This window comes from Cinclus cinclus, chromosome 18, assembly GCF_963662255.1.
Source record: "Cinclus cinclus chromosome 18, bCinCin1.1, whole genome shotgun sequence".
NCBI classification, from domain to species: Eukaryota; Metazoa; Chordata; class Aves; order Passeriformes; family Cinclidae; genus Cinclus; species Cinclus cinclus.
This window is the reverse complement of record NC_085063.1, coordinates 11,041,625-11,618,340: the sequence shown is the minus strand read 5'-3', so window position 1 is coordinate 11,618,340 and position 576,716 is coordinate 11,041,625. Positions and strand designations below refer to the sequence as shown.

The following is a 576,716-nucleotide window of genomic DNA, read 5'->3' as shown; positions in this document are numbered from 1 at the left end:
ATCAGAAAATGGGATAAAGAAGTGTAAAAGCAGGAGGAAATAAGAGGTAAGCAATGCTGAAACACCACACCATGACTAAAATCCACCAAAAAAATTAACTCATGTTTTCCTTTCAAATCTCTGGCCCTGTGGCTTACTGAATACAAAGCTCTCCAGAAAAAGAAACCTTACACTGTATATTTCTGTAGCACCAGGGTACAGTGAGTATTCAATTTCTGTTAGGAATTTTGGGTGTTACTGTGTTAAATGTGGCAAGTTATGTGTTATTTGAATGTTGATATTTGCCAGTACATCCTGCTGCTGAACTTCAGGACATTTGAGGACAATGTCACAAGGTTTTCTCTGTAAAAAAGAAATGAAAAATACTTGATAAGTCAGAGGAGCAACCCTCCTGAGCTGTTTGGTGTGGACATCTCCTAGAGATGCACAGTGAAAGGAGCTCTTTCCATGTTCCTTTAACAGAATTATGGCCTGAAGGTGCCATAAATCCTGCTGTTCCAGATGTGAGCCTAGTTAGGCTGTAAAGCCAGCCAAATGGAAGTGCACCTCCTCCCCATGCAAAGCAGTGTCCTCTTGTAAGTCATTAAAGGATTTGTGATTTAGAATCAGTTTATACGAGCATTTATTGGGCCTTTCAAAAAGAATTATAATGGGGATGCTTGGAGCAGATTGATTTACATGGAACCAGGAGTCTTGCAATGCCACAAGCTGTTGTTCACTTCTCTGTTGTAATTCTTTGGACACAGTTTACTTAAAGTTCTTGAAGCCAACTGTAGTGCTCCTGAGCCTTGGAAGAGAGAGAAATACCAAAGTGCAAATCCTAGAAATCCTAGCACATGATGGAGTCTGGAAACCCTGAAAATAAGGTCACTCTAATTTTAGTAACAACCGGGCTATAAGTTGACCCTATGTCATGTGATTTTCAAAACCAGGTGTAGTAAATGTTTTTATTTACAGAAATTCCTCTCAGATCTACTTAGGGCCCGATTCACATGGTACCAATTGTTTTTAGGTGCTGTGAGGGACTTTGTTAAAAGAAAGATGCACATGGAAATTAAGTGCTAGTTATCTGAATGAAAGGCCAGATATCCTGAGGCCCTGGTAAATACCCTCTGTATTTCAATGCTGGTTTATTGTATGGCTCCAAACTGGAGCTGATGCAGTGCTGTGATTGCTGCACAAGCAGGATACCTGGGACAGCTTTTATCTGGCAACTCTGGAGGTGCTGGGACAGCCTGGATTTCAGAGTGGACTGTCTAGGGTTGTCAGTGAGGCATCCTGGACATCAACTGAAGGAAGAAGCAATGAGTGAGGTCGGTGCTGCTGCAGTTCCACTGATTTCTGGCACTCCAGGTATATTAAAGATAATTCAGATATGACTATCTGTGTGGCATTCTCTGCTTGTGTAGCAGCACACCAGATCCTAAATAGAATGGTAGCTTGTCATATGGAGATAATGGTTATTATTCAGCATATCTCCTCTATAAAGATATTCAGGCAGTGTCTCTCCCTTTATGAGATATTCATCTAATTCTTTCCTGAGGCTGTGAGTCATAGAACATCAGATTTGGGTTTAAAATTCAGAACCAACTGTGCTAATATCATATAGTATCTTTCTGGCAAACACTGCAAATTCTCAGAACACACATCTGCAATTCTAAACATGCTGGAGACTTGGGTTACAAAGTTGAGTTTAGAAGGAAGCTGCCAATACGCACAAAAGAAAGTTACTGCATCACAGGAGCCATCAGCCAGTTCCTGAGTGATTGTCAGTCCTGCCTGAGCGTGTCCTAAAAGCCTTTGTGCTCAGCTGCCTCTTCAGGTAATGTTATTTTTCAGTTTTATTCCAACAATTCTCAAAACAATCATTCTCTCCAAAGCCCTCATCCCACCAGAGCATCACAAAGATTTTACATGACACGTTTTACCATATGTAATCTCTGTGGTAAAAATTAATCCTCGTGGATTAGATGTTTGTGTTCTGCTCCAGAGCTGCTCAGATAAAGTATCTAGGGAAGACACTCAAAAAATTAATGATCCACTGTTTTTAGTACTGCAATTTTCTGTTAAAATTGTGTTTATTGAGCACGCAGACAGAAAGGAGTCAGGAGATGCCTGTATCCCTCATCTGGACAGCAAAATTACAGCACTTGTGTAGACATGGTGGAATTGTAGCAGCTTTTTGAACCTCTGCTCCCTGAAGCACCTAGAGAGGCAACAGGTTCATGTCCTTGTTACCTGGGATGTTGTACTTTGCAAAAATAATTAAATATTCATCAAAGGATGTGTAGGTGGGATCAGAAGTATGTTAGAGAAAGCACTGAAAGTATTTTCACTAAATTTGGCACTATTGTGAAACACAATTCCAAGAGTGAAAAACAACAACTGAGAGTCAGGCTCCTAATAATCAGGAATTCAAATAAAATGATGCCATACTGTGGAAGGCTTCACCTTCCTGCACTGAGTAGAAGGTGAAGTCCATGACCTGATCCTGGAGCAGCAGTTTGGCTGCTGGAATAACTGTGGCTCTCCAGTGACCTGTGGTGTCCTCACCTCTGAAGCAGCTTGATGTCAGCTGTAATGTGGATCAAGCTGATGCATATGTAAATCTATATCCCTGCATATTATATGTATGATGTGTTTAAACTAGGGCTTTGTTCATGCTCCAATTTAAATGAGTGCTTTTCTTCAAGTTCTAATTTTATTGATGCAGAGAAAATACACAGAGCTATGTCATAACAACAGGATAACCATATGCCACTCAATCATCTAATTTACATTATGAAAACAGAATCAGGGTTTTCTGAAAACTGTCATTTTGGGATGCCTCAGCTCACAGCTAAGTCATTCTTATGACATAGTGAAGTTCCCCAGCCTGGAGTATTTCATCAATGACACTTCAACTGAAGAATTTTTAAAATATGCTGATTTGTTTGAAGGGGAAAAACTAGTTTAAAAATATCTGCAAAAAGAAGGTTTGAGGAAGTTTCAAAACTTGTATTTTGCCTTTTTCGAACACATATGGGAAAAGATGAGCACTTGTCCTGAGAATCTGTTTTACAGATATGTGGGGTATGAGACTATCTAGAAATACATAGATACGTGTTTATGCAAATACTTACAGAGATGTTACACCATAGAATGCATTAAAGTAGGATTATTATGGGGTTTTGGTCAAGATCCACTGATCCATCTCTTGTTCTCTCATATCTAAAACAGCTTCATAAGTAGAATGGATCCGTTCATTGTGCATGTCCAGTCCAGGGACTCGGTCCTTTATCAGTGCCTCTGGCTTTGAGGTGCAGTTAGGGTCTGTTAGCTGATGAAATGAGCAGCTCCTTAGCTGCTGTCTTCCAAGGAGAGTGGGGAGTTATTTCCTATCGGCCTGGTTCACTGCAAGACAAAGGAAAATATCCCTCCTGCTTCCAAAGCAAACAGTCAGGTTGCAGATATTTATTAGTTGTTTGCACGGAATTCCCTTGGACCTTGCACCTCACACAAATCCTGATTCCCCTCATGGATTTGTCTCCTTTCTGGCTTCTTTTTGTCCAGCAGGGACCAGACTCTGGGTTACACAGTTTGTAGGCAGGGATTTCAGGTGGGATGTGCTCCGGGGTTTTCTGTAGTTGTTCAAGACTGGAGGTGTTGGTTTGCCCCTTTATTGCACCTTTCAACAACTGAGCTTTGTAGTTGCACTTCCTGCTAATGAAGATCTGCCCCTCATCTCCTCAGTCAAAGTGTTCAACTTCTTAACCTTGTTTACAGGGGCTGCAATCCCTCAGCCAGAGGAAAGTCTTTCAGAAATACTGCTGTAGGGAGTGTGTGTCCACTGTGTAATGAGAGAGGAAAGGAGGTGCAGCTACAACACCACCTCTCGTATGGAACACTCCCCTGGGAAGGAGGAGACCTAAATTTAAATGGCAGCTCTGTCTTTGCACCCCTATGTAATGTTAGGTAGTTGTTTAATTGTTGTGTCTTACTTTCCCATCAATAAAACAGAGGGAATATGCAGTTGACAGGGAGACCTGGAATAAAGACCGAGAGCAGTCAGGAACAATGGGAGAAAGGCCCACAGAAGTAGCACAAACAGGCATATACATCATCATTATGGATTTTCCCCTCACAGCCCAGCAAGGTGGCTCTTTACATGTATAATCCCCACAGTAAAAATCATCCAGGTGAATTAGATGTTTGTGTGCTGTGCCAAGAAATGCTCCTTATGTGAGAAATCTCTACCTAAATAAGAATCCTCAGGAGACACTTAAGGCACAAATAAAAAATGTTTGTGTCAACTACTGTGTATCTTTTAAGCAAGAGAAATGTTACTTTTTTCTTTTTTTACATTGCCTCAGTCTTTCTCCTGATTTAACTGCCAAAAAGTCCTCTGATCACAAGAGTGCTGTTGTATAGCTTAACCTGCTGTGCTGAACCTAAGTACCACAATATATTTTAAGGTGGAATGAGCTGTGAGCATTTTAAATTAGGTTATGTGCCTTAAGGTGGCAGTTGCTGCTCTCAGGCACAATTAGAGTAATGAAATGAAAGCTGATTTAATGGTTACAATAAAAGAAATAAAATAGAGAGGTTTGGCCAGACTGGTTTTTATTCAAGTTTCTATTAAGAAATAATGGAAGTCATAAAAATAATACCAAGCTGGAAATCATGATGTTTTTTCATATCATGATAAAGATTGGCTATGTTCTTGCTGAGAATTTTTAAAAATAACTTATTCTTAGGTTATAATCAGCACCAGAAATATATCTCAGAGCATATTCTTCCAGAAAGAGACTGGCTTTCATTTATCTGAGCTACACTTTTCCAAGAAAGTGGTAAAAATATATAGAGAAACACACCTGAAAATATCCAAATGGACTATTTGTCTATCCTATCATCTGTGATCTGCAGTGAGAGGGATTTTCAGATGCTGTTCTGGAGAATAAACACACCCAGGAGCACACCCAGGGTTTCTTCTCCCATAGGAGGTTGTAGTTGTGCATCAAGCACAGCCCAGCACAGCTGGAACTGTATCCTGACTTCCACCCCGTGTGATTTTTCCAGCCAAATGTTGAAGTCAGTGCAGCTCTGTCAGGCCTGGTCCTGTGGCCCTGTGCACCTGGTGCCACGCTGGAGAGGAATCCCAGTCTGCAGGAATATTCTCTAAAATGGTTCATTACAGAGGGAGATGTTGTGTGAGTGACAAGTGGGTCTCATCCCTGTTGCTGTCAAGCTCGTGCTGTTAGGGATGATTTCAGTTGTTGTTATCCTGGGACTGAGGCCAGAGGCAGCAGGTGCAGAAAATGTCTGGAATTCTAATTTATTACCCTTTACCTTCTGAACATCAGATGTCTTTAGCAGAAAGAAGTACAGCAGTTTCTTTCATAGTGTGTGCTTTCCAGAAATAGGTAAAACTTTTGCTTACAATATTCTTTGGGAAAGCATCTAGATAGATTCCTGAAACATGGACTCCAATAGTGCAGAATGGGAATGGTGTGCTTTTCATGGAAATCTTTACTTCCTAATCCACCTTTCCCTTGAGAACCAAAAATTTGTCACTTCTCTTTCAACAACAGAAGAAGTGACTGGATAGTTTTGGGATTTAAATATATCCTCACATCTTTCACCAGTTTTGCTAGATAATAAAAAGCAGCCTAGTCAGGGCAACTCCCAAACACTGCTGCTGGCTTTCAGATATTTGTAACAAGGATGGAAATAAAATAAAATAAAGCTGGGAGGGGAGATAGACAAAGATACAGGTACAATCTAGAAGCTATGTTACTGTAGAACTGTAAAGAGAGGGGTTGTTATAAATGGAAAAAATTATTTAGTGTAATGCCTAAAACTCTTACTGACATTGGGACTGGGAGAAAATGGGACTGTTTCCAAAATATGTGAATTCAAAGGGAGGATGTGTGTTCTTGCTTGGGGTTTTATTCCTCTACATTTGTCTTTTTTTGGCAATGCAAGTTTTCTTATGGTTTTTAAAAGCCTGGATATTGCACTAATAGTGTAAAGTCAGTATGTCACTAATGCACAATAATTTTGGATTTGTCACATTTGACTAGAATCATAACTAGCCATGAACAAACTCTGGTTTTAAAGATAATGAAGAAATAAACTAGAGGGGCTGAAGAGACTGAAGGAGGCTGTCCTGTGTCATAGAAATATCTTTTACAGAAACTGTGTTCTAGAACTGGGAGACCATAGACTAAGCTGTGTTCCCAAAAGTTTGTTAACAGAGGATTCTCCTTTGTCCTTCAAGGAATGCTCCAGCCACACTGCTTAGCTCAGCAGTCTGAAGTTCCTGCAGATAAGGAGACTTCTTCTTGTGCAAAATAATGTCTTTTAAAGTAAAATAATAATTAAAATCCACATTTCCTAGAGCAGCAGTGCTAGGAAATATTACCATTTGTAATTCTAATTCACTGTGGACCACATTTATCTGCCTTATGCCTTTTTTATATTCATCAACATGACAATTAGGTGTTTTAAGTAGCTCAGAACATTCCAGACAACTAAATATTATTCCATGTGCAGAACACATTAGCCTTAAAAAGATTAGTAAAGTCTAAGCTGCAAATTACACCATTTCTTTTAAAATCTACTCCACTCACAGCTGTGATGCTTTTAGGGCAATGATGGACATCAAACAGAGCAGTTCAGAGGAGTTAAACTGCTGAAGTCAAGATAAACTCAAACAAAATGGAGGGTTTGTCCAAGCAGGCACAGAACTGGTTTAGTGTGGAGCCATCCAAATATTCCAGTGTCAGACTGGCCAGATTGTGATTCAGCATATCCATACATTTAGATATCTGACATTTTAATATTATAGAGAATGTAGCATTTTTACCCTGTCATCTCTTTATTTCCATGCAAGTGATTTCATAAAGAATACCTCTGACAGGACCTTGGTGATCCATAAGTTAAGTATTGTGCAGATAAAGGATCATTTTGTGTCTTGCTTAGTGGTACAAATCCTCTCCTGTGATCTTGACCAACAATGTCACCCACTCATTTCCATTCAGACGATTGCTGCTGAAATGTTACCTTAGATTCTGTAATTTATCTCCTCCTCTGGAACAATTTTTAACCATTTTCCCTTCATAAAGCCATACCCCACTTCTTCTACGATGAAGAGGCTGTAGCTTGACTTCCCTGTCCAGCCTTGACAACTGCCCCATAGTGTCCATAGCGAATTTTGGTGCCTTTTCCACCTTGCCCTTGAGACTCCCTCTAACCCTGAGTGAAACAAAGCCATTTCCTCTTTAAAGCTCTCCTGAGGCTGCCAATGTGCTGAGATCACTGCCTGAAGTGCTGACCAAAGCTGTGTCATGGTTTCCTTGAACTGTCCCTGCTTTTGTCTGTCTGTTGTCTGACATCTTCAGCTATAAACCTTGTTGGTCAAGGACTTGGATTTATTTTCTTTCCACGGTGTGTTAAGGCCACAGACTGTGAGACAATTGTTTTTTCACGGTAGTGCAAAACCTAAATGTCTGAGGCAGGACTAAGCCATGCTGGTCAATACCCTTGAAATCAGTGTTCCCCAGGATCTTAGGTGGAACTCCACAAGTAAACAAGATTTAACTCAAGAAATGCATCCTCATACATACAAGAACTCATCTCCTTGCACCCTGTGCAGTTGCTGTGACCCCAGCTCTGCTGGGTTTAATGAGAGTTTTTCCAGCATCCATGGTGAGTTTTGGACCAGGTTCTCAGCAGAGAACCTGTGTTACTTTTGTCTGGTTTTGGCAAGTAAGAGATGATCTGATTTAATTTGCATCATCAGGAGACAAGGGCTATCAAGTGCTCCTCCTTGGTCTGCTTTCACACTTCTTCCTGAACTTTGAACAAGCGTTATTGAAAATGTGAGTCATGATAGCACATAAAATATTAAAAACAGTTTAAGATTTAATCCCAATTTATAGTGCAGCTTTGTCTAATTTACTGCATATTACACAATTTCCTTTACAGATAACTTTTAGTGTGTTGTATAAATAATAAATTAGCCTCTCACGATTCTCAATTGTTCTAATATGGTTTTATATTAAACTTACATTTGCCATCATTTAAATGTTGCTAGACCAATTTATTTTATTTTTTCTCCTTTACCTATTCAGATTGCACGTTAGATCTTTTATAATATTATAGGTTCTATGTAGAAAATTACAGCCATTCAAGCATTTGAAGTTCTTTTTTATCTTTTCTTTTAAAGCAGGATGGAGACAACCTTGGCAAGCATAAATGACAAAGCAAAAGCACAGGTTCAGTGGGTCACAGCAGCTCATCCCTAATCAGTGACAGTAATTCTGGTGTCAGTGTGTTCTCTGTTCTGCTCACACAATCAGCTGAGGGATCCTCATCTTGCTCCTGCTTATGCAGCCCTTTGTGTTTGGTATTGAGAGTATGCAGCTAGGGAAGAAACTTTCCCATAGTATCAAAACTTTAGGGTTTTATAACTGCCTAGATGAAAGTTTAACATTTTTACTTAATTTCATCTGGCATTTAAAATTTGGTGTGCTACCTACGAGCTGTGGAACTTTATCAGCAATGTCTCTTTTTCTCTGGTAGATATTATCAAATGTTTCTTTCAAAGACATAAAGGAATCTCTTTCTAAGGCTATGTCATAAAGAGTGAAAAAACTATTTTGTCATGAATAAAAAATTAGGAATTATTTAACCAACTTTAATTTGTACATAATACAAACAAGAAAGTAAATATAAGGGAAATAAGCACATTAAAGACAGAGTTTGGATGTTGAAAATCATGACTGAATATAAAATAATGCATTGTCTTTGAGGGAAAAGGGAAAAAAAATCATTAAAACTCTCTTTGGTCCCAAATCAGTTGAAAAAACGCTGAAAGCAGAAGAAAGAAATAATACATTACACAAAGGGATTACAGCCTATGGCTATCCTGAGTACAAAATTTGGGAGACAAAGGTAGCCAACAAGAAATAATGATGTGTTTAAGGCTTAACATCTTGACGGTTTTTATTTTCTATTCCCTCCCACTGATAGTATGTACATTAATGTTTTATTTAAAACATTCCTTCAACCTAAGTGTAAATTTGGTGCAGGAAGATGTTAAATATTGAATACCAACTATTCTGATAAGCTCCTGCTGAAGAAAACGAGGGTCTATAAACTTTTACTCTGTTCAGACACTCACAGGAATGTGACCTGCTCACAGCAGCAAGGCCTCCTGCAGGATTTTTGCCAGACATCCAAATGGAATTGGGATTCAGGGCCATGCAGTTTCTCCACCTGCACTGAACAAAGTCTGTAGAGTCAGAGCAGCTGCTTCTCACCTTAAGAAAGGACTGTCTTTAATTCCTAGAAGAATCTGCGATGACATGTGATGCAAAGGTCTAAATGGGTTTTAGAACTTGTGGAATAAATTACCTAAGGAGGTTTATTGAAGGAATCACTGAGTATTTTTGCTGTTATGACAGAATCTGTTATATCAAGTTTGATGTGGCAGTGTTTAGAATAACTGATGCTGTATTAAAGTCAATTTTAGGCAGAATGAATGAAATATCTTTCTGTATAACTGTAGCATTGGGTTATGAACTCTGTGATTGACCCATAACTTCTGGTTATCATGAATAAAACAGCAAGGCCAAACCAACTTCGGGGGAGGATTTAGCATTGCTCCCACTCATGGTCAAGATTTTAGGTTTGACATTCTAAGTTTATGAGTATTCTTGTTTTTTAAATAGTATAGATATGAAAGGGACTGGCATAGCTTCATCTGTTATCTTTAAAGGTGGAAAGCTTTTTATAACCTTTATGAAGAAGTTTCTCTGTACCTTAGAGTTCTATCTTTTTATTATTTAAATCTAAATATTATTTAACTCATTGGCCAATATTACGCAACCTTTATTTTCCTTTCTTTGTTCTTTTAAGATATCTATGGAATTGCCATGTTTTCCATGGGTATCTTGTGCTCAGCTCCCCCAGCTGCCTCCCCAAGTGGTCTGCAAATCAATCAATATTTTTTTATGTTCCTGCTAGAGTAGGAGCCAACTGCAGCAATATCACAGAGCTGAATTCTGCTTTTATATCAGCACAAAGTGAGTGAGTGCTGATCATGCTTGTTTGAAGTCAACTTAGTTTGGGAAATCTTAGAAGACTGCAGGATGAGTGGCCAGATTTTCTAATAAATGCAGGCTTAGACTACGCATCCTTCAAAACACAGCACTGTTGGTCTCTGAAGGGCTGTTTTGTTACTGTCTTGAGCCAGAAGACGCTTTAGGGTTAGATTTAAACGTGGCTGTAGCAGTGCTATGTTGGTGTTTGTATTTATAACCCCCTATGCAATGTAAAAACCACCATCAGGTAGAGTGTGTGTCTCTGAAAAATGAAACCCATTTGTCAGCAATCCCTGCTCCTCCTGCCCAGGGCTCAGGATGTGTCTCTGGAACTGTTTGTGGTGCCTGGGAGTGCTGCAGGCCAATCCCTTGCAGATTTTACTGAACTGCCAGCAGAGCCCTCGGCTCTGTGTCTCTGTCATCTGCAAATCTAGACATTTAGATTGCTTTTAGTAGAGGTTCTTCTGTAATTGCTGAGCCTAGTGCTTCTGTTTAACTCCAAAAATTGTCTTTGTTGGGAGGCATTCCAGCCTCAGCCCATGGAGCTGATCTGCTCTCTGGGGATTCCCATCTTCAGGGTTACCAAAACCTGGTGGGACTCTTCCACCAGCATCCCTACATTTCTGGGTACCACAGCAGGTATTCAAGCCACGTGAAATCTACTGTGAGCATCCTTGTAAGAGCTTTTAAGCAGCAACCCACGGTGAGATTGCCTCTGATCATTCTGAGGGAAGCTTGGTTGAAGATTTTTCAAAGGCTGAACATTGATCGGGTGTATTATTTGTGATGCAGAACAAGTGTGTTTACATCTCAGTGCCCAGAGGAGACTGAACTACAGTCAGATCCTCTTTAATGTATCTGCTCTATTATTTTCAGGTTTGAAAATACATATGCCATAGATCCTTTTATTTGGACAAACCATGGTCTTATTTGAAGTCTGTTGATTTACACTGGGTTGGTTTGTGCTCCTTCCTAAGTAGATCAACCATTAAAAACTGGGGGTAAGCAGGGTATGAAATTCCAAAACAATCCCAGTCATGCAGAAAATCAGGGGTCACAAATAGCATGTAACAGCATTATTAGAAGGGTTTTTTTTCCCCCTTCATCAAAACTGTGGTTTCTTAGATGTTGTGGTAGCTGTAGTAATCAATCCGCCTCATTCAGTTTCTTACCTTATTTCTCTCTCCAGTGTCTCTTGCTCCATGGCTCTGGTCAAGGCATCCTGTCTGAAAAACAGGTACCAGAGTGCTTATAATGCATCCCCAACATTTTGAGACATATACATTTAGAACATGCTTGCACCTAGTGTTTTGTTTCATACTAACATTCCTAGTAGAACTATTTATTATATTAAGCATTCTTGTACACATTATCTTTAACCTGCATCATACACTGAGCACTAAACAGAAAAATATCTACCTCTGGAAAAAACCTGGGGAAAATAGTTTTTTGCAATATAAAAATATTACTTAGTTGTGCTAGAAGAGAAGTAGTCTAACAAATGGCAACTGGCTCAAGAAAAATCCTGTTATTTTAATTTGGTTCTTCCAAAGTACCTAAAGGTGCAAGAGGTTCTTCATTACGAAACAGGTGCAAATTAAATCAGGAGGTATGGACATGATTTGGGAATCATTCTTGATTTTTGTGGGTATAAAGCAGGGACAACCAAAATGGTCCCTCTTAGCAGCAACCCTACCCTCTAGCATTGCATAACTTTTTATTTTTACTTGATATTTTCAAACATTTCATATAACTATTTACCTATTAGAGCTGCTTTGTGTATTTGCCCACAAGATAGTAAAGCCATTTTTTTTGGTGGTTTTTTGTTTGATTTTGTTTGTTTTGTTTACATATTACACTTACAAATATCTCAGCTTGTTTTGAGTTTAATGAAAATACTTTGAACAATTTTCAGACAAGTCTGGGTGTGACATAAAATGTGTTACTGGAAACCATCAGGCTGGAACAGGACCCTAAAGGAGGCAGTGCATTCTCACCATTCAATACAAGGAAACAGATACAGTCAGAAAAGTCTGGGATTCATTTTGTTCTTTTGCTTCTAACAGAGTCAAAGAAAAAGAGCTTAATCTGAAAATAACAAAGAACAATTCTGTCATTCCTGTTTAGAAAATATGTCCAGAAACCTCCCCTGTTTATTGTGTGTTCCCTTCACTGAATCCCTGAGATTCATGCACCAGGCATGGTTGCAATGTGCCACACATGCATTGGGCTATCAGCCAGGGACAAATCATTCCCCAGAATAAGTGACACTGAAAGCCCAGTCACACATCACGTTATGCTATTTTATAGTTTTGCCTTAAATCACGTGTAATCAGAGACATGCCTTCAGATCCTTGAAGGGATTTATCAGGTAAACAGGAGTTACTTAATCATTCTTCTTCCAGCACGCATTTGCTGAGAGACCTTCAGCAAAATAATTCCAAGCATTAAAATCAGTGTCCAAAAAGATGCATCCAAGTTGTTCAGCAGGGTTAGGGTTTCAAGTCAGTCAGTATGGTGTCAGCCCTTACCTCCAGGGGAGGCAGAATAGAAATGTATTAAAAAAACCCAAGGACTCTGCACTGCCCTTCTGAGTCCCAAGCCTTGGGACAGGCTGCCTCCTGTTTATCCCAGGGTGGAATTGAAAGCAGCCTTGTCTGTTCCCAGCTGCCCTTTGTTTAGGGAGTTTCAGGTAGGGATGAGGTGTGACTGTCTCATTAGCACACAGGCTCATTCCCTGCTCCTGGAGACAGGAATGAAGCAGGATCCATGCAGGGCAGGAAAGCAGGTCTGCGGTTTGTTTGGGGTTTTATTCCCTTTCTGCCTTCCAGACTTCTCTAGAGATTTCTGGTGAAACTTTTCTTGGTTTATAGTGGACTACTAATGTGTAGAGAGCATAGCTCACTGTGTGCAGCAGGACAAAAAGCAAAGCAAAGTTGTTTAACATTAATCTTATTTTTCAACTTTATACATTTTTCTTATCAAGTATTCACACTCTGCTTCAAGTGAAGAACAGAATGATAAATTCATTTTTGTTTTGTTTCCTTTATAGCACAGCACTTGCCCTGCAGGGAGAATCAGCATTTCTGGATCACTTGATAGCTGCAAGTGCATTCATTTGAATTTTGCCATCGATCTGTTCTACCCTATGACTCACTTTTGTGGTGCTTAATTTCTAACACACTGCTTATATACTCCAAAGAATGCTGTTGTTTTTTTTTCTCTTGCCCACCTTAATCCTTCTCTAATGAATGAGTTCAGAGCCCAGCACTGCCTGTATGGATCAATAGTCCAAGGAGTAATTTTGCAAGCAGACAAAATGGAATGTTCCTGAAGGGTAAACTGGTGAAATGGTAGCAAGCAGAGACATAATAGTATCCCTTTTACTGGGAATTGTTTCCCCAGCTTTGGACACAGCACATGACCAGTTTATGGTGTAGGTGCACGAGGGATGGTGTTTTTACCTGGAGCTCTCCAGCCTTGCTGCTGTGAGGTAAAAACCATCTGTGAAAACTCCACAGCCTGGCACGGGAAGGAACCTGCAGCACCTCAGTCACTGAATACTCACCCAGTGCTCTGCCCAAGAGCTGCTCCCCCCAGGCTGGGCTCATTTCTCCTTGCTGGACCAGGACTGAGGAGATGGGAGCTCACCTTCACCTTGGCACTGCCAGCCAGCTCTGAGACACCAAACCCCGAGCCTGGCGGAGAACTGGCAATTCCCTCCTTCCTGAGGGAAAATCCTCTGAGAGCTGCTCTCCAGGCACAGGACTTCCACTGCTGAGGAGGTTTGCAGTAGTTCTGTCAGCACGGTGGTGCCAGGGCTCTGCCGTGGACAATTCCCTCATGGCTCAGTTGCAGTGATTGCAGAAATAAGCAGGAGCCTGGTGACAACCTCCCGTGGCTCTTTGGGTGGTGGGTGGCAGGGCTGTTGGGAGGTTTTTAAGAGTCACAGAACACCTTCAGCAGGGCACCTTTGCTGTCCCAGCTGAGCTGCAGGGCAGAAAAGTCTGTCTGAGGTTTTCTTACTGTGCTAACTCAATTTTCCCTCACTTCAGTTGATGCCTGGAGAGGCTGCCTAGAACAGAGGCTGGACAGTGTTAAAGGAGCAAAGTTGGGATTTATTAAAAACGCCTTAAAGGATTCACCTTGGGCAGTACAGGAGCCCAGGTGGCTCCACCCAAGATGGACAATGGATCACGAGTTCTCACACTTTTATAAGTCTTGGTCCATTTCCATATTGGGGTTAATTGTCCAATTCCAGCTCCAGGTGATGCAGTCCCATCCTCCCAGACTGTCTCCTCAGTTCTCTCTGCACTTTTTTGGCCTGAAGCTGCAGAGCTGTCCTTGGTTCTGGGGCTGGGAAAGGATTTTTTTGTCTGACTGAGCTGTGAGGAGAACTTGCAACACTTTATATGAAGTTCAGAGTTCTGTTCTAATGCAGTACAGAATCTGGAAAACATGAAAGCTAAAACTTAAGGCATCGCACTCACATCTGACATGCAGAGGAGTTTGAGCAGACACTGATTTTGAGGAAGCTCCTGGGGTGAGCCGCTAGCCCTAAAATCAAACCAGTTATCAGCCTGGATGGGACAAACGTGGTTCATGTTTGATCTAACTATGTTTCAGAGAACATGTTAATTTTCCTCTCTGCCTTGCAGTCACATGTGCCTTTGTGCTGGCTTTTAATGGAGTTGTGGCCTCTGAGCTCTGAGAGATCCTTCCCTTGAGTTCCAGGGCTTATAGGATTCTCTCGGGCAATCAGATACAGTACAGGGTAGAACATTTGCTATTTTACTTATCCAAAGGAGCTCACAGAAAATTTTAGCTTTTTCTTTGTTATAGAAGCAAAATTAGGAAATGTGCTCATGCTCAGATTGTTTCTTAAAGTAAAAGTGAAAATAAAGTGGCCTGACCTCTCATTAGTTTAGGTTCTGCAGGAACACTTCTTTTGCAGGGCACATGTGTTGTTTTTCTTCTCCTATCACACTTAGAGGCAAAACTGAGATGTGGAGGGGATCTGAGAGCTGTTCTGAAACCGAGTCATAAATGCAAATGAATAATAAGAACACGGTTAATCTTACTGAGAAACAAATATAAATATTGTACAAAGAGAGATCTGTGGCATTGGAGTGCATACATCAGCCTATCAAGGCATCATGTAGTTGTTTCATTTATTGCGACTTCTTTTCATCCTGTGAACAGCTGTCCCTTTATTTCTAAAAGCTATTTTAATGTGGCAAGGGTGTTTTTTGTTTAATCTGCTACAATACTCCTTTTGTCTCCTTGTCATACTTCCAGCTTTAAAATATTAATCCAAGCTAACAAAGAGAATTTTTGATGCATTCTAAAATCCTGAATGCAATGTATAATTTAAAAATGAAAACATTTTATTAGGTTATGTTCATATTTAGATTCAGATATGTTTGGCTTGAGTTAGGCTCCTACTTGGAGATGGTTTTGCAGAAATAAATATTTATTGGGCATTAACAGTCTCCCCAAACATAGCTACATGCTAGAGTGTGTGAAGTGCCCGTTCTGTGCCAGTCTAATGCTGAAGCTTTGCGTTCACATGCTCAGAGTTTAAACTCTTTGCCCAGCCAGTAGAAGTTCACGTTCTAGGTTGAAGATTTCACATTCAGTTCCAGACATGAAGAAAATCCATATACCCTGGGGTTATGTTCATCTCCCCTCCTGAGACTGACATGCCTGGAAGGTTCCTCAGACCCAAATTCAGAAACTTTAGACTAATGATAAATAAAGACAAAGATACCAAATGGAAATAAGAGCATTCATCAGTAAATGTTTTTAATTCTTATATTAGTGAATGTTTTATTTTATTAACTGAAAGTCACTAAGTCTATTCATAATTCTGGATAATTGCTGAAAAGGCATGAAAGGTTTCTGAGTCTCAAAATTTCAAATACTGTAGGATATCCCAGTTCTAGTACACAGGTTTTATGTACCTGTGTGATTTTATCGGAAATGCTATACATAAAAAGTAACATGTATAAAAGCCATATGGCTTAATAAAAGCACTTGAAAATTAATCACTCAGAACATCTGATATGCTACATTTGCAACAATTGTGTCTGGCTGGAAGGTGATTTACCAGCCCCTCAAAATGGTGTGGTTTACCTTCCCTTTCAGATACATGAGCAACTTTATTATGTGTAAACTCGTCTTTTGGCATTTAGATAATGGTATTTCCCAGTGAAAGGATTTCAGAAACAATTTGTAATGCCATCATCATATTTCCAACATGATGGCAATTAAAAACCACAAGAAAAGAAGCAGTTTGGAATTCTGTTGTGCTACAAGTCTTGACTTCCCTGGTCTGATATTTTAAGAGGAAGAGAAACAAAAGGAAAAGCGTGCTGGGATTAGCTATTTGTAGCATTTACCCGTGTAATTGTTCTGCAAATGGCTAATGTAGGGTAGGGCACCTGAGACTTGTTAGGGAAGGGTTTCCAGTGGTGGAGCTGCATTCTGTGATTAGCAGAGGAGCACTGCTCTTGCAGGGTGACCCAAATCTTGCCCTGGGAAGAAGGCAGGCTTTTGGTGCTGGCACCAATGGGAATTGGGTCAGCGAGGTGACAGCTGGGGTGGGGACAAGCCTCGTGTAAGACATACCTGCAAAAATCTCCTCTTCCCTCAGCTGTCCGAGGTCTGCATCCTGCCTCACGTGTGGTCTGTTAAACCTGCTGCTCCTGGGCTAGTACAAGACCAAATACCTAGCCTAAAATTCTGGACTGGAAAGCCAAGGAAAGAAATATGACAAATTAAGACTCTGTGGAGGAGATGTGATTTCTCACCCAAGATAATACTGGACTCAGTAGCTGACAAAATTTCAAGATTAGCACTTGGCTGAAGTGTATTCAGTCTGGAAGTCAGGAACCATAACACATTCAGAGATATATTTAGGATAGAAATGGTTTTCTGCTGAAGTGCAAACACACAGTTGAAAGAGTTTTAATTGTGCTGCAGCCAAAGCAGTTCCAGGGAATATCAGCCCAGTTTTGGTGTTTATAGCAGAGCATGTGCTAGACAGTCTCTACCTCAAAGCTTCCTCTGGCTTGTTTGGCCTTTAAGCCAGAACAGTTTTTTACCAGGTAAAGGTTTGGCCTCACTTGCTCTCCATTGCTGTAATATTCCTCAGGGAAGGCCTCTCCATTTGAGCTGTGTGTACCTTTTATCAGAATGGTATCTAGAGCTGCAGGATCTGACCAGTTCATCCCAAGCTGAGTGAGAACCAACTGAACTGAATTGTGAGTTTGCAAAGGCTCTGACCTCTGTGTGGGGTTTGGATTCTCTCTCTTAAGACACCTATGAATGCAAATGCTTTGAACAGGCTGGGGTTAGCACTTGTATTTAAGCCCCATTCCCCACTTCAAGTTACAGTGCAACTGTAGTGGAGAGAAATGCAGAGCAGTGTGGAAGGAGGAGGGGGGGAAAGAACTCAGCAAAGCGTCATCTAAAGCGGGACTTTCCAGCTCATTGGAGCTCTATTTGCTGCATGCTCAAGAGACTACTGGAACAGCAGAAAGCTCTGCTTGAGTGTGTAGGAAAGGAAAAGACAGCTGTTGTGCTATCCTCAGCTAAATGAAACCTGATTGCTGGGTTGGTTGCCCTTCTCCAGTTATTAGAATGACCATCTGGGAAGTCAGTAACAATTAGTCATTGTTTGGCCAGATAGTGCCAGGAATCAGCTGCCTGCATGGACTTGTAAATAAGCTGGGGCTTGGCATAAAATAAAAGGGGAATTTATTTCCATTATAGAATGTGGGACTCTTAACATGAGGGAATAATTTTACACATTGAGGTAAGAATCCATGAAGAACTGTAGCTCTTAACTATGAGCCTTGACCCTTCCTCCTGCGATTCCTTTTCCCCCTTTCTTGTCAAAATAAGCATTCTCATCCTACACCTTCTTGTAATGGCCAAAGGCTCTGGCTTTCCCTTGAACCAGGTGTGCTGCTGCTCCGTAGGAGACAGAGAGCAGAGCAGGGATCTTGTCCTGTGCACCTCCTGCACATCTCTTCCACACCAGCACACATCAGAGCTGGGCAGTAGGAGCCAGAGCAGCTGGAAAAGCAACAAACAGAAAGAATTGTCAGATCTGTGGCTACTGGATCTGTTGCTTTTAGCCATTCTCTGCCTGGCAAGGAAAGCCAGCTGCATATGCTGGAGTATGCTCCTTGTGGATGTGAGGATGAGATTCCCAAGACCTCTCTCCCTGCAGATGTGGCTGTTTCAGCCTCGTGCAGGAAGGGATGTTGGCCCTTTCCCTCCTGCAGGTAACAGAGCACTCATCCCAAACAAACACTGACCCTGCAGGAGAACTGCAGGTCTGGCTCTGCCCACCCAACACCAGCCTGTTCCACACAGAATGTCAAAGGATTTTCTGCTCATCTTGAATAAAACTGATAGTTTTACTAATGGGGTAAATTAACAAAAAGCCTTCCTTACAGGAACAAATTGCTGTGCAGCCATCTGCAGCACTGTGGCCTGTGCTGTTTGCTCTAGATGTTAAAGTCAATTAAAATCCAAAAGGGAAATGTGCTTTATGGATGAGCTGTTGTTTTTAATCCTTTTAAATACTATTGATTTCTATTTTATTTCTTTTCATTTCTTTTTGGACTTGAAGTGGCCTTACATTGATTTTGCTTGTTATCTTGTTTCAAGTACCCCCTTAATGTTGTTTTTCCATGCAATTTTTGTTGCTTACCTTTCAGTTGTATGTGTGCCCAAACCACAAAGGTGCAGGTTTAACACTTCTCCCCCTTTTTCTTTTCTTTTCTTTTCTTTTCTTTTCTTTTCTTTTCTTTTCTTTTCTTTTCTTTTCTTTTCTTTTCTTTTCTTTTCTTTTCTTTTCTTTTCTTTATCAGTGTGTTATAATTGTTCTGTCCTATCCATTTTATCTTCATTTTAATATCTCTCTCCCATGTCCTTGAACTTACAATCTTTTGGTAATGTCTTGTTGTGAGTTGTTTCTTAGTTTTTGGGGGGTTCTTTCTTCCTCCCCCCCCCACTTCACCCCAATATAAACAAGAGTTTTTATTGGAATAGAAGCTTTTCATTATAGACAGTTGTCACAATTCACACTATGCTGTTGTCACAATTCACACAATATTCTATACCTATGGTACCTAAATTTAAATACCCTAAATTATTCAGTTAAGTGTAGAGGTCAGCATTCAAATTGGGGTTGAGTGCTAAAATGTACCACCCTAATAAATGCCCTGATAGATCCATTTGATCAAAAAAATTGATCAATCTCTACATGAGCACAGGTTTTGTGTGTTCACTGGTGAAGCTTTGAGAACCTTGATGTGAGTACAAGCCCATTGTTGATGACCTAAAAGTGGGAAAACTCGGTGATCAGGTGCACATTCAGTGCTTTCAGAATGACTTGCCTTGTTTGAATAGAATCAAGTGTGTGAAGGGAAAGAATGAAATGCAATTCAGATATGAAAAACATAAAGAAAGTAAAGCAACCAAAGTATTCATGGGAAAAAAAGCACTTTTAATCTATAAAGCAGGTTTCAAGGTTAGTCAAGTGTGCCCGTTCATTTATTCTAAAGCTCCTATTGCTTAGATTTTAATAATCATTCTGCACTACGATACTTTATTGTTACTATCAAACATATTGGAGAAAATGAATAGCTAATGGTATCACTTTTTAAGTGGTGCTGAATGCATTCTTCAGAATGGAATTAAACAGCCTGAACCTTATATAATTTTTGAATAGGCTGAGTGGTAGCAAGGAAAAGAAGAGTAGAAAATGAAATGTTTGTTGCCCTTCCCTGAAAAATCAAGTGTTTTAGTATATTAACCTTTCTAATTAGAACCAGAAATGTAAGGCTGAGCCTTTTTGTGTTTATATAAACTTGGTTCCTGCTTCCTCAGAATTTTGGAGGCCTTTAAAATACAGACACAGCAAACATGTTGTAGCTAGAAGAGGAAAAGTGCTGGGACACAGCCAGAGGGAGAAGGACTCTCCCAGAGCAGCCACTCAAGGGATTCCCATCCCAAATCCCCCTCTTTGAGTTTGCAGGGATAGGCAGTGGGTGGGATGGCCATTCTTCTTTCCTTGAAAATAAATTAAAAATCTGAAATTTTTGTGCGTCCTCTTACTCAGGCCCAGACACAGCAGGCAAGGCACAGCCACTTAGTGAGGGCAGCTTCCCTGAGGAGAGCACATTGCAGGTGCAGGAGGGGGAATTTCCATGAGATTTTCTGTGCCTGTGCTCTGATGAACCCAGCCTCACGCAGTGCTGGTGGCTGTGGGTGGCTGTCCCTGCTCCTCACCTTCTGCCTCCCTGATGGGGGAGGAAGAGATGAGCAAAAGGTGGCTCTGAGGGGTCTGGCTGTGGGGAGAAGAGGGAAACATCTGAGAGGGGAAGAGTGCAGCCCTTCAAGTTTGGTGTCAGGACATTGGGATATTGCCTCAGCAGTTTACAACTCTCTGCAACACATTGTGCTGCTGTCTGAACATAATATCTCATTTTTCTTGGCAAAATTAAATTATTCATTGAGGGAATGGGAATTTTGTACCATTTTTCCCCTTTCTGTTAAAATGCTATTGTTAAAGGGAGCTATATCTACCTAAAAGTCTTCCTGAAACCACTGGCAATCCTCTGTGCTACAAAGTGAGATAATTCCTTCAAAACTAAACCCAGCAGCAAAGGATAAAGCAGTGAAAGGTGGTACATGATGTGCATACACGTGTGCTGTGTCATTGCAAGTGCCTACAAAGGATTCCTTTATCTTTTTTCTTGCTCAGCAATCCTGTTGGGCTGCAGAATAACAGCAATCAAGGCACTTGTCTGGGGCAGATTCCCTGTTTGTTGGCTTGCTTTTCTCTCAAACTCTTTTAGCGCACAAAGCCCTCTATGGTACTCGATGTGATCAGAAGTTGGTTTTAGGAGTGTGTCTCTCAGAGTAAATAATCTCACTAAAGCACTGAAGGAAGCTGGTGTCAATTTGCTTTTTTTTCCTAGCTGCCTGTTGGCCACATCTGCTCCTCCTGGATGAGCCCAGAAATCAGGGAATGAAGTGCAGTGGGAGGCAGAGTGCTGCCTCTTGGTGGCCCAGCAAAACAGGACGCAGCTTTTCATCTTCAGATTTAGCCCTCGCTATTAATGAGCTCACAGGCCGAGGCAGAGAAATTACATGGAGCAAACTGCTGGGAACAGATTTTTTATAAACCTTTCTAATAGTTAGTCATGCTGAAATGACTAAGTTTTAAAAAGCATTGAACTTATGGTCTTTTGACCAGGTCAAACAAAAAATCTGGAAGAATGACCAGCTTGATCTCCTGACCATTAATTTGCTGCAAGAACAGAAAATAGTAGGTGTTAAACAATTTGAAAGGCCAGCCCAGACTTCTGACGAGTAATTTATTAATCTGTTGAGGTGGTTCTTGGTTGTCAAAGAAGTAGATTTTTCTTGAGCAACTTAGATGTCTCTGTGAATCAAATTTCAATGATGTCAGGAGAAGGAGCTCTCCAGTGCAATGTTCCTGTAAGAATAATACTAAAAGGTGACTTTTATTTTTTTGGAAAAAAATAGTCTTTTGCATAGAAAACTAGGGGGTTTTTTTAGTCCCTATTATTTCTGGCTTTTATGTGCCATAGTATTCCTGATGTTTCTTTCTTTGTTCTTCTCTCTCCTTAATGGTGCCCTTGGACAAAGAAAAGAATATGTACAACACCTGCAATCATACTGTGAAATAGAAATTATTCTCATTAATCTGTGAACCTTTTCGCCTTAAATTTGATTCAGGGGATCCAAAAAAGCAGCTTTTGTAAAAATAGGCTGCAGGAACATTTCCTGTGAGAGGGAGCAGGGCCATAGTGTGGCTTGAGGCTGCTGCTCTCCCTAAATGCTTCTTTTTGTCATCCTTCTTCAAAGAGCCAAGGGGAAGCCTTCTCTTGTTTGAAGTCAGTGGTAAAACCCCCCTTGGCTCGAGGAACATCCAGTTTTCACCCCTGGAACATTTCAGCCCTTCAGGAGGGTTTGAAGCAGTTGCAAAAACAGAGATGCAGCTTCCTGAAATGCAGAAGAAGCCATCCAGCCACCTGGAAATATCCTTACAGCTTCTTCTTAAGTTTATCTAAACATGATACCATGCCTACTGTAAGGTTCAATTCTTCTGCATCTGTTAAATTGCTTTTCATGAAACTGTAGCTCTCAGGTACCATGGCAACCATGTTTTCTAATCTGATTTAAAATTTTTACGGTGCAATGCATAAAATATTGGTACCTTTTCTAGTTTTTGATTCATAAGTGGGAGTAAAGATAGGGACAGCATTTTAAAAGGCATATGAGTCTGTACAGTTAAATGCTTTCTCTTTTTCATGATATGCAGGAAATGGTTTCTTATTTTATTATAAAAAGTAAATATTGATTGGCTAAATACAGATGTCTAGATTATAGCTGGCATTTGAGGACTTAATAGCAAGTAGTATTTCTAGGCATTATGTGGGACATTTTCCACCTAGTTCATGTAGATTGTAGACAATTCAATTGTTTCCTGTATTTCCCCATATAGAATGGGTATCTAAATATCTGCCAAAATCTGCCTTTTACTGAATATATTTAGCGTAGAGATAACTTTACTGTTTAAGAATTATTCTGAAAGACCTGCTAAAACACATAAAAATTGCTCTTTTCCCAAGAAAGCTGAAGATAACGCTTAGATTTTAGCCTTGTATTGTATTATGCTCTTAATACAATCTCTAAGTCATTATGTTTCCAGAAATGTTCTGAGAAGAAAATCCCATTGTGCTTAAATGATTGTACGTGTGAGATGTGTCGTGGTCAGTGTGAAGCCTCTGTTATCAATTGAATTAAGCTGGCACAGAGCACATTCTGCAATTCAGATGTGCAAGAATGTCCCTGAAAGATGTCAGCCTCAATTCATCTCAACATTTGACCCGATGCCCACTGCACCTCCCTGCCATGGAATCACAGCCTGTGCTAATACACAAACTTTGAATTGGGCTTCAGTTGAGTTTTATAATTGGAGAAATTGTGGGTTTAGGTGGAGGGAGGACTCAAAGGAACTTTTTGCATGAAGGGAAGAATTTAAAAAGGACAGAAATATTTGAGAAGTGCTATAATACATCAATTAACTTTTTAACTAGGTAGCATGACTTGCTGTTTTGACCAAATAGCCTTCCTGTGACCCCTATTCCAGTCTCTGCACCACACCTGATAACTTAATAAAAGTACAGGCAGCATCCCAAAGAGATAAGAGGGAAGTGAGCTTCCTGTTTCAAAGATTAGTGGGCAAGAAGGCCTGGAACAACAACACAAACCAGAGCAAACTCCATTGAGGATATTCCAAATATCTGTGTATGTAGGAACTGTATCTGTGTATTCCAAACTCTGTGTATGTAGGAACCTCATTAGTAGGGGAATGATCAGAGGTGATCGTAGGTCTCAGCCCTTTCTGATCACTTTAGGAAACAGGGGTGCATGTGTGTGCTGGCAGTGATCACTTGTGTTTCCACTGAATTAGATTTTCATTGGCTTTGGGTGTGCAGAGGCACTTGGCAGATGACAGGAATGTGTGAGGCTTGCCCTAGAATGTGTAGATGACACAGAAAATGAATAAAATCCCTGGGGTCTCTAGTGTACATATTGTTCTTGTATGCTTTATAAACATTTTAGCCCTATCTTTGAGTCTCTTTCCTTTTTTTACCTTCATTTGAAAGTAGTAAATGGTTATCCTTAGAAGTGGACTTGTCTAAGCTATAATGTTGATAAAAGTAGTTTGTTTCAGGTTTTTTAGCTGACATGTTGCCTTGTGCAAAGTCACATTGGATTGTGTCACTCCTGGTGAGCTGTATCACAGAATGAAGGAAGACTGATGCAGCCTGACATCACACGCCACAATGGGATTTTTCAGCTGTAATTCTAAGCTAATTTGTTCTTCTCAAAGCTGAGAAATTCCTAAAACTCGAGCTTTCTGGGAAGAGGGAAGCAGCTTGAATCAATTTCAGTTATTAGAAGTCAGTTAAATAAAGAAGAAAATAAAGCTGTTTCTCCACTAGTTTTCTTAGTTGCATAATTTGCTTTCCATCTTAGTTACACATCTGCAAAGCAAGAGTAAATACACTGCAGCTAATGGTTCACAACTGTTAAAGCTGAGCAACTGATGCTAAGTGTAAGTCCTCAGAAGGAAGCAGTGAAATTCACATTTTGCTTAAAAGAATTTCAGCTTTGCAGAAATCTCAAAGTATTTGCTTAAAGAATAGGGACGCCTAAGTTGTTTGCAGAATAATGAGAAAGGAGGTGTAAACTGATTTTCTTTGTGCTTTAGGAGAGGTCTTTACATGAATGTCAGAAAAAGTGGATGGCTAAATTAATATATATTCCTGTATTTCATATAATTCATATTATATCTTTTATAATGGTGTATTCTGTATCTTTGAAAAGGATATGTGGCATTGACTTTCTACTTCCATTTTTTATACTGATGTAACTGGGAAAGCTTGCCTCTGAAACCACAGCATATCAGATGATTGAGTAAATAAATTCTAGAAAATATTTATTGTCAGATTTTTTTGTGTTGCTTATATGAATGTATGCATTTCCTCTTAGTCATGCTCCAGAGCTCAGAGTACTAATTGATGTGATTTGCAGTGCTTAGTTTTGAAACTTCCATAAAACTTCAAGACTTGAAAAAAAATCAAAACATTGCCAAGTAGTAGGAGACAAGGAATTTTAATCCTAGCTAAATGTAAGCACTGTGATTATTTTGAGTGTTGGCATAAGTAAACAGCAAGAAAAATCTTCCCTATCCCCCCTTCTGCTCGGGAAGGATTAAACTCCATAGTGGGATGTGCTTTAAAAGCTACTTTCATGCATTTTAATCAAACAAAATAGGTTATCACATTAGAAATGGGCTGACAAAGGCTTACAAGGACAAATGTATTATGTCTCCTACATCTTCTCTTGGCAGTGACTGCTGGAGCTGCCTGGAGAAAATGGATTGAGAAGGGTGAGGAAAAGTGTGCAAAGATGGCTCATTTATTGCTTTACACTGCTGTTCTAGGCTGCTCTTTCTGATTTCAGGTGATTTCAAAATACATGAAATGTGTATGGTTTGATGATTAGAAAACACAGAATAATTCTCATCTGAAATTCTCATGGTGGCATGAAATTAGAGGCTCCTAGAGTAGATACAATTTTAAAAAAGGCAACCCAACCCCTCCATCTTTGTCTATATATAACCTCATATATCTAAAATCATCACACTTGATAGTGCTACGCATTTACTGCAAGTTTAATGATCAAAAATATTGATGCTGGTCTACAAAAAATAGTGACGTGTATGAACAACCTAATAACAAAGAGCAAACTGTGCTATGAGTATCTGTGTGTAGGCTTTTCCTAGGGAAAAACCTGGATTTCTGAGGATTTTATAGAGATAGCAGTAGAAATCTGTACTTATGGGTCATTGTAGAAAAAGCATTTTCCATTTATATAAAAATACAATTTGTTTGCAGTCATAATGAATCTAAAGGGTGTGTGTATGTGTGTATATATATATATATATACATGTAAGACTTGAAAATGCAGATCTTTCTTTTGGTGTGGTAAAGGACCCTTTTTCTCATATCTCTTTTGTCTCTCATCCAGTGGCAGTTTCAGCTGTAACTCTGAGCTTTTACATGTAATCATGTGAAGTTTTGATGACTCCATGCTTGATGTTTTTCTGGAGTCAGATTAAAGGGTCTTGAATGCTGAAGCACAGTTTATGCAGCATCCCCCCTGTTAGTAACACCTCGTGGTGCTCCATGGGTCTGGGTACACTGACGTTTTCCATTTAGCTTGAATGTTCTCAGTTTCCCTCCCCTGTAGATGTCACAATGCCAGGTCTGGTGTGAGCTGCTGAGCACACACTTTGCTTTATGGTTTACCTGGAAAGAACCTGCTTGTAGCTCAGTCTGGGGATTATTAGCTCAACCTATATCAGCTTCATTTTTTTTTGCTTCTGCAGCTCCACAGTTCAGTCTCTGGTATGTCAGCAAATATGTGACAGCTGTCACAGATATGCCAGGTTTAAGATACCTGTTTTCAGATCTGCTAACAGTCAGGTTCTGGAATTTGAAGTAGTTCAGATTTCTAGTAAAGCAGGTAAAGTGTCTAAAGTTATTTGCATTTTCCCCCAAAACTGCAGATTGTCTGTTGGAAAAATCCCCTGAATTCAGTTTATTGGACAGTGACCACTTGAGTCCCTCTTTCTAAGCAAAGCTTTCTCTTTGCCCCTCATTTCTACTCCGAAGATCACTAAAATTGCTGCTTCAAATACACCCTCTAGGAAATCAATAACAAATCAAGTTAGACTCAGAGATTTGTTGATGTAACTGAGTGAGGCTGCCAAAAACCTCCAAGAAAAGGTTGTTAATATCAGGATGGGAGCAGATCTATCCTGGGGGTGTCCAGGCTGCTTTGATACCTTTTCCTACATCATTAGGTCCTGTGAGAGCTGCCTCAGCCCTTGGCTCCCTGCAAAGTTCCATGGCTGTACCTGCTCCTCTTTCATGAGATTCAGGCCAAGCACGTGAGGTACCACATGAGAATACTTTCATCTTCTGCTTTATATAATTCTAACTACATCTGGAGAAATATTTCCTGCTTGGACTGCTTGTTTTGGATCAGATTGCAAAATATTTGCTTTTTTTGCTGGGTGGTCTTCATGGCTTTTGGTGGTCTGCAGGTTGATAGAAGTTGGAGAGGTAATAGGTGCGCCCACCAGAAAAATCAGAATATTTGCCCACTGAATTGATATCCTTAGCAGAGAAACCAAGAACCAAATTGACAGAGAAAAAAACCAGGTGTTTTCCAGAGTCAATTCAGAGCAATGAAATAATCTGCCAGTCTATGGCAGAGTTTTCCAGGGTCAGCAGAGAACTGCATCAGCAGTCTGGGGGAGGAAATCTCACCTTGGCCTGTCAGAGCTGTGCAGTTCTGTGTGACTGAGGAGTTCTGGAGGTTGTGTTATTTTCATTAGTGCTGTAGTTCATTTGACAGAGGTCACTATTTTTTTTAATTTATAGCTGTCAGTTGCCAGGGTGAACCTTCATTTTTTCTTATTCATATGAGAAAATACATGAATTTACCTTATTAAGGTTTCAGTCTACTGTATCTTAATGTACTTGTTCAGAGAAAAGACTTAAGGAAGAATGAACACATTCCTCTAATTAGTCCATCTATATATTAGGCACTGCAAAATATCTGAAATATAATTAATGCATCTTTTCCAAAATTTGCCCAGTTCAGAACTTTGAAATAATATCAGCTCTGATAAGTGGTACTTGATAAAACATCTTTGCATTCAGGTGATAACATCTCTTGGTCCCTGGCTGTGAGAATAGCCAATGCTCCATGGAGGTCACAAGCTTTGAACTGCAGTATCTGCTGTGATCCTTTCATTATTAGCACAGCTCACCTCGGGAATTCAACACCCCTGAGACCAGAAAACTTTTAACTGGGGCACAGTCAGAGTACATGACTGGTGTCTCTGTATGGGTGAAGTCCGTGTGACAGCATCACCTGATTCAGCCTAATCAAGTGTCAGATCTCCTCAGGCATGAAAAAAGGTTCATTAAGAACCTCGTGAACATACATAACACCCTCATTTTCCCCTACAATGTTCACTCACACTAAAGAGATCTTATGAGACCTTTTGTACTTTAAATTGTTTGACATCACTGACAGAAAATGGAAAGTTTGTGGGTGAAGTACCTGCACACAGTAGTCCAGATTCACTTCTTGCAGTTGTGTTTCTTTGCTGTCTCTAGCAAATCCCTTGGTCTTTTCTGCATCTCTTGATTTTTAATACATATCATGTGTATTTAAAATAAGTAATCTTTCCAATTTCCTTAAGTTCCATGTATCTCCATGAATTTCTGATTTAATAAGAAATACTGTGAGAAATTTATGAAGGAAAACTTTAGGGTTATCTAAATGCATGATCCTGTTGTATTTCCCAGCACCTCGGTTCATGACAACTTTCAGTTTGCTGCTGACCACTGACAGACATTTTTTCTTTTCCTGATCTCTGTGGGGCCAGGACCTGAATGAAGAGCACACTCTTTTACCCTGTAGGATGTCAGAAACACCTCCTTGGAGATTCTGCCTCACCCCCTCCCCGGTGTGTGTTGGGTTGAGTTCCATCACTGCCAAGCCTTTCCCAGCAGAGCTCCTCTCTGACTCTGTTTGGAGCACTTCAGTCACACTCAAGGAGTTCGGGGGAACTTGCCACTGCCCTGCATCAGAGAAAGATTCTCCCACTTTATCTGGGGGCACTTGAGAACATCAGATAAAAGCACACCTGTATATTTGGCTGGTTAAGCAATGTCTTCCTGCTCCAACAGCAGGGACATTTCCCCTCTGCTTCCCTTGGGAGTTCAGTGAGCGTGGTTCAGCATAAAGTATCTCCACCCATGAGGTTTTACATTTCAGAGCTGTCTGTGTGTGAGCAGGATGGTGATTGTTCATTTTAGGGTTACGCTGGGCTGGCGTGAACACGTTCCTCCTGAGGACTATTAATAGCATGTATCAGATGGCTCTCAAAAAACTAAAATTATTAAAACTGTCAACAGCCATCATTCCTTCCTAAATTAATGGGCAGTAAAATAAAGCTCTGGCTCAGTCTTTGTGTTCTTGGCATGTTCTGCCAAGGTTAAATAGTTTAGTAAAAAGGAAAAGAAACCCCCAAACACACTGGGGATATGAAACCAGTAGAAAAGAAATGTTCTTCCCTTTTTTCCATGCTCTGAGTCAGTGCAGATTGACTGTTCAATAATAGCCTTTATTCTCTTCTAAAAGGTGCTCAGGAGCTATGAAAACGTTTTCTCGTAATCTTGTCTTTTGTTTCCCTTTGCTTGTTTATATTGGCTGGCTTTAATTTATTAATTGGAAAACTGTCAACATTTGTTAATGTAATATTTGAAACAAACATATAAATAATCTTATAAAGTTTGGATAAATGGGCTTAGTAATTATTTTTTCTTTGAAAGTTTAATTAGAAAGGGATTTATAGAAGAGTTTACACTATCTGTCTGTAATAGTAAAACTTTGAATACGGGTTGTGTTCTCTCCTTGGTAACTTTGAATATTCGTGACAACTCTCTGGTATCCTGATGAATTTCTAGCACAACTTAAATCATCCCAGGTCTCACATACAGCCCACAGACACATCTTGATCTGCTGACATGCAAATGCCAAAATATTGCTTTAATCTAGCAGAGTACCAAACCTCTGTTATTTTTACTCTAGAATAACCCATCGCCAGCCTTCTGGAATTGCTCCTCACCATCAATGGTTGGAGATATTTAGGGAACATGTTTCTATCCTGGCTGAGATACAGCTTCAGCAAATTTGCCTACCCTTGGAAAAGAGAATATGGATTTAGCACTTGCAGAGCTGGCAACCTGGCACATGCTCATAAATCGGGTCATTTCCCATTCAAATGTTAATATTTGCACCTGCAATTCATGTGCAGATGGAGGTATAACTTGTACCACCAAAATAAAGCCTAGAATTTGAAATTGTGCACTTTATATGCAAGCAATTATTCTTTATCATATCCCATCTATCCCTGGTGATACACTGGGAAAAGGAGCAAAAAGGCACTGCAAATTTTTTAGATCACTTCTGAATAATGCAGCAAACAGGTTTGGATGAACAAGGCAAAATCCTATCATTCTGCAGAATATTTATGTGATTAGATGCTGTTCACTCTTAAATTCTAGATGAAAGAGTATTTTCTTACAAAATTATCCTCTTTTTTTTTGCTCTTAGAATGGTGTATTCTCTGCTATACAATTGGTCCATCTTCTTGGCTTCTTTGTTTAGGTTTTGGGAACAAGTCCAGCTCAGATTTAGACATCTGTGTGATTTTATACAGTGAATATTTCCCTTGAAGCCAAAGGGAAATGCCATCATTTCATAAAATAAGGCATATTCATAACCCATTGCAAATTTGTAGCCTTGATCCCTGAGACCACTTCCAGCTTCAGCTGGGTCATGGAGGTTTAGGATGATTCCAATTAATGTTTGCTTTACTGGGAAAAGGATTTTTCCACATTCTGGGAATTTACCTCTCTTTAAAACATGGAAACCCAAAAATACCAGAACCTCCTTTCAATTAAGGGTGTCCTCATCATGCTGTGAGAGAGCTCACTTACAGCTCACAACTGTATAAAGGCTGTTTGAATTCTCTGAGGCCATCACAATTCCAGGAATAACAGCTGAAGTCTGTGTTTCTCAAACATTTAAAGTCAGAGGACCAGCTAAAATTCTGTAAGAGTATTGCAAAAAGAAGTCAAAGAGCTGCAGACCATGTTGGCTTGTTGGCACTGTGCTTTCTGTTCATAAGCTAAAATTCAAACCTCCATTTATTGCTTGAATTTTGTCTAATTCTTTTTTCCTTGCTTGCTTGCTTGCTTGTGGGTGTTAGAAAAGCAAAAGAGAAGGGCTTTGTGGATCAATTCTGATTTTTTTACAGGATGTCGCTGGGGTCCTGACAAGGAACATTGGCTTGCCTTCCTTTTTTTTTTTTCCTGTGATTTTATAGTTCTGAAAAAAAAAAAATTAGTTGCTGGATTTTGCCTAAAATGCAGGCTGAAGCCATGCAACCCAGGCAAGGGATTTGTTTTCACCTGCTCCAGAATGAAGAGTATTGTGTTTCCAGTCTGACCTGCCTTAAGAACCAGATTCTATTATGTACCAAGAGTCCCCGAATTCTGTTGACACCAAAGAGGGTTCAGATCTCCCATACCCAGCCCTGGGTTTTTGAATCTCTTTGCAGACCCCTCTGATGACTGCTCCAAACAGCTTAAACATCTGCTACAAGTTTTTAGCAAGTGAGTGAAAGCCTGGAGACAGAAAAAGGAGGCTTAAAATCCCCCTTTCTTACAGAAAGCAGATCCTTTCAGGTGTGAGATAAATGGCAGCTGCAGCAAAACCTCCACAAAAGCTGCAGCTTAATGAGAATCCATCAGGCAGAGCTGCTTACTAACACCCAGCTCCAGCCTTTCAGGGAGAAAGGTGGGAATAGACTGAGTAACAATCGTGCTATCAGCCTGTGCCTGGTAAGAGATAAAAAAGAAAGCTTGAGCACAAGCTTTCTTAAACTCCTCGAGCAGGGAGGCCAGCATGCTGGCAGGAAAATTCAACTTGTTCTACTGATTTTGTTCACAAAACCCATTCGGTTAGTTTAACACTGCAAAGAGCTCGGAGTGGCACGGAAAACAACCACAGAACACTTTGACAGTGGTTGTTTTGCTGAGGCAAAACCGTGAAGGTTGGTTCCTGGTCTTGCTAGAGAATAAAAATCAGGTCAGTTTGGCATAATCTGCCTGATATTACCCCTGTACTTCAAAACAATTAAACATTGTTATTTTTGACAGCAAAAAACCATAGTAAAACAAGCATTTTTATCTAATAACAATAGCAAAAGACCAAGGACACAGAAAAATCTGTGCTTTGAATCAATCCTGGTGAAAATGTGTTCAACATCCATATGAGAAAACTTTGTCAGTGAAGGCTTTTACTGCATGGCTTTTCCATCTGCTAAGTGGTGATCATGATATGCATAACACTGAAAGGTTATAATTGAAAATGTCTTTGAATCATCACTGGTGGCAAAATTTGTTTGAGAATTATCGGGTTAATCTAATAATACCTATAAGGAAAGCATGAAACCACATTAGAGACAAAGCTGTGATTACCTCCCTTCTCCACCAAAAAAAAAAAAAAAAAAGAGATGAGCATAAACATTTTCTGAGTTTCTTTCATGGTAGATTAGGAAATGAACCATCATGCATGCTGAATATTTAAGAATGGGACTAAATTAAATTTCTGAAACAGAGGAGGCAAAATGCTGTATGGCCAATAGCAGATATTTTAGAAATCTAATTTCTTGAAGAGAGATAAATAGATAAACCAGCGCTCTGCTTAAGCTTATTAAGCATCTTACTACATTTCCCTTCTGGTATTTTTTGGCTATGATTTTTAGCAATCAGTAATAATTTGGGCTGTACCCACTGCTTGATTTCAGACTGAGACATCTCAAGAAAATATCTTTTATAAGAAGAAATTGCATGTGTGGTAGGTTTGTCCTTAGCTACTTGTATTATGATTACTTTACCTTTTATCAATGTGTTCAATGCAATGCACTTCTGTGATGTCTCATGGGTAATCACCTGCATCTTACAGAGCTATTTGGGGCTCTCCTTTTAAATTTCTCCTGGCTGCTGTTCTGTTGCTGAAAATTAATACAACACAAAAGGCAACTGTAGATATTGTTCAGTGAGTATCAACAACATTCCCTTGCTAATCCTTCTTCTGAGCTGAGCAACCAAAACTCAATCTCCCCTTTAACCTTCTCCTTTGCAAGAACACAATAGCCTAAATTGTATTATTTTGTCCCTGTGCAGTGTAGTGCTGGTACCTCTTGTCAAAGGGCACCCACAAAAATGTTCCTCTTTAGCTTGTAATAAATCCTCTGCCCTCAGGATGTGTGTACTTGCAGACAGGGCAGAAGAAGAAAGGCTTTAGAGCATCTCTCCTATCCATTAAACAGAAATTTCCCCTGATATTAACAAGCAGTTCCTGGAGACAAAATCTCTAAGTGAAGTATTTGTACATGTTTTTGAAAAGTATGCAGAAAGAAATGGAATGGTGTTGACCTAAAACTTCTCCCTCTAAGACTGGGGGGGGGGGGGGGGGGGGGAGGGGTATTGCTGAATTCAGTGGGTACTGAATTAAACCAAAACAGAGTCTTTTGAAGACCTGGCTTAGAATTTCACTTCCTGATGGGAAATTAGCTGGGTATTGCCTCCAGAGAGCCGTGTTGTGAGAGCCTTGGTGTGGATGCTTCATCTCTCCAGAACACATTCTCTAAGTGTTTTCTGTTTCAGAACCAAGCAAAGAAACACTTATTAAAAGCTCTGACATATTATCTGTCCAAATGAGTGGTTTTCCCCTTGTGCAGCTGCCATTCTGACCCAAGCAGAGTTCCAGAGCCTCTGGACACTTTGGGGTCCAGCAGGGCTTGTCCCACACACCCCTCACGGGGACAGGGACTCAGCCCAGGGGTGGATCAGTGTGCTGGAGGCTTTCCAGAGCCCATTTCACTCTGCAGTGCAGATGCTCCAGGAGACTGAGCCTCCTGTATTCTCCTTCAGCTCCCATTCGTGGCAGGAAGATTCTGGGACTGCTTCTCAGTCATTTTTTTTCAGGAGCTCACACAGACATTTAAAGCCTTCCTCAACTGCCTCTGTTTTGGACAATCACAGCCCTCAGTGTTTTCTTTTTTAATTTTTTTTCTTTTTTTCTTTTCTTTTTTCTTAATCAGAGAGCTGAGAATAGAACCCCTGTCTGCTGATCAATGGAATAAAATTTATATCCTTTTGAAGGGTTAATATAACAAGGTCATGAGAGTCCTCTGAGAAATTTAGAGTGTATCCTCCAATCACTCAGAAATTAAGACACAATAGTTGAGGAACTTGGACAAAGTGCCTGGGCGTGCTGGAGCCATGGATGTGACTTGAAGGATGGGGACATTCACAGTTGCTAACAATAGGTTTTTCCAGCCAAGGAGAATAGATGACAGTTGAAAGATTTGTCTTTTAAACATGACATGGGTTTTCAATAAAAATGTTCGTGTCTCAGCTGGGTGAGGTGAAGGGGTTGGAATAATTCCACTAACACCCTTTTGCCTCCTGTTACAACAGTGCTGCTGACTGTGTGAGCTTCAGGTTTTAATGGTATTTATTGGTGAGTCATCACATGTGTCCCTGATGCTTTCAAATAAAATCAAGATAAGTATTCCTTGTCTATTCCTTGTCCACTAGAACTTATAATGCAAATTAATTACGTTTTTTCTGTACCAGATGAAGAGAATCATAGTGGAAAGGTTATCACAGTCTAGAGAAATGGTCATTTTGCACACAGGCAGATGTGCTAGATATCAGAGTGCCCTAAAGTTACAGATGAGTGTAGAGTAAAGCCCAGTTTGGGGATTTTATCAGCCTGAAATCAATCAGCATTTCCTATGAAACAACTGTGTATTTAAGTGAGTTTCTTATTCCATGTGACATTTTCTAAAGAACACCAGACTTCCATTTCAGCAGACTATAAAGAAACATTTTAGGGACTCATCACTCTATTTGAAATCACATGCACTAGAAATACTGTAATATTGAAGAAATATGGATTCTTGAACTAATTTGGGAACCCTTAACTGCAGATCTCCATCTTGGTGTATTCCTGGGTGAGGTGCAACCACTCTGCTCTCCAGGTATTTCTCTCATAATTCCCACCTGCTTCTCTGTAGATATTTTTATTTAGGGGGAAACAATGTTCTAATGAAAAGACCTTAATGGAGCTACTCTTGCTTTTCTCCTGAACCCAAATGTGTGAAGACAATCTTTCAGAAGTTAAATAATCTCCAGCAATTGTGACACATGAATTATATGAGTTTTCTAATGGCTGGGCTAATCTTTTTCATTTTTATATGGAAGACATTTATTTTAGCCTTAATCTATTCTTTTTTTTGCATGGACTCTGCCCTTTTTAATATTTAAACATCTGAAAAAAGAAATAGACTTTTCAAGCTAATTGATAATCTAAGTAGTTTGGTCATAAAAAATAAACTGAAGCTAGCGGGCAGTTTTCAGCTTTTTCCTACCCTCTATTTTATCTCAAATCTCTTAATTACAGGACCTCATCATAAAACATTACTAACAGAGTAAGCCAATTAATTTTATACAGCAGCATAAAAACTACACAATGTGATGAATTAGGGTATTTGCCCTGCTGCAAACTTGTACATGAACCTGGCACCTTGGTCCTGATAAACCTGAGGTTTCCAATATATCCACAGGGGCTTGAATTATTTCTTGTGTCTTATAATGCTGTAGGTAAATGACTTGGTGCTCAACAGCAAAGTAGCAACATTACAAAAGCAAAAAAAAATAACCAACCCTAAAAGTTCATTTTCTCAAAGATCTGTGCTTTTCTAGTACAACAACTGCATCAGTTGAATAGGAATTTGTCACTGAAAAAGCAAGAAGAATAGAGTGTACGCCTGAAATTTTAAGGCAAATGCCTTGAATTTGGGTGAATATTGATGGCGATGCTAATAGATAAGTATTTCTGAAATGAAAATGAGAGATGGGACAGGAAAAACAACACAAAATTCAACTTTTTACTACTATAGCAATCTGGGAAGTTTCAGATCTGGGGCTTGACACAGATTCCTCAGCTTTGGCCCCTTGTCATTAAAATGTCTCACGTAAGCGAGGCTGACAATGGAGCGTGTCTGGGCTGAACTCTCTGAGCTCTGCTCGCTGCTCACACTGAATGCTCGGAGTGGATTCCACCTAATTGTTCAGGAAATCTCTGTTACCCACACCCCGTGTGACCCTTGGGGGGCTCCTCTGTAGGAGGGGACAGGGGACAGTCCAGCCCCTCTGCGTGTCACAGGGCTGCTGCTTCCTGAGGACCTGGGAAGGGGTGGGTGGACAAATGGTGGCTCAGTGCTCAGGATGAGCCATCGCCTGCAGAATGAGACCTTGAAATCTGTCCAGCAGCACTGCCTGACTCAGAGCCCAAAGTTACACCCCCCAAAGTTAAACCCCATTGCCCCCAGTAATTTTGTACAGTGACCACTTTTGCGTTCTCTTTCTGTGGTAAGTAAAATAACAAATACTGATGGGGAGAAGAGGCTCGTTTCACACGTATCTGGGCTAGAGGGTATTTTTACTGTTTCTGTGATAAACACAAATACATATCTGTGCACTCTCAGACGTGTATATTTTAATTAATCCCTGCTCCTGAGTTTAATTACAAGCTATTCCATCTCCAGAGTGTGGCTTACAGCACAGGGATAAATTGATACTTTGTCAGGGTACCCAAACATCTTCAGGAAATTTTAAATCAAGTGGCACCCAGTGTGAGGTTTTATGACTCAGTCATTCCTACCAAATTACAAAGGGAACAATATATCTACCTCTCTCTAGGCTTGAGTATGCTAATGATTAACTGAGAATATTTTCTGAGTGATTTCTTACATTAAAAAGCACTAAAATTACTTATGCCAATAAGTATGTTATAGTTAAACTCTATGTATTATTTAAACAGTTTGGTTACTGCTAGCATGATTTATAAATTCAATATAAAAATGCTCAGATTTTTCACTGGTTATATTATTAGTCTCTTGATAAAAATTCCTTGCTTTTCTTCCATCTCAAGGGAACTTAATTTAAATATGAATAATGGAAAAAAGCCCACTTCCAGAAATTTAAACTAATCGTGCCTTTTAAGGCAGAGAAACCTTAGATTGAATTTTGGAGTTAGCATAAAAGAATGAAATAGTAACAAATTGTCTTATAACATGATGTGTGATAAAATGCTGTATGGGTTTAATGCAGCATTTGTGTTTTGAAAGTCAGATGTGTATCTCAGTAACCAGTTATGAGCATGCTAATAGTTGATAATTAGTGAAAAAAAGGTATAATTTGACAAATCTCAGAGGGGGAAAAAGTCTTCAAGTTATTTGCAATATTTTCCAGTCACTTATTCCAGTAATACTGAATCAAAAGGAGGTGCAAACACAGGGTGGTGAGAAATGAGACTCATTATTTTTGACTAGCTGAAGCTTTGGGGACATTTTATTGTGGGGAAATTGTTGGAGCCCACCCTTGCCAAGGAGAGGGAGGCACTGTGGTACCTGTGTGCTATCCTACTGGAAACAGAGACCTCGAATTCGGGGCACTTTGTCACCAGAATCAGCTACTGAGGCTTTCCTTAACAAAGTCGCTTCGTCTTCAGAAGTTCTGCATGAAAGGGCTTCAGAATCTTAAGGAAAACAGCCTTGGGTGAACGTGGAAAACAGTCAGCTGTAACTCAGTGCTGCCCCAGCAACACTGATGGGTCCCATTGCCTTGGACACAGAGAAATTACCTGGCTTCTGAAGAAATTGGGTTATTGAGGGCCCTGATTAGCCTCAGGGGTGCTGTTGTGTGATGATCTGACACTGCTGGGTTGGTTTCCAGGAACGTCCTGATGTTTGGGAGGGCTTGGAGAGAGGGTGGGGAGACAGCAGCAGCACAGCTTGGCTCCTGAGCTCCATCAGCTGAACCTGCTTCCCACCACCCAGCACTTCCAAAGGCCATCCAGGTAACAAAAACCTGCTGAACTCGAGGAAGGAGGAAGATAAGCACAGAAAATTATCCACAGTAGTGCTCCCATGCTGGGCTTGATACCAGACTCTTCTCAAAGGAGCCGTGTTAAGGACATCCCAGAGCTGCTCTTGCTTTTCATATTCAGTGTGCAGATCTTTGTATCCAAAGCTCTTTGACTCTGGTCACAACACCTTTCATTTTGTATGTCCTGATTTCTTTTGATCTTTACTGTCTTTTTTTTCTATTGCTTTGACATAATACATTGAATTGTTGGTATTTTCAGAGGTCAGCTTGATGTACATCTTTTCCAAGAATTAAAAATGTTTTGCTGAAATGAGAATTATTTAGTTTTTTTTCCACTGGAGCTTAAATCTGGCATGTTCTGCAAGTGAAGAAGAGTCTGATTGGTGGTCCCATGTGTGGATACACTAAAACAAACGTCAATAGTGGTTTAAAGAGAGTGAAGGAAAATACCCAATGGGTTAATTAGGCAAGTTCCATAGCAAGATTCAAAGTAGGCTCAATGGGTCATGGAAAAATCGTTTTTGTTTATCCAAAACCAGAAGTGGGATTCAAATCTTGATTGTGAGTTTCAAGTAAGTGTTCAGGCTGCAAACAAATGACACCTTATGAATAATTTAGGAAGGTCACTGACTGTTCTGGCTGTGCCTTGAATTCTCTCTGCAGTCCTGCTGTCTGCTACACTGGCAATAGTTTACAAACATTATTGGCACTTTGGCATCCCAAATTCATCTTTTCTTTTCCTTCTTCTCCCTCTCCAGGATGTCTCATGCTTTTGTGAACGTTTGGCACATATCCACTGTCCAATCCTCACAGATGTTGCCCATTTATTTCCACAGCTGGGTAATAGGATCCCCCAGTGTGGGAGCCTGAAGATTTATCTGCTGCTGCCAAAGTTGTCTTGTTCCTTGCTCAGGGCTGGAAATGTGACATCCTGTGTTGCCCTTCTTTTGCCTTTGTTTCCTCATTTCCAAAAGATATGGCACTTGTTAAGAGAATGCTGGTAAAGGAAGTTAGAAATCACTATTAATGAGCCTTCTGTATATGCAAATTCTAAAATGACAGCTTATTCTCCAGTATAATTAACAGTATTATTTCTGCTTCCATGGATAAGGTTTTGTCAGTTCTCTTTTCCAGTAAAAATTCTGGTGGCGCTTAAACCCCAGGAAATAGATCAGTTTGTGAGGAATCTCTGTTTCTGTACATTCAGTCAAGAACAGGATTCTTCATAAAACTCTATTTAAATTACATTCAGTTATTTTCCATTGGAAGAAGGTAAAAGAATTCCTTGTTTACCAATTTACCGTGAATTATTTTTTAGTTTTATAACAGAAAAATATCTGTTTCTATCGGAAAGTATTTGGCCATTATTTTTTGCAGCTATTAGTATATTGTAAGAGTCTGAAGAAGTAAATGGCTGTGATATTGTAGGTCATACAGTTATTCTAGATACAGAGAAAATATTCTGTAACCTATTCCCTGTGTTTATCCTTGAACATTTATCCTCCCTGAGTGCCAAATTCAAACATTATTCTGTGGCTGGTGCATCCTTCCAGCAGCCTCAGAATCTGAACCCTCTGGCTACATTTTCTGATTGTAAATCCTGTCACTTAATCTTGCCTGAGCAGAGAAGTCAGAGTTCCTCATTAGCATACAACAGATCCTGGGATGAAGATGATATGTGCAGCAGTGCTCTCAGATGAGCTATTGATGATCCCCAGTGAGATCCCAGCAGAGGGAATCACTCTGATTTAAGACCATAATTCAACAACTGCTCCTCTCACGGAAGATTTGTATGTTTAAAAAAATGACAGCTTGCTCTGGTGGTGCAGAAGCTTCCCAGCAGAGGGGTGGGCTCCTGCCCTCCCATCTTTCATTGCTGTCTTAGGAAAACTGTGCCATAAAATGTGTTGAATTTCTTGGGTTTTGCCTTCAAAATTTTTGGGCTAGGTGGCAGAAACACCATTTCTGTTTGCCCTCAGCATGTGTGTTGCCTCCTTTGGGGAAGCTGGACCAGATAGGGTATTTTGGAAGCAGCAGATAATCTGGGAGTTGGAGATGATGGGTGGCTCCAGCTGATGGAGGTGGAGGAAGGGAAGGGAAGTTACAGCACCACTGTTCATGGGGATGGAAGGAGAAGTGTCCCAGAGACTCCAGGGGACTGAGCACCAGGTCTTGAATTGAGAAATTCCCCATGAGAACACAGCTGGGAGGGAAATTGCTGCTTGTGACCTTTTTTTATATCTCTTCTGGTTTGCTTTCTAGTTTTCTGTTACAGAAGTGTAATCAGCCCAGTTTGAATCCTGAAACCAAAAAGCTTTGGCTTGCTGATGACAACAGAAAGGTCTTGAAGGATCCACCTCAAAGCCCTGGCTGACTCTGGGAAGCAGCAGATGCTGGATTGCTCTGGGAGCTGTAAACAGAGGCTGTGTGATCTGGATAATGAGGAAGACCCACACATAGATTTTTGTTTAATATTTTCTGCTGGTATAATTTTAATTCAAAATTGAGTATTTTGTTTGGCTTCAAACATTTCATGGGAAACTAAGGATTTGGTTTGTGGCACTTGGCAAGGAGCAAAGAATCTAAATTCATGGGAAGAGTTGAAATGATGAAATACATTTTAAAGTTAATTTCTTTCTCATCAAAAGAAATTTTCCCCGTTGTTGTCACCACTTACATGGGCTTCACTCCCTCACCTTTTCTTTACACACAGACACCTCCCACAGCCTTGAAAGCAAAGCATGGATCAAGGCTGTTTTCAGAACAACAGTTAAACTCTTTCAGCTGATGTGTCACTCCAGAAGGTGCCATTTCAGATGTGATTAAACAAGGGAGTCAAACATGCTACAGTACATTAAGTTTGAGCCAGTCTTTGGGGATCTGTTGAGTGATAGTGGAAAAGAATTTAGCAAATCACACTGGGATTCAGGATGCTGGTGGTTCTACATGATGTTTTGGGCTGTTTTCATTAATTGCTTTGTGCACTTGTGGTCCTTTTTGGTTTTGAAGCTCGTTATATTTATCAAGTAATGTAGTAAACAGGCTGTATTAGTGGCTGTTTAGTGGAAATAAATAACCATATGTTTGTGAGCAGTCCTTTGGCTACTTGCCATGTCCAAATTATTGTGAACAACCAATGCATTGTAAGCTACCACATGGTCCCTGCTCTAAATGCCTCAGATTAATTTGATCACTTAGTGTGTGGCTTTTGATAAAGTACAGTAATATCAAAATTACATAAATCAGTAATGGTTGATTTTTCTTGCTTTAATTATTGATTTCAGGTCCATAAGTATTTATACGATTGGGGAGAATTCCTGGTTTGACTTTTAAGTTGCCAGACATGTTTTCTTTTCTTTCCAAACAGTACAAATATTGACTGTAATGTCGGTGGGTGAAGATAAATGTTAGCGGGAAGAGCCAGTAGGAGGGAGAGGGATGGGGGTGGGCAGAAATCAAGAATAATTTAAGCACAGGTCTGGTTTTGAAGATTTATGAAGTCTACAAGCAGATACAGATGAGTCCATGGACTCCACAACAGGATTTAATGAGTGTGATATCTGAATTGTTGAGTGTTTACTTCTCTTCTGAATTAAGAGAGGCTACTCTTCATATTGCATTGAAAAAATCCTTTTATCTCACATAACTCTCCATCCACAATGAACTTTAAATGCAGAAAATGTAGGAAAACATGTGCATCATCTGCATTTGCAATATTTGCAAACATATGCAGTGTTTCAACCTCTCTTCTCCCATCACTAATATATAAAGCTTAGAAGAAGCAGTAAGAGCAGCAGGTTGTGCTGTATTCACCTTGAGCTCCCACCCCTGTTTCACACAAGCAGAGATTTTCAGGATGTCAACAGCCTTTAAACTATCCATGCCTGCAGATCCTCATCTTAGGGACACCTGTGCAGAGTGAAAGGTCTCTTGCTCAGGCATTTCCGTATTTCTCCAAACTCTGGAAAGGAAGGATAGTTTCTCTTCTACAGATGGACAAAAAAACCCTGTAAATTATTAATCTGCTAAGGCCACAAAGGGAGAGATTTAATAACTGGGTCCGGGTCTCTTGATCTGTTCCTTCTCCTGGTGGCCAACCTTTCTTTCCAAAAACCTGCAAATGTGACAGTTTTGAGGATGTAGATCAGGCAGCACTTTACAACCCCTGCTTTTCACTACCATTATGCTTTAAAAATTCAGTTCAATATTCTTTATGGGCATATTTCTCCCCCTCAACTGCTGTGTCTGGGACATTGGTGAAATTAGGACTCCAGTAACTGCAGATTTCAGAGTGGCTGTAACTATTTACTGAGCATGGAAAATGATACAAAAATGAGAGCTCTAGAATGATGCCAGGCTTCATTCCACTATTATTAAATCAAGGTTCATTTTTATAGAGCAGTTTGCTCAATTTTACTCCATAATAGAGGAGATCAATGAAATAATATTATATTTGACTAGAAGTGACACCTGGAGTTGTACAGTAATGTTTGCTTTTCTTAGCAAACCGACTTTTCCAAAAAGACTTTGATCCTGTTCTTGTATCCGCAGACTTTGAGGAGTCAGTACCTCTCAGGTACTTCAAAGTCTAACCTGGTGACATTATGGTTTAATAAATATATAGCTTTCCACTTTCACTCCCACTGACAGAATACTCTTTTCACGTTTCCTTTACCTAACTTTCAGTATGCCTTTCAGCACTGAGCTGGCCTGTAGCTGTTCCCATAACAAGAAAATTTGTTCTCCTAATTCCAGCCACACTGTCTCTCAGGCATCAATTCATCACTTAAATTTGTCATAAGTGTGTTAAATAGAACACTGAAATTGTTCTTGTCAAATCATCTCCAAGAAGTATAGAGTATGACTCTGCTACATCTTTGGATTCTGCTCTGACATTTTACACTGGCAAAATAAAGCAGACGTTCCCTTCCTCCCCAGTAAAAGTTCTTTAAGCCATTAAATTACATTATCATTTATACATATTTTTATCTGCTGTATTTGCATGGCTATAGTTATGGATCTGTCAGTATTTTCACTATAAACCCCTATTTCCAGGGATTTAGACAGTAATTCTGCCTTAATAATTTGCTCCAGGCTAAAGCTTAAAATGCAAAGTCTCAGGCTGAGAATAGTATTTTATTTTTATTTTTTTTCACCATTTTGAAAAGCAAATCATTTTGCCTGCTCTTAAGTATGGCAAGTGCAGTTGTGCCTTCAGGGAAGAGCTCCCTGGAGGGGGCTGGGGGTGTCCTCCCAGGCAGAGGATGAGCAGGCTCAGCTCTACCCTCAACTTCAGGGCATTAAATGCTTCAAGCAAGAGAAAACTTTCCTACCCCTCCTGAAAAATACTGGGGTGACTATGCAACAGTGCAAAGATTGACTGCAGCTCGCAAAGGTTGGTGCCAAATAGATTTGAAGTGGGGAGTTGGATGGTAATAGCAATAACTCTGGCAATGTAGAACTCAGCACAGGTTTTGGGTGGTTTTGTAAGGTTTTTTTTTTTTTTTCAACACTGTTCCCAGATAGCTTTTTCTGCAACTACTGAAAACTTGGCTGTGCTTTGGTGTTCAAGTGGAAGCAATCCCCATCTCTTGCCAGCTGCCATGGTAACAGTCTTGCCCTACTATTAAAAAATGGATGTTATCACCCTGAAATCATGAGTGCCTTTGAAATTATAAGATTTGAGGTGTTCCTTTTAATTTTATTTTTTTTGGGGGGGGGGACATGTGACTTTGTTTGGAGCTTTTGAGCATTTTAATAATTTCAAACTTATGCTGAGAACATGCTTTCAATCCTTCTGCTATATGAGAAGCTGGTTTTATTTATTGTTATCATTAACAAATGAAGCCTGGATTAATCAGATGATTCTAGGACCTACAATTTTAACAAAAATGTTTTTAAAAATTGCAGGGTTTGAAGTAAAATTCTGAGTTGGCAGAGATAACAAATACTTTCTGACACTTTACACATAATTGCTATTTAATTTTTCTCACTCTCCCTCCCCCATTTTCTCCCTCTTACAAAGTGCCACAGACATAAGAGGCTACATTTGAGTTCATTGCCAGAGAAATCAGATGGAGGATGAACAAATTGATCATAAGAAGAGAAAGAAGCCATTATTTCCCTGATAATTTTTGGTAATCAGCAATAATGAGAACAGAAATAGAGAAAGTTCTTGCTAATTATATCATTTTTTGCTCGTGTCTGCAAAATGTTAATGTTTTCAAGAGAGGCAGCAATCATTCAGAAAAAAAAAAGGGTGCATTTTCTTAGAATATTTGTTGCAGGTGGCTATTGTTTAAAGAGGTTTCCTTGTATATCTCATGCTTGTTAATTATTTAAAACGAATTGCTATGATATCTGATACTGGATTGAAATTTCTGGAAAAAAATATTTTTGCTGTGAAGTTTAAAAAATGAAGAGAATGAAGGGAATGAAAAAGCTGTGAGGAATAAGGAAATAAGATTAGAATTGACCTTGCTGCTATGAAGACTCCTCTCAGCTCTCGGGGATGGGGAGGAGAAAAATCAAACATGTTAACCTTATTCTCTTTTTTCCCTTGCCTGCAGAAGGCCTCTTGGCACATACATCACATTTAATCTTATTTCTCCTTCTTGTATATATTGCATTAACCTCAGTTTGCATTTGGCTTGTTTTCTGCCTTTGAAAAATGATGTGTGGGGAGCCGTACCTTCCATTCGGCAGTCTCCAGCGATTTGGATCTTAATTTTCACCAGAAAAATGATTTGTTTGGAGGGCAGGTCCAGTGGCCTCCGGGCTAACTTGCAGTTGGTTTGGAAAATCCCCCACATGCAGCAGCTGGCAAAGGGCTCTGAGTCCCTGGCTGCACCAGGCAGAGACTTCCCAGGGGCTGGGATAGCACCTGAGGAGCCTGCAGCAAATCGGGTTCCAGGTCAGCTGCAGCTGTACACCATGCTTTATGCCACGTCTTATACTCTGCAGGATGGAAATGCTGCTTCAGAGACACGCTGCTGCTGCTGCTGCTGGAGATGCTGATTTAGGAGTGCCAGATGCCGTGGCTGGCAGAGGTGCTGCAGTGGTTTGGGGAGCAGCTCATTGGGCACGTCAGAGACATCCCTGTCCCTTCCTCTTCTCTTTGGAGGAACTGCTGCTGTTGAATAATTCTCTGGTTCTCCAGGATTTTGTTAATTCTGTCTAAAGGCAGAGTCCTATGGGAAAAGCTCCACGACCTGGTGTGTGCTGCTCTTAATTTAATAAGAGAATCCAGGGCCGTACCAGGGCAGGAGAGATGCTTGCACAATAACCTGAAAATGCACGCTGCAATAGCAGAGCTCAGTCCTGCCAAGGAAAGACTGTGCTGGACTCTGAATTTTATTGGAAATCTCGTGACATTTGGATATGGCTCTTCCTTAGAGTTCCAGTGCTCCAGTGAATTTCTCTCTTTGATAACTGGGAAGGTGCAAATGATCTCAGCCTTCTCTGCACCTCCCTTATGTGCTTAGTGTGTCCTGAAGCTGAGAATTTTGGCAGTAGGCAAAGATTTTGTCTTATTCTTTTGTCTTACTCTTTACTTGATTACTTGATTGCTGCTTCTTGGCAAGGGCTCATTTACTGAGATAAAGATCCTTGATCTAGAAAGTGTGTGTGTCTGTGTGTGTGTGTGTGTATGTGTGTGTGTATATGTATATATATATATATATATATATATTTTTTTTTTTTTTTTTTTTTTAAAAATAAAAACATTCTAAAAGCACAACTGAACAGAAGACTTAACCAAGCACCTGTCATGGATATACTTGGGGTTTGGTCTAAGACATGGGAATATACTGCATTTGTGATGGAGAAAACATGTTTGTGTTATTCCATGTGCATTTAAAACCAGAAAACCATGAAAACTGACATCTCCACTTCCCTCTGCATTGTTTAAGTGACATTAAATGCAAATCTCAAGCTAGAAAAGTATCATAAGCAAATAATATCTTTTTCTCCATATTTTTAGTATATTTACAATTTGGAAATGTTGAGATGTATTTTTTTCTATACAGAAATGCATGGAGGTTTTTCTTTGAGCTAGGAAAGGGAGGACTTTCCAAGACAGATTTTAGATATTTAAGTATGTATTCTTCATGTTTTTCTCTGTTATGCACATAAGAGCTTCTGCTGAGGCCAGTTATTATTATGACAGTCGTTTTCATGAAAAGAAAAATTAAACCTGCTGCATTTTTCCCCTGAAAAAACTGTAAGGCTGAACTCTTGTTTTCATACCTGCTGAGGTAATGGTATTTTAGAGTGCTTCAGCTTTCTTTAGTGCTGCATATTGATTAAGTTACTCAATATTTGACAACATGAAGCTTCTTTCCCCAAGACATTTGTTAGAGAAAATCTATGTTTTTCCATTTCTGAGGAAAGGCATCCAACACGCTCCTCAGTGTTTGTTGTGATCCAAATGACAAGGTGTGCAACCAGCCCTGGGTGACTGAGCAGGGTGGGATCTCTTGGCTCCTCACATTCAACAATTGCTGTCAAGTGAAGAAGCCACCATTTAAATAAACAGTTATTAAATTCACATTTCACCTAAAATTACCTGCAGAATTTTCTTTAAAAATCAAATCATCTTAGAAAAAGTTATTTCATACATTTGTGTTGGGTTTGCACATAGAAAAATATTTGGGTTTATATCTCGCTTTGTAATTTCTCCCTTTTTCAATCAGAAGAGGTTCTTTGCTTTCCCCCCACCCACCACATACAACTTTGCAAGAATCCAGTGGTCTCAAAGTCATTCTGTCAGTCAACCCTGCTCACAAAAATCTGTAAGGTTGCACATTTCTCTATCTTTGTATTTCTTCTAAGAATTTCCAGAAAAATAGCTAATGACCATCATCACTTTGTGAAGGACAGAAAACCTTCTGTCAGCGTTACTCTGGCTGCTGGGGTGAAAACTGTGTGAAGTAGCTGTATATGAACTGTTGCAGAAACTCGTAAATTATAGATGAGGGCTGTGATTCCACATTCTGTAGCAGTCAGGTGCTGCATATGATCCTCTCTTCCATCCTTGCCTATTCCCTGAGTAAATAAAAGATGGGCTTTCCATATAACCCCTCTCTTTCAGCTTTATTTTATAAACATGTCTAGTGGATATTAACTGATTTTGACTCCTTTGTAGTCCATATAATCAGCAGCTAAAGGACGAGCAGATTTCTCTTTCTGTTTCTTTAAATAAATCTCTTGAATATTCTTCTGGGAGCCATCAAACCTGTCTCCAGTTCAAGGTGACAGTGTTTATACCTGCTGCACATTTTTGGGACTGTAACCAGTCCTCTTCTTCCAAGGGTGAGAACCCACACGACCTGAAGAGAGACACAGCCCTTGTTTAGTATTAGAGACACAGGGATGTCTGAAGACATCCTGAAGGGCAGGATGGGAAGGTTATTTGCAGTTTTTCAGGACGTTAAAACTACACTAAGAATTAATTTCAGTAGATGAAAACTTTTGCATGCCTGTGTGTGCAGGCTGACATAGTGGTGACTTCATTAGCCAGTCATCAGAGAGCTGTGACTCATGCTCTGGTGGCACTCAGCTGCATTGCAGATCTATGTATTAAGTAAGACTTAATTAATATTTAATTGGCAATTAGGAAGGAAAGTTTTGAAGAAGTTGATTTCCACTTTTTTTCGCCTTCTGGGCAATACTAGATTCTTAAGCTCTAGTGGTGGTTATTGTTAAGTAGGTTGAAGGAACTGAACAGGAAATACATAGAGAATTGAAGTTTGAATTCTTTGAAACTACCCATTTCTTCTACTTCCTTCACCACATATGAACAAATTCTTCCTTTAAAAAATAGCAAAAAGTTCCCTGTATATTGTTTACTATCCTAAAAGCAAATGCTGAAGTTTAATCGTAAAACATATTTCTGCATCAGGAAATCTGGCAGAAGAAATCAATAAAAAAGAATTGCTTGTCTTGGCTTTTTTTTTTTTTTTCCAAAATAATACCCAGAGAAAATATGATAACACATCTTGAAGGCAGGTCAGGAAGGGCAAGTTTAACTGAGCAGAGGCATTGCATGAACAAAGCGTGTGACTAATCCGTGGGTCCCTTTATTGTCAGGGCTTTCTCTTTCCATCCCTGTTGGATGGAATTAAAGAAAAACATCTTTTAACATTTGGTTTACCCAGCCTTTTCCTTCACCACTGGAATAGCAGGGTTTCAGTGGCTTGCACACATTTAGGGGTGGTTATTTCCACTGGCCCCTGTTTGTGAGTGCTCATGGAACTGGTGGCTTTGACTGCTCTGGTGGAAACAACGGCAAGTGACAAAAGCCCCAAGGGCAGATTTGTATTAAATTTTGTACATCACTTGATTTGGGGTTTGCTAAGATCTACTGTATGTGTGAGAAGCAAGGTTTTTTTTCTTTTTTTTTTTTTTCTTTTGCTATATGTTTTTGGCAGCTTATTTAGATTATCAACCTTTTATATGACACACAATGCAAAGCAGGATACATGATGAAAAAAGGGCTGAGTTCCACTTTGGGTAACTTTACCAAATTCATCCCCACTCTCCTTCTGTTGGCTTCACTTCATAATCTTTTCTAAAGAAAAAATTGCCTCTTCATGTGGAAACAGATATATTAGTGGCAGCTCCAGGCTCTACGCAGCATATGATGCTGGGAGTTTAATTTAGACTTGGAGAAATGAAAAACCGTGGAAGAAAATTTGTGGGGGTTTTCATATATTGCAACACACTATACTATATTAACTTTATCCAATCACCTTTGTTCAGCCTATGGTTTCATTTCATGGAATTGCCAACACCAAAACTAGAGAAATCTACAGGAAGACATAAAAGATGCTTTATAATAACTGCAGACACCTCACCACATCGAGTTTCCCAGGATAATGATTAACTCTTTGTACTCTTCAGAATTTCTTTATTTCACATTAGAACTCAGTTCCTTGAGGTGCAGACTCTTTTTAGTAAATATGCAGCTAATTTGAGGTGTAATAAATATATTAAAGCCATAATGGTGATTTTATTTTCTTTTCAAGGGCTTGCAGACCTTTTGGCATTCTGTAATTCCAGGACCTAGGTGTTACCATCCTTATTTTGACAACCAGGAGTTAAAATGGAGAGGAAGGTTAAGCCCAATGTTTGTGAATATGTAGCCACACTGACCACAAAACCTTCCTGCCCCATTGCATATGGAAATTCCTAATGACTTTTTGGCAATAGAGTCAAGAATACAAAGCTAATGAAGACTTTCTCTAATGGTGGCAAACAGATTTTTTTCCCATTACTTTTAAATTTTAGCGAGGATTAAGCTCTGTACAGAGCCATGGAAGCCTGCAGAGCTTTAATTACTCAGCACTGGAAGAGCGTTGTTTTGCTGAATAGTCTTCTTGATTTGGTATGTTTCTGATATGCCCTTGAAACATCACTCACAGGAAAAAAGGTAGACAAAAATAAAATTGCAAAATTTTCATACACCTACAGTGAGTTTTAATGAAATTCAATCAAAGCACAGTGAACATGTCTTAAATTAGCTGAAATATTCCGTATGTGATCCTGATGTTTTAATTAAAATATCACTGGAAGGATTCAGTTAGTATGGGATTCAGTGGAAGTATTGAAAATTAACTGTGGACACAAATTCTTAGAGGAATGACAAAAATATTGAGAGTTGCTTGTCATTGTTTTAGCAAGAATCTGTGATTGTAAGACATTCCTGCAGTCTGCATCAGCTCTTAGGAACGAGGCAGGTTCAGCTCTGCAGTGTGTTTTTCTCTGTTCCCACTCTCATTGAGCCTGTTGTGTCACATCCTAGAACAGCCCATGGCTTGGTCATTTCCTCCTTTCACATTGATCTCCTGTCTTTTGGCAAAGAGAACAGAAATACAGAAATATAAAAGCACAACATTCCGCTTTCTTTGGAGCTTAAAAGTAGGTTTAAGATTTATTTGGCTCTTGGTTATCAGTTTCATATTTTTTAGAGGTTGTTTTCATTATTTCCTTGGAATCTGAGTTTCATCATGTATCATTGTATGATCAGTTGATGAAATGATTGAGAGGGAAAAAAGTAATGAACCAGCCTTTCAAAAGTGTACGTCTGCAAATCTGCAAATCTTAAAAGAAGCCAAACAAAAGCTAAACTGAAGGGGAGGACCCTTCTTGAAAGAAAATTAAATGGCTTTATAGATACTATTATTTTCTAAGAAACTATTTTTTTATACTGAAAAGAAACTCTTTTCAGCAATATAGTACATACAACTTCTGACAAAAGACTGGAAAGCAATTTAAAATTTCCCAAAAAGACATATGACAATATATTCCAGACCTCTGAAAACTGGGGTGACGCTGTGGGGCGCTTAATTATAGACCAAAGTTTTATCAAACTAAGAGAAATAGAAAGTACTAGACTAAGTATAAAGCTGCAAAGAATGTTCAGTGGTTTTATTCTTAGAGTGAAGTAAATTTTTTTATTCCTTTTTTTTTTTTCCCCAAGACCAGCTGCAGGACCACTGATAAGAAGTGCAGGGGAATAACAGCCTTTGGGCTTCTTGTTCCATTATTTTTTGGATGAAGATGCTCTCAATTGTGGATGTATGCTACATCCACTTCTATGGAAACACAGGGAAAACACTTTTCAGATGTATTTTAGACAGAATAATGAATGAACATATATTTTCCAAAGACTTTAAAATAATGAAATAGTGTCTTTGAGGGGGGTCTGAAGCTTACCCCATAACAAACTGTAGGTACTCCCATCTCAAGAATCTCTCCTAGCTTTCCCAACCACAAAAACTCATCTACAGAGTATGAAAATGCTGCAATTCATTCCCCACAGGCTGGGAGGGGATATTGCCTGGTCTCTGTCACTCGCCATGGCTGTGCTAGCACGGAGTGCTCCCGCCTCCTCTTTCTGTCAGCACTCCATGGCAGCATCAGCCAACTGGAGAAACATCCCAAAACCAGATTTTTCACAAACTTGGAGTGAACTTGAACCTAAAATTCCTGTGAGTGTTGTTCTGTACGTTAATGAACCCAGAACACCTGTGTGTTGGATTTAAAGATTTTGTTCACCTTGAGGTGTGGGTGCTCAAAGGTTGTCTCACATTCAAGATGCAAATGTCTCCTGCTGTTCTCTCTGAACTGCCTTCCACAAATTTTAGCTTTGCACCTCTTGAGAGCCACATGGCTGGAGGCCCCAGACGATGACATCAGGTGCAGCCCATCATGCATGTCCTGATGTCATTGCTCTGGGGCAGGAATCATTCCAGTGACATGGCAGCCAGCCAAGGGCCATCCAGCTTTACCTTAAAGCACCTGCACACTGAGAACTTCCCAAAATAAGTGTGCATCACCTTCCTCTGCTTGCCAAAAAAGCAAGTATCCCTAAGGGACACCCAGTGGCTTTTCTCTTTATCATCTTGTTCTCTTTCCACTCCCTGTCCAGGCTTTCATTTTCTACCCATCCTACCCTCTCTTAACGCTTTTCGCACTTCTAATGTGCTTGTGTCCCTTTCTCGCCACCCTCCCCCTGCTCAGTAGCTCCTGTCCTGCTCCTGTCCCTCGGGTCCTGCTGCTAACGTGCTCACAGACCCCTGCAGACCCCTCAATCCCCCTGCTGCAGACTTGAAGCTGAAGGAAGTGACAGGCAGAGTGGACAGCTGGAGAGTTTGTCTGACATGACAGCTTTCCCCTGTGCCAAAGATTAGTATTGCTGCTGTGGTGGTGCAGCCAGATATAAAATACAGCCCCAGCCTTTCCCTGAAATATGCCCTTTATAAATTCCAAGCCTTAGGTGAGAGAAAAGTTGACTGTATTTGATGCCATCTTTTTTTCATGAACATACACAATCTATATATAATTTTTATATCCAAGCTTTCTTCCAACCTTTCCAGTCACAGCAGCAGTTCCTAGGCTCAAAGTGAATTGCACAGATGTAAGTTTTTAAGCCTGGTTAATTTTCTGTGTGAATTGGCAAATAATGACAGAAATCCCTGAATCATGATTTAGTACAACCAGACAGTTGCTATCATTGTTTACTCCAATCAGGAAAATGAGCTGATCTATACAGTCACAGAATCATAGAAAATTTTTGGTTGGAAAAGAACTTGAAGAGCATTAAGTCCAACAGTTAAAATTATTTTTAAAGGAAAATGTTTAATTTATCACTCTGCAAAAACACTGAGTGGACTGCAATCTTAAAAGCTAAGATGACCTGGATTTTATTTGTCACTAACTATAGATAGCTATAGACATAGTAATCATCATCATCATCATCATCATCATCATCATCATCATCAAAAGCAATAACAACATCTAGTTCTACTAGATTAAAAAGGTGATCTATTGTGGAAATGTGAGAAAAAACCAAACAAACTTCAACAGTTTGTGTTGTAACACCTGCTATTGCTCATGGCTTGCAGCAGCAATAATCTACCCTGTATTTGGCACTATTGTATTCTTTGATGTGACAGTTGTCATGTTCCAATTCCAAAAAGCAGGATTTGACTATTCTCTGATTGACAGTAATATAAAACAGCTCATTAGTTTTATTTTACTTATTTTACAGAATTCCACCACAAGGTATAACTAGAATCTGTCCTATTAAATAGAAATTGAAAATCTGGGCAAAAATCTCAAAGCCCTGAAACCCATAAAGGTGAACATTTTAACTTAAGATCACATGTTTTTCACAATTATTTTGGACTAATTTTCGGGTTTTTTCCTGTTCCAGTCTGAATTTTTGTTTGTCCATCATGACTGATTTAAATTAATAACTAAAATACTGAAGATTTATTGCCATAAAAGGATTTCTGTTTTCTAAGTGATAAGAACGTTATGACATGTATTGATCTACTGAGGTGGTAGTAGTCACTGAAAGATGGATATTCCAATTTATTTCTTTTGTCCTTTTTGCTATTATTATATTTATTGAGAACATGTCAGAACAATTGGCACAAAACCCTGAGATGCTGATAAACTGATAAGATGAGCATATATGTGAAGCAGTACTTGATCAATGTATATTAACTAAGGTTATTTGGACAAGGAAATGTAATGCTTTCCACATCTCCTCTTGGAAATAAATTGAATAGTCTATCTCACCTCCCATGTGTTTCCCAGTAATCACCTTCAGTTATTTTTTTCCCAATTAATTACAGCCTTTTAGATGATGAACGGAGTCCTCTCATGGGAACACAAAGTCAGAGGATTGCTTGGAAAAATTCTCCTTTGAACAATGCACCCTTACATGCAGATTATTTCTAAGCAGATTTTTTCCCTGTGTCACACTCATTTCAATGTGTATTTTGAGACTCCAGAATTTATTCCGAGCTAGTTTACAACTGAATTAAAGGAGGGGAAGGAAACACCAGAAGGAAGATTTCATGCAGTTTGTCAGTGTAAGCTCCAAGCTACAGACAATTATTCCCTTGTTTTTGTGGGGGTTTTATAATCTTTATTGTGATTTAAGGAGGAAAGTGCATGGGATATTTTTTTCGGTATTCTTTTCTCTTCTGCTCGTGTGTGCTGCCTTCCCCACTGTTCATTTACAGTGTTCAATTGGAGAACACACAACAATGGAAACATTTAGGAGCAGGGGAAGATTTTAATTGTAGTCTTCCAAGGTGACAACAATGAACATAAACCATTCTATGTGTTACAGCAGAGAACCTCACTGAGGAATAATGAGGGAGCAAACACAAAATATTTGCTGGAAGGCAAAACTGGAGACAGGCCAGATCACAGATTTCGATAGGATGTTTTTTCCTTAAGCCATTTGTAGCCTGCTACAAATTTATCCTAGAGCAGGAATTAGCTGCTTAAGAAGGTTGTGCTAATGGGGGTGATTTTAAAGCACGGGAAGCTTTGCTGTTTGTTTCAACACCAGTAAAAGAGGCATCATTTGGAGTCCACTAAAGTAAATCTTCATGCAGACATCTCCTGACAGGCATGAATATGTGGTGTGCATAAATAAATGCATAAAGTGCTACAGAATTCTTATGGAAAGTGCCACATTGCAGAGATTATATTTTAAAAATGCTCAAGGTATCAAAAGTGCATCATCCCCTGTGCTGTTTAGCTGCTCCTGGGATATTGGGGGAACACTTGACATTTCAGTGTTCCTAATTCTGTCAGTGGGCCCCACTCCTGGTGTCACTGAGTCCAACTTTTGACCATCACAGGTAATTTCTCCCTTTAGTATGGAGTTAAAAGACTGAATTTAATTTAAACTGCTCATGTGATCAAGTTCCTTCAGTCTGGGCTTCACTTAACAGATGGGCCAGGGTTACTACATTGATTTGCATAGAAATTAGAATTGATCAAAACTGAATTATTGATTATTTCAAGCTGAAAAACACCCTCTTCAACCTTGCATTCTCTTAGAGCACCTCCTAACTGATGAGCTGTTATCATAACAGAACTGGTAAATAAATAATAAACTGGTAGCATAATCAAAACATAATAAAAATGGTGGGATTTTCCGATCATTTTGAACTTTGTAGAATGGATAATAAGTTTGAATCAGAAGAATTCCCCTTTAAATGCTATGAAGACCTGATGATGCATTTTGATATCATTTTCAACATTATTTGGGAATGAAAAAGGCTTGATTTTCTGCTTCACATTAAAGTTGTTGTTTTCCACTTAAAAATTAATTAGAAATAGTCCTCCCTCTTAGGTTTTGTTTGTTGGTTTGGTTTTAGTGGTCAGATTAATTAATTTGTCAGATGTCCCTTATAGCACTTTCCCACATTAAATTGCATTGAGTTTTCTTCCTCCTAACACTTCCAATTCTTTATCTGTAGTGATACAAAACTCCTCTTCCCTTGCCTTCTCTTTTTTCCTGTTAAACGCTTTTTATTTAAAGAACTCCCGAACAACGGCATTTATTGGAGAGCTCTGAGAACAAAGTTTAATTCTCAGTTCTGCTGTGTGATCCCTTTATGACACTGAACAAGTAAGTCAGGCTCTCTGTGTGCTGTTCCCTACTTATAAAAGACAGATAATAGCACTTTCTTAACTGGCAAATCTTAACAATGTAGGTATTAAAGGTTATGTGTACTTGTGCTGAGGCATAGCCAGAACTTTAAAATATATACAATTTTTGAGGTAGGTTGAGAGACATTTCCTTCCTTTTATTTTATTGCTAACCCCTGCAAGGTTTTTCTTCTTGTTCCCTAAGAAATGTGTGTATTTTCAGAATTTTCTGCAAGTGCCATATCTGATCACAGGTATCAGAGATCCAATTATGAAATGGTCTGATTTAGAAAGAGCAGCAACAGAATTCCAGAGTCACTTTTCCATCACTTAATTTCCATCTGAAGGAAGTCTGTACAGATGGGTATCTCGCTGGAATTCAATATCCTGAATATTACTTTGATTTTCTTTGGTTAGAGAGGAAGAAGATAAGTTCATTAGTATTTACTTTCCTCCAAACCTCTACTGCAATGACTTTCCTTTGGTTATTCAGGTGGGCGATTTCTTTTTTTTTTTTGCCTTTTGAGCCACATTCAGGTCATCCAGCTCTCTAGTAATTTGAATACCAACAAACTGGGTCTTTCTGACAGCCTGAACTTGACAGGCTGCTCTAAGTCTCTCCACTGAATTGTTGGTCTGTCATGTTATTTCCCCTAGAAATGGTATAAGAGCTGATAGCAACCTGAAAACCTAAAAATAGATGGGCAGAATAGGCATCGAAATATGTAACTGGTATTTTATCATCTTGGCTCCCTCTGCCATTGCATGGTGCAATGTGATAGCTTAAAATAACTAAGTACCATTCTTGTGCCAAAAATATAAAATGTCATTCAGTATTACAGTATCCATTTCAGCTATGGACACACTCCTCACACTTCCTTCAGCAGTTTTCCCAGCACAGCTAATTCCAAAGACTGTCAGAGTGAAAACTCTTGCAGGTAACCAAATTTATCCAATCCAGAGAGATAAATTAATTAAATGGGCCCAAGACATTGTTCTCCATCTGCACCCCTGGGATGGATTCTTCTAAACTCTCCATGTGGCCTAAGATCCTGCATGGTCCCTACAAGAGCTGCTTTGTCTTTCCACCACAAATCAGGGACAGAGTAAGAGGATAAAATCTGACTTGCCAACTTGTACTTTCTTATAGCCACAGGCTAATTTTTGTTGTTCTGGGGAGTAGTGATGCATATTATGCACGTACAGTAGATTTGATGAGCTGGAGGCTTCTGCTTCAGATGGTGTTTCTGGAGTTGTTTCACTGCTTTAATGCAAGGAAAAGGTTTCTACTTTTTGGCAGAATGGGTGTTGATCCCATAGATTTTAGATGCCTCTTCTGAAAAACACACCATGTGCTGGAATTACCCTATAGAAAACCAAGCTGCAGTTTTCAATCTAAAAGATACAGATTTTTTTTCTGTTTACCAGTTTGCCTGAGCTGAAATGGGCAAAACCCAGCTGAGTTCCCATCATCTTCAGTGCTCTGGTAAGAACCAGAGAAGGGGATGGGAAGAGTAAACCCAAAGAGCTGTAATACAGGTTAAATCAGATAGAGGGACAGTTTTAGCTCCTTAAATATCTCACACCCTGATTCCTCCTTTCCTGAAGCTGCCCCCAGAGCCTTTCCAGCTGCTGGGGGCTCTGCCCTCGCTCCCATCCTGGGGGAATGCGGTCTCTGACACCTCAGGTGTGTCTGCAGTGCAGGGGGACAGCGAAAGGAAGAGAGAGATTTTTGCTTCTGCCGTAGGACAGGTGTTCTATACATTTTATTCACTTCTCTGGGGCTTGAGAGGCTTGACTGAGATTTTCCTCATTCCATATTCCAGCAAAAATCCACTCCGGGTTTTTCTCCCATTCTGTATTCCAGCAGGAATCCAGTCCAGGTTTTCTCCCATTCTGTATTCCAGCAGGAATCCAGTCCAGGTTTCCTCCCATTCTGTATTCCAGCAGGAATCCAGTCCAGGTTTTCTCCCATTCCTCATTCCAGATATGATCCCATCCGTGTTTTTCCCCATTCCACATTCTGGCTCTGATCCTGTCCGAGTTTTTCCCCATTCCCAATTTTGGGCCCTGTTGAAGGTTTTTTCGTTTATTTAAACTTTTCTTTCTCCTCTTGGAAAAGGTCCACTTTTCTAAACTAAAAAGGTCCACATCTGTCACTATCAGATGTTTTTCTGTAGTAAGGAATGAGCTAGAAACTGGACAATGCTTATTTTATCATGAGAAATAATTAGTGCATAAGAGAGTTGGGCTGCCATCAGTTTTTATGCCTGTGATAAAGCAAAATGAATTGCTAGAAAATGAGGAAAATAACATTTAGAGGGTCCTGTGCCTTGTGCATTTTTGATACCTTTGCCTTCAGACAGTTCCACTCAAACCCTCACATCATTCTCTTGCCTCTCATTTCAATTGTTTTGGAAGCGCCAAAAGCATCTTGTTTGATTTAATAAATGTTTTGTCAGTCATAGGCAGATTGTTTGCAGAGCTGCAGTTCTCTTAGGTGTGTGTTTATGAAGTACACAAGCCTGTTAGTGATGTTTTTTCTTTATATTCTCTTGTGGTTTGTATTTCTGCAGAGCTGAACAGAAACACTGTGCCGTGATAGAGTTGGGCTGGTGGCTGACTCACCTCCCTTCTCATCCTCCTGAGCTGCAATTTTCTGTGTTTGCCTTTTCTGCTCAAGTTTGGCAAAGGCACTGTGATTCTGCACTTCACACGTTGTGCTCCCGAGGTAGTGCTATGGATCTTCATCCTGCCAGGAATGGGGATTCAGTGCTACCCTGGGCTGAAGATTTGGGTTGTCAGAAGGGTTTGAAGGGTGGCAGGATGGTCGTTTCCTCTCATAAATATGGGTGTAAAAACCAGTGAAATAAAACACAAGACAGAGGCAAGAAGTGATTCATTAAGGGTGGACAAATTGGCTTTCAAAAGACAAAGTAACTGCTCTCCAGAGGGATAATACAGCAAGCTGCTGAGCAGTCTGGGTCGAATCCAGAAAATTGTGTGCTTAATTTTAAATATTTAACTAGTCCTTTAGCTTTACAAGAAAAATCCATGTGTGTAAAGTAAAACAGAATAGAGTCTTCACACAATTAAACTCTTTCTCTTGCTCCATTTCCCTGAATTTTGCTCCAAGGCTTCCAAGCCATGATTCCACCTTGAAGTGATCTTGTATTTCACAGCACACAAATGTTCTCAGCTGTGTGAAACGCTTGGTTTCAGATCTAGCCCCTAGATCTAGGGGGTTTGGGGATATTCACATACAGCATCCCCAGAATGAAGTACACACACACTGAAATAGCCACAGAATACTGCTGGGTTTGACAACAAATCCATTCTCTGTCCTTCTCAGGGCAGCACTTCTCAACTTTTCATTGGAGAAAAAAAGGGCTGTAGGAAAGGGCTCCTCACTAAGGACAAAGGTTCTGCTCTAAGTGAATATATACATTAGCAATTAGCTGCTATATGATGGCTAGGAAAACGCAGAGAAAAGTTTTGGATAATAAGACGAGTTCAGGGAAGTGTTTCTGAAAGACCTTACGGCCAGATTCTAATTAGCAAATGACAAAATAGTCCAGAAAATAAGACTAGTACTGTAAGAATCTTGCCATAGTCAAAGCCCCCCATCAGCAAAGATGCTTAATTATCCTGCATGTGATAATTCCCTTGTGGAGTTATATGATAAGTATAAAGGGCGTTGAAGTCAGATTTATCCTGAAAGTCTTTGGCCTGAAAAGCAAGAGAAGTGAAAGAAAACATAACAATGAAAACAGTTTGAAACAATTCACATCTTTTCAGTAACTCCTTTTTTTAAGCATTCTGTAAACAACACGGCAGGAAAACAAGGGGAAAATGTGGGCTAGAGTCGTCTCCTCTCTTTTGCATGAGCTTAATTGTGTTTCACTAGTCCCAGTTTTAATTATTACATGCAAAAATGAAGGCAAGGCTTGCTGCCTCTTAAACTGCTCTGCTCAGATCCATGCTATTTTTTGGAAAGAACAGGAGCAAAGCAATCTTTGGGTAGCATACTACAACCCCTGAACTTTGATCTCAGTCAAGGCATTCGGAAAAGAAACAATAATGTCATAACTCCATGAAAGCTTGCAACACCAAAAAAAAACCAAAACAACCCTCCATCAGAAACCTGCCCATGAACACTGAGACATAATTCTCCTGACCCCACAGCACTGCTCCATATGTTGTATATACTAAAGAGAAAAAAAAGGGGTTTATTTGTACCTACACCCTCACCAATTATAGCTGAAGTTGTTGGCTCTCTGTGTGTTGTCATTGACACCGATGGATAAAAACAGATACAGCGTGTAAGGGAATATTATAACTCGGAGCTCTTGTGCTGCACCACAGACAGGATTTAAATTCCTCTATACCTCTTAGCTTGAAAAGTTCTCTGAGAAATAACCTCATTGATTAGGGTCTGTGTAAAGTAAAATTTCAACAGAAATGTGAGTTTTTTAGCATAATGGAGGACACAGGGATCTTTATAGTATTAACTCAGACATTCTTCAGTTTCCTCTGCCCTCCCTGTAGTTCTGTGGGATTAAAACACATCTGTGCCATTGACAGCTCTCTCATTATCTTCAAACAGCAGTCCTTGGACTTATTACCAAAATGGGTTAAAAATGAGTGTTGAAGCTTAACTATGGCTTGGTAGCCATTAATGTTTATCAGTGCTCTTTGCATTTGAACCGACAGAGGGGAGATTGCAGGAGGCAATAACTGCGCTGATCCTGCTCAATGCAACATAATTGCAGGGTCACACTTCACGTGTTTTCTCTCCATTTGTTCATAAAGCTGGAAATGCTTTTAGGAGTCCCTGGTAGTGCTGCAGGGAGGCAGTTGACCTGCCAGCCAGAGGAGATGGAAAGGCCATCCCAGCCCATGCACTTGGAGAGCACTTAACAAAAAATCCCAGTTTTGTGTGGGCATGAATGTGGGGATATTTCTGTGCCCTGAAAAAAAAAAAATAAATCAGTTTCCTTGAAGAGTTCCCGGAAAATACCTTATGTGATGAGATTTTAAACATTAAAATGTACGTATCTACACCAGTCCTCCAACGATCTGACTTCTCTGATGTTCTCTCTTCGATTCTGTCCACTGACAATGACACACTGTTATTAGAAAAACAAAGGGGAGAAAAAAGGGAAAAAAAACCCAAGGGCATTTAATGATGAATTCTAAAATCAATTTATTCCCTGTCCTGTCCTCCCCACTTCAGACTGTGAATTATTTAATGAAGAGATCTGAGGGCACATGAAACACATTACAAAGGAAGATGTCAGCCGGGGTCTCCATTACCACAATCTTCTTTTGTGTTTTTTCTTTCACAGACAGACTGAAACCCAAACTAGCCATTTTATTTGATGGAGTTTAAAGAAGCAGAAATTCTTGAGGTCAGGTAAAGCAGTGTTTGTAATGAAAGATAAGCTAATATCCTTTGGAGTTTTTAATTGCAACACACAGGGAAAGTGATATTACAGCGTGAGCAAGGGACTGTATTTGTGACGGGTGGATCTGTGGTGTCAAACTGGGGCCAGCAATAGTGGATCAGAGGAAGAAGGAGTTACTGGGCCAGAATCTCATTTAGACAGTGCATTTTTGGGTGGAGACTGTGGGCTGGTAGATCTCTCCAGTAAGTGTGAAATGGGAATGTCCTGTGTGCTGAGCCAGGTTTGGGATGCCAACATTTCTGTGGTGCCTGTTAGTGCAAGTCAGGTGGGAATTAGGGCACTTGGGCTTCTCTGAATTGTTTCCATTAGAAAAATCTATTATTTATTGATTATCGGTGGTAATTCACATTGATTATCTGTTTTTAATACACTAGTTATTGCTTTGGAATGTGTTTTTCCTCTCCGAGGAATATCCCAAGACCTTTTTCACACTGAGCTGTGGATTTTGGATAGTGTCTACTGCTTTGCACAATGCAAAAATTTGTGTTTTCCTGTGGCTACACAATCCTCTGGCTGTGCATCTTTGTCTGTAGTATTGCTCCCTCTGTTTCAGAGAAACAATTATTTGAGATTTGTAGAAATATCCACAAACCAAGCAGCACTTACCCCTTCTATTAGATGGAAAGTGGTTGCAGTCACCTTCTGCTGAATTATTGAGTTAGGAGGTCACAAGTAACAAATGCAATAAAAACCCATTTGCTTTAGAACTATTAGCACATTTTGGAGATAATTATATTATTTTTCAAATATTCCTAGGTATTTATTTTAGTTATACAGTCATGCATTTGAACTTCAGCAATGGAAAGTATAGGAAATTTCTATTTGTTTTGGTTGTTTCTATAGAAATCAGAGGAATTATTAATAAACAGAACACTTGTTCTGCTAAGTCAAGTTAGGAGAGCCTCTGAAATACAAAGCAGTTCTAAAAGAGTTGCTCTCCATGTTATCCAGTTGAGCTTTTAAGTGGTAACACATCCTCTTATCTGTGATGCTGTAACAGCCCTCAGCTTCCACTGCCATCAGTGGACACACACTGGTTTATCTCACTTAAAGATGCTACTGCTGTGTTTTAAATACATTTTTAAAAAAAAGTGTTTTGACGTAGATATTTCCTCTTATTTTTTTGTGTATTGATATTAGGCGCTTGTTATTACAATTTGGAGATATTAGAGCTCTAGGTAGGTCCCATTTCATGGAAATGAGAAAGATATAAAAATGCATTTGACTGCTTTTGAGTTTGCTTAATTTAATATTAATTGTTCTGTGTATTCTTATTGCTGGGAAGATAAAAACTTGCTAGTGAGCTGCCTGTGAAAGTCAGAAGCATTTATGAAAAGCAGGCATTGTTCTGTGTCAGTTATTGAATACTGGCACACACCTGGCTGAAAAGCTGGAGCTAGAGATTCATTGGATTTACTCAGAGGTGGGACAAAGCCACATCCACTCATCCTGCAGATCTAAAAAAGACTTAATTTATGGTTTAGGCTCAATAATTTATGGTTTAGGCTCTATAATTTATGGTTTAGACTCTATCCCCCAGTGCAGCCTCTGTACTGGTATCTGTGCTGTCATGGCCACTCTCAGGGAAGGGCTCTGCTTTTCCTGCCATCTTCCCTGGAGGACAACCATAAATATGGTGGGGGGGTCTACATAAATAAATACTTCTTTAAGCCCAGAGAAATTAGGGAATAAAAATTCATGAAGTACAGGTATGGTCCAGAGTCAAGTCTGTAAGTTTAGTGATAAATTTTGGGGTTTACCAGAGTAAATTGCTGCCTGAATTCAGACCTGCATTTGCTGCACAAACCAAGGTCCCAAACATGGGAGGCCGATTTAGCTTAAATCTGGCACATATATCAGTAACAGAATTGTTAATTGACTACAGAATCATTTATAGCCACTTACACAGTATCAAGGACTCTGATACTAAATTTACAAGTTTGTTTGTCAGGCTGGTGAACAGGAACACTCCTTACTTGGAAACTCTTGCAGTTTAAAGTGAATTCATTGATATAAAGCTGCTATGTCAAATTCTCAGCTGTAGACTCCAGTTCTGCCTAAGAGAATGAATCTGTGCCAGTTTACAGTGTCTGAGACTTTGGTCCCATGAGTCCATTTTTAGACTCACTTTTTGACTATAATTGTATTTTAAAGTGTAAGACAGAATATTATGTGGCATTTTCTTCTACTCTGTTAGAATGATCCCAGTATAATGGAATCAGGAAAAAAAAAATCACTTACTTAGGCAGTTTCCAAAATTGCAGTTCTGCAGAAGGAAGGGAAGTGAGTAGTTATATTTAAAAACGTTGGTAAACTGTCAGGCAACGGAGCACGGATGGAGGAAGAAAGGGAAGCAGGAATGCCTGCACAGCTTTAGCAATGAATCTGTACTTGTGAGCACTGTGCACACGTGCAGAACCTCCTGTTTGCACAGCCAGCTCTGTGCTTTGGCAAAAACGGTGTGGGTTTGGGAAAGTTGTGCTTTGCATTGCACTCATTTGACTGTACTTAACTGTGCACACATCAGAACTCTTACTCCTCTATCTAACAGAAAAATGACTTTGAAATATATGCAGTCATCCTCCTTGGATATATATGAAGATGAAAATAATGTCAAGCATTTTGGTATATGCTTGACAAAGCATCCAGCTGCACACAGTTATTTATGATTATTATTATTATTATTAATTATGTGTGTATAGCTAGAAAAGACAGGAGGGCTGTGACCACTGCCTCATGAGAGATGCTTAATCTTAAGAATTTGGTTAGACCAAGATGTGTGATATGAGAAAAGGAAGCCAGACAGTGATAAAGAGATCTGATGACACAAAGGCTTTAATAATGCTGATGGGGAGAAATATCATTTGTTTGAGATGATTGCCTTGGGAGTACAGGCTACAGTGAGCTCCCTTGGCAGGAGCTGAGCTCGCCTGCTGCTCCCAGTGAGCTGTGGCCATTCAGAGCAGCAGTTTCCATTAGAGCACATCTGGATATTCAGAGCACCTTTTAGAGCACAGCTGGATATCCAGAGTACCAAGTCTACCTTAGAGCACATCTGGCTTGGCTCTGCAGTCTCCATGTGGCCACGGCAGCTGACTTGGGCAAGAGTGTCAGGAAAAGGGCAAGAAGTGCTGTCCAGGTTAGAGCAGACATCCAGAAGAACGTGCATGGGCCCAGAGGGAGCCCTGTTTGAAAACAGACTGCAGAATTCCTGGTCTCACATTAGTTAGCTCTCTGAGAGAAAATAAAGGTGTGGAAGCAGAAAACAAGGACGCAAAGAGGAGCTTCACAGCAATAAACCACTCTCAGACAACATTTTGCTTTTATATTCCCCCTGCAATTCAGACATGTCACAAACACCTCTCTGAAATAACAACAAATGCAATGCTGTGATTTACTTCTGGCTTAACTCAAGGAAAATATTTACATTTCATGACAGAACTGAGTCAAGTCTTAATAACAATTAATCTCTACAGACATAATTATAATACCTACTCGCTGTGTTTAGACTTTTAGGAAAGCACGTAAGGAAATGAACTTAGTGCTGGTGCAAAGTTATTAGTGTTGAAATCTGCACTGAGCAGTAAAAGTGGAGTACTGTATGTCTAATGTACAATAGGGTTACGATCCCTTTGGCAATTCCATTTGGTCCTGTGCAAGAAGCATTGGAAACTTTTCCAAATGTAACTAAAAGCAACAAAATATTTCAATATGGCTTTGTCATGTTTTATCAACCTTTAATTCTGTTCTGGGCATTAGAATTCCCTGTATCCAACCCCTTCCAGGGCTCTTCCCTCTGCAAGAACACCCACAGGTCCTGCTCTGCACACTCTCCTTGTACCTATAGATGGAGCAAATAGCTGTTCCTGGGTTAAATAAATTTCTAGATAAGTAAATTTGAGTTTTAATCAATTAGACTCTATATTATGCTTTTTTGGACAAAATATTATTTAATGCTATTATAATGTTGCTATGCAGTTATTATAAAGATGGGTTTGTATTTAAAATTAACTGTGTGCTACAAATTAAAAAAAATCAGTGGACAAGTTATAGTTTTTTTCACATCACTACCACTACCACCCCTTTTTTTAGTTACCCATATTTGACCAATCAAATCATCACAATGTCTTTAATTTTCCCTTTTTATAAGGAAAGTGTAGCTCTGTGTCTGAAAATGTTGCAGCTGCTAAATGGCTGAAAGCTTGCCTCAGTCTATCAACAGGAAAATAATAGTTTTCCTTCTCAACAGCCTAGGTGTTGAAACCATCTCCAGCTTCATTAAAGCATACCATGGAAATAATTTTCTAGTGGGAGATATAATGAATGTGTGAGGCATTTTTATGACATGCAGGAGGCTATAAATTTTTAGACAGCTTTTATTATTTTTTCTATGCTGTAAGTCCCATTTTGCTGTATGTCGTAAAGGTTTGAAAACCAAGGATGCTTTGTAATTACTCAGAAAAAAATTGACTCATTACATCTTAGATAACAAAAGAAATGCAGTGTTTGTGCAGGATGTTTACCAGTTCTACTTATTCCAATGGGCCTGGGCCAAGGGCAAACAGTTATAAAGCTGTAGCTGTGTAAGGCATCCTTTGCTGTTTGAGTGCACACAAACAATAACAGAATTCATCTGAAAGTGAGGGCTGATGGGACTCAAGGTGAAAATGTCCTTTGTAAGGATGTGTTTTACATAGCAAGACATCCATCTTTTGTTTTGTTCTAAAAGCTCTGCACACATTTCTGCATTGGCAACATGGTCACTACCTTTTCCTGCAGAAATATATGCGCATATGTGCAGTAGAACGGTGAATAAAAAGTGTTTTCCTTAATAAGTATTAATTTCAGTATAATAACACTCATCCAAAATCCATTTTCTAGCAGATAAAAACACAACAGAGTAAGTCCTGTGTCAAATGGACGGGGTAGGTGCGTGAGGACAGCTGCAGCCCAGAGGTGCTGCAGGCACAGAGTGCCCCCGCTCTCAGTGCCAGGCTGCTGTGACCTTGGGCAGCTGGGCATTGCCAGCAGCAGGAAAGGAGCCTGTGCCAGGCTCCTGTGCCACAGGGAGGGATCAGGGTCCTGCCTCTGCCTGGCTCCTTTGGACCTCATGTGGAAGCTGCAGAAGGTTCAGAGCTCTCCCCTGCTCCAGGAGCTGCTCAGTCTGTTCAGGGGATGAGTTCAGGAGCACATCACTGCAGAGGGTTTTGCAGCTGTCCTGTGGCTGAGGAGGAGCCGCCACCAGGCAGAAATGTGACACTGGTGAGAAGGGCCTGGAGACAAAGGCACTTCTGTGTAATGCCATTCTCCTTGGAGCACACCTGTGTGAATTGCTTGTGCTGATTTTGTTCTGCCTGTAAGGTGTTTGTTTTTATCTTTGCACGGATGCCTGAATGTGTTGGGGTTTGGTTTCAAGGTGTTTCAAGGTGCTGTTACCATTTTTTGAAGCTGAGAAGTAGTACTTTAAAAACAAAGTGAGATTTAAGAGCCAGATTGAAGCTCTCCTTACAAATCTGTTTGAAAAATAGAAGACAAACTACTTGTTTGTTGAAAGCAAATTTGTTATATCATGTGTGTGACCCCTTATAATCCACCATCTGCAGGAAACATCCTTTCCAAACTCTCATTTCTTAAAAACAGAACTAAAATAAGTGTAGCAATATTTTTGAACAAGTTATTGCTTTTCACAGAAGTTCCAAGTCCAGCTGAGGAGGAGGATATGATGCTGCCAGGCCTTACATGTCAGAATAGGCTGTCATAAATACACCATGAGCTGCTCTGTTCCTCAGTTTAGGTCTTGGGAACAGCAGGAAGCTCCTTCTCTTCCAAAAATTACAGCACGGGGCCTTGGAGTGTAGAAAAGTGAAAATGAGCCCAGCCCTATAGACTCTTAATGTGTGTTGGCACAAATGAGCCACAGAGAATCTTATTTCACCTTCATATCTGAGGCTTTGAAACTGATTTCTTTTTCCTACTTTACAACCAAAAGAAAGTAAGGAAAGTATTTGTCTTGTAACATGTAAATTCCTGCCAGCCAAGGATGAGGTGGTCTGATCAGTCAAGGATATTTGTCCAAATGTGTGTGGATTTTGCTTTATCTGCTGATGAAAAAAACCACAGTGGTTGCATAAGAAAAAGTAGTAATAATGATTTAAAAAAAAACAACTAGTGTGGTGAATAATCATCATCCAAAATTAGACTTTATTTCTTCATTTGTTTAAAAAATTATGCAAATAGTTTTATGACAGTGAAGTACAGATTTTCCAGGGAATGAGAGAGAACTCCAGGGTCAGCAAGTTTGCATGATGAGTCCTCAAATGTGATAGAATGTCACTCAACAGTTCCATACTGCAAATGAACTCTTTTCATCAGGTTAATGTTTTTATCTTTGTTTGTTTGTTTGTTTGTTTGTTTGCATTGCAGAATGTGGGACACCATTGTATTCTCAGAATTGCAGGTATTTTTGCTGTTGAGTGTAGATTTGGAATATTTCAACTATAAATCAAAGGAAGTGAGGCTGCAATGATGGGCTTTTCTAATGGTCCTGCTGAGGAGATTTTTGGCAATAACCATGTATCTGCACACATCTGTATTGCTGCCTACTTAGGGCACAAAAAGCTATCATTACATGTGATGGAACATCAAACAACTATTTCATTAATGGTCCTATTATGAGGAAGCACAGTGACATTAGAATACCAGCATCTTGTTACTATAGATACCTGATTTCTCTGTAACACTGGTGTTTTCATAAACTCACATATATCTGTCTGTGTTTTATATAAAAATGTAAATGTATTTGTAGATACATTTCCCTCTCATTCAGGGAGGAAAATCTTTGCTTTTCAAGTATTTAGAACACTTTAGTTCATCGTTGTCCAAAGGATGCTATGCAGCTGTATGTGAATGGCTTCAATTTGATGAAAGTGTTGTAAATTTAAATGCTCAAGAGAATAACTTTGTTATTCATCTTATCTAACAGGCAGCATATTTACTGAAGACACTCAGATTTCTCTGGTCTCTTACACATTTGCACTGTAATGTTTCCCTGTTGAAAGCAGGGGTTTGAGGGAGACCAGGTTTGGGTGTGATCACTTAATCTGAGGCACAGAAATCATTTTAAATGTGATGAAAAATGAAAACTATGAGTAATTACCATTCTCTCCCCTAGTTGTGCTCAGACAGTGTGTATTCAAAGCATTTCACAAATATTAATTGGTTCTCACAATTTGTGTGGGTTAGAGAATAGTATTTTCCTGACCATGTGGTAAAAAATAATGACAGGGACTGCACAATTTGCTTGAAAGGAGGTGGGGAGGGTCATGCAGTAAATCAGTGTGAGATGAGATGTTCAGCCCTATTTGTGGGCTTTAATCACTGGATATGCTACCTCGGGGAAGAGACCATCACCACTGGGATCAGCCATGCATCAGCCATGCAGTGCTGGTCTGGAATTTCCACAGGGGTTGGTTTGTTTGTTGCTTTATGAATGTTTTTAAGACTCAATGGCATTTAGAGATAAAAGCACATCCCCATGCTACATATTGATATAAAAAAGTGCTGGCTTCAGTCAGGCAGTTGGATCTGACCTTACTCATTAACTCTGTAACAGGAAAAGAGAGGAGAATTTGTCCTCCAGCTAATGAGAAAGCCATGGAGTCCAAATTGTCTCTGATTCAGTACATATATTTTCTTGACTTTCTTGTCTTTGAAGCTTATTTGCTTTATATTTCTGCTGATTTTTTCCCCCCCTCTCTTTCCCAAAAATTGTTATAAAAATAATGTGGCAATTTCTAATGTGAAATATAGGCAGTGTGTGGAGCTGATGTCTGCAGTGTGCAGAGATTTACGTTCTCTGCATCTCTCTGACCTTGAAGTCATATTGTTCTCATGCTGTCACTTGGAGTCTGCTCTGTGAGATGCTGAGCATCCCTGGCAAGCTCTCTCCACTTGAGCAGAGCCAGTGCTTCACAGGATTAGCCCCCTCACTGAATCCTTCTCCTGAAAAATTCCAATAACTGCGTGCACAAGGGTAGGATCTCAGTCAGGAAACTTCCTCTGCTTCTCCACCTAAGCCATGGAAAGGAGCAGCTCGGTCACCATTTCAAAGCAGCTCATTTTCTTTTGAACACAGCTTGATTGGGATGAGGTTTGTGATGCAAGGAAAAACCTTTTAGAGGTACAACTGTTACCAAGCTCCCTGGGGAGAGGAGTGGGGATGAGTGTCCCTGTGTTCCAGTGCAGGACACAATTGCAAGTTTGTTTTTCATTCAGCAGGTATGTGGCAGAACAGAGAGAAGCATGTTATTTAATCAAACCTTTATTCTTGCTAGTTAAAAGTTGTGACATTAAAGCAACCATGTCACCTTACTCTGATTTAAAACCATTTCCTTTCAGAAGAAATGTGCAGCCTCAGAAATTGCAGGTAACAGCTGTTCATCATAGCCTACACTTCACCCAAAGCCAGGCAAGAAAGGGAAGATCAAACCCCCTCATACTTAGGTGTACACAAATGTAAATATTTTGTTTACAATTAATCATACCTTTGTGGTCCATATCACTGCTGAAACTTGGGGACCTGAAAAATGAGAAAGACAATATCAATTTGGATGATAGCTGAGATTAATCTCAAGGGGGTTTCTTACTGAGATTTACTTATACTCCTCTCTTAATGCTACCATTTCACACAAAATTGGGTTCTCTTTGGATTAATATATTTGGAAATTAAGTTGATTTATAACCAATTTGCTCCTCATTTAAACAGCGACCTGCAAGTGTTTCTCCAGGGATCAACCAGGATCAGAGAAATTATGTGTTGTTTGAGTTGTTCAGCAGAGCAGAATCCCTCACAAACATGTGCATAAGGTGCTGGGTGCTTTAGGGATCACACTAATACATTTACCTTGTTGTACATTTTTCTTCTCATCATGAACTTGAATGTTCTCTCTACTAGGAATTTTGAAAACAAACAAATGAAACCAACAAGATATTGCTAATTCGATGGCTGCAGAAATAATAGATTCCTTCTTATTCAAATCTCAGAATTGAAAGTGTAAAATGTGGTAATGCTGAGTGTATCTATTGGGGGCCCTGGTCAGCTGCTCAAGGAGAGTTGACAATTCCCCACCTCAAAATCAGAGGAAACTGGGCAGTTAAATTATCTCCCCCTAAAGCTTTGAAATAATGAGAGTGTTTTCTCTTTATCCAGTCAATGTTTAAATGCTGGCTGTATTCAGAAATAACTACTATTTGTCAGCTGAAAGTGAGACAGAAAATAAGTGAAAATCCTAAATTGTTCTCTGAGCAGCAGAATTAATGGGTCGTGATTTCCTTAAGTTCAGTTTCTTTAAGACATTTTGGTCCCTCTGGTGTTTTTTATCTGTTGATTGCCATTACCATGAACCCCCTGTGGAAATGCAAAGCCAGTCTCTGCCCTGCAGAGCCTTCCTGTACAGGGGCATCTTCCTGTCCATGGAGCTGGGGGTCAGCCTCTTGTCCCAGGAAAGGAGGACATGGCCTGAAGCTGCACCAGGAAAGGTTTAGGCTGAACACCAGGATTAATTTCCTCATAGAAATGGTGACTAGACATTGGAATGGGCTGCCCAGGCAGCAGTCACCATCCCTGGAGGTGCTCAAGGAAAGTCTGGATATGGCACCGAGTGCCATGATCTGCTTGACAAGGTGATTTTGGGTCACAGGTTGCACTCAAAGATCCCAGAGGTGTTTTCCAACATAACTGACTCTGATCTTGTGGTCTTACTGTGTTTGTGTGTCCATCACCCACAACCCAAACCTTAGTGCTGTTGGGAAACGACGGCGGCGAAATTACATTTAAAAACTTGTCAGTATAATTCCTCAAACGATCTAATCAGCTCTAGTGCTATTGCTGTGTGTGCTGCAAGGTAATTCCCCAGCCATAACTCATCCAGTGTGTTCCTGCACTGCCCCTTTCCCAGGGCTCTGCTGGATAATTGCTGCTGTATCCTGAGCACACGGGCGCTTGCTGAGCGCAATCACAGCGGGCCCTGCACTCGCTGCTCAGCTACCTGAGGTGATAATGCATGCCCCAAAAAATGAGTTTAATCAAAATGTTTAGGATATCAAATTCAGCATCAGGGATGCTTAGAAAAGCACTTACCCGTGGAGTAAGGGCAGCATAATGCACTAAGCTGTTGTAGGAAAGGTCAAGGTTTAGAATTCCTCCCCTTATTTCATGAAGAGCAAATTAAAAATAGCTATAAAAAGAAAAGTCATGAGGAAAAATTCACATTTATTTTTGCTTGTTCCAGAGCTGTAAGAAGCTTGTTTTCATTATTGAATATGTTGTCTAATTAATATAATGAAATGGTATCAAACGTTGCAAAATGAGTCCACTGATTTGATAGTTATGAATTATCTAAACCTTCTGCAAAATATTTATTTACCTTCTGTGTAAATATTTCCACTGTAATCACAGGAAAGGTTATTCATGTCTCAAAACTCCTGGAAGGCACAGGGTAAGATTTCCCAGGCAATTCCCTAGGCTTATTTCCCTACTGGAAAACTAAAATAAGTAGTCAGGCATCCAGAAGTCAGATCTGAGATCACAAGGAAGCATTTCATTGTCAGGTACCTGATCACATTTCATGTTAATAATCCTACACAAAACCTCTCTCTGGAACAAATGGGATTTTATTATCCCACTGTTGATGGGGAATGATCGCATGGAGCCATTGATGAAACAAATTAAGGCTCTGCAGGTTTCAGACTGTTCATAAAGCAATAGTGGTGACCAGCACCAAGCTCTCTCATGGTGCCCATAAGGATCTGGTGCTTCTGCCACTTTTGGATCAAACTGTGCTATAGAAAGCCTTTTTGGGGTGAAATGAAGGGATTTACAGTCTTAACCAAAAAAGCAATCATTGACAGCTTTGCCATGGATCACAGGTCAAGTGATCCACCAGTGCCTTCTGCTGTTTTTTATATCCATTTCTAATTCTTTCAAGACATAAGAAGAGGAAATAGGGAATGGCATTCTTTATTTGTAGGAGGATTGAATTTATGAATGAAGTTAGGAAGGGATATGAGGTTCAGAGTTATTATTTGAAGAGAAAAGTTAGAAAATAACAAAGAATGAAAACTGGCTGTGTAGGGTTAAATTTAGTCTCAAAGTTAAATATTTAAACCTGAATGAGGTCAGGCTCATTAGGCTTTGAACAGGTCATCTCCTGCTTTCTGTGAGGAGAACAGTGCTGTTCCCTGGTGCTCCAGTGGAAGAATGTGGGCAGAAAGAAACGCAGAAATAATGAAATAACAGGGAGCAAGCAGGCATTGCTGCAGAATAATATTTCCAGATTTAAGAAGCTGCTGATACTCAGGTCAAGAGCCAGGGAAGAAGAAAAAAAGAACTCAAAAGGCAAGAAAACCGAAGGCTTTATTTCAGGCCTCAAAATTTGATTTCACTATTTCTGATAATTTTAAAAAAATCTTTTTTTTCCCCAGTGTGCAGGATTTCAAATGGCTGCTTTTGAAGGTTCAGTGCCTCTCATTCAATTCAAATTGCAGAGTCAGGCAAAATGTGCACACACCAAAAGAGGCATTTAGTGAGGAGAGAGACAGGGAAGGGACTCCTAAAGGAAGTGCCAGGAGACAGAGCTGGGACAGTACCAGGTGAGGATGAGCCCATTCTCCACCTCCCAGAGCTTCACAGAGACCCAGCTAGAGCTCTGCTCAGGACAGACCCTTCCAGTTCAGGGTTTCTGAGTTGTGGCCTTGTTGTCTGAGTGCATCAAACCCTGTATGCCATAAAATATGAAGCATTTCCCAGAGATTTCCAGGAGGAGGAGGGATGGCAGCAGTGCTCGTCACTCCACATCCCTGTTTGATGCATGCAAGGAATTGCAAAGGAAATGGTTGCATATGCTCTTTATATTTTCTTTAAGAAAAATAAAGTTACATTAAAAAGAGACTCTTAAAAGGAGATACCATCAATACTTTTTTGACAACACCGTGGCCTGCAGTGCATTCTTGAGGTGGCAGGAAAAAGTAAAGCCTGTAAAAAGTGAGCTGGTTTATACAAGATAGAATTCTGTCCTAAGAAATGAGGTTTAAAAAGCTATTACTTTTGCAAGTATCAGTGGAGCTTGGAGTATATTAATTTTAATTCCTTATCTCAAACTCCACAAAAAGAAGAGAATTAAGGGGATCCCTCCCAACCTGCAGCACTTCCATTTTCCATTCACTCTTGAGGCCTGTAGTTTCCTGATGACAGATGTTGGTTTTGCTGCAGTTCAGTCTTTTTTTTACCCTGTACAGATGTGATTTACTAGATCATAAATCAGTCACTACTTTTGGAATTTCAACTAACAGATGTCCCCTTTAAAGATTTTAATATAAACACTGTTAACCCACAGATTCTTTTTGAGGAAATGCCAGTTGCATACAAGAATGCCAATTGGCAGGAATATAAGTTGAACATTTGACATATTAATAGATTTTTTTTTTCTGAGTGAAATCAATTTATTTTTTATAGAGAAGGCATGGCTGCTTTAGTTCTCCATTAGAGCCCCAGCTTGCTGTATCTGTTTGCTTGCAATGATGTCATTAACTAGAAAACAGATGCACTCATGAGCATCAGAAATCAATCATAGCTGTTGGCACTTTAATAAACAGCTGCCTTCTTAAATGGTTTGGAATAAACACTGATCATCACCAGCTCTTTTTGAAGGAAGAGCAGTAGGTTATAAAACTGCTGATTAGAGGAGGGGAAAGCCTTGAAATTATAAACTTTAATGGTTGAAAACCCCTGATTGAGTTATTTTAGACTGTCAAAAGATTTACAGAAGAAAATAATTACGAGATATTGGCTGCTCTGTGCAATATCAGTCATATGACCACAGGAATGGTGCCTGATATTTTTTCATAAACTTTCTTCTTCTGAAATAGATTTTATGCATTAATAAGTCATTTATCAAACTTGAGCAAAGCAGAATCTTATTGCTTCCTTGTGCAGTTCAGAAGGAATTTGTTTGAAGATACCAAATTCCTTCCCTTGCTCTCAGATGCAAACTAAGAGAAAATGTCTTACCCTCCTTCTGCTCAGAAGATGCTTCTGCTTTCAGGGTCTTTTTACTAGCTGTGCATGGGCCCAAGGATTTACCTTTGAGATAGCAGCTGCAATTCACAAAAGGTACCTGGGAAGAGGTGACCAAATATCAAGCAGCACAGTGCAATAACACATCACGTTTTTCATACAGCACTCAGATTAGCTCCAACTCCACCTTGCTAAGTAGCTTATCAACAGAAGAGATGTAAGAATAATTCCGCAGCAACTGCTTCATGTGGCTCAGTGGCAGAAAAAGCAGAGATATGTTACAGTATATGCTGCTGCTGCTGGTAATCTGCTTGTTCTGCTGGGTGTAACCTGCCCCTCTGTAGCTCCTGTGACTTTGGTGTTCACTGTGTTGTGCAATCAGGGCTTCATCTGGACCTTTTCCAGTGGCACTGGGCCCTGCCAGTGCAAATCCTGGCATTGTGGCACAGCATTCCTTGTACTTCCTTGTCACAGCACTGTAAAAATGTCTGCACAAGAGATTAGTGCTGAGGAAAGGTGTTTATCTGCAGCTGAGGTGTAGCTGTGAGAGGCACGGGCCCTTCATGCAAGGCTCTGTACTTTGGGATTGTCATCTGTGGCCATGGCTTTGGGGAATTTACACTGGTGATGATGGAGATAAAATGGCATTTGGGAAAGTTGTCCTGGATCCTCTGGAGATTTCACTTATCTCACCCAGAGCACCCATAGAGAAAGAATCCGTGCTGCACTCTAATATGAAAAACAACTGCTCCCGTGTGCTCACAAAGGCTATTTGAAACCATATCCTTCCCTTCCAGACTGTGTATTATTTTACATTTAGGTCCCGTTTCCCAGTGGCTCACTGAGGTCTATTGAACGATTATTCAGTGGAATCAACATCAGAACCCATCATTTTCCCCCAGGGTCCTCATCTCTCTCAGTTCCCTGTGCCTGAGAATTCCACTGCATCTCTTCCCTTTTTCTCTCTGTGCCACTTGGACTCTGCCAGAGGGATTTGTTCTCTCATATCTTGTGTTCTGTGCAGCCAGGACAAGGAGAGAGTGAAGTCCGCAGCTTCTTGTTGCATTAAGCAAAACCAGCACAGGTTGAATTTTCAGAGATTTTTAGGTGCCAAATTAATTTGAGTTTTTATTGGTCATATATAAACTGAGATTTTAGTGGATGACACTTGAAAAAATAGGAGAAGATCTGAAAAAATGTTGCATGAAGTATTAATGGTGTGTATCAATTCAACCAGTCCTCAGGAAAAAGGAGCCAAACAAAACAAAAACAACCAAGCAGATATTAAGGCCCATGAATCTAACCTGAAGAAGGAATACCACAGAAACAGAAACATCTTCCTTCTCACTCCCTATTTCTCACGTTTCCTCTAATAAAGGAGCATTACTTGTGGCAATAAGACTTGTCTGGCCACAGTACAGCTGTGATGTTCTTCTCCTGGGAAGTTATTCACACTTTCAGTGCTGCATGGGAAGAACCCTGGGACCTGTAACTGCTTGATTTAGTGTGTAAATCCCATCCTTACATGTACAAATGCTGGAAATGTTTTTTTTTTTGCCTGTAGTTAATTTTGTGGACAACATCAGGCAAATATTAACAAACCAAGAAAAAAATTTCCCCTTGCAGGAGTAGAGCTTTACTCTGGGAATTCCTGGCACAGCTCACTAATGCCCATGACAGCAGCTGTCATGAAGTGGATGACAAGAAAATGCTTTCCTTCACTACTGAATATTTAACATTTTGAATCCCACTCTACCTTCCTTACAGTCATGTGAACGCTTTGTCTATCTACTTTTGTCTGTGGAAGTGTTCCATGGCTGGCTGTGCTGTTAGCTCTGGTGGCCATTGTCCCCACTGCTGACTGCTGCACTCCTCATTTACTCTCCAAGAACTTCTCAATATGTCTTAGAAATCCACTTAAGAGCACGGTGCATAGTTTCTAGGTTTCATTAACTTCAATACAAAAGCAGTTTATGCCCCTCCTTTGTTGCTGCTTGGACCTTGATTCCCACTAAAAGCAGCTCTCAGGAAATGAGCAGCACAGGGAGCTAAGTCTGAGTCCTGTTATTGACTGTGTGCTGGCACAGGAGAGGTTATTTAGTACTGCCCCAGATAAAAAATAAATTCAAAGGGCAGTTGCTCTTGCTGACTTCTTCAGGTCTGCTGGTGAAAACCAGGGCTCTGAATTTCAGCTGGCTCAGAACAGCACAAAACAAATGAACTGCTTTTTACCTTTGCCTTGTGCCCATGTTATCAGAATGCTAAGCTTGCTTTACTAATTTTGATTGTATCCTTTCTCCAGAATGTAAATTTTTCATTGTTAAGCTGAGTGGAATAGTCTAGAAAATTTCTGTGGTGTATTTTTAAAAAACCTCTAGATTTAGGTCTTTTGTGGTCTGGTTGTCAAAACTCAAAGGTGTTCACAAAGGAAGTTCTGAAGTTCAGGACCAGGTGTTACCTCTGTGTTGAACCATCCATGGGGGGCAGAAGGTATTTTATGTTTTTGGTTGCTTTTGTGTTACAAACCTGCATTTAAACCTGGCTTCTAGCAAAAAAAAAAAAAACAACAACAACAAAAGCATGTTTCCTATCCCTAGTCCTAGAACTATTTTATGTTGGAATCAGTATAAATATCCCAATAGTAAAATAAGTATAATTTGCTATCTTTTTGGTCTGAACAGAGCAGTGAGCTCCCCTGGATGTCACGGACAATGGAGTCAAGACTGTGATGTGGAGGACTGAGGAACAAACCTCCTTTTCAAGTAGTGAAGTTCAGAGTAGAATTCAGTTTCACAGAGACTTCTGTGCACGAGGAGTGCAGTGCACTCTGAAGCGGGCAGTGACATTCTGGGGGCTCGGTGGCACTCGCAGCTCCAGCTGCCACTGTGCCCTTTGCCACTGCCCCCACACAGCCCTGGGCATTGAGGAGGAGTGAGATGGAGAGGGATTGGCTACAGAGCACTGCATAATACAATGGCTTTCCTTCACCCACTGCCCTTATTCCATAACCTCCCTCCATGCCTTTGAAAACTTTTTACTAAAGATCAGCCCAAAACTTCACATCTTTTAACCTTGGAAAGCCCATTCAAATTTTATGACTTCTAGCCTGTATAATAAGCCAGGCCGAATCCTTCTGCTTGAGGAAGCTTTGGAGCTGAACTCTCACCCTGTGGCTCAGATATCTTCCCCTCTGGTTTTTTGGGTTTTTTTTTTATTTCATCAGTCAGCAGGAAAGGAATGGAGTATAAAAATCTGTAGAAGACAATCACCCCACATTTATCTGCAGTACATGGAGGTGTTTGTCAAGTTTTCACTGGCATGACTAAAACGGGGAAGTTTCTGCCCTAATCCCACCCAGAAAGAAGCATTCCCTTTTATTAAGTCTCCCTTCTAATACTGAACCCGCAATTCATTCATGGTGTGTATATAGCATGATCCTGAGATGTGCAAAACTTTTAATTAACCAATTACAGCCTAAAGTTGTTTCTTTCTTTTTTTTCCAGGATGTGTAATTACCTAAATCACTCCTGGTTTTTAAGCCATCTAACTGAGACAGAGAACTGGTTGAAGGATGTGGAGGTTAAAGATCAGCTCTGTTGTCACACACTGCACCACTTCAATAAGGCTGCAGAGATAATTCATAGCAGGGTGTTAACAGCCACAGGTACCTGTTCCATTGAGTCACCAGCTGGGCATGAGATTTTAGCTGTGTTTAGTTTATCTCACCTGCATCACCATTTTACAATACACACATCAGCAGATAAAGAAATGTCAGGCATGGCTAATTAATGTCTCTGAAGGGTTTCTATTGCACAGGGTGTAAATGACAGGAGACCACACTGAATTTTGCACACCAGTTTGCATCAGACTAAATGGCTTGAAGTATTTTTCACGTCAGATTTGCTTAACTTTCAGGTGTGCACAAAAAATGTACTTCTTTATTAGTCTGAGTATTTAACTCCAGCCTTTTCTTTGTCACATAAGAGCCACCTCAGTGGATGGATGTGCTGAGAAAAAAGTGAATATCCTGTTGTGTTCCTGAGCACAACATCATTGAGAAATATGGCCAGAAACTCACAGCTCTGTGTGCAAACTGAGTGTCACTGGGAGCCAGATTAATAAGGAAGCACATCGCATGTGACTGGAAAGAGAGAGAATCTCAGAAATCAGGCCAAGGGCTCCACATTATGAATATTGCAATTTCAGTAGTCAAATCCAGGTCAAAAGTGGTCAATACAAACATAAATCTATGCACCTGTCCACAGCATTCTGCTTCTATTCTAGCAGCAAAGAGCAATAAAAATTCCAGTCTAGGTATTTCTTCTGGGTCATGCTGCCCTGGATCAAAGCAGCCAAACTCCCAAATTCCTGATCGTGGCTAAGAACAGTTTGGACGTGCTCTGATTTATGAACAAACCCAAAACTCAGCATAATTAAGCTGCAAACCCCACCCCTCTAGATCAGTAAGAAATCATCAGAGATGTGTCTTTTTTTATTCTTCCCACAGGAGAAAGTGGCACACTTGATATCAAGAGAGCACTTTGCATATAGGAGGGTGGCTTTAATCACTTGTTTGTTTCCAGAAGCCTGTCCCTCCAAAGTAGACAGTCTTGAGGTTTTTTTAAATCCATTTATTTTCCTTTTTTCCTATCCTTCTCTCCAACTTCGACTTTCTGCCTTTTCAGCCTGTTCCCACACTCTCCAATGTGCAAACTGTGGACAGCAATGCACCTGCTATCAAAGCAAACAGGTTCCCTCCCTTCCCAATGTGATACTGTTTTTTTCTGGCTCCAAAGTTCCCAGTGGTTTTGGAGACAGGAGCACACACCCTGCACTCTGTGGCTCATCTTCAAAGTCATGTCTGTTGTTCCAAAAGCCTTTTAAGATGCTTCCTCAAAATACTTTTTTAAAAATAGGAGATTCATGTCTAATGATTGTGAAGTGATTGAACACAGTGCATGTGTGTAAATCCCCTGCTTTATAAAAGTACAGTCTGAAGAAGGAGAGAAGGCTGGTTTGTGTCCTTTGTACTTACAGCCAAATTCTGGGCCAGGAGAGGGATTTTGGAGGGAAAATGGATTATCTCCCAGCTCCTCAGATCATCTGAAGCAGCTATTCACCTTTCAAACATGCACTTCTGGACTTCATTATACCTTATTTCAGCTCCCCCTTCACCTTTTGGCACTGATATAAAGCAGGAGGCAGAATTTACTGCTGCTGGAGCTTATTAACATGACTGCTATTGCTCACAAAGGATAACAATGCAAATTATGAGCTGGGGCTCTCCTGGGGTGTAAACCAGCAGCAGTTCAGTGAAGTCACCAAAGCTGGACAGTTTGCATCAAGGGCTACTCCATTAGGCCATTTCATGACTGCAAGTCAATGAGCTTCAGAATCCTAAACATTTCTGCATCAACAACAATGTGGTCATCAGGGACAGCCATCCCCATCTGAGAGAGGCAAAACTCAGAGTGGGAGAAGAAAAGACTCAGCCTTGATTTAGGGTAGTAGCAGAAAGAAATCCCCTTGGTACAACCAAAACTTTCACTGCTGGCCCTGAAATTTGGCAAATGGGATTCGAGGGTTGCTTTCCCCCCCGTATGTAAAATTTTGAGCTGATACTGAAGTAGGAGAAGCAGTCTTGCCTGGTAACTAATCTAACTGAACGCTGCCACAGCATTACAGATTTGATTTTCATGAATGACTGAAATTTTTGCTTGCAAACATTGGCTTGAAATCTATTTTGACTGGGAAAGCATTGCTCAACCTCACTCACTGCAAGTCTTTCTGTGTCAGACTTTCAGCTATCCCAGGCTCACTGTCACAAACCCTGGACTGTGCTTATAACTCCCTGTGATTTAACAGTTCTCAATAGAGTAAGTTGAGGAGTGATTTATTTTTCCTCCTTTCTCCCCCAAATTATATCATTTTCACAGAGCCCTCAAGGACTTAAACACTGCAAAACCCCAATAATCCCTTCAGGCTGAAAATGCCAGCCTAAATCCCAAGTCCTTTCCAGGTGGAATACTCCAAACAAGTGAAGTCAGAGCCAGCACTCCTTACTCTTACACACCTGCAGCTCATTTTCTCACAGGAACTGCTCACCACAAATAGCACAAAGAATGTAATTACAGGTAACTTTTTCTATTATTTTTCTATTAAGGGATTTCTTAATGCAAAAAAAGTCCCACTTTTTTAATAACGAATGAACAGAGAAATGTCTCAGCATTGAGAGGGTTTTAATTAGACATGCTACCTGTAAGTACATCTAAACAGTTGGTAGCAGCCATGGAACACTTCTAATTATAATCATCATTTTGTTTTTCTCTCAGGTAGCTTAGTTCATTAATTACTTTAAAAAAAATCAAGTCTAACATTCAATTCTACTGTGCAATATAAAATTCAAATTAGACTGATATCACTACCAAAATATTATGAGCTGATTTATATTAATGGTATTCCATACACATAAATATCAATAAGTTATTGTCTATAAATAAATTGGATGTAGTAGTCCAAACCTTTGGATCCCCAAAGTTCACCTGTGTATAGGAAGTCATTGTCTTAAATCAGTATTTGTATTAAGTATGTTTATTTTTGGGGTTTGACCTGTATTATAACTCATTCCTATTCCAGAGGTAGTATGGGGTAAGATAAATTTCATCAGCACAGTGAGCTTAGGCCATGACAAGCAGTACAGGACTCTTCATTCTTTGTAATAACATCCTGCATGGACAACCTCTATGGTGATGAACTTAAATTCCAAAACTGTGATGACTAAACGAGGTCCAAATTCAGACTGCTAAAAACACAGCTCCTACATTTCTGGTTTACTTTGCTCCTTTATGTCCAATAGACTTAAATGAGGTCACAAGAGAAAACTCCTTTGAGTGAGACCCACACAAAACCTCTGCTTTTAGAAAAACCCAAGGTGCTCACAAAGATGTGCTGGAAAATGGGAGTGTTTAAAGCTTCCCACCACTCTGCTCACTTATAGCTCTCCCTGAGCCAGCACACTCCTGGTGGAGCCTTTGCCTTGGGTTGCTTTGCGAGGGTTTTGATACCTTTGGGGATGTGAGCTGAGGCTTTCCTTCCCTGGAGGCACCACAGAACCATTGCTGAGGGTTTCACGGGAAGGAGGGTAGCAATGTGAAGGAGCCAAACCTTCCTTCTAAGGGTGATGTGCTGTCTCTCCTTTTTTCTGTGCTATATTCAGTCCAGTTCTCATGTTAATGTGTTACCAGGATGTCTGTTCCATGAGCCCATTGTCTTGACGCAGAGCATCTTTGCTTTCAAGTTCAATAATTTCAGAAAGCTGTGCTCCTTCTGGCACTTTGCTCAAGTTCACTTAGTCCCATGAAGAAAACTAACCATGAAAAGTCACTCTACTTCGAGTGACTGCCCTGGAATAATTTTGTGCCTTTAAGTTTTTCTTGAAGGAGAAAGGAATGCAGCACCCTCAGCCCAGCTTCAGCTGTGAAGTCTTTTCCCCAGCCTGGTAAATGTTTACACTCTCATTTGTTCAACAACAGCTTATTTTCACACTGTAAACAAAGGCCTTGTGTTTAACAGTGTTAATTTGACAGTGTACGGTGTTGGCAACATCCCACTAATATGTGGTGGTGCTTGGTAAGAGATATGTTGAGCAGAAAAGCTGGATTAAGAATGATGCAGCAAGAACAACATCCTTTGACTCTCTGGGTGGATGCAGGTCAGAACTGCTTGGCTGTTTGCAAACATCAGTGCATCACAAACAGGGCATGAGCTGAGCAGATCTGAGCACTGAAGTGTCTGGAAGGAGCATTTGGCTCTTTGGGATTTCTGTTCTGACTTATAAGTAATGGGACAACTAGGAAAATGTGTTTTTCCTAAGCACAAAACTCAAAGCACCAATTTGGTTGGGTTTACCTGAACAAACCCTGAAATAGAATGCTTCAAAGATGCCTGCATTTTGTGAGTTTACCATATTGCTCCTCAATTTCAGTCCTAAACTAAACCACTGTGGTATCAGAAGCCTCTCACTGAACCCACGGTTTACTTATTTCAGTCACATTCAGCTGGCATCAATGTTCTTGGAAATCCAGAAGAATTTATGTGGGAGACAGAGTGCTTGCTCTTGAATAAACCAGGATAAGAATTACGACTAAGGCTGGAATGTAAAGAGAAATGAGGTCTCAGGCTTAGGGCGAGAATGTTCTGAGCTATTTTCTGTCTTCAAGTGCTTGAAATAAGTATCATATTAGAGAGGGAAAGTTATTATTGTAAACTTCTTCCAATTCAATGTGTATAATAGAGATGTCATGGAGGAGATAAACTGTATTTAATTTTATGTTTGAGTTCTGGTTGTTTGTTGCTATCTCAGGGGGAGGGAGCAGAAGGTTGTTTCTCTAGTCCTTTAGTCTTTAAAACTGTCAGAATTTGATGCAGTGCTGCATAGTATGCACAATTTTTTCTCTCCTTGATCCAGAAATGATTGTGTTGTGAAGTGCTGAAAGCTTAGGAGCTTCAGAATAACTGGAGGTAGTTTAAGTATGAAGTACTGGAGTATGTTGTGTCTTAGAGGATTTTACATTGTATTTTATTTGCAACAACAACGTGCAGGAATTCTGTCATTTGCTTGCAAAGAGCAGAGGAGCTGGACTGCACCCAAAGTGAGATGTCGCTCTCTCTCTCCTCCTCTCCTCAGGCCCGTGTTTCATATCGTGGTGGCTCCAAAAGCAGCTGCTGAAGGCAGAGTGTGATGCCAGCCAGGGGCAGGTCCTGTGCTCAGCACTGGTGTGTTTGCACCTCTCTGCCTTTGTGGAGAGGCACCGGAGCACCACAGCTGTCCCCAAGAGCAGCCAAGAGTTCAGGGGGCTTTTCCAGGGCTCTGCATGTCTGTGCTTCACTCATGAGAAAAGCAGGGGTCTCCATCTGGTTCTGCCAACACAAAGCTCAACAGTGCAAGGTGCATCAACAGCTCAAGTGCCTTTTGACTTCAATAAGAGTTTTGTGATAGACATTAGTGCTCTGAGGTTTTCTGGTTTTACTGACAGCTCCTTTCAGAAGTTGGAAAGACTATGGTGTTTTATGATAAATATTAATTTGGTTATGTGCCAGTGGGGCTTAGCACAGCTCCAGTGTATGTCATTCTTCCTGGGGTTTACATTGGGCAGGGATGTCAGAAGATATTTATACAGCACATGTTGTGTCCTGGAAATAGCCAAGTGACTTGAACTGGGACTGTGTATGAGCTGTGCTTGAGAAAAACTGCAGGACTGAATTGACTTTGACTTGTCATTTCCCCTGAACTGCTCAAACCCTCCCACTCCCAAAATATAGTTAAATGATTAAAATGACTGCCTATACACAGCTGTTAATAAAATGTTAATGAAATCAGATTAAATCAGACCCATTATCGTTTAAACATTAATATTCCCCTATTGAAACTCTGGTACAAAGCTGAGGATTCCAGATGTTCTCCAGGGAGGGGCTATGGTAGAGCTGAAAGCTACACAGCATGGAAATCAACCTATGAAGGGATGTGCAAGATCTACTATCTGCACTTTGCTCTGCACTGATCTCTTCATGCTTGAAGCAGTTCCTAGAAGGCAAAAAACTCCACACACCACGGCATGTTCTGAAACAGAAAGCTGAATCATTGTATTAAGGCACTGACTGTGTGCATTCAACGCAAGTTTCTCTAAAAGGACATTGTTGGAGATATTTGGGACTTGAGCCATGAGGGAGGAAAGGCACCCAAATGGTTTGCAGTGCACCCCTGAGGCCTCTCAGTGCTGCTGCTCCATCCTGTCTGCCCCTTGCTCTCTGCTGGTACTGGACCCATCACAGGGAACATTACATGCAGCTGTTCTCCTGTTCTGCATGACATCTTCCTTTTTCTGGCTTGGAGCTGAGCCCAGGCTGTGGCCAGAGTGTCTGCCTGGAGGGAGCTCTGCTGCTGCACTCACCTGGGACAGCACATGGTGGTGGAGCCCGGGCTGGGGATGTGCCCCCTCCTGCAGGTAAGGCAGTGGTGAGGCTTGGGGAGGATGGATTAGCCAGGAATTCCTCCTGGTGAGGAGCAGCACCTCTCCTTTCTCTCCAGAGCGCAGCACACATGGGAATCACTGCCATTGGTGTATTTATGGATTACCTTACTTTGGGGATTTTTCTGGGTTGGTCTTGGCACCCTTAGAGACTGCTATGGCTGAATCACAGCCTTCTGGAATTTGTGTTTAGCTCCTGGAAATGCACTAATCTCTGGCTGGGGTATCAGGCAGTAACCTCCAGTCATTTGTACCCCTGTAACCTGTCTGTCCCTGTTTGTCACTGCTCCTCCATACGGCACAGATCCATTTCACTCAGCCTGACTACCCAGGACAAGCACTGTGTCCACTCCATCATTTTTATTGCTCTCTTCAGTAGTGTCTCTAGTTTATCAATGTACTTTCTATAGAGGAGAGCCCTAAAATATATATATGCACTACATCAGCCTTGGGCTGAGTTTGTGTAACTGGGAATTAATCACCCCCATAGCCTCATCCCCTCCCCTCGGGTGCTGGGTATCTTCTTCTGGGTGCTAATGTTCCCATTTGCCTCCCAGTTCCTGTGAGGGAAAAAAAATGCCTAAAATAGAAATTTCCCTTGATTTCTGCCCATAATTTAAAATTTATTTCCTGTGGTCTTATTATCTCTTCTCTTCTATAACTGTGGCAAATTCCAGAGCCTACTAAATTATTTTCTCTAGATAAACTCAAATTTGACTGGGACAGTAATGACTAACGTACTGCACCATGAATGTGGTTATTGCTTTCATCAGCTGTTTTCAATCACAGCAAACAGAAACAGTCAGTGTGTAGGTACTGAGGCCTCAGAAAGGTAAGCTGGGTGTGATTCACTACCACCACATGACAAGGGTTAGCTGAGCAAATAGCAAAATGTCTTAAGCTCTTTCTGCCAGAGAAGAACAAAAAAAAAAAAAAAAGAAAAAAAGTAATTTGCTGTGTGTGACCAGGAGTTTGTGTCCCTTACCTGCATTATGGGTACTTGTTGTTGTAACTCTTTCAAGGGTGTTTTGCTATTTCTTGTTCCAAACTTATAGCAGCAATTCAATATGGATCTAATTTCTTTAAAGGAGGAAGTGACCTAAATTTCTGTCCCACAAATGCAGATGCAGAACCTCCTGCCTGTGCACATGCATGGTACAAACCCCTCCTTCATGTCTGTGAGATGAGCACATACCTGCACAGTGAGGCTGATGACAGGAGCTCCAGCTCTCATGGTCAGAGAATACACATCTGGAAACCAAAATTCTGCACTTACCATTTCCACAACCTGTATCCTCCCCTCAAAAATCACTTGTAGTAACCCAGAAACCAGAGGAGGAAGAAAGCAGCCACAGCATCGGGCAAACCAAGAAACTCTCAATAAAAGCATAGAGCTGTAGAACTCTGGTTTCAGTACTGCATCAGTAAACGATTTGATCTAAGGTACCACAATGATATGTAGAATATCACATCAACAGCAGCAGCCCTGAGTTTGGCAGTCTCTGGAACTGACTTTGATCACTGCTGCCTGGCAGAGCTGGGGCTCACTGGATTGATTAATTCATTTCTACGATGGTTATGGCTTCTCTTCTTTAATACTTTCTAACTTTTAATTTGTAGAGAAAATAATACTTCAAGTTTGAATCCAGTCATGAGGATACTCCTTTTAGGTTAGTGCTTTATCAGGCTATACCACTTAATGCCACTAAATAAGATGATTGGGAAACAAAACGCCAAGGCATAAATTTTTGCTGGGTCTTTGACAACTCATGTTGCATTCATCTGTGCTTAAACACAGTTCTGAACCATAACTTGAACTGGGAGACGTGAGAATATTATCAGGGAATGATTCATAGCATTAGATATCACCCTCCTCTTGCAAAACATCTTCTCTGTTACACTGTTTAGTTTGGGTTTTTTCATTTGTCGCATTAATGTGAGTTGTGAGCAGAGCTCCAGAGACAATGTATTGCATACAGGACCTGTTATAGAACATTAAGTCCATCTCATAATTAAATGCTCTATCTATTTTCTTGTAAACAATAAGACCATAAAAGAGGTAATAGAAAAAAATTATGTCCCGAGTGTAATGGCTTATACAAAATATGGCCAGAAGAGTTCAGCATTACAGCCTGCTGGAAGTGCCAAGTCCTCTGGCTTTGTCCTTAACCCAGTGCAGAAAAGTTGCTCTCATCCATGGGCTTTTGAGCACAACAGATCGTCTCTTCATGGGCTTTGAGCATTGCATGGAGAGGATTCCCCAGCTAATGAACTAAAGAATACATTTTTCTGGATACAAAAGTACTTAAAAAGAGAGTATTGTAATCAATTTAAAAGCTAGACCTGAATTAGTATTAGAATTTCCTTATGTTTAATTAAGTCTAATTAAACAATGCAGACATCTTCCTGTCACCTGTGGTGTGATTATGTTAAATATTTAATGCTTGTGAAGGATTACACTGCACATCTAATCTATATCTAGCAATCTGTTCTCTCTCTGGAGTATTTTTTATTTAGTTCTGCTTTTGTATAATGAGTTGCCTTTCAAAGGAAATTGTTAAATACTTTGGTGGGAAGGGGATGTGTCACGCTGCACTGTGTGCAGGAGAATATTGCTAAGAATATTGCTAATAAGGCAAGGAGTGGGGGGGCTGCAATGCCCTGCCAAGGGGGTGTAGCAGGGACAGCCCACTCTGCCTTTCTGGAGGAGAAGGCATCAAAATCAAACCTTTCTGTTTGTTTGGAAGCTTCAAGTATATCCCTTTTCCCCAGCAGAGCCAAATGACTAAGGACTTTGAAAACCCCAACACAGGGGTCACATTGAAAATATCCCTTGCAGCGTGCACACATTTCAAGGTTGCACATTTCTTAGACTTGTTTTCCCAAGGGGCTGTCAGCTGTGTAATAGAAAAATGTATTTGTACAACTCTTCCCTCCTGAGCACCTCCCCATCCCTTCCTAATCTTTGCACTGACTCTGAAACACAGGAATGCATCTGTTTATATCTGGTCACCTCTTGGGATGGACCCCTTTAAAGGAGAGACCAAGGATGTGTTTCTGGGAGCACGTGCTTTAAAAAATGGGTATTTGCATCTGGTCATAATAACTGTCTTGTCTAACAAAACCAGTGAAAAAAAATTATCAGCTATTCATCAAAAATGGGTTAAATGTATTCCTATTCATGCTATAAAAGGCACATAAAATACTTCTCTGGCAGTTTATTTGCATTAGCCATTACTTGCATCTGAGGACAAAAGACAAATTCACATAATTATTTTTCAATTGGTTGGGTCTGTGTCTGTGTAATCATTTTTTCACAGTGTATGAAGCCCTTTTTCAATAGACCATAACAGTAATAGCTATTTCTTATTTACAACTGGAGGAGAAGATCCAGCTACCAGATTTTATTATGCAGAGTGAACTTTTCAAAATTAAATTAGCAGAGCTAACGTGGTGGCCCATAGTAAACTAATTAGTTGTTAGACTGTTGGCAGAGATAGTATCAACTCTTTCAGACTTCCTAACAAACATCCTCAAAAATTACAAGCAAAGGGTTTCTATTGCAGTTTGGTTAAGCGTGAAAATATTCATTCTCTTTAGTCAGTGAGAAGGTGATGGCAGAAGAAGCAGCTCAGGGGCATAGCCATGCCCCCAAACCTCCCTGATCAAAAGCAAAGCCCAGTCAGATGGATGAGGGGTTTTCATTGCCACAGTTTAAGTGGTTTGAACATTGGTATCTTTATGATCTCTGGATAAACCCGCAGGCTTTGATCTACAAAAGCAGTACAAGGTCCGGGGGTGGTGTGGAACAGAGCTCCAGGGGTTACCTGGGCCAGGCAAGAAAGGAGCACACGCACCCATCCGCTGGGGGCTGTGACTCCAGCTCCTTCTGGCACCTGCTGGAGCCTTGGTCCTCTCTGTCCCCCAGCCTGCCTGGCATCTCAGGAGGAGCTCTGCACTCATGTAAAATTAATAGGCTGTTCATTATGAAATCCACGCCACACCTTATTAAAAGTGCTCTGTCATTGGAAGTAGAAGGTGGAGGCTTCTTAAACTGGGGTTTTGTTGCCCTCTAGTGAATGAGGTCAGCATTATGCATGGGAAATTATTTTGATCGCTGCATAATTAATGCGTTCTGAATTGGTACAAAAGTGCAGCCAAATTGCATCCTGTTCCCACTTGAATCAGTTAACCTACAGATACTGTTCCTTACAATGTGTTGCTTCCTTGCCTGAGCCTTTTTGGTTTGTTTTTTTTGTTTTTTTTTTTTTTTTTATTCTTGCAATGAGAACACACGACTGTGTGGGTATCATGATAAGGCAAGGAATCCAGAGGCAAGGCATAAATCAACTAAATGGATCTGCAGCACAGTAGCTTTAATACATTGGTATGTACTTAATATGTCTCCTGAAAAGAATGTCTAATTATACTGTCACGGCAAAAAATGCATTTTCAATAGTGATAAATTATGCCATCATTTACTTTCTGAGAACATGCTGAGATTTATGAAAGATTACTGCAAAATTATCATGCTAGGATAAAAAAAAAAGTCAAACTCAGTTATCGTTGGCATCAGGAAAGAAAGAATGGGGAGAAAACCCCTTACAATAGTGAAATAGAGAGTAGAATTGATAAAATGTTATACAGTATGAAAATATTCTACTATGGAATGAAATTCAGCCTTACATTGCATTTTTTTCTGACTTTGTTGCCTGCTAGAGACTATTTTGGGGCTTCGGTGAGGAGGTTGTTCCAATCCTGTGTATAGCTGGAAGCCACAGGGCCTAATTCTTCAATGACTAGAACCTGACAGTTTTGCTTTTCTGGTATAAAACCAGGAGGAAGTGAAGGAGTATCAGCCCCCAGAACAGCACATTAGAAAATATGAACTTATTTCATGTGGTTTTTGCTCAAACAGCCCCCAACTCAGCTGACCTGGGGTGCACAGCTGTTAGAGACCTGCTTTTCTTACATGTGGCTTGAAATCTGTTTTGCAGGGGTTCTTATCCTTATTCCTTACTCATTTTCCAAAGAAACCTTTGGAACTGATGCCATTCTGTGGCAGCCTGTTCTGGGATTGCCATGAGCTGTATTGTGCATCCCTACCCCGGGTGTGGAGCCACTCCTGGCTGCAGGCTCAGCTCGGGACCATCAGGAATCTCCCCTGCTCCATCAGCTCCTTCACTTGCAGGAAGAGGAGCAACTCTTCCAAGCAGTGTTGTAGTCCCTGGTGCTTTTTCCTGTATCACACACAAGCCAAAAATAAGCAAATTCTTTTCCTCTCTCCACACATCCTCCTACCAAGTCCTTTCTGAGCTGATGCTTCCCTCATTCGAAGGTGTCTATTATGGGCCTTTTTTAGATGGGACTTTTCTTCTCTTTGTTCTAGTGGGATTGGGAACAAGATTAATATTTTCTGCTAAAGGCAGTCCTATATGATTGGAGAATACAGTGTTTAAACAATGGCTATCGAGGATGAAGGGATGTCCTGGTGTGGGACTTGGTAACCCAGTGAGGTCAATTAGGGGCCTGGATAAGGCTCAGAGAATGACAAGTAAGTCTTTTATTGACCGCTCTGGGAGGAAAACACAAAATCAAGGAGATAAACAAAATGCTGTGGTGCTTGCTGCACTGTAAAAACATCCAGTCTGATTTTTTGGGAGTGCACAAAGAGCTCCATGTTTTATTTCAGGTTATTTTTTTATAATTACTGAGTGTTTAGACTGTTCCTGGCAGACTGGCTGGCGTAGCTGGGAGAAATGGGACAGCTGATGAAAATTCTTATTTGGACTAAGAAAAAAAAACTCAGTGCCACACAGCACAGCTCAAGCAGTCTCACTGAATTAAAAAGGCTTTCCAGTAAAACTATATAACAATTAGTATAATGGTAATAGCTGGCATAAGTAATCCATCTACCAAAAAAACAAAAGTATTACTTCAAGAAATAAAATACAAACATAACTCTGAAGTTTATGAGATAATCTTAAATATCCCAAACAGCAATGCAACCGTTCTTCAAGTAACAGTTTCCTTCGTTGTCTGCTGCTGAGAGATTTCCAGCAAATCCTCTGTGGTCCCATTGTAATTTTCCACCTACTGGCTGTTTTGATTTGCTCAGCTGTGCCCTGTACCAGCACTTCTCAGTCCTGTCACACAATACCAGCAGTCCCAGTAAGGTATGGCACAGCTCATGGCCAGTAATGCCACTGCCTCCACGGCTCCTGCAGCAGCTGGGACCTCAAAGGAGGAATGGGAAATAAAAGCAGATGTGTTATTGGCTGAGGTGTTGGGGCACTGATGCCTTGAGGGGCTTGCCTGAAAGCAGAGGACAGGTAGAATTAAGAGAATGAAAAGCAGATGTATTTATGGAAGTGCCTTCAGGTACATTCCAGGCAGACAAAGCCCCCCAGGGGCTACACCCAAGAAATGGACCCCAAGTCACTGGTTTTTATCCTTTTGTAAGTTTGGTCTATTTGCAGATTGGGGGTTAATCTTCCAAGTAGAGCTTCGGGTAATGAAGTCATTTAGGCCAAGTCTGCTCGCCCCAAATCACTTTTGTTTCCATCTCTGAATCACTTTTGTTTCCATCTCTCGAGGCCTGAGGCAGCGAGGTGTCCTTGATTCCCAGCCTAGGGTGGAATTGTGTCTGACCAAAATGGGAGAGCAGCAGCTCACACTGGATGTGGAGTTTAGAGCTCTACACTAAAGAATTGCACGGTTGCAAATATATGAAAATATAAAAACTAAAATCCTAAGGCACGAGCACAAGGACAGACCCTGGTGCTGATGTGGGTGTGAGGTGACAGAACTGACTCCAGAGCACTCAGTGACACTTTGTCAGCCACAGCTGGGGGAGTCCAGGCACATTTTATCAGCTGTGATTGTTGTGTGCAGCATATTCCATACCTACAGCACCCAGCACTGAACTGCCTCTTAACTTTTTAGCTCTATTTTAGCTGCTGCAAGACATTTGCTTCCTAACTAGCATGATTGGCACTTGCTTCCATTAGTCCAAGTTAGCAAACACAAATCAATCTCTTGATCCCAGCAAACTCTTAATTTTTTAGGAAGATTTTCCCTCTAGTCATCAGCAAGTACTTTTGGCCATAAGAAAATTAACAGCTTTAGTGTATTTTATGAAGACATTTACATGAATCTTCTTCATGTCTTGCACTTGTTCCTTAACATTTTTCTCACATGGTGAACTTTTTGTAAATATTGCTGCCTTCCTCTCTGAGTCTGCACACTCTCTGGAAAGCACTATAAATAGAGAAGGCTCCATTGGAAAGTACTATTTGCTGCTACTAAAATTCAACATTATGCTTATGCTTAAATTTAAAAAAACTTCTGCAAGTTCTACAGTGAGGGTTGAAAGTGTTTCCTGAATACGTGGTAACTGCTTCAGGGGGTTGTTGTTGTTGACATGGCAGGAAGAACAAATCCACAGTTATTGTTTTGCTTTTCTTTCTCTCTTTATTAAATACAGAGGTGATAATTGCTGGGTTTTGTTCACAGCTGGCACTAGATGATAAGTTTTCTTCTCATTAGACATGTAAACCACAGACAGACTTGCCCAGCTTCTCCATTTTCATCAGATAAAATCTCAGCTGACTTCAGTCTCTTTAAAATGAAGGCCACATAAGTATATTACGTTTTTTTATTTGTTTTTTTATTTGAATCCGATTAATAAAATTTCCTTTGGATGAAAAAAGGCATTTTAAGGGAGGGTAGAAATTATATGACCTGCCAGTCACTGAAGCTCTTCACTGCAGGAACTGTGTGCCATGAGGTGAGATCACATCTATGCCTGCAAAATTAGATGAGATCCTTACTCTTCTAATTTTATAGTCTCTGGACAATCCTAGCTGTAAAACATAAAGCAATCCTGAATGCTTCCACACTCATTAATGTTCACTTTCAATTTATTTAAAAATGAATCTTCATTTTCTTTATGTTTATTGAATTGTATTTATTAAATTGAATAAAATTTATGCAGAACAAATATTAGCTGTAGCACCAAATGACCTACTGAGCTCAAAGTCTGCAAGAAGAAAAGGAAAACAGTTGTGCTAATAAGATCTGGCTTCACTTACAACACTCCTGCAACACGAATCACTAGAAAAAAAAGCTTCGTTTCTATGACTGAGTGGACTGAAAACAAGACATTACCAACAGAGGCAGAATTTTTTGTGTGTTCACAAATGGCTTTGATGCAATGAGTAATTAAGGGTTCTGTGTCTCACCAGGTTATTCCCAACACCCACCCAACCTTTCTTTTCAAAAAGCCCCAAAATGTCACCTCAGCCTCAGTGAATTCCTGTGCCCTGAGTGCTGCAGAGCTCTGTGGAGTTTGGGTGTCCTACAAATTATTCTCCATCTTTGACTGGTGGGAATAACACAGGAAAGACCTGGGCTGCTTTAATCCCTTCAGACATCATGGTCCTGACTCCCGTTTGTATTTCCATCACGGATCCCTGCAGCCTGCTGGGATTTTGTCACTGTGAGCCCAGGGAAGCAGATCTGAGCTGATGCTTCAGAGCAACGTTGCCTTCTGCAGTCTTGCCTAGAAAGCCACACGCTGGCATTGTAAAAGTTGATGCAAAACAGTTTTAAGTTGATGGAGATGCAAGATTAACTGAGAGAGTCAAAAAGTCATTTCAACAATAGTTATAGATTTGAGAGGGAGCAGAGGTTTGGAGCTTTCCTGGATTAGTGGCATTGCTCTGAGCTGAGTCAGAGCAATCTGGAGGCAAAGTCTTGCCCAAGAATTGATTACTTTGACTGAAAACAATATTTGGATTTTCACACAAACCCCCTCCTCAAGGATGTGATCAGTGATTAAAAAAAAATATATGAGGATTTAATTTTTTCTTAAGAATATCTGCAAATTTGAAGGGCAGAAATAATTACCTCTCCTGCTGTAATAGTCACATATTTTCTCAGTCAAGAGAAAATCTCCAGTTAGATTCTTTAGAAACTGTATTTGTACAAATACAGGAAATGGATGTTTGCTGTCATCTCTTCAAACCTCCAATGTTTGCTTCATTAAACTCCATGCAAAATGTTGGTTCATGAGAGGGTCCTTTCCTTTCTGCAATATTTTTCAGACCTCTTTTCTGTTTGTTCTTCCTTCTTATTAGTGATTCTGAGGATATTTTGTACCTTGTGCACATTTTTTCTTATTAAAAATGTAGAAGTAAATATTGCTCTTAGGGGTTTTGGAATAAATCCAGAATTAACTTAATGCTGTCAGGGAGCTTCCTTCATTTTTGTAGTGCTATATATCAGTGCTCTGAGCCAGACTCCCTGCATAACATAAAATTTAAATTCTACCCAACAAAAATATTTCAGTGAAATGTTTTTCCATTTTTTTCTCATTAATCAAAATAACATGTTTCACAGAAAAACAAGCCCTGATCGCTCTCTTTGTGAAAAACTGGAAGTGGATTATCTTGTTAGAAAATGTAAATCTCTGGAACCTGAATGACACATTTTAACTACCCACAAATCAGATTTTCATTCCCAATCAGCTTCTTTTCTGATTTTGTTTTGTTTAATTATAAGAACCTAAAGCCTGTCAAAATCTCAGAATGACACATACAACAGAAAATCAGATTGCTGCCCACCTCTATTAGTTTCTATAATAGTCTTCAACTCCAAGGAAGAAAAATGAAGCATTAGGAACAAAACTGTTTCGATGACAAGGTGCATCCGAACTTCTATTTTCTGACAAATAAGAGGAATATCTTTACATTTCTCTTTGCTGCTTTCCAGTTTTCTGACAGTTATTTCTCTGCCTTCCTCAGTGCCAGCAGAAATGAAAATATAAACCTCGATTTCCCAGCTGCCAGTCCTACTCTGTGCCTGTGGGACTGTGCACACACACATGCTGGGGACATTTTTTTTTGTCTCGTGCCAATTAAAACACACATATACCAAGGTTTGTGTTTTCATCTGACCGTGCCTTGATGTTTATTTATAATAAGGTGTGCATTTCTGGGAGTCCTTTTTTCTCCCTCAGAGAAGCAGGAGATTGGTGTGTGTCTCACTTGACAGATAAGGGTGGCATTGACTCAAGTAGGATCATCAAAACAAACCCACTTTGACAGAAGGGGCTTCATAAATAATGTGCATCAGTTTTTACTCTGTCAGTGTAAATGCATCTCCTCCACTACTGGTTTGCACTTGTTTTATCCAGAATGCCTAAGAATAATGAATAAATCATAGTCCTGTATACATGTATGTATGCATAAGTATGTGTAGATATTTATACATAACTAATGCCATAAATATCTATTTTGGTCTATCTATTTTATCTATTTTGGCACAGAGGTCACATATAAGAGGGGAGGTGTGTTAAGACACTGTACCTAAAGTATTAATCTAGTTTCAGATGCTGCAGATGATTTCATTTAGCAAGAGAAACAAATGAATGCAGATCATCTTGATGCAGTCTTTCTTCTTTATTCTTTTACCCCACAAAGAACATGCAGTGCTTGTGATCCCCACTGGAAAGTTCTTTTGCTTATCACTCCTGACTGTTTCCAGTCATTAATTGGCCCCAAACTGCTCATTAAGTTTTTCTGAGCCTGCCAGTTCTCCTAAGCTGTATGTGGTGCTTTCTTCTGCCTCCTCTCTTTGGTTTTCTTGTCACATAAATCTTCATAAGCAAGAGTCATTGCCTTTCCTTCCATGTGTGGTTTAAAGGAGAGGCACAAGTCAGTGTCTTGGGCTTATTTTGAGTTTTTCACTCCACACAGGAGCATAAACTGTTGACGTAGTTGCTTTTGTTTATAAAATATATTTGAAGAACATAAACAAAAGGAGAGACACATTTTGCTTCCAACTCCATTTATTGTGCAGATTTTACATAATCTTTCTTCAGTGATATTTAACCTGTTTTTGACTTAGAACACAGAATTGATAACTTCAGCATACAATTTAGCCTCTCCAATTACCACATGGCCTTCAGCCTGTTCCATCTTTATTTTCTCCACAGGATAAAAGACACTCTTTGTTTTCTAAATCACTGTGCAAGTCCCCATTGCCCATTTGCAAACAATAATTTACACAGTGTTGTAACACTTCAGCATTGAAGCACCTGGAAAACAAAAGAGCTGCATAGAAAATGTGCAATAATGTCTAGAAACCAGCCTCCAGGATTGTGGGGTACAGAGCCCATTTTTCTCTCTTATTTGCAGAAAAAAAAAAAAAAAGAAGATAATTTAGACCTCACTGATGTATAATTAGTACCCAAGGAGTAATATCTTCATTGGACAAGAAGGGAGGAATGGAGAAGGGTCCTCAGGAGAAAGGTCTCTGACTGGAGCTGCTGGCATCAGCCCTGGATGCGATTGGATTTTACAGATATGATGCACTAATAGAGGCACTCATCCCCCAGAACAGGCCATGCCTCTGAGCTGGGGCTCCCAATGCACTAATTACTCTGCTTAACACAAAGCCAGTGCTGAAATGGTATTCTGATAAAAAAGCCATGCTATCAGTATGCCCTGGGATTCCTACTGAGTCCTGCACCCTCCACCTGAGAATAAATGACAAATTACTTTCTACTTTGCTCTTTCTTCATTACATCTGAAGTGCAGGTCTGTGGATTATTTTCAGATCACCTTGTCCCACAGATTATCGAAGACATGGCTCAGTTTGTGGCACTCAGAAAGTGCCAAGTCTAACATTATTTTAGTGTATTCTAGGACATTTTTTGCCTTTCAAACAATCCCTGATTCTTTCCTTACTACTGATGAGTCAATGTATAGGAGATGCTTTGTTGAAAATGCTCAAATACATCGTAAGGGAAGAGCAGAAAATGAGAGGAAGGGATCAATACCCATGGAAGACTAAATCCTCTCTCTGCTTTCTTGGCACAAACCAGCCTTGTGCACACCCCTGAGGGTGTGAATGAACCACTGTACCCTGTGCTGCTGCAGGGTGTGAGCAACCAGCCCCTGTCCAAGGATGTCCAAAGGGATGATGTCCCAAGGATGTGCCCCGTCCAAAGGGAGAGCTGGCAGGGACTGCTGAGGGGGAAGGGAGTTCATCCCAGGCTGTCCAAAATCCACTGGTTACATTTTGGAGGTGGGTTTTTTGTTTGTTTGTTTTTGTTGGGGTTTTTTGTTTGTTTTTTTGTGGTTTGCTTTTTGTTTTGTCTTTTTTGTTTTGTTTTGTTTTTGTTTTTGTTTATTTGTTTTTTGTGTTTCCTTGGGTTTTGCTATTGAGGGAGGAAAAGTAGGTTTAAGTTATGGTCAGAAACTTGACAAGTTTAGAATTGGTTGACAAATCCAATATATAGCTGGAAAGGTTTGTGAAACATCAAAGTGCAAGAGGTTGGAACACCTACAGTAACAAGTAAGAAGCAAATCATGACAGAGTGAGTGACTAGGGTGTTAAATAAAGTCACAACAAAACCTGTCACGGGTTTTCTGACAAGCTTTGGAAGAACACCTGACAAGGTGTTCTCACATTTATAGCAGCAGTTATTGTTTGATTACATTAGTATTTGAATGCAACAGGGCTGTTATTTTGTCTTTCTGTCTTCATAAGAAACAGGTTTTTGGTCAACATATCCCACTTTGGCAAAGTTGCTGAGCAATTTTGTTTTCATATTAATTTACAATGTCCCTTTCCTATGGGGAGATGATTTTATTTTGACAAAGAGAAGTGACACTCAAGAACTCCTGATATTTAATGTATAGAGAAGGTCATGAATTTATGTCTGTGCTGGGGCAAATATTACAGTCTCTGTGCCAGAGATGGATGGAGCTTGTGCTATGCCTCACTGCTAAGGGAGACAGTAAATCATAAGATGTTACTTCTCACCTTGCTGAAGTTGTAAAGTGCCTATAGCATTCCTTTCTATTGAATGATCAAGGGAGGGACAGGGAAGGTCAGGTCACACAGAGCTGGGCTCCCCAAAAAGTAGAGCTACCTTCCCAGAGTAACTGAGCCACCTTTTGAAACACAGAATACAACATTTTGGTAGCAAAACCTAATAAATACTTGGCTGTCCATCACTGTCTCTTTGCATTGTCATGATGAAGCTTCTTCTTGACATCTGATTTAAAAAGAGATTGAATTGTCACTTCTGTTAATGCAGGGTTTGTGCTGCTCTCACCATGGATCAGCCCAGAGTGCAGAGCTGGTTAGGCAGTCCCTGGGAAATCCCATCAAATTATGTTTGGGGAGCACGTCAGGGTTTGCAGAATGATATTTTTTTTTTTCCTTCCCCTGCTCCACTCCATTACCTCATGTTGCTGTAGGATCTGACAGGCAAGGCTGAGGCAGCAGCTCCTCGTGGGGGGCTCTGCAGCACATTTCAGAGGGAGGGAAGGGGAGTTTGGGCAGGTGTGGCTTGGCCTCTGCAGCTCCCAGCCATGGGCAGAGCAGCCTGAGCCAGCAGGGGCTCCTCAGCAGAGCTGCTTCGCTCCCTGGGAGCTCAGCAAGGCATTTGACTTTCTGAGAAAACAGACATTTAATGTTACATTAAGGTGGTTTTGTGGGTTTGCTAAGAATATTTCAGATTGGTCAAATCAACTGATGCACTTGGACGCTTCCCCTAAACGGGGAAGGTGTTCTGAAGCTTGTTCGAAAGCTAAGATTTCACATTAACTTCTGAATTATTTCATACACTCGAAATTTTTTTTCTTCCATTTTTGGTTTACTTTTCCAGGTATTCACTTTGTGATTAAAATCTGTGGATTGCTCAACCATCTCACACCTTTTGCAAGGACCCACCTTTGACAATATTCAAAATACTGCAGTGACACAAACAAGAAGTGGCTTACAAAGTCCAGAGATTATACATTCAAGCCCTGATTTTATATTACCATATTTATTTGCTGAAATAAGTGGGTGGTAAAGGAAGCCAGTGCCACAGGCAATCTGTGTCACCAGCTGCAACGTGCATCTTCTCAGTAGTTTATAAGCAAATTCTTTAAATTTCTTTATAAATAGTTTGAAGGTTTTTCATTCTGCATTTGGATCTGAGCTTGTTAATGTAAGGGGAAAAAAAACCCAAAAGAATAGAACAGGCTCTCTAATACTATAATATAAAATAATTTAAATTTGTTTAGCTGTGGGAATGTAATAAGAAAAAGATGTAAAGAATCCTGACCTGTGGGAAGAGGATTGGCCTCTGGAAAGAGAGTGAGGGTTTGCCTTTTTATGTTTGGGACAAATACAGATCATTCAGCAGTGAAATGTGCAGCACTTACAACATTAGTTGATTGGAGAGTTAATAACTTTGATGCAGAGGAATTAGCAAAAGGAAATAGATGGCATTTCTAATAGCAGTTAAGAGGAACAATTGTTCTAACAACTGGCTGAGCAATATGCCAGGCAATATCAGCATCAAAAGGAAGGTAAATTCCAAACAAGTAAATGAAACAACGATAGCTTTGAAGCTGGAACATTTGATTGGGAAGCAAACGAGGCTGGCACTATGTCAGGACTTGCCTGCGCAGGGAAAGCCATCGGGGGATCTTCATGGGGACAATTGTCCCTTTCAAAGCCACAGAAGGCTCAGGAAGGAAAGGCACTGTGAGTGCAGAGTGGGAGTTGTGGAGCTCCAGCTCCCGCTGCACCTCTGGTTCCAGGGCTCAGTTTGCCGTGAGGACCAGTCCTGGAGTGTTTGATGAGCTGTTCCCAGGCCTGCCCCGTTGCCCTGGCCCGGCCTGGGGCGTCTGTCCCTGCCCAGCGGGACAAGGGCTGCAGTGCTGTCCTGACGAGATGCAAAGCCAGCGGAAGAACATCGCTGTTGCTCAGGCTCTGACACGTGGAGGAGCAAAGTGACAGCCCCACGTGGGAAACATCTTTTAAATACATTCAGGTTCCTCACACACAAAACAACCCTGCCACTGCCATATTCTACTATGGCATATTTTCCAATTGTGTTAATATAATTTTTAACATTCTTTAACCTGCTTGCTAAGAAGAAAAATGAGACTCTGATGTTCTCTACACCTTAATTAAGTTGATAAATAGTATCTTCGTGACATGTGAATAAAATGTTAACTCAAAGCTTTGTGTTTGCAAAGAGTCAGTAATTTTTTGTGACTCCAGTTTTAATAAGCTGCATTTGAGTCTCAGTTGACTGGGAGGCAATGAGGTACAAGGAAAGATCTAGCACTTCTTTCTCAGCACCTCACACACTTGGCTCCGAATCTCCGAAACCTCACCCTGGTGAACACAGAATAACTCTTTAAATGGGAAAATTCAGACCTAACAGGTGAAAAAGCCTAAACTAAAAGATCTGAAAACCACTGCTCTCTGAGAAAGGAAAAATTCATCTCCCATCTGAGGTCTGAGCTGATTCTGCCCTGTCCTCTGCGTTTGAGAAAAGCTCCACCAGGCACTGCAGCAACCACAAATGGGAACAGTGACACCCCACAGGTGCACATCCTTCCCTGGAGCAGCTGTGCCACAGCTGGCAGCGAGTGTCCAAGAGCACAGCTGGGGAGTTTGCAGCCCTGCCACCCCTGTCTGGAATTCCAGCAGAGCAGCACCCACCCCTGTGTGTGAGCCTGCATTTGAGTTCTGCCTCTGCAGACACTGCAGCTTGAAGGAGCCCAGAGACAGCACTGCCTGGAGAACATTTTATGATTTTAACACGCTTATGTACTATTTGGCTCTTTTCAAAATCACTGTAAATGCATAAAGATTATAGGTGCTCGTGTAGGCTATACTTTAGAAGAAGAAAAATCAATTTTTCATTCGTCAGCGGCAGCTTGCAATACAACTGGAATATTACCTGAACCAAGTAAACAGAATTATCCTCTAACCTGAATAAGAAAAAATGTAGCAGAAAGTCTTTATCTCTCTATTTTCAACTTATATTATCTAAGTTTGACTGTGATTTAAAAGAAAAGAGGGAGGGGAAGATGAGCCAAATGCAGAATTGTTATGAAAGAAGCAAAACCAAGCCCTGTGAAAGGCCTGTGAAAGGTTCACAATGGAAATGATTTTCAGTTTAAATTACTTTTGCAGGACTGTAATGTGGCAGTCAGGAAGCTTCTGTGAAAAGTCCATTCTTTTTCCTCTATATTTTTTCCCTTTTATTGGTTTGTGTTTGTATTAACTGTCTATGGCCCTGAAAAATACCTGTTTTAAATGTTCATCCCTATGTTCCTGGAATATCTGAGCACTTCACACACATTAGGAGTTTTCCTTTTATAAATCCTCTGTAAACATTCTATCATTATTATTATCATCCTATAACAGTTATAAATTCCTTGAGGTCACATTAAAAGAAATGGGAACTGCATTTTTGTCATAGAACTTTATTTTTCTTGCATCCTTAGGCTCAAGATCCATTTGTAGAAATCTACCCACAAAACTGCAAAAAATGGTACCAGGCTGAGGAGCATTCCACAGACAGCAGCAACATCCAGCAGGGCACTGTGCTCCCTATGTCCCAAGCCCTGAATGCTTCCCGAAGGTGTTACATCCCATCTTCCCACCTGGAACATTGTTTTCAGAAGTTGGATGAATCTCACTGACAGATACAAAGAGCAGGACAGCCCCACAGTGACGCAGCAGAACATTTTGGTGTTTAGAGGTAAAGTTTTGGATGTTTTTAAATTACATATTGTAATTACACTGTCAGAATTAATGGAACTGCAGCACTCTCTGTGAGTGGAGTGTTTTGCTCAGGGGAGTTTCTGTGTTGTGGCCGTATCTCACTTTTTCCAGGAATGTTGATCCCCTGCAATAACACAGCTGGCCAATGACCCAGGCCTGCACATGGAAATAAAAAATGAAAATCCACTCCTGCTGAGGTCAGATGACCTTCACACTCATGGTTTCTCTCCTTCTGAATGTACAAAGAGAAATGCAGAAGTTTCTTAAAACTTACATTATACAGCCTCTCATAATTTACTCTCCCTTTTAACATCTAATTATAGAATTTGTTTTTGTGAACTCTTTCCTGCTTTAGTGAAGTCCACACAGATTGATATATTCCTAAAAAAAAAAAAAAATAAAGTGGTTAAATTTTTCAGTATATATTGGGATATAAAAGGGATTTAATCTTAAATCTGGGGATGGAATGGAATGGAATGGAATAGAATGGAATAGAATAGAATAGAATAGAATAGAATAGAATAGAATAGAATAACATTTTACAAACATGTAAATGTTTCTTAATCAGGAGTGATTGCCACCCCCAGGGGCCAGAAGCTTTCCTGGAAACTGCTCTGTGCTCCTAAACTTATGGACTTAAAAGTAACTAAACTCTATTTTTATATGCTAAGTTACATCTCTTAATATATTGCATTTTTTGTCTTCTATACTTCCAGATTTGTCTTTAATTTAAGGATTTTAGGACAATATTGCTTTCTTTCCCTAAATTTCTAGGTGATGTTTTCACCTCCTTGAGCTTTAATAGTTTCACCTTTCATCTTGCAAATAGGTCTGGATTGATGTGGTGATGATAATTGTTGTGGGAAAAAATAATTTTATTGAGCCTCAGGTTATTTATTCCTTGAAATATTCTAGATAATTTTCTTTATTCTAAACTCTTTAATATGTTTCTTGAGTCAGCAGAAGTTTATTGTGTGAACTTATTAGTTGCCAGTGATCTTTCCTGGAAAATGGATAGCATCTGTTTTTTTGTAAGACTGATCTTGTCATGTTTTTAAAGACACCATCTGCTTTCCAGTGCTCCAAAGGGGAATGTAGTGTCCAGTGGGATTTTTATCATACATTTGCCTCCTTCTCTGAACATCTGAATATTTTAGAGAGCAGCTAAAGGCATAATTCTTCCTCCTAAACTGTATAATTCTTTATATATTAAAATAACATGGATGTATTTTCAGTGAATCGAGGTTGAAGTCGTAAAGTGTTTTTTAGAAATGTTATACTTAATGATATACTTCCATATTTAATCATAGATATTTAGTGTGTACTCATCAGAAGCAATTTTTGGTTCAGAGTCATTGCAAATATATTAAATTAGACACAACAGACCCATTTTCTGCAACAGGAGCTTTGGATTTGATCCCCCACAAATTGCTCACCAAAACGCTCTCAGAAATGCCTTTTAGTATCACCAATCACATCTACATTTTGAAAAGAACAAACAAAATCTAGCTTTATTCAACTGTGAATTCTATTGACCTGATTGAGCAACTTCTGTTCCTGTGAAAATCCGTTCCTTGCATGCTAATTACAGCAGAACCCTTTCGCAGGAGCACGGCGGGTGCGGGTGAGGGTTCCACTGACATTTTATTTCCTTTAAGTCTAACTCACATCCCGGGCCCTTTCAGCCACCAGCAGCAAAGCACATGCTCAATTTTAAGCAGGAGCTTTAGTGTTTTGTTGAATTAGAGATTTGGCAACGGGTGGGAATATTAATGGGAGTGAAGTCATATAGGTGCTTAGAGCTAGAAAGATCTGAAACATCGAAATAAGAGAGAAGTAAAATGCAATCCTTTGCATCATCTGAGGTCCCATTCTGTGTTTCAGGACTGAAACAAGAGGATTGTTTTGCTTGCCACTATTGAAAAAAAAATTTATATCCATGTTGTGCAAAGTCCTTTACCATTTTAATGTCTGACTGGGGAAGATCTGAGGCAGTGGCTGAAGTATCTGAGTGTTGTTTAGCAGGGCAATTTCCTTAACAAGGCCCTTGAATTTACTAGGCTGCTCTCATGCAATTTTTCTCTGTTTTCCTCTGCGTTCAACATGTGCCAGATGTCATTCCCAGACTGATTTTTGTGTGTGAGTGAGAGATGATCAGCACGAGGGACAGCCCAGCAAATGCAGCAGGGGATGCACCTTTATTGATGAGCAGCAGCTCCTGGTGCTCCACAGCATCAGGCTGCATTCCCCGTGGATAATGACAGCCCCATCTGCTCCTGTCAAAGAGATTTTACAACAACAGGGAGGGCACATCCTTGCCTTGATTTATTACATTGACCAGTGCCCCACCACAACCTCTTTATATACAGAATATTCCACGTTTGACCTGCTTCATCCATACTCATTCCATGTCCTTGTAGATTTCTACATTTTATCTGTGCAGATGCACACCTTAAATAATGTGTATTTATGCCTTCAAACCATGTTAAAAAAACACCAATATTTTGCTGCATACCTTAAAATCACATTGCCCTTAATAAAAACTCTTCCAGAGAAAAAAGATACTGTATAATACTGAATTCTTTCTCATTGCCTAGAATTGAATTATATCACAACACTTGACTCAAACACCACTGTAATACAATGAATATTAAGCTCTGTTTCAGCCACTATGAATAAATGAGATTATTTCTATTGAGGTAGGACTTTATCACATTATGTCCATAGATGTTTGTTGGTCCTTATTTTTTATTGCAGGTGTTGAGCAGGTGATTAAGAAGTTAAGCAGGATAGATCCCTGTTCAGTGACATTCTGTCAACAAGTGCTCCAGCCCTCAGAGATCCTGGCTGAATATTGCTCCTTTTCACTTTCCAGGTCGTGCCACTCCTGCTGTCAGACAAATACAATAGGAATTACTCAATTTAACACCATTTCAGTTCTAATTGAATTCCATTTGCTAAATCCTGAATAAATACATTACAACTGCTGCTTCGGTCAAACAGAGAGAAATAGCCATCTTATAATGACTCCCCTGTGGATTTAATGCCTATTCTATCTGTTAGAATAATGATTCCTACATCACTGGAATATATTTAAAGGATAATAGTCATTTAAACATGCCAAGTCTTCATACAGCAGATAAGTATTTTTAATTTGCATTTACAGAATGAAAAGGACGGCTAGAATAACTGGTTACCAATTTGTCTGTTTTCTAAAGTATCTTGCTATCAGAGCAAAGATACAGGATTAGGAAAGGGTTTTGTGCTTGCTTTCAATAGCAGTCTTAGGTGGGCTAAAAGGGCTGCATCAAGGATGGGATTCACATCACCAAATACAGAAAACTGACATGGAAATCACCCCCTGCTCATCACCCCTCATGGTCTGCAGATATACAGAAAAGCTTGTATGAATAAATGATCTCAGGAGGCTTAAATTCAGAGATATTTCATCTGTTATAGACCACAGTGAGATGAATCCCCCCTAAGATCACAACAAGAATTCCATTCGTTGGAATTAGGAGACTCACCCTGGAAAGGAAGGTGAATTTAAGGGGGAGGAGAAGGGAGTGAATTTGTTCCTCTTGAAGATAAACAAACAAACAAATTTGGAATCTTTCATTTGTTTCAGTCCAGCCAGTTAAATATTTCAAAATATCACCCATTTCTTCCTTTCTTTTCATAAGAGATATGAATCTTTGTTGCTGACCATGTCAGCATTCACCTGGAAATGGAAGGCTGCATTCCCCAAGTCCTGCTCTGAAGCAAGCAGAAGGAGCACTTGAACCCACATGTCCCTGTGTGAGATGAATGTCATGGTCCCTGAGACAAGGCAGGCACTCAGACATCTCTGACTTGCAAGTTTTGTGAATGGTCACCTATGTCCCACTTTTTTTTTTTTTTAATCGGCCCAAGTTATTTGCCAAACTTGGTGAATAATTTCAGTTCTAATGAACTAATTTTTTTTTGAATAAACTATTCACAGCCACCCACACACTCTGCCTCCAAAATTCCATCTTTAGCACAGAACTTGTGAAACAATGTAGATCATGAGAAGGGAAAATCTAATAGAAATCATGCACTTTCCAGGACTTCTTTTAAATAGAATGTGTCAAGCATAAGGGTCTTAAATATATATGGTTGTAAAAACGTATCAGTGCCAGATGATTGTTTAGGGCTGTGTTCCAATTAAAGCCATTGAAGCTTGAGTCGGAGGTTACAGGTTGAAAATTCCCCGAGGCTGTGACTGGCTCTGGCTGCAGAAGTGGATTCCATCCCTCTGAACCGACTGGGCTAACCCAATTCTGCTCCCTTCACCCCCCCATCCCCCCAATTAGCCAGCCCTGGTGTTTGTGTCTTGGTACCAACATTCTTATAAGGAAGCTCTTTGCCCTTTCTGGTGAGGGAGAGACTGACTCTCAACAATGCAGAGTTCAAAGACTCATGTAATGTTTTGTCTCAGCAAGTTTCCTCGAATGTTAAATGAGGAGAATGAGCACTGAGAGGGAGAGTGTTCCCTTATTAACAGGAGAGGAGAGGAGAGGAGAGGAGAGGAGAGGAGAGGAGAGGAGAGGAGAGGAGAGGAGAGGAGAGGAGAGGAGAGGAGAGGAGAGGAGAGGAGAGGAGAGGAGAGGAGAGGAGAGGAGAGGAGAGGAGAGGAGAGGAGAGGAGAGGAGAGGAGAGGAGAGGAGAGGAGAGGAGAGGAGAGGAGAGGAGAGGAGAGGAGAGGAGAGGAGAGGAGAGGAGAGGAGAGGAGAGGAGAGGAGAGGAGAGGAGAGGAGTTCCCTCCCTTGCTGCCTCCAGGCACCGTGCTCTTCTGTACCATTTCCTCTTTTTCCATGCTGTTTTCCAAACATTCAAAAACCCCTTTGATTTTTATTTTACCCTGAAGAATTTTAATGGTTTTCTAATGTTCCAAATGCAAATCACCAGGCAAATGAAAAAAATTATCTAAAATGGCAAAAGTGCCATGTACCAGGAAATAGATTTTATGAGTTGAAAAATGTTTGATTTGTTGTGTTTCATTGTTTTTGGTGTTGTGATGCTCCTGCCCAGTCCTTTCAAGGTGAAAGTTTAAAGTTGTGCAGGTGGCAGAGGGGCTCCTGCTTTCTTTACCTGTGGTGACTTGCTCACAGCTATTTCTCCACTACCAAAGGAGAGTTGTTTTAAAATATATTCACAATAGTGCTGCAGGAAGTTAAGTTTTTCTATCACAGCTCTTGGTAAATATGCACCCTGGGGTGAGTTGTCACCTGGTGGTATCACCATAGGTGGTGAAAATTTCTTAAGTTCAGTATTTTTAACAAGAACACAGCAAGCAAGTTTTATTTTTGAGTTGAATGAATGGGTGAGATATGGAGCTGCTGAATATGCTACACTGCTTATTTTCTGCTGATTTTACTGCCTTTGGGGACTGAATTATTGACAGAATAAGTGAATTTCCACCCCCTCTTCAGTTATTTTGGTATACTTGTGTACTACCTTACAAAATCAGACACTATGTTTCTGTGACTCTTGTTATCACACATGATATTTCCACTGTGGTCAAGAAAGAGAATAAATAAAATAACCTGCAGTGATTTTGCTTCTTCAGGAATGAAACACTGAACCAGGCATTAAATTAAATAATTATTTAATTAATTTAAAGAGGTATTTTGGATTACCTGGTTGTACTACCTGATCTTTTCAATATTATGGTCAAATGGTGACAACGTATTTGGAGCACAGTCAAGAGACAGAGGATGGGCAGGTGTTCACAGGATCCCCTTTGAGGTTATCACTTTTTGTTTCTTGTACTGCTAAACTTGAAAAACCAGTAAGAATGACTTGAAGAGATGGCTATGTGATATAGGATTATTTACATTAAAATATATGGATTTCATTTTCTAACAGCTTGCATTATCCTTTTTATTTTTTCTCTTCTCTTCTCTTCTCTTCTCTTCTCTTCTCTTCTCTTCTCTTCTCTTCTCTTCTCTTCTCTTCTCTTCTCTTCTCTTCTCTTCTCTTCTCTTCTCTTCTCTTCTCTTCTCTTCTCTTCTCTTCTCTCTCTCCTCCTCTTTTCTCAGGGTAACCTTGAACTAATCTAATCTATGTAGATAAAAAAACCCCATCTTCTACCTAATGAAAAGATAAGATAAACCCACACAGATCTGAGGTGTATGATACACTGTTATGTGCTTACAAACCAAAATATATTGGCAGTAGTCCAAAAGTGTCCTAGAAGATACACAGAAATAAGATAGACAGGTAGAAACAATTATTGATCAAGACCTTTTGTACTGGGAGCTAAAGCTAATAACATTTTATATCAAAATCAAGTGTGGATCCTGAGGGTGAGAGATGTATTCTGAAAACATGTGGTTGTACTTTGCTATGCACAGGCTTGTAGGGAAGCAATTCAAACTCAGTAGCATGGGGGCAGAGAAATGGAAGATCACAAAAACTTTGGAAATATAAGTACTAATCAATCATTATTTGGTCTTTCTTCATCTAATGTGGCTACATGTGGCCAAACACAACGAGATTGGATTTTTTAAATTTAAAATCCCTTGGTACACAGAGCAACCATTTCAGGAAAGAACAGGCAGATTATTATATTTGCAATACACATTTTAGTCATGCTGTTTAATTAACGAGAACAAACGTAGTGCGTGGTCACAGTGTAAAATGAAGAACCTCAGTTAGGAATGGGCTGAGTAAACAACCTAAAGCTGTAGGCTTTGCAGAACAGAACTGTGTTTCAGCCTAAACACAGTTATTGCAGCCATAGAGTTGCGGGCACAAGTCTGCTTGGACGCTTGATACATTTTGTTATTTATATTTGTTATTTAGTGTGTGCAGTCGGAATAAATAAATGTGGAAGTTAGCAGGAAGATCAGGTCAGTGTGGGGAAGATGGCAGAGGAGATGCCACAGTTCCTGTACCAGAACACAGGATTAGTTTGTGGCAAGGCAGGGATGTGAACTGGACAGACTCCAGAGCATCCCTCCTTGCTGAGTGCAGCACACCTGGACGCAGGAGCAGGCTCGTTCAGTGAAGGTGCTGTGCTGTCAGGTTGGACTGAAGGAAGGCTTTACCATCAATACTTTGGGTGTAGTCTGTGCCAAATGAAATCACCCCTGCGGATTGAGACAGCTGTGAACAAGGAACAAATCTGAGCATCCTGGTTGCATTCACCCATTGCTCCTGTAAAACAGTAACTCCTCCTGTTTTGGGTGTTAGGAAACGTCTGTAACCCTGAACTTGCATGAGGTTTGGAAAGCAGGAGGTTTGGAAACAATTCTACCTGGTTCTTTTTAGACATTCTCCCTCTCATCTCAAATTAATGAACTCAGGGTCTTTTCTTTGGGTCTCACCAACCACAGGCACTTGCAGGGGCAGGTACATGAAAATGTTTATTTATTGTGCAATTATGAGCTGGGCTGGGTTTTTTTCCCAACCAGAATTTTATTTTATCCTTTCCATTTCCTACCCTGCAAAAACACGTGTAAAATATTTGATTCCCTTTCTTCTTCCAAGATTTGCTAATTATGCTACAATAGGAACCTTACCCTTTACTTTCTGTTACATTTAAAAAAAAATGCTTAAAGACAGCATTACCTGTAGGGAAGATTTCTGGCAGAAGAAATTTCTGTTCTCACAACACTCAAGGCTAAGTTTGTTTTGATTGAACACTCTTCAAATGTTTTGTTTTCTTTTTTTTTCCCCTTTATACACAAGAATAGCTTCTCCTTAAAGGAGAAATTATAATCTGAAGTCTCCCTCATACTTTGGAGGTTCCCTCAGATACTCTAAAGAATATTTCTTGTTTCAGAACAAAAAGGGAAATGAAGATGTTCTCCATTTCCCGAGTGTCTGATCTGCACAACTGAAAACTCTGAGACAAATGGCCGCTGGGAAAAAATCCCAAAGTATTTAAGTGAAACAGGGATTAATTTCTCATGGAAAATTCAGATAAAGTAGATTAATAAATCATATACATTTGAAAAGTATTCATTTTTCACTTTTTTCTTCTGTAATCCCTCTCACAACTGGTGATTCCACTGCTCTTTGTTTCCTTCGAGGCATTTTAAAAATAGACCAAGATCAGGTCCCCAGGAGCTTCAAAAGTCCCTCAGAATGCCATGAACTCCACAAGCAGGGCAGTATCCAATCCTTAGGAGGGTCCAAACACTACTGGGTGAACCCCAGTGAAAACTCATTATCAGCTCGTACTTCATCACCCAGATTTTGGAATTTGAAGCATCTTGTTGCCATTCCATCTCTCTCCCGTTGTTCCTGAGTTCTTCCTCACCTCACCAGCCACTAGAAATGTAAATAAAGCTCCATTTTTACACCCTGAGCTGCTTCCACCCAGACCAGCCAACCTTCAGAAGCTCAGCTGTGCACTGAAGTATTTGGCAGCCCAATTCCAGATTATTATTGCAATACCATCTCTTCCTTCACGTCCAGGTGGGAATGCTGCATCTCCTCTCCTGGTGTTCCAAGCTGAACAGAGTGCCCTGGGCAGGGCAGGACAGCAGAAGGCGAGGGAGCAGCAGCAGACCCTGAGGGGAGCTGGGATTTGCTCAGCAATTCTCAGAGCAGGATTTGCAGCTGCCTCTGCAGCTTCACAGGGAACAGCTAATTGGGACAGGGAGCCTCCATTCCTGGCAGAAATGGAGGCAATAAAATCCATGTGGAAGGTGCTCTTGTGCCTTTAGACTTGGGACAATTATCCTCGGGTTCCTCATATATGATTTTACCAGCTTAGTTGGCTTTGCTGCTTTTATGCAGGTAAGTAAAGTGAAATTCTCACACTTAAGTTTCATTTTCCACTACAGGGTTTTTACACAACATGAGACAATCTGACTCGTGACCTTGGATATTAAAATTAAATAGCCCACATGCTTGCATAATTTGCATGTATCTCAGAACATCTTAGCTCACCTGCACTAAAGATACACCTCAGTAACCCTGGATGCCGAGATCACCTAGCCAGGAATTTCTAGGAAGTATTTGTCATGAAGCTGTGACAATTACTGAAATGACTGTGCATTTCTTCTATTGATTGTTGGCCTACCAAAATAAAATTACATTTGGCTCCAGATGATTCATTTTCTCCACCTGAATATCAGTTTGCTCTGTGCTGAGACCTATCAATAAAAAAATACAGTTAGTAGGCTGGATGTTAAGATTTTTCTTACTCTGAAAACATCTCATTATAGACCTTTAAAAAAAAAGGTAACCACAGTGAGATATAGATATATAAATGTCATTTGACATTTGTATCTTGTGAGTCTTACTTCTAGAGTCAGGCTACTTACAGGCACTACCTAAATACTGAGAGGTGTGTTTAGAAAGCTCCTCATGCAGACACAGAAAGGCACAGAAGGTAAAAACGACCACCAGTGGCAGTAATTGGGTTGAAAGGATGTGTGGAAATTTGGATGAAGTAATCTTCCTGCTGAGTCACTGACTGTCTGATTTGTGTCACTGCTGCCTGGTAATGTGGCACTAACAATTTAGGAAACACGAGAGATATCATTTAGGCCAAGATGCTTATCTTTGGTGCCTGGATTTTTTCCATGTGCTATCCACGTTTAATCCTGCAGGTGTCTATTTCTTGAAAGCAGATGCAAGTCTCTAGCATTAATAATTGCACATAGGTGGCAAGGCTGGAAATTTGGTTTTGTGTTCATAGGGTGGTGGCATAAAGGAGGCACCATTTAACTGTAGTTGTGATTTGTGCAGGGAAATTTGAGGATTCCTCACATAGAGAAGATGCCTTGGGTTGGTAAATGCAGACTGAATTGTACCAGTCATTATAAAAGAAAATTATAAATACAGTAAGTGTTTATCAGCAAATGTACTGGTATCTTCAGGGCTTGTAATGAGGGAGAATTTTTAAAATGTGACATAATTTGAATCCAGTACTGTAGTGCAGTGGTTTGTTAACAATTCCAGTTAACTGTCAGTGCCCTGCACAGCCCAGTGATCACACAATGCTAGAGATGAACATATCAAACACGAGATGACTTGGAACAGAGGCCTTGATTCTTCTTCATCTTGTGGCCATTTAGTACCAGTGTAACCCTCTCAGAATCAGGACAGACATGATGCTGGATGCTTCCCTGATCATTTACAGGTGGCTGTGGCACAACCATTTCATTACACTGAGAGATGCACAGGGCCCCTCAGATAGAACTGCACACATTTAACAGGTTCAAACCATTTTCCCTTGAGGTTGACATAATGATTCCTGCTGATTTCAGCGAGCACTGGGCAGGGCCCTTAGTGCAGCTCTCACCCCATATGTTTTAAAACGAACATTTCTTGCCACTATTTTGAGGTTTATTGTAGCTTCCTCCGCCTCAGGCAAGGAAAAACAACAGGACACAATGACAGCACATTATATTAGAAGTAGCATGATAAATTCTAAATAGATATAATTAGCATGTGACCCCAAAGAGACCTTCCTATAATTAATATTGAAATATGGTGCATGAATTATATAGGAAAACATATTGTGTATTCAGAGGGGAGCCTTTGGAGAATGGAGGTCTGTCTGTAATGGCTTGTCATCTTTCCATTTTAATCAGAATTGAAATTTCTGCACTTGAAGGAATAGAGAACAATCATCAAAAAACACTTGGACTTTAGAAAGACACCACCTGCTTCGTTTTCCTCTCTTTTTTTATTGTGACAGTGGTGAAAAAAACCCTTAAATCTTCAGCTGGGGAAATGTGCACTAATGGGGAAACAGACCTCTGAGGAGCGAGCAGACTGACAAGCTGTTCAAGAGCAGAAGGCTTTTCAGCAAATAATATTCACTCCTCTAGTAGTTTTTGATAGATTATGTCATATCTAGAAGTCCATACTTATTCCTATCCAGCAAAGTGAATGAGTAACAGATACATAATGAGCATCCATGAAAAAGGGAAAGAACATCTCAGATATAAGGTGAAGATTAAGAGGGGCAAAGCCACCAGTGAGCTGGGGATGTGTTGCCTTCTGAGTGACATTAAGTTCCTATCACACAGCAGCTCATTACACAGTCTGTTTATACCAGAAGGAAACAAATATAAAGTTAGCCCTTTATATTTCACATAAATGCAGGGAGTTCAAGGGAACTGAAAGACTTCATTACGGGACCTGATACCATGATTTGTATTTTGCTGGGTCCTATTTTAAGCAAACTGAGTAATTTTGTGGGTTTTTAAAAGACTTAATATCAAATATTTAATTAACATTTATTCTGCAACTTTGGAAGCTGAAGCTTTGGATCCAGGATATAATTTTTTTATCAGAATGAATAAATATAAAACAGATGTTAAGCAGAGGCAATAAATTTCATCTTAATTGTAACTCTAGAGATGACTTTCATCACCAAAACACATTTATTTTCCTCTGTAGCTTTAATTCTCAGCTCTGTAATTGCCAGTGCACTGTCCAGTTGTATTTTCCCTTCTATTAGTTCTTCCAGTTACATTTTTGCCCTAAGATAAATGTGAGTGCACAGTCACACTGTAGTAGTGGACTTTACAGACTGTGCCATGGCTAGGTAGCTGCAAATTCAGCGTTTTGGATTTTGTGGCAGCTCTGTCTGATGAGGTGGTTGCCACAGAAGGTATCTGGCATATCTGCTCTGTAAATGTCCCACGTGTGATTGTACAACAGACTAAAGGATGGCTGGTGTCTGCAGGCAGCCTCGCTTGCTTTGTGACCTCGCCAGAATTCCTCAGTTAAATGAAGTTTGATTTGAAGCAGAGCTGAATAGAAGTTCTCGAAGACAACCCCAGATTGCAGTGGGAAGTGCTGTCAGTCAGTTACAGTCTGGCACTTCTCTCTGAGCTCCTGCCTGCGACTGATGTGTCTCTGGGTTTGAACCATTGCCCAGTGTAAAACTGAGCTTTCAAACGGGGCTTCATTGCAGGCAGTGTAAAACATTCACAGAACTGGCACAATTGGGTCTAATTATTTGTTTTACCATGTGTTCTGAATATTTTATCCAGTTAATAATTATTCGCCATTATTCTCTCCCCTTGCTAAGTAGTTGTTTTATATTGTGGCTGAAAACAACGAAATTCTTTTCTTACTGTGCTTTCCAGCCAATTAGTTCTGGGCAATGGATTGCCCGTGAAAACTCTTGATGTTGTCTCGTGGCCAGAAGAAATTAAAGAAAAAATAAAGCGAAGCAAGGTTATTGTAGAGTAAATTATAGATTTCTGAACAATATTGTTCAGTATTTCTGCCTCTTGGCAAGTAAAGCCTTGGATGAGCATCACAGAAAAAAAGCTGAACTGTCTTGTGTGTGTTTTATTCACATTCAGTGCTTTTAGAATGGTTCTGGTACCTATTTAAAGGAATGCAGAAGAGGTTACAAACAGAGATTTCGGTGGGGGGAAAGGGATGGTGGGAAGGTTCATAGCACTGGTCATAACAATAATTGAGCTTGAATTAATTGACCACTCGAGCTGCTTGAATCTCCAGATTTCCATGCTGTTCATTATATGAAAATCATACAACAAAATGCAGTTTTATTTTTTAATTGCTACAGAATGTTTGATTAGCTTTGTTTCCAGGCCTGTGCTGTTGTTTTTTAGTGCAGCCAGCAAACAGTTTATCTATGGAATACCCTGCACCACGGTGACCCTCAGACCCCAGCAGGCACAGGGGTGCTAAGATGTGAAGGGAAAGGTTCCCTGTGCCGGAGTCTGACCCACAACCACAATTTTTTACGATGCTTTGATAAACAATTAAGCAAAGACCATTCTATTTCAATCCAGATCTACTGAAATCTATAGAACCATCAAACTGGGGGACTGAACTGGACTGTTCCTGAAGACGGCCAAGATTCTAGCATTCCCTTCTTATTTCCAAACAAACAGTCATTACAGGTGATTTACAAAATGTATTTTTGAGCTAAAAGTGCATTGGCTTCTCAGTTTCCCTGATTTAAATAGTCCACTCACTTTCCTGTTCTGTTGTTAAAAAATAAGCACCAAATAAGAATCTCTGTCAGTCAATATTGCAGGTGGTTTTTTTATGCCCTTTTCAAAGCGTGAATACCATTTTTAAGTTGTTACAAGGTACTAGTTGTATACAAAATAATGTTTCTGATGGTGAAATTGCCAGTTACATGTTGTAATTCCTTCATTGACTGTCAGACCTGTCATGTTGCAGAAAGATAGGTCAGCTGAATGGATTATTAATGGATCTATTCAAAAAACAAGCATTTAGTTCCCCCCTCAAAAAAAAGCATGGGCTACATAATTTATCTATGGAAATGAGTAATGTCTTTATCTTTTTTTAGCCAATTAATAAACTGTGATCCCTAGAACAGTAATTTCAGCATCATGCCATTATTTGATAATTCTTCATTTCTTCATTTCTTCATTTCTTAAGAAAATATTAAAATTGCAGTTGGCCACAGCAGGACAGGCCCATGCATCATTGAAGAAACCAGTAATTTATGATGCTTTTGGAACTCCATATTAACATTCCAGGCTGTAATGAAGTTTCATATTGAACAAGGTCAGGCCTGATTGTATGATTAAATAATTTGAAAATGTTATTAAAAGTTTGCATTTCTCTTCAGCTTTTCAAAATGAGTGTTTTACTTTGGGGCACTCCATCAATCACACACAGAGGCTGTGTTGGGTCGTGTTCATTCCATCACCTTTATTTAGACATGAGTGATCAGGTTAAACAAGAAGCAGAGAGGTTACAAAATTTTCACAAGTGGTTGTTTTCCTTCTTTTCTTTCTAAGCTGGAGACCAGATACGTGTCACTTGTTGTGGCCAGGTCTTTGCCATGCCTGGGCCATCCCTCTGGGGAAGCTCCTGGCTTACTCCTCAACCAGGTGTGTGCAGCTTTTGAGCACTTATTCTCCTGTTGTTGTGCTTCCAATTAATCTTCCATTTCCCCCAAGCTCTCGGGGGACAGAGCTGTGGTCCTGGCACACATCACGAGCAGCATCCAGTCCTTTGGAATGTGATGGATTTATCCTGACACCACCTAGCAGCCCTGCAGCCCCTGCTTGCACAGGGAGAAGGAGACACCGAGCTGACAGGACAGAGCTGAGATGTTTCTGAGCTTCTGGGACACAGGGGCTGGTTAAACTCAGCTCTCCTAAATCCCTGAACCTAATCAATGTTTTGGGAAACATGTAGAAACCTTTTGCATATTAATGAAGTGATGTTTGGTAATGGATGACAGCTCCAAATATGGGGATTGAGCACAGGATTGGGCTATTTCTCATGGGATTTAAACATTAGTCTCCATAGCCCCTGAAATACAAACCAGGGGACAACACATTAATACTTTATGTATTTTTAATTGACTAGGACTGTTATTGAGTTTGCTCTTTGCAAATGCCCATTAATATCCACGTTTCTTGTTTGGAAATCAGTTAAACTGAATTTTTCTGCAAAATTGCACTAAGCCATCTTTCATCCTGCTACTTAGCAAGGACCTTTGGTCCTTGTTTCTCACCTCTTTTCCACAGCTCTAGCACTTGTCAGTTTGCATTATGCACGCCTGTAAATATCAGAAAATTAAAAAATATGTTATCCAGGTAGAAGGTCCTGGAAGTTTTAAAGTGCAGGCTTTGAATAATCCCAAATTATAATTGCAGTGTTAAATTTAGTGTGTGTGCATGTAAAAATGCATAGTTGTGTAATACATATGCACATTAGATATGTATTTATATGAATATATGCATATATACAAACCTTGTAAACATTTCCTTCCATTGTTGGAGCAAGGCTCCAAAAACGAAAGCTATGGCAGGAGATTTATCACTGGTATCAGCAGTGTTGGACAACGGCAAGAGGAAAAACACTAAAAACAATTGTCATGTATGTTTTGTTCTCTGAATTTGCTTTCTTTGGCTTTGGTGGTGGAGCTGACCATCCTTCTGGGGCTCTCAAAGGAATGAGGAAAGAGATCCTGAAGTGAGTGCTATTGTTTGAGTCAGCCTTGCAGACGAGAAGAAGGATGGGGAGGCTGTGTGCAAAAAATAGAGCAGCTCTGGATTTTCCCAGAAAACTTGTCAAGAAAAAAAAAAATCTGCTGGTATTTTTGCATTACATATTCAGCATTCACAACAAACTCTTGATGCCAAGAAACAGGGAGTGCACTCTGAAATGAGACGTGGAGTGTTGACTGGCCGGATCCCTGGCTGTTCCCCCCTCCTTGGGAAGGCAATGAAGGTTAAAAGGAGCACTCAGACAGGGATTCCTGGGGCATAATTGAATTTCTGATGTCTGTAATCCACCCTCCAACACACAGCGTGGCAGGGGGCAGGAAGGGAGTGCCCAGAGTTCATCAATACAGAACCAGCAGGATGGTTCCAGGTGCTGGCTTCCAGCTGCTCTGCCTCAGCACACCCCAAAAACTCCGTCCCCAAATCCCAAGGGAAACACCCACACTGGGCATGGCTGAGGAGGACTTGCTGCACTTTTGGATCTACAAGTTTTGTTCTCCTTTTAACAGTCTGAACTGTAAAATAATAAATGTGCATTTGCAGACTGTTATCTGCAGGCCTTGCCAGAGATATGTCATCTGATTATGCATGTAGGTAGCATTTAACATAATCTGTCCTGACACATTCATAAGATAAGACAAAAATAGTGTTTCATCACCGTGCAGTAGCAGCCTTTTATCAAACTCCAAAGTCTTAATTAGGGATTTCTCTCCAGGTCCCCACTTGCCTGATGACCATATAAATGTCTCAATTAGATAATTAATACAGGCCGTAATGCATGATAGTATACAGCAATTTAAAGCCCTAGGCTGGGAGTTCAACACAAATATTTCCCTTTTATATTGTTGGAAATTCAGCTGGATATGTACACATTGAGGTTCCTCTTACGATATTGATCCTACTCTTTAAATTCTTTATAGTTTCTGTGAGGAAATGCTGTTATCTCCATTCTTCACAAACTCTGAGAGATGAGAGGATATTGGGTTGTTTATGATACTTGGCATAAATGACATTTTGTATTTTATTTCAAATTGTAATCAATATTTGGTCTGTAGTTTGCAGAATAATGTACAAGATGTACACATTCTATGGGGGGAAAATCCACCCAGTGCTTCATTTGTATTCCAAATATATCATCCCTATTTTTCCTTCACAGAAAGCTTCTTGTGGGTTTAAACTGGGGTTTTGAAAATCCTTATCCACAACTGTAGGAATTATTTCAAATGTTTAAACAAGTTTTTAGTGAATCTGACCAACACTGAGAAATCCTAGTCTCTAAGTAATACAAAGCCACATTTTCAGATTTTTCTCTTGATTTTTTTTTCTTTAAATGTAAATAGTTGTATTTGTTTTTTCCAAATAATTTCTGGGGATAAAACAGTCCATGACAGGGTTCACAGTGTGTGTGACTCTTATCTCTGTAATGAAGACATTCAAACCTGAACCTCTTTCCTGGTCCAGCCAGGAACAAGTGGGAAAAAGTTTAGATTAATTTCCCAGTAAGAGGCAGCTGGAGAGATGGGATCCTCATTTTGCAAGACCTCCAAGTTTGGTCCTGGAACTGTGGAAGCAGTGTCTGAACCAGGCTGAGCATAAACAGGACAAAAGGATCTGAAAACTGAACATTTTCTCTCTTTGAATCTCACACATTCAGAAAGGTGATGAGAGAAACCAGAATTAATTGTAGATAGCAAGATCCGAGGCCAAATTTACAGGCAGCAGAAATATAAAAAGATAAAGGTATCAGAAAGTCAGATGGCAATTTGAAATTCAGGTGAAGAACTGAGGCCGCTGTTACTGAATTTGTGGTATTTTCATGGAGATAAACAGTGCAGTCTAGAAAGTTTGCTTACACTTGAATTCATTCTGAAGAAATAGTCTGTTAAAGTAAAAGAAGGAAGTGCATGAACAGTGGGAAAGGCAGAGACAAGCCAGCCAGACTGATGCTACCATGCAGAACTGGCCTTGGGAAAGTGGATTTCAGCACCTGGAAAATATTATAACAAATTCTAACATTCTTGTATCACAAGAAAGATATTAAAGTTGACATAATCTTGGAAACCTGAGGAATCTTGGAAAACCCGAGGATGATTGCAGAGGTGCCAGGATTTGTGGTGGTGAAGTTACAGCTAACTCAAAAACTTCCCAGAGAACTTGTAGACCACCATGAATTTATTTCTAAATATGTAAATGCATGCCTACAAAACATAAATGTCAGAAGAACCACAGTGTTTCTGAACTTGCACCTGACCCTGTTGATAGCATTTGAATTTTGCATTTCTGATGCTCTCTCTAGAGGACATTTTAGAGAGCTACTGTTCCTTACCATTGTTAAGAGATCAGAAATTATTTTATAATATAAATAACTCATACGAAGTTGCTTTGAGTATTTTGGCCACTTCCCCTAAAACTGAAAATTGTTCCTTCTTCTGTTAAGAGTTTATTTATTTTACAGCTCATTTCTATCAGATTTTCTGGTATAAAGCTGATTTACCTGTGATATTTCTTTCTCTCCTGAGGAATTCACATGTCTCTCTAATATCTGCCTCAGCTCCATTCAAAAAAGGAGGGGAAAGAGTCACATGACATTAATTTTAGGGATATACAGGTATTGTTGCATTTCTACCACTAAATCATTTGGTTTTTTCGGGAAGAACCTGCAACCTCTACCTCAATATTTTTCTGAAGCAGAGCTAATGCACAGCAGCTAAAAATAATCTCATGGAACAAAAATGAAAAAAAAAACAAAACAGAGAAGTCAACACTGTGAGTTAACACTGACATATTTTTACCAGAAAAAGACCAAAGAATCAGCAAAGCATCAGCTTGTTTCAGCAAAATTTATAGTAGTAATCACTTCCTGTACAGCTTTGATACCCTTTCTGCTTTTGATTCTTGATTTAAAGCACTTCTCAGGGAATGTTGTGAATAAACCAGCACCCTGCACACAAACACAGTTCACAAAAGGCACTAATCCTCTCCCCAGAAGTTCCAGCTCCTTTCTTAAAGGATTCTGCTCAGCAGAGCAGCTCACATAGGCAGATGCTCATTGGGTTTCAGTGTGAGGAAATGTTTTAGGGTCCTCAGAACTGCTAAAAAGTGCTGACTGCCAGGCTGAGCTGGCCCTGGCTGCAGACACAGCACCTGATGGGAGGGTAAATGCAGAGCACTGAACCTGCTCCCCCAGCAGCTGGGAAATCCACCAACAGGCCATGTGGGATCAAAGAACCTGAGCTTTCATTGACCCACCCTTTCTCTCCATCCTTCATTTGGTAGGACAGACCCACAGAGAAAAGGAGTAGACTCCTCCCTGGACTGTGGTTAAGCAAACTCCTCCTCCTCCTGTAGAACAGGACAAAAGCTTCCTGACTCCTGAACTCCAGCCTCTGCATTCCTGGGAGTGCACAGCTTTGCTCACTGACCCTTGCCCTCTCCTGCAGCCACGACTGAGAGGCACCACGGGCTCAGAATTGCTTGGGCAAGGGCTCACAGCATGGCAAAATGTGCAATATGTCAGGATTATTTTAAATCAGGATGTTCCTTGATGTAAGATCTTTGTGCACTTCCAATCTGCAAGAAAGGAAACCTAAAAAGTGGATCCAGAGCAACTGCATCTCTTAGTCAGGACATCCAGGAATTAACAAGCCTTAGGGATGTAGTAACATCTAGATATCCATGTGTATGTCTGTACCCATTGCTAATTTAGCAACACACTCAAGGTCCATGGATCCTACACGTGAATGTGTTCATTATAATACTGAAAACCACACATACAGACCCTGCCCAGGTGCAAACCCTTCCCCTGAGCATGCAGAGGTGTCAGCTGGGGTAATGTAATCTGTACAGAAAATACCAACCACCCATCACACAGGGGCTGTACTTGGAAAGTCACTAAATCCGAATTTCTGTGTATAAATAATGGCACAAAAAGCCCAGTGGTGGTGCTTGACTTGTGGAATTCATGGAGAACCCAGGCTTGCACAGCTCTGAAATAAATAACCAGTGTCTCTCTCTCATGTGCAACCATTTGGCTTGTTGCACACCAGGTGATGAATCCAATCTTGTGAGCAAAAGCTTGGGTGTCAAAATGCCAAAACTACTCCTCTGCCTGCATTTCCACTTCTGGGACTGAGAACAGAAGTTGCAAGCTTGCATTCTCCTTCTAAATTTCCACCCTATTTTTCCATCACATCATTTTTGGAGGGTGGGAAGGATTAGATCTACATGTAGATATGTACTCCAGAAAAACTATTTTCTAACTTTTTTTTTTTTTCAATTGATAAAAAAATGGAGCATCTGTTTTAAAAGTAAGTTCTGGAATCATTGCAAGTATTAATTAAGTGTTTTTCTTCAGTTCTATTCAGTAAGTACTTCAAGTTCTAACAACCATAAACTTGGAGAAAACAATAGTAATAATTAAAAAGGAACAGAAAGAAAGCAGAAAAAGCTTTAAAAAAATAAGAATTGTTTTCTGTAATCCTCAACTTCAGATACTGTATAGCAGGGCTCAATCTTTGGAATTCTTTAATCTTTTGGATTGGCCTGTTCTTCCCCCTGATTTATCCAGTGGCACAGAAGGATTAAATCAGCGTAATGGACACTTGTTAAATGTCTGTATCGGTCTGATCAGCTTGGCAGTGCCGTGGTTCCTTCTCCCTGCGAGCTGCGGTACCACGAGGATGCTGCGCTGTTTCGAGCACCACTTAGCGGCAGAAACCGGCTTCAAATCCTCCTTCCTGAAATCCAGCCTGAGCAACTTCGTTCTGAGTAAAAACCAACCCGGAGCAGCGCATCTTCTCCCCTCCTGCCAGAGCTGTCAACTCAGAGCCTCACCGGGCTGAGCCTTTCCCTGCGGCTCAGCATCCCTGGGAGAGCCGGGCAGCGCCAGCATCCCTGCCCAGCATCCCTGCCCAGTATCCCTGCCCAGCATCCCTGCCCAGCATCCCTGCCCAGTATCCCTGCCCAGCATCCCTGCCCAGCATCCCTGCCCAGCATCCCTGCCCAGCATCCCTGCCCAGTATCCCTGCCCAGTATCCCTGCCCACCATCCCTGCCCAGTATCCCTGCCCAGCATCCCTGCCCAGTATCCCTGCCCAGTATCCCTGCCCACCATCCCTGCCCAGTATCCCTGCCCAGCATCCCTGCCCACCATCCCTGCCCAGTATCCCTGCCCAGCATCCCTGCCCAGCATCCCTGCCCACCATCCCTGCCCAGTATCCCTGCCCAGCATCCCTGCCCAGCATCCCTGCCCAGCATCCCTGCCCAGTATCCCTGCCCAGCATCCCTGCCCAGCATCCCTGCCCACCATCCCTGCCCAGCATCCCTGCCCAGCATCCCTGCCCACCATCCCTGCCCAGTATCCCTGCCCACCATCCCTGCCCAGCATCCCTGCCCAGCATCCCTGCCCACCATCCCTGCCCAGTATCCCTGCCCAGTATCCCTGCCCAGTATCCCTGCCCAGCATCCCTGCACAGCATCCCTGCCCAGCATCCCTGCCCAGTATCCCTGCCCAGCATCCCTGCCCACCATCCCTGCCCAGCATCCCTGCCCAGCATCCCTGCCCAGCATCCCTGCCCACCATCCCTGCCCAGCATCCCTGCCCAGTATCCCTGCCCAGCATCCCTGCCCAGCATCCCTGCCCAGCATCCCTGCCCAGCATCCCTGCCCACCATCCCTGCCCACCATCCCTGCCCAGCATCCCTGCCCAGTATCCCTGCCCAGCATCCCTGCCCAGTATCCCTGCCCAGTATCCCTGCCCAGTATCCCTGCCCAGCCTCTTCTCCCTCTCCCCTGTGCCTGCTCCTCACTTTTGCCTGTGCCCACAAAGACATTTTGCCTGTGTTAGAGGCTGATTGAAACGTTTGACCTCAAGTTGTGGGTAAATAAACAGGTGCTCCTCTACCTGTTCTGCTCAATATCAACACAATGACCAGAAAATAGGAAAACATCACAAAGCAGGCTGAGGATGTTCCCTGCTTTCAGCAGCCAGAGCATATCCAAACAATTTGGGCAGGTATTTTTCTCTGCAGGACATTGAAGTCAGGGTTGTTTATCTCATCATATTGAAAGAACTTGTTGTCTATATTGAATTTTAACAATGTTAGCATGAACTTTCTAACTCTGGGGATATAAAGAAAACTAATCAGTATTTAGAGCTAACAGAACTAATAATAACATCAATGCTTGGAAAATTAAAACAGACAGGCAGATACCCCTTTTCTCACCAAAACTCCCTGAACCTTCCAGAGGGATATTGTGCTGTCATACCACAAAGCCTGCTTGGATGAGACAAAAGGGAGCTTGATCAAGACACATAAAGCAAAATTTTCTGATTGTTTTCAAAACACATACTGGACAGGCAACAGCAGGCTACAGATTTCAGGTTTAATTTTAATGGCACCACATCTTGTGCCATTTCTCTGATTTTATTTTTCTGAATTTTTTTTTTTTTTACAGATATGACTCTCTTCATGCCACAGATTAGCACAGGATGGTTGTAAGTGAATACAAAACCAGTAATGGTACAGATGGCAAATTCTGTTCCTACTGTAAAGCTTCTCACAAGCTTTTGCAGTTTCTTCCCAAAGCCCCCTCAGCTGTCCTGCTTCTGGCCATGTGCTTCACATCAGTTATTCCAACACAGTACTGAGAAACAATTTTTTCAATCAGTTACGTGTCCAAATTGCAAAGGCAATGGCTCACGGAGTTCTGTGTACAGTCACTGAGATTCCATGCGTTCATTGGGTAATTTCTCACATAAATGCACTTAATTAGTCATCTGTGCATAAGTTTTCCTATTTGCATACATACTTAGGGCAATTTTGCATTCAAATTAAGCACTTTATATATATATATATGTAAAAGTTTGACTCTCATCATGTTTACTAAACAGAAGCTTATGTTAGATCTGGAAGAAAATAATTGAGTTGTCTGACAGCACACAATACAATGTGGTAGCTTGCATATGGGTTGTTACAGTGTCTGCATGCTGCTGAGGTTTTCCCAGAAAGGTTATTAGATTTATCTCTCATAAAGCACTTAAGGATCAGCTTGCAAATGACTGTTCTCCTGACATATTTGCATAGGTGAAGTCCAGGTTACCACAGCTTGCACCAGACATAATTTGTATTTGTTGTTAAAAATCTTAAAAATGTCCCATCTAAATCCTGTGCTGCTTCTGGGCTACGATCAAACCTGATCCACAATTCTGCCATTTCCCACTGATGGATCAGCAAAAACAGAATCACTTAAAATGAGCTTTATTGAAACACAAGACTGCCAGTACTTCACACCGAAAGATGGTGCAGGAATTTCTCCCATAGATTTCTCTCTCAAAGAGATCAAAAATGCTTTTCAGCTGAGTGTTACCCACTTTTGGATCTACCAATATTTTTAGTACCTGTTTGTGTGTCCTGGACACGGTTCCAGTCTGACTTGAAAGCCTGTGTGTGCAGCTGGGAATGGATTAGGGGATGTGAGACCACAGGATCTGCTGGTCAGAGTTAATAGGATAAATGCAGATAATCTCGTTAGATGAATGCATGAACTTGAAAAAAAACAATCTTTGGAGTTCAGGCATTTCTAGGCACTGGCAAAAACAGCAGTTACTTCATGTACAGAACTCCATCAACATCAAAACCAGCCTTTATCAGCTGAGCAGCAGTCAGGTAGTGACTACCAATGGTACTTAATAAAACTTTAACCCCTGTGACTACACTTTCTCTTCCCGTCTGGTTATGCATATGTGGAAGACTTTGGTTTTTATTATTTTTGGCCTGCAGTCAGTCCATATTATTCATGCATGTAATGTTCCTAAATAGGTCCCTTTCTTTTATTTCTAGACTTTATTTCACTGAGACATCCAATATTAGTATTAGTATGTAAAATTATTATATTATTATCCTCATTTGTAGCTAAATCACTTCTTCAGATCGTTAAATAAATTTCATGTACATCTTTAATTTGACAGCAATTGCAAGGAGGCAAACACTGTAAATTTTCCCCTACTTTTCCTAATTGGAGATACGGTGCATTACTTTGAGTATGGGACATTCTGTCACAATGTGATCCCTTACAAGAGCACATCTCTCCCTCTCTCTCCCCTCTTTCCAAGTTTTCTTATCCTTTCCTTATTAGTTCCACTATTAAAATCCATAGGTTGTTAAAGCTGTCTCTTGAAAAGTGCTTTGTCTTCCAAGTGGTTTTTGACCAAAAATGATGACAGCTCCAGAAAATTACTTCATATTAAACAGGTAACTGGGGCTTTCTCTGAGGAGTTCTGCCTCAGCATTTACCAGACACACACACACACGATTCAGAATATCTGCTGCAGTGCAAAAACTGTTGGATATATTTGTGAGGAATACCAACAAGCCAGGTGCCACAAAAGGCTGAGAGAGCTCAGAACATCACTTCTATTCATGTTTTACCCATCTGTGCAGAGGAAAACACTTTTTTCTGATAAATAAGAAAAGAATATACTGTAATATTAGAAAGGCAGGTCTGGACCTCACATTTTTGCTAGGTAAAAGAATGATCATTTATTAATATTGCTGCTTGTAGCAGGGTAACTCATTTTGAGATGTGGACTGCAATAAGTTACATTATTGTGAACATTCCAGTGTATATGGGGCCATGTCAATCAGAACAATGCAATGGTGATGGGCTTTGCTGCTGTAACAACAGCAACAGCACAAGCTGCAAGTCTGAAAAATTTTCATTTTCCTTTAGCAGCCACTTAATGAAATTATTATTTATGTTGATATTAATTTGGAGTTTTCTGGTGTGTGATGAGTAAAAATTAAAGGACCATAAGGCTTGACAGGTCAGATCCTGCTCCCTTCTCCTGGTACCTCACTGAATGTGAAAGTGAGAATTCCAGTGGCACAGGAAATCACAGGCACAGGAGCTTTTACAAAAGACATCTCCTCCTGAGCTGCTGAAGGTGCATGGAGAGGGTGGGGAGGAAATCCCTGGGTTTATGTTGGTGTTTGATAATGTTCTCCCATTGCTGTTCCAGGTAAAGCAGGTGATGACCCTTCAGGCAACTCTCTGCTCCCGAGGTGATGGCACAATCTTGCTGCAACCCGTGCTCCTCTGAGGAGAGTCTTAAAATCAGTAAGTTTGTGAAGGCTTTAGGGAAGCTGGGAATCTGTGGCCTTCCTCCTGCTTGTAAAATCACAGACTGCCTATTCATCTCCTTTTTGTACTAAATCTGGTGAGATTTCATTGTTTCCATGAATATCAAGCATTGCCTGATGGAGCAGCCTGGGAGCTGCCTGCCTGCCTGCTGTGTCAGGGAGCTCTTGCAGTTTATTCTCCTTGGTGACTCTGAGAACAAACCTAATTCTGCTTTTCTGCTTTTTACATTTTTTTTAACACCTCTTCTTAAAACAGCAGTCCACTGCAAAGATAGAGATCTATTAAGCCTCTTGGTCTGCTTTTTCCTTTGTTTTTGCAAGAATACAAAAAATGACCACAGGAAAGAAAAAAGAGAGAGACTAGAACTGTTAATTGTTTTGCACAGGTCAGTTTTGTTTTACAATATTTTACAAAGAGTTGCATTAGTATAACGTGTGTTACCTCGCCTAAGGTGAGAAAGACACAGAATTGGGAGTTTCAAATTGATTTTAATATAGCCATTGCTGGCATGCTGCCACTAATGCCTGCACAGCTCAGTGAGGAGACCACAGAGCGCCTCATAATTGGAGGTCAGACTGCACCAGAGCTGGCCTCCCTTGGTCAGTGTAATTAAGAGAGCAGGAAGGGTTTGTACAGGGCCTCTGAAGCTGTGTTTTCCTCAGTGCCATTCACATGACCAGCTCAGAAGAAGAATCCCTTGGATCCACAATGTGTGGATGAGTAGGTAGAGTGAAAGAGAGAGGGTTCAAATTCCTTGGCATTGCAGCCTGGCTGGCAGGACTGAAAATGTGGTTTCAAAAGAGCTGTTTGACCAGGGAGATAGCTGTGTCAGCCCCACCATTCCAGCACACAGGGAGCACGTGCAGGGATGGAATCAGCTTGGACTGAAGCATATCCCATTCCTGTTCACTGCAGCCTTTTCCTGTGGATTCTTCCTTCAAGTCACTTTCTCCTCTGTGATTCATCATTTTGTCTTTAGATTTTGTACTGGAGCCAGTTCATAGTCAATCCAGAATGTTGAGCTGTGTCCAACTATTCATGTAGTTCCAGTTGCTGTTACTTAAAAAAATTACTTAAATACACAAGCTCTGGCTTTTACCATTAGTTTTTTTTTTTTTTTTTCGTTCTGTGTTTGTGGTCTTCCTACTTAGGAGCATCCTTTGTTTCTTTTGTTGGTTTCAAAATCTGGTAGAAGTCTTGTTACCCGATCATTAATTTGTCCATAGCTCTGATCTACATTTCATTTCACTGTTCAGTTTCATCTCATCCCCTCTTCCCTACGCATCCTTAAAAGATCCCAAATGCATATTAAATCTGAAGGTATTTCTCATTCATCTAATTTTTGAACTGCTGTCACAAACAGATAATTTGTCATTATCTATCAAACTAGAATCATCATTATTTCCTGTTGTGTCCTTTGTTACTACTTCTGACACAAACCCAGATTAGTAATAATGACTCTGAACCACTGGTCACTCAGCTGCCTCCTACTTGAAAAGCAAGAATCACCAGATCATACAGAAGAAACCCACAGTAAGTTCTGCACACTGTATTAATTTAATTTAATTTCTTCTTGTTTATCACACTTTTTAATAAAACCACATTTTATCCTTGGCATCTGGGCCACAACTATTTACTCGAGTTCAGCGAAATATTTACTTGTCAGAGAATTAAACGGGTTAAGCCAGCGGGAACATTTCCCAGATAAGGAGTTCAGATATCAGCCCTAAGCTAGGAAGGCAAAAGTCTCTTGAGATTCTGTTTTCTCACCTCCTGTCCATTTAATTTGTTATTCCCATGCTTTCACGTACTTGATGGCTGCTTGACAATTTTACTGTATGTTGTACAGTCCCTCAGTGATCACACCTCCCTCTGCCTGGCTCCCTCTCCATGGTCACACAGCTCACATCCAATACTCATCTCCCCTACTAAGGGTTCTCTTGTCCCCTCGGTGTGGATGTGCAAGTCCCACTGCTGTCAATAGGAATTACATGTGTGCATCAAGGAGGGGAAAATCCCTCGTGGGCTCTGCGCTCCTCGTTATCCTGGCACAGCCAGCTCTGTAGATGTCTCATCCATGAGCCTTTTATTCTCTTGGGTGTTGTGCAGTACAGCAAGTTGCCTCCTAGGATCAGCAGTTTCGCTCTTGAGGTGTTTAACAAGTTGATTTACTGTGCGTGTGTACACTCAAATTCTTCATCCCGCCAACACCACATCTCGCAGCATTCCTGCATTAGAAGGTGGAGCTTCCTATTTCCTTTTTGTGCCAGAACACCAGTTCCTAACCAGTCTCCCAGCAGACTCCAAGTGAAGCAAACCTTCCCAGATAACATATGTTCAGGCCCAGCTCAGGTCTGTAATCTGAAAGTTTGGGAAATATTCGTTAGGTACAAAAATGTAAATGGCATATTTTTAATTTTCCTTAAAGATCTGAAGGAAGACATTTTATAAGCACTTCATGTGAAGTGCTGCTAAACAAGCAGGTAGTTCAAATAGTAGCTAATGAGTTAGAAAAACTCTAATTCCTTCCGAAATTAACTGGAGTGTTAAGAGTTGAAGGAAAATGGTAGAGTGAAAGCAACCACACACATGAACCAGAGATATCCGCTGTCTGAACGTGGATCTGGATTACCCTCTGCTCTTTCTGGAAACACCTCAGTTTGGGAGGCACCTGCTGTTTCACACCGGCCACTGCTACTGAAAATACAACTGAGAATTCAGCTCCATTTGCAGCCTCGTTCCTTGAGCACTGAGTTTGTTACCACAGCTTAGAAAAGCGGGATGGCAAACTAGTTTGGGAAAAAAATCAATTTGCCATCAGATTAGAAATCAACTGTAAACATGTTGAAGAAATCTATTTTTTTTTCCACTACTGCTCTGCCTTTTCTTCACAATCTGTTGTGGTGTCAGACTTATTTTGATAATACTTGTAGAACTTGTCATATTAGCAAAGTTATCAAGCAGAGCGAGCACTTGCACAGCAACAGCTGTAGTCCAGCAAGAGTCAAAATAACTGGCCAGAGGTATTAGAAAATCCACAGTGCAGTTGCCCAAATCCAAATTATCCTCAGTAGTCTCCAGAGTACTTGTAGTCTTATTTAAATAGCAACTGCCCTTAAACCTGGAGCAATCTGCTCCAAACTTTGGATCTTAGGATAAAGATAAAAAGAAAAAAACTTAGATTTTATGTACATATGTATACATATATTTATTTTTTTTTGCTGTGATAGTGTCACTCAATGATTTCTGACTCTGTGGAAGTGCTTAACAAAAAAGGGTCTACATTAAATTCAATACAATGATGGCATTTATTTCATGTTATATAACAAACTCAGAAATACTTGTTTAAAAACAAAATATACCCCATAATCCACTAAGACTGTAAATTGGTGGGGTTGGAACAATCTTTTCATTATCCTTGTCCACAGAGCTCAATACAATGAGGCCTCAGTTCTCTGCTAATGTCTCTAGGTGTTAACACAATGCTATTAAATCTACTCAATAGGCAAAGATGCAGCCAGTGGATTTATGTGTCTCATTCCTTGGGAAACGTGCAAATTCAACAGAACGGTTTAATGGCCGGATTTTTTTAGCTGCAATGTCTGACTTTGCACGTACATCAGATAATATGCATCTCTTTATGCAAATTGCTGCTGGATTTATAAGCACAAAACCCTCGTGCCTGGGAATTCCTACTTGTGGTGTTGAGCTGGAGAAGAAAAGGATTTGGGATTTGGGTGCCAGGGTCCTGCTGTAGGAAAGAGCAGGAGCCACACTCTGCTTGAAACCACTGCTTTCAGTGCTCTGAGTTGAACTGACTGAAGTTTCACTTTCTGCCCCTGTGTTGATCTGCCTTTATTTTTACACCAGAAATTTGCTAGTTTAGTGGAGTTAGCTTCCTCTGCTACTGACATGGATGTGGATTAGGCCTGACAAGCCTATTTTCCTCTTAAAAAAAAGCAAGGCCAGGCTCAGACTTGTTCACAGATACGGCTGAGGAGGCAATCCTGGCACTACTCATTTCTCTACCCTATCCTGAGTTTTTCATCTCTGGGTATATCAGTTTTTCCCTCCTGAATATGTAATTTTTTAGATTTGCTACTACTCCCTCATGCCACCTTTCCCTCACAACCTGGCCTCTGCTCTCCTCACAATACTCATGAAGCCCTGGACACAGATCTTTCCTGAGAGCACACTTATTTTTCCTCATGGGATACACTTGGTTTCCACCTGGTCATGTTATTTTTTTTATTTTTTTTTTCCCACTGAGCACATCTTTCCAGGGCTGTGTTAATTTTCCCCTGGATATGCTGCTTGTTCCCTTGTGGGCACATGTAAAGAGAGCTAGAGAAAGTGACCTTAATCTGGGACAGAGAAGATTGAGACCATGTATTAGAAACATTTTCACTGTGACGGTGGTCAGGCACTGGACTGGTTGCCCAGGGAGGTGGTGGAATTTCAGAGGTGTCTGGATCTGGTGCTGGGGGATGTTTTGGGGGTGACAGCGGCCGTGCTGGGTTCATGGCTGGACCTGATGCTCAGGGAATCACGGAATCTGAGCTGGAAGAGGCACGGAAGATCTTCAAATCCAAGCCTTAAGTGAGCGGCGGGGACCAAAGCACAACCTTGGCACCACCAGCACCGCGCTCCGACCAGACTCGAAGATGCGACCCTGACGGCTCCATGATGTCCCTCCACCACCTCGGCATGCGCTGGCTGGCTGCTCTGGGGCTCCTTCCCATGAATATCCAGCTGTCCGCCGCAATTTGGACACCAAGTTTCCTCTCCGGACAGACGAGGCTCCCGTGGGTCGGACAGGGCGTTGAGAGAGGAAGCGGCAGCGCCGCCGAACCCCTTTCACCATCACCATCACCATCACCATCACCACCATCACCATCACCATCATCATCACCATCACCATCATCATCACCATCATCACCATCACCACCTTCATTACACCATCATCACCTTCATCCTCGCGCTCGCGCTCCCCCCGCGGCGGGGAGGCGCCTGTCCCTTTAAGCGGCGCGTGCCCGCGCGCGCGGGGCGGGGCCGGCGGCGGCGCGCGGCGGGCGCTTCACCTGCAGCCCGGAGCGGCTGCGGGACCCGGCCGGCTCCGCTCGCTCCGCTCCGCTCCGCTCCGCTCCCGACATGAGGGCCGGCCCGAGGCGGCGGCTGCTGCTGCTGCTGCTGCTGCTCCTCCTGCCCGTCTGGGGCTCGGCGGCGGTAAGTGGGGCGCCCCGGGAAAACGCGGGTGAGGAGCCATCCCCGCTGCGGCTCCTCCGCTCCAACTTCGGGCTCGGGATGTGATGTGAGGACGGTGGCGGCTGCGCGCAGCTCCCGCCGCTCCGCTGTTTGGCCGCCCGTTTTAAGATCGAATCGCAGTAGTGCCGTTTTTAATTGTTGCTCGTTTTTGTTTTTGGTTTTTGTTTTTTTTTGTGCTGCCGCTTTATCGGTACAAGTTCCCCTCCCTCCGCGCTGCGCCTTGCCGGAGAAACTTGGTGGGCAGAGGCGCGTCCCGGCGCGGAGCCGCTCCGAGCCCGCGGAGCCGCTCCGAGCCCGCGGAGCCCGCGCCGCGCTCTGCAGCCCCTAACTTTTATCTCCACAATCCCCTAAACCCACCGAGCGGGCCCGGATCGTGATGCTTTGAAAAGTTTAGGATTTTTAGGGCTTTATTCCCACGCCGCTTGAAATGGAGGGGTTTCTGTGGAGCATCAACAAGCGGCTGAACGCGCGGCTGCAGTGTTACAGAGCGAGCCGGGCGGCTGCTGGGTTTCGGGCCGGGCTGGCTGCGAGAACAAGAGCCGCTTATTTTTCTGCCTCAATCCCTCGGTGCCAAGTTGAATCCGTGAGGATGTCCCGAGCCTTGTGGAGGCTGGTGGGTGCTCAGGGATAGCCCCGATGCGCTCTCTCCTAGCGAGCACCGCTCTAATAATGGGGTGATTTCAGATTCAGAGCCGGCTATGCTCGGTGAGACCCTCTGAAATGTTTCCTAAACGGCAACATCTTGCCAGCCGCGGTCAGAGTCCAGCAGAGCCGCCGCTTCCTTGCGCTTCCCATGCAGTAGCTGGCATCCGTCTCCCGAGCGTGATTTGAAGCCGAGTACATTGGCTTGTGTTCTGCTTACTAAGCTCATCCGAAAGGACCGTTCTCTCGTCTTCCCTTCTGTGTCTCTAATGCAGCGCGGTCTGTGTGTGGCGGTGTTCGGGGGCCCGGGGGGCTGTGATGCTGCCCCCGGGGAGGCAGTGCCCGCCTGGATCGCACTTTGCCGGGGAAGCGCCGCTCCCGGTCCCCGGCTTCAGCCGGCGCTGCCGGGTCTGGAGGCGGCGGAGGTGCCGCCAGCATCGCTAAGCGATGCTCTGGCTGGCTCTGCCGACAGCCCGGGCGCGTTGGAAATCCCCTGCCACCAGCACTTGTTAGTGCGTAAATCACCTGGCACTCGCTAGGCATAAATCACGGGGTTGTGTGCTGTCAGCGAGTTCCTTTGGAGCTGGGGTCTGGGACCTTCCCTGCCAGGGAATCCCAAGGAGCCTGCGCTGCCCTGTCCCTGTCCCGGGGGCCGGATCCTCTGCTCGGTCCAAAAGTGCAGCCGAGTGTCTCGTTGGCTGCTTCCCTCCGGGTGCTGGCACTTTGCGCCCGATTCCGTGCATTGTTACGTTTCTAATTGGGATCCCCTCCATCCCTTCCCACTGCCAGGACGAGAGCAGAGCCTGGAGGGTCCCAGCCCAGCAGCAGGCAGAGCCTGGGATGCGCTGCAAGGGTGAAGAGAAAGGAAGGGTGTCCTCACCTGGTCACAGGCTCCTGTGTTTCTCCCCTTTCCATGGTCTGCCCAGTTTCTCAGTAGCGAATCTCGGTGGTTTGGGTGTTGCAACATCAGGCCTTTGCGTGTCTCCGGTTCGAGCACAGCGCCTTGATGAATTGCTGCTCTTTGTTTCCTCCCCTCTTCTGACAGTGCCCAGTATTCCAGCCTTCCTACAAACAATGCTCTCTTGTAGTCAGGCAACTATTGCTGGCCCATTTTATTTTTTGCAGCTACAGTATGGATCCGCTCCAACAGATAGGCACTCTAACACAAGCAACTTCTACTTGCACACTGCTTCACTGTTCAGATTTGCTCATGCCTAAACACTTCATCACTGGGTGCAAAACGTTTTCCCAAATGACAAAAGTAACGGTGTGCATTTTCCTTGTTTTGTTTTTGCAGGCACACAATGGGGATCTTACAGTTAGACCCACATGCAAGCCTGGCTTCTCAGAACAAGACTACACAGCGTTCATCTCCCAGAACATCATGGAAGGGCAGAAGTTACTCAAAGGTAAGCGGAATAAAAAGCTTAATAGCTTCTGCAGTAACTGTATTTTCAGGAGGTGAAAGGAGGCTTAAAGATGCTGGCTTTGATGGTGAAATTGTCTGCAGAATTATGTTTGTAGGAGGATGAAACACTAAGTGATTTACCTGAGCACAGTTTTGAATACAGATGAATCATTCCAAGTCCGTGTGCTGTCTGTTTCAGGTGCATTGTTTGTTACACTGTGCGAGGTCATCACTTCACTCTTGTTTCCCACTCCCACCCTGTCTGGAGGAACTCTGCGTCTGATATTTTAGAAAGTATTTTTATGTATGAAATTCAAAGATCCCTAAATTATCTCTGCTTTGAAATGGATGATAAAGCAGACGTTGTTGTTGGAAATGTGGTAAACAAGCCTACAGACATTCTGTTCACAAATGTGGCATTCATTTTCATTACTGCCCCACTGACAACATGAAAACACAGGCAAAAAGAAACTACCAATTAGCTTTATAGTAATTGCAGGATTATAACCACTTTTGTGATTGTAAACTCTAAGATGTCGTCGTAATCCAAATAACAGTAGATTATCCTGTGTATTGATCTGTCTCCTTTTCAAATTAAAAATAATTAAACTTTATATTTGCATGACACAGAAAAATATTCCAAGAGAAATTTTGAAGATCAGAATCCACCCCCCCAGAACCCCAGGAAGCTGGGGGGCACATCAGGACTTGGTGCTCTACTCAAGGCTTGATAAACCCTTTGCAGTGTTTCCCTGAGTACATTTTGCTCACATGCATGTCTGTCTGCCAGAAGGCTGGGATTTCTGTCTTCCTCCAGAGCAAGCACCTGCTCTGCTACTTTGATTTTTCTCAGAAGAGAGGGAGAGTTGTCAGTGTTCTCTCTGGCTTCAGCAGAATCCAGGACTGGACACTTTTGCTCTGCATGAGCTGGCAATCACTTTTGTTTCTGTGCCCAGTTGTCTTAGTGTTGCTGTTCAGGAACTCTCTTGACTGGCTTGGCATTAATTAGTAGACCTTGGGGAGCTTATTTTTAGTTTGAAGGGTAACCAGAGAGGGAATTTAGATGGACAAGCTCAAGATTATGCAATCCTAAAGAGACCAAATACCAATAGTTTACACACTGTGTAGCAATTTTTCCCAAATGTGAAGGCGGCTTTGCAGGTCAGTCTGGAAACTGAGTAGATTTCATGCTCTTTTAGCTTTGCAAATTGTTTGATAAAAAATGTTCTCTGAGTACTGTAGAAAGCCATATTGTAAATATATTTGCTCAGAAGGGTGTTTTTTTTTGCAGTTTAGTGCTTGATAAATTGTGCTGTGTTTATGGAGGTGGACAACAGGGATGGAGCAGAAGGGTCTGTTCAGAGACATTAGTGGCTGTGACTTCCAGAACAGCACAGTGGCTGTCATTTCATTTCTGACACTTTTTAAATATGAAATTATATTTACACAGGCTGTCAAGTTGATTTGAATGAAAATAAATTTCTATTTGATTTTATCCTTTAGGGACCAGTTGTAGTTTTACATTAGTCATGGCAGTCCTGCCTCTGATTTAGGACCATACTCACCCTGGGGACGTTATGTATCCATGCCCCACTTGTAAGATTCATGTCCTGATAACATTGCTCCATGATTTAAAAGCATTTTCTCAACAAAAGGAGGAAGAACAAAAAGTGCAAGTGCTGTGTTTGCTAATAACTCAACTATCATTTTTGCACCTTTTAATCTACACTCAAATACATGCTGTTGTTTATCATAGGAAGCAAATATATCTAATTAATTTATACAATAATGGGCAAGAAAATTCTTCATGCTCGTGTTGTTCTTTATATATACTGTAGCATGTAAAATTGGTAGTTCTCCAGTTTAGGTTTAATTTTACTTCCTAGCACTTGATGTGTCTGAAGCATAAAATGTTTATCTCTTTCTTCCATCTGGGTGAAGTATTGTACAATAGTTCAGACCAAAAATGGGTTCAGATTGCTTACATTATCATGTTTGATAGATTGACATATGTACTATTTCACACCATCTTACCACGCAGAGCTCTGCTGCCAGCTACCACCATCTTATTCATCAGCATTCAGTAATTCATCTGCTGGCCAAATGGGACTGTTTGCCTGAATTTAAAAAAAAAAAAAAAGGAGGCAGAAATTCACCTGTCAGTGCTTTCATGGAATCTGGGGGGTGGAAAAAGCGTGTCTGTAGCTTGGATGGCTCTCAGGGGATTTCACAGAGCAAACATGAGGTTTTTATGCTCACCTTGTCCTCAGGAAGGAGAGGCAGGCAGTCCTGGGACAGTTTATCCCTAAAGGTTTTTCCATCAGGAATCAGGGAGCGTGCAGACCTCAGCATGGTGGTGAAATTCCTCCACACCGTGGGGAAGTTTGGATGTTCCGTGGTTTGGGATGAGCTGTGTGGCAATAAATAAATCTAGCATTTCCCTTTTAAGTTTTGCGATACCCAGCTCTCAAATGTATGCACTGTTATGAATGCATCAAAATGAAAGTGTTGATAGTATTCTAGGTTTGAATCAAGTTAAACAGATAATGACTGCTTATAATTGGTTTATTCCAATGGAAATAGCTTAGCCTTAATTTGACAACAAGAGCTTTTACAGAGTCATTGTTTTATTATAAGTGTGCCGTAAGCTATTAGCTGCTACTTTGTGGTTCATCTTATTTGCCTGAGTCAGCTCTCTAACATGCTCAAAACATACAGATTCTAGCAGGAGCTATTTGTTACACAGTAATTAACTTGTTTATGATAAATGGATGGGAGAAATGTCACGGCATTTTGTTTTATGTATAAATGAAAAGCATCTGCATTCTAAAAAATTTCATGTTAATTAGACTTAAAATAGTTTTCCCCAGTAGTGCCACAAATACCACACACTGCACATGACTGCCAACACTGTGGCCTGGTGATGGGGTGGTAGTTGAGGTGATTTGTGGAGCCAGTGCATACCTCAGAAATGCCATCACTGCATCTCTTAATGAAAGCTACCGGGGTGTAATGTTACACTTTTTTGTCTTTGTTTTTGTTTGCAGGATAATATACTTAGTCTTGATCACTGATGCGTGATAATGTTTAAGACAGCTTCGTTAAGTATTTTCTTCTTTAGCCTAAGGGAAAGATCTCCATGTCTGCAGTATGGCAGAGGACGATTGTGGCACGGGCATCTTTTCCTCTCTGTTAATTATTCATGTTCACGTGTTGAGAACATTGGTCCTGAGGGGTGGGGAGCAGGGACAAGCGGGGCTGCACTGAAGCAGCTCAGCAGTGTCCCAGAGGATCTGATTCCTGATGTGAACTCAGTGTTTGGGAGTGATGAAGACCAGCAGCCTCTCGGGGAAGGAGGGAAAGAAGGAGTAGGATGTTGAAAGTGTGTGCAGTAAGATACTCTTGCTATTGGCTTTATGCCATTTTGATGGTTTTTGTAGTGCTTTTTAAAGATAATGAATAAAAAAAGACATTTCCAAGTTGTAAGTTGAGGCTTAATTGGCATGCTGTGAGGCTGTGGGGACTGGCAGTGGTGGAATGACATCAGGTTGTTGAACACATCATTTCTCCAGTGTGGCCCCACCATGGCTGCAGCACCTCTCAAACACACCTAAACAAAACAAGTCACAGCAGACAGCACAAGCAGATGGCATGTGCAGCCACTTTTTGGTGTTTTCTGTGCATCCCTTCATCTGCAGTGATTCATGTTTCTTTGCCCACCCCGAGCAGGGGACCTTGCCTTGTGTGGACAGCCACTTTTGGGGACAAGAGTGTGGCAGCACACTTTATTTTCATATGGAGGGATGAATAAACTCTGCCAGCATGTTCTGCTCTGAGCAAATGTATGAAACCAATGGTAGCCAAGCTCATGCAAACACATAAAAATGTAATTGCTTCCGTTCTAGGATTTTTTTGCTAGCGTGATTCTTGGTTAAAAACAAAATACATAAAAGCTTTATGGAATACCTTTTCCTTTTTTTTACTAAGAATTCACTATGGAAAGCATCTCTTCTAAGTTTTTAGAGGTAGAACATTCTTTATGGTCAAAAGCTTTTTGTTCTCACCACTTAGATTTCAAGCCCTCCATCCTTTTTAGCCCTCACCACATCCAATATTACAACTTAGGAAGGCTGTGAGTACTGTTTAGAAAGCATTGACTGCCTAGAACAAAGAACCCCAACATCCACAGTTTCCCTGGGATAGTGGAGAATACTGTAGATGGTGTAGGCTTCTCAGTTCTCCTGGGTTTGGAGCCCAGAAAACACCCAGGTCCCCATCTGCTGTCAGTTTTGGCAGGAGCTTGGTTCCTCAGGCAGGTCAGGGTGTGCAGAGTTGGGTGTGGATGTCTGAGGCTCCCCTGCCCCCAGCCTCGTGTCTTCCTCTGGTGTGTCCTGCTCCTGCTTTTGGAAAGGGAAGAGCCTGAGGAGTGTTGGGATTTGCTCTGGTGTTCGGTGAGGTCGTTGAGCACCTCTTAGGGTTGTTCAGTTCTTGCAGCAGCTCTGCTGCAGCCTCCTGGAATAGCAACTCCCATGCTTCCTTCAAGCTTCTCAGAGTTGAAAAAAAACAGAGAGGCTTTTTCATTCATGTTTTCATTATTTTATTGTCTGTGATTCTGCATGGGAAGCATTTACTGAAGTTACTGTGCACATAATTAGCTTTACAGTTCCCTAATAAAATCTGGAAGTAGGGGAACATCCACTGGGAACCCAGAACTCTCATCCTCACCTTTCTTCATTCCTTTCTTGGGGGAAGGAGAGGCAGACAGGCACCAGCTCTCTCTGTTCAGCTTGTACAAGCTCCAGTGAAGCTGCCTCTCAGAAAACACTTCTCACATTTCACAGAACAACTTCTTTTAAAAGCAGTTTCTCGTGATGGGCATGTTGGAAATCAAAACCATAATTTCCATGCTGAGTTCCAGGGGACATCCCAGAAAGAGTTGCTGCAGATCAGGGAACTGCTGATGCCTATGTATTTTTAATGTTGTTCTTCAGATCTAACTTCTGACACAAAAATGATGTTTTAGATGACATTTTTATCTAAATAAAATTGCAGTTAATGAGACTGGAGTAGTCAATAACACTCTGTAGAGTTAATCCCCTTACACTGTTTAATAACTGTATATATTGCTTTCTAGTTCACAGCTTTGAACCAAACTCCTCAAACCCAAGCAAAATTACATTTTTCTACATTCTGGGGAGTTAACTGATTTTTATCTGAATAAATCTGCTTCTCCAACAACAGACTTGAAGCTTCTCTCTTTTTTTTTTTTTTTTTTATTTTTAGGGATTTGTCTGTTAGAGAATTGTGCTGCTTTGAATTAGGCATTCTAAATAGGTATTAAGGAAGAAGATGAAACAACAATTTCTGTTGAATAATTTATTAATTTCTTTATTTATGCTTAGGCTTTTAGGAAATAAGCTGTGTCTGGAACAGTATCAATTAGTTATTTATTGTGAAAATACCTGTTGTTTTTAACACTAAGCTGATCATTTTAGGTCTTTTAAGGTTGGAAAATGTTAATTTTAAAGTCAGTTCTTTGTACAGGAATTGACTCTCACTGACAGAGCTCATGAGCTCTGATCTCACAGAGCAGATGCTGAAAGCATTCTGAAAATTGTCGGTTTTGTGTGTGGCAATTGAAACTTATTTATTCTAGCAGTGAAATATTTTCTTGCCTAATTTTCATTGACCTAATGCCAGTTCTCATTGCCGAATTTCATTGATATTTATGTGCAGGTCTCCTTCTGCCTTAATTTCTACCCTGGAAATGAGTCTCGTATTTTTTTTAGAGGGAACTTATTTCATTGCAAACTCAAGCTGGGGAAGTACTTGGTTCCACAGCAGCATGGGCCATGTGCACAACTCATAGAATATTTTAGCAATATAGATAATACTTAAAAGTCTTATTTGAAGGGCAAGAAGAGATTAAAACTACAGAGGATGGGATTTCATTGGAAATCTGCTGCTTAATGTTTCTCACAGAATGAATTTGAATAACAGGGAAAGAAGGGAGTTTGTTTGATTTGAGGTTACTGGTATATTCAGAATTAGGGCCATCACTGTATTATCAAGTGGAATTTTTTATTTTCAGGCAAATGGAAATAGTAAGAACTAAGACCAGAAAGTGAAGTTGGAAAAGCAAAGCCCAGTCCTTGCCTCTGGGAGCTGCAGCTTTGAGTGGTTTGGCAGGGGTGTTGGGATGAGCCTGTGGCTGTGATTCCTGACAGGTTTCCCCAGGATCCCGAGGTGCAGCACTGCAGGAGGAGCCTCTGCAGGCTCGATGGAATCGATCTGTATCCCTTTTTGTCTATGTACACCTTCTGTGCCCTGGCCAAAGATTCTGAAGAGGATTTGGCTTCACATTCTCTTTTCCTTTTGATGCCTACATGAACCCCAGGGTTGCTTTTCCAGGTGAAACCCAGAAGTGTCCTTGGCCAGCCCTGCCATGGCAGGGTTTTCTTACTGCTCAGGAAGCCATGCTATAATTGTTTAGATACTTTGTTTTGATATTTATTTATTAGTATTTCTGAAAGGAGAGGCTGAGAGTGCTAGGATTGTTTAGCCTGGAGAAGAGAAGACTTTATAATTGTGTATGAATTCCTTTTGAGAGTGTGTAGAGATGAGGTGCACAGAGGAGGGACAGAAGAAAACGGGTGCTAATGCTAAAATACAGTACACTGCACTTAAATGTGGGGGGAAACTTCCACCGTGAGGGTTGTCAGACACTGGAGGAGGTTTCTCAGAGAGGCCCTGAACTCTCTGTTCTTGGAGATACATGGAACCCACCTGGACATGGTCCTGGAGCCTGCTTAGGCTGTCCCTGTGCTGAGCAGTGCAAGCAGCTCTGCAGCCTCCACTGGGCTCTGACCCTGGGAACAGATGAAAAGACAGAGGGGTGAACTCAGCTTTTCTTCAAATACAAATCCCACAGCTTTAAAGAAAAACATTGCAACAGCCTGCAAAACATGATCTTTACTGGGAAATTGTGTTTCTTTAATTTCTTGGAAGCACAACCTCTAAAGAGGGAATAATTGAAACACCAGGGACCAGCATTCAGCTGTTTGCTTCCATTAATGTCCAGACTTAACCTAGGTGTAGTTTGTCTCCTGGCAGAAGGAAATGTTACACTTACATTGAAAAAGCACTCAGGTTCCTCTTTATTTTTAGTAGAACAAAAGAGAACATGTGGAGTTCGTTTAACCCAAAATATTTGTCTTACAACCAGCTACTCCACTCCTTTCAGGAGGATGTTTGTTTCCTAAGCAAGTTTTCTGCGACATGAAAAATGCTTGGGCTGAACAAGAGCTCTTTTTGCCACAAGCTTGCGATTTTTCTTGTTTATATTCATTATCCCTAATTTATTTATTAATTTTGGATGCAGTCTCACAGAGGGAATGGGAAGTGGCAAATGCTCTGGCATATGGGCTGCACTGTCATTGGGAACACTGAGCTGTGCTCGCTGCCTCGTGACCCCAGGCTGCAGCATCCACATTCCCGTTTCCTGTTCCCTTCCAAGACAAAATACTAATTTTTGTTTTTTTTTTTTTTTTTTTTTTTAATTACTGCTGCTGTTCCTCCCCACTTGCCAGCGTTCTGTAGCAGAGCCAGTGGCAGGAGCTCAGTTGTGCTGCTTGGGGTCACATCAGCTGCAGCCCATTAACACCAGTGTGGTAATGGCAGCCACTGTGTGCAATGCACAGTGGGGGTGTTGGAAGCTCCTCCAAGGACCCTGAAGATATGTATGGGCCACCCATGAAGGAGAAGAAAGTAAAATAGATGCCCTTTCTCCTTTGAAATGAGCCAGTCTGTTTTCATTGATACCCAGAAGCACTGCAGTCATTAAAGGCTATTACTATGCCTATTATAAATCACGATTTCCTAGCAGTTCAGAGGTTAGTCAGAAAAATTACTTTTGGTCTAAAATTTTGTTACAATGAGTTTGTCTCGTAGTAATTCCAATCCTTATTAAAGGAAATTGTCTTTAAAATAATTACGAATGTAGCAATTATCTGAAGATAAATAGTCAAGATTACAAGAATTTTTCTATACAGAGCTATGTATCTATCAACTTTCTGTCAGTTCATGTCTAGAGAATCATAAAAGGCAGGTCAGTGAAACAAATGCCTGTTACTTCACCATGTAGCAAGAAAAGCATATTAGAATTAGTGGTATAGGAAAGCTTGGGAAGATGGTGGAAAATAAAGAAATTGCTGTAGATGATAAAGTGAAAGTCAGGACTAGTTTAAAAAATTCAATAAATTTTAAGAAATTTAATAACCTTTTTGTTCCTGATACTGTCAGTGGGGATGAACTGTTAACTCTGTGTAAGTTCCTCAGTTGTGTCAATGAGTTTCAGGGATTTCACCAAGAGCCGTTTGTGGTGTCTCCTGGACCTGTGTGTTGGTGTTTCCTGGGCTCAGATCCCAGGCTGGAGGAGCTCAGGAGGATTTCTTGTGCACACTCCTTCCCCAGGGCATGAGCAGCTCCTTTGGAACAGGTTTGTCCCTGAAGATTGAGGCTTGAAGATCCATTGGTGGGGACCAAAAGCAATCTATTACATTGCTTCCCTTTCCTTCCTCTGAGTTTCAGTGGAGCTCTCTTGATGCAGTTTAAACCTGTTTGTCATGGACACACAAAACAGTTGCTGATTTTTTTTTTTTTCTCTCCCCAACACAGTCAAAAATATTTTTTTTCAGATTCTTTAGGCTGAACCTCTCATTTGTTGCCTTGTGTGTGTCATGCTTGGCTCCCTTCTCTGAGCCCTTGTCTTTGTTACTAACAGGATACTCCAGGTTGATGGGATGCTGCCAGCCAAGTCTCACAGTGCTGAGCAGACAGGGAATATTACTTTGCCTGTTTTGCAGGCAATACTCCACTTGATTTATCTAATGTGATGATTGCTTTTTTTCTTAGCAGTATGATACTGTTGACTCATGTTCAGCTTGTGATCCATATAACCTCCCACATCGTTTTTTTTGATGAACTGCTACCTACCCAGTCATTTTCTATATGTGTAGTTGATTAATCCTGCTGAATTGTGTTACCTTGCTCCTCTTCTGTTGAATTGCATCTTATTTTTGTTTTATCATCAGCCTTATCTGTGTGCTTTGGATTGTTTTGAATTCTGATCTCTACATCCAACAGGGTTGCAGTTGCATTCTGCTTGTGTATGCTTTGCAGATGTAACAAGCATATGCTGCATTCCTTTATCTGTTCTGTTAATAAAGGATTGAGCAAACCCAGTTCAAAACAGGCTGTGGCAGAGCCCATGTGATAGGGCTTTCTGCTCTGACCATGCACCATTAAAACATGCTCTGGGTAAAGTTATTTTAATAACTAAAATTGGAATGGTGGCGTGGTGAACAGAGCCTTTAATATCTTGATGTTGTCCATTGGCATCTGTACAAATGTAATTCCAAATGACTTCAGTTGTCAGTACTTTTCCTGACTTTTATGGGAATGACAAACATTGGGACCTTTGAATTTTCACCATCTAGAGACATTCCAGGTTAAAAGCCTAGGCTAGGTTCACGGAATTCAGTGAAATGCTGTTGCTGTTGGAGGGGAAGGAGTGCTGGAATTCTCTGCCCGCTGGGATGTGTAAATGCCTCAGCTCAGCTGCTGGACCTGAGGTGTGTCCAGTCTACAGGACAAAGTGTTCAGGTTGGCTTTCCTCAGGATGCTGGAAGTCTGCTCCTTGAAAGACATTTTTGACAGCTGTTACTAATCCCAACGTGATCTGAAAGAACAGGATTGAATTAAAGCTGAAGCAGTGCTGTACCTGGATGTGCAGTTTGGACTCTGGGATTATCTCTTTCCGCCCCTGGCTGAGGATTTCCACCTTTGCTGTGTTCCCATTTCCCAGCTCACCTTGGAAGGTGAGGAAAGCAAGGTGTTCACCCTACACAAACCAGCTGGGTGTTGCTCTGCCTGTTTTTATAGATCTGTATTATTCACAGAGCTTTTTAGGAGGCCTAGCCCACACTTAAATATTTTACTGTTTAGTGTCTCTTGTTTAATTTTGCCCATCAATGCCTGTGTGTTTTGGTAACTGAAGAAAGGCAGATGCCTGCTGCTCCCTGTGCTGGAGGAAAAGACTGCTGAAATCTTCTGGAGCATTTCAGTTTTGAGGGGAAAAAGAGCTGGGCTAGAGAATTTCCACTATTTTGCTCCCAGTGAAAATCCTTCCCTGGGGAGGCAGAAAAAGTCATTGTTTCAGACCCTGTGTGTGTGTGTGCCCTGCTGCTTGTCCTTTAGGAGACTCATGTTGCTGGCTGGTTGCTTTGCTCCCTTCGAAACAGGTTTACACAATTACACATGAAAGGCAACTGTTTTTCTCATCTCCATAAACTTAAATATTTTTATTTTGTGCCTGAATTATTTTGAAAATGAACTTCCACTTACTTACCTTTTTATGGGCTTCTGAGAATTTTTCAATTGATTCAGTGCTTCCTTTTGGTCCTCTGTAGAGGATAAAGCAATGTAGGTAAATGGCATTATGAAAAAAAAAAGTTTTTCGTATTTGGATTTTTCCTTTGCCTGTGGTCAGAAGGGACAGGTTAAGAATGAAGAAAAATGTGTATGGTTGATAGGATGAAGGAGAAACTGTAGGTCAAAGCAAGATTTGAAGTGATGAAATATTCAAGGATTGCAACTATCAAAAATGTTTGGATTGCACCCAAAGATTTCCCCATCCTCTTTTCAAACTGCAGAAGAGACCCTCGTCAGAAGTTCAGTGATCTCTGGAACGCTAAACTCCAGATGCCTGTTCAAATAACTGAATAGGAGATTGATTATCTCTGTGCAAAGTTTACGGAAAGATTTTTTCTTTTTTTTTTTTTTTGTATTTGCCTGGAGTCTCAGATATAAGAGAAATTCAAAGTTAAAAGGCTGCTTGCTATTATCTGCTAACAAGCAAACTACTCCAGTTGTACCAGGTGGTTTTGAAACCTCCTGACAAGAACAAAGTGAGGAGATTTATGATGGGTAGTATAAAAAATTCTTTAACAAAGAAGTTGCTAAACACTGGCACAGGTGCCCAGGGCAGTGGTGGAGTCCCCATCCCTGGGGGATTTAAAAGCCATGGGGATGTGGCACTTGGGGACAGGGGTCAGTGAGTGGTTAATGGTCTTGGAGGGCAATTCCCTGATGGCCTCCCAGCAGGGCTATGTGGGCAGTGTCCGGGTTGGTGTTGAGAGGTTTAATGCCACCCTGCTCACTGAATCGTGGCCCTGGGGATTCCTGTGAGTGCTGAATTAACTGTGGTGTTCTGGCAGAGATCAGTGTGGATGAGGCCTTTCACCAGGTTGAATTTTCCTGTATTTTCAATAAAAGGAAGCCTTATTTTTCCCTTTCTGCTTTCTTCCCTTGGCTGTATCCTGTTACAGAGCAGCAGAACCAAGCAATGGTGGCACAGCCAGTTTTACCTGTGCAATAAATGAGCAAGTTTCATTGCCTGGAAGATGTGATGATGAAGCAAAGTTCTATAACTGCAGCAGTTGTTTCCTTTGGAAATGCACCTGTAAGAGGGAGAGGTTGACATCTGTGGAGTGGGGTTGTTCTGGGGAAAAAGAAAATTAAAATAAGGGTGGGTGGGAAGAAGAGTTGTGGGTGCCTGGTGCCCCCACAGAATTGCTGGGCCAGGGTTCTTGTTGGGTTTGGACAATGCCAGAAGTGGTGCAAATGATGGAGACTTAAAGCAAAGACACTATTTCTGCTACAGTTTATTAACAGTCTAAGTGGTTTTTTGACCTTTCATCTGCATCAGGGTCCCTTGTGAGCAGTCTTTTATTACTGTTTATCTGTCTGCACTTCCAGGAGAAATTTGTAGGGAATCCGCACACTGAGAAACCTGTTCTTAGGAGAGCTGTCCTGAAAGGAAAAACAAAGAAACCAAACAAACAGACAAATCCAACAACAAAAAGTAAAGGAAAAACCTCAAGGTTATATATCAAAATCGGTAAAACACGCTCAAAAAAAGTTAATATCTGGTGAATGTCAATTAAGTACTTCCTCAGCTAATAAATAGTGTAGGAGTTACAAAATTTAATACTCCTAAAATTGCAGAAGCCTTTGAAGACCACATTTAAATTGGACTCGTTGGAAGAAGGGGATTTAAAACTGACCTGTTCAGAGGTGAGCAGTGAAGAAGATGTGGTGGAATGAGGCTGCATTCCTTCAGTACAGAGGCATTTTGCCTTAAGTTTTTCTTTCCTGAGGTGGCTTTTGGAACAGTTTATTTTTAAGTTCCTGTGTAACACATCAGCTGAACTGCTCTGCTAACAGTGGCCTGTTTATTTCTAAGCCTGTTTTTAAGTGTTTCTGAAGGCTCAGCTGGGCTGGGAGTGGGTCACTGTGCCACAGAAAGAGCTTGAAGAGCAGCTGTGTGTAGTTCTGCCCATGGCCATACTACAGGTCCTGCTCACTTTTGGTCTTAAAGCATCAATCTGTTCTGCATTCCAGGATCTCAGGCACCAGATTCCTACTTGCCTTCTGTTCTCTCCCCATCATGGTCATCCTCAGGTAACCAGTGAGATGTGTGCAGGATTCTGAGGGTGGTTTTAGGCAGATCTCTTCAGCTTTATGATGGATCTGCCTTTGAGAGGTGAGCAGATGAGCAACAGAAAGTGCTCTGAGGTCACAAGACATGTTGTGCTCATTCTGAGTTTATTTGGAAATCAGAGCAAACCAAACTCTGCCTAGTTGGCTTGCTTCCTCAGGAGCAGTACCCCCTGTTTTTTCCACTTGTGTGTTTTTTCCTACTCCCAGTGGCAGTCATTTTTTTGGCACTTGCAGTTAGGAGAAGAAAATTAAGTAATACATGGCATTTGTTTTGGCTCTGGTTGTGACTCATAAATAGGGATAACATCTGTGCTGATAGTTTTTCGTGATATATAACCAGATTGAATGAACAAAGTTTTCATTTATTGCTGTTCTTTTGCCATTGTTATATTTAGGGAGCTCCAGTGTAACGAGTGAAAATATATGATTATGTACATTGCTCATGTATAGATCAGAATTTATGTGCACCCTGTGAATTTCAATTTGGCCACTGTGTCTTTTTAAACTAAAAATGGCTTATTGCCATTCCCTGAGCCTAAAACTTTTTCAGGGTGTCTCTTCAAGGCTCATACTGCTGCCAAGTCTACACCATTCTTTTAATTAAAAGACCAAAAAAAAAAAAAAAAAAAGAGAAGTGAAACTTCGCAGTGGGTGTAAATCCTGATAATCCTGAAATGATGTAAATCGGTGCAGCTCCTTAAGTCATTGGAAGTATTCTGACTTACATCTACTGAGAATCTGGCGCATAATATTCCTGCTGGTCCTTTCTTCTGCCCAATAGCTGCTCTACACAGAGTTGGCACTGTGGACAAAGCACTCTCTTACGAGCTGATAGAGGGTGGCACGGCTTCCAGCACTGCTGATTCAGCACAGCAGAGGCCATTTTCCTGATTTCTTTGTGAGTTAGATTAAATTACTCTGCAGGCTGGACTGGAGCCACAGGCCATAGTTTTACAGCCATATAACATGGTATCCTAGCCCATGGCATCTGAGAGGTCTGGCTGTGCGTAAAGCTCTTCTGCTTTGCTGCAAAGGATTTTTGGATTCGGTGCTCGGCCCCTTTGTGAGGCTCACGGCAGCAGGGTGGAAATATTTTGATTGTCTTGTTGAGGTACACCAAAGTGGGGCTCTGTTAATGGAGGGAAGGCATGTCGTGGGGATCAGGTTAGTATGAAAACTCCGCTCTGTGTGTCTGTCATGGCAATGTTCCTTTAGATTTGCCTTACAGAAATGCAGGATGATAAATAACAAACGCAGGATTTAATGAGTATAACACAACAGGAGCACCAGTGAGGCAGGAGGCTTGTGCCATGAGATCTGTTCCAGCTTACCAGAATTTGGGGAAATCCATTTCCCTTTGTGTCTCAGTACAGGTGCATTTCCCATGTGATTGAGCAGTTCTGCAGCGGGGAGATGCCCTTGTGGTGAGCTGTGCCCTGTTGACATCGTGCAGAGCTGGGGTGCCTGTGGCTGCTGTAGCGGGCACATGGGCAGAGGCAGGAGCATGTTTGCTGCTCTCTGGCAGCTCCTGGTTTGTGTGTTTGCAGAGCAGAGCCAGCTCTGCTGTGCTCTGCTGTTGGGCTCCGCTGCTGCAGCTCGCAGTGAAATTGGTCTGGCTGTCCTTGGCCAAGTCTTGCTCTTGCTCTGATTTACCCTTTCCCTTCCAGTCCTCATGATTGCAAAAGGGACTCTGGCTGAAGGAGAAAACAGCTGTTAATGAGGAGAGAAAAGGTCAAACACATCAAGTCAGAGTCATCCTGCTTCCAGCATAGAGAACAATCTAAGCTGATTCTGACCAAGCCAGGTGTTGGACTGAAGTTGAGACCAGGCTTAAAGAATTTTCACTGTAAATTTAGAAGCTTCATTCTGTCCCTTCTCCCTCACCTGACTTTCAATCACATTGTTTTACAGCCTTAAGGGGCTTGTATTATATCATGATGGGCACCCCATATGTGGTTATCTTGGAGTTGCGTTATTGCCTTTCAGCTTTATCTCTGTAGTTTAGAAACAAAAATAAAAGCACCACCAAACAAAACCCTCTGGTTTTAATACAAAGATGAATATATTTTTGCAAATAAAAAGTATTCTTGATTCAGAACATCAGGCAACAATTCTCTGGGTGTGATACAGAGGTGAAGTTCATGTTGCTGATTTCACGGCAAAAACAAAAGTGGGCAGATCAGGAAATTTGTTCCTGAGTGGTTTGTTCTATTTTCTGAGCCCTAGTGCAGTCTCATGGACTCTGGTAGAGCTGCTGCACAGAGGGTTTATCTATTGATTTCTGAATGTATTGTGCTGTTAATCTAAAACCTCTTTCCCCAGTGGAATTTCTATTCAGAAGGCTCTAGCCAAGCTCAAGAAAGTTATTTGATTTGGGAAGTTTGAAAGAATAATAAAAGAAGGATTGATGCAGTTGGATTTTCATGAGCTCGGTCTTCTAGTAAAATAGACAGGCTTCTTCCTCCTGTGTGTGTCTGTGGTGCTTGGCTCATTATTTAGGGGGAAAGCAGAGTATGGAGATCACTTAAGTTTTACTGTCTGAGAATTCTGCAATTAGGAAACCTGTTCAGGAGAAGGTAATGAGAACAGTTTTGGTGATATAACAAAATATAAAAATTAATGGGTTAGTGCAGCTTTGTCTTTGCATAAATTTGTGTGCTTTATTTCTTAGCAATTTGGCCTTTTCTTCTAATTTTTAAGCTAGTAAAAAATTTAGTGCCAGTATTTGGGAAATCCATGTAATTTCCCAATAAGACATATGTGGCAAGGGAATTGCACCATATAAACCAGGGAACTTTGTTCCTCAGATATTTCCATCATCCTTTAAGTACTGGAGATTAAGCAAGCCTTTTAAAATAGCTGTGACAGGAGAGAAGATGGTGCTTTGGGATATTCTTGTTATTAAAATGTTCATTACTTTCGCTGAGTACTGAACATGGCAACAAACAGTCTTACAATACAATAAAAAAATCCCAAAAAGTACTTTTTGCCTTTGAGTGTGCTGGTGTTGTCTGTAGTGCAGGAGTTAATGGAGCAAAGAAATGAGATGAAATTGATAGTGAAATGAAATATAATTGAAAAATAAGGTTTTTTTGGCTTTTTGGGACTAAGGTCCTGTCCAGCTGAAGTCAGTTGCCCTTGATTTCACAGTGCTCTTGGCTGGTCTAATAACAGGTTTATTCTGTTTCATTAGGATGTTGTCAAGTTAAGTCAAGGAAGGTGGACTTGTATCTAAAAAGAGATTCCTTGTGAGAATTCCCTGTCTCTAGAGCACTGTAGTTTATTAGACATGATTATTTCTTCCTCGGTTTTGGAAGCACACTTGTTGCTCTTATTTATGCAAAAAATGCAGCTCTCTGGTGGTATGTGATTAACCTGAGGCATTATTTTGTTGCAGACCCAGGTGGGAAGCTGGAAGTTAAGAGCATGCATGAAGAATTATCTGGGTATGAGGCAAAATGTTGTATTAACTGTGCATTTAGTCTTTGTCAGCAGCATTTTAGAGTTTCTTCAGCCCTTGTGGCAACTAACCTAGCAGAATTTATTGGTGAATAGTTCAGTTTTCTTAAATGGGCTGATTTTCTTGAGCAGGCAGAAATTACATCTTTTTTCGTGTCTCAGATTTGGTTCAACTGAAAGGCCAAATCTGAATTTGACTTCTTTTTCTTCCCAAATGCCTGTTTAAGCACTGGGGGAATAGGACACCCAGGTTTTGACTGAGGGAACAGTTCAGAGGGACTCAGTTTGCTGGAGCTGGGGTAAAGAGTTGCATTTAAGGCTGGTCTAAAAACTCAACTTTGAACCAGATAGGAAACAAGAGATTCTTTTCTTTTTTCCTGTCCTTTGTTATTTCCCCCCCATGTAGAAATAAGTGCTTTGGAATATCTGAAACATCCACCAGTATCATTTCACTGCTGAGAATTGGGTAACTGTGTAAAATTATATTGACCTGAGGGGATTGAAATACAGAAGTGGCCTTGCGCTTAACTGTGCAGGAATCAAACTGTTTTACTGATAACATTTTATTGATTCATCTTCTCTCGGTGTTACAAGTAGCCTGAAGCCTGGCAAAATGAGCTGGCAATGTTTCTGTGTTGTGGACGTTGCAGTACTGCAGCTCTTCATAGGTATTGAAATTTTATATATGGGCTGAGAGCTCACGTAATTATTGTGATTTGTAATGACTGAGACTGCAGATGGGGCTTCCCAAAGGCTTCATTTCAAGCTAGATAACTGGTAATTTCTCTTTTCTGTTTAAGAATCTGTTGTCCCTCCTTTTCTCTGCAGCTGCTGAGGTTTTTCCTCTGTGAAAAGCTGAACCGTATCTCTGACTTAATGAAGATGCGTAAAATGATTGAAATTGCCTTAACAAGGCAGTGCTCTATACAGAGCAGCAATGAAAATGTGTCTTGCTGTTTGCAAGGGGTACTTTGTCCTTTTCATAAAGGAACTGTGCTTTCCCACCATATTATAAAAATAATAACAATAAAAAAATACCCTTCTTCTAACAAAGCTTTACGAAAACAAACGGCTTGAAAGACCACAATGGCAGATTGTGAGTTCAACCTGCATGTGTTGACTAATTAAATTCTTCTGAAACAGCTAATTTCATGTATTTTATTTAATGAAAGCTTATTTAAGATTTTAATGATGTGGGTCTTTTCTCTGCAGCAGAGTGCCATATTGACTCATGACATATTTTTACACAGGCTTCATTCTGCCATGAACAACAGTGGTTGGAAATGTGAGCGCTTGATGAAGTATCATTAAATTAGCTGATTGTAGTTTCAGATTGTTATTACCCTACTTCATCGAGATATGAATTTATCATGTTGTACTTGCTGGTTTTAAAGGTGCAGCATTGTTATTGATCGTGCTACTTTATCTCAGGTGTTCCATCAGCCTGCTGGCAGGCTGGTTCCCTCTACAGTTTTAGGCAGCACTGGCTTTGTGCATCTTTTGATTCCTCGCCTTTTGTCCATGTGCACTTCTTTTTTATTGTAAACACTCTAAAAGAGATCCTGTTTTGGGGTTGAACCAAGCCCTTGTACTCAGCAGCTCTGCTCTGTCCTGGGGCTTTGGGTGCTGCTGTAGGGAGGTGAAGCAGGGGGTGTGTGGAAGCAGTGCTGGATGGGCTGCTGTCCTCAGCTGATTCCTAGGGAATTAGTGAGATTTACCAAAGCAGTTCTGCTCCAACTTTATAGCGTGTGCATTTGGAACAGGGGTTTCATCTCTTGGTGTGTTGTGATGTGTGTCACATATAAAGTCAGGACAGCAAGCACCTGCATCTTGGTTTAGTCAAAACCTTCAGATATTTTTCCACATTAACCTGAGTAGTAGATTTCTTCTACAAATCATGGAACTCCCAGACCTATTCCAATACTAAGTGTATTGGAAACGGATTGCTGTCAAGGCTTGTCCATCTAATTAAATTCCCTTATTAGCACCAGAGCTGCAGTCTTGCAGAGAAGACATTAGTTGAATAATCTTTCCAGCTTATCTAGGTTAAAACTAGATGGCCTTTTGTAAAATACTGAGCTGAAAGTTCAGCAACAAAATACCTAAGTACCAGTCCCCTTTTCTGTGTGATCTGTGGTAATTCAATATATTCTTTAAATATAAATTGGTATTTCAGCTGTTCTGTGAAGTATTTTCAGACTTCAGTTATCACAAGCTCTCCATGCTGCAAGGGCTCTGTCACCTCATGCTTCAGGCTGAGGGCAGTCCAGCAGTGATGGCTTCTATGCATTAATGAAGTTTGTCATGATTCATTTTGGCATGTTCTTAGCCAAATATAAGAATCTTCTTGTCATAAACTCCTGCTGATCCACAGAGGTTGTTTGTGCTCTGTACTGGTGATTGTTGTATCTGTAAAGGAGAAGGGAATATCAAGGTTTTGACGGAGAACTAAAACACATGAGGTTTAATAAGAGCTCTGATGGATTTTCTAACAGGTGGGGGACTTGGCCTTGGAGAGAGCCACCAAGTGAAATAAAATATGCTTTGACCCTGGAGCTTTGCAGGTGGGGATTGGGTGACTCCCAGCAGATCTGCCTTAGCCCAGCAGAATCCACTGACCCTCTGGAATGTGAGAGCATCCATGGCCCCACTGCCCCTCCACTCCCACATGGGAGGCAGGGACGCCTTGCTTCCTTCCACAGACGGAAGGAAAAGTGTCTTTGTGTCAGACAAAAGACTCTCACTAGCTCAGGGATGGAATGGAGAGCTTTGTAATAATACTGAGCAAGACATGTTTAAAAATTGCCTGAAGTTTCAGGAAACAAGATATTTGTGCTAATTAGAGTATTTGCCTGTCATCTTTATTCACTATTTAAATAACAAAAAGCCCTCAAGTAAAATCAAAGCGTGGTGGAACATATTTCTTGAGTCTCCTTGATCAAAGCTTATAGAAGGAGGAAATACTGCTCGTAACTATTTCCTCAAATTCTGATGGGAGATATATTCTCTAATGTAGTCCTCTCTGTTGAGAGCTTGTGTATAACCTGTGGCAAAGTGATGGATGTCTGTCAGGTATCAGACATCCTGCTCCTTTCCAGGTGTACATGTGATGAATTGCTATTAGTTCTGTCAGGATGTGACAGAAGTAAATGTATTCAAATAAAAGCAATCCGCAAACTTAATGTGAACTGTTTTGTTCTTACTTACTGACTAACACTGGTTCAGTTGTGAACTTGTCTTGAGCTTTCCTTAGATTGCAAATAGTCTCTGAGATGGAGGTCACCGTTTTCCTGACCTGAGTTTATAAAGGAAATAGCATAGTGGGATCCTGGCCATGTGTGGGGTCTCCCAGCTTTTATCTTGAAGACAATAATTAATAAAACAAACAGGAGATGCCTTTGGGTAGCTGTTCAGTCTCCTGCTCAGATGATGTTTTAGAGCAAAGTGATACAGAAATCTGTTCAGAAATTTTTGGTGTGTTACCTTTTGATTTTGTTTTGGGGTTTCTGTGTTACTGTTTTCTTTAAGGATGTGATTTTTTTAGAAAGGGAAGAAGGCATCCTCTAGACCTGAATAGTTGAAAAAGAAGATTCTTCAAGCTTGATCAACTATACATGGGAGAAAGTAATAAAAGAGAGATGGAAGCTTATGCCTCTCTGGAGCCAGGTGGGAGGCAGTGGTCACACACGTGGCCTTTAGAGCAGGACAGACAACCCGAGCTGGCTGGGACCTTGTCCAGCTCAACACATCTGCTCCTGGCACTGGAAGTTTTCCATGTCTGGTTGTGAAGTCCTGAAGGAGGTTTAGAAAACACCCAGGAAAATGGAAAGAAGCGTGCCAGTACCATGGCACGAGATAAGGGGAAATAAATAATACCTGCAGTGGTAGAGCTCATGTGCTGTCAGCCAAGTACCTCTTACTCCATTCTCAACTTCGCAGCTGGCACCGGAACACTTCAGCAGAAACCAGCTGATTGCTTTGTTTCTTTTCATTCTGCACCTTCTCGGTAAGGGAGTGAAAGGATTCCTCCCTAGATGGGTTATTCAGATGTTGGCTCATTACAGAACCCAGCACCCTAGTGAAGAGCAGAAAGCATCAGCCCCGTGTGATCGCCCACCCAGACACGCGTTTGTGCAGCTCGGGAATGCCATCAGCCTGAAGGATTTCCTCTGTGGGAGCTCCTCGCCTGTGCTTCTCTGGCTGACTTCTGAATTTGTCATTTCTGCACAGGTGACTTTAAAGGATATTTAAAATTCGTGTCCTTTAGTCCACTAGTCCTACATCATGTTTCAACAAAATTGGTCAAATCGGCTGCATGAAGAGTTGTCAGAATGTGTTTATTAATCTGCAAAGAATAAGGGTGAAGGTTCAAATTTGGGTGTTCTGAGTGGTTTTGGATTGGCCACAGCTTGGTTTTTAGATCTGTCTTTTGACGTTTGTCACCATTAAAAACTAACAGCTAAATGTCTTTCAAATTTATGGATTTTCTCTTCTTTCCCTTTGCTCAGCTAGATGAATACTTAGAGAGAAGGGTGTGTGCTTCTCTTCAGAGGCACTCCCAAAACTGGAGATGAAAAGGAGCAGGGGGAACTAGGAGAGTTCAGTGAAGTGTCTGCCAGGTTTCAGGAATAGTTGAATTTATGGTGATAACTTCTCTTCAGCAGTTGACTTGCTGTGACCTTAAAGAAAGCTCTTGCAGACGGAGCTTTCACTATTTCTGGGAGAAGTTATGTACTTTGTGCATGTGTGGTTTACTGCCACAGATGGGTCCCCCTGAATTTGGAGGCCAAAGGCAGTAGCAGAAGGTTAGGAGATGGCACTGCTGCATAGTAAGTTTCTAAAAACAAACACATCAGTTTTTACCAGCACCCTGTAAGGTCTTGTTCAAAAGATATTTAAAGACTGTAAAAAGAAAAAAAATAAACCACAAACACACAAGAAAAGGAAAAAAAGGATGTGTTTGCCTGCTTGCATGCAACTATCCCTGAAATTGATGGGTTCATTTTTACTTATTTATGGGCAAATTACAGAGGTGCATCTGTTCCTTCTCTGTATACAGCCAGGCATCTCATATTTCTAAGATACTTTTTGACATTCTTTGAAGATTTAATGCCAGGTGGAAGATCAGTTAGAATTACAAATATCTTGAACTTTGAAAATAATGCTTCTGCTGAAAACTTTACTTTTGCTCCCAACTTTAATGAGGCACAGTCTAAACATCATAGTAACTGAAGCAGCAAAAAGGGGAAAAAAAGCCAACCCGACAATTCACAAGAAAATATTTTCACATGTTTACAGTAGAGCCAAAATATTTGTGCTGTTTTTATTTAATTCAAATGCTTAGAACTATGTCATGTTATAAAAATAGTATTATTGGAATAAAACAGTAGCCTGCAAGTCAGATACCTGAACAGGGAACAATCAACTGGAATCCAGTCTTCACAATTTTTACAAGTTGCTTATGCTGCTGTCACTAGAGAGGGCAAATAATTTTAGATAAAGCTCTTTTTGCCTGCCATTAGTTGTGAGAGTTAGGTATGTGCCTTTAGATAGCAAACAACCTGATTTGCATGTGTAGTCAGTTCTACATCTTAATTGTGTCTGTCAAGGGGGAGTTTTTGGTTTAGAGATCGCACCTCTAAAAGTGGAGAACACCAGGCCATGCCTCACTGGGATTTTACATCACTCATTCAAGTAAAAAAAAAACAGGAAAAGTATATATATTTACATATATATATATAAATATATATTTACATATATACACACATATCATTTGAAAGCATGGCCTGAGGAATCTGACACTGGCCATCAGTTAGTGGATTTTGCTTAGTAATTGCTTCATCTGTTTAATACTATTGAAAATACCCTTGAGCAGAACATTGCTGCAGGGGAACAACACTCTAAAGCAGCAACCTAATTAATGAATCTTATTGCCACTTAGACGAGCATTATACAGCTGGCCTTGGTTGTCAGGATGGATCTGTTACTGCGGCGTTACGTGTTTGCCCAGGAAGATGGTGCAATTATTAGAGAAATGAATGAAGTGGGATTGGTGTGTCTGGGTCTCTGGGGGCTGCAGGTTCCCTTGCAGTGTGCAGTTGCACTCCTGGTGGTGCAGGTGTCACCAGCATCTCGTGTCTGCGTGGAACAACAGATGAATTCTCCTGGATTTTATCTCAGTACCGTGACAGAGGTGACTCCTTGCATTCAGATGAAGTGAAAACAAAGTAGTCACAGCCACAGCCTGAAAGCAAGCAGGCAGATTGTTTTCATACAGTAGAAAGGTGAGCAAAACTGAAGTAGGAGAGAATTTTGTTTTTCATTTAGTGTTTTTAAAAAGCACAAACTCTTGTGTGTGTCTAGAGAGCATTTGGCTTTTTGTGAATGGTGGTGTGGAATGTTTGTTTCCTGCAGAGTAATTCAAGCAATAATACCTGGTGGTGTATGTTTTCTGAAGATCTTTTGAAAGATGTTATTTTCATAACTAATTCTTCATTCCTACCTTTAAAGATACTGAATGCTATGTTTGGGATCTGTATTGCTGAAATAATTTTATCAAAAAAAACCCCACCAAACTATAGCTCTGGGTGCAAGTCAGAGCTTGTGTTTCTAATTGAAGTCATAGACAATTTACTGAGTGATGAACAAAAAAAAATTCTGAGGTTGCACCAGCCCATTTTTTTATATCCTTCCAACACTGGTTACTCTGATGCTGTGAAAAAAGCAAAAGCATTTCTAAGAACTTCCTGTTCTATCAAGGGCTACAATAACCTGCTCTTCTTTCAGAAGATCTTTTCTGAATGATATCAAACCTATTGCAAAACCCAGTTCTGCAAGTCCCCCTATCACATGGGGAAATGAGACCCCATGTTAAGGACCCCCTTTAGTGCTTATAAATCCTTTCACTTTCTGTGGTGTTTTAAAATGTAATTTTTTGCTTCTCAATGGAGACTCACTGAAACTTGTGATTTTTACTTGGCCTTAGGAGAGTTCTTTAGATAAAAAGATTTTCATTAGAAAATTCTTCTGATGGGCTTATGAACTTTTAATGTGAGATCATCACTGAACCTTTTTTGTGTTCTCTGAAGTGACCTTGGCACGTGGTGAGTTTTGATCTGGATCATCTTTCCTGGTTTGCATGTTGGTGATTAATGAGGCAGCTTCTCTGCTTCAGCCTGTTCCTGCTGTCCCAGCTCGTGCCTGAACTGCTGGGCCTGGCACAGGTCTGCCCCACTTCTGCCTTCCCTTTATAGCTGCTTCAGGCATTCCTTGTCTGCGTTGTGATGTCAGCTCCTTAGGCTCCTTACTCTTTTTTTTTTTTTTTTTTTTCCATGTAGAGCAACACATGAACACACCTCAATGTGAAATTTTCTGAAGAATTTTTATTGCCTGCAAGTGGCACTTGAGTGGCTAATTCCAATAACTCCGGCAGTCAGTTGATGAAGCATTCTTTGCCATATGATTTGAGTAATAGAAGTAGTTGCATCTGTGGCTATATATCAGAAAAATAGCTTATCCAGCTGTTTTCAGTCCTTGGATGCATTGGACATGGCCACGACACTGTTTAGTGCTGGTCAGTCATTTTCAAGTCAGCGAGCATCTGGGCTGGTCATTAGCCAGCAAAGAAATCAATTAGAGCTGGTGGGGGTGTGTTTGGAGGAGAGGATTGAAATACATGAATTCTATTGATCCATTGGCCTGGATAATCAACATCCCCACCAGCAGATCTTAAAGCTGTGTGGGGACTCCGTGGAAGTTCCTTTCTGCTCTTGCACCTCTGTTCAACCAAGAGCAAATCCTTCAGTCAGCAAAATGGCAACTCGAGATTCCAAATCCCCAACTCTGATAAAGCAACTAATTAATAAAGCATAAATTGTGAGCATTTTTCTGTGGAACACTGCTGAGGATCCATTATTTTATTTAGTGTATTTGTCTTAAAGTGATTATGTTACTAATTATAAGGCTCACTAGTCTGTTTAACAGGAGTCCAAATAATTATAATTTGTTTGCATTCCCACCCCGTGTATTTTCATGCAATAAGGAAAACATTTTGTTGAATGATTAATTTTGTGCATGCCTCTGTGTATGTTTAGGAAAATTAAATGTCTCATTTTTGTTGTAAATGAGACATTTCTGGTTTTGCTACTCTTGTTCTCAAGGTGCATTGGTAAATTCTGAAGAAACTTGAGGATAAAGCCACAGGGGGGATGATGGGCTCTTAGGAACAGAACTCAGTGTGTTCCCAATGAAGTCCATAACAAAATTCGTTTTGGTGTCAAATTCTTTTACATAATTTGTATTTTTTAAAAAGGAGGTTGAAGTTCTTGTTTACAGGCTATCTTGAAGCAAAATAAATCCTTCAGCCTTGGAAGCAATTTTGGCAGCCAAGTTCCATTGCTTGTGTTGGAGTAATTTGAAGGACAAAATTCATAACAGGCTTTTCAATAAATGCTCAATTTAGGGCACCTTGGAATCAGCAGCAGCATCACAAAACCCTGTGTGAACTTGGAACATCCAAAGAATGTGTTATTTAATGTTAGGAAAAAAATTGTCAAGATTTTATAAAAAGCTCAGCAAATTGAGGCATAAGTACTGCAGTCACTTTCAGAGCTGTACTTCAGAAAATGGCTCTAATGAGAAGTCAGCATTGTGAAGTTAACTCCTTGTTTTATGGCAAAAAAAAACAAAAAAAAACTTTTTAAAATAGAGTTGTGTCTAGGAGTCTACATGGAAGTTTGCTGAAGTTCAGGTAGCAAAATGCTTGCTTGGAAAAAAGACCCAGCAGAAAAATCACAATTTCAAACTCAGATAATAGTTTCTGAAAATAGCTGTGCTGCCAGAATGTCAGAGTCAGGAATGAGAAGATTGCTGAGGGGAAATGGCAGAGTAACAAGGGGCCTGAGGAGACGTGAGGAGCTCACGGCTTCGTCTTGGTTTGAGGGAGAGAAAATTGCTTAGTGCTTCTTAGAGCATCTCTCATTCAAACATCTCAAAGCTTGCTGAACCAAACATAATCTTTTGAAGGCAGGTACAGAGTGATGATCACTGTGCATGTCCTCCTGGTGCTGCTGTCCCTGCCCTGGAGCAACCTGATCTCTGGGCACGGTGGTACCATGGAGCTCTGCATGGGAGGGAAGAGGGAAAATGCAGGAGGGAAGAGGAAAATGCAGGAGGGGAGAGGGAAATGCATTAGGGAAGAGGGAAAATGCAGGAGGGAAGAGGGAAATGCATTAGGGAAGAGGGAAAATGCATTAGGGAAGAGGGAAAATGCAGGAGGGAAGAGGGAAAATGCAGGAGGGGAGAGGGAAATGCATTAGGGAAGAGGGAAAATGCAGGAGGGAAGAGGGAAATGCATTAGGGAAGAGGGAAAATGCATTAGGGAAGAGGGAAAATGCAGGAGGGAAGAGGGAAAATGCAGGAGGGAAGAGGGAAAATGCAGGAGGGAAGAGGGAAAATGCAGGAGGGAAGAGGGAAATGCAGGAGGGAAGAGGGAAAATGCAGGAGGGAAGAGGGAAATGCAGGAGGAAGAGGAAGATGCTGGAGGGAAGAGGGAAATGCACTTGGGAAGAGTCTGGGTGATAGAACACACTGAAATGCCATCACTAAGGTCTGGACACCACCATGCTTCTGATGAATAAATAAATAAGTCATCAAGTGCAGGTGAAGATATTTCGTTTCTTCTGACATTCACGTTTGTTATTCTGCCAAATGTTTCCTTTACTTGGGAGAAAATTGGAGCAGCCAAGATTCTTAATATTAAAAGACCTCAGTGGAACTGTTAAAATTCCATTCTGTTCAAAATTTTAATGCCAGTTGGCTGTATTATCTCTTTATAATTTTCTTCTTCAGTGCATACGTAACTGCATTAGTTGGTCATTTACCAACAGACTTGAAAGACCAATACCATTAGCTAGAAAAATAGCTAGATTTTTTTTTTTTTGTATGTAGGAGAAAAATGGAAGTGTTACTTTCTTTTTGATGACGGTAGTAGTGGTAGTATTTATCTTTATTCCTTTATTTTTTCCCCATGCTTCCCCCATAAAGCATGAACTCCAATTTTATCTGCCTTAGTGTGAATAAAAACAGAGCATCCTCAAGCAAGATGCATTAATAGAACTCCTTTTATTATGCAAGTAATAACTGCACTGGCAACTCTGGTAAGAGCTGTTACAATGCAGGAGCAGGTCCTGAGAGCACATTTGTCATGGTAATTTCCAACACAGCCCTTCCCTGCAGAGTGTGTGCAGGTCACACTTTGGGTGGAGGGCTAGGAATGAGGAGGGGGAGCAGCTGAACTCTGGCGTTGATCTGAGCCCTTTCCCCAAGCCCTGCAAAGCCCTACCAGCAAAATGTTATTTGATCAGTGCTGATAAAACATTGTCAGGCGTTTAGGCAACACAAAACTGTTTGTGCCGAGCTCCCTGAACCAGAAGGAGAAGGAAAGTTCCTAATGAACCTCCTGGAGAGCTGAGCCCCAAGCCTTGGGTCTAGCACTGTTTTTTCATCTGATGCCAGGCGGCTCTAAATAGGTCTTAATGCAGCTCCAACAGTTTATGCTGTTTAATAAATCTAATCTGTAAAACAGGTCACGTAAAAAAACCTAAAAACTTTTCTTCTAATTACAGTAAGATTTTATTGAATGCACATTATACATATAGATCATAATACTTATTAAAAAAAGACTATTAAGATTTTACAGTTCAAGATTTTACAGGCAATGGGAACAGTGGAAGCCTAATGCTTTCTGAGAATCATATCTGCATTAGCAAGATAAAGGACAATTTAGGAAGATTACAAAAGCAATGATTTAGAGTACAACATAAAAATCTGCTGAGAACTAATTCGCAATGCCAGCTGCTGCTAAGCTTCTTAATCTTTATCTAGTTCAATTAAAATCTGAATGTTTGGGATTTCATTAACAACTGGGGACTTGGAAATTACATGCACTTTTACACTGTATTCAACTGCTTATGCACGTTACTGGAAGTTGCCCGAAATGTCTTCAGGTAGACTTGAGATATAATTAAAACTTAAGTACTTAAAGGATAATGCAGAGGTAAAAGAGGATTATTTTAATTTTTCTGTCAGATCCAATTGACAAAAAAAGAATCTCGCACAAGTTGAAACGAGTTGCAAACCAGTCAGAATTTTAATGCAGGGGATATTTATGGACGATTGTGCAATCAGATGTGCAGATCAAACAGCCTCATTGGAGGGCGGAGTGAATCAGATATTGTAATTGTGCCCTGTACTGCTTGTGTTTTTTTGTGGAAAAACCACTTCACATCTATCGTTCACTTCTGTACTGATGTAACCACGCTGCTATCAATTAATTATGCATTTCAAAGAATCTGCAAGTAGGCCTTTCTAAAATTAAACTAAGCAAAGTGATGAACAAGCTTTTAATCACTTAATACTGTGTATAAAAAATAGTTTCTTTCCATTAATTCCTCAAGAATAATTCTTCTAGAAGTTTTTCAGAAGTAGGAAAAAGCTTTTTTTTTTTTCTTTTCCCTTCTTCGTTACTTGTCTCCTATTTTCCATTAAAAATTTACCCATCATTGCCATACCTGCTGATTTAAAGGAGGGAAGTGAAACAGCATTGAGTGGCTCTGTGTTTTGTATTTCAAAATACAGAACTGTGTTTTGAAGCAGTTCATCGAAAAGGCTGAAGATTTGGATATTTGATTGTGTACAAAACACTGACTTTTTCTTTCCTGTGTGATGGAGTAGATGTCATGCTGGCTGGGGATGTCATGCTGTATTTCCAAGGAGAGCTGGGTGCTGATGGACGTGCCATGGGCATTTATTTATCTCTTTATTCATTGTGGTGGTGTCCAGACTTGAGGGTTTTGTGGGGTCAGGGGTGCCCCTGGAGCTGGTGTCATCACCCAGCTTTGGCTCAGCACTGCCAGGGGTTTTGTGCTCCGGGGCTGGTGGCTCCAGTGGATTGAAATCTACCTGTAACCTTCCACATGTGACTGCTGAGCCCTGTCAGATACACAGCATTTCATCTGCAGAGATCTTCATTTATCTGCTGGGATAGGTGTCCTCAAAAGAGCAGAAAATCTGCTCTTTCCTCTTGACTGTGGAGTACATTGAGTCTTTAGGGGCATTTCTGTAACTCTGGAGTTCATGATGTGCTCTCAGAATGGATCAGCCATTGTTTAGGTGGCCTGGTATGATGATCTGGACTTGGGCTTTTAATCCTTGGATTTGGGTCCTGTCAGAAATGGAGGGGTCTTTATCAAAGATTAAAATCAGCTTCCTTCTATTTTTTTTTTTCCTTGTAAAGAGAAAACTGAAATAAATAAAATGAAGGGTATTGATATATCACAAATGGAAACAGTAAATGTGTCACTGGGGAGATGAGTGGGAGTTGAGAGCAAAGATAACTGCAGACATGAGAATTATCTGTACGTTTGGCTTCAGATACTGCAATCTGTGCCACGGATTGATCCTGCAGGAATAATAAATACACATTATCTGTAATTATTCTCGAACTTCATAAACCTTACTTTAATAGCATCCTTTGCATCATTTTGTTTTCTGAGATCTTTTATTTTTATGACACTGTCAGGCTTTTTAATTTTAACTCCAAGAAAATTGCACCAGCTGTTACGGATTTTGTCCCACTTCTGTTCTCTGGAGGCTGGGAGTTCCCTTTGGAGAGTTCAGATAGCAGGTTAGAAGGTTTCTATGTCTGAGATTTATTTTTTTATTTTTATTTTTTGTGAAAAGAAGATTGCAGGCAGTGAATTTGCAGCTTTTAGTACAAGTACTGTTTTGGGCATTAAAAAAAATTATTTTTAACTTACATCTTACATTTATTATTTTTTAATTTAAAAATATTATATCAGATAGGAAAGATGTTCTTTGTTGCATGTGTTGTAATGTGTTCTTTTATCAGTGGACACAACTGAGTGGTGTTTGAGTTACCAGCCCTCCCGTGGTTGCTCACTGAGCTGGGATCAGCATGGATATTGAAACTGTTTATTGGGTTTCTTCTGCTGTTATAAGTGTGATCACATTCCATGATGTCCTGAGGACTTAAAATATCAAAAAACAACAGTAAGCAGAATTTCAAGTTCAGCTTTTCTGAAGAGCAGGAATTAAATATAGGCCAGTGCATTCTTGTGCATTCCTGGTGGTGTGCTGGCCACGTGTTGTGAGCTGGGGATGCAGTTGAGTTTTAAACCAAAATTTGAGTGCACAGTTTTATTTCCTAATAGCAAAAAAACCCCTCAAACTTCTCTCATTTCCAGCGCTCAGGTCTTCCCCCTTTCCTTTATAAGGTGGGTACCCAGCTGTGGGCTCTAGGCCACATCTGCCCAAGTAAAACTGGCTGGGTTTGTGGCCATGTGAGGGACCCCCAAGGGAAGCAGAAACATGAGTTTTAGTGAAAAACTCCAATGTTTCACTTTTTCAGGATAAAAGATTCAGTTTTCATGCTAATGTACGTCTCCATATTGCTCTTTCTTTAACTTGTTTAAAAAAAAGTAAATTTTCAGTATGAAATATAAAAATTTCTCTCTCTTTTCCCCTTTTATAAAATGAAACTGGAGTGATTCTAAATAAATTCTGAGGAATTTCAGCCCTTGAGTTGATTTTTTTTCTCTCATACAGTTTTAATTTCAAATTTCGCATTTGCTAATGACATATTTTTACTCTATCTGAAGATTGCCATCTACTGGCATGTAAGAGCTTTTGGGGTTGGTTATTGTTCATAAATTTGAAAATTCAATGAAGTTTGTTATTTTCTCAGTTGATTTTGTTGATTGCATTATGCTTTGCAGGGTAGGGGCAATAGTAGAGGAAACATTAGCAGCATTTACTTGATCTTACCAAGTGCTGTGCAATGTCTGCTTAATTAAAAGCACATTATAACAACATATTGATGCTTCCCACATGAATGAGCTCTCTGTTCCTCCAAATTAAGCCATATTTCATATTCCTATCCTATAAGAAGAGAAGAACACATTAATAAAGGTTAAAAATACACATTTTTTTCTAAGCATTTGAAGTGATTCTGACCTTCTGGCATGGTAGCAGTTAGGTAGCTCAGTAAACTACAGGAGGTAGAATTTAATAATATAATTCCAAAATTGTGGGAGACACCTCTCCTTCCTCAAGTTAATTTATAGTTGATCCTGAAACTCTTTATATTTCTAGCCCCTGATGCCTCCCAGCATCCTCCCTACTCAGCAGAGCACAAGAATCTCCAGAGGAACTGAATTTTCTCCCCAGCAGGTGTGACAGGGCTGATCCCCATGCCCCAAGCTCTGCACAGGCAGGGCAGTGATGGATGCTCTGCTCCAGGGTGAGCACTGGCACCTGGAGCAGCCTCTCCTCCCAGGCTGGGGCAGCTGTGCCATTGCTGGGGATGGACTGCAGGTGTGTCACCTGGCTGTAAGGAGGCCAAGGGGACTGGCACTCTGGAGTAGGTAAGAATACCCCCAAGATAATCAAAATTCTATTTCCTGTGCTCACTTCTTTGATGGATTGTGATGGTGAGGTGCTCAGTGTTCTGCCTTGTCTCTGTTTTACATTCAGGTGTCCATTTTCTGCAAGGAAGGACTGGGGTGCCTTGCATGTGGCTTTGCTTTCTTTCCCAGGGCTGGGGCACCTAAAACTCAGCTTTAACTGAGCTGGCTGATGTCCTGGCCTGGCAGCTGTGACCTGTGTGGAATTCCAGCTCTGTAAACGAAGGTGTTGTGGTGTGTGGAAGGAGCTGTGCTGTTTTTTGATGAAGGTGCTGTGATGTGATGGGGGTGTTTTTGCTTCTAGTGATGCTGAGCACAAAAGCATCAACACTGAGCAGGTGAGATGGAAAATGTGGATGTGCTGCTGCTTTTTCAGCTGCTGAGAAGAGCTCAGGGTGCTCTGTGTCTTGGGGGTGAGGTGTGGGTAGTGTGTGATGAGGGAGCTGTTGCTGTTCTGTAACTCCCTGAGCTTCATGGAACTGGAAACAGTTGAGTAAACCTTGTGTAACTTGCAGAGATGTTAACTAGAGCTATCCTGGGGCTGCCTTCACATACAGGCACTGTAGTTGTTGATTTCCTATCTGCTATTCTGATTTTATTTGTGAATTTATTTTATTTCTGTATTAGTCATCTCGATGGCATTCACCCCTCTTAGTATTTGCTATTTCTTTCTTATATAAGGGGGCTGATATGCAGAGAAGGATGAAACTAATGGTAAAACAACATGTACATTTACATAAAAACACATCTTGAGGTTCTTCTGTGTAAACTTCATGAAGGGTTTTTATTTATTCTGGATGTTGTTGGCAATGCACTTTGATTTCTGCTGGATAGAGAGTTGTCAGTTCCATGCTGTAGATACATTTGCTGCTAATTATAAACAGCCTTCTTGGCTCCTAAAGGCAAGCAGCCTTTCCACCATTTGCTCACATAAGCCTGTTTTACAGTTCTTTGGTGTATAAGTATTTGGAGTGTAGAAGAGTGGGGAGATTTATTGAGAGGCCATAAGGCACGAGCCTGCAACCTGCAGCTAAGCTGACTGTGAAGAGAGCTGGATGCAAAGAGTGAGAGCAGAAATCTCAGTGCTTTGTCTGGGGGAGGTTGAGGGTGTTTCTGCTGTGCCCCAGATCCATGTCAGGGGACTCCTGACTGAAGTCCCTCGTGCCCAAGGGATGTGGCAGTGTGAGCCCAGCCATCAGACCTGGCTCCCTGTTCCACCTCCCTGCTAAAGAGAAGTTTTATCTCGGGTTTTGGGTTTTCTTACCTCTCATCAGATAAATATTGACTTTCTCAGTTCTTCAAGCAGCACCCTCTGAGAGGCAAGTGCTGATTCCTCCTCTTCTGTAGCAATCTCTACGAAGTAAATGTGTGTTTACAGTGGAAAATGGGGCAGCACGTTCATGTGGTGATTGATGGACATGAAAATGCACTTCTGTGATTGATGGGACAAATGCATGTTGCTCACAAAAGCTCTGAGGAAATGTAGTCTATACCATACTCGTTATTACAGGTTTTTTGTGGGGGTTTTAATTTTTTTTTTTTTATTATTATTATAAGCAGTCAATTTGCTTCCAACTATAGTACCAGCTGCAGTAGATCTTGCTGTGGTAGTGGTGGTTAATCACAGATCAACAGGCATAAATCATAGCAGACAAGTGTTGCCTATTAAGAGATGAACCATTCATTAACAGAAGCACCTGCATTGTTCTGCTCGCCTCCACAGCACACACAAGTCTCATTTCCCTTAAGATATTCACAGTATTCACTGTATTTAAGTATTCACATTGGCCTGTAATACCTTTCAGTGTCATTAGATGCACTGTGGACTGAAATTTCCTTTGCCTGTGTGAATTAGAGGAGTAGTTTCAAGTTTCTGTGCTGCTGACTTGCCCCAAAATTCCTGTCAAAATGCAGATCGCTGGTTATTCAGGCATACACCTCTTCTGTGGATAAGTATATTAAAAGGTAGTGGGATGGGAATGTTAAATATGGGAAGAGACTCTTTAACTTTTTTTTTTTAGTAGCGATAGAATCTTACCCTTGATGTGTCCTGAGCTGAGTCTTAGCAAAAACTTCACACAGATAATTTCAAACTTGTGAATTACTGTTGCTCTTGTGGTTTAGTTTTTTTTTCCTAACAGTTGGGATTATTTTGGAGGAGATGAATTCAGTTGTACGAATGTCTGCTGGATAGTTAGTTCTCCAAAACAGTGCACAAGAAATTTTTATTTTAAGCAAAACTGAATAAATCTTTGGCTTGTGTGTAGTGGGAGAAGGGTAGAAAGAGGAAAGAAGCTTGCCTACTTTTCAGCTGCTTGATTTTTTTTTTTTGAGGTCCTCACTTCATTGGAAAATGGTGCTACTTTTGAGAAAGCAGATCCCTGTGCTTTCTGAAGGTACTGCAGACTGCCTCTTGGTGGTGGTGATTTAGCAGAGTAGTCATGTTGTTGATGGATTCCAATGTTTGACAGTAAATGAACTTGTTAACAAATGAAATGAAACATGAAACTGCATAACTGGAGTATTTCCTCAGATTTGTTCAATGTTGTATAAAGGGATTGATCAAATACCTGTTGCAATCCATGGGAGCCTGTGACTGTGGGATTTTTGGAACAGGATTAAAGCTGATGACAGCTTTTGGCCGAGTTCATTTGCAGAGGGTGTGCTCACAGGTTGCTGTGGCTTTTCAGGCCCTTGAGTTACAAACAGAAAGGTGGGGAAGGGGAACTGCTTGGTGTCAGTGCCCAGCCTCTCTCACCAGTACTTGAAAGAGCAGGAGCACTTCTCTCAGAAATAGAAGTTTTCTTGCTGTGTTTTGTTTGTCTCAATAGCTCCTTATCTGTGAGCCCACAAGAATGAGTCTGTCATGGATCATTTGCCATTTGTGTTTGGATTTGCATTCTGGAATGTGGCTCAGATCTGATAATGGGTTCCTCCTCTACCATGGTATCTCTCCCAGGCTACACACTATTACCTCCTTGCTGGGTGGGGATCTTAGGGTTGTCCTGAACATTCCTTTTTTGTTGGTATAGTATTGGAAGCTTTTGTGCAGTTCTTCCATAAGTGGCAGAGATAAAGCTTCCTTAGCTCATTGTGGCATTTCATGGATAAATTCATACATCCAATAACCTCCTTGCTGGTGCTGCTGTGTTTTGTCCCAGCAAAACTGGGAATGTCCGTCTGTGTGTTCAACTCTGCTCTGTGTTTCCTTGGGTGGAAGTTTGTTCAGTGAAAGCATTTTCTACATCTCTCCAGAACAGACATCTTGTTCTGTACAGACCTGAACAGCTGTGCTTTTAAAAAAGGAATACAAGATTGGCATTACTCCTTTTAAAATTAGGAATTATATTTGTAGCATGTTATGGGGCCTTGTTCTTTTTACTGGTAAAATAGAAAAGTTGATTGACTGTAGTATTTATTTTACCAGTTTATGAACCTCCCACCCCTAAATCTGTAAAATAGTACTTGCACTGCAGCATGTACCCATGAAAGGGCATCCCAGGTCATGGTTTGATCAATCTATATTTATGCAATATATTGTTTATTGTATGAAAATTTGACCTCGTTAGCTGTGGTCCCTTTCCATCTCAGTTGTTATCTGAAATGTATAATAATGAGGAGAACATCATCTCCATCTATCAGTGCAATCAGACAAAGAGATTCTGTTGCAAACTCAGGGAAGATTGTGTCCCAGATGGGAACAGCAAATTTAATTACTGACAATGGGATGAGTATGGAATGTTTCTGCACGCACAATTCTGGACAATGCTCTGCTTCAAACCCAGGCAACTTGAGTTTTGCAACATTAGGCTGGGAAGAGTCAGAGGATGGTAATCCCCTAAACAGAGGCTGAGTGAGAGTGTGTGTGTGACTGGAAAGCTGGGGAAATGCTAATGAATTCATTGAGCCAAGTCAGTGAAATAGCTAAACATCTAAAGAGCAAATATCAAGCACTGATATTTATGTAGAGATAGCACAGAAAAACTGTTTGCCTCAGAGAGGCCCTGAAAAGAGGGGTCTTTTTAAACATGGATTTTTTCTTTTGGGTGTCTGCCTTACCCTGAGAGCTCACCTTGGTGGTGGTGTTGTGGTTTTTGCTCTGAAGGAAATAAGTGTGGGTGTGTAAGGTAGGAGTCACTGAATGAATACTGCAGATATAAACCCAAAAATCTGTGCTGCTGCTTAAGAGCTGTAGTTGGAGGCTATGTATCTAGGGTACAGCTGCAAAAAAAACCTGACCAGAAGTTGATTACAGGCTCTAATTCTTCCAGGAGTTGCCAAACAGCTGCCTGTTGGCATCTCTCTAGCAATCCAGGAGATGAATCCCTCTGTGGGCTGGAGGTAACGACCTTCTGGATGCTTTCTAATAAAACAATGAAGAGCTGACTTTATCATCCTTAAAGCAAATTACTTCTGCAAAATGCTTTACAAATACCAAGGGTGCCCTTTAGATAGGGATGTCTTCTATTAAAAAGTCTTGAATATTTTTCTGCCTTTAAGTGGAGAAGCTTTCTCAGGCCAGTGAGTTGTGCAGGAATGGCTTACAAAGAAATCAGGGGTGTTTTCTGTCTGGTTCTGTCTACAAGGAGCTGTGCCATTCATTTGGTTTAATTTGCCTTAAAGAAGGTGCAGTGAATTAGGGTTTATGTTTTGTCCTCTTCAACTAATTACATCACTTTAATTTCTATATATAAATGATCTTGGGTAAAGATGATGTGAGAAATCCATCAGTGCCTTAAGCGCTTGTGTCTTGTGTGATGTGAAGATGGCAGTGATAACCCCACAGGACTGGGAATTGGTGGGATGGGAATGGAGGCATTTCCTCATCACTGGAATGCCAGAGCTCCTGTCTCGGGGTGGGTTCTGGTTCTGCTGCTGGCTGCTCTGTTCCCAAGTCCTTCACTCTTCTGTTTATGTTAATATTGGATAACAAGGAAAACACGAGGCCTGGCCCCAGTGTACTACCATGGGCTTCCTGCTGGCTTGTTTACGCCTTCTCATCCCACAGGTTTGTCTGTTGTCATAGTTTCCATTTTCTTTCCGTTTTCAAAAGCAGGACAGGAGGTCTCTATGGAGACAGGCATCCGTTCCACTCCGTGCACTAAACTGTAGGGGTTGCTGTAAGAGCAGAGCTGTGAACACGCTCCATCCATCCCCTGTGGAAGCCAGGAACATTGCCATGCTGACATCCCCAGTCCCCAGAGTCTGCAGGAATTAACATTTCAAGGTCGCAGCAGCTCCGCTGTAACAACCCTGTCTGCTCTTACCTTCACTGGAGCATCAACACGGTCACAGAAACACCATCTCTGCACAGCACAACTCCAACTCTCAGGGTTTTTTCATTAACTGCAGAAGAGGCACCATCCCACTGTGTTCTCAGAATTAGTATGTGTGGATGCCATCTGAAATCAGAAAGTTAAATGGGATCCCAGTGGTCCAGTGGGTCATGAGGGGAAAAAACATTTTAGAGATGGTTTTGCCATAGAGGAGGATGTTCATGGGATCTCAGCTGCTGGGTGAATGTAGTCACTCCAGCTCCTACCTGGAGGAGCTGGGCTGCTGAGCACTCGTATAAGAGATGTGACTTATGTCTCCTAAGCCCTGTGAGCAACAAATCACTGGAGACAGGGAGGTATCTGTCTCACCTGCTGTCCTTGTTTAGGGCTGAACGTTGTTGTTGTTGTCAGCCCTGTGATGGATATAATGGGAAATGCTGTCAGGGCTGGCTCCAACTTTCATTCCTGTAATGATGTGCTAGGTGTTACAGGTGTAATTTTCAGACGTACCCAAGCAACTCAGGAGCCAAAATCCATCAGTGATGTAATCATTAAGGTTCAGGTTCCTACATCACTCACTGCTGCAGGTGTTAACTCTGTCACAGTTTTGGTTTGTGCCTATCCTCATCTGAAGTAGAACTGAGGACCTAGAGAAATGTGTGTACATAAATATATATATATACACATACACATGTATTCCTCCCTGACTGCCTTTCATGTGTGCTTATCTGTAATCACAAATAGCTGTGCAGGAGAAGCCTTTACTCCCAGGGCAGATAAAAAGGGGAAATCATAGCTGCAGATGATGTGAGAACAGAAGGATTGCATTGAGGAGGATGGGTAGAATCTGAAAACTCCACCAGACGAGGAATAAGAGTTACCAGTTGTTACAGGTTTCATTCTTTTCTCCCAGTATGAATGGTAGTGATCTTCTGGAAGGTTTACTTTGGGGTCCTGAGTGAACTGTTAGTCCTCATGCTGACAGAAATACAGTTTCTTATTAGTTTATAGTGTGTAAATGCAGCTGAATTTCAAAACCAGTTTTCTGGATAGCATTCACTTGACAACCTAGGTGTAGTTTAAATAGTACTCCGGCTAAGTGGAACCCTAAGGAAGGTTTAAAAAAAAACCCACAACAAATCAGTGATTGAAAAGTGGCATTATTTTGATCAGTCTTATGACCCCAATTAAAAAAAAAAACAAAAACAAAAAACCAAAACCTAAAAATTGTAGGCTCTAGAGTCACTTGAAACATTCAAAACTTAGAAAAGCAGATCAGCAGTTTCCTGCGAAGGCACCTGAAGCTGTCCTCAGCCTGTCCCTGGTACCACAAAGCTTTGTAGCAGAGTGCCACTTTCAGAGGCAGAACAGACTGACTGTACAGGATTGGTTGTGGAGTAAAGGTCAGATTCTGCTGTCTGATAAATCTGCTTTCTGTTAACCTCCTTGTGTGCTATGAAATTAAGGTTAATTCAGATGAAGTCATCAAGGAATATTTCGGTGGGCAGGGGTTTGGCCCAGTGGCTCCAAGGCTGTGCACAGGTCACGAGAGGGAGCAGTCCCCCTGGGCTGCTGGCAAGAGATGAAATCCTGCTTGCACTCCTGCAGTGCCAGCTTTGTGCCTGTGCTCCTTGCCTCCCACCAGGCACAGGTTGTTGGGGCTGTCTCAGTGTGGAAGTGGCTCAGGTTAATTCCAGGTCCCTGGGAGCTCAGCTTCTTGGTGTATTTTCAGGAGCAGAGACAATTAGGGCGATTAAAACCACTTTTGTGTTGTAATCCAAGTGTTTCAGGGCTCCTGTTGTAGTACAGAGACAGGAAAGTCTTAAGGGAGATTGGCTTTGTGTCCAGGGTGGCTCATCCTCTGGGAGTACCTAGGAAAGGCCTGCTGAGAATGGTTTTTTATTCTATTTCTTTATGCTTATCACTGTTCTGCTATTGATGAAACATTATTTAAAGTGTAATTCTTGCTTTAGGCAGTGACTTTGGCCTGGGCATGGTATGGAAGGAGCAGCATAAGTTGAGTGGAAAAAATGAGCAGAAAACTTTTCTGACTTACTGACTTACTTCAATTTTCTCCTCATTTTTATAGATATGATCAAATATAAGTGCTGTAGATAGGAGCAAATAAAAATCGGCACCAAATCAAATAACAAAATTTTGAAAAGGTCAAATTAATATATTTTTACAGCTATCTCTCCTGGAATGAAGGAAGCATTAAAATTCTGATTATAAGTTCTCGTGAGAATGGATTGTAATGAGAACAGGAACCAGCACATTATAAATCCACTCTCCTGGTAATAATTTAACTAGAACAGTAACTGGTACAAATGTAATTCATTAATTCATTTTTATCACAATTTAAAGACTGAAATCTGGTTGTTATCATGTGGTCTTCTTGTGCCGTATCTGGGGTGGACTTTTTGTAGCTAGAGTTGAAGTACAAGATAAATCATAAACCAGATGGATGCAAGCCTCCTTGGAGTTTACCTTGCCACAATTGCTGCCTTCTGTGAAGTTTTTATTTCACTTAAGATAGGGTTGAAAGAATATTAAAAAGTAGTTCTGATTTGTGTTTATTTAGGACAGATGGCTAATTTAACTAGGCTGATCTCAGCTTTTTTATTGGCCCTCATCCAGCGGTCCTTGATAGTCTCATATCAGAATTCAACATTTCCCAGAGTCATCAGATGCAAATAACAAAAGTAATTAAAAGACTGCCTCGAAGTGTAAATATCCATTAAAAAAGTGTGAAATTTTTGGTAATAACATTTGTGGAGCTTTCGATATTTTGAAGAGTTTTAGTTGCACTGACAGTAAAGACTGACACCAAATATGGTGAGTAGTTTTATTTGTTTATTTGCTTTTTTTCCCCCCTGCTGCTTCCAAAGTATGTTGAAAAAGACTGTGTAACGTGCCTGATGGGTGTAAAACTTCTTGCCCTTGTTTTAGCAGGGCAGTGAAGGGAGGGATGATGGAATTTCTGGAGTCAGGGTTGTTTCAGGACCTAGGACTGATGCTCTCAACATTGGCTTTAATCCTCTGCAGCTCCTGCTTGTGGTTCTTTGGCAGGTCCTTAGGGCTCCCTGTGCTTCCTCCCAGGAGCTGCTGATGGATGTGGCCTGTGTGACTGTCACAGAAGACATTTGTATGTCTGCAAAATTATTGTAATCTGTCAATTTGAGACAGCTAGTTTTGCCTTATGGGTTTTCAGGTTACTTCAGGATGTGTGCTGCCTTTGCCACAACCAAGGAGTATAGCTTTTTATCAGTAAATACTTGTGGTTGGGGTTAAAATCTGTTTTTTAATCTGTAGTGCTTGGACATCACAAGCAAAACCATGGCTGTGCTGCAGCCAGGAACAGAGCTCCTTAGTTGGTACTTATGCTACAGTAGATGGATAGAAGGCACAAATTTAAAAAAATCCCTTATCCTTGATTCTTTCTGTTCAAAACAGGGAGCAGGTTTCCTCAGCCACAGCTGGGGCTCTCCCCACCCTGTCTGTGTCAGGTCCTCTGCCCTGAGTATTGGCTGCTGGTTTGCTGTAGCTGGATTTTCCAGCACCTTCACCATGGGATGTGGAGCTTAATCTTAGTAAAGTCTCCAGGAGGAATTGCCCCTGGAGTGTGTCCCTCTAGCACCTCTCACCTGTGCCAAATGAGCAAGTCTTCCAGAGTCTTCATTAATATTATCAGTGTTTGGAGACATCAGTATGTCCTGGGCAGAGGCTTAGTAGAAGATTGTGCAGATAGTGGGAGAGACCTGTGTGCATGGGGTGGTTTTACAAGGACTGCTTTAAAAATTCATTGGAGAGTAGCAGATGTAATTTTAATTATTAACTGTAGATACTGATAGATCTTCCTTGCATATAAAAAGGTGTTTTCATGAAGTATCTCTTTATTGTGCTCTTTGGCAGCTCAGGTTCTTCATTTTTTGCCATGTACTCAGTGCTATTTCATCAGTGAAAGTCTGTTGAGACCACAGAATTCCCTAGATTTTATATCCAAACTTCTGTTGTTCTTCCCACTCCTTCAAAGACAGTCTTTGTATTACATTGCATGTTTTCTATTTTAAAGATCTTTTAAAATATGAAAATGCTGAGTTCCTAAGAAAAGCCCAAAACAATTAAAGAGGGAAACATTGCAGTAAACAAAGCTGCAATCTAACATGTGCTGAGGGCTGCTGAGGTTCTGAGTAGGAGCAGTAAATATTTCTCATAAGCCACAGACTAATGGAGCAGGGGCTGTAAACTACGTGTGGCTGTAGAAGCAGCAGTGGCACTTGAGTCAGGAATTGTACGTGCAGATCTCCAGCAGCAGGGAGGGCTGGTTTGATGGGGATTTTATTTTTGCACAGCACTGCTTGCCAACAGAACACCTGTGGTTTTAATTTAGATTTTTGCAGCCCAGAGCCATTTTCATTGCCCAGGTATCACCTGAAGAGTAACTCTTTAAGGTCTCTTCCAACACAAACCATTCCATGCTGGTGCTTCCTCACACTGTGTTTCCTTTCTCCTGTAAGTCAACACAACTTCATTGAAATTCAGATTTCCAGATGGAGAAAGTAGGAAATGGCTTAGGATGGTTGATTTTGGAGACTGAGACTCCCAAGTTCCAAATCCTGTGAAGGTCATTCAGGTGCTGGGAACTGGCTCTGGCTCAGATGCTCCAGCCAGGGAAGCTGCAGAGCAGAGGAGAGCTCTCTCCTGTAAAACCTCTTGTTTTCAGCTATTTTCATGACTTTAGGAACTTACCTGTGGACTATTTCTGTGCCTCAGAAGAGCAATGCAAGGTTTGTTTCTGCCAGATGCAAAAAACCCCAACAAAAGACAGGCAGTACTTGAGCTCCCACTCTAACCTCAAAAGATCTTACAAGACTTTTTTGCCTTGGCGATATTTTGCTACATCAAATCCCCCACAGTTTTCAACAGGGTATGAGAACAGTTTGTATTTCAATAAACATGATGACTGAGATTTGTCGCTGAGTGAAACTAATGAGATGAAGGATGTTGACAAGTCATGGATTTGTATTGTTCAGCCTGAGTATAACTTAAAAGCTCAGCAGTAGTGGACAGGCACAACCGCTGAAAATGTGAATATATTTACATTATTTGATATGAACTGTTGAAGCCAATTTGTTAATGGGCAACTTGCTTGTTTTTATATATTGAATAAAAACCAGTAGGTCAATTGTAATGTAAAAATGTACATTTTGTTTTGGCTCTCTGCTTTTAGCACTAAGCTACATATTCAGTATAACAAGAAGAGAGTAATAACCTTTTGATTTGATGATATACAGCACCTTTTATGCAAACCCATGAAAAGTGATTACTGGTATCATGAGGAAACAGCACCTTAGGGAGATTACCAGGCAAGGCAAACAGCTGGAACCCGTAATCTCCTAAAAGTCTGATTGTCTGTGGATCTCCATGTCTACCCTAGGGGGCTATAAGTAATACTTTCTTTAATTATGCAATACAATAAATTCTTTGAAAATTTTGAAATTTTTGGTAACCATATAATTTAACTGTGTTAAACCAGAGGTTCAGTAGAAGCTCTTAAGTTTAGGACTCTGCAAAATTTGTTTTTCTATATAAATGACACATTTCCTATTGTTTACTGGACATTTAAGATTAACTAATCCAGCAGTTTACCTGAAGTTTAATTTAACTGGAGGAAAAAATATTTCTAATCCATTGGATGGGTTTTTTTTCAAGTTAAGCTAAAAGAAATATAATTGCATTTTTACTGAAATAGGCTTAGCTTTGTAGGTAGGTATTTAATTATATAAGTTTAAAAAAGGGGGATGATTTGAGTGTAGACCAAGCAACTGTATTTTTTTTTTCCTAGGGTGTAAATCTCTTTGAGAAATGTTCCTGCCTGTGTGTTGACCTGGTGGTTGTGCCCTGTTCTTGCTGCTGTGTGTCAGTGATGGGGAGGCTGCAGTCTGACTTTCCTATGGGCTTTAGCCCATGCTAATTCCCTGAAATTAAGAAGCACGATCTATGCTTTGAGAGAAGTGTGATCATTCCTACAATCCCTCCCCAGTCATATTTCAGCCAGCTCCTAGGAAGGTAAAATACCCAGATCACTCCTGGCACAGGCAGGGATCCAGGTGAGGATGTTTGAATCGGTGCCTGTGCAGTGCCCCGAGTGCATCTCTGCCTCTTCTGGATGGGGATGGTGCTGCTTCCCAGGAGGGAGGATTTCCCTGGGCTCTAATCACAGACTATCCAGCTCCTGGGGTGGTGACACAGTGCAATGAAACCAAAATTACTGTTTTCAGCCAGGCATCCTGCTCCCTGTTGACTTGAAAGTCCTGATGTCAGGCTGCATGCTGCTGGCTCCAGAAGTGGAGAGGGATTTTCATGAATTCAGATCCCTGCGCTGTACACACAAGAGCTGTGTCTGTCAGCTCTTGCAGGATGCTAATTTTCCTGGCAGTTTGTATTGCTTTTTTGGATCTCTGAGGGAACTGTCCAAGAGGCAGCTGGAATAAAAAGGTGTTGGAGCTTCTATTGTTAAGACTTTTTTCTGAGTTTTCTGGGAGGGTGTTCCATTATCTCTGCAGCTAGAGGTGCTACTGGAATCTTCAAAGCCAGCTGTTGGACTTAACAATATAATTTTCACCTGAAACTTTTTGTTCTAGCAGGTGATAATGATTAGGAGTTGGATATTAAAATTTTTCCTTCTTTTATCCAGGATGAGGTTTTAGCCAGACATCAACACAGGCAGAATGACTGAGTAGCTGAGTGCTGCCTTCTCTCATCTCAAATGCCCTGTTGCAAATAGCTGCATCATTCTTAAAATATCAGAAAGCTTGCCAGACAATTTCCATCCCTCAAAGGCAAATGTGAAGTGATCTAAGTGTGTAATTTGCATGTTAAATGTGTGAACTGATTTGGGGTCAGACCCACAGGCTTGATGAAAGCACTGGGAGAAGGTTATCAGAGATTTACTACAATGAGTGATGAACAGCCCTTGTGTAAGGTAAAGATCCACAACTTGTTGTCTCTTGTGGGAGTTATTCCAGACATTTACATTAACTGAGTACAAACTGGCATTTCCTTAAGGACAAGTAAGTGTTTAAGAATGTTCTTCAGGAATAGCTGTGGTGGAGGAGAGGGCATTTCCAAGTAGACATCTCAGTTTATGATCAGTAAGTTTGACAATTCATGTGTAAATTTAATGTCAAATGCAGTTTTGCTGTGTGTATTTCCACCTTTTTTTTGTTGTTGTTTTTTTTTGTTTGTTTGTTTGTTTGTTTGTTTTTTGCACTGGTGGGATTATCAGTTACTTACAATTTTGAGCTTTCTTTGTATTTGAAGTTCCTCTCATTATGTAGCCCTGAATAGAGAGAACAGTTGAAGTTCTGAGAAGTTAAATTTTCACTGAACTGTGCTCAGAGGTCAGGGTAAATGGTATTGCTATTGTATGTTGGGAATTATTTTTTTTTTTTTTTTACTGTTTAAATCCATCCTGTATTGGTGTGAAAAGGTTCATTTGGCCTAATTATTCTTGCCTGCTTTTGATTTCTCTAGTATTATTGCAGCTAGGACAGTAAAAATCATTATGGGCAGAAACTTGACATGCCAGCTGCTGGACTACTCATAAATTCTGCTCTGGGACCAATACTTCTCACTCACCTTACTTTTAGTCTGTAATTTTTGTTAATTCTTTGTTATTCTTGCTTTTAAATGCTTCTCCCTTCGTTTCCAAATTAACACGCTGTGTGATGTCCCAGCCTGAATCATTGTGGGATGTCAGAGGGATCCTGAGGTAGAGCAGGACAGGCACTTAACCTCGGTGGGAGGGATGGGTGGTAATGATGCTTTAGTAGCAGGAACACACATGGAATTTTAATCAGGCTGCTCCAGGTTCAGTATGCTGATATTAAGTGACAATAATTCACACAGGGTTATGTTGAAATTGCACCCTAGAGTGTCATTGCTGAGCACAGAGCAAGCCCCCAGGAATGTGTGTTGTATCTGGACTAAAGGAACTCTAATCCAGCTGTGAGATTTCATGGATACCAGCAGAGGGAAGGCATAAGGAAAGGAGCCAAAGCTTGAATGAGTGCATTTCTTTGTTAGGTTTCAAGGTTGAATTTTGGTAGCTAATTGATAAAATTGCATTACAGTAAGAATTCATCTTTTCTGGTGTTACCCAATGAGCTGCAGAAACACCAAGCAAGGTTTCTTTGAGGATTTGATACCTGGAGTTGAGAGAACACTTAATTAGATGGAATTATCATGAATTGCAGCTTTATAGTACCCCAGGGTTTTACCTGCTGTGTCTTGCTTTGGAAGGTCTGGAAAAAGAAAGCATAGGTGGGGAAATGGCTGTCCCACAGGAGCCCTGAGCTGCTGCAGTCCCTTTACAAGGGTCTGGAATCCTGCTGAGGTCGCAGAGTGGCTGAAGCTGGGTGGCACCTTGAGCTCATCTCCCGGCACTGCTGCTCAGTGATGCAGGTGATGGCCAAACCAAAGCTGCCCGAGTGGACAAGCCAGGAAGGGTTTGCACACCCTTCCTGTGGTGCTTGAAGGTGATGAGCAAGGCTGGGATCTGTGGTCAGTGCCCACAGTGAGAATGTGGATTGCAGTCATGGGTTATGTGCATCTTCTGTGTGAACAGCGCCAGGACAGAAGTGACTGGGATCGCGATGAACCGTGAACGCCTGTGCTGGTGTGGGAGGCTCCTGGAGCTTTGTCTGACCGCAGAGTGGACGTGTTCACTCTCACCTGGCACTGTGGGACCTGTTTGGGAGGAGGGTCAGGCGATGCCTCAGCTGGGGCCATGCCATGAGCTCAGTGGAGCAGAGCTGTCCCCAGTGCTTCACGCTGGCCTTGGGCTGTGTTTGCACAGGTGTCCTTCCTGCTGGCACCCATGTCCCTGTCTGTGGCTCATCCAGACTCATCTCCCTGGATCCTGTGTGCTGAGGGGCCCAGGGCTTTAGGGGCACTCACTGCTGGGGTGTTCTGGTGCTGGGTGGGTTTGGGGGTGTCCTGTCCCTGCTGCAGGCACAGCAGGGCTGGTACGAGCTGTGACATTGCTTTTCCTTCAGGAGAGGCACTTCAGGGGGTGTTGGGAGAAGTACTGATCTACTTCAGTCTCACTCGCTTGCTTAGCTCCTGTGATGAGATTTTAATCTCTTTTAAAGAAATACTAAGGTTACAAAGCTGGAAAAAAAATGCATAAAGTGTCTGTAAAACACTCCAGGAATTTTCCACCTGGGAGACAACATGATATGGTGCTACTATTTATTTTTCTTATTTTTTGTATCTATACCCTGATTTTAAAAAATCATCTACGTATTTTACTTGGAGAAGTAATTTCAGAGGACAGTTCTTGTGAAATGTTAATGAAATACTGACTGTGACCAGCTCTTTATTTTTCCATTCAGGATCACGGCAGAAACTCTTTAAAAACTAATGTTTGATTTTTATGACAGCATTTGGAGAAGAAGAATCTTGATTAGGCTGCTCCAGCCTTGCCCTTTTGCTTTACTCTTTGCTTTGCTGACTGAAGAGCAGTGACCAAGCTGTGTGAAAGGAGCTCCATGCCTCCATGTTCTTTGAAAATAAACAATCATGTCCTTACACTAAATGCAGCTGCATCAGCTTATTTAAATAACCAATAGGCTGTTAAATGTTTTTATTTGGAGCAGGGAATTAAGTAATTCTGGAGTCAGGTTGGTAAACACTGTGGTCTGGCAATTAGGAAATTGATTGGGGCCCTAATTCACTATAAAACAGTCCATCTTTTGCTGGGCCTGTAAATATCTCCTTATTGCTTAATTCTACAGTCTCCTTAATGGGAAACCTGGTCATTTGTGAGGAATCAGCTGTACATGTGGTAAGCTCATCTGTTTGTCCTACTCTTTTTCCAATGTTGATTTGCAACAAAAGCAATTTGGTGCAGATAAATACGAGCAAATGGTAATGGGCTTGAAGCTGAAAGCTCTTAGCTTCTAACAGTCAAGCACTCAGAGTGGAGGATTTGGGGATAGAGAGACTTTACTTATGGGTTAGAGAGCCTTTGTTCTGTGCTTGGCTGGTTGTTTTTCTTTGGCTTGGTTTTGCTGTAGTATTAGTAGATGGCGGGCTGCTTGTGAAGTAAAGATGCTTAATTCTGAGGTCTTGAGCTCATAAAACATTTTTAAAAATGCAAAGGCAGCACTCACTGGAAGCCCTTTGGCACTCATGACACTGTGTCAGGATTATGGATTACTGCCAGTCGTACATTTCAGTCTGAAAAACTGCAGTTTGGCTTTCTGAAAACACGCTGATTTTAAGAGCTTTCTGTGCTGCTTAAACTGCTTGTACCAGGACGCTGGGTCTCCTGCATTCATGGGAGCTATACCCATTTTGAATTTTGTAGTATAACTTCCAAGTGATTGTATGAGAAAAGGAATAAAATTAAAATGTAATCCTTGAAAATATAGATATATATATACACCAGAAAGATCATGTGTTGCTTATATGTAATGCTTTTTCATCAGACTTGAAAGTGGCTAATTTCAAGGTTAAGCAAAGCTTATTACTGGATCCAAACAGCATCTCAGTCAATTGTAAAATGAACTTTTAAACCCTTGGCTTTTGAAACCTGTATTAAGCAACAGGGGAAGAGTATTAATTGTTATGAAAATGCAAGCATGGGCTTAATTGTTAAGGGGCAGGACTGGCGTTTGCAGCATCTTTTTGGGCCTTCAGGAGAATCAGCTGTGTGAGCATCAGGCTCCTGGTGGAGTGAGCTCAGGGAAGGGGTCCCTCTGGTCAAGCAGCAGTGAAGAAGTGGTGGCTCTGTGTTCCCTTTGTCCCTGCACTCCTCCTGATGGCCCATGGGCACCAATAAAAACCTGATACAGCCTGAAGGGCTGGCACTCATGTACTTCACACACCAGGTGTGAGCAGGAGACTCTTCACTGTGAGTGCTGAGGCCCTGGCACAAGGTGATGACCCAGAGGGGATGGCTCTGCATCCCTGGGAGTGTCCAAGGACAGGGCTTGGAGTACCCTGGGACAGTGGGACCTGTCCCTGCCCATGGGTGACCTTCAGAAGTCAACTCAAGCCATTGCAGAAGGTGCACCCCTGTCAGTGTGGAGATAGTGGTGTTTGGGAGGGGCTGAGTGTGTAAGGTTTTTATAACATTTGACACTTACTCTGCTCACACTAACAGAGGAAGAACACCACAGGATGTGGACTCCTACAATCCACCTCAGCACTGCTGGAACATAAATATCTGTGACAGGCTGCACAAGGATGCTTTAATGGCAGTTGTCAGAGACATTTAAAATGGATTAGACCTTCTCAATTTTTTCCTCTAATAATGAATATTTAGTGAGACTTTTAAAGCTGTTAGCTATTAATTATAGAACCTAAAAATATGATTGTGCTCAGTCAAGTAGGAATCAGCACGTGACTGTGTGCAGAAGTATGTTCTCTGTCTGGCTTTTGTGACATGGCTTACTACTTTACATTTGCTTTATAAATACAAGATATGATTTTTTAATGATGACAGCTGGTGATGAAACAGACTTGCCCTTGAAAGTTGTAAGCAGGCTGGGAATATTAACACTAAGGACGTAAAAGGAGAGATTAATAGATAAATGTCCTGATACTTAAATAATGTATGATAAAATTAGATTACCATAAATTTAGTTCCATTGTAGATAATGATATTGTTCTGAGGCTAGAAATCCAAGTGTGGCAATAGAAGGTTAATGTTTGCATTAATAAAAATGCAGGCCATTGTCCTTTGCTGGTGGTGTTGCTGCTTTCTGCAGATAAGAAATCGCCTTTCTCCTTAAATTAGTTTATTCTACCAAGGGTTACTTTTGCTTATTGGAAAGAAATAGGGTTATATTTCTACAGCTGAAATAAATGTTTCTACTGTTGAAATAAATGTCTTACTCCAACGATAGAAAGCTGATTATACAGTTGATAAAGAGGCCGTCAGTCAAATAATTCTCATTTATGTATTCAAAAATCTTAACTAATAGTGCAGTGAAAAAAATCCTAGTAGCTTTATTAAATTCTTGGTTTTCAAGGTGATTTTTTTTCTTTGTAGCTGGAAATCATCTGTTTGCAGCCTGCTGTCATTTCCCTGTGTAAAGTGTTAGAACAGAGTGAAGAGGCTTTGAGTCTTTCTTTTGGTTTAGTTACTCTGTTTTGTTGGTGTTGTGTTTTTTCATTTTCACCAAGGTTATTCAAGCACTGGGAAATCGGCTTGTGGGATCTAGTTTTAGCCTTTGCTGGTCTGTTTCTTTGGAGAAAATCCCTTTTTTAGGAAGGAGCTTGGCAGTGCCTCTGCTCTGGAGAGAGCTGCCCGACTGACCTCCTTTAGTGATCCATCTCAGGTCCTGCAGCCCATCCATCTCTGATTTCTTGGTCTCCCAGCTCTCTGGGGGGCAGGAACTGCTGTCACCCCTTTCTCCAGGCTGAGGGATTGATTTCCTCTGGCACTGCCATGAGAAGTTAGACAGGGAGCCAGTGTTAGTTTGGTGAGCTCCCCTTGGTCAGCAGGACAGGGAGAAATGCCCTGAGCGCTGTTTGTCATCCTCAAGCTCAGGCTGAGATGCGTGTGAGCTGAGACTTGCACGAAATCACATCAGAAATGTGTGGTAGGCCAGTGTCCTACGCTTGGTTCTGTGGTTTGGTGGCTTTTTTTCCATATGGTGGCTTGATGAAAATCCTGTCCATGGATTTTCACTTTGCTCTTGCCCAAGCTGGGGCTGTGACTGGAGCAGCCTGGTTGCTGCATCTTCCCCCGAGGGTCAACATCCAAAGAGTTCAAATTCTCCCTTCCAGGCCTTTTTATCCATCAGCCCTGCAAGTGTAGCTGCACCCTGGGAGTGGGGCAATAACCCAGACTGAATTCCTTCCTAGGTTTTAAGCCAGGGTTCTTGGATGTTGGTGGGAGTGGGACTGGAGCCTTGCCTGACATTCCAGCAGAGCATCCTTTTAACTTCATGAGAGCTATCACAGCCCCAGGGAGGGTGGGGGATAAAATTTTACGCTTGTCTTACATGGATTGCTTTTCTCAAGTCGCTTTTATTGTAAGAAGTGTGAGAAAATGAGAGCAGAGATCCTACAGGAGAAATCTGATGGACAAAGAAGGGGAAGAGAGCCCAAGAATTTATTCTGTGTCCACCTATGTGCATGTGCATATATTTATTTCTGCTTAGCCATTGACATTCCACAAAGTACTCTCCGTTGATAGCTCTGAGTGCCCTAATGATAATTGCATTTACACTGAATGTGGAGTAGCATCAGTACTGATACACAAATAATTTAAAGCTGCCAGCCAACCATCCTAACTAATCAAATGGAGATTGCCCCTGTCTCAGTCAGGAAAGACAGAGAAGAATTCATCTTTAGGCAAGAGCTTAAAGAAGGGTCCATGTGGTGGCCCTCCTGTTAAATGTGTCCTTCTAGGAAAAAGGATGTCAAGAGGAACAAAAGCTGTCTTGGGGTCTAGAGCATAAATTGGAGCACAAGGTCTTAGTTGTTTAAATTGTAAGCAGTGATTGCATTTTTTCAGCTCTCAAACAGAAGCATCTCAGATCCCATCTCTTGATACAGTTACGCTAAAAAAATATTCAATTGCTATTATCTTTGGAAGGAAAATAGGCTTTAACCTTGAGGTGCTGAAACAGCAAATAAGATACTGTGTTCAGGTAAGGATCTGTGACCTGTGACAGGTGTGAGGGGCTGCAGAAGTGACCTGCTTTTACTTCACAGCATAGAGGAGAGGGAACCTTGCTGAGTGCTAATTAATTGTTGCTTTCATGCAAAATAATTTTTACCTTCAAATAGCCTTGAAAAGAGTTCTCCCAGTTTTCTCATCTAGGAAAAGTTGATGCTCAAAAGCTTCGTGAAATAGGATCTAACCCCAAGAACTGAGCTCTTTGACATTATGGCTTTGAATGGAAACAGGTTTGCTGCTATTTAAGCAAGCCATACACAATTTAGATGTAATCCTGTCTCTTGGGGCATTATTGTGACGGGCGTTTTTGTTTTTTAGGGGCTTTGTCTTAACTATGGAAATAAATATTGCAGGCAATTGTTTTTTCTGCATGCAGTATTTCTGCTGAGATAGGAATATCCCCTGACTTTCACTGACTTGCACAGACTTTCCTTGTGGGATGGGAGCAGTGTTCCAGGGGGATGCTCCTGTGTGCTGGGAAGGTGCACAGACACCTGTAGCACAGGTAATAGTGTTCCTGTGGCACCTGGGCTATCCCAGCTTCCCTCCAGGCCACGAGCAGCTGTGTGGGAGAACCCAGGTTTGCATTTGTTCATCACTCTGCACGGCACACTTCATCCTGAGAAATGAGAACAGTTTTGTACAAAAGCAACCACCCACTCAAAATACATAAATAAGACTCCTGGGTATGTAATCCTTTAAAATACAGCACAGGGGAGATTTCCTGGGAGTGTTTATTATGGTGACAGGTAGAACTGAGTGAGTAAAAGCCTCTCTTGGCTCTCAGTTCTGGAAGGTCCTCATTTATGATTATAGTCATGATGATAAAGCAATTAAATGCCAGTGAACATATATTTTCCATGGCTGTGAGGCTTTTGGCGTAATTATATAATAAAAAAAAATGTCATTAAAGAGCAGTTATGTTATTAGTGCATCACTTGGAAGAAGTGCACAGCTTGGATGCTAAGAGCACAAAACAAGCCCTGATGTTCCCAGGTCTGGAACTCAGAACAGGAACTTGCTCTGTGCCTGTTGCTGTATGTACAGAATACTCTGATGCACCACAGAATATTTGCACCTCCAGCTGGCCAAATTCTCTTGGTCATGAAACTTTTTAGCTTAGAAAATCTAAACTTCAGGTTGGGTATGGTCAATTAAAATCTACAAGGCATGTCAAGTGATAGCTCCTGGATCTGACTCACCTTGCCTCCTTCAGTAAAACTTGTGAGATTAAACCTTGCAAAAATGTGAAAATATATTCTTGTAGTGCAAAGCCTGTTTTATTACAAATTCTGTGTGGATGTGTGTTTCTGTTTTTAGGCTTTGTACACCCAGTCACTGGCACAATCCTGTCTTGCACCCACCAAGATGTGCTATGTTGTTAATGAATGACCTAAAGGCTGCTTTGGTCCCAGGCCAGTCCCATGACCTGGCTCATCCTTTTCTAGTGCTCCAGGAGTTAGACTAAAGCAGCCAACCTAGGATTCCTAATTGCATTTAATCATACCGATTGAAGAGTTCTTGTTTCATACTTGCACTGTAGTTCCTATTTTTAACGTTAAAGTAATTATTTTGCTCGAAACAGTACTGATGAAAATCTTACAGATGTGGAAGCATTTCAGTAGCAGCTGAAACTAGTAATGTAATAGATCTGCAAAATAATAATAATAAAAAAACCCCAACGTTTTTCAAGATCTCTCTGAAGGAAAACTGTTCTAAAATTCATCTTTTCTGGTTTGATGCTGGAGTGTATGGGTTGATCTGTGGCCTGGGTCACTGCCTGCTCGGTACCATGGTGCTTTTGTACAAGAGAAGGGCACTCAGGGGTGTCAGGGCTGGTGAGTGACTCTGAACAGATGCCCAGAAGGTCGGGCTGTGACTCCCGGCCATAAACTCCAAATCACCTCTGGAAACTTAATAGCACCCTGTGTAAAAGGGGAAGAACCTTTATGAAAGAGGTCAGGCATGCCCTTAAACTCAAACATTGTAGTTTTGTTTATAGTCTTTTTGAACTTAGGAATTAAATAGCTATTATTAAAAAAAAGGGAAGAAACAAATTACAGCTGTAATGTTTTGGTTTTGTGGCTGGCAAAGTGCCTTTTTAGGAACATTTATTTTAGGAAGAAACCCACTGCCATCCCTATGAGTGCATGTGTTTATTTCTTTTGTTTGAAATGTTTTTGAATGTTTGAGACTATCACTAAATTGCACCATAGAAAGACTGCAGAGTTAGAACAATCTGCCAGTAATCTGGCTCAAAAGCCCAGTTAATTTTTTGTGGGAAAGGTGATTTTGCTGAATTCCTCACTGTATCCCCATCCCTTCCACTGTGTATGGAGCCTGTATTTGTTTCATCACTGACTGGAGAATGTGCTGCCCCTAATCCAGTGGGCTGAGAACTCCTTGTCAAGGAAAACCATTCCAGATGCATCAGGGACACTGCAGCCCAGCCTTTGGAGAGGATAGTGAGTCCTGTGTGGGTTTGGGAATAGAGGTGGATGCTCTAGCTTGGGTTTATAACAAGCCCAGGGCAAACACCAGCTTTATTTAGACAGCACTCACTCACACATGTAACGAGCCCTTTAATTAGGTTTTCACAATGTGACAAAAACATGTCTCATCAAAATATTTATAGTTGGATTTTGATTTAAGTCTTCGTTGCATATATAAAACAAAACTTGTCATCTGAGGTAAAGCATCTGGCAAGTTGGTAAGTGTTAGCTCATGAATTGAGCGTGACTATTCTGGGACTGGGGAATTACTCAGATGTAGTAGGGCTGTATCCAAGGAGGGATGTGGATTTAAGAGGATGTCAAGTTTAGGGTGTGAGTTTTAAATTTTTTTCCCCCCTTTAATGTTTTATCCAGGCCAACAGGTTTATGCACAGCTCATCCTGCTGCTTTTCCAGAGTTTGTTTAGAGTTGACAGATGTCCATGGGAACATCCTGGTAGTTCATAGATGGCATTTGTGAAAGCTAAACTTGTAAGGTGGGCTCAGGTGTTAGGGCAGTGGAGATCAGAGATATAAAAATTAGTAATTTGGTTCCTTCTAAATTACTGACCTTGCAATGATGGGGAAAATATAGAAGTCTTAATAATTTAGGATTTGAAATCTTGCTTGTTTTAACCTGGTGGCAAAAGTCAGCAGAGGGGAGAGGGCAAAGAAAAGTGCTGTGAAATTAAAGCTGAGGAGCAGCATGTGGGGACCAGCTCTGGCCATCCGAGCCCCCTGCTGCAGCTGCTTGGATCCAGCTTGGACATGCAGGTCCCCAGTAAGTACTGGGAATCCTGGCGTGGCAGAGCCCTCCTTGGCCTTGGTGTTTGGGGAAGGAGGGGAAGAGCTTATTTTCCTCTGGAGTTCTCCAAGACCCATTTTGTATTTTGAAATGGAGCAGGCACAACTGCATGGTTAGCTTTAATTTTGGTGGAAAAGTTTGCCAGTGTTTCTGCTTTTTAATTTTTTTAGCGTTATTTGTAAACCCTTTCCAAAAAGCCCCTCTCTCTTTCCCATAGCGACTCTTTTAAGAGAACTTGTTTGATCTGTTGTCTTATCTAAGATTATGGCTAATTACTCAATAAGACCTTAGAAAAAAGTTCTTCCCCCCCCCTTTTAAGTATCATCTCATGGGGTGAAATTTCTTCCTCCTTTGATTTTTCCTCCATCACAACTGAGCTTTCATCAAGACATGTCTCAGAATCTGAAGGGAGCAGTTAGTGCGAAACGAAGCCTTTAGATTTTCCCTTTCCTTTTTATGCTAAAGCTGAAAGATGAAGCATATGGAAAAGAAAATAGCATTAAATCTCCCACTCCAAAAGGAAAAGCACCGAGGATCTGGCTGCTGCAGGAGAGGTTTGTGCTGCACGCTTCATTTACTACTTTGTGCAGACGTAACAAAGAATTTACTTTAGTCCCTGTGGTACTCACACAGCCTATGTGTGGTAGGCAGAGGGAAAGCAATGAGCCTTGTGCTACAGTACAGCAGCAAACTGGGGATTCAGGTGCTTCAAAGACAAATGTTTCCTTAATAATCATATTCTACAGACCTAGTTCCTTTTCAGTTTATGTTTCCCATTTCTGAAGAAGGAGCTTTCGAGTGCTGTGCAAATAGTTGTGTTTGTATGAAGCATGCAGTGGGGCCCATAGCAGAGATTTTACTTAATAATTCAGGAAAAAAAAAAAAAACAACGAAGAGAAGCAAAACCAAAGAAGTCCTGTCAAAAGAGATCTGTCTTTTAACAAACACAAGGCAGAGGGGGAAATGTCAGAGACCTCAAGTCAGATCTCACTTGGTGTTTGTGAACTAGTTCTATCTAGTAAGGAGGAGAAAATGCTGGTTTGCCACAGTCTAAACTACATTTTGGATTTGAGATTTTGTAACTTTGATGTTATGAGACTCTTGGAAAATTCTCAGCGATGGAAAGTCCCCAAAGGGGTCTTTGCCTGTTCAGGACTGGGGGAAACTTGTAGGATTCCAATCTAAACAAAACCTTAAGACTGCAGAACATGAAAATGTAAAGTGTGGCTCATTATTGCCAATTATTGTGCTGCTAGGTCACAAAACACAGCACTGCCACTGAAGTAATGGGAGTAGATAAAAAGGCTGTTTAAAAGGCAGAGGTTTTTGTGTGCATACATCTCCTTATATTGACAAGTGGGAAAATATTGAAAAGCACTGGAGCATTTAATTGAGTTTGTGCAAAATGTCCAGGTGTGTAATGCTGGGTCGTGGGGGCAGTTTAAATGTTTGTGCCTGCAAATGAAGTGGGCACAGCTCTGTTTCAGGTTGTTTGTGTTGTGTTTTTGGCATTAGAAAAAAAAAAACAGGTAAAGAACATGCTGCTGTCTCATCCCTGCCCTGAGAACCACACCAGTTTGTGTGATATTTTTTTTTGTAAATGAAACATCTATTCAGACTTAGCAACAGGCAGAGGAAAATGGATTTGTCTATATCCCATTGAAAAGAAAGAACGATGGAATTAAGGGAAGTTTAATTAAACATAAAAGCCAAATAGATTCAGCTCTCCTGCCCAGGTTACCCAGTGTATCTTTGGTCAAGGTGGGTCTTGGGAAGGGAAATTTAGTTAATTCACACACAGATGGGGTCAATAAATACTGAAGATAAAAGGAAATTATTTTAAAGCTCATGTTAATTGTCTAAGCTAGACATACTCTGTAAAATAAATAATTCAAGTTTTATTTTCTTTGTATTCTGGCAGTTCTCAGTAGGCGCTGTTGCATCAAGAACTTCTCAGCCTGTTCTAAGGAGACAAAGCTTGAGTGCCCCTTGTCTCTTCCTGACTGATTTCCCAGGAACTTTTCAACCATCTGGGCAGCTTTACTACCCTGGTACAGATTTTTCTGGCAAGAAGTAGAAGTGTCAAAAATAACGAAGTACCTGCAAGGGTTATAGGTTGGCATAAGAGGAAAATTCTTTTACCAAAGGGAAAAATCTTTAGCGATCTTACACCTTGTTTGACACTGGAGCACTGAGGCAGCAGACAAAACCTGATAAAAAAAGAATCCCAAAAAAACCCCATCCCTGACCAGAGGAAATGTTGTTTTAGAATAATATTTCAGTATTTCATGTGCAGGTTCTGCAGTGCAAAATACAGGAATGCTTGAGTCCAGTGTATTGTCTTGTCACAGCAATGCTGTGATTTCACCAGCAGCTAAGTCTGTTCCCAGGGCTGCTCTCTGATCTGTAATGGCCAACATTTCTTAATTTATGTGAAGTTCTCTTTTGAATTTTCACACAATTTGATCACCTGAAGAGGTCTTTTTCTCTGAGGGAATATTGAGGTAGACTTTTGGCCTTGCCCAGTCCTTCATTGTGATATTAGCTCTTAATTAGTTGTGTCTCTGTTTCAGTAAAAAAAAAATTGAAAAGCTAATGAATGAAAAGAACAGAGAAAGCAGGTGTGGAATGTCCTTTGTGGGCAGAGAGGTATTCATGGTATTTGATTTCTAAAGGATTTTTTCTGGAGTAGAATAATGATTGCTATCAGCTGACATCACTTGATTATTCAGAGGACTCTGCTATTCTTATTAGGTCTATTTCTTACAATTTAGCTGTTTTCTTGCATATTATTAGAAGCAGGTCTTGTTTACTGAAGTCTCCAGCACTGCCTGAGATCCTGGAGGTGTTGCCTTACTCAGACTGAAAAAACAAAAAAAGCCACAAGTCCAAGCATAAGGACTTACAAAACCTAATTATTGCTTAAGTGTGCGTTTGCAGAGCGGGGGGACCTGGTGAATAAAGGCTCCTGTGTCTGGGGGAGTGACTCTGTGACAGGAACGGGGGCAGGATTGAGCAGAACCTGGGGCTGGATGGCCCCAAGCCTGAGCCAGGTGGTGTTGGCAGGAGAGCATCTGTCCCTGATGCAGAACTTCTCCTGCCTGAACGTCTCCAAGCACGTGTTGGTACTAGAGAGTGGAAAAATCTGCTTCAGTTTTGAACTTAACCAGATTAAAGACAGTGTAAACTTACAGTTGGCTTCGGGGAAAAGATTGCCTCTTTAATTGCACCCATTTTTAGCAAGTGAAATCTGCGTTTGCCTGTTTAGCCCAGTTTCAGGGAGACCCTTCCACTTTCATATGTGAAAATGAAGTTGCATCCCAAACAGTTCTGTTGTGTTTTCTAGATTAGACAGTGAAATTGTTGTGGTTTGGGTTTGTATTTTTTTTTTTTTTGATGTTGGGCAACTGGTGTTTTTTCCAGCCTAGACTGTAATTTGAATTTTTATTTTTTTTTATGACCCTTTGCAACAAGAAGGTGACATGTCAATGGTCTGCCTTGTTATGTAACTTGAGGAGCTACATGCAAAAACCATGTATGGATTTTAAGCCTCCTATTTCCTGAAGCTTCCTCCGGAGTGATCTTTGGGTCTGAATTTCTCACTTGTGACCGCAGAGCTTCCTTCCTCTTGTATAATACCATTTTCATCTTGTGGGTTAACTCCACTGAAAAAGAAAGAGCTGGGCTGTAGTGGCATCACAACCGTGGGTCGAATGTGACAGACTGTGCCACAGGCCTGCTTGAGCTCAGCAAAACCTCCTCAATTTGCTTACTCAGTTCTCCAAGAAAAAGTCTAAAGATGGTTATTTCCTCCCAAATCATAACTTACATCTGACTCACAGCTTCTTCTGATTTAAAGCTCCAGTGTGTGGCCAGAGCCCATCCAGACTTGGAGATCCTGAAAAGCTCTTAATGAAGGGGAATGTGAAGTGCACCTGAATTCTGCTGGCACCCCGTGGTGCCTGTTGTGACGGTGGCAGCTCCTCTGCCTGATTGTGAGCTGCAGGAAGCTGCTGCTCTCATTTCTCTGCATGCCACCGAGGTTCCCACAAACACTCCACACCTGCACGGGCTTGTTCAGTACCTGGGAATTAGTGAAAGCCAGCTGTTGGGGTAAGGGAAGGCTCTTTGTCATCCTGCCTTTATTTTTTGTCATCTTACGGTGAGAGCTTTCTTCAGGCAGCTACTGAGGAAATATGTCAAAACCAAAAGGTGTTAGTATGAGTGCTCAGGAGAGGGTTTTAGAGGAAGGGAAAATACATCACCTTTGTGGAGGTGGCTGTGTGCTCTGTATTTAAATGCAGGTACCTGTATTTGTTATACCTGCCAGGCACTGTTGGTTTGGAGTAGGAATTTTACTTACACCTGTGGTTAGGGCACAAGGAGTTTGTCACCAAAAAGAAGCTCATTCTGATGGTCACCTAGACCTGTCTTAGCCCACTTCCAACAAAACTTCTGTCTTTTGCTCTCTAGTTTTGGCCGCTGAGGTCTAAAAGGGTAATTTTAATTTGGATTACAGTTAGCTAAAGGGAAGGCTTCTCATGTCGTTTCTGTTGAGGCATCATCATGGCATTCCTGAACTTCCTGAAGTATTTCAGACAGCCCTTATTTTCTTGACCTTGCTCTCAGAAAATTACTGCTTCACAGACAGTGCAGTTGGTCCTGTGAATCATCAGAATATTTTTTTGATTGCCATTATTTTTTTGCTCAGGTTTCAAGCATGGCTGGAGGTTGAAGCAACTCATAATTGAGTAGTGAAAACAAGGCCTCCAATAAGCTCCAGAACTGTTGATTGCATTGATTGTTTGGAACCTTTTAACAATGATGTTTTACCACAAATATAATGAAGGCTTTCTTTTTTACTTTGCATTAAGTCCTTTAATTAGAGGACAAAATTTAGTTGCTATGTGTAACTTACTGTACCACAAGCTGTGCTGGAGTTAATGCTGTATTAAACCAGTAACTGTTTCATTAACTGTATTAGCAGACCCATAATCAGAGCATGGAAGTTTGATGTCTTCCTTTTAACATCTCTGCGTTCCAGCTTTGTTTACAGCTTTATTGGCAGAGCTGGTATGTCAGCAGGTATTCTTACTTTACAGTATGCAAACCTTTTAATTGCCCTCATTGTTGAGAAATTAATTTCTATTGAATTTTGAGAAGTGATAGCTGCTGAAGCGTGTAATCAGGTTGGGATGTATTTTGCAAACACGAGCCCATGGCCCCTGTTGTGACAGCTGCTGTGCCACCTTTGTGTCTTGCCATGTGCTGCAGAGATATGGGCACACTGAGCATCAAGAAAAAAGAAAGATGTTGGCTGGGTCAGCAAGCTTTGCTCCTGCATTTGATGAGTAATTAGGTGATGTTAATGCTGTTGTGGTGTAGTTGAGATTGCTCTTCCACTGAATGAAAGTAAACATCTGTTTATTGTGCAGCAGGGTTGGGCTCTGTGGGTTTATCTCCCCCCAAAATTGCCTTTCTGGAATTAAATTTCTGGTGCTGAGTCATACTTTCTGAGGTTTTTTTTCTTCCCTTTCCTTGATATGAATTTGTACATTAAATGGTATTTGGTTTTTTGGAGCATTCAGTGTTAGATTGCAGTTTGTGCCTCAAAAGTGAATCCCCCACCTGCTGTTGGACAAGGACAGTTCTCCACCTGAGTCAGACAGTCAGAGCTGTTGTATTTTACTTTTGAGTTTAAACCCCTTGAATTTGGATGGTTGCTGGTACCACTATAGCACTGTGACTGGTGAGTGTAATGGCATTTCATAAAACTGAAGGTCCCTGGAAGATATGCAGAGATTAAGATGTTTGTGTGACTCTTTTCTAGGAAATCACTTAAGAAGGGATGTAAATAATTGGTTGTAAATGCTTTAAGAGGATCCAAGAGGCTTGGGAGAGTAATCATGGGTGACTGGAAAAAGAAACACTGGTAAGTTTAGGTGCCCTATGATAAAACTTGCTGGATTTTGAAATTGGTAAAAACCCAAGTTCTCTGGGACACCGTAGGGAATATACACTCCGTTAATCTTTATTCCTTCTCTTTTGCATTGAATATGTAGGAGTTCTGGGAGCCAGTGTTCACAGTAATCCATCAGCTTTTCCGTGGGATTTCATGCAGCCTGGCTGTGTGACTGCCAGCACATCCCCTGCCACCCTGTCCCAGGGGTGACCTGGCTGAGTGCTCTGCTCGGGGTCACTTTCCCTCTGCTGCTGCAGCTTCTGGGGAATCAGCAGAGGGGATCAGTGACTCCCAGGCACCACTGAGAGAGAAGGGTTTTTATCTCAACCCACCAATTTTCTCACTGTTACTCCTTGGATTCTCTCCCCCATCCCACCGGGGGAGTGCGTGCTGTGCCTGGGGTTGAACCGTGCCATGCTGGGAAGATTGTTCATCTCCTTCACCCATTGCTGCTATTCTGCCTTCTGTCATGGATAAAACCTCACTTTAATACTAGAGACAGGAAAATAACCCCCCAAAATGCTTTACTATCTCTGGAGGAAATAGGGGTTTTATTTTCGATATAAACACTGAAGAAATGTGTGCACTGCCACTGTGAGCACTACCTGTAGTTAAATGGCTGTTGTTTCTGCAGAGAGCCAGGAAAGCTCTATTTTTCCAATTATAAGTGGGAAAATCCACAGGGTGATATTGGATTAATTGACAGACAGCCATGCATGAGTAATCCTGCACTTCCAAATGTAAATAACAAGTTCTTTGGAACAGTTGGAATAAAGATTTTATATTTATTGAAATTAATCCAGAACTCTGAGCTGCATCTGTACACAGTAAAGAATTAAGTGATCATTAAACAAAACCCACAGTCTTGTCTGTGCTGCATAGAACCTGTGTACCAGCCTTTAAAAAAAAAATCATTGTTGGAGTAATTGCTTTTCTATGCTTAACATAGAGCAGCTCCAACATCGCAGTTTAAAATGGGAAGAAAAATGTGCTTTAAGTGGTTTTGCTTAACTAATTACATGGTTAGGCGCGTAATTTAAATAAAATGGCTTGATTTGTTAATAAGTCGTTTAAATTAATAGGGGGGAAAACGTGCTCCAGCAGTTCATCTTATACCCCTGCAGTTTAACATGGATTCCCACGTTTAATGTGGCAACTGACTTTGGAGTAATATACCACCACCAACAAAAAGCCAGCAAACCAAAGATGTTCTAGCCCTGGTAAGGTGAATTCTCTTCCTTACAAAAACAAACCAAGGGGAGGAAATCGCACTGTGTGTGCACATTTTTATTTTGTTTACTTTCATGCAAATAAGGCTGTTGCAGGGGAATTTGTTGTAAACTCCTGGACAGAGTAATTTGCTATTGTCCCAGAAGGATGTACACTGGAATATTTAACAAAAGCAGCAACACCAGTGAATAGATGACATTAAAGGTATTACTTTTGCATAATTTATGTTCAGTGGTGCCAATATCAGGCTTCACTTCATCACCTGCTTACACAGAGAGTCCTGGATGTTTCAAATCTCATTACGCTATTTATTCATTGTAATGAATGATTTTAATGTACTGTATTAAGGTTATGCCACACTGCACTGTTCAAAAATCCATCTTACTGTACATATTTTAATGTTTGCAGTCAAATTAATACCTTTATTACTGCCTCAATGGTTGAGTGGACACTGTTCATACATTAATCATTGTTGTCTCTGCTTCATCCCACTCCTTTGCTGAAGTTTGCAATGCCACATTCCTTGATAGAGATGTAATGATCTAGCCATCTGTGTGCAAAGCCCAATGCCAGAGCCTGGCCACAGTGTTCCTCAGATGTTCTTAGATCCACAAAATGTATTTCCATGCATGTTGTCAGAAATACATTAAATTTTAAGGTAATAAAGTGCCCACCCAGCAGCCTCTGCTAACTTCCCCTCCAGAATCCTTCATATTGTTGTCTGTGCACAACAAAGACTGGCAGTAATACTTCCTTGTACCAACAACAGGCAGATTAAATTAAAGTTCTTCTACTCCTGCAATAAATCTGATCAGATTCAGATTTAGATGCTTTTTAAAGACATGCTAATTGCCAAGTGCCAATGTTAGGGTGGCTGATACGTGTTTTGTACCTTACTGTTAACACAGCAAAGGGCAGCTGTCAGCTGTTACAATTGAATTTGCAAATTATGTGTCTTCACTTGATATGCTTTAATAAATAATGTCTTTTGAGTTGATTGTCAGTCTCTTCCCAGGAGTTTTTTTACTCCTGGTTTATTACGACCCACTCAGTGCTTGAAATTCCAGCCGTGTTAAAGGTGATGTTGCTCATCTGAGGGGGGGGGGTGGGAAGAGTTAAAAGCTGTGTTTTACTGGGAAATGTTTGTGGAAAATTTGGTTAAATGGGCTGCAGATAACTAAATGCTGATTCTGGTCCTAAGGCTGTGTATAATATTGATGGCAAAGACTTTAAGAAGGCCAGCATTGTCAGAACATGAAAAGCAAAGCTTCAGCTTGGATTGTAGCTAAATTGATTGCCCAAATGTTAATTAACCAAAAATCTGAGTTTCGCACATGGTAGTTACAGTTAGTAGTAGCAGCAGCTTTTAGCCTAAGTAAATTCCTTAATAGCTTCATATAGTGCTTGAGTATTACAGCAGTGTGAGAATAATGAAGGTTTTTCCTCCAAAGTTTTTTCCCATCATGATACAGCAGAACAGTGCTGCAGTGTGTATACTGTGGGACAGGATATTCCATCACTGTGCAAGAAGTAACTGCTGCTTCTCTCTCTACTCTTTCAAAGGCAGATTCTTAGCATCTGGTTTCTAGGTTGTGATCTGACATACAAATACACTTCTGCAATTTAACAGAAAAGACTCCTGAAGAGCACAAGGAAAACCTTGGGGATTGACAGGCTCCTTAGTTTACATCTCACTTCTCAGCCTGGGTAAAGGTTGGTGATGCTCAGCCCTGGCAGGTTGAAATTGGATCCTTCTCTGAGGTGGAGTTGTCCATTTTTTGTCCCTCTTCAGTTGGGAAAGGACAATGAAAATCCTGTTCTTCTGGGTATGCCAGTAAAGTTTGGAGGCAGAGAGGGCTGGCATTGGTGTGTTCTAGTACAGCATTATTTACGTGTTTAAAAGACCAAAGAGAATTAAAGCTTCTCTGCCCAAAAATTTCCCCTAATTTCTCAGCAGTGTGCTGCTAAGAGGCATTAGTGAAGTTCTTGGACTCCTGACAGTTTTCAGGATCAGGCTCTCTTTGGGAGTTTACCCTGGGCAGATGCACACAGCGTTGGCATGCTGCTCAGCAAGCTGAAAGAAATCCCAGTGATCCTAAATTTGGGCCAGGTTTTCTCCTAGTTGACAGAATGTCAGTGAGCCAGGGAAGAAATTTAAGGGGGTTATCTTCTCAAGATATTAAGCTCTTCTAAGCTGACAGCTTTGTTGCAGAGGTCAGCTAGGAGGAACAAGAAAGAGGCCCTGTGATGCAAAGATGGACTGACAGATATGATTTCTTTTCCCTTTATTGAATTATAATGTCAGTGGTTGTGTCCCATTACTCCTACGAGGCTGGAAACCTCCATCTGAAATTGAAAAAAATGGATTTTAGTTGGTAAAGACAGATTTTATTTTTTTTCTTTTGTTCACTTTTCAGGGTAGCTCAGGTGTGAGGCAGTGTTTGGGCTGGGGCTGGCTGAGGAAATCCAAATTAACTCAGCCTATGGAAGAGAAACAAAGTGAAGGCAAACCCTGAGGATGGGGTGTTTTTCCCAGTGATGAATCTGCAGAGTCCTCATCCTTGCAGCCCCCAGACAAAGGGGTCTGTAGCTCAGTGCAGGAAATGCAGAATGCTGAGGATTTGATCTGTTTGGCTGGACCTGTGTTCCAAGGCAAATGGGACACAGTTTTCCTGTGTGAAGTTTCTCCATGGTTGCAGTAATAACAGGGTCCTTTCCTAGTCTGGTTTTCTGTCTCTCTTCTTTCACTTTAGTTGCTGCATGTACAGCAGAAAGGTCATCTTGTCTTTTGTGCTCTGCTTTTGGTGGTGTTGGCTCCATTTTGACAAAGCTGCATCATCAGCTATGAGCAGCAGCCTTCTAAAGTATTAAAGAAAATCCTTAGGAAAACTGCGCTCAATGTACACAATTATTTTGAGTGACATGTTCATCAGAGATAATTGGCAAGTTTGAAAGTGCATCTTTTGAGCTATATGTGAAATGTCTAGTACAGTATGGCTAATACAGTAAATATATTTAGTGTTTAAGCTTTCCTAGTGAGAGCTCTGCCCGGTGACTAATGGGATCAGAACCACAGGAACAGAACCACCCAATTTCTCTTTTCCAGTCCTAAAATCTCTTCTTAAAGCTAGGAAGGCAATTTCAGCTATCAGAGCATAATGTGTGAATGAACTAGTTATTTGTCAGAACCATTTTTTATGACCTCATTTGTTCATATTGCCTTGTGCTTTGAGTGGCAAAGGTGTCAGAACCTTACAAGGTGAGACTTCATCTGGTCGAGTGTGATGGTAATAATGTTCATAGTGGCCGCAGCAGCTGAGCTGAAGGCAAACTCATTCTGTAGGGTTCCTTATAAAAAGAAAACTTGTTTTTAGCCATTGTTTTTTGCCATTGTTTTATAGAACACTGTTAAATACACAGCATGTTGTTTTTATTGAAGGAACCAATAGAAATAGTGGAAATAACAAAGAATAGAGAAGTTCATGAGAAAAGCCTTGTGATTTAATTCTGAGACCTGGGATTTGCAGATAGGTGAAAAAGTCCTGACTTCTTGCATTTTTTTTCTCTCCCCAAGAACTCTCTTTGTTAACTGTGGAAGTATGAGATCCTAGCCTTTGAGAGGTTGTTACTCTCCTTTTTCAAAGGAAAAAAAACCCCAAGGTTTTTCTATGATTTTGAGTTATCTAATCTAACCTAGGTAAGCATCCCCCAAGAGCTTCTGTCACTCCCTGTCCTGATCCAGAATGACAACCTCCTATGGCAGGAGGGTGTTTGTAGTTAGGTTCAGACATATCTATGGAAGAAAAATCTTGTTGTTTGGGGCCTCGAAAGCTTGATTTTAGGGAAAGATGATACAGAAGTGTTTCTGATACATGCAAAGTTAAAGTGAGAAGAACATTATTTCATCTGTGGAGCTTCTTCTCATGAGAAGAATCCTTGAATAACTCTCTCAGTACATCCTGTCTGCTATTTCAGACTAATAGGGATGTTTTACTAAGGCACACTTCTGGGAATTGAAAGAAATGTGGCATGAAAGAGGTTAAATCAATACCCAGATTTTCAGAAATGTATTTCAAAAGGAATTGTGGCAGTTGATTTTCTCAATTTTTCAGGGAGGTAATGAAAAAAAAATGGGGAGACTACTTAGTACTTCATGTCTGGTAACTCAGAGGGTTTATATACAGAGCTGCAGTCCTGTTAAGGGCATTTGAACAGTGATGTATTTATGGATGAAGGCAGCATGGACTGTGTCCTTGGCTGTTCTGTCTGGAACAGGGTGTCTGGGTGTGGCAGTGTGATGACCTGGATATGTTGAATTCTGTTTTTTTGATACTTTCTTGCCACTGACCAAACCCTCCTTATGTTTTGCTTTGATTTTGTCTGATATTCCATCTTTGTACAAGGAGGTGTAGGCAGAATTGGGGGCTGAGCTTGAACACCTGCAGGCAGACACTGTTTACAGAGGTAAATAAAAATGGAATTAAGAGATGACTGACAACCTACATTCATAACCTCGGTTTTAGTGCTTCCTACCTTTTCAGTACTTCACATTGCCATTTTTATATTCTTCTAATGCATTTTTTTTCAGGATGTAGGCAGACAACAATAACAGACTTTACAGGCATTGTTCAGGAGGGATGTTACTGTGAGGGTGGCTATGTTTTATTTTAGTGTTCTTGTAGATGTATTGTCTTTGTGTTTACTCTGGTGTGGATATTAATTGCATGTTAATGTTATATGCACAATAAAGTACATTACTATTACGTGTCTAATGCTGTATTATGCATGTAATACATTAATATGGAATAATTATCTAGGTCTTCACTTTGAGACCCATCACAAATTCTTTAGCTATGTGAATTCAATTCATCAAGTAATTTCACAAAATCTTAACCTCTGTAGTGACTAAAGGAAGCCTTGCTGAGAGCTGGAACATTTTATAGATAGGACTATTTATCCAAAGTTCTATTATTAGCCTAGAAAGAAGGGCTCACCATGTATTTTTATTAAAAATGACAACGTACTTAACATCTTTAATGAAAACTAACCATTGTGATATGAATTTAGAAACCCTGACACCTTCTTTTATAGAAATGAAGTCCCCTAGTATATTAAAATTAACATTTTTTAATAACAAAAAGTGATATAGTCCACTGGAGTAGGACTAAATTTATCTTATGATTGTACTTGTCATGGCTTTGAGTATTTATTGAGTAGTTTTAAAAGTTCATTAAACTCAAGAGATTAAATATTGCCCCGAGCAGTGCTCCATAAAAGAAAAAATATAGCGCTATTACTTGGTAAAATGTTGTGCTATGTTGTTAATTTAACTCCCCTGAGTTCTCATCTTCTGACTCAAAAGACATTTCTCGGTGCTGCTGGCTGTGACGTTTTCCCCGAATCTGGGTTGTCCTGGAGCGTGGCTCTGCCCGGGCTGCAGGTGCTGTCCGTGGAGCTGCGCGGGGATCCCGTCCTCGGGGTGGGCTGCAGAGCCCGTCCCGTTCCCGGGGGGAACGCCAGCCCTGCTGCGTTGCCCGCGCTGCTCCACGGCAGCTCTGCCAGGACAGGTGATGCAGCTGGTCCTGCGCGGGGTCACTGACACGTCCAGAGCAGTCCCAGGGACTGGGAGAGGCCTGTGGCAGAATTGATGTGCTCTTCTTTGATTTCAGACCAATCACAAACTCATTTGTCTCTAAATACTTGAACATCAATTGCAAGAGATGGTTCTGAGCAGAAATCTTGTTATACTTTCTGTAACTTCCCTAAAAGAACTCTAATTTTTAAAACATACCCATTTTAAGAGTTGTTCTAGAAACAGCACAAGATTTCCTTATTTGCTGACGTGCTTTGTATTCTCTGCTGCCCCGAGTTTCTCTTCACTGACACCTTATGCAGATGGTTGAGGGTTTTCTTTAATCATTATTTTTAGCACCCGGATCCATGTGTACACATGAGGTAGGTGGATATTTTTCCAGTTCTGTATGTTTGTGCAGCAGTTCCTGCCTGGGGACGTGCACATTACACGTGCACGCCAGGCAGGATGTGTGTGTAAATCAAGGATTGATTTGAAAATTAAACTTGCTGGCCCTCCAGCAGTATCTAAGTTTACAGTGACAAAACAATAACAGGGAATTAGAGAGAACCTCTCCTAAAATCAAATCAGGCTCTTGTTTTGCAGCAAGTAATTAGATTGCAGTTTGTTTCATTGCAAAACTCACCATGGCCAGTAAATTAAACTATCACTTGTCTTGCAAAAATAGTTGCCTTTGGACTGTTTGACAGTGGCCTTTCTTTGCCCATATTTCCCAGTTTTGTTACCAAATGAAATTAAGTTTTACATTAGAATTGGAAGCAGCTGCTGCTGTTAAATTTGTAGTCTTGGATCTGTTACACAATTGACTCTTGGCTTTATTATGAAATTTAACCTATTACTGATCTGTCTAATAATGTTATGTGTCTTGGGACAACCTGAATGCAGCAGAATGAGTCCTGAATGAATTGCCTTATACACAAGGTAACAGTCTAATGGAGTTGCAGGACAGAAAAAACAATGTACAGTTCATCTTCTGCCATTGTATCCCTCCTCTGAGCAAAATGTATTTATCAATTAGGGGAGTTACACAGAATATTCTATTCATCAACCAATTGCCCTTTTCTTGTTTCTAATGCATTTGTTTGAGCCTCAAACATGTTTTTCAGTTGTGAGATGTATCTTCTGTCTGTGCAAATAAATATGAGCTTTAGCCTTTAGCGAGATGCTTGAAAAGGAGATAAATACATGTTTAACTCACTAAGTTATGCAGAAAAAATGACAAAACAAAATTGGATGATGTTGTATTGCCTTTATATATGCAGGGGGCATGGGAGCTGCAGCTCTTCAGTGTGCAGCTAATAAAAGCTGATGTTTGCCTGTTTGATTTTCCAGCTCTTGTGCACCTCGCAGGCTTTGAATGGCTCCTGGAGAGTTTGGGAGATGTGCAAGTAGATGATATTTTTTTGAAAATGAAGTGTTTCACAGCTGTTTGTTGCTGTGCTGGAGCTTTAACTTCAGCATAGGTATATTTAGAGGCTGATCTGCCTTCCTTATCATCCTCTCTTGTCCTCCCTTTGTGTCCCACCTGCAGAAGCTGTGGGTGCTGACAGAATCCTCACCACCAGCACATCAGATGCTGACCAGGACTGAGCATCTGCAGCCCATGAGTGTGCTGCCAGTACTTAGCACTGTGTTTGGCAAACCCTGGGTAATTAATTCCTGTGTGCTTTTGTTTTGTTGCTTTTACTATGTATGGACTCGAGTGTTGGTCAGCCTTTAAATGCTGTGCCAGAATCAAGGTTAGTCCTGTTTGATGATCACTCCTGGTGTGCAGTTTTACACACTAGCAGTGTGTTTTCCTTGGGAAAGGCTGGGAGAGAATTTATGCTGTGAAGCAGGGAGGAACTGAGGCTTTTATCAAGGTTAGGAGAGCTGTTTGGTTTGACTGCTGGCTTTTTTTTTGTTATGGGCTTGTATTAGAACCAGATAGCTTTGTAGAAATGGTTAAAGGATCAGTAAAATTGAATGGTAAATTTTGCTGTGGTAAAATCAGTGTGGAACAGTAGTTGTGATTTGATGGCATGCTCGTCACAAAATACATAGGTGTTTGTTTCAGCCTGATCAAAATAACAAGATTGGAACCCTGTTGGAACAAACTGCAGGTTTATGCTTGTTATTTTATGATTTATAATATAAAATGAAAACTCTACTGCATAACTTTGCAGGTGAGAATTTATTTTCACAAATAACTCCTCACAAATGTAGAGGAAGTTCTGAAATGCCAGTGTGCTCAGAAGTTAAATATTCAACTTTTCAACTTGGCTTTGTGTTAAGTAAGCAAATTATTTCTGCTTGCTTTTTTAATTAATCAAGCTCATGCCAGCCTTATCACTGAGAGCTGTGGTTCCATCCCTGGCAGTGTTAGGTTCAGAAAGACAGGAGCTCCCAGTATCTGAAGTGGAAGGACTGATTTAAAGTGGGATGCCAGACTGCAGGTCCAAACTTCTGTCAGTAAGTTCTCTTCACTTAAGTGGTGCTTGCATGGTCTTAACTATTAGTTTTGTTCCTTAAAGTACAAATGTTACAGAAGGCAATTTCTAGAAAATATGGAGGTTTTTTTTTTTTTTTTTTTTTTTTTTTTTTTAAATGATTTCTTGAAATGTAAAAATGACTGGCAACCATGGAAAATTAAAATGTTAGGGTTAAGTACTGCTTTCATTTACTGTTGACCATAAAGCTTATGGAGTTGTAGCAAATACCAAGCTGGTTTAAATTGGCAGCCTGACAGTGAGAAGATACTTGCTGGTTCATTCTTTTACCTGATTCCATTCATTTAACTCAGTCTTCTGTGCAGCAGTAAGAATAAGAGAATTCCATTTTACTTTCCAAAGTGAGCTTTCCCTTTTTTCCCCCCCATGGAGGCAATAACATTGCAATGGCTGAGTATCCTTGACAATATAATCTTTGGAAGATTTGAGATTATTTAATTTTCACAGTTAGCACACTCTGTCATAATGGTGGGCTGCTGTCACATTCAACATCAGAAAAATTTTTCGCTTTTCAGCATTTCAGAAATGACCAGTGACATTAAAATTGTAGATAGCACCTGGCTTGGAGGTAATCCTTTGAAACTTAATTGCAATTATGATGGTTGCAAAGAAGCTAGGTGATGATTCTTGGTGAGGATTGCACAGGGAGATGTCAAGTTGTCAGGTGTGGGATGGCTTGATGGAGAATATTCTCCTGCATGGTTTTTCTCCAGTTTTGTGGTTTACCTGTTCCTTTATCATCTCTACTGCCCTGTGTGTATATAGCAGACTTGACAGAGAACAGTAGTGAGAGATTAGGATGTTTCAAAAATTCCATGGTGTGCAATATATTTTGAGTGCATGAAGTTTTTTTGGTTTCTTTTTGAGTGGGGATCTTTTGTAGTTGGTTTAGGTTGAGTAGAAGTCAAAAGACCTAGTGCAGCTCAAGTAAGTGCATTGAGAGGGAGATTATATATTTATATATGCCCTTGTGTGTGTATATATATATATATATATGGTACTAAAGGAGTGGTTATCTTAGGGGAGCACAGGACTGATGCTATCCTGGCTTTTATCATCAAGTTCCCCTGTTGGAGAGAAGCCTTGGAAGCCCAGAGGCACTGGCTGGGCAGTGTGGCTGGTGGAGCAGCACACGCTGCATGGAGCAGCATGGAAGCAGGAGTGTTTGGAGATGGACTGCAGAGATTTGGAGGTCAGAACTGAGCATCCAGCACTGGGATCAAGGATGGTTTTCCCAAACAGCCAAGTCTGGTGATGCCTGGAGCACCAGAGTCCAGACTTGGCTGGGATTGAAGCTCACGCGTAGCCAGAGGTGGGAAGCAGCACCTGGGTGGATGCTCAGGAGATCAGAGGTGTGAGAGGTAGGAAGGAAAATGTGCCTGAGGAATTGCTCCTTGTGGGCAGGATTGAGCACCCGTGTAAACACTTCACACCACTGGGGCCCAAGTTTCATTTATTATTTTCTTAAAGGATGGGCTCCAGCAAGTTTGTGTGGGAAGAAGCAGCATGAGCTGGCAGCACCGTTTTCACTGCAAAACTGTTAAACAAATAAGTGTTACAGAAGTAAACCTGTGAGAAATGAAACATCTTTGTACTTTACTGAGCCAATTAAAAAAAAAAATCAGGGAACCCTTCCTACATGTATTAGAAATCTGTTTTAAAATCTGTTAGGTGGATATTTTCAGTTGAGGGAAGTTATGTTGCTGTAATGTTTTCTCATTCGTTTCATCTCAAATATGTGAAACCTGCTGTTTCCTAAATAAGTAAAAGCAGATGGAGCAGCCTCGGTGATAGGTTTTGCTGAACACTTCAGCTCTGTTAGCTCAATTCTCACTTATTTAATGCCTTTACATTAGAGATCTACTTGAAGTTCGCAGTGTTGACTGGGATAGTTAGTGAAATACATAAAGATATTTGTCTAATCTGTTTTATTCTCTTTAGTAGCTTTAACTCTGAAGGACTAATTTGGCCAAATCATAACATCAGAGATGTGCCAACCTTGAAAATAAATAAAAAAAAAAAAAAAAAGCAAAACCAACAACCCAAATCTCATGAGTCAGTATAGGGATGTTTGTGAGTGGTGAAGGGAAATGTGTTTTCAGGTTCTTTATTTGTTTCTTCATTTCAGGGACTTCAGATACACCCTAATTTCCAGTCTTCTTACATTTATAGTGTACTTTTTGTATTGTATGTATTTGTTTTAATGGGATGCTTTCCCAGTAACCTAATTTCCAGGACTTACAAGAAGAAATAAATGTTGCAGGGTTTTTGATGCCAGTGGTGAGAGTGACACTCAAAAACACAAAGAAAATTTTCCTTGATTTTTAAAAAATCTGTTTCTACTGCTTTCCTAGTGAGGTTGAATCATCAGTTATTGGAGTGTCAAGGTTGGCAGTATGTTTTTATTCACACACACTGAGTTGTACAAGTTAAGGCTTTGACCTTTTGATTTTCTTTGCCTTCAGAGGGGGATTGCCAGTGAAGGTGGTGGGAAGTGTTGTGGGGGAAATGCCAAAGGTAAGGAGGGAAGGTTTCCAAATAGAAATCAGTCTGGATACAGGTTCATCAGTCTTTGTAAACACATCAAATCCAAATGTTGTAATCCTGCCCAGACCACAGTTCTCACATTCCCATTGTTTCCAGTAGGTGAGGATTTCATCCCAGTGCTGCTGGAGTATTTTGGGCTTTGATGAAAATAGCTGCCACTGTCTGACACTGATGATAAGGTGAATGAAGTGAATTTTGTGCAGGATAATGGATTTTCCCCAGTTATATCTTCTTTCTTCAGGTACAGCAATTAAATTCATTCCTGAATTTTTGTGTGCTGAGAAAATCTCCTCTGAGTTACATAAATTTCCTCACATTCCTTATTTACTTTATTGAACATATATAGTAAAAATATCAACCCTAAAATTCATCTTCCTCTTGGAATTTGTTTTGCCATCTGGTAGTCATGAATGAGAGAGAAACTTTTCATCCCTGCTGGGAGAGCTGTGAATGCCTCCCTCATCTTTTCTCCTGTTCTGTTGAAATAGAAAACTTTCCACTCAAAAAAAATAAATAAAAAAAAAAAATTAAAAAAAATAAAAAAAAATTCCCAAATGGCCAGGATGGGGCTGGGCTTCCATCAGCAGCACCTTGGCTTCATGTCTGGCCTCACAGCAGGCGTGGGGAGCGTGGTGCTGCTCTTGGTTGTGTTTGTTGTAGGAACTCAGTCTCGTTCTGTGCACGATGCCCATGGAACTCATTTATTTAAGGATACTGGAGCAACTTGCATTTTCTTAACGAGGCTCATGATAGTCAGCATTGTGGGCCTTTGGAAATGTTAGTGCAATAGCAGCTTTCTGGGATGGGTATTGCATCTTCCTGTCTGCCTTAGAGGCTCTCTGGCAGATGGACTACAAGGAAAATAGTTTAAATGGGGACACGGGTTCAAAATAACTCGCCGTTTAATTGCTCTCTTTCAAAATCATTGTGTATCCTGAAGGTTTTACCACCAGTTAATGTTGCATTTACAGTTCTTAAGATGTTCATTATAGAAGCAGAGTCAAGAGCCTTTTCTGAAGGGAGCTGGTGTGAACATTCCCAAGATATCGCTGGCTGTGAGGCACAAGTTTTTGTTTGGTTTGAAGCAAGGTATGGCTCTTTGTGATGAATTTTAATTGATCCCAGTTGCAGTTAGTTTTCAGCTTGTCATTGTTAGGGAAAGACTTGTTTAGTGTGGGGCAAAGTATCTCTGTGTTTTTCATCGTGATGTACAGGACTTTATCATCTTCTGGTGTAAATGAGCCTAAAGCCACTGATGTAATGAAACTGTGCCGATTTCTGCCTCTTGAACTCCTCTTTTTGCTGCCTGACATGCAAAACACAAAGGGATTACTCAGTGTGGAGTGCCTGCAGAATCACGCCCTTAAAAAAAACAAATTAGTCACATCTCTGTCCAAGCAGATTGCAATGAAACAAGAAATATGAGTAGTGCTCTTAGAATAATTTTGAACATAAAATTTTTTTACTGTGTTTGTTCTCAAAGGAACTAAAATGTGGTCTCTTACAGATAAATACAAATGAGCAGACCAGTGAATTTGGATGAAATCATACCTTTTTAAAGATGCAAATTGAAAATTAAGCCTCAAAACAATAGAATCCTCCTGAGCCTTTCAGGAAGGATTGTATATTGCTCATCAGACGCTGCTGCCAGGTTGCAAATTTTATTTCACAGTGAATTCCATGAGAGAGCTGCTGGAGCTGGCTTTTGTGATGAAAAGAGAAGGATCTATTGAAAAGATGTAGAGCATTTTCCACAATCTGGATCATCTCTTTTAGCAAAGAGATTCTTGTAGGGGGAAGGAGCTGTCATGGGGAGTGTTGTGCTTACCAAGTTTTGCCTGGGCCTTTGCATTAAAACCCAGGAGTGTTCTGGGGATGTTCTTCCTGAAAAGGGAGAGCCTTTTGAATCGGCCCCAATTTGGAACCACAGCTATAACAGATTCTAATTTTTTTCCCCCTGAACTCATCTTAGGGCCATCTCCTTTCCATCTCTTGTTTCCCTCTATTAATTTTTTTTCATTCCCATTTTTTTTTGCTTGGAAAGACTTCTTTTCAAGCTTTGTGGTGTCTTTTGACCACCATCATTCAACTTGAAAGTCTCCAGACTGAAAATATAGAAGGGGAACAATCTGTTCAGAAACTGTTCTAATAAAAAATATAATGAAGTCATGATAAAGGAGGTTAAAATTAAGCAGTTTACTCAATTGGAAAACTCAAAATGGAAAAAAGGTTGGTTAAAAAAGATGGAAAAGTGTGTCTTTACAAATTATGGGATTCTAAGTCAGGCAAATTCTGCAATTTGATTCCCTTGGTAGGGACAGAGCAGGACTTTCAGGAGGCATTTTGCACTGATGTCATCCTGTTTCTGCCTTTGACTGCTGCTTTTTATGGGCTATGAATACTGGCCAGATGTGGGAAAGGTGCCAGAAATGGATTTACAGGCACAAATCCTGAGGGAAACCTGGAAGTGTCTCACAAACCTTCAGCTGGCCATTGGCTGTGCTTGAAATGAATCTCAGGCATGGACTTAAATGTTGGCAGTGATGAATCTTTGTAACTGAGTTCCAAAGAAGAAGAATGTTTTGGCTTTGTATGGAATTAAAAATATATATATGATTAGTATTACAAAGTTGCTGGTCACAAAGAGCAGCTTAACTTCAAGAGAAAAGTCTTATTTGTGATTATGAAGGAAATATTTCCAGTTTCCAGTACTGCAGTCAGGAAATTCTTCTGTTTGTGGCTAGCTCCTGTTGATGCAGATCAGGTTTAAAAATGCAGTTTTACTGGGCAACCCTGGAACAAAGTCAGTAGTTAGTAAGGCAAAGACTTGCTTCAAGCAGGAGTGATCAACTCAAATTGAGCTGTTACAGATGTTGTTCATGGGGAGTTTGACAAACTGACCCCTGTACGTGGAGCTTCAGTTTGGGCCTGGTTATCATAATTCTGGTTGTGCAGCTGCAATATTAATAAGCCCGTGAAATAGAAGTGTAACAGTGAGCTGGCACAGGGAGGAAATTGGGGAGGAAATGGCTTAAAAATGTGGCTTTGCATATGTTTTCAGTGTGCTAGAAATGTATTTTAACTTGCAGATTTCCTACTGCTGTGGGGTTACGAGCTGAGAAGGGGACTGGACCCTGCATTACAAACCAGATTTTTTTCAGTAAATGGAGGCTTCAGACCAGCTTTAAAACATGTATGTGGGTTGGTTTGGGTTTTTTTCCTTTTCCCTTGTAAATCAGTTTGTATTTAACTGCCAGTCCCAATCTGTCTTTGCACCCATGCTGTATGTGGGCAGAAAAAAGCACATTTTTGTGAAGTTTTTGTGGTGTTTGCCCTGACTGTGAGACTGGGAGCAGGAGGTTGATCATCTCCTGGGTCCTTCCAGTCAGTCACAGCAAATTCCCTTGGCACAGGCAGAATGGGATGGACAGAAGCAGGAACCAGCCATTCTTTGGGTGGATTCATCTCGGCAAGACTTTAGCTTTGTTTTTAATATTACAGTTTGAAATGCTCAGTTTGATGCAGATAACACCCTGCAATTAGAATTTAATTTCAGAGAAGTACTAGAGAGCATACCCTGACATGCCTCCTCCATAGAAAGCTTATTTCAAATTGTTGGGAAGATAGAGCATTAAGTAAATGAAATGTGAGTAATACCTTGCAGATTGTCAGAGAAGTGTATACCTCGGCATTTTAAAAGTAAGGATAATATTTCAGCAGCTTCTGAGAAATATATCAAAGATGCATAGATTTTAAGGCCAGGAGGCACTGTTAGATCATTTCTTCTGACAACCTGCATAACAAGCTAAAAAGTTTTCCAGTAATTGCATCAAACATACACAAAAAAATAGAAAACAGTTGTGATTAAACAGCAAGAAATGCGTGTGTTGAAGGTGCCGTCGTTTCTCCGGGCTTCAGTTTGCAGAAGTTTTGTTTGCTTGCATGATGCAAATTGGACCCAGTGCCTGGCTCATCCAGCAGAACCTGAATTTTGATTCCTTGTTTTATCACTTAGAACCTTTAGGTGGATTAGATGTTCTTAGCGATGAAGGATGTTTTGCACAGGGGTGATTGGGGAGAATCATGAACTGAGCAGCTGGATGTACCCAGTAGTGCCAGGTCTGGAGCTATCCAAACTTTGCCCATTTTGTTGGCTTGAGTTCTTCTCAACATCAAAAACTACCTAAAGGGGTATTTTCAAAACAAGTAATATTTTTATTTTTTTTTAAAACCCCACAAATAAAAACGCCTCTGTACTTTTTGAGTATCAGCGGTCTGTCTGATTTTGGAGCCAGTTCTAGTATTTCCTGCACTTTAGGTTCAATTTGAGCTTTGTCTGAATTACACCCTGTGCCAGCCTTTCCTTTTTTTTGCCCTTCACTGCACCCACAGTGATTTTTTGTTTGCTGTTGAAGTATGGCTTTACACAAACTCTGGGAATAGTATGCATATGGATCACTTACAAATAAATCTGTGTATAGAAAACATAGATTGCCAAGTAGGCAAAACATAAAGATGTCTGTGCGCTCATAATTTCCTAGCATTACTGTGTACTGCACTTAGCAGGATTAAGAGCTGTGTGTCTTCACTGCACAACATATGTTCAGGCAGGAAAACCACCTGCATTAATTTTTGTTTTCAGGTGTCACTGCACGTGAATCTTCACTGCCTGTCGGGATTCATATAAATGGCTGATGTAGCAACTGAAGATAACACATTATATTTGGAGGAAATATTCTGTGTGAACTTGGATGCTCTTAATATTGATGATTTTTAGCTTCTCTGGACTCCATCTGCTCAGCTATTCTCAGCACAGGTCTCCAAGGCTGCTTGGGTACTCACTTGGCTTTAGCCATAGTTAAAAGGTGAGTTTAGTACAGGATAGCTGTCAGGTAGGAGCCATATCAAATTTGAGATTTCACACAGGGCACTTCATAAAGTGCTTTTCGTTACCAGTGGTGGTGTGCTGATAGTTATGATGAGTTTGTACAGTGATGAAATCATTCAGTGGTGCATTTGTCAACAGTGTCAAGGTAATAGAAATGACTTGAACATCATCTCTTGCAATTTATGCTTTGAAGGAGCTGAACTATTCTGTAAGCATACTTGAATTTCAGATAATTATATCTGAGAAGTATCATTTTATTTTGCAGAGTGTTTAGTAGCTGGTCTCTGCAGCTCCATGTAGGTGCCATCTCCTCACCTCTCCATCCCATTCAGCTGGTGTGGTGCTGTCTCTTCCTCCCCTCCTCCTTCCAGCTTTGTTTCCATGTGCTTGACAGAATTGTTCAGGCAGATACGCTGCAGATGGATCATGGAAGGCTCACATTAGGATAACCTGAACAAAGCTACTCCCTGAAATCACTTACTGATGTGACTGTGGTGAGTGATTTGCTGGAAAATGCTCATCATGCCTTGGTTAAGTGAGTGATCATGGACAAGTTTTCCTCTGTATTTAATAGTCCATTAAAGACTCTTTAAAATAGAGCTTTTCTGAGAAGCTGGTGATGGAAGGATACCCTAGTGCTTTATGCTGATTGATACCAACTCAACCAGCATCCACAACTAAAAAGAACTCAGAGCAGCAACCACACTGTTAACTGGTGGGGCATGATAATTCATTGATGATATAATCTAAATTTAATAGAAGCCACTTAAATTCTGACCACTGCTTGTTTAGACTCCTGTTCCTGAAGAAACTTCCAGGGCTTAATTTTTCTCCTTAATCACTGAAGCTTCCCCATGAGAGGATGTGTTGTAAACAGACTGAGGTTTCCTTCACAAGGTTGGACCCACCCCCCATGCCACACATTCAGGGGCGTGTGATTCTCATTGGTTTGGGATTGGTTTTGGCATTGGTAAAGAAGACATATTGAACAACATTTCATGAGGCTTTTTAAACAAGTGTTCAATCAGCGAGTCCTGATTTGTTTCTTTGCAAATGGATTTTATGCAGAAACAGCTGTTAATGCAGAGGAAATTTGTTGGACTTGGTTCTTTTATTGTTATCGGCACGGTCTTTATTTCGTGGTGTCTTCCATCTGCACCTTTTCACAGAATTTGCCTATTTTTCTCATTATATTCATTGTAGTTCTGAATGGAAGAACCAGCAAACATCTTCAGACTTAAAAAAAAAAAAACCCACAAAAGAACCCGCCTAGCTACACTTCAGTAGTTGCTTGGTTTTGGAATTTTGAAGAGGTTTTTCCTACCTAGATGAGGTTTCAATCTGGAGCAGCACTTGAGAATTACAGCAAGTGTTGTAGCAATGCCACCTACCAGAAGATGTCAGGAAATAAGAAATAGTCATTTTATTACAAACAGCAGGTGGTTAAGTTTGTGTAGAAAGCCATGCCAGACATGTCTGAATTTGCAGTGAGTACAAGGCAGTATCTTGTCATGGGATGGCAGAGGTGGAGTCAAAGATGCAGGTAGCAATAATGATAAATGTTCAGGGCAGATGCTGCTCTTGCCAAGGTGTAGATCACCATCAAATAGGGAAATAAATCTTCCCTGTGTTGACTTGAGTTTTCTGCTCTGCCAGCAGTTCTGCTCCCATTTAGGCCCATTACTGACTTGGTTTGCTGCTCTTGTGCTTTACTTACCAACACACGAATATGTAAAGCTTTATTAAGTTTTATTAAGGAATTGAACACTCTTCTGCCCTCCTTGCTGTTTTCTGTCCATGTCCTGGTGGTGGAATTGGTTGGTTGTGCTGTTGCTTCTGGAGTCCTGTGTGTGCTCTCTGTGCACAAATGGGGATAACTTGGAGTCTCAAGTTGGATCATCTGAGTAAGGATTTTGCTGTTTTGGATGTGCTGCCTGAAGCTGTTGAGTCCCTCCTGAAAACTGTTTGCTGTTCAGGAAGCTGGAGCCTGTTTTACAGTGGACATACTGCAGTCCTGGTTGGGAGAGCTGACATACCTGCTTAGGCTTTGATAATTTGATTTAGTAACAAAATCAGGTGTATGTTAAACATAATTACTTGAGAGTATTTTGTCTGGTTTTTGTTTGTTTTTTTTTTCTGCAGGGTTTTTTTTTTTTTTTTTTTTTTTTTTTTTTTGTAAGGAACCCGAAGCCTATTTTAAGCAGCGGTGACAGCTAAGCTTTCCAAAGGTTGGGAATGAATGATAATACACCCTGAAGCATATTATAAAAGGTCCATGTTCTTCATGGATAGGGATGTTGGAGAGGCACTGGAACAAGCTGTCAGTTGTGGTGTGCAAGGAGCTGTTGGTTCCTATTCATTTTCAGTGGCTAAAGCTGCTGCTCCAGGTTTCCTCTGACAGTCCTTTTGTTGTGCTGTCTTGCAGAGGTGGAGGGCACACAAACCACCTATTATTTCAGGCCAGTCCCAGGTCTTGTCTCGTTGTTGCTGTCATGGACAAAGGGTGTAATTGGGGTGGCTCAGGTGTCTGCTGTGTGACTGTGTGGGGCTCAGGAGGGGAGGGAGAACTGTTCTGTGGCAGTGGTTCTTTCTTCTCTCTGTTCCAATATTGTATTAATCGTGTCTCAGGGATGGGCTGTGGGAGAAGCCAGCAGCCTGTCCTGCAGCTGGCAGCACCTGGAGGAGTTTTGTGTGTTTTTCATCTCTCTTGAGAATCTGTGTGGGTTCTGGCAGGAGATGCAGATGTTGTAGCAGCTCTTCCTGGGGGCTCTGAGGCTCAGAGGTGTGGAGGTCCTGGCCAGCCATGAGTTGCTGGAGATTGACATGTGCAATATCCCACCTCTCATGGCTGACAGGAGGAGTGTGAGCCAGGTGAGAGCTGTGGCTTCTGGGTGGGATTTGTCCTCTGCCTGAGTCCACAGATGCCACCAGAGTTTTTTGGCTCATCCCAGGATTCCCTGCTTTTATGTGGTTCAATATCTGATTTTGAGCAGGTCACAGAGCCAGAATGGTTGAGAGCAGTAACTTTAACATTGCCTTGTTTCCTTCTTATGTCAGTGTGAGATATCTCTACCAGAATGTAGGAATTGCTTTAAATGGAGCAACAGGAGAATCAGTATGGTTTTGGCAACGTTGCTGTAGAATGAGACCAGGTTCTGGGTGTTTGAAAACTAAATTCTTCTGCTATTGTCAGTCTGGAATTCCAGGTAGCCTTGTAGGAAAAAAAAAAGAGAAGTTGGAGCTAAAGAAAAATCCCATTATGTAGAGATGTAATGCTGTGAGCAGGGTTCTTGTGCAGATGGTGACTTGCTGTTGTGTATGCATGGCTTTCACCTCCTCTTAGAGGCAGCTCCAGTTAATGCTGATATAAAACTGCCTGTTAATTGGAGTACATGGAGATAATGGTAGGTATAATCTCTAAGTAAACTCTTAAAAGCTCTGGAAAAAGGGTATTAAAAAGAAAAAAAATCATCTCTCCCCAAAACCTGAGTTTGCACTCTGCTTTGAAGATAGACTCATCAGTGTGCGGAGCAGACTTCTGCCTTGAGGCCATTTATAGTGCCGAAGCTTGTGAAGCTAAAACAGTTTGATGTGTAATTGCAGGAGGAAATGGAAAACCTGCTGAGCATGGCAGGATATAGTGCCTTATCACCCTTTATGTGCATCCAGTGCTTGCTGAAATTGCCAGCGGATCCGCAACATCGACAGAACGGTGACATTTTTCATGGGCCGCCGTGTTCTGAATCAACACTGCAACAGTGCGATTAGAGTAGGTAAAGTAGGGGGAACAATCAAAGAGTTGCATGTGACAGATCAGGTTTTAGTCATTCCCTGCTCCTTATTGCCTGCTGTCGTGTGTGATATGCAAAACAGCTTCTCCAGACGCATTACACCTTCACATTACCTGAAAATTGAATTTTATGTGGTGGCCTGCATATAATTTATAGCACTCTTCCAATGCACTTCAGTTCTCATTTAGCTAAAAGTGTGTTCTTTATTTCCTACTGGCAGGGAAACAGAAATAAAACTGAATATTCAGCACCACTTACAGTGTATAAGAAACCAGGCTATTGAAGTTTTAAGCTGCTTGGATGTGTTATTGACAAGAACTGTCTATTCTGGAGTTAAGCACATGATGTATTTGATTCCCAGAGGTATCATCTCTCCATAGTAATTAATCAGAGAAAAGGCACTGACTCTGAATAGCAGTGCTTGAAGTTATGGGCCACTATTAGCACTTGAAAACCAAATGGTAATTGAACATACCATATGGAGGAGAAATGGGGGTCCAGGCTAAGGACTTGGGATCCAGCCTTGCAGGGCAGAGAGGAAAAGGAGTTTTTTAATTATTCAAATAGAAGCACTACTTCTGCTAAGCACCTCACTACATGGAAAAATACCCTGTAAATAGTTTACTGCTCGTATTGTTGTGTATGTGGGGCTGTTGGGATCAACTCCTGGAGCAGCACATGTTGTCCACTCACACTGAAGCAGATAATGCTGCTAGTGCAGTATCTCTGCATCAACAAGTTCCTTGAATGCAGAGAAACTGGCAGTGAAAATTCATTTGGATTTTAAAACAAAGATTTGCAGCTAGGATTTAGGATCTGTGTTTGTTTCTGTTCTACCTAAAAGCACAGTGCAATGGGCTGTAGAGGATCCTGGGAAGTTCACTCAGCGAGCAGAATGTTAACTGAGTATCAGGAAAAACCTGGCCAAAAGGCAAAAGGAGCCATTAGAAGCAAGAGGGAGACAGCAAACTCTGCTAGAGAAGTTACAGAACTTGTGGCTGGCACAGAGTCATGCATGAAAACTAAAATAGCCCTGCATCCTTTCTGCACCAGCATCCCAAAGCACCAGCATTGCCACAGCTTTTGGAGGCTGGGTTCAGATTTCCAGCTCCTGTTGGGGAGTGATGCAGTTCGTGCTGATTTATGCAACCCTTGGAGAACATTTAAAGGTGCACCCATTCTCTTGGCAAGTGTTCAGGTGAGATTTCAACTGCTCCGTGATAGACACAGCAATAATGGGGCTCTGGTGTTGTACACCTGAAGTTGGCACTGGGGATATCCCTCACTTGCAGTGCTCAGTGATCTGAATTTTGACTGAAAGAACCTGTGTTTTAGCTGATGTTTTCTCAGCTCTCTTGCAGCCACTTTTCTTTTAATCAGGCAGGTTCTTTCCTGTGGTTTTCATTTTCTTAGGTCAAACCTGAGGAATTGGTATCTCCTTTTTTTTGCTTTTTTTTTTTTTCTGACTATGTCCTCTGTTTATATCCTCTTTGAGTTTGATTTATAGAGCAGGTCATTTGTTACAACCAAACATTTATTTCAGTCTTGTCCTTGGAGTTTGATCTTTCAAAAAAACTCAATTTAGTTTTATTCTTCAAGAGAAATTCATCTCATCTAGTAGGCTTTCAAACTTGATAGTTTGAAAAAATGAAAACAGCTTAACTGGTGATTTCAGGCAAAACTTGTGCCATGTAGGACAGCTGATAGCAGTGTGAATTACCAAGTCTAATTACAGATGTTACCAACTATGAAATTTATGCCGTTTGTGGGGAATTTAACTGTGCAAATGTATGTTTTAAATGAAAAAACAAAACAAACAACCACCTCTGAAAGCACTGATTGGAATTCATTTGGTAGAGGAATCTTACCTCCAGTGGGGCATCCCATTAATTTCTGTCTCCTGTTAGAGGATGCAGATGAACCAGCTTTCCCTGTACCTTGCAGACTCAAAGGCTTCCAATCTGGCAGTGTTTTGTGATTATGTTTATTTAGCAAAGCTATTGCTCCCACAAGTGCAAGTATTGCTGTTCCTTGTGTTCCTAATCTGACCCTCCTGGCAGGGCTGCTGGATTGATACAGCCTTGGTTTGTAACTTGTTGAAACTAAAGAATTCCTCTAGCATTGTGAATTAAGCAGCAGAGGCTGTGCAGCGTGGCAGGAGTCACTGGAATTGCAGCTTTTCCAGAGTTCTCATTCATCTTCTGGGGTCTGTAACATAAATCAAGAGTAATTAAAAGCATTCTCAGGGACATATATGCCAAGATCTGAGTTCAGGATCTACACCTTTCTTACCTTGGAAAATACCAGCTGAAGAATCCTATAAAGAGTCTTCAATGTGAGACTTACACATTGTATTTAAGAGGGCAAGACTTCATGGGTGATGTTTCATATCTTTGAGCTGTAAAGCATGACTGTCTCTCACTTGCAATTATTTGCGAGTTCTTTACAGCACAGTTGTAAACTTCAATAAACTTTCCTTAGGAAATGAGTAGCAGAGCTATTTTATCTGCAGGCTCTCTTTGGTATGGCTCTGGGTTGTTTTACAATAAAAGCCTTTTCTGGTGTGCTGATGCATTAAACACAGTAACAGATTTATTTTGTGTTATCACGAGAACAAATGCAGTTACAGTGTAGGCTTAAATAACATCAGCACATCTCTTCCCAAGGTAGAGATGAATTTTGTTCTTTTGCACAAACATAAACGTGGCTTTGATGGAATAACAAGAATCAAAAACATTTTCCCCATATCCATCTGAGAAACTCCTTGCACTTCAGCTTGATAAAACACTTTGTAAATAAAAATTTAGTGAAATAGAAGTTGATGTTAAGAGAAGAAAAACAACAGCAATGTGGTTCTGGAGATGCTTAATTGTTGATTACAGTCCTGTGAAAATGTGGTAAATTATGTAAAAAATTCAGTTTCTAGAAGAGCAAACAACTTGGTTTCTTTAAATGCAAATTTAAGGTCCACATCCTATTCTGTAACACTTAAATTCACTTTAGCAGCTTTCAGTTTATTAAATAGTAATCTTTGTTTGCTGGTTCTTTTTCATTTAGACTTGCATTTTTTGTCCTTTATTTCCTATTTATGTGAAGTAAAAGACTGTAGAACACAATCTGTCCATCAGAAATTATGAGAGTGTGTATCCCTGTCACTAATGGTATGGAGTTTTCTTTACAACACTTGTGCTTTCTCCTAGATTTTAGTTTTATAGACTAGGTTTTGTTCTCCTTGAAAGTACATTATAAATCAATAAGATGCATTTTACAGGAAAAGGAAAACATTACGTGTGTAGAGCACACTTTGGGAGAGCTTTATATTTTATTGAACCTTTGAAAAGTTGCAGAGTGGCACACTTGGAGTAAGAGAAACTTGGCTTTCCATTGATGCTGGCTTGTGATTATGGTTTATCACCTTTAGTGCAAATTTACTGCAGGTCTGGGTTTGTATTTCACTAACGTGTGGGGAATGTTTATTGGAGCCAGCTCTCCTCTGCAGCACCCCCAGCAAGCACTGGCCTGAGAACTGATGGATATAACTGGAAAACCAGAGAAATGGGGTTCTGCAGAACTCTTCAGGATGAAATCTTGACCTGTTGAAGGGATTGGGAGCTCTGGGTTGGGCTCTAAGGAACTAGAGGGGTTTTTTTTTGTTGTTGGGGAGCACAGTGAGTGTTCAATGCTCTCACCATGGCAGTGCCTGAGGCTCCTTCCAAAATCCTGCAGGACAGCCCAGATCTTGGGAAAGAAACCTTGAGGGTGCAGATAAAAACCCCCAAAATCAGAACCCAGGAGTGTGCTCCTGGTTTTGGATGCATCTCCTCTCCCCCATGGCTCCCAGCTCTGTCTGCTGCTTTAGTCCTGTCCCCCAGGCTATCCAAGGCCTGACTGGTTTTCACTGAGTGGGAAACAAAAAAAGATATTACTGTTCTTACAGTTTTTGAAACACAATGTGAGTGCCTTGGAGGGAAGAAGAAATAAATAATTCAGGCACTAGAAAAATTAAGACATCTAAATGAAGCCAAAATTCCAAATCACAGCAAAACACTTTGGTTATTTCCTCTTACTGTCCTGTGATGATTTTTTTAAATTTTTTTACTATTATTTTTTTAGCCACCGTTAAGTCTGTCAAATCAAAGTGTTTATTTAAAGGAAATATTTACAGCAATGTTTTCTTTTTGGAGTCATATATTCTAAAATTAGAAAAGAATGTCTTTTGTCTGGGTAGTTAAAGGCAGTTGAGCAGTGGTAAGATGTTTTGTTTTGTTTCAGCCAGGTGACACATTGCCTCACTGGCTGACAAGGTCCAATCTTTGTTTGAATTGTTGACCTTTCCCTCACAAACATCTGCTGTATTAAAAACCTGTGTTGTTCTGTTTCCTTTTTTCTCTCATAAAAGGATGCAAATGGGGAAGCAGGATCCAAAAATTTTCAGAATTGCGACTCTTCCTGGGACACTAATGTCACTGAACTATAATCAATTTATGTGTCTTCCATGTTATTTGTTCAGTCTGGCTCATGGGGACTGATCCAGTGGTGTTGATGTGCATTGCTGTTGGTGGAAAACATTTTGGACGTGCACATGTTGGTATTTTTTGTTGGGGACTTGGCATTGCTCCTTTCATGCAGATAATTGCCACTTTTGCTTCTGTTTCATTCCATGTCTGTCTCAAAAGAGAGGGAAAATGCAGAATCCTTTAATCTGAGGCATATCCCTGCCTATGTGGCTCTGGAGTCACCAGCATCATTGGGAGGATGATCCTCCTCAGAGGGAGACGAGTTGATAGGAGAGGAATTCTTCAACGTGACCGTGTTGGAAACAGTTCAGTAGCAAAGCAGTTCATTTATACCTCGTCCTGGGAAAAGCAAGTTCTTGTCTTGAAAACATTTGTGAACCTAGGTTAAATCAAATTGTTTTCAAGCAGAATCTTCCTTAGGAAGGAGAAATCAGCTTTTTATGGAAAAATTAAGCTTTTGGAAGCTTTGGATGCGGCTTGAGTGGAAACCTGTCCTTCAATGTCGGGCAGTTTTTGCAAATCTCTTGCCATTAATGTCACCTGACTCAGAGGTGAATACAGGCTCATCCCAGTGCCATCCCCATTGCCTTGGAGTCTCTGTGAGTTCTGGGGTGGTTGTTTGATGGGAAATGGAGCCCATCAGCAGTGGAGCAGTCTGTCTGTCTCACACACACTGTGCTCAGGGCTCTGCTGGGCAGCACCACAAAGTAACTGCGAATGAAATGAGACCTGAACAAAATCCTGGCTCACTGTGTTTCTCATTAGCTTCATTTCTGAGGATGCTTTGTTAGTGGAATAAATGCTTGAGGAGGTTGTGAAGCTGGGTTCACCTCCAGTGCTCTCCTGGAAAAGCAGTGGTGCTGTTTCCAGGATCATCAGGCATAATCTGCAGTTTGGTGCTCAGACTTTTGCACAGCTGTTACTCAGGGCTGGTTAAGGGATGACAGGCTGTCAGAGCTGGTTGGGAAGGAGCTTCGAGGAGCCATTGTTCTTTCAAATTAAAACATTTAAACATTTAAATCCAAAGCCAGGACTTGCAGGCTTGTTGTAATTACTCCTTTTGTCTTGTGGAAATCCTTTCCTACTGATGATCACACAGCTGTCACATATACATTACCTTTAGTCAGGATACATGACAGTGCTTTCCTATTAGCTGTCATTGTCTTACAAGGAAAATTAAAAACCACTAAGGCAGATGTATTAATTTCAAAAGAAGACACACCGCTGGTGAATTTATTAAAATAAAAATATCTAAAGACTCAAATTCTTCTGATTTATAACAAAGACTTGCAGTGTTGCCTCATGGCAGCTGGGATGCCAGGATATTTTTGGCTGTGTTATGGAGATGTCATTGCTGTCTGGTCCCACTCCCATCAGGTTGAGGAGCACTACTCAGAGTAGCTGGTCCTGTGTAAGTCATTCTTCCTTTGTGATCAGTTCTGGCACAGATAAGTTTATTACTTCCCTGCTACTCTCCTGTGTTACTGTGATTAATGGATTCTTCAGAAAAAAAATCAGGTAGTGTTGTTTTAGCTTAACATCTGTTTAATTCTGGTTTCTGAGCTGCAGAGTTTACTTCTAAGACTTAAAAATCTACCTGTGGGTGCAGGTAGCCATGATTCAAAATAGTTTGCCTTTTTCTGGGTAGATAAATAGATGGTTTTTAAATTGTTTCCCTAGGAGATATTTCAGTAGATAATCCTGGGGTCTAGTATAGCAGGAATGTTGATTTTCATTACTGTTTTGTTATTTCTTATGAGACGTTGCACAAAATAGAATATCAAGAGTTCTACATGCAAAGGCAGGCTGGAGCTATTTGCCATTTACTGTCCAGCCAGGTACAGGTAATTACATGTGCTTTTTTTTTCATATCTAATCTCCCAAAATATATAATGTCATTTTATTTTCATTTGTATTTGCTGTGTTGGTTTGGAAATAAATGAATGCGGTATGTTTTCTGAGAGTTCCTGAGTATTTTAGAAAGGGCAAACCAAATTGATTTAATCACAGATATTGTTAAAAGCTCCATTTTAATGGAATGTGCTGTGATTGCTGCTGCGAACAGCAGACTTTCATTTTTGAAGTTGTTATTCAAAGAGAATATGCATGTCGTGTGAATGAGCTATAAAATGAAAATGAAAATAATAAGCCCAACAACAAACAAGTCATAGGAGGAAAATACTGTTGTGTGGGAATAGTTTTACATTAGAACATTGGAACATCTGAAACAGCTTTCCTGCCCCATAATTCATATGATAAAATCACAAGGAAACACAAACCTTCGGACTCCTTTCAGTTTACTTAACGTTAAGTGCAGGGGAGAGGAGATGGTGACTTTTCCTGGGAATCACTGAGTTCAAATAGAAACCTTCTGATCCCTGGTAATTTGCTTTTTGCTGTGGATGTGACACGTGGAGTGGTTGTCACTAACAGCTTATTAAGAGCCTGTGGTGGGAGCTGTGTGGTGATGGATTGCTTTATTGCAGGGCAGTGTCTGTGCCTCTCATTCTCCAGGAGGGAATGGCCCCAGCCCTGGAGCTCCTTGGGCACGGAGCAGGTGTGTGCTGACAGGAGGGAAGCATGGGCTTAAAGGTTGTGTTTGATGGCTGCAGATAGATACCATCAGACTGGAGGAAAAGGGAATAATTAAAACTTTTAATATCCTATATTGCAGGTTTCCACTTAGGCTCGATATCCAAGACTACAACAGGGACAATTTTCCACTTCCTTTCTTTTCTCCCATTACATTAACTGAGTTGGAGAGCATGAGCAGCTCTTGATGTAACAACTGTTCTGTCCCACAGTGTTTTCTTTTCAATTTCTTGGCCTAGGTTTTGTTTTCCCAGACCAGTCAGTGTGAGTTGTATTTGTTAAACCTGAATTCCAGACTTTGTTTTTTTATGCACAACGCTCCCCCTTGCTCCTCTGTAGGTGTGATTTCTAAGGAATTCTGCTTTGAGCATGAGAGGCAGCCAGTAAGGACTCTTCCAGGGCTGTGTGCAAGAGGAGTCATGCTTGTAATCCTAAAAATAACCCCAGTTCTTTATCCAGATGGAGCACCCAACCTTGCAACGCCTACGAGTCAGCTCAGGTGGTCAAGCTGGAGCTAATGTTGATGGGGGAGGATCTGGGGATTGGGAAGTTCCCAATTCAGCCTGACGTTGTTGTCCACAGCAGGACAGTTGGGGTCTCCAAGCAGCAGCACAAGTGAGACCATCATCTTTAGAGCTCACGCAAACAAATACAGCAGAGAAGGAACAGACAACTTCATGTGCACTGAGATAGTTTTCCTGGCATGACAGAGAGCAAAGTATAAACACATGTAAAGATTCATTTTCTTAAATGTGAACATTGGGTGGTTTGTGGGTGTAAAGTCAAAGTGAGACAGCAAAAAACCACATTTGGAGTATGGCCAGTGCTGAAACATTTTTAGCTAAATGTCTGGAGTAAGGGTGCAGCACAGGTGCCTGACAGAGACCACGAGCAAATCCCTGCTGGGAACTCCAGCCCTTACTCGGCGTGGACAGCAAGAGGGTGACTTAATTGGTGTGGGTATTGGTGCTTATCATTATCATGACTTCAAGTAGATTCTGATTTCTTTTCATATCTTTCCACAAAAATACAAAAGATTTAAAGAATAGTGCTCTTAGAGGGATAGCATGTCTTTGAGCATCTTCTGCCGACAGGAACGTGAGGAGCTTAATGAACTGCAGAAGTCAGATATTACAAGGGCTCTTCATTGGTAGGATCATTATTCTTTTTGTGTTGTTCGAGCAAAAAAAAAAATCAAAGGAACTACAGTGTAATGGTAAAGAAACCCTATTTCCTATTCAAGTGAAGGTTTGGAAATCATTGGTTATTTCTCTGGGTTTGATTTTCATAACTGCTGAGATGAGAGCATTAACAGGTGTTGCAGGGCAGAGCAAGCAGAGTGCATTTCCATTTTATGTTCTTACAAAGCACGTGCATCAGAATCGACATCCACTTCTTGCATACAGATGCATTCTTTTATTCTGGTGGAAACACTTGCATGAGAAGGGAAGACTTCTGTCATAATGCATGTTCTGAATTGTCTAATAGCAATAAACCTGCAAGTGTTGAATCTTCTCTGGCCAGTGCTGGTATGAATTTTAATATGTTTTTCTTCTGACACGTGTTTTGGGTTTGTTTTGCTGATAAAATGCTACTTCTTGTGTTGGTACACTGATATATGCATGGGATGTTAAGGTTCTACATTCTGTCTGTATATCTGCAACTGTTCATCAAATTCTGAGTCTGTATTAAGCAAGGAAATGAAGATATGCAAATGAAACTTTGAGAAATAACCATGCCAGTTTATAATAAATGGCTAAATACCTCAAAGAAACCAAGAAATAAAGTCAACTTAGCTGAAACCCAAGTTGAGTATATTAAAAATAGGCAATGCAATTAAAATGTCACTGTGACATGAGAGAATATTAGTGATCTATATCTTAGACATAGGGCAAGATTCTGACTTGGGAGGTAATCCAAGAAGCTCTCTTAGAGACCTGACCTTTCACTGAAATACATCTCATGTTTTGCTCTGATAAGGACCCTTTGACATAAAAGAGGGTGGAATGTTAAATTCATGCTTTGTTATTTTCTTGTTACATATTGGTGCAATTCCTGCTGGTTTCATGCTTCAGGTTCACACAGGCAGGTGTGAATGAGGAAGGAGCTTCCTTAATCTTAGTGAGCTAAAACATCTCACTTCTGCATTGAGATCCCTCTGGAAGTCCAGGATTCCTCCGGCTGCCAGTTTTGCTGAGTTGTGCAAAGGCTTTGTGATGGACACAAATGGTCACTGGGGACTACAGAAGATCTTGTCCTTTGAAGATTTCTTGACATTAACTGTGACAGCTACTTTTGCAACTGTTGACCAAGTCAAGATTTACACATGCATTCAGCTTTGTGCGCTGGCTGCTCCCGTTAACCCACACAGGTAAATTAACAGTGTAACAAGAAGTGCTGGGGCCAGTTCTGAAGTAATTTGGTGCTTGAATTTGTAAGTCCCTGCTTGTCCCCAAGTAGTCCAGGGCTGTACGTCCAACTGCTTTTGCTGCACATTTTAGTGACAGGGTTCGAGGAGAGAGATAATGCGCTTGAAAATATGTTCCTTTTTAATTGGGACATAAGAATAGGAACTTCTTTTTTTTTATGTGCATCTATAACTTTATAGAAGCTCCAAGCTTAGAGTAGTTAAGCTTGTAATACGCAGTGAGAATTGTTTATATGCACACATATTGAGCTAAAATCTGAGTACCGAAAATGTGAAACAAATTGCTTCAATTACCAGTCAAATAGCTGGGTGACAAATTCTTTGGTTTTCATGCAGAATTCAAATTCTTCAAATTGTGTACAGGGTCAGTTCCTCTCTTGATAATCTCACTTCAGGCTCTGAAGGGGAAGAAACCCTAAATGAATTTCCCAAAGGCAGAGTTTCTATGCTGGTAGCGACAACAGATCCTGCTCTAAACAATTAGTCATTACCACTGTTCACTTTTCTGTCCTCAGCTGAGCCTTTCTCACATCTTTCCAGAGGTTAACAGCATCTCCAGATCTTTTCTTTTGTCCCCAACAAGGTGTAAGCCACGGGGAGCTGTCTCCATGGGAAACATTTTTATTCAAATAATCACGCAGCGTTGCACTACATGAAAGCTGGGGCTTGTGCAGGGCTGGGATGTCTCTGGTAATGACTGCTACATAATAGGGCCACCTGGTGATTTGTGTGCTGCATTGCTCGGTAGGAACTGCAGTTCAGGAGCTACTTTGGGCTCTGGCAGACAGGGAACACGCTGGGCAGGTGTGTTCAGCTCATTTGCCTCATCTCCAACTGAGGTCATGCTGACCAAGCAGCACTTTGAATTTTCCTTACCTGCTGGCAGATGGAGCAGCTGTGAAGAGGAGGCAGAGTCATTCCACAGGAAAACCATGCAGGGTGGATGGATACTGGGAGCTTTGTGGAAATGGAGAGCCAGCACAATAGCTGGATGTGATTTTCCCATGTAGCACTTAAAGGGAAGGTTATTGCACCTAATCCTGTTTATAATTTCTGTTGGTTGTCCCTCGTATTCTTACATACAGGGAAAGGTGCAGGAATGAGCACTGCTGCCTGTGATCAAATGCATTCGAATGGTATCATCTTTTTTAGTATTATTTATTAGTAAGCGTTTTATTGTAATTATTTATTGGTAAGTGTTGATCTGCATGCATTTCTTTCCAGAGTTCATAACTCTAAACATGAGTTTTAATTACTCTGCTTATCTCCCATCATCAATTGTGTGCTCGCTGTTGGTGCAGCAAACCCTGTGATTGCCTGGTGCCGAGAACGCTGCAGAGAGCAGAGCAGACATGAAAAGAACCACATCAGAGCAACATTATCAATTTATACCAGCTGAGAATCAGGCTCAGAAAGGAAACTCAAGAACTCTGTGGATTTTTTTGTATTGGAAACATGCTCTTACACCCAAACTAGTTTTGCTTTGTTTAACCCCCCCACCTTTGCAACTGGTCAGATTATGCCAAATAGATGAAGTTGTGTCAAAAATAGTAATAATTTTTTGCAACTTTTCTGAGAAGTGAAGCTTTTCTGCCTCTCTGCTGCTTGGTCCTTTGAAGATCTGCTGATCAACAGGGAAAGTATCTTTAAACTGTGGGACTGTGCCTCTTCAGGAGTCTGGGAACAGGGTACCAAAGAACTTGCCTCCTACTAGGAATGAGCTTGGTTTAGATCCTTTAGCTGTTCACATACATTTTGGCTCAGCCTGGACGCATTCCCTAGGCTCAGGGGCATGCTGTAAGTGGAAGATAACTTTTCTTTCTATAGGAATATGTCTAGGAGAAAAACACAAAGCATCTGTGAGCATTCAGCAATTACAGTTGTGGGCTCTGTGGATTGTCTTAGAATACACACCTATGGCAGTTCCCAAAGCTGTGTTTTCTGATCTCTGTTACAATAATCCCTAAAGGAGTGAAACCTTCAGGATTTGCCCAACTTGCATGAACTTTTGGGTAATTTTTTTTAAAAGGAAAAGGAAAAGAAAAGAAGTATTTTTCAGCATTCTCTTATGTCATAACCAGAGGATAAAATAGAGCATGCAAAATTCACCACAACTGGATTAACAGGAGAGGAGGTTGTTATATTTAAGCTATGCATTTTTCTGTAATTAAGTGAGTTTTATAGAGAGAATGTTCTTTCTCGAGGAAAAATTCTCTTAATTGGCAGTTATGTGGGGTTAACAAACTACTTAGAATACCGAGGGGAAAAAAGTGGGGAAGGAGAGGGGGAGAAACAACCCCAAGTATGAGAATGTTGAGTGTCAGAACTCAGCAAATCCATTACCAGAGCTTTAGCCGAGCTCTGCTGAAAGGAGACTGGCCTGGAGAGGGAATGGCCCTTCCTGGCAGGAATGCTCTGAGAGCAGGGATGCTGCAGATCAGACCAGTTCCTACGAAATGAACGCTCCAGGCAGAGCCAGTCATATTAAGGAGACTGTAAGAATGAAAATCTTAAATAAATAAAAGGCATGGGGTGCATATCTGGAAGGAGATGGTAGATCTGATTATTTTCTTTTTTTTTTTTCCCTTTCCAAGTGCTACTGTGGGGAAATTGGAACAATCTCAGTTTGTGTTATTTCTGCATTTGTGAGGTTGTTCACTTAACCTGTGCAGTGACCTGGAATACTCAATGCCACTGAGACAGAAAGAGTAACTGTGAGACTTGTGATTTCAAGGAGGAATTTTATTGAACAGCAGCAGATTTACTTTACACTTCAGTAGTAAGTGATAAGAGAGAAATTATTCAGCATGCTTTCTTATTTCAGCCCTGGGAGGTGGTGTAAATTTTGAGGGCACAGAACATAGTGCCTCATATCCTGAAAGTGAAAACTGTTTTAAAATTAAGATGAGAACTGCCATGTTTCATAGATGTTGCTTAAGTTCCTCTAGCATTCCTCTGAATTTAAAGTTTTTAAGTCACAGTAATGCCTTTTGACAAGACATTTCGACAAGAGCAGAATGCTGAACTGATTAAGAGACTAAAACTGAAATTTACTTAGAAATTTCAGAGGGCAATGGTTTTGGCAATATACATAAACACTAGTTATGATGTGTCATTCTGTGTTAGACACTGCTTTTCCTATCTTTCCATAGGCAGATGTTGCTTTTTTCACTTTATAGGTTTGTTAAGGATTTTGGTCTGCCTTTTTCACACCCTCAGGCTTCCCGTCAACCCGACCACAAAATGCATGTCACATAGGATTCACCTTTTCCTCTTAGATTAGAGACTCCTGAATGGTCAGCTGGAAGATTTTTTTTTTTTTTAATTCCCTCTGGTTTGTTTGTTTTTTGGGTTTGTGTTTTGAAGAGGAGCTGGGAAGCTAAATAGACTTGATTATTGGAATTTGACTTCATAGCTGATAAGCATGAAGAAAACAAACAGAACAGACTGTTACAGCAAGATAATCCCTCTGACAATTAAAACAAGGCTGATTTGGGAAAACATACACACCCAAAAGTGCCATTTATACGCTGGGTACTTCTCCACGTGGTGTTCTGTGCCCATATAATTGATGATAGTTCTCAGTGTAGCTCTGTGTATGCAGGAGATAATTTATATGGAATCTTAAAATTCAGATCAGCTTTCTGTAATTCAACATGGAGTTCATACACAGAGTGCTCTCAGTTTTTCACTCAGAGATGATGCACTGTGAAAACCTTTCTTTGTTAAGGAACGGTGACATCCTAAATAGAACTTAAGTAAGACACAAAAATATTGCTGCTATCTAACCAGTTTACCTGTTAAAGGAAGGAAATTGGGTAATCTCCTTTTGGCAAATCTGCTCTAGGTTGTGTGCTGACACTGCTTTGAGGTTGTTCAGATGAACTTTTGGCTCAAATACCCTCTTGGTTTATCAGGCTCCAGTCTGCCTTTGCAGGCAGTGTAACTTCTGGGGGAGGTGTGCCATCAGTCCTACCAAATGTGAGCCTCCTGTTCCAACAGCCTGCACGTACTTCAGCATTTCCTGAAGATACATTTACAGAAAGAAAGCTTTAAAAGTTGATAGCTCTCGTTTTTTGGCTATTAAATATGTTGCATACTTTTTGTCAACATGATGTTCTCATACCAATAAGGCATTTTATCTGGCATTGCCAAGTGTCTCTTTCTTTCATAGAGAATCCCATGAATGTCTTGTGTGCACATCTTTGTATACAAACTCAGAAGCTGAGAATGGCATTTGTTAAGCACACATCTTTTTCTGCCCACCATTCTTTCCATTTTCCGAAAGACTAAAGATACGCATTCTGTGTTAACCCAAAAATGAGTTAAGTTTTAAATACATATAAATATATACGTGTGCTCAGGGTGGGAGTGAATAATTCTGTAAGATGTAGCTTTTGGGGGTTTTTTTAATGCCATCTACCCTCTGTGCTTATTTGTTGGTTTTAATCTGCAGAAGAATTAGCTAACCTAGGTGAAAAAGCTGCCAGGGTTTGGGGTATGGGTTTTTGGAGCTCAGGGAGTCTAATTTGAACCTTATAGAGCAACACTGAACGATGTAGTAACATGCTGTGATTCGGTGCATATCAGTTCATAACTGCCTCTGAGAAACTGCTCTGAGTATGAATTAAACAATGCTCTTAAAATGTTTCATTATATTTAGTTCTCTGCAGTGCGTACTGCTGGCAAAGGTTAATTGGTTTGTGTCATGCTAGAAATTATAGTCCTTGATACATCTGCTAGTCTGAGTTAGCACAAGGGCTGCAAGATCTTTGCTATGGATCTAACAGCTAATTTGAATGCCGCAACCCTCAAAAGAAGTACAGAGTAACTCTGTTCAATCAGGGTTCTCTCCAGAGCAGAACTGGACAGTGGATCCAAATTAGGTCGGTTGTTCCATGACACAGATTTTCATCCAGTGGAGACAGAGTTGCTGCTGAAGTAGTTTTGCTAAGAATGAAGTCCCCAATTTCAAAAACTTGGGAACAGAGCAGAGAAGAATGGTACTTTCATCCAGGTCATGCATTTTTACATTTTTCCCTATTTAATAAGCCTGGAGATGTAAAATTTGGTGCATGTATTAGGCGAGTCTTTGGAGTTACTCTAGGTCTTTAAAACACAAGGGGTTTGATTTCAGTGGTTTTAATTTTTTTTTTATTTTAACACTTCTTTACATCTAAAGGTTGTGCTTCCAAATCCCCACTGAAAACCAAGAGAAACTTTGATCATAGATGTGGAACACTGTTAAGGTGTTTGCTGAGGGAGCAGAGTGGATGTTCTCTTGTGGGGCATGGAAGTGAATGCCCAAGAAGAACATTGAGGGGACAGGCTTTTTCCTGTCCTGTTTAAATGAGGAAACCCAGCATGCTGGCCTCCAAATTTCAATACCTTTAGATAAAAGTTAATAATGTATATGTATGGAATACACTGGGGTGCTCTGTCTGCTTATCTGATAGAGCTGAGATCTGAATGCTGGCAGCTACCTCTGCTGGTCTGAGGACCCTTCTGAATTAGGGCAGTAATTCTGCTTTTTCTTCAAGAAGAGTTGTCAGCTGCTCATTGGGAGCTGCACTGCTCTAGGTTGAGGCCACAGTTGTGACCTGGTTACTTTCAGCTTCATGTTCTAACCTACAGCTTTAAAGGGTTTAACACAGCTTTAGTCTGCTGCAGTAGCTGCTCGACTTGCTCTCAGCTTGAGACCTGATTCTCCCAGTGGCTCCTGTGGCCAGTTTCCAGTGGGATGTCTGAGCTGGGGTAGCACTGGGAACAGGCCTGTGGGCAGTTCATTGAGAAGCTCAGTTTTTATAGAAGTCTTTCAAGTATTTTACACATCTGCAGTTTTTTTTCCCCCCTAACTTAAAGGGCACCAAGCTCGGGCTTGCTACCCACTGTAAGGGAGTAGATGTTCTCCTCTGAGTTTCTTGTGCCTCTCTGCCCTGCAGAAGGATTCTTTCAGAACTGAACGAAGGTGCAGAGCAGCACAATGTGCAAGGCTCATTCAGGTGCTCAGATAGCATCAGAGCACAGCTAAAGACTCCCAGTGCTGCCCAGGCATGAATGAAGCTATTAAAGGAAAAGTGTCCAAGTGTGACTGCCTTTGATCCAAGGTTGGTGAGATCTGGTGGAACTGACAGCTGTTTAATAGGAAGAAATCATGTTTGATTCTACCTGGCTCTTTCTCAGCTTCTTTTATCTTAAGTAATTTAGAGAAGAATTTTATGAGTAACAAGTATGCACTTAGCAGTGGTTAACATAACCTCAAAGGCACGGGTCACTGCTTGTATCTACAAGCTCAAAAAAGAGACTTGAACTGACTCTGTGCATTTTAGTACCATATAAAATTTCCTAATATAAGCCAGGATTTAAGACTTACTGTAATTTAGGCTTTGGTCCCCTGTTGGAGCTCCAGTCTCAAGAGCCCACATCTTCTCAATCAAGGAGTGCCATGAGCATTGAATTGATTTTCTGCTCTGGAAAGGGGTATTTATTCCTAATAACTTTTAGGCACAGAGTCACCTGCTGCAATTGATGTGATCCACACACCTAGTTCTGACTGTCTGCAGATCTATACTTAAAGGCACCTCTAGGCAGTCCTTTTATAGTGAAAAGGACTTAACTGGGCAAAATGTGCTAATCTTTCCTGAACCAGGGAAATGACTTTATTATTCTCCCCATCCTCATGCCATCATTATGATCTAGTGTTTTCCCTTCATAAATGAGAACAGTAGCCTTGCCTCTGACCTCCATTAATGTGTATCATAAAAGCTGCCTGTATAATATGCTCCTCTGGCAGACCTCATTCCCTTACAACCTGTTCCTTGGTGACAGTTCAGGGGAATGTTATGGATTCACATGAAACTTATCAAATGGATGTGATAACCCCATTGTCAGAGGCTGCCTGAGCCATTATTAAGCACATATTGGATAGTCCATTTGTTATTGTATAAGCTCTTTAAAATAACATTAGTAGGAAAAGAGTTGGGTGAAGTCAAATGTTGCTGGGTCCTGTTGTAATAGGTGAAACATGCAACTCTTAGAGCTGGGATCTGGAGAAAAGGAAGCTTTGATCATAAACAGAACAGGATGAAAATGTTCAGCTGTTGTGGTGTTTTTTAGTAGATACTGGTCCATCCCTGAGTAAAAAGGAGGAAATCCAAACAGAAATGCTGCTTGTGTGGAGCAACATCTCTTCATGTCTGCACATCTTTGAAGTGATGGACACAGCTTGTTTCTACTTCCAGCTGCATAATTTTGTAACTATTTCCATATCATTTAGTGCTGCAGAATTTCATGGAGCAGTGAAACAAGAAGCAAACAGGTACTGAACAGCACCTGACATAAAATACAGACAAAGGGTCTGGACTGCACATGCCTTCAGAATAAGAATCTGAATTTTGCCTTCAGCTGAAAGTTGAAAGAGTTGCCAGAGCTAATAAAGTACTTCATGGCTGTGTGGAGGATTTCCTATTGTTGCCATTTTACTTTTTCCGTGAATATGGCGTCAGTTATTACCTAACTACATATAACTTTGGGAAAATCACATTATAAGCTGTCCTCAAGTTTCCTGGATTTTTCTAATATGGCAAATATATTTTTTCTTTCACAGAAATGTTGTGAAATAACTTCATGTATATACACACATACCCAGAGAAGAGTTAAAATGGTATAAAACACATGTTCTCTTGGCACAATTTGTTTTGTGGGAACAGAAGGAAACTGTGAGTAATGAATCAGGGATTGTATTGACCTGACTTTCACTGTGACGACCTATTAAAATCTAGGATGTTTTATCATTCTCTGAAATTGGATTCAAAATCTATGTGTAGCTAAGGATACAGTTACTAAATATTGTGCTAGCAATGCTCGTATATGTGAACAACGAATGTGTTGGAGATCACAGAACCATGAAGTTGTTGAGGTTGGAAGTCACCTGTGGAAATCATGTGGTTTCTTCTTATGTTTGAATGGAGTTTCCTGTGTTTCAATTTGTGCCTGTCACGGTTTAACCACATCCCCTGCAGCGGGATGGGGGAGAGAGAATGGGAAAGAAAACTTGCGGGTAAGGACAGTTTAATAGGGAAAGTGAGGAGTTCATGAAGCACTTCCCCCAGGCAGGTGCTCAGGCGTCCTTGGGCAAGCAGGGCTCCATCTCGTGTGATGGTGACTGGGGCAGGTTAGGGCAGGTGCCCTAACTCTGAACCCTCCTCCTCTCCTCCTTCCCCCAGCTGTGCATGCTGAGCTGGGGGGTGTGAAATACCCCTTGGGTCAGTGGGGCTCAGCTGTGCCCCAAACCCCCTGTGCACCCCCAGCCTTGCTGGTGGGGTGAGGAGCAGAGAAAAGGTCTCAGTGGTGAAAGCCCTGCTCAGCCCTGACTGAAACACCCCTGTGTCATCAACACCTTTCAGCACCGCTCCAAACCTGCAGTGTGGCCATCCCCCCCAGCCCTGCCACTGGGCAGGCAGCATCCTTGGCCGAGGTGGGATGCAGCCTGGGATGCTGAGAGACCTCAGGTGTACCAAGGACAGCACTCACCTCTTTTCAGCTCTTTTCCACTCTTTTGATCCATTCTTCCCTCCAGACAGTTCTAGTCACAGACTAGTTCTGTTGGCTGGCCTTGGCTGTCAATATTAAGTATCGAGACACTGGTAATAGTAACTTTTTTACTAAGCTCTGCATTTCTTGGAGGAGATTTTCTATTGTGGCAGAAGTGCCTGGCATTGCAAATCCTGCTTCGGTAAGGCAGAATGAAGTTACTGTGGAGTAAATCTCATTTAATGCTTTGAAACGTAGGAGCACATTCCTATTTTGATACATATGGACAATAAATCAGGTCTCATGAAGCCATTATCTGTCTAAGAATAGCAAAGTATAAAGAGAAACAAAATGAATTCATACTGCATATAGATTTAAGTGTTAGCCCTTTCTGATATCCAGGATTTTTTTTTTTTTTAACAGTGAAATGACTTCTCACAATTGCTCAATAATCAGTTATTATTCTAGAAGGTCAGTGATACTGCTTATAGCTCACAAAGTACTGACTTGATATGTTCACTTCTTTTCCACAGGCCTGCTTTATGCTTTCACTGAGAAAATTTGGGGGTGCAAGAACACTGTCTCCTTGGCTATTTAGGGTACACTGGGCATGTTTTTTTAATTCTTATTGGTAGTACAGGCAACATGTTTTGCTTACCTGTGTCCATATATCTGTTTCTCATTTAAATAGGAAATTTCTCCTTTATTAGAGCACTTGAAAGAACTTGTCCTGGTTGACTCCAAGCTCAGTAGCAGCCGTGGTGGACTCCATGGCATACACTGCCCCTGGATGGTGTCAGGTCCATGTGCTGAGCTTGACTTCAGCACCGTCTGGAATTTGGCTTGTGCCTGGGATAGCCTTCAGCTGAGGTGCTGTTTTCATCCTTGGAAACAGGAATTGATGGTGATTTTTCAAAAGGACCAAGCTAAATCTAAGTTTACACTTACTTAAATTCCCATAATTTGAATAGTTTGACTGCTTCACTAAGTATTTAAAAGTCCCACTAACAGAGAATGTTCGGTTTGAAGTTACAAGTATTTGGTTGCTAATGCCATGGTAACCAGGCCCATTTGGGTACCTTGCTTGGCAAGATCTTTGTAGGTCTTTTCTCTTGGGCTCTGCCTTATATAGTTAACGTAGAAATCAGAACACAAAAGAAAAGATTTCACAAAATTAACATCTCCTGTTAACAGTAGGGTAGGGATGCGTTGTCCTCCATGGCATCATCTGCTGCTGACATTCAAGCAGTTCTAATTACTTTAATGACTCCCACTGGTCCCCTCTGTAACTGCTGGATGATGCCTGAGGACACTCTTCAGAGGTGGGAGAATGAAGCCAGGGACCAACCAGAGAGTGAAGCTGCTCTTCTTGCTGGCAAAAAATTGTTCCTTTGAAGGTCTGTGGAGTTAACAGGGCAGGCACTTCCCTCTTTGCCCGTCTCTTTTCTCATCTTGCTTTTAGGGAATGCTTGTACCTCAGAATTACTTTCAATTCCAGAATCAATGCAAATCTTTGCTGTCTTCTGTTTGTTTCTTTTACATACATAATTTTTTGTCGTTGTTTTAAGCAACTCTGATTTGCTCAGGATAATTTTTTTTGTGGCGTTCGGCTGTGAAACCTTCCTGTCAAACTCTATAATGTCTTGATAGTTACCAGTCTCCATTTTTCATCCCATTTTATATGGTGAGCTACAAACACCCGAGATTATTTGATCGTTGCATCTGGTGGGAGAAGATTGACATGTTTTCTTGGGATCACAGACTGAGTTTTGACTTTCTCCCTTTTTGTAGTCTTAGACAGTGCTCACTTTCTTGATACTCACTTCCATAATGGACTTGTACATTATTATTGGTGTTCTTTGATACAAAAGAAATTCAATACCTCTGGGGCTATAAATATCATTGATTCACTCCAAACAGAGAAAGATACTGTAATATTTTTTAGATTATTAAGACTTCTCCATTTTCTCTCTGATGGGGAAGAGTTATGAATTTGGTAATCATTATGCCGTAGGTAACTGAAGTTACGCAATCAAACTCTCTCTTTAAAGCTTAATTATGATTGTTTCCAACATTTAATTCTTTTTCTCTTTCAAAATATTATTTTTAATGCCTTGAGTGTTTTTTTTTTTGTTTACTGTTTCAAAGAATTGCTCCTGTGGCTTGTGTTACAACAGAGGAGCCTTAGTAGCAGAATAGCAGATTATATTTCTCACCTACAAAGCTTTAATGGAATTATTGAGCATTTCAAGATGTTGCAGCAGGAATCCAAGCTTGAAATAAATGTATGGATTTCTTTTTTTCCCTACTGAATGACTAGGATGAAAAATCTCAGTCTTTTCTGTTTGGAATTCATTTTCTTGGCCAGCTTGTTTAAAAAAATTACAAAAATACAGAGGAAAAAAAGTTTTGTGAGGATGCTAGCTTGAATCTTATTAAAATAGCTGTCATTCGTATAAGTGATGTAAAAATGTATGAAATCTTATAATTCTTCCTGGTGTTTATTCATCAGTCACTAATACATACAGAGATACAATCAAGGGAGAAGTTCTGTACATGCATGCACATAAATTATGTGTAAATTTGAGTTCTGAATGTTAAAATACCCTCATTTTAAAATTCACTCATGCTTTTAGAAATTGTGACTGGAAGGGAAGACCTGTGGTGCCCCTGCCTTGGCGTGTGCTGCTCAGGGGGGATGCTCAGGGTCAGGGGCTGCACAGGGGATGTGCTGCTGCCTGTGCAGGCAGGGGGAAAGTTCCTTTGGAATTTTACGGGGACAAAGGTGCAGATATTAAAAAAGCCCAGGCAGAGTTCGTATCTTCAGCACAGCTGCTGTTCACCAGTCCTGAACCCAGGGTAAAACACCAAAGTTGTGCTGTGTTTTATTTCAGCCAGTGCTTGTGGAGCCTTGCAGAGAGCTCTCAGGACAGAGCTGGTGGGGCTGAAGTGCTTCCCATCACATCTGCTGCCTGCCCAGCAGTGCCTCCAGAGCCAGATAATCCCCTGCCAGGGCAAACTCAGCTGTGGAGAAAACAAAAACAGCACTTGTGAGATGTGTGCTGTAAAACCACCAGCCTTGCCTGCTTTGAGAAGTTCCAGAAAGTTTTCCTGTGGTGGGTGTGCAGCACAAGTCAAAGCACATTAAATGGGGTGTGGATGTTGATGCTCAGGAGAAAAGCAGCTCTAAAACTAAAACCCAGGGGGTGTCTTTGCTCTCCCATGGGAGCATTCCCACTGGGATTTAATGTGCTGCGACTCCTGCACGGTGGCTGCACACCATCAGTGGCTTTGCCTCAACTTTGTGAGTGTCCCTATGTTGTTGGTGTGACTTTTGGTCCTGCTCTTGCTGCTGCCTGCAGAGTGAAAGCCACAGATTTCCATGGGCAGACCTTATTCTGCAGATCCTGCACCACGTCGCCCTTACGTGTCAGTCATTTAATTAACCTTTCAAATTGTCTCTTCAGTCCTAGTTAGAAAGGGCAAAGTCCCATGGCCTGTTTTAATATTTAAAATGAGAAACCGATGTTCATCACTGACGCTTCATTTCCTGTAGAATGATGTGCCTCAGAGCCCTTTTATCTGCTGGACCTGATGTGCATGATGATGCCTCTGCTGCATTAACACACACTTTTCAGCAGGACTATTCCTAGTTTAGCTTAAAAGATGATCATCCACAACACGATGATGATTCAACATTTATGGATTTTAGCCATGGAAGGCTAAATATATTCTCAGCAGGGTATTTGGGGCTAGGGAGGGGCAGCAGAAATGCTGCTCTGTTGTATTTCTAATGGGTTTAGTAATGCTCAGTAGAAATGGTATCTTCAGTTTCCTTGGTGCAGACGTTTGTAACAGAGTACCCTGTACTATAAAGGCAATTAATTGTCTGTCTGATGTGCTTACTGTACATCAAAATCTGCTTTTTAATTATGGGTAGTATGAAGCTGGCTGCACAAAGGATCAATTTTTGATTTCCTAAGATACTTACTGTGTTATGAATAGGAAAAGAAGCCACAGTCAAATTGAGCATCTTATTCCTGTTTTAAAGTAATTGTCAAAGTTGTGAAAATATTTATGTAGAAACCAGTGGTTTAGTTGTCTGATTACATATAAAACTGTGGACCTGTAGAAATTAATGGTAGAGAATGAGGTTTTGCCCCCAGGAGGTCTAGTAGCTTTTAGACTAGCAACTTCTAGACACTTTTTCCAATTAATCCAATTGAAAAGATGAGACACTGACACATCTCAAAACAAGCATCTAATTTAGGAGTCTGGTGGGGACTGAAGTTCTTTAGATAGTCCAGAAAGTTTCCTGAGGACTCTTGATTCGTGGCTCAGAGTCTGCAGCAATGAAGTGGAAGTTTGGGTTCCTGTCTGTGCCTCTCACCTTCACACCCCACAAAAAGATGTGAGCGCTCTCCTGTGTGCCTGAGGCCACCTCTCCAAGCTTTGTGTCCGTATGGGAATATAAATGGTTAATAATAGTGTTTGGCTGATGGTTGGAGAGAAACATTGTTCTAGAGGATGGAAGTGAAATTTGAAAAAACCAAAAAACTGGCATATGACAGCCTTTTATCAAACTGAAGGCTACGTGGGACTTTGTACCACTTGCAAATTTCATGCACTAAGAATTAATTTGCTGTTAGGTCTGGGGATAGAGCAGCTTATTAATAAACACTGAGGGGGGAAATGTGATTTTTAAGTGCTTTATGAGCTAATTTTGAAGAAGGTTGAAATACTTTGTTCTTTTTAGTTCTGCTGCTTCTGTTGCTACAAATCCATGGACAATTTTCCAGCATAGAGTTAGACGTTGATGGAGTTGGTTTAACGTGGACTAACGTGAGCCAGCTGTGGAATAAACACTGGAAGTACTGAAAAGTGCTCAGCAACATTCATGGCTATCCAGAAAAGAAAATATATGTGTTTATCCAATTAAAACTCTAGGAATAAATAAGCACTTTAGACACAATCTAATTAGGCAGCTGGAATTTGGCCAGGATTCTAGAAGCTGACAGCCCTTGAGTTAGAGGTGTCAACAGGGAATTGATAGTGAGGGTGAGAAGTTGAATTCTGCATCCCTCATGTGGGGTGCTGGGCAGTTCTGACAGTGCCCACCACAATGAGCTGCTCCTTTATCCCTGCCCTTCATTAGTGTGCTCTAAAAAAGCGTGAAACATAATTAAAATTATCCTGAATTATCATTATTTTAAGTGCCGCTAATGGCACTATTGGAGACAATGAGATGAAATAGCATCTCATTTTTCTTGTTAATATTGTCCTTTTAATTCCTCTTGCATCAAAGACTTTTTCTGCATAAACTCAAGAGCATTGAGGAGGATAGGGCTGCATTAAGAGGTATCACAGAGTTTTGGGTTCTTCATCTTCGGGTCTTTAAGCAGGAAATATTTATTTTATTTTTGAACTTCTCTGTGGGGTAATCTTTGCAATAGAAAGTCCTGTTTTTAAGAAATAATAGCAGATATCTATGCTAACAGTAACATGTTTGCAAGTGTTTTTTCTTGGGCTGGTTTTTGCAGTTATAGCTATCTCCCAAACAGCAGCTGAGTTACTGAGGGAAAACGGGCAAGATGAATTTTTAATGTGATAACTTTAGCTAGAGTTTTATTCCTCAGCAGTGAACACTTACAAACTCAGGGAATGTCCATCTCAGTAACTAAATTTCAAAATTTCCTCCTTCCTCTCCCCCCAAAATAGGGGGGAATCAGTGTAATTCAAAGGATTTTTATTTTGATGCTTTTCTTTTTACTCCTGCTGTTTAGTGTGGCTGATGCACAAGTGTGTGTTTTTTGGGTCCACTTTTGAATTGCAGCATCAATAGCTGCAGGTGAGTGTGTGTGCTGTGGTCACCAAACACAGTTCAGAGCTGTGGTTTCCAGGTGAGCTGGCACATCCTTCACAAGCATTTTTATTTGGCAGCTGATGATGGCCCAGAGTTGGAGATACAAAACCTGATCTGCATTTAGGTGACTTCCTGCCTGCTCCAGCCCTTTGGATCTCTGTGGCTTGGTCATCAATACAAACATTTGATGGCTTGCCTTGCTCTTCCTGCTGCTGTGTGATGCTGGTGGGACTGGGAGGAGCCCTGAGCACATTCCTCTGTCTCCAGAGCCCCATATTTTAGGGCTGTTTGCTCCAGGACTTGAGGTGCCAGGGAGGCACTGGTGAAACGAGATGAAGCTGTGCTCACAGTCATTGCTTTGAACACAAAACTGCTCCCAAGGCTCGCTTGGCATTCACCTTCCAGAGATGTGAAGCAAGTGCTGGAGTATCTCTGTCTGATATTCTCAAACCCAGGCTCCTGTGCATCTGTGTCTAATGAACTGCAGTGGTGGTATAGCAGAGACTTTATAATGGTTGTCTAGACAGGACGATGCTTATCCGCAGAGATAAGTTTCTTTTTACCAATTAGGGGGGAAAAAAGGATTTATTTTGCTGAAGCAGTACCTAAGAGTAATAAGAATAATGCCATTCTCTCGGATGGTTGCTCAGCTGTTAAGGTGATGTTGGGGATATTATTGAACAAGACCAAAGTAAGTACCAAGGGAGAATTAGCTAATTCAGCTTAATAACGAAGCATTTCCTATTTGGGTGGCAGCAGGATTCCACATCTCTTCCAGGAGAAACAACTGAATTAGATTTTTATTAAGGGATTAGTCCATGTCACCACTTAACATCCTACAACATTTTCTGTCACAGCAGTCTGGTTCTCAGCAGACCCAGTTCTGGAGGCTCTGCCTGGTCTTTCCAGTCTCCTTGTGGTTCCCTTAATGTTGGGAAATGGGCTCCCTTAGTTGCCATAAATAACTGAGTGCCATCCATTTTGTCCTGCCTCAGGCACAGGTGTTTTGGGATGTGCTGCAAATCATGGCTGTGACTGAGGGGCAGACACCACGGGGATGGTGTCAGGGATAGTTCAAGGTCCTGACAGCAGTCTGTAGGGAACCAATTTCTGCAGACCCTGATAGCTTCTCCAAACTGGAGTGTGGTCATTTCTGGACTAAGGGAGTGGCTGCTTTCTCTCCACTCATTATCTCATTTATTAACGAGCTGCTGCAATCCTGCACTGTCCTTCCTATCCACAGGAGAAGGAAACCACTGTGTTCAATGTCAAACATCTGCCCAACAAACCTGTCCTTCATGAAGAGGATCCCTCCTTCACCTTCAGTTTCCCTCTGTGTGATTAATCCATCCCACTGCTGCCTGCTTTGGAAGGAGCAAAAAAATGAGCCTTTACTTTTTCTTCTCTTAAGAAAAAAATTGTTGAATACTTAAATTCAGGCTGGTTTTTTTTTTTTATCTTCCTGTGAAATGCCTCAGGGCAAGGTTACAGTAATTGTGTGTTACCCTGCCCTGCTCTACAGAGTCCCATTGTAATTTGGCTCGTTTTTGTAGCATCTCTCTCTGGAGAATCAGCTGGAGCAGCTCTTGCAGAGCATCAGTGTGGATACAAAGGGGTCTGTTCTGTGTGCATGTTCCTTGGGAGGATGTCTGCCAGGGTGTGGTGGTGAAAACTGCCATGGGGTTTGTGACTGACAGGGTTTTTTCCTCCTTTTAAATTTCTTTTTTTATGGGACATTGAAAAATTAATAGATCTTTAAGCAAAAATGGAATTTTTTTGTAGGTTAGGTGGAACATTGTGGTCTCGAAACTGTGTAGTAGTTTGTTTTCTTTTGGACAAATACACAGTGCATGGCACTGATTCCCTGTGATGCTGCAGATTTTCACTCAGCCCTCCTATCCACATTTTTCTTCCTAACAGCTAATTCTGGTCAACCTGACCCATTTCTGACCAGTAGTCTTTATCTGATTCAGGGACAAATTAATCAGGCATTGCATATAAAATGTCAGCTCTTAACACAGTAGTGAGATTCCCCTGAGCTCATTTTTTATCTTACACAGAAGACAGAAGTGCATTGCAGCTGGAATGGGGCCCCTTTTTAGACTTTCCCATGTTTTGGTACAGGTTGTCCTCTGGGGACTGAAGATTTTTCAGGACAGACAAAAACCCCAAGTGGTTTTTTTAATGATTGCTGAGCCTTTACTGTTACCAAAGAGGAATTTAAGGAGTTAGAACAAGATTAGTTTAAAATCTATTTGTTTTCCCTCAAGTCACTGCAGGTTCAAGGAATGGGTTGGTTTGTGCTTTGGTTTCTGGCAGGAACATGTTTTCAATATAATCCAGCCCTCTCTGTATGTCCTTATGGTTTGGATTGTGAATTTGGAATGTTTCAGACATGAGAGTAGTTAATATGGATTATTCCTCTTGACCCTGACCACATTTTTTCCCCAGCAATTCATTTCATTGCAGTGGATGATTCCCTTTTGGCTGAGAACAAGGTGCCTGGAAGCTCTGCTTTCCCCCAGTGCTTTTATGACCTATTTCAAATGCCAGAACACCTTTACAGCCATGTCACACTGTTCTGTCCTTCCTGCCTGTGCCGAGTGCTTTAATGGAAAGACAGCTTGAAAAATGTGGGGTACAACCCAAAATTTTAGATTTTTCTCCAGTCAGTAGGGGTTGGTCTCCTTTTATTCAGCTTTCCTGACCTATTTTACCCCAGCAGCCAGAAGCAGTCTAACTTCCTTGACATGCATCACCCAATTCCTTGCAGATGTTAAAACACAGAGGTGGTTCATTTCAAGATGTACCAGCAGCAATATTGCCTAGAAGCTCCCTCTTAGCAAAAACTAAAAATTCAGTGAACATTGGGATGCATTAAAATTTAAAATGCAACTAGTGTTTTCCATATTGTAGGCACATAAAGGTGTAATAGGAGCTTTTGCTTGGGGATTGTGTCTTTGATACGTGTGTGTGTGTGTATGTGTGTGTGTCTTGGCTCCAAAAGCTTTTCTGTCTCTGCCTGTTAAACTTGGTCGGGCTGCTTTAGAAATCCACCCCACACTGTAATAGCTCCAGCATCTCCAGGGTAATCTGGGATGCTGCATACAAATCCTTGTGCGAATTTTCAGTCTGACAGGCTCGAGCTAGACCAGGCGTGTCTGTGAGAGGTGTTCAGCACCATTTGTACTGCCACTGGACTGGAAACTCAGCTCAGATGTTTATTGCCAGCGTCTCCAGCCCGAGTCCGCTGTGTTCCACACAGCTTCTTCTCCTGATGGGGTTTTTCTCAATAAAACTTCACGCCCAGCAGCTTCCCTGCTGTCCGAGGATGTGTTTGTTTCTTCGCCTCTGAGCTTCTGGTCAAGCTCTGTTGAAGAAGAAAAAGTTTGACTGTGGGCTTGAGTTCTTTTTCATAAAACTGTAAAAACATAGAAAAATGTTTATCGAGAAGAGAATTTTTCTACAAAGTGCAACAGCTTTTGGCACTTTCCTTTGGCTCTGCTGCACTTTCACTGTTACTTTGATATCTTGTCTCACTTCTGACAGCCTGGGTTACCTTAGCAAGGAGCTGAGTCTGTGCTGGCCAGGTTGGCCATCCTTCAGGGAGTGGTTTAATTCACAGAATCTCAGGATCCTGGCATGGTTTGTGTTGGAAGGGACCTTAAAAAACATCTATTTCCATCCCACGCCCTGCCATTCAGAGAGATCAAGTCCACTGATGCCTTTTGTGTTGTGGTTGTACTGCAGAGTGGTTTGTTTTGGCTCTCCGTGGTAGGGGATGTTGGAGCTGATGCTCTGCAGAAATCCCAGGAGAAATGGGGTCCATAAAAACTGGACCTGGTTGCCCCAGGCCCCATCCAGCCTGGATGGCCAGAGCTAGCCCTGCAGGGCAGGGTGCTGAGCTGGGGACAAGATCAAACCAGGCTCCCCAGTGAGAGGGGCTTGCTGTGGTGAGGAGACAGCAGGACAAACGTGAGAGCAGGCACAGGAGCAGCCAAAGCCAGCCAGAGCGCTAAAACAAATTACACTGAGAATCCTTCTCTGGATTTGCAAGTTTTCAGCTGATTCTGGTCTCTAAGTGCACGTTTCCCAGCTCTGCAGTGTGTGTGAGGCTGTTCCCAAGGGACCCCAGGGCTGCTCATAATGAATTACAGGCTTGCTAGGCCTACGAATTTGTTTAATTTCTCTTTTATAAAGTGAATTTCCTTTGGTTTTATACAGTGGGTGGAATCAATTTTTTTTTTCCAGTGCGCAGAGCATTATTTTATAAATTCTCTAAGAGGATTGGAGTATCAAAGCTCTGGATAAGTCTCGCATTTGAATTTTTGTGACTTCTTCGCAAACGGATCATTATTCATTTTCACCTTTACGGGTGCTGCTCTCTGTATGAAATGCAGAATAACCAGCTGCTAAGTGAGTTTCAAATGGAGCTTTTCATTTTCTTCTGAGGAAATAACACGAGCTGTGGTGGTAATAGATCATCTGTATAGGAGGCAAATCTATTTTTTATGAGTGTGATATTTTGATGGCAAGTGCCAAAATCATATAAAAATAAGAATACATATTGCAGATAATTAGTTCTGAGGGTTTGGGGGTTATTTTATTTTATTGTACTAAACTCTAACTTTTACATGAGCAGAGATGGAAGAGCTGCTTGCTGTACAGACTACTGGAGTTTCAGCCAAATGGGTACAAGCTGAGTGTCAAAGTTCACAGGGTTTAGAAGGATGGTAGGTACAGAACAGAGAAAAATTGAGCCAAATTTTTAAAAGCAAATCTCCCAACTCCCTCTGCCTTCAGTGTCAGGGTGGGTTGTGCTGGGCACAGCAGGGTGGGTCGTGTCTCATCCCCTGTAGCTGGAATGAGAACAGACTTTTTGCCAATACTCATCCCAGCTGTAATCTCATCTTGTCACTTCAAGTCTTGTTCTGCCCTCCTGGAGGGACAGAGGGGACCCAGCAGCCAGGATCCCTGGCAGTGCAGCAGGAAGAGCAGTGAGGGGGTCACTGGGCAGGGGGGTCTGTCCAGGCTGTTGTCACTGCCCTGACTGCGGGGCTGTCATGCTCAGAGGAAAAAAGGCTGAAATAACACTTGTTACAACCACTGCAAAATGTTCAAAGTTGCTTGGATGCAACACGGAGAAAAACATAATCTAGAGGATGCTATTTCACGCATGTGCCCCTCTCTAATTTGTTCATTGTAGTGTGTTTTATTTGCCAAATAATGAAAAATATTATTGCAGAAGCTGAAAATGAAAATTAAATTTCTGGTAGGATATACTGGAGTAATGAAGAAAAAGAGAATGTAAAAAGGATTCTACCATGATAATTAAGAATTATAAAGTCATTACTTAAACTTGCTTTCTGAATTACAGAGAGAATTAAACTGCTTGTTTCAGAGCAGAATCCTTGTAGCATTCCTTCATTAAAATTCTACATTGTCAAAACAGATAAAAATGCATATACAATGACTAATTTTGTTCCAACCTTGCCTCTGCTTTGGGCCTTATCTCTCTTCACAACAAAGCTCACCTTGAAGGGACTGAAGTAATGATATATATTTGCTGAGCTGGAAAAAGAAAGAAAGCAAGAAGCATCTACTTTTTGCAATCTGTGTTCTTTCCCCTCCAGGTATAGAAGAGGAAAAGACCTGTGGGGTACTAAAGCTCTCATGTACCATAAAGTGGTATTATAATGAAAAGTATTACTTTTTATGGCATCCCTACAGTATTAAGGAAAGGCATTTTTCTCTAAATGTTAATCTTTAATCTTTATAAATTGCACTCTGTAAGACTAGAAGGTCTGTAAAACATTTGTCCCGAAGGCTTAGAAGGATCAAAATAGCACTGCAGACTTTCTACTTTTTTTCCCTTTTATTTTTTTTTTTCCTTTTTTTACCCTCCCCTAAAACTTACTACTGTTACCTTGTTTGGAGGAGGAATGGGTGACAGTGATGTAAGCCATTAGACTCTCCTTCCAGGTAGCCCTGAAGCTGGTGTTCAACTTTCTGTACCTACATGACCAGTTGAGTCACTGGGGCTTAAGTCTGTGCTAAAGCCCTGTCTGGAACAGGAGGATGAAGGACTGAAAACCCCACACACGCTGAGCTTCCATCACAAGACACTTTGGGGTGTGAAATGTCCTCTCTAACTGGAGTTACAGGGAAGTTCTTTTAAAGCCCAGAGTGGAAATGAACAGTTTTGACAGATAATTAAACCTGGTTTATGTCTTTCCTGCCTGCAATTTTCCTCCCCCATTCTTCTTCCCAGTGAATTTTGTTGTGTTTTATGCTCTGCCACATTCCACTGAGCCTTTGCTCCATGTGTTGTGATCTTCATTGCTGGGATGAGGCTTCCAGAGGTGGAGCTGGTGTTTGAAAATGATTGGATTGGGTTGCACCCTGAATCTGAACCTTAAATATTGAAGTTTTACTTCAGTATCTTTTTACCTCGTGCATGTGGATTTGTACAAGTCTGGGCTTGGGGCTTGTTTTACCAGCTGGTGAGCAAAGGGTTGATTAAACCTAAATTGAGAATATTAACAAATCCCTGTTGAAAGTTGTGATAAGCATCAGCAATTTCCAGTTTTGTTGAACTTTTTAAAATTGGTTAGCCATTCTGAAAAATGTGCATTAATGGTATATTAATACTTGATATCTGTTTATCAATGAAACCTTGCTATAATAAAGTATTTATGAGATGTAATTTTAATCTGTAATGAAAGTTTGTCCAGTGGAATCTCATAAAAGAAAAAGCAAAACTTTTCCAGAAGTTTTAGGCTCTGCCTTTAATACCTTTTTTGTTGTTTTTCTCTAGGTAAGTGTGTCCATTCTGAAACTGCCAGAAAGTTCTCTGAATTTGGAAAAGACGGGTGCCTGCTGAGCAAGTAAAGTTCCTATGCTTCAGTTTTTGGTAAAGTCTGTCACAGATTTTCAGTCCTTTCTGAATTTTTAAGGATGTTTTTATCTCTGAATTTTGCCATGTTTAATGGGTGTTGCAGGTTCTTGAAGAGGAGGCAGGATCGTGTTGCAAAACATTTTTAATTTATATTCGAGTTTGAGGCTGAACTAAGGGTAAAGACTGAATGGAGTAAAATCAAGAATGTTACTGGTTAAATGTTTTTGTTTTTTTTCTTTCTCTGTTGTTGGCTGAAGTCCCATTAATGTGAATTGCCTGTGAGTGTGCAGACAGACTGAAACAGTCTGGTTCATCTCAACCCATCTTGGTGGTTCTACAGAAAAATTATTGTGTAAATATCTATGATTTTAGCCTTCATAGTAAAAACCATGGAGGGAGGATTAAGGGCTATCATACGATTTTTCTTGGACATAATTTGGTTTGGAAAGAACTTTGTTTTGGTACTGGGAGAGATTGGTTCACCTTGAATTCAACCCTCCCAAAAAGCAGCCAGCCAACAGTGTGTGGGTTAGCAAGTGGAGAAGAGTATCCTGGTGCAATCCTATTAGAATTCTTTTTTTTTTTTTTTTTTTTAAGTGGAATTGCTCCAAATCTGGAAATTCAGTGAAGGTTTTTACTGCATCCAGGTCTCAAGGCCTTAAAGAACTGATGCTCTGGTTTCACTCCTGAGCCCAGAACTCAGAGGTTTCAGAGCAAATCCAGCTGCACTGTGTTGTTTTCTGACTTAATCTGAGGGGCTCAACTACATCTTATTTCAAGATTGAAATGATGAGGATGTGTGTGAGAGCAGGACAGAGGTTTTTGTTCAGTTGTTTTACGTGAGGTTAAGAGGTAAATGCACCGTTCAATGCAGATGTAAATTGTAATTGTGGCTTTACGGTGTCGGTATTAGAATATTGACCTGAATTGATACTACAAATATAATTAGATTGATTCTTTCCTGTTGGCTATAAACAGTGACATTTCCCTTGATCTCTGAACAGAGTTAGTTATAAAACACATGCTCCACTTTTGTATTCACACATTGCATTCTCATCACTTTTGTCTCCTGCTCCCCAAGGGCTTGATTTAGAAGAAGTGTCTGATTTAATGGAAAAAATGATGAAACAACACAGACAGCAGTTCGGAGCATTTCTAATGTAGAAGAAGGTGTTTCTTTCTGATTACGTTCCTCAGACTTCATTGCTTATATTTGAATATTTTGCTTAAGAAAAATACGATGCCAGGCTATTTTCACTTTCTGAATTATTTTGAACTGTGTATCTGCCTTCATTGATCTCAGAAATTACTATTACTGAAGAGCTATTGCTCTGATCTGATTTAACAAATTGTGCTCCAGACTTCCCATCAGGTTGCCAGACTGGAGAGAACTGTTATTTGAAAGGACAGAAGTGAGACTCAGAACCTCCGATGGTGCAGTTTTTACTAGTGGCAAATAATAGATGACATGAAAATAAGGACACACATTAGGAAAATGGGGTTGGTATTACTACTTCTGATGTAGCCTGGTGGCTTTGTTAAATAAGTTGTGCAGACACCCTTCCAACTTCTGCCTTACTTTCTTTCAAGTAGGTGTCAAGAAAAAAATGCTCATGGATAAGCATTTAAAAATGGAGATATCATTCAAAAATACTGTTCTTTTAAAGTGGTTTATTTTGGCTTTCATTGTTCTGTGTTGCCAAATTGTGTTTGTATCTCTGGAAACAGTTCCTGAGTTCTCTCTTAGCATTCTCAGAATTATCATCCCGAGGATATTGTGAAATGAGACCAAGTAATTGTAGCTGAGATTGCTCAGTGTTCTGTCTGTGCTAAGATTATAAGTGTGATTGTTCTGGCAGTTTGCTGTGATCAAACCACCATGTTGTTTATCCCTATTTAGAGAGGCGTTTTTCTGGAATGTTACTTTGGTAGGCTACAAAAGGAATGATTATAATGTCTTGTTTAAGGAGACAAATGCTTCTGACTGCTTAAACACAGAACAGTTTTGTTCATCACTCCTGATGCACTAAGTCAAGAGAGTTTTCAGTCTGAACAAGAAAAATGCTTGCACTGGCATCATATTAAAACATTTTAGCATCTTCCCTTTGCAAGAGGTGTCTTGACACACAAGAAGCAGAGCCAGTGAAGCTGGTGTTTGTGTCAGGTGGTGTGTGTGTAATCCAGTTTATACATAAAGAAGTAAAAAATAATGAAAGGGTTTTTTTCCTCCTCACAAAAACTGGAATAGCATTTTGCAGTGTCTCTCATTAGGACATAGCAGAGTAAAGCAGAGCTGTCTTGATTGTAATAACAACCATCTTTCAGATAATGCAGCAGTACATCATTAGGTTTGTTTTATTTTCATTTCCTAGCAGAAACGAAACAAAACTGGCTGATGCTTTTGACCACAGCAAAGAAATTCCACCCCATCTTTGCTGCTTAGAAGGTATGGGGTAGTTTTGGGGCAAGTGGTGTTTTTAAGGGAAGGGGTCAGGGAAAGGGGAGCCTGGAAATATAAGGAGCACTTAGGGACAGGTTTTAGTGAGCTGGTTGGTACTTTGTGCTAGAGTTTATTGGGTGGTGGGTGTTTTGTTTTTTTTTAAATTTTATTTTATTTATTTATTTATTTATTTATTTATTTATATTTTTTTTTCCTGTTTCTGTGCATTATTCCAGAGCAGCACCTTGTTCTGTCTGGGCACAGACACTCTCTGAAGCCTTTCACTGCTGCTCATCCAGGGCACAGCTCCTGCTCTTATCACCCTGGCTGTTCTGTAAGTGTTTGAGCAGCACTTCAGGATTCCTGAGAGTACTCGCAGCGCTGTTCAAAGCAGTGATTGCCCCTTGGACATTTGGGAATGTTTCCCATCCATGGGCAATGCCTCTGTGTTTGTGTGGGTCCCTCCTGGGGATGGTGCCCATGGCCAGAGGTGCTGCCTGGGCTTGCCTTGCTGTGGTTCAGCTGCACCCATCCTGTCACCCCTCCCTGGGAATGCTGTGGCTTCCTCACTAGACAAATCCACACACAGCATGTCCCAGCCCCTAGAAATAGTTCTGAGTCTCCTCAGAGGCCCATTTTTGTAGCTCCTGAGATGCCCTGTGTTAGAGTCACACAGGGAGAGAGGGCAGGCGGCAGCTGGTGTAGCACAGAAGGTCTTGTAACTGCACTTGTGGTTTAAGAGCAGCATAAATCAGCCAAAACTAAAGCTCTTCAGTGCTGGTTGAACCTCAGAGGAGGCTGTGATGAAATTCATCAGGTCCCTCACCTTGAGAGAAAGAGAAAACTTTGTCTAGGTGGACTCTGTGCATGTTGATTTGTATTGTTTTGGGCAGAAGGGTTGTGGTGGCCAGGCTGCTGTTCTTAATTAAACACATTACTTGTGTCCTTAAAGGCTTTGCAGGTGCCACCTTGCCTTGATCTTGACCCTACATTTGTCCTGGTTTTGCTCCTTTAAAGCACCAGCTGTGGGAATTGCCACTAAGGAAGTGAAAGCACCTGGACAATAAAGAGACAGTAAAGAGTCTGTATTCAGTTATAATCCTGAATTAGGTGAGAAGTCAGCATGTTTCAGAATAAAACCCTTAAATCGGGGTGTAGATGCAGTCTCAGTTTCAGATAGAGCACTGGCTGGGTTACAGCAGCATTTTCTGCACTGCTACTTGAAATACCTGGGGCAGTTATCACTGGGGGTTTAATATTGCCTGTGATATTACTTTACTGTGATTAGCTCAGTGATATATTCCACACATATATAACCTCCAGGCTATTTCTTTGAAATGTATTTCCATTTTACAAGTATATTACTATGACCATACTAAGAGGAAAATTACCAAGTTCAGAAGTCATTGCTGCTGAGTATCTTTAATGGCACATATAAAACTGTGCTGCCACAGTTTACAAAATGTGCCTTAAACATGCACCTCTCTCTAATTGAATAGACGTTGTTTTTCATGTCATGTAAAAATATTGCCCTTACACTTATGTCTATTGAAAGGGCCTCTTGTATTAGGTGCTATTTTGAGTTAGCTGATCAGAAAGCACCAGGAGCATGCCTGGATGTTTAAAAGCATTGCATCTGTATAATTCATGTGTCAAATACACTTTCCAGTGGCACTGGTGTGGGTGAGGTTAGAAATTGATTTATCTGGTGGAAATTTTCAGCCCTTTTAGCATTCCCGGAGTATGTTTCTCAGCAAGTTGTTACACACAAAAATACCTGCATTAAAGGATATTAGAAAGGCAGCTAAACAGAGCACACAAATCTTAAGAAATCCTGAAATTGAGATTGTCTTTGCAACCTTTATTTGCATCTTATGTGCATCTGCATTACAATGAAGCCTTTATATGGTCTCATGCTATTTCTGCATAGGGCCCTGGCCTCAGTGCACAGAAAGTAGGATTCTCAGTTAATGAGAGGCTATTCAATATTTTGTTTTCCTTTCATTAATCAGTGTGTCCCCTATGCCTTATTTCTGCTTGTAATTCAAACCATGTTCAGGAGACAGAATTATTAATTTCCTTTTGGGCTCCTCTGTAGTGCTCATCATTTTAGTATTTGACGGGATCATAAGCACCTGGGAGTTTCTTTTTTTGAATTAAAGCTCCTTGTAAGGTAAGGGAGTTCCCGTTTTACCCCACATTGTAGGACTGAATTGACCAACAAGAGAAGAAGGTCAAAACTACCCATTAATTTCAGGTGTCCAATCTGAGATGACTTGGACCTGTTTTTGTCAGCTTACTTAGCAATGTGCAGCACTTTACACAACCAGATTGCAGCTCCCACTGAGTCCATTTGCAGCTGTGAATATTTAGCCCCTGCACTTAAGATAATGAAATCACAGACAGGATTGGAAAGATTGCCTTCCTCTGTCCAGGCTGGCACTGATGAAGGTGAAGGATTGCATTCTTAATTAGGTGTGTCCTGGAGACCCTTTGATTGGACTCTGTGATCTTTAACCACCTACTCCCCGCCTGTTTCATCCTTTTCAGCTCTGTGAACATCCCTTCCCTTCTCCAGCCTCTGCCCTTCTTGGCAGTCTTGTCCTCCTCACCTCTAACCCCGTTCTTTACCTGACTTCTTGCCTTGCCCTGACCCATTCATCCTTTCATGTCAGTGGTCTGTGTTTTCCCCTGGAGCTCTGACCTGTTCTGTATGGAATACTGAGCAGGGAGATACAGATCAGCATTTGCTATGTTGTGGGAGCCAACATCCCAGTTTTCAGAAGACTGGAGGAAAGGCATTTCTCATGTTCAAAGCCCCCTCTGTTAAATTCCCAGCCATTGCTCAAAACTGTGCAGGTGCCACATCTTTTCAAATAAAAGATTGCCAGATTGTTTTAATGCATACAAATGTTTTCCTCACCCTGATCTTGAACCCAGCTGACCTCCTTCTGCTAGAGGTTTCAACCTGGGGCAGGCACTTGGAAAGACACATCTTTGCCAGCCAGATACTGCTTTGGTTAAAAACGACTGAGAAATCGGACTTTACAAAAGAAACATTTCATTCTAGTCAAGTTGAAACACATCTGAAAGGCATCACACGCATGAGACATGAAGATTTGCATGACAAGAACATTTCTTTTAATTATTTATATTGCACAAAAAAAAGGTACTCTGATAACCTGACATTAAGGGTGACAGCAGATAGTACACATTTAGTTTGTATGAAAATTAAATATGATCATTGCCTTTTCTTTCTTGTGTCTGTGGAAGAGGCTGTGATGTTTGCTGCCAGAATGACAATATTGGTTGGGTTTCTGAAGGATTCTGGCTGATGAAGAGCTGTGTCTCCACCTTGAAATACAGCCTGGCATAAAATGCCAGTTTCCATTTCCCTTCCTAATGGAAAACATTCCTGTTTTCTCAGTCCTGTCTTGCTTTTGTTAAGTAAGAGAGACAGTCACACCTGTAGTAGATTAGAATTGATCATACACGATTCCTGCTCTGCTGTGAACCCTTGTGGCATCATTATTTCATGAACTGCCACATTCTCTGAGATGCATTATTACTACTTTTTAAAGAACACCTGTAACATCCATTTTTCTTTCTTGTCTGGCAATGCAACACTATGAAGGATGGGAAAGGTAAAGGAGGCAGCAACCATTGTGAGAAGGTAATTTTGTTAATTGGTGATTGCTGCAGTGAGAACAGTTCTTTGTTTTGCCACAGAAAAGCTGTACATTTTTATCCTGAAAATGGGATGAAACAGAATGGATTCTTGAATTTTACGACTGGAATTATTTTTGACTACTTACTAAATCAATACAAATATCTTAATATATACATATTGTATACTAATATAAATGTATATATAGCAGTGTATATTAATATAAATGTATATATAGTAGTGTAAATATAAGAAATGACATTTTAAATAAGGATAAATACCCCAAAAGGCCCTTTCACTGAGTTTCTGTAGTGTTTACATCTCAGGACTCATCTCTCTGCGTAGTGAATGTAAAGGTTTTTCCCCTCTTCACTGAGTTCTTGAGAGGGGCTTCTTGAAGCTGTTTCATAAATGAGAGATAAAATGAGGACATGCAGTATTTCCATGTTCTCAGAATATCTTCTGTGACTGTGGCTATTCTGTGCTACTTGGGGACCTGTTCCAGTTTTAACAGTTTCCACAAGTACAACGGGCAGAAGGTATTAAAAAGAATTAGAGACTTTTGAAAAGATTGGCAAAATAAAGCTGATGGGATTTTCTCTTTGCTTGAAGACTCGGTTGGGTAATAATACCTCTGTGTACATTAATTTTAATCAAGTAGGGATAACTAAACCTTTCCCATTCTGTCTGTGATACCAGCAGACCTGAGAAGTGGCAGAGAGACGTTTCTCTTGTGTTTAGGGGAGAGGCTTTGCTGGTCCCTGCACGTGCTCTGGAGGTGCAGCCTTGGGATTGAGAGCAAGAAATTGTGGGAGAAGAAGAGGATGGATGAGATCCTGTTCTGGTGGTGTTTTCAGGAGAGGAGGAAAAGAGGCAGGGAACCTCACAGGTACAGAACCCCACATCTCTGTTTATGTGCTGCCTGGCCAGCCAGGGTCATGCTGGAGTCTGTGGGGGCTGTGTGCTGAGGAAACCTGTGTTTCTCAATATTTGTGTCCAGCAAGACTTTATTGGGTTTCTGGTCTGTAAATCAAGAGGAGACAGACCGGTGGGTACTGTAAAAATACTGTATTTCCTTCTCTGTAGTGAGCTGTAACTAGAAAGTGCGAAGAAGAAAAGAATTCAGTTTTCAATGCCAGGATGGTCCATTATCATCACTGCATACAGTTCAATACCAAATGCACTGGTACAGCAGCAGCAGCAGCTGAACATTCAGTTCATCTGCGCTGAGAAAGTGTATTAAATCTAGAGTTAACTTTCAAATATTGCCCTTTAAATTAATATTAGCAGATGAATGTGTTCATAAATATAAACGTACAAGAAATACCCAGTGAAAGATACTGGAGAATGGGTCTCCCACTGAAGCATCAAGTTGGATGCAAAACTTCCAACTTCACTTAAAGGTCTGATTGGGCAAGGATGCCAGAGTGCTGTGAATGTTTTTTATTAGCCCTCTGAAGTGGGTGAATTCACCCATAGTGATGAATTTCTGTTTCAAATTAAATTCAAGCAACTTCTGAATAGCAGCCTGTGTACTTCATCTCCCCTGTACTCGCTGGGTTAATTGAGGTGGATCTCACCTGGAAAAAGAAGTCTTCAGAAGGCCCCCCATGCCAGTGTTCTTAATAGTATTCACAAAGACAGAATCTATCACCTAAGGACATTGATAGTACAATAAATTGGAAGGAACCATTTCCACATCTCTCATGTATATTGTATATAATGAGTCCCTGGGATGTCTCCATGCTGCTGATAAGCAGCCTGCAGCAAAGTAGATACAGCTCATTTTATCTTGATTTCAGACTGCAGCACTTGACTTCTGGGACTTGGGAACTAAGCAGCAAACCAAATAACGCCCTTCACAGGCACTGACTTTCCTGGGCTTCATCCTCAGCCCAAAGTCAGATGATCCCAGGCTGTTTCCATGCTCAGAGTTTTGCAAGGACACTCACTATGGGCAGTGGAGACTTTGCTGTAGCTGAATCGGTTCCTTGGACTTCCAGCTGAAGTCCAACTTTAGTGCTCCTGCCTCACTGCAGGTTCTGCTCTGAAATTATTCTGACCATTCCCCATTGGGCTTCAAGTGACCTCGTTTTCCTCTCATTTTCTCCATGTCATTCCTAAAAACTCCCACCAGGCTGCTGTGGCCACCTTGATTGTGTTTGTGCAGGAGCAGTGTGGGATTCCCTTGTTGGGATTGGCTTTGGTGCACTGGATATCAGGATTAGGGCTGTAGAAATTAGGTTGAGTCAGTCCAATTGACAGAGCTTGGTCCAAGCAGTCCAGCTCCAGTTGCTGTAATAGGTTTCATTTGGGACAGAGCAGAGAGGAATGAGAGGTTTAATACCAGGGTTCACCAAAATGTACATTACTCTGCTGTGTTACTTACATTATGACCCAGTTCTGCTATTGTGAGCCTTATAAAAGATAAAACAGGTCATCAGATGGAGATGAATCAATGAAAGTAAAATTGAATGTGTTCATAATAATTTTAAGATTTTTATATGGGCAAAAGATTAATTAAATAGACAGAAGTAATTTTCAAAGAGCCTTTTTAATACTGAGATAAAAGGGCAAGCAGAGAAATATTCTGCAAAGCTTACAAGGGTGGCCTAAAAGTGCTTGTTTGTAGTTGCTCAGTTGAGCAGGAGGACAAGTGCAAAAAAGGTCAGGAGACTGCTGGGATCTGTGTTCTTGGCTTCGCTCTCAGTTTGGCCCCAGAATATGTGACTTCTCCTTGGTCTTGCTCAATCCAGGTGAGCAGGAGAGCTCCATATCTCTGCAGCTGTTTGGGGCTTGTGTGCTTGGTGTCCAGCAGTGCTGGCCTGGTGGCAAGTGCAAGTGTAGCAGGAAGGAGGAGAATACTTAGGACAAAAATGTGTTGGTGGTGATTCTCAGAAAACCAACCTGTGCATCCTCCTTGTCCTCCTCCTCAGGACAACTTCCATGTACATTCCATAAAGTTTTTTGAACATTTGCTTGTTGAAGTCCCCAGTGGGACAAAGGACTGTTCATCCTCAGCTTGGGCACCCTGCCTTGGAATCCAGCAGCCCTAGTGCTGTGCAGAAAGGTAAACAGACACTTAATCTCCAACAATTCTCCGTGAGGTGATGACATAAAATAGAAAATGTTGTGTACACAACCAGAAACAAGAAATTGAGGATTTTCTGATTGCTTAAAATGGTGCTTCTCTCTGGAGGGAAGAAAGCCAAGGTGAGTAGTGTTAAAAAACTGCTTTACAAGTGTTGATTTAAAATTTAAATTAATTCACCTTGGCCACAATTGCATCCCTTTGCTTTTTCCTTTTTGCATGCATTTGGGCAGTCAACTTGCACTGCTGAAATTCAAAGCCAGGCTGCATTTGTCACAGTGTGAAATCAACTGCATAGGCTGTGGAAGAAGAGAGAAAGCATAACTAATTGAATGGAGATGTTTCCCAGAATCGAGGTGGGGGTGGAATGTGGTTCTTCCCTTGGTGCTCAGGCCCCACTCCTGCAGTGAACACCTGGGGAAGTCAGAGGGTGCCTGGGCAGGCACTCACTGCAGGAGCCGCTGTCACAGCACATCCCAAGGTGGGATGCTAAAAATCCAGCAACTTCTGTTGTCAGGAATGTTGGTTCTCTGGACTCCCTGAGCCACAGATCTGCAGCCTGTGGTTGGTTTAGCCTTGAACACTGTGCTGGTGTCGTGGTACAGAGGGAAAAAAAAAAAAATCTCATTTCCAGGGAATGGGGAGAGCTGTTTCCTGCATAGCACAAGCAAGAATGTGATGCATTCAGACACAACATGTGTATGTTGTGTGTAAGTAAGGCTGAAGTAATAATGACTTTTCAGGAATAATAAGCTAAACACCCTTCACCCCTAGCTGCCACATTTATAGTGCCTGCTGTTGTTGTTAGACATGAAGCAGTTTGCCCCTGGTTGGCATTTACATAATATGGGATCTTACTGTTTTCTACGTCTTTGTGACTTCTGCTAATAAAAGAATTCTGACATGGTGCTGGCTGTGGTGAAAGAGGTCAAACTGTTCATAGTGTCTAAACAGAAGACCCCTTATGTGGCTTTGTGTTTTTATTACAGACACATTATCAGAGCACAGTTTCAGCTGCAGCAGTGTGGCATTTTGCAAATCCAAACTTATTATGTCGAAACTGTAGCTCTGGAATCTGGTCACCACCACTCCTGAAAAGCAGTTCCTGGGTTTGGGAACTGGTTTTGGTGTCAGCCCTCTTCCCCTTCCCCACAGGTGTGTACAAGGTCATGCAGAAGTGCAGGAAATAGTATTTATTTCTCTCAGGGAGGTTGAAAAGTGAGTTCAGGCAGAAGGCAAGGATATACTTTATAGTCACGAGATGTTGTGAGGGAAAGTGCTGCTCTGTCACCTGCTGTTGCAGTCACAAAAGTTTAATTTGATCTTTTTAATACCATACCCAGGTGTGTCTGCCTTGCAATGAAGTGGTTAGCATAAATCTGCCGTGTGCATTGGTATTTCATTTTTATTGGCTTTTATTTAACTTGGTAAAAGGTAATCTGTTTTTATTAATTGAATCGCTCTTCTTTCTCCTTCTGGCAGGGGCAAAGCTTCCCTTGGAAATTATGTTTAAGGGGGGAAGCAAAAATCAAACAAACAAAAACCCAAAACAAAGATATGATTGCAAGCCAGGAGCTTTCAGTGTTTTCCATCCTTGTCCTTGCTGCTGCCTGTAGCAGCTCTTGTGGCTCTTGGGGTGATGCTGCTGCTGTGGGCTGCTCCTGTCCCTCCAGGTAACCCTCAGCCTGCCAGGTGCTGGCCTTTGGGCTTCCACCAGCTGGAAGGATGCTCTGCCATCCCCCACAGTCCGTGCAAGCTCCACGTGGTTGGGATGGAGCTGCTTTTGAGCCTGTTTGTTGTGTTGGGTTTTCTTGAGCCTTGCTCAATGCACTGCACTGCTGCCTGTCCCAGGTAGCTGGTGATAAATTTAAGAAGAAATGTCGTTTAGAGGCAACTGGCTTTTGGATGATAATCTTCAGGTTTGTCCAGTGCCTTAGCTGAGCTATTATGAACCCTTCAGCAGTGGCTGCTACAGCTGATTGATTTCTTTCAGGGCAGCCGAGACTTCTGAAAGGGAGCGAGGAGGATTTGAATTCCAGCAGTGGTTTATTGTGCAGAGGGAAGTAAATATTGATACAGAATGCTTATTTACTGAGCAGGGTTGGTGTCAGCAAAATTAAGGTGTATACTTTGCTCTTCATTGTGCAGAAGAAATGAAGGAATTGATGGAGTTCAGAGTGATGGATGTGGCAGTGTAATTCAACCCTTTCCTGGGTTTCTTTTCTTCCCCTCTATTGAGAGGTGTGGCTGGGTTGTTTGTTTTTTTTCTTGTGGGCCAAGTGCCAAGTTAGTACCAAGTTGATTCTGTTTCTAGAATGTGCAGCCTAAAGGGATGTGGGTAAAACAATCCCTCTCCATCCCTTCTTCTCCTGCCAGGAGCTTGGGTGGCATCACACCTCCAGCGGGCTTCACAAGGGATTGGGAAGGTTGGGAAGGGTCCAAGTGCATCAAAGTCCACTGCCCTGTCTTGGATTTGGTGCTGATGTGACTTTTTTACCCCAGCCTGGGTCACAGGAGGGAAATGGGGCAGAGCTGGAGCAGAGCCCCAGCCCCTCCTGCTCCCATGGTACAGCCAGCACATCCCTGCTGGCCCTGGGGTCTGCACACATCCCGCAGGAACAGCTGCCCTGTGGCACAGGGGGGAAATAAACACCAGGAATGTGCAACTTTGCTCCCACCCAGCCAGCAATTGCTGCTGGATCAATGCTGTGTGTTAGCAGGACTGTGCTAGAAGGAGAGTTTCAGCAGCATTGCAGTGTAGGCACTTCCACTGGGAATTAGCACAGTCATAAATGTAGGAGAGTTTTAAAAGGGAGTAGCAGGGGGAAAGTATTGTATATCTGTTAATTATAAACCGTAGATTGTGCTCGCAGCAGCCGTGTCGGGAATGAATAGCTTATATTGTCCTATTTCCAGCAGCACTTTAGACTATGAAAACTGACTTTATTTTAAATGGTTATTTTATTTTCAGCACTGCTCCGCTCAGTTTGATCAGGGAAGGTTCACCAGCTAGTAATCATGTATAAAACAAAGCTTCTGACTCAGTGCTGGTGGTAGTAACCGTGGTAGTTTTATGATGATAGCCAGTAATTAAGGTCGGGGTTTCATTGTGCTGAGTGCAGTGAAAACACATGCAAACAGACTGATAACCTCAAATTGCTTACATTGTGAAGGAGCTGAATGGTGCAATTGTCCTTTTAAAAAAAGACAGTCCCTGTTGCTCAGATTCTGACTTTCTCCATGTAACAAAAAGAATCTCAGTAAGAAGAATTCAGTACCAGTGGATGGGGTAGGAAGAGCATCGGTGAAGGTGATACTTAGAGTGAAAAGGTTTTAATTATGCTGAAATAACACACCACTCTTCCCCCTCCAAAAGAAAAAAAAATCTGCCTACAGTCAGAATTTCAAAGACACTTCTTTTTCTAACAGCTCAGCCTCCAAAATTGGGCTGGCAATTAATTGTATTTGTACATTTTGAGGCTTAAAGGCTGATATTAAGCATCTGCTCCATTACTGTTTAGCTACCCAAACAACTTCATTGTAGAGCTGAACACTTTATTAGTGTTTGTTCATAGTACGTGCAGAGGAGGTTAGATAGCCTAGAAATTTTAAATGCTAATTTGTCATCACAGATTGTTTATCTACTTTTTTTATTCATGATAGAAGAACATTTTATGGAGGCATAAAAAGAGATATTTATCACACATGCCCCTTCTTGGCTGTAGCCCATAATCACTCTAGTAGGGTTGAACATCAAGAGCTGGTTAATTCACAAATTGAGATATTGACAGAATTTTGTACAACTTTATTTTTTTTAAAATTTAAGTTAAATATTTAGTACGATTTTAAATAGTGCTGTCTTTCAAATTTCCTAAAAATAATTTCCTACAAAGTGTACGACTCCACTAAGAGGACTACTTTGCTGCAAAATTGAAATTACTTACATGCTTATTTCAGTGACTAACTGCAAAATTATCAAATGATGTGTTTTAATCCAATTACATTCTTACTGGAGTGAAACTTGCCTAACACTTCCCATGTATACAGCCAGGGCTTTGGATTCTGGCATGAATTCTGTGTTAGGAGCTCTACAGCATTTAAAGGCTTGTCAGGTTATCTGTTAATGCTTTTTTGAAGTCTCAGAATGAGCTCTACAAATAAAAATACTGTGATGGATTTCATTATACTAAACGAACTTTTCCATACCAAAGTGTTACAAAATTATTCTAATACCCTTAACTTTTATGGTATCTATGTGAAAATACACATGAAGGAGGTGTGAACAGGGAGAAAAAATTCATTGTAGTGGCAAGATTTCATATCTTTTTTTTTTTAAGTTTTAGAGTAAAGTAAAGGAAAAATAAAGGGAGAAACATTGATTTTGCAGTCTTGTTTGAGGGATGTGCAGCTGTCCAGGCTGTATGGTCACTAAAAATCCTGGAATGTTCTGTGAGGGAGTCTGGTTATAAACCTGTGTGGTCAAAGTTTCTCTTCAAAAATTAAGGATCTTACTACATTATTTTTTAAATAGCTTGGCCTGTGCATGTGCTTTGCTCTTATTTTCAGGACTTTTTAAGGGTTCAAGGCTATTTTAAGGATTCTTGACACTGTCCATTGGTAACTTTGGCAAATTGAAATAAATCATTCATGTGAGTATTTTGTGTGGTGTGTGCCAGGTGGTTTTTGGAAAGCTTCAGTAACAGTTGTCCGGTCATACTCAGCCATGTGTTTTGCTTACAAACCATCCTGCTTTTTCAAGCTTGTGTCTTGAATTTGCAGTTATTAAGGTCTTGTTTAACCCTGCTTGGGTGCAGAAATCTGACATTTGGCCCAAGGCTGGAGAAGGCAGAAGATCGACTCTTTTTCACAAAAGTTACAACCAATTTTTCTTAATCTTTGAAAAAAATAAGTGTGTTAACATCATCAGTGGAGTGGGGTCAAGCCATGAATTCTGTTGTGAACACAAATTCAGGAGAGATCTTGTTGGATTTTGCTGTCTCTTCCCGGGTGCCAGTGCAGGGCCTTGTGTAACCGTGGTAAGAAAAAGTAACCCAGCCAAAATCCCCAAACCCACCTGTCAAACCCATCTCTGCCCTCTTTAGGGACAAGGATGTTGTGCAGGACAGTGGCAAATGCTTTCCACGAGCCCAGGTAATGATGTCAGTCACTGTTCCCTCACCCACCATGGCACTAACCAGCTTGTAGAAGGCCCCCAGATTTGTCACAATTTTGCCTTCATTGAGCCCCTTTGGCTGTCATCAATCACCTCTGGATTATCCCTGTGTCTTAGAATAGTTTCCAGCATCTGAAAGAATTAAAATGAAGGAGAGCTAATTATGAAACAGGTAATAAAATAGCTTATTCAGGTGATGCTGTTTTATTACCATCTCATTATGATTAAATAATTCCTATTAAGTTCTGGATCAAAGAGAAATTTCTCACAGGAGAGTTTACAGAGTAGTTTAATGGAGTCTATTTATTGTGTAATCCCAGGGTGAGTATTGGCTTTTATACTGTCATATTAACTTATTGTGACAATTCTATGCAGCTCCCCTATGAACACTGGCAAGTGCAAGGGTGAGATTTTTTCCTTTCCTTTTTTTTTTAGTAATACTGCTGTCCAACAGGCTGTAGAATGGTTATTTTGCAGGAATATTCTGATCCTGAGCTTCTCTGGTTTTAAACAAACTGAACTGACAATAGGCTGTCTTAAGGCTGAGATTAAAGAAAAAATATCTGGGCAGCTTTTCATGTTGTTTGTGCTGATACTTGGAAGGATAGAGTGCACGGGTTCTGCCTATCAAGGAGACAGAGAGCATTTGACTTCAAAACTAAATAAAATCCCTGTGGAGCTCTGCATTCACTTCCTATGCACGATGAGCTCTTGGCACTTTATTTTTCATTTTGTTTGGAGGGTTGGTGTGGTGTTGTGTTGGGTTTTGAGTGTGGGGCTTTCAGTTTGTGAGGTTTTAAGCTTGTGAAAGCTTCTTGCAGGCTGAAATGTCACAGTTTTGCTGTTTGACATGTTTGGGCAGCGTGGCTGTCTCTGGCAGTCTGGAGCTGGCACAGCCTGGCAAGGCTGGACACGAGACGTGGTGATGGCTGCTGAGAAAATGCCATGAACAAAAGTAACGAGTTAGAAGGTAAAAAAGAACTGAGTGCAAAGGCACAACCCAGATTAAGCAGGAATAGGAGCTTGCCCAGGTGTGTTTGCACTCTGACATGCCACGTTCCAGGGATCTGTTCCCTTTTCCAAGAGCGTTATTTACCTAGCTGCTCAATAAATTAGGGTCCCATGCAGTGCCAGTGTCACCATGGGGTGACATTGGTCCACTGCCTGCTGGATTTCACTCCCTGCAACCAAATCAGCTGAGTGGGAGTCTGGAAGGTCTCAAATCACCTTCACAGTCAAGGAGCAGCAAACTGACCTTCAGGCTTCCCTCGTCACAAATGGTGTTTTAACCCTTCAGTTCATGGAATAACATAAATGTGAGAACAAGGCCCTTTTCACATTTAATGTATTAATTTTTGTAGTAAATCCTGTAACTTTTTAGTGTTGGAGAAAAGCAGCTTGAATGTGAGTGATGTAGATTCCTGTAAGATAAAAGGCAGTTTCAAACGAACCCAAGAATTACGTATGTTGTGTCTCATTTTAAGTCACTGAAATGATTTTGAGGGGAACTGACTCATGATGTTTGAGTACTTCAGGCTGAAACACTGGGCCTGGAACCAATACCATGTGATGGATATGAACCGTCTTCAAATGAAGAGCTATTGAAACACTTGGCACAAACATTTCACAGTCATCTTGATTATTGGAAATGTTTGCACACACTTTTAATGTAGAATTTCAAATATATGTGCAATTTGATGTGTTTGGTTCATAAGCTGAGAAACAAATATGTTTTAATGGAAAAAAAAAGTTATAGTGTATTTGCCTTGTAGATGAATTTATTTGGGAATAGATCCTGCCTTGTTGTTTATACTCCCTATTTCTGAAGATCTGGTTTCCCTTATTCCCAGAGGAGGAAAGGAATTATTCATTCATTTCCTTTCATTTTTTTTTAATTGAAGATTGCAGCAAGGAGATTGTTTAACTGTACTCAATTTATTTTCAGAACTAATTATTGTCTTTCATCCTCTGTATTACAATTGCAGCTTACTGGGTTGGGGCAGAGAGAGGCAGGCAGAGGTTTCACAAGTGGGGTGCTGTGGTGCTGTTTTTCACCCAGCAATGCCTCCAACCCCATTTTTACACCTGTGAGTGCACTTCTTTTGGTGGGGCTGCATTAATTAGGGACGCAGCTCCAGGAGCCATGTGAGGACACAACCTGCCACAGCATCAGCAAATCCTGATGTGATCCAAAGTCCTGCACTGCTGCTGGATCAGCCCTGCCAGAACAGAGCCAGCTGGAATACAGTCCTGTGCTGCACAGTTAATCCTCTAAAAAGGGCACAGAATTAAAACTGGAGCCAGGCAGAGTTTCCCCAATGAAAACGTTTTTGAGCTGTGGTTGTGCTCCAGCTCTCGTTTGAAGAGCTGCACTGTGACCCACTGAGAGCTCTGCAGGTCAGCTCATACCTCCACAGCACAACTCAGTCACTGCTCAGCCCTCCTGCCTCACCCTGCAAAGGCCCCTGTTTGCCTCCTGTGAAGGACCATGTCCCCCCTCTGTCCATGTCCCCCCTCTGTCCATGTCCCCCCTCTGTCCATGTCCCCCCTCTGTCCATGTCCCCCTGTGCTGCTGTCAGGATTTAATGAGTCAATGTGTGAGTGTGCCTGTGCTGCCCTGTCACTGCAACTGCCCGGAGTCACAAATTTGGAGCAGACACAGCTCTTCAGCTGCTTCCTGGGCTCATTTCTGGATTAATAACTTGTGTGTTGTGTTATTTGAATTAGTGCTCTGGACTTAGGCTCCAAGACCAGCTCTAGCTCCTCCTGTTTGAGGTGCATCACTTGGATTCAAAATCTGATTGTGGTCTGGGACAGGTTTTGTGTGGATGTTGTTGTTGTAAATTGTTGGGGATCTTATAATGGAATAAGCCTCTCAAAATACTTTGTTGGGTGTAGATAAATAAAAAAGTGTCTTTCTTTTGTGTGTGTGCTTGTCCTGCTGTGAGGCAATGCTTGCTGGAGGGTCCTTTGGTGAGTGTTTGGCATTCAGTAAAAGGTTTGGAACATGATGATTAACTTACTGTCATAATTTGGATGAAGCTGTGGTTCCTCCAAGTATTATGAGCTGTTCTCATCAGGTGTAAGTGTGTTAGCCCAAAAATGCCAGGTGAGAAAGCAGCCTCTCTGTGAATGGGGACAAGGGAGATTCGGGGCTTCAATGAATGTTGTGGGGGTCTGCTCTGGGTACTCAGAAAAGAAACTTGTTTAGTCAAAAGTGAGGGCCTCAAAATATATACATCTTTGCAAATCTCTCTGCTCAGCTTCCTTTCCTGCAGCTTCAGAGCCATTAAAGAATAACTGTGCTTCTTTGCCTCTCCAAGGTGCTGAGAGAATAAGTATTTTGTGATACAGCAGATGGAAGCCTGCACTGGACTGGCCAGTGGGAGTGGGATACCTGGTACCATAGGGAGGCAGCCTGGAGAGAGCAAAACCTCAGATTGTCAGGAGAAAGGATGAGGCTGAAACTCCCGGCAGCTGAGATGAGGAGGACCAAAGAGCCCCCATGACTTGGCAGGAGCTCAGGTTAATACTGGTTGAATAGAGCTGGAAATTGGACGTGGTAACTTCCTTCCCCCAGCATCACTCAGGGAAGCACGATTTTTTAAAGGAGGATTTAGATAAAATTGCTTATTAGTAAAGTGAGGATTATCCAGGATTTTAAAGTTTGTTCTTATCTCTAGTGTTGTTCAAGTGTGCAAACTTGAGGGTATTTCAGCCCTTCTTCATGGATCTTCAGCTGTAATAAGCCACAGACAGTATTACTGGAGTGAAACCTGTCTGTAGCTTGAGGGCTTTGCAGCTGTGGAAGATTCAGGATAGAGCAGGAAGAAAAAGGGCTACAGACTTTGTAGAGAAGACAGTACAATTATAAGCCAGAGCATCTTTCTTATTGTTCTTTGATTCTTTTCTCCCTTTCTTCTTTTTGGCATCAAATGGATTATTGCCATTTTAAAGCGCATGACTGAAATGGGCCTTTTTATAATTTGAACATTTTCTTCTCCCTTGAAGTGTCTCACTTAAACCATCAAATCCTGACAACTTCTCCCCACACCCCCTTTTGCCATCGTCAGTCACTGAGTGTGTGTGACATCAAAAAGGCCTCATGGCTGTGTGAGCACGGGGATCAATCTCTGCTTCTGCTGGTTCTCCTTTGCCTTGCAGTCCCTTGGACACTGAAATAAAGGTGATGTGCCCTCGATCCCTTCCCGAGTGACTTTGTGGTTGCTTGTATCACACAGAGCTGTCAGTCTGTTGGGGCAGAGTTTCTCCTGCCCATCCCTGGAGGTGTCAGAGTTGGGCACTGCTGGAAGTCATCCCTGATTGGGATTGGGGTCAGTACCTTTGTTCAAGGGTTTGTGGGACAATGCAGCATTTGTGGTGTCCCATCAGGAAATTCAGCTGACAGTCCATTTCTGCCTACAAGTTTGGCTGCATTAATAACATGAATAATTAATTTTCCATGCTGGCAAACAAAGCAGATTCTCTGTTTGGATAGACATGCTTTTTAAAGTTTTCTCCCCATCTCTGTTTTTCCTCGTGTGAAATCGGGTGGGGAGAGAAGCCAAAACCAACAAAATTTGCCAAAAAAATTGTCAGGGCAGGACAAAAGAAAAGCCCTTCCATCAGAGCTCATACAGGACAGTCATTTCAGACTCTTGTGGGAGAAGTGGTGAGATGCTAAATGGGAGGAGCGGAGCTGTGGAAGGATGTTGTGCTTGGAGGATCTGTGTCCCCTGTGTCACCTACAAGCACAGAGTTCAAAATCTGAAAGTGGCTGACTTCCCTTCCCTTCCCTTCCCTTCCCTTCCCTTCCCTTCCCTTCCCTTCCCTTCCCTTCCCTTCCCTTCCCTTCCCTTCCCTTCCCTTCCCTTCCCTTCCCTTCCCTTCCCTTCCCTTCCCTTCCCTTCCCTTCCCTTCCCTTCCCTTCCCTTCCCTTCCCTTCCCTTCCCTTCCCTTCCCTTCCCTTCCCTTCCCTTCCCTTCCCTTCCCTTCCCTTCCCTTCCCTTCCCTTCCCTTCCCTTCCCTTCCCTTCCCTTCCCTTCCCTTCCCTTCCCTGTGTAAATCTGGAGCTGAGCTCTCTCATGTCCTAGGAGCCCATCCTGATTTCCACATCCCTGAGGATCGGGGAGGAGCAGCGGGTGCTGGTGGCTTCTCCTGCTGCCACTGCTCTGCTCAGATACAATAATCAAATACATTCACTCTGGGGTCTGGGTGTGTTATATTTGGACACATCTCAGTGGGTTGAGCCCCTCTCCCTTGAGCTGTTCCACTCTGCCCTGGATACTGAGATGAGTTCAGGCGTGTTTAAGGGGCAAATTGCCCATTTTGCCAGCCCTGTTGTGCGATTGCCCCGGCACCGTGTGCAGCTCACAGCTCCCGTCTGCCGGAGTTCACAGCTCTCCCTAAAATGATGTGATGCACAGTACCGTGTTATTTCAGCCTTGGCAGCAAAGCAAGCTAGAAAGTTAGGACAGGAAATACTAGGAAAAGAAAAAACAGGGATATGTGTCTTTTTTAAGGCTGCAGCTCCTACTGGCACAGCCGCTGTCGTGGGGAAAGCTGTGCCTGCTCCTTGCTGGGCATCTTGTGCCTGGAGGGAAGAGTGTGGTGTGTCCTGCAGTGCTCATCCTCTCACCCCACATTTGTGCTGCCTGTCTCTCCCTCTGCTTTGGAGAAGAGCAGAGTTGGTGGCAGAGCTGCTGTTCTCGGGGCTGTGCTGCTTCCACACGTGTAGAATTCCTGTGTCGTTCCATTCCATCCCTGCATCTTGTAGGGCAGGGAAAAAAAGAAATGTCTGGTTTTTAAGGTAGAAAAATTAAGGGTGAGTTTCTTTCTTTCATGTGGCATAACCCAACCAAGTGAATGTGGCACTGCCACTGTCAGCTGCTGTTCAGCTGCGGCTGCTCAGTACGTGACACTTCCAAAATGAGAATTTTTTTATGAGGATGATTTGAAATCTGTATCTCTGCTTCCAAGAGTAAGCTTAAATTTTTGCACTTTTTTTACCTTCTAAAGCTAGCACAGATTTTGACTGATTTAAATCCAGTCTGCTGCTTTTTAATGAGATGCACAGAAGAATGAAGACTGCTTTTATTGTTGTTGTTTTTAAATTTCTGTTTGTTTTGGATTCCAGCATTTTCATCCTGTTTTTACTTCCAGATGATAATATTGATTTTTTTAAGAAGTTTATATTTCATGTTACATTCAAGTACATTGGCATTCCGCTAATGTAATATTAATGGATTATCTGTGGATTAGAAATACTATTTACATTGTTATTCAAGGAAATGGTAGGTAGTGGGAACGAAGGTCCTGTTGTCTCTGTTGGCAGAATTAACAGTGCATCTCTAAATAACACTACAGCTGGAAAAGAAAGGGAACTGCATAAGCTGAACAGGAAATAAAATAGTCAGATATGGAGATGGGCAGTCTGCTGATGTCACAAGGACAAAGCTTAGCCTCAACAAAAATGAGAATTTAAATAATTTTCTGAATTCATGAACACAATCCAGTTTTGTAGGGGCATCAACATAGAATTTTAGGTTGCGTTATTTAGTTTCATTTCATTGATGTTGCTCCTACTACTCCTGCTACTATTAAATCTTGCATTTTACCCTTTACTTCCTGCACTCGTTCCATCTCCTTCCAGACTCCATAAAAAGAGTATTTACGTAATGCTGTGTTCTTTGAAGATGACCTCCAATATTGTAGTATATTAATGAAGTTACATGTGAGCCAGGTGTTCATTTCTTTCTGCTGTGCCTTTGTGTTCTGGACACTGAGCAGGATCCTGAAGTAGTGATGTTCTCCCCCCTTGCTCCAAATCCCAGTTTTTCAGCTCTGTCCAGCAGTAGCAATGTTACATAGGCACGTGCCTGAATTTGGTGGTGTAAAAGCAGGAGTTCCTCAAAGCTTAAACTTGACTTAATCATGTTTTTGGCACCATTTCTGCACAGCTCAATGTTTTGACGTGTGCTTTTGTCCTGTTAATGCCAGTGGGGTTTAGGTATATGCTTCAAAATCCCTCGCATGGACATTCAGCTATCAGTGAAACAGTGATTTAGGGCAAAACCAGTGCCTGGTTAAAAAAAACAAACACACGAACAAATAGGAAAACCCATGAGTCCTTACAGGCTTATCTCTGCCAAGACTGGAGTGAATTTCTCTGTCGTTCTCCCTGTAATAGTTATTTAGCTGGTTTATAAATTGGGGGCATGTTGTAATTTAGCAGGGGAGGTGCTGACCATCAGCAGGCACTTGAATTAGGAGCAGATGTTGCCGTGCTGATGGGAGAGTTTGCCTTTGGTCCTGCCTGTCAGCACTGGAAATGAGGGGCCTCTCCCGAGGCAGGACCCACCAACAAAATGCAAGTGCTGCCCAGTGAAGGTCGCCAGCCTGCACAGCAGTGTCCAGCAGCAGAACTTTGCTGAACATTCAAAACAGGAAACGATAAATAAAACATACCCTCCGTGAGAGTGGTCCCATATCTTTCATATTCCTTGGAGGTAACAGTTGCTATGGCAACTCCTCATTTACTTCCTATTTTTTTTTTTTCCCCTCCATATATTGATAATTATATTAAGCAGCACATAAAGGCTGCTGGCTGGTGCAGAGCTCTGCTGCTGTAAACTCTGCACTCTTCCATTTGAAAATCCACCCCTTCACGTGGCTCTGTGCTGTCCTCTCACGAGGATGGATGGGCTGGTCACGGAGCCCAGAGCAGGCATGTACAATGTGTACTTATACAATAATTGTGCAGTAGTTGTGTGTCGGGGGCTGTGCTCGTGCAGCCCTTCCAAAGGCTGCCCCAGCACCTGCTCGTTTCTCTTCCGTGCTCACTGCAGGACTAAGAGGTGTTCTTGGAGCTGTGCCCTCCATGCCCCTGCTCGCTGCCTCTCCATCTGCTGGGCTGGTGAATCCTGCACAGCCTCACTGGGAGTCACAGCTGGGAGGAGAACATGAAGCTTAAACAGGAATCTAAGATAGGTGGAGCTGGGCTGGCCGAGGTGTAAACTGAGTGTACGTTCCTACATCTGCATGCCCAGGTTTGTAAGGCTGTGCCTCAGCTTTGTATCTTACTGCTTGCTCCTTCTGGGGGCATCCCATGTGAACACACAAAAGGAAAATTCTGCCTTGGGCCCCTCAAGACACAAACCTTTTCCCAGTTTTGGGGCTGCACTGGTGGCAGGGATTTTATCTCCCATTTGAGAGCACTTTTCTCTTGGTAAATATTCTGTGCAGTGACTTAGACCACACTTTACAGTTGTCTCTCCCTCCTCTGTGGGTGCAAGTACCCGTTACCACAGTATGATGGGGTGTAAAATTGTTGTATATATTCTCAGCTTCATGGCCAAGTCAGCAACCTTAATTGCTTTGGCAGTGTTCCAGCAGCACTGGGATTGAATGGCTCCGGCATTATCACACCAACTTGCAGTTGCATGAAGTCATAATCAAACAGGATATTCAGTTTAAAGCTTTTTGCCAATCTCTTGAAAACCATTTTGTCTCTGTGCATCACCTGCCATGACTATCTTGTCTTCTAAAAGGGAGTGGGAGTGTAGGAAGGGGATTTGGCCATTTTGTTTGCACAAAATAACTTGTTAATTGTGTGTACCTTTACACTTGGAAAAGTTGTGGTTTCAAACTGAAAGCCTGTCTAGGGGGGTATAAAAAGGGTCTGTGTGTGTGAATTTTCACCTGCTCATCAGAAGCAGCAGATTACGAGGACTATTTATAATCTGTTTGGTTTGTGGGTTTTTTAGTATCAAGTTGACAGATATAAAAATGGATGTTTTGGGTTGTAAAGTTTCTAGCAGTGAGTTTTAATAGGGAAGGTAATGCTAATTTCATTAGTTTGGGATTCTTTTGTTACTTTCTCAACCATGATACATTACCCTTGTGATAGTGTAAACACAACACTATTCTCTTTAATTTTAGTGATAAAAATAAATTGTGAAACATTTGTGATTTGTTGCTGCTGAGAAGGACGGCTGGGATATTCTAGTGAATGGCCTACTTACAGCTGTATGGCAGAACAATGCTAGACTGAAATAATTTCTTAAACATCTTAATCTTGGAAGTGTAAATCGGCCTTTTGTAATGTTTATTTCAGTTGAGCTACAGAAATGGTATTTTCTTTAACCCTAATCCTGCTCCATTACAGACACAAACACAAACCCATTTATCTTAGCATGCAGTACTAATTTTTTACAACTGCTTGAATTATGCTAAGTGGTCCTGTGCAGTCTGAGGAACAGCAGCAGAGGTCCTGACCTTGCTTCTTTCCACAATCAGCAAATTTGAAATTAAAATACCAAGAGAAACAATTTTTGCAGCAAAATTGTAAAAGTTAATAGAGTTGAATCTACTTTTGCATTCATGTTCCCGTTAAGTCAGCTCTATTCACATTATATTTCTGAAGCACATGAAAAAAATAAAGCCACTACTTTTTGGCTATCTTTGATGTAACAGATAAAACAGAAAAGCTTTAAATTGAATTTACTAAGTGCATATTTAAGTTATATTGAATGCACCAGGTATTGTATGTTAATCAAACTGAAGATTACTCTTAAAATATGCATTTAAGAATTAGCTGCTGTGTGTTTGTGGCAGTTGTTTCTCAGTGTTTTTAGAAGAGCTTTATCATACGGGCTGGGGGGCAAACCCTGTGCTGGTTTCCATCCCTGCCACCTTTGAGTTAGTAACAGCATGGTTGAGTTTGCTCCTTTGCCATAGCTCAGCAGAGTTTCTGTAGCTAAAATCAGTGGATGGCCCACAGGCTGGTACTTCTCAAAGTGGGCATGGGTGTGAAGAGGCTGTAGTGCTTTATTTTGTTTGGGCTGTGGAAGTGGCTCTGAGTCCTTGCGCAGGGGATTTAGGTGCCCTGAGCTGGTCCCAGCCTGCCTGACCTGACCTCCCGTGGGGATGAGCTCAGCACCACTTCAGAGCATCCCAAGGCAGGGTCTGTCTGTTTTAATAGTGTTAGTTGTGCTGACACAACACAGGGAATGGCTGGTCAAGACTCCTCTCCATCCTGTGTAGGGCTGCTGTGGGACCAGATGCAAAAGTTGTCAGCTTTGAGTAAACGAAGGTAAATTTTGGCTCATGGATAACGAACACGATCTTTTTTCCTTCACTTAGGCTGAAATAATTCTGGGCTATAACGTATCAGGCTGCCACTGATAGTTGGAGCAGGATATTCCTGGAAAAACCATGTTTTAAGAAGACTTCGTAATCTGATAATATGTACTTTTAAGGATATTTGAGAGAAGGGTAAATTGCACTTGTCACCATCTGGATCAATACTTTCAACAAATCATAATAAATGCTACTTACTGCTACTTAGGAGAGCATAATTAGTATTCAGTAAACCAATATTAAAATGTGTGCTATGCTTTAAACTGTTTGACTGTATTAGCATTTAAATACCCTATTGTGTATTTGCTATTTCTTCTCTTCTTATAAAACTGTATTCTCCAGAGTTCAAAATGATTAATTTCCTTTAGAATATGTACAATGCAAGGATTTAACAATTCCTTGTATTTAATAATTGCTCAGTAGCCAGGCTTATTATTTCACATAAGCACTTGGGTACAGAGTCATCCAATATTAGGTCAATCATGCTAATAGGGAAATCTGCATAACACATTCCCTGTGCTCTGGGCCCAGGCTGGGTGCAGGGTGGGAAGGAAGGGCTGCACCACGCAGGCACCCTGAGGATCCCTCTCACATGTCAGCTTTTATTTTCTGCCTACCAGAACAGCTGACAGCTGGATCAGGGCCTTGACGTGTCTTCAGAGAGTTTTGCCCTCCTTGGCATTTGCAGACGATTGTGCAGCCCTGTCTGACAAAACCTTTTTTTTTTTTTTTTATTTCCTTTTATTTTTCCCTAGCAAACTGACTCCCCCTCCACTTGCTCTTGCATACAAGAGATGATTCCCTCCTGTGCCCAAGGGGTATCAAACACCAACATGATTTTAACTCTGGCTCCAGGTTTACCCCTGCAATATGATGAAGGGGCTTCCCTCCATGATAATACTGTAAAAATTCATGGGAGGTCCCGTATAACTCCTGGAAATTAGATTCCCTCTTTGTCTACCCCCCATATAATCTCACCTTTTTTTCCTCCTGCACCTGTGAATAAGTTATTAAATACGTGGCAGCTGAGCTGGTAAAGTGATTTACATCCTGCTTGCAGGTCCAGCTTTGAATATGATTAGTGTGCTTGTCTGAAAAATGGAGCTGAAAAGGAAGGTTCTTTGAAAAAATGTGATGAGGCAACTTTTTTGTTAGCAGAGAGTATTGAGAAAATCCCGTAATAAAAACGAACGTTGAGTTTGGCTGGCTTGAGGGCACATTATTTTACCTACAGGCTATTTTAGGAAGCAGCTTTCTCATCTCCATAAGGCTTTCCATGGATGGAGATGAAGCAGTTGGAGCTGCCCTGGCCACGGGGACCAAGCATCTCTTGGTGCTGGAGCAGCTGCTGCAGGGAGGAGGCAGGAGCCAGGCAGAGGTCAGCAGTACTGGCATTTTATCCCGACCAATCTGCCTGTTCAGGTGAAGAAGTAATTAACCAAAACTGCCTCTGTTTGCCATGCAGGCTTTGCTCTGGTTGAAGTTTGGAGATGGAGATGTTTCCTGCTCCTTGCTCTTTCTAGGGGTGGGAAGGAGACTTGTTTCCAGACTTCAGGAAAAGTGATCTGGTTTATTTTAGCCAGATATAATTAGTAATTTTTAAGAACAACTTCCAAGCTCAGCGGTTTTTAAAATACACTGAAATCCGTCTTTTCTTTGATCCAGACATACACACAGTTAATAAGAGAATTAGGGATGGGATTTAGAAGGAATGGGCTGGCTTAATAAAGCCACAGATTTATTAAGGTCTCCTACCTAGCTTTTTTTAAAGCTACGTGTGAATATGTATGAATTAGGTGCTTGTGCTGTGCCATGACACAGGTTGGGCTCTCTTCCATGTGTGTCCTTGAATCCTTCACCCCTTCTGCCAGAGGGACAGGACACTGTGGTGGACATCACCTCTCCCCTTCTTGCAGGCTTTCCCTTTGACCTGGTATCTGCAAAGGCCCCCAGGCACGAATGATTCTGTATTAATGTTCTCCTGAGTGATTGAATAATGAAGCTGCGTGTCTGCGCCTTTTTAAGTCTGTATCATTCCTGGGCAGTTTTGTGGAAAACAGAGCTCTGTCTACCTCACCCTGACAGGACTGTGCAGAGCTGGGGTGTCCTGAAGATGCTGTCCAGAGGGGACATCAGAGAATCAGGGCCTCAAAATACCCTGATGAACATCAGCACTGCCGAGGGCTGTAAATGAGTATGGAAATGCTGATCAAATCTCCTACCCTGCTACAGGATATTCACTGCTCCTGCACATCCATGTGTCAGGGATATGAGACTCACTGCTCAGATAAGCCTCTGAATTTGACTATGTGGACTGAAATTTTAGCTAAAAACCACACACAGCCTTGCAGAAAAATTTTGTTTTTCATAAATTCAGGCTTCCCAGGCTGTGTCAGTGTGTGCTGCTCAGATGGGTAGGTTGGGCAAGCCTGCTCTGTGCTGCAGGGGCAGTATTGATAAGTGCTTAAAGAAGCACCACGCATCCTTCTTTATCAAGGGGATTGCATCTCCAATAAGGGCAGGAACAATAGGAGCTGGACTGATATTTGATTTGAATGAGAGGGATTTCTTAGATCCCTCGGCCTAGCTAGGAGATGAGAGATAAGCCTCACAGAAGAATCACACACGGTCTCTGAAATACCCAACAAAACTCCCGTCCCTCTCCCTGTAGGCTACTTAGCTGAGAAACTCAGCCCTGCATCTTGTGTAGATAAAATTGCTGTCAAATCCTTCTGAACTCTCTCTGCTTTCTGAAAACGTCACCGAGGTGGAGATTTAAATCTAGCTTTTAAACTTCAGCAGGACTGGTAAAAACACATTTTTGAATTGGTGAATTACAATTAATTTCCTGTAGAAGTGCATATTATGTTCTCAATAATGCCGCATGAAACACCATAATTAGTATTGTTAATTTTGAATTAATTATTAATGCCTTGGTGCCTGCTGTAGTGCCTCTGCTTGGGTCATTTGCATCTCTGGCAGGAAGTTGGGGTTCTAGTCCTGCCACTTGAGCTTTACTTTTTTTTTTTTTACCTTTACTTTTACAGTGATTGTAACAACTGTTGGTTGAGGATCTGGAATTGGATTTAACATTGTCCTTTAGGGAAGGGGAGGTGCCTGCTTGTGGTAATGGACTTTTGAAAGGCAGTGAGACCACCAGGATGCTGCTTTCCATGGTTTATCTGAATTGTTAAGATAGATGGTTGATGGAGGCAAGAAATTATTATTATGAATACAATACTTTTTATTGATGGTGATCTTTTCTAAAACTTCACAGTGTTGTAAAATCCCAGTATCTGATGACTTTTATACCTGACATTGCCAGTTCTGGTAGTTTTTCAAAGATATTTTGGAGGTAGTGAACTGAAAAAAGTAAAATTTGTATTTGACTTCTAAGGACACAGAGATGAAAAATGCAAAAAAATATTCACCCAGATAATGTATTATTAAGTAACAAATATTGAGTTTGATGTCAGGACAGAAATCCATCTTTCTGCCAAAAGACTGGAACTAGCTATGGCTTTTCTGTTTTGCTGCAGTAGCAAGCAGATTTATCAACTTAAAAAATCAAGCTACTGTACAGAGTTAGTTCTCAGAGTTCTTAAACTCTGTGTCTTGAGACTGAAAGTCCTCATTAGTGTTCTGGTCTTTGGTACCAACATCAGCATATAAGACAAGGCCAGTATATTTTAATTATGTATTCCTCATCATGACAATGTTCTCTGTTCTCCTGTGGTCAAATGTGGCACAAAGCACGAAAATCACATTGTGTGATGTGCTCATGCACTGTTAACCCTGAGCAGGGTCTCTAATTGCAGGCAGTAATTAGTATCAGGTTTTTATGGATCTGTTGAGTATATCTGTGGATATGTGAAAAGAAGAATGTATTGTTGACCAAGTACGCATCAGTTTTAAAAGAAGCATTTCTCAGCCTTTATGGTTCACCACATTGCCTGTTAGGATTGTCAGCTGCAACAATTAATTTGGGCTTTGGATGAATTAATATTCCATATTTAATGGACAAAATAACCAAACAGGAAAACCAGAACAACCTCCCAGATTTGGTTATTTCCATCCACTTTGTGTCTGGCCCTCGGGAGGTGACCCTGCTATGGATATTAATCCCTGGCTTTGAGATTGCAGCTCCTAATGGGGGAACCAGTTCCATGCTCTCAACAGATGGCAAATGTTTTCATCTACTTTTTTTTTTTCTTTGCTAAGTAGGTTTTAGCTGTTACAGTTTTTTTAATGTTATTTCTACCAAATTTTCTTGGATGCAAATACTGTGGTTTTATTTCCTTTTAGTTCTTACTTGGCTCTAAAATTCATCTTAAATAATATGGGTTATGTTCCTTTTAATTTTCCACCATAATTTTAACACAGCAGCTTAAAATATATTTATGATGCAATCCAGTGTTGGAAAATGAGCTGTAATGTAGATTATAGTTGGGTTCCTACGATGTAAAAATATCTTTGCAGTTACATTCTGAAGGAATAACTGTCCTTAGGGGCTAAAAACGCACATGCAGTTTACTTTGTTTCTTAAAGTTAATCATCAGAGCTCAAATGTAAACTTAAAAAGCATTAAACACTGAGATAAAATGTAAGGAGTATTTTGTGGTTTAAAGCCATGAAAGATAACGCAAAACATTTTACGGTGGAGAGAACTCTGTATTTCCTTGTGTGGAAATAAACCCTGAAAAATAATGGTCAGGCTCTTGTGTTGGCCCCACATAAAACTGCAGTGGCAGAACAGCAGCAGAGATGAAGTGAATGGCACCATTTGGGCTGAGCAGCCAACCAAGGAGGAATGTGCTGAATCCCTAATTTTTATCCAAGTGGCTTCTTACTTTTCCAGCTCTTTCCCCTGTGTCTTATCCCCAGTTTGTTGAGAATGTAAATTCCGCTGTCGTGGCTTTTTAAATTCAATTTTATTGATATTTTAAGTGTATTTTGCAAATAGAGAGGAAACAGCAGAAAGACAGAACAGAGCAGGGACTTTACTTGGATGTTTTTACCCATGTTGGTGGAAATCCACCCATGCAGCTCTCCCAGTGTTGAGCCTCCTCCTCTGGCTTGTTTCCTGCGTGATTTGTGACTCATTCCTTGGTGTGAATAATTTGAATTCTGCTTCTTGCCTAGAGAATTTGGGTGACGTGCCTTCAGAATGAGCTCAATTCTTCAGTGGGGCCATGCCATCTAAAAGAAGTGGCCTTTTGGTCAAGACCTGCAACTTGTGTGTCACAAAATACTTCATTATTGGAAAGTTCTGCACAGATCAGCTGTAACAAGAGTAAAACAGGATACACAGGTTGGCTAAAGTATATTTAAAATAGCATATGAGGAAAGGAAGGGAAAAATCTTTCTCACTAGATGAGCCCAGCGAGCAGGATGGCATTGTCAGCATGGTGAAAGGGATATTTCCCATTATTAACTGCATTTGTATGACATGAAATGTCTGCGACTAAAAGCAATTTATATGTAACTTAAGGAATAATCAATATTGATTTGGAATGGAGAATGTTATGATCTTGTTTCTGAAAGATTCATGCAACTTGTAGTTTTATGAAAACTTGATTCTATTATACCTTCCCTGCAGCAACAGACCATAAAGATTGATTATACATAAAAAACAATATTTGGGTGAAAAAATATGCTAGGCAGATTTTCAGCTATCTTTTCTCTAGCTGCTTTTACTTTCTCCTCTCAGATGTACAAAAATGAGTGTTTTGAAGAGGGGCCACAAGCTTAGACACTGCTAGTATAATAATAATACCTAACACTTAGCATTTTACACCTTTGTAGCACTACACAAAAGAAAGAATTCATTCTCAAAACACCTTTGAAAGAAGAACTCTTTGAATATTGCATGTGGCATTAATGAACAATCCTATTTGTAACTTATTTTTTCATTTTCCAGGAATACTTGTTCAAACAAGTTCTTGCTTACAAGGTGGCTCATGAATAAGAAAAACATTTGTAAATACTCAAGCAAAATACTCTGTATGCTCAAGAGTTTGCATCAGTAGAATTTGATTGCTTTGAAATCTCTTTTGGTGATTAGGGAACAAAAGCAAATCCCGTTTTCAAAGGTTACTAGCACACAGCTCAAGGTGTAAATGATAGATACTCGAAGTAGTAATTGTAGCAAGTAGTATATTATGGGACCTTTGGCTGGTGTATGGCAGTGCATGGGCACAGAGTTTTTTCTAGTTGCTATAACTTGTGCTTCAGAACCTACATTTTTATTAACTGTACTAAAAACCTTCCCCTGACACACAAATAATGATGTGGTTTGGCTTGGAAAACTCACCTTCAGAGTGGGAAAGAGAACTGTGGGAAAGAGTAATGATTCATTTTTTGTTTCTGCAGCCAGCTGGAGGGGAAGGTTCTGGGAAAGGGAACCTTTGTGTCTTTCAGGTTTGGGGGTTCTTGTGCAGGATGAGCTGAACCATCAGTGCTGCTTGAGTTGAGTGTCAGTGCAGAGTAACCACAGCAAGGAAAGGCAGCACAGGGATGTTAAAAAAACAGAATTTGGAGCGTAGCTCTGCTCCACCCAGTCTGTAGTTAGGGGTGCTAGTAGAAGGGCACAGTTTCGGTCTTCTCCCACCAACTAAAGTCACTGCTTAGGACCATCTGATGAAGCAAAGAGAAATAATTCCTTTAATGTCCCACTGACTCTGATCGAGCAGCCCAGCCCTGCTTCAATTAGCACACAGCAACAGGGCTTTGATTTCTCACCCTTTGAGTGCACAAACCTTCTTTTAGTGCGTCAGTGTTTGTCCAAGGAGGTTTTTGATGTCTCTTTGGTTATTTTTCTTCCCAGTCAGTTTCAAATTTTCCATGTCTGGCACTTGTGGGGAGTTCCCTGGGCAATAGCAGTGAGCAGACCTCCCATCCAAAATCCATCCAGCCTTCTCCAATCAGTTTATTACAGGAAACCTCTTTCTTGGGAGCTTGTGTGTTAAACAGTTCATTTGAACATGCATAGTAGGGCTGTTGTTTCCACTGAGGTGCTTCTGTACATATTTTGGGACAAACCTGCACAGAAATATGGCAGTTTTCCTGCACAGCAGTCCCCGGGCTGGAGCTGGGGTTTGGGTTATTTGTTGTTGTCGCTGAAGTAGTGGGTGTTCCTGGGTAATTACTGGGACAAAACATGACATTAGCTATTGCCACGTAATATGACAGCTGGTCTGGGTCACCTGTGGCAGCAGTGAGTGGGTGGGAGGAGAGCTGGTGTGCAGGAGGCATTGCCCATGTGGTGAGGAGGATGAGGGTTATTTAATAACTGACACAAGAAGTGAGAACCTCCAGTAAATGTGGAAGGTTTCCAGTATCGCCAGGATTGCAGGCAACAAGACATTTGTGCAAAGCCTAAATTGAGAATGCACTTGGGAATTGAGCTTGTTCTCAAGTCTTCAAACCACGTGTGTGCTGCTCCTGCTAGTGCAGCCTGTTGTCTAATAAAGTCCATTGGTATTTTTCCAAAGAAATCCTGCTGACCATTTGCTGTAGATTGTGCCGTGCAATTGCTTGGAGCCACAGTGTTCAATACTTGAAAACATTTGAAATCCTAAATGTAGTTAGAGGTGTTTGTTTGCAGTGGACAAGGATTTTGCAGCAAACATCGGGGATGGTTTTTATCAGGAGATGCTGTTCAGCTGGTTCAGGACTTGGAGACATCAAGTGTTATCATGGACTCAGAATTCACACCAACCACTGCTGTGGCAGTAGATTAGATTATAATGTTAAAATGTGGCTTCTCTGTGATATATAAAATCCTTCCCCCCCCCCCCCCCCCCCGCCCAGTTTTGGGAACATACCTGAATATTTTTACTTAATAGAGATGCTGAAGGGTATCCATGCTTAGGTGATAAGAGGGTGGGGTTCAGAACCCAAATCTCAGAGATCCATTATCCACACACAAACGGCACTGCAAAGAAAGGAGCTATGTTGCCATCATGGCAATTCCAAACAGTTTTCCAGCTGTACCTGACCATAAAAAAAATCTCAAGGCAGCTTAGATGTAACTTCGGGGTTTTTTTGCTTTTTAATGTCCTTCTCAGATACAGTTTCCCAATTTTCCTCTTCTAGAAGTCCATTGCATTAAATTCCTGAAGAGTCTTATCTTTTACATTCAAATGATGTATTGACTTGGAAATAAATGCATGAATGTCCAAACAAATCAATGAAATAAAGGAATAATAGGAATGAATAAGGCAAACATCACTATAAATGGGAAACAGTGAAACCATGGTCATTCCAATTTGACATCCATAAATTCATAGTGAGGCTGGGTGTATGTTAACTTAACCATGCATATAAGTGTTTGTAGGGTTGAGATCTGACTTAATTCTGTCACAGAAGTGCATAATTAAATGTAAAGCACATGTGAGAAAATAGATTAAAATGGAATAAAGTAAGCAAGACTGAAAAGTGTCCCCAAACTAATATTGTTGTGCAATTTGAGAATGGTTAGGAACCTATTTTTGTATGTGCAGTACTGTATCTAAGCAACATTCTTTATAGGATGCTGTAATAGGGAAAAATAAGATTGTCTTCTGAAGTGTAAAACAGTTGAGATATTTTCCTTTATTTTTCAACTCCCTGAAACAAGGTGACTGCTGACAGTCGCTTGCTGTTACGGTACAGATGGTTTTGAAGACACTAAAACAGGGGTCAGGAGACTGTGGTTCTCACTCTGTTAGTGACTTTCCAGGTTACCTTCAGCGACTTACTTCCATCTATCTTTTTTTCCCCCTCTCCTCTCTGCTCTGTTTAGACACAGGTTTGGAGGGCATGGCTCCCTGTGGTCGGTTTGTATGGTATGTACTCTGTGCTTGGCTCTTCTCCTTAGAATAATTCTTGCTGTACTGCAGTACTGTCAGAAATGGTGTTTAAAACTCCTGTAGTACCAGAGCAAAGCTCAGCTTTGTTCCTTCATCACCTTTCCCATGGAAAAGTGATCTTGCCCTAGGATCCTATGGCATAACATTATCTTTGTCTTCCTCCTGTGACAGCAAAACCCTACTGAAACTGGGAAAACGCCAGGTCAAAAAACAATACAGACACAGTGCTTGGCAGCAATTGCTCCTTATGTTTTAGTAAAAATAAGCACCATTTAGAGAATCCACAACTGTAAAGCTGGGGCTCATTTCTGGTTTAAATGTGTATGAATTCCATGATAATCAAGTCAGTCCAAAATTTACCTTTTGAACCATACCAGGAGGAAGAAAATAGATGCTATGCATAGCAAGAGTCCCAGAAGCCTGGCCCTGAAATACCAGCTTGTGTTCTACAACCCCACCAGCTTTTGGATGTTTTTAATCTTTTCACTCTTTTATTTTCCCTTTTTTTGGGGAGGGGGAGTAAAATTAAATGTATGAAAAGAGCTGGCTGTTGTCATGCTGGTTTGAAGTTTGAAAAATGTGAGTTGGTGGGGATTGGGCAGAGGCAGGATGGTCTGGGTTTTAATCATTTTCTCCCACTATCTGTGTGCCCTCCATTTCCTGCAGAAGTCTATTCAAGTGACCCGAAGGCAAAAGTGATATTGTAACACCAGGCAGTGAAGTCACAGGGATATAAATTATATATCAGGTGAGCCCTGGCTGTAATGCAGAGAGACCTGGGCATGTCCAGTAGCATTGCTGAGCATGTCACCTGTCTGTAGTGGTCAGCAAACTGCTGTCCCCAGGGTGACTGCAGTAGGCAGCTCCCAGATGAGGTTTTTGGGCTGATCCCTGGCTCCAGCACTAAAGTCTGATCAGGAACCATCTGCTCAGTGCAGCCCAAGCGAGTAAGCACTTTTCTAACTGTCAGGGATGACCTGGAGAAACTCATGGGGGAAATAAAACCATCAGCCACTGATTGGAATACTGATAGCCATCATTTGGAGCGGTGCTGCAGGAAACCAAATTATGCCTGTGCTCCCTGCCTCACTGCTCAGCAATATTGTCAATTTGAAGTTAAATCTTCTTGATCAATCCAGGCTCAATTTTGCCACCTTTTGTTGTATTGAATTATGTTTCCTAATGGGAACAGTCTCCTGTAATCCAGTGGCATGCATCACTTGATAAGAAAGTGCAGTTACAGGATGAGGTGCTTTAAAAACAGTTCGTGTGTTTTCTTGCCTGACTTGGGGACAGCTCTGATCTGAGTTATTCTGCATGTCTGGAACTACTGCTTTAGAGTGCAAGGAGTGGTGGTAGTCACACCTGTGCAGCACAGGGAGAGGAAGCTGAGTCACTTCGAGTGTATATGGAGGAGAGATTTTTATTTTACTTTAATTTGCCATGGATGCAAAGCACAGGGTAGTTGTAGTTGCTTCTGTAGCTGCTCTTCTTGAAGCAGGGAACAGACATTTTGGCAGTCATGTGTAAACCCATGGAAGCCAAACACCTGAAACAGGGATCCTTTGTCAGTCAGCATCTGCCAGTGTACACAATTTCCTAAACATCTGTTCAGTCATTACCATATTAAATCTGCAGTACCACAAGTGTCTGCATGTTAAATCACAGATCCGCATTTGAGATGCCTTAATTGAGTTGTAAATGTTATTTTATTACCTAGGTCACAGGACATGGGGAGAAATAAAGTTGTTTGTGAAAACTCGGAGCCAGATACCACAATCCTCTCATGGTGTTTGCTCTGGCTGGCTCCTGCTGGGGTTTAAAGTCAGCAACAGAGTGTTTGATCTCCTGTGGCACGGGTTGATGACAGTCTATTGACACCCCTAATGCACTGCCACAGTGGTACCAACCAACACTGACATGGTTCCATGGGACTGGTTTCCCTCACCTTCCCTCTGCCATCCCAGGGAAGAAAGTTTAAGAAGAAATTCCTTTATGTACATAAAATTTATTTTCCTGTAATCTAATTCTAGGCATGGACCTTGGAAATTAAGTTGCTTCGTGGATTTATAGGGTTGATGTATAACCTTATCATTTTACTGTGTCCTCTGGATGCAGTGATTACTGATTGCAGGTGAAACAGTTTCTCTTTCCTGTTAAGACTCTGCTTGCAACTTGTGCAATCACTTGTACCTTGACTTTTATTCCAGGATGTACTTAATGCATATTTATCTATATATATGGATTCTCTTATCCTGAGCAGTCCTGTAAGTACTGAAAAGGGCATGAAAACCTCTTTGAAATAGAGAGGAGCTGAAGGATGGACAGTGTTTTTCTGACTGTGATTGGGAAGTGAGGGAATGCATGGAGAAGGGAGGTGCATGTGACAACAAAAGGATGAGGAGAGGCAGTGAGCTGAAGTGGGAAGTGTCTAAGGGGGTTCAGGCACTGAGCTCAAGATTAAAGGGGGTGTGTGGTGGGATGAACAAGAACTCAGTTGGAGCAGGGCGGGGGGGTTTCATGCAGGAGCCCTCTGTTTTCCAGTTCTGGTGCTGTCTGCTGGCCCCAGTCCATGACTGCTGGGATTCCTGGGTGGGACTGACCCAGCCCTTGCCCTGAGCGAGGCTTAGGCAGCCTGGGCTGAGCCTGTGCTCAGTCCTGCCCTGGCTGTGCTCAGTCCTGCCTGGGCTGTGCTCAGTCCTACCCTGGCTGTGCTCAGTCCTGCCCTGGCTGTGCTCAGTCCTGCCCTGGCTGTGCTCAATCCTGCCCTGGCTGTGCTCAGTCCTGCCTGGGCTGTGCTCAGTCCTACCCTGGCTGTGCTCAGTCCTGCCCTGGCTGTGCTCAGTCCTGCCCTGGCTGTGCTCAATCCTGCTCTGGCTGTGCTCAATCCTGCTCTGGCTGTGCTCAATCCTGCCCTGGCTGTGCTCAGTCCTGCCTGGGCTGTGCTCAGTCCTACCCTGGCTGTGCTCAGTCCTGCCCTGGCTGTGCTCAATCCTGCCCTGGCTGTGCTCAATCCTGCCCTGGCTGTGCTCAGTCCTGCCCTGGCTGTGCTCAATCCTGCTCTGGCTGTGCTCAGTCCTACCCTGGCTGTGCTCAATCCTGCTCTGGCTGTGCTCAGTCCTACCTTGGCTGTGCTCAATCCTGCTCTGGCTGTGCTCAATCCTGCCCTGGCTGTGCTCAATCCTGCCCTGGCTGTGCTCAATCCTGCCCTGGCTGTGCTCAGTCCTACCTTGGCTGTGCTCAATCCTGCTCTGGCTGTGCTCAATCCTGCCCTGGCTGTGCTCAATCCTGCCCTGGCTGTGCTCAATCCTGCCCTGGCTGTGCTCAGTCCTGCCCTGGCTGTGCTCAATCCTGCCCAGGCTGGTGGCCAGGGGTCCTGGGATGCCATTTGGGAGCATTTCTGCAGGGCAGATGTAGCACGGCTCTGGTGCCTTCTGCTTCCATCACCATGTACCTGGCTCCAGCTCCCTTAGGAGGTGCAGTCCCCTCATTTCTCGCTGGGGCTCTGTCTGGAGGCTCAGCCTGGCTCTGTTCCACCTCCAGCAGGCTGGCAGTGATGGGATTTCTCCGGTGTGCCTCAGCCAAGGGCCAGGAGGAGGCTGATGCCAGGTCAGCACACTGGCAGCTGCAGATGGAAGGTGCTGACCCATATATTGTGCTGTGGCAGCTCCTTCCTCGCCTGCCCTGCTCCGAGGACAGCATGCCTGGCTCGTGCGCCGTAGTGCCTGGACCTGGCACTGGACAGAGAGTTCACAGCCACAGACTGAGCAGCTGGAATTTAATCACTCCAGCTACCCTTGATTAAGCCCCTGAATGCCCCTATCTAGTGGCCAAGTCCGTGTTAGCCCAGTCCTGCAGATGGTGAAAGTGAGACACAAGGAGGTTAAGTAACTTGCCCAAGGCTGTGCAGTGAGTGGTGACAGATCTGGGATTAGAGCTTCGAGTTCTTGGCTGGCAGAGGCTCCTGCAGGCTGCTGGGCACAGCTGCCCAGCCCAGAGAGTGCCCAGGCCTGCTGCTCTGCCAGCCAGAAAACCTTGTCTCCCATCTCCAGGGGAAAAGCTCTGGTGCCCTCAGCACAATCAAATCATTGAATGTTCTGGCTTGGTGGGTTTTTGTTTATTTGTTTGGGGTTTTTTTGGTTTTTTTTTGGTTTTTGTTTGTTTGTTTGTTTGGTTGGTTGTTTTTTTTGTTTTTGTTTTTTTTTTCATTTATGGGTTTAGTTTTAACTGTTACTTCAGCTTTCCAGGTACTTCCCCCAATCCTCCCAGGATAGCCTAGCTGATCATAAAGGATACTATATCATTTTTGCATTACCAGGAAAGTCCATGGATGTGGAGTAGCTCTCATTGTTCACATCACCTTACTCAAGAAGCTGTTACTTTTCAGAGATACTTTGTGCTGCAGAAGCCACAGTTTTCATTTCCCCAGTTAAACTCCCAGAGATGTGTTCCTCCTGTGCCCTTCAGGGCAGGCTGCAGCAGCTGCTGTGTGATGCTTTCCCAGCCCATCACAGCTCCCCAGAGTGCAGCAGAGCTTCTCCACCCTCAGCTTTGTGTGGTCCTGGTGCCTCCCCACAGCCACCCTCCACCCCCTGTTGTTGGGAATGACCAGGGAGCTAGGACTCCTGTGCCAGCTGCAAAGGAAAGTCAGGCTGCTGCTGGTGAAGCTGCTCCAGCCCTGTTTTCTGCCAGGTGCCATAGCTCAGCCAGATCAGGCTCTGCCCCACACTCTCGTGGTGGATGCCTCAAGCAGTGTTGTTTGAGCACAGCAGGATGCACCCCTCAGATGCTGGAGGGAGGCACCATTTGGTCCTCAGACATCCCACTGCAAAGCAACTTGTTTATGTGACAATCTCCTCAGGGTTAAAAACACTTTAAAAAAATGGTATATGATTTTAATACCACGGGAGGATGGCAAAGAGGATGGCAAAGAGCAGAATGTGGCTCCTTGGCTACCAGGCTTTCCTTGAGAACTCTGCTTCAGGTGGTTTAAATGCTTTTCTCTCTTCATCCTGCATGTTGTGCATCTCCTCACTTCCAGCCTCCTGCCCCTCCAACAATAGGAAATGTCGAAAGAGAAAGAGAAGGATTATTCCTGCAGTATCTCCAGCCCCACTGGAAGCAGGCAGTGCCAGCAATGTTAGGCAGATGCCTGTGCTGCGAGAGTGCCAGCTCCATTTTGCTGGCCCAGAAGGTTCAGGTAGGTTGAGTAAGCCTTGGATAAGAACCCGAGCTGCTGGGTGCTCATCTGAACCGACAGCCAAACTGTCTGAGGTCTGCCTGGTGCTTCTTGAGACCAGATGTAAACCCAGATTGTGCTTGCAGGGCTGCAGGGAGAGCTCGCCCGCTTGTTCCTGCATGCTCAACATCTATGAGGAGTTTCATTCCCATTGTTTAGCTACATTTTACTATTTGATCACAAATTTAAAAGGAATGTTTGTGATTACTTGTTTTCATCTTCCTTATTCTCTATTCACTTCCTCGGGGCTGAGTAAATAATTCAAATATTTTTCTTTGAGGAATTCTTTATTAAAGATATGACCACAAAATCCTTAAAGTGGTTCCATATTTGAAATTGTTTGTAAAAGTCTTTGATGCATCTTTCTGGGGTTTGTTTTCTTTCTGCATCACAGTTACTGCTGAATTTTGTAGTACTGAGTTTTTGTATTATCCCGTGTTTAAGTTTGCTTTTCTGTATTTGACTCTTACACAATAACCCAGCACAGTATAAACTGAAATTTAGAATTGAATACACAGTTGGAAGTTATTTACAAGCTCAAAATCTGTTGCTGTGTTCCTCGATGTTAGCTGCAAACCCTGAGTGCTTACCTGTTTGTAGAAAGTGGGAACAAAAGCTTTTTAAACTCTGTTGAGCTGTAGCTGAATCTCAGCATTCAGATTCAAAAAACCTTTCCCCCCAATACATTCACTCACTCTAATTTCTATTGTAGTCCAGATTTATAGAGGCCTTGAGTTTATCTGTGAATTTGATTGCATTTACCCTGCTGCAGTTTTCTGTGTTCACAATCCATAAATATGTTATTATGCCAGCAATATATAGATACCCATCACTTTGCTGCTGGGGAGCAGAGAGCACAGAGGGGGAAGGAGAATGTGGATGGAGAGGGATGTTTCTGTCCTGCAGCAGGAAAAAATGCAGCTTTTCCCCCCACTTTTTATCCACAGCAGCTTCTTCCCCATGTTATTTCAGCGTACAATGACACAGCCATGTCAAGGGAACCAATAATATTTGCTATCCCTAAAATAAATGCATAAACAAATAAAAATCCCTATCTGAGATCTTGAGATGGAAGGAAATACAGTATGAAAGAGAATTAAATTCCAAGCCCAGGTGCTTCAGGCGTTCCAGGGCTAAGAATTGCTTTGTTCTGGATGGGGCTTGAGGGAAGCAGGGGCCCCCATTTGTCATCGTCAACACTTGGATTGAAGTTTGGAGAGTGAAAATGTTTTCAGAAGGGAAGTGGTACCATTGCTGGTTTGGCAGAGCAATAAAAGGAGTGCTCAAATGTTCCAATTAAAAGGTGTGAATGGCATTTTTATGGCCGTGTTCTCCTGCACTCTCAGCACTGGATGCAGTCTGTATGGTAAGCCTGTTCTGGTCAGACATTATTCACTCTGATTTATATTCTTTAATTAAAGGCTTTTAACATTCAGTTATATTGGGAAAGTAGCATTGATGCTTAGGTCAGTTTATGGCACAGGAAATAATCTTATTTTTATTTTGTAGGCTGTGATTGCAAAGCAGAACTTCAGAATCTCCCCAAGTGGGCAAACCTCCCAAAACATTAGGTGTGCAGAATTGTGCATGCACTTGCACAGCTTGCACAGCAACCCAATTACTGCACTTACCTGCTTTGAATGCATAATCACATTAATTACTTGGGCAAGCTAGCTATGCATTATGCATATTTTTACAATCAGTGGTTGAACTGTATGCTTGTAAATATAACTGAGCTTTTCCTAACTGTAGTATATAATGTAATGAGAAAATTATCTGTGGAGTGGTAAAGTGGTAGCTTCTGTATTGCCAGGAAGGATTTCCAGCATGCAGCAATTCTAGCTGTGAACATATCTGATTAAATTACATGAGTTTAGAATGAAAGTTGAATAAGTAAAAAGTGTTTTCATCTTCTTACTGAAGGCCAGAATTTTCAAGCTGTGTGTTCAGGATTCTGTACCAATTTTTCTCTTCATCATAATCCCCCCAAATAATATAAATAAAAGATCATGTAGAATTGATACATACTTAACAATTAAGAAGAATAATCCAACTGATGACCCTCCAATTGTACAGTGCATATTTAGCTTCCAGGAGGTGGATGTGTTCTGCAAGTCTGCTTAGCTTTTTATCCTAAATTCTTGGATACCAGCCTACCCTTCCAAAACTCTCAACACAAAACCATCTCTCAGGTTGTCTCTATCCAAGTGCCAAAAGCTGAAAGGGGGGAAGATGAGGACTGAAAAGTATCCTTATTTCTGTCACTCACTGGGACTGGGGGGGGTTATCCTTTTTATTCCTGTCACTGTTTTACTTCCTACCTTTGGTACCATTCCTCCCTGCTCATCTCCATTTTTTCCACTTGAAGAAGTATCCAGTTTGAATATTAGTGCAAGACTTTTTCATTCATGAGATGATGTCAGGATTTCCAGGCACTGCATATGCTGAATTGCTAGGTAGCACTTAGCAATGTTTGGATCCCCATCTGTTACCTCAGTTTGGCACATTGTGCCTGCATGTTAAACTCCAAAATGTTATGACACTGCTTCCTACGGTCCTGGGTGCCAGGTGGATTGGAGCCATTCCTCGAAGGATGTGCATGTGCAGTGTAAAGGAGTAAATAACTTGGAATGGGCATTTGTCCTTGCTCTGAGGTGTCATTGTTCAGTACCCAGCACAGCCCCAGCCAGCTACTTCCCAGAGTAATGCTCCAGCTTCCTGCTAATTATTTACTGAAAAGATGACAGCTATTTGGACATTGTTGACTGTTTTGTGGGTATTTCAGTAAACTGCTCACGTCTCTTACAGCAGAGGTACTTTCCTACTGCTACACCTCAGAGCGTGGCAGAAGTACGTGGTTATACTAACAGTGTAAACTTACCAACATATTTGCTGGTTTGATAATCCCCCACAGCCAGTGTGTTGTTATGTCTGTGTTCTCCACGTGGAGTTAGTGAGAGCTACATCCCTCCTTGTCTTTGTGTCCTTTCTGCCAGCTGATGAGTGACTTGGTAAAGCTTTGGGACAGTTCTCTTCTCTGCCTCCCCAGGCATCTTTGCCATTTCACTTTCCCTCTATGTCTTCACAGTTTGTTAAAACTTACAAGTCATCTTTATTTTTTTATTTTCTCCCTTTTTTCCCCTGGTTTGAGTGGAGGGTTGGGCCATACGGCCTCCCAAGGTCCCTTCCAACAAGGATTCCACAGTGCTTTTCCTCTTGTGCTTTTCTTGCCTCCCCTCTCACTACAAGGATCACCTTGTGGGCACCCTGTCAGCTTTATGGAACTGTCAGCATTGGAGGGGGGAAGTCAGAAGAAAGCATTTTCATTATTTTACACAAAAATAATGAAATTCCCTCAAAATAACTTCACTGACAGTGACCTAAATACTCATTTCTGTCTGTATTTCTCTTAAAATTCATCAGAATTTAACTCCCTGTCGTGTTGGTATACTTGAGAATTGGGTTAAAAGAGCTTGAAACTGGAGGAGATAATAGACCAGTTTGTAGACAGTGCAAATATTTCAGTACTGACCCATTTCCAGCACATTATTTTTGGTGTATGACATTTTGCATCACTTTGCATTGAGATTTGATGTGACAGTATTAATAAACTTTAAACAAGGAGAAGAAGAGGAGGGAGGAAAATTACTTCTTTTTTTTCTGGGCAAGTACTATTTAAAGTCTGATGGACTGAAGGAGCCACAGATAGGGAGCAGGAGAGCAGCACCCTCAGGGGCTGGAGTTTCCCTTATACCTATAAAAAGCTATGGTGTAACACAGTGGCACATCTAACCAAAGCTCTCAAAACCATTTCATAATTTATCAGTCAGTGCCTGGGCAGCCCAAGGGATTTAAGCACAAAGAACAGTGGAATAAGCAGAATCCTATTAATGGAGAGATTAACAAGGTCTGGAAGAAAGGAGTGTTTTCCATAAGCTGTTTGGGGTGCTCTGTCTCACCTGCATCTCCCGACAGGGAGCAGGGTGCTCAGTCAGCAGGGTGCTGACTCTGTCCTGAAGGGTTGGGCAGTGACAAAGCCAGAGCTGGCTGCAGCAAGCAGGGAGAAGCAGCAGGAGATAAGGAGGGGATATCTGCTCTAGGGCAGAAGGTGGGATAGTGCCTGTGCTGCTACTGCATCACCAAGTCCTGGCCCAAAGGCAGGAGGCTCATCCTCAGGAATTCAGCTCTCATGTTTTCACCACTGCTGTGATGGAATCCTGTAAAACACAGTCCTGAGGATGACATCTTTCCCCCATACGTTTTTTCTGATTTTTCTTACTTCTAAGTGAGCTGCTGAGCAGAGCTTAGACAATAAAGTCGAGAGCTTATGGGTGAGAATCAGGGAAGGCCAACAAGGCAGATATCCTTGTGGGAGTCTGCTATAGATCACCCAACCAGGATGAAGAGGTGGAAGAAATACTCTGTAAAGTGCTGGGAAAAGTTTTATAACCCGTACCCCTTTTCTCATGGGGTACTTCAGCTTTCCAGATGTCTGCTGCAGTGCTACATAGCAAAGAAACAATGGGGTTGGTCTCCTATCCCAAAGGAATGAGAGTCCAAATTAGGAATTTGCCAAAGGAATTAGAGTTGAAATGATGTTTATTCCCTGCAGTCCAGGGCATGATTGAAATACAGTTTTGAAAAATTGAAGTGATTTGTCTCTTTCAGTGTTTTGTCCTCTGCATTTTTTTTCCCAGTGTTTGTACTGTGTAGATGTTCACTCTGTAGAGGAAGTAACAGAGACAAGAAACTTGACTCTAAAAGAATTCTCTTTATAAGGGTTTGGTTTGGAGTTGTTGCCCAATTAACCTTGTTGGGCTTTCTGCCCAACTGTAGATGTCACCAAAACCAGAGAATGAATGCTTGATTGAATTGAAAATCTTATGATTTGGGCAACAATTGAATTGCTGTCATCCTGTCCTTTTGTATCTAAAGTAATTACTTTCTTCCTGTAAGTTTGTGATTGGAAACGCTCTGTGTTTCTGAAGTGGAGCTAAAAGACATAGACCTGATGCTAGAAGAACCTGTGACCTTTTACAGGAAACCATTTTTTCCCAGACAATTACAAAGCAGAAGGGATTTTAGCAATGAGAGCATGCATATTATTGGCTGAACAAATGCATGTTATTAGCTAGAGAACAGGGCAGTGTAACCAGCACTTTAGCATTTTTTTAGTTAGACTGTGAAATACCAATTTCTGTTTTCCTGAATGCAAACACTGTCCATGAGCAGTATTTAAGTCAAAGAAATCTGTTATGGATACTCATCCAAAACAAATTCCTGCTGTTCCAGAGAGGAACTTTTACTCAACTGCTCTGTTTTGCTCTAACCTGATCAGTTGTGTGTTTCTTGCTGTATGGGGGGAAAAGGGTTTAGACAGGAATGTAGGAAGAGATCTGAAGTTGACCAAAAATGTGAGCAGCTTGAAATATGACTTACCTTGCCATTAGCTCATTCCTTTTGAGGAAAGAAGTGCTACTTTCTGAATGATAAAACTGCACAGCCTGAAAAATATATTAGAAGAGATTTTGGGGATATCTGTCTGACTATATAGTAAGAAAAGTTTTGCAATTAAGCTTCCACTGAAAATAATTATTTGTTTTTATATTTTTTAACAAGGCCTCTGAAAATACACAGTTAGTAAATAAAAGCCATTATGAGATGTTTTTATTTGTTAATTGTGGAGGTTTAGTGTAATTGTTGTTGACTTCCCTGTGACCTGCTGTTCTCAGTGCATCTTTTGTCTAAAGGCAGTGGTGTTACTAAATTGGTGTAGTTTCTGTCTTGGGTATGTACTGTACATTTAGAATCCACTGAGCCGGATTTAATCCAAGTTCACAATCCAAGTGTCTGCATTTCCCAGGATGTGCTCAGCCTGCCTCTAAATGTATTGCAACTCATGGCTTATTCCAAGAGGTTTTTTTTCTTGTGGATTGCTTTTCTGTAGCACATAGGCAAATAAATTGTCAAATGCCCAGAAAAGTGCTGTGAGCACAAGCACATAATTAGGTTTAGGTGGAGCATTCATTAAAGTGACTCGGTGAGTTCCTTGAGAGCCATGTAAGTGATCCCCAGCATCCTGGGCTGCTGTGGCATCCTGATGTATCCACCCTGCATCTGGGAGAGGAACCAGCTGCAGAAATGGTGTGTGAGCTCTCCTAAAGGCTGCAGGCAGTGAAAAACTCCGCTGAAAAAGCAAAAGGGTTGTCTGAAGTGATAGAACATCTCAGGGCCTGCAAGTGGTTTCAAGCTCTCTCTCCCTTACTTAGATCAGGTTAAATTCACTAAGTAAGTAGGAACTGAGTTTTAATTGTAGCTGCCTACGGGTCAGCTGCAGCTTGGGCTTGTGATTGATTGGGTCCTCCAGAGCAAGCCCAGATGAACACAGGACAGTCAGCAGGAGCAAACTCAGGCCAATTAGCTCCCAGTGCTATCAGCAATGCTATGGGAAATCCATTTTTTTTATCAGTAGGACTGCAGCTTGCATCAGCAGTCTCCATTCCTCATAAGCAGATCATTGACTTATAAATTCTTCTGGTATCTTTGGGATGTTTTTGTCCTCCAGCCTATTGCATGTGCTAAATTTGAGGGGACACATCAGTAGCTGTAGCAGCAGCAAAGCTAATATTTTCTTTGGGAGTATTGTGTTATATGTCAGCTGAAACAGAAAATGCATTTTTGCAGTGCGTTTTGCTGTCAGAGAATTGCATATAAGAATCAACACATGCTCCCACTAGCAGCCTGTGTTCCTCCTTCTGATTTAATGGGGTAAATGATCAAGGTTCCTAAAACCAGGCTGAAAACTGTTATGTATTGCTGCTCATTTAGAAAGCAGTAAAGCTTAGTAAATCAAGATAATTGATTAAGCATCTCTCCTAAATTATAACAGAGCAGATCTCCATGCTGTGTCACTGGTAACATGTTTATGGCATTGAGTATTCATTGCTGCATCCTTCAGCTGAAATACATCTGGCTGCCTGAGGAGTGTGTGTGGGACTTGGTGCTGAAAATCCCCCTTCCAGCAATCAGTCATGCAGGCAGTGATAACCCATCACCACTGCCCTTCTCACTGCAGAAGGACATCATGACTCCTGCAGAAGTTTCACTGTCCTGACTGCCCCTTCTGTTCTTCACTCAAAAGATTTTTGTTTATTTGATACTTTAAATATCCTTAATCTCTTTTAAAAAAAAATATCTTGTTTGCATTGTCTGAAAATTTTGCTAAAAATACAAAAAAGCAAGCTAGGAAAGAGAGCAGGGAAATGCTAATTGATTCTTAAGTTTGTTGGAACAGGAAAATTAGAACCTCTGTGGTTTAGAGAAATTTTAGAGCAGAGCTAATAATAGTGTGGAAACCATTTCAGCACATGACCACATCTAATAAATGTCCAGATCCCATGGATATTTCATGTGTACCACTACACACACAACATTTCTGTGCCAATATACTTAAGTTACTCCCAGATAAAGGATTAATGGATAAATTAACTAGTGTATTTAATGTGTGGTCGTAAAAGGTGTTTAATGAATGTGCATTTGATATGTTTTCCAAGAAAACTGAGACTTACAGGCCAGCACACTGATGTGACTTTGGACAAACTTGTAAAAGCAAGTCAAATGATAGGAGCAGATCTGATCCCTTTCTCATCAGTGTGTTCAAGTGCATGGGTTGTTATTTTTCTGACAGCCCGATCACTTATTATCTGTGCTGTATTTTTTGACTGTAAAATAGTGCTATTTGCCCATGATCAGCCAATTGTTCTGTAAGGGCTGTCTTTCATCAAATCCATGTACAATGTCAGACATGGGAGGCCTGATCCAGGTTGGGAGCCAATCATGTTGCTGCTGGCAGTAAAATACACAATAAGATTTATTCTTCTAATGAGAAGAAATGAATCTATCAACACTATAAGAGAAACAAATGCACCTCCTTGCATCATCAAGGGACATTAATATTTCCAGTAGTGATAGATGGGTATTTGAAGTACAAAGGTATTTTATCTTTATTATCGGTCCCTGTCAGCTGGGGCTAAATGTTATTTCCTGTGAGTTGGATTAAAGCAAGGACAAGCAGAAAGAGATTGAGGTTTTCAGTAGATTAGATGTGTGCATTCACAAATCTTTTAAAACAAAGTGCTTATTGTTCCAACGTTTTCAAGATGTTCTGCAGTGTCATGATTTGCCTCAGGTTACTCAAATTGCACTTTTAATGCGAGGAGTGATGGAAGCAAGCACTGGTTATCCCATATCCCTGATGGGGGGCTCACAGCCACAGAATGCACACCCTGATTGTTGCTGGATGTTTGCTTTTGGGTGAGTACAACTGGGAAGAGTCAGCCCTTCCCTGGTACTTTCTATCCCATCATGATGAATGTAGGACTGCAGATTATCCACACAGACCCTGGGAGTTAAAAAAGACTGTATGTATTAAGTATGCAGCTGTTCTATGACTAATTTGTGCCTTAATACTTCGCTTTTATCATGAGTGGTGGTGTGAAAAAAGTAGAGATGTTAACAAGAGGCTCTGTCTTGTTTTTGAAATCTCCTGGTAATGTCTCAATTCAGGCATTTTAATTTGGGTGGTTTTCCTTCATCTTATAAAAATAAGGCAGAGGAGGAAGGGCGTATTTTTGTCCTCTGTGAAAAAAGTTTTTCTCAGAAGAGACTTACATGGGAGCAGGATGCATCTTAGCTCCTGTTTAAGAGCAGCTTTGGGTCAAGTAGCAAGCAGGTCTGCAGCAGCAATTTAAGCACTGGCAGATATTTTATCTCAGTGTTTTTTAAAAGTGCCTGGTTGACATTTGGCTCCAGAGATGAGATGTTTTCATTTATCCATATGTCTTGGATGTATTCGTGGCCAGGATGTCTTCCCTGGGGTGTTGGTGCTGCTGAGCAGCTACAGACACAGGAATGTAATTGCTGTGTTTTCCCTGGCAAAACCCACACCTTGGATAACCCTTCAACAGTGCTTGGAAATGAGAAGTATCATAATCCACATTGTCAGGGAACCAGATAAAATCAGAGGCAGAGGAGCTGCTGCAGGAAAGGGCAAGCAGAGTGTGACAAGGACCCGGAGGGCTTTGGGGAGGGAGATGTCTCTGTGATAGCCATGGTGGGCTGGGGTCAGTGGTGCAGATAACCCAGGGCTGAGCACTCGCTGCTTCTCCTGCCTCTTGCTTTCTCAGCCTTTTCATTAAGCTGGAATAACACTTAGGTGCTCCTGCTAGGCATCCTCAGGATTTTTTTCTCAGCTAGATTTAAACATATTTATAGCACCTAAAACATTCAAATTGGTGAAGTAATCCTGGTGCAAGTGTAGCTCAGCTCTACTTCCCCATCCTAATGTCTCTGAAATGGAAGCATAATGCTTATTTTCCACGTGCCTGTCTGCCTCCCCCATAAGGAAACCCCTTGCATTTCAGTTGTTCCAAGTCCAACAGTGCCAAAATGTATTTTTGTGAAATAAAATGGCTAATTAGATCACATAAACTTTCAGAATGTAAAAAATGAAACCGTAAAACAAGCAGCTGTGCACTTGAGGTTCGTCCAACCTCTTCTGCACAAGTTGCATTTTGATCAGCCTGAAGACTGGGAGTTCAGGGCATTCCCCCTTTCTGTGATCCAGCCTCAGTGATGTTCTTGAGGAGCTGCCTTCTTTAAAAAATGGAGAGTTTAATTCTGCTGGGCAGAAGCTTGTTACCATCTTGTAAACATTGATCCAAATTCACCTCTCTGTGCTATGCAGAAATGATGTCTCTTTAAAAAAATTTAAAGCCATCATTTCTCTAAAGGAACATTCTTCACAGAATGAGAATTCAGAGCTTAGTCTCCTTAGTGTGGGAAGAATGCTGCCACCTTTCTTTGTGCAAGTTTCTTATTAAGAATGGATTTGCAAGAAAGGAAGGGAATGTATTTCACAGGGAGAAAGGTGTCTATTCCTTATTGCTGTATTCTGGCATGTTCTGAGTAACCCTTTGCCAGACAGAGAGCATTTATCATTATCCCTGCATTCCTACTAATGATGCAGGGTGACTTGACCTCCAAAATTGTTTTTTCTAAAGATGGGAGAGGTCTCTGTGCATCCTGCTGCATCCCTCACAAGGACTGGGTTCTGGTTGATGTTGCATCATCTGCTGGCCCAGACTGTTGAACCAGGAGGGATTTCATAAATAGATGTGCTGGTGAGATAGCTTAGACCTCATCAGTTCCCAAATTCATCTGGCCCAGGCTTAGACACAGCAGAGCAGGTGGCTGTCCTCAACTCCCAACTTCCCACCTTAAATGCACCGGGAGTCTCTTAAAATGCAGGAGAGGCCCCAGCATGTGCTACCCAAGCCCACAATTCTCTTTTCTTTTCCAGAGGTTTATGTACTTGCTGAAAAAATGATTACTGTTCTTAAGAGTTTGCATCATCAATATTTGCATTTGTTTGTAAAAGTATCTTCAAAAAATTGAAAAAAGGACTATTAGCTCACATAAGCAGTTACTGTTCTGAGAGGGGGAAAATAACTTGAAAGACACAGTTATTAGTGTCAGGATTTGATTTCCTTTTTTTAAACAACTTAGCTTCTGAAATTATGAGGAGATGTCAGCGATAATTAGAGAATTCTTAGATTCACAGTGCAATCAACAAGTCATTTGTGTAGCTTTCCATTCTGAACAGTTTTAGAAAGACAGAAAATCATGTGTTCATAGAAATACATGTACAATATTATGTATTTGTGCTTAATGTCTGCTAATCTCCATACTCCATAAAAAAGAAAAACACACCCAGTTTTTTCTAAACAGTTTTCTTCTTTTGAGGATTTTTGCATCTGACGTAGAGCATCCCTCTGTGTTTTGCAGCTGTTATTTTTTTACCGTGTATTCATTTCCATTCACTGACAATGTGCTACTCTGAGACCTGTGCATGTAAACTGCTCTTGAAAACACTCAGTGCTCAGAAGTCCTATTGAAATCAATATGAGAATAGAGAACAAATACTTGCCAATTTGAGCTCTGGGTGCTTACAAATGCAGCTGTACTGTGGTAAAGATTAGAAAAGCTCAAACATTTCTGCTATTATATTTCTATAGAAATGTGCCATAATAATGTGGAATAAATATGTGGGAAGAAAATCCATACTTCAGCTTAACTGCCTCGGGTAATTAATATTATCATCATTATTTTATGGATGGAAAAAGAAAAAATGGCAGTAGAGGAACTGTAGTTTCCCCAAGGCAGAAAGGTACATTTGGAGCTGATGCTGAAATTCAGGTTGGCTTGATCTCTGCTCCTCTTTGCTGAGGTCTCTGGAGCTGATGCTGAAGCAGATGCTGTACTTAATTTTCATGTTCTCTTTCACTTGAGTGAGAAGCACAGTTCCTTCTCAGCTTTCTACCTTGTTAGTGAGAAGTGAGAGATATTTCCACCGGGCAGTTCAATCCATTGAAAATTCGAACTGTCGTTTTTCTCTTCCTTGACTTCACAAGCAACCTCTGTGTCCTTCTGCTCTTTTGAAAGTGTTTTAGCCTAAAGTGCATAGAAATTTCAGACTTGGGGGGGAAAAAAAAGGGAGTTTGACTTACTATCACAGATATCTGGAGATGTGAGGTTTTCTCCAGGAATTACAATATTTCCTGAGCCTTTCATTTCAATTAAAACACAAGGAATGTGCCACATTAGTGCAGTTGTCGTCGTGGCTGCCCCACTGGCACAGGTGTGGCTGTGTGATGTGAGCATCCCAGGGCTTTGCAATTCCTGAGGATGGATCCTGGGAACATCTCTAGCTGTATTCCTGGGAATAGTGGCATCAGCTCCTGGCACTGCTGTTTGTTCCCAAGGTGTGTGCCCAGCCTAGTGGAGCCTGCAGAGTGGGTTCTGTGTGCTGAGAGACAGAGATGAGTGCAAGGGTTGCACTGATCACAGAAAACAGCATTGCTGTCCCAACAGGAGCACAGTCCTTCTCCATTCTTAGTACCTGGAGGGATGCTGCTGCTGGAACAGCAGGTGAGAAAAAAATAGAGGGAAATATCAGACTCCTGTTGAAAAATAAAGGGCAAGCGACAGAAGTTGGTTTGCTATAGGTTTCACTCTGAAAAGTCTCAAATAGAATGCATTTTTCAGTATGTTAGGACTAATAAGAGCATTTAGTTATTTATACAGAAGAGCCAAGAGTGGTTCTCAAAGAATAAACACTAAATTACCATAATTCTTCCTTCTTTACAACAAAATGCATAAAGGATCTCTAAGAGCCCAGGAGAAAACACCAAGAATTTTTTTTTAGCTCAAATGAGAGCAAGGTTTTGGTTTGTTTTTTTCTTCTCAAGCAAAGTTTTCAAAGAAATTAATATTTAGGCCTTGAAAAGCAAATGCATTCCTTTGTCACAGTCAGATGAGCATACCAATGGCAGTGAGCTTTGACTGTGAAAAAGTCCACTCTGGGTTACATTAGGGCCTTTGTTTTAGGATACAGTGTTGGAGGGCCAGAGTGTAACTACACTTTTGTCTAAGGGGTGGCTTTAGTGAAGGACTTTTATCTTCAGCCCTAGAGCTGGTTTTGTTTCACACCGTCTGTGTTCCACCATTTCTCTCAGTCTTTGCCTTCACTTCTGTTGCTGCCCCAGTGAATCTGCAGGCCCTGGGCACTTGTGGCTGTCAGTGCCATCCCTGTTCTTGTGTCCACATGGATCCGTAGAAAGGCTCCCAAGGCAGCAGGCTGCTTGTGTTGAGTGCTAGAAGAGAACAAGGAATGGAGATTACTGGTGAAGGGTCAGAGAGTTCCCTAATGAGCACGTTGGTGGAAGGGATGCTGTCAAGCCAGTGTTGGAGGAATCCACATTAATTTATGCACGTGGTGCTGTTCAAGAGGACACAGACAGATGAGCCTGCTTTGAAAGGTAGCCAAGATCTTCACTTTATTGAGTAATCCCTTGATGTGTTGGAGTAAAGGAGACTGGGTAATATAATGTGTTTTAATTCCGTGAGTGTTGTGCAGGAAGAGCAGACAATGACCTGATTTGACTTAAATATGCACAAATGTTCACCATCTCCCTGAAAGGCATTAGTCCAACCATTACACAATATGTTGAGTTGAGGGTGGGAGAATGTACAGTATGAATGCAGGTTAAATAGGAACATATTCTGTCATTATTTTTTGTTTCTACGGCTCCTGGCACAATGAGTATTGGAGTTGCCCTCATTAGTAGCATTGCAATAGGAATAAAAATAAAATTAATAAAAGAATTTCAAAGTAGAAGGAATAAAGAAACAACAAACTTGCAGAATGTTAAATTACTCTTTGTTTTCATTATATTTTTAAATGCATGATAAGCTGAAGGTATTTGAGTCTTTTAATCATAAAGCATTGTCAAGACAACTGGGTCAATGTGTATCTTTGATGACTGCCTTTAATTGGGGAGGGAGGGCGAATCAAGAAACTCTCTCCTTCAGGAGTACAGACAATAGTACTAGCAGAATAGTTAAAATATTTTAAATTGATTTTTTTTTCTCTGTTAAAGAGACATTAGACAGGCTTCTTCAGCACTGTGCAGGCTTGAAGAGAATAACAGGAACTCATTTAAATTCCGAGTGCATCCCTGTCTGTGTAACCAGCTTGTTGTTGTACTCTGCAGAATTGTTCGATGTGGATTAATATTGTTGACTAAATTTACGGAGTGCAGATAGGGGAAGATTGAACTTTGCTGGGGTCTGGATTTTCTCTTGTTTCTTGAATGGAGGGCAATAGATGCAGATTATTTGTGCATAGAAGGAAAAATTAAAAACAAAACAAAACCACTGACTATTTGCTAAGGGCAGAGAGAGGGCACAATTTACTTTAAGTGATATCTCTTCATTTAGCTACTGGAGGAGCAAGTGCTTGGGAAAAACCACATGGTGCTCAAAGCTTTCTCCTCCTATTAAAATAAAATAAATCTGTCTGTGCTCAGCAGTCAAGATGGAACATTAATTAATGCAATGCTGAAATCACTAGGAACAAAACTGAAATTAATCCCTTAAATATGCTATTTTTATTCCAAGACTTTGGCTTCTCTTCCCAACCTGGATGTATGTGTTTCTCTGCGAAAGTGGAGCAAATGTATAAATGTTGATAGCATGAAGACCTGCCTGTAATGCTCTGTCTCTCCAGGGGACAGGAGAGCACTGAGCCTCCCATGCTATCCAAATGAGCCTTCAGGAAGAGCTGCTTCACCCACGCTGCTGATAGAGCACTTGCCCAAGACAGCAGCCACAGCTGGGTTTTGTGGATGAGTTGGGAAACTTCTCCAAGCTTGGCGAGTCAGACGTGGTGAGGCAGAGGAAGAGATGGACCCAGCTGATTCTAAAGTAAATAGACTACAAAGTGTAGGTGGGACTTCAGGAACACTAGGCATATCTGCTAATTATTTTAATTTCTTATTGCTCACTGGAGCCAGATCAATTAAGAGGAGAAAGTGATAGTAATTACTGTCTGCGATGTAGACAATCTAATTCCTTCTGGGTTGCAGGGAAGGGGGGGATAGTCAGTGAAACCCAAGGCACCCTGAAGGAAAAGCCTTTGTGCAGTTCTAATTAGTCTGTGGAACTCACAGACACACAGCATTGTTGGGAAGGTTCCAAAACCTGTTTGGCCAAAGCAGCTGGGACAAAGCAGATCAGCAAATACAGGCAGGTGAGCTGCTGGAGCCTGGTGTCCTGCTGGGACATCCCTTGGAGCTGCCTTCTCCAGAGCCTGTGCTGTGGCATCAGTGCTGTCCATGGCTGGGTGTTCTGGGGACTCATTCCAGGGGGATGCCTGGGAATTTGGCAGGAGCTGAGCTCACACTGCAGCTCTCCTTGGTGCAGGTACTTACATAGTGTTTTCTGGAACTTGTTGATACAAGTTCTTGAGATCTCTTTTCTGGCAAGGTCAGCTGAAGTGGGCTCAAAGTTCTGGAGGGGAGCACAAAGACACTGAGATTTTTAATACTGGTTCTTTGAGAAATGAGGCTAAAACACCAAATAGCCATAAATCCAGGGAAAGACATAATCTCCTGGGCTGGTAAATCTGCAGATTTTGTTAAGTGGCCATGAGGATGGTTGTTGGATTATTCCATGACTGCCAACAACAGACTCTTTTGTACTTTGCTCCAAATTGGATGCTTAGAAAGAGTGTCACAGATGTGATAAGAAGGGGGATCACTGTAGAGCTGTGCTACTCTGTGATGATTTCTGTTACTCCTTATTATTCCTTGTAATTCCTTACAAATCAAATATTCCTTGTAAATCAAAAAGAGGGAGAAGACATGAGCCAGTAATGTTTGTACAGGCCTTAAAACCAGTGCCCTGATAGCATCTCTCCCCCAGGAGAGCCTTCCATAAAATAAAAATCCCCAAATACAATTTTTAGCCCTCGACTTCTTTTATTTACTTTTGGAGTGCAAGGTTCTTCCCATCTTTTCATTCCTGCAGCTGCAATATTACTTTTGTGTCTGTTAACTACAGCTCACGTTTTGTGCTCTGCTGGAAGGAGTGAGAAGTAATTTGTTTTGAAAAGCAAAGCAATGTAAATGTGTCACCTCTAGCTAGTCTCAGAGCTGATCTGTACTGTGGCAACCACGAGACCTTGAGAATTGCTTTGGGTTTTGGTGCTTCCTATGTCAAATAGGATTCTTTCTCTTCTCAGTTTAGCTGTTCCCACAAGTTTTTCTTCTCCTCCGTGGAGCTCAAGCTGTGTCAGTTCTGCAGCTGCCTCTGGTTGCTGCAGATGTGGTTTTGTTACAGATGTGTCTGGCAAAACTCTGGGCCAAGCAATGTTTCTTTAGCACCATTACTATAAGGATAATTTCAACACCCTGTTATCTTTTGACTTGTTGATGGACCAGGGATCTGTGAGTTTGAGGCAAATCTCTGTAGATCAGTGGGCAGGGTTTTCCCTGCTTTGTTTTGTGGGTGACTGCAGTTGTTCCTTGATGACTGTGGCAGTACTTTTTCCTAGGCTTGCTATTTAGCAACATTTTTTCCTTCACTTTCTTCCTTCTATTTCACATCTGCTTCCAACAAAAAACTTTCTCTGTTATGCATCTAGCCAAAACGAAATCCTGTCCTGTTGCCATTTCCATGTGTGGTGCCATGGAGGAAAGACAGACTTTGAGCTCCTGCACTGTCTTGGAAGGAGAGAAGACCAGGCTAATGGTCATTTAATGAGCTCTTCCCAGCAGATGCTAATGTGCCTAGAAATAACGTGGCACAAACACAGCTTTAATGAATGAAGAATGTGGAACAGCCTTTATTATAATTTTCAATTTGCTTTTGAGTTGAGCAAGCTGCATGAATACCCAAAGACATTTCTCTCTATTTGTCAACAGCTGAATGCCCTCCGAATTGTTAAGGGCAACATTTTGTGAGCAGAGAGATGTTAGCCCCAGGCGTCTTGGCTAAATTGCAATTTGGGTAATTCAGTTTCACCTGCCTGAATTCCCCCTGCAGTTTCTGTTGGATGTGGAGCTCTTGCCTGCTCCTGCCCTGCACTGCTGTGCAGTCATACCATCCGCTATTAAACAGCTGCTGCCCATAAGTAGCTGAAACATTTTGGGATCCTCTGGGATGAATAGCTCTGTATAAATATAAAATGATACCATTACCATGTTTGAAGTAAGATTTAATATAAACAAACGATTGTTTCAGTAGATGGTGCTCAGCTGAGTTACAGCAGCTCGGGGCTCTGGGGAAGCAGTGGAGTACCAGCAGTCCTTCCCTCATAGCACTCTGTGTGTGAGGTTTTTCAAATAAGGGAGAAAGGAGTGAGGAGAGAAAGCTTTTTCCCCTTTGCAGCTGAAGGAGGGAATTATGCCTCTGAGGCAGTGGAAGTGAGTGAGCCAGCTGCTGCTTCCCAAAGCAGAGCCCACAGACTTGGGCAAAACCATCTCTCTCCCACTGCCAGAAGGGGTGTTGGTAAAGGGATGTGTTTTCTGTGCCTTTGAGGAGAGGTTCATTACCACCTTCTCAGTGTCAAAGGGGATAGAAGGGTATGGCCATGGGAGAGCATAGCTGGTTAGCAGTCTCTATACCAAGTTATAAAGTGCATTTTTCAGGCTGTGCTCTAAGTTGTGGGAAGGAATCATTTCCATGGATGCTCTCATAGGTCAGTTTTTATAGCTGCTGTTGAGTTCTCACCCATCACAGTGGCAGTAATGACCCTGTGGTTACCTTCCAGACACCAGTTTCTCTGGTTTCTTGAAACGTGTCTTCCCACAAAAGTTCAAGATGTCACTCACTTTACAGTAATGAGAGGGAATTGTGTTGTAATCTCTGGACAAGGATTTGCTTAATGCATACAGCCAGTCAGGCTGGACAGCACCCAAGCTTTGCAAATGAAACATTCTTCTCAATAAACATCCTTTTTGCTCACGGCACACTTGGTTTAATACAGCAGGTGCCATTAAAAATGTGCCATTTAGTGACAGAACCATTAATATTCTTTATGGTATTTTTGGTAATTCCACAGCCCAAGCATTAGTGAGGATGCAAATTCCATCACTAATGGCAAAGTTATTAAGACACTGAGCTTCACATCAAATAAATAGGTCATTTCTAGGTATGACAGGGAAAATAGAAAGTTTTGATGTCGAGCCAGGTCAGTGGAGATGGAGGAAGCTGTTCTGCAGTGGCACAGCCACTTAGGCCCTCTGCCCTAGGGATGGAAGTGCTGGAGCCAAACCTCCTGCACCTTCTGTCTGTAGAGCAGATGCAGCGTGATCCTGGAGCTCCTGCTGGAACTGACTGTGGACTCACTACCCAGAGGATTGGAGAGGCTCCCTTGCAAGCATGTAGCCTGTGCAGCCTCTCTAAGATACTTTTATTGAATAAATGCAGTATTTAAAAGATTACTCTCTGTGTTTCAGAAGGAAAGCTCTTCTTCAAGCAGCTCCTTTTTTGTTGCTTACAGGAACTCCAGGAGGATCACTAGATTTACCATCTCATTATCGTCTTCGTGGGGATGCTTCTTTTCTATTAGTGTTTTCATGTTGCCTGGCTGAAAAATGAGAAATAAGTACATAGAGACCCCTGAACAAAAGAAACCATGAGATGGATCCTCATCTGAAGTCTGGTGTTTGACTGTCATTGTAAGCAGGGCAGCTGTGTTGAGTGCCATCACCAGCGATGCTGGGCAGGACTCTGGGTGGCTGCTGTGGCTTGCAATTGACTCTGAAAAGCTCCTGTTTCTGAATGTCTGAAAGGAGCATCAAGTGCTCTGCAAGGTGCACTGCTTCCTGATGTGCCATCTCCTGAATTGCTGAGCAACCTGTCCTGTAATACTGAGTTATTGTCTAACAGAGGTTCAGAGCAAAACACTGCAGGTTCAGTGGCAAAAAGCAGCTTTCTTAGGAAGCTCCTGCATGCAGCCCTGTTTTTCAGAGGGGAGTGCTTCAGTTCCTTCGTGTTGGTCTCAGTGCTGGTCTCCAAAGGAGGTGGTGCAGTCAGAGCCCCGTTCTCCCCCTGTTCAGTGTGTGCTTGGTGCAGACTGAGATGCTCTTTTTCTGCGTGACTCACCAGCTTCCAGGTGAGCCTGTCTTTCCCCATTACAGAGGTGCACAGATGTGTCTACAGTGGATGAAAATGCTCCCAGAGGGCATTACAATATTTCCATCCATGGCCTCTTGCCTTGTCTTTATTGCCAGCATGACTTCTGCTGGTGCTGATGCTTTTAAGAATCCTGAATGCTTTATGTACTGGGGTTTTATGTGATTTGTCACTGGGAGGTCACAGTCTTTTTCATCTAATTATTTTCTACTGGTAATTACTACTATTATTTTATGCTTACTGTTTTATGATGCCACATAGGGACAGAGTCCTACTGTGCTAAGCACAATGCAAACCATAATAAGGAAATTGTGCCCACATAAAAAAATTTGCTAATGTAGTATGAGCTATGATCCATCATTGGAATAGGCAGGAGGGGGAAGAGAGCTTATGGTGATAATTAAATATGATGGGCAGGATGCAGCCTCCAACTCCCAATTCTGAAACAGGGGCATGCATTTACACCCACAATTATGACTGGGCAGCAGCAAGCACTGAAATATCTTTTTACCATTTCAACCAAAATGGGACTGCAGTTGTCAGTTTGATGAACTCAAGAAGGTAAAAAGCTGTGCTGTGAAAAACAGAAGAGAAAGATTGTAAAGGGTTCAGCTTTAAGAATGGGCTTTTTGAACAGTCAGTAGTTAAATAATAGTTAAATAAGGGAGAGTATCTCAGATTTATCTGCAGAGGAAATCTCAAAGTCATCTTCTGCATGGTATATTGCTCATACAGAAAGATGGAACTTGATAAATGAAAAATAAAGAATCCTTATTAGCCTGTTTGTCATAGATTTCCATAAAATGTAAGTCTGGCTGCAGCTCACCACCATACTCAAGCAACACATTTAATTTCTGTGTCAGGAAGTACGATATATTTATAAAGCAGGAACAGGTTGGTAGGGCGTTCCTTTATTTTGCTTTGGAAGGGGTGATGGTAAATTTACCAAGTGTCTTGAATTGAATCAACATTTTATAGGAGTTACAACTGTCATTTTCATAGTGAATAAAGAACGAGGAGAATGAGGGGGGAAATACCAAGTAATTACGTGTTGAAATCACCAGCAATGTTTTGCAGACTGAAGGCAGCGCAGTGATTTACGAAAGCGTACAGCTGTAAATATTTTGATGTATATACATTTGTGTTGATATAGCTATAGATGTGTTCCTCGTTCAAGTAATGCTGCCTTCTCCTCTTCGCATCGCTGCAAAGCACCACAGCATGCATCCAGGATCTGTCCTCACACGGGGTGAGTCCCATCATTTTCTGGGTGTGGGGCTGTAGTTCTCCACTGTGGCTGTTCCAGCAGCAGTCCCTCTGCAGCTCCCCAGCTTTATTCTCCTGTGCAGTGCAGCTCACTCCTCTGCCCTCTGATGCACCCCGTGCTTCAGGAGCGCCAGGCATGTGACAGTCACCGGGTCTTTCATCTTGGGTCTGATAGGAATGAAATGGAGGGAGAAATAGAGGAGCTTTTCAAACAGAGAGAGCAGCCTCTGACTCATTGTCTTCTTGGGGCGTGAGCAGGGCCTTCCTGAGGATTCCTGTGGACTTCAGGAGATCCAGCACTGCTTTAATCTGCCTGTTTGATTACAGTTCCCAAGGCAAGCCTTTCAACTCCACTTTCTGGCAAACAGAACTTTTCTTGGCCTTTCACTGCAGTGTTCTTTCAGCAGTGTCTTTGCATTGCCTGTTATCAGAGCAGGCTGCTTTAAAGAGCCAGAAAACTCATCCTCAAGTTAAAAGGGAATTTCAGATTATTTCAGTGGCGCTAAAATTTGGCAGAGTTTCATGAGCCAGGATAACAAAAGGAATCGATCTGTGCAGTCAATAGGTCGTGTGCCCACTTCTCCCTGCTGAACCCAGATCCCTGACAGACAGAGAAGCTCTGGAGAGCTCCAGCCTGACATCCTGCTCCCCAGATACTCTGCTGGAGTGTAAACCAGGTGCTCTGGGACACAAATACTGCACTGATCTCAGCAGCATGCCAGAGCTTTTTGCTCTTCTACCACCTTTAAACGAAGAGGTCCCCATTATTTTTGCCTCTGAGCAGGACTTTCTGATGACCTTCTACTTGCTACTAACAGGGCTGCTGTTCCTCTCCAAGAATTCAGCCTACCTTCCCTGTTCTGTCTGGAGTAATTCCTCACATAGTCTTTTTCCCAAGCCCTTTTTGCTTTGGATTGTCCCCTTTAACTCCAAACTGGTGTTTCATCACCTGAGCCAGTGGCATCGGGGTGAGCAGTTTAGGTGAGGAACGTGTTGCTGAATATCCTGTATAGCTGAAAGATGCTCAGATGGATATTTGCCTTCTGACTGCTTCAGGATTTGTATAACATCTCCAGAGATAAAGAAATGTTCATATATTGATATTAGGCAATTGTGTGAAACAGGAAATTTTGGGAGGAACCTATGAAGCAGTGGATAGAAAACAATTCCTATTTGATTCTAGTCAACAAATATACCCTGTTTTCTGTGAGTCTCTTTTTAATGAAAAGTAGAGCACTGGAAACATGTATTCCCATTTGTCATAGCTAAACAGCTTGCTCTGATGGTTAAATGTAAGAAACAGGTATGTCATGTACAATAATAGTCTGCATAATTAATTATGATATTTCTGGCTGTGAGCATCATTTCAAGAGGAATCGGTGTAAGCAGCATATAACAGTTTGAGAAAGGAGTCAGGATAAATGATTTATCTGGTGGTTTGTGTGGAGGAGGGGTTGGGCTTTGCTCTGGTGCAGTGAGTGGCATCCAGAGCTCCAACCTTGCCCTTGCAATACCTGGAAGGCGAAGGGAGATGCAGGTCAGGGCTGTTTGCCCATCTTACCTGGTTTATTAATTTGTCAGCTCAAAGAATCACTCTGGTATGGCACTTGTCCAAGTTACAAGCTAATATGTGGAATTACTTTGAAACCAGTGGGAATACTGCAGTTAGATTAAGTAGGAGAAGCAATTTTCCAGTTGCAGGATTAAATATAGCAGCAGAGCAGTGTTTTTGTATCATTTTATTTATTGATGACTTTTTAAAAAGCCCACTCTAAAGTTTAATGGTCATTTTAGTGCTGTTAGGTCATCAAGTAGTTAATGGTTTCAAGAATTTTAAAAACTATTTGAAGGTTTTTAGACTAAATATTGCAGAATATCAGTTAACACATTGCCTTGCTTTAAAAATGTAGCGTTTCCAATGCGTGTTTGACATGCTTGGGGCTACTCCAAGTCTTGATACTCAGAAGGAACCAACTGCAATATTAAGCTTTAATATTTTATGATGAGATTCAAGCTGTTTACGAGGTGTGTAGGGAAAAGTGGATTATATTTTGTCACACTGCACGTTTTTACCCACAGTTAGGTACCTGACTGTAATGGGACAGGTTTAGCTCCTCCCCAACAAAAGGAATATCATGCAGCTCTCTTAAGAATAGATTGCCTGTGTTGAATAAACTGGATTGAAAAATATAGCATGGAGAGCCATCAGATTTTCAGGTCTCATCTAGCAAAATGTTACTGCTCCTGTTGTCCCCCATCCTGGAAATGTGCAGGAATTAGGGAATTAGGCCATCGAGGATGAGATTTGTCCAGTGTCCCTGCATTCAGAGCACTACACGCACGGTGTAAGCTGGATCCCAGAAATGTCAATTCAGTTTGTCAAATGCATGTTTTTAAGTAATTTCTGTATGTTTTCTTCAGCCTACCCTAGAACTTTCCATTCATTTCTCCAAGCAAATAAATCCTTTTCATATTTATTTGTATACACTAATTACACATAGTTCTCCTTTTAACCGTACTATTTCAGATAATTTGGGTTTCCTGTAGTAGTTTCTTAGATAATTATTTAGCTGAATGTTAACATCTTCATAAAACAGAAGAATGATAGCTTGATTTTTATTTTTTCTTTCCTCCTCTGTAACGGGTGACCATTCAGAATGGAACAGCTGTAGTGACTGGGAGCTGTTATTATCCAGGGTGTGAATTACAGCAAAAGGACTGTAAAATGCGATAGAGTTTCAGAGTTTGATGATAAAGATTCATCTCAGATCACCCGAGATTATAAAGGTGGTAAATGACTTCCTTTCTGTGCCTTTCTAATATTTCAGATTTCATAGTAGCATCACTGTCAAGATCTATTTGACATTCTGTAACACTTTCTCAAACAACAGCCTGTCTCTTCTCCTGACAGGGAGCATGCTTTGAATGAAAGTTCATTAGTCTATTGAAACATCTCAGTTAATTGCTAAGCCAGTACCCAGAATTGTCAAGTTCATATTTCCATCTGTGCCACAAGCATAGCAATAAAGAATTTTTTTGGACAGGTTAATTTGCCTAAAATACCGTGTAGTCAATCAGAGGAACAAAGTTGTTGATGGGAGCATCTGTCAAACTGGAGCTTTCATCTGAGCTGTCCCTCTCTGCGAGACGAACATCTCTGGCTTCCACGAGTTGGCAGAAATACAGCAAACAATAACAGCAGCTGCACTAGAATAATGTTATTCCACTGCTAAACACCAAACAGCTGGGTGTTGCATTGGTAAGAATGCTTTATAGTTTAGCTTCTTATGAAAATAAAATCCAGTCATTCAAATATAGCATTGTTTTAATATTTAATTTAGATTGTTTATATTATTTGCATTTTGTTAATTTTACATTTCATATAATTTGCTGGAAAATAGCACTTTCTTGGAAATTGTGTATGTACATGTGCGTGCATAAAGATTCCTAATACGTGGTGTTTTTCTTTAAAAAACAAAACAAAAGCAAATTAAATGTCTGCATAAAAAGCAAATTAAATGTATAAACTGAAATTATTTAAATGAGCTGGGAGCTTGCACTGAGATTTCCAAGGCATGCACTACATGGCCCACAGTGTGCCATTAATTTTCTGACAATCTGAAAGATCATTTAACAATTAAGTTCTGATCTTCTACTGATTTCCCTCATCATCAGTGGTGCACACAGTGACTACGTCCAGTATTTGCTACATGAAACACATCAATGTTAATGGAGAGAAAAATACAATAACTCATTTTACCACAAATAACATTTTCATGCTCTAGGAGATGAGCTTGAAATGTGAGTAATTCCAGCTAAATCAGTGGATTTAGCCTAGATTTACTGTAGTGTGAAAGAGGGTGGAATTTGACCAGCATCATCCAGAGCTGCAGAGCATTAAAGGCTGAGATGTGATGAGCATTACAGTATCCAAAATAAGGTTTCATCTGGACCTTTGCACTGGTTCTGAGAAGAATAGATGTTCCTTGAAATATTTCCTTGAAAGTGTCTCTCTCTCTGTCTCTCTGTTGTTGATGAATATAAATTTGGGGTTTACCCCAAAGCAGGACCTTAAAAAAAAGAAAAAATAAATAATTGCAGTCCTCTGCATGGGAGGGAGTTTCTTGACTATTTTGTAGTTTTTATTTTTGTGTTACAGCATGAGGCTTGACCTTGAAAATCAAGAGTACTTAACCATCCAAGAGATATGTTGCAGGCTGTTGATTTGCAGAGCACTTTTAATATCCTCCTGAAGAAGATGGTGGAAGTGTACCCAGCATTAATACTATTTTGGTCCTTCCTTGAGAAGGTGTCATTCCTCCTCCTGAATAGATTTGCTTTTCCATCATGGCTGGGTTCCCTGGCAACTTCTTCAGTGAAGTCAAACATATGTGTGTCATAGGGAGAGTCTGCTGAGGGGGGAGTGTTAGAGAGCTCTTCCGTGGGATGTGGAGTTCCTCGTCACTGCCTTGTCCTGATGTTCACAGTGGGTGGAAGGGAAGAGAGGACCAGGTGGACAAAGATAAATTTGAGCAACACTTGATTCCATCCCCCATCCACGCTGTCCTGCTTCTCTCCAGGCCTCTTAGAGGAGAGGAGAGAGCAGTTGGTGGGGGGAAGATTTGGGAATAAGAAAATCCATCCATTCTGGAAGAACATAAGCCTGTCAGCTACTTTGTATTCTGTCAGGCTGAGGGGAAGAGCTGAGCTTGTCTTATTAATGTCATATCAACATGTCTTATTAATAGTGATAGAATCACTCAATACCATTGAAAACTAATATAATAAGACCAGCTATGATAAGAGGTCAGGGCACAGAGCAATTCTTTTCTGAATATAGACATCCATATAAATGTATAGATAGGTTTTCTATCTCCTTTTTTGAGAGTTTGTGCTCTAAGCAAAGTCAACAGATGTTTGCAGAAAGCCTCTGTTATTTTCATTATCCTGAAATGGTGACCTTTTCCCCTTAGAATTGGCCTAAGTAACCAAATCCACCAATGCAATGACTGAAAGTTTATCTGTTTGCCTCAATTACTATATCTTATTACTGGAATGAATCTTGTCCTGAGAACCCTTCCCTTATTGAAAATCTTGCTAATAAACCCATGGCTCATTTACTGGCAGATGGTGGAGTTGATTTTTTGGTTAGTTCTTGTTTGGTTGTTTTGGTTTTTTTTCAAATTCACATCTTAAATGCGGAGCTTTGTAGGTGTTTTGGGTTTGTATTTGTCTTTGCAGATGTGACTGCAGTGAATCCAGGCTGGGAATACAGGGCTGGAAACCTGGATGTTGTTAGGTATCAGGACATGCCCCAGCTAAAAAGTCAGTAATGTTTATTCAGAATGTTGCTAGAGAAGACCTCATTCCAACTGCTTTCTCCTTATTTTAGCACCCATCTTCATAAATCCACTGAGTTGGAAGTGGTTGCTTTCAATTTACTGCATGAAAGAGGGTGGCTCCAGGTCACACCATTTTTTTCTTGGTTAGCTTATTTGAACTTTTTGTTTTAAATGAAGGATGAGTTTGAGGCGGTTATGGAATTTTCTATGCGTCTCGTGTAAATTGAGTTCAGTTATGAACTCATTTTATTTAAAAGTAGAATAATTGGCCAGCTGTTAATGGCAAACTTATGAAGAGAGGTCTTGATCCTGTGTTAACTTCACATTCCTGGAGGACAATTTGTCATGAAACCAACATGATGTGTTGCTAATGATTACTTCAGCAAGTCCATTGGCTCCCTGGGAGCCCTGAGCTGCAGGACCATCTGTCCTATTAGTCCATGCCTGCCACTCCTGTGGTCTGACCTGCAGGTGATGTGCAGGGAGTTTGGCCAGCACGTGCAGAGCAAGTGCTCAAAGCTGGAGGATTTGGCAGGTGTTTGGTGGACTCTTATCCACAATGATTGAAGCCATGCTGAAGATCATCAAATCAGACCAGTTCTTAATTTAAGGGGAATCCAGAAACAGTTATGGAGGCTTAGTGGGGTTGTGAAGTCTATGATCAGAGCCAGGAGCCGGAGAAAGTTAAAGAGAAAACAATTTCCCAGACAACAGGAGCAACGAGTAGAAATTGCTGCAGTCCCCTCTTTGAACCAGCAGTGCTGTCTTAATTAGCTCCTCTCAGCAGATGAAGTGCATGTGGAGCCAGGACTTGCAGGGCCCTGGGTGGTCACAGGACAGGCAGAGGTTAACCCAGTCCAAGGCCCAGAGGGGCTGGGAGGTCACTGAGTGACTTGCACAGATCACAGGCTGCAGGATTTTACCCCATGACTCCGCTGCTCCTGTAACTCTTGTGCAGTTAAAATGCTCTTTGCAGACAGGCAGCTCGTCATGATTTCAAAGCGATGGGATAGGGAACGTGTTCCTCCTTGTGACCCTTTGTTCCATCTCCTAAGTGCCTTTGCTGTAAAGACAGTCGCACCCTACAGCTTATTTTCTGCCTGTAGTCCTGGCCATTAATTCTGGCTGTTTCTTTGGTGGGTGGAGTTCCTTTGTGTCTCTATTTTTGCTTTTTGTTGGCACAAAGCCTTGAACCGTGCTTGTTTGAAGTTCAGAGATCTCACAAACACATGCCATGGTACAACACTTACCTGCTGCTGTTCTGCATATCAGTTGATCTGATAAAGCACATTACCTCTTCTATAAACCCTGATAACCCAACCTAGGAACCATCAGGGCTGTGTCAACATCAACAGTGGTGTTACATTGCATCTTATATTAGCACTAACATTTTAGGTGTGCATGTGTTTTTTCTTCACTTCTGTCTGTGTGCTCAAGCACTTTGTGGCACTATAAGTTATGTCATAGAAGAACAACAGTTTTATTTGCTTTTATTGTCCACTGTGGAAGCATTGCAGGTTTGATTCTAAATTAATCTTTATTGTGTTTTTGAATTTCTTCTTATTCCTTGACATAACCCGCTGTCTTTCAGACTTAGCTTTGCTTGCTACAATCAATTTATTATTCATAAATTCCCTGTTTTGACAGCAGTAGTCTGGATTCAATTATGCCAAAAGGCCCAGTCATACCAGGCTGCAGTGCTGAAAATGAATTGTTCAGTGACGTGATCTGTCTTAGTGAACACTAAGTGATGCTTTGATAATTATATAGACATACGTATCCAGCCAAAAAAAATTTAAAAAAAAAGCTTTGGGAACTTTTTTTTTTTTTTTTGTTACCCCCCTGTGGAAAGCAAGAGAGAACAGTGGAGGAAGATAAATGGACAGATTATTAGCTGAGGCATCCTGCAAAGCCAGCCAGGGCCCTCTGCTCCAGCTCCGCTGCCTGCGCCGCTGGAGGCTGGACCGCAGTGGAAGACTGAGGACTGCAGCAGTCCATGGAGCAGCAGATAAAATTAACACCATCATTTAGTTTTATTTGTTGGAGTTTTAAGTGAGCTGGAAGATAAAAATGTTTAAAATAACCCCTCAGAGAGAGGCCGTGCTAGAGAATCCCAGAATCTTCATATTTCCAAGTGACAGAACTGTACCTCTGCTGGTGTTTTTCGTGGAGGAAGAGATGGGAAGAGCACTCCAGGTTATATTTCAGGCTGACAGGTGAGAGGATTGACTGTAGGAGTCTTGAAGGCTGCACGGGGTGTCTGTCAGGAGGCAGCAAGTTTTGCTGACAGCATCAGGTTTACACACTTGCATGGGCACGCACGTATCCTGCACACCCAGACAGTGACTAAATGCTGCTCCCTTCCCCAGACTACATTTCCCTTCCAGGGTAAAAACACTTCCCTGCCCAAATAAGACCCTGCAGACACGGTGGTTTAAAAAAAACAAAGAAACAAACAAAAAAAAAACCCTGCCAAACAAAAAACAAAGCACCTTTTTTTTCCCTGAGTCTTCGTTGTGTCTTTTTGTGAGAATTAATTTTTGTGGTTAGAGCTTTCGCTGATCAGAGTTGGCCTGTAGGATTAAAACAGGTACAGGAGGATGACAGATGTCTCCATGCTCATTTGTCATGTGGTCAGGCTTTTTTTCTGGAGCAACAGTGGAGCTTTTTGGCATGTTCTGCATTTTTAACATGTGGAAATACTCAAGTTCAGAAGCAGAAATCAGCTCCATGGTGCTCATGAGGGATGGAGGGATTCTCAAGAAGATGAGTCCCCCTTCCCACCAGTGAAGCAGGGTTGGGGGAGTTTTAGAAGAACCTTTGTGCAAATGTTGGGATCCATTGTGGGAGAAGCTGGCATGGAAACGCAGTTGTTTGAGTGCCTAAAAATGTGCCAGAAATTGGAACTCTGTGACCTTTGAAGGTCACATCCTAAGTGTTTCAGGTAACAATTCCCTCTAAACCTTGAGTAGGAAAACTGGCTTTTCATTACTGAGTCGGCTGATTCACCTTGCCACCTTCCAGAGACTGCGATAATTATGCTCAGCTCTTGTAGTTTTATTTTTCATGAGTAGGTACTGAGGCAATGAGGCATTTCAGGAAGTCAGTATCAGTGCAGTTATTTTACACTTGGAGAAACTGAGGCAGAGAGGTGCATGCAAGGTCGTGCAGTACCCACTGATAGGGATGTGGATACAACCCAGCACTCTGAGCTCCTTTAGCTGTTCCTGCCTTGTAAGTTTGAGAAAGATTCTTTTAAAAAACATCTCTCATGAATGTCAGCAAAACCAAAACAAGAAATGCCAAAAAACAACTCTCCTCTTCTATACTCTCATGAGAGAAATGAAAATTTCTTTTCGTTTCTGCTTTCCTAGATTGTTTTTCTTCAGCAGTGATAAAGGAAAAATGAGGAAAATGTGAAGGAGAAAATACAAAAACTCCCTGCATGAGAAAGGGCATTTCATTGCAGTAACTGGACTTCCATGCTTGGTCATTTCAACAGGGAACAGGTGTCATCTTCTCATTGAAACCATATACCCCTCCTGTGATTGGAAAGAAAACAGCAATGCAAAGCTCAGTTCTGTAGGGGCTGAATATTCCTGGAGGTCTTCACATTGCCACCAAATCTGTGTTTAGTATTCCAGGTAGAGAACCACTTTTGCAAGCTCAACTTTCCCATCTCCTGTTCTTCAGCTCACTGTAATTCTGCTTTCCCTACTGCATCTGCCACTTTTGTGTATTCAGTTGTAATCCAAATTTCACACTGACTTTGGTCACCCACTCTGCTACCTGCCAAGGCAGTTTCTCAAACTTCATAAAGAAATCTTCATCATCCTAAACATTGATTGCAGTGTCTGCACTCCTCTCTTCTTATCCCTCACCATCAAGCATCAAGTCTGGCTCCATTGATAACAAAGCAAAAAAAAAAAAAAAAAGCAGGAATGAATATTGGTGTCCAAAAAACTGAAGTGCATGCTGTACATATCCAGGTAAAATTACTGCATGTGAGATTTGTAAACCATGGAGTTATCAAAAGCAATGGACTAAATATGCCAGATAAACAATGATTTATTGTCTGTCTACCTGACCCCTCACAGATATAATCAATATGTTTATGATGCAGACTGCAAAGTGTCTGAATTACGTGGAGCACATCCTGTGACATCCTTCTCTAGCAGGAGCAAAGGCAGTTACTCACCAGGCTATTGATAATAACCAGTGGCTGCATCAACTCACATGGTAATTTACCATCTCCTGTCTCTCTGAATTAATCGATTTTCTTTATTGGCTATATAAATTATTTCCTATGTTTTGCTATTTTTCTCTCTGTCTCAGTAAATACTTTGTGCCTTACCAGTGTTCTGTGGTAAAAGAATTTGGTAGCTGAAGTGTTCCAAGTCCTGAAGGACAAGGAATGGGATGTTATTTCATAACCTATGATAAGTGTATTAAAAACCAATAACCCTAATTGTCTTGCACACGAAGCAGCAAACCCAAGGACTCTGTTGCCCAGCTTCCCTGTGCTCAGGGTGAGAACCTGCAAAGGGTTCAAATGGCTGCTGTGCCTCCCATGAGGTGGAGCAGTGCCCATCCAGAGGGTTTTTCTCTGTAGGGTGGTCACTGGGACTTTGCCAGGTCAAGAAGTGGTGGAGCACATGCATTAGGTTATATCTGCTAATTAATGCAGATAAATATATAATTCCATCCCTGTAATGCCACCCTGCCAGGCTTTTTTAAAAATTGATTTCATTTGAGAAAATGATGTTTCAAAACACATCTTTTAAATTGTGTTCAAAACCAACCAAACCTGGTTTGAGGGGCTTTTCATCTTCAAAGCAATTTGTAGCACTAGTTGATAAATATTATGTTGCAGTTAATATATCAAAGCATAATGTGGTCTGTGACAGAATTGGTAGGTCATCCATCTGTGTCACATGAAAGGAACTGTTTTTCTGGTTTGGTCTGCTAGTTACCCCTTTACCAAACTAAGGGAAATAACTTTGTAGTGAATCTTCAAAGACATTTTAGATTGCTTTCTCCTTTTCTTCTCTTCATAGGGATTTGGAATAGTTTTAAAGCATCAAAATTCTGATGTGTTGGAAAGGGTTTCACATGCTGACCATAATCTTTGTGCTGTTTCAGCTGTTGTGTCAGCTGTCTCACCAAAGCTGACGTGAGTCTCTTGGGGAACAAATGCCTTTCTGGAAAAAAGGATGATATTTTATTGGCTTATCCAGATTAGATGCAGGTGCTGGTTGAAGAGGCCTCTGTTTTTCAATTTCAGGTAACTTCAGCTCTGTCCCTTTAGACATTCGCTGAACACTGTTAAAAGGATGTTAACTTACACATGAAAATGAAGGAATGGCAAGGTCACAGAGTAAACAGTTCATCTGAAGGAGCAGCATTTCTCATTGCTGGTTTTGCAGCCCATTAGATTTGTGGCTCTAATCAGTCACATGAGAAAGCTCCAAAGGCACCTGGTGATTGCAGGCACCTTTTCAAAGGTGGCCTCAAAAAAAATACACATTGCAATTAGCTTGCTAAATTGACTTGCTTCCTGAAACATACTAATTCTCTCCAAATTACTTAAAAGGACTCATTTTTAGTTTATAAACTTGAAGATTTATTGGTGATCTCATGCTCTCTGTCCTCAGACTCTGGATTAAGGATAAAATTAAGGACATAAAGCCTGTGGTGAAATGGGAACAGCTTCCAACCAGGGCAGTGAAGTTTGTACAAATGGAAGCAATGTAGTGCCCACACCCACTCTGTCAGCCTGTGACCCAAACTCTTATCTCTGTTTACATCTGTAATCTGATATTCTTGCAATGTGATAAGGAGTTCTGAAAGATAAACACTGCTTCCCTCTTTTAATTACCATCCTGAAGAAAGCTTCCAAATTTCAGCCACAGTAGTCTTACTGAACCATCTTACTATTCAGGATACTTTAAAATAAAACCCTTAATCCATTCTGAAGCCTTTAGTTTGAAGAATAAAAAGGAGTATAAACAAGAAGGTTCAGCTGTAAGCACAGAGCAGATATGAGAAGTGAGAGCTGAGAACAAATCCTTGGGAAACAGATGGGGTTTGTGCTGTTTCTCTTTCTTCTAAAACCTCAGTTCTCAGCACATCATCTCGTGGTCTCTTAACTCCAGACATTTGAAGGGCAGATGGCTTCTTGGCCTTTCAGAGAACACAAGCACTGCTGGTGAAGGAGTTGCCATTATAACAGACACAGCTCTATCTCCAGCCAAGTCTTTTGTGTTTCTTACCAGCATTTTGTTGTTGTGGTGAGGGAGCAAGAAAAATGAATTTGATAGCCATGTATTTTGTCGTGGACTCATTTGTGTTTCCACTGTTGCCTTACACACATTTCTCTTCTATCTGATGAAAAGTGTTGTACTCATTTTTATTTCCTTATTATGCTAAGAATTAAACTTTGAGAACAGCGGCTGTTGCATTCACTAGGAACTGAATTCTTTAACTATAAAATTATGTTCTGCGTATTCATGAAAATGGATCAATTAAAGTCAAGGGGACTACTCACATGAGCAAATGCTAATTAACAAAACGGATGCTCTAATGAGGAGAACATGATAACGTTGCAGATAGATTCTGAATATTAAACATAGTTTGCTCTGCAGCAGTAGAGGTGTTTACTCCATAGTATATGAGCAGTTTATTAAATTTCTGGTTGGAAATAAATGCTTTGGGTTGGTTCTCTAATTGGTAAATGTTCTGTACTTCTAGACTCAAGTGCTGTCTGAAGCAGTTATGATGCATCCTGAGTTTGCTCCTAAATCAGTGTTGATCCACAGATTGCTGATACCATCTAACTAAACCAGACAGGTGGCTTTACTGCAGTGAGAGCTTAAGATATTTCTTGCCCAGCTGGTGGGCAAAAAAAAAAGAGGTTTTTTTTCCCCTCTGAAAAAATAAAATTAAAAAAAGCTCAAAAAGCCTAATAATATAAAAAAGGGACATCTATTATCACATGTAAGTCAGTGGGAGAGAGTCTTTAGAACAGCCTGGTAGCTGGATTTTCACATTAATTTATTTTCCTATTCATGGAAATTCTACTTTCATCACCAAGTGAACTTGGTGCTAATTAATTAAATATGAACTATTGATTAATGTATGAAGAACAGTGAAAGCTGTGACTACAGGACTGGTCTATTTTCAGAGACTTTTCTCTTTTTCTGTATTCTCCCTAATATCATCTTAATATTTCATCGTTCAGGTCTGAATTGGGAGAAGTAAACAACCAGTCCAAGGGAGATGGGAGGTGGTCCCAGCTGTGTTTTTGCAGCAGGGTTGGGATGTCCCAGAGCTGAAATGGGGCTCCTGTTGGCAGGAGAGGCAGCAGAGACAAGAGGTACTCAGGAGGGAGGAGGTGGATGCTCTCTGGTCCTGCTGCTTCCCCTCCTCTGTTCCTCCACCATCCTTCACTTCTCATTTCCACAAGTTCGTTTTTTTTTGTTTTTTTTTTTTTTCAAAGAGGGAGGTGGGAGGGGAAGAAATCCAGCAAGTTCTGTTGACCAAATCTTCCATGTGCTGCTGACATCATCTAAATCCAGGCTTGTCCTTCTGACCTAAAGCCTGGGTGAACATGGAATCATGAAACCATGAGGGAAGTGTCTCTGGCACAGGGCTCTCTCTCCTGCATGTGACAGACGTGCATGTCTCTCTCTCAGCTGTGACAGACCCTGAAAATTGGGATCCTGGAAAGAAATTCTTTGCATTTGTACTTTAAACAGCAGATTTGTTTGAAAGGGTTGCTGACTTAGGGGTATTGTGGGCATGTATATTATATGGGCACTAAATGCATGGAAAGTGTGGCCTGTGCTGTCACTAGGGAACCAGCTACAGCATGTTTTGTGATGCTTCTCACACAATTAGGTTGTTATTTCGGATTTCTAAAATAACTTTTTTATGGTAATCAAAGTCTTGTACAGCCTGAGCGCTGAACAATGAGACAGAATGGGCCATAATGAAATACGTTGTGGGAAAAGACTTTTTTTAAAAAACAAAAGTAAAAAAATACCCCAACACCTTCAAAAGCTAGGTTTTGTCAGTAGGTAATGTGTTCCTGTAAGTTTAGGTATTGTCTTTACATTTTCTTAAGAAAATAAAAAATATCATAACACTGTGCATTATCAAGCAAAACTAAATTATCCCATGGCATGCATGGTTGAAAGTATATCCTGACTGCTATCCTGGCACATCCACATTCTTGCAAGCCCGTTGCCAAGATGTTCAAAACATTCTAAACACTAAAGAGCTACGATTCCATTGATGTTTAATGAAGTTCACCACACAAAGGCTTTCCTGAAAGAAGTTCTTTGAATCTGAAGTGACAGACAGATGTCAAGGTGATGCTGAGTGTGAGATGAAAAACTGAAAGCAAACAAATTACTTAAGTCATTTATGGGATGTGATTTGGCCCAACCTTGAAGTCTTTTGTGGGTGGGTTGGAGAGCTATCAATCACCCCGACACATGTTATTCGTGCATAATTATATGTTATTGACCCAATACTCAGTAAAAAGGGCTCTGTGCATGCTTAGCATTGTTTGATCCCAGCCTCATCTGTCATTGAGACATAATGTACCAAATACTGCATATTTCTGTTCTCCACGCAGATAGGACTGACAGGTATCTCCACTATAATCACTAATTGCCCTAATACCAATCCAAAGAAGGCTAAACCTCTCTTTCCAAGCTAATCCATCCTAGCACTGTCAGGAGACAACATCTTTTAGTCCAGGAAGAGAAATGCCCATCTTGGAGCAGGGATTTCCAAGGTGAGGCATGGTGGTGTGGTGCTGGCTCTCATGGCAGTGTGCCTTTGATGCATATCCAGGGCTTCAGATCTTCATCAGCCTGGGAGATGAAAGGTAATTCCAGGGCTGTGATGAACAGCAGAACCTTGGCTGGTCAGCTCCCAGGGCCCTGCCGTGCTAATTAAGATTTCAGATGTCTTGGTGACCTTGGCTCTGCTTCCACATGTGTGGAGGGACACAGGTGGGGCAGGACACAGGAGGTGTGAGCTGACATACTGAGTGTCACCTCCTTAAGAGAAAAGGCATTGCAAGGAGCTGGGCAACAAAAAAAAAAAAAAAAAAAAAAAAAAACAAAAAAAAAAAAACCAACAAAATTGTAGGTAGATCATTTATTCTACTGAATGAAGTAAGGACACAGAGTCTGAGCCATGATCTACTGAATTCAAGGCAACCTTGACTTAAGGAGGGTTTTATTATGCTTAAAGAAAGAAAAATTAAGTCTTCCTCATTGCTGCAGACAGTGATGGTGGTGCCTGTTTTTTCCAGTGATGGTGTTTTGTGTTTTAAGAAAAGCCTCTATTCCCCTTTTCAAGGAAATCTCAATAGGAGTTGAACTTTTTATGTATTCTAAGGGGTTCTGAGGGATAAAAATACCAACTTTTTTCATTTGCTGGGAATGCTCTGTCTAACAAGTACCCTTTTCCATTTTTTATTATTTTTACAGTAACATCTATAAAAAAAGCAAATTAAAATATTTAAACACAACACTGAAAACATTTGTTCATGCCTGCTGGCCAGCTTCCAACTTGTGTAATTAAATCTTGCAGTCTGTTACCTAAATACTTCCTGCAGTTCCTACTCAGTGCAGTCCTTTCCCTGAGTTTCTGGCCCCAGCCAGTTTTACTCCTGCTTTGCACTGCGGCACAGCTGCCACTTTGGATCACAGGGATGGCTGCATTTTCTTGGGAAAACTGACTCTCATATATAAATAATTGTTAAAGTGCTCTGGAAACCTCCCGGGGGTGAAGAGCACCATTGAAAAATAATAAGCCTTTCAGCTACATTATTAATATCGATCCCGTTGCTGATCACATTCCAGCCCAGGGACAGGGGGAAGGTTACTCGTGCAGGCTGTGTTATACCCTGGCACCTGGGAAACCAGGTGTGACACCAAGCCCCACCCCAAACCCATCAGTGAGAGACAAATTATTTATTTTATTATTAAATTTATTATTTATCCCTTTGTGCCTCACCACCCCCCACCTAGGACTTCATGCTCCATGGCTTTTTTAATATATATTTTTATGCTTTTCAGAGCAAGGTGTTTTTGTTAGTGTAGGTGGCCCGGTCTCTGATTGTGCTGTCAAGGTGGAAACCATGAATTCAAGCTGAAGTGATCAACCAGAAAGTCCTGATATGTGGGCTCAGTTTATGATGCCCTCCTTGTCCCTAGACTTTGCAGGTGAACACAGATATTTTTCTAAGTTAGAAATGACAAAGTATTTCTCCCATTGCACATAAAGGATCCCCCAGCAGGCTTGTTTGTCCTGCACTCATTATCTGTTCTGTTCTGTTCCGCAGTGTAGGCATTTAAGCTGTGTCCACTGACAGCTTTTTTATCCTTCTTCACCCCTTAGATACTGTTTTGTAACTTTGGAAAGCAATTTGTAAGGCATGTGAATGTGCACAAATACTCAGTGCTGATTCCCATACAGTAGAGCAGTTACTTATAGCTGTCCTTTAGTTTGAGTGAAGTCCTTCACTTTATGCAGAGATTAACCAATGTTCCAACTGAATTTGATGTTATCTCTCTTTTATTGATGTGAATTATTTATAGCAGAACTGTTGAATCATCAAAACGCAATTCCTGAGACTATTATTTATGCTAAGATATTAATCCCATGTTCCTATTAAGATTTATCCCTTTGTTCCTCGTTCTGGATTCCTGAATTAAATTTAATTATTCCATCTTTCTCTTTTGCAGTTGAAGTGCAGTTAGGTTTGTGAAGTAGAAGTATTAGCTTGTGGGTGACTATGTTGAGGTCAAACACAAAATCTCTCTTCCCTGCTTTCCCGTAGGTGTGGATTTGAATTTTCATCACAACCAAAGGCAGCACATGGGAGGCACTTGGGTTAAAGATAAACTGCTTTTATACATGGGATTTTTCTGGACATGTGGATGCAATATTTGGATTGGTCCAGATAGCAACACTTAAATTCATTCTCTCCAAAGAGGACTTTTTGGTTGTTGTTGTTGTTGTGGTAGTGATACCACACATGTAGCCCTGCAGTTTTCCTTCTTCCTGAACGTCTTACTTGTGCTTTTTTCTTTCCCTGTCCTCCTTTCTGCAGGCTGGACCAGGCAGCTCAGCAGCACTGGGATTGCCCCCAGCCCAGTTCCCTATCTCCATGCATCCTCCTGCCTTTGCCCTGCTCCTTTGAAGTCAAGGGGGGCTGCAGGTTACGGCAGCACATTCCATCCTGTGCAGCTACAGCCACTTGCCACAAGCACTCCTACAACTGATTTTAAGACCTTTTATAATAATTTCTGTTTCTCTTGAAGGCATTTCTCCATCTCTGTATTCTAGCCAAGCCCCCCATCTCTTGTGCTGATAGTAATGATGTTATGGCAGAGAGATCCCTCTGGCTTTATTAGAGTCAGATTTATACAGCGCTTCTGTCTTGAATAATTCAAGACAGGGTTCAAAACAGGGCTCCAGATAAAGGCCACCCATAAATGTAGGGCAACTCAGGTGTAAAATTTGAAGCCATGGTTCTAGTTTGTCTCAGGCATTTCTTTGCATTTCTGATTGGAAAAAAAATAGTAAAGAAAAGAAATCCTGATTTCAGTATAAGCCAGTTCTCTCAAGGGCTCTTCCTTCACCGAATGTTTCAGGATTTGGAAAACCTTTTAGCTTTAGGCACCTACAGGTGGTTCCTCAGAAAACACACATCCAAAGCAGGAGTAATGCCTTTTGTTTGTGCATGAATGTCCTCTAACCTCTGGTGTTTGCCTTTCATTTGTTCTGAGAGCAGAACTTAACTCATCTTCCTCCAGGGTGACAGGGTTAAACAGCTTCTGATACCACTCGATGGAACAGCAGTAGTGGCAGCCAATAAAGTGCAGCCCATTTGAAATCATTCCTAATGATTTAAAGGAGGAAGAATGTCACCCAGAAGAACCATTTCTTCATTTTACAAGATTTTGCTACAATATTTATCCATGACTGATGTGCTAGGTGCAAGCCCTTGATCTTCAAATCATTGTTGTCTTTTCAGTGATAAATGGCAGAGTCCTGTGTTCAAGGATGGTATTTGGGATTGCTAGAGTGGCAGATTCCCTGCACTTTCAGAAAACACTTAAGGATTCATTTAAATAATTAGGCAGAATGTGCTGATAGTCACGTCCACTCTTTCTGAAGAACTTCCTTGACCATTTGAAGCAGCATGATGCAGCTCAGAGTTTGGATTACCGTTCATGTTGTTGGGGCTTCCTTCATTTACAGGTTTGGGTTTTCATTTGCCTTGTTTTGATTCAGGTCCAGCATACAGCTCATTTGTGTAGTCATATGCAAATAAGAATAATATTTAAAACATATAGCACTTTACATATTCAAAACACTGTGGAAACATTTGCAGATGTTCTCACAACCCCTCTGTGGAGTAGGTAAAAGTGGAGATATGACTTTAAGGCAGTTTTGTATGGAAGATAACATGTCATAGTATTGCTGATGGAAAACAGGCATCATACCTCCAAACCCAAGAGTGATGTGAGGGGACCTGACATATTTAATGTTGTTTATATATGTGTCTCAGTTTCAGAGCTTTCAGGGATGACTTTTTCAAGTTTTCTTGACAGGGAGGAATAGTAAAATCCACTTTGCTTTTTAATGAGCAAAGAAATGATGTCACATCTTTCCTGAGGCTGGAGCCCCTCAAAAAGCCAAGAGAATTTCACAAGACTTAGAGTCACAGTCTGGATTGTGCATCCCTGAAGTTGGCAGAGATACTGTCACTGAGTTAGGTAGGATTTGTGTAACACCCCCGTCTCCTGGGTAGAGCTGACAACATTTCAGGGGCTGGTCACCCCAGAAATATCAAGGTTGGTGATTTGCCATCAGTTCTTAAAAGAATCCTATTAAAACCATGTGTGTACATTAAAATTTATGGAAAAATGAAGGCAATAAGCTGTTATCGTTCTGCTTACTGCAGGGATATTTGCAAGCTTTTCTCTGGCCCCCAGGCTGTTGTCTGCTCACCTGTTGGTCCATCTGCTTGTATTGAGTGAGGAGGAACCATGCATCCAGTCATTCTTTGTATTTCTGTACCTGACAAACCTGTCAGTGTAAACTTATTTGGGTGGAAAGGATGAATCATGCTGGAATTAACGTGCTGATTGAGTGGGAATTACATTTACAAATGTGCAGCGTGGTGTGATGGAGTGTTTATGCCCCTGTGAAAAGGCATCTGGTGGCTGGAGTGGCAGCTCTTGAGCTCTCTGAAACTGCTTCTCAGCTCGAGCTGCTCTGTGCCAGCTTTCCTTGTCTGTATTGAAGGAAGGATAACCTCATTGTACAAAATTACTCTGAGATTCCCAGCAAAAGATGGGGATTTTGACAGTGTCACTCTCACATTCCTCTTAACTGGATTTCCACATCTAGCAGGAAAGAATAAATGAAACAACAATGGTTCCTCTTTTCCACTGCTGTCGGGGAGGGAGCACGGAAGGCAACCAGACATCCTGTAATCTGTGGTCCTTAGGAACTCTTTATTAAATGAAAAAGGAAGATACTTATCCATGACGTTGCCCTCCTGTATTTACAGGGATTTTAATGCATATATCTAGTCATAGGTACTAATGAGCTTATCAGAGTCTTTAAAGTGTTTTCTAAATCAACTAGACAGAGCTTACCCAGGCTGTCCTTGAGGCAGCTTTTTTTTTTACCTTTTTTGAAATAGATTATTATATTTCTCTCTCTGAGGTATTTACGTGATCTCAAATACAGAGCACTGATCTTCAGTGCATCTCCAGGAATATAGATGGCACAGGGAGGAAATGACTGATTGGAAGAGTGGGGAATTGAGACCTGCTCTGATATACTGAATCCTAAGCAAGTATCCATCCTACTGCAGTTATTGCTGTGTTCTAATGTTCATGTGAGTATTCAGAGGCAGATGGGCCTTCCCTCCTGTGCAACACTCTAAAAGTAATTTAAGCTTATGAAACAAAACAAGTATTCCACAATTATTAAGAGTTTATCATTTACTTTTTGTAATTCCACCCATCACAGGGAAGGATTTCGGCAGCTCTGCAGAATTGCAGCAATTTGAAGGATGCCACGCTCTTAATACCAGTTTTAGTAGACTTAATCTTTTGCTTCTCTAATTCCTGAGCGAGTCTGTAAATGCGAGGTGCGTATTTCTGCAGATTTTGTTCATCACTAAAATAAATAAATGAAAAAATTGCCTTATTCCTCAAGGACTTTCAGCTCCACCTACAGCAGAGAATGTAATTATACCCATATCATTGATCAGGGGACTCCTCCCCTCGCTCCAGCCTGTATAGCACCAGGATTTAGCATTTAAACTATATTTAAGTAAGTGATGTATTAGACAAAGGAAGCCATGCAGTAAGTGGATTGCCATCTACTTTTTGCTCAGCACGCTTGTTGAACACGGGCCAAACTTCCTCGTTTCCTGGCGTTTCCTTTATTGTAGCCTGAGGAGCAGCGAATATCTGTGTGCAATTGGAGGTTTCTAGCATTTCACTTCACTGAGTTCTCTGTTCCCTGTTGTCTCGTACAGACTGTCAACCATTTGTATTTCTGGGTTGGAACTAATCAGACCCATCTGGTCTTGCTGACAGTGTGAGCCAGGAGAATAGCTCTGTATCATGATACAGGATCCTGGAACTTCGGGCACTGAGAAATCTACTGCCTCGTCTAGTCCTGCTTTTTAATAACCTCAACAGTGCCATAGCGCAGCTTGTTTTCTCCTTTGTTTATTTTAAATCAAAGATAGCAGTTGTTGTCGGACCACAAATGTATAAACACTAAACAATCCATAGATTGAAACGTTTCTTCTTGCTCAACCTGTAAATAGTTCTTTGCATCTGTGCTAGATGGAGGATTTTGTGCCAGAAAGAGTTTTTCAGCTGCAGAGTAAATTAGAAACCAGACAAAGAATAATGATTTTCTTTGCAGTGTTTCTTAATATCAGCTGGTAAATGAAGGTGAGGTAGTGTAAGAGCTCCTGTTGCCTAGTCTGCTTTTGAAAGAGCATCCTGGCAGCTCCTAGGTTGCTCAAAGAATGTGAAATCAAAGGCCATGTGAGGCACTAATGCTGCATATTGTATGAAGTGTGAGTACCTGGGAGTGTTTGAATTACATCTTCATTGTACATTAGGGAGAAAATTCAAAGCAAACCAAAGTTTGTATTGATTTTGGGACTAGGTGAGGGGTTGTGGAGGATTATCTGAATAATTCTGTTATTCACCTTTCTGTTGGAAAATTAAAGTGGATAGTGCAAAGAGCACTACTGAGAGAGATAAATGAGCTGCTTCACTTCAGAATGAACTCTCATCTCAGCAAACTGTTGACATTATGTGCCTAAATTCCTTATGTACTTAGTAGAGTTATCTGCATAAAATACCCTTTAAATTCAAGAATGACTTCCATCAGCCCTGTAATGATATCAGGGGATGATTGTGCTCCCATTTTATTTCAGTGGGGGTACACAAATGCTGCTATTCTCCGAGATTATTAGATCACAGATGGTTCATTTTGTGATTATTTAGGACCGATTCCATTTCAGCAGTTCCAAACCTTGCAACCTTGTCCTGAGAAGTAAAATAAACCTGTAAGATGAAGAAAGACATTGTTGTCCTTTGAGCAAACATACTGAACAAGGGATTCTGTAATTGAACTTCTACCATCACCTTTGCCAGTGTAGTATCAAAGGTACAGAATTTGATATAGCTGGTTACAAGCTTTCTCACAAATCACCAGGCAGAAGCCCTGTGCTGGAAGATTCAGGGACTGTACCCAAAATGTGGGAGCTGGATCACTGCTTTGCAGGATCCACGGGTGCATGGAGGATCCTGCTCCATCCTGGCTGTGCCAGGAAGCTTAAAAGTAGTTTTAGTACCAGTAAATTGGCCATGTTAGTGCTTATTACTGACAAGCTTGAAAACCAGATGAAATTAAAAGGTCCAAAATCTCAGTCACCAACACACAGAAGTTCTAACCTGCAGAAGGGAAGGGAAAGAAAGGTTACTGGGAATGCAACTAAACAGAACCCTCACAGCATCATGCACCAAACAATTCACAGGCACAAAGGGTAAATGAGGCAGAGCTAATGGTTTGCTAATCTGACAGGGAAATCGGAAACAAGAGCATCAGTTGCAGCTATAAATCTGCCTCACCAGGAGCTTCTCAGCCTTTCTGTTCCTGCCCCAAAAATGAGTTGGGGAATGTGAAGAATATTTGTTCATGCTGCAGGAAGGGGTGAAAAGAAAGTGTTATATGGGTGAGCAACAGCACTGGTGGAAATGGTGCTGAAGGCAGAACTAAGGTTTTTGCTAAAGTTTTTTGGCAAGAGCCCATCTCTAAAGTTTTCTGTGATGCAAATATCCCGTTTTCCTCATCTTGGAGAGGAAAAGGTATTGGGGATAAAACTTCAAATTACTCTTGAGCCACCTCAGAGGGTTTTCACTCAGTGAAAACCTGTTTCACTCTGTGAAACTCTGTTTCTTGAGTAAGCTCCAACTCAATAGAAATTTGCTTTAGTCCTAACTCTAAAAACTGAGTAAGCACTTTGAGATTTGCCCCATTGATTTTGCCAAGTTTTGGTTGAGTGAGAACTTAATAAAGGTTTTGGATTGTGACGATAAAGAACTGACTTCTGACATCCTGATTCAATTTCTAGCCAGTCATTTTACAGATTAACTCCCATTGAGTTCAGCAGGAGCGTGTCAGAGCAAGGGCTGAGTCAGGATCCAGCCCTTGCTCCCCTGCCAGGAGTCAATGTCTGCCTCCTTTAACCTGCCCATCGATCCAGGAGTTCAGAACTTCAGGGAAGAAACAGCCACAGCTTCTGTGATGAGTTTGATCAGAGGGCAGGGGTTACGATGGCTCCAGCACATAGAAAGTTAAAAGGAGTCCAAGGCGAGGAGGGAAGGGGAGGACTTTTGGTCCTGAGAGGAGAAAAGGGGGATTTATGGGCCCTGGGGCACTGTGCTTGTCAGCAGAGGAGAGCAGAGGGTGAGATCCTGCAGGTTCAGGTGTTGGCTGGTGTTGGATTAAATCCCAGCGCACAGAAGGAGAAGGAAAACGTGGGGCCTGTTCCTTGTGTTGGTGGTGATGGAAAAGCACCAGGAAGGTGAGTTGGGTTCCTCACCATGCACACAGAACTGCACCACCAGCTGCAGAAAGGGGCCCATGTTTGGAGACTGGTGGGCTGAGAATATTTCATGTCTCTAACCCAAGCACTGGAATTTCAAAGGGATTCCAGACCCCAGAGCTCCTGTCTGGGTGTGCTCCCTGCAGTGAGGAGCAGTGGTGTCTGTGAGCTGCTGTGGCTCTCCTGCCTCAGAGATACCATCCATGGACACCCCCAGAGCAGTGCAGCAAACTCCACATCCCTCTACTGCACACTTCAGACCCTTGGAAAGTCCCACTCAGCCTTCTCCAAAACAGGGGAGCAGTGAGGAAGCAGCTATTCAAGCTGTAATTAGCCCTTCTTCCTTCAACAGCAGAAATCAGACAGTTTTCATATGATTTCCTGAGTTACTGTCATTATTATTCTTCTTTTTCTATTATTTTATGTCTTTTTGAAATCACTTATGTCTACCCATTTGAGCAGAGTCTTGGTGTATCCAGGATATTTCCTGTAAGATGCCTGTCTGGGTTTGGTGGGAAATGCACAGCATTTGTACAAATTCTCATTAATAGACAATACATTTGGGAAGGGTGAAAATCTCTGATTTTGAGGAGAGTACATTAATTTTAAAAGCAAGTCCGCTTGATTTGTGGTGGAGATAATAAACTAGTGTGATTTTGTTTGGAAACATGAAATTTCTTTTTATTGGGTTGCATAAACACAGTACAGTCGCTTAAACATTTGAAATCTTTTCTTTGCACTCTTAGAATTCAAAAACCACAAAATTGATTTCTTTCAAGTTTTTTGTATTCCAAGGTTCAGCCCAGAGGGATTTTTTTTTAGTGTCCTAGAATAGGGTTTTGTAGTGAAAAGCCTGACAGATCCTTTACTATACTGTCACTAGGTACAATGCTCTAATATATAGTGCAAGATTAACTTGTATTTTAATAAAGTATCTTGAACAGAATAAAAGGAAGCATTTTAAAAGCATTAGTTGAAATCTGTGTTAGTTTGGTTTGAAGCAGTGTTAAGAGAATATACCTTCTTTAGTTTCCCTGGTTTAGTCAAGAGTATAAGCAGCAAAACTGTGATGTAGGGAGCCTTTCAAATGGTTAAACATTTCAGTCCTCTGTTCCTTACAAAAGTCGATGCCTTTTGAAAACCTAGCTACTCTGTCAGCTTCTCAGAACGATAAAGATGTGCTGAATTTCTTTGTGTAACATATCCCTTCTTCCCAATTTCTTGCTAAAAGAAAAGGAATAATAAAGGGCATCATGGTCTTTCTCTCTGTCCATTCCAAACCCTGGCAGTTGTTTGCTCCCTTCCTCTCAAAACACGTGGCTGTGGAGCATGGCCATTCCCAGACAGGGGCACTGCTGACACAGCAGCCTGGGGTCCCATTGCCACGGGAGCAGTTCCCAGTCTGCAAAACTATGGGGGTTCATTAGCTCAGGTTCTGCTTTTACTTGTTTTTCCCTGCAGGTGTGTGTGATGGTAGCTTTTAATGAGTGTTGGATTATTGAAGGAGTTAAAACTGTCCAATTTTTAAAAGTTTGCTTATATAGATGCATTGTACAGGTTCTAGTTTTATGCACTGTCACACTCAGATGGATGCATATATAGATATATGTATGTTTGTTTATGCAAATTTGCCTTATCCATCTCAAGTATCTTGTACTGGCCACTGGCAAAGATAATATGGAATTCATAGCAGGATCTTTGATTAGATCTCTTGTGTTAAACCTTACAGGATGTAAGGCTTGATAAGATTTGTGAGAACCCTGATTACTTAGGTAGGAAAGATGGGCAGAGCTGGATTAGTGCAGACTATAAACCTTTGTTCTTTGGACCAAACTTTAATTAAGGAGGTAATGAGCAACATCCTGGTGCTGCTAACACCTTCCATAATGACTGCTGGGAGCCTGTGGGATGGGCTGCAGCTGAGGAGGAGGTTCTAGACCATTGGCCTTACCTCAAAGGGCTGTTTCTATTTCACATGATGCACTCAAATATAAACTGCATGAACATATCTGTGGAATAGCTTCATACAGAGTTATTGCAGCTTTGCCCAAACCGGAGTCTCGTCCATACTCAGTGGAACGGGAGCTTGGGTGCAAAACACTGTACACCATGTCCTGGGTGTCACAGATGTGTCACAGCCATGGGCACCAAAGTGATTACACATCCACTGAATTCATCTTCAAATTCTTAAAGGTGCTGCAGAAAGCACAGCCCCTTTTCCATGTTTCTGCTAGGATAGTTGTATACCATGGATGTCTGATCCCTGTTGCACATCCACATTGACTTTGAAAGTAGAAACTATAATATTATGTAATCTTGGCTTGAAGGCAAATATTAGCTAATTTAACCAGATACAATATACCCCCAAATGTCTACACAACTCACCATTGAAGCAGTGCTTTTAAAAGGTTTCTTAAAATAAGCACAAATTTAAAATCGTATGTTTAACTCTTAGGGAAATAACCCTAGTACTTAACTGGAGCATTGGTTTCCCTGTGCCATGCACTGCTGATTTACTGAAGCTGGACAAAGTAATTCCCATCAGCATTGATTGAGAATGTCCAGGTTTTGCCTTTCAATTAATTATGAAACAATCTGTTGTCAGCATTCCCAACAGATAGTGAGACTTGGCTGTTCAGAGTTAATGTGGATGAATGTGGATGTAGTGAGGCGCTGGGAAGAAAGGCTATAATGAAATTCAGACTGAGCTGGACTGGAGAAAAAGGGCAGAGAGGAGAAAAGGAGAATGAGCACACTGAGATCCTGGACAAACAGAGAGGGGCTGATGAATTTTTCAGTTCCAGCAGGCAGGGCTTGAGGGACTTAGCATAGGGAGTGGATAATGCAGCATCTCTCAGGGAGGGAAAGTCCATCTGGGCCCCACAAATGGGCTGGGCTGGGCATGGCAGACTGAGAGCTGCTTTTGAGAGCTGCTTTCCTGAGCTGTCACCAGGACACTGGGGTGTTCACACATTCTGCAGGTGCTCATCCGTGGTAAGGACACAGCAGCAGCAAAATCTTTCAGAGCTGGGAGGTTTCATGTAGCTCCATCCTCACCATATCTCTTTTGTTAATGTTTGTAACTGCTCCTCCCTCAGAAGGGATGTTATAAGATTTCAGAAGTGTGAAATAAACCCACTGATGGCAATTGCTGATCTGCTCAAATGTGTGAGAGCCAGCACGGGGCTGTGTTTGCCATGGGCGCTTCTGTCCCCGGGGTGCGTGTCCCTGAGTGAGTGACACTGCTGAGTGAGTGACACTGTGGACACATCCAGTGTTCATCCAGCTGTCTGGAGGGATTCAGCTCCCCAAGGATGCAGGCAGGTGCCTGGTGGGATTTGCTGAATGCTTAAACCAGTTGGCTCCTTGACACCCTGTGAAATGAGTCTGATCGAGTGCGTAATTCACTTGTGCAAGGCACTGGGATGAATCTTTGTGCCAGCAAAATGCTCTTTGAAAATCCCCCAAAAACCCCATGTAAGACATGGCTATAGGAAAGTTTCAGTATTCAGCCTGAGACATAGCACATGAGTTTGCTTTTTGGTAGTTTTCCCTCAGTAACTTTGGAAGTAATTTTTCGTCTGTATTTTGAATGCCACAGGGCTGTGCCTGCTGAGAAATTAGCAGAAAGCTATGCAGTCCATCCATCATTGTTGGTGTGTTTGTTGATTTTTTTCTTCCCACATTGTATATTGAAACCCATAATTAAGACTAATCTTTTAAATGCCTTTGTAGAAAAAGAACACAGCAGGCATGGAGTGGACTTTTTTATAAAAATTAACAAAAGAAGCAAAATTTGTACATAACATATAACTACTGAACATAGACTTAATAATTAAAAGGACTTCTGTAAGCCTGTTCTTACAGATACTGAAGAAATAAAGTTGCTATTGCTGTGGCAGATCAGTATTTCTGTTCACAATAAAAACTTAAAATTTAGGATAAACAGCTCTTCCAATATAGGCTGTGGAATTCATTTGAATATGTCTAGCATGTTGACAGCATCAAAAATAATTAAGAATCACCAAGAGTTGTCAAGAACTGTGTATTTATAGTTGTCTCAGGACAGAAGAAATCCTCTTCTGCAGTAGAGGATGGTATTCAGACAGTAAGGTATGTCTGTATACAGTGGCCAGGTTATGGAAATTAGACACAGCCTTTTTAAAGCATGTGCTTATCTGCTGTCCTGAGTCTAACTACAGGCCGCTGTAGTGACCTGTGCTGAATGAAGCAGAGCACATGCCAGTGCATTTTATAACCGTGAAAATTCTGCCATTTACAGCTACCAAGGGAATGATGCTAGAAATAAGCATTGATTTGGGGTTTTTTAACCTCTCCAATTCAGCATTTAACAGTCCAGTTTTTCATTAGTAGTAAAACAGCTTTGGGTTTTTATTGATATTCATCATTCCAGATTGTGTTTTAATATTCTGGAAGAATTAAAAAATATTTTTATCCCTCTTTTGTCTGGAGCTTTACTTAAAAATCAACTAGAGATTTTAATCTCCTTAAGAATACATGAATGTTCAAAAGAGGGAATGGGTGATTTCTCTCTTGGGTGATACAAGTTGATTATCTTCCTGATTGCCATTTCTCCCTGTTAAATGGTTTTAGTGACTACCTAGGAGCTGGAATGTCCCAGATGTAGCTTCTTAACAGATGATGAATGCCTTTTATAACATGCCCTTGGTAGGGGCTTAGACAGTCTGGAAGGATTCACAATAATACCTCAAGATTACTCTGAGCACACAAACACAATAGCACAGCAGCTGATGTTTATTCATCTTTCATGAGGCTCCTGTAGGCACAAAGAGCAAGTTTGCTTCCTGATTTACTGGGGTCATTTGGCATCAAATGTGTCCCAGACCTCTGAGTGTGTCACGTTAAGGCTGTGCTGCACTGTGTGCAAAGATTGTATTTTTAACTGATGCTGTCTGCTGCTATTTTTCCTGTTTCCCTTTCACCATCTCTTTCTTTCTTCCCCTCTGCTGTTCATCCTCCAGGATGATTCTAGTTTACAATGAGCTTTATACAGGGGGTCAGTGTGATGGGGACAGGGACACTTTCCTCTATCCCAGGTTGCTCCAAGCCCCATCCAGCCTGGCCTCAGACACTTCCAGGAATTGGGCAGTCACAGCTTCTCCAAGAAAACAGTTCCAAAGTCTCAGCAGCCTCACAGGGAGGAATTTCTTCCTGACATCAAATCTAGACCTTTCAGAGCCATTCCCCCTGGTCCTGTCACTACATGCCCTAGTCCAGAGTCCCTCTCCAGCTCTCTCACAGGCCTACCCATGTTTTGAAATTTGCCTGAAAGGGTGAGGAGAAGAAAGAACATGGCCCATAACTGCAGATCTATTAAATAAATGGCTAAAATTAAACACATTGTTATCACCCTGATTGGGCTGGGCCATTGTGGACAGTGATTTTGGAGATGAAGCCTGAAGAATGGTTTGGGCACTCTGTGGAGACCCTGAGAGCTCATTGCTATAGTCTGGAATTGGGAACGGGTGGAGTGGGAACAGATCCAGCTGTGAGAATATCTCACCACCTTTTTGTACACCATTTACAGTGGGGGATCCTTGCTTTTGCTGAGATAAAGCTTCAGAGTTAGTGAAGTTACTATTATTAATGCTTTACAGTTCTTGCTATCTCTTGCTAAGAATAAATAGGTGGAACGGAACTTTTTGCTTAAATATCTCTTTTATCTTCCTGGGGTGAGTATCTGCCATGGTGTTCCCTTGTTCTCGGTATTATCTGGGAAACTTTTCCTTTCTTCTGTACTCTTGATATTTTCTCTTCTGTTCTAAAAGAAACCCCAGCAAAATGCAAGCAAACAAAAAAGAAGGCATCTCAGAACCTGACCTCCTTCCCCTCCCAACACATTGAAAGGCTTTAATGAAAATGACTTTTGGCAGCTGTGTTTGAGTGACCAATGTGGGATGGGATGTGACATCAGAGCATAAACAAAATGTATAAATGTATGCAGGATGCAATACTACAGCTGGAATAAAAGATTCTGATGCCTCTTCTTTTTGACACATCGCATTGTAAGGTCACAGACTGAGCTGAAGATGCAGCTTGAGGAATGGAAATGTCTGGGTTTATGTAAACTGGTTTTAACCTCAGTATTTCGAGATAAATAGCGTTGACTTGGAGAAGGCACATTCTCACTTTGCATTCAACCTCTCTGCTTCCTGTAAAACATTTTAAATCTTAGGGGTCTGAGCCAGCCACAAATTAGGGAATAATGGGGGTATCAGTAAGGTTGTTTCATGGCTCTTAAAATTAAAGGAATTCTTAGTGAGCTACCAGCAGCTTTTTTTGGGGTGAATTTTTTTTTGTTGTTTCTTTGGAGTTTTTTGGTGGTTTTTTTTTTTTTTTTTTCTTGGCAGGTCTTCGCTGTCTTCACTTTAAAATTCTTCAATGAAGATTGGCATGGTAAGATCAAAATCAGTGCTGTGTAAAAAAGCAAGTTTTTTACAATTCAGTCCTTTTTTTTTTTTCTTGTACCTGGTAAGAAAAGGTGTCATTAGGAGGACTGGTGATTCTCACCTCAAATGAAATGTCAGATCTAGTATTTCCTATGAGTCTCTGTGTCTTTGTTAAGGTCTCATTATCTCATGAACATGTGGACCAAGTCCAGAAGAATTATATCTTTAATGTTTGTCTATCAGTCTCATGTCCTTTTTGCTTCTAACAGAGCTGAGACAGGGAGGGTTTGTTAGTGCAGGGATTACTTCATTAGTTTGATTCGGCATGTCTTGGATTCACAGTGCTTTCAAGAGACATCACAAAATAAATTCAAAATGTGTTATGAGGATGCCCACAGAGCAAATAACATGGGCAAATTACCTCACTGCTAAAGGGAAAATAAAAATCACATATCTACTGCAGACAATATGACAAAATAGAGCAGCATGCAGGGGGGAAATCTCTGTAAATATTGCACATTCATATTCATGTGTTTTACATTAAAGCAGTAGAATCCTTATAAAACTGCTCTTATTAAAATAAAACATTTCTAAGAAACCAAACAAATAGCTAAGTGCTGGGGTAGCAAAGTGAAGCTTTTAAAGTACTGTTTCCTAAAAAAATAATCTTCTTATGTAACTTAGAGTGGCTTTTAATTATCTACACAGCTCCAGCAAGCAGAGCAGTGGTGAACTTGGGAATGTGTGGCACCATTTAGGTTTTAAGTGTTATTCATTTTGCAGCCACGGTGGTTTAGGGGAGACTGTGCCTTTGTGAATTTTACTACAAGGAATTAATTTGGGAATTCTCCTGTGCAATGGTGGCTGTTTTGAAAATGTATCCCTATGGATTAGCAAAGGGCGTTGACTTGGGTAGAGCAGCCTCTAAAATCAGTTGTTTTAAATAACATTTATATGTGTGTGTCCATTTTTGAAAGGAACTGATGAAATCATCATTTCTGGAAGGATGAATTTGGGTATCCATAGCTCAGAGAAGCCGACAGTGAATTTGGAGTTTGAGAAATGCTATCCTGCAATGAAGACTGTACTATTTTATTATGGGCCTGACAAATTCAGAGCATAATGATGTTTATAGAGATGTTGCTGTTGACTTCATCAACGGCAAGATTAGGTCTTCACAAGTTTCTGTGGAAATAATCTCTGTGGATAGCTCATTTACAAACATGAGTGGATCATTTAGACTCATGGGACGTGTTTATTATTCACATATAAGTAATTAATATTCAAGCACAGGGGAATTTATTCCTCTTATTTATCTGTCTTATAGGAACTGACCTTTTTCGCATCCAAAAGATTCCCTTCCCACGTGTCCTGGCAGAGGTGGCACACGTGGCACAGTGGGCTAAAGGGGCTCATATGGCAAGGGGAGGGGTTTTGACAGGAGGCAACTTGCCATCTTCATTTAGACCAATTATGCACGTTAGTTCCTGCCTAAAGAGTTTCATTTGAGGAGTTTTCATGCAAGTTAGATACAGCCCTTAATTACATGTGAGTAAGCATGGCTAAACACATTCCTTTGGTTATTTTATCATTGAAATAAACTGCAGATCAAAGCAGGACACAATCATCTATAGCAAGGTTACCTCCTCTATTACAGGCGCTGAGCATTTGTGTATCAGAAAGCATTTATTTAAATATTCAATTAAAACCAGGCATCATTGTACTGTAAATAATGGTTAAATTGACAGAAAATGGAAAGTGTTTAACTACATGCAAATTACGAAGGATGGTTTCAGGGGCAGAAATTTCATTTGGGGCCTTGCTTTGGGAAGGAACATTTTTATATATATCTTCTAAGTGCCAGAATCTCAGGAGGAAGAACATCAGGCACCCCAACTGCTGGTGTTTTTGAAAAGCTCTCCAAAGACTTGAATTCTTCAAATTGAGATGTTAAAATCCTGCACTCGTTAATATGGGGATTAGTTAAGTGTGAGCCAGCATGTATACATGTACTGTAATTAGGGGTTTTATTTGATCCTTGTACATTTGATGAAAGCAGTGTGAGGAAAAGAGTCATCTCAAAAAAAACCCCAACAAACTACTACTGCAGTTTTGCAGTGATTGTTCCTCTGGTGGTGCTCACAGGGCTTTTTGGAAAGCCTTGCTGCAGCTGGGGGCAGAGATGGGCATAGCTGAGATCTTACAGGCACGTGTCCCCACTTCTGCCAGGCAGTACTTCTGCTCACATTCCCACTGGGATCCTTCCCTCTGCCCCCTTCTCACCAGGGATTTAGGAGGAACCAGGATTTCCTCTGTAGCAGAGTCCCCAGTGTGGATGTGAGGGGGTGGCTGCCGCCCACCCGGGGCTGGATTTCTCTCATTTGCTTTTCTAGACCAAATATTCTTCAGAGAAAATTTGTTGGAGTGGCTGAGGGCTTTGCTGTTCATGCTCAGAAGGGCTGTTCCACTGCTCAGGATTTTTTTTTACTTCTCTCTTCTGTGCTTTGGATCTCTGTAAAATCCTTATCATGAGATACCATCCCGCTTTTTCTGTCTTCGCATAAGGGGAGGAACAAAAAGTCAGTGTTTACCCCAGCTCAGAATGTACCTGTGCCTCAACTCTGCCTCCACATGTGCTGAAAACTGGGTAGTTGCAAACCCTCACTTTGCAGGTGTAAGAAGAAATCTGCTAACGTTTTGACATTTTTGGCAATCCTTTAAATAGCCTCACACCTACATGGCCCAGAATTTCCTCCTGGATTAGTATGGCACACAGTTTCTGCAGCTTTTTGTGCTTATTTTGGGGTTCCTCCACAGGTTGGTCTTACTGGATGTGGAAACACAGGTGCAGCTGTGTGCGCACTGAGGCCGAGCAGTGAAAATCCATCCCTTCTGCAGAATAAAGTCTTTAGTTTCCTCCCGACCACATTTGAATGTCATACAAAACATAATGGGACGTGGCACTTCTGGAAGCCAGTCCATACCACCCACTTTGCTTTTTGTTACAGTGTGAGGGAAACACGAGCAAAATCAAATTACACGAGGTGCAGAAGAAGCTGCAATGTCCTGACACCCACATACCAGGAGAAAAAAAAAAAATTAGTCTAGATCTGTAATTTTGCTCTCCTAAAAATATAATGAAAGAAAAACCACTCCACCACCCTTCCTTCTGGTGTATTTTATGAGCTCATATTCAGTGTAGTTGAGAGAGAAATTCGGAAATTTATCTTTTGTCTCTTTGGTGGCAAGGTCCCATTGACATAAGTGGTGTCAAAGAGTCACCCTGGATTTAGGTCACCCACATTTCCACAAGTGCTTTGTGGGGAGAATGGGCTTTATTGCCCCATACTCAGTTTCTCTGTGCACATGTTCCATTTTTATTTCTGCTGGCACATCTTTGGTTCGGTACCTCACAGTGGAATGGGAGCTACAATTTCATGTGAGTTACCTGCAGACCACATACAGTATCACTAAGTAGCTCTTTGCAGTTCCTGGTGTGGATTTTCTCTCGCTGGCCAACTGAATATTGTGTCTTCTCTGAAATTAAAAAAAAAAAAAAAAAAAAGATTAAAAATCTGATGCAGTGGAATATACTTAAATTGGGAGGTGGCAAAATCGATTTACATATATATATATATATATATATATATATGTATTTGTTTGTATGTTTGTTTATTTCTCCCTCCCTCTGTTTATTTATGTATAGAGACTTCTGATGATAACTGGACACAATCAGTAAAAAGATGTCTGAGCATTTTGGGTACCAAAGCCCCTGAAGGGGGGAGACCCACTTGCAAACTTGCAAATGCTGCCTGACTGACCCTGGGCACAGAGCTCAGGGTTCTGCCAAGAGGATTGTTGTCCATGAGTATACATGGACTATATGGACTGTAGGGACTTCTCCATGTACATGGCACTGCACACATGGAAGGGCTGAATCCATTAAAACTGAAACAATAGTTACCTAAAAAAAGGCAAGTTGTTCTTCCATTAAAGCATACGGTGGGCTTGTAAATTCTGAAGAGCTGGGTGAAAGAATGGATGTTAGTATAATCAGATTTGTCATCTTGTCCCTGCTGCAGTGCAGGAGAGTTACTGGAGCTGAAAGTGTTCCTGTTGTGGGTACAACGGGCTGCAAAACGGCTCCAGAGCCACTGCTTCCCCCAGGATACCCCTGGGACACGGCCAGGAGCTCCAGCTGTGGCTCCAGACTGAGCCCACCAAGAAGGGGCAGAGCTGGGGATGTTGTGCTGGTGGGGGGACAGGGATCTGGGGACTCCCCAGCACAAGGAGCTGCTGTGAGTGCTGAGCCTGTTCAGATGCACAACGGGGTGAAAGGCACTGCCAGCATCTCCCAGCTGTGATGTGAACTCTGGCAAGTCCAGGGTTCCATGGGGCCTGTCTAAAGAGCAAGTTCAGCTCTCCCAGGGCATGGGGTGGCCCTTTAGGATGTGCCAACACCAGTGTCCCTCCAGGACCATGCACCTGGCCAGGACTCGAGCTGACATCCAAGCCCTTGCAGGCCAGCTGAACGTGCTGCTGCTGTGGTACAGCACCTCCTGTGTCCAGATGTTACCTGAGACTGCCAAAACGGTGCTGACAAAGGGAGAGAACAAAATGGAGATTTTCGAATCATTACCCCTCAAATCTGAAACAAATTTCATGGACCAAGGAAAAGGCTTCAGGGCATTTTCTGAGTTTCCAAGCCTAGCTGCAAAAAAAACAGTGTTAAGAACTCAAAAAAGGTCACAATAATATTTTATAATAGCAAGTGTTAGCCTAAATGCAAAGGTTGGAGCCAGTGCTCCCCATAAATAATACATACAAACAGAAAAGAGCAGGATCCAAGAGGTCTGTGTTATTCTTGCTAACATGGAGCAGAATCATTTTACAAGAGAAAAATACATATAGAAATTACAGAAAATGCTGAATACTGTGCAAGCTGCTTTTTAGAAACTGTCTTTGTAAAAAGAAGGGAATGACAGCTCTTAGTACATTAAAGTGGATAGAGTTCCCAAGTCATTCAGCAATTGCAGAAATTCACTTAATCTCAGTTTTATGCGGGGCAATTTTTTTTTTCCCACCAGGATGATTGTCTGGGTTTGTATGTCTGCTCTTTCTCTCTCTGCTTCCCTGCCCAGCTAGGATGGGAACATGCAAGATTCTAGGAAATGTTACAGTAAATTTCACTTACTCTATTCAAATTTGACTGTTTAAAACACATTTCAAAAATAATAAAATTAGACAGTTTTGAAAGGCTCATGTTTACCATTGCCCAAATCAAAAAAAAAAAAAAGGAAGAAGATGAATACACTGCTTCAGTTCCTTAGTTTGATTTTAATAAGTCCCTGATAGAATCATAGAATGTTTTGGGTTGGAAGGGGGCTTAGAGATGATCTAGTCCAACACCCTGCCATGTGCAGGGACACCCTTCTATTAGACCAGAATGCTCCTGGCCTTGAACACTTATTTCTGATCTAAGTAGCTGAAAGAAACAGCATGGATGAGATGTGGTTAACTGTTAAATGAGTGTGCAAAATGGTTATGAAGCCTGACAGATAGCAGGAGCCTGAAAAATCGTTTCCTTCTAGCTGTAGGACAAGGAAAGCTGCCGGGAAGAATGGACATTTTGTGGATTGTTCATTATTTTTTCAACCACAGCAAGAGATGTGGAACCTCATGAGATGCTGTTGTAGGCAGACACACTTTCTGCCTTTCAAATTCTGCTTAATCTTGAATGTAGAATCTTTGGCTGCCCTATTTGCATTTGCAGAAAGCCAGCTGGAGTAAATTCAACTGCGTTACAATAAAAATTTGTAGGCAAGGCTCCTTTCCAATAACGTTCTTGCTGCACTTCCCTGAATAAAACCTTGGCAATCCATAAAGCTGGAGGAGAGGGGCTAAACCTGAGCGTAGGATTTGGTGTGTTAAATGGCTTTGGATCCCAAGCTGACCTCTGTAATTACCCCTGCCCCAGGTTTGTGTGGTTTGGGGGTCCAGGTGTGGGGTTTTGCCCACCACAGCCATTGGCAGGTTGCAGACACAGGAACAGGTGCAAGTACAAAGCACACGATGACTAATTTGCAGGATACCCCTATAATTTCATGCATATTAAGCCAGTTATGCAGAACAGTTTCAGTACATTTGGAAGCACAGATCTTGCACATTCAAGTTGATCGGTGAAAATGAAGCTTGTAGCTGTTTGTGCTGATTAGCATTTGAATACCAACCTACCCAGTTCTGGGGCAGAAAGGGAACTATCCCGTGGGATTTGTCATAAAAGGAATTCTAGGTGGTTATTTATAAAACTTCAGTATCAGTAAGTTATTTCAGAAACAAAGTATTTCTGTTTTAATGGTGAACAAAACTGCATTCACGTTCTGTTGCTCAGTTTTTTCAGTACCCGGCAGAATTCATTTGCCAATTGCTTTTAAACATCAGCAACTCTTATCTATTCCAACATCAGAGGAATTTGAAAGAGAGCTCCATGCAGAATTGATCTGATCCAGCAACATCAGGATTATGTTTAGAGTGAGGGGTTTTTTTTCAGGTGTAAGTAGACCAGAATGTTCCCCAATCATAATTTTATTTTTTTTTTCTTTGCCAAGTTCAAGGAGAGCTTGCCAGTTTTTTACTGGAAGAATAAGAATTTTCAGAAAACTCCTGTAGATCTCCAAACTGTTCATAAATTTATTGACAGTTGGCAGCCCTGCTGTGTGTGCTATACTGTTATATATCTGCCTTCTTCACATCTGCTTTGTCGGGGCATGAGACAGTGAGGCAAAAGTAGCTTAAGGAGGCTTAGCAGTGTCTGTAAATAAAATGGGGGGAAAAGCTTTAATTTTTTTCCCTCCTCAAAAGATTTTCCAGTTTTTTACATGAAAGGATTTTAATGAAATCCTTGACTTTAAGAACGGCAAGTGCAAAACAAAGGGGTCCAGCTCTTGTGTTTCCTGTGAGTAATTCCCTCAGACAGGAGATGAGGGAGTGGAAAAGAACATCCTCCAAATGCAAAAAGCAAAGTCTCCATTACTTTTACTGCTGATTAAAATCTTGGTGCGATATTATTGCTTGGATCCCTCTGCTCACAACTGGTGTTTAGTTTATAACAGCATCCTGGCCATTGTTTTTTACTTTGTTCCATAAAAAGGCTCCCAGTCACAGCATCAGCTCAGGGTATCAATGCACTTCCCAAGCTTTCATTCTGCAGGGAAAAGAGGCTGCTCAGGCTGTTCCCCTGCAAAGCTGTGCCTTGCAGAGCCAAGCCCAGGGCTGCTCTGGCACTGCTCACCTGTGATGCATCGTGCTGTGTTTTGTGCTGACCACGCTGTATAAATTGCACCCCTCCCGCCCAGTCCTGCAAAGTCAAATTTAACTGGGAAAATTGAAGTACAGTGTCTGGGGCTTAGTGAAGCACAGCAAATCCTTTCTATAAGCTACAGAGGTGACCTTTTAAACCACCTCCCACACCAAGCCTCCTACTTTTATTTTTGACAATGAATATAAACCATAGGAAGGGCTAGTGAGAGGGCTGTAATACTTGTGCTCTGCTTGTGACTTGTAAAAGAATTTCAAGAGGACCTAGGAATCTCTCCTGTTTGTGATTTGACACAGTTAGAGGGACTTCAGTGCCATGACAAATGACAGTATTAACTCAACACCCTAATTCAGGTGAACAGAGCCATTGGCCAGATTTGATCCTTCCACAGGCAGTGGATAAGCACAGTGACAGAGCTGCTGAATCAGACAGTAGTTTAAACATCTACTTCATTTTAATTGAGCCTAAGAAGTATTTTTATGGAATGTTTAAAGTACAAAGGAAAATTTTGTTTAAAAATAGATTTTTGACAATGTAAAATAGGTTAGTGCTTCCTTTGAGGCAAACAAACAACCCACTTAAGAATTAAAAATTTCCAAGCAAATGATTTGGAAATCCTTCCTTCTTGAAGCGTGATCAAAGTAAAGTCTTGACAGGTAGCATTTATCACAGGTAGTACCTTCTGCTCAGTAAGTACTTGACGAGGCAAAAAGAAAAATTAAAATGGGGGTTCATAGTTACATGAGCGTCTATTGTACTTAAAGCATAAAAATGCTCCCTTTAGGAAAAACTTCAGCTTTTACAGAAGCCACAGCTCTGTTTTGAAACCATGGGTTTGTCATTACGTAAGGGGATTTTGGGATAGAAGAAGCAGAAATGGGGAAGAGGGGCTGAGTTGCTCTTTCCAGGTTGCCCTGCAGAGCAGGATTGGCTGGGCACCCTGGTGCCTTTATCAGGATGCTGGTCCTTTGAAATGTTTCACATGGTGGAACTTCAGCCTTGCCATAATCCTATGCAAAGCACTTCAGTGCTTAATTTTCAGCCTGGAAATGGACCAAGTGAAGTGAATAAGGATTAGTTAGGGTCTGAGGAGAAAACTTCCAAAGGCGTAGAGGACAGTTAGAGCATCGAATTCTTTTCAAAAGCCAGAGGAAGTCAAGCACCTAGTACACACATTCAGAGATTGTAAATCTTTCCATAAGGTAGAAAAGCACGCATTGAAGGGATGTGCTGCATTAAAAAACCCCTCTGTCACGAATTTCTTCTCCATCTCAATGTTCAGCCCCAATTTCCTTTCATTACTTGAATCCCTTCTCTCCTAGGTACAGCAGCTGACACCCTTCTCTATATTCACTTTCTTCTTTCTTACTTTCCTCCAAGTCAGGCTTTGAACCAGTGTGTTGTGCTGTAGGTGATGAAATTATTATTTCCCCCCCCCAATAAGATTTTTAAAAGAGAAATTTTTGTATCCTTCTTCTTTAACTTGATTTAGATGTCACGACATTCCCTATTCACAGAACTATTCTTCCTCATTTGAATGGTTAAGAAGCAGAAACATTGACACTGATCAGGGAGATAGCATAGTAACTGAGATCTTGATGGGAATGCAAAGAAGGGGTCCAGGTTGTGTTTTAAAATAATTCTGAATTGCCATCATGCCTAGAACTTTAAACTCTATTTCCTTAAGAGCTCTGGTGCAGTAGCAACAGATTTCAGATCTTGCTCGTGATGCACTCAGCCTGATAACCTCTTGAGTGGGTAGAAGGTGCACAGTTAATTATTCCCCCCATGGAAAGTGTGTTTTCAAGAGCAGCCATGACAAAATTTAGTGAGTGCTGCAAGTGGTTATGAAATATAGCTGCAGTGTGTGGAAGGCATCCAAATATATCCTATTTCAGCCTCTCAGATCCACCATTCTGGATTTATGGGCACTCTTTCTGTGCGTGAAGGACAGGATCTCAGAGCAAGGAATGCTGATTCTGTTTTCCTGTGGAGAAATGATCCTTCTCTGTATTTTACTGAGCAGCTGATTCTTAAAATAAATGGACTTAATGGGGGGAAGATTTATTAAGCCTATCTGACAGCTCACAGCCCCACCCCAAACACAGTAAAATATACAGCCTAAGCAAGCTCCAGTCTAATGGATCCAACTTAAAAGAATTTATTCAAAGAAATGTTTAGTTTCTTCTGCATCCTGCACAGCAAATGCCCTCAGTCAGCAGCATTCCCTGCAGTGCAGGTACAGAGCTGCCTGGTGCAGGGATCCCCTGGGACCCCACAGTGCAGCAGGCACACGTTCCTAGGGCACCTATGCCTACAGCTGCTGTCGAACCTTTAAAATATTTAGGAAGGTACAACTGCAAATTACAAATAGGAGCATTACCCGTGCAAGGCTTTTAGTATTTTTTGCTGGAGGCTGCAAGACTTTGCAAGGAAGGTGTCGAGGATGTTGTCTGCACTCAAACACCCCAGCTTGCACTTGCAGTGGAAATGAAGCCTGTGAGCCAGCTGTTTTCTTTTGCAGATGTAGACACTTAACTACAAGCCACCTGATTGTCAGCAGTGGTGAGCAATCACAGCTCCCATTCATCTTTTTGAGAGCCTTGGCGCTTGCTGCTGTTGGAAGTAAGACCACTTGTGCTCAGGTGCCTGACAGAAAGTGAGTTTGGAATTGTTTTGCCTTGAACAGGAATTACAATGATTTGCCTTCTTCAGGATGACTGAGCCAGGCTGACACACTTTGCCTTGACTCTGGAATCTGAGCTGTTCCTGAAAGGCTTTGCAGGTGGCTTCATAGGATTTGGCATTCTTCAGGAAATGATGCTGCTTTTCTCTTTGTCACATGTTCACTTCGCACTTCTCCGTGCCCCAGATGCTCTGGTCAAATCTTGGCTGTTGTCTGAGCAGATGAAATGTCAGCCTGGCTGTGTCCCTGTAGGTCAGGTAAGCTGTTCAGTGTTCTCCAGGCAGGCAGTGTGTGCTGGTTCCTGGCCCTGGCACATCCCTGGAGCTGCTGTGGTTCCTGCTGTGTGCAGACACCCGACCCTCTTGCTCTGGAGGTGTCTGGCTTTTCCAGCTGGTGCTCTGGTGTTTAGGGATGAGCACATGCAAAACAAGCATGATCTGGCATGGAGGTGAGCCCAGTTCTTAGTGGAAAGCATCCACAGAGTTTTGGCTTTCTGGAGGCACGGAACTTCGAGGTCTGTGGTACCAACATTTCAAATTCAGCCTTTTGTGATCTCAGAACCCTTCCAGGGCTGGATTACAGACCTTCATGTTTTCTGATAAGTGCAGATCAGACACTTCCCTCAGCACACAGAAACCCTTCCTTATCTAGTTCAAACATCTGTACCTCATAGCAAAAGTTCCATTTTTAAGGGTGGTTTTTTTTCAACAAGAGACTTTACTAAAGCCATATTTTACAGCTGTTTAGTGTAAAACCTTCTTTGAGTCAGATGAAGGACTGAGCACTGTGAATTCCTCAGGGAAGTTCTGGATCAGATTATGGATAGATACGTGTATTTTTAGGAAGTTGCTATCCCTGTTCATGACATAAATCATCATCAACTTGGCTTTAAATGCAGTCAGTGAACTAATATTGACTGAAACCAGGTATGGATGTGATGCCCCAAATCAGGAACTTTGGCTGACCCAGGCTCTCAGAGATTAAAAGTGTTTAGAAGATGCCTTCCAACGCAGTCTCTCTGTGATTCTGTGTTTTTGTAACAAGTTTCCTACACAGGCACCTACAGTCTGATGTCTTTGTGGTTTTTTTGCCTCCTGATTGCTGGGTCTGCAAAGAAAGACACCTGTCTGACTGGAAACATTAGGTGTGGAGACTCAGGTGGAATTTTGGGTAATTCAGGCTCAAGTGCCTTCATTTTGCATATTTTCAGATAGCAGTAGAGAAGTAAATTTGTGGTAACACGTGTAAAATAGCACAATTGCTTTTTAATTACATGTCTAAATGGGAAACAATTATCAGGAGAGCAGGCCGGAGGCTGAACAAACGTTTAAATAGTAATTGACAAAAACTTTTGCTTTTGTCCAGTGCTTTTTCCAGAGCATTCCATGTTCTTTGAGATGAGACTGCAGTTAGAAATGAACTCTCTTTCTCTGCAGCACACAGCACTGGGATTTCCAGAGCCAAAAAATCTGTTAGACACTGAGCCAGACCATTAAGACATTTTTCCAAACCAAAGATACTGAGAGGTACTTTCAATTATCTAAAGCCCTGCCATTTGCCTGTTGAGATTTCCTCCTCTGCTACCCTTTTTCTCATCAGGCTGTAAAAGGCTGGTTGTTGTCTGTCTTTTGTACTTCACACCACCAGTCTGTGCATTCACTAGGATGAAATCACCCACATATTTCAGAGACGAGTCATTTATTGTGACCTTTAGCAGTCTGAACACACCTAATTACTTTGTTCCAGTTTGCTGGGCTTCCCTTGCATCTCTCTGGCCAGGATCCTTCCTTCCCCCAACTTTCAAAATCCCAGGCAAGTAAGCTGGGTGCAAGTTAGCAGTGCTGAGATACAGAATTCCCACTGACAGCCAAGTGCTGACATGTGCAAGGATGTGTAAATAAGCTGAACGTTGTGAGGTTTGAGGAACAACCGTAATGCAAAAAAAGAAAAAAAAAAAAAGAAAAATACACAAAAAAATTCCCATCTGGTTAAGGCTATCAAAGGGCTTGGCCTCAGATTTGCTGAGAGTAAAGAAGATTCCCACTTGCTTGAGCAGACTGTGGAGCAGCCATAGGCTTTGCATTGGGTTTTTTTAGACTCACTAGACCAACAACATGAAGTGAGAGAAGGAAGTCTAAAAGAGAAAGTATTAGAACAGAAGGAAATGAACTGCAGCTAAAGAAAATTGATTCTGTTTCATCAAATACTTTTTGAAGTTATGAAGTTGCAGTATTTATCTCAGAAGTACTTATTTTCTGCATGGATTTCAGAGCTATAAAAATATATATTCTCCTTTGTCAACATTTTTTCCTTAAAAAAGCTATGTTTAGATAGATGGACATGCACTAATCCCTTTTCATTCTACAAAAGAAGGAATGAGAAGGAGAGAAAGTAAAATTATTTGAGTCCTTATGAACTCAAACAATTTGTTTAAATGTATTTTATGCTAAATTTGCATTCTGAGCTAGGAAGCTTTTGGAATGATTCATATGGACTTCAGAAGCCCAAGTATTCAAGCAGCACAAAGGACAAGAAATGTAAAAAATTATATTTAGTTGCAGGGTTTGGTATAATTCCTTCTGTAATTTTCACTTGGATTGCCCTTTTAAGGGTTGCAGCCTGAACAGGGTTAGAAACTTGGTTTGCTTGGGGCTGAGCTTTGCCTGGGACAAACAGGGACATGAGGGGACATTCCAGTCCAGAATTCTGCCTGTCCCTGGGCTTCTGCCTCTCCCTCTCGTGCTGGCATTTCCCATATGCTGTAGCAAAGAGTTCATTGCCACAAGATGTCACTGACACGAAGAATTTAGTGAGCATCTTGGACAGGAAATATGGCATTGAAGTGGCTGTGAAGCATTCACAGCTTCCAGATACCACACTTGGTAAATAAAAGACAGCTTGAAACTGCTTGGAACTGAGATGATCTGCAGTTCCGAGGGTCAGGATGAATTCCCCACTTTTCCCATTCTTTTCCCCCTGTCTTCCTCTCCCCCAGGTAGGGAGCAGCATGCTGGAGAGATTCCTGCCAAGTTTGATCTCATGCAGCAACTCCCAACATCCCATTTCCAGTTCAGTTTGGTCAACAACTGGTTTTTGCCAGATCCTCAGTCTGTTAGATGGAAGTGACAATAATTACTTGCTTCCCAGGCATGGGGAAATGTTTAATTGCCTGAAATTGTAGTCTTGAGATGAAAACACTTGGAAACAAAAGCGTTATTGCGATACTAAATTGCTGTTAAAACAGCTTTCCCCATCATTAATATATCCACCATATTCTGGAAAGAAATTAATGTGAAACACAACAGAAATTACAAATAGTGCCAAACATTCTAAATAGTGGATCTGTGCTGTGTTCAGTGCTAGATTTGTGGTGAGTCATGGTGGAAAATGAGGCAGTAGCTGCTCTAGTTGGAGCACAGCAGATTTAGGGAGGGATAAATGTCCCAGCCTCCTGTGCAGAGGGTCCCCATTGCCTCTGGATAAACCCTCACAGCTGCTGGTGTGGGCTAGTGGAGATGTTACTGAGGTGTTTAAAACTGCTTTTAAATTAGCAGGATTCTGGAATTCCACTTCCAGTAAAGGAACGGAAATGTCTTGTGTCACTGCATGTCTGAAAACTTTCAACTGGAAATATTTAAATATTCCTCCTGTAAGGTTTTATTTTCATGAGGTCAAAATGTTTTGCAGCAGCTTTGTCACACATTTATTCTTCAGGTTCTTTCAGAATTTTTCAAGCCAGCTTTACCTGTTGTGGTAGTTTGTAGCTGAGTCTCCTCTGTAACATGTTGTGAGGGCAGATGTTGGAAGGTTAATAGGAAACGCTATGTGGCACTTGCAGCAAGTTGCAACTTTTTGATTGGAATTTGGGATGTGTCAGAAGAGCCTTCCCTGTGAGTTACATTTCACAGAGGAAACTCTAACACTTCCAGATGTGTCTGCTAAGTAAAAGAGCAGCGAGTCAAAAACATTGGACAGGATCGAGTGCAGCTTGATGAACATTCCTCAGCATCCAGAGAATGCTGGGGCAACGTCCCTGCCCGCAGGGTTCCTCCTCTCAGAGGCACTGCCAGGAGTCTTGTATGGTCTTCACAGACACTTTTCCTCTGGAGCCAAACCTTCAGCACAGCCTGGGTTTATCCAGGTGTGGTGGGTCAGGTGAAACGTGCAGAATCCCGCTGAAGATGCAGCCGGGTCTCCCTGTGATTGCCAGCTGGCCTCTGTTGAGAATTGTCCTTAATTCCCATAATAGTGTGCCTATTTCATGGTACTTTAAAGTGAGAACTCTCGGGTGGCTGGCCACATAAGCAGCTTTCACATAAACACTTCAGTTCTGCTCCACAGCAAATGGCTTAGGTGCTGATAACACGCTTGAACACGGCACAGAGCTCGGTGTTTGTGTGCTACAATTAAATTGTCTCAGGCACGTTAGACCCACCTGGTGTGCACATCCCATACAGGTGCCTTTCCAAAGAAATCCTCCATCATCTCCTGGGGTTTTGCCCTCTCTGTTTCACTGTCTGTTTAGGTAGAAACACAACTACACACCACGGCAAAGTGCTGAGGGTATTTATTTAAGCTCTTTTTCGAAGGTGTTTGTGCAAATTTGCAGTTGGGAGTCACTGTGTGCAAATGGCAGTCTGATGCCCAAAACACTTCTTCTGGCACAAACACACTGAGCCTATGTGAGCATCTGTCATTAAATTTATACATCAGTCAACTTCTTCCTTGGTTGTTTGACCTTTGTAAGATGAGTGTGTGAAGATTTAATGCAGAGGTCTGAGGCTTGAAGAGATTTTGCTTAAAAGACATTTTGTACAAGTTTCTTACTACTCTCTTTAGGGCTAAGTCAAATGGCATTTGTTCCAAAATCCAGTTCCAGACATTCTGTGGACTTGGTAAGGAGGTACCTCAAGAGGCAGCTGTACTGTGAGGTTTCACTCTTTGCTTCCCAGGTACCGCTCACAGGTTTGTCTGAGCCTCTTGGACCTTGCAGAATACACAAATGTTGTCACTGGGCGATCATGAGACATGGGTTTAGCACATGTTTCTGTCACTTAAAGTGTTCTTTTGAACCGACCTGGTCCTGTCTGTTGGTACTCCTGAAATGTTATGCTTCCTACCATGTGATCCCAGCCAGCTGATAAGTACAGCACAGCTCCATCCTGAGGAGTTTGGCTGAGCAGGTGATCACCTTCAGACCTTGGGTGCCTTCTTTCTCAAGCTCATGGTCACCAAAGGGTACGGGGGTCTGGTGGCTCAGTACCAAATTCCTCACAGTGGGATTCCCAAGGGAGATGTGTTTCTGGTGTCCCCTTTTACTAGTGCACTTTTGACGCCTTTGCTAGCCCAGTGATTATTCTTGCCAGATGTTCTTGGGACCTGAAAATCAGGAAGGGAAGAAGGGAATGAAAGCAGAGCGTTTTCCAAGACTTGGAGAGGGTTTTGCTTAAGGCAGAGCTGCAGCACAGCTACAGGGCTTGAGCTGTCAGTCAGCTGGCACAGGGGGACAGGACATTTTTGCTGGAGAGCCTGCTGTCTGTGGTTTGCTCCCAATATCCTGTGTGTGCTGTAGGGCACAGCTCACAGGCACTGCCAGGGCTTCTCCTCAGCCAGATTTCCCCAAAGCAGATGGGTTGTGAAGGGTACATGTGTTAAGGTATTGGCAGAGGGGAGTTAACGCCAAGCTGTGAGAGGTTGTGGCTGAATGTTGTTGCTGAGAGAGGTTCCCTCGTACAGTGTACGTGGTTTAGAGTTTTATATTCATACAAAATCATGGCATAGATATTTTTGCATGTTAATAAGTGCAAAGAGTCAAATGCAGACCAAAACTTGCTTTATCATAGGGAAAAAAGGCATGGGCGTTCGTGAGAGTGGGATGCTGCTGTTCCACAAGCACGAATGGAGTCTGAGGAACATTTCAGGGTAAGTTCTTTGATTCATTCATGCCTCTCTGTGAATGAATTGCAGAGCATCTCTCTGCATCTCTCCTGAAAGACCTCAGGTAGACTTGGAGTTGGTGCAGCCACTTTCCTACCAGCCTGATTTGACATTAGGAGATTTTGAGGCAGGTTTATGTGACTGTGTAGTGTGGTGGTTAGTAAGCGGGCATGCCAGGATTTAACCAGCATAGCTTCCTAGTGTAGGGATATTGGCAGAGTAAAATGATTAATAAGGCTAAAATAAGTGACATTCAATTCTTTTATTACGGGTATCACAGTATAAATCTGTCTTGAGAGAGAGTGGTTGGTCTCTTTGAGAGTTTGTTTTCTTCTTTGGCTTTTTATGCCTGATAGAATTAAGCTGGAAGGCTGGAAGACTTCATCCAAAACATGGGTTTGGCTTTATTATGAAATGCAGCTTTTCAGCTATTTAGTGTGTTGAAGCCAGATTCTCTCATACAGGCGCCAATATAAGCATAAAATAGTTCAGCAGTGGTAACAAATTGGAGGAAGTGATTGATAGTCCCTTGTCAAAATAAATTTCATATCATACATTTTCTGCCCAGGGAAGCTGGGGAGGAATGGTGGGGAGGAGGGCAGAGTATAATTCTGTTTCATTTTATTGTTTTCCTGTTGCTGTTGGCAAATACCTCACCTACTGCCTGCTTCTCCTATATTACGTTGCAGAGGGAGAAAAATAGTGAATCTTTAAAAAACCCAATCTTTTATTAATAGGGAAGGGATTAAAAACAAGCAAAAATCCATATTTTCATTAAATGTTTCATGAAGTGTCCTTGTTTTGTGGAAGCATTTTTAAAATATTTGTCAGAGAACCAGGTTCTTGCAGACTGAACTGCTCCTGTTAAACACCAAAATATTCAAACATGGAGGGAAGAGCAGTTGTAAAATCACCCCATGTGTGCATTTCTTGAGGCGGTTCAAAAGCGTTGTTTGAAATTGTACCTCCACTGTGCCAGAGAGAGCATTAATTCTGTGTGCTGTGGGACAGGGCTGTGTCCTGAGGCTGGTGACCAGCCACAGGTGCCACCACCACAGGGGTGACAAAAACCTTCCCCAGCTTGTACCCGGCGGGGCTGGCGCTCCGCGGCACCGCTCGTGTGCCAGCAGGGCAACAACACAGATCCCACTGGGAGCAAGGAGATTTTCCACGAGGAAAAGACAATGTACCTAGAGTGAGCAAACAGACTTGAAACCGCTTCAGAAGCAGCTTTTGGAATGCTCCCTTTGCTGGGAAATACAGAGGGAGCATCCGCTCCGTCGTGCGCGTCCCCTCAAGGATTTACCACCCAACTTCTCAGTTCTTTAAAGGCAAGATTAATGAGCACTTTATCCAGCGCATATGAGCTGCCTATCAAGAATATTTTCAACAGTGCACCAGTGATACACTGCAGATAGTGCTGACAGAAGCTAAAGTGAAATGTCATACTTTGAGATCTGACGCCGTGTGCAGTTGGAAGAGGGCCTGTGCTGCCTTCAGAGACTGACAGCTAAATCCTTCATTCTTTCAGCTTCCAACATATGGCATGAAGTAGGGTGTGAAAGATAAATTTCTTTGGATAGGTGCAGAAAATATGTGCAACATTTTTACTGGTTGGCTGCATAGAAAGATCAAAACAGACGTGTTTTCCAAGAGCAGGAATTTCAGGCTTTGAAATTGTACCTCCAGATTGCCCATATTAATGATGGGTACCTGCCTGGAGGAATTAATGGAATTCTCCATAAGACTGCTTGAGAGAAAATGGGTCAGTGAGGCCACGAGGGTTCCCTGTCTGCCCTCAGCTGCCTTGTGCCATATTTACTGTTAAAACTGAGAGTTGGGAGAAAGTTCCAGATATGACTCAACTTTTCTTTACATCACTGGAAGGTGTCCATGAAGCCACACTGTCTGTCTGTGTGAGCATCCCCTGTGTAGCTGTGTGAGCCTTTCATGGGTTCCAAGTTATTTCAGGATGTTGGGATGGGATTGACTATGAAGCAAAGCACTCGGTCTTCATCATTTATTACCCTGATACAACCCTGTCAGAAATTTGGTATATGCTTAATATTGTGTTAAAGATTTCATCCTTGCAGCTGAAGCAAATTGCTTCACATAGGTGGGTGTTTTAGCCAGACAGAAGATAAAATATTAATCTTGATTAACTCAAAGTAAACAGATGTTCTCTGATGCCAATATTGCTAAAAACTGTATTCATAACTGTATATTTTAGGATCAGTGCAATATTTTCTCTCTGGAGATCTCTCCTATTGTAAGTTTAGAGGCAAAGTAACCAGGCAGACATTGAAACCAGTACATAAATATGCAAATGAAAATCTATGCAATGAAAATCTAAAGAACATGAAAATAGAATTTAGGAATGAAGAAAAAAAGCGCACTTTTATATTGTCGTTTTATAAGAGCTGGGGGGGGGAAGACATACTGATAAAATATATCCTCTTTTTCAACCGTCTTCCCTTACCCATCTCTCTCTGCCATCTGCAGTCTGTTCTCTTAATTTTGTGCTCAGTAGGACAGGACTGACCTTTTGCTCTACCTTGGAGCCATCCCCCAGGTAACAGCTCCCCTCACTGTGCACTGTGAGAGTGGGACAAAGGATATTGTTTGTTTCTGGCACAGAGTTTAAAGAAAACTCTCTGTTACAGAAAATCAAGTCTTTATTTTAACTCCTCAAATTGTTACCCAGAACAAGTTAAATATGTAATGTTCCCTTTTTACCTGCAAGTTGGTGACAAAAGCACCCAGTGGGAAAATTCCCAAGAGGAAATGCAAATGTGAAAGGCCTCATTTCAGTGAGTGTGGAAATCAGATGCCTCGGGAAGTAGGATTGCTATTTAAAATGCCATATTCTGAAAGTATGGCCAGAAGATTCTGCATTCCACAGAACACTGGAAAATTATTGTATTTATACCCGCATTTTGCATGTGCTCATTTCAATACATAAGAGTGAGGTATTTGGATTTTAACGTGAAGTGTGGTCATTTGGGACACTTTTTGGTCTGCTCAGTCCTTTTCCTGTCAACTGACTGCCTGTTCCATGATTCCACAAAGGCTGCAGGCAGAGGAGCACATAGTGCAGCCGAAGAAATTAGAGGAATAACAGAGTATGAAGAAGCTCAGATTCAGAAGATTCATAGAAATGTATTCAAAACCTGATGTCCTCTTGCACTAATACATATTTTAATGACACAAATCTGGCCCCCCCACATTAATAGTTGTGCCATGGATAGTGATAAGGTTGGAAAGAGGCAGAAGTTAACTTGATTTCATTGCACCTTGAAGATTCATTCTGCTTTTCTTCCGGGCTCACACATTTCCAGCAATTGAGGGAATAGTTTGAATGGTGGATATTCCATCTAACGGTTTACATTTTAAAATAATCTTCAGATTTATTAAGGTGGCATCTCTGCAGGAAGAAATCTAATTCAGAGGCTAACAATAATAGCAGTAATTTATACACAGAGATTGTTTCTAACACGGGTAATCCTCAGGCATTCCCTAGGTGATCTATCAACAGAGAGACTGCTTTAAATTTCCAGCTTTAGGGACAAATGTGTCCTTTGCTCCCCTGCCCTCTGTGAGAGCAGCTCTGCCCTGGGGCTGTGGATGGATCCTAGGGATCACAGCCTGTGCTTTAGGGGAGCATCCGTTCTCCCAGGTGTGGAGACTGGACTGACCCAACAAGTGCAGCCTCTGCAGGGAATTCTGGAACCCCACACCTGTGGTCACTCTGCTCCTGTAGGGAGGCAGAGAATGGAGATGGTACAATTTACAGGAACATAAATTGGGAGACGTGCCAGTGAATGTGCTGTTATTTAAACCACGATTGAAATTAGACTCCAGCTGCATTTATGGATACGTGCCCTGGCTATTTGCTGGAATAACCCAAAGGCACAGGCACCTTTGAGTGAATTCCTCTTTTTATTCCTCCTTTTTGCTTTAAACCCATCTCATTTATGTGTAGTTGATTCGTATGATTTCTCTGCTTAGCACGTTATGAGCAAATGGAACTGCAGCAAAGTTGCCAGGGAGTTCCAGCCGAGCCTGGCCGCCCGCCCGTCGGAGCCAGCTGTGATTCCACCTTGGAGCCACCATCAAAGGGGCCTCACCCAGCACCAGCTCTCAGCCCCTGCTGATCCAGCCTGCCTCCCACTGGGCAGATAAAGTAGGAAAATGTTTTATCCTCAGACCGGTTTTTGCAACCTGATCCCAACCTTAAATGTTCTGTGAACAAATCAGGTGTAAGCCACATTAACATCCTATATCCACTTCTTACCTGTGGTAAAACCTTCCTATCTTTCAGCCTGCATCCCATCTGTTTGGAAATGGTTTGACAGAGCTTTCTGCTTGTGGGGAACAAAAAAAGAAAAAAAAGCCAACAGAGGCAGCCCCATAGTGTTTCTTAAAAACCTTTTATGATGTGCCAGAGTACACCTTACTCTGGGATCCAGTCTCATTTTGATTCTTTTTTAAATCATGGTCAGGAGAAGGAGTGCAATATCAGTGTTACATACAAGTGAATTACAGCCTGATCCTGGTGTCCTGTAACAGTGATAAATAAATGCCAGTATTTTTTGTGTGGCAGAAAGAGTGTGGTGGTGGCAAATCTGGAGTCACATGTGCCTAGGGAAGTTTGTAGGCAACAGGGGAGATGGGAACCTGGCAAAATTCTTCTGGCATCTGTGGAGCAGCACCAGATTAGCTCCATTCTCCTGGTCATGGCTCCAAGCATCTGGCAACCTGGAGAAATGGGAGTGCTACTCCAAAAGAGGATCAGATGATGTGCTTGCAAGGTTGTTATCCTGCCTAGGAAGTGGGATGAGCAGCGTTTCATTCACTTTCCTTGCTCAGCTGTAACTTCAAGAACTAGTGTAACCAATAATTAAAAGTAGAATTTTCAAAAGATGCTAAGCCAATTAGGCTCAAAATACAATGGAAAGTCAAGGTGAGTTAGGCTTCTAATTCCCTTAGGGGCTAATTTCCAACAAAGTCTAAGAGATTATGTTAAGCCTATTAATGCAATATGAAATTATAAGTTTTATAAAAAATTATCTCATGTAGCTATCAGTTTACTTCAACTCAGCAGTGCTGACTCTTTTCAATAAGGGGGGAAGGTGAGCAAAAGAAAGGAGCAGAAATTGTCTGTCTGTCAGACCTGTTTGGCAAGAGAGAGGAGATTTAGTCATCTTCCTTTGGAAGACAGAGGTTTTGTGTGGAATAAGTTTATGGTGGCTGTTACGGCTCAAAGTAATTTGTAGTTTTTCAGTCCTGGGTTGCTCCAGGGCTTGAGAGCATCTCAGCCTACATGATATGGCCCCAGAATCTCTGTGTTGTATATTATTCTTTGTTTCTAAAATGCGTGGGGGTTTTTTTATTTAAATACAGAACTCTGAAATCATCCCTCTGTATTTTCTCATAGCATGGAGAACTGCATTTGAGCATAATCACTTCTTATGTCAAAGCTTCAATTACATGATTTACTCTTCTAAAAATAAACATGCAAGTACCAACAATAATAAAAAGTGTTCTGCTTAATTCTAAAATTATTTCAGCTACCAAACAGATTAGTGTCTTCTTTCTTCAGATTTGGGAAATATTTTGCATAGATTAGCTAGGAGTGACAAATGTCATCTGCAATTTCATTCCTAAATTGTCTGTTATGTCCATGTGTATTTAAACATCCTGTGACTTTAGTCTTAAAACGATGGATAATTGTGCATTAATTAGAGGTACTAATGCATTTACTGTAACACATGGATGCAGATGTGGCCTCATATGAGATGCAGCAGGTCTTGCATTGTTGTAGCTCTGGGTGTAGCTTCAGCATCTGTTTTGCAGATGCTGAGGAGCTGAATTCCTCTTTGATGGGGAAGCAGAGAGTGGAGCACAGGGTGTGATCTGCACTGCAGCATCCCTGCTGTCTCCTCATCACTCTGGCAACCTGTTTGTGCAACGTGGGTGTATATGGCAAGGTGAATTTCCTTTCCAAAATCTTCTTTAGAGCTCTCCCTCAAAAAAGAGGGCTGGGGATTTAAGGGAAGCTGATGATACTTCCTAAAGATCCTGTGGCTGGAAATGATCTGGTTTGGTTCTGCAGACTTCAGGGAGCCTGCTGCAGGTGCACAGCCTGGCTCCTGGAAGGGCTCTGTGCAAGCTCTTCACCTGGATGAAATTGCAGGATTGAGAGCTTTTGTTTGTACTTCTCTGTGATGAGAAAAGTAAAGAAGATAATTTAATGAATCTGGATATAGATTATATGAGAGGTATAGACATCACAATCCCTACCCTGAGTTGGCTGGCAAAACAGCTTCAAGTGCTTATGGCTACTTCCCATTTTTGTCTTTTACTTCTTAACTTTTGTAGACATTCTGATTTTGCAGTTATTTATTCCAATGTACGCAAAACTCTGAGTGGATTTGTGCTGCTGAAATTAAATAGGGAAACAAAACAACTGTGGGTAATTAGGCACATTTCATGTATCTGTGTGTGCATCTTAAAACAACAGAAACTGTCTATATTTGCACTGGAGCCTCGGATTTGATGGCATTCACTAAATCTAATTATAGGCTATGGGAATTTGCAAAAGTCCCTGAATGTTTATGTAGAGTTTTCTATTTTTCCCCCCAGTGCTTTGATGGATTTTGCTATTAATCTTTGGATTCATTTGATTGGAATTTAGAATTCTTGGGTTGCATCTGTTGCTGGTTGTGTGGTGTGGATTTACCCTACACCATTTAGTGTAGGGTGTTCTTTGCATACTATTGTACCTATGGTTTTGTTCTTACATACCAATAATATTGCTGAAATAAGTTTCAAATGAGAATGGAATCAAAGAAACATAGTTTTCTTAAGTCCCAGAAGATTTTAAGTACTGCAGGCATTGTTGAGGTGCTGAAGATAACAAGAGAACAGAAAAATCCAATTAAAATAACATTTCTTTTCAGCCTCCTCTCTTACCTGTTTTCTGTGAAATACGCAATCTTGTTAATTTTCTACCAAATCATCAGGACCCATAAAATCTGAGTCACTTCAGTTCTTGGCATGTCGTTTAGTACAGAGGAAGATTTTTTTTTCTTTTGAGAAAAGTATTATCTTTGTATTTTCTCTCAGCACTCACTTTGTTACTGCTGGCTGGTGTTGCTGACTCTAGAGCTACTTCTGGAAGGAGGAATTGAGGAATAACATATGCTTCAAGGCAAAAAAGCCTGGAAATGGCTCTGGCTCCTTCTGGTCTGGAAATGCAGGACAGAGGTTGATGGGGGAGCTGGACCTGTCTCTGTCCTGGTTTGTTGTGCTCAGTTCTTCCCAAGCTGCAGCACATTCCATGCTCTGGTGCCACTGGAGGGATCTGTGCTTCAGCTGGGCATCCTCAAGCCCCAAGGATTCCTCTCCAGTCCCAGCTCTGCCTCCCACACATGTGCACTCGCTTGTTCCACGGGTTTTTTTGGATCCTGCAGCATGCCTTTACGGATTTTTCACAAAGACCCATCCCACTGGCTCCTGGCAGATAAAGTTTTTCCCCGCTCACTCCTTTACCTGAACTCCAGCTGCATCCCTGGCCATGGTGGGGGGAGCAGGTAGTGCTCAGGGGAAGTCACTGCCTGCTCTGGTGGCAAATTCCTGAGCATCACAGAACTTCAGAGCACAGACCCCCGACAGGCTGGCACAGAGAGCCACCAGGGCTGCTCCCAGGGACTGCCAGAATGACCTCCTGCACTTGAACACAGTGCAGAAAGGCACTTGTGAGTGTCTGTAGCAGCACATGACAAGACTGCACTTAGCAGGAGCAGCGGGCACTGAGTGGCCTTTGAGGCAGAGGGATCCTCTGACACCTTCTCCATCAGCCACAGGAAGTTGCTTGGGAGGTGCTTTTGTATCGCTGCAGGGTAGTACAGGGAGCTGCAGAATAAAAAGTGGGTTTAATCAGACTTGCTTGGTGATACCTTCTCACCTCACCCTCCTGATTGTATCTTCGAATCGAGGAGCTAGTTAATTTTAATGACAAAAATGGAGAATCTCCTTATTGAAATTTAAATTAGGTTAATGACTAGTGATATGGCTAAAGGGTATAATTTACAAAACACAAATCCCTAATGCAAAAGTGTGTGTTCAATATCAAACATGGAAATCCCTTAATTTTGATTTGACTGGTATAAAGGCAAAAATCAAACACAAAATCTTGTTAGCATTTCCAAGACTGAAAAGCAGCCCATTTGAGCATTTGTCTCCCTATTCCAAAGGGGAGTCTGCCTCTGAGCAAGCTGAGCTCCTGCCTGAACACTTCCCCCCTCCTTTCCTCCCCAGGATAATACCTGGATCGTGAGAAGGAATACACCTCCATTTCCAAAGGCACCTGGGGTCTGGTGCTCAATTGTAGCCTTCTCATAGCTAAAACCAGATTTTTAAGGCTGGAGCTGCATTCAAATCACCTGATGAAGTTACCAGGTTTACAGCCAGGTTAGAGTCACTAGGGGATGATCATCTGTCTGCGTGTATTGTAACAGGAATGGAGCATCTCTCATACCATGCCCTTGGGGGTTTTTTAACCCATGTTTCAGCAGGAACTGCTGAGATGCTGGTCTCTCTTATGGCAGTCCAGCCCCGGTGTGTTTGCACTGGGCTTTTACAGCATTGCTTGGTACCAGGAGATACTGGAAAATGTGATATATCCTTGTTAGGCTTGCAGTATCCAGCTTAAATCACAGTGCAGGGTAGCTGTACTCTGCCAAGCTCATCTTAGTGCAGTTGGTACACCCCAAAACTTTAGGAATGAGTGGAGCAGTGAAGGAACAGTGAATCACTGGCCTCAGCAGCCCTTTCTCTTCTACTTGCAGTCACCTACTGTACCCCTAATGTGTTTCCTATCTCTCCTCAGCTCCCAGCTCTGTGTGCATTCCAAGTCACACTTCTGTTGAGTAGACAGGAATGAAATGAAGGATGTGGAGGCGAGGGAAAGAAGTTGGGGGACTCAGGGCTGTATGTGGGAATACAGTGAGCAGGAGCTTCTCTGACTGACGGAGTAAGAGCATCACGGGACACGAGACTTTACACAGTGTTTTGGAGGAGTATGTGAATTGCTCTTCCCTTGGCTCTTGAACAGCACAGGACTGAAGGCTGTGTGTGCTGTCCTGGTCAGCTGCTGCGTGGGGCTGCTCAGCCTGGCAGCAGAACATTGCTCAGACAGGTACTAATGGGCACCACGGTGCTGGAAGGAACATCGGTTTCCCATTAGAACCAAATGTTCCCCGTGTCTCTACAAGCTGTGGTGTGCATGAAATAAAAACCTCTGACGTTTACGAGGTTCTTTACAGCATGGGAGCAAACATTTACTTTTAGTGTCTTAATTTCATATGGGCATTTGACTTGCCTGGTTCATTCAGTGACATCCGTGAAGAACAGGAATGACATTAAAGCGCCGCACTGAATTGCTGGTAATTTGTAGAACAGAACTCATTCTTTTCTTATCATTTCCCATTTTGTGAACATGACTTTGTGAATTGATTTGACTTCAGAGTGCACTTAGAAGATAGCATTGCATGCAGGCTCTTCCAAGTCATCTCAAAGTAGGGCCATGCTGCTTTCTATCCAGTAGAAGTCTGGAAAAAACATTTCGAAATAAATTACCCAGGAGATGCTGCAGCTTAAAATGAGTACAGCAGCAAAAGTAAAGGAAGGCGCTCTCAAATCTTCAGCAGATAATTGCTGTATAAATAAATGGCATCACAGGAGGGAAAATTGGAGGTATTTTGGAAATAGAAATGGAAATTGGTCAGTTGAAGGAAACAAGGTTTAAAAGCTGAAACAACACCAGGTCCTTGGACTGAGAGCAAAGACTGACTCACTCACCCATGCGCCTAGGAAAGTTACAAAATGGAGAAGAAAGAGTTGGTGTTATAAGATGGTCTAGTTATGCTTTTAATTGGATCCATCTGTACTAGGTACATTTATGGAAGTTTTAAAGACAGTAGGTGAGTCAGTATAGCAGTAGCTCAAATCAGAAAGTACAAATCAGAAAAGAAAACCAACTAGAAAGTACAGGGTGTTTTTTTTTAAATGAGTTCCACCACAAGATTTTGTTGGGAGTGGAGACTACTTGATTAAAAAATGCTTTCAACTACAACATTAAACTGCTGCTATCTCTTCCCTCCCTCACCTGTCCTGGCTTCGAGTCACATACGAGTAGAGAGAGGGGTTTTTCAGGTATTAAAACACATAGCAGATAAGAAAGTAAGGACTCTGCCTCTGCATATTTGCAGCTACAGGTTTCCATGCTAGGATTACAAGGTGATATGTTTTGTATTTTAATCTTCTCTAGGTGTCAGGCTGTTCGGGGCACAGCCTGGATCTTGCCTTGTACCTTGGGGTCTGCTACCAGCATCTAACAAAGTCATGATAAATCACTAAATAATAAACAAAACACAGCATTTGTTGACCTGCTGCTCAGTTCCGTTTTGGAGCTCTGTGCACAAAATGCTGTTGAGAAAAGTCCCAGGTTTCCCCAGCATCTGGGAGGCAGCATCTGGCTGCCTTTTTATCTGTGGGAGTAATACAAGAGCAGTCCATGAGTGGAAGGGCACTGGAAATGGCAATGGCAGCACTGAGGCAGCAGCATTCCAGTTCTCAGCACTTCATGGAATCAGCAGCTGCCCACTGCACATTTTTTGCTTTCACCTAATATGAAGGGAAACCCATTGAGAGAAGAGCACAGGCCTCAGAGAGAGGAGGTGGATGCACGTGGAGGATATTCCACACCAGTGCCTGCGGTGAGAGACACTGGAATGAACTTGGGGAAGCAGCTTCTCTGAGCATTTCTGGTCCTGGTGTTCACCAAATATCTGTGTAATGTGGGCTCCACTCTCAGCCTTCCTGGCTGGGATTCCTCTTTCTTACCCAGGCTTGTGCAGTGCTGTTTAACCTGCTTTTCATTCTGTGTGCAAATGACCCTTTTGCAGCAATAATGACAGATCTCTCCCCGTGCCGTGGGAGTGCTGTGAAAACAAGCAAGGACAGCCTGCAAGACCAGCCTGCCTAGTCACTTCCCATTTTTATGGAGGCTGAGGGATAGAAGTTCTGCGCCCTCAGCATGTTCAGATGTCTCCAGGGGATGTTATACAAAATCAGGTGAAATCCAGTCCTGGATGCTGAGGATTTTTCCTGATTTCCCTCTAAGGCACTCATCTGTACTGGCTGTTCCTCGTTGGATGCTGAGGGCATCCATTCCCAGGCTGCTGCCAGAGAGCCCAGGCATGCAGCACTGCATGTGCAAGGACAAAGCTCAGCTCACCACTAAATTTGGATTAGAAAGACCTGGGAAGTGTGATCCTGTCAGATGTGACAGTGAGGGGTACAATTCCTACTGCCATCACTTATGAGTGAGCTGTGAGACTCAGTCATGCACCAACACTCGTTAGCAGGGCCGAAAACTGCATAAAATTGATGTTTTAGCTAAGTATGTTCCAACGTACTTCAAAATCTTAAGAATTAATCAGTGAGTTGTCAGAGAGCTTCAGACTTATTACTTTTTAATAACATTTTTTATTACTTGCTAATTAAAAGGTGAAAAAGGTGTGAGGCACAGCTAGTATTATAGTTCCTTAAGTAAATTGGAGCAGAAGGTCACAATAAATTGAAAAGTTATTAAGTATGTACTTTGCTAAAGACATAATGCTTATCATTATAAAACACAGGAATACAGACACACTGGGTTTTTTTACTGTCCACAGATGGCACAAGCTAATTATTCTCATTTGTATAGCACCTTACACCTCTGTAGATTTTTTTCAGAATGTTGAAAAACAGATGATCACGTCTGTTTTTGTAGCTGTGTGAGAGTTTTTCATTAACAAGATCAGGCAGGACCATCTGTGTGTTCTAGTAAAAAGTTTACCACCAACAGTGAATCCAAAACTTTCAAACAATGGATGAATTTATAATTTGTCATGTGTAGATACAGAGCCTTGGCTGACAGCCCATGCAGCTTAGGCACAGGTTCCTGAATGCATTTCTTAGGGAGAAAATGCCAGTCATGTTCTGCTTTGCGTTACTGACCAAAGGATTTTTAAATTTTTTAGTTTTTAAATTTGTGCATTTTATGTCAGTGCAGGCACTCTCCTGCTCCACCCACAGCGCCTCGTTCAGCATTGTCACTGGAGAGGAGTGACCCCAAAGCATGCTGGTGGAGCATCTTTCCTTCCCCTCTGTACACAGAAACGTGGGAAGTGGCCAGGAAATCTAAGGGAAGGTGCAGAGGTGGGTTTTACATGGATTGTGTGATTTCTGCTCTCCCACAGAGCCCAGGCAGGTCCACACCCACCCTGCACTGCCCAGTGAAACTTCTGCCTGGACATGAAGCTGATGGAGCCCATCAGTGTTGGATACAGCTGGTGATGGAATGTGATAGTGTGGAACTCTGCTGTCTGTGGCTCTGATTGCTGCACTTTCATGCTTCCCATGCAATTTCACTCTGCCTCAGCCTTCTTACAGCGCCTGGCTGCCTCTGCCAGTTCCCTTCCCTTGGGGTAGGTGCTTGGAGGAGCCCCATAACTCCATAAGTGCATGCAGGACCTTGTGCAGTACAGATCCCAGCTGCTCTCTGTTCCACACCAGGGCAGCTGCCCCCAAAATGTGGCAAGTGCCCTAAAAACAAGGCACTAGTGAGGCAAACCCCTTGAAGCCCTGGTCCAGAGTTGCTCTGCAAAAGGGATGGTTCCGTGGGGTTCACAGCCAGGCTGGGGAGATGGAGCTCAGCACGGGAAGTTGTTTGGAAAGGACAAAAAACATTGAAAGCAGATGGGGGCAGAGATGTCTGAATGTTTTAATTTTATTTTGTCACTTGTAATGTCTGTTGGACACAGCCTGGAGCGTGGAATGGGTGCTTGACAAGTACTCAGGAAATCAGTGATTTCTAACCCTGAGCACTATCAGCTTTCCCAGAGTCATCTCTGGCTCGTGTGCCTCCCATGTGAAGTTGTCAGCGCTCGCTCGGAGGTTGTGAGGCTCGTTAGCTGTGGATGGATATCGCTCGTTAGAGGTAGAAATGCATCTTGTCTTTCCAAGGGAAACATTAACAATTCCGCTCTGCAAATTAAGGGGTTCATTTAAGTCTCTTCCAACATTCCCATGAAAAACTGTGGCACGTGCACGTGTCCTCAGCCAGGCCTGTTCTCACTGGAGAGAGAGGGCTCCATCTCGGAGTGTGGTTCTTTTAATGAGACACTGCCTTTGTGTCTGACATAATTCATGTACTTAGGAGCCTGCTCAGGTGGGATTTTCAAAATTCAGTGCTTGGGAAAATTTCAGGTTTAGTTTTACTTAGAAACTTCAAACCTACCCCAGGCTAAAGTGGGGAGCTGCTGACACCCCTACAGCCAGTGTGAGAAGAAGCATCTGATGCTTCTTGCAGTGCTTTGCAGTTTGTCAGCTCTTTTTTCTTGGATGAACCATTAAACTTTTCCTCTTCTCAGGTTCCAGATTTTGCAGAGAAGGAATGGCGATGCTCTGGCATCACAGAAAAGCTTTTCTGAGTTGTAATTAATGACTGACATGTTTGGGTGTTCAGGGAGGAAATCTCCCTTGAATTATTGCTTTGTGAGATTATTGTTTTTAGAATGGCATGTGAAAAATTTCTTCAAATATGTTTCATCTTCTCTTGGTATCCTTCATCTCCCTTGTTCTTAAGTCCAAAATGTAATTATAAAATGTTCCCTTAGGAAATAAAAATTTTAAGTCGACTCTTTCAAGCCATACTTGAAATTTGGGAAGGAAGGGTAGGGGCTGCAATTGTTGCTTGTTTTATTTCTTGATTTATTCTGCAGTGCTGTTGAGCAGCTGCAGTTACAGACACCAGAGAAGTAGGAGCTGTACAAAATAAACATTTTAAATATAGCAGATTGTAGTACATTTTGCTACTCCAGTATCCAACCCCAAAACAATGATGAAATGATTCATTCCTTGGCTGGCACATGCTTCTGTTTTAAAAAAATAAAACCTCTAAAAATAGTAACCAAAACATTTAGGTACATTATTCTCCAAGCATGGAGAATAAAAGAGCTCATTTTCAGATTCTGCCATATTTGAAATAAACAGCCAACAAAACATCAGTATATAATAATGCTTCCTATAGCTCAGGATTTTTAGATCCATATACAAAAGGTGCTTTGCTACACATTTTTGTCTTGCCCCGTGTCTGCATTTTTAATGACAGGTGTGCTTTCAGCTAGCATTCAGCTTCCTGCTTTCTCATTAACAGCAAACACCAAGGACAGACCAAGGGTTATGGTGAGAAGATGTGTCACAGGAAGAAAAGAAACTGAGAGAAACCCATCCCAGTTTGACACTTCTCTGTTACAGCCTGAAAGGTGTTTTTATCTGAAGTATCATTCCTGTAGTTATACCAAAGCATAATTTTACGGGCTGTGGTCTTTTGTTATTTTAAATTAATTAAAGAAAAGCTGTTTATCTATGCCTGTGCCCTCACTGGACAAAAGACCTCTGGTTATTTCTAAACAAGGTTCCCAGCCTCATAGTTGTGCTGCAAATGATCAATAGCCTGGTAATGAGCGAGCTCCGTGCCTCCACCAGAGCTGAGGACATTGCTATGGGTGGGATGGCTTTAACTCAGTATTGTGGGATGATAAACTACCTTTTAATAGAACATTAACATTAATCTAAACAAGATTAGTGGAGCAAAGCATTGCACGAGTGAGCTTGCTCAATTAAAACAGATGGTCTTCCATGCAGAATCCCATTATGTTCCTGAAGCCTCCCTTGCATTCCCACACACTGGGGCGCGAGCTCCCTCCCTGCAGTGGCAGCCAGTGTGGCACATACAGATGTGCTCACCTTTGTGCCACAACGCTCCTTCCATCATCTTTTACTCCAAGAGCTCTTCAGGATTTCATATTTATCAAATCATTCCTGAATTATTAACACGCGATCTTTACATTTTCTTCTAATTACGCGTCTGTCATTAATCTTCTTTTGCCCCGAGCATTTTAGGGAAGGTGGAGAGTGAGAGGATTCAGCAATTAGGATCGGCTGTAAGCATGATTAAGGCTGTCTAAAACCAGGGGAGAAGAAAAAAATCTAAGACTGCAGCAATGCTAATGTGTAGTGTTAGCCAAAATTAATGATCAAACATTGCATCTTAGCATCTTAATATTGTCTCAAGCAAAATGGCTTTACATTTGGAAGTAACACACATTCACAATCTAATCACTGATTTTTCCCCCAGACAAGCTTTTGCTGTTCATTACTAGAAGAAACAGAGTTTCGTTGCTTTAATAATTATTTTTTTTCCAGGGCAGAAGCACAGCAAAATAGTCACATGTATTAGGAGTCCTTAAGCTTTTCAAATTTTTTATTAGAATTCATTGTTTTAAATAAATCTCTTAAGCAGTGATTCATCTCCAGAGCAGACCTTTCAGTTCCAACCGGCTAAATTAAAAGGTGGCATCAACAGGCATGATTTGACCTTGTGTACCCATACCCTGCCTTGCTGCTAAGATAGAAAAGAATGTTTTAGTAATCTAGCTAAAACTAAGCAGAATAAATCACTCAATACTGTGTAGCTTCAGTGTAAAGGCTTGGAGCAAGCAGGATGTAACAATAGAGTTACCTCTTTGTCCTTTGCTTGCCCTAGAGTATTCTTTGTAGACTTGATCATCCTTTGGCCCTCATTTGTCAGATAAACAGAAAAATGGCCTAAATCCCAAACTAATGGAGATAAACCCTGCTTAAGAGGCTGTAGTGTAGTTACATGTGGATCCTCTGGATGTTCATGGTTTAGAGTGGCCCTGAATCAAGCAGGGCTGGGCTGGCTCTGTTCTGTTCTCTGGTTCTATCTGACCAGATAGAATTTCAGAAGGTGAAGGGGCACTTTGCTTGCCAAGTGATGTGGGTCCATAACAAGTATGATTTAGGCCAGCCTGGGACCTTCATCCTTCAGTCTCCCCTTTAAATACTGACTTGAAATCCAGACAGCAGGTAATGCCCAATGGAACCAAGATTTTCAGGACAGTCACAACCAAGCATTGGAATGAGAGGCTGGAGAGGGCACAAGCACTTTCTGTGGAGTGCTGAGTAGTAGGTGAATAAAATTCATTAATCCTGTCTTTAGTTGATTTCCTGCCTCGTCTGAGGTACTTGGGCACTGCTCATTTTGAAGCTTCCTTTCAAATCAAAACCAGAGTGTTTTTTCCTGTGTCCAGAAATAGAGGTGGCTTTTGGAAAGGAACCGAACTGTCACTGAAGGAATGGCTGGCTGTGCTGAGTTTCAGGTGTGAGTTAGTTATTGTGGAAATACTGTCTGGAGAGCCAGTCTGCCCGGTGGAAGTCAACCTGGATTTGGAAAACACCCCCATAGGGTGAACAGAGGCTGTTAATTATTGGTGGGCACTGGAAACTGGTTGATGGATGTGTACACCACTGCTCAGTCACTGTGACTTAAATGTAAATGAAATTTAATGTGAACTTATGTATGATTTGCAACCATTAACTGTGGTCTTAAACCAGTTAATATGCTGGTGTGGTGGGAGTGTTGGCTTTTCATTTGTTGGGTTTCCATGGCTGGCTTTTCCAGGAACGAGAGCCTCAGATGTCTCTAGCCTGTACACCAGCTTTCCAGTAAAGATAAATGAACAGTAAATCACAGGAGAAAGGAGGAGGTGTTTTAGACAGGAAAGTCTGTTCCAGAGGATAAGCTTTCTACCCCAAAAGCTCATAAAGTTTGCGTGATAACGGGCAGCTCATAAGAAAAACCCATTTGGTTCCTGGTAACAGGGGCTTGGTGCAAGTCATCAATCACTGCCAAAAAGCAGCGGTGCCACGCGAGGATGAGGTGTGGGAAGAGAGCAGCAGAGCCATCCCTCACTGATTCCTCCTGCACCAGCTGAGCAGAGCTGGCCAGGATATTGGTCCTTTGCTCCTTAAACATCCAGAAATAACAGGGTAGAGAGCAAATATAATCTCCCTCTCCCCAGGGGCGTGGGTGGCACTGATACCCAAAGGGCTGCCTGAGCACAGGACAGTGTTTTAAACAACACAGCCTCTGCTTTTCGTTCTGAAGCTGCTGCTGGGGTGGATCTTGCCCAGATGGCTGCACTGCTGCCCTGCACCTTTCCATTTCACAGCTTCAGTCCCCTCGTGCTGGAGGAAAGGAGTGCTTTTCAAGCCAGGGAAGCTGCAGGTGGGTGCCAGGCAGGTGTCCTGGCCACGAGCACACAGAGGGAGCATTTCAGCTCTGTACCCATCCCAGACTCCATCCCTGGGCAGTGCTGGGGGCACTGCAGGTTCAGAAAAAATGTTTGCTCATTTTCTGTTTGTTTGTTTTTTTTTTTTTTAATAGGCATTCAGGAAAACATTAAGGTGACAGATACGGGTCAGGATTGGTGTGGCTGGTTGGGGTTCAGTGGAGCTCAATGTCTGTCCCCTCTGCTGTGCAATGACCTGATTGTGACATGGGTTGAGAGTAGCTGGTAAAGTTTTGATGGCATTCTATTTTTTTATGGAGTAGAATGTTGTCATACTGGAGCTGCAGAGGATTCCTTGTGGGTATTTTCTCTTTTCTTTGCTGGCTTTTCTTGTTACTTTTTCTATTTGCTCAATGGTCTGAGTGAGCTATTCATGCTTTTTGCTTTAAAAGTCAGAAATGCCATTAAAACCATATGAATTATGGAGTTAATAATATTTTTTGTTTCTTATTTAATCTTTTCCCAAGTTTTCTGTTGAAAAAATGTAGTAGATGGTTAATTTTAGCAGACTTTGGGGGGTTGAAAGCTGTGGTTTTGATTAGTTCAGCTATAGCACTAGTTCACAGACATGAAATTGCTGCTTGATGTACCAGTTATTGCCACTGCCCACATGGAACAAGAGGGAAATTTAGGACAATTTTGTATTTCCAGGACAGTTTCAGGAAACCTGAGCCAGTCCATCATATAATCTGCTACGGGGTCAATTCACTGGTAATATTGTAGACATTAAAGGCAAAAAAAGAAGAAAAACCTCCCTTGTAGGCTGAGTCAATAATATGGACCATCCCTATAAATGAGTATTTTAATTGGTTTATTGGAGTCTATTCATGCAAGTAAATTTTGTAGAATATCCCACTTTTTATATAAAGGGAATATTTTTTTGTTCTTTGGGTAGTTGCTGGTCATTTTTTTCCTCCTTATCACACTGTAGAAGAGTAATGTGATTACTGAACAACTTGAATTAATTGGAAAAAACTGAGATAAACAAGTGCCCATTCTCCCTCATATTTGCATATTAGCTTAAATTGAGACCTATCCAGAATGAATAATTAAATAGTAAAAATTAAAACTTGTGGTCTGCAGTACAAATGAGTGCATACTTGTTCTGTGCCAAGATGTATTTTAGTATTTAGAATAAACCTGAGGGTGTAATTTCATCACGTTCCTAACGAAGTGTTTACACTGAGCTAGACATCACTGACAGTGGTAGCTGACAGTCCTTACTGAGGCCTGCTCTGGAAAAGAAATGCAAATGTGTGACTGCAAAGTGTTGAAGAGCTGCTCCCTGTGTTGGTAACAGGACACAAGAGCCAGTGCTGTGTCCTCGTGGGGTTGGTGCCAGCTGTGCCCTTCACATCTGCACAGGGATTTTCAGGATCACCCCATTCCAATCCCACTGCCCTGAGCAGAGACACCTCCCAGCTTGCTCAGAAAACCCCATCCAGCCCAGCCCTGATACCTGTGTGGTTCATAAAAGAAGTGGGGATTGAGTTTGGTAGGACTTCCTTTGATACCACTCATCTGTTTAACCTTTAAAACACACCCATCAATCAATAAATAAAAAATAAAATTACAGCCCTCATAATTGACTCTGATCTCTTCAGATGGCCATTTTGTTTTCAGCTTAAATCTCTCACAGCTGAGCTGGTGTGAAAGGGGAGCAGACAGCCCGATGGTGGGCAGTTCTGAGATCACTTCCATGGAATATGGTATTTTTTAATCATGTTTCCCCTAGCAGCCACCTCAGAATGATAAGCAGTGTACATGTCAGTGTGGATTTGGAAGAAGAGAAGGTTTCTGTTTACACGCAAAACTTTTTAATTAAAAAACAGATATGGAGCCAAGATATTTTTTTGCATTCCTGTTACTCTACCTGGAGGGTTTGTTGGTGGTTCAGCAAACCAGTTGTGCTCTGTGCTGACACGGGGCGAGGGAAAATGCAGCTGTTGGCCCTTTGTGCCTTCCAATTTCAACAGTTCAGACATCTGGGCAATCTCTGCTTTTCATCATGTTCCCAAAACTTCCTGTGCCATGAGGACAGGATTCTGCCTAAATGCTTGGAGCTGAGCTGCCCAGTGGTTGTGTTGGGCTGGCAGAGATGAGATCTGCTGGTCCTCCTGGAGGGGACCACTAAAAATTTTCAGAAGCTTCAGTCATTCAATAGAAACATTAGGACATTTCCAGAAATACTTTCCAGCCTTTTTGTAAGTTAGGAAGAAAGGCTGGTTGTGTTTGTCACATTGTTTTTTATTTATTTTTTTTTTTTACACAGTTAGTTTTGATGGGTGATATGGAGGCAGAGAAGTCTGAAGTTTGCAAGTGGTATTTATTTATTTATTTATTGCACTCTACATTGTGGTGGTAGTTGTCTAACCACAGAAATTAAAAAGTCAATTTATTTCTGAATCAACTTATTCCCAGAAAGATCAAGAATTTTATCAGAAAAAAAAAAAAGAAAACACAACAAAGCAACAACAAAACAACAGAAAATTTGACAAAAAAAAAAAAGTCTTGAGTATGAAGGGTTCAAACAATTGCATTCCTGACTGTGTTATTCTTACCCAGAGGAGGAGCAGTGTTTTATTCTTCAGGTGCTGTATAGATCTGTCCCATCTGCTGAGGAAGTGCCACCCCATGGAGGTGCTTTAAAATGGAACCACTGGAACTGGCTCAACACCCCCAAAGAACCCCTGGTGGTAGTGAGGGTGGTGCAGCAATGAGGGATTTTTCCTGTCACCATACTGGTTTGCATTAAGAGCAGCAATCAGTTGTATACTTTTATTGTCTTTAGTTTATTGTTATAAAAACAAACTTCTTAATCTCATACTGTTCATGAAATCAGGTGCAGGCTTGCCTGCTAATCAGTGGTTTCAGTGGTGCTTTTACTTCATCTAAAAATTCATTATAGGGATTTCCTTAATAAAGGCCATATGCATATTTTAAGTATGTTTTTGTGCTATTTTTAGAAAGAGCTTTCAGTTTGTAGTTAATAGCATAGAAAAATATCTAGGTGGATAAAACAAATACAAATATAATAGTTACAAGATCTACTCATAATTAAAACCCAAGGGGAGTGAAGACAAGCAATAAATCAGTGTTTGTATGAACCAGATGTTGTCTATTTTGGGCAGTGGTGGAACTCCATGTGGCCCTCAGAGGTGAGGCTGAGACTTTGTGGACAGTAAAATATGCTTTTCTAGCAGCAGCTGTTTGCCTCTGTGTGGTGTGCCAGAACTCAGACACTTCTGTCATTTGCTGCTCTCCAGCCCAAAGGTGGGCTCAGTTCTGCTGCCTGCAGTTGGATAGTTTATGGAGTTGGGGTGTTTAAGAAGTTTTAAAATGGAGAAAGAAAGAGTTTTTAAGAGCAGACAACAGGATGCTGCTGAAGAATCACATCCTGCATCAAAGCAGCATACGTGTTGAAAGCATTTTGCAAAACCAAGTAGGTTTTAAAAGCAAAATGAAAAAAATAAAAAAATCTGATATATCCACGCTGATGCTATCTGCTCTCAGGAGCAATTTGATCATAACCCTCTTTATATCCATCTCTTCCGCTGCTGAAGTTCCCTGCCTTAAAATGAATTTGTTCTGAGACTACTCACTGGGGGAATCTAAAGCAGCCTTCGCTATCAGTGACACGTGTTTAATGACATTTTACTGCTTGTCTTACCCAGCACGTCTGAGGAATCCTGCTGCTAATTGTTGTATTATTATTATTATTATTGTTACTGTTATTTTTCTTCTTGTTACTTGCTGCCCCTGCAGCCCTGGGGGAATAAGTGGCACTGGCTCTGCTGGGGCTGGAGCTGGGCTTGTACTGGGTGCATGGGGGACTCATCCCTCCCACATCAGCTCCCAGCTCTCACCATTCCCTTTCAAAATCTGGGAGGATGCAAGGCAAGGTGGGCTCAGCCCGACCGCTGGCTCCGCGCACGGGCTGCTGCCCATAGGTGCTAAAATGCAAATTTTAGTGCAGCAAGACAATATTTTCCTTTTGGATTCTGGGTTTTGTGTGCTTTTGGAAAGCATTTGGCAGCCAAAGCAAGTATGTTTACAAAAAGAGCAGAACTGGTAAAGTTCAGGTTCGTGTTTGGATTCAGCCCCAGCAAACTGAAGCTGAAGCTGTGCCAGACGTTTGAAGCTGCCAGACGACAGTTCATCTCAAACAGAAAGCTGAAGAGGGGGAAAGAAATTTGTCAAATGTATTCCATGTGGAATTTCAGGCAATTTAATTTGATTCACTACACTCTGAAATGTCTTGGACTTCCCTATTGTTTCTTTACTTTAACACTGAATTTGATACCTTCTGGGATCTTCGGTGCTTTGTGCTGCATTTGTCACGTTCTCTAATTTATGGGCTTCAGTCTCTCTCGGTTTTAATTGAAGGGACTGAACCCTTGCAAAAGCGCTCCATGGAATTGAAGGTTGCTAGTTTAATCTTGAAGTTGTTCTTCAGGCGAGGGGACAACTTTCTTTTGAACACCACTCATAGTAAGAAGGGCCAGAGAGGATGAATGTAGAAGAGGAAAGGGAAAGTTTCAGCAAACCTCATTCCTGTGTCTCCATCGGTGGCAGCAGCAGCACCAAGCTCTGTGGCCGTGGGGATGCTGTGGTCAGGGCATGTTCCAGGGTGGCTGCGGAGGCCAGGATGTTCTGTTTGGGTCAGTGATGACCACCACCAGACTGCCTGGAGCTGTGTTTTATTGTGGTTTTGATTTTCCAGTTAATTTCCTGCTCTGTGGGTGGATTTCCTGTGGAGTGAGTGGGCACTGGAGTCCAGCCCCAGGGCAGGATCCTCTGGCTCTCTGGCAGCTCTGACACTGGCCAGGATTTGTTACCCCACAAGTGTAGTTTGGCCATCGAGGCCACTTGTTCTCATCCTGCTCCCTCTGATCAAGTGCCAGAAACAGAACCCAGAGCTTCCATCTGTAAATAAAACTCGCTGAATTTGTCCAAATGTCAAAGCACTTGAGCCCACCAGGAACCAAACAGTGTTTTATTCTACACAATATTAATTTTTCTTGAAACCTGCAGACTTGTGTAGGTTGTAGCTGAAGGTAAAGGACTGCTGCTGCTTTTTGTGCAGGCAGAAGAGCAGAGGTGCACAGCAGCTGCAAGTTAAATATAGCTACCCTGCCTTGACTCTTCCAGATAACAAAGTCTTCCATTTCTAATATTCTTGCCTGAAACATCTATTCATTTACTGCATTGGGATCTGACTCCCTGGATCAGCGTGAGTTCACACTTGAGCCAGGCTGAGGAAGATGAGAACACTCAACCCCAAAGTTGTCAGTGTTTACACACAAGTCAAGTCTATAAGGAGTTCAGTGTCTACTGGTGTGTCTGATTTTTTTTCCCCCTGACATGTGCAGCCTCTGTTTCTAGGTGTTGAGAGTTTGTTTGTTTGAAGAGTGTGAGGAGAGAGAAGCCTGAGGCTGTCTGACACAGCTGCAGTTGGAGCATCTCTTTCAACTTCTTTTCCTAGGCTGCAAATGGCCTCTGCTCACTCTTTTTTTTCCTCACTAAAAATCTTCCTGCAGCTCCCAATGTCTTCCTAATACACTTTTGGCAAGTTGAAAGAGATCTGTGGCAGAGAGGAGAACCCCCCAAGGGCATCAGGTCGCTGTCAGTGGGGCAGGTGGGGGCTGGCAGGGGTAGCTGTGGCTGTGCAGGAGCTGTGTGTCCTTGCCCAATTCCCACCACTGCTCCCAGTGTCGGGATATTCCTGTACCAGCAAGGCTGGGCTGTCTGCTCTGCCCAGGAGGGCTCCAAGCCTCACGTGGGGATTGTCTCCAACACAGTCCCAGCCTCCCAATAGCTCCTTCCAGGGATGCTCCTGCCCACAGGTGGGATGGGTGAGCACCTGTTACAACCTGGAGATTGCCCTGCTGTTACACAGACTTCACCCTTTATAGTTACCACACCAAGCTTCCATAAAACTTGCAGTTCTTCCTCAAGAAATGCATAGTGATGTTTAAAGTCTTTTCCCACATAGGTAGTTTGACACACATGAGAGTGTTGTGGAGATCATTAGTGCTAAGAGTAAAACCTCTAAATAAAGTGCTCTGGGATTTATGCACTCTGTGCTGGTAATAATAATTAGAACATATCCTACTGCAGGTAACTCCCACAACTTGCACTTTATTCTGAAGCTGGGAAACTCATTGATTAATCCATGGGGTCAATCAGTCCATCTTGTTTGGAGAGTTAATCTCTGGTGTGCACCAGGACCAGGAGTGAGACAGGTTTATTTACTGCTGCTTAATCAGAGAACCCAAACTCTCCTGTAGAGTGGTGAGAGGTTTGTTTCTACTTAGCCTTTAATTGCAAAATGATCTCATTAGTGCTGTAGTGAATCTCAGTACTATCCTACAGATGCATGGAATTAAAGAGCAAAGAACAAAAATGGTTGTCTCTAAAAACTCAGCATCTGCCTCAAAGGGTGATGCAGTTGGTATTGGCAGGATTACCCAACCCAGGGCTCTCTTTATTAGCCTTTTAATCTGGAGCTGGAACATCAGCTGCACATCCCAGTGGCTTTCTGTCTGCATTGGTGTTAAAAGCAGAGGACTGTCATGCTGAAAGTGCTAGGAAAGGTTGTTATCCAAAGATAAAGATGCTGAGAACAAGATGGAAACCAACAGCAGGGTCACTGTGGTGTTTACCAAAGAAGAGGGCAATCTTCCAAGTTATCCCAGCAGAGAACTTCAGACCTCACAAGTGTCCTTACCTCTGTCATCAGGGCCTGGCTCATGTATTAATTAACCACTCCTGGGATGCCTCAGTAAGGCTGAGGGAGAATGAGTAGATCTCAAATGGGCAGTGAAATCCCAAATAAAGCAATCCTTGTCAAAGCAGGTGCTGGAAACCCAGAGGTGAGGTTGCATACTCACACTAAAGCCCTGAGCATGAAAAGGTGGAAAGCAATGAGAAAGGTCCTTAACATGAGCATCAATAGATGCAGGTTCATGTTTCTGTGCTGAAGAAAATGCTTTAATGTGAGTCCACATCCTGCAAATCCAATTCAAACTCTCTGCCCTTTGAAATCTGGTAGTATCTCCGTGCCTTTTTGGCAGGAATCTGCTGGATTTAATGTAGAAAATCAGGGATAAAAAGACTCCTCTTAAACCAATGCTAAATACCAGGAAGAGAATAGAAGGGAATATTCCCTTTACTGGTTGTTTCTAATCAGATAAAAATAAGTGGCAGTGTAGGAAGAATCCCTCTACTGACTGCCAGAACATGTCGATTTATCAAATTTTTCCACCGTTGCTCTTCTTTTGAGCTCACCTCGGAGCTGACAATGTATGTTTTAGAGTGCAGCAAGGTAGATTGATTGATCCTAAATAGAAAAGCCTTTGGGGTCTTGAGCTGATGTTTTAGTTTCAGAAAAAAAACTGAGTAAAGCATGTTAATGTAGAGAAAGGAGCTGGGCTTAATTGGACCAACTCCTGGCTTGCTGAAAATTAATGGCTGGCTGGCTGTTGCCAGAGTGATTCATCTTTTCTATCATGTTCTATAGTCCTTCTCTCCAGGGGTCTGTACTCCCCTCCAATTCTAAACCAAAAGTGAAATATACTTCTTCATTTTTTTCTTCCTCAAAAACATGTATTTTAGTTGAATTGGCTCCCAGTAAATGAAAAATGGCACAGGTGAGAATATGAAGGAGGCACTCAGTGTCTGGGATTTAGATTTTTGTTTTGTTTGAATGGGATTTAGACTTTTTTTTAGCATACCCTTAACTCCTTGTTGCTACTGGCTGACTGCACGCGTGCCAGGGTGACTTTTTAAAGGATCCAAATTTGTCTGTTGAAATGTATTACTCCTTTTCTTTTTTTCTGGCCATGGAAACAGAAATTCTGTGTAAGCAAGAGCTGATAAAAGTGAATATAAAACTGGAAAAGGTGTTTAAAGCATTTAGGAGTCCCTGGAAATGAAAAGATGACTTTTCCATGTAGTTCCATCAAGCCCACAGAAGTGTTTTATATTTTTAGAATAAATAACTTGTGCATGAAAAGGCCTTGCCATTTTTCCCATAAAACCTACAGTCCTGGCTTTATGGAAGCAAAACAGCTGCAGATGAACATGAGGTAGTGAGGAATTCAGTGGTGTGTGTCTAAAACCCACATGGATAATCTGATCATGGAGAGGGTTGAACTTTGGAATTTAAAGAGGGCAAACTCAAAATATGCCTTTAAACATAAAATACTTCTGTGTCCCCTTTGAGATCTGTGTAAGCTTCTGCTGGAGACAAATTGCTGCTCATTTGCTGATTCCAAGGTGTCACCAGTTGAGTGGCACATGGAGTCATTTCCAACGAGCAAGTAATAGGTTGGAAATGCCATGAGTGTTGTATTATTGCATATTCTGAATAGGAGGATTCGCTGTAACTGAAGATTACAAGAAGATAAATAAAGAAAGATTTTGTTTAACATAATTACATATGGTAAATTGTTATGGTAATTTACTATTATTCCAGTAAGGCAAATATTAGCAGTCATAGCTCTGAGATCATAAATAATGCGCTGGAAAATTGGATGCAATGTTTCACATTGACCAGAGATTTGGGAAATGGGTAGAATTGCAGAGGATTTCTGTGTCATTAATTGCAAGAAAATAACATTAACAACATGCTAAATCATGCTAAATGTTTTCAGCAGATGATAGACTGTGGGATAGTTCATTAATTCTCCAAACTCATTCATTATATTTGTTTTTTACTCCAAGAACATGTAATGAATAATCAATGCTTTGTGACGCTGAGAGTGTGAGCATGCACATTTTTATATACATTCCTATACCAACCAACATCCATCCATTTATTTCCTTCAGTTTTTTGTATCAAAGCATTTTTTTAAACTGTATACTCTTAAATCAATCACTAGGGATGTGGTTATTAGTCTTTGAAGCAGCTGTTTGAATTGCTGTTTTTACCTTTTACCGGAAGACTTTGGTTCTCCCACGGTGCTATAAATATTAAATAAAGACACTAAGAGTTTATTAGTGTGATATCCTTTATGGGGACATGGTGGAAAATGTAGCCTATAAAATTAGTAATGAGAGGATGAAAATTACACATTGTCTCCATCAGGTTTTACAGCCATCATTTTTTCCTATTTATGTGTTGTTTTTCTTGTAGAGAAGGAGAAGGGCTCTGAGCATTTAATGAACTGCAGGAAGCAAATCTGGCTGTGTATTGTATGATAGTGTGGGATTTACTGTAAGCAGGAGTGGGATAGACACTGGAGTCCAGGCTTAGATGTAGCATTGTGTGTAAGTGTGATGGCTCAAGTCGGTTTTAATTTCCACAAAACACTGAAGCAACATCTCTTGAGTTGTTCCAGAGTGGTCAAAATGCCTGTGGTACCTGGATACATCCATCCTTTTAATACAAAGAAACAAAACAGGAAAGATAGAACAAGAGGGAACAGCCTCAAGCTGCACCAGAGGAGGGTTAAGTTAGATATGAGAGAAAAATTCTTCATTGAAAGGGCTGTCAAGCAGTAGGACAGGCTGCCCAGGGAAGTGATGGAATCACCATCCCTGGAGGTGCTCAAATAACATGCAGATGTGGCACTTGGGGACATGGTTTAGGGGATAGACCTGACAGGGTTGGGTTAGGGGTTGGATTCTGTGACCTTAGAGGTCTGTTCCAGCCTTCCTGACTCTATAATTCTATTAAAATCCTCTTGCTTCCATTTCAGAATTTGCTTTTTGTAGACAAGATGTTTCGGTCACAGAATAATTCCACCATGTATTTACACGTGCTCATGGGACTCCATTTCACACAATTGAAATCATTTACGTGACATCCCCTGAATTTTTCACCCTGCACTAATTTGGAAATGCCCAGTAGTTAGTAGTGAGAAGGATCTGCCTCTGTTTGCATTTTGAAAGTCCATCTTTCTAATTTTTCTGTCTTCTTCACTTGCATCTGGGTGATGGAGGCAGTTTCCTGGCTGTTTAAATTCCAGGACTCAGATCCCAGCTTTGCTCCAGGTTTCCAGTGTGGCCATGGGGAATTCACTCAGCTGCAGCTGGTTCCCACTGCTATAAAACAGTTTTCCCACAGAATCACAGAGGGATTGCATGAATGTAAAGAAGGATGCCTCCAAAATGTGGCCATGTAAAATTTTATACTGCATACTTACTTTGCCAAATAAATGCAGCTTCCCAACAAGGCACAGCACGCTCTGCTTCACATTAGCACTTAATGGAGAAATCACTTTGTGAGGCTGTAGTGTGCCCGTGCATTTTTGTGGTTAATGGAATGGTTTCATGTCTGTTCTTAGGCAACAGAAGCCTCTCCACACAGGACATGTGTGGGATTTTTTACATTTCTGGTGTGTTGACACGCAGGGGATGCTGGCCAGGCCAGAACCCCCTGCAGAAGCTGGAGGAGATGGATGAGTGCAGACATTTGGGAGCATTGGGCCAGAAGTGCCAGGGCAGGAATTCAAGTGATTTGCTCATAATTACACAGGAGGGACATTTCCGTGCATGCTGAGGACTCTGCAGGTTACCCAGACATCTGAAGTTCCCAAAGGTTGCAGTTAAGCCATGCTCACCTTAATGATGTTCACAGAAGGGGTGTAAGGGGTGGATTTGGCAGCTTAGATTTATCCCAGTGCACGGGGTCTAAGGGAGCTGGTCAAGAGACACAACTTGAAAAGCACATGGATCCTGCTGGAAATAGTGCTGTGTGTTTGCTGCTTTAAAGTTCATCAGGAAAGAAACATCTTTTGCAGAGATAATGCTCAAAACCATGGTAAAAAACAGAGTCCTGAAGGGACCCATATCCTGAACTGTGGGATGATGTCCTGCCAGGGGGTTTATCCTAATAAACGAGTATTATCCCTCCTGCTCTTCCAGCCCTATGCTGCTTGCCAGAGGGGGCACTTTTTAATGGACTAGGAGAAGTCAAAGGAAAATCCAGAAGGATAAGGCTAAAAGCGAATTCTTTAGTTTATACCATTTATAGTCCTATTAAATTCAGTATTTCTCTCAGACATTTGGGGGGCAAGAAGTTCAGTGTATTCGTACATCTTTCAAGATCCTTGATCATTTGACTCTGTCCAGCCAGCTTAACAAGCTAAATAATAAAAGGGAACAATGCAAAACTTGTTGAATTTTTTTTTCACCCTGTGTCTTTTTTGAAGTAAAATACCATTTTTTTTCCTCAAATGCCCAGCAGTTTGCTGCAGACTCCTGCAGCTTCTCTGCCCATCGCTCAGTACCTGTTTCAGCTTATCAAATTGTTGTACTTCCTCCTTTCATAGAGAAGCAATTAAAAATGATGAGGGTAAAGGGTTAAACCTAAAAGCTTGCTAATGAGGGTGCCTTCTTGGTTTTCCTTTCATCAGGCATTAGATGCTGTTTTCAAGCATAAGCTTTCGATAAGCTTCGCTGAACATTTTTCCAGCGTATTTTTTTAAAAGTTGGGGCTTTTTTTGCCATCCTGTAAAAATGATAGATGTGTGACTCTGCTGTTTATCCAAAATCCTAATTACTGATGCTGCAGCTTTTGAATGTTAAATTCATGCAGTGTTCTTTAGGCTTCATAGTGGTCAAAGAAAGATTCATTTGTGTCCACAGAGAGTTCTGAGTCTACTAAACACAGCCAATGTTTGTTTATTTATTTATTGCATTATTTGAAAGTCAAGAGTTGCATCAACTGCAAATTACGTAGACTTAGACATTTCTAAAGGAGAAAAAGGGAGGGAAAAAAGCTAAAGTTGTCTGACATTGAATGAAATTTTAATTTCTGTCTCCACAAGAGCGAAGAGTAGGAGTGAGAGGTAGAATTTGAAAATGCGGATGAGATTTCCTTTTCTTGAGCTATGCTGTTTATTATAGAACAATAACTTGATGCTTTTTACCTGAGCCTATATGCATATATTTAGGAAAAGTATTTTATATATAAATATATCTAAATTAGATTTATAGATAATGTGGATCTTTGTGTGTGTATATATATATATATAAGAAGTTCAGCTCAGTAGCCTTGTAACATCCCAAGGATTCATTTTCAAAGGGCAGCAAAGAGGATGATTTGGGATTTCTAATGACAGAATCATTTGTGTTAGAAAACACCTCCAAGGTCATTGGGTCTGCCTGTCCACCCAGCACTGCCAAGCCCAGCACTGAGCTGTGATGAAGTGGGAGCAGCTCAGCTCTCCTGCATTTCCAGAGTGTTCCCTGTGCTGTGTCTGAGCAGTGCCAAGAGCCAGAGCAGCTCCTGAGCCTGACAGAGCCCAGCAAGGTCATCCATGGGAATCTCTGACATCTCCTGCAGAGCTGCCCAGGTGAGCCAGGGTCCCTTGCTGCTGTGCAGAGGGACTGAAAGCTCTGCAGTCTTTGTGTCCTTGAAGCCTTCCTTGCAGTTCCTGAAGGTTCTTAGGAGAGGAGCTGGCTGTGCTAATCCCTTGCTGGGCATTCACCTACCTGTGCTACCTGAGAGGAGCAATGTGGGACAGAGACGGCGCCTGCTTAAAAAGAAAAAGGGAAAAAAAATCAGACTATTTCTCTCAGGATTTTCTCCGTCTCTAGTAAAGTTTGTTTTAAACTGATGGAAGTAATTAGCAAGTCACAGAGGGACTTTTTCTATGAGGTAGCCATTTTTAGATAATGGAGCATAAAAGTCGACACAGTGACATATGACACCAGAGCAGCATCTTGGAGCATGGTCTTAAGCAGATGTTTAAGTACTTTGAATACTGAAATCACTACGTATACATATAGAAAGAGTTTGGTTTTTTTCTCTCTCTCTCAGACTATAGGACTTTCTCTTAATCTCAATAAAACCAAAGCTCTGAAATGTCTTTTAATGTGCCGTCATTATCACTTCTTTCTGTCCTCTTTAAATGTCTTTCAGTGTGTGATACTTGGGGAGTAGGGATGGAACTTGAGTTTTGACCATTACACAGCAGAGGGGTGCAGCAATACAGCAGCTGATGTGCCAAGTTTCTAACAGTGGCCATGGTGTTAAGCTGAAAATAAATAACATTTAGAAGTGAAGATGCACTTGATCACACATATTTATTGTAGCTGTGAATGCAGGGGAGATCTGCAGAAATTCCAGAGAGATGAAGGCAATCTCCCAGCAGGGTGGTCCCAGAGGTCCAGGGTATGTCCCCTTACAGGTCTCTGAGGTTGTCCCAGTTCTTGTAGGTGCCAACAAACCGTGTGTGTGCTTCCCCTCTTCCAGGGCTTTCAGGTGGTTTTTATGTACTAGATAACTTTATCCATCTTATTTTTTAAAAATCAATGTGTGACTTTCGCTGCTTGTGCCCAGCAGTTGCTGCAGCATTTGGTAGCACTTCCCACCACACACATAAAAATGTACCGATGTGGTCTAAATGAATGCACAGCACAGAAAGCCTCTGTAGATGTACAGCTACAACATGATCGCAGCACCCCAGTTATTGAGGGCTGCAGTCTGGGGAAGGACGGGAAGGATTTTCCCCTCCTCTGCCACAGTCTGCTCCTCATTTCTCCCTACTTTGATGCAGCCAGGGGCTTTGACAGCCAGATGGGTTGAGCCATTCCCTGGCTGCTTTTTCTTTCACCTGTGCCATGGTTTGTTTTTGTTTTTTTGTTTTTCTTTTTTTAATTTAAATCCATATTAGTCCTTGCTTCAGCTCAGAGCAGTGCTGCAGAGCTGTGGTTGGTACAGGGGGAAGCTGCTCTCACCCGGAGTGCCCTGCATCCCTTCTCCCACCACAGCCAGTCTGGGTCGGATCCATCTGATCCCTTCTTCTGCAGGAATTCAGTGCCTGCTGAAGCCACCAGAGCTGGCCCAGCAGGTTCTCCTCATCTCCAGGCAGGCTGGAGCATCTCAGCGTGAGAACCCACCTAACGATCCGAGCTGGAGCGCTGCGCATCCATTCTCACTCACTTGAGATGTTTTTATGGGTACAATATGTTTTCCTTCACCACATGTGTGTTCCGCCCCGTGGATTACTCAAATGGCACAAAGTGTTTTGTTTCCTGTGTTATTAGCTGCAGGTTCAATTTCTATCAGATTTGTCAATTCTGTCATATAATAGAGCTGGGGATTTTTTTCTGGTCTAATGTATGTGACATGTTTCATAATGCCAATAAAAATAGTTTTCAAACTAGACTGGTGAAAGACTTTGACCAAAAAAAGGTGAAAATAGAAATATCAGCGACTGGGGAGCTTTGATCTGACAAAGTAGGCTTTCAAATGACACGTTGTGGTTTATGAAGCACAGTTTTACAGTTCCTTTTTGCAGTAGCTGTAATATGTGAGGAGTTGGCCAAGATGGGAATGCAGCTCAGAATGTGGGGGTCCAACAGCAGATGTGTGCTCCAAAGTGGTTTCAACTTTTATTTCTGTGTTTAATTCCTTTTTGTTGTTTTTATATTTCTGATAATGAAATTGTTATGGGCTTTTGAATTTCAGTTAAGAATGTGCAAGTAAGCTATCTGGTAAGTAGGTTATTGAAGGGTTAGGGAAATGGAGAACATTTCCTGAAAAAAATACCCACAACGTGGGTAATAGACTCCAGTTGAATTTAAAAGATAATGGTGACAAGGGAGAAATCCACTTGTAGAAATGGGGAACAGATGTGTTTGAGATCTAATGAAACTGTATCAAATACTTTAAAAATGGCTTATAACTTCTTCCCTGGGGAACAGAGATAAAGCACAAGAGCACTCCTGAAAGGTCGAAGAAACAGTTAAATCATTTCCTTGATGGTTATTAGAGATATAGAAGACATCAGTGAAAATTAAATGTCTGAAACTTGTATTTGATTGCTTTCCTTATCACGCCAATCTCACACATTTCTCCCATCTCTTCCTCTCTGTTCTAGTAAAATTTAATAACTGTGCCGGTAACAAGGGCGTGCGGTACGAAACCAACAGCCTGGACTTCAAGGTGAGGGCAGACGGGACCCTGTATGCTGCCCACCACCTGCAGGTGCCCTCCAAGCAGCTGATCCTGGTGGTGACTGCCTGGGACCCCCAGACCCTGGCCAGATGGGAGGCCATGGTCAGGTTCCTGGTGGCAGACAAGTCCCAGCACAACGGGCACAAGGTAAGAGTTTTTTCAAAGCTCTTTTTCCTGCTTTGTTCTTTGCCCCAAAGTGTTTGCTTTGCGTGGTCTGTGCTTAAGGAGGTGTTCATGATGCCACGAGCAGCATCAAATGATCCTTGAGCTTCTCTGGCAAAAAATTATTTAAGGTCTCCAGTGAGGGAAGTGTTCTCTAAGTTCATACCTCTGTATTTTTAAGTGATCACTTGTCTTTGTCGTGCACTGCAGGTCATGTACAGCATGTTTGCACCTCACTGCTGATAATCTCTCCAAGTCAAACCAACAGATGAAGGGTGAAGAGTCAAAGTCTTCTTGATAGTTTTAAGTTCAGATTTCTTTTGTGGAGTCGCACACTGGCAGCTCTGCCCTGCTCCTCATCTCCCCGGATTCCAGAGTTACTCTTGCGAGCAATCTGCACGGCCCTGCAGCTTCCAGAGCAGAGATTTGGGCTCGTTCCTTGCCTTGCAAGACCAGGGAGCATTGCTGCCTCCTGATAAGGGCCATGTGCTCAGCACGGGGCGGGCAGCGCGGTGCCAAACGTCCCCTCTGCTCAGCGCCAGCATCCTCCTCACCCACCCCGACAGGCAGCAGCCAGAGCCAGCCTTTCAGCAAGGAGGGCACAGATGGTTTCTTTCTGCTTTAGTTCCAGACACACAGCTGGAAAGCAGGAGGGCTCTTGTCCCTGCCCAGCAGTCTGAGAGCAGTGTTCCTTCAGTGAAATGTGGTACTGGGCTGCACAGGGCCACTGCAACTGGAGGCTGCTCCATGAAAACACATTTCTTCTGCTCAGCCCCTGGAGTAGCTGTCGCTTTCCCACCTCTTCCATATCATTTTTGGCAGCAGCATTTCACCTTTTTATTTTCAGTGCTAGTCTGGCTGAAGATCCTTTACTACACAGAGTAAATACAGTTATCTTCTCTGGTTCTGGCTCAAACAACGCAATGCTGGGCTGGTTGGGTGGTGAAATTTGGGCAGGATTTGTCAGGAAATTGTTTCTGGTAAGTAAGGCTGAAGGTTTGAGTCCTGGGAGCAGCCGTGGCCCCTTCAGGGACAGGTGGGGTCTCTTGGCCGTGGCTGTAATTTGGATTAGTACACCACAGTAATGTCCAAACAGCAAGCCTGGCCTCTGCCATCATCCTTCCTGTAGTGCTTGGACAGGGAGTGCAGAAAGGAGACACTTTCTGTGTCAAGTTGTTAGAATTCCAACATATAACTCTGTGCCATTTGGGAGAATTTTTGCCACGTGTGAGACAAAAAGGAAGAGACTTGGACAGACTTAAATCTCTCACTTGCCCAGTGGGCTGACCCCTAAGGTTTTGCAGGGCTTGGAGTCACATGAATACACTTCTGCTGCTGTTCAGTAAAGCTTGGGCTTGTGCAAGATGTAATTAAGCCCCGTTTGGTATTGTCAACTCTATTTGCCATTTCTAACCAAAGAAATACTGCTTCCTTCTAAAAGTAATTAAATATTGAAGGAACAAAGTAAGATGTCTTATATACTGCTTTAAACTTCTTCTCAGTGTAGCAGAAAAAAAACCTGAATAAGCACACATTTCTGTTTTAGTGGAATATTTGGTTGTAAATTCATCTAATGTTAATGTAATCTGAACTCTGGTTGAAAACAGAGAGAGCTAAGCTTCTTAAAATTCATATCCCTCCTTTCTAAAAGCCTTGTTAGTGTGTAGTTTGAGGCTGGAAAAATACAGAAAACAAGACTAATGACAAGGTCATAAGCAGTTTTATTGTGGGTCCCTATATCAGGCATCTGACTTGTGTTTTATTTAAATGCTTGTGGTTTTTGCAAGCAAAATAATCCTTTGTTTACTAAAGAAATAAATATGATTATGAGATTATTTTTAAAAATAATAGTGTTTGTACTGAAAAAAGAACCCCAAACCTTACAATATCCAGTTCAATATGTTTCAGGCCATGACCCTTATATGTTTTGTGCTTTTACTAGAGGCGGATTTCACATTTGGTTTTGTGCAGAATAATACAACTCAAGCAGAACTATATTTTTTTAAAAGACATTTCAGGCTGCTTTGTTACACTCAGGATGTAAAGATAGCAAAAGTGGGAGAGAAAGGAGAGGTGACCTGGGAGAGGGAGGGATACCAGTTTTCTTCTGGTGCATCCATTTTATTTCCATTTTACTTTGTACATTTGTGACTGCTTTTGCAAAAATTCTGAACAGTTCCCAGACATTATAAATAATGGGCATGAAATTTGGTTACTGCACCTGCTGATCACTGATCACCTACAGCACAGACAAGTCCTTCTACCTTGTTCCTCCTCAGCTCCATGAGCAATGGCTCTCAGTGAGGGCAGCCCCTTGTGACAGGGGGCTTGGTGCCCCTCAGAACCCCTTCTGAAAGGATAAATCAGAATTTAGTCTGTGATTATCCAGGGATTAAAACTGCATCAAACCAAGCCCTCCTAGAATGGCCATTATTAGATACTCGGTTTATTGTGGAGGTTATAATACAGAATAAATATTATAGGAGAAATCAATTTTTAGGATACTAGCTGAGATTTTGGGGGGGGCCAGGCGTGAGCCTGCCTGCACAGTGGGGACAGTGGGCTGCTCTCCAGGTGAGCACAGAGGATTAATCCTTCAATAAATGATCCTTTGGGTCTGTGATCCTTTCTTGTCAGGGAATGTGTGACTGAAAATCTGTGTAACAGGCTGAGAGTGCTTTGGTGCTGGCCAAGGGCTTCCAAGGCAGCAGAGCATTTCTTGTTGGGACAGTTCTCCCCTTGCGTGCTTTCACTGCAAAATCAGAAGGTTTGGGGTCCATACCTGTGCCCCAGATCCCCCAGCTGAGCCTTGCTCTTGCAGCCTGACATTTTAGTGGGGAGGGACCCAACACAGTGACAGTTTCCCCTCTTTCACAGTGTTGGCCTTATAAATGTGCTGATTGCTTTGGATGGCTGAATAACCTGCCAGTTTTCAGTGAAAACCACTGTAATGAAAGAGTTCTAACTGCTACATTAAAGTGTCATGCTAGTAGGGTGAAATGATAGAAAAGAAGGCAAATGCTTTAAAAATGTATTTCATGACACATGAAGCATACATTTCCTCTCCCCCCTAGAAAACACTTGAATGCAAACCTTTTTTTTTTTTCTGGTTAATACAAGTGATGTTAGTAACTCAAGGAACTTTTTTGTTCAGTCTTGCAGGAAACCTGATAGCAGTTCAATTAGAAAATGCAAATGAGGTCACACATTTCCCACAAGAGTACTGAATTACCCCAGAGGAAACTGAGTGATATTCCAGCATAACAATAAATACTTCAGATAAAGTTTCTTATACTGTTCTTGTCTGGCTGCCTGTTGTTCCAATTGAAAGTATCAATTGGGGCTCTGGGTGTAGTTTGGGAAGAGGGAAAAAAAATAGAAGAAAATAAAGGAGAAAAGGAAAGAGAAAAGATGCTATTTTATGAAATAATATAAAATCTTTGTGGCATGTGTCAGCATTTGTGAGAGATGAACTTGAGTGGGATAATGCTCCAGGAGAAAACGAAGTAAAGCTGGGCTTTACTTATCTGGAATTAGCAGTGTAATGTCTTCTTTTCTAAGAGTGCATGCTATTATTTTGAAAAATTGGATATTGATTCAACCAAAAGTCTAAAAATGAAGATTATATTTGTAGACAGTGACATTGCTGAGGACTGCAATCTTCAGAGTGTCCTTTTTTTTTTTTTTTTTCACTTAACAGAAACTCAAACCTGCCCAATTACCAGTAGAAATAATGTACCATTTGTCCTTCACACCCCACGCCTGCCTTCTGTGCCCATCAGTCCAAGCTCATCCTCATCATTCTTTGAAAATCAGCTTCCTCCACCTCCTGTGTTGGCTCATCCCATCTGAAGTTCTTATTTATATTGATTGTTTTCTTTAATTTCCAGTCCTTTCACGTGTCTAAGGCACATGTGGCAAATTTTCTTCTGCATTTATTTAGCTGTCTTATTATTCTGTAGTTCTCACCTCACAGGTTAAAATCCAGATTGTAGAAATACAGCATAGAAAGGAATTCACAGCAAAGAACTTAGAGGTACGGGATATATTCAGGACATGTAAGATGTCAGTCATCTACTGCCAGTGACTTAGTCTGGAAAAAACAAATACTGTTTTCTTTGAACCATGTTTATGTTAACCAGGGTTTCTCATTGGTTGAGTTTTTCAAATTCTGAGCGTGGAAGTATGTAAATTTTTGTAATGTTAAGCCACTGGGAATTGCACAATTAAATTTGGAAATATATAAGATCTGCAGCTAGTGCTTAAATCATTGAGAACTGCTGTCCAAAATCAATTCTTGCTTAAGCCCAGCTTGTGTTTTATTATGTCTCATCTTATTTTGGGCTGCTTTCATAACCCAGTTATGAGTCCACAGCCATACAATGTGAATGTGAAAAGCTGATTCTTACAGACAGGTTTTTTATTATTATTATTATTATTATTATTTAAAGCCTTTAAATAATCATCTGTGGTATTTTACCTGGCTGAGGTTTTAAATTCCAAGTGCAGCCTTTTCTTGCAGATCACAAGCACAAAGGTCTGTGGGCAAGGAAGGGCTTATTCAGCACTGCTCTCTTTCAGGACCTGGGTTATTGTGCAGCCAGGATGCTCTGCACGAGGCTGGGGAGCCCTCCCTTGAGGCAGGAAAATCAGAGTTTAAGTGGGATCTGTGCTTTCAGTGACTCTGGTCTCCCTGATACTCTTGAGCAGGTGCACCTGGAGCAAATGAGAAAAAAAACGTGTTCACTTTCTTTATCCCTTCTTTTCCCTGCACTGGGGTGAAATGTTACCTGTGGCATCAGGGTGATGGAAGTTTGCCCCATCAAACTGCTTTATCACTAGAGAAGGGCTATAAAAATGAGGTTTTAGTTGTCATCCTGCCTTTTTCTGACGATAGTGGTGCATATTTTAAGTGCTGGGTTATTACACTGGCACTCTCCTCTTGTGCTCCCTGTTCTGGGTGATCCAAGGCAGTAACTAAATCCAGCAAAATGGCAGCTGGAATAGTTTTTATTTCTGTATCTGATCAGTGAAGCAAGACCTGGATTTATCTCTCAGGGAGGGTACACACAGAGATTTCTGTTTCCTTCAGATAACTTGTGAGACATTGTTTGGGGGTTTATCAAATTAGATCAGTGGGAAAGATGAGAAAGAGGATGACTAATAAATTAGTGTCATTGTTACCAGTGAGACTGCTCATGATAATTGTGCCAGTCTAATGAAGATGCATCTGCTGAACTTGCCTGACCTCGTGCTTAAGTGAATTTGAACGTCTCACATGTAATCATTGCAAGAGGAGAGAGTGGTGTTTGTGAAAACACGTGAGCTTCCCTGGCCTGATTTTCAGGTGTGCTGAATCCCATTGCCTGGTGCTGAAGCCAACATAAGAAGTGACACACAGGTGCTCATTGCCTTGGAAAATCAGACCACCACGGGAAGCTCCCAGGTGCTGCTGCACTTGCTGCATTTAGTTCTTGAGCAGTCAGCAGCATACCAAGGGTCAGGCTCAAAGCCGTGCTCCAAAGACCATCTGTAAGTGAAATTCACTCCGGATCTGTCTTCCTTCAAACAAAAAGAAGTCCTAAGGATTGAACTGCCTACACAGAAATAAGTTGTTCCTGATAAAACAAACCCCTTGGACTGCTGCGTGCTCCTGCCTGTGATGTGTTCCTTGCCCTTGCCAGATCAAAGCTTTTGACCTCCCATTTCATGTTCTTTGTTGGTAACTGCTGAAGTCTGACTGCCACTTAAAAAAAAAAATGTAGTGGATATCCTAAAAATATCTTCATTGCTGTGATAATCTGATGAAAGCTGCTTGTAAACATGAGTTTGAGTACAGACAAAAATTGCTTCATACAGGCACGTCCATAAAAATAAATGGTTTTTTTTTTAGGGGCTCTGAATATCCAGGATCTTTCCTTCAGCCCAGCAAGCTGAGACAGATTGGTAGGTGCCAGATCAGTGTGAAAGGAGAGTTTTGGTTCCTCCTAGCCTCTGGAGGCTGGGTCCTGGAGTTTTGGATGAGGTAGTGACCCTCTGGCATGTCCAGCTGGAGGAGTGAGGAGAGGAGAGCCAGGAATGGGTGTCCAGCAGGGCAGGGTGGCCTGAGAGCCTCCAGTCCCAGCAAGCAGTGGGATCTCAAACACTGTCCCCACCCAGCAAAGCATTTAAACTCAGGCTTGAATTTCACCTTGCAAATGGAGATAAATTCAACGTGTCCTCAAATTTGAGCATTTCTTAGGTGCACTCTGGAATTGGAGGAAAAATTAAAAAAAAAAAAAAAAAAAAGAGCAGTCTTTTCTCAAGAGCCTCTTGAAATAACCAAAGGATAACTTGAAAGGGCAAATTCTCACGCTAGCACTGAAGAGAAGTACCAGGCTGAATTACTTTGCTTTGTGCTAAAGGAGCAGCAGCGTCTGTGATCTTTTAAATCTCTTGTGATCTTTTTACTTGCAAACATTATGAAATGGAGGAGTATTGTTACACTTAATTCATTATGATTATTTTAATTCATGTATCTTTTGAACCTCATGGCTTTAGAAAAATAAAATGAGATTACAATTTTTCACAGGCTTTTAGGGGCTAGACTTGCTCCTGCTTCTTTCTGTGATGAAGAGCACTTGTAGTAGTCTGAGTTTTAGAAGCAAAAGAAATGTGTTTTGGCATCACATTTTTTAGTAATTTGCTAGAAGTTTTGTTAGGTACGAAGAACTCAGATTGCTAGGCCAGATATTTTGTACATTTTCCTCAAGATTAGGTGCAGGATGAGAGAGGTAATTCCAAGCTGCAATAGAGGTTTTCACTGTATAGTATGTGAAAAGATCTACCACCTTTATTCCCAGCCTACAGGTAATGACTATGAGTATTTTGTGATTTAATAGCCCTGCTCTTGAGAAATACTTGTACTTCTGAAGCCATTGTGTATGGCTTCTCCCGATTATGAGAATGACATTAACTTGAAGATAGAAGTGTCTCTTGGTAAACACTAGAAGGTAGAGTACAACAGTAATTTAGATGTTTCTTAAACAATCCTACCTGAGAAGCAGAGATTAGATCTTACAAAGGGAGTGTGAAAAGGTCAAGTTGATGTGGTGAGCTTTGCAAGGAAACAACCTCATCAGAACTTTTCTTGTAGGGATAAGATGTTCAAGCCTTAAAATGAGGAGGAAAAGTACATCCAGAGCTGTGCTTTGGGGGTGATGTCATCTTCTCTCCATTACTAGCTCTTGCAATATTCAAAGCCTGACAATGACAGGAAGAGTATCACAGGTGCTGGAAACCTGTGGGAGCCATAAAAGATTCCACCAAAGGCAGACAGATTTCTAACATACCTGCTTTGGTCCGTGATTCTTGCAGAGGATGGAAGAGGAAAACCACTTGAAACCCTGAGCGAGTGCACTGGCCAGGAGGTGCCTCTAATCATCCGTGTGGTACCACAGAATAAGTCTGAGCACAGCTCTGCCTCTCCTTCCCAGCTGAAACTCCCATCCCTTAGAGATCCCGTGGGCATTTTGTGTCTGCTCAGTAACGAAGTGAGCCCCGCGCCCGTGGCGACTCTGCAGCACAAAAATCCTATTGAAGTGCTCTGGTGACTGGCTGGATTTCAGCTTAAATTGGTGACAGCTTACCCAGCAGAAGGTTGGATGAGTTCAGGTGATTTCTGTATTTCAGTTAAATTCCGCTGCAAAATCAGCACCTGCTGTCCCAGCCTGGTCAGCAGGCACCCAAAAACCCTGTTCTGGCCCTGGGGGCATTAGCTGCAGCCTGTGTCTGTGGGGCCCTCAACAGCCTTGGTAGGTTTTCCAGTCCAAGAAAACAACGTGTATTGGGGGTTTTTTAAATAAGAGCCTTCTGTAGTAACCACATGGGATATGCCCAGAGCTGGTGCATCTCTTTCCTCTGGAGTCCAGATTTAACTCAGCATTTAATTACAATAACCCACAAAGGGCCCTGCTGCACCTTTTGCAAAGAAAGGATCTTCTCCTGCCTGACTCACAAACCAGTGTGTCGTGTTCTCCCTATTTAAAAATTCCCTGGTTTTACCTGTTACTCTTCTTCAGCTTTTTTCTTGCTTTGCAGCCCTGCAAAACATTTTGACTCTTCGGTCACGCTGATCACATTTTACTAGTTCAATCAGGTAAAATTTTCCAAAGCCTGCAAAGCCAGCCAGATACCTAACAACCTCAAATTTGCATGCATGCCTCATTTTTCAGCTCTCAAGGAACAGGGCATGTAGAGCTTTGACACTGACTCCTCAGGAATGAGGGGTTTTGGCATGCCTGATGCATTTGTGTGTTACGTGTCTCCTTCTTCTCCTCTGAGGGCAGTAACTTGGTTAGCTTTTAGTCAAACTTTTTCTTCTCTGTCAGCTGATGTGTTCTAGAAGCTCATGCACTTGCCAAATCTGACAATTTTTCTTACTAATTGACTCTAATGCGAACTGCTCTATGCAGCCCCACTGCTAGCTGATAAAAAACAAAAAGTAATGAATTTTTGCTTAACTAGCTGATTTAATTAAAATGTTTTATACTGTACTTGTGTGGTTTCTATAAATGGAGAGGTAATTTTGTTTAATGAGTTCCTAACCAAACATAACATTCCTGACTGTACGTAGCCAGATTTGATAAAGGTCACAAACGCTGCAATTCCACTGTTTGCTTTTGGAAGTCGTGATGATCAAACAGCTTGCTTGGGTACTGGAAATATCCTGTCAAGATTGGTTCCCTCTATTCCTGTTTGTACCAGAAATTATTAGTATGGTTTTAGGAGCAGAGGGGTTTCTTCTCTCTATCTGAACACTGTTCATTATATTTAAAGTGGAAGTGTACTGCCAAAATCCCATCTCATTGTCAATTAGCAGCTTCTCTGCAAACACATTAATTTAATGCCCCTGCTGAAGAGCTGTGCATGTTGGAACATCTTGCTGCTAAAACAATAGTTTTCAGGCTCTTTGACACAAATCATTCATGAATGGCAATTTATGCCATGATGGTAATGGGATGTGACACAAAGCTATCTTTGATTAAATTTACCACAGCTTAGAACTATTAGTAAATAAAGCTAATACAGACAGTCATTGCAGAGTTCTAGAGGGTGGATAAGGAGAAAAACAGATTATGGATTCCTAACCTGTGCAGTTCCTAAATAATAGCTTCACATAGCACAGCTATAATAAATTAAAGTCTGAAATTAAAAGTCTGATCTTTTTAAAACTACTTTTTTTTTCCCTGTCTTCAACTTCAGTAAATTCAGCAATGACCTAAATATAAAAGGAATCAATTACCGTAAAATAAATAAATTTGCTGTTTGTTCTGCAACCCTTTCATTCTACTGTATAAGAACACAAAATAGAATATCCTTCTCTACTGAAAGATCAAAAACTGGAGAAATGGTGCATTTTGGGAAAAAAGGGTTCATTCGTCCTCCACCGCCATCCCTGATGTCAGCAAAATGTTGTTCCCTTAGAACAGAATTCATGCAAATGTTTATTTTGCAGCGCTCTCATGTTCCCTTTGTTAAAGAACTAAGCTATATTTTCATTGTCTTATTTTCTGTTTGGTAAATATAATTTTCTCCTGTCCTTTCTGCAGCTACCATGGAAACAAGCTTCAGATTAAATATTTTTAAATAGATTCTTTTTTTACCTTATAGAAAACTGTACCAGTTTTCAAAATGTATATTGATATAGGAGATGAAGGGAAATATGTTTGAGCAATGGACTAAAAGGTGTCTTTGTATCCCCTTGTATTGATAAAAATATATTAAAAAAGCATTGCCACAGTTGAACCTTATGAGTGACAATAGGAACAAAGCAACCCAAGTATTATTTCTTTTCTGAAAAATGTCTAGTGTGAAATGTTGAAAGATCCTATGAAAATAATAAGACTGGCATATAAATAAAACAGGTTAAATCATAAACAATTTTGATACCTGGGAAATAAAGGCCTTATTTCCTTTCCTCCAATTGCAAAGGTACTTTTTATTACAAGTGTAAGTATAATATATTTTAGTGTGCCAAATCCGGAGCATTTCATTTTTCGGGTTGAGCCCTATGAAATTATTAATCTCCAGCAAATGCACCCTAAGACTCACTTGTTATTTATATGCAGGGAGTGGTGGCTTATTTACCCAAACATTAGAGTGATCCAAAATGTTCAGCTAAGCAGGAACACAAAATACCATATTATATTATGTAAATGGGTTTGCGATACGCTCTGCTGGATAATAACTTCCAGATGTCTCCGTAGCCAGAGGCTGACGGATATCAGAGGCAGGTTGGCTGGGAGGGGAGACAAGCCAGCTGGCGAGACTGGCTACTGCTAAGTGTAGCGGAAGGTGGGAGCTGGTGTTTCTTCACACTCACTGGTTTTATTTGTGGGCTAGTGAAAAGTCAGCGGCTCGCAGCCGCCTTGTCACGAGCAGGATAGGGCTGGAGGGGCTGCTGGGATCCCACGTGCCTTGTTCTGTCAGGGGATTATTTTTTGGCCTCTTTTACCAGTAGAGGTTGGGTTTAGTCTGAGTCTCCCAGTAAATGAAAGGCTGACGAGCCACAGACCAGCACTGACAGGAGATTATGGACTCACTAAATGGCTTTTCCAACTCATCCTTTATTCCCAGTGCCAGGTGCAGACAAGGAATGTCCCTGAGCTCTCAACACTGTGGTGTAAGTGGAGGTTGTTGAAGCACCCTGCAACCTCAGAGTTAGGAGTAAGGTGTCCTGAAGCTGTTGGGTTTTGAAGTCTGACAGTCCCTTTGGGATTTAGCTCTGAGTCCTCTTCTGAATGCAGCAGGTTGTGGTTACCCTCCTTAAAGGCAATTCTGGACTGAAAAGAGGCTGGAAATTATTCCTGGGAGAGGCCATTGAAACTGCTGACATGGACTCCAAGACATCCCTACACCTTCTGTGAAGCAGCCTGGGAGAAGAAAGTTCTTTTCACAATCCTTACAGGCTGTGAAAAATCAGGTTTGTGATTGAGGCTGCACCTCCTCCAGCCTCACATTGCTTTCTGAAAGCTTGATGACTTCTTTCTGTTTTTAATTGATTAAACAACAAAAAAAAAAAAGTGGCAAGGGGAAGTGCAGGGCAGATTCTGCCACTCTGGGCTGCAGTTGATCCTCAGCTCTTCAGCTGCCTTATCAGACACAGGGAGGATGGCTCTTCCTCTGCCCTGCAGCTGCTCATAATAAATATTAGAGTTGCACATTCCAGAGAAAGAAGCATTTATCAGCATAAGATACAAGGGCTGTGTTACGATTTGCCAGTGCTGGCGTTGTCCATGCGTGTCACAGTTATGGGCCAGAAGCCCACTGGAATAGACATGGGATGACTCAGAGCCAAGTGTCAATCCCAGAATTTGGGCTTTAAGTAATACAGCCAGCACAGGACAGCTCAGCTTCATCAGCGAGCTCTGAGAGGTTCTGCCCCAATACAAATCCTAAGGCATCAGATCCTACTGAATCCAAACTCTTCTAAGAAGTTTACATCCCAGCATGGGCTCTTCTGTTGTTTTTCTTCATCTCGCACTTTGTAATTACTTTTTCCCTTTGATCTTGGAAGTTTTCATCTGTTTTGGCTCAGCTGTATTTCTCTAGCTTATCGGTGTCCTAAAGTGATAGACAGGCATAATTACTGGATTATCTGACTATTTTATATCCTCCTGTGATTATCTTTGTATTAGCAAAGACTGTGCTCACATGTTCCATGTTTAGAGTTTGATCCTGTTGTGACGAGTTGTAAATGTCACCGTGTAATTTTTGGAATGGAGAGTGGATTTCACTTTCCCCTGGGCATGTGTTTCATGGATTGCCCTCTCTAGTGCTGCACACCACCACCCTCATGTGTCACAAAAACAATGGCAGGGAAAACATCCCAAAGCAGCAGCACTAGAGGTGCTTGACTTGATTTTGTGAAAGATTATGGGCGGTTTGTGTTTTGGTGGCACTACAAAAGGTAGAGGAATATTTTTTATCTTTTGAAAATGTGTCTGATATTCCCTAAGGCACGTGGCCAGTGAGGCCATGAGAGAAGAAGCAGTTACCATCTCAGCAAAAAGTGTTATTCAGCAAAACCAGAATTGGAAACTATTTTAGAATTAATTGAATTTGGTGCCACATTCTGCTTTGGAGTTGCAATTTAGATTCTTGCAAACTCAAGAACACTGGAGAGTTTTGTGGGGCTCACAGTTCGACGATGCTGTTATTCCAGATATGTTCTGGGATGTTTCAGTCAGAGATCTGAATAGTTCTGGCATTTTTACTCACCAGACTTTGTTACTGCATTTGTCTCACAGCTTTTAAACAGCAGAAAACACGTACAACATATTTAAACAACACCAGAGAAATTAGGGTCATGAGAATGCATTGTCAACAAATGAAGATAAAAAAGAGCTGTTGTTTAAAAAAAGAAAAAAAATGTTTTTGCAAGATGCTTTTGAAATTCTACATATCAAATTCAGAGTCATGTTGATGATTTATTCTAATATAGGAAAACATCATCAAGAGTGACAAGCAAGCTAGTCACTGTCTAGTCACCTGCCAGCAAGTATTTCATACAGACTAAAAAGGCTGGTATTGCCTTGCTGAGCTGACACTAATTATTTCAGTATACAGAGCTTTGGGACTCGTGTTAATTCTCAAGTCTCTCTTTAGTTCAGACTCATTCCACTGTGTAAACTCAGCAGAGCACAAATTATTTGACCATCCTTTCATAATCTGTCCCCATGCTCACTTGCCAATTATATAAACTGATCCAAATACCTGCTCTCAAAGGATTCCCATTTGGGAATCACCAGCCAATGGAAAAAAACATAGGGGATATCCACTCTTCTGTGTCTTGTACTCCTATTTCATGTTGTCGAGAATTTCTGGGTGTCTTCTTTAAATAGCATTTTCACCATTGTTTCTGGCAATAAAATAATTTTTAAAAGAAACCTCTTTTGGATATAGCATTGCATCCCATGGGAAGGGGGAGGTCAGCAGTGCCTACCAGTATCCTGACTATCCCAAGAAAGTGTCCCACTGCCACGCCATGATTCTGTTTCTTTGTTTATGGCACACTTCAGTAAGCATTCTAAGAGCAACACCTAAATATTGAACATGGTGCTGTGGTTGAAGGTGTGTAAACAGCACTTAGATGAACACAACCCACATCAAGAATGTGAGACAGGACCTGGGGAACGTGACTGTGTGCATGACTGTAAAGACCATATTTGTCTGTTCTGTGAAAATTCAGCTCTGGAACAGGCTTGTTTTTAAGGTTTGCAGTAAAAATAGCTGCATTTTGGCACAAATGCTTCCAATCCTTGTAGCCAGCGGATGTCTGCCCTCCAGAGGCAACAGAGATCAGAGCCAGGACCAAGCTGTGAGAATGGGCTCCTTGCTGCTTCAGTGCCCAGCTTCTCTGTCTCCAGCCTTTCTGGAGAAGGTCCACACAGCTCTGGAGCCACATCTCAGTTTAACTTTCATATACTGTATAGGATTGAGGTGACTGCCTGTTTCTTTACCTCCCAGTCAGGAATTGAAATGTGCTAATAGATGGATTTACATCAAACTAGAAGGCCTGAAGCAATGATTCCCACTGAAATCAATGCCTACAGATAACTGCTTGGAGGGTGTTTGGGTTTTTATGTTTGGAGTAAGATAAAAAGTGAATGTGGCTTAAAATGGCAGGAGCCTCAGAAAATGCTTTGATAGCTTTTCCTGCATCGTTCTTGCGTATTCGGGCATTGGGTTTGGGGTGAGTGAGTTTTGATTTTTTTGAGAAAAATAGCTGAAAATTGTAACATTCAGAGAACAGTATTCCCACTGGATCTTACCTTAAATGAAAAGAATGTGATTTGCAGTCTTTGTGATTTATGAAAGTTTAAACATTTTCTGGTGGGAGTGCAGGTCACCATATGGTAACAAAAGGCCTTGCTAGTTATCCTTTCTGCAGACTTTCAGAAGTAATTGCTGGAATCCTAGAAGACCACAGAGTATTGAAGTATTGGGACTGCATAAGCTCTGAAGAGCCTTCCCAAATCTACATTTCATTGATTCATCATTCTATATAAGGCATACATTTTCTAATAGTGAGCCAGTCTCTCTAAGTCAAAACCATGATCCCACCATTTCCATTTTTATTCATAGCACTGTAACATTTCCAACACCAAAGTATTCCATGCAGAGACTCCATAGTTTAAAAAAAAATCACAAAGAAGGACTCAAAAGTCACACCAGATAATGAAAATTTACTGTGCCTGAGATGTATTACGCTTCCCAGGCAGTGTGGGGTGTGTATTTTGGGATTTGTGTTCAAAACCCAGATCTCATATAAAGATCATTTCTTATGAAGCACTAAGAATCTGAACTAATGCACATTTGCAGCCATGGGGCTGACTCTCCCTCTGGCTGGGGTTGGGATCATGTGGCAGAATACTTTTGCAGAACCACATACTGCAGGTTTTTGTAGCCCTGCTTATGCTTAATACCAGACTATAAAGCTGGTCCCACGACATGAACTTTAAAGGAATCCTCTCCCATTTTTTGTATTCTGATAGGTTGTACTTATGGGAAATTTGCAACCACTTCTTTGTTCCAGTGCTCTGCTGCATCTCCTTGCAGGTGTAATGAAGACATACATCTTGGGAGGCATCTTGACTTGGCATCTTGACAAGTACAGCTCCATGTATTTGTGAATGGTTTAGTTGATTAGGTGGTGTTAGTCATAGGTTGGACTTGATGATCTCCAAGGTCTTTTCCAACCTGTCTGATTCTCTGATTGTGTTTCTGTGAAAACAAAGCAGCAGCAGAGCTGCCAGTAAACACGTTGTGTCTTTGTTCCACTGACACCACTGTTGGGACAGCTCCTGAGAAGTGAGGAAGAAACTAACTGGCTATGGTTTCTTGTTTCCAAAACAGCCCAAAGGAAGGAAGGCAGTGCCTGGAGAGCTGGTGCAGCAGCAGAGTGACACCCTGCTGCCATGGCGGCAGCACCAGAGCAACAACGGGCTGCGGCGGCAGAAACGGGACTGGGTCATCCCACCCATCAACGTGCCAGAAAACTCCAGAGGGCCCTTCCCACAGCAGCTGGTCCGGGTGAGCTGAAGTACAGAATAGTGCTAAATAATAATGGTGATCTGGTAATGTCTCTGGTGAAGCAGATATGGGGGGCCTGGCTCAAAGTATGGGCTCTCTGCCCTCCCTTCCAGGGAAAGATGCCTTTTCCATGCTGTTCCAGAGCTCCTCACCCATTTCCCTCCCCATTTGACAGCAGCCTAATCTCCTCCTTCCAGCCAGTCCCTCCCAGACACTGGTACTGCTGCCAGGATGGCGCTTTGCCCACGCTCTTATCCAAAAAGCTGCTGCAGGTGTAAAAGCTGGGCTGGCACCCAGCAACGAGGGTGCTGCATCCCTTCCCTTCCCTTCCCTTCCCTTCCCTTCCCTTCCCTTCCCTTCCCTTCCCTTCCCTTCCCTTCCCTTCCCTTCCCTTCCCTTCCCTTCCCTTCCCTTCCCTTCCCTTCCCTTCCCTTCCCTTCCCTTCCCTTCCCTTCCCTTCCCTTCCCTTCCCTTCCCTTCCCTTCCCTTCCCTTCCCTTCCCTTCCCTTCCCTTCCCTTCCCTTCCCTTCCCTTCCCTTCCCTTCCCTTCCCTTCCCTTCCCTTCCCTTCCCTTCCCTTCCCTTCCCTTCCCTTCCCTTCCCTTCCCTTCCCTTCCCTTCCCTTCCCTTCCCTTCCCTTCCCTTCCCTTCCCTTCCCTTCCCTTCCCTTCCCTTCCCATCCCATCCCATCCCATCCCATCCCATCCCATCCCATCCCATCCCATCCCATCCCATCCCAGATGTGCAGTGCCTGGGGTAGGTTGCCTGCTTGCTGCCACTGCAGATGGATCCCGCAGCCTCCCCTGTGTTGCCTCTTTCTTTCTTCACAAGGATAATCTCTGAGATCAAGTTTACCCATGTGGTTTCCTGTGATGATTATGGGATGACAGGAAAAGAAGAGGACAGGGAACGAGTGTTTTTCAGAGACATTTGGTTGATTTATTGCTGATAAGTGTTAGCGAAATACAAATATGTGTTGCTATTCCTCTTGTGGGTGCTGGTTTCTGTTTTTTGGAGCAGACAGATGATTAGCTGTAAAAAAAAAAAAATAAATAAATAAAAAGAAGTAGAACTCCTTGGCAGACATTTGCAGCTCTTTCCTTGGAAGAAAATGGCAACAACTATAAAATTTCAGAAGTTATTTTGAGTAGCAGTGGTGTGTCATTGGCATCCCTTCTCAGGAAGTTCATTTAGGCCTTTTGAAGCAGTGCCTGGATTCACATGGGTTGCATTATTACCTGGTTTTGTGTCTGGGAGGAAGGGGCATGTTCCCAATTCAGACAGGGATTGGATAAGCTTGGATTGTTGGTGTCATTTCTCTGTGCAGTTATGGAGTAGAGTAAGGACTAAAAAGTACCAGATGGCAAATATTCTTTCATCTGTCCTGGAAAACCATGGAGGGAAGCCAGGGAGTCTTTGTGTGGTCAGCAGTGCAGGGTATGGAGTGCCCCATTAATGTGTTGTCCTACTAAGCTGAAGAAATGTCTGAAGAGGAGAACAACCTGATGTGTCAAAAATGTCTTTCTAAATTAATAATTTATATTAAATATTGAATTCCTGTGAAAAATAAAGAGTAGTACTTGCAAAATGAACTTGTGCTCTCTTCCATTCCCTACTGATTTCTTCTGAGTTTTGACTAGACAGCAAGAGGACAACTTGGCACCAGCTTACCATGGCAAATTTGTTGATTTATAAGGACTGAAATCTCTGTGGCACTTTTTACCCTACAGTCTGGAGATGAAACAGAAAGATTCGACTATGCAAAATTCTAATATTAATGGAAATGACAAATAATAAATTTTATACAGATACAGAAGAATTTATATTCGTCACTTAGACTGCTGGTAACCTTGGAAAGATAACCTGGCTTATGGAAATACACAACTCCCAGATTTTCAGCAATATATTCCATTGCAGTTTTTGAATAGAGATGCTAGAGGAAACACTGCAAATTAACTAAAAATGAGGTGGGAAATAAAAAAAAATCAAACTGGCTTGCAGAGGGCTGTTTTCCTCTTCACCTGATACACAGAAAGCATCATAATGACAGGGAAGATCATGGAGTGCAACTTGGTTAAGCGTGAGACCCCTGATGTTTCAGGCTTGGGTTGAGTTTCTGCTCCTCTGCAGCATCTGGCCCTTTTGCCAATGCCTGAATGTGAAGCTTGGGTGATTCCTATCAGGAGTTACAGCTCCCTCTGTTAGACTTTGCTCTTTAATTATCCAGAACAGGACAAATCAACATCTTCAAAGACCAGCACTATCTGATTATTTCCATCCACATAATCTTCAGATTGTCCCGGAGCATTTTGCTGTCTCCTAGATCTAGGTAAGAGTTTTGATCTGATTTCCCATGCTTTTGCTTGCTGGGCACTGAATATTTTTGTGTCCATCTGCTCACAAACTGGAACCTGAAGTACACATGTGAAGTTGCAGCTCAGATTTCATTTGTACAGAAGCAGATCTGTCACAGTTTTCTCTGCTATTTTATAAAAACCATTCAAACCTGCTGCTGGTTCTTGGACACTGAACTTTTTTTTGGTCCAGAAAGACCTGGCTGAGCTTGCATTTTGTAGGTATAACTAATAGAAACCAGTCCCTCCATCGTGCTAGCTTTGGTTCTGGCTTCCTCCAAGGAGGGGAGGGGAAGGCATGAAAAATCTCATCACTAAAAAACCAACAAGCCCTAGCAGAAGTACATTTTCATAGCACCACTTGCTGTTTGCGTTTTTATAGGTCAGACTAATTTGAAATGCATAGGCAAATCTTCCAGGTTCCCTCCTACTCCTGCTTCCCATTGTGAAGGTAAAAATTCCATTTTATGGAAGTTGATTAGTTACTTGTCAGTATTTTTAGCAAGGCTGTGCCTGAATGAAGTTTAAATCATAGCAGAGGTGAATGCAGCTTGATGGGAGCTACATACCTCGAAAGGCAGCCCTATCTGGTTCAGCTGGGATCAACTATAATTCTCTGCTCATTAAACCATTTCATTCTGATAAAATACGTTAAATGAAAAAGTTTTTAGAGGAAAAAAAAAAAGAAAAAAGGAACATTATCCCTGCCAAAAAAACCTTCTGTTAATTACAGGGTTTTTTCTTTCAGAGGAACATCCGTGTCTGTTCATATACATCAACCACACTAACTAGGAAATGTGTTTCAGAAAATAATAGTTGAAAAAATAATAATAGGAATTTCTAATCAATTATGTCTGCTGAAAAGATTTACTTACTCTCCGAAGAGTTTAAATGAACATCTGACATTTATAAGCTAAAAATAATTTATTAGTATAAAAAAATGTTTTGTAAATTCTGCTTTTGTCTTTAAGCTGAGAAAACAGTTATCAAAATTTATTGATATATGCTTATTTATTTTGGAAACATTTATGAAAATCTTGGTTTTAATTTCCTTCTGCTCCACTTCCACCTTTGTACTAGGAATAATATTGCACATGCTGTGAAATATTTCACTGTAGTGAGGCTAATTTCATTACTAATTGTCAGGTACTCTCATTATTATAACTGAAGTCCATAAAAATGCCTGTTAGAAATACAAAAACAATATGAAATCCCCCTCCTTCTCCAAGCAAATGACTCATGCAGGCACACTGATCAGCTAAGATAATATATTAAATAGTTGCACCCTTGCTGAGCTCTGTCTGTTTTCTCACTGACTCATCCTTTTTAGCTACACGCGTAGCTAATTCTTAATTATCTATTATCTAATTATCTATTAGCTTATCTTGTATTTCATCCTCTTTCAAACTTCAAAAAGAATCTCAGTTTTGGATCCACAAGCCAGTCTCCAGCTGCTTCTAATGGGAATCTTGACTCAGTTTTCAAGGCACATCTTGGTCCATCTCAACGGGCTACCTGAAAATAATTCATTTGAAAAAACAAGTATTGTGCAGAATTGGCCTTTGGTCATCTTTGACATGCTTAGATAATTGACTCCTCTGTCAACCACTGCAACTGTGTTCTCCTTTGTGAGGGCTCCAGACTTTCAGTTCATCTCCAGGACCTCTGCAGAGCTCTCAGATCCTCCCATCTTGCACTTCATAGACCCTAATTCTTCCAGCTTACCTTTATTTAACATGGAACTGAAAAATGTATTAATTTCCTGTTAGATCTCTTATGATAAACAACTTGTTCATTCTCATTGCACCAGCATGAAAATCCCCTGAGGATGACCAAGACAGGATCTTGGTGCTCTCACAAACTGCCTTGATTGCATGCTACAGGCACAGCATGGGCTCCCGTATCCGGGCGCTGGTGATCTCAGCCACAAGAATACTAGAAATAACCTGATGTGTGTAGCAGGGAATAAGAGGGAAGGATGCATTTTATGTAAATTTAATCAGAAAGTCCTGAAGTGGCTTGGAAAGTTGGCAGAATATAATATACCTGAAGAGTCTTGTGTTGTTGCTTAGCAGAGGTGTCATTGTCGGTTCAGGTTTCCGGCAGCTCAGGGCACGTTCAGGGAGCAGAGAGCTCCTCTTGACACACTGCAGAGCCCTGTGGTGGACTCGGGGGTGGGTTTAGCACATCTTAAGCTATCCTGTGACATTGAATATTGAATATGAAAAAAGTTGATGGCACACTCTCCAGCTCAACAGCCTGTTTGTGAGCCACAGCCCACACTGGCACAGGAAATATCCCCAGCTCTCCCAAAGTCTGAAATCCTGCAAGGCACACTGAGCTGTGAAATCCCTGCCAGCTTGGACCATCAGCCCATCTCCTTTGCTCCTCATGGCTGTTTCAGCGTGTGCCTTTGCACTGTTTTAAATAGTTTTATTGTGGGAAATCCCTCTTGCCTCCTCTATCACAGCGTTGCTCACTGCTGTGAAATTGGCAGTGCAGAATCCATTAGCTCCCAGCTGCAAGACAGATGGCATCTGTCTGTGGTGAGAGAAGGTTTGTTGAGAAAAGGCCTTGCAAATGCTTCCCAAAGGACATCAGACCTTACTTTTCCTGAGAGAGATGCAGACAGCCTTGATTACTAATAGACCTAGATCTTCCTTGTTCTCCACAGGAACAGGTGTTTCTTTTGCCTTACCAGCCACACACACTCTCAAAGGAAAAAAATGACTAGTTCTGGCTCTCAGTGCACCTCACCTTTGTAATGCCCTGTGAGCATCATCAGCTGAAATTCAGAAATGAGGGGATTTGGTCTTAATTGTAATACTCAGACCAAGATAAGGAGCCAGCCCAGAGGGTGGAGTGGAAATGGGATGTTGTGCTGCTTGTGGTGCTCTGGAGAGTCACAGCCTTTCTTTGAAAGCTGATTCAAAGATGTAGCTTGAGACAGCTCTTGGCTCAGCTGCAATTTCACCTCACAAACCAACCTGACATATAGAGGGAAAGATGAGCAGGAAAATGGTTCATTAGATGTTCATCTTGCCATGGTCTTGGCTCTGGTATTGATCTCTCCTCTGTGTGTGTGTGTTACCAAACCAGGACTCCTATATGACTCACAGAATGAATGTAGAAAGTGAAAAATGACACAGTGCTACTTTCTTGATGTGTCCATTTGAAATTCCTCTAAAACCTCCAGTCTGAAGCATGTTCCTAAACATATTCCATGCTGTATGTACTGCTCAAAGGACATCCCTTTGTTTGCATTCTCTCTGCTGATGCCATTCTCAGTTTCCAGCATTCACCAAAAGAGAAGGGCAGGTCCTGCTGTAAATCACACATCTGTGCCAGAGCTGGTGGGGTTGCCCCAGTGTGTGCCATTTGGGAATCTGGGTCAAAGGAAGCAGATGCCCAGTGCTTTATGGGCTTTCCATGCATGTGCACATCCAGCGTTATGGATTGAAAAGTGCAGCTACAGCATAAATGCTCCATTTAAAATTCTCTTACAACAGCATTCAGGCCTATACTGTAATTATACATATTGTATTTCCTTGTATTCAGACCCATAGGGAATTTATATTGTCCTTGCTAAAGCCAGAGGGACTGAAGGAAAGCAGTCATTTAATGATTCAGCTGTCTTGGGCTCTATGATTTAATCAATCATATGAAAGAAATTTTTAGATTCTTTGTGTTTAGAGTTCTCTTGTCTGAGCAGAAAATGTTCCCTTTTTGAATTGCTTTAATAGCTGTATTTATGCAGCTGAAAGTTCCTTAAGAAATGAAAGTAAAATCAAATTGCTGAGAATGCCTAGATAATTTATCGGAGAATATTCAATTAGAATATATTAATATTTTAGATTTCCATCATTAATTTAATATTCAGAGATTTAATTTAGTCGTTGAATTGCTGTAGTGCCATGCGTGGGTAGATTGTTAGGCTGAGTGCTTAAAACACCTGCCACAAATGGGTGAATCTCACTTTGATTCCCAAGAGCACAAACGCCTTTCTACTGACATAAGTCTTGCAGCAAAAACTCAGACACTAAATCTTGCCTGTGCTCTGCATTTTTCCATAATTGCAGAAAGGAATAATACAATCTTCCAGCAGAAATAAATGCAAGAGCCTTATTTATTTATGCATTCAAATCCAGACTGAGGGGGAATTTGGTGCTCTGTGGTTCTCAGTCAGTCAGTGTATTACTGAAGAATTTCATTTTGCCAGACTGGCCTTGTCACTTACTCAAGGAGAACCGTCATAAGTGAGGTTGGGATTTAAAGGTGATTGACACTTTGCAGACAGATATCAAGGACTCCTATTGCCCAGTTCAGCTAAAAAAGCTGCCCTTGAGTTTTTGCCATTTTCCAGGATGCTTTGGGAATAGTAACATGAGTGAAAAAATGCCCCACTAAATCATTAAAGACCCACTAAATCATAAACTGCCATTTGATTGGGAAGTGATAAATCTCCTCTGAATGTAGCATCTCAGTGGCTTGAAGGAAATGGAACCATTTTTAATTTCTCACAACATAAAAACTGAGATTCTCAGAAGCCACTGAGAGCAGTGAGATTGCTCCCACTGATTGGGAAGTATCAGCATGACATTTCAGAAGTCTCAAAAATCATTGATAATATCTATCATTAACTTCAGGGCATTGATTTGGGGTACAGCAAGTTTGACTGGGAGGAGACTGGGATAACAGACCTGTGGTCTGACCTGTGGCTGATGTTTCAAAATGTTCTGCAGTCACTCAGCATCCCCTGAGGTAGTGGGGTGGGATATCCTAGCAGGGATTTGTGACCTTACTACCAGTGACTACTTAAATACAAATTGTAAGTGAGACACACAGAACGATAGAATTGTTCAGGTTGGGAAGGACCTTTAAGATCCTCAAGTCCAGCTGTGACCTATACGGCCTTTGCTTAGGTATTTTTCCATGCAGGATTTGGCTTTTTCAGCCTGCTTGCATCACTGAGGATGGTCTTTCACAGATAAGAAGCTGAGGCAGGGAAGCTGAGTGCCTTTGTTTGAGACCACAGAGCTGTTGTCATGGCCATGGGCAGCACTCTCCAGTTATCAGCATCAGGGTCTATCCTTGGGTTATTTGAAGAATCTCATAATGGACTTGGATTTTAATGGACTGGTCAGAAATCTTCTTCCGATGGCTATATTCAGTCACATCATTCCTTGCCTGAGTCCACTGCTACACCTGTACATAGTTGCTGTTACACACAGCTCTGTTTTCATAGCTGTGCATAGGTGCTTCTCTGCTCTCTGCTGGCTCTCCACCAATTCCTCCACCACCCCCATCCAGCCCACACCTTCCAGCTCCAGCTTCACATCGGGAGCAAGAGATTCAGGAAGCACAGAAGGATAACTACCCCTCAAATTGTCATCACAGGCATACTGCAGAAGAGTTCATCAGTCACTCCAAAGAGTATTTAGCTATAATACCCCATTGCACATATTGCAACATATCATTACCTCCCATCCTCTCCAGAAAGTGAGATAACTGTAATAGCCACTCGGGCTGGCTGTCATTACGTGTACAGGCAAAGGCAGGAAGGCATAGTCAGACCTAATGCACACAGCTCATGAAAGCTGTTGAAAATCTCTAAAGACAGTGTACACAAAAACAGTGGGTTAATTTGCTTAGAAAAGAGCTTTGGTTTTGCTCCTGCCTTTTCCAAAGTAAAACAGTAATAATGAAAAAGCTGAGACAGAACAAAGAGCTCACAATCTGTCTCTTTGCTGCAGGAGTTCATTCTTTAGCACTCATCACCCACATTAGGTGACTGTGGGACTTGGCTTCCTTGATGAGCTGAAATGGAGTCCCGAAGACAGAGTGGTGCTGTGTGGGTGTGAGTTTGGATTTGCAGAATGATGGTGCAGATATAACCTTGACAGCTAGGCTGTTGCTGAAATTCACTGTAGCAGGCTGGGATGAGATAGAGAAAAAAAAAATCTACAGTTTTTATTTCCTTACTATTGCATATGTTCTTGATAGTCTGTACCAGTGAATAATTAAATACAGCACCCTGGAATTTCAGATGTCAGCTTTTAAGATTTTAGAGAATTTACTCTTGGGCTAATTTTAAGGTCTAGCTGCTGTGCTTAATTGTTTTTTTTTATAACAGCTGAGATTTTCAGTGATAAAGGTGTCACCATCCAAATCCTTTCTTAGCTGTCTCTAATGCAGGCTGATGAAAGATCTAAGCCATGGCTACATGATGGAGTAGCAAAGGGTGGATATGAAGTAGTTTACCAGTTTCATTAAAGGCCCCATTTCTTTGCAGTTTGTCCTTTCCCATAATTCTTACCATATTTTTAATAATTACCATATTTATAATAACATTCATATTTGTTGCTAATTTCCTTAATTTAAAGGACATTTTCCTCCTATCCGAACAGTTAGACAACTTAAAAAGCAAACAAACAAAACCTTGGATTATATTAAGGGAAACATTTTGCCCAAGGCAATTTGGATATCTGCAGATGGTGGTACTGAACATTCTGGCCCTTGTTCAGCAGAGATTTTTAAGAATATGCCTAAATTTGAGCCTTTAAGTAACTCCAGTGGCTGTTCAGAACTTAGTTGTTGACTGGAAACTAAGGACATGAATAATGCCTCATAGGTTAATGTATCCAGCATTGTGCAGTGCTAACCTCTTTAGCCATGATTATAGTTTTTTATTAGATTCCCAATTTTAATTACACTTCTCTGAGTTCACTGGTAGTGTACAGAGAGCACTTTCAGATGTGCACACACATCAGCCTTTGCATATGTCCTTTTTTTTACTAACAGACACCAGAACCTGTCTTGAAAAGTCACCCAGTAGACCTTGGTTGCATTTTTTGGGCTCGGGGTAAAGAGAGCTGAATTCTTTCCCCTCCAAGAACGAACTCATGCATCCCCTAAGAACCCCCACATCTGCTGAACCTGCCACGTACTCTCCTCTCCTTGTCATAAAAAACCAACTGGCCCTGCTGTCCCCAGGCAAAGTTTTACCTGAGGAATTCTCCTTTAGGAATCGGGTTTTGGAAACCAGGACTAATCCTGTATTACTCAAGTTGTAAACTCCTAAACCTAAAATTTTTTAGATCCCTAAATGCTGTAGTGCTGGTGGCATTGCCAGGGCATTTGCCTTCCTGACTCCTCCTTCCACTTGTGATGTCTGCTCATTTTAATCAAAATAACATGACCCGAGGAGGGTTTTGCATCTGTGCTTAGGCATTTTTTGCAGTTGACTTATTTGTTTGATTTGTGCTTTGAGGCTTTGTAAGCTGTAACATTTATTTAGGCAAAGAACCTAATTTTCTTGTTCAAAGAGGGGCTGTTTAAGGAAGAAGAAAAGCCATGTGGGCTTGTTGTTTCTGTCTAAGAAATGAAAGGCATTCATTGTGTTGGGCAAAGATGGGACATGGAGCCCGTGGTTTGAACCTTTAGGGGAACTTGCCATGCATGTGCCCCTCTGCTAGTTAAACTCCTCTGTGAAAAAGGCAGAGCTGCAGTGCCCCCATTAGTGCAGGACTATGAAAAATTCAGTGGGAATGGCCAATTTTCCATATTTTCAAGTCACTGTAAAAAGGTATAGAAGCTAAAAGGCAGGGTTTCTGTCCACACTGTGAGCTATTTGGAATTATTTCTGAAGTAACATCACTGAAAGGGAGCATATTAGTAGAGAGAGGAAAGGAAACTAAGATTAAGGATCTGCACTAAAAAGTGTTGCTAGTTAATCCAAGCCCTCAGAAGGGATTTGTGTGAGTTGGAAAACAAAAATAAATGTTTGACCAGCTTACATTTTCAGTGGTGTGATTTGCAGTGAAGTGATGACACAATTTACTTACCAGTAAGTGGCATTCAACTGCCTCTAACAAAAAGAAATTACAGTAGAAGAATCAGACATCATCAGAGCATAAATCTTTTATGGAAGATTATAGCAGTTATTTATTATTTGAAAGCAAAGAATTGAGAAGCAAGGTGGCAGTTTTCTTTCAGTCATGGGAAATGCACCCTGTAATGTCTCCATGGAAAAAAGGAAAATGCTACACCAAAGTGTTCCCATTCAGCTCAATGGCAAAAACACTGTTCGTTAGCATCTGTTTTTGCAGGGAAACTCCTGTTAAGAGAGGAATTTAAATATCGGAGGAAGCATTTCCAACAACTGTCTGGGTTTACTGAGTATTTTTCAGACAGTGTTATGTTTATGGCACAGGTTTTTGTATGCTAGAGGAAAAGGCAATTCAGAATTTATGAAACAGCTGCTGTGTCTTTTGAGCACCTAAGGGACAGAATGACACAACATATATGTGTTTCTGAAGTCATTGGAAAGAAACAACCCAACAACTTTCTGTACTTTTTTTGAATCATAACCCATGGTATCTGAAAGCATGAAAACATTTTCTTTTAATTTTTTAATTAGGCTTGAATATGAAATTTAACATTTGAGTGTAACTTGCTATTAGGAGATTAGCTCTTTTTCTCCTTCTGTATCCATTCAGTTGTTAAATGTCCCCCTCCCTTCCTTTTTTTTTAACCTCTTGTTCTTAATGAGACTTCCTCCTTCTCCCCATGAATCTTTATGTAGGCAACCTTAGCTCTTGATTAATCAGTAATTAGGGAAGGAGTCATACTGATTTCAAGTCTTTAATATCATACTCTCCAGCTGAAATTCAAAACTAAAATCTGAAAGAAAGCCATAGTGTCAATATTATGCTCTGTCTAACCATATGATGACAAAAATCACATCAGAGTCAGACCAGGCATATCTATTTATATAGGCACAAATCTGTCCTGCTTGATATGGAGTGTAACACAATCATAATTCTCTCCCACAGCTGCTTCCTCACACATTCCCTGCCTTTGTCACCATCAGCATTCAATATTTCGCCTTAAAGTTTACTACACCCTCTGTCATCTCATCTGACACGTACTGTTTCACTTCAGTCCGTGTTTGCTGAGCAGTTAGGGCTTAATTCAAAGTTTAATGAGCCCTCATTAACCTCCATGAGCTTTGGATCAAACCCTTGTAGTCTAATATGGAAATAATGCCGGGGTATTATGGAGTTAAAAGCTGCCATAGAGTGGTCTGAGGATAAAGTCACTGCGGGCGGGCAGCTTAATGGGGTATTAATTGGATAGAGGGTATTCATAAGTACTGAGCACTGAGTGTGGATGCTGTTGAAAGAAGGGAGCAAATGCTGAATGGTGTGATCCTAAACTAAGGAGAACTTGAGGTTCCCTTTGCATCTGTGCTGTAACTCTGCTTCAGCATTTGGGGAGTTAACGGTGATAGGGAACAGCTTTCAGGCCCAGGTGGATGGGTGCTGTCACTCACAGGTCATCTTCTCTCTCATCCTCCTGCTCTGAAGTCCTGACTTGGCTCCATCGAAATCATTCTTCCAGAAAATGTTAGCACGAAGGTGGTGCATTGCATTTCCTCTTTTTTTTTCCCTCGGGGTAAGGTGCTTTCAACACAACATTTAAAGTAACCCAAAATGTTTGTCTTGCCTGAGCTCTTGGTGCCAGTCAGGCCCACAGCAAGGCTGTCTCTCCATTTCTGTGGACTGCTTGGAATATTCACTGGGGGCTCTTCTAACCAAAGACCTCCACCAAGTTACGTCAAAGCAGCATATATTCAGTATATTCAATATCTTCATCTGTTCCCTTGGGTTTACCCTTTTCGTACCCAAAATACTCTTAATTCTTGGAGTAGCTCCATTTCTTCCTCAGTATGCAGAGGATGATCAGGAACAGCAAAGAATGAGACAGATTCCCTCAAGGTGTGAAGGATTCCTGGGTCTCTTAGCAGGTCCTGCCACGTGCCCAGGGCCACCGTGGTGGGGACACGAGGCTGCTGCTGCCCCTTCTGAGCTGATACTGCCTGTTCACTCTGGAGGGGCTGGGAACTATGACATCATCTCTTCACCAGACAAGTGGGACTGATTCCTTTCATTTATCTTAGATACTCTCTGTGCTTCTTGCCTTTTCTGAAGAGCTGTACCCTTCCTTCTGTGAAGCCACAGATGCAACACATCCTGTCTTCCTCCATGCAGCCAAGTGCTTTTCCCTTTGGGCTGGTGACAAGCCACTTATTTCCTCCATATAGCTAAGGAAGAAAAGAGCAATCACGTATGTAACCATTACAGAAATGTTTTTCTGGAAACTCCAAATCCGTATCTCCAGAAGACATGTCCCCATTCTCTCTTATTTTTAAGCAAAAGGCTGTGTAATAGCTGATTCTGTACTGCCTGTGTGCCAGCCTGCAGTTCCTGCCTATCCTAATCCCATATGGGAACGAAGTTTGAACATATATGCTACGAAGGGTTAGGAAATTCTGCTTGATTTGCTGCTCTCCTTTTTATTCTTCAATTGATTAAGCAGCTGCTAAAATAAGTCTTCCATTGGAGGAGTTCCATAATGCCCTCCTCTCTAGAGCAATGCTGCAGCCCATATACCTCCCTTCTTTGTGTCTTCACATTTGCAGCCCCTTGTCTCCTGTTCCTTTTCTGCTCTTGCTTTCACATTTTTGTTTTTGCTGTAGTGTGTTCCCAGGAAGATCTTTCCATGCATTTTCTGTCTCAGGTGGTCCCTGCACTGCTGCTCAGCCATTCAGGATCAGGAGTCAGTCACAATCCCTAAAATCTCTTGAGGTTGGCTGAAGTCTTGGCTGTCTCTGGTTCTCATATCATCAGCTCCAAACCTTTCTTCTCAGTTGGAAATTAAAAAAAAAAAAAAAAGCCACAAACACCTAGAGTTGTGGTGTCTCCAGAAATTCAGAATGTAGATACAGAGCAATCTGTGATGAAACCTGGAGCATTCCCACTGTTGTCTCTCCATGGATTTATGTACCAGTTAAATGTCAGCACTCAGTTTTATTGAAAGGCTGCTGTGTTTTCCTACAGGACAGTGTGGATGGAAGTGTGGACATGTCACAACCGTGGGTGTTGCTTTAAGGGCTGAATCAAAATGGGGAAATTTCATTAATCTTTTCCATTCAGTTTTTGTGATTGAGTTTTTTTTTTATTTATATGTCTGTCTGATTGAGAAAGCTATTTATCCATTCAGTGTTGAATGATCAAGAAGAAAGGATGGACAGGATGCTTTTAAAGCCTTTCAGCCCCATAGTTGTAGCCACTTATACTGATAGCTTACATTGGAAAATGGAATGTGAATCAGAGAAAACTTGGGAAATAATAGGAGGAAAATTAAGAATACATTTCTGATGAGTTATATTAAACCCAAAGATCTTCCACTTCATAGAGAAATTATTTAAGTTTTATGCAGCTTTTGAGATTATGACAAGCTGAACAACTTGTTCTGGCTTGGTGCTCAAGCACCATATGGTACTACTTCAGCAATTTGATGTGATATTATGAATAAGAGTGCATGAGTAGTGAAATGTTTGGGGTTTTTATATCATATTGGCCTTCTGCAATAGTCATTAAAAATGAATTCTGTTTAGAGAAAGGGAAAAAGAAAAAAAACAACCCAGACCTGCAGGTTTCAATAGCATAATTGCAGCAAGCAAGTGCAAAATGAATCTGTGGTGATTAGAAAACCAGTTGCTTATCTCTTGGATCTCTTGGACAGGTGGGAATAACCCATGTTCTACAGGCTCTGCTCTCCTTTTAGGTTTTCTCTGGTACAATGCTTCTATTATCTTTAAGGAAAAATCTTTATGTGCTGTTTTCTATGTTCGGGGCTAGTGGTGTGCAAATGATATTTGTTATGCAAATAGAAATTGTGTGTAAAAATAAAATTTTAGGCTAAACTTGTAATCTCAGACAAGTATATGAAAGCAATGGTCAGCAAAAGATAATGATAAAATCTCAATGTCCCTGTCTGAAGAAGGGCCATCACTCTTCCTTGTTGCTTCCTGTGTTGCTTTCCCACTAATTATAGGAATTTGCTTCCTGAAATTTTGTTGCTAAAAGCAGTTCATGGATAGCAGGATGTGACTGACAAATTTTTGAGGATGAGGTAATGTGGAGATGGGAGGTGGAAGTGGTCTCCACTGGTGTAGAGTATGTACTGAATTCTAAAGATAAAACAAATCCAACCCCTACCAATATATATGTATATTTTTATATATGTGATAGATTTGAACTAATGATGTGTATAAATCAGACATCTGGTGTGCCCAGAGAGGATGGGACTGGTCCAGCACTCTAGATCTCATGGGAGGAATGTCTGGGAGGCAGAGGGTGGCACAGGCTCTGCCTGAGGATTCACTGGAATAACTAGTGGGACTGAACACCTGCCTGGAAAATTTGGCTCAGTTTCTTACTCTGAATTACAGCTACATTAGTAGAGTTTTAAGGGACAAATGCTGCTTTGAACACAAACTGTTCATATTGAAAAATGTCTGATTTTTATAGTAACTTTGGGATTTGTCTTGTCTGGATGTTTCCCTAAATTTGTTTTTCAAATGGCTTTTGGTTCAGAATGGAGCTTTAGTTTGTAGTGTGGATAATACCTACATTCCACAGAGCTGACTGGTTTTCACTAGCTGTTTTGCATTTTTTTTTTTTTTACCCTGAGAATTTCTGTCTTCTTGCTTTTAATATATTCCCAGTTGGAATTTAGGTTCTGGGGGAAAAAAAAAATCCTTCATCGCTGCGGTGATTTTTAGCAGTTCTATCCTTTTATGCATCATTCTCACACAGTGTGAACATTTTAACCTTTTCTTAATTATTAGCATTTCCATTCCTGCTGTTCATTAATCTGTGCTGGGCAAGGACCACGATGTGTTGCCCAAGGATGCAGCCATGGAGTTGCTCAGCTCCTGCTCTGTGGAAACCTCAGCCTACAGAGATTTTCATGGAACATCCACCATTGCACTTTTGAAGTCTGAACTTAGAACTGATTTATTTATTTTGTAATGGATAGGTTGGCTTGCTGTCCTGCTGAGTTATCTGCTTTAGTTAGATACGTGAACATGTTGTATAAATCCAAGCTGCTGTTGACTGCACTCCAGTAACAAAAGGTGCATAGTGTCTTCTTACCACAAGTACACAAAAACAATTATTCCTGACACCTGGTAAAATCTAAAACAAGAAACTGATAGAAATTAAGCAATAAATTACTCAACAAGGTTAAGGTCCAGCCTCTCTTCCTCTGGCTCCAGTTGTCACTTACAAATGGAATTGTGGCTGAATATACAGTTTTAGCTACCTGGATTTTCTCCTCAGATATTCAGTAGTATGTGCTCCCAGGCTTCGGTTTACAACTGAATTGCAGGCACAACTGCTGCTGATGCCAGGGGAGCCTAAATGACTCTGCAAAAGTCAGAAAGGAAATCCAGGGTATATTTGAGAACTGAGCAGACTCTCCCAAATCCCCCAAGTAATCCCTCCACCTTAAGTTTTTTGCATTTGCTCTGGAGTTGTTAAGATGTTACTGGTGGTAACTTGAGCTGATAGATATTTCTGCAAAATCTAGTTTTAAAGATAACACCCAGCCAAACTGAAACTTAAGTGTGCACATTCCATAATGTTATCAGTAGTATTGTAATTCTCATAATCAGTGAAGGCCCTCGTTTTCAAAATGTGACTGTATTTTGGCAAAATTAAGATTCTAATATTCATGTAGGTTTTGTTCTTCATTAATTTTATGCAGGTAAAAAAAAAATCCCACTTTCTAAATAGCTTTTATTTAGAATACAGTTCAGTGGTGCTTCTGGAATATTGGTTTGTAATTCTCTTATTCATTCAACCCCTGCTCTCTAGGCTATGTGTAGTGAAAATATAACCACTTTCCTCTTGGTTAGAATACAGTACTTAGTGGTTTTTAAGTCTAGTACTGGGCAAACTGTTCTGGGTTTTATGTTGACGATAAAGCTTTAATTGCACTTCTGAAATCCTCATCATGTGTAAAACAGTACTGCTAAACTAAATGGGAACAGCATCCCATAAAAGCCAGGCAGCCTGGAGTATGATTAACAGACAGTAATTTTTCCTTATTCGGAACAGCACGGTTTTCATTTTCATACTTTGCTTTCCAGCACTTCGCCACTGCTCAGACACATGTATTCCCTACCACCATCCAAAGATTTCCGTACGGCCTCCTAAATTCATCCCGCTCCCTCCTGCATGGAAACAGCAAAAACTCTCCAAGAATTCAAAGAGTCTTGAATTTCCCCAAGACTCCAGTGCAGCCCAGCCGTGTCTGAGCAGCGCGTTGGCTTCGCGGCTCCGCTGTGCTCTGAGCGCTGCCCTGTCCCCTGGCAGGAGGGGACAGAAGGTGGCAGGAGGGGACAAGAAGGTGGCACCACTTGTCGTCTGCAGAGAGGAGCAGTTTTGACCCTCGGCTCCTTGTTTCCATGCCTGCTGTGGGGAGCTGTTGTACGTACGGAATGGTATCGGCTGCGTGGCAGCAAAGCAAAACCATCTAGAGAATTCTTAGCAAGTGGGAAACGGGAGGAGAAAAAATGTGAATATTGCCAAAAAATCCACTTTCTTCGGCAGGTGCTAAAGCTGCACCTGCCAGCGAGCGCTAACGGGGCTTAGTTCACTTGATTGAGCATTATTCAGGGGAGATTTTGGGCCAAGTTTCCATCCTTGCCAACAGTTTCTTTCTCCACTGTACTTCATTAATTAGCAGCTATACCTGTTTACATAATGAAGTGTCAGAGAGCTTTTATCAGTGTGTTGCCATATGAAATGTCACAGTGTTCTCTTGATCAGATAAGAAATGTCTGTCCAGAAAGTCGCCAGCATTTCAGGGCATTGTGTGTGACTCATGAAAGGGGACAGTTAATGATGGTGCCAGTGAAAAAGTCAGTCCAGGTACATTTTTTGCAGTGTAATTTCCCAATGCCCAAATATTTGAAAGTTAAAAAAATTAATATTTTCATGCACACAGTGCGTGAATTTAAACTTGCGTCGTCAAATGAGATGTTTTAATTCTGTTGCTCAGTTGTGCTTAGAAATAAAAAAACAAGCCCAGACTCCAGCCCTGTAAGATGCTTAACCAGTTTTTAATAAATGTGGAGATGCCAGGATTACCATCCCCAGATATGGAGCACAGCATATGGTACCTTTGTAGCAAAACACAGCTTGCACTGGGGTTCTGGCAATAAGTTTCTATAGGTATGTACATATAGATTCCTGTAACACTGGTTGGAGAAAGATGCAGGGCTGCCATCATGGAATATACTTAGGTGAGTTTCTACTTTCTTTTTGTCAAGGGCCTGTCTCTGTCATGATGTGATTGGAGATTAATTTCAGTGAATATTAGTATTTAAAGGGATTTTTCCCTCATCTTTCCCTTAATCCATTTTTGCTGAATGTATGCTTCATTTCATTCTGTTCTATGCTGAGATTTGTTGAAAGGGATGGAGAAGAGTTTGTATTTCCCTTTTTGGCAGCCTGAGCTCTATGTGGTTTGTGTGAATTCTTCTTTCAGGAGAGAACATTTAAAGGCAAGAACTCCTCTTTGTGCCTGTGGAAGGGCAAAATCAAGCTTCTCCTACAGCGCGTTTCAAAGCATTTCACTAGGAAACAAGAGCATTTTGCATTCACATATCCTAACCAGGATTCATTTTGAAGAGGCTTGAAGGCAGTGACAAATAGAGGGATTTTATAATGTGTAACTCGGCTGAACTGCCAGGGTTCTGCAGAGAGGCATCCTTTGTGCAAAGCTAAAAATGTCATAGGCTAGAATGAAGTAATAGCATAAAGTAAATTTCTGAGATTTTCCTTTAAAAATATACTTCAAGTATTCACAATAGAGCTGTGCTTTTAAAGCAGTCAGACCTATCCCCTACAGATTAATTAGTAGTACAATGCTTGATTTTGAAAAGGAGAAGATGGTAAAGGTGGCTCTATTGAAAAACTTGTCAAATATCTTGAAAATGCATGGAGAGAATCAGCAGCAAGAGCACTCTGCAAAGGAGCAGAAGGATGTCCAGAGACACACAAACCCACTGTGGAGAAGTTGGCATCACCCTGCTGGTTTTAGCACAGGTTCTCTTTGGCACACAGCCTCTGCTCAGCCCCTCCATATCCACTCTGGGACTCTCAAATCAGTGACTGCTTTGCTTTCAGCCTGGGGATTGTAAAAGATCCCCATCACAGCAGAGCTGTAAGGACAAGACAGCAAATCCTCCCTGTGCTCCAACCTCTGCCGTCCTGAGAAAGCAGGTCATGGTCTGATCCCAAAGTATGTCCCTGGTGAACTTTGCTGTTGGTCTAGAAGGAAGAAACAGCATCAAACCAAACAGCTGAGCTTTGTGAAGGGTTTAACATGCTCTTACAGTGACCTCCTGTGGAACAGAGCAGACACCTTGGTGCCCTGCACTGGGGCAGTGACACTTTTCGTAAAACCCATGGCCCCTCACGTCCTGCAGGGCTCTGCCAAAGACTCCAACGCGTTTCCTTACTCTTCTCAGGCAAGATGTGGATTTCTTTCTATCTGAATGAACTCTCACCTTTAGAAAAGGCATCTCTGATTAGTGTTTCAGAGCCACAGGCTGCTTTGTGCACGTCTGCGAGGCCAGAGCCAGCACTTGCCTTCAGCAGTTCAACTACCCAACCTTGTTCTTTGCATGATGGTTTTAATAAATGTTATATCAGTTTTAATATCATGAGTATTTCATTTACAAGGTGATGATGTGTTTGTAGAGCATGCAATGCATTTCATTTAGCAGTTACATGCACCGAGGGATGCACTGAATAAAATATTACTTTAAAATTAGATGATTTCTTTAATTCTATATACAGGCTCTCTGGGTTAATACATATTGCATCTAACTCAAGCGGTGATGTAGCTTCTATAACCTAGTTCTTCATGCAATGTAATTCTTTCCATTGTGTTGTCCAGTGAATTTTATGAGTATTATTTGTTAATATGTTCGTTTTATTTGAATAAGAAAGCAAGTCATCCCAATGCAGTGACTGATCATGCTGTGAAATTAGATTTTGAGAGCAGCCTGTAAAGGGAAATAGTCTGTTTGCTTTTTTAGGGAACTGTTACCCCTGTGGTGTTGGATTTACTTTTGTGAGAGTGTCTGTAATGCTGGAGCCATTCCAAAGGAGATGGTGCAGCAGCAGCTGCTCCAAAACAATTCCAGCCATGGCTGGGAGCGTGTGGTCTGAGGAGAAACAGGAACTCCTGTGCAGGAGCCACTGTCCCAAGAGCAGGGCGTGGGGACACCTCAGATCAGCCAGGACAGATGAGTTCATCAAGCTGAACTGGCCAGAGGCAGGGCAGGGGCAGGCACGGGGTCCCCTCTGTGCATGAGTGGAGCTGAGGACGTGTCCCCAGCTGCCAGAGGCTACAAGGGCTGTTCCAGAGTGGCTCCAGCCTTCCCACAGCATGGCATACATCACTCCAGAAGCCTTGCATGTTGAGGATGCACTAAATTGTCAGCCAGCTGAGGGCTTCCCTTTTATCTCCTACCTTCTGCCTTGTTTGAGAGAGTAGAAAGACAAATTAAAGCATTCAGCCTCTGTGCTACATGAGTCATTCATCTTGAGTCGCTTGTGGAGGAAAAAACCCATTCTGGGCTTTTTTGGGCTGTGCTGCTGAAGGAGTCCACAAGACCTCTCAAGTACCTCCAGGCACAGTTTCTAAGCCCTTGAAAGTTTCATTGCAATGTTGTTTGGTACGTTATCCAACAGAATAAAGTATTTCCAGTGAATGTTTTAAACATGTGTGGCTCCAACCAGCAAGTGCAGAGAGGCCAGCAGAGAGCAGAGATGAGAGCCTGCACTTTAGCCTGCTCCTGCATCACACTTACCAGTAAGGAACTGCTGGAAATTGCAGTCCCCTTGTTTGCTGCTTTCATGGAGGATGAGAAGAAGAAAGGGGAGGGAAGGAAAAGCTTTTTGGGAGCTGGAGCCACCTGCCTCGTGCATATTTCTGCGTACAAAAGGGAAAGAGATGATTCAGCTGCCGTGCAATGAATATTTTGCTGGCATGAAGTCGAGATGATCAGAAGAGTGAATTCATCCTGCAGGTTCTATTTCATCAGTTTCACATCCAGAAAATGTCCTTCTCTCCATAAAGTCCTGATGATTGTGCAGAGAGATGAGACCCAAGCCCAGCATGGACACTGGGAGGCAAATGACTGTGGCTGGGGAAGGGCATTAGATCTGAAGGCAAGGTCTGGGTCCCTCTCTCATCTGTGGCTGGGTCTGTGCTGGAGCCAGAACTGAAAACTGGGAGGGAGGTTCTCAGGGCTGTGGTCTGAGAGTTGAGTGTCTGGTTAAGTGTCCAGCTAAACCTCCAAGATTTTCACATTTTTGTTAATAATTCACTGGGGGAATCCAGCAGAACTCCACAAGCTGAAGCCATCCCCACTATGTCCCAGAACTCCTTCTGTGCCCCAGAAGGTGCCTAAAGGCTCACCTTGGCAAGGTGACAACATCTCAGATTTCAAACACAAAACCTGTATCTGAATAGTAGTAGATTGGCACACGCAGATGATGCTTCTTGGTGTCCTTGCAGCACGATTTCTGCTGCAGTGTGAATGTGCACATGAGCAGCAGCAGGTGCTCAGCAAGTGCCAAGCAGATCCTTGGTTTCTTTGTAAATTGGCCTTGGCTGATGGAGTGGAGGGAGAGAGGAGGGTGTTTAACCCTTTAGCTGGAAAGTTGACCTAGGTGAAGCTGTAGAGAAGTTGCATCTTCCGATAATTGCATTAATTATATGCTGAGGGATTTCTCATTTTCCTTGTATTTAAATGAGGTAGAACTTGATTTTTCTTCCCCTGTTCCATTTTCACCCATTTTTCTGGGCAGGACTGCTTATCTAATCAGCCACTAGTGTTTTCTCTGACAGTCTCGCAGCTGTAGTGACACTCAGTCTCAGTCACATCAAACAAGTAAATGACTTTCATTCACAGCACCTTTTGTCTGATCAAATAGGTAATTACTACGTGAAATTAAAGGCTTTAACAAAAAAGTTCTTTATTGTTCCTGACTGACAGAAGCAATACAAAGAGAAGTGCTGTAATTCAAATGCCATGGTGACACCAGCCCCATCGTGGAAGCAATCAAAGGCATTACTTATACACTCGAGTGAGAATACAAACCAGGCAGAGGCAGACTGACAGACTGCCTTTAATCTTTGCTATCCCCCCCAACTCTTCCCTTTTTTTTTTCCTTTTTTTCCCCCTTTTTTTTTTAAGGAGAATATCATTTTATGCAAATAATAAATATGACAGGAAGATCCAGATATTTGAAGTGTATTTGGAGGATCAGTGCAGTTCCCACAATCAATAAGTAGGGTACTGGCTTTGATTGCCAAGTGACATAAGGCTAATATATGCTGTGGCTTTTGGGACTAGTGATCTAGATTTCCTTTAAGCAGAAAAGAAAACAAAGAGACTTCTTTGAAAATTAAGAATTTCTACATTTATCCTCAGCATCTCCTGTTAGAGCCAGCATTTCATCCTCTGTTCTCCTGCTCTGTCCTTTAATCACTTCCTCTCTCCACTGGTGAGCATCATTCTCTGCTCTTTGCATTTTACTTCTGGGAGAGGTAGATTTACCACCAAGGTGCTTTCAATCCAGTTTTCACAAAGAACTGATGATGGAAAATGGGATGGATAGAGTTGCTCCAAAAGCTTTTCTTTAATGAGGGCCACAGGGTTACTGCAGTGATCAAGGAGCCTGGTTCTGAGCATCAGCCTGTGCAAGGGAGGTAAAGAGAAGGGTAAACATCAAGTAAATATGCCTGTTTGTCTATCAGTTATTAGTGGCACAGAGCTGCCAGGAGCCGAGTCAAGGTCGTGTTTGAGCAGGTACCTGTGACAAGAGATTGCAGGTCTGAATTATGCCAGCAGGGAGATACAGTGTATTTGCTCTCACCATCCCCGGGTCGTAGGCCAAGTGGGTAATCTGCTTTTCTTACAAGCTTCTGGGGTAATCTTCTTGTTTTTTACCTTATTGCATTCCAGGGAAATTTAAATTTACAGAGCTGTTTTTATGTTGGGGTAGGTGATGTGCCGAGGTCAGTGTCCCACACAGATGTTCCCATGGGTCCTGTGCAGCTGCTCGGGTACCTGTGCTGAGTCAGACTGTCATCACAGAGCTGCTCCAGTGAAATTAGTCACAGAGCTGTGCGTTAACCTCACACACTCCCTGAACCCAGACATTTACAAATATGTAAGGAATACTAACTGCAGTGTGCTGCAAGAGTGTAATCTCTCTCTGCTCTGTGTCCCAAGGCAGATGTGCTTTGTGCTTGTGCTGGATACGTCTGAGTAAGTTCCAGAGGTGAGGTGACAGCACAGACGAAGTTTCTCAGCAGCCATCACAGGTATTGGAAAGAATAGGTTCCCCTCATCCACAGGAGTAGCACAGAGTGAGCTGAAAGCCAGCCCTGAACAGTATCAGCAGGAATTGCTGGCCACAGACAACTTTGGATCAAACTGTGGGTCATAAATCCAGCTGGTTCACAGACTCATTTGCCATTCTCCGAGCCTGCATCTTCCATGCCCTCCGCTCTTCACCGCGGTGTCCCTGCTGAGCACAGTTGAGTGGAGTTTTATTAGAAGCAGGGCTGCTTGTGGAAGATCAAACGGCAATTGTAGCCAAAAATAGGATTTTTCCTCATCTGCCTCTAGCTAGGAATAGGAGACAAATCCTTTCTCCGCGGCCTGTGCTGTACATGAGGTTATTCATTAGGACTAGTCGGGAGCTAAATTAGAACACAGCTGCCACTCGTTGGGCAGTTCATCATGCAGAGCAGACCACTTCATGGCTCCCACCACTGCAGGGGAGTCATGCACCTCTAGAGGCTGTTTTTAACCTACACATTGCCAGACGATTTGAGCACAGATTGCTGGAGGGGTGGAGAGCAATCTCCTTGCTCCTGGGGCTGCTTTATCCCAGGAATCCAGCAGCCTGCTCCTGCTGCTCCCAGCAGTCCTGCAGAGCAGCCCCGACTCACTGGGTGAGAGCACAGTTTAGCAGTGGAGGCAAAGTGGGATGTCATTATGTGGTTATATAGGATTTCTTAAGCTTTTGAGAGTCAGTTCAATCGTCTTGAAAGAACATATGCAAAATATGTGCTTGGCATTGAAATACCTCCAAAGACTGGGAAGAATTGCAGCCTGTGGATGAGGCTATGTCTATTCTTGCATGTAGTTTATTGTAACTGATGTTTAGCAGCTTGGGGTATTTCTACCTGTAAACTGAAGCTGCTGCTTTTGCTGGTTGACAAAGTCATCAACGCTGTCTGCAGGTCTATAGGAGAATCTGGGTTAAAAAGCTTAAGGAAAGGATGTCTGGCACACTTCTGAATGGGTATTAGAGGAAAAAAAAATGGTAAGTACCCAAAGCAGAAAACTACAAAAAATTACTTTATAATGTCCATTTAATGATGGTTTGGAGTGGAATGAATAGATAGGGAATACATACAGCACACTTGGAAGTGACAGAGCTCCTGTTTGCATAGCTGCTGGTGTCAGAGCCCAGCCCCTTAGCAGCAAATGTGCACTCCAGCAAGGGAAAGTTTGATTTCTAACCTTAAAGATACGATCTGTTTTCTTGGATTTGTTTCAAACTCTGCAGTGCCAGCTGCATAAAATACCCACTAAGCTTTTGCACAGAGACATTTATAATCACTTTACCCTGTAGCAGGAAAAAAACGTCTCCATTTAGACACTCATTCTGAGTTCATGCACACATTAAGGACAAACTTTAGATCTTAATGAGGTGTAGGAGGGTTTTTTCCCCCCTTTAGTTCTGTTTTCTGTTCTCTTATAGATCATACTATATTTCAGAGCATGAGGAAGAGAGATGCTGAATCTTTAATGTGATGTGAAACAAAAGAAAAAGTCTGAACTGCAAGAGAGATGAACTTCAGAATTGTAATCTCTTTAAATCCTGATCCAGCACTCGCTGAAGTCAATGGAAAGGCTTCGATTGATTTCAGCTTCTAAAGCTCAGTGGGTTATGTTGGTTTTTGTCTTGTTAGTTTAACAACTTGCACTTCCTTCTTTGGAATTCTCTTCTGGTACATTTGTAAATATAAAAGCCTTCCAGAAACCACTTAATGCAGTCAGATTCTGGTGGCTGTGCTTAGTGCTGGCAGGAGGTATTGGCTTACAAAGAAAGGGTTAAATGGAGAACTCCTCTGTGTTTCCAAGTCCCTCCTGGATCATTTTATCCCACCACCCAGTTTTCCATCCATCTTTGGGGATATGGCTGTGCCAAGAGCACTCCCAGTCTCAGCATAGGTGGTTCAGAAATCTCCACAGGACGCACCAGGGTTGTTGTGCACAGCCCTTTCTGAAGGCTGGACCTGTTCTCCCTGTCCTTATCAGCCACCTTTTCCCAGGAACAGGCTGCTGCTGCATCTCTGAGTCCTTGGTTCCACCACAGCAGGAGTTTCCCAAGCTTCTGAACTTGTGTTTGCTTCCTAATGGGAAGGTAACAAACCACCTCAAATCATTTTGGTTTAGGGAAGCCAAGCTCGGTGCAAATATTCTTTTTTTCTTTTTTAGTCAAACAGTCAAGAAAAGTCAAGTTCTTCAGGGATTTTTTTGTTAGGTTGGATTTTCTTGTTTCTTGGCAAGAAGTCACTGAAGAGCTCAATACTGTGGACACTCTTCTGTAATGCTGTAACTGTGGGATATTTGCATTTCACTAAACCTCTTCTTTCAGTAGAAAGATCAGTTGTGAAAAGTATGTTTATAGTTTTGTCTTAAAGTGCAGATCTGCTCAATTCTATTAGACTGTCTGGAGCATGAGCATAAATATTAACAAAAGGCTGTGTATAATTCAATATTTACTAGTCAGCCTGTGCCCCCTTGCCCAACAGTCATAGCTAGATACCAAAAGTTTAAGGTTTTTTTTCTTTTAGAATTTTGTACTTCAGACCCCAGAAGCTTGCTTTGATTATTAAAAAATACATACCTCAAACCTTTATTTGCATCTGAGCATTTTGGCTATTTCTTTGTGTGCCTGGTTGGCTTTGATTCTTGTTAAGTGTTTGCAAGTAAGAAGAGAATAAAGAATGTGAACAAAAGGCTTTTAAGGATATATCCTGCTGGAAAGCAACCTAGAAGTCATGACCATGAAGAAAAAACCTAGTGCAGTAGCTTTTATGTATGCTGCCTTTTGCTTCTGCACATCTTCTTATCTCAAATGTGATTTTTCATTGTGCTTCATGGCAGATTTTACCATTGATGGTAGAAATAGAAAAGTTGCAGACCTGACACTTGTGTGCAAAAGTTAAGATCTGAATGAAAAGGGTGTTCACCCCTAACGCTGTACCATGACAATCTTACAAGGTGTGACTATATCTGGTTTATTTGGCAACGAGCCTTTTCAAATAAAAACCATTCTTTCTGATATTCATAAGAAAATTCATATCAAATAATATCCAGTTAGAACCATTTGAAAATTGCTACTGAATTCAGTAGTCTTGGAGCAGTTATAGAATTGGAAAGTCGTTGGAATTTGCTATTACGGTTGTATAAAAATTACGTTCTTACTGAACATAAGGGAACATTTGGTAAAATAAATAGGTTATGAAGATGTGTTAGTGTGCTGTGGAATGCTAAATAGTAGACATTAACTTCTCAGCTACCATGTGGACTTATGTTTTTTGTTCTTGTGTACCCTCTCGTACGGGGGGCTGTAACTAGTGGATGAATTTGGTTGCCTGAGCTTGAAATGAAGTGTTGTTATTTTTGATGCACACCAGCACAGTGATGGGTCACAAAGAGCAAATGGAGAGCTTGGGAAACCACATGGCCACATTTGATTCCTGCACATGTTAAAGTGAGCAAAGCACAAGGCTGTAGAAACACATTATCTTAATATCTGGGAACGTAATATCGACTCAGCCACTTACTTCCATTTAGTTTTTTATGCAGATTACTTCAACCTCTAGGTCAGTTCCCCCATGGAAGGAGAATTCATCCTGTCAGAAAATAATTTTCGATTTGGCTGAAGAATAAATCTCTTGAGCATTTTTTTTTCCTTCCCAAACAAAGTCCTGCTAATTCCTGTAAGGAGAATAGAAAACCAGAGCCAGCTCAGGGCTTCCCAAGGCTGTGGGTGGGTTCAAGAGGATGCTTGCTCCCACCAGAGGAGAGAGGATGGAGCTGGGATGAGGATAGAGAGCCCAGGAGGTGATGAGCTGTGGCCCTGCAGGAAGAGATGGATGTGAGTGGAAGTGGTTGTCCTGGGTTTTGGCACAACCATTTTGCAGTTCTGTTTTTTCTCTGTGCTGTGGTAGCAGTGACAGCAGCCAGGCTGGTTTTCCAGAGTTTAGAAATCCCTGAATGAGGCCAGAGAGAGCAGAGTTGATTTTGTCACAGCCTCCCAAACCACTTCCCCACACAGCAGCCTTTACTCAGAGCCAGCCCTGTGTAAAACTGTCACAGGAATTTCATCTGCTTACTTACAGTGCAAATACAGAACAGCTCAGCTGTCCAAAGTGGATCTTTTTTAGATTGCCCAGGTGTTCCAGAGAGGAAAACATGAATTGTTACGTGCACCTGGCATTGCCATCAGTTCCAGCAGACCTGGCCTGTGTGGAATCTGTACCAAGTGCTGTTTTGCAGTGCTGTGGACAGTGCTCAGGTGTCCAGCTTGGAGCTGAGCCTTGCATGATCCCAGCACCACAGAGAGGGGCTCAGAGCTGAGCAGGCAGTGCCAGGAAGGGGAGCACCAAGGTCAGCCCAGACCTGAGCTCTGCCTGAAACATCCGCAGCTCAGCGGTGGTCCTGGAGCAACATCCTCAGTTTAGAGCTGGGCAGAGAAGCTGTTAGCCTATCAAAGAAAGAAAAGTGGGTAAAGAGGTGTTATCTCCTGAGGGAGAGGAAAGCTGAGCAGATTTGTGCTGCGGCCACCAAGTCCTCCACAGTGCTGGTCTGGGAACACTTGGGTGGCACTTTAGGGGTAATCACTCCTTGTATCCTGGGAAATGTTCTCCTCCCTGCCTAATAATTCAGATGTGACATGGCTGAATTAAATAAGGATTTCAACATGCAACTTCACCTGTAGAGAGGAGGATATTGGGGAAGTGGCAGTGGTGGTTTTGGGGTGTTTTTGACCTCCTGGCCGTGGGGTATTTCTGTCCAAGGGCTGATCTTGGAGAAGGGGAACAGTCTGCTCCTTGCAAGGCACATGAAAAGCAAAACCCTGTAACTCTGAATGTGTCTACAGTCACTCAAGTCTTGTTTAGAAAGGGCATAATATCTTTGCCAAACACACTTGCAGTGTTGAAGCTGCTCATAATTACAACCTTCATGAATTTATAACACTGTATGCTCCAGCAATGGAAAAGGCTCCTACACTTGAGTGATGAGATTTTGATAAAATAGGATTTAAATATTCTATTAGCAGAAATGTTATATTAAATGATGAGGAGGCATTCAAATACTGCCTGACTTTCACCATGTGACTGTGAACTACATTGTGCCTGGGTCAATTAGGCTATTTTAAACCCGTGGCTTTCTTGCATTAATCCTTTTCACAGAAAGCCAGTGTTCCCTCTGAATTTCACCATTTCTCTCCTCTGGCCTCCCCGTAATACACAGCACTGTCTCCTACCAGTTCCAGCAGGCTCTGCTGTTTTCCCTTCTTCTCTACTCTGATATGAGCTGCAGTGTGTGAGCACTGGGAATGGGGTTAACCTTGATCCAGCTTGAAATAGGTTCCTCCAGGCAGACTCCCAGCTCCTGCTTGGATCTATCACCCTGCTCACTCCAGCTGCCCCAAAATCCAGTTGTGTCCCATTTGTCATAAGCCAGCCCCAGCTGGCATGTGGCAGTGCAGGGCTCCAGGGAGCCCCAGGATGGTGCTCCTGGGGGTGTGCAGAGGTGCAGGCACAGCTGGACACTGGGGCAGATTGCAGGGGGAGCAGCTTTGTCCACACCTTGTAGCAGGCTGGTCACTTCTCAAAGGGGAGGGGTTGGCTGTGTCAGTTATTTTCTGTATTGTGTCTGAAAGCTTAACAGAGATCAAATGGGAGCGTGTGGTGAGATGGGGTGGGAATTTACTGCACCCTCATTATTTGCACACAGACACTCCTCGAGGAGTATTTCACTGGGAAAGTGGAATAAGCTGTCGCCTGCAGTGACAGTTCTAATGCAACAATCACCCCTGGGAGAGATAGCAGGAAATAGCCATGGAGGGACTCAGACATGCCTGTGGATTGGCTCGGGGTGGAGGAGAGGTTTGCCCCAGAATTTATGGCTGATCAGTAGATTGTTGCATTTGAGTTGACTAACATCCCCCTGTGTGCTTTTTTTTTTCCATCCCCTAGTGTTAATGGTCTCGTCTTTTTGTACTGCAGTGGTTTCTAAAGAAAGCTGGCACAGCTGTAAGTCACAGGCATGCTGCAATAATTGACATGCTTTGTCAATCTCTCTGCTCTTTCATGACCAAGAGTTGACCCAGTCCCTCTCATATACCAGGTGTTTTCAGGGATTCAGTATTAAGACACAATCGCTTTAGTGGATCTAAGAGATAAATCCTGTAATATTAAACTCTTAGTCAAATATTTTGAAATGTGCTGAGGCCACATAATTCTTTCTCTTTTTTTTTTTCCACTTTTCAACAAGAAAATAAAACCTGCAGGACCTAAAAGATCAATCAATGATCCTCTTCTCAGTGATGTTGTATGGCACAGTTGGCGAGTGTACAAAAGCATTGGATCAGAACCAAGTCAGAATTAAATTTAGGCTCATGAAACTTTGTTCTCTGATTTGATTCTCAAAGCTGCTAATCCTAAATTATCATGAGAAAACATGTAAAAAAAACAGACATAAAGACATCAGAGCAGCTGAGCTTTCAAATGGAAAGTCAAGTCAGACCTGCTGTCTGCACATTCTTTACTCACTGGAAATGGGATGTTGTAATTGCCTCGTGACCGGGCCTAAGTGTGTTTACCTAAACCTGCAATGATTTTCCCCATTTACAGAAGTCTGAAGAAAGCTTATTCTGTGAGCCATTTCAAGCAAACAAACAGAAAATTGAATAAATCATCCCGCAAAAATCAGTTATTGGGGCAACAATTATTTCTGACTGGCTTTTCACATCTGTTTGTGGTTTGTGGTGTTTTTCAGTGTGAATGCCAAAGACTGTAAACCATCCCACAGACCTCGAGTTTGGATTCCAGCATTGAAAAGCAGAGTTGTAGCTCACCAATGAGACTCAGACAAACAGCAGGGAGGAAAATGCAAATAACACAAAGGGGAGAAAAACTATGACAAAATTAGGAAACATTTTCATTATTCTTTCCCCTTTCTTATTGACATATCAAGTAATTGTCTGGGACAGGCTTTCTGTAGCTCCCACTTAAGAAATTGTTAAAGGTCATGCATTCTGGCCAGGCAAGATTAGCCATCCTTACAGGCTAATAAAATCAATGTTCAGACAACATCACAGCCTGCATTTAGATGTAGCATATTCCAGATACATGTTTTAGAACAGCCACGCTGCACAGAATGCAAATAGATGATGAAAAATTTTCAGAGGTTGTTCCATTCTTACATGAATGAAAAGAACATTGAGCTATTCAGTTTGTAGAGCATCCTGTTTGCTTGTCTGTCACTGCTAACTTCAAAATCCCATGCAGGACAAATAATAATTAAGTAAATAAATTATATATCCAAGCAAAAACAAGAAAGCCCTCTTAAATTACTAATCCTGGACTCTGTATTTGTGTGAGTGGTCATGAACAGACAGCAGCACTAAATATTAGGTTTTGTCCCCATTAATATCACAAGATGTAATTATTATTGTTTGTATTGCAGCAAACAAGAAATGTCAGCCACGTTGCTAAAAATAAGAAGGCTGTCAGTAGGTCTCCTGAAAGTTCAAACATTTCATTAAATGGTTTTATGTTAGTTATGTAACTGTGCTGGTGATAATGCAGTGTAATGGTAATATAATAGAAGCTACAAATAATGTTTTATGACTGTTTTGTTCTCTATACTACAAGTCTAAATGGTTTTCCTTACAAGCCAAGCAGAAGGTGTTTTATAACAGTGTCTTAAAACCTCCTAATTAGCAGCAGTTTTAAGATACACACTTCTTGGCAATCTTTTGGGGATCGATCGAGAATAACTGTAGCAGCCTTTAAATCTTCTGCCTGGAAAGATTATCCTAATTCTTTTTCTAATTCCCCTGTCCCAAGGCACCATGACTGGAGATTTCTGAACAAAACAGTGTCGTGCTGGCTCTGCTGGCATGTAGGTCAGGCACTCCAGAACCACCATACAGCCTGTGCTGTGCTTTGAGGAGGAGAATTTCATCAAACCTATTTTCTTATCACACCCCAGAAGCTGTCAAACCTTCGTATTTAACCACACAGTTAAAAAAAAATCTTTATAATACATGGTACCCCATTTTTTTGCCAATACATTATTTCCTCCGTAAGAAAAATGTTCCCTTGCCATGGGGTCTTTGGGCTCTCTGATTTATCCTGTGTCCTCAAAATACATCATTTACATGATCACGTGCATTTACAGAGGCAGCAGAGCTATGGATGGAATTCATTTTAGGATGACATTTTAGGATGACGTTGTTTTCTAAGGCACTGCTTTGCCATGATTTAGTACTCGTGTGTATCAGTTATAGAAGTGTCATATTTGATGTCCTCAGAGTTTCTTTTCCTCCTTTCTGTGCTGGTTGGTATAATTTATATGAATGCTTTAACACCCCCCCTTGTGTGGTTTACTTGTAATGTACATATAATTACCAGCCATCTTCCAGCTTTTTTTGGCTATGTGGAAGTATTTTTAAATCTATTTCAGTCCTGCCAGTGGATATATACCCACACACATGCACACACATTTTGGGAGCATGGTTATTTGGGCTTTCTAACATACTGTGCCTCCCTGATAAGGCCTTCTCAAGAAGTGAACAAAATGTCTTGGAGATAACAGCATTCTGCAGCACAATGTACAGAAGGGAAAGTTGGTTTTTATTCTTGCTAGGCTGGCGGGCTGTCTCAAAGGAGACAGGCTAATTTGAATGGGGTTCGGGTTGCTGTAGCCTAAGTTTCTCTGTAGTTTCTGAAATTATGTGTTTAAGCTTACTGGCAGCTACAAGTTCTCATCCTAATGTGCAGATGAGCCATCCTCAAAGAACAAACACTGAGGATTCCGACAACTCCATCACTTTAGGATGCAGAGATGGAGGAGTATCTGCAAATGCATCACATTTTGCAGTGAATCAGTCCTCTAAAGCAAGCAGCAAAATTTAAATAAAATAATTCTTGACGAGGCCTCAAAGACTCACTGGCTTTGGTGGATTTGGTATTGGTACACATTAACAGAGTTATTGGGAGCTTGTGTGCCACAGGCTGTGCTTCTAAAACTCAGGGTCTGCTTGTGAAAATCGGATTCACAACATTCAGGCAGTCAAATCTCTTCAGCTTCCTCCTACTTAAGTAAAAAAATAAAAGGCTTAAAAATGAAGGAATTGGTGTCCTTCAAAATCTACTTTCAGCACTAGTTTATAGAGGATCAATATACAAATGTTGAGCTCTATTTCTGTGTTTCAGGGCTACTCATTTCTTCAGCTGATAGTACATCAGCCTTTAATCCCCCCAAGTGGCTTTCACTGCTGCATAAACTGCCAAATTTGCATTTGTTTTGAAGAGTTTGTTTGCGCACAGAGGTTTCAAAAGCTCAGAAATCAAAATATAGCCACTGGTCTCTAGATATTACGAGTCCTGTAGTTTGTTATTCCACTATGGAGACTAATAAGAAGCTGATTTCATTTGCAGTGTACTGAGCAGTTCCCATAAAGACCCCGAGCTCCAAGGAGCGATGCCACGGCCAGCGCATCCTCATTGCCTGGTGGGGCTCTCCAGCACAGAGAGCAGTCTGAACCTCTGAGCTGCTCCACTGGGCTCTCCCCCTCCCTCCTGTTATTTTCCCTCTTTTAAAAAGGCATTTGCAAGCAACATCTGTCCTCCGAGCACGGCTGAGAAACACGCACCTGTACGGAAACAGGAGACAGATGAATGGTCATGTCTCGCTTCTTCTGCATAAAGATGCAAAACAAATGTTGGCCATCGGGACCATCAAGTTGCTGTGGACACTCCCTGGAGTACTGGTTCTCTAAAACCTCACAAAATCTGCTTGGCAGTTTGTGAAATATGTCATCTGCTTTCCATATGTTTCCTTTCCAAATTCACGGCGATGTCAGAAAATGTAAATTTGCTTCCCCGTGCAAAGGGCCCAGGTCCCTTGGTGAAATTCCCTTCCCAACATGGCTTAAATTTGCACTTTTCCACAAGAAGTCTTGGTTTTTAGATGGATGTGGGGCTGTGGACTGTTGTTTTAATGCACATTTATGCGTTGCTGCTGCAGAGAGAACATGTTGTACATCACTGCATTGCATCTTGGTGCAGTCTGTTTTTCATCCCGTGCTAGGAGGGGAGCTCTGTGTTCTTGTGAAGCTCTCCCTGCTGAACTTTGTCTTCCCATATTGTGTTCTCCCAGTTGAACTGGAATCACTGGTGACTCCAGACACCTCAGACACTTATTTGGGTTGTTTGACTTTCCTGTTCATCTCCTGCAGGCACAGACTGTTGGCAGTTCTGTGTGGCAATGGATGCAAATCCACTGGAGTTAGAGAAGAGGAAGGAATAAAATACAAGGTCTGTTTGCTAGTCAGATATACCAGCTTGTATTACCTGGTTCAGGATTACCTTTTTAAAAACTTGGAGTGTGTATAATAATATATAGAGGACCTTGATAATGTGTTCAAGCAACAGCCTGATGTAGCTCTGGCCTGTGCACATGGGTTTATGCTCCAGCTTGCAGATATGGCTGGGAAGGTGCTTGGATAACTGAACTGAAACCTGTAATGGTTTGTGTTGGATAAAATGCTGTGTGGGGTGGGCAGAGGCTGGGGATGTGATAATGAGACATTATTTTCCTCGTTTTTAATGGGAAAGTTGTCAGTGTTGCTTTAAATCCTCATTAGAATTCAAAGAGCCCTAACATCACCAACACTGTTTCAGGATTAGAATTTGTTAATTAATTTAATCCTCTCCCCTTCTTCTTCTTCACGGATTCTGCAGCGACAGATGGTAAATCCTTAAGACTTCAGTAGGAATAAAGGGTTAAAATCCAAAGGCCTGGATTAGATGGGATTGTAAAAAGTGCATGAACAATTCTCAGTGTCTGTTTTATGATTTGCCAGCTTCTTGGGGACAGTGCTGAAGTGCAGAGCAGGCAGAGTCCCTGACTATTAGCACTATTTAGTTACAGTAGATAAGATTTAGGGCTGCGTTTCCTGAACATGTCACTGTAATAACTTGTTTGTTGCAACTGTTTTCCAAAATCACAGGATTGTTCCCTAATGTGTTGGTGAAAAATGTTTTTATTATTCCTGTCTGCAGTAAAGGGCATCTCAGTGCTTCCAAAATCACTCGTGTAATAAAACCACTGCCATTTTATCATTTTATTAGAATAACAGTTTTGTATAATGTTGCAAATATTACCCTCCAATATACGATGGTAACAGTAACAGCAGAAGACAGGCACTTTTGTAGCACAGAATTATTACCTTGTTTAGATTATCAGATAAAAATTTTACCATCACATTAAAACGAAAATGAAATGAAGGCAAATAAAACGCAGACAGGTCCTGTCCAAGCAGGATCCCTGGGAGGCTGGCTGCTGGCCACAGGGGCTGCCAACCTGCCTGGAGGGCACTTGGCCAAGGAAGCCACGCTGAGAGGTCGCCAGCTGATTTTACACAGAGAAATTCAGCTGCCCAAAATTCTGCTGCCAACCGAGGATCGCCTCTTGGAAAGGTTTTAAGGTGTAGCAGGAAAAGGGAGGAATACAGAGGAAGCCTCGAGCTCTCCCCTACTGTGTCGTTGGGAATAAGTGTGAAAAATAAGGAGGATCAGGTCTTTTGAAGATGTTCTTCCTATGTAAGAGTCAAACCCTTGGGGGGATCAATAGAGCTCTCACTGATTTGAATCAATATTAGCGCAAGCTGCTAAAAAGAGGAATGTGCCATGAAACCACTGGGCTGTAGGAGAGCAAGCCAGCCGTGGCACATCCCTGTGACACATCCCTGCCTCCTGCAGTGCCCTGGGCTTTGTCACTTTGCCCTGGCTCTGCCAGGAGCAGCTGAAAAACTCACGAGGAAGGTTGTCCCCTCAATCCCTTGCCTCCAGGGCTGCTAAAAGGGAATGAGCAGGATTCTGCTCTGTGAAGGAGCACCAGCACTGCAGCCTGCTTATCTAAAATCAGATTTGTGGCTGCTTCTAGAAGGTCAGTGCAAATTAAACTGTTACTTGGTGTCCAAAAGATTCAAAACGCATTTCAGTCTCGTTATTCTCTTACTGCATGTTTTTTTTTCTTGCATAATTTACATCTTTGCTATCTGCTTTTGATACATCCTGTTAGATTTGTCTGATGCTCATTAATATCTTCCCTACTGGCTCATACAGGTTTTATACCCCAGTCTGCAGATACAGTGAAATCTTTCTCCTTTATCACACAGCTGCAACTGATTTCTTTCCCATCCCTTCTTCCTAATTTTTCCCTGCCACATATCACACAGATGTATAACCAGGTTCAGCACTGGATTCACGTTATTCTTGCTTCTTCTTTTTTTACCCTTGGGGAATATCATGCAATGCTCATTCACCAGAAGCAAAGCACTACTGGTTTTGAAATGCTGGCTCCTACAGTTCAATTCTTAATGTGTCACCTAAATCCTAAAACATTTCAAGTCTAAAAAAGTTTATTTCTTTGGGTGATATCCCCCAGTGCTTGGGATATATCACAGTGAACTCATCATTATTTGTGTCTTTAACCTGTGTTGGCATCAGTGGTATTGCAGGCAACGTTCTAAACTGGAGCTTTATCAGTAGTTCCCAAAAGAGCAGGACAGGTGAGTTTTCCTTGCTGGAAGGATTTGGTGGGTTCAAGGTAAAGGTTTCCAAGTACAGTGTGATACTCCGTGCTAACAATGTTTGGCATATCTCCCAGCACATCCCAATTGATGCAGAATAAGATCTACCCAGCATTGGTGAGAGCTGCAAGTATAATACATATGCAGATATACTCTAAATCAGTGTAAACAATGCTGAAACAGTGGGACAATCCATAACCAGAAATAAATTGGCAGGGACCTGCTGCAGAGCTCCCGGCATTGCCAGCTCTGCCCAGATCAAAGAGCCTCATCCAGGGGAGTTTGCAAAAGGTGTAGAGCAAGCTGGTAGCTCTGGGATGTGGTCAGTGGATGCAGCTTTGGAATAATGAAGCTCCTTTATCTGGTCAGAGCCTGGCAGGAGGCAGAGCTCACTGCAGCACAGCTGGGGATACAGCACAGGTGAGGCAGCCGTGGTACTGTGAGCAGCCAGGACAGCCCAGGCCAGTGCCCTGCAGAGCTCCAGCCCTGCTCCAGCAGCCACACAGCTCCATTAGCCTGGCACTGTGCCCTGGGAACACCCCCAAACCCTCAGCAGGACCAATTAGCCAGGGCAGGCACAGCCACGCAGCCTCCGGCACTGGCACTGCCCGCTGTGCCCTGCAGACACTGCAGCCTGTGCCACACAGACTGGCCAAGCTCTGCCCCCGTACACCTGATCCCTCAGTGTTCCCTTGCATGCAGCCTTTCCTGACCATTGGCTCCCTTTTTTTCCTGCTGTGCTCCTCATACCAAGCAGCCCTGCAAGGGCAGGGAGTGGTGTCAACACCTCTGGCCGTGCCCCAGTGGAAATTCCCCATCCTCCAATGTTCCAGCTGCCAGAGTTAAGACTCAGTTTGCCTATCCCAGCACAAATGGAACAATATGGTCTCTTATTTCTACCCTCCCTTTCCATGGCTTTGCTCTGCTAATTTCTTAAATTAGGTATTTTTCACATGAAAGGTTTCTTTCCGACTTCCATAGGAATTTGTCAGATTCTTAGGGCAGAGGGCAAAACTCAAAACCTGCGTTGGGGAGTGCAGTTCCATTGATGTCAGCAGAAATGTGTCTGCTTACATCAGTCCAGAATTTCGCCCACAGTGGTTCTTTTGTAGCATCAGAAATCTCTGTGTGCACCTGAGCTGAATGTCCACGCTGCAAGATCAGAGTGTGGCTGGGACAATTGGCATGTGGGTAATTGGTACATTTCTGTAAGAGAAAATGGTTCATGATCCTTATAAAGGAAAATAAAATAAAGTAATGTTATTCCCCACTGACATATTAAGTGAATTGATAGTGTTTGAAAAGGCAAGTATTAAATCTGGAAGCAGCATGAGTGTTATGAAGTAGCTAGCAGTTTTATCCCAGCAATTTAAAATTCCTATCATTCAGCTCTCACTGATTTGAAAGTCACACATTTATTTTAGATTGTAGCCATGAATTTCTTGGGAATTACCTGACATGAAAGCATGGAAGAGTCACTTGATATGAACTGACAAGACAATATCAAAGAAAACATCTTGATATACTTAATCCAGTTGTAAGTGACTTTATAAAAAGTTTTTTCATCCAGCTCTGTTACTCATTAGGAGCATCTTGGTATTAGGAAAGCCATTAAGTTGGCTACAAACTCTGGGTATCCTGTAGGGCAACAATCTAAAGCATCCCTGGAGGTTTGATTTCAGACTCCAAATGGATTAGGGCTTTTTCTCTCCTTGTGTACATCGTTTACTCCAGAACATGAATCATCTGGCTCTTTATTTCCTTGCTGTGCCATTAATGTGGAAAATGCTGCATAAACATAAAGCATGTCAGGATAGGAAATTGTTACTGGGAGGGCCTGGGACTACACTGGTAGGTGTATTAGAAGATAGGACTTAAGGTTTTGCCTTTGGATTGTGTCTGTCCTGTTCTGCTGTGTTTGTTTAATGCTGCCAGCTTTCATGATCACTAAAAATTCACCAGCTGATCTGTGCTTTGAGTTAGTTCAGATGGAAGGTGTGGGAGATGAAGCAAACAAGGAGCCCAGATGCTTTTGGCACGATCTGACACCAGCCCTGGTGTGCTGCAGATGGCCAGATGTTGCAGGACACGGGAGATGGCTGCTCTGCCTTTGCCTGTCCTGCTGCCCTGATGAGATGTCAGGGAGCAGAGATGTTCTGGCTCGTGCTGCTGGGGAGCTGTCTCCTCCCATTACTCTGCCAGATGATTTGGAAAGCGTGACCCTTTTCCCATGTGTGTGATATCCAGACCATCAAACACACAGGCTGTCACAGCCAGCTGTTGCCCTGAGGAAAGGACAGCCTGGTGCCAGAGGAGGGGGCACACGCTGCCCAAGCTCCTGCAGATCCTTCTGAGGGTTCAGGATGTTCTGCTGGGCTTCTCTTTGCACTCCCTCATGGGACAGCAGTTCCGCTCCAGGTCAGATAGTGATTAATAAAGAGTTCATTCCCCCACGTTCTTAGTTAAAAGAAGCTATCAAGCTCAGTTCTGGCTCCAGGGTCTCTCTCTGGTAGGAAGCTGCGAGGAGCTGGGATGGATGTGTTTGCTTTCCCTCCCCCGAGAGGAGAAAAAAGAAATCTGCACTGGGCTTTTCTTTTGTGTTGGCTTTAACTTTATGGTCAGCATCTGTTGCTGACGAGCAGTGGGAGCTCTGAAGTGCTGACCAGCTCTTTTCACAGCCCTCTAAATAACCAGAAAGACACACAAAGTAATAAAAAGAGGAGATGAGAATCCATATTAAAGGCATTAATAACATGAACAGAAATCTCTATTTAAATAATGTTTTGAAATATACTGTCAAGTATTTTTCTATTGTATGGGCTTTGCAATGCAACTTTTTTCCCCCCTAAAGACCTGAGGACTGAAGTGTGCCAAGTCACACAAGGGGAAGTTCTGCGTTCAATAATTTTTTATTAAAATTCTCATAAGATGGTGGTGCTCTTCTGTCGTGACTGTCAGTAGAAAGAAACATCAAGACCCTTGTACAAGGAAGGATTTAATTGCCAGCATCACAAGTGTTTATTCTCTTACAAAACTTCCAGTGGATGTGTTTCTTTGTTGGGACTAAATGGGAATAGGAGTGAAAATCAGTGAGATGTTCTCATGAGAGATCCCTGATGTTTATGTACCTCATACCCTTTTTTTGAAAATTGTACTGTATCTGCAAAAAGATACTGCTTAAAGAATGAGCAGTCAGATGTTTCCAAAGCATCTTCTAACTTCTTGCTTGTAAACAGAATTCTTTATTAAGTGAACCATTTTTAACAGCGTTTTTGAGGAAAACAGTTTTGAATTGCTCTGTGCCCTGGGTATGTGGCATCTCACAGACCTCACAGGGCAAATCAGTGTTTTGAAAGAATCTGCTTGTTAAAAACAGGAGCCTGTGACTTCATAAGTGATAATTGTATATTCTCTGTACCATGGCAGTGTCTCTGTGTGTGCCTGTCTCTGCAGTGCCCAGGAACCGCATGAGAGCCTGACATGGAACTACACTTTCCTTAATCAAATCCAGCTACCAGTTTCCAAGGAAAACAAACAATTTCCCCCCATGTTTACTGTCATACTTTCACACATCATATACACAAAAACCCACTTCTGCTAATTTAAGAATTATGACAGTTCACTCCCTTCTTTCCTTCACACTAGAGCAGCAATACATTTTGAGTCACATCAGTAGCATTCCCGCTGACCAAGATTATAGCTCAGCAGGAAAACAAGTCATTCCAAATTGTCTCCTGGCGTAAACATTTTGGATCACTTTTATATTATGACTGAAAGGGGAAAAATCTTTGGTTTCAGACTCTTTTGTGCTCTTGTCATGGGAAAAATGACAGGGCTTTTATTTCTACAATGAGCATTACTTTTGCTTCTTTTTACTGCTTTAGCAATAACAACTTTTAAGAAAAAAAAAAAAAAGCTGTGTTTTCACTCTGCTGTTTTTACACATGTATCTGCAAATTAAAGACTCCCTAGGTACCTATTGACACAATAGACTGTAACAGCTCCTCTGGAGCCGTGTCAAACTGTTATAATCAACCCTGTCAGTGATCCACAGATAACAGGACATTAAGAGGGGCTTGAACCATATCTTTCAATCCCAGCTGGATATCTGAAGTGATGTGGAGTTTGCACATCTCCAGCCCATGCTGTAGTCACACACTTGAGATGACCACTGAGGTGACACTTGGTTGGGAGCAGCATGAAGGGAAGGATGAGCAGCATCTGCCCTGGTTGAACACTGTGGTTTGACATGGCAGCATGGCTGGGAAAAGGGCTCCCATCAGCTCCTGCTGTGCTCTGCACCTGTGCTCTGCCACAGGGTCTTTGTGGATGAAGGGTTTGTCTGGAAAGCCTTGGGAATGGGGCCCTTGGTGGACAGTCTTCTGTGTGGTTTTCTACCAAAGAACTGTCAGTCAGGCCTCTGGTATCCGGGTATTTGTTGGATGTTTGTACTCTTCTCTCATTGGTGACAGTGCTGCTGGAATTGGCATCCATCCATATACATATATATATATATATATATATATATATATATATATACACACACATATATGTATATGCAGATTCTGGTACTTATTTTGACACCCTTTGAGAAAAACATCCCCTTTAGAGTTGATGGAGGAAAGAATTAAGCAGGATGGAGCATTTAATCCTAAAATCTTCCTTTAATACTGCCCCAAATTTTCTCAAGTACCATACAGTCAAGAAAGCCCCTGCAGCCTCCACTGCCATCCCAGCGTGGCACAAGTGACCTCAGGTGGGATTTATCTGTTTACTTTCTTAGGTTGTTGAATGCATAAAAGCTGGAGAAGGTAGTGCTGGAGTTGCCAACAATATGGTGCTGCTGGTCCTTACAAGCTTTTTAAAATGCCATCTCAGTTTAGCTTCTTAAATAGAAAAAAACCCTTATTTCATCCATTGACTTGACACTTAATTACAGAAGCTCTGGGAAGAACTGAATATTATGAAGGTCAGTAAAGTTACGACCCTTCAGTATTCAGGTCTGATTTTCTCCCTTACAAAATTTAAAAATAAATCCCTTTTTTTACCTCATAGGCCTTAAGGTTTGTGGGTTTTAATGGATGTCTGGCTGTCACATAAATATATAGCTTTAAAGACAATGAAATGTTCTAGGCAGTAAAAGAGGCTACTTTAAACAAATTGCTTGTGTCATGATTTCGTATTCATCCCTCAGAGAAGATTATTAGGTCCTGTGAAGACAAAAGGACAAATGATACATTTGTAGCATGGAATTAAACCTTAACATTTCCAGGGAAAAAGAAGAAAAAGCCCTCTTCCTTCTTAGGGAGAAGAAATGTGAGTGGAAAGTAAAACTAAATTAGTGTATCTATCTAAGAATACACAGAATTGGTGAGATTTTTTTCCTGTGTGAGTTAGTGAAGGTCTTCCAGAGCTGTCAGAAGAGCTGATACATCTGTCTGTGTGTCTCTGGTACCCTCAGCTGGCCACGCTTGCTCCTGTCAGACTCTCCTTATTTCTGGTAGCTCTGCTGATTTTTTGACCATTTGAGGTGTTTGACATTTGTCTCGGGCAGAACAGTTTCAAAAAGTTCTAGCTGAAACAGTTCTTTCATCTCATGCAATTAGGGTGAGACACAAATGCATTTTCTCATTTTGGTACTTGCTTGTTTTCTGTTACAGGCTGTTTCAGAGCCCTTTGAAGTCGATGGAAATGTGTCCATTAACTTCAGTAGACTCTAGTTTGTCCCTAATCGATAGTAATTTGATTAAAATAGCTCTGAATGTTCTGGATCCCAGTGGATGTTGCAGTGGCTCTTTATGTTGCAATAGCCCCCAGCTCTTCTGTGCACTGTCAGTTCTGTTTGCCAGGGTAAGGGAAAGCACAAGGAGATTTGGGAATCTCTCGTTTCTCAGCTTGCCAAGGACATCTTTTTTCTCCTTGTAGCTACCTGAATGAATACTCAGAGCCTCCCATAGCTGCTTAGCCAGGACCAGTGCATCAATCTCTTCTCTCAGCTCCTGATCTTTTAAACTCAATATTGAAGGAAAAGAGAGGAAAAATAGCCACAGAGCTGCTCTGCACTGAAATTGAAGTTCTGATACAGATGCAGAGTTTTCCAAATCAAAGAAAACTGATGAGCCTTGCAGTGGCAGGTGCCCCATCTTAATTGCAACCTGAATAATCCTGAAATTGAGATTAGAGTCCATCAGTGCTGCCAGATGTACCCACTGCCCAGTTCTGCCCCTTGTGCTGTCGTGGAGAGCTCTGGCACCGAGGGGCTGGAGCACCACTCCTCAGAGGGGGAGACACGTCTTGGAGTCCTGGGGACTCAGGATCAAAGAGGCACAGAGGTGACAAGTGTCCCAAGTCACCCTGAACCCCTGCCAGGTGATTCAGGTCACGGTGGGGACAACCCACACTCCACCTCTTAAGTAGAGGCAAAATGCCATCCCCCAGTCATGGCCTTGAACCAAAAGAGATGAGCTAAGGGTGAGTGTCAGCCTCTGGACAAAGAAGTGGGCAGGAGCACAAATGCCTGGGAACAGGGCCATGGAGGAAATGAATAAGATTCCCTTCCAAAGCAACTCTTTCTTTGTTAGTATTATTAAAAAACTATATAAAAAGTAAGTTGTAACTTGCATTCCCAACACATTTTAAAAGTTCACATAATTTTCAACCATACCCTGCTAAGCACAAACTATGATTCATTTGGAATTTGCTAATTAATACTGGCATGGCATTGTCCCCTGCTGTTGCCCAAGTTCTTGCTTGAGAGAACTTCTTCTTTTTAAAGAAAAAAGAAAATACTTTATCTTGGAACAGTAAGGTGCCTCTTCAGATGAAAAGTCTGCCAAGATAGAAAAGGGGGAGAAAAGGGGGGATTTTCCCTTTGCTTTTACTGAATTACTTTATCATCAGTAGCACCAACCAACTCTTTAGTAAGGTGATGACCAGAAATACCATTGCAAGAAATGTTCTTTTCTCATCCACATCTTTAAGTACTAAAAGCTGGGGAAGAGTAAATCATCATTTAAATTCTGGGTATTGCAGTGGGAGAAATGATTTTGCCTCTTCTCTCTCTGTGAACTAATGGATGTGGAATCTTTCAAAAAGTAAACCAACTCCTCTTAATAAAGCTTTGCATATTGATATTTAGTAGCTAAGCACTAAATCCATGGAATAGGGGGAAAATGCAGAAGTAGTGGATTAATATAAAAAGGATGCTTTTTCCCCTTCAAAGCCTCCTTAAGTGCTGACTGATGGAATAAACCCTGAAAACTTTCTCTGTGCTAATTGTCATGTTCCTTGGCTTGCATCCCATTTGCTGTCCATCATCCTCTGCAGTTTAAGAAGTTTCACACAAGAGCTTTCTTCTGTGTTTACAGGCATGCCATGTAGTGTATTCAAACCCAGGGATAGTTCAGAGGGTCAGGAGATCTTCCTCCTGCTTCTTATTAAAAAGAAGAAAAAAAAAAAAAGAAAAAGCCCAGAAGATTTAGAATTTGAAGAAACATCATTTCTCCACATACATCCAGCTCCTCAAAGGCACAAGAGCCAGCTTTGAGCTCTCCTAGAAATAAACATGAAGCAATATCCCACTCTAATCACCACAGAAATACTGGGTCAGCCTGGCAGCTACTGGAAATGGGTGTAAAGCTGAACTTAGAGAAGCTGTGCTGGTTGCCTCCAGCTCAGAGAACAAGGCATGGCTTACAAAGCAGCTGTATGATTTGGGTATGTGGCAGAATGTTTATTTTAACTTCCTCTGATCAAAAAAAAAAAAATCAAAGCAAACAAAAACAAAAAAACTGTTTGAAATAATAATAATCTGTTCCTTTTTAGTATAACCTTTGGAGTGTGCACAGAACTGATGGAGGGAGGTGACCTGTAATTCCATCCCAATTAAATGCCCAAACTCAGCAGTTCGTAATTCTTTTGCTGGTGGATTATTTTCAACCTTCCTGGTTCCCACAGGACCTGTTCCCTGCGTCATTACCAACTTTTTTAAATTGAAAGTATTATGAAGGCAATTTCCTGCTACCAGCAACTTTTACATCACTTTCTCAGGGCCCTGCAGCCTGAGAACAACTGCTACAACTAAATCTATCAGCAGCGGGGTATTGGATGGAGTGACCTGAATTACCAAAAATCAAAATGCTCAAAAAAATGTGCTATAAGAAATAGATTCTGCTTACTCACTGCTGTTGGTTTTAAAGGTTGTTGGGGACCACTGTGTTTCAGGTCCATTCCTGCTGTCAGCAGGCTCCAACAAGGCTGAGGGAATGTGTGTGTGCTGGATGGGATGGATCTGTAAGACCCAGAGAACATATTTCTGACTCACAACTGAGCTATCAAATCTGGCATGACAGTGAATGTAGTGAAGAGATCAAAGAGCAGGAGAAAACACTGAGGTGTTGTAAGAGCTCATATTTTTTTAAAAAAAAGAAAGTGGAGCAGGGTTTCCCATCCCTGTTCCTGGAGGGCTGCTCATGGGAGTGAGGAGCAGGCTGGGTGCTGCTCAGCAAAGCCATCTGCAGTGCAACACCTTTTCTGTCAGATGATGTTAAGGAATAATCTTTTGCAGGGCTCACACAGAGGCTGCAGCATCCTGTGGCTGCACTACAGGAGCCCATGGCCAGATATGCTGCATATCCATAGTAAGATGTGCAGGAAACCCTAGGAGTAATTTGATTTAGGTTTCAGGTGTTTTGATAGGAAACACGGTTGAACTGGAGATCTGGTCCCGATTTTCCAGTGGTAAAATATATCTTGAATATCTTGAAATGTGTCGTTGATGCTGTCAAATGCACAGAGGAAACAACATCTCTTCCGATCTGTATTACTTGCTGGAGTAGCATGTGTCTATTGTAGCTGTGCTTGACTAAGATTAAAAGTGACAGAAGCAACACGATCTGGGGTGGGTAGTACCCCTCTAAATGAGCCAAATGTGCAGATTTCTGCATTTCCTACGTAATTTGGCTGTGCCCCACTGGTCCTGATCCTCAGTATTGTCAGAAATACCTCTATTACACAGCTTGGAAAACAAGCAGCAGGTCAGATGGGTTCTCCATGCTCACAGTCCTTCTCTGTTTCATTCCTCTGGCTGCAATTGATAGACCCAGCAGTGTAGAACAAATATTGCTCCCCTAATTACCTGCTGCCTGTTAGATCCACAGGTAGCATGGGGTCAGGGGAGATTTGGTGGCAGCCAGAACAGAGCAGTAGGTACGGGATGAACACACACTGCCATTTCCTCGTGTGGGTCCCCTCATTGGAAGTATTGATGTGGTTATTGGGCATCTCTAGCTAGGAGAATGCAGTTTGTTGTCCCTGCCAGCTGCATTTACAGTATTTTGCTAATCTATTCTTTTTGACACCACAAATGGTGTATTTTCTTGTGCTCCTTTATTGATCGGAGGAAAGATTCAATTTGACAGCAATTTCAGGAAAGCCTTCAAGTTGTCCAAGATGCAGTAGAATTATTAACCACCCTAAGCTGACATACAGTAATTTAGCATTTCATGTTTGCCCTGACACACTGAGGAGTCATCATACCAATTTACCAGCTGATGCCCACAAGTTCATGAGTACATAAAGAATAGCTGAAATATTTTTTCTGTTTTAACACCCAGCCCTTTATTCACTGGGGGTTAAACTTCCTTTGGCAGGGAGGTGGGGGCTGGATCACCCCTGCACTACCCACTACAGTTGGCATAAATTAATAGGGTTTTGCAGCTTTTTGCAGCTGTATTTGTACAACTTCATCTTGAAATAATTTTAATTTCTGTGCCTAGGCTTATAATTTTTTCAAGCGCGTTACACAGTTGGCTGTACATAATTATGTCTTACAGCCATAAGCACTGACAATCTGCTTACCTAAACTATTCTGCTCTAAACTTTTCATTTCACTGATGGTGAATTCATATAATGCATGTAATTCACAGATCAAAAATTAAATTATCAATTAATAATACTGCAGAAAAAAAAATCAAACAAGAAATTCCATATGTCTATCAGAGTATCTGCAGTTAAAAGGGGAGTTTAGAATAAGCATCCCAAATCAGTCTGGACTCTAAAATCCTTGGTGACTTGAATGCAGCAGTTGTTGCTATTGGGGTATTTGGAGGGTAAGAAGCTTGTGTTTGTGATCTTTGAGGACTGTTACTTGCTTTGGAGAGTTAAATACAGAATCAAAATGTGCCATAAATGGAAGTGAGATCTGAAAAGGCTCTGCAACGTGTCAGAAATTACTGTTGTTGTTTTTTTTTTTTTAATCTGTGGCACCATGTCCTCAAGCTGGTCTGTCTGCCTCTTGCATTAAATGTGTGTGGATGAGAAGCACATCAAGAAGTCACATGAATAAGTCTAACATGAATTCAAGTCAAAGCAAGCAGGGGTCTCAGATCAAACCCACACAGAAACAGAGTTAACGAAAGAGGAGAACTTGCCAAAAATCCATTCCTGTGAATTCATTCCAAATGAGCAGAGTTCAACGAGGTTTGAAATTTCCTTGAAGGCAATCTCCCATCCCTGATGCACGAGGCACATCTGCACAAAATACGGGTGTTTGAGTTGAGGACACCCACAGCAGAGGGAAAGGTATCCTTGGAACTCAGGGTGTTGGTGCAGGAGCTGCAGCTGCTGGGGGACCCTGAGCATAGCAAGGGCTGCAGGAAGGTGATGGGAGGGCACAGGAGGGCTGGCTGGGAGAGGAGGTGCTGGCATGAGCCTGGCAGCATGTCCTGCAGCTGCTGTGTCCTGCATGCAGCTGTGTGCCTGCATGCCAGATGTGTATGTGTGGGCACGGGCTGGATCCAGCTGTTCAGGATGGGTGCACCAGCCTGGTGTCAGCCTGTGACCTTACTGGGCATTCCTGACCACAGAGCCCTTGTGGTGTCTTGCTCTGCAAGTTTATTGAAGGAAAAATACAGCTCTTGAGTGTCCAGCATAGCTGTTGTGGAAGGAAACATAAGTGTGCATCCATGGGCAGAATTTGGCCATCAGGGAAGAGTTATGGAGGATTCAATATTTTGTCTTTGTAACAAAAGAGGATGAGTCCTAGGAACAAAGATATCTCACACTGTTCACTGGTCAATAAATCATAGAATATCTGAGGTTGGATAGGATTATTCAGGATCATCAAATCTAGACCTGCACTGATGTCTTTTAGCATTGCTCCTGTAGAACATAGAGAGAACTTTGTTGCCTGCCTCCTCACGTTGGTGTTTGCTTTTACTGACCATTGAAATAACTTCTGTATATGCTGTGCCATGTAATCTACCCTACATAACAAACAAATAGGTTGGCTTTTCCTATAATTAAACTTTTTAGAGAGACTTTGAGAGCTGCAGAGCTTTAAATCCTGCTCTGCAAGCAACCCAAAGTAGTGTCTCAAATATGAGCCTCAGCAGATTTTGTTCTCCAAAATAGACACACTGGAGGGTTTTATTATTGTTTCCCGTTGTTAGCTATTTACAGGCAGGTCCAAAAGCTTTATTTTATGCTGAGAGCAGCACTCACAATCATGCCACAGCACCACTTCTCCGTGATCAGTAGTATCTGTCAGCATCATACCATTGGGAGTTCAGTGCATGACTCTGGGAAAGCCAGAGCTCAGTACAAAAGCAAAGGTCACACACACTAAGACCAATTATATCCCTTGAGTCTGGGAAAAACTTCCTTCCTGAGGACACCAGTGTGTTTGTTCTCCCCTGAATGCTTCTTCCCCGTGTCCAAGCTCACTGTCCTACCAAGAGGAATGCTGCTTGTGGTAAATTGCTGTGGGTCGAGTGAAGATCATTCTTTACTTGTTCTTCTGCTGTGAAGCTAAATTTTTAAATGCCATGGGCTGGATTTTCAGCTGAAATAAATTAGCATGCCTCTGTTTGAAGCTAAGTTTACACTGATTTATATCAACTGAGGGCCTCAATCATTAGTTACAGTGATCAGGTTACTCCTGTGTAGGTCAGTATTTGCTACCATTATTTATCTTCTGCACTGAGCACTCGAGTTTCCTGCTCAGTTCTACCCAGAAAGGTGCTGGATTCTCTCTTCCAGGCTTGCTTTGTGGCAGACATGATGTAATGACATAAGGCTTCAGGAGAGATACACTTAAAAAAGAAATGAGGACAAATTCCTACTGCCATGATTTGTTTTCCTTGACTTTGTCTTCATTTAGTCATAGCCATCACAGGCAGCAGCAGGGTCAGCTGCAAGAAGGTGCTGCAGGATGATACTCTCTGCAAAGAAACAGTGGGTAGCCCTTCTTAAATAGATTATGGAAGATGATCTTCTCTTGCCTGTCACAACTCCTCTGTCAGAGGAGTAAGAACAGCGTGTTTTGAGCTGTCAGAGGTATTTCCTCTGTCCTTTTGTCATGGAGCATCCTCTGCAGCAGAGGAGGGTTTGTGCATCTGGTTCAAATCCCAGTCAGGCAGTATCAGCCGCTTGCATCTTGCACAGTATGAACCAGCCTCAGTTCTTCAGGGCCAAAATTCACCTGATAGCAGCACATCAGCTCCACTGGGATGCCTTCAGTCACTGCAGTGAAGAATCTGCTCTCTTGCAAGAGAGATAAGCGAAAGAGTAGTAAAAATTAGTTTTGTTGCTTCTGCTATCAAGGTTGTGGCAGTGATAAGATGTTGGTCGCATGGAGGTGTTCTGTAATCTTCTTTTCCCATCAGTGCTGCTCTCCTCCCTCTCTCTTGCCTTGCTACAGTCTGAAGCATTTCCACAGTGGAGTTCTCAGGCTGCACAAGTCCCAAAGAAAAGCATGCATTGCTTTAGAAATGACTGGCCATATCAGTTACTGTCAGATGTGAAAGTTCCATTAGCATTGGCCAGTTCCTGATTATGGGGACCTTGGCTTCCTGACCCTTAAAATAGTGAGTAATGAAAAACACTTAATTATTTAATCAGAAAGACCATGCAACAAATTGCAGTTTGCTGAGTTTTTCACTGGTAAAAACAGAGAGCCAACAGGAGCTTCTGGCAGTCCCAAGTCACCACTCAGAAACTCTGACCAGCTGCAGAGTTACACAGAGCAGGCTGGCCCCACGAGCCCTGCAGACCTCAGTCTTTTTGTGTCAGGACAACTCAAGCTAAAACATAAATTCTTTGCTGTTTCAGCAGGTACAAAAGTAGAGTTAACCTGCAGCAGATCCTTGGCCTGGATGCACTGCTGCACACCAGGTACTCTGTGCTTGTAGTGTCTTGTCCCATCATGTATGAAATTTCATTTTCTAGGCAAAAGGATTGTTAATTCACTTTTATCCCAAGCAGAATAATAGTAGTTTTGAATTAGACCATGAGTCTGACAACTTCAATTTCATCCTGTACTTATGTGTGGGGTTACACACAGTTACTGGCCAGAGTTGCAGGCAGAAATTCTCTCCCACTGCATTACCAGCTCCTTATTGTGCCTGATTGATACACTGTTCTCCATCTGCTCAGTGTTACATTTTCATCCAGGTAGAGAAGGAAAATACTGGTAAACAATTCAAAATAACTTGGAAGTGAGAGAAGGAGTGAAAGCTATCAAAGTTACCCGTGAGCATAGGGAAGGCTCCAGAGGAGTGTGTCCATGTGGATGTAATTGGCCTGGAGGGACAGCAGGGTTGGAGAGCAGCCCTTGGACTGAGGGAGCCCTGTGGAAGCCAAATGACCTGTGAAATGCTGGGAGCTGTCAGCAGCTGAACATTTGTTGCAGCACCTTAGCCAAGCACTCACAGGGTGCGTGCAGAGAAAGCAAATCCTCCTGGTAAGGAGCAGGAGGGCTGGATGGGAATGGCTGGAAGAGATGGGTTGGATGGGAATGGCTGGAAGAGAAGGGTTGGATGGGAATGGCTGGAAAGGAATGGCTGGAAGAGAAGGGTTGGATGGGAATGGCTGAATGGGAATGGCTGGAAGAGAAGGGTTGGATGGGAATGGCTGGATGGGAATAGCTGGATGGGAATGGCTGGATGGAAATGGCTTGATGGGAATGGCTGGATGAGAAGGGCTGGATGGGAAGGGCTGGATGGGAACGGGCTCCTCTGTAGATACCACAGAACAAGCCAGGCACACAGGAGAGGTTCTTCTCCTTTGGGTTCAAACATCTCATAGCTACGTTTCTTTAACGCAGGCTGCATCATCACTTACATTAATGGCATAAATGACAGCTTTAATCTCTGTGAAGCACTACTTATACTCTGTCTTATCATCAAAATAAATAACATTAGAAATCACTTTGCACACATTTCAGCTGGAAGATTTAGCCTGATGTGGGAGCGATCCAGCCATGGGAGCAAAGGGAACATTTTATAGTTTGGCTTTGGACTTGTATTTTAAAGAAGAGGAAGAAACTTAAGCTCTCAGCAGTGAATCTCAACCATGTGAAAATTCGGTCTGTCTCTAGTCTAGGTGTAGTCCTTGGTTCTCTTTCTCTAGGTGGAAAGAGAAAACCACTTCTTCCAGGAAATGTGATATATACTTTAGCCTTCAGGAGGATGGATTTCACCCTGGAGAGATTTGATTCTCTTCTTTTTGTCTGAGACCAGATACAGAGTTTTTAGAGAATCAAGTTTGAGATGAAACCAGTTCCAGTTGAGGAAAGAAAGAAATCCCCAAGTAAAAACATGTGATTCCATCCCTTCTTTCATTGCCCGTAGAGGTCTTTCTCTACTTAACCTTGTTTGTAAGTGCCACCACCACAGACACGTGGCTCAGTCAAAGGTTATTTTGTCCAGGGGTGGATGAACACTTAAGGGCAAGCTGCTGTTAAACCCAGGGCTGGAGTTAGTGGAAATGCTGGGTTTATACAAACTGCCCTTGCCATGTTGAAGCATCCCCTTTGCAAGGCACAGAAGAGACCGTTTTCTGTGAAGACAGAAGTGTTTTAGAGGATCTCCTGGGGTTTGGGGATTTTTTTCATTTCCTTTTGGGACTTAGCTTGGGATCACTGGCAAGTGTGTTAAAAGGAAACAGAAGTTAAATGTTGCCTTCACCTGGCTGGGTCTCCAAATCTATCTTATTTCCTCTCTGCTTGACTGTTGCATCTTTTTATTGAAACCATATGTGATTCTTTCAGCAACATGCAGTAATTTGTTTGGAAATACAGGGCTAGGGATGTGTCTCTTTACTGGCTTCTAAAACAACTGTGAAATAAGAGTTAAGAACTTTTATACAAATGAGTCCTAAACATATTGCAAATTCAGTTAAAAATAAATAAGTAAGTACTTAGCAAAGAATTCAATAAACAGTAAGAGTAGTTGAATTAAAATATTTCCACTAAAATTAATGAGCCAATCCTGGAATGCTTAGGCTGACTCTTAAGTGTGCTCTTTTAAAGGCTTTGAATATGTTTGCCTGTCTGAATTTCTATGGAGCATTTTGAATGCATGACAGATTATGATCTTCAATTATTTTAATTTGGTTTTCTTAATGGGCAAAATAGCTAAGAGCTTAATAATAAAAGACACTTACTGCTTATCATTTACATTATTTTATGTGTTCATTAATAATTATAATGGGCTTTATAAAACAAAAAAATCAAGTCTAAGTATCCCCAGGTCATGTTAGTGCAAATGTTGCATACTATTCTGTGGAAGATTTGGTAAACTAAGTAGGTTTTGAAGGGCATTTTTGACTCCATATGTTGTAGAACAAGACAAAGAACTTCAAAGGAAATTTATTTTCTGGTTCATTCTGTGGAAGGAAAATACAACAGGATAAATGTCCTGCTTTGCTTTTTCCAGATACATTTCCAGGCACAGTGCAGGCATGGGCAGAACACGGACCACAGACACCTTATGAAATTCTCTGAATATATTTATATATTAGTACAGGAGTACTGTTGTTATGGTCACATCTTCTCTTCTGTAGGCTCACTTGTCCTTGTTCATTCAGCTTTTCTTTACACACCCCATTTCCTGGGCCTCCAGGCATTTTCTTTACTGCTCTCTAAATAGTCTCCATTGGAACACTTTTTTTCTGGCAATGTCATGCTCCAAAAACTGTATAATTTATGGTCTCACTGGTGCCCTCCAATGTGCTGACCACACAGCTTTCCATACTGTGTACCAGCCCTGCTCCTGGCACGGGAGCATTGCAGGGATCTCTGCTGGTTCCTGTCACTGCCAGGACAAGGAAGGAGGGCTTGTAAATTCAAACCCCTTCAGCAGTAAAGGGCAGTGCTGAGAGCACAAGGGTATGGAGCAAGAGAAGAAAACCAGTGATAAAATCTGGCACCTTAGAGGTGCTCGCCACTTGAAATCCTATTCACCAGTGAAGTTTGTGGCAATGGTTTAGCTACCCAGTAAATCCTGAGGAGGTGCATGACCCCCAAGATGTTATCTGTAAAAGCAGGATGCAATCCTATGCCAAAAATGCTGCTTTTCTGTCTAAATGTGACATTGCTGCTGAGGAGAAAGCCAGCTTGGAAGGGCTTAACCCTGTGCTGTCTCAAGAGTTGCAATGTTCATTTTCAGACATTTTAGTTGTTAGATCAGAACCTGCAGCAGAAAACACCCATCTTGTGAAATTGCACCATTTCTCCTGTTTCTGGGATTGCTTTGTAGGAACAAGGGCTGGGTCAGACTCCAGATGTTCTGGTTCTGAGTGGCAAGCACTGCTGTGTTTTGGATGATGCCCCGATGATTTGAGCTCCAACCTCTCCCTGCTGGGCTGCAAGGCCACCCTGTCCTTGCTGGCCACAGCCAAGCAGAGGGATGGCAATGCCAGCACAGTGCCTGGCTCTGCTGCAGGCTCCTTCTGGGGCTTTGGGGGCTGGTCCCAGTTTCCAGATGGTCCATTTGTGTCTGTCAGAGTTGGTGAGGGTTCCTGCATGGAAAATGTTACCTGTGTTCACGAGGTAGGATGGGAACAAGGGATTGCATCTTCCAACATAAATTGCCTTTTGATCTGGGACGTTTTCCCTCACCAGTGTACCAATCCACTCCAAGCTCCATCCCTGAGGGTTTTTTTAGAGCATAAAAGCTGCTTTGCAAGCAAATTCCTTTTATGACAGTCATCAGCCATCATCATTCATCCTGCTCACATCATCATATGCAGAGTTGTATCATGCCAGGCACTGGAGGAGCTCAAAGCTCCAAGGGTTCTCTGAGTAAAAAATGTATAAATGCAGCTAAGGAAAACCATCCCTCTGCCATCTGTTCTGTAACCCAGAGCCCTGCATACCTCTTGACTGCATTATAAAAGGAGAGATAAATGAAAGGAAAATTCATGTGTATGTTCCTCAGTCAGAAGATTATCATATGGATCTGTTACCAACTTCACACTTCCCAGACTAAATGAAGGAAAAAGTAACTCCCTTCTGAACCAGTAAATTCCCCCAGTCAGTAATTTTACTTCTGATTTAGTAAGCTCCTTGGGAATAGAGAGAGATTTATTATTATTGTATTAATAATATTAGTATTAGTATTATGTTATTATTATTATTATTATTATTATTATTATTATTATTATTATTATTATTATTATTATTGTAAACTGCTCCAGGAACAGTTTCAACCAAAGAAGTAAACCTTGCATTGTGTTCAGATAATGTTCTTAACTTCTCAGTGAGATTTACTAAATTGCATCCTGGGAATTAGGCAAATGAAACCTTTGGTCAAAATGTTACAGGATTACTGAAAATATATATATATTTTTTTTTAATCTCATTAAGAGTGCTAAAATTATATGTTCCAATATAAAAAGCATGTGTGTGATAAATATCTCCCCGGTAGTAAAATGTACTATGCTTCATTGTCAGTGGTCTTAGCAACTTTCTGTGACAAGTGCTACTTCTTACATTATTTTTTTCTGAACATTTCACACCCTTATATTTTTACTGGAAGTGGATTTAAGTATAGGTAGCAGGCAAACCCTTGTGCTATGATTGCAATTAACAATGAATAACGAGTTTTTGCTGAATATTTGCAATATATTTCCCCCATCTTTGTTTTGCTCAATGCAGTATAATTAGCTCATGGATTTCTCTCAGTATAATTGGGTGAGTCGTGTGGGTCTTATGATATATTTCATCTCCTGGATCTGCAATGATTTACATACAGACAGCTTAGACCCTATTAATGCTAATAAAAGTGCTGCAAGGACATCCTATAGCATGCACTTTATTAAACTGTACATCGCTTTCTTCGAGAGCTTCTGTTTATCTGCATTTCCCAAAAATAAAATATAATGCCTTTAGCACTGAATATTTAAATCCAGGCTCCTTTTCCCTGTTTCTGTCTTCCTCTATGCATTTCTAATGCTTCTATCACAATGGGATCTGGGTACTATATGCAACAGGAAATAGAGCAGAAAAATGTCCACTAACAGGCTCTTCCCTTCTGTGATTTGGGTTAAACCTGCTCCCATTTTGGTTCCCTGGAGTGTCTGCTTAGTTCCTTGGTGTTTGTGCTCAAGCACAGCCACAGCTGAGCCAGGCTGGGGCTGGGTAGAAGTGCAAAATACTTTTGTTGGGTTGTTGTGGGTTTTTTCCACCTTTGCTGAGGGAAAATTTACATGACAGTTTGTTTGGAGCTGCACAGACACACACTGATAAAGACACTCAGCTGTGTCCTACATTACCTTCTTTAATTTGTGAGGTGGGAAGCCCACCCTGGCTCAAGGCTGGAGGTCCAGCAGTGTGTTCTGTTTTCACTTCTTTAAGCCTGGCTCCAGATGTGGATGTAGTGGGCTGGAGCCTGAGCTCCTTGATGTGAGCTGTGTGTTTGCACAGGCAGAGCTGACCTTCTGGAAATGGGCTCTTCAGCTATCAAACTGGTGAGTTAGCTGCTGTTACTGAAACCACAGGTGTGCAAGCAATGCTTGATTTTGGTATACCCTTCCTCACCCACAGATTTGCTAATGAAAATTGGATTCGTGGCTGTCTCCTTGGGTCTCTCCAGCCCCACATAAACCTGGACAAATGCTCCTGTGCAGCATGAGGGCACTTTCAGTGTCCCCAGGCCCTCTTTTAAGTGACTATACCAGTGTAAGTCCAATCAGTTTTCCTCAATACTAGCAGTGTAACAAGCAGTGAATCCTTGGGAGAGAAGACAAATGGAGCTGTGTCTGTTCCCTGACCTGCAGCTCCAGCAGTGTTGGTACCACACAGATCAATCCTGGCCGTGTCTGTAATAACTGGCCTGATTAAGCCATTAGCAGGAGCAGACAGTTTGGTGGGGAAAGTACAAAGAAAACTGTGTACAAACTTGGTAGTGATCTGGGCAAAGGTATCAAAGGAGATTCTGGGAGCCAGGGATCTGATATTGCCCTGCTCTGACACGTGCAGTGTGTCAGCCTCCTGTGTCAGGAGAGGAAGGAGTAGCAGAAGGTCATGCATGGGAGGAGTGTGGAGCAGCCCACAGCCCCCTCTCAATTCCTTTGCCTGACAAGCAAAGCCTCCTTCTCCCTTGGGAAATCACCTTCTCTCCCCAAATCGAGGCTGTTTGAGGGACACAGAATCCCACTGGGTTCACTCAGGCCCCTCCAAGGGTACAGCTGCTGTAGCAGAGATGCCAGCGTGCACTCAGCTACAAGGGCTCTATTATCTTCCCACTACTTCATTGTAGTCATAGACCTGTTAGGGAAAAAATGTATGCACATTGCTTTTTACTGTGCCAAGACACTTTGTGATGGTGCAGGGGGTGGTAATTTATTTGAACCTCACACTTTCTTTCAGGAATAGTCATGCTGTTGCAAGAACTTCTTTCAGCATTTGATCAGAAAATTAAATTTGTGTTTAAAGAGATAGTCGGAGTTGCTAGGACAACATATTAAGCTCCCTTCTTTTTTTCCTCAGCTCTGTATCCAAGGTTCATGGAACTCACTGTGCTGTACTCGCCTTGCAGTGCTGTTCTCAAGGTGCAGGAGGGAAGGGCTTTCAGAAACAGTGTCCAGAACATGTTTTTCCTCAAATAATCACATGAAGTGGTAACATCCCACTGGACAATCCCAGCCTGGCCTTGTCAAGCCTGCAGAGTTGGACAGAGAGGAGCAAACAGGCTCGTTCTTTGAATTTCATGGGAGTATTTGTGTGCACAGCACCAGGACTGAGACTACGATGGGGGAGCTTGCAGACAGCTTTTCCAGAAATGATTAATGTCCAGGAGACTCTGGGTATGGCTGAAAAATTTGGGCACTTTAAGGAGCCCGGGGTTTCAGTAATGTGTAAACAGCAGGGTTTGAGCGTTTTAGGGTCTTCCACATCTCAGTTGAAAAGTCACAATTTCAATGATTTCTCGTGAATTAAAGGGGAGCAAAATAGCTGAAACTACGTGGAATGTACTTTTCATGGCTTTTTGCCAAATCTTTGGCATTCAGCTCCCTTGTCAGGACTGACAGTGGTATTAAGTCTCTGCAGCCTTCAGGCTCAGATCTTTAAAGCTGCTCAAACATCCGTATGGCTTGTGTCCGGAACTTATGGATTCTTGTCTCTGTTATCTCCTGCAGATCCGTTCCGATAAGGACAAAGAGATCCATATCAGATACAGCATCACTGGAGTGGGAGCCGACCAGCCGCCCATGGAGGTGTTCAACATTGACCCTGTGTCTGGCAGGATGTACGTGACACGCCCGATGGACAGGGAGGAAAGAGCTTCCTACCATGTGAGCACCCAACATCCTGACCTGCAGCTGGGCTCACAGGCTCAAAGCAGAATTGCTGGGTTCAAGGAGGGACACGCTAAATCAGCCAAACCAATGCAAAGTGCTGGTTGGTGGCTGCTGAACGTGAGCCAGAGTGTGCCCACGTGGCCAGGAAGGCCAGTGGCACCTGGCCTGTATGAGAAGTAGTGTGGCCATCAGGACCAGGGCAGTGATTGCCCTCCTGTGCTGGGCACTGGTGAGGCCACTGCTCAAATCTGGGGTCAGTTTTGGGCCCCTCACCACAAGAACACTGAGCATGTCCAGGCGAGGGGGGCAGAGCTGGGGAAGTAGACAGAGAGAGGGTTTAAGAGGAGCAGCTGAAAGAGTTGAGGGGCTCAGCCTGGAGAAAAGGAGACTTAGGGGAGACCTCATCACTCTGTGACTACCTGGAAGAAGGTTGTAGCCACATGGGGTTGTCCCAGGTAACAAGTGAGAGAACAAGAGGAAATGGCCTCAACTTGTGTCAGGAGAGGTTCAGGTTGGATATCAGGAAATATTGCTCCACCAAAAGGGTTGTCCAGCCCTAACACGGGCTGCCCAGGGCAGTGGTGAAGTCACCATCCCTGGAGAGGTTTAAAAGCCATGTAGATGTGGCACTTGGGGACACGGTTGAGTGATGGGCTTGGCAGTGCTGGGGGAACAGTTGGACTTGATCTGAGAGGGCTTTTGCAACCTAAATAATTCTGTGATTTTATGAAAGTGGAGATAAACTGATACCTTTTTTGGACACAGAGTCATTTGTTTAAAATGGTGCAACTTCACACTGCTTGTTAAATCCATGCAGATTTATGTGTAGACTGAACCACCCAAAACCATGAGAAGCCAGTCACCACATTAGCATGTCTTGGGAAATTACTAATTTAAGAATCATTACTGCATCTAAACATGCAATAATTGCTATAGTCATTTTTCATTTTAATTCACCAGGAGATGTTCAGGCAGTATGATGGGGGTGTGTCAGATAGGTTTTTAAATACGCAGATAGGCTAATATTAAATATCAGGGAATTGATTAAGATTAATTACACTCAAAAGTGATGGTGCCTCATGCTATCCTAGTTCATAAAATGCTCTACCTGCAGAATGCTCACAGTGTAATTGGCTGCTGTGTTTTGATATAAATCCCAGCTCCTCCATTGCACAGTGTAATTGCACAGCAGATCCAGTCTCACAAACTGCTAAAAGAATAGGTTGCCCCTTGCATGATAGCCCTGCAAAATTTCAGACATTTTCTGCATCTGCGCTCTAGTTGTCTCCTGGAGTGGTTGTGAATGGTTGTTTCATGGATTGCTGTCAGCCTTAGCCCATCTCCTGGCATGGTAATGGCCCTTCCCAGGGATGCTGTAATGTCAGCGTGGCGCACGGGTCACTTCCACTGACACCACATCCCCAACTGCACCATCAGAGATGCACATTCTGTCAGCTTTATCAGGTATCCAGTTAACCATGTTGACACAGCTTCTGGGCTGGGGTGGAAGGATAAAGAAAATAGATTACCTCTGTAGTTGGGTGGAAAAAGAGATTTCCCCTGGGTAAAAGGAGATCTGAAGAAAAAATATTTTATCCTCTGTGAACAAGAACAATTATTTTGTTTGTTGTGCCTAGGAAAATATGAAGAGAGGTTGTTTTGGAGAAGAAATATTTGAGATAAAGTGTGTGTCATCTCAGCACTATTTATATTGTTTCAGCAGTGCCAGGTTATTATAACAGTCCAGTCAATAATAAAAAAGTTTAGGATTTTTGATGGAGCCGCTGTGATGTCTGCAATCAGACACTCACAGTCAAAAACATGAGATGAAACAGATTTTGTCCTCCATCACAGCAAACCCTGTGCCCCTTAAAAGTGAACTGAACCTACCAGTCACAGTGAATTCAGCAAATTGAATTCTTGCCTTGTCAAAGGTGACAGGATGAGTCTGCCTTGTACTTACTGCAGGATTTTCAGCCTTTTCTGTTCCTCACAGAAACCTTGAACTAGTGGCATCCATATGTAAATAAGCATATTCATACTCTGGAGGTTACAGGAAGATGTACTTTATAGAGAGAATAACTGATAAGTGTGTTATGAGACCTTATAGAGGAGTACTGAATGATAGAAAAACCTTTGTTAGGAGAACAGTAGAAGGTGATGGAGAGCACTTTAAGTTGTGTCTGTAAATGACCTTTAGATCCTTCAGCCTCAGTAGCAGTGGACTGATGATTTCTTGAACCATCAGTTGTTCATATAGTAACCCTTTACAAAGCCTTTATAAATACACCATAAACAAAGCTCCAAACACTGGAGCAGAAACTTACAGTAGGAATGAGGAGTGCTGGAAACCAGAAAAATTTTGGCTGGTTTCCAGAAAGAAGATAAAATCCAAGAAGATAAAATCCATAGTCTTGGGTAGTGGAGGGTTTGAAGAAGTCGATGAATTTATGCCACTTCACAGAGCCCAGTCTCTAACTGATAGAAAAGGCAACATGGAACCAGGTTTGAACTGAGTGCTGGAAGAACAGTGGCTGAGGTGTAGGTTTGGATGTGAACTGGAGAGCTTGGCCACCTCTAAACTTGTTTGACATCTGCTAGAGTTTCCTTTAGCATGAATTAGTAGCTTTGCTCTTCAGCTGGGGTGAAGAATGTCAGTGGAGCTGCAAGGCACCACTCCAGGTCCCTCTGACCCAGCAGGACATGGGCTGTGTGTCTGATGCAGCCTCATGCTCCAGCTGAAGGACACAGCTTCAGATTTTCTGCAGGCCCAAACAGAATCAAATCTTTTCATCATCTCTGTCACTCTGGAGTGTTGTCCTTGCTGCTTTTGTTCCCAGGTAATCTAAAAACTAATTATAAAAGAAAGAACAATAATTTGCAAGTGTTTGTGAGGCTACATATCAAGAGTTCTGTTTCATTAACTTCCACATTTTCAACACATATTTTCTTATGCATAATTATCTGTATTGCTTCAGGACTACCATTTTTAAAATACTAGAGTTCTAACACTCCCCACATTCAGCAAGCCATTTGTCTGATGAAACCTCCCTTGTTCCCTAAGGTGAAACAGATTTTTTTCTAATTAGATCAGGAGTTCTGCAGCAGAACTTCCCCTGTTTTTGTGATCATTCCTGAACTTTTAGGGAGGATCATTCCGAGCTTGAGGTATGCAGAGATGTATGTGCCTCTGGGTCTCACAGCCCCTGCCCAGATGCTGTGTGTGCTGGCATTCCCAGTGATTGCAAGTTCAGCTGTATTTTGGCCTCATCTGTTTTTGTCTGCACTCCAAACCAGAGCACAAACCCTCCAGGGGCCTCGCAGACATCCCAGACACAGAGTCAGCTGAAAATAGGAGAAAAAAGCAAAACGGGCTGTGCAGGCACTGAACTAACCCCATGTTGTGCTGTGGAACTGCAAAGGTGGCACTGAGTGATGTCCTGGGAGCCATCCCGTGTCATTTGTGCCATGGGACACAGCTATGGGACACACAGCCATGGGGCACATTCCCCACATTTCTCTGCCATCTCACTGTGCCAGGCGTGTGCTGCATCTCCCCTTGCAGTCAGCCCCTAAAATGTTCACTGCATGCCAAGAAAGTTTCAGCAGGTAGTGATATTTAATATGCATGAGTTCTCTTGGCCTTATTTAGCAGCACTCCCCAAGTCCCATTTGTGCTGCTAACAGAATCAGTGGCTCTCAATGTCTTTTCTGATCCAGACACCAGTTCCATATTAAGCTTCACCTAGGCCTGGCAAGTACAAGGGATAGAAAATTGGTAGCTTAGTTTTCCAAGACGTTTTTCAGGTTCTGTTTTCAAAAGACATCAACATAAACATGTCAGTAAGTAATCACTGCTTATGGTACTCAAGTAATATGCATTACAGGGAAACTTTGAAGCAAGTCCTAATCCAGTTCCAGACACGTGTGCACAGTCAGCATCAGATTAAAACACTCCCTCAGAAGTGGCTGGAGCAGAACAGGTGGGTTATAGACTGACAAGGGGTTTTTTTAAATGGAAAGGAGCAAAACTATTTTACTACAAATTAGGGGATACAAGAGCTAATTCCAGTATTTTGAGCCATGTTGAATAATGCCAGGCATTTGTGTCACAATGCTCTAAATTGAACTTTTAATCACAATTAAGAGCACACAAATTAGGCATGACATTGTATGCTTATTGCTTAAAGGCTCTGTCACTGATTGATAATGTATATTTGTATTAGTAGTATCAGTGCCTAAGTAATATTCATATTTAACACAATTCATTGTGTTGACTTTGACTAACTACCTTCAGATACCACCAGCCTCCAGTGTAATCAATAATCATGATACCAAATCATTTGTATGCCAACAGCTACATTTACACTGGAAACTGTCAGCAGGAAAACCTCAGAGACCTGTGGTAGCTGCTGCTGAATATGATAGCAATAATTGTCACACTTTTAAACAGTATCTGTTAAAGAATATCGAGCCAGCTCCTTGGCTGGCACAGCAGAGTGATGCATCAGCTAGAGATTAGTTACCTATGTGTATTAATTTTTCAGAATCCTGTGCAAGGTATTTCATTTGATTTTATAACTTCTTCACTCATATTACCTTCTCCCTCTTGGGGAAAACGTAAATATTTCAAACTAACTTTATAAATGCTTCTTAACTGTCTCTTCTGCAACCCACCAGCTCCCATTTGAATACTTGTGCATGCCCCATGTGTCCTGTGGCCCACGTGATGCTTACTGACCTTTCGCTGGTGTGTTTTCCAGCTCAGAAAGATGTGTGTGTCTGATGGAGCTTAACCATCATCTTTTGTTCCTTGCCCAGTGCTACAAAGCACTCCCATGCATCTGCTTTTCATCCCCTCCATCACTTGAACACCAAAATAGAGTTGGTAGAGGTGGCTTGGTCACAGGTGGCCATGGAGCACCACGTGGGCTCTGGCTGTGCCTCACAGAAATGAGCCCCATCTCAGCCATTGAAGAATGGCTCCAGAACAAAGTGTGTTGTCCGGCTTAAGGATGTCTCATGAATACCAAAAGTAGGGCAAGAGAACAAGGGAGAAGACAAATTAAGGAAGGGAGATCCAGCCAGTTTCCCAGCAGACAGACTGACCCCCTGGAGTCCTTCCTTCCTTGGCTCTCTCTGCTGAGGGTGGTCTCTAATTAGGAATTGTCTTTTAACAAGGAATGGATTTTAGCAGGAAGGGCTCCCATTGAGTTGAAATTCAACCCTCTGGCTCAGGTTGGCACTGACCACAGAGAAGCAGCATGTCATGGGACATACGGAGGCATTGGCACGTGAGAATTGTTCAGAGAGTAAGGGCGGAGGACATGAACGCAAACAAGCACAAAAGGAAAAAAGCAGAAATATTCACTGAAGCCAGTCCAGAAAAAGGAGCAGGAGAGAGGAGTGCCATCTGAGCCAGGGCACCAGCGACCTCACCAGTGTGCCCAGCACTGCCCTGCCTCCCATGGCTTAGCCCAGTGCTGGTGCTGGGCTCAGGGCACTTGAGCATGTCACCACAGGTTTGATGAGATTCCTGCAGTCTTGCTCATTGAATTTTTTTTTTGCCTTGAGTGCAGGCAATGACACGCTGATGGGTACATGTGCTCAGTGAGTGCAACAAGCAGATAGATGTGCATTGCTGAGAAATCCCTTACTCCTGGAGATTTCAAACAAAAGCTATCAAATGTAATTAAAAATTTGCAGGGGGAGAGTTAGATCTGAGGGGGGAGATATCAGCTTTGCTCTCTGCTTTATCTCTGAATGGAACCATTTCCGCTGCTGGAAATGCTGTAAGAGAGAGCCCAGTGCTGCCTCAGTTTGAAGATAATAACTTTAATTTTAGCTCTGAATTACTTTTTTTTCAAAGACAGTCTGACCTCTGACTGTAAAGCTATTGAATTGCTACATCTGACATGATGAAGGATAGCTCAACAGGTGGGACCCAAAGCAGTTCCTATGTAGGAAAGAAATGCAAATATTAAGAGCATTGCAAATCATGAAACACAAATGGTACACCCTTGTATTGAAAGCAAAGCTGGACTTCTTCAAGCTTCAAAGAAAGCGTGCTGCTTAATTTGTTTTCTAAAAAAAAAAAAAAAAAAAGTGTTTTTCTCCCAGCTCGTTTCACGTGGCAGTTTGTTCTCTTTGCTTGATTAAATGTTAATCCAGCCCATCCTAATGGTGTGCAGCTCCTTTTGTTGAGCTCTGGACTTCTGAGCACCATACATGAAGGGGAAAGTTGCATCAATCACCAGCACAGTGAGAGTGAAAGACAGGAACTAGGGCTAATGCAATTAGCACATTTATTTGTCATGCATCAGAGGAGCTGGAGACCTCCCTGCCATGTCAGCTCTGACTCCCAGCAGCAGCCTGATGGTGTAGGGAACTGCTGGGAGCGTCCTCCATCCCTCTGGATGGCGCAAGCTGTGTCCCCTGTCCTTCAGCCCCACTCTGCCAGCCAGCCCTGGCACAGGTTGCCCAGAGAAGCTGCGGCTGCCCCACCCCTGCAAGTGTTCAAGCTCAGGTTGGATGGAGCTTGGAGCAACCTGGCCTGGGGGAAGGTTCCTGCCCGTACAGAGGATTGGAACTGGATGAGCTTTAAGGTCTTCTGCAGCCCAGCCCATGGTGTGGTTCTGTGCCTCTGTGAAGCTGCTGTGCTCTGAAGCCTTGGCTCCTCATCCCACCAGCCCTGCGGGATGTCACGCAGCCATCCCGAGTGCCATCCCCAGTTCTCCTGGCAGGGTGGAGGCTCAGCAGTGCTCACGGGGGCTGAAATGAAGAGGGATGGTGGCCAGAATCTGCAGCACTCAGAGCCAGGCAGTGCCTCCCCACGTGCAGCTCTTCCCTGGTGTTGGAGTTCTCCCGAAGCCACACACCATTTAGAGTTGCCATCTGTTCCCTTTAATGAGAAAGCTATCCATTTTTTTCACCTGGTTACTGATTGTTCCAGACTATTGTGATTGCTTTGTTTTATTAATTACTCATTTTGACATGCTGTATCTGTCTCTTTTGTTCAGAAAACAGATGCTCTTGTTTCTGGGCATTATTACTGATGGTTATTGCTAATAAGATAAAGCTGCAGTTCCAGTTTAACTGAGGGCTTAACACTGTAGCTCTGGTTATTGAAATGCCTCAGCACTGGGTATTTTATTCAAGCCTGAGGAAATTGCATTCTTAGTGCCATGGGGGCTCCCATTATTTGAAGGAAAGGGACTTTTTAAATGTCTTTTGGTGCACAGAGCAATGGGGTTGGTAGCTGTTGCTGTTCCTGGAGACCATGATTAAACAAAGAATAAACATTACTAAGATCATCCTGAAATCTCTTCACTTACTAATCCCTAGTATCATGGGTGGAAGCACCGCAGGTTCCCATAAGAAACTTCTCACTCAAAGTAATTTCCGCATTTTATTTGGAACTAAGCAAAATTTGCTTTTCAAATTGCTAGACAAGTTTTAATATGTCTTAAAAATTAAAATAGAGTGGTCTGTGAGCTGTGAAGGGGATAGGATAGCATCACTACACCAGAGTTGAAGTGTTTCCACTGAGAATCACTCTTAAAATATTATTTCAGTATTATATTAAGCTCTGAAAAACTGTCTGTGAGTCGAGTGTAGATGGAAACCATGTCAGTGCTTTCTGCTGGAATTAGATACTGGCTCCATTCAATTTTGAGAAAGCATTTATGATGTAAAGTCAATCCTTGCAAAACAGTCTCTCATTCTGCCACAAATGCAGTTGCTGATCCTGTGCTTTCATTGTGCTCATTCCCAGCTCCGGGCTCACGCGGTGGATATGAATGGAAACAAGGTGGAGAATCCAATTGACCTTTACATCTATGTGATTGATATGAACGACAACAGGCCGGAGTTCATCAACCAAGTCTATAATGGATCTGTTGATGAAGGCTCTAAACCAGGTACAGTTGAATAAAAGTCTCCAGCTTTCACAGGTTTTCAGCCATCCATCTGGTGTGGTGGCTTGGGCTCTGCTGGGAGCACAGGGGATGGGGGAGAGGTTTGCTCCTGCTGGCTCTTGGTGGAAGACTGATGGAGGTGAGAGCTATCTGGTGTCTCTTCTTCTGGATGAGGAGAAAGTGCAGACTTGGGATGGAGGCAGCCTGGATCCTGGTGGTCCCTTCCTGGGAATGGAATTTGTAAAAGCAGCAGTTTTGTAATGTTCTGTAGCACCATTCTCATACATTCATTGCACACGTACAGGGCTGTACTTCTAATTACAGAGCACTGAAAGCACGCCTGGCAGTGGCCTTTCACTGACCCTGTGTCTCAAATGCTCAATATCCTCCTCCTGGATATTTAATTCAGTCATTTGCCAGCTCAATATCTGGCATCCAGTCAGACTCCAAAGAAGGCTCTGTCTCAAGAAATCACTTTCTTACTTGGGACTTGATGCAAACCTGCAGAAGTGGGAATATTCACATTGAAATTTCAGGCTCACCCTCTGTCCCCGCAGACTTTTCTAACAGAGGTTAAAATAGGGAAAAACCTGAAGTTAATTTCAGGAAATTTATGGGTGAAAAATCAATGAGGGTGTAAGCTGTATAGGGAAAAGTGATGATTTTTACATGAGCACATTTATATGCTTGGAAAAAACAGAGCTGTAAAGGTCTTTAATTTTCTATTTCCAACTCTACTGTTGATTTGTTATTTAAGTGTGGTGTAACCCTGCAGTTTCCAGTATGGGAGCAGACTTGATTTAGCTCATTGCTGAGTGTAACTAAAACTAATGTATCCGTTCTTTGAACATAAATTGTTCTGTGTCACCCGTACAATTGGAAGTCTCCCGAAATCAGGGGGAGCTTTTTCCTAGATTCTCTCCTTGGTTGTTTGCCAGCTGAGGGGTTAAATACCCCGTGACTTTGGTTTGTGTCAGCAAACATTTATCACAGTGGTTGTGCTGCCGGAGGTGTGACAGGGAAGTCTCAGGTGGGCACAGTTTTTAACAAGGTGATTCACAGCCGTGATTGATTGTCTTCCAGTGCTGTGAGGGACGGGCAGCCTTGGGGACACGTGGTGGGGACAGAATGTGACATTATTTCTGAGCTAAGAACAGGTACAGCTCCCTTTCTGTTCCTTTGCATGGTGATGTCCCAGCTTCAAAGTCCTGATGCTGGTCCTGCTTGGAGGAGGGAACGTGAGAAGTCCCTGAGCTGATGGCTCTGATGACATTTTCACAGAATTTTTCCAGCTTTCATTTGAAGGCCACTTTAGGGCATATGAAGGTTTAAAAATTGATACAACATTTCCATAGCAAATCAAATTTGTTACATCTTATTCGAGGACAGATCAATATTCAAAATGTTCCCAAATGTTTTAACTAGCTCTGTTCATCTGTCAAAGAAGCAGTAAATTGCATCCTCTTCTTGTCTGAAATCCAGATAAGCCTTTGAGCTATTAAATAGAACAGGATAATTTTGCCTACAAAATACTTGTGCCTCTGCTTCCAGCAGTGTTTCTTGGTATTCTTCATCCCAGGCTGGAGTGCTTGCCTTTAAGGCAGGAAGGTAGAAAGCAATCTGTTTTTATTCAAAAGCAATTACATTTGTCTTTGATGTATTTTTCGGGGTTTTTTTTTCTCTCCTGTTTAATCAGTATTCTTTTAAAGGTTTATATTAGTATTGAATTTCTCTTCCTTGCTTTTGTAGAACCTCCTAGGAATTTGGGTATCAGAGGCCCTCATTCCATGTGCTTGGCAAGAAACATGATCTTATGCCTTTGAGAAAGTGATAGAGAGGTCATGGAGTTAAAGGGAATATCTGCCTGCTCCTCCTTTGTCTCAGAATTATGTGTCCCTCTTTTGTGCAGAGACAGGTGTAGACAATGCATTTAGCTAAGGGTAGATCTTGCAAATATTTAGAAACTTTTTAGTTGCTCAGAATGCCTCAGAATATTGTAACAACTAAGGAGGTACCACACCAGCCATTGCAGGAGAAGAAATACGTGACCAGAATTCATGATTATTTCTGGCAGCAGTTGAGGAATGAGAGACACTGCATATTCTTTGAGGTAACAGCAAAATTTGTTCAGTACTGATTCAACAGTAAGTTAGATATGTATAGGCATCTGTAAAAATATATCTGCATATGTGTGAATATCCATGCTTCAAGCAAAGCAAGAAATCTTGTTATATGTTACATGAGTTCAGCATTCATTTTCCTCTTCTCAGTGCTGCTGAACTATGCCTGAGGACTGAAAATGCTTCCCTGGATATCCTGTGCAATTTTTATTTCTCACATCTTCCATATGCCCATTTATAATGGCCATGATTAAAAATGCACAATTACTTCATTATGACAGTATCTGCAATGTTCTTAATTTTGCACACTTCTGATGAGAAAGGTATTGGAGTATCCCAAATAAATGCTGACCTGAGGGCAGCTAGAATGAGCAGCCAATGGCTGTTTGAAGTCAGTCGGAATTTTGCCCAGATTTAATAATAATAAAAAAAAAAACCCACTCCAGATAAAAAAGGACATATGGAGCTCGAGCTCTACCCATGGAAATTTTGCAGAACAAGACCATCAAAAATGAGCTGTTGAGCAGAGGCTGAGCAGGGCTCAGTGACCTTGAACTGCTGGGAAAACCCCGGGAAGGCTTCAGCAGGATCAGTGGAGCAGATCCCGTTCCAGTGAGCAGGAAAGGGCCCTGTGGTGCTGTCCCAGCCCTCGGGGGTCCAGGCTGGAGCAGAGGCAGGGCTGCCCTGGCAGGATGCTGCCCTGCCAAGCACAGCCTGGTCCCCACTTGGGGCTGGGATGTGGTGACCTGGAACAGAGCGTGGGGCTCTGTTCTGAGCTGAGCAGGGAGCTGCAGGCTGTGCCAGACCAGGACAAGGGCAGGGCGTGGAGGTGGCCAAGTAAGATGTGACCTACTGACTCAAGAGTGAACAAACCAAAAGAGGGTGGAGTGAATGGAGCCAACCAAGGAAAGGGGAATGCAGAAAGAGGCATGTTCCAGCCTGCAGCACCATGACACGCTGCTGGGCACTCAGCCTCACACAGAAACGAGTTTGCTTTAGCCTGGAATACAAATAAACAAAATTGTCCAAGAGCTGGAAAAATTGGCAGTGATGTGAAGAGACTCATTAGACGGTCTGATGGGGTTTAAGTGAGGGGGCTTCCCAGCCTGCAGAGCACTCAGCCTGGGTTCCCAAGGAGTGTGCTCTCTGCAAGTCACCTTGAAGCAACCCTTGGCAGGAATAGAAATCATCAAGTATTATTAAATGTAATAGGTTGTTGTTGCTGGTTAAGATTATAATAACTTAATTGAAATGGTGTCTTGAGCCGTAGCATAGTGTTCTTGAAATCAGGAGCTCACTCTTGGTGAAGTTCTCTGTAGGAGAACTGACCCCTGGACATCCTCAGATGTGCTGGCTCTTAAACTGAATTGCATCTCTTTCCTTTACTGGTACTCTCTGGAAAACCAGTTTAATGCATGTCTAGCTTATGTAGCCTCAGGTCAGGTAGCTGGGCAATTTAAATGTGAAAGCAGGCCCTTCCAAAAATGCAGAACAGGAGTAGTGATGCAGGATTTTCTTTTCCGCAGGACCATCCTTCTTCCTCACGCTCCCCCTCCACGAGTTGTTTTGATATAACGTGCCACTGTTTGAAAGTGTATCTTAAAAAGACCATGTTTTACTCATGTTGAATAATGTTCTGCCTCTTTGAACTTTGCCTCTGTGCGAAGAACACAGCCAAGTTTTAAAAATGCAGCTGGAAGCTGGAGCTGAAATTCCCCTGCTCCCTCTGGCAGCCTTAATCAGCAGAGCTCTCCCGGAGCGGCGCGATGCCTTTCAAGCGCTGACACAGCAGGATGGGTGTTGAGCTGCCTGCCCTGCAAGGGTTCTGCTGCCTTCTCTGTGCCCACATCTCCGAGTTGCATCACACCAGCTCCTTCCAGGAGGAAGGAACTGGGGCTTGGAGGGGGATTTTCCTCTCTGTACAGCACCAGTTGTTGCCTGCCGTGAGCACAGCCCCTGAACTTGTACTGCTGGGTGTGCAGTGTTCTTGGGGATGGCTCTTTCTGGAGAAACTCTTACAGTTCCAAAAAAAACCCCACTCAATAAGATGGCATGAAAATGCTTAAATATGAAAGAAGAAAGGGAATTTAATTACAAAACAATAGTGTGATGGAGAAGGATTATTTCCATCTCTGCAGAAGCTTAGTTTTGCTATAACCACCACAAACCTTTCCTCCTGGAAGGATGTGGATGTCTTACTTAAGTGAAGCGTTCAGTTCTGAAAAGGTCAGTGTGAAATGCTCTGCAGCATTTGAGTGCTTTGCTCTGGGTTGTATCTATTTTGTTTTAACAGAAAGATTGTCAAAAATTAACTCATCTCTCCAAAACAATTTGTTCCTGTCAGACTGGCCTTTTCCATTCCCATTCATCCTTTCCACTTCACTAACTCTGGATACATCTTGGTCCCTTTCAAGTCAATAGCACAAGTCCAAGTGACTTATTTTAAACTCTATCCAGCCCCTTCATTCTCCTGGAGTTCAGCAGGATAGTTTACTCCTACCACCCTTCTTGGGAGTGGTGTGAAAGAATGCTGAATACAGAGAGTCCTCCAAAATAGAGGAATATTAATATTTCTTACATGAGAAATGTTGTAATTTAAAATTTCTCCATCTCCTCCTGAGTCCATGGAACTCTGATAGAATAATTGTTGATAACATGCCACGTGAAAAATGAAATAGCTGGGAGCCAAATCTATATGTGGCAAATTGAGTTAAAGAAATCTCATAAAAAATAAGCAGTATATACAAAAACCCAAGGATTTTAAAAGCCGATTATTCGACTAGTGTCCCAGTTTGTTTATTTTATTTCTATGCCAGCAGAGATTCCCTCAGAGATTAACACCATGGACTAATGCACAGATGGGGCCAGAAACTCGAAAGTCATCTGAATATTAAGAATTTAAATCTTTAGCCTCAGTGATTTGAACAGAAAGCCAATTATGAGGCTGAATTAGTTTTCAAATTAAACTGCAATTTAAGGCTTGTGAAATTAATCTTTTAAGGCATATAGTTGCATTCATATATATATTCATGGGGAGAATTTGGATTCTGCAGTTCTGGCTTGTTCTTCTTCTCCAACCTGACAGTGCAATTCATGAGGAGATGCCTGGTGTGCCTGGTTGTTTGTTCAGTGAAGGAACAGAGCAGGTGTTGCTGGGTGGCAGGGCTGAGATCTGAAGAGAAGATGCTTCATTTTAAAAAATTAATAGGACACGGAGTGAAACCCTCTTCCTGCCACTGCAACTCATTCCAAAAATGCCATAGTGCTGCTCATAGTCAAAACATTCAATATGTTTCTTTCCAGCTTGGAGGTAAGTTGATTTTGGAACCCTTCATTTACAAAGGCCCCAGTTCCAGAGAGCACCATGAACAGGTTCATGGGTGGGGCTGCCACACGTACTGGTTTCTAGCACTGGAAACTAAAAACCATGCAAATGCTGAATGTTTCAGAGAGATCATGCACAGGTAAAATATTCCAGAGGGTAAGAGTGAGACTCCATGGATTCTTCCCTTCATCCCAGAGGTATTCACAGGTTGGGTGCATTACTTCTGGATCCATCCCAAGCTTGAATATATTCATCCATGGTAGTGCCATCTTCTGCACCCTTGGCATGTGCTGCTCTTATCCTTGCACTTTATATACTATTAAAAATGGCTTTGTCCAACCTGATTCCATTCTCATGCACATTACACACAGACTTAGGATACACAATATTCTTTTTCAAGTTCTTTTGCTCAGCCAAGCACAATTTTAAGATAAGAAATTGTTTTTCTGCAGACTCATGTGGTAGTGCTTTCCATTTTCTTTCGAGGTGAGTGGTTATGAAATCTGTGCTCTTAATTTCCTTTTCAGAAGCATCCAGTCCCAAGAGCAAGGAAGTGAATTTCAGGACTGTAAGTGAGAAAAGAATGCAAATCCCAAGACTAATGGGTTTTCCCTCAAAAAAAAAAAAAAAAAAAAAGCCAAGTTGATATAAAGGAAAAAATGTGGAAATGATGGTCTGACACCAGTGTAGGAGGGAGTTACAACTGAACACTGTAATAGCCTACACTCTGCTTCCTTTTAACCAGCAGTTACAAATAGCATAGTATGATACATATAATAACATTTCTATTATATTACACCACTTTGTCTCATATTGCATTCTAGTATCAAAATTCAGGGATTTGATTGAAGCCTTGTGGAGGAGGTGTTCAGTGTCAGGTTGTGTGCAGCCGGGGCTGCATGATTTCTGGAGTCACACATGTCACCAGTGCAGCACGAAACCTGGCTGTTCAGCACAGTTCAGTGGGGGTGTTCAGGATTCCTTGTCCTAAGTAGTTCATGCTTTCCCCTTTCTTTAAATTAGCCCTGGAAATGGAGAGGCTGCACGTCCAGGAATTCAGCAGAGCTGAACCTCATGAATTTATGCAGCCAGAACCATTTGCTCAGAGGCTGGGTGTGCCTTGGCCCATCCTGACATTTGACTGGTGGGATTTCCCTGGGGTAAGGGGGTCTCAGTGGGCTGCAGGCTGCTGGAGGGGAGTGATCTTCCAATCTGGCAAGGGCCATGTGTGTGCTGCAGTCAGTGCTTCTGCTCCTTGGCTCTCTGGAGGTATTTATTCCATTTTTAACAATAAGGAGGTCTTATTTCCGTTCAGGGTGACAGCAGCCTCTTCAGCTCTCTCTGTTGTCTCTCCAGACCTGCTTGCTCTCTTTATTCTCATTAGGTTGGCTCTTGCCCTGTCTGAAGCTGAGAATCCAATGTCTCTGCTAATTAGGAAGTGGCATTCGTTATGAATTAGGTTAGCTGCTTGAAAGGTCAAAATTTGCCAATGATTACAAAAATTATGGTGAAGTAGAATGACAGTAGCTATCAGTTACAACGGAAAGAATATCATTCGGAAGGAAAGTGCTGCTTCTATTTCGTTCTTTTATCCAGAGCATGTGGGATGCAATTTAATTGAAGTATATTTGCAATTTATTACACCTACAGTACTTGCACTTATTTCTGTCATCTTAATGTCTTCTTGTTCATGTTCCTGTTCACCTCTGTGACTCTACTCAGCACTGTTGCTGGGTCAGCTACCCAATTTCATTTGAAATCCTTAACAATGAGTGTGTGAAATTGTTTCACATCACCCATTGAATGCATTTAATTTTTTTGACTTGAGGATGCAGGTTTGTTAGATGAAATGCTTTAGTCTTTAACACTACAGTAAATTCTGTTGTTCTTTGAGGACTTTTTCAGGATCCCATCATACTTGTCATTGGAACTCAGTTTTGATGCCTTTGCTTTTCTTGTGTGTCTTTCTGTCCCTGAGACCTCCTTTCAATGAATGAAATCACCTAAAGGGTCAAATGTGCCTGTTAGGAGGAGGATCATGAGATTCTCATCCTCTCTGGGGAAGGAAACTAACATCAGGAAGCTCTTCTGAGTGAAAAATTTTGGTTTCAGGAAATGTAAATTTTACACTGTTCTTCAGTATTTAATCTTCCCACAACTCTTAGTGTCCTCTCTATCTCGCATCAGATGCAGAGGATTCACTGAGTGAGCTTTATAGTTTGGGGGGAAAAAATGAGTAAAGGGAAGTTTCCATTAGTACAAAGCCATTATTAACTTGGGTTAATGAAGATCTAATGTAATATGGCTATCACCACATGTCTGCACATAATGATTCCATCCTTTTCTATGGGGGAATGATTAAATTAAGTATCTTGTAGGTCAAAATTAGACTGAGAAGGTTAACCAACCTTTAATGGTTCTGCAGCCATTTACCATCCATTTAAAAACATAAACTGTAAGATAAAGCTGGATAGAGAAACAGCATTATCTGTAAAAAGTAGGTGAAGTTTTAGTATTTTCTGTTTATATCATAGGAGAAGACCAAGAGGATTATGTCTTTTTGCAGTGACATGTGGGATAGAGGGCAAAGTGAAAGGAGTTTTTATATTTTGTTGGCTTCCTGGTAAGTGCCCATTAGCTCTTTATTTTAACATGCATTAAATCTAACTAATGGATATCAAACCAATTTAGAAAAATGGCAATTATAAAGCAATTGTAACAAAGACTTCCGGAGCACAGCTGTGCCAAAATATTGTTTGTGTGCCTTAAACTTCTGAAAGCTCCATCTTTATGGAGAAATGAAGTTGCATAGATGGGAGAGCAGAGATTGCAGACAACGTGAGAGGAATTAGCAGCCCTCAGCATGCTTTGGGATTGTCTGAGCTACAAAGAACTGAGCTGATTCTCAGATTCCAGAGTGATTTGAGGGGATATTTATTTATGACTGTGCTTATCTGCTTACACATGCTCAGGGCAGCTATCTCTCTTGTTTTGCTTTTCTTTTTCCTTGACGTGTACAGATGGAACGAGATATGGTGAATCTAGCAAAAAACTCTTTGCAGTGTCTTACAAGGAGATGCAATTAATTTTAAAATTGACAAACAAAACTGGATTAACAGATATAAATTATCTCCCTTTGCTTCCATTCCTCCAGGTTCTGTAAGGCATGTTTTTGCCTATCCTGTAGAAACTTTAATTAATCCAATGGGAATATTTTCCATAAGGGTTGCTTTCAAGCATTTCTCTCATGTGTCTTATCCATGGTTAGAAACAAAACCATCTCATTTGATAAAATAACATCTGGGAGGTTACTGTCTCTGGGAAATCAAAGGGAATGCATTGGGAAGTTACAGATTCTGGAGGTCTTGCCTTTTATTGATAGATCTCCTTCATCGTGCCATCCATTAATTTTAAGTCAGGTGATATATGAACTCTGCACATTAGTTAATGAAAGCTAATGCACAGTAATCTTGTCATCACTAGCTGTGCATGGTAATTCAATCTGCTGCTCAGAAGAGCTGTTCAACATGAGCAGCAAATTTGATTTAATATTGACATGATGTACTAGGTTTGGTATTTTATTTAACATACCATGTGCTTTATTTGATGAAAAATGGTTTTCTTTTAACAGGTTACATACCTGAGTTAGGCCAGGTGTGTAGTTTAATGCAGTTATATCAGATATATATCTGTTATATCTGCACTGGGTATTCCTCTTGTGATACACTGCACAGGCTGGGGCAAATTTCTGAGTTTGGGCACTTTATGCATTCATTTAATGTTGTCAGTGTGCTTGAGACCAAGCGCTGCAGAGCAGAAAAATAAAGGTGATGCTTTTCTCAGGCACTGAAAGCATAAAGTCCCTCTTGCCCTATTTACATTTGTTCAACCTACTCTTGTAGCTTCATCACCACCAGCAGGATCTGATGCAAAATTGGCAGAGCACAGAGTACAGGGGTCTTGAATGTGACTTGTAGTTTTCTCGTTGTGTCTGGTCTGTAGTAACTGCTCCTAGTCTGTTTGGGTGGGATGTAGGGCTGTAAATATGGTGGTGTTAATACTTCGATTTCCACACACATCCTGTGGGCCAGATTGGGCAGTCAGTGCTTTGTCACTTAAAACCAAACAATACCAGCTTCAACCCTCAAGTGTGTTAGAGCTGTGCTCTCTGCCACTGTATATTTGCCTAATTTGTGTAGTATTAGGGGCTGGATAGAGGGATATATTGCCTTTATTTTAATATAAAGTACGTGAAGATGTATCACCATGCAAAGGACATAGAAGCATGACATTATTTACTTTTATTGCAGGTAAATCATCACCAACCATCTGAGTATAGTGCAAGAGTTTATACAGCACCCAGAGGATGTCAGGCACTTTATCTGTGTATATCCACATCGCTCTGTTGAATACTCTTGTGCACAGATCTATGTTTGTGTCATTCTCTGCAGCTCACAGGTGTCTGGAGGATACATCTTGCTTAAAGACAGGCTAAATGCAAAGCAAACCAAGTGGAACATAGGGAGTGGTGCAGGTCACACCAGCTGATCCCTCGGGAGCCATCCCTAAGGATGGTGCCCTCAGCACGGGGAGCAGGAGATGCTGTCGGTCAACACTGCCAGGTGGGAAAAGTGTGTACACAGGAAAGGGAGGGAAACACCAGCCACTGTCCAGACTGTGGACAGGGAAAAGCAATTTGCAGCCAGTTTAGAGCAGACTGTGGTCAGACAGGCAGCCCCAGGGAGAGCCAGGAAGGAAGCAGCTCCATCATGTGCTGCAGCCACACAGGGCCCTTTGCAGAGGGCGTTTTATTAAGTTACAAGATAGTAATTAATGCCAAGTTCCTCTCTTTATTTTCTCTGTGGTTGGGTTTCATAATCGAAATTAAAGATAGGAGATAGGGAAGCAGAGTGCCTCTTGAAATACAGCTCCCTGGTGCTCGGTTCATGACTTTAGAGACATTTGTCCAGCCCCAACTCCCTTTATGGAAGTGTAGGTCAAATGCTGTTGAAATAGTCCTTTTTCTCTAGAGCAGATGTGCTCATCCAGTGCTACGCTGCAGGAAAGAAGAAAAAGGGTCAGAGAAAGAGTGAAGGAGACCTTCCATGCTCTCCATCCACATACAGCTGCTGTCCCCTCACCCCCTCCCACCACAACTGCAGCCTGTCAGGTTCCCCTGCCAAGTTGGGAACCATTTCACACGTGTACTGGGTAATTTTGGAATCCACAGTGCAGTCTGAGACATCCCACATGAGGATGGACCACAATTGTGGGGTGCCCTTGTCTGAACCTGGAACTCCAAATGACTTCCAGAGCTGTTTTTTGAGCTGGAAGTGCATCATGAAATGCCACCTGTTTTTCGGAATGCATCCTAATACATCCTAAGACTGCCTGTGTCCTAAAATAGAATCTGTTTTCCTCTTCCGCTTCTGTTTTCATTAGCCCCAGGTTTTGACACTCTGTTGAAAGATATTTTCAGTATTGAATGCATTAAGATAACATAAATTCCAAATGAAACATCTCATTCAGCGTATTTCCTATTTAAATTTCTCCTGTACATTTTTTCCCTGTAGTTATCTAAGGCTTGGTTTCATTATTTGTATCAGCTGTCTCATGATAACTGGTTTTGCAAAAGAGCAAAAAAACGAATGCTTGTAGAGAAAATAGAGAAAATTTGTTGCTTGCACAGCCTTGTTTCAATTCAGTGTTCCTTCCGTCTTCTGAAGTTTATTGATCCGGAGAATGTTAAAGTTGTTGAATAGTTTGTTTTCATTTCACAAATGCGAATCAGGATTATTGCAGAAAAACAGGAATGTATTCATCATTAAGATTTGCTTTACACATTCATTTATTTTTTTAATCTATAATTCCTATTGAACTAAGGAAACTCACAGGAATATATGTATCACTACCGAGAACAAAAAGAGCCTGATTGAGGCAGATGGAAGATCAGCAAATTACTTCACACAAGTGCAAAAATACAAACTTCTTGCTAATACTGAGAAACACTTGTTTCCCAGAGTTGGGAAAGATACTGGGGGGATTTCCTACGTGCTGAGTAGCTTGAAGACACTGGCCAAGGTACAAAATGCTGCAGCCATTTCTAGATCTGCCCATTTAGAGCATGGGGTTTTCAAGTCCTTTGCAAAGAGATACAAACACTCCAGCTCTCTGGTCCTCCTGAACTGGGAGTGTTGTAGCTGCCAGTGTGACCAGGCTGGGGACCTGGGTGTGCCAGAGGAGACACAGCATGATGCTGATGCAGCCACATGTCCTCAAGTTTGCCCATGGCTCACGTCTAACCCAGAGACCAGAACAAACTCAGCTCTGTTTGTAAAGCCGTGTGTGGCTCCATCTCAACTCAGATCAGGTTCTTGCTGGGGCCGCTTTGCATCTCTCCAGCACTGCAGGCTCATGAGGTGGTCCATGTGCTCAGAATTCCCAAAAGCGTGCTGTTTGAGGGGCACCTTCCCTCTTTTCATGGATGCTCTTGGGTTTGGTGATCACAAAACACGGTCGTGTCTGGTTTTGCTGTCTCTTTGCCTCCCATTCCTCCTCTCGGGTCTCATACCATTATATTCATCCACTGTTGCAGATTGCCTTGTGTGAGCAGTGTGTGCCTGCCCTTCTACTCATTCCCTCCCACCAATATGACAAGTGTAAAGCTGGGCCCTACAAGCTCAGGGGGGTCACAGGACCATGCAGCTGCAGGAGTCCATCCAATCAAGTCACATCTTTTACCCTCATAATGATAATTTCCCACTTTAACAAAACACCCTGCTGCCAAACTCCTGTGCTAATGAGCCTGTCAGTGCATCAGTGCACTCCTGACAGTATCAAGAATGTAGGGATTGTTTTTTGCAAGGCAAATGAAGACACTGATGATTAGCAAGAAACATACCAACAATTCAATGCATCACTGGCCACACATACCAAATCATTGATTTTCTGTCCTGCTGGGCAGCAGCTGTTGTATTTGCTCTGCAGAAATGGATTTTTTTAATCCTGGAGGGACAAGAAAGGTGGATGTTTCTCCAAGAGCTGGAAGCAGCAGTTCTGGGCATGAGCATGTTGATGGTGTCCTTCTGAAGCTGCTGAGAAGTCTGATGGGCTTTCCACTATTAAATTCTACTTCAGAATGCATGCGAATGCAGTGATTGGATAGAAAAAACAATCTCCTTTGAGAGTCCGTGAAATTACAGGACAAAATGCTGCCCTAAAACTTACAATCACTGAAAGAATTAGAAGTTAATCATAGATACCCTCACATGACTTCTCTCTATCTACCAGTTCCGTGTAATCAGCATCCTTCCAGATCACCTATCTCAGCAGTGTTGCTATTTCCATAATCCTCGCCTTGCCTGGCTGGCTGCATTGAAGTGAGATGTCTCTCCCATAGCATTTCTGAACAAAATGCACAACCGCAGGTCAAAGGGACCACAGACAGCTCTGCAGTGAGGTAGCACTGATAATTCCTCTTGGCTTGTTCCCAGGGACCTACGTGATGACGGTGACGGCGAACGACGCGGACGACGGCACCACGGCCAACGGGATGGTGAGGTACAGGATCGTCACCCAGACCCCACAGAGCCCCTCACAAAACATGTTCACTATTAACAGCGAGACAGGGGACATTGTCACCGTGGCTGCTGGGCTCGACAGGGAGGTGAGTTTGAAACCATCTTACCAGCTGTTGTTGAAAGTTGCTGATGTGAAAAGCCCAAACCCTGTCTTTAATCCCAAGCCTCTAAAAGCTTGAGTTGAGGTGTGGAGATCACAGTCTTTGCTTCTACAGCAACTGTGGGGCATCATGGCTTTGATGTGATATTTTTGTCTTAATCCATATCAGTCGATGAAACCCTGCGAGAATCTTCAAAGTCCAGGAGCTGATATTTCCCTTTCCTAAGTTGGTAAAACTCAAAGATGTAGAAAATACTGCAGGAGGCATAGGGGGATGAATAAATGGTCATTTGTCCCCCTTCTGTTGGGGGGCAATAAAGTGTCAGACATCTATAGCCCTTTCTAGACCTGTCTTTCTTAGCTCTTTGCATGTTATCCCTGGAAAAGGAACACAGCCTGCACTCAGCACACTTCATGTCCCTGTGTCATTTCCAGACTAGTAAAATGTCTTCCAGTGATTTGGGGTTTGTGTGATGTTCTGCCTTTAGTGTCTCTTCTTTCTGGCATTTTACAATGTGCAGCTTTTCCAAATGCAGCAGAAATTTCACTTTTACTGACAAAAAAACACCCTGCCAGTGTAAAAACTATATAATGTTATTCTCAGAGCGCTGCCTCCTGTGGTTGTGGGTGTAGCTCAAGGACAAAGCATTTATACCTCACACATCAAACAAAAATGACTGCAGTGTCAGTGGTGGGATGGAGTGAATGGGGAAGAAGGGGATGGGGTCAATGAGTGTAAAGGGAGAGACCCCCAGAACTTCAGCTCCGTTTTTATTCCCCATTGGACTGTGCAGGTCATGGAGTGCAGCTCAATGCAAATGGGGGAGCTCTGTTGACTGACTGATGTGAAGGATCATTTGTTCACTGAACAATGGGCTGCAGAGAGTACGGAAGGAAGGACTTGCTTAGTCTGAGACTCAGATGTTTGCATTCAGGCAGTCCCCAGAGCTAACACATCCAGTGGGAGAGCCCAGTGTGCTGCGTTTCTGGGAGACGGCACCAGAAACTGGCTTTGTTCTTCTTTTTCCCTTTCCTCCCCTGTGTCAATGGCAGTGGCAGAGCAGGTAGGAGTCCCCACATGTAGGCCTGGGACCTAAACTCTGAGAGGTGAAGCCTCCAGCCTCTTGGAGATTTTTTCCATGCCCATCAGACCAGCAGCACAGTTCTGGCCCCACTGCTGAGTACTGTGCCAGGCTCCAGTCAGGAGACATTCCCTGCCAGAGATTGTGCCCATTTCATTCCCGTCTCTGGGGCTGCTTTTTTGCTTTAGAGCAGCTCGGGGAGGAATCCTAAAGGCAGCTGCTGAGAGCAGATAACAGCCCTGGCAGTAGCTCAGCAGCACGTGTGGAGCTCCAGGGCAGCCACCAGGACACATGGGATGGGATGGGATGGGATGGGATGGGATGGGATGGGATGGGATGGGATGGGATGGGATGGGATGGGATGGGATGGGATGGGATGGGATGGGATGGGATGGGATGGGATGGGAATTCTGGCTGGGAATGCTGGCTGGGAGCAGCACAGGGCTCACCCTTGGCACTGTTTCAGGGTGAGCTGGCCCAAGGGGGACACGCTGTGTGAAACAGTTTTCCAAGGAGAAGGTCAGGAGAGCAGAGAGCTTTCCAGGTGTGCAGACAGGAAGCAGATCTGGCAGAGCAGGAGGAGTTCCAGCGCCTGCTCCTTCCCACCTTACGTGGCAGACTCTGCAAGCACAACCTATGGCAGATTTGACCTTTCCTGCTCCTTTTCTTCCAAGAGCTGGGAAGTTGGCTGAATCTTAAGCAGGTAGATTATCCCAGGCAGTATTGGAGCCTGCAGCAGGCTCGCAGTGGAAGAGAAACAAGTGCTGGAGAGATTGCTGGCAGCCCCTGGGGGGATGGTAACTCAGAGTACTCAGAAGAAATTGGACTTCTGGCAGGCAAATGCTGATTTTATGGAAAGAACTATTATTGCCCCCCTGACATCAGTGGGGCCCAGCATTTTATTGCAGGGCTTTATGGGCAGAGAAAAGGTCGTCGGTTTATATTAATTTCAGAAACACAGATTGGGATATCTTGGTGGGGGAGAGGTTCTAACCTCAGCAAATCAGCTCAGAAAAGAGGCAGGTGATAATTAGGAGGAAAGGACAAGGCAGGATGGTTGTCTTTTTTAGTGTTTCTCTCATTGCATCTGAAGTATTTTAAAAACTTGCAGAGGAACCATGTGCTTCATGTGAGTTCCCTTGTGCACTGGGTCCAGGAAATCACAGCTGGCACACTGTATGTGGAAATCTGGTGCTGAGTGTCCCAAGATGAGTACAAGGTTGGGCAAGGGACACTTGGATTGAGGCAGAACAACCAGCTCTGGGCATAATCCTGAGGCTGCCCTGAAGCTATGGGGTTTATTGCCAGCTCTCTCTCCTCCTTTCAGGATTACATCTGGAATTGGCAGAACTTTCTGGTTTATTAACATGAAGTTATATTCCATCTAAAATAGTGTTTAAACACCCCCATTACTGTACCGCAGACTGGTTTTTTGTTTTTGTTTGTTTTTCCTGAAAACTTGAGGAAGCTATTAGAGGAGTGAATTTGGGGTTGCTGCTGACATTTCCTTGTCGTTAGGAAAAGGAGACGAAGAGCAATATTTGGAATGCAGATTTGTGTAAATTAAAATGTTAACAAATCTGACCTATTCAGCTGAAACTCCTATAACCAAGATAAATTCCCTGGATACCAGTTATTTCTCCAAATGCTTATTGACACATTTATCAGTGCCTGAGACACAATTAAGTTAAGCTGTGGTGATACAGAACCAGGTTTTCAGTCTCCATTGGAGCTTTCTCCCTTGCTTCTGCAATGCAAAGCAGGTGTAAAAATAACTTCCAGAGCTATTCCATATCTGAGAGACAGGTCCATGTTCCAGATCCAGCATTTGTCTTTCAAAAGGGAGAAAAGTCTCTTCAGAACTGGTGTTCCTAGCTCAGCATTTCTGTTGCATGCTCATTAAATGAGATTTCCTGATGTTCTCAGCATCTCCACTTAAATATTGGTTCTTTGCTGGTTTCCTAAATTACCTTCAGTCCATGAAAGAGTGGACTGGATGAAGTTTTAGCTTATTTTGTGCCCGGACAAGTGTTCTGTTTGACCTGCAAGAAGCCTATTTTAAGACAAAGTCATGTATTTTTGCTGCTGTTTCTATACCCCCATTTCCACAAACTGTGGAGGAAATTAAAAACTCAGGCTCTTAAATTGTGCTGGTCTCTCCTAAATGTGTCTGACACTGAAGATAGCACAATCAAATGCCAAAGTATTAAAATATTTATGTCTTTAAAGTTTCCTTACCTGGTTCCCATTAATCTGGATGTAAATATGGTGACAATGCTCTGTGTCCATTCACTCGATATGACTGCACTTAATTGAATGGATCCCCAAGGAAGATAAAGTTAATTGGACTGCACTTCATAAAAATTATTAAAGGAAGACAGTTTAGCAACAGCCTGATGTAAGCCTGGATGCCTGAGGGTGAGAAATGCCAAGGGTGGAACAAAGGAACACCTATCCCTTGAACTAAGAGGAAAGTGATAGGGATTTAGGGTCATTAGAGGTTCAGAAGTACATTCAGCCAGCCAGGTTTTGATGAGGAGGTTAAAAGCAGATACTTGCTGCAGGAAAACATTAGAGTAACATAGGAAATCTGCAGCTGATTTAATGAAATTAGGAGGGAAAAATCACGTGATGGTGGGAGCACAAAATGTGTGGGTTATAGGGAAGGCTGTGAGTGCATGAGATGAACAAAGTTCTGGCAAAGTTCAGAGGTAGCAAGGGACCATGGCAGCTGATTTAATTTGTGGCAGGCTGCTGCATAAGTGGGTGGTACTGCATGAGATGCTGCCAGACTGACAACTTCATTTAGCAGCACATCTGAATTCCACATTTCATTAAGCTGGGTTTTTTATTTTTTTTCCCACCGGAAAGAAAATTGCAAGTGGTGAGAAAGGGTCAGGTGAGTCTCAAACACAAGCAGAACATTCATATTTTTGTTTTCCATCCTGAAAAGTAACATTTCTCTGTATAACCTTGCAAAAGCAGCCAGCTCTGTTCCACAGGTTACTTTGTTCCTTCCACTCAGCACAGTGTCCCAGGTGGGATCAAGCCCAGACTGTCAGTCTGATGGTGCTCCTGGTGCAGTAACTCAACCCCATCACCAATTTTGATTTCTCTGGTGGCAGAATATCTGTCTCTGTAGCACAGTAAACCTGCACTGGGGCTATAGTATAGGCAATACCATCCTCTGAAGAGCTTCCCCTAAATATTTTATGAACACAGACTTTGAGCAAGCAGGAGGGAAAAAAAAAAAAAGGGAATTCGAGAAAAGAGAGAAAAGGAGGTGGTTGATCCCAGGCTCTGCTGGCAGGCCAGTAAATGTTGAGACATCTCAAATGTCATCCAGGTTTATTTGGGATAATAAGTATTTCAGCACTGCGGTGCTTGTAGTATAATTTTGCTAACTTTTGGAGATGTCCCTTAGAAAGGAGTCCTTTCCCAGCACATTCATCTGGTGCTGGAGAAATGAAGGTAGTCAGGAGCACTGAGCTGCTTCTTCCAAATTTCTATATGTTTGTATTTCTTTTAAAAGTGATTGGATCTCTGCTGCTGCAAATGCTTTTAAAAATACATGAAATCCGATTCTATGATTACTGTACTTGGCTTTCCAAAAACGTGATGTTGCTGGTCCTTCTCAAGTGAGTGAAAGATAAAAGGGAGAGCCTGCCAACAACTGAGTTAGAGGTTTATTTTATTTATGAATGAAATGACAGATTTTTTGTGGGGAAGAGGAGAAGTTCTTCTTATTAGCAGAGACACTGATTTCTTTTCCACACTCTGGGTTTGGTGCAGCTAGACATTTATGATAGTGCAGAATTTGAAATGTTACGTTAAAGAAAAAAAAACCCAATGTACACTGCTACAAGCACTGAGCAGGGATTTTTTTTTTTTACTATCTGCAGTAACTATTTTGGGTGCATTTATCTCAGGTCATTGCAATAGCTTTTCAAAACCTCCTTGTTCATTATGCTGGCTGAGAGTAAGCAAGATGTTGCCCTGGTACAGGAATGATTTTAGCCATTGAGACTGCTGTGAAACATTCCCATAGGTAGACATCCACTAGTCTGAGATTACCCAAACACAGTGGGCTTCATCTGGGTTTGTCTCTTCCAGGCAGACAGTCATCCAAGTGTAGCCAACAGGTAACTCAGGCTGAGCCTGGCTTTCTGTACCAGGAAACTTCCCAGCAGCTCTCAACCCTTCATTCACCCCTGGAATACAGCAAAAGGAATTTATTTTGTTCTAAATTACCATGGCCCATGCTAATTATTCCCCTTACTGCATATCAGTGTGATGTTCTGCAAAGCTGCCTCTCCTGCTCCAAGCAGGGCTGGAGGAACATCTGCTGCAGTGTGAGGCTGAAGGATCCCACACCACAGGAGTGATGGATGAGTTTACCTGGGCAGATTGTCACTCCTGTGTGTGTACTGACAGAATACAAAGAACAAGGGAAAGTGACATCTAAATGGCTTGATTGCATCCTGAGAGCTTCTGTTCCCATTTTCCTCAGTCAGATTAGCCTTCTCCAAGGAGCAGAGAGAAGCAATGCAGAATTGCTACAGGCATGTCACCTTCTGACATGCACAATCCAGCATCCACCCTCGTTGCTATTTGTATCTATTACAGGAGTTCTTTAAAGTCAGAGGGATTCTGCTTTTCATGTTCTTTTCACTGCTTTTTCCAGAGAACTAAAACAAGGTTGTTAGACTTTGCAGAGCCACGAGTATCTTGCTTTTCAAGATGAACTTCCCATATCACTGCATTAAAACATGCAGAAAAATGCCTCCACAGCTGAACTCACAGGAGGAGAACCAGAGGGAGGGATTAGTAATTATTTTGCCAGCAAGGCACATCCAGTTCTATAAATTTGGACCGTGAATACTTGTATTTAGCTTCCAGGCTTGCAGGCTCCCCAAGTGTTTTCCAGTGACTGGGATGATGAAGGACTGTAACAGACTTCCAGGGTTAAGTGGCTTTTCCACTTCTTACAGCATTCAAATAGTGATTGGGAGTCCTTGTGGAACATGTCTTCAAGCCACACATAAACTACCAGAGTCTTAGCAGGGATAAGCAGGTAAAATACTTCAGCATCCTCTGTGTTTTACTTGTCCCTTCCAGCCCTGGCCCTCATGTGTTTCTACCACGTTAGAAAACAATTCTCCTCTTCCACTGAGGAGCAGTTTGCCCCTGTGCTGTCACACAGCAGGCTCTGCCCTTGCTGTTTGCCTGGCAGCCTCGTGCCATCCCAGGGATTTGTGGAGCACAGAGTCACTCATTTATGGTGAATACTGTGTTATCCCTGATACCCTGTAATTTTTCAGGGCCATGTAACGAAAATGTAAATACTGAAGCTTTATGTATTAATATGCCTGAAATCATTACTTAAAGATAAAACTGGTTAAATTATTCAGTTATAATATTATCCCATTTCCACAGCAGCATATCCTGTCAAAGGAAGAGCTGATTACCCATAAGCTGAATTTAGCCAGCAGATTTATGCTGGATTGTGGTTTATGTTTCTACATTGTACATAGGACTGATTTGAGTTTGCTCCATCATTCCAGTGCATTTCATTTTCTCATTACAGACAAGAATGACCTTTCTCAGCAAATTATGGTGAGGAGCACTGCCACTCATCAGTGAAGAAGATTCATTTTATTAACCCTGTTTTGTGCTTTGGAAGTGTGTGGAGCAGTCAGTGGAGAGCCACTTGCAATAATTTGAGATACCAGAAGTTAGCAGAGTAGGAGGGCTCAAATCTGCTCCAAGCACTGTTGGTCCAGCACTGCTTGAGAGATCCCTCATAGCCTTTGTTGCAGGGTGGGAAAGATTTGAGCAAATCCTTGTCACAGAAATCACCATTTGTTTTAATGAAGAACAGAAGAGTGCCAGTGGTTCTGAAGCCTTGTCACAATTCCCAAAAGGAATGTCTCCCCATTTGAGCTCCTCAAATTGCAGTACCTGTGTGTCTTTCTGGTGGGTGTTTCTGGAATGATCTGTACCTTTTGCTCTTCTGCATGATTGCTGCAACTCTCTAAACAAGAGGCTGACAATCAGTTTTAGAGCTCCTGTGTATAGAAGGGGTTTTTTGATTACTTTTCCTTTTTAAAAGCCTGATACCTAGATAGACTAGTAAAACTGATAGAGGAAGTGCTCTGAGCCATGGCCTTGGAAGAAAATAGCATGAGTGCAGGGGGAAAAAAAAAAAAAAAAGTGGCTGTGATAGGAGACACTTTTAGAGAATAAAAGAGCTTTTGAAAGAATGGGGCTGGTAAATAGCTTGAAACCTGTGGGAGTCCTATAAGCAAACACCAAAACAGCCATGGTATTTATGTCCCAAAAAGGTACACCAGGAGAACAGAGTGTAACAGGCTGGAGATCATCTGCTGTACAAACTGAGCATGTATTGGCACAGTCTGGCTGTGAGTTTGTGTGAGCTCAGCCTGGCTGTGTGATCTGCTTGCACTCATCTTGGCCCTGTCCTGTCCTAAGGCCTTTCATTCCCCATCAGATTCCATTTTTAATAAAGAGGATCAAACAGAGCAGTAGGTCTGGTTGTTCTGTGTAGGTTTCCAGCTCTGGTCCCAGTGCTCTGTGTGTCCTTCCTGAAGATGTGCACAGCAGGCTGCTCCAGCCTCAGAGCATCCTGCAGTTTACATCTCCCCTGGAGCCGATTCCACCAAGAGCGTGTCCTGCCCTTTGGCTGAGATCAGGAGTTTTCTCCCACTCAGGCAGTGCCTATGACACTATTTACTGCCTGCCAGAGTAGCTGCCCATTGAGCTTTCTAATTCTTTCTCCCATTTGGCTTCGACTCTCTTCATACACCTGGCTTGCTTTTGTTATCACCAGCGTTTAGATGCTGGAGCCTCTGGAGGAGGTTGTACTGACTCCCATGTGGAACTGTAATGACTTTGTATTCATATTTGGGTGAGCTAGTGAAGAGATGTTACCAAATTGAAAAGCTCTATGATTTGGGGTTGAACTATTGAGATAAAACAAAGCTTTGAGTTTAATTGGATCTGATTATAGAGTCCAAGCAAGAATAGGACTGATACCCCCCTTAATCAGTTCCCTTCTTTTAAATATGGAAATCTTCAGAGCCTCTCCTATAAGAAAATTCCACATATACTAATAGTCTATAGATCCTTATCTTTCTTCACACACATTTTAATATGTTCAGAGAGTTCTGGTACAGTCTGGTTGCACTTGTTTCAAGTTGCTCATGAAATCCCACCTCTGACTACAGTGGGTTGGTTTATACATTATTCAGTAGTAAAATCCCAGCTGAATAGGGAGGAGGAAGAAAAAAAGTTAAGTATCGGAGTGGAAAGCTCACCAAGTCCTTAGCATAATCTCTCTGGTTCAGACCTGCATTTCTCTTTCTATTTGAGCTTGTCTTACAGTGGAAAAGAGTGTATCATTCCAATTTCAGATAGAAGACTACCTGCTCAGCTCAGGCAGAATTAAAGTTTTTCTTTTGGTACATCACATACTTTCCAACAGCCCCTTCCCCTCTCTAAAGGGATTATTGTCTAAATGTGCACCAGGTCAAGTGAAATAATTAAACACAAGCTGTCCCCACTAATCAACTTATTCACAGACCATTGTCTGTTATTAGCATTTTAAATAGAGTCTTTGTTAACCCATTCTTCCTAGGCCTAGTACTACTTTTTTAATAGCAGAATTCATTACTATGAGCATCTTTGGCTCCATTTCTTGCTTAAATATTGTCTTCAACACATTTGCCACAGCATGAGTGAGTTTATGGGATGTTTCACCCTGCATCAGTTACTTTTCTTAACTGGGCATATGAAGAAGGCAGCTTGAATGCAAAGAACTGTGACTGTCAGAAGAGCAAATACAGAGTCCTGTATTCTGGAATATTCTTAGGATAGAAAGTTCTCAGTGTAAACAGCAGAGAGGCTGTTACATGCTTTGTAAAGTATAATTTGAATTGTGATGGATCTAGTGTTTTTATAGCACATCTCATCTGGAACAGTGTCGGGATCATGGCGTTTGTATTTGCAGAGGATGTAATACTTCCAAAAATGCAGAAATGTGTGCACAGGGACCAAAATGTGGGCGTTTGCTGTTCTGCATCATGAATACTGTCTATTTCTTTGAGTTCTGTACTAATTAGTACCCAGAAAGGTGGCAGAAGGTGGCTCTTTGAAGGGGAGGATGGTTCTTGTTAGGCACTTGTGAGCATCGCTAGGCTGGCTATAAATAATCACAACATCAGGTGCTGAGGTTTGGGCTATTTTCCTTTCACTGCAGGCTGAGAGAGGGCTTGTGGATAAGGCAAGCAAGGTGTCACATGCAGGCAGGATGGAGCTGTGTGTTATTCTTCCCAGAATTCACATTAAAGCATCTAGGAGCTTGTAACAGCAGAGCCGAAATAGTGAGGCAGTTTGTTCTTTTGTCATGGTAACCTCACCATTTTTCTTCTAATTTTTAGGCTAAATATTTTCCTTTCATTGTTGTTCTGTTATTCCAGTTTCTAAAAAATTCTGAGGACTTTGTGTAAGAAATCCTCATTAAATAGAGTACATGTCAGTACAATCATGTTTTATTCAAGCTATTCATTTTTTGCACTTAAAATGCTTTCTGTTCCAAATGCCTTTCCAGAAAAATAAATGTGGTTTTCAGTTAAAGTAAACAGGTCGCATACTCAGTGACCTCAAAGCTGAGAAGGGGAACTAATTACATAAAAAGACAGTGACTCGTATTATCCAGATGTTCAATAAGTTGGTCTTTCCAGACTTAGTTATACATGGCTGAAAAATAAATAGATTGTAGTTTCTTATTCATACCAACATGGAATTCACCTCAGTTTATAGGGAAGGGTCTTGTTTGAATGGTTCAAGGTTTGGGCAGGTGCCCAAGGAGGGGTAAAATGGTGAACCAGACTTGTTGCAGCTGCTGAGGATGGGAATGGGGCTTTGTAAGTCAACAGCAAATGACACTTGTAGAAGTGGGCAGCTTTTCTGCTGTTCTAGAGGGAGGGTTTGATGCCACCCAAGCAGGAACATTCCTGCTAGGATTCATTGTGGTCACCTTCTGAAGGTGAATTTCAGAGAGGTCAGAAGAGCAGCATCCTTGTCTCTTGAACTCAGAGCCAACCCTGCCCAGAGCTGGCCCAGCCACAGAGATCTGCTGTGATCAAAATCCCCTTCCCTCTTTTGGGTGTGTTTTGCTCACAGGGGAGCCTGTGCTGATGTGAAGTAGTAGATAAGAGGACACTCCATGCATTACTCACTCTAGAAGTGGTTTGTTTTGGAGATGTGTATGTTTCTGCAATTATTTTAGCCATTAAACTTCGGCCCTGAAAATGGCTTTCATCTTGTCTGATTCCATCTTTTTGTGGCCATGGCAATGCAGAGGAGTGTGATGGGAAATGCATTACCAGATTTGTAAATTATTTGCAGTTCCCTCCCCCTGTATGTTTGATGTCAGAAGACAATGTTTGACAGAGAAGGTAATGAACATATTTTCTAGTAAATCATCAGCTAGATGTGGTTTGAAAGAAAATATATTTGAGTATAAAGAGACAATCTGGAAGGGTTACCAGTGCTGAGCAGTGTCAGAAAATCTGCCCTACAGATAAGCAGCAGAGCAGCTTCCACCAGTGAGTGCTGGAGGGGAGCTGGGTGGCTTCATGACTTCAGGGCATGAGCTCTTGACAAAGCAATTGAGCAAACTTCCCCAGAAAAACAGCCTGCAGGGAAACCTGCAGGCCATCAGATGGTTCTTAGGGTAGGTAGCCCACCCCAGCTCCTTTTGCTTTGGCCACATCCCTGAGAACCCCTAAAGGAAAAATCAAGATCTGGCCATCAAATTAGAAATTGAAGCATCAGCAATCATTTATTTAGATGATCCTGATTAAGCAGGAAGTGCCCTACAACATTTTCCCCACCCCCAGATTAGGACAAAATAATGAATTCTTTTAATGGTAATTACCAGTTAGAAAATAAAATCTAGAGAGATACAGCATTTTTGTTTTAATGGTTACAAAAATGTCACATTGATATTGGTCTTTTAAAATGATGTTTGACATTTTGAAAGATCAATTTTTGTAAAAGTTAGCTCAGACGATTAAAACCATTTTAAAAAGGACTCTTTTGCAATGTAAAAATAAATTCCAAGTGGGGGAGAGCTTTCAAGTGTCCGTTCTTGGGAGCAGTTTCACTCTTAGTGTCTTGTGATGAAAAAACATTTTGTCACAATATTCTCCACCAGTTTTCATCCTCAGGCCCCTTCAGCTCTCTATATGGTCTCTGCCACTACTGTCATCCAACCATATCAAAATGGGTATTTAGGGATGTTCTTCTGAAAACTAATTCCAGTGTTTGCAATAAGAGCTGCTAATGTAATTCCGAGTGACCACTGCCTGCAGTATCAGCATCTTCAAAAGCTGACTGACACATTTGAGAAATGGATTTTGTGTTACTCTGCTGACCCCAGACTCTGTGCCAGGGCAGTTCAGAGAGGGGCACAGGCACAGTCCTTTCCATACAGTTTCTATAGGGAATAAGGAAAGCTAAATTACAGATTTCATATCCAGATGTGCAGGGGAGCGTTGAAGGAAAATGCATCAAAACATCTTGCAAAAACTCATTTAAAGTTACATAAATTATTGTTTGCATTTTCACATGCAGTTATTTTCAAGTCTAACCAGCTGTATCTGATTGAAGTGGCCCTAAATAAATAGATCGTTACATAAACACAACATTTGTTTGGGGATTTTTTTCCCAATAAGGTCTGGGCCCTGTTTGCTTTGCAGTGTTGCACAGACTGTGAGAAGGAGGTGTCTGAATTTCAATGGGACATTTTGACACAGAAAATCCCATTCTTAGTATGTTTGGAGTTTCTGAGTCGTATGGTGACAGCTACCTTAAAAGAAGACACAGTAAATAGTATGGCACATATTGTGCAGAGAAATTGGAATGCAAGCAGAAAGTCCAAAGAGGTGATCACATTTCATTTCACATTTTTCACCCCATTTCAGTACATCAAGCCAATGTCTGGTGTGTGCTGATGCACTGAGCAGGCGTTCTGCTGACATCCCCAGCATCCCTGGGTTGCTGTTTATTGGGAAGGGCTGGTGTTTGCTATTCCAGGAGAGCCCTTTGTCACGATCCAAGGTGATAACACCTCACTCCCTCTGCCCCTGTTATCTCACAGATCAATTACCTGATAAACGCTCACCAGTGCCAGGCTTTGGTTACTCACTGCTGCAGGTCCAATCCACAAAGTTCAGAAGTCCTTAAGCACCTCTGAAGTGCTTTCTAGCAGGTCCCAAGGTTCTATAAATGAGGAAATAAACCAAGTGAGGACATGCACAGAGCTGCTCATCTGTGCTGCCTCTGTTCCAAACCAGCAAAAAAACATGAAAGAGTAATCGGAAAGATGTGACAGTTTTTATTGAAGAAATAATCAGAGAGTCGCTTATCAGAATCAGGAAACCTGCTTTATCCTTTGTTGTATTATAAATTAGAATTATATTTGTTCTTGGGAAACAAGCCTGAAGTACACTGCAAGACGTTATTATGAGTGATGCATCAGGAGGAACTGAATAAATACTGCCTGTCTGGCCCATTAGGTGGTTTTGTTTCTCATATTTCTCTGATTCCTTTACCAGGAACGAGTTGTTTTATCACTTCAGAGATGAGCTATGATTGGTTTGCGTGTGAGGGCCTGAATTCCAAGCTGACAGGAGGGAAGATGCCATGCAAGGAGTGTGGTGGTGGGGAGGAGGCAGGGTCTGGGGTTTCCAGCTGTGCCCCAGCTGCTCACTGTCCGGGTGGGCTCTGCTGCAGGGAGAGCACTGTTGGCTAGGGCAGCCCATGGTGGTGTGGAGGAAACAAGAAGGAACAGGAAGGTAAAGGGAGAAACAGAAATAGAAGGGACATTTGTAGGGATAGAAGATTAAGGAGGGTGGAAGAGAGGAGTTTACTTTTTCCAGTCTCGTAAACTCTTGCAAAGGCTATTAGCTCTGGATTGGAAGGGTTATAGAGAATGCCATCTTGGACAGAACAACACACACAGTGCAGCATCCTCTCACAATCCAGGCATCTGTCAGAGCTGCAGGCACGAGCTCTTGGAGCTGTGCGTGCCCGTTATGTCTCACACTAGGTGATTAGATGTAAAATTACACAGTATCATCCCAACTTGGAACATAAAACCACTTCCATGCTCTGTCTTGACTGTTCATAATGTTTCTTGGCAGAAGTTGTTGCAGACACCAGCTTTCAATCCTTCCAAATTAAATGTCAGTTGATGGCAGCGCCGTCATCAGCGGGAGCATCCCGTTCATCCCACTTCCCCCAGCGCTGGGAGCAGCTCTGCACCTCCTCAGCTGGCTGATGAGCAGCTCAGCTGGGAGCAGTTTCAGAGGAGATCTTTGACTTTCTTTGGCTTCCCAGAGGAATTCATAATTATTTCCTCCTTTATCATGGAGTGCAGCTGGAGTCTTCAGCTCCATTAGAACTGCCCTGGTAATTTCACAGTGTGAAATTTACAGCAAACTAGGGACATTAACGTTAAATAAATTTATGCAACAGCAACCCTCACCCAAGTCATTAAAAGTGTGTGCAGTTTTTAATGGATGCTTCAGCATGGCATTTGATAAGTTTGTTCATTTCTTTTCCCACTCTGTTAATTATACATACACACACACACATTCTTCTGCCAGAGGTATTGGTGGAAGGTGGCTGTGGCCGTGGATGTCACCTCCTTGCAAACACTTTGAACATGGTAATCCCAGCCTCAGTGGCGTGAGGAGAGGCTCTCACCGAGAGTGGATTTAGGGAGGGGAAGTGTGAGAGTGTGGGACTGTGTGCGACTCCAATAATCCAATTGAACTATGTGATTCTGAATCACATCTGTTTGAAAAGACAGGATATCACAAAGGCTGCTAATATGGTGGAAAATTGTATTAAGCTGAGACAAGACAAAGTTGATTATGTGCACAAGTAGCGCAGATGTGCCTGGCATTGGTCGTTTATGCATATTGATTGATCTTAAATACATCAGAGCAGGGGATGGGATGGGGTTTCTATGGTTATTGATTTTGTTTCATCTCCTTGGGCTGTCATCAGAGGCTTTCAGATCCCACTGCCTTGACCAATACAAGCCCTGATCAGAAAGCTTGATAAGAAAGCAGGCATGGGCTGTTGTCCTGGCCAGACAAAACGTGCTGCCTGTGTCCTTTGAGAAGCAGATATTCAGGAGCACCCCTGCTCTTCAGCTCCATGGAGCTGGGGTGTGGAATTCACGGGGAGGCTGCAGCTGGGCTTTGGGGCTGCCTTGCTGCAGTTTCCCAGCGTGGGCTGTGCAGGAACAGCCTGGAGTGCTCACCAGGGTCAGTTTGCTGCGTGATCTGCTTCGCTTCAGTTTGCCGAAGGAGGAGACTTGGTTTCCTAATTGTTTAATTTTGGCTTCTATAAACCTGCTGGAGCAGAAAACTGTTGGTTTTCCACCTCTCCACATTCCAGGCAGAGAAGCTGGAAACAGGAGGAGTTCGTCCTGTTCTTTGGTTGTTGTCTCATTCCCTGGGAGTATTTATTAAGGCAGTTTTCTTTAGTCCTGCTCTGCCTGGAGCCCCTGACCTCTGCCACCAGGCAGCCTGGCTTCCAAGGGCTCTGTGACTCTGCTGGCATGAGCCATTTAATGGTTTCCAACTGAAAGAGAGCAGGTTTACATTAGACAGTAGGAAAAATTCTTTATTTTGAGGGTAGGGAGGCTCTGGCACAGGGTGCCCAGAGAAGCTGTGGCTTCCCCATCCCTGGAAGTGTCCAAGGCCAGGTTGGATGGGGCTGGGAGCAGCCTGGGATAGTGGAAGGTATCTGCCCATGGCAAGAGATGAGCTCCTATGATTCCATAATTCCCTGATCACTGGTGTGGAACTTGAAATATGATGTGGAGTCAAATAAGATGCTGGTTTTGTAATAAACGAAATTTTAGGAGTAGAGACAATTAAGCACCTAGCAGTCAGTAGAAAGGATTTGTGGATGTTTGTCCTGGGAATTCCCTAATATTCCAGTGCTGGGCATCTCCACCTACCTGCAGCGTGAGCTCTGTGCAGGTGAGTCTGTTGACAAAGGTGAGTTTTCATGGTTTAGTTCTGAAAGAGCAATTTGTAAGCACACTGAATCGAGTGCATGTAACATACTTTGATTTATATTTAAGCTGAGGTGAAAGAACTCTATCTGTGATTATGGATATCAAAGACAATATATTGAAATTCAGTTTTCTAATGTACACATCATTTATCAAATCTCTGCCCAATAATGCCAACATTTGCTGCACAGAAATACAATGTGATGGATTACCTGCTTCTCACCAGCTTTCTGAAGGCCAAGGAAGATAAACACAAGATTCTTGTAGAAATGTCAAGTTCAGGCTGGGGAGAAGGACTGAAATCAAAAACCCCAGGGCAGTTAGAAAAATTCATAAGCAGGGTGAGAATTTCTGGGACCTTACAGTCCTCAAAGGAAACAAGTTTCTTTGTTTCTTGCTGTCAACCAAGAGCATGAGCAACCCACCTGCTGCAGGCAGAACGTGTCACCTTTTGCAGAATTTGGCCTGGTTTAGTGCCTGCTCTTGAGATGCTGATGATCTAAAAAAAGCACATTTTTTACATCTAAAGCAGCAGCGATCTGGACTTGGATCCATAACAGCCAGTTTTTGCCTGGAATCTGGGGGAAAAAAAAAAAAAGCTTAGAAATATGAATTTCAAATTAAAACCAGGAAAAAATAAATAGCAGAAAACACTTTTATTTCTTGCTAAGCTTCTATTCAGTTCCTGCTTCCTGTGTTGACAGTGTAAGTTATACTTGGGCAGGAAAAAAATGAAGCCCACAAACATAATTGCAACCATGTCTAATTAGGCAGAGCTATGTAAATTTAGCGTTTCTACATGATTATAAATGTCAGGAGAGCCTTAGATAAGACATGAGAGTTTTGAGTATCTCTTGTGTACCTAGTCTAAAATGTCCTTATTGCTAATCCTATTCATCTGGAGTTGCTTCCTAATTAGAATATTTATGGGCTAATAAGGAGGTGAACAAGACACTCCAGTTCAGTTCCAAAGGTGAGAGTAGGGATTCATTAGAGTCGGCGTCTCTGTTTTGATTGCTGTACAATGTAATTAACATTGTGCTAGACAATCATTTTAGATTTACCTTAACAACAAATGTTTAAGAAGATTCCTGTTGTTCTGTCTTTGTGCCTTGGTCTGCTGCAACCAAATCAGTGATATCAGCAGCTTTGAGAGATTTGGGGGTTCCTGGATGTTTTTTTTTTTCATGTTTTATTTTCTGAACTGTTTTGACCTCAGTCTGTCAGTTGCTGATGTTTTTGAGTTTTGGCCACACCAGCTAAAAGTGAATCTGGTTTGCATATTTTATGAATTCATGTTTTATAAATTTTATATCACTAGGACCTACTTTATAGGAAATGCTTATTCTGATATTTTGGTGGGTTTTTTCAGAATTTTCACTCGCATGTCTATAGCCAGTGACCTGATATAAAACAGAATTTTTAAAGTCAGATACAGTTCAGCTGGTTTTAGGTTATACTACCGTGAAAGTACTGGGAGTGCCTGACGTTCAGTATCTGACTCTCTGTATTTTCTTCTGGAAGGTTCTTCCCCATCAGGAGCCCCACTGAGCCCAGGCACAGCAGCAGCAGGAGAAATGCCTCCTGCATCCAGATGGAGAGCCAGGCAGTCCTGAGCTCCATCCCACGAGGTTGTAGACTTTACTGATCCACCACTGTGTGAGGATTTGGCAGCTTCCTTTGTGGGATCATCCCCTCTCTTCCCCACTGAGGGAGGGTCCAGGCTTTGCCCACCCACCCAGCCCATGACCTTGCAGAAGACATCTTCCAGATTTCCTCCTGCTGCCTCCTCTGGCTTTTGCAAGATGCCTCTTCCAACTTGCTGCCAAAGCTCCCATTATGAAGGGCTCCTCAGCACTGCCTAAGGAGAGATGCTCTTTCCCTGCATCCAAGAGGAAGCTGCTGAGAGGGTTGCAAGCCCCAAACCACTGTGGCATTGATGCTCAGGTCAAGGAACTTGGGAGCAGCTCCTTTAGAAAGAACAAGACACAGTTTCTTTTCTCCCTCCCATGTCTCTCTTTACTTGAAGCCCCACTTCTGTCTGCAGACCACATCTGAGTTCTGCAAAGCAACGGCCGTAATTAATACAAATGCTAAATTGTCCCTTTAATTTTGCCAGTGCTGTGGCCAGTCTCAAAGTCAATGCCTTTCCAAGGGCAAGCTGATCAAAGCAAAACCTGAGGGGCTTGATCTCTTCTCTTTCCAAATGAATCTGGTTGTCTGAGAAAACTATGTTCTGTGGCTTTAAAGGTGTGATCTGAAAAGTTGTTAAGATGTCAAGTCACGTTACTTCCAAGTCTTCTCTGTATAAATTACAGTGAGGTACGAGGATCTCATAAATAATGATAAATATAGCAACATTCTACTGCTGATGGAAATCATTATCAGCCATTATCAGCTTTAATTAATATATTCATATTATTCAAATCCAGGTAGAAAATGTTCTTTGGCATCAAGTCTAGAGGAATATGGGCTTTTGTATGGATTGAAAAGCAGCTGGCAACAGGGAAGCAGCTCTGGGGAAATATTTTGTTTAGATTTAGGGTCCAGCACACTGATTGTCCTATAAATGTCCTCCACTTTCCATGCTTGTGTGAAAGGGCTGGTAGATATCATGTTTTCCAGGGTTATTTCTTTCCTTGGAGCACTGCTCCTGCACCAGAAGAGCTTTCTCTTGTTTGTGGCATCTCAGTTGTCTCCGTGGCAACCAGGGTAATGCTGGGGAATACACAGTTGAAGATGCTGGAGATGAGTACTGGTAGCAAATGTTCTTTAACATGAAAAATGAGTGAAAACAAACAGAAAATATGGGCTAAACAAACCTCTGCTAGTTCTAAATGGAATGGTTCTTGAAAATTTCCATTAAGACTTAACAGCTCTTTAAATAAATAACCGGTATGTCCCCTTCCATCTGAGGGTTTCCATCTGTTGATTGTGTTTGTTTGCTTTCCTCCCGTTTTGTGAAAATCCTGAGGCCCAGTCCTGCTGCACACCCAGCCCCTGGGTACAGGGCTGAACATTCCCTTCCCTTTGGAAAAGGAGCTGAAAAACAACATCAGACAAATGTACCCCACCTGCCACTCCAGGAGCTACCCCATAAAACCTGCATCCACACCTCCTGTTGCCCGTGGAGTGTGGCCAGAGGCCTGACTGCAGCTTTCCAGGAGAGAGAGGAGGGTTTGTTAGAGCAGGAATTCTCTGTTTATCCACTGTGCTCAGCCTGCTCCATGCAGCCAAGGCAGAGGGCTCTGCTCTGTGCCCGCACTGGAGCAGGTGGGAAAACTTCCTGAAGAGATGCTCCTGCATCCATGCTATCCCTCTGTGCCTGCCCCTGCCCTCTCAGCATGCCAGAGCCTGGCTCATGGCATCTCTCCACGGGTATTGCAGAATCTCTGGGATAATCCCTGTCCCTCAGACATGCACCCTCTAATATTTAAACCAAAGTAGGTGCCATTGTAGGATGGTATTTTCTGTTCCAGACAGAGCAGTGACAATGGGATCTCTGTGGTGTGTGCTGTGTTTTCCATGGGAAAAGCTCCCATCAGTGATTCCATGGGCTAATGGCTTAGTTAGAGACCTTAATGACTCAAAATGAGGACCTGTTACAGCTGGTGTGAGGTAGCACTTTGTTTCTGCTGTCAGATAATACACCTCTAAATCTGGACTGCTCTGATGTTTCCTGTGAGAAAAAAGAAATAAATCCATACAGCTCCCATTAACCAAGAGAGAGAGCTAAACACTGCTGTTACTGGGGTGAGATAAAACCTTTTCACTCTGGGATACAAATGTGAGTTCAACTTGTGATAGAATTGAATACATTTCATGATCTCACCTTACTCCCCACAAGGAGTCAATCCATCTCACAAAGTTCTTGACACACACTCCAGCTTCTGAGAGAGACCAAGGAGCAGAGTCCTAAATCCCTTTGCATTCTGCCTGAAGAGGATGGTCCCACCAGCTCCATATGGAGCCTGGTCTTACAGCCCTGCTTCTTTCTTGCAGTGAAGAACCTCAGCTTCTGGTTCTGCTACTTTCCCAGCACGGTTTTGTCTGAGAAGTGAAGGAAATACAGCAGCACACAAACAACATTTTCCTAGTGTAAGTTCATACTCCTGAACCCAAGGTGAGCAGCTCCAACTCTGCACACTTCTGTAGGAGGAGGAAAATTACTAATGGGCTTTTCCAAATCCATCTCACCAGTATTTTGGAGACTGTTAAACTTAGAATCTCATCAGCTCCTCCTAAATCTGCTGGAGGACCAAGATGTTCAACTGGATTCTGAAGAAAATTAGGACACATTTTTCTGGAGGATTTGGGGATGTTTCCCTTGCATTGTACAGGCAGCTAAGATTTTGGAGTGTGGACCACAGATGAGATGGTTTCATTTGAATTCCACATCACAGCCAAAGCAAAAAACTTTGTTTTGAGGGAATTCTTCATCCCACAGTGTCCATTTTCCTTTGTAATTGCCAGAAATTATCAGTAGTGGAATAAGGACTATAGTTTACAATTAAAATAGCCTGAAGAAATTCCAGCTGACATGTGGTACCCTTAAGTGGGATAGGATACCCCAGGTTTATGGCAGGTGATGGGTGGCATGAAGTAGATCCTGTGGAGGGACTAAAGCACTGTAAATCCACACCCCAGCTTTTCTCATAACAATTTTTTGATGTACCTGTATCCTCAGTCTGCAGTTACATTTTTGAACTGGTTCTGTCACTGAGCACAAAGCCATGAATTGCTGCCCAGAACTTACAGTCAGTTTATCTACATATGCAAAAAGTTTCTTTTGGGAATAATTCTGCTCAGGGAAGTGATGCAACTCAGCAAAAGGACTGTCTTGCACATAAAAACAGGTCTGAGCTGAGGGTGGGGGAAAAACATTGTGAGGGTGGATTTAATCAATACAGTTTTACTTCTCTGTATAAAGAAGGCTTAAAACTGCATTCAGCAGCTCCAACTGGACTCTGCAAACCAATGAATCCCTCTAAAAAAAGGGCCTTAATTCCTCTGCCTGTTCCCCATTTGAGGAACAGGAATAATTCTCAGCTTGCAGAAGTTTAATGAGTATGAATTTGTCAATATTTATGCCTACAAAGAAAATAAAATATGCTGGAATTATTTATAGCACTTCAGTAAGCTCATCAGAGCAGCATCATATATGATCAGGTCATGGGTTAACAAGGATTAATTATCTTGGCAAAATTATGCTTTGCAGTTTTTCATTTCAGTCTGTTACTTTTGAGTATTTGATAACGTAGCCTACTAAATCCAGGGTAATTTTGCTTCTTGTATGAAATTCAGCACTTCCTTACATAAATGTTTTTAAGCGGAAATGTAGCCAGAACTGGGGAGAGCTGAAGTGCTGAAATTCCCTCTTGCAGCTAATAGCCAAGAAACTGCTACATTCTTCCAATTTTTTGACTGCAAGAATTGCATTTCTTCACAAAAAGGTGGTTGGCAAGTTCCTCTTTTATACCTGGTGGCAGTGTGAAGTTAATGCCACATTACAGGAACCTGGGAGCTTGTCAAGGGAGTCTCCACAGTGCCAATTCCTTTATAAAATTTCCCCTGCTATGATGGAACATGCTCCTGGTCACCTAAAGGCCTTTGACACTTGCAAAGATCCTGCACATCCCTTAGATGATAAAAAAGCATAGAAATTAAATGCTGTCTGATTAAGGCCCTGATCTGGGAAAATTAAATTTTGCCTTCAATTATTGCGGTGGCTTATGGCTGCTGCTCCATCCTCTTGTCATACTCAGTCACCAGAAAGGGCCCAAGGTACCCTTCCAAAGATCTCCCTGTATAGCTGGGACAGTTTAGGATTACCAAAAATCCTTCTAGCTCTACTCCCTCCTCTTTCAAATAAATAAACAGGGCATTTAATTTCACACTCCATATATCAGTCTGCTTTTTCTGGAGCTGTGCTCTGACCAGACCCTCTCCTGTCACTGACATGGAGCAGTTTTCCTCCGGATGGCAGCGACTGCTCTCTCTGGAGTCTCACCTGGGTGTACAGAGACCCTGCTAAGGCAGATCCGATGCAGGGTGACAGGCTCAGTATGGGAAGGAGAACATCCCTGCTCGTCACAGCAGCTCTAGCAGTGGCACTCTGCCAGCCTGGCGTCTCAATCATTTCATTTATCAGCAGATTTTCAGTTTATCATGAAGTCATTCGTTCCTGCTCCTCACTTGCCCAGTTTTATATCATGTCTGAAGCCCCCTGAGCAGCCAGGACAGTGAGCTGTACTCAGGAATGTGAGCTGTACTCAGGACAGTGAGTTGTACTCAGGAATGTGAGTTGTATTCAGGACAGTGAGTTGTACTCAGGGTAGTGAGTTGTACTCAGGGTAGTGAGCTGTACTCAGGACAGTGAGTTTTACTCAGGATAGTGAGTTGTACTCAGGACAGTGAGTTGTACTCAGGACAGTGAGTTTTACTCAGGATAGTGAGTTGTACTCTCCAGAGCAGAGAGCAGGTTCCTGGAGGGCAGTGCAGCCCTGCTGGAGCTGGGCTATGGCTCCCTTTGGAAAGCATCTGCAAAACCTTTGAGTCACCAGAGGTTGGGGTTCAGACCTCACTGTGCTGCTTCTCTGCTGGCTCTTGGGCTGTAGTGGAACCCAAAACTAAGTTTACCCAAATGCCCTGCAGCCACTTCTGTTGCAAACCCATGATGGGTCAGTATAGCAGTCAGTGTTTTCCTGGGATCACTGTGTCCCATTCCCCAAATGCTGTACCCCAGAGAGCAGTGAGTGCTAACAGCCATCAGGAAGCTCTGTGGGAAGCTCTGCACTATTAAGGCTGTTCTCTGAAAATAATTATTCATTTTGGAGGCCTTTCTTTTGTAAGAGCACACATAATCACCCATTCGTGACTTCTCTCGAGTCCATTAATACAATGTTTAATAAAAAATCCTTTTTTCCTATTTATCTAATACAACTAGATATAAACATCAGGATTATTAGCTTGTAAAAAAAGCTGAGATGCCTCCTTCAGAAAAGTGTAGCACTTTATCCTCCATTAATCCTGGACCTTGCTCAGTGAATGATTTGTATCATTGAAGTAATTGTAGCTGTGTAGCACGTGATAAGTTATCACAAACTTTATTACTGTATTTTGCTCTGGACCTAAGTGTTTTTTCCATCAGATTCAGTCTGAATTGTGGCCCTTCTACACCAAGACATAGTACAAGTCAAGTATTGAATCAACTGCATGTCTTTATTTCCTGTGTGTTACATCTCTTACATTATTAATATATGCAAAATTAGCAAGATCAAATATTGCTCATGTTCAAATGTCCTTGTTTCTTGTCATGGGTCAGGATTTCCAGCCAGAAAAAAAAATCCTTCACTCAGAGGAAAAGCTTTTATTTCATTTTCCCACAGCACTGGAGATCTTTTTCATTGCACCTGTTTTCATGTAGCCCTTTTCCAAGGCAGGGAAACAAAGCCTTTGCAGGCAGAGCTGGTTTTGACAAAAGTCCCCTTTACTGTTTCCAACTTCACTCCAAACTGAGTTTCTTTTCCAGAAGTTGTCAATCACATTCTCCCTCTGCAAATCGACACAACATGACCCTGCCCACGCTGGGTGAAACAGCTCTTAGGAGAAATACAATAGGGAGCATCTCACATTAATCTTTTCTCTGTTATTTGACTGTTTTCCACTAACCTTTCCTTCTGCCACTTTTAATTAAATCAGCTGTTTTTGTGGCTCTAACCTGTTCCTTCTTTGTTTGGACATTCCCTTCAATTCATAAGGCACATATGATATGCAGCCAGCAGAGTCTTAGCCAAGCCATTTTCTTAAAATAATTCTCAGCAATGAATAACAAATGATACCAAATGAGTTTTATTTTATCCAGACCATAAGGAGTCAACACAGTACAGATGCCCCAGACTTGTGTTGTGCTCATGACTGCCAATAATTTTAAAATCCAGGATCTTAGTGTTGTTCATGCCATGTATACATATAGGATTAGAGAAAATTGTTTGAATATATTGCATTGATTGTATTTTTTTTAGTTGCTGCACTTACATTTTTTTTAAAAAAAACTCATGTTCCTCAGAATAAAAAGGTCTGGCTACATCAGTGGTGTCATGAATGTGGAATTTCAAGCTTTACTGCAGAATTGAGACCACGTATAAATAATGAGCAATATTATGAATATTTATTCACTTACACTGATCCTCCTGATGATCTTTTTCAAGCTTCCAGCTTGACAGAGCTTAAAGAAGGCAGTTTTACCTGAATTGTGAAAGGTTTTTCTTCCTCTTTCTAATCAAGCGTGATATACCAGAAAACAAATCAGGCTGATAAAAACAGAAGTCAGACTTACAAGAAAAACAGCTGTAGCAGCTAAATGGCTTAAAGCAGAGAAAGCAGGAAAACAGCATGTGGGCCTAATGATGGGTGGTTTTCAGGTTTCAGAATACATTAAGGCATTCTCCCTGTTTATTAAATTGCTCTGGCAGCATTTGACAGCAAAGGTTTTGTGGATTATAAGAGTGCAATGGACATAACTAGGGTAATTTTTTTTATCCTAAAGCCTGGCCTTTGGATAATCACCAAGAAGTTACACGCTGCAGGAGGAATTTGCTTTTTGCACAAGTCCAAAGAAGGTTGTTTTTTACTTTAAAAAAAAAAATGTTTCTGAGATTGATGTTTACTTTCCCTTCTCTGCCTTGAGATTTTGAGTTTTTTCTGTCTCAGCATTCACTCCTTTTGTCAGTAAGTGGCAGAAAGCACCTGGAAGCAGCATCAATTTACTGCTGGCATATTTACCAAAGGGCACCTCTCTGCAGCATCTGGGTGTGGGCACCCAGGCTTTGAACTATTGCTCATCTCTCCCTGCCCAAGAAAAGCCAAATGTAATTTCATGGTTTTACAGAAATTGCCTCAGCCAAAAGTTAGAAGGCTAATTATTCCTCAGGTCTCCTTTTAAGTGCTCTTTTGTGAGATGACCTGGAATCTCTGGGTCATAAAGGCTGGAAAGTTTTGATGGGAGTTGGGTCAGAGCTGTTTTCTGTCCCTGGGAGATGCAGGTGGACACCAGCTCTGTCCTGTGCAGAGGGGAGGGGCTGGAGATGAAGCCTTCCTCATCCCAGTGCTCCAGCCAAAAAAAAATGGATTTCTCTTCTCACAGTATCACTGTTAGATAAGAAAGAGTTTTAATTTCATTTTGAAGTGTTATTTTCAATTTCTTTGATGCACGGAAAAATTAAATGACCTGCTAAAGGTCACTTGGAGAGAGTTTGGGAAAATGCTAAAGAAATCCAGATCTTCCAAGCTGCAGCCTGCAGCCTTAATCACAACCCTCCTCTTCTTTGGCATGGTGGCTGTAGTCAGAATCGAAATACATTATCCAAGATATTCATCACATCTCTTTTTTTTTAACTGAAATTTATCTGTAGCTCATGCCAGCTCACTGCCATCCTTTTGCATGACTGTCAGAAGCAGGTAATTCAGTCTCCTTATTTCTCCCCTGCTTCCTTGTGGACTTATATCTGATCTGGAGTTTGGATCACTGAAAAGAGAGATGCCCATTTCTAGTGATTCTGTGATTCTAATGTTGGTGTAAATGAGAGAACCATATGAGAATTTCATCGACTGACAGTTTCTAAACAGAAAAGTTGATACATCCAAGGACAGAGATACTGTAGCAATGGGGTTTCTGACAATAATTTTGATAATAATTTTGATAATAGTTTTGAAGTCAGCTCATAGCACCTGAGTCGCTTCATTCAAGTTTTGAGAAATGCCTGTATTCAAATATCAGATAAAAAATGTTGTGGCCTCTGTTGCCCACCCTCTGCAAGTCAAAGTGTAGAACAAGTATTGGGTTAATAACAAACCCTACTGTGCTGGTAACCTTGGACACTTCTAAACAAGCTGCTGCCACCAGTGGTGGCCAGCTGGGGTTGGGTCACTTCACTGTTTTGGTGGATGTGTTCTCCTGTATGCCCCTTTCTTTGGGCAGAAGTTGCTGCATTCAAATTCCACATTTTTCACTGCAGCTTGGGTGTTTTTTTTGAAAACCTTGATAGCCCAGGCTCAGTGTCTAATCCCTTAGGAGTAAAACTCAAAAGAAAAAAAAAAAGAAAAAGGTATCTACCTCAGATGAATGTGGTGGCAGCATATTGCACTTGAAGCACCTCTGTTCCAGTTTAATCCAGCCCTTCCTATGCACAGCTTTGCTGGCACCAGGCATTGTTAGGAGAGTCATTAAAATGATCCATTAGGATCCCCAGTCTGTCTTACCATTTCCAGTTATTTGTCTGCTGTAGGTTGGTTTAGTTTCTTTTTTCCCCCTTTTTTTTTTTTCTGGTTTTGTCTCAGGGCTGTTTAGTGCTTGGAGTTCCTATTTCTGAGTTTCCCTGTGTATCCCTGACAACTGGCAGATCACTCTCTCAGCTGACATGCTGGGTCAGTAGGAGATGCTGATCCTGGAGCTGTGCAGCAGCATCCTGGCACTCACCATGAGATGGGGTGGATGAGCAATTCTGTTTGGCTCACAGACCTTCTGTCTGGGAGGCTCCAGAGAGATGTGACCAGGATGCTGGAAGGCTTTTTGGGATGCCTGCTGGGGTCTGGTCCGTACCCAGTACAAGAATGGTTTGCACTTCACCACTTGCCCTGCCTTGAATGACACAAGAGAAGGCAGCCGTGGGCAGCAGCCTCTGAACTGTTTGGTCTCACGCCACTGAAAGGCCAAACAGAGTAGTCTCCTGAAAGGCTTTCTGGCATTCTTTGATGTTGTAACCTCTGTGTGGTAAAAAGATCATACTCGCTTTCTTTCAGGTAACTTTTAAAGCACTTCCTCCTGCTTTCATAGGAAAGCTCAGCTTGCTAGTGCTGGGTGTTGTATCCACCACCAGAGGCTGTTTTGCTTTCAGAAGCTGCCGCACAAAAGAGGAAAGAGCTGCTAAAAGCTGGAGCAGGTCCCATTTACACTTATGTGAGAGCTTTAACACCTGCCCTGGGAGAAGCTGGAAAAGTTAATGGTGTGTCTGGTGGTTCCAAATGAGTTAAAAGGTGTAAATTGTAATACATTAATATACTGTCATAAAGTGCAGTATCTTAAGAGAGAATGAGTTGTGTAAGGTGTGAGATCCCCTTATGGGTCTTAGGTGCTGAGAGGGAAAGTGTTAAGAGGTTTAATTGCTGGTTGTTAGTCAGGCTGCCAGGAGGAAGCTTGGCTATGGACCTTCATTAGTATCAGACGAAAAGGTTTTTGAAGGGGAGTGGAACACTCCTCCAGACTGGAGGGGTGGATGAAGCTGCTGTGGGTGGTGGGACTGAGGCTCTTCTTGGCACAGAGGAGTCTGTTGTTATTGGGGTGGTGGCAGGTTTGGTCAGGGCTCACAGAAATACACAGGGTCTGACCAGCCCATCACAGCCCAGGGTGCCACATCAACACCTTGGCTAGGAAGAAAGGCAGCCCGGTGAGCACAGGGCTGATCCCAGTAAAATAAACTGTGCCTTGCTGGACAGAGCCAGACCAGCACCACCCCTGCCTGGGGCTCTGCCATCACAGGCAGCTCATAAAAAATCAAATACACCAGAGGCTTGTGAAAGGGGAACACGTTGCCACGCTGGAGGAAAAGCCAATGTAGCCCCAGCCACATGAAGAACACAAGCCTGGCTGTTGGCTTCACTGTCTGTGGCTGTGCAGAAATGAGCAAGTGGCCCAGTTTGTTTTAAAAATAGCATTGCCTCCCTTTTTTTTATGCCTGTCTTAGAAGAAACATGAACACCTCAGGTAGGAGCTGGTCCTGTAAGGCGAGGCTGTGATGGAGCAAAACTGCATCTTTTTAGCTCAGGCAGCAGCCTGTGCATTGGGATTTACAGGCCCAGGGCTTGATGTCTGCCAAGGACTCTGCAGCCACACTGTGATGCTGTGTTGTATGTGAGAAATGGAAAGGTCAAGGTTTATCAAAGACTCTGCTCAACTCTGGCACAGGGGTGAAGCTCACTCAGCACCACCATCGCTGGGGGAGATGCAAATGTGCTGGCTTCTCTGGGTGTTCAGTGAAAGCTGCCTTCTTCCCAGAGCTTCCAGGAGAAGGCTTTCTGCAGGAAATCTGTTTTTATTTAACCAAGGCTAAGTAGGGAGTATGAAGGGATAGATACTTTAAAAGCTTTTCCTGTGAGCTTTGTGTAAATGGTGGCTAGTTAGATCTTTTTGGAAAATGTACTTCTGCTTGAAGTGAATCCAAGTGAATGGTTGGGAAAGTTTGTTTATTTGTTTTAACTGCCTTTCCTGGTTCTGGTGCAGTATTTATTAATGGTGTGTTTGCCATCTCTGATTCCCAAGAACGTGAACATCAAGTCTTCACTAGCATGCAAAAAAAATATTTAGAAAACTAATCACAAGAGCATCTCATATTGATCTCATTGGTGTTGCAAAATTAAAGGGAGATGAAAAAATCATAGATATAAAGAAGATGTGAGGATAGTCACAGGAGTCACAGAATTTAGATTTTCTATCTCCTTCACCAATAGATTCCTGCTAATACATCCTACATTCTGGTAACCTTATTTGCTTTACCAGACGTGATGCTAAAATTAGCTAGTCATACATTTCTCAGGAAGTAGTAATTAATTGGACAATATTTGTACAGAGCTTTGAAAATGTAGGTCCTAATTTTGCAAACCCTTTGTCCGTAATGCAGATTAATTTAATCACTTAATTACTGCATTTCTGGACTTCGGTATACACAGTTCTCCAGCTCATGTGTGATGTATAATAATTGCCTGTGTAAACTGGCAATAGCCACATTTCTCAAATACTCTGCGTGCACATTTGAAAATTGGGATCACAGGTAGCACTCCATTATTAGGACTTCATTTTAAAAGACTTTGTTCTTTTCTACTCTGCCTCTGAATATGATTTACTCTTGTTTATACCCTCTCTCAGCAAGACTGTGCTCAGCTCAGCCAGGGATTTGAGCCGGTGCATTCCGTGCCAGCCTCTGTCTCGATGGGGAGAGCCACTTGCAATAACTGTAATTCTGTTTGGGGCACCTGGTCCTTTGTGTGTGCCAATGGAATGGGCTGGTTCAGTGATAACCATCAGTGTTAAAGCCTTTTCACACCAACAGTCTGTGCTATTTGGACTGAAAGGGGTTTTCTTCTTTTCCTTTTTAGAAAGTTGTTTGTACACAGAGAGTGCTGAGAGATCTGCCTTCTGCTTTAGCTCAATTTGTCATAATTTCTACCTAGACCAAGAGGATTTAGCCTTAATTTATTACATTCTTTGAAACGTTTTTCCTCCTCAGACCCTGTATTAGATTGCTCCAGCATCTCACTCCTTTAGTGGTGAAGGACCTACTAATTTCCAGCCTAAATTTATTCATGGCCAGTTTATACCCATTTGTTCTCGTGTCAACATTGTCCTTTAGTTTAAATTGCTTCTTTGCCTTCCCAGTGTTTATCCTCCCGATGTTATTTATAGACAGCAATCATATCTGCTATCAGCCTTCATTTTGCTAGACTAAACAAGCCAGGCTCTTCCAGGCTCTTCTCTGGTGATGGGCTCTGGAGTGGCAGCACCTGGCTGGATGCAGGGGGCTCAGCAGTGAGTACAAGGGCCTGGGCTGTGCTCAGCATCCCGATGAGCCCTGGCTGCTTGGCACAGGGAATCAGGATTGCCAGATGTGCCGTGCTGAGGGCTGCACACAAGGTGTTTGCCAGCAGCATTTGTGCTTGCTCGGCAGCAGGGAGCTGGTGGACAGCCCTCCTTTCTCGTGTCCAATAAAACAACTTCCAGGGAAGTTTTATTTTATTGGTGCCTTGCTGCATTTTCCTGTATTTTGTGCTATTAAATCACATCTTTCTATTATACAGTTGCCCTTCTTCCAAGCTGCCATTCCTCCTGTACAAGGCATCTTTTTAACCAATGCCTTGACTAATTTCCCATTAATCATCTTAACAAATTCCTTCAGCTAATTCCCATCTTCTGGAATGTAGCTGATGTATTTCTTTGGGGCACTGTATCAGATGATTGATGGAAGAGCAGACAGATTAGATCTGCCACAGTTCCTTTAATTATTCCTTCCTTCATAATTTTTTCCTTCAAAACTCTTTCTTAGCTTTTAGGTCGGACAAAAACCTCTGCATTTACCAAGATGAGCTTTTTCCCTGGCTGGAGTAGAAACAGCACATTTGCTTTGCTGTAGCATGAAGATATGTTAGATTTATTAGAAACACTTGCCATGGGACCTCCCACAGGCTTCAGTGGGGCTGGGTTTTTAATCCAGACCCCCTTGGGCCACAGGCTCATTTCCTGAGTCCCACAGCATCACCATCAGAGCAAACATGTAGTAAATGTTAGCATCATTTTGATTTACCTCTATGCTGTAGTTTCTGCCCTGTGCTAGTTAAAATTTCATTTTTGCAAAGAAAGAGAATAGGAGAATTATTCTGTATGATCAAAATGCCATCGAGAAAATGTCTCTTGTGCTTGGGGGCATGAGGCTGCTTTTTTTTTTTTTAATAGTCGTAACAATAATAATACTATTAGGACAACAAACTGAGATGCCCCTGGAGATGATGTGACAAATTGGAAGGACATGCTGAAATTGAAATTGATTGAATAGTTCAATAAAATCAGCTTAATGCACAAAAGCAAAAAGATTAGCTAGACAAAAACAAAAAATCAGTAATTTGTTATCTGCTGGGGCCAATCTCGCTGGAGATTGAATTAGTTATAAATGAAAAGTAGGCACTTGAAAGGAGCACCCTTATATGCCCACAGTACTGGAGCCTTTCAGATGGAGCTGGATGTGGAAGGCAGCCATGTGCCTGAAGGTTTGGCAGGTCAGATCTCAGACTATTTCCATTTGGTGGACTTGGCAATGTTGGCTTTATGGCTAGACTTGATCTTAAAGGTCTTTTCCAACCTAGATATTTCTGTGATTTTTAAATATCTGTGAGTTCTGTACAACTTCCCACACCATCTCAGTGTCAGAATCCACTTTTGCTCTAAACACAGTAGTTTTGTGTTCAGTTGACAGAAATCAGTGCAATTTTGGGGATGCCTCTAGGAGTCCCCCAGCAGCTCACTGCTGATGTGTACCAATGGCTGCAGCTGCATCTGCTACACCAGCTCTTTGTGGCTGGTACATTTGCACATTATAATAAATTCTGCCATTTTCCTTCTCTCTCTCTCTCTCTCTCTCTCTCTCTTTTTTGGTGTTTTTGGTTTGGTTTGGTTTGGTTTTTTTGGTTTTGCTTGTTTGAGGGTTTTTTTTGGTTATATGATCTGATCAGCATCTTTCTTTTAAACTTCTTTAATTTAGTGTTCTGAAATTGTATGGGGCTTTTTTTATTAACACTACAGAGCTCAGTGAACGGTGCTTTGTTGAATAAAGAACTCTGTTGTAAACCTGAGTTCTGTGAGTGCATACACACAGACATGTTTTTCTCATTTATGTGAAATCTGATTGCTGCTACATTTTAAGTGTCCTCCCCACTTCTATGATTTAAACTTTCTGTTATTTAAACCAAAGTATTTGGCCTGTTAGGAAATACTTCCATCAGCCTCCCAGGTCATCTGTAACAGATAACAGGAAGGAAAAGCTAAATATGAAATAGAAATTACATTCACTAATAAGGACATTTCAGCCTTGTGCAGTGCTTTACAAATGGAATAATGAACAGCACCTTCTTGCATGAGGCAAAACATGGGCTAACAATAGTTTCTCCCTCATGTTTTATTATACAAGATAGGAAGAGATAATGAAAGTGCATTTCCATAATATATTCTGGTTGCAAGGTGCTGATGGATCCCTGAGTGTGAAGTCTTGTCAATTTAGCAGGTCAATTAAAAGCCCTGGAATCAAGATAAAGCTAAAATGCAGATCTCTTATTCTGGCAACTCTGAAGAATTAAAGAACTGAGCCAATTACAGCAGTTCAAGGATGTTTATATGGGAATAAAGAGACCTAATTCTTGCCCTTTGAAACTTCAGAGGGTATTTGACATTTCACACAAGCTTGTAGCACCTGCACCCTGAAGGAGCAGCCCTGGGTACCTGAGCTGTGTTCTGGGGGTGCTTGGTCTTTCGTTGCATCAAAGTCCCTCCATTTGACTTCACAAGAAAAAGTTTTTCCTGCATAAAATTCTGCCTCCATTTGGTTTACACACCTTTGGGGCTCTCTGATGCGTCACCTGCAGCCTTAAGGAGCAGGTTTGTATTGAGGTTTTGGCTGGATCCTTCCCTGGTTCCTATGCATCCTTTTGCCCACTTTCCAGGAGAGGAGCTCTGTTTTCCTATCTGCCTGTGGAGTGCTCTGTGAGCACAACAAGTAATCAGTGGTAAATTCTGCAGATCTATATGAAAATTTACTGTTGAGGCCAGCTGTAAAGATCAGGAGACTTCTCTTGGTGCAAGCACATACTCCTAAATAAAGAGATCTCAGGAAGATGTGGACACATGCAACATCAGATGGTCTCTCCTGTTTTATTCAGGTTTATTTTCCAGTTGCATTGACTTACAGCATCCTTTAGAACTTCACTGTGTGATTTTTATGGCTGGGTCTGTGAGGTTTTTTCCTTTGAGAGCTGTGTTGTAGCGGGTACTCAGGAATTTAAATTAGTTCTGCTGAACTGCTGTTTATTGCACTGATTTTTTTTTCTTCCATACTGGACTTAAATTCTCTTTATTTATCAAGATTGTGTTAAGGATTGAAGCACGAAGAGCATTTTAATGCTTTTTGGGCATCAAACTGTGTGAGCAGAACGAGCTGGAGGGCCGCCAGGCAATGTTGATGTCAATTTTGGGGGTATAATGTTCCGAGCAATGTTTTCAGTGAAAACACATGAAGAAAACTTTTACTGGTTTTCAGAAGACAGAAGCTAATGTTGCAGAAAATGTTTAAAAGTTAATAAAAATGTCAGCTTCAACCAGGGAATTTTGCCTATAAGACTTCTATTTTCCCATGAGAGGTGATGTCCACCAATCTATGCAAAAATCACTTCAAAAACGTTGCAGAAAAATTCACTGACTTTTTTTAAACTAAAGTTTTTAATCCAATTAACATCTTTGTCTGCTTAAAGATCACACTTACATATGGAAAATAAACCAAGGCGTTTTACAGGGTGCATTTTTGTCTCTCATCTTTCCCTTTTCTTCTTCTTTTTTTTTTTTTTCCAGAAAGTTCAGCAGTATATAGTCATTGTTCAAGCAACAGATATGGAAGGAAATCTAAACTATGGTCTCTCAAACACAGCCACAGCGATCATCACAGTGACAGATGTGAATGACAACCCCCCTGAGTTCACCACCAGCACTGTGAGTATCCACACATCAGCAGGGTGATGCATGGACACGGGGGTTTTAATTCATGGCTCTTGGTATCTGCTGTCTCTCCAAGCTGGTTAGAAGAACTTCGATGGATGACTGTGGAATAAAGACTTTCAGGGGAGGAAAAGGAAAAAGGAAAAGACTGATTCATGAACCAGGAAAACTGTTTGGTGACTGATTTGGCCGAGGCACTGAAGGAGCTGAAATAACGTGGCAAACAGCTCATGTCTGATTGCACCAAAGAGGATGCAGTTCTTTCATAGAAATTGGCTGTAGACACATCAGAGTTATTAATAATTACAAGTGGAATCCTGAGCAGTGAGAGATACTTGGGGTTTATGACTTGGATATGATTTCAAGAGGGCTGTAAGTACTCTAAATAGGAACAGGTAGCTGCTAAAATTTGTATTTCATTGATAGCTCTAACAGATGCATTTGTGTGCGCTGGCATTTAGTAAACGTGTAGACATTCTTCAGTACATCTGGTTTTAATCAGTTAAAGATTTTTCTTATGTTTTATTAGCACAGTCCTCTTGTGTTCTGTTCTCAGGTGTTCCAAGGTATTCCTGGAGGGCAAGGGGTAAAAAACAGAGATTGTAAATGACAAATTCTTAGAGCTGGTTATGGTAAAAATGAAGAATTGGAAGGTGAAATGATGTGGTCTGGTTCATTCCAGTCTTAATAATCCAGAGATGTAGAACATCTGAAATGTGCATAGTAAATTTAGAAATCACAGAGCAGTGCAGAGGTCGATATGTTAATAAATGAGAAATGCTTGTGTACCCCCTGTCTGTATTCATATGAAGGTCAACAAGGAGCAGTAAGTGATGTATCTTAAATGGACATCAAATCTTTAAAATACAGAACGTCTGACTTCTTTGTGCTCAAGTCACTGAACATCCTTGGAGGAATTTTTATTATTTATAGTATTCTGAATTTTCATTGCCATCCTAAAGGGTCTCTAAATATTTATTAGCGTAGGACCAAAGTTTCCCCTTAGTTATACTCCTACAAACTGCAGATATGTCAAGGAACTCAAGGAAGTCATGCAGAGCCCAGTTCATGCCCCTGTGGACCCAAACTGGATTCATGTCAGTTCTGGAGTCCGGGTCCTTCCCATCTCCATCAGGAGCTGGGCTTGGGGCTGGGACGTGCTCAGCTCCCAAACAGCATTTTCTCACAAAGTTACTTGAACCTAGATTCTAAGAGGAAAGGCACTAAATTCCTCCCGAGTCACAGCAGAATGGGCACCCAACACGTTTTCAGGTCTGGGCATCAATCCCCAGGCTGTGCTGCTGCAGTGGATGTAACAGCACACGTGTGCTTCATGTCCATCATGGATACTCCAATCTTTCTGTTGAAAAGTTGTGGTTAAAGATCTCCTTCAGTATGGTGCAGTTACAACACAGGTCTTGGGCTGTGTCATCCTTTCTCCTGCCAGGACAGAATTATTCTCTCTGGAAGGAGGTTTGTGTCTGTGGGGCTGCAGGACTTTGCACCACAGCACTGCCACAGCTCCCCGGTGTGTGGAGGGGGATTTTATTCTGCCAGGTAGATCCTTCTCCGCCCTCCATTTGAGTGAAAAGGGAATGACATCTAGTGGCCATGTCACTTCAGCACAGGTGGTTCACGTGACCCGGGTTGTGGGGTCCTTGTCTCCAGGTGCAGGTTGGGAGGTGAGGTTTTGGGGAGCACGGTGAGCTGGGTCGGGGTTACTTGCACAAGCACACTGATGCCTTCTGTAGGGCAGCATCCCCTCCAGATGTGGTGTATTTTAATGGCTTTCCAAAGCACTTCTCGAAGCTGATGGAAGGTGGGATAATGGAAATTTTCTTTCAGGTGAATTCTGAGTATTTAATGTTTTGGTGTGTGTTAAACCTGGAAGGAATAAAAGCCATCAAGAGAATTACCCACAGAATTGTGTTAAATGGATTAGAAAATGCTACTTTTCCTCTAAGCAGAGTTGATGTGTACCATTATTTCTCTAATTTCAATCACCGAGGAAAGAGTTTTGCAGGGGCCAAAGGGCTTTACACAGTGGCACATGGGATTTCTCTATAAAGAGTTGAAAACCAAGGGTGTTTTACAATAATACTTTCTGATTCTATGGAAACAAATATCTTTTATATACTCCTGGGTATAGCCAGGCTGAATTTCATGTGAGTATGAAAGTATAATATGTTTTCTCCCTTACTGGCAAAGGGAACAGCATCAGGCTGATGAGTTTCTTTAAGCCTGAGCTGAATCTCCTCACTGTCCTCAAATAGTCTGATCTGCATTTTAACACCTCTAAAAAAATAGCAAAAATCACTTTCCTGGAAATCTATAGCTCCTCAGAGAGTGAGAAAACCCGTGGTCTCTTTTAAGTCTGCGGACTGTTCGGAGAGATATTGTATATTTTTATTTTAAATTGTTGTATTGAGATGCTGCTGTAAAAACAAAAATAGGCTGAATAACTGAAACTGTGGCTTGCTCTTGGCAAGCTGCCAGTCGAGAGGAACACAGGAGCTGTATTCATCCCAGACAGATACAAAGGCCCACCCTATAGCGCTCCTAAATTACCTGTCATTCAGCCAGGGTGGTTTTAGACTTAATCGTTTCTGGATGGGAATGTTGCTCAGGAGGACACTGCACCACGCTGGTGTCACAGCTCATGTATTCAGCAGCAGGAATTAATGTTGCTGTGTAAAATTTAACAACGGGATGGGAGAGAGGAAAGCATCCACTGTGATGGTCGAGGGAGTCAGGGCAGGTCTGTGGCCAAGCACAGTGCAGGGGGAAGAGCTGCATGCACAGAACACGTGGAACATCAGACACAGGCACAGGAATGCCAGAATGACACATCCAGCAGAGGTGTGCTGGTGAATGGACATCCAAAACACCAGATGGGCTGGCATCAAAGTGTAGTGCTGATGAGAAGTGGTAAAAGAGCAATAAAATTACAGAGAACATCCTTAAAGGTACAAAACGAAGATACTTCAGTAAAACTCCAAAATGCCTGGGAGCTGCCATGAAAATTGATGTCAGTGGGTTTCACATCCTTTGGTCCAGCACCTGAAAGGCAGGGGAAGAAGGAGCCCCACCTTCTCAAACAAAGGGTTCTGAAATTATATGGGAGGAGGGAAATCAGGGTCTCTGGATGAAACAATGTGTAACTCGTGGCTGCTGTAAACTCTAAGGCCAGTCTCCATCAGCATGGCCAGTCCTGGCAGTCATGAGGACTGCCTGCATCAAGCTGCAAGGCACCAGGCACAGGGAGGACCAGCTGCCTCCTCTGCTCCTTTCCTGCTCTTTTTTTGTCGTGGTGAATGTTTTCCTGATCTGCAATGCTACCTGTGCCTGTACTGAGAAGCATCAGAGCAGCCAACAGTGGGCAAGTGTCTCCTGAGAGACACCACAAGAGTGGAGCATCCCCTGAAATGCTGTAAACATCACAGGCAGCTGTTTGGGGCATTTTTAATGGTTTAATGCAGGCCTGTGACCCAGGGAATGCTCATCTGGCTGTCTGAGGGACTGCAGCCTGTCCACAGTGTTGTGTTCTTCATCTGACATTGTTGCTTGCAAAAGTAAATGAAGGGAGGCAGCTCTTCCCTCTGCACTGACTCCTCCTCGTGGCCCAACCAGCCCACAGGCTCTGGCTGAGATGCCATAGAAAAAACATATTTTAATCCCCCATGCCCAAGTTTTCTGTGACTCATTCATTTCTGTGGAATTTTTGGTAGATTTTGCACCTGCCAAGTCACCAGCTGTTGTAAAATATTGACACTTCAACTGGACCGTGTTACAAAGACTTTGTAGGAATTTTTACTGGAAAACTGGCTCTCTTACTGTTGTAAGATAAAGGTATCACTGTGCCCTCTCTTATCCAGAGTCCTTGTTGCTTATAACAGTCATGTCCTCTGACATGTCTTAATTATGGGGAAATTCCTCAGTCTCCCTTCAAATATTTATCTCCTGTGTGCAAGTGAGTTGTGATTTTTCCATATTAATATGGATCTGTAGCCTCTGGCCAGATGCTCACCTCAGATACAGGGAGTGCAGTGAAATTAGAGTGGGTATTTCAGAGATTAAAAGCCAGCTGAGACAGAACAATGCTGTATAGTCTCAGGTGAGGTTTTATGTAAGATTGAAGCATCTTTCTTGATCACAGAGGAGCACCTTTAATTCTAGTGAAATCTTTAACTCCTCTCAGGCAGGATGCCCTTTCCAGTCTGACCTGTGATACTGTTAATAGCCATCCAAGGATTTCCACTTTATCTAAGAAAATGCATAATCAGAGGGGAGGAGGAGTGAAAGAAATCCATGCCTACACTTGACTCATACAAAGTCTATTTTTATCATATTCAATCAAGAACAATCAGGCGCAGAGAGGAGACACAGATGAATTTGCATGATCAGACTTCTGTGTCTGAAATGTTAATTAAAAGTTATTTTAAATTTGCCTACTGTGCAGAAGTTGTTTTTATAGTAGCCCATGTAAGAAAAATATTATTTCACAGGGCTAAAGTGCTCGTGATTACTTGGGCTTGTGGATTCTTGGGAAAACCTGCCTGGCAATCAACCTCTTTAAAAAAAAAAAAAAAAAATTGGAGGGGGTGCAGAAAGAAAGGGGAAAAAGAAACTGGGCTATTCAAGTTCTTTAAGCTCCTGAGCCTTAGGAGGTCTTATTTAAAGCTACTTTAAAATCTGCCCTTTGGCACTGCTTTGAGAATCTCCTCTTCCAAAACTGAATCCGGTGGAGTCTGTTTAAAAGAGGCAGCTCTAGGACAGCATCCCCTTCCCTGCCTCGCTGGCTAATCCTGTCACTGACACCATTTAGGAGCAGCTCCAAAGGCTTGGGGCTGGGCTATTGGGGCTGGGTGGGTGCTTCTCAGCTCACAGGGCAGTGCTGGCATGTGCTGGCCTGGGAAAGGGCACCTGGCCAAAGACTGGCTGAGCTCAAAGCAGAGTTTGGAGTAACCTGAATTCAGAGAGTCTGAGTTGGAGCAGGAGGGACATGTTTCTGGGTTAGGTTAATCTGGTTACAACATGGGCTTGGCTAATCAGTAAAGGAGCAAGTCCTTGTTGCAAGCATATTGGGAAAAACAGTTCTTGCCAGTTTTTAGCTGGCCTATTTAATTATTATTGTCAGACTAGGCTCACCCCTGGCTGCTGCAGTGAGGCTGAGTTAACCTGGCTCATGCTGGGCTGGATCAGGCAGTGCTGGAATCTGCAGAGGAGAGCTCGGCGCTTCCTGCACAAAAGAACATAGATACCCAAGTTAAAAGGGCTTCTTGGTTTTGGCACCACACTGCCAAAAATGTCTGACCTTTGTCTGTGCAGGTGTTCTGGTTCCTCGAGTACTACAGGAGATGTTAATGAGCCCATTCTCAGAAGTGCTTTGGAATTTGAGCGTGAAGATGCTCTCAGAGCATCGCTGTCCTGCTGGCATCGTCCTTTACCAGAAACAGTTCTTCCTTCTCCCATTCTGATGTTTCCTTCCCATTTTCTCTCCCCTGTGATTTACTAGTGTACATCGTTCTGTGAAGCAAAACAAGCCAAGATCCTCCAACACCTACAGCTTCCCTTCCCTGGTTATCTTGCTAACCCTGCTGTGCTCCATGCTCTGCTCAGTTTTCATTCTTCTGACCCAATTTGGATATAGTAATCCAGTTTCAGTACCTTGAACAAAGGCATTAGTATTTCCTTTTTCAAAGCCATGGTGTAGCTCTCACTCAGCCTCCTGCTCTGTGAACTTGCCAAAATTGTGGAAACAAAGCTAACAAGCATAACCTAAAATTGTATTCCCTGTTCTGAATGCGTTTGTTCTCACGTTCATTGTTTGTTTGAGGAAAGAATATAGCTGTGCATCAACTTACACAAGAGCAGCACTGCACAGAAATAGCTGATGTGAACTGTAAAAATGTGACTTTTTTGCAAGTGGGGTGAATGCTTTGCCTGGGCTCCAGCCCCCTCAGTCAGATCCTGCTGAGCTCCATTTTTAACAGTGAGTTTCAAAATAGCAAAGCAGTAGGGAAAACCCTCAGCTCTTCCTTCAGGCTGAAAGATTGTGACTTCCAAGTAACTGGGATGCGAAGATGCAAATAGGTCTGCTTTGGAAAAATGATATTTAATGGTCATAGGAAACCAAAATTGGCATCCACGTCAGGCTGCCTTGGGGTTTCCTAAACTCATTTGTAGGCAGATGTACCCAGAAGCATTCAGAGCATGGGAGTGTTATGAGAAATCCCTTTTACATGCATGCTCATGTTTTACAAATTAATCTTACACTGTGGAGGGAGAGCCTAGCAGGAGTGGGATGTCACTGGGATTTCCTGCATACAGAAAATTGGACCAGGATGCCTTTGAGGGCTTTCTAAGAAGAGATCTTAGCAGGCTGATCCAAGAAAAACTAGTGAAAGTTTTTCACTACCTCCCAGGACCTTACACGTGTCCATCTGCCTCCTCCCTGTTCCTAGACCCAGGAAAAGATCAAGGGCTTAAACTTGAGCACTGTGTACGTGATTTGCCAGTGTACAGATAAAGCTGCATATGTAGCTATTCATTCAGATCTCAGTGTCCCTGTCACTACACCTGTGCCATTCAGAAAGTCTGCAGTGACATTTGAATGTAGATTAGCCCAGATCATACAGAATTTTTAAATCATCAAAACTATGTCTGTGGCATAATTTAGAAAATTGGGCAGTTGTCACACGAGGCAGAATTCAAGTAGGTTGCGCAGGTCAGAGCTGGCAAAGGGAAGGATCAGGTGCTGTAGTAAGGGAAGGTACAGGACTGTGCTGTTTTACAGCTGAAGACAAACCCAGGAGTTCTGCACAGTCCTGCAGACAGGCTTTATTGTTAAAAATCAATTATGCTTTCATGGAAATTCCCAGATGACCGTGTTCACTTGCAATTTTCCAGTCAAAACGAGGCTCAGCCAAACTACCCAGCAAAGCCTGGGCTGTTACAGAGCTGTCAACCTCTAACTGAAGTAAATTATTATATTCAAGTGAATCGAATATGCCCAGTAGCATTTGGGTATATGAGCATCTACCTAATTCTGTGCATTTCCATTAAATATATAGTCAGTGAAGTCTTAAAAACCACAAATCAGTCTGGTTTTCCTAAATAAGACCCCAGTGCTTATAAATTGAAATGGGCTTTCTGCCTTTCACTGCATGTCCTGGTGACAGCTTTTGCCATGAACAGTGAATTCGATTAGGGATGTTAGGTTGGGAGGTAGCAGTAACAAATAGAGCACAAGGAGAAACAATATTTATTCTTCCCATCCCATTTCAGCCTTGTGCTGAACTCACCACACTAATTCCAGGTGTATGTGTAGACACACAGGTTAACCATGGAGTCAAACTGACCTTTGGAGATGGATCCCACCTCAATGCAAAGCCTGTCCAGTGGAGCTGAGGAAGTGAGATGCCCACACAGTTTCATTCTGTTAGAGAATGAGGGTGATCCCCAGCTCTGAGTGCAGATTCCCTGGGAGCACTGTGGCTTTCCCAGGCACAGCATCTCCAAGTGCCTGGGGGCCTTTTCAGTGCTGTGCTAAGGAACACAAGACCCACTTCATACTGATACTGTCTTGTGGATGCTCAACTTTTGTTCTGTATTTTATCACCTCTCTCAACCAAAATGAATGATACTTCTCATTTTATGAGAAAACAATAATTCTTGATGTTTTAATGAAAAAAAAATTGGTCCCTTCTGTGATGTCTGTTAAGCCTTTCCACCAGTATAACACATGACAGAAAGGATGAGATACCTTTGAGACTGCAAAACAGATAGAGATACAGAGATGTATATGTATAAATACCAAATATAGATGTGCATATAGCTGGATCCAAAGCATAGATAGATGCTGATGCCAGGCAAACAGTCATCAATCATATACAAGTCTCTACTCACAGATAAATTGTGGTTTATATGAATTATTCCATTACATTGTGTGGGTATATATGCATTGATTTTAAAAAAAGTCATCTCCTTGATAGAAGTCTCTTCCTAATAGACCCCATTAATCAAAACCTAAATTTACAGTGCCTTTTGTTTTGTTTATTTCCTTTCAGTACATTCATTTTCAAATTATCACCAAATTAATCATGTACAGAGCTTTAAACTTGGCTGCCACGTGGTAAAGCAGTTCTGGTTCCTCTCCATTACACTGAGTATTAGTTATTAAGGCACAGTTCAAGGCTCTGTTTAGCCTGATTCTGCCCTGAACCTAATTGGAATCAGCTAGACTCTTCCTTATAAATGGGTCAGTCACACAGAAAAAGCATCAAATGTAATCTTGAGATCGTGAAATAAAGCAGAGAAAAAGAAAAAAGGAGATAATTTTATTTCTCCTCATTGATACCTGCTTGGTGGTTAAAAGAAGGATTAAAATGAGGTCATTAAATTTTCCTTGGAGACAAAACCCAGACCTCAGTGGTAATATGATTAATCAAATATAAAAGTGAAGCTATTCTGAATGAATAACTCATTTTTATAGAATATCTAATTACTGAAATGTCGTCTGCTACAGAAGAAAAAAACGGGGCGGGGGGGTAAATTAATTGCAATAACAATTCAAGAAGATGAAGTTTTTCTGAATTAGGTCTACACAAGAAGCTAAATTGAGTTGATTAAGTAATTTTGGTTTCAGGAACACCCTTGATGGAAGTTAGTGGTAATAAATTTTTCAGACTTCAGAGTTTAAAATTGCCAAAGACCAGTGATTAAAAAAAAAAAAAAAAAAGAATGATAGTTTCATTAAAAATTTCAATTTTCTGTCATAAAAAAAAAAAAAGTGTGGGGGGGGGAATATAAAAAAATAATCTCTTGGTCTCTCTCAGATTGGACACATGTAGTACTTGGTGTAAAATCAAGAATCATACAACCTCCTCTCCATGCTGGTGAGTGTAATCTCAGTCAGCTGGAGCTGCAGCAGCACACGGGAGGCAGATCCAGGAGGAGCAGCACAGATTCCATGTGCTTCCTGCATTTGTTCCACTTGGAACATCAGCACCAGGCCCTCCTGCCCCTGCAGAACTTTCAGCAGCTGTCACTCATGGGGTGAGAGGCACATCCATCCTCAGCACCGTGGGGATAACCTAACAATGCATGTGTGTGCCACATCAATTGGTTTGACATTTGGCTTTCTAACTTGCTGGTTTGCAGGTTAATGTTATAGTTAATATTATAATAGAGGTATATTAATAATAACATAATTTTAAATTAATAGTAAATACCGTATAATATTATCAAAGCACATACAGCCCCCTGCCCACGACAGTGCCCAGCAGCCATCACTCACCATCCCACATTTGTCATGAGCCCTCTCCTTTGCAGCATCTGGCAGAGCTGGCTCCTGGTTCAATGTCTCATTTAGCAGGGATTTCTCTCCTCCCTCTCCTCCCCTGTTCAGTATGTGCGGGATCTAGAGGGCGAAGGCACAGACCACATCCCCACCCCGTGCTTTCCATGGAATTGTCCAGGGAGAAGGAGGTTCCAGGAGCTACCTGTGTGCAGAGAGGTGTGACAGGGACACGTGTCACTGACAGAACCCCTGGAGTCAGAGGAAATGCCCTTGTGACTCTGCTGTGCTGCCATGGGAATCACCCTGGGCTCCACCACCAGATCCATGTGTGTGGATCAGGCACTGTGCCCATCATCTCTGGAGTGTTAGTCAGACAGTCAGAGAATTTCAGGGAGAAATCAGACACTGATGCTCCTGTATCACATATCCACCCATGTTTCTTGTCTGACATTTTCCTGCCTGTAGCATTTCCTTCAAACTTGAGTGATTTTGTGCCTCTTTCGGCTTTTGGTTATATATGAAATATCCTGATTCTCCTCCTCAGCCCAGAGCTGGCCTTGGAGAGCCTCATTCTTTCAGCCTTGTCTGAAGATAGACACACCATCATGGTCAGGCTGGATGTCCACACAGTCCTGGCTGTTCCATGTGTGCCAGATGTCCCAGGCAAACACCCCTTTGTGCTGGATTACTTCATTATTTTAAAAATCCACAGCATCTCAGGCACTGGTGTGAGGCTGAGAAATTTAAATACATTCTGTAACTCCATTATTGGAAGGCACTGAAATAAACCCCCCCTGAGGTTGGCTAACTTCCTCGGGTAGGCAGGTTTTTAATTCTTCTGTATTCTGTTGCTTTTAAAACAGTTGCTTCCGAGGGCTGTCATTTTAAGAGGATATACATCTGGAATTTCATTAAGTACATTTCACTTATGAAATCTTCAGTGACATGCTGGGGGGGAGGGGAGGAAAGGGAGATTTAGCCAAGGATTTGGGAGTGCTGTGAGTTTTCTCTTATCAAATCTTTCTGACTGTCCAGGATGTCTTAAAGCTTCCCAGTTGTAGAGGAGGAAAGGGTCACAACACAAAGAACAGCCAGTAGAATCAGAGAATGGTCAAAAGGTTTCACAAAGGTTTTTTGAGCATGGTAAGAGTTTTTCCTACTGTTCAGCATAGTGCAATAACAGGTTTTAATTGCTAAAAAATAAAAAAGGAGAAAGAATAGTCTTTCCTGAATTTACAAGTATAAAGTATAAAGGGACTCCATCTTTTCTTTGACACAATATTTCATGTTTCTCACTGCATTTCTCTGCTCCATTCCCCAGGAAATGTTGTAAAACAAAGTTTCGGCAAGAAGTCTTTTTCATGGCAAGGCTGATAAATTACACAGTATTTAATGTAGTCTCTTCTGTGCTCTGAGTTACTGTAAACAGGCAGGCATTTCTCTAGAAATGCCGAGTTCTCACCTAGATGAAGGTGGCAAGGAGTTGGACTGAGTGACCTTTACAGGTCCCTTCAAACCCAAACCATTCTGTAATTCTGAGATTTTTAGGGATTCCATCCTTTCCTGTAGAAACCCTAGCACAAATCTCCTGTGAGTGCAAGTTCTCACTGCTGGCAGACACTGCCATTATATTTTAAGCATCAGAAAGGACATTGTGACACCAGTGCAGAAAATGTCTTTAAACCACAGAATAAACCACACTTTTAGAATAAAACACCTGTTTCAGTGGCTTTCTCCTACAAGACTGCTCCATCCAGTCAGGAACCCTTTTCATGGGGTCTTCCAGTGCCTGGTGATGGAGTTCAAACCTACTCATTAAAAAAACTCAAAACCCCCCTGTGTGCTAATTCTGAGACTAATCTGGAAATAACAGATTTCAATTGCAGTGCAGAGGAAGTTTGAGCAGGAGTCAGTGTGCAGATGGGCTGAGTTATGCTGCACAGGAAACTTGTTAAATATCTCAATACCAGGATTATAGCATATGTAAAAATCAGTTTCAGTACTCTCATAATTCTTCCTTTCCCAAATACCCATCTTGAGATCCCAGAGGCGCATGAGCAGCTTTCATATGCCTTAAAATCTGAAAAAATTAAATTAAAAACTCATTATGGGGAATCGACAGTTAATAAGAAAATTCTAAACCAGTCTTATCAACTTAAGGCCCTTCCTTATGAAACTTTATTACAGGTGCCTGAATTGAAACATCCCCTTCTGGACACATTTTACCCAGAGATACAGACCCAGACCTGTGGAATACATTTTGCTCACTTAGGAGCTGAGCTTTCTCACTCAGATTTTGCTGCTCTGGTTTACATGTAAATCAGGAAAATCATGTTTTCAGAGTGTTGTTCAAAGCAGCCTGGTTATTTGCTGCTTTGCAGTTTGCAGGAGAAGGAAATGTCAGGCCTGACGTGACAACAAATGAATTGATTGCATCCTCTTTTTAGGGAGCTGGTTATTTTAGAGAGTAGAAGTTCCTTGGGGAGCCCCCCTGGGCTGGTGAGGGATGCAGGGGACTCTGCTTTGGAAGTTCCAGGTCGGGGTATCCAAACCCATGGTGGTTTGGTTTGAGGTGGTGGAGCTTCCCAGCTGGGAAGCAGAACAAGTTTCTTTTGGCCCGTTTCTCCCCAGCCCACACAAACCTGTTTGGGCTCCCCAGTGGCATTGAGAGCCTGGGATCCAGCCCATCCCAGTTCCCTGCCAGCCTTCCCAGGGCTCTTCCATCCCAGCAGCTCAGTGAGGATCACAGGGCTCTGTGGCAATGCACTGGGGAGATCGATAGGCTAATCCAGGCTGACCTAATGGATTTATCAAGTAACACATGAATTAATGATGTTCTCAGGATTCTGCCCCAGCGCAGGGCACGGCTCCAGCCCATTCTGCAGCTGCCTCGGGAGACAGGCAAGTCACTTCAGCCTTTGGTTCTGCAGCTGAAGGGAAGCATAGGGCTGTCAAACACTGTAAAGCCGTGATGCATCTGTGAAAAAATGTTCTGTTACATAAATGTATGTGTGTAAGGGTTTTTTTTCTAAGAATGAGGCTTTATAGGCAGTTCCAGCTGTTTTAAAATCTATGTCTTTATTTTAAAGAGAGCATTGCTAATTACACCTGACAATCAAATAGTCTGCAGAAAAGTATCAGCCACCTTTTCCTGCTGTTCATACTGTGGGCAAGAAACAAAGGTATGTTAGACAAGAGAGCTAATGAAATGTTCAAAGGATCCTTGTCTAAAACTGAAAAATAAGGGCTGTGCTATCAGATCAGAATTTTAATGTATATTGTTTCCACGGGCTCCTGACATAAAATCTTTCATTGTTGGGTATAACCATTGTTAAAGGTCACTGTTGCAAAGGCTACATCATTTAGACGAGATGAGATCCCATTTTGGATAAATTCACAATTTTAGTTCCTAACAAGGAGATAGTATCAGGATTTGAATGTACAAGAGTGTCGGTTTACGGATTAAAGGCTTTTGTGTTCTGGAAGTCACACTATGCCAGAGATTTCATGAGTTTCACTGAGATGTGCAAGTCCCCAAAGTCAAGTAGGTTGATTAAAGTGGTTCTTCATAGCCTTTGAAATAGAGATAAAGTACAACTTTCCTACATGGGGTTAATGTAGAAATTTTTTTTCTTGACAGGGCTATATGCCTTCCAAGGACATAATTTTAATCTCTTTTTAAACCTTTCATACGAACATTATAAAAAGCTCCTTTGTGTTGTAATGCATTTTTATAAAATATCTAAATTTCTGTGCAAACTTCAACCTTCATTTCTTAGGATTTATTTATTTGGAAATGGTTATCTTGCAGCAGAATGGTGTCTTGTGTCATCATTTCTGCAGCATCTTTTCATACTATCAAAAGAATGTAACATCTGATAATGAAAAAAAAAAAAGTAGTACTCTTTGTTAGATATGCTAACTGCTTTTTCTTTTTTTAATATCCTTTTACTATTATGTGTTCTGAACTCCTGGCAAGTACTCAAAGAGTCTTTGAACCAAGGTGAAACCTGCACATTCCTTCCTCACACCAGAGTCTGAAGTGAGAGGATTTTCTTCTGCTGCTTCTGAAAGGGAGGGTATTGCTTTATTCTCCTCTGCTCCAGCTTTGTCTCCGTATTCAAAGAGTAGAATTTGCATACTGATCCAGAGTTAGTAATTACTTGAGATTTTATAAAAATGACACCAGTAAAGTGTAAAGCCAGTGGCTGTCACCTGTGGCAGGAACAAGACAGAGGTTGTCTGTGCTCCAGCCTGAGATCAGCTTCAGAAGTGCCAAACTTTAAGGCTTGTCTCCCAAAGAAAAAGAAAGCGGCACATGGAGAGCACGCTGAGCATCACTCAGGCTTGCTGCACAAACTCCTGTGAGCAGGTGGGTGCCTTGTCTCCACCACACCATGCACAGAGCTCCCAGGGCTCCTGTGCAGGCAGCTGAGGTGCTTCAAGGCACAAACTGCTGAGGACAAAGGCAAAACTTCCAAAGCATCTTTTCAAAGCTGGTGAGTTCATTGTCATGTGCTTCCTTGACTGGGCTGGGCAAGGCTGATGCTGCCTGAGCATCACGAGGCAGTTCCTGCAGCCCGGGCAGTTCTTTTGTGAGAGAGCACTGTGACAGCTGGGGATGAGCGCACTCATGGATGGACTCTGGGGTAGATCCACCTGCATGTGAAGTTGAAGCAGGGATGCTGCAGTGCAGGAGATTTTGTGGCCATGGATCTGGAGAAAACAACATCCCAGAAGTTTCTGGAGGGGCTTCTGGCTGGTGTAATGCAGAGCAGCCTCAAAAAGGAGTGAGGACATCATCACTCGACACCTCACCGGAGTGCGTAGTTTAATAAAACCTGAAATGAGCATCTCAAAGCCTGGCTTGCAAAATAAGGCTGACTTTACAGGGGTTTTGTGGGGATTTGAGCAAGCTGGTGGTCTCCTTTGCACACAGTGTGACTGTCACAGCAGCTGAGAGCCAGCCTGGGATAACTCACAGTCCCAGCACAGCCATCCCTACAGCAAACGATATTGGAAATTAAAGGTCACAGAATTGATAGTAAGGCTTAAGAAAACAGCAATTAGTCTGCTAGGAAGAAAAGCTAAATTACCAGTAGTAGGAGTAGAGGGGAGAAAAAAAAAGAGCATTATTGATCTAAATATCAAGTTGGCAGATACGCAGAGTACAATCTAGAGGTTTTTCACACCTCTGGGCTTATTCAACCACCACAATAAAAAATGCAGGACTATAAAGATGGAATAAGAAGCAATCAATTAGGATGGCATTTGCTTGTTTCCCTGCTGCAGTTGGGTGGGCACATCACAATTAATGATTTATTAGGATTTTCATCTTCCTTCCCCCACCCCCCCACCCCCATTTTACACAGATTGCTGCAACCAGACTGCAGTTGTTTATTAATTTTCCTACTTTACAAGCATTTTTGTTAGCAGGAAAGGTAAACCCTTGCCTGGGGTGCCAGCACGGGGTTGGGTGGATGCCCTGAAGCATGAGGAGCTGTGGGTTTGATTCAGGCAGTGGAGCCCCCTGAGTGCTGGGCTCCCTGGCTGCACAGCACCTCATCTCCAGAGCCTAATGGAGCAGGCTGGCAGCAGGGACTGGGGAGGGATGGGACTCCCACCACCACATAAACTCACCCTCGTTTCAGTTTCTCCCAGCCTAAGGCACCTAGAGAGAAGATTCAGAACTTTGCAGCAGTCACAGTTGTCAGGGGAAGGGCTCAGAGTCTAATAAGAGGACTGAGATGCCCTTACTCTTCTGTTAATCCATAGCTGTAGGTCATGAAACACTGTTTGTCCAGGCAATTCAGCCTTCACAACCACTGCTGCCTGGAACCAATGTGTCATCATTAGCAAATCTTGGAGGCAACAGAAAGATCTGTCCTGCAGACATTCATGTGAACAAGTCTTTGCCTTCACAGCTTTTTAGCAAAACCAGACATGGAAAAAAGTTGGAACATTGGGGGAAAAGGAATTTCCTTTAGAAGGAAGCCTGAATAATTATCTTTGTGTTCATCTGTCTCAATGCCACCCCTCCCTAGGAATGGCTGCAGTAGCTAATTGCTTTTACTCACTGCCCAGACTCCAGATTTATTGCACAAAGTCAAGTCATGGTGGGAATTCATCATTTGTCCCCACATCAATCCCTTTCTCCTCCAGAATGATATTTGTCTGCATGTTTATATGCTGTCAGGTCCAAATGACACGGAAGACAAATTCTGGGATTAACTGATTTTAGTACCAACCCAAAAATCAGAATGAATTATTTCCTTCTCAGCAAGGCATGATGGAGAAGGAGTTTTGCCAGCACAGGCCTTTGTAGGGAGAGGAAGAAAAAAAAATACCCCACAGAATATAAGGTTTTAAGAACATGCCAGTTTCAGAACAAGTCCTTATCTGAGAAGGGAAGTGTGTAACAATCAGCCATAGAAATCCTTGTGAATGGTCTTCTAAAAATTTTCTGGAAATTAAGGACTTCAAATGCAACAATTGAAAGTGAAGCCAAATGAAATACAGGGGAATATGAGTAAATGCTACAGATATAGGTCAAGCACTGCTTTATCAATCTTGTGTTTACTCCAGCAGTTCCTCCGTTGCCCATTGTTTTACCTTGTTTGAATAGAAATGCTTCTCTTTATTTGAAAATCAATTGTAATCTTATGAAAGAGAACTTAGAGCAGAGGGAATGCTGGAAAGCAGCATAGTGAAAGATGTTCATTATCCTGAATTACTCCAGGGTAGGGAGGGAATGACATTAAAGAAGTGTGGGTAGCTTTGAGCTGCCATCCTTCCTTTAGCAGGTGTAATTTAATGTCATTACTTAATTTTATTAAAGGTAAAGACAATTGTGGACAATACACATTACAGCATTTACCTGTAATAATGATAGTGGGGGAGTGTGAGAGGGAGGAATGGCAGACTCCAGTTTGAATTCCCAGTAGCTGCTGATCTGTAGCTGATGAAAATTACTCTTTTCTTCATGGCACATCTATCCAAGATTTGCTTTTTACCCTGAATAGCTTTGGATGGCTCCTTTGATTCCAGTGAAGGTGCTCTGTTCTCATCAGAGTAATACTTTGCTTTATAAGCACAGTAAGCAATATCCACTCTCAATGCTGCTTAGAACTGATAATTTGCTAAATGTACCTAACAGAGGTCAACAACAAGTGGATGAACTGGATTGCCCAGGATATGCTGAGCATTGTGCTATTCACCCCAGTGGAAAAGCTTTATAGTCTGCTGTGATCTTCCTCCAGGCTTTATATTGGCATGTGTATTTATAATTTGTGTATTTATAATTTTTAATATAACCTCGTGTTTTAAAAACTGTAAGCTCCATCACTGTGGGCTGAAAGCAGATGTTGTGATGGCTGCTAGAGGAGCTGCTGTAAAATCTATTGTGTGGGGCTTTTCCATGTAACCCAGACTCATTGGCAGCTCCTGGGTTGTGACCTACTGAAGGTGTTCAGGGATCATATAGGACTGGCCCTTTTATAAATGGGTTACATACAGCTGATGGTTTGTTCTTGATGACGTAATTCTGTTTGATTCTGCTGGGCATAGGCCTAGGAGTGACAGCCAAAATCTGTGGTCCTGGGTTGAAGATTTGAGATGGTTTAACTCCTTTGGAATTACAGTATGATACCTTGTTGTCAGCAGTGCAGCCTGAAAGAGTCTGGGGGCCTCGTCAGCTTGTCACTGCTGCCTTGCCATACAACATTAATTTAATGTAATGGGCAATAACTAGTGTGGATTTAGGAAGAGATGATCCTGTTTAACTAATCTGCTTCAGTTCAGACAAGGTTGATAGCAGAGTGTACATACGACATAATCTAATGGATTTTTCAAGAGGCTTTTGATAAATTTCCATATATTTCCCTTGCCTAAGCTGTGTGCCGCAGAGACTCCAAATTGGGCAAGAGAATGGGTAAAGAACAAGTGAAATCAGGGGAAATAAAGAGAAAAGAAGAGCTGTAGCATGTAGTGGAATAAGAATTATCCTGCAGCTTCCCACTGTTCTTCTCCACAACTCGGCATGGCTGGAAAGAGATGCCATCTGCATTTACTAATGAAAACTTGTTTAGGACAGGTGCATAGCATAAAAGAGGGCAAGATGCCATTCAGGATACCACTAAAGGGCAAATTTAAATTTACATTAGCATAAGGCAGATTGAATATTTTTGCTGTCAGCAGTGAAATAATATATACTAAATACAAGCATCCGTAGCGGAGAGATGCCAAAGGATGGGGATGGGTTAGGAGGGGAAACAGACTCTTGTGCTAACAAAGGAATGATTTATTATCATTTACACAACCTGGCATTTGTGCACACCAAAGGCCAGATTTTAGACATGCTCTGCTCCTGCAGTTTGGGGCCAGAATTTCACTTGCAGACTCCAAGCCAGCCGTTCCCAGTGTTTCCCCAGTGTTTAATTTGCCATATGTCAATCAGAGTGTTGATTTGCAAGTGCTGCTAATAGGCAGTGCTGAGACATGAGGACAGTTAAAAATTTGGGGATGTGTCTTACTGGCAGCTTTTGAGCCCCGAACACTGGAAGTATTCACAGGCCAGGATCCCTGATCAGCCATGTGATAAATCAGGGACTGGAAAAAAGCAGGAAAGAATGCAGTTAATGTGTCGGGATGTGCCTGAATGGGACATGCTCCATGGAAATCAGTGCTAAATTAGAGAATTAAGCACCAGGAAAGGCTGTGGCAAAAAGCACAAGAAACACTTCAAATAATGAGACAAAATCAAATCATGAGCAAGAAAGAAATAAAATGAAGTAAAATCGCTGAAGAAGCAAGAAAATGCCGTCACTGAAATCTGAGTGAGACAAAATACCTTGGGATAAATGGAGATAGTCATCCTAAAAAATTTAGACATTTCAGTCTGCCATTTTTGCCTGCTGTTGACAATTAACTCTCTGGTTGCTGTAACTCCGCAAGAATATCAGGAATGTTTTTTGTTGGATTCCATGGAGCATTTGCTGAATCTCGTGCCGTGTCTGTGCGAGAATGGGTTTGTTCTCCTTTGGACTGAGAGGTGAAGTTGGGCTTTGGGAAAATACTCAAAGAAGAACAGTAGGAAAAGCAGAATCGAGAAAGAGGTGCGTTGCTCATTACAAATAAGTCCATGGCCCTCTTCATGGGACTGGCTTCCCAGTGGGCATGGTGATGGAGGGGAGAGGGGAGGAAGGTGTGAGGATGGACAGAAAGCTCCCACCGTGACCAGCCCTGTCTTTCCTTTGCAGTACTCGGGAGAAGTGCCTGAGAACAGAGTGGAGGTTGTGGTGGCAAACCTGACGGTGATGGACCGGGACCAGCCCCACTCTCCCAACTGGAATGCCATCTACCGCATCATCAGCGGGGACCCCTCGGGCCACTTCACCATCCGCACTGACCCCGTCACCAACGAGGGCATGGTCACCGTGGTCAAGGTGAGGGGGAAGCCAGAGGAGAAGGAAAGACTCTTAGGATTCCGCCTTCTTCTTTGAAATACTTTGTTCTTCGTTAATAAGTGAATACGCTTAAAGATTTGGGGGATGTGCTCTCATCAGACTGGGTGGCCAGTCAGAGCTTGTTCTTTGCTGTGTTGGAGCAGTCTCTTGCTGGTTTGATCACTGATGTGGGTTGAAAACACAGGTAAAAAATTAAGTCAAGTAATGAACCATTTATTTACAGACCCTACAAGGCTGGATTTTCACGTGGCTCTTCAAAGCCACTCACACATCACTCCTGCTGCAAGCAAAGGAGTCACAGCAGCAGCACAGGGAGGGGGGCTCTGTGCAGAATCCCACCACTTCACCAGCATTTTAGGGGCCTGAAATGGAGGGCCAGAGATCCTTCCAAGACAGATTTCCCTTTGGAGTTTTGTCACCCTGACAGCTGCAGGGATTGCCAGGAGCCTGCAGCTGTTCTGTGCCCTCTCTGCCTGGAAATACAAGTGCTTGGATCTGTTGTTTCCCATCTCTCTGTGTGTAGGAGTCCTGAATACTCTCACCTCTGCTGGTTCTGGGTTTCCCAGCTCAGCCCAGCCCACAATGAGCTTTCAAAAAGCCTCAGATGCTGAGGGGATTCCCAGCACTGGAGCCTGACCTACACCTGCTGCCTCTCCTTGGCTCTATGAGCTCTGTAAGAGGGAACGGGCCTGGGCTGGGCTGCTCTGCCCTTCTGGAGGCAGAAAAGCCCCTGTTTGCTGTGAATCAAGGGCAGTGTTTCACTGCTGGGGTCAGTCAAGTGATCATCTGGGAGAGCAGGGCGTGTCTCAGGCGGAGTGAATTTTCTGGTAACAGAGGGGAAGGAAATTTTCCCTTTGACTGAGTTGTTTGGCAGCAAAACTCTTGAAGACAATTTCCAGTTTTCCTTCTCCTGGTATTAAACACAGAGTGTGGGGCAGATCCTCAATTCAGGACAGCTCCACTCAAAGCCACCCCCCCCAGGCTGGATCAGCAGAGGATCTTTCCTAAGAAATCAGACCAGAAATATCCACCCTCCCTTCTTCCCTCCATGTGCTGGTAGAGCTAGAAGCCTCAAGATAACTGCAGCAAGTGCCAAATTGTGTTTCCTTCCTTGCTTCCAAAGAACATGACTCTATCTTCATTGGAGAGTTCACTTCTCATTCAATTTTGAGGCCAATGAGTGTTTCTGCAGTCATTACACACAGCCAGGACATGACTGGATCCCTTCAGCATTCACTGAAGCTCTTCCCAGACAGGATGCCTGTGGATGCTCCTCCTGACTACAAAAAACATCAAAGACATCACACACAGGTTGTGGAGATGTGCAGGAGCTGCACAGCACACTCCATGCACTGCACGTGGGAAGGATTAATACCTGCTGGTGTGGATAAAGCCAGCACCTTCTGATAAGTCTGGCCTTCCCTTACACAAAGTTTTAATCAACACCATAGGTAGATACACTAAATTTAAAGAGCAGCATGTTTCAAGAATAACTGTGTTGAGCCCTGTGTCCTTGTTATTAGCTGAACAAGTTGCAGTCATTCCTAGTGGACACAGTTTGTGTCTTAGGAAAAATGACATCAGTGAAATGCCAGTGAGGTCACTGGCAGGAACGTGGGAGCCTGTTCCCTGACCCTGGGGCTATTTGTGTGTGTGTCTGCAGATGCTGCTCTGCTGAAACTTCAAGAGACACATCATCCTGCTTGCCAGATGGTGCTTCAGCAGGGTCCTCTTATTTATCACTTTTTATTGCTCTGTGATGATGGTTGGCAGCCCTACCTGGTGCAACACTATGAAACCTCTTCAAGCTTAGACACGTGTATACATTTGCATATATGTGTGTAAGTATACACATACCCAAAGCTATATATTTCCTGCTTAAACAGAAAACATTCAATGAAGAAAAGTGCAAAAATTTAACTTCACTGACATCAGCAGCCAGTCTGAAATCGAAATGCCAGCATTTTCACTGCAAGTAGGGGAGGACCCTTTATTCTAAATCTTGTAAAGTGTCAGGACTGTAGTTTAAAGGCACATCAAAGTGAACAACAGGGGATTTGCATGATAAACACTGCTGCACAAGGACTTGTGCATAATGAACCATCCCTTATTCACAACTTGCAGGCAAAAAGCAGGGCAGATTTGTCAAGACACCATTGATGCTGGTGTTGATTTTCCACTGCTGTGTAACCCACAGTGATCACAAAGCAGAGAACCACATGAAAATCCAATCTCATCAAGCTGAGCTCAGAGCCTGAAATTGCATTGGGTATCTTCACTACATCACCTCACCTGATCTCCTGGGCACCAGGGTTTCCTACTCCTAACTGGCTGGGAGGCTTTTTGGTGTATTTTCAGCAAGGAGAATGAGTGAAATTGCTTGTGATTAAATTTTCATGGTGAAGAAGGAAAGACTCTTAGGATTCCACCTTCTTTGAAATATTTTGTTCTCTGTTAATAAGTGAATACGCTTAAAGATTTGGGGGATGTGCTCTCATCAGACTGGGTGGCCAGTCAGAGCTTGTTCTTTGCTGTGTTGGAGCAGTCTCTTGCTGGTTTGATCACTGATGTGGGTTGAAAACACAGGTAAAAAATTAAGTCAAGTAATGAACCATTTATTTACAGACCCTACAAGGCTGGATTTTCACGTGGCTCTTCAAAGCCACTCACACATCACTCCTGCTGCAAGCAAAGGAGTCACAGCAGCAGCACAGGGAGGGGGGCTCTGTGCAGAATCCCACCACTTCACCAGCATTTTAGGGGCCTGAAATGGAGGGCCAGAGATCCTTCCAAGACAGATTTCCCTTTGGAGTTCTGATTATGCTCATGGGGCCCATTTTGCAGCTGCCCTCAGCAAAACCCTGTCTGTAGGTCCAGTGTGATCACCAAAAGTATAACATTTCCCTTTTCTCTTCTTGCCTTTCCAAACCATTTCCATAACTGTGCAAGACCCTAATCTTCAAAGAAAGCCTTGATCAAGGGGAGAGAGAAACTTCCCACTCAGATGAGACACCACGGAGTCTGAAGACAATCTCCCAGAGCAGCAGTGGCTGCCCTGTGGCAGCCAGCTAAGTAAAACGTTATTATAAACTCTGCATGGATCAGAGCTGTGAATTTATAATGGAGATGCTGCTGAAACTTCAGTTATTATTTGCCTCAGCCATAACACCAGGCAAATTTGTTCACTTCAGTTAAAAGTACCCTGAGGAAAGGAGAACACATGGTGAGCCCTCAGCATTGCTGTGCTGCATCCAGGTCAGAGGTGCTCGTGGAGGAGGAGGATGTGCAGCATCTTCAGGGTGATGTCTCACAGCCAGATCACACACCAAACATCCAGCAAGGAGTGTCTGCAAAAGTTCTGCTTTTTAATTTCATGTCAGGTGCTTCTTGGACACGGAAGTGAGAAGTAGGCAAGGCTCCCAGATGTTCTTGTCCCAGATGTAGTGGCTGTGGGCTTCTTCAGGATTCTGCTGTCACAGAATCAAAGAATCATTTTGGTTGGATAATACTTCTAGGATCATCAAGTCCAACTGTTAACCTAGCAATGGCAAGTGCACTGTGTCCCTAAAACCATGTCAAATGACCAATACACAGCATTTTCAGAGAGATGTGTGGAGGTGGAAGGGTGAGTGTGGTGTGAGGAACACACACACAGTGCTCTGTGCACCATTATCCTCACAGGGAGGCAGTTTTAGGGAGCAGAGGTCTGAACAGTTCTGGTATAAATTGCTTACTAAGGTGTGAAAGAAGTTCTGCCCTAGAGCAGGACAGTGTCTGGCTGCAAGGGGCTGCTGTCCCATAGGGTTCAACTGCCCCAGCTGCCAGGGCAGCACAGACTCTTGATTTTACCTTTTTTATTGTATTTTAATAAAACTGTGTGAAATAGGACTCAGTGGACACAGCAGAGATGAGCAGATCAGCTCTGTCTTGCAGACTGAAGTGTGGTGGACACTGTTTGGTGACACTGATGCCTCCTGGACAGCCTTTGGGATGGCTGAACCTGGTCCAGCTCTCCTCCTTGCAGATTTTTCTGCAGCCCTGGTTTTGTTGCTACCAGAAGAAAAGGGAAGAAGCTGAGAGAATGGCCCTACATTTTGTGGGGAAAGAAACCCCACTACTTTGCATCAGGCCACATGCTAGCAGAGTTGTGTGTGGTCAGTGTGTCCTGAGCATCAGCAGCAGGGAGCTTCCCACATCATTCCCCATGGAAAAGCTCAGCTCAGCCCCCAGCTGCCTCTGAGCCCCTTCAGGCAGGGAGGTGCAGAGTGGCTGTGGACAGCCTAGCAAACAGAGCAGCATGAAAAAAAGGAAAAAAAAATTAAAAAAGGAAAAAAATAAAACGGGGGGAATTTAAATTAGAGGGGGTGTGAAACTAAATTGAGGAAATGCATTAGTCAAATTGTTTCAAGGCCTTGGATAGTGTTTAAATGGGAACTTTTACCATGCATCTGTTTTGAATGCAGCTCCAGTCCGTGAGTCAGCACGGGTGGGTGTACTGGGAATCTTTATGCTTCCTTTTATTTATTAAATGTTGGCCCTGCCTGTCAGGAAGCCATTTAGCATCAGGAACATTTGCACTTCAATCGAATAAAGATTCCGCTGTTCTACCTTTTGCCCCTGAAATTTGTTTCTCTCGTGTAGCCTCCTATGATTTGATTTCCCTCCTGACAATACTGGGTTTTAAACAGGACATGGCAGGCAGCTCTTGCTGCTGTAAATCCCTGCCCAAGTCAGTGTAGCTGTGACGTTTAACACCCTGAGTGAGTGCTTTGCAGACTCAGCTCTGCAGAAGGTATTAGGGAGGATGGATATGCTTCTAAATTTATAAATCACGTCAAAACAGTTTTTAACAAGCAGAGGTGTGATCCTGCATAACTCAAGCCTCCCTGGCAGATGATTAGCGACTTCCCTCATAATAATTAGTGGGACGGTTTAGAAATTATTATTATACTGGGCTCAGTCAGTCGTGCCAGCAAAGGCTTTTCATTCTGTCTGGCTCCTGGGACAGACACGTTGTTCTTCATGTGTGTGTTGAGTAGAGATCTGTGGCCTCCCAACAGCAAAACCCAGTTGTAAGAGCTGTGGGCAACCTCTAGAGACCTCATGGTGCCTTGCAGGAGGATGAGAGGTCCCACTGGAAGGACCACCTGCTTAACCTGCCCAGGGATTGTTCCTGGCAGCTCCACCTTTGCTTATAAATTCATTGAAGAAGGAAAATCAAGAGCCCTTCAGGCTCAGGAGTCCACAGAGAGTGTCCTGGTTCTGCAGTGAGCAGTTTCAGTGCTAATAGCACTGCTAAGTGCCTGTCACAGCCCTCTGAACAGGCTCCACCTGTTGCATTAGAGCAGCCCTGGCTGGGTTTGCTCATTTGATGCTCAGCTCTCACAGGCAGGTTGTCTTACGGAAACCGCTTAGCGTTGGAACAAAACATTGGGAAAATGCTCCCTGCTGTTTGCACTTTTTCCTTTGTGGAATTTTTTTAACTATTTGACCCTCCAAAAACTGGAAGGTCAAATCCTCCACTGGATTGAAGTTGCTCTGGATTTACACCTTCAAAAGAGCTGAGCTCAGTAGGAAACATGATGCAGCAATGACTTTGATATCATCTGCCTTCTAATCTTGCAGCTTCCAGCCAGAAGGTAGAATATATTCTGTGCTTGGCTCTAGACTTGCTTGTTTGTTTGTTTTAGGCAGTCGATTACGAGATGAACAGAGCTTTCATGCTGACAGTGATGGTATCAAACCAAGCTCCCCTGGCCAGTGGCATCCAGATGTCCTTCCAGTCAACAGCTGGAGTCACCATTTCAGTCACAGACGTCAACGAAGCACCCTATTTCCCAACAAACCACAAGTTAATCAGGCTGGAGGAAGGGGTGCCCACGGGGACGGTCCTGACGACGTTTTCGGCGGTGGATCCCGATCGCTTCATGCAGCAGGCAGTAAGGTGGGACACCAGGCAGCCTAGGGGCTCCCCTGCAGCTGGGGGGCTCAGCTGCACCAGTCTGGGGAGCCAAGCAGCTGAAAGCTGATTTCCCAGCTGACTGGTGGGATATGTGTGAAACCTTGGCAGGGAGTGGTGCCTGCAGTCGAGCTCTTGCACAGTGACTTGCAAGCCTGTGAACTCACAGTCCCCCTGCTCCAGGTAAGCCAGGCTCTGAGCAGCTGGGTCAAGGAGAGCAGACAGAGTTGGATCCTGTGTTACTGGCTTGCAGTGGGGCAGATCACACCTTCAAATGAAGCAGATTTCTGCGTTGTTACTGAGCTCAGGGCTGCTTTGTACCCAGTCTTTGGCTCTGCCTCACCCAGGGTGCTCTGGCCTGTGTGGTTCATGCACTTTATAAACACAGAGGTTAAGAAAAGGCACCTTTCTATTTCTGTTTTATGGGGGGAAACTGAGACACAGAAAGGGTTAGGCCTGGGTTTTCAAAGGGAATGGCTGGGATTTTCAATCATGCCTTGTGTTGCTTCCAAAGGATTTAAGTTCAACCTTGCTTAAAAACACAGTGCAAGAGGAGCTGTTGGCTAGTTCAGAGCAAGGCTGGTGGGGTTACAGTCAGCTGCTGGGCAGGCTTTTAGAGTGTCGGGTTGTTCAGTGTTGCCTGAGCAGTCCTGCACCCATTCACAGGCCACTGGCACTTGGTTTGTATCTCACCAGTGCTCCCCTTGCCTGCTCCCAGTAGGTGCAATTTGTTCCAACCTTCCCTTTTTCTTCAGAGCACCTGCCAAACATAACCTCCTCCTTAGCTGCTTTCCTTGTGAACAGGATTCAGCTGGCAAAATTTTAAAAGTCAGATTTCTATGCAAGCAGCTTAAGACCACTTCTAATTCATGCTGTGACCAGGAGGGTGTCACTCACTCTGTTTCATCCCACCTGGGCAGACCAGGGGCTGAATCCATGGTCCAGGAGCCTGGCTCACACACCTTCCCACCAGGAAATAATTGGCAGAAAAGTGTAGGTGAAAATGAGTCTTTGTGACACTTTCACAACTATTTCAGCTCCGTCTGTGCGGACAGGAAATGCATTTCCTGCTCTTGGATACTTTGACATCCACAGAAATTGTTTTCCTTTTAGCTCCCAGTCTGTAAGGGCTGTGGTATTTTTGGCAAAACCTGACGTGACCACGGCTGAGGCCACTTAAACTTGGATGAGTTGTGACATTTTGTGTCAGGAAGAGTTTGAAATATTTCACCTGGCACAGAGCTGTCGGGTCTAGAAAATGATAGTTTATTCACTGCCTTATCTTGTTGTCTTTAGACAGGCATTGTGTCTTTGGAGGAAAGAGACCATCCTAACTAATAAGCCCATTTTTCTTATGTTCTTTTTGAAATATTGGCCTTTGAAGGGTCTTTATTTCCCTGATGTCTGTGCCAAGGCTAGTTTTCAGAGGAGAGAACAACTCATTCGTGATTGAGTACTCCCTCTAATGTGGAGGGGGGTGATCTGTAATCCAAACGAGCACCTGCTGTTCCTGTCATTGCACAGGGCATGTGTAGGGTCTTGTAAGGCTTCCTGTGAGTATGAACAGCCAGTTACTTGAGTTGATTTTTTCTAGGGCTTCCAGGGCATGCATTTTGTGCATCCACCAGCACTCCATTTCCAAACCCCAGTGCCATCTCTTTCCCTTTGCATCAGGAGAGCCAATGCCCAGGCTTTGCAAAAACCAGTGGGGTGTTTTTGGGGTCCTGTCTTTGTGAGATGTAAAAAAAGGTATTTTATTTTTCATTTCACAGTTGGCATTGGTGAGTTAGGAAAAAAGATACCCAAAAGGCTAAGCCTACAGATCCATGATAAGCACTTTGCAGAGCTGATCCAGCTGCTAGAGCCTTGCATGCAAATTTCAGTCTCTAAATAGTCTTTGATGAAATAGAGTTTTTACAAATAGAAGATGAGGAAGCAGGAGCACCTCCAGTAATGCACAGCTTGGCTTGGCCAGTGTCACACCTCAGGTTATCCTCATTAGCCACAGACATGTTCACAAAGCCAGCTTTGAAAATGGATCCCTGGTCATTTAGCAGAGAAAGGACAGGAGCCTCACAGCAGTGATATTGAAATGAAAACATCCCAAAGAGTTTAGCTCCATGAAATGTAATTCTTTCCTTTGGCAGGTGTTTGTGCAGCTGTGTGTTGCTATCCTCTTCACATGGATTGATGCAGCTCAAGTTCCCCTTTGAGTTTCTGCTTCAAACATCCCAATTCTGGAAAGGGATATTCACCAGAAGCCAGTAATGCTCCCACCTGCATACCTAATGACAAATTATACAAAGCTACCAGCAGGTCTGAGTTACCCATGAAATAAGCTCAGCTTCTGTTTGCTTATTTCAGTAATTTATAGTCTGACCATTTATTAACTTCCAGTTGGATAGTTGTGGTCCATCTCAGTTCAAACAGTACAAAACTGGGAGGCAGAAAAGCAAGAAGACGGGCACTTAAGAAGGATGAACTGAACACACTGATCTGGAGAACACGGGAAAAGTTTGCCCCAAAACCCCCCATGTTCTCAGCTGGTTGCATGGGACATGAATAGACAATAACTGTGAGTTGGCTGAGTGGCTGGGAGGTGACTCTGACAGTGTGGTATTTCCAAACTGTTGGGCAGAAAACAGGAATATCTTTGACTTTAAAAACCTGTTTTCAGAAGGGCAAGGTCAAGAGCAGGAGAGAGCAGGAATCCATCCTTTAATTCAGGCATATGAATGCAATGGTTTGGTTCATTGCAGACCCCCTTTCTCCTCAGCTACAGAGACCTCAGGAAATGTCCTCTCCTAGCAGCAGGAAACTGGCATGTAAGTGGCACTTAGTGGAAAGAAGAACCTTTAAAACTAAAGTAATTGAAAAATTGAATAATTGTAAAGGTCAAAAACCGGATACTCAATTAGCATTGTGTTTGTCAACAAAACCAGTTATCCAAAGGTCCTTTGAATCACGGGTCAGGAGTCCAGAAAAAAAAAAAACCTATTTCAAGCAATATTAAGGATATGTCAGTGAAAAGAATGCCATGTATTTATTTCCTTTCTCTGTAGATACTCTAAGCTGTCAGATCCTGCAAACTGGCTGAACATTAATGCCACAAATGGTCAGATCACTACTGCTGCTGTCCTTGATCGAGAGTCAGACTACATTAAGAATAATGTCTACGAGGCCACATTCTTGGCGGCTGACAACGGTGAGCCCAGGCTTCACATTGTTCATGCTTCAATAAGACTCTAATGTGATGCATTAAGAGAAATGATGCCCTGACAGAGTTGTCAGTATAAGTTATCTTTTTCCCAGGTTTTTATGGTCAAAAATGTGAAAGTGGGATGGGAAATTGCTGGAGTAAATTAAATGTGCACAGTATACGGAGAGTGTTATTAAGGGAAAGGGAAGACAAATGGAAAATTGATTTGGGGAGTTCACTGTAGCGGTGTAGCCTGAACTTAAAAAAGTGTCAAAGGGATGTGCTCTCCAGGGGCTGCCAAGCACACTGGTCCTGGTGATCCTTCCAAAGGCACTGATCAGAGCATTCAGGGAGCCTTCCATCAGGAAACCAGAAATAAGTTTATGGGATGGCAGGAGGGTATTAAAAATAAGCCCATCTGCTGAACCGTGGTGGCTTTCATAAACGGCGTGTCTGTCGCTGGAGCTGGGCTCTTTCTGGCCACTGCCTTCCTGAAATGTGCAGCCATCATCAGATCATCTGTGTGCTGGTGTTTGCTTATTACCAAAGCCACTCAGGCCAGTCAGATCTCCTGGAGAACTCCTGTTTGCTTTTCTCATTGAAGTTCACTTGGTGCTTTTGGTCCAGTCAGCACTGAGAACTTCTGCACTGGCCTCACTCAAGGACAGTGCTGCTGCCCCTCTTTTCCTAAACCTGGTAAGGAGGAATTGATGAATTCTGCTTACCACACCCAAATGTGACCATGTTGGTATTTAATTCCTCAGTTCCTCCACCTGGAAAAGGTTCAGGAGTTTCCCAGGACAAGGAGAAGGCCTTCCTCCCCCTCACCCCCCCCCCTCACTTTCCAGCTGCAGGGTGCTGAGCACTCAAACCAGAACCCTGCTTCAGCAGCACAATTCAGTCTAGGCTTGGCTGTTGAGCACCTAAATATATTGCTCATACTCTTCAGGTGCTTTCAGGGCAGTGTTTGTGTGGTCCCTCTGGCTGGAGGTGCCAAGGTCATTTTGAGCAGATTCAGTGGACGTTGCAGGGCTAATGAAAACTCTCCCTCTCGGGATCCATGCATCACTTTCATCATTGCATCCCAGGTCACAGGGGTGAGAGAAACTCATGGAGGAGTTTCAGTGCTGGGAGCTGTGCCAAGAAAAGCATTTTTCCCCTTCTTTGTTCCATGAGAGGTAGGACTCGCCCCACAGCCCTGTCCTAAGCTTCCCCTCCATGAAGGCAGCCAAGACAGGGAAATTCAAAATATTCTCAAAGGGGTCTAGTGGTGTTCATCTGCAGAAGCCACAGGGAAAAACAGGTCAAATGAGTAGGCCAAGGCTGTTCACAGAAGCAGTGGTAGAGTTTGGACCTATCAACCTAATCCTCACTGCCTGACCGTGCAAATTCCAGGCACTTGGTGCAACGTGATGTGGAGTTAACCCCTTTCCCTGGCTGTGGTGCTGATGCTGCCAGTGCATCAGTGCCTCCACATCCATCATTCAGCAGCTCAGAAAGTGAGGGCCTAGGTAAATCTCTTTATTTTGAAAAATTAATCTATCACTGGTATACTGTAGCCATTAAAATGCACATAAAGCAACACCTTATTTAAAATTCTGTCTAGAGTGCTTAGGATAACAGCTAAAGTTTCATCTAGGCTAATAGACTCTTACCACATTGCTCCCAAGTTCCAGGTTCTCTGGCGTCAAAGAAAAGCTTTGGGTCAAGGGTTTTGGCGGGGATTTTTCTCTTTCTTGAAGAAAGCAGCAGCATCTTCTTTCCTTGAAGTTCTTTTTGCTGTTCTCAGTACATGATAAAGAAGAAGTTTAGCCAGTGCTCCTTGGACATGCTCTTTTTCTCTCCCTAGGCTCCAGTTAAGAAAAGTCTTGGCTGCAATGTAAGGAGGGCAAAAGGGGAATCCTAATCAACAGCATGGTTTTAACCTGGTTTCTGAGGAGAGAGTCCCTTGGGTCACACTGTGTCTACACAAGAGTGGAGCCTGGCAGTGTTTGAACCTCTCAGCCAACTTCAGCCAATCTCCAAGGGAAGCTGGAAACTTAAATGTGTCATATTCCAGCAGGTTTCATGAAACAAGGAGCTGAGCATGAAAACTTTGGCTTGTACCTTGTGGTGGGAATGCATACACTGGCCCTGTGAAGAAGGCAGTGATGGAGAATTCAGCAGTTAAATGTAGATGCAGCAGTTGTATTGTCTTCTTTCTTTTGTCATTAGTATTTCAGTCTTAATTTCAGGGATCAGACCAGCTTCTCTGCTGGTCTCAGTGGTGCTACTGTAGTCCTCATCTCCTGAGTATAAAGTCCAAGGATTGTTCATTGCACATCAGTACCTGCTCTGTGTCTTTGCTCTCTCCATATAAGACTGCTGAAATAATGTGAAATATTCCATAGTGTGTAGGACTTGGCCATTTAAAGAATTGTTTACTTTTCATTTCTCCTAAAATTGCCCCGGAACTGCACTCGGGAACACAAAGGAACAAAAATACCAGGACTCAGATCCCAACAATACTCAATGGCCCAACAAAAGTGCATTTGTATGTGCAGCAATTGCAGGTTATTTCAGCCACGTGCCAGTTAGTGTCTCTCAGGACTGAGGGCTTGTGTTCAGTCTGTCTCAGAGGTTACAGAGGGAGCCCTGCTTTTATCCCAGAAGATACTCTGGGTAATGTGAAAGCAGTAAAATCACTTTTCTTGGTCCCAAAAGTCAGTTTTCATGTTCAGCCCCAGTATCCTGGTGGGCTGTCTGCCTCTCCAGAAGCTTTCAAGCCTGATCAAAAGACATTGTTTTTGAGGGAGACCTACCCATGCTTACAGGATGAAAGGATGAGAGTCCATGATTGAAGAGTTTATGTGGGAACCACGAAAAAAGGATTTCCAGGGCTCCTTCAGAATTTTTGAGGCTCTCTTGAGAAATGGAGCAAGGAATGTAGGAAGGAAGGTCTGTGGAAGCAGAAGCTTGGTGGGGAAGTGGTTTGTGTAGCTTTATATCTAGCACTGGGAGGAAGGGTCAGGACAGAAAACACAAACTTTAAAAAGAATTGCTGAAGCCATGCTGCCAGATGGGAGGCAGGCAGAGGGCAGCCAACACTGAGCTACCAGATAGATGTGTGGGGAGAGAAATAAAAAAAATACTGTGCCATTTCTGGGAAGGCTGTTCTATCCTGCCAGGGCAGATACTGCTTTGTGTGACTAGTCATTAGCCTGACAAATGTGGCTGTCCATCAAGAAGGGGTGGAGGACCAGGACTGCTGTGCTGTGACATTCCTGCTGGTTGGGCCAGACCTGGAAAGGATGAGGAATTGTGTATTGGGACATAACACTGCTGCTGGGGGTGAGTGCATCACCCAGCATGTCTGGTGATGGCTCATACTGTGGGCTTCAAGCAGGGACCTCTCACCACTAAAGCTGGGGCTGGGTGTGGGACATGCTGGAGAGTTGGGCTTTCTTTGAAGCAGGGTAATGGTCTGCAAAGCTGAAACCTGGCCAGCAGGTGCTACAGTAAATGCTGTACTGATGACCAATGGGTTACACTATGCAGGTTTTTCTCCCCTCCAAGCCCTCTTCTTCCTCTTGTCAGCTCTCTTTCTAATGTTTTTTCTTCTTGAAAACAGCAATTACCAAAATTTGCAGGAGCAGCTTGGCATCACCTGCTTGTAGTTTTAGTTTGGCTAGGGGCATTGCTGCAGGCTACAGATCTGCAGAACTCAACCTCCTGTTCTGCAGGAGTGAAAAACAGCAACATCAGGAGGCTTGGGGAAGTTTTATACCACATAAAGCAAGGGACCATGAAAGTGCAGTATGTCCCTAATAAGGTCCAGGGAGGGAAGGTGAAAATCCTGGTTTATTGGAACTGGAAGGCAGAGAGGGGGCTGGTGCATGGTGTTGCCAATCCCAGTTGCTGGCTCCCAGGTGGTGGTCACAGGTCCATGTCTCCCACAGGAATTCCCCCTGCCAGTGGCACCGGCACTCTGCAGATCTACCTGATCGACATCAACGACAACGCCCCGGAGCTGCTGCCAAAGGAGGCACAGATCTGTGAGAAGCCAAACCTGAATGTCATCAACATCACGGCCGCGGACGCTGACATCGATCCAAACGTGGGGCCCTTCGTCTTCGAGCTGCCAAGTGTGCCATCTGCAGTGAGGAAGAACTGGACCATCACACGGCTCAATGGTAAATGGGGCAGGCAATCCCGAGCACATTTGGGTTCTGCTTCACTAATGAGCCCCGCGTGCGGCTTCCAACTTCAAAACTTTCCCACTTTTTTTATCTGATTTTTATTTTTTATAGCGCATTACGGCTGACATTATAGACAAGATAGTTAATCAGAAATGATTTGTATCAGACCTGCAGCATAACTCTTAAGAGCCTTGGCACTTGGCTTTTTTTTAATGCAGTTCATAATTATGAACAGTTATCAGTAGTGAACAGAGTATAAATCATCCATAATGGCCAAGGGGAAAAAAGCTATTATCAGTCTTCCTTATGTTCCTCCAGCGTAATTGTCACAAGCCACAATCAGGATCAATGTTCATTTCTCTGACCATAATTGCATAAAGGCAGCCTTTTAATTTACCATGGAATCAGGAGGGCTAGGTAAGTGTGAAGATTACCAGTATGTGAAGGATTTTTTCTATTGCTGCGTGCAACCACAAATGGCCCTAATTGCTCTACTTATTGGTAGTTTCAACAGAGATTGGAAAATATCGTGGAGTTGTGGGCTGGTTTTGGCTCCAGCGCTGGTCCCTCTCACTGAGGTCTGGCAGAGGGTGCCAGACCAAGGGCAACAGCTCATGCCTCGCAGCTCAGAGCTCAGTCACAATGGGATTACCTGCCTGTGACTGTCATCTGTGAGTTCCCAAAATCCTGAGGTGGAAGGGTGAGTGAGTGCACAACCTGCACAAGTGGCCTGGGGCAGGCCAGCTTCAGGAAGCATTATCCATGTGTTCCTATTTGTGTTTGGTGCCATTTCGAGCACATGCAGCTGTCTTTGCAAATGACATCCAGGTAGTTCAGTGCAGCAGAGAGAACACACAGTACTTTGCAAAGCACAGGCTGGTTGTTGGCCAGGCTGTTGGGGCAGAGGTCTGAAGCTGTCCTGTCCAGGTGTGTTGATGCTAACCCCCTTCTGCAGGGCTCAGAAGAGGGCTCTAGCAGAGAAGCCTGCACAAGTGTGGCTGCAGTGCTCCACCATTGTCTGTCATCTGTCTGTCTGTCTGTCTTGGTCTCCAGGGGACTATGCCCAGCTCAGTTTGAGGATCATGTACCTGGAAGCAGGAGTGTACGATGTGCCCATCATTGTGACAGACTCGGGAAACCCCCCCTTGTACAACACCTCTGTCATCAAGGTGAAGGTGTGCCCGTGTGACGAGAACGGTGACTGCACCACCATCGGGGCCGTGGCTGCTGCAGGGCTGGGCACAGGGGCCATCATTGCCATCCTGATCTGCATCATTATCTTACTGAGTGAGTACCACAGGGCCTGGCCTAAAATCACAGACTTCTTTGGGTTGGAAGGGACCTTAAATCTCATCTTGTTCCAGCCCTCCTTTCACAGGCTGCTGGGACACCTTTCACTAGCCCAGGTTGCTCCAAGCCCTATCCAGCCTGGTCGTGGGCACTTCCAGGGATGGGACAGCCACAGCTGCTCTGGGCAGCCTGTGCCAGAGCCTCGCAGTAAAGAATTTCTTCCCAAAATCTGCTCTAAATCTACCCTCCTTCACATTTCCCTGTTCCCTGTTGTTCTTTCCTATTAGCCCTCTCTTCAGAGGACAGGTCCCTGAGCTTGGGCTGTGGGGGTGGTTCACACATCTGCATTCAGACTTCCTTCACTGCAGCATCAGCAAAGTGAGCTCTGCCTGTGTCAGACCTGTCTTTCTAAGACTTCCAGTAGCTTTGCAAACATTATTACACCTGACAACAACTTGTAAGTAGTGAGTGTGATAGGATCGTCCACATTTTGCAGGAAAAGGTTGAAGGCTTCTTCCAAATTTCTCTGTCAGATTCTCCCACAGCTCTCATGTGTGGCTGGCTGTGGATATACTGGTTCCCACTACCAGCTACACTGGCTAGTCCCTTGCAGAACCAGTGCATAACTGTTTTTCTGGTTGTTCCAAGGGAAAGAAGAAGGGTGGTTATTCCCATTGCTTTTAAAATTATCTCAGATTTGGGGATCATGGAGCATTACGAGTGTTTTTAGAGGAAGTTTTTTTCCCATTTTGTCAGATATAATGGAGGCTTTGAGGTACATCACAGAGAAGGACTGGCCATCCCTTTCCTCAAGGCAAAACTATCTCTTTTGCTCAGGAGTGCTGTCAGTCCCAAGATTCCATGAGCATTACCAATAACCATGTGTGCACACACTTAAAAAGTGAAAATTACATCATTATAACTTCAAGCAGGAGTTAGCACAGTAGGAATAGATAAAAACAAGCACTGAAATGAACAATGGGGTAAATATTCATCAAGAAACACAGGATGAATCCATGGGACTCTCATTAAAGCTAATGGGAGTTGTGGTGCTAAATCACATTTAATATTTACCCCCAGTGTGCTTTAACAGAGAGCACACAGAGCGACGTATGCTCCAAATGTCACCTAATGGGGACATGCCATGGTACATCAGGAGAATGGCTCACCCCTGGGCATCCATCCCCTCCTGGGCTGCTGCTGGGAGTGTATTGGTGTGTAATTGTTCTACTGGATCAGGATGGAGAGTGAGGATGAAACTGGGTGTTTGTTCAGGCCCTGCTCCTCTCCCAGCCCAGCTGAGCTGATGGAGCATCCCTGTGCCCAGCCACAATGCCCAGTTCCTGCCCTTCATTCCCAGTTTTGGCTGTTCCCTTCAGCCAGGGTGGTTGTCCAGGGCACCACAGTCACACAAAGACTGCCACTGATGGAGATGAAGGTGTTCATCAGCCCCACCTCCTTCTGCTGTGCAGGTTTGCTGCTGCCCCTGGGCTCAAAGTTTGTGCTGGAGCCACAGAGGTGATTAAACACAGGTCTTCTTTTTGCTGCTCTTGTATAAATCCAGTGCTAAAATACAATTTAAAATGGTTGAAAATCCTATTGACTGAAATTAACTTCAGCTGAAGGACATTTGATTTAAGAGATTCCTCTTTCCATTTTCAGATACATTATCCCATTTTAAATTACGGGTTTTATTACAAAAGCTTATTTTTACATTCATTGTAATTCTAATTGACTTTTTTTTTATCTTGGAGAGCTGCAAAGCACTGTATCACTGATGAAAAATGTAATTTGCAATGAGCAGTTTTACAGTTACATCCTTCCAGTGTTTTGCCTCCTTTCTATCTGTTTCATATCATGACCTCTAAACAATAGCCTAGAAAAAGGCAGAAGAGGGATTTTCTTGTGCTATTTGTCCATTTTAGTGTCAGCAGGTCAAAGTTGGATGACCTTAAAAGGAAGAAAAAACAAGGGGACAAATCCAAGATTGTTCCTGTGAAGGAAGTTTATGCCTTTGCTCAGAGGATTTTTTTTTCTTCTTCTTGCTGCCTGATGTATTAGCTGCACAAATAACACGTTTAGGAGAGCAATGCAGTAAAAAAATGTGAAGGGTGAAGACAATAGATTTCAAGGAAAACTACATGCAGAGCAAAAATGGTTCTAACAGCAGTAATAGCACTTCCCATTCTGCAGAGTGAATAAAAGGAAGGAGAGTGCACTATATCCACCATTGACACTTTGAAGGTCTTTTTTTTTTCCCAAGGTAGCTGTAAAGGCATTAATGGCACCGTTTTTTCCACGAGTGCATGAAAATGTATCATTAAAAAAAAAAAAAGGAAATAAAAAGATAAACCCTAGTAACCATTATAATATTGTCTTTGTGGACCAGTCAGGTATCTTGTTGTGAGAGACTTGAAAAGGAACAATGAAAGAAGGACTTCAATAGTCTGCTAAATAGCTGAGGGTTTTTATTACAGATGAGAGTTACATTTTATTTCCTTTTCTCTTTTTCTTTCTTGACTAGGTCTGGGATAAGCATTAAAGAAATGCTGAACTATCTGAAAACAATTCTGTTAGCTGGCAGGCAGGGATGGCTGCCAGTTGGCACACAAGGGCAGTAATTAGCTGTCCCGTCCTCTTCCCTCACTTCACTGAAATCCTGTTGGATAGAAACACTTCGGTGCTTGGAGGAAGAGTTTGGATTCTCCTAACCACCTCCTCCTCCAAGCTGGACCATGTCCCCAGGGTCTGGTCTCAGCTAAAAACTGCAGATTTTGGCTGTGTTGGTTTGGCACAGTTGAGGGTTGACCCAGGTGAAATGAACCTGGGACGCTTGTTCCCACCTCTGCTGTCCATCCATTGCTCCCTTCTGCAAATTGCCACCATTGCAGCTCAGTCTGGGGCTTGCATGGAGAATGGAGGGGAGAGCAGACAGTGGGAGGTGTAACTGCAGCAGCTGCCCAGGCTGAACTTCATTCTTCAGGGCATTATTTGCAGCTGCTGAGTAGGAGAATGAAAACGAGCATATTAACACTTTCTTGAAGAAGACAAGATCTGGCTGCCTTGGTAGTGGAGACTTGAGTTCCCAGATATCTTGCATGCAGTAATTTCACAGGGAGCACACAGCCCCTGGGACACGGGTGTCCCTTTGAAGGGTGAGGTTGTGGAGCAGTGTGCCAGTGTTCCCTGTGGGCAAAGTTGTTTAAGAAGGAAAAAAATTCTCATGATTCAAGAACTGCTCATCTCTCTCTGTTACTGTGCTAAGAGAGATTAGCCAAGCCTGGCATGCAAATGCTGGTGCCTGAGGAGCTTGGCTGTGTGCTACCAGATTTGCTCTCCCTCGTTCTGCAAAGCTAGCCCTGCTCTCTGAAAGGATTTCAGATCATCTGAGCTTTGCTTTCCCAGTCGATGGCCAAATGCATGTGCTAATGTCCTGGCTAATCTGATCTCAGAAGTCTAAAGAGCCTCCCTCATGGACAAAAGAAGAATATGAGGGAGGCCAAATTGGATTACAGGACCCAATGTTGTGCATCCTCCCCAGATCAGTCTTGCTTGGCCAGCTGCAGAAAACAGCAGAAACTGTCACAGTCGGGGCTCGTGACCTGAATGGGCTGAACCTGTGCCACGCTGCTGGAACAGCCCCTTGTGCACACATGTTGGGTATCTGCACCCGTTTCTTTCCTTGCAGCTCCCTTCCCTCCATTTTTATGCCCCTGAATAAAATAAAGGTGGAAATCTAATCCTGAAAACTCAGGATTCAGATCAAATATTTTCAGAAAACTGCAGCTTTCGCACTTTCTGGTTTCTTCTCCTCTAATTGTGCGTTTTACTCCTGATTGTTATCAGCTCAGCATCTGTGATAGACCTTAAAGAAATGTTTGTAGTGGGAATCTGTCACAGTATTTACAGCTCTCGCTGATCTCTCCTTTAAAAATTAGACGCTGCAATAGGTATAACATTTTATTCCTCCTGCCAGCAGCCAGTGAGGTTCTCTGCAGTGGGTGGGGGTAGGTGAGATGCTAGGACAGCCTCAGCCTCCCTTGTGATGCAGGAGGTCCCAGCTCACCCTGCTTTCTCCCCGTTGCAGCCATGGTTCTGCTCTTCGTGGTGTGGATGAAGCGCCGGGAGAAGGAGCGCCACACCAAGCAGCTCCTCATCGACCCCGAGGACGACGTCAGGGACAACATCCTCAAGTACGACGAGGAGGGAGGTGGAGAGGAGGATCAGGTGAGAAGAGGCCCCCTGAGCTGTGGCCAAGGAGCAGCTGTGCAAGCCATACTCTCAAAAAGGCAGAAAACACGTTATTTTTAGTTAAATAAATGCAAAGGATTGTGTTCCCTTTTTTTATGACCAGGCAGCTTTATTGGCTTCCCTGGTGTGGTGGAGAGACAGCAGGTCCAGGAGATTCAGGATGTTAATGGGATGCCCTCCTGTGCAAGCAGCACAATGCCAGGAGTCCAGTGCCTCATGGATCTTTCTACCCCCTAGGCAGCTTCCTGGGGAAGGACTATAAATCGCTCCATTGACACTCCTGTTCAAACCATATTTCTGTTACTTAAGTCATTACAATTGTTTATTTTACCAAAGATCTTCATAAAACCAGCTAGCAGCTACTGCCCTGCCCAGCCCTGTAGCTGCAGTCTCTTGCCTTGGTTTGCTTGAGCCTTGAGCTTCTGTGGGCTTTCCCTGCATTTACTTAATCGTCTCTAATGTGCATTTAATTTCTTTTTAATTTCTGGACATGGTTTATGAGAAACGTCTAAAGAGATTTGGGGATTTTCTCTTTCACCACGCAGCGCGCAATGGAAAGCTGTGCTGGGTGACAGAGCCCTGAGCCACAGGCTGCCTGAACACGTCAGCTTTCCTCCAGTGGCTCTTCCTGCAGACACCAGTGCTCATGTTGAATGAAGACTTCCCTGGGATGTGCTTTTCCACTGCTGCATGTCCAATTCCTCAGCTAAAATAACAAAGTTTGGTCACTCATGTTGAAGTCGTCAGTTTTTACTCCTGCCAAACACAAGTAAAGAGCCCAGGACACTCTCAAATGTTATGTTCATGCAGATTATGTGACTGCACATTGTATCATGGCTTTATTTTTGCTTGTTGAATTGGACTGCATGGTTCCAGGTCAGTGCTTAGGGATCCCACAAAACCATGGAGGTCCCATTGGCCTCCAAAAGCGAGTGGGCGAGCCCAGTGAGAGCTGCCATGGCAAATTCTGAAGCAGGAGTTTACCCAAACCTTGAAAAGTTCTTATTCCATAGAAAAATCCCCGCAATTAACATTTCTTATTTTTGTCTCGTTGCTGTCAAGTTATTTATAAATATTGCTCCTGGAGTTTCAATCATCCCTGTCTGAGCACAAGGATAGTTTTCCTGGTAGAACAAAGCACTGTTCTGAGCATTCCAAGTAGCTGAAGTATCTGGTTTCAGGCAGCTACAGTATAGGCTTAAATATTTTAGGAAGGATTCGTTAAAAATAACAGCAGAGGATGAGCAGCAAAACACCATTACCTACATGAATACATTTTTAATGAAATATTACCTGGTTCTCGTTTTGTGATAGCAACCTATTCTGTTGGGATTCTTCACAAGCAAAAAGAACATAATTACTTTAAAAAGCCTACATGCATAAATGCAAAACACATTTTAATGTTTTTATTTCTGTAGAAATGTAATTGCAATAATATGTCTACTAAGACTGTGTCTCTACATTATACTGTGTATTTTGTCAAAAAAGTTATGCATACACCTAGGCACACGCAAACAGAAGACAGGGTTTTATCCCAGATACGTAGATGCTGTGTGTAGTATTCAGAAAGTATTTTAAATACTTGATTTAACTTATAAGATACACTCTTAGGAGATCAATTTTATGAGCTGCTCAGAGGTCAGGTTCATCTGTAATTTAGATGGAGGTGCTACATACCAAGGGATAAGATTTGCTGTCAAACTTCAGCTGAAAGAGAATTAGAGGCCTTGACTTGTTTGCACACTGAGTGAGTAGGTGATCTGAACGAAAAGCTCAGGGTTTCACACTGTGCCTTCCCATTTGTCACAGGATTACGATTTAAGCCAGCTCCAGCAGCCAGAGACCATGGATCACGTGCTGAACAAGACACCTGGAGTCAGAAGAGTGGATGAAAGACCTATTGGTGCTGAACCACAGTATCCTATAAGACCAGTAATCCCACATCCAGGGGATATTGGTGATTTTATTAATGAGGTATGTTCTGTTGGGGGTCCTGTGTCACATCTTCAAAGCTTGAGCATCCTGCTAAAGTCAGGTTGCCCTGACTGCACGGACCAAGCCGTGCTACTGCTCGTGCCAGAAGTCTGATACCAGCCAGGGAAAGGATTGGGATGAGCAAAGGATGAAGGGATTGGCTTAATGAAGGCATTGAACCAGGAAAAAACCCAAGATTTCTGTCCTGTGGGTGTCACAAACACCGTGCTTTTCAGCACCCAGGCAGAATGAGCCATTTGGGGCTGCTGGACTCGTAATTATTTCAGTAGTCTTTGCCTTCCTCATAAGCTGTTTGGTGTAAAGCCTCAAAGAGTTTGCAGCACAGAGAGACTCAGATCAGAGAGAGTTTCTTTATTTTATGTTAGATTACTGCTCTTTTATTTGCCTGTGCAAATATCTGTCCATTTGGTATTTCTTATCTCATTTTTAGTTTTGAGTGATTGAGTGGTTACAAACCAATCAATGCATAATTTCCTCCGAGACAAAGCACACCATCCATTTCCTAAGCCAGAAAAATAAATGTTACAGCCATTTAATTCTATTATTACATACATTTCCTGCTGTGCTTTTCTCATTTTCATCATTAAAATCCCTTTTTACTTTGTCCCTTTGCCCATCCTTCACATTTACACACATCCGTGCTTGTGAAGACTCACTCTACTCACACACACCCCTGCTGCTGAAACCAGTTCCATCTCCCCATGCTGAGGCCAGGGCTTCTGAAGGTGGGAATGTGGAACATTTGCTTTATTGCAGGGCTATTCCACCCGGCTTTTCCTGAAGCTGGGCTCTGCAGCAAAGCAATTCTTTTTCTCCATATCCCGAGGCCATTTCCATGGCCTGCCTACTCTGCTGCCCACACTGAACAGGAGCAGCAATGCTCCCCAGCCCTCTGCCCAGGATTCCACACCCCACATCTGTCCTAATTGCAGAATTTTGCCGGGAGTGATTTTTTTTTATATATATATTTTTATTTCGTTTTCCTAAAGGAATGAAAGTCATCAGAATTAAAATATTGGTGGGAGAGGAAGGGTGCTGTTTTTTGTTTCACTGGCTAAGCTGGAAATCTCAACAGGCAGCCCTGGAAAGGACACATTGGCCAGGTCAGAAAGCTTTCCAGATCCAGAAACAGATCATTGGAAATAACTCCCCTGTCACTCAATACGACACTTTGGGTACACTGGTGGGTTTTGTGTTGGGGGCAGCTGAAAGGTCTCTACCCAGAGGTGCATCCGGGAAGCCCCGGGATACTCAGTTTTCCATTTTAGCTTTTCTGTAGGGATCCCAAACATCTTCCTCAGAGCCCGTGGTGGGCATTAACACCTTGTGTTCATCCCCCAGGGCCTGCGTGCAGCAGACAACGACCCCACAGCCCCCCCCTACGATTCCCTGCTGGTCTTTGACTACGAGGGCAGTGGCTCCACCGCAGGCTCCGTCAGCTCCCTCAACTCCTCCAGCTCTGGGGACCAGGACTACGACTACCTGAACGACTGGGGGCCCAGGTTCAAGAAACTGGCGGACATGTATGGGGGAGGAGAGGAAGATTAAACTGACCTCATCTTATTAAAAAAAAAAAAAAAATAAAAAATTTAAAAAGAAGAAGAAGGAATTTAGGAGGAGGAAAAAAAAAAAAAAACAACAAACAACCCACAGACAGCGTTAACAAAAAGAGCCGATGCAGGAGCAAGAACTGTACAGATGTGGCAGCTTTTTTAATTAATATCCCCTGCTGACTGTATTGTTATTTTTAGTGGTGATATAGGAGGTTTGGTTTTTTTCTTTTTTTTCTTTGTATTTTTTTTTCCTAGAATATTGAGCTGTCTCGCATGAACACTTGTCTCTGCTTCAGGTTTCTTTGTGTTTTTTTTTTTTTTGTTTTGTTTTTTTAATGTCAGCTGGGATATTGCTCGTTTACCTGCTTTATGACTAAAGAGAGTGAAAGGCACTCTGTCTTAACTTGAATTTCTTAGAACAGAAGCACTGTTTTTAAAATATATATATATATATATATATTTGAAAGTGCCTTTTGGTGCATGTGTCAGATTCCCTTCAATCTCAGGAGTGATGAAAACAAACATACAACCATCCTGGGCAGCACTCCCTGTGACCCTAAGCCAGTTCTAGCTGGGAAGGAGTTAACAAAAAGGAACTGTGGAGATTGTTTCTTTTTTGCCTTGTTTTGTTTTGTTTTGTTTTATTGGGTTTTTTTTTTAAGGGGGTGACTCATTCTGGGGTGGAAGAGGATGGGGGGTGGGCAGGGGGGAGATGTTTTGAGTCAAAATCTTAACAGCCATCTTTAAGCCTCAGCAGGTGGTGAACTAGTCATCATGTTGTATATAATTCAGTGTTATCAGATGCAAAATCCTGACCAGAGGGCTCTGCTGGCCCCTGGTCACACTCAATGTAGCTGCATAGAACTATAGCATTGATAAAGCCTTTGGTTATTGCAACAGAAATCTCCGACAGCCCTTGCCTAAGCCCTACAAAGTAAATTGTGACATGACCAAAGGCCCATCTGTTTGTTTTTCTGCTGTCGCCGTGTTTTGGCTCCCACGACCTCGTGAGTGATGGACACACCGGCGGGGTGAGGAGGTGCTGCTGCTGCTGCTGCTGCTGCTGCTGGTGTCCCCCATCCCTGAGGATGCCCAGCACCGGTGCTGCTCTCCTGGGCTGAGGCAGGGTCTGTGCTGCGGCGAGGCAGTGCCAAGGACAGGGACAAGGTTACCCACACTTCTCCCATCCCTAAGTATGGAGCTAGTCTAGTACCACGTCAATGCCTTGGAGCATTAGTAGCCAAAGCTCAACAACATCGTGTAACTCAGCTAATGTGTGTCCTTTCTATTTGATGGGTAGGCGCTGCTATCTGTAGTAAATGTGTTTTTTTGGAGAAGAAGTGCAACGAGGGCCTGTTAAGTATCTTGTGGTTAATATGCTCAAGCATTGCAAAGTAAGCAAGAGGTTTCGCAGCATCCAGGCATAATTCAACATCAGTATTATAAATGGTAGCAAACTACCTAGTTTATATGTAGGGTCAGTTTAACCAATAACAAATAGTTATTAGCTTTTTTTATTACATTTTTTCCTTTACTGATTTGGACTAGTGGGTTTATGTCTAATGTTTGTAAAATGATTTAGACTGCATGGATGTGTAATATAAACCACATTTAATGGATTATGAGCCACTTAATTAATGTGCTATGAAATCTTGGATTACCTGTGTTTTATATTCTGCAGACGATTTTGCAGTGGGTTCGCTAAAACTTGTAAAAGTGCTTAGATATATTTTCCTTTAAATCCAAGAATGTGCACAGTATTGGAAGGTGATTATCCAGGGGATAATCACGCTTTTTTTGATATCTCTATTGATTCTCAAGTTGAATGCTAAGAGTTAAAGGGGGGGAGGTGGGGGGAGCAAGCGCGTGCACATGAGAGAGAGAATGAGAGGACGAGAGCTTGTGGTGGTGAGTGGGCGCCTTTTAGAGGGTAAACTGGGCTGCAAGATCGTCTCTATAGATTTTTGAAATGCTCCTACTGCATTTTATATTTCATTGTATCATATTTTCTATAAAATGCAATTTCTGTAAATTAATGAGCATTTGAAATGTGTCTTGTATGACGTGGAATATGGTAAAAGTCTGCCCGAGGGGATTTCAGCGTTTCCAGGATGTTATTAACTACCAAGGGTGAGATCTTTCTTTTTGTCTTGATTGGTCAGTTGGTCAGTCAGTGGGTCAGTTTGTCTTTCACGGCTCAGAGAGCAAACTCACTCTCACCCAAGATTCCTGAGGAGATCAGGAGGCAATAGTGTGAACCTCAGAGGAGAGGGACAGCACTGATGGCAGCAGCAAGGTGAGGATGTCACACCACAGGCATGGGCTGGCAGCACCTGACACTCTTCCAGATTCCCATTCCATCACTGTGAGCTCAGTCATCTTGTGTGACCACCATGAAAGTCTTGGTTTGCTTCTGCCGTGTGCCGTTCCCCTCCTCTTGACCACTCCTGGCAAACCTCACAGCCCCTGGCACAGAGGCTGCAGGCCCTGGAGCTCTCTTCTTTACCCATGGCACTCTTGATTCTTCCCCGTTTCTTTTGGAAAAGCCACAGGCTTTTGTGTCACCACCAGGGCTTTGCACTGCTGCAGAAGCTGTCCGGGCACAGGTGTAGTGAATAATAAAAATGCACTTGGTGTTTCCTGCTGCTGGTGTCCATCGCCGTAGCCTCATCACCGACACAGGAGAAGGATCCAGCTCGAGGGCCGGGTGATGCTCATGGTTCTGCATCCGTTGGGTTGGTGCCACTGCCTGCGGGCTCCGTGCGGCTCCTGGAATGCTCACGCGGATCCTGCAAAGCCAGGTCTCTGCTGTGAGCTGTGCCTTGCCATCCACCTGGCACTGCTTACTGCGAGAGCAGCTCAGTCCCTGCTCCAGAGCCCTTGGTGCTTAACATCTGCTGCTGCTTTGGCTGGGCTGAGGGATTCCAGGTAGGGAAGGGCTGGCAGGGATGTGGGAAGGCGGCTCCAGGCCATTGGCAGCACGCGCTCTCCCCAGCGGTGAAAGGAGCCACTTAGCCATGGAGGGATGTTGTCTGACTTCAGCTTGTCTAAACATTTCAGGTTTTCAAGAACATTTATGCAATCTAAGTTAAACAAAACTCTTCAAGTGATTAAAAATAAACCAACCTGATCCTGTTGATGACTTTTTTTAAAATCAGTGGTTATTTTTTTCTGCAGCATTTGCAATCCAGCCGTTTCAATCCCACAAGCCTATGAATCAAACCAACCAGATTATTGTGTTTTGACCCAGTTCTGCTCCCTCTCTCGAGGGAAGAAGAGGTCTCCCTCTTCAGGACCTCCCCCTCCTCTTCCTTCTTTTCCCCTTTCTTCTCCCTGCATCCTCCCTCTCTGAGTTTTACAGCCCTACGAGCAGCAGCAGCATCAGGCCCCTTTTCTCACAGTGGGACCGGTGGAAGGTAAGCGAGGGGCACATCCAGCAATGAAAACAGATCACTTTTTACAAACCTTTTTGTTTGCTAATGTTGGTGATGGTTTGTAACCCAGTTAAGAAAATTTACATTAATCCACAGGGTCCCATTGACAAGGTGGCTTTGCCATCACTCTGTCCCCCTCTGATCCTCATGGATGTGACACAGGGACAGCCAGTTGCAGCTGGAGGTGATGGTGACTTACAGGGAGCTGCAGTGAGGGAAAGAACCCTTTGGCTGAGCCTGTAGTTGCTGTTTATTCTGAGAGGTCACGGAGGGGTTAATGCATTGAGACCAGAGTCCCTGTTCCTTGACTAATTAAACTAAAACACTAAGCTATTGGAAGAAGTGATCCCCATTCTTTGTATCCCACAAGGCAGTGGGGAAGGACTTGCTTTCAGGCAGGTGAAGGGGATCCCATCCCTAAGATACCACTGTCCCACCCCCGTACCCCATAGCCCTGCCAGGGGACACCACCACAGCTCTCCCTGCTGTCTAAGGCATAGGTACAGAGAGTTCCCGGGCCACTGGGACACGACTGGTGGCCTCCCTACCTCCTAAGGATGAGGATTGCACATCCCCAAACCAGGGATAGTGCAGGTCCAGTGTCACTGCTGTACCCACCACTGCTCTGTCCCCCCAGGCAGAACATGACCCACAGCCCTGTCAGTCTGTTTATCGTGTAGCTTAAAACTGGGAGCAGCATCAGTCACAGAAATGCTTTGCAAGGCAAGGAGGAGATTCAGCAGGTAATTAATGACAGTAATTAATGACAGTAAATAGGCAAGTCTGTTCTAGGTGTCCCACATTCTAGTCATGGTTTCTCTTCTGGTTTTGCATTTTCCATTTTTTTCTCTTTTTTTGTTGGACCAGGCGATGCCATTGGCAGTTGTATGATGGTGCTAGGGAGTTTTCTCTCTGGGGGTTTTTAGGGATAGTCAGGTCCAAATCCAGATCCAGCCTTCAGAAGTGGGGTTCAGAGGTGGCTGTGTCACCTGTATCTGCTTCACGTAGGGTGGACACTTGGGCATTGAAGAATGGCAACGGTCAGTGCAGCATCTGTACCACACAATATGCCAAGATTGCAACTTTGTTTAATCTTAAAAAAAAAAAAAAGTAAAATACAGAACTTTTATTTGTGATATCTTTTGGAGCTCTTCATTTTAAGTGTGAAAAAAAAAAAAACACTGGAGGAGAGGGGAAATGCTGTGTCACAATGAATTCAAGTGTTTAAAACAGCAGCCAGACAACGTAGGTGTCTCCCACGCAAATTAACTCGGTTTCATGGGGAAAATAAAAGTTCTTTCTAGTCCACACCAACCCCACACACAACTGTTCACACACAGTGTACATAATGTAGTTAGTGCTTGAAGCTACGAATCTAATAGGGGAAAAACCAACAACAACATATAGATGTATAATTGGAGCACTGTTTTTTTTTTATTATTATTTATTTTTTTATTTTAATGATGATTTTGCATGTTTCCTTTCTGATGGAGAAGCTGTGTAGCAGCCCGCATGACTGTGGTTGTTCTCAAGGAAGACTTCTGCTGTTCTGCTGTATTCACGCTGAAGCGCAAGAGCAAAAGTTTGCGTCTGTTAACCCAGTTCAAAAACCTTTTTTTGTAACCGCCAACAGCACAAATATTTTGTATTGTTGTTTGTACCATTTTTGTACCAAAAACAAAAGAGGGAAAAAAAAAAAGGGAAGAAAGTACATGAAGTAAATGTTTTCAATGTGTTTTTAGTGCCACTGCAATCTTGGTTTCCAAACTGAGTGACAGGTTTGCTGATTTATTGTGTATCAAAGCTGAACTGGCGCACTGACGCCTGGCTCCAGTGTAATAAAAAATAAAGTCCCCCTTTTGAATAGTCTCACTTGCTTTATTATTATTATTATTATTTGTTTGTTTGTTTGCTTGATTTTCCTTCCCCACCTGTCCATCCCAGTTCAGTCACTGCTCGTGGCTCTTAACTCTCACAGTGAGCCAGCAAGGGCTGGTCTGGCTGCAGGTGTGGGTCCAGGTGCACAGACATCAGTGGGGTTTTTGGAGATCTTGCGTGCTTCTGCAGAAGTTTGCATTCATTAAAGGCAGGAGTGTGGCTCCCCTCTGGCCCGTGTTGTTTGGGTTATGGCTGAGGTGGTGCAGGTTCCTCCCACATCCCAAAGCAACTCATTTCTGCTGCACTGAGCTGTTGGTGCCGATCAGTTGGGTGGCGATTTTACTCCTGCAGCAGCAGATCTTTGTGCTTTAGCACAATTCCAGCACATTCAGGGATCTTTACTTGCTGACTGCTGCATCAGGGCATTCAGTTCCTCCATCTGCTCACTGCCCTTTGTCTGCCAGGGAACAGGAATGGTCCAAAAAGCTGATGGTCTGCAGAGGAAACCTGGACTTGCTTCTCCAAGTTGTATTCCTGCACCTTCTCTGCAAGTGCAGCAGTGAAGTCACGACTGGAGATGCTGCTGTGAGTGTGCAAACCCTTCATGTCAGTATTGCTGTGTACAGCAGCACATCTCCTTCAGGGCCAGCATTCCTGCTTTTCTTCAGCTGCTCTTTCCTGGCAGTTTCACCCATGGGAGGGAGGACAAACACCCTGGTGCTGGGCTCACAATTAGCAATTAGTGCTGGCAGCCATCGCTGAGGGCGCCCCAGGGACCTGTCCAGGTGGGTCTCCATCACCCCCACCAAACACCAACCCACACCTGCCATCATCAGTGGGGCCTCAGCAGGTCCCCAGGCTGGCTGGGGCCAGGTCACACTCCAGTGATGTGTGGAGCTGTTCTGGCCAGGCGCGTGGAAAGCAGAGCTGTCTCATTTTTAATAAACACTAAGATGAATGCAAATCCTGTACATGGCAATTTACTTCTCCCCGGAGTCAGCTAAGAATATTTTATTGCTAGTTTTGCTAATTCTCAAGCTGTTCTGTTTCTTAGAATTATCTTTAACTACTGAATAATGCAAGACTGTTGCATCACAAATATTAGTTTCTGCTATCAGTGGTAGGCTGGGCTCTCATCGTCGTGTTATTAGGCTTTTATCTGCCTGCAGAAAGTCTTTTTCCTCAAATGATTTAGCTGCATGCTTAACTTGGACCATGTGAGTAGTTTTCCTAAGCTGATGGAAACAGCTGCCCTCCCCTAAATCCAGGGACTTTTGTACCAAAATTAAAAATAACAACAATTACTATTACAGTTATTGTTATAGGCTCTTGGGTTAGGGGTTTTCTCCCAAGTCATATACCAGAATTTGAAATACAATTTGGTTCAGATCAAACCAAAGCACACAGGGATTATGTTTGCTTTTTTTTTTTCAATAAATGAAATAACTGAACTTTTCTTTGTTCTCCAGACTAAAACCTTTGCGTTGCCAAGACCTTTTCTGTCCCATCCCTCCCCCCAATTTCTTTTTAAATACAGAGGAGATTCTTTAGCCAAAAACTGAGTTAACAGATCAACCCTAACTCTGTGCCATACTGCACTGCTGTCAAAACAGCCCCTAGGTGAGGGCAGAAGAAGCGTTGGGAAGGTGAAATGTTCTAATAATCTCTGACCAAGTTGTTTACGAGGACCAAAAAATAAATTAATAAAAGGTAAAAGAGCCCAAAGACCCCTTTTCTGGCAAATTCATTCCACATGTAAAGAAAAATATGCTCAGCTGTACTGATGGTGAGATCCTGTGTGCAGATGAGCACCTTCCCCTTCACAGTCCCTGGTGAGCACATCCCTTCTGCCCAGCACTGCATGCACTGGTGCTGCCTGGGACTGAGCCTCTTTTCCTGCATTTATTGTTATCAGTACCATCAAAAATCCTTCAAAAGACCAGGATGGGACAGACAGGGGCATACAAACACCTGTGGGAAGCCCATGCCCAGCTAAGTAGCTCCGTGAACTAGTTCACTTGAAAATACCCCCAGAACTTCTTGAAGCACTGCAGGAGCACTCCTGAGCTCCAGGAGCAGCATCCCCCTAATACTGGGATAAATTGAAAGGACAAGGACAAGCAAGGGCACCCCAGGAGGATGAGCTTCAGCAGGCACTGCCTGCTGTTCAGATGGCCCTAGCAGAGCTCCAGTTGTTATTTATGGTGTCCTCCATTCACATTCAGGGCAGATCGGCATGGGCAAAGAGAGTTAATGAGACATTCAGGATTTGGGTGTCAGTGCAAAGCAGAGAGGGGAGGAGAGCTGGGTGCTCCCAGCCTGAACCTGAGCCTGGAGCTGGGAATCCCTCACCAGCAGTGGGGCTGGAGCAGCCCCCAAGCACAGAGTGAGGCACAGGCACCCGGGACGTGGGCAGCAGCATTGTTTCACAGCAGCAAACCCTTCCTCCCAATAGAGCTGTAGGATTTTCTCCCACTCCCCTCTCCCCATGATTAATTACGGCTGCTCCGCACTCAGCTCCCCAGCACAATCCATCTCCCCTGCTCCTCGCCTCACCCTCCTCCTCCCCACTTCCTTTTTTTAATGAGAACTTTTTTTTTTTTTTTTTTTTTTCTGCAATGCTCTTTGCAAGCAGGGACACAGCAGCAGGGGGTGGCTGTGACAAGGGCAGTGTCCACCTCCAGGGTTACAGTATAGCACAGTCCAGTCTGGTGACAGGGACCTGTGCCATGGCCAGGACTTAAAGATACAAATTTAATACACCCTCCTGGCTACCCCTGGGCTTTTGTGAAAAGCCAGGGCTTGCTGACAGGTTTGCCCTCCCTGCTGCTGCCCTCATCCATCCCCTTCTCGATGGAGATCAGAGGACTGGGGAGGAGGGATGTCCCCATCAACATCTTTCATCCACCTCCTTGTAAAGGTGGTTTTTAAGCCAGCCTAACCCAAATGACCCCAAATCTTTGCTGAAATGCCTGGAGGCCTTGGTGAGCTGCACTCAGTATACAGGGTTGGAAGGGAAACTTTGCTTCAAGGTTTTGTGTTCATTAGTGATCAATGGCTTTCGGAAGGGTCATTTCCACCTGCAGCCAAAGGAAAATGATCCCTCCCCAGCTAATTGGGAACTCACAGCCTGTGGCCAAGCTCCCACTGCGTGCAGGGCTGTGAACCCCAAACCACACACTGACCCTGCAAGAAGTGCATTTAGAGCAGCAGCTGCCATTCGAGGCGTTTTTAGTCATTAAATCACTGTGTAAGCAGCTCCTGGTTTGCCTTGTCAAGAAAGACCCAGTGCCATGGACTTCCCTGGTGCTGGTGTTGGCCTGTCACTGGCACCTTTAAAAATCTCTCCTTAGATCTGGCCATAAAAATGCAGAAGAATCATCATTTGATGCTCAGAAGCTGCTAAACTGAGCTGGGCAGTCAGGCACAAGGATTAGCTGGAGGTGAGCTAGGAAGGACAGATAACTTGGCTGGGAATGTCCAGTCAGTGTCATTCAGAATAGTCCAAACCTACCTTGGTTTGGAGAATTAGCACAGCCCCTCTGGTTTGTGCTTATCCTGGGTCTGTTTTACCCTCCAAGCACTCACAAATGTTTGCAAATAAAAAACAAGTTGGTGTTCACCCAGAAGTTTTCCTCAGAGAGATAAAGTCTCTCTCTGCCTGTGCTGGAAGCTGCTAAAAGTGGATTGTCAAAAATCCCTGGCAGGCTGCAGAAGCAATAAGGCAGAATTGAGTCTCTGTTAATACTCCCAATCTTCATAAACCAGATTTATAATATCTGAGGCTTTGTAACCGAGTACATAACAACCATGCCATTAACCTGTGCTACCCATAGCCAAACTCACTACTTTATGAAGTAGTTTGAGTGACCTCAGAATATAAAGGGCAACCCAACTAATTCTGGTCTGTGAAAACTATACTGATTGGGCTGGAGTGCAAATCAGACATACAGGTTCACTCATTTGTGTGAGGACTCCCTGCCTGTGACTCCTTGCTGCTCCCCAGCTGAGGTCCTGGCACCCAGCTCACAGAATGACACATCTATCATCACAAACCTTCTCTCACCTAGTGCCTTGAGAAGGAGTGAGTACTTTGCTTTAATATAGTGCTATCGATCCCGGGGGCTCAAACAACAACCATTGGATTATCAGAATTCATGTTTTACCAGGCACTGCGATTGAGTTACTTTTTAGCATTTTGTAGGGACAGAAGGGAATTCAGCACCCTGTGAAAAAGGCACACGAGGCGCCACAGAGGAGAGGATGCAGGAATCCAGCCCCACAGATGACTCCAAATTGCAGACCTCAGGCAAAAAGCAGTGTCAGAAAGGCAATATATCACATCACTGTAGTACTGTATAAAATATTTAACTTCTAAGTACATTACCAAAGTGGTTTCTTTTGACATTACATTTGTGCTCTTGTAAAAGGCATGAAGCCAAGAGCAAATATCCATCCCAGAACAAGCAAATATCGCTGCAGTGCAACGGCTGTGCAGGCTCAGGGGACCTGGGACAAGTCTGACAAGAAATTCTCATTACCTCCTGCCCCAGTGCGGGGTGCCACCACAGCCATGTGCTATGCACAGCCCCCAGGCCCTGGCTTAGACACACTTCTGAGTACATCAGGGCAGGAAAGCATGTTTGTACAGGAGAATCCTGCTATTTAAGTGCCTCTGATGAAAAGCATTTTATCATCTTCCCTGCCTTAATGCAAAGAAACATGCAAGTGGAGAGCAGGGCTTTGCTGCAGGTACCCAGCCCCCTGCAAGCAGGCAGCGCCTCACTTCCAAGGCATATAACAAATAGAAAAGAAACAACCTTTTCCTTGCTTAAAATGCTTCTCTAAATTTTTCACTGAGTATCTTACTTTTCCATTTGTTCTGCTTTTGTTCATGCTTGTCTCTCCCATTTGTTCTTATACTTCTGCAGCTGCAGAAGGACCCTGGTGGCACTGAGTCAACTGTATGTGCAGGGGAGTGGAGGGATCGACCAGCTTAACTTGACATTTTACAAAGACAACTACTTCAGCACAGCAACCTCTTTAAAAAAAAAAAGTAACAGAACAGCACTAAAAACAAACAAACGAACAGAAAAAATCACAATATTTTCATCCAGACTTATCAAAGAAACAACACGTGAGGCTTCAACCAAACTGGAAATTATGTCCAGTCATTGTCTATTCCCTGGCCATGCTACCCCTCTGCAAATGGAAACTCTGTACCCATCATTTGGGTTTCCTCATTCTAAGGGGAGATTGCAGTCAACCTATAGACTTCAACCCAAGCAGAAGAGAGCTGCTTTTAGGAGAAACTCCACATTCCATTGCCTAAGAACAGCTTAGGTGAACAGGCAAAGGGTCAAGTCGAGGCTGAGCCTGCCTTCTGCAGGACAGTATCAGGGCAGGGTCCTCAAGGACCACTTTTCCCAGAGCATCCTAATGAGCACAGCCCAACAGCACAGAGGCTCCCAGGAGGCTGAGCATGGAGCAGAGGGCAATACTGGGTTAACTCCAGAAAGGAGATGACTTCTATTCAGCAAAAGCAGCTGTGCTCTGCCTGCATCCCCCTCCCCTTCTTCCCCCTGCTCCACAGAAACAGTTGAACTTGTTCACAAAGAGAAACTAAATTGGACGAAGCCAAAAAGGATAATTCAGCCCCTGCATCTTTTGTTACCTTTGTTCAGGCAGGAAAAGAGATCCTAAACCTGCCCTGAAAAGGGATAAAGCCTCCAAGGGGCCTTTCAGCCATGAGGAACTCCCATCTATTGCACTGGCACTTGTAGGATGCCTTGCTTGCTATGAGGTCACTGTCCAGCATCCCACAAGGTGCCTGGGGTCCCAAAATAAGCCCTGTCCCTCCTGCCAGTGAGACATGGTGGCACAGGGCATCTGGAGGAGCAGCATGTCACCCATGGGGGTGAGGGCTCAGCAGGATGGGAGCAGGGTCAGACCCAACCAGGCAGCTCCTGCCTCCCCAGCTGCTCCCCGAGCTGTGCAAGGGCTGCCAGGCCATGGACCAGGGTATTTCAAATGTCTGAAAATCATCCCATGGGCTCCATCCTAGCTATTTATAGGAGCTTATTCTAGAAAATCTCAGTGGGGATTGGAGCCCTGCTATGCTAAATCCTCTCCAAACACATAATAACAGACCCCAGACCAGGCTTGCTGCTCAAGTTGTGATTTAGTCTTCGTGGAGATGGCAGGTCGGAAGCAATCCTTCCCCAGGAATATGCTGCAGACCTCAGAATATTCATTGCCATCTGTCCTTTTTTGTAGTGGGTTTATAGAGCTCTTCTCAGAGTGAGTCCTGCCCTGGGCAGGATGATGCCAAGGCTCCCAAGGAGCACTGGGCAGATGATAACAGAAAATGCCCAGGAAATGCAGTTCCTGGTGGAGACAAAGCGGCCGGAGAGGGCTGGGTAATCCTGACAGGCTGCCTGCTCTGGGACAGCCTAATGCTGCTCCTTGCAGACAGAAGGTCTTTTGGACTGATTGCATTATAATTTAATCCATCCTTCAGTGGTTTCAGCTCTCAAGATTGTTGTTATTTTACACCTCAGCAGAAGTTCACGAGGAACAAAATGAGGTTGCAATCCTCTAGGAGAAGCTGGCAAGAGTCACAAATCCATCTTTGTGGATACAGATTTAAGCTTAGGTCCAAATAATTAGTTCTTTACCCAGGCCTTAAGCTAAGGAGACAGTGAGTTCATCTGCAGAGGCTGCAGAATAGCTTCCTGGGAAGCTGCAACACGCTCACATTCCTTTACCACACTCATTTATAAAGCAAAGGTTCCAAGCAGTGCTGGATGTGGCTCATAGTCAGGAGTCCCAGGACAGTGAGGGCAGGATGAGCCAGAGCTCCTGGCTTCATTACCAGGAGGAGCTTTCCCCGTGGACCAGAGAGACCCCCTGGCTCTAAACGGAAGCCCATTTGGATAAAAAGCCTTTTTTTTTCACTGTCTGCCTTCAGGCAGCATTGTCCTGCTGTCGCACAGTATCTGTGGCTGTTGGTTCACCATCAGAAAGTCCAGCAGGATGGGAGAAGGGAGGCTGCACCCACTTAGGGAGTCCAAAGGCATTCCCAGGAGCAGGTCTCTGCCTTTGGAAATTCGCAGGGAATTAGCTGTGCCTTTATCACCACTAATCAGAGACACAGCTAAGAAAATCCTGCTGTCAGTGCAAACAGCATGAGAGCCTTGGGAGATAGGAAGTGGCATTGTCCCTGTTCTCCCAGGAGTTGCTCCTTGCTCTCCCTGCCCTGTGAGTAACATCTTTGTGGGGCAGTCCATGATGCAGAGCTGCTGTGGACCAGTGAAATGCTGGGCTTCAACTGAGCTTTAGCTCTTGGCCACAGCACCCTCATTCCAGACACAGCCAAACCAAAGGCAGGGCTGTAACCCCCCCCCCCATGTCCCTCCTGCACCCACCTCTTGCAGACTTTCTGAAAGGGTGCTCAGTAAGTTCTCCATCCCACACACAGGTTTTAATTTGCCCTTTCCAGAGAACATAAACCCACCCTGCAGGCTGCCCTGCTGGCCAGGCTGTGAGCCCAATAGACCTGGCAAATTTGGCTCAGGTTTCATTCCTTCTGCTCCCCATAGGATGATCCAAACCCATCAGGAGGCACTAGCACACCCCAAGCCTCCACTTCTGCTCTCCCTCCCCTCTGTGGCTATGGGGAGACCATGGGGACATATTTCTCAGGCTGCCACTGAGGAGTGATGGTTCTATCAGCCTCCCTCTGCCTGCCTTCACCTTCCCTTATTTATTCCCCACTTTGGGCTGTGGTGTGTGGCTGCTGAAGCATTTGGAAGTTTGTGTAAAGGTTTTATTGCTTCATTTTTAATCTCTGCACAAATGTCTACATCATTAGCTTGGTTTTTTTCACCCTGGAGCCCATCCCCTCTGTGTTTTTGTCCTCCTGGGCATCCCTATGCTCCTCTCCCTGTGAGGCAAAGTGGAGTGACGACTTGGAGGGGGAGATTTATTAGTGCTGAGGTTCTTTTTCTCAAGGAGGGAGCTGGTCTGGATTTTTTTCTGTTCCATATGCAAACCTCTCAAGGTCTGGTTCTCCACCACTCACTTCATTCCCATGTCTTGACTCCTCAACTGCAAACAAACCCACCCCAGTTCCTCTCCCACAGCCCATGACTTGGGGGGGCAGCAAATGCAAAGCCATGACACACACACCAGCATCCAACACCTGCCCATTGAGTGGTACCTGGCACACACAGCCCACTTCCACCATGAAAACACCAAAGCCTAGCTTGGAAAATCAAAGCTGTGACCAAGATCACAACCACCACTTCCCTCAACCCACTGGGACACCTGGAGAGCAGATTTGTGCCAGGCCATGGCTGGTTCCCAAGGCTGACAGACTCTGCATTATCACTCCTTTGTGATGCCCTGCTTTAGATTCCCACCAGCATGACCCTATCCACCCCATGCCACTTGGGTAATGACCATGACAAGCCCTATAGGGTGGGAAGCTGGAGCTGGCCTGTGTCACCAACAGCCCCAAGTGCCTGTCCCTGAGGAGAAGCTGCAGGAGATACAGCCTGATCTCAGGAGCAGAGACCTCTTCACCACCTTCATTTCAAATCTAAACCCACCTCAGCAAAACAGCTGATCACATCCCATGCAACCAAGGGGTTAAAAAGTGCAGGTGTTGCAAAATTTATCATGCCCTGGCATTCCTGTCTGATCTCCTTGCTTTTTTACAGGCAATAAAAAAGCAGCACAGAATTTCTTCTTCCTTTTGAAGATATGCTCCTGCAGCCCTGGGTACACCCACTGGCCATTTTGCCCTCACCCTGCCTAGGCTTGGCACAGTTTTCCTGATTTGGAAACCCCCCTTTGTCCTTGCCAGCAGGTCTAACCCTCAGCCAGGCACACAGCACATAGGGACACACCAGCAGTGACTCAACATTCCAATAATCTCTTGATTCCTTGGACTTCAGAGGCCACTTTGCTGCTGCCAGTGGCAAAACTCAACCCCCAGGAGCAGCGTGTTCAGCGTTTCCATCCATCTCAGACCACGTCTTCAAGGTGGGGAATAAGATATGCAGAGCAAAATTCTTCCAAAGTAGGAATTCTGCCTCTGCAAATATTAGTGATGCAGGCGTCGTATCAGGGATTATCCACCGTCATGGCATGTAGAGGGAAGATGGATTTTGAGATGATAATAGGAATGACACACGTTGCTTTTTCCCCTTTCTGCTGACACACAGTTTAGCAGCCACTGCAGAATTTTCTTCCCATTTAAAATTTCTGTTTAATAGCCAAGGAGCTCCTGTTAATTCAGATGATCTTTCCCGCAGCACGACGAGGAAGGATGCTTCTTCTAGAAGCATTTTTCCCAGTCTCAGTGGCTGTGGCTAATAAAAAATATCTCCTGTGGCTTCACAAAGGCCATAGAGAATGTGTCCTTTACCACAATATCAAACTCCACTTGACCCAGGGATGGCAGAGTCAACAGTGTTTGAAAATTAAGACTCTCCTAATAGCATCTCCTCCTAGGAGGGGTCCAAGGAGGTTTCTCATTGAATTTTCAGGACTGAAGGGGATGCAGTGAGTGTCCTGCTGCCTGCCATCCTGTCCCTGAGGCAGGGGGACCCTGTAGTGACAGCATGATGGGGTACAGGGACATGGGGCAGCAGGGCTGGAACACCAACAGGCACCCCCAGACTGGGGGATGTGCTCCCCCATCCTCCCCTGCAAACCTCACCCTCAGAGAGTTGGGCAAGACAGGGGATATTTTACATGTGCTCCTTGGTTTTATTCCAATTTTCCCATTCCCCCTTCCCATGGGCATGCCTGAACCCAAAGCCACGCTGACCACAGGGTGTGGGCTGCCAGCAGGAGATGGGAGCAGGGCTGTGGCCTCCCTGATCTCCAGCTCTCCCCATGAGCTAGTGAAGGTGTTGTCTTGGCAGCTCACCCCAAATGCAAAATTGCATCCTGCTTTCATTTATATATTTTTCCAACCAAGTGTAGCTGGCAGTCAGGAGAACCCACGGAGCAAACTTCCTGCTCACTTAAACAAACAGCAAAACCATTACAAAATTCTCTCCTGTGCATTGCAGTTGCATATATTCACTTATCCTATAGAGCAGAAACTTGGGGCATTGCTTAATTAAGGATGTGGGTGTAGAGGCTCCAGGAGCAGAGATTTCACATGCAAATCTCCTGGCTCTGAGCACAGCCAGGGTACATAGGGAGCATATTAATGCTTTGTGCAGTGAGCCCCCCTGCCTAAATCAGTGGCTAAACCCAGTCTGAGGGAAGGAATTCCTGTGCTGAGCAATCTTGGGCTCTGTGCTCTTGCTGAACTTTATTTATTTACCCAAAAGCATCCCGTGGATGGAGCTAGAGAAGTGAGGGCTTCTCCACACCGACCTCAGTGAATGCCAGCCCATCAGAAGTCCCTCCCTCATTCCTCTCCTTGCCCTGAAACAATGATATAAATCCAGCGTTTTCAACTTCTTCCTTTTTTTTTTTCTTTTTTTAATGGTAGGACATAATTCAGGTTATTGCAAGAACTGCAAATTGTTTACCAGCCTTGTGCAAACAAAGACTCCGATCAGCCACAGAAGCACAGCCCTGAGGCTTTCCAGCAACCCGGAATTCTTTAATTACTTAACAAAAGCTCAGTCTTACTTTTTCTTTTTTTTTTTTTTTTCTTTCCTTCAGCTGTTACCTTGGAAAACCACAATCCTGGATGCCTTCCATACCACACGCTGCTAAAAACCTCATTTAGCGATGATTTTGCCAAAGTTGTTTCCCAGCTGGGATTGAAGCAGGGCCGAAGCCATGCTCTGTCAGGAAGAGCTGCCTGGAATCAGCAAAACAGCCTTTGCAGGAATTATCCTGGTGGTAAAAGTTTCTCCTGGACACACACGTGTGCTCACGGACACATGGAAGGAGCATCTCCTACAGTGCCTGGCAGCTTGCACTGAGCATCCTCTAATTTCACTCCAATTTTTTACCTTGATCTTTGCTCAGATCTGGTTTTGGCCACCCCAAGAAGTGTTTTGGAGACAAGCAGACAGATAAGTTTTCACAAATGTGATGAGGAAAGGAGAACAGGCACTGGGAATGCACATTGTAGCTCTCACAGGCAAAGCCCATCACTCCTCCAGCAGGAAGAGGAGGGAGAAAGGAATCAGCATCCTTTAGCTCTCACCTAACACAGGCACCACCCCACGATAGCCATGGAACAGCAAGGCAGGTGGAAGGTAGATTTCATTAAATTTTGTAAGATGCTTTAATTTTACCATCTCAAAAAAGCTTCCAGCCTCTTTTCATTAAAAAAATTAATCTGCACGTTTGGAAAAAGAACCCTAAAACTTTTTTAACAAAGGAGCCAAATTTGCATTGCATTAACTGAGGAGCAGTTCAAGGTGCAGAATAATTCACTGTCAGTCTGGGGAGGTGTCTGTGGAGGGTAAATAAAGCTCGTGCACAGCTCAGTGTAAGCTGTCATTGCAGCCAAGGCATCAGTCAGGAGAAAAACATAATGTTGGCGGATCTCAGAATACATAAATAAAACATGCTTACCACTTGCCATCAGCAAAAAAGTTTTAAAAAAATAAAATGCTGCCTTTCGAGCTCCCCCCTCACACACACCTCCCCCCCCCCCCCCTTATCTCTACTGTTTCACCTTGCAGCATAAATTCAGTTTTCAGCATCTCTGTTTTCAGACATCCAAATGGACTCTAAGGAAAAGGGGGAGGGATTGAAAGCAAACCCGAAAGTTTGGCGAAGCTGTGAAAGTGCCAGCTCAGCACAGAGAGATGGCATCAGCCTCATCACAGCCCCAGGTGATGATTCCTGGGGTTTGGGAAGAGCAGGAAAGGCACAGCAGGGTGGGCCAGGATGGGCTGAGCTCTCTGCATGCTGCAAGAACTCCAGTTTTCCAGCCTGGACCCTGGACAGCCGTGAGGCCAATGGCATCTCCCAGCCCTCTGGCAAATAACCCCATCAATCCCCAATCAAATCCCTGGCAGCAGCAATGTCACAGTCAAATACAGTGAATTGATTTGCCATAAGTCATATTTACTGTCTCAGCCATAAATGTGTCAAACCAAATCTTTTTAACTGTAAATAATGCCAGAAATCCTCCTTTTTTTAGAAGCTTCCACTACAGAACCTCCATCAGAGAACAGGAAGCGCTGTATTAAAGTGTGGGGGTGTCAGGGCTGCGTTTACAAAAAGATCTGATCCAGACAAGTTTTGCTTCATCCTCTGGGATCTGCTGTGGATGGGGAGGCCAACAGGGAGGTGGGATGCAGGGTGCAGGATAACCACAGGCTTTGTGCTGGAGGAAGGTGCAGGTGAGATCCCATACACAGAACTCCCCAGAGAGGAGAGGAAGGTCAGGAGGGAGGGCTGATATTGCCTTGCACTTGGTTTTTCCTTCAGTTCCTGGGGAATTGCACACCTAGAGCTACTTGAGACTGCTTTTTGGGATGATTTGATAACACTCAAGGCGAGTGGCTCTGAGACAGACTTACCTACTGCCAGCCTCTGCCTGTCCTGTCCCCACATCCTGAGTGCTGCCAGGCTTCCAGAGCTCCCTGTGGCTGTGTGGATCTCTGCCTCACAAACAGGGATCTGGGCAGGGCATTGCCCACTGAGGCCATCACATCCAGCTTGTTCAGGGTCTTGGTTCTCGCTGAAACAGCCAGAGCAGCACCAAACTCAAAGCACTGCCTCATACTCTGCTCTGCACCACATCTGTGAGTCAAACACATCTGTCTCCAGAGTGCACTCCCTGGGTTGCTGCCAGACAAGGGAGAGACAGGACTGCAGTAATTGATGTCAAGCTGCTCTTCCTGCCAGGGTTTAGGGGCTGATCTGAAGGTACCAATAGAAATCACAGTTTAGGTTTAAGAGAAAGCTCTCCCTGAGAAGGAGCCTGAGCTCCTGTCCTCCCCCTGCCTATTTGAGCAGCATTGGGAAACATCTCCTGCCACATCCCTCACCTCCTCCCCATCTGTCAGGACCATCCTGGTGGTATTTCCCTCCTCCCCTCTCCTTTCTTTGCATTCATTTCTCTTTTCATCACTGTCCCGTGTCTGCTGACAGGATCAAAGCTGTCCCCCCAAACCCATTTAATCACAGACAATCATTCCCATTTCATTAGAGTTACACAAGAAAATCAGGTGTGAGGCTGCAGGAGTTCCTCTAGCACATGGATAAGAGCACCAGTCCTTTCCTCCAGCCCTCCCCGGCCTCTCACTGTCCCACCACAGGCATCACTGGTCACAGCTGCATGTCCAAATCCACCCCACCAAGTGAGACCCACAGCTGGAAGAAACAATGGGTCATAAAGGTGAGTTCTCCTCCAGATTTCTGCAGGAGAAAGCTCAGCCCTGAGCTGAGGAGCCCTGTGCCTCCATCACAAGGCTTTGCCTCCAGAGTGCCTGGCTGATCCCCCTTCATCTGTTCTGTGTTGCCTGCAGAGCCCACAGAGGCATCCATCAGAATCATGGTCCAGCCATGACCCACAGCCATCCCTGCTGGCTATCCCAACAGGACACTTGTTCTCATTGCCAAAGACCACCCTGGGACACTGTCACCTTGCTCCCACCTGGCTCAAAATGAACTTTTTTGGGCACAGGACACATTCTCAGAGGATTTGTGTTTCTCCTGCTGTTCACAAATGCTGAAGCAAAGCCAAGCCTCTGCAGCAAGTGGAAGAGCTGCTGATGTCTTGTGCTTGTGGTGAGTCAAGGGCTCAGAGAATCATGGAATAAGCTGAGTTGGAAGGACCCACAGGGACTGAGCCCAGCTCCTGTCCAGCCCTTGCTGTAGACATCAGCATTCACTTCATGATGTGGTTCAGTGGGCCTGGTGGTGTCCATTCAGGGAGTGGGCTTGTGGCTCTTTTCCAGCCATAAAAATTCTGATTCCATGATTTCTGTGTCTCCCTGACCTCCACCTGCCCTGGTACAGCTGAACCACCACCCACTCTGAACCCAGCTCTGGGTTCCCCTCAATATTAAATTGCACGAGCTGCAGATGGGGGTTCACTCTGGAAATCAGAAATAAGGGCTCCACTTTGTGAACTTACAGCTCACTGATGCTCTCCCTGATCATTAAAGCCAGCACCTTTTCAAGATGAGCAAAAATCTCCCATTAAACATGCTCCAAACCAGAAGGCACATGATAGAGGCAGCAATTAGGAGCAATTGCTGCATAGACAGGAAAATAATTGATTGGTATTTCTTTGGGAAAGCAACTGGGACAACACCTGAGCCAGGGTGGAACAGGCTCCCTGGCCAGCCCTGTGATCTGGACATTTTTCACTGTTTTATATGGGGATAGAAGTAAACAAAGAAAGGTCTGTGTTGAATTTTGTTTCCTAAATGTTGAAAGGTGGAAGCATCAGAAAGTCTTGGGAAAGGACACTCCAGGTGGGAAGGACAGGATGACTCTGCTCTGACTGAGGACAATTTCAGTGTCTACCTCTGTAATGCCACCTCCAAGCACTCAAAACATTGCTCCAGTGGGGCAAGCCAAGGCCTGATGCATCATTTCTTTATTTTTGTAACAGGATTTCCAATTTGTGTCATGCCCAGTATCTCCTGGGCTTTATCTGGGAGATGTTGGTGGCACAGGAGTGCTGGGATCTGTGCCCCCTGGTGGCACCTGTCCCAGGAGAGATGTCCCTCACTGGAGCAGGCTGGACACACAAATTCACTGCTGCATATTCAACAGCACCAGTTTGCCTCCTGAGCTCTATTTATTCAAGGTCTCTATGGGATTCTAAATGGACTTTGAGATATTTAATAAATGGACCATTAGTACTCCCTCGTTCAGCAATGTCAACATGTTTCTAATGTAAACTCTAGGCAGAGCTTCCCAAACGAGCCAGGTTCCTTCCCTGGATCTCAGACTAAGCTTCCTGCTTTCCTCTGCTGCATCAGACCAAAGCCAATCTCACACAGCCATGGGAGTGGATATGAAACCCCCCAAAATTTATGCATTAGATCCTCACAGCAGCAAAACCTTGCTTTAAATCAAATAAAGAAGACAGCCCCTTCCTTCCATCCACTGGCAAAGTTTAAACTCCAAGGATGAAGTCTGCCACCAATTAAAAAGAAAAATGTGCTGTGCTTAAAGATGCAGAGGGGAGATGGTGGTGGTGGGTGAAGCACAGCGGTGAGGGAAGAGAGTGCTAGGACGCTTGATTTAATTTGGGATGAGAATTACATGCTTATCTACATTATTTTCCAGGCTAATTGGAAATTTCACAGCTTTTCACGAGTGGCCCACGGACCATTACCAAGGTGCCTGGTTCTGCTGACCCCAGCAGTGCTGTGAGCAGAGTGGCAGCTCTGGAATCACCCCAGCCCAGCCCAGCAGGGCCAGGGATGTGGGATGGCTCACGCCACCATGGAGAGCAAGACAAGGTCAGGTGGTGATCCTGCCTTGGTGCCACCTCCTGAGAGGAAGAGGAGAGCAGCCCTTCCTGCCTCCCTGCCATGGATGGAAGTAGTTGTGTGGCTGAGAAACAGCCTAATGCAAACACTAATTACCCTAATTCTGATACAGTCTGAACTTCCCACGCTCAGCTTGGTAACAGTAGAGTTTCTTTCCCGTCATCCGCTCGGGTGTGATTATATTTAGGAGAGAGGAAGCACAAGAAAGCAGAGCTGAGCTGTGCTGGAGCCATGGCACGTGTGGAGGAATTAATGCTTTAGAGGCTGCTTTCCTATTATCTCACACCTCACTCACCATATAATCAGACATGAATCCAATATGCAAAGGAGACACTGTGCTAAAAAAGCACTTGAAAGTTGCTTATAGTTTTGTTCCACACAGACAGCATTGATTTCCCAAAACATTGGCATTTCAAGGTGCAAATGAGCCTTTCCTGCCTCTTGCAGGCTTTTCTAACGCTTCAACTCCTTGTAAGTGAGGTTAAAGAAGGTGTGAGAGGCACTTAATTACAAACACACCGAACGCCTTTGACAAGTCCAAATGAGAGTTTGCCTAAGCAAGAATCATTTCAATCCCAGCACAGAGCCACCACAGGCTCTGAACCATGCACGGGGAGGTGAAGGCAGAATAATTTAAATAAAAATCAGGGAAAGCAAATCCTTTGACTGCAAAGTTCATCAAGGAGAATTGCTTTTTTTATACAAAGCTACTGATCTCAAGGGAAGGAAGTGTTTGCAGATCCAGTGAGGGAAAAACACAGAAAATTTTCTCAGAAGTCTGAAACACAGACTGAAATTAATAGTATGGGAGCTAACGCTTGGGTGAGTACTGCAAGAAATAGCCACTGAATTTGGAAGCTGAATTTTTAAATGTGCTCACCTCATTTAGGCTGTTCCTCTCCTCACATTCACTTCCCATGAATATTCAAGCAGAGCAGAGAATTCGCTGGCAGGAATATTAGGGAGAGCAGTGCCAATATCAGAGCATATATTAGCTGGTCCTGGAAGGGATTCACAGCAAAGTGCATTCCAGAGCTGTAATTGCACTCGGTGGTGCCTGTTCAGCAGGGCCTGGCAGTGCCAGGGCTGGAGCTGAGCATGGAGCCAGGCAGGTCCCAGGGCTGTTCTGGGGTCTGGCACCTCCTCAGACCCTGAGCACCCCCAAATGGACAGGCAGCCCCAGCCAAAGGTGCAAAATCCAAGGTGGGATAAAGGAGGCTGTGAAACAGAACCTGGGAGATCTTCACCTCTAAAGCTCCTTCCAACCCAAAGTGTCCCATGCCCATCCCAGGATGGGGCCACCAGGAAAAGAGCAGGACACACCATGGGGACAGGGAACTGATGGTCCCATTGAATCTGTTCATACTGGTGAAGATGAAACCTGCCAGGCTTTAGCAGATCCCATTCTCTTCAGATGTGAATGGAGTACATTCGTCCTCCCCATGGCAGCAAAAATGTATTAATGCCCTTGATGCCTTTTTTCTCAACACACTCCAATTTCTCTGTCCAGCAGAGTGTTACATGGAAATGCAGACTGAAATCCATGAAAAATCCTAAGTGGAACAGGGCTTCCCTCACAGCATCCACAGAATGGAGTCTGCAAAACAAAATTTAAGGGGTTTTCCAATGTGTACTCACACCTCAAGCCCACTCCCACCCGCCCTCTCCCCCAGCCAGCTGAAAGCATGTTTTTGCTGAAGAGGAAGGAGGGTTGGTCCAGCATTCCCTATTTTTGGCAATGTCCATATATCTTGGGGAGCATATAGCCAGTGAATTACATGACATGCTGAGGGAAGTGGCACTGAACATATGGCTCTGCAGTGTAATATATTCAGAGAAGTTTGATTTAAAGGTAGCAGGGAGGTAGGTGCAGGTCCCACAATCTGTTTGAGGAAAGCTGTGCCTTTCAAAGAATTTTGAGGATATTTGCAGTGAAATCAGATGTGACACTGAGCTAAGCTCAATGATACCAGTGCTGAGAGCATGGGGATGACACCCAAGAAAACTGCAGGAGATGCACCATAGCTCAGGTGGGACTTGCCCACTGCTCAGAGGTCACACCACAGCAAGAGGCCCTGGTGATGCTCATGCTAGAAGTCTGGGTCAATGTCAAACAGTTTCCAGGGTTGTTCAGTGGTTTTTTTTTGTTTGTTTGTTTTTCTTTTTTTTTTTTTTTTGAGCTTACAAATCTTAAAACCAACAAATAATAATAATAATAATAATAATAATAATAATAATAATAATAATAATAATAATTAAAATAAAGGCATCAGAGACCATGTGCAATGTCCCCACGTGTGCTGAATCCTGCCAAGGAGCAGGAGGGAGCCAATGTTGAGCCTCCAGCCTGTAGCAGGGACCTACTGGTCAGACACAGGCTACTCCATGTAAGGTTTAAAAGAAATAATTAGGTACAGTAGTTTAAAACACACACAGCAGCCTGCTGCTGGTCGGATGACCTTAATTAGGCTGGAAAGTGTGGAAAATGTTAACAGGAAACAGTGCCTGCCTGGAGATGATAAACAAAATGCATTGATCTCTGAGTACCAAGTTGGCAATTCTTTGTTTGGAGGAAAACATATGATTAAAAGTAATCCAGCAGTAAATGTAGCACAGCTCCCCTGTCATCTGCTGTGGGACAGGTTACTCAGGCACATCCCTGCCTCCAGTGCAGGACCAGCTGCATGGAGCTCCAGGCCAGCTCTGTACAGAAGCGTTTGATTGTCCTTCCCAACCTCAAAGCTTTGCAGTTATTGAAGTGCTGCTAGTGAGGCACAGGGAGATTTCCTCGGAAAATGCCACTTGAACTCACAGATGCCGAGGTGGGGAGGTCAACACTCACCTGCCTGTATCACCTCCATCTTTCCCTTGTGTCACCAGCAGCCACTGGAAGACTCAGTGGTTCCTGCAGGGCTCAGGGCCAGCCCCATTCCCTCGGTGCTCCCATTGGAGCAGCCCCAAAGCCTGGAGGGTCAGTGCATGGTGCCAGCACACCTGAGGGCACCTGGGGCCAGGTGCAGCCAGGTTTTTAACACCTGCTCATGGCCGCCCTGGCTATAAACTGATTCTCTGCAGACCAGGAGTTCATTACTGGAGCTGTTCAATGCAATTACATCTTCTAGAGCTCATCTGGGAGAGCAGAGGTGAATCTCTGCAAGAGCAGGAGGAAGGAGGATTTTGGCACTGGTGTATCCCAGGGTTTGCAGCTGGTTTCCCCAGCAAGGCATCCTGGAAGCATATGCATCATCTCCTTCACATCATAGAGCTGGGGAATAGATTTTTCCCCTCACAAAGCCCCTTTTCCTCCCTCTTGAAATGCGTCCCTCAATGTTTTTCCATCTGCAGTTAATGAGGCCACAATGTCTGACACATCCACTCACCACTTCCCTTTGTTTAGGGAGCAGAGGGGAGAGCAAGCAGGGAATTTATTTTGTTGGTTTTGCCATTAAGTGATTTCCCCACAGCTGAGGAAGTCAGAATGTCTTGGTGCATGAGCCCTCAGTGAGCAGGGCTCAGTGTTTCTCATTCCCACCATTCCCACAGCCACAGGGTGTTTTGCTGGCCACTTTCCCCTCTCATCTCTCAGGATCCAGTGCTCCTGTGCCTGTCACTGTCACCCCTGTATCTCTCTCAAAACTAAAGAACACCTGGAATCATCCCACACCTCTGTTCACAGGAGCACACACTAAATGCTGGGAGATGGGCAAGCACAGCATCAACAGGAGAGCTGCAGGCTAAAGGCAAGAAACCCGGAGCAGAGTGTCTGCCTGGGTGTACTTTTAATTGCTCACATCCCTCCTTTTCACCCAGAAGTGCTTTCTCTGTCCAAACTGAAGTATTGGTTTTTCATGACACGTGCTTGGTTTGGGATGTGTTTTAAGGGACTTCTCTGCAGAACTATGTATTAAATTCCTTCCAATGCTTGTTTGGTACCAGAAGTGTGTTATCATACACCAGATGGAGCTAAATAAAAATACCACAAGTGCTGCAGTATATTGATGTGATAGATATATAATAATTAGATGTGCTGTAAAGCTATTAAGGCTGCAAAACTGAAGTGTCTATTATATTTTCTCCATTTCTATTTCCACAACATCCCTCATAGCATGGTGACAACTGGCAATGTTAACATCCACATATATCTCTTTTTCAGGCACAAACAGGCTGTAATATCTGCAGGATTTATCTCAGTGTGACTCAGTCTATCTGATTATAACAGAAAGAAAGCAAAGCCCCCTCCCTGCACAGGAGAGCTCGACCTGGGGGCATTCCTCCCAGTCTGTCAGTGTGGCAGCAGCAGAGCATCCATGCTGTGAGTGAGGAAGGGCAGGGGCAGAGGGACAGTGGTCAGAGCATCCAGGGACAGCGTTTTTGATGGGGAAGTGTCACCACACACCAGCCAAAGGTTTGCAGAGAATCCAGCGTGGGGACACTGCTCCCTGCTTGCAGGCAGCAGGAACACAAGCTGAGCTCTGCCTGGCATGGGATGCACACCTGAGCCAGCACGGGGAAGGAGCCACCTGCCTCTGGCAGGTCCACTGCCAAAACCTCCCTGAAACAGCACGTCTCTCCTGCATTTCCCCTCCAGTATCCCTTAAATTAAGGGACCAGCACCCCCAGGCTTGCACCCGATGGCTCAGGCAGCAGCAGCAGCCAAATGTGCAGGGGGATGAGCTGCCGAAGCATTTACTCTTACTTTTTTGGAGAGATGGCAGCTGGCAGGGGGTGCCCTGGCTGGGGCATCAGCCCTGGAGCATCCCTAGAAGGCTTTGGTGGAAAACCACCCACCCCTGTGCTTCTCCTCTGCTCCCAGTCCACATCCCACACATGCACCCCGTGCAGCCAAAGGCACCTGGACTCAATTCTCTGTGCCAGAAATGCCATCCCCCACCCTGCTGCCCCCATTCCCTGGCAGGGGGAAGCAGCTTCCCAGCCCTGGTCGGTGCCAGGCACAGCCCCAGCACAGCCACCCACCCTTTACCCACTGGCTTTTCCAAGAGCCTTCGGGCTGTTGTGTTGGCATTTCTCTTCTGGAACACTGGATTTTGTAGCTACCCTGTCACCTATGATGAGTGGGCTCTATATTAAATCACTCTTTCTGTTATTCAAAAAAACATGCCACTTCCAAGAAAAACATAACGAATATCCCACAAAAAGCCACCTCAGGAGCCCTGTACCAGCTCCACACAGAGCAGCAGCAGATGCATTCATAGAATCACAGAATTATTAAACTTGGAAAATACCTCCAAAATCATCAAGTCCAACCAACCACCACCTTGCCCACTCAACCATGTTGTCAAGTGCCACATTTACTCATTTTTCCAGTGCCAGTGCTCCTGGAGCTCTAGGCTCTTCAGTTTCCTCAAGCCCTACCCCAAACCCAACTCTTTAAAAAATAAAGGGGAATGTGGGTGTTTTCTGCAAACACAGCTTTCAAATAAGTTTTAATTTAAGTAGTTGAACAGGCAGCATTTATTTTTCCTCTCATTTTTATTTTCCCTCTCATTTTTATTTTCCTACCAGCTTCTCTGTCTGTTTAACTCACAGGTAATGTGTTTTTCCATCAGTGAGCTGGGGGCATGTCTGTGTGATGCCACGGGCTCTGGACCCCTAAAGATGCTTCAGGATTTTGGCACATCTATCCAAGAACCATGGGATTGGTCCCATCCTGCCTGTCTTAGATGATGTTTCTGCCCTCTTGGGACACAGTGTCTCCCCTCACTGTCAGTCTGCAGGGGCTGCCTTCACCTAAAGTCCTCCCTTTCCCCAGAGCTGCAGCCAAACCTCCAGAGCTTCTGCTCTCAGCTCTTAAATAGCTTTGGGATACATTAGACAGGATAAAAATTTTATAAGGGAAACATTATATACACTTTTATACGTATAACCCTCACGTTTCAGGGTAAGAGACACCTTCCAACTGCCTGGGGTAAGGGGGAACTCCTCCACTGGGTGCATTAGAGCCTAATTATTTGTTACGGATGTTACGTGGTAAGTTTTTAACAAAACCTTCAATCTTTCCTGAAGGCTCACACACTAAAATACATCCCGTGGGACAGGACACCAGGGCTTGGCACAGAGCAGGGTTCACCATCAGCCACAGAAGATTGGAGGGAACTGGGGAAGGGTCTGGGCACTGCCATGGACATGGTGGGATGGGGAGCTGAGGAGGGGCTCAGGCATAGCCCATCCCTGACCCTCCCAGCAGTTGGGGTCCCCCTGCTCTCCACACAGCCCCCCGTGCCAGCCCCGCTAGAGCACAGCACCTTCTTCCTACGAGAAAACACAGCCAACAAACCTGTTTACATTTGAGTTGTGAACGGTGTCACATCCCCTAAGTGTCTTAAAGTAATACTTGATGATATTCTCTCCTTCAGTAAACATATTGATTAGATTACAAATAAGATTACGACTAAACACGGCCCTTCGCGGAGCGCGAGGCAGCGCCGCCGCTTCCTCTTGTCAAGTGGGTTCGAGTTCATTTGTTAGAGAAGCTCTTGATTATTGTGATTTAATGTGACTCTGCTCTTCCTCCCCCACGGGGACACCAAACAATTAGTGGCTGCATTTTAGGGTGATTATAACATACCTTGGGGGTGTTCAGGAGGCAAAGAATTAAAGAGCAAAGGATTTAACGACCCAGAAAACAACGATTCCCTGACACCGTGCTGCCAGTGGGGTGGTTTGACCTGGAATCCACGCAGCAGCCAGGGCTGGGACATGACAGCAGTGGCAGCCAGGACCAAGCCAGTCCCTGAGCCACAGGGTGACATTAGAGTGTGGCTTCAGGAGCATCTTGGAGGCTTACAATGACTTGGGCACCCAGGGAGATGGGAAAAGGGGGGCAGACCCAACCCTCTGATTACTGCCAGCAGGATGGATGGATGGATGGATGGATGGACGGATGGATGGACGGATGGAATGCAAACAGGGTCTCTCCCTCCACACCCATCTCTCTCCATCACTGCCTTCCTCTCTGGTGGATGAGGGGAGGGAAATCCCTCTGACGAACAGCTCAACACACATTAACTGGGGTTTAGGGCCAAGTGCCACAGGGATCCTGGCTGGATCCAGGCACTGGGAAGCCCACACCAGCCTGCCTGCTCCTCCACGTGCAGGAGTTAGGGTGAGGGTAAGGGCAGGAAGCAGCAGTGAAGCTGACTGGGAGAGGAACCCGGACAGACCCTGCTCTGCAGCCCCAAAGCACATTCCTGGGATAGCTGGGATTTTTTACCTCCAGCATCCACAGTTCCAGCTCAGCTTACCTCCACCCTCTCCACACACAGCTCACGTGGACCCTCATACATTTGTGCATTTGTGACCCTCCTGCAACTTGCAGGAATTGCAGCATTTGAAAGAAGGGGGGAAATTAAGAGATAGTGGTTAAAACTCTGTGTGATTCTGTGTGTATCGTGCTTCTTGACACCAGTTTTCTTATATCTTGCCGTCACCAGAAGTTCCCTTTCAACATCTCTGTCCTGTTTGTAAGGGTTTCTAATTGACAATTTCATTTTCTTTTGCATTTTTTTTCTCTTGTACCTGCCTTTGCTCTTGTTGCTCACAGACATTTGTTCCACTCAGTGACTGTGCCCCCCAAAAAGTCTTAAGTACATAAATAGTCTGGGGCAGCCATTCCGATCAAAACATACTGAAGCACACAGCGCCCTCTCCTGATTCCTTTTCGTTACTTTTTTTAAAATTGAGTTTTTAGGGAGGAGAGGGTGTTCCTGCCACATCCCCTTTTGTCCTCTCCCCACTTTCTATTATTTAGTCAGCAAATGAATAATTCATACTTGGCATTAAGCAGAAAAATCATTGCCCCCACCGCGGGCTGTGGCTGTGGCCAGGCTGTGTTTCCCTGAGAGGGATGGAGCGGGGATGGATGGAGTGGGGATGGAGGAGTGAGGATGGAGGAGCAGGGATGGATGGAGCGGGGATGGATGGAGCGGGGATGGATGGAGCAGGAATGGAGAAGCGGGGATGGATGGAGCGGGGATGGATGGAGCGGGGATGGAGAAGAGGGGATGGATGGAGCGGGGATGGAGAAGCGGGGATGGAGAAGCGGGGATGGATGGAGCGGGGATGGATGGAGCGGGGATGGATGGACCGGGGATGGAGAAGCGGGGATGGAGAAGCGGGGATGGATGGAGCGGGGATGGAGAAGCGGGGATGGATGGAGCGGGGATGGAGAAGCGGGGATGGATGGAGCGGGGATGGAGAAGAGGGGATGGATGGAGCGGGGATGGAGAAGCGGGGATGGATGGAGCAGGAATGGAGAAGCGGGGATGGATGGAGCGGGGATGGATGGAGCGGGGATGGAGAAGCGGGGATGGATGGAGCGGGGATGGAGAAGCGGGGATGGATGGAGCGGGGATGGAGAAGCGGGGATGGAGAAGCGGGGATGGATGGAGCGGGGATGGATGGAGCGGGGATGGATGGAGCGGGGATGGATGGAGCGGGGATGGATGGAGCGGGGATGGAGAAGCGGGGATGGATGGAGCGGGGATGGATGGAGCGGGGATGGATGGAGCGGGGATGGAGAAGCGGGGATGGATGGAGCGGGGATGGATGGAGCGGGGATGGATGGAGCCGTAGCCGGGCTCAGAGCACCCTCTGCCGCCCGACGAGGCGAGCCGGCCGCCCGTGCGGTCTCCCAGCCTTTCGCTGCGCAGGGAGAAAAGGGATCCGGCTCCTTCCTAATGAAATACCAGCAATTACAGAGCGTTTCCCAGCCGAGGGTTTCCTTGCCCTCCCTCAGCAGGAATTTAGCTGAGGTGCGGATGGGATGCAGTCGGTGTTCATCCCCTCCGCCAGGTGAAGGCACAGGAAAACAAGGACCAGCTGCCTGCACGATTCTCACCTCTTCATATGACTTTTCCCAGAGTCATTCTTGCCTTCTCGCTCAGCCCCAGGCAGGGGGAGCCCAGCACTGCCCTCCTCCCTCGCCCCCACCCGGCTCCACAGTGCCCCGGCTCTCTGCCACTGAACTCCTGCTGAGTGTTGAACTACTTTGGCAACATTTTGATTTCTTTTTTCCTCTCATCTTCTCACGCTTCCTCATCCCGCTCCCTTTCCAGATCCGCCCACAAAATGCAACCAGAGTGCTCGCGGGATATAAGGGGGAAAAGACCCAGGAGTTTTCCTTGAAAACTTTTCTTAGCATTCCCATCCTCAGAGGGGCCATCCCTCTGCGGTTTCCACGTGTAGGATGAAACATCCGAGAGGCTCCTTGCTGGACAACTATAAAATTATTCCATTTTACACCTTTAAGCAGCTTTGAGTGACACTTGCACTCCTCACTTTTGCAAAATCAGCTTTTGTCAGGATCAGGGACACAGGAGAGCTGGTGGATCACAGAGTCGCTCCCACTTGTGTCTATCACAAATGTGCATCTTTAATATATATAAAGCAGACTTTTTAAAATATCTCTCAGTGTATGCATGCATTTATACACAAATATATGTACAAAATATATATACAAACCCACATATTTCACGTATATATGTATCAATCCATAAATTAAGTGGGCAGGGAGCAGGGGTAGCCCAAACCTCCTGACCTTCCCTCCACAAAGCAACTTCATAAACTCACAGAAGAATGCATCCACACCTATAAACCCTCCAAGACAGCACTTCCCACCTCAAGAATGTGATGTTGGCACTGGGGGGTTGAGCCCTCATCTTCTCCACGGCCACTGCAGACCACACTCACCCACCACACTCACCCTTCCCTGCTCCCTGACTGCTTCTGGTGCCAAAGAGATGGGAATGCTCACACAGACCTGCTTTGTGTTGTGTAGGTACCAGGATTAGCTATTTTTAGGGTATTTATTTATTTTTTAGATTTATGGGCAGCGCCAGGCACATTCCCACAGTTTGAATGTGCTCAGAGCTTCCAGCTCACCCAGCCTGCCCTGCCTCACACCTTGGCTGTCCAGATCTCTCATTTCCTCCTTCCCAGCTGTCAGCTCCTGCCCTCATCCTGCCCACCTGAGCTCCTGGGCATTTTTCCATCAGGGAACAGAGTTCTGGGGAGTTTTTCCCGGATCAAGGTGCAGGGACAGGAGGGAAAAGCCTCCCCTGGGTCTGGGGAGGAGAGGGCTGGATGGGAATGGTGCCCATCTCCACTGGCACTCTCAGCTCCACCAGTACAGCTGGTTTAGAGCTGTGCTCTAAATGGAGACCTTGAAATACCTGTATCAAGAATAAGCAAATACACACAAAATATATTCCTACCACTCGAGTAGGAGTAAGTAGGAAAAGTAGGAATTTGCAACACACAAATAGAATGAAAAGGAAAAACAAAACCTACTCCCACAACTTCAGATCATATACCACTGCTGTGCATCAGTGTGGAAAGTCAGAATGTAATATTTTAAGGAATTTAATTTTTTATTTCTCAAATAAAAATGATCAGTCCCACCAATTCCACCTCAAGCTGAAGGGCCTTACCTATAACTTACCCAGATTTTACTCCTGTCCCTCTCAAAGTGGAATAAAAGAGCTGAACTCACTCAACATGACATGAGGATTTTCATTTTCACTGAGAGGCTGTGCCTAAACATCAGCACATTGCTCTCCTGGGAAATCAGATATATTGTTCTTCATATTCCAATCTGCCATAATTGGGCAACTCTCCAATGTGTTTGCTTGAAATTAAAACACCAAATGCATCACAGCAAAGTAGAAAACACTTGCAAATTTTTTTTTTGGCAACTTGATTTTGTTATTGGATTGAAAAAGTACGTAAGTGCTCAAGTTAAACCATGCAGTACTTTTACAGAGCAGTAAAAGCCAGATTTGTTATGCATTTATTCAGCACTTTCACAGCAGTATGGTACCATATCACAGCCCAAACGCTGTTCTTGCTGTTTGTACAAGTCCTCTGTTGACTTCAGAACAGGGAAACTCCCAGGAGGAAACCAAACAGGGTGCAACCCAGCTGCTTCCAGAGAATAACAGTAAATAAGCAGAGCAGGAAAGCAAAGGGAAAATAAACTGTTTCACAGGAAAGTTATTTCTGAAGGGGCAGAACAAAGAAAGATGAGACAGTGGCTATGAGGCCTCCCCACAATGTGCCCAGAGCTCCCCTCACCTTTCCACACCTGCAGCAGCACTGGGCAAGTTTTTCTCAGCTGACAAAGGAAAACATGACTGAATTCCTAAAAGCAAGTTTTAAAGAATGTTTTCCCTTTCTTTCACAGCTCTATGGCATCTAATAACAGCACACAAAATGAAGGAGCTCTGGCTTGTCCCTGCTGGGCTCTTGCACAACCATTCCCAGGACTCCAGTGGAAGAAGGGAGAGTGCAGGGTTTGGCCACAGCAGATTTGCAGAAGGAGGAAGATTTGGGCTGTTAAAATGCAGTTTTAATATCCCCAGTAGTCCTCCTGTAGGATATCCTAACCTGGGGAAGTTTTTGTCTTGGGCAGTTCAGTCATGGCAGAGCATCCCTTAAGCTGCTGCCCTCCCTACTCATCTCCCCAACAAAACTCCCAAATCCATCAGCCTGGCACCTTCCATAGACAGGGAAATGCCACTTGCTAAAAAACCTCCCCAAATACTGAGGAGCAATCCTTGCCTTGGGACTGCTCGCATGGCATTCCCAAAAATCTAAAGACTAGGATCAACCCATACTACCTAAACCTTTTCCTCCTGGCACTTCACACCACAGCAGCTTGGCCTGTCCTTGCCTAAAGCCCTGCTGCGCAAAAATTCTGGCACAAGCACTGCACTCACCTGGGCAGGTGGATCCACATCCCCACACTGCAGGGAAATGTCACTCCTGAAAGTGCCACCACCCCAGCCCAGCTGCCACCCTCCCTCACTTACCCCAAGGGTCAGGACTCTTCTCTGCAGATGGACAAACAGCTGCAAATCTAAAAAAATGGTTAAAATTATCACTGGAGTTCTTTTAATTTTGTAATTTAGACAATCTCAGAAATGTGGGGAAAACTTCTTCAATCACAGTGAAACCTCCAATAAAATCTTAATTACTGTGAAACTGATGTTATTTACCACACATGAATCTCTTACTATATATTAAAAGGTTTCCTGAAAACCTATCTGTTTAATTATAAACCTGTGAAATGAGAAAAAAAAAAAAAAAGGCTGAATTCAGAGTGCCTTATTCCATCCTACTTGTTCAGATCAATTTTTCTGCTGGGAAAAGAATGATATCAAACAGTTCAGCAACATTACAGCTATGCAGTACCCTATCAAAGGTGTTAAGAAAATAGAGACAAGACTTCTGTAAAACAGGGCAGAGAGCCCATTACAAGTCACAGACTTACAGGCAAGAGAGAAGGAACCTATCCCTGACAAGGAGCTGAAAAAGTGTAATAAAATAAAGTTGCAATAAACCCTCACTGACTCACACATAGAACATCCCAGCTGTGGCAAACTTCAGTTTTGGGGGTGCTTACAAGAAAGGTGCATCAGTCTTGGTACAGAGACCCACGAAAAGGAGCAGTAAATTCTCTTCTATGTTCACCCCCAGTCTCTGGTGGAGCAGCACAAGCTTTGGGGCCAGGAAAGAATCATGATTTCTCTCTCTACAGGTCCCTAACACAAGAGGAGTGCTGCTGTACACACTTATTGCCCTGTAAATGCTGCCCCTCCTCAGCTGTGAGTTGGAAATGTCAAATTACTGAGCAGCTCCAAAAATAGTTACAGGTTTTATCATAAAAACCACAAACCAACAACAAATGAACAAAAGTCTTCAGCTGCTGTGCCAGGAGAACTCCTCAAGAGTGTCAATTACTGACAATAATGTGCCAATGCCCCAGTCCAAAACTCCTTGAATTTGAACTACTGGAGGGAGGTGGATGCTACCAGCTTTTCTGACTAACAATAGGAACACTTATATTTCTGCTGAGAAAAAATTACATGGAGTGAAGGGCTGCCTGTGCACTTAAAACCAATGTTATTTAAAACAAAACCAAGAGCTCTCCTCTTACAGGGGATCCCTCCCTCCTCCCTTGGCCTCTCTAGAATATTTCTAAGCTACTACCGAGCAGGGAGAGCAAAGTACAGCACACCATGTAATAACTTCAATTTTCCAGTTTCTTCCCCACTTACCTGCCACAACTTTGCAGACTCTGTTCCCAGTCACTGCCTGGCCAGTGGTGATTAACAATTACAACCAGGGATGCTCTGACAGTGTTTTGGCCAAAAGTCAAAGGTGTTTCTTTCCACCTAATGACGTGACACAATTTAAAGGCTGTTTGGAGTCTCGGGGTCAGTGTCACACATGGTGTCAGGTGAGCACATCCCTTTAGGAGCTGATCCTCTTTTTCACAGACATTGATCTCCCACGGGCCTGCTGCCAGTGCCTGTTCCACAACAGGGCTTGGGCAGCAGCTTGTGGACAGATTTGTCTGCGTGCAAGGAATAACCATCAAATTAATGTATTAGCAGGATTAGGTCCTCAAAATTATTATGTTAAGTGGCCCACGAGAGGAGGAATTACAAAAAATACAAGCCAAAAGCTAAATATTCAGTACAGAACATCAGAGATGCTTCTCAGATTTTCACATCGATAATCAGAAGTGTCCCTCATTATTTTCTTTTATAATTGTGCTCAATATTGTGTTATATGTCCCACCTTCTTCTGCAAACCACTTCAGCTGTGTTTGAGGGAGCAGGCTGCCCTCAAGGAGAGGTTGTTTTATTAAACCTTCACTAGACAAACACAAAGTATTTCAGATGTTTCGAACACCTTTC

At 42.3% G+C, this 576,716-nt stretch overlaps 1 protein-coding gene across 1 annotated transcript; it reads left to right on the top strand.

The window, feature by feature from the left end:
* Nucleotides 1-128,707: 128,707 nt before the first annotated feature.
* Nucleotides 128,708-543,285, top strand: CDH4 (cadherin 4). Its single transcript, XM_062505318.1, has 16 exons — nucleotides 128,708-128,782; nucleotides 130,761-130,872; nucleotides 376,387-376,610; nucleotides 391,524-391,700; nucleotides 447,336-447,491; nucleotides 455,272-455,416; nucleotides 468,352-468,524; nucleotides 500,901-501,038; nucleotides 519,603-519,788; nucleotides 525,500-525,753; nucleotides 528,831-528,973; nucleotides 532,906-533,139; nucleotides 534,199-534,432; nucleotides 538,523-538,662; nucleotides 540,496-540,660; nucleotides 542,023-543,285. Exons 1-16 carry the CDS (start codon nucleotides 128,708-128,710, stop codon nucleotides 542,227-542,229), a joined length of 2,763 nt encoding a protein of 920 aa, XP_062361302.1. The 3' UTR covers nucleotides 542,230-543,285.
* Nucleotides 543,286-576,716: the final 33,431 nt, after the last annotated feature.

Bases quoted from the DNA above. Each gene is read 5' to 3' on its own strand.
- CDH4 (XM_062505318.1), top strand. From the start codon at position 128,708: ATGAGGGCCGGCCCGAGGCGGCGGCTGCTGCTGCTGCTGCTGCTGCTC. The intron at 525,754-528,830 runs GTGGGACACCAG...CTTTCTCTGTAG, and splicing joins TTCATGCAGCAGGCAGTAAG to ATACTCTAAGCTGTCAGATC. The intron at 540,661-542,022 runs GTATGTTCTGTT...TTCATCCCCCAG, and splicing joins TTGGTGATTTTATTAATGAG to GGCCTGCGTGCAGCAGACAA.